Source organism: Ovis aries, chromosome 2, assembly GCF_016772045.2.
Source record: "Ovis aries strain OAR_USU_Benz2616 breed Rambouillet chromosome 2, ARS-UI_Ramb_v3.0, whole genome shotgun sequence".
NCBI classification, from domain to species: domain Eukaryota; kingdom Metazoa; phylum Chordata; class Mammalia; order Artiodactyla; family Bovidae; genus Ovis; species Ovis aries.
Window position 1 is genome coordinate 72,753,855 of NC_056055.1, and position 552,829 is coordinate 73,306,683.

The 552,829-nt window shown below is 40.7% G+C and overlaps 7 protein-coding genes, 1 long non-coding RNA gene and 2 pseudogenes across 23 annotated transcripts; 6 read left to right on the forward strand and 4 right to left on the reverse strand.

The window, feature by feature from the left end:
* Positions 1-1,044: 1,044 nt before the first annotated feature.
* On the reverse strand, positions 1,045-82,262 carry LOC132659178 (uncharacterized). Its single transcript, XR_009599237.1, has 4 exons — positions 81,545-82,262; positions 45,052-45,183; positions 35,180-35,340; positions 1,045-5,735 (listed from the first exon to the last, which is right to left on the reverse strand). It is a non-coding gene; the product is annotated as an uncharacterized LOC132659178 (long non-coding RNA).
* LOC114113335 (U6 spliceosomal RNA) lies at positions 70,340-70,439 on the forward strand (annotated as a pseudogene).
* A 152-nt stretch (positions 82,263-82,414) lies between the features above and the next one.
* Positions 82,415-157,056, forward strand: SLC1A1 (solute carrier family 1 member 1). Its single transcript, XM_004004350.5, has 12 exons — positions 82,415-82,704; positions 117,273-117,413; positions 134,581-134,673; positions 136,428-136,542; positions 137,785-137,827; positions 139,234-139,332; positions 142,673-142,857; positions 143,957-144,064; positions 145,860-145,982; positions 146,577-146,771; positions 152,625-152,759; positions 154,861-157,056. Exons 1-12 carry the CDS (start codon positions 82,614-82,616, stop codon positions 155,105-155,107), a joined length of 1,575 nt encoding a protein of 524 aa, XP_004004399.1. The 5' UTR covers positions 82,415-82,613; the 3' UTR covers positions 155,108-157,056.
* Positions 157,057-168,475: 11,419 nt separating this feature from the next.
* Positions 168,476-255,258, reverse strand: SPATA6L (spermatogenesis associated 6 like). Of its 2 annotated transcripts, XM_015093197.4 has the most exons (16): positions 255,163-255,258; positions 254,182-254,232; positions 236,110-236,317; positions 235,880-235,924; positions 229,874-230,011; positions 226,284-226,332; positions 220,817-220,858; positions 206,139-206,263; positions 201,502-201,579; positions 199,489-199,728; positions 187,148-187,250; positions 182,289-182,323; positions 181,363-181,559; positions 175,251-175,344; positions 174,070-174,172; positions 168,476-170,905 (listed from the first exon to the last, which is right to left on the reverse strand). In XM_015093197.4, the coding sequence occupies exons 3-15, from the start codon at positions 236,158-236,160 to the stop codon at positions 174,083-174,085; spliced, it is 1,287 nt and encodes a 428-aa protein (XP_014948683.1). In that variant the 5' UTR covers positions 236,161-236,317; positions 254,182-254,232; positions 255,163-255,258; the 3' UTR covers positions 168,476-170,905; positions 174,070-174,082. The 2 variants fall into 2 exon arrangements, with proteins under 2 accessions (XP_014948683.1, XP_042099345.1); XM_042243411.2 differs by lacking the exons at positions 235,880-235,924; positions 236,110-236,317; positions 254,182-254,232; positions 255,163-255,258 and adding an exon at positions 226,906-227,479 and having other exon boundaries at positions 229,874-229,988.
* On the forward strand, positions 230,263-233,455 carry PLPP6 (phospholipid phosphatase 6). The gene has a single exon (XM_012124341.4). The coding sequence runs from the start codon at positions 230,353-230,355 to the stop codon at positions 231,220-231,222; it is 870 nt and encodes a 289-aa protein (XP_011979731.2). The 5' UTR covers positions 230,263-230,352; the 3' UTR covers positions 231,223-233,455.
* LOC101112702 (large ribosomal subunit protein eL33-like) lies at positions 252,605-252,974 on the forward strand. The gene has a single exon (XM_042243416.2). It carries the CDS (start codon positions 252,614-252,616, stop codon positions 252,944-252,946), a length of 333 nt encoding a protein of 110 aa, XP_042099350.1. The 5' UTR covers positions 252,605-252,613; the 3' UTR covers positions 252,947-252,974.
* Positions 255,259-255,279: 21 nt separating the features above from the next.
* CDC37L1 (cell division cycle 37 like 1, HSP90 cochaperone) lies at positions 255,280-276,876 on the forward strand. 2 transcript variants are annotated; one of them, XM_042243412.2, is made up of 7 exons: positions 255,280-255,528; positions 259,298-259,579; positions 262,572-262,665; positions 265,273-265,388; positions 265,742-265,864; positions 269,506-269,670; positions 275,015-276,876. In XM_042243412.2, exons 1-7 carry the CDS (start codon positions 255,397-255,399, stop codon positions 275,024-275,026), a joined length of 924 nt encoding a protein of 307 aa, XP_042099346.1. In that variant the 5' UTR covers positions 255,280-255,396; the 3' UTR covers positions 275,027-276,876. The 2 variants fall into 2 exon arrangements, with proteins under 2 accessions (XP_042099346.1, XP_004004402.1); XM_004004353.5 differs by having other exon boundaries at positions 273,153-276,204.
* A 691-nt stretch (positions 276,877-277,567) lies between these two features.
* On the reverse strand, positions 277,568-298,713 carry AK3 (adenylate kinase 3). 5 transcript variants are annotated; one of them, XM_042243414.1, is made up of 5 exons: positions 298,598-298,713; positions 287,110-287,229; positions 285,964-286,136; positions 284,969-285,087; positions 277,568-279,706 (listed from the first exon to the last, which is right to left on the reverse strand). In XM_042243414.1, exons 2-5 carry the CDS (start codon positions 287,168-287,170, stop codon positions 279,586-279,588), a joined length of 474 nt encoding a protein of 157 aa, XP_042099348.1. In that variant the 5' UTR covers positions 287,171-287,229; positions 298,598-298,713; the 3' UTR covers positions 277,568-279,585. The 5 variants fall into 5 exon arrangements, with proteins under 5 accessions (XP_042099348.1, XP_027820340.1, XP_011979881.1 ...); XM_027964539.2 differs by lacking the exon at positions 298,598-298,713 and adding an exon at positions 298,316-298,414; XM_012124491.5 differs by lacking the exon at positions 298,598-298,713 and adding an exon at positions 298,186-298,313.
* A 34,156-nt stretch (positions 298,714-332,869) lies between these two features.
* Positions 332,870-350,081, reverse strand: LOC132659123 (craniofacial development protein 2-like; annotated as a pseudogene).
* On the forward strand, positions 349,937-533,410 carry RCL1 (RNA terminal phosphate cyclase like 1). Of its 10 annotated transcripts, none has more exons than XM_060409422.1 (9): positions 349,937-350,215; positions 370,739-370,810; positions 373,053-373,228; positions 378,788-378,862; positions 379,783-379,907; positions 393,614-393,739; positions 397,665-397,821; positions 401,642-401,745; positions 530,328-533,410. In XM_060409422.1, the coding sequence occupies exons 1-9, from the start codon at positions 350,080-350,082 to the stop codon at positions 530,344-530,346; spliced, it is 990 nt and encodes a 329-aa protein (XP_060265405.1). In that variant the 5' UTR covers positions 349,937-350,079; the 3' UTR covers positions 530,347-533,410. The 10 variants fall into 10 exon arrangements, with proteins under 10 accessions (XP_060265405.1, XP_060265404.1, XP_004004405.1 ...); XM_060409421.1 differs by lacking the exon at positions 530,328-533,410 and adding an exon at positions 425,248-461,947; XM_004004356.5 differs by lacking the exon at positions 530,328-533,410 and adding an exon at positions 412,441-413,914.
* The last annotated feature ends 19,419 nt before the right edge of the window (positions 533,411-552,829 follow it).

Here is a 552,829-nt window from a genome sequence, read left to right on the forward strand (position 1 = left end):
TGGAAAATTCCATGGACAGAGGAGCCTGGTGGGCTACAGTCCATGGGACCACAAGAGTCAGACACAACTTAGCAACTAAACCACCGCCACCACTCTATCCTTTTAGATTGGCAGAGAGAGGTGAAAGTGCATATGGCTGTGGGTGTGTTTATAGAAGGGGACCTAGAATGTTGAATAGCTCATTACCAAAGGACTCACTATTGTAGTTTATGAAGGAGTCAGCTTCTCTGCTGAGAATGAGGGACCTGAGAAGAGTATAAGTCAGCAGTCATTCCTGAGGGGAAAGGGAAAGAAGATGACAGGGGACGAGAAAAAGAGTTGCGCTGCTGTGCTGACCCTGACTTTGCAGTGGAGCCAACCCATCTGGAGATGTGATTCTTCTCCAACCTATCACTTGACAATCTGGATACAGAAGGAAAGTCACATTGCAGGTTTTAAGATTGAGTTTTGCCTGGTGGCTGTGGCAAAACAGCCAGGCTGCAGAAGAATTAAGAGACTGAATGGAATTGTAGCTTAGGTCATCAACCATATGGGCCAAGTCAAGGAAGGAAACAGGTGAGGCTAGAGAGGGGATGATTGGAATAAGAGGCTGAGATTTAAGAAGCTGGGGACACTAGGAGGCTCAAGAACAAGAGTTTTAAGAAAGCAAATGCATGATATTGGGAAGGATTTGGGATTTGGTCTGAGAGTGGTTACAAAGGATTTCTGATCCAAGCCATAGATGGAGGTAACTCCAGTAAAGTGGGGTTTACTGGAATTGGGGCTAAAAAACCAAGGCTCAGGTGTTCGCTAGTTCACCTACAGGGTCATTTGAGCACATGAATATCAGCAGGTAACAGGAAGGAGTGGAGACAAAAGAAGCCAAAGGGTCAGCGAACCAGTTAAGAGGGGCTGGGAGGCTGATATTTTTCAGTAATCAGAAGGAGTAGAAGAGGTACAATCTAGCGGCAGGACCCTTAAAAGAGAGGAGATTTTTACTGATTGATGTAGGAGGAGTTTGAAGCAGGCTTCTAGGGCTGCCATAACAAAGTACCACAAACTGGGTAGCTTAAAACAACGGCAATTTATTCTTACACAGTTCTGGAGGCTAGAAGTCCACAAGTCAGGTGTCAGTGGGGTTGGTTCCTTCTAGAGGCTCTGAAAGAGAATGTCTTTTATAGAGCTTCCCTGGTGGTGCAGAGGTTAAAGCATCTGCCTGCAATGTGGGAGACCTGGGTTCAATCCCTGGGTCGGGAAGATCCCCTGGAGAAGGAAATGGCAACCCACTCCAGTATTCTTGCCTGGAGAATCCCGTGGACGGAGGAACTTGGTGGGCTACAGTCCACGGGTTGCAAAGAGTCGGACACGATTGAGCGACTTCACTTTCCTAGCTTCGAGTTGCCACCGGCAATCCTTGGTATTTCTTGGCTGACAGATGCATCACTCCAGTCTCTGCCTCCATCATCTGTGGTATTCTCTCCTCTTGTGTCTTCACATCATCTTCTTCTAAGGACATCAGACCTATTGGATTCAGGGCCCTCCCTACCTCAGTATGACCCCATCTACTCTTAACTAATGCAACAGTCCAGTTGCCAACTAAGGTGGCATTCTGAGGACTGGGGGTTGGGACTTGAACACAATTCAACACTTGGACAATTGGAAAAGGCCATTCCTATCACAAGAAGAACATGATCAGAGGATAAACAGAACAATGCAGGTCTTTGTGTGCCTGTTGTGGGGGTGGTGTTTAACAGGCTGTAGCATCTCAGGTTGGAGCCAACTTTCACTTAAAAAAATGAGAATGAAGAAAATCAGAGGGGGTTCCAGTGAGCGTTGGGGAGAAGTGTAGGGCCCAGGTAAGCACCAAGAAGGAAGAGAATAAGGAAAACAAATGAGATGACTGGTCAGGGGCTTCATTGATGGGGTAATGACTGAGGAGGCCAGAGATATGACTAGGGATTGGCTGTCCTGTGGCCCCAGAAGTAACTCCAGAGCTCATGTGTGCACATGGCTGTGTGGAGACAGGCTTTTGCACTGAAGGAGGAAGAGTGTATTAAAGCCAGCTTAGAGGCCTTTAGAAAGGTCTGGGTGATAACTAGCATGCATAATTATAAAAATATACCTCTGATGGAGAGGAGAGTATAGCGGCCAAAACCCCAGGTTTGGCACTGGACAACCCAGGATGAGACCAGGCCTCTGTCATTTAACAATCACTTTACTTCTCTGGGTCTCAGTTTCCACCTCTGTAAAATGGGGCCATCCTATCTCCTAAATCCATTCTGGGAATTACCTATGCTAATGTCTGTATGGCATCTAGAGCATGGTTTCCCATGAAGTAAATGCTCAATAAATGGCAGCCACTTATTATACGATAACATTTTATTTTGCAGTAATTGTACAAGGAATTCTTGTATACCTTTTAAATAAATTCACCAAATTCTGCTTACATTTTCCTTTTTCTTTCTGTTATACATGCATGTCCCTCTGTATAGACACATTTTTATTTATATCTCTATTTCTACTTATATTTCTATCTGTAATTTTCCTTCCCTAAATCTTTTGAGAGTAAGTTTGGAGACACTGTGCCCCTTTAGTAAATAATCCAGTATGTATTTCATAAGTACAATAGTGTCCTCTTATAAGCACACTGTGATTATCAAAATCAGGAAATTTAACCTGATACAATACTATTATCAACAATGTATATTCTTTTTAAGACTTTTATTTCTTTAGTGTAGTCTTAGGTTTACAACAAAACTGAGAGGAAGGTACAAAGATTTCCTATATATCCCCTGCCCCTACACATGCATGAACTTCCCCATTATCAACATCACTTCCAGAACAGTACATCATTTTTATTAAGAATAAATCTACATCAACACATCATAATAATCCATATTACTTTAGGGTTAATACTGCACATTCTGTGGGTTTGGGAAATGTACAATGACATATATCCATCATTATAATATCACACACAATATTTTCACTGCCTTAAAAATCCTCTGTGTTCTGCCTATTCATCTTTCCTTCCCTCCACTCCTGGAAACCACTGATCTTTTTATTCTCTCCATGGTTTTCCCTTTTCCAGAATGTCACATAGTTGAACTCATATGGTGTATATAGGCTTTCTAGATTATCTTCTCTCACTTGGTAATATGCACTTAGAGTTCCTCCATGTTCTTTCATGACTTGTTAGCTCATTAATTTTTAGCACTGAAAAATATTCCATTCCAGCTACTGAAGGACATCTTGGTTGCTTCCAAGTTTTGGCAATTACAAATAAAGCAGCTATAAACATCATTTTGCAGGTTTTTGTGTAGACATTTTTAGCTCTTTTAGGTAAAGATAAAGGAGCATAACTACTGGGTTGTATGGTAAGAGCGTGTTTAGTTTTATAAGGAACCACCAATCTGCTTTACACAGTGGCTATACCATCCTGTATTCTCAACAGTGCAGGAGAGTTCCTGTTGTTCCACATACTCCCCAGCACTGATGTTGTCAGTGTCCTGGATTTTGGCCATTCTAATAGGTGTGTGGTAATATCTCGTTCTTTGGAGAAGGGCATGGCAACCCACTCCAGTATTCTTGCCTGGGAGAATTCCATTGATGAAGGAGCCTGGCAGATTACAGTCACAGGGTCTCACACAACTGAAGCAAGTTAGCATCCACGCACCATCTCATTGTTGTCTTAATTTACATTTCCCTGATGATATAGAATATGGAGTACCTCCCATATTAATTTTTCATCAATCTTCTGAAAACAGTTTCATAACTTTTTGATTTTTCCCAGTCTAGGATCTAATTCTGTATCACACATTGCATTAGTTTTGATGTTTCTTTATTCTTCTTTAATATTAGCTCTCATTTATGTTTTTTGGCCTTGATATTTATGAAAAGCACAAGCTAGTTATTTTGTAGAATGTCTCATGGGTTGAATTTACCTGATGTTCCCTCATGATTTGATTCAGATTATTCATTTTTGTCAGGAAAACCAAAGAAGTAATGTTGCGTTCTTCTTGATACATAATATCATGAGGCACATGATGTTAATTTGTTTTTAGAGATCAACCTGATCACTTAATTAAAGGGAAACAGTCTTTTTATTTTATCATTCTTGTTGCTGTTAAAAATATAAGAGGGGCTCTGTTCCAATATGATTCTCTTTTTACTGCCAAATAAAGCATTTTCTTTCCTATGACCTTTCAATGGGTCAGTACACCTGAATTTGGACTTTTCATCTGACTCACAGAGTAACCAAAGGAACAGAAAATGGTACTTTTGGGTGAACCAGAAGGAATTAGAACTTGGACTTGCTGAACCTGGTTCCATTTAAGGCCCAATTCCAGGATAATTACTCTGCATTAAAAAAGAAATCCCTTCCATACTCTGCACTTATTTTTGACTGAATTTATTTCTAAGTTTATTGTGATTGCCTTGGTCTGCTCCCCCTAACAATTCAGGATTCTTCTTAGGGATTACATAAAGCACAGAACAGTTTGAGAGAGGTTTGGAACATTTGTATCTTTCCTTTAGGAGAGCTCAGTTCAATCATTGCTGTTGTTGTTTCAGAGCCTCTGTGTCAAGGACTAACAGAGTGATCTGGGGTTGTTCAGAGACTTTAGTCTCCCGAGGCACATGGAATTAGGCTTTGGATTTGTTCCTCAAATACTGAAGATTTCTTTATGGCCACTGTTCTTGAAAAACAAGCAAAGGAAATCCGTATCCTTCAAGCTTTAGTTTAATGGTACTATGTACCACTGAATGGGTGGAAGGAAGACTCACCTTTAATTCAGATGAAATATATGTGAGAAATGATCCATATCCATTAAAAAGGTCAGCTTTGCATCTCATGCCAAAGTTTTTCAGAAAAGGTAGCCCACTGCATTAATTTGATTTTCCTGATTTTGTATATCTGACTCTACATTTGTTTTTACAGAGCACAGACTAATGCAAGCATACTATTCATTCCTTACACCACTAATGAGCAAAGATTATAACTCATATAGCTCTCTGTGTATTACAGCAATAGCAAAACACTGCCAAATATAGCCATGTCTAACTATTATGAATACCTTTAACCTTAGGGGCCATCACCACAATAACTAGCACTGTAATTAGCTGTTTAATCAGACTGGCTTGGGAAAACACACTAAATACTATATTGCACTGACTATCCAGTGGATGACTAATTGCCAACTTAAAAATTCAGAACTATGACTCTGTAGAATGTCTAAAACAGTGTAAAATGCTTTACAATTATTCATTAAGAATAAGATGGGCATCTATTGCATGTCTCCAACCTACTAAATGTTAATGTTGAAGGTTTTATGCAGACCATGTTCATAAATTTACAAATTGTGTCCATGAATTTAAATCCGAATAACTCAGCTTATTAAACTCCAATCACATCTTCTCCTTTAAAAGGCAGTGTTTTACAAGTAGACTATAAATGTGTTCATTGACTAATAATTACTTATATGACTTCCAAAACAAGGTGACTTGCAGGTGTAGCTTGATTATTTTGTTGAGGTGCTGAGGTGATTCCCTATTTCCCCAAACTCACTCACTATTTTGGTGTGAACATATGCCTGTTACGGAGATTTCAATCTGCTCTTCTTATGCCTCAGGCTTAAAAGGCAGCTTGAGGAATGTCTGCTACTCACCCAGCTTTGATGCTCTATCCAGAGGGAAAGGGTCCCCACACAGCCCATGGGTCACCTGGGTACTGGTGACACCTCTCCTTCTGAAAGGGGCTGAAAGTAAAATAAAGTGTTAGTCACTCAGTCGTGTCCAGCTGTTTGTAACCCCATGGACTGCCCACCAGGTTCCTCTGTCCATGGGATTTCTCAGGCAAGTACACTGGAGTAGGTTGCCATTCCCTTCTCCAGGCAATCTTCCTGACCCAGCGATCGAAGCCAGGTCTCCTGCATTGCAGGCAGATTCCATTCCAAACTGGTCCTTTGAGAAATTTATATGGATACTTTACCAGGGGTTGCTACCACTTCCAAGCAGGCTCTTGCCGCCAGTCTGGCTAAACTCTGGATCAGGTGATGGTCTTCCTATCTAAATTTCCTTACAATTTCAAGTTGGTGAAATAGGATTATCCTTCCTATTGAGAAAAGCATTTGACTCTAGAGGCAGTCAAATTAGTAACAATAAATAGATATATTTATTCATTCTGTAAACACAGAAACTGTGGGGACATGAAATTGAAAAATATCAAGTCTTGCTCGTGTGAGCTTCATCCCCACAGATTGTACCTTCACCTCTGCAGAAAATGAAGGTGCTTTGTGAGTTAGGGGTGAAGTTTTTGATCATTTAAAAGTTTATGGAAGGAAATTTTACAGTTCCTAAGGTACCTATTTCAGTTATTCATACTCCTCATAGCTAGGGAATTTTTCTTTATTCTAACTCGGGATTTCTCAACATCTGCTCTGTTGACATTCAGGACTAGATAATTCCTTGTTGTGGGGGCTGTCTTGTGCATTGTAGGATGTGAGTAGTCCCCCAGGCCTCTACTCACTAGATGCCAGTAGCACATCCCTAGTTGAGACAATCAAAAGTGTCTCAGACATTGCCAAATATTCCCTGGGGGACAGAGCTAATGATCTAACTTGAATTTGTTCTTTAACAATCTGATGTCATGTTTTTGTTACTGTTTATATTTACTGTAGAGATAGAGATTAATTTGCCATTATTTTCTGTTGAATAATATCAAGGGAAGTCAGGCAGAGGAACCAGAGATCAAATTGCCAACTTCCACTGGATCACCGAAAAAGCAAGAGAGTTCCAGAAAAACATCTACTTCTGCTTTATTGACTACACCAAAGCCTTTGACTGTGTGGACCACAATAAACTGTGGAAAATTCTGAAAGAGATAGAAATACCAGACTACCTGACCTGCCTCCTGAGAAATCTGTATGCAGGTCAGGAAGCAACAGTTAGAACTGGACATGGAACAACAGACTGGTTCCAAATAGGAAAAGGAGTACATCAAGGCTGTATATTGTCACCCTGCTTATTTAACTTATATGCAGAGTACATCATGAGAAACACTGGGCTGGAGGAAGCACAAGCTGGAATCAAGATTACTGGGAGAAATATCAATAACCTCAGATATGCAGATGACACCACCCTAATGGCAGAAAGTGAAGAGGAACTAAAGAGCCTCTTGATGAAAGTGAAAAGGAGAGTGAAAAAGTTGGCTTAAAGCTCAACATTCAGAAAACTAAGATCATGGCATCCAGTCCCATCACTTCATGGCAAATAGATGGAGAAACAGTGGCTGACTTTATTTTTTGGGGCTCCAAAATCACTGCAGATGGTGATTGCAGCCATGAAATTAAAAGACGCTTACTCCTTGGAAGGAAAGTTATGACCAACCCAGATAGCATTTTAAAAAGCAGAGATATTACTTTGCCAACAAAGGTCTATCTAGTCAAGGCTTGGTTTTTCCAGTAGTTGTGTATGGATGTGAGAGTTGGACTATAAAGAAAGCTTTGCTTTTCTTTTCCCAAAATTGTTGCTTTTGAACTGTGGGGTTGAAGAAGACCCTTGAGAGTCCTTTGGACTGCAAGGAGATCCAACCAGTCTATCCTAAAGGAGATCAGTGCTGGGTGTTCACTGGAAGGACTGATGTGGAAGCTGAAACTCCAGTAGTTTGGCCACCTGATGCCAAGAGCTGACTCTGATTGCAAAAGACTCTGATGCTAGGAAAGATTGAGGGCAGGAGAAGAAGGGGATGACAGAGGATGAGATGGTTGGATGGCATCACCAACTCCATGGACATGGGTTTGAGTGGACTCCAGGAGTTGGTGATGGACAGGGAGGCCTGGCGTGCTGCAGTTCATGGGGTCGCAAAGAGTCGGACACAACTGAGCTACTGAACTGAACTGAACTGAAGCAGATGCAGAAGTTTCATCCTCTGACTAGATCTCATATTGTTAAGAGTATAACAGTGTAACACTGGCATGATTGTTTTAATTTTTATTGACAAGATTCCCAGTTTCCTTTCCTCCCATTTTTTTCATTATGTTCATAGGCAAGAGTGTCATAGACAGATTGCTAGCTGGCTTTCTTTTGAAGTCAGTGATACTTCACTATTTTAATATGTCCATTCAATATGCAATTTGCTGACAGCTATATAGCCTCTCCCTAGAAAGATATGTATATACATATAATTTTAGGAAATTCAAAGCTACCACCTCTCTAAGCCCTTTCCTGCATCCCAGGTTAAGATTCTATGTTTTAAAACTAGTGCTGCTTCCTTGAGTTATGATTTTGTGAGGTTATGAAATAAAGGAGGCCTGAATATGGATATTTATAATAATAACTTCATAAGAGTCAGACACAACTGAGTGACTGAATTGAACTGAAATGAATATGGATAATAAAGTTTGATCAGCATGATGGCTTTGCTCTTTCTAGGTAAACACTGCAGGCACTCTTAACCTTTTGTCAAGCATCCTATTTTCATCTCCATTGTTATTGTGGGCCTTTGTGTTGTTGCTAACCCATTATTGCTCTTTGCTTTAATTACTGATTTTGACAGCAGCAGAGCCATATTACTCAACAATAGAAGATGGGATGTGTACCACCCTTTCCCCTGCCTACCCACCAGCCAGTAGTTGCTGCAGAACCAAACAGAGCTCTTTGAGGCTAGTGTGACCCTGCTATGAGCTCATCCACCCCTTCAAATGTACTCCCCCTGCAAAGAAAGAAAGAAACCGTATCCACAGCAGCATTGATGAGAAGTCCAAAGGATTCTTTGGAAGGGAAGAACAAAAATTAGTATATTGTCAAGCAAAGAACTTTTAAATAACTATACAGACACTTCTCTAATGTTGCTCTCTCTACAGTTCTCCCATTCAATCTCTATCCCCTCTGGCACTCCTCTCCTCCTGTGCAGAGTAATTACTCTTTGCCCTCAAACCCAGATGTCGCACTTATCCTGGTGAACAGATAAAAAAGGCTTGAAGTTCATGGGACCGCCCCCCCCCCCAACTTTCTGAGAAGGCAGTTTAGGATCACCAATAATTATTTCAACATGTCCTTTGGTGAGTCACTTTCCCTCATCCCAAACTCAGTAATTTATCAGAGTATTTTTTTTCTAAGCACATAACAGTATTCTTCCCCAAAGAATTCTCATATTACTTACTGAGGCTAATAGTTTTGCCATATCATTACACAAGTAAGAGATAGCATAGCTGGTTATTTTCTATATCCTTGCTACTGAAAGTGTGCTCCTGGGATCAGCAGCATTAGTAGTACCTGGGAATTTGTTAGAAATTCAAAATCTCAAGCTCCACCCTGTCTTACTGAATCATTATCTGCATTTTAACAATAGTCCCAAGTGATCCGTGTGCATACTAAGGTCCCCCCTCCCCTACCACCATCTTCATGTCCTTACCACCTAAGCTGGAGTTCCCCTGGGGTCCTGGAATAAACTGCCTCCTTCGTCCTCCATTCTGCTCCCAGATTGAAGAGTTGGTTTCATGTAAGGGATAAGGCAGCAGATTTCCGTTAGTTAAAAGTGGCTCCTCAGCCACCCATCTCCCACCCAACCCTATACCCAGTACCTGAGATTATCTTTGATTACATTCTGCTCTCTCCATCACAAATCTTATGGTTTGGGGAGGGGGGAGGGTGCAGAATCTGAAAATTTTATAATAATCCCCATTTACAGATGAGGAAACAAAGGCTCAGGAAGATCAAGTAACCAGTCCAAGTTCTCACAGATGATCAGGAGACAAAGGCAGATCAAGCCCCAGCCTCTCCTTTCATCTGTATCACGCTGACGTTCTTTTATAACCACAATGCCAGGTGTAATTAGTTATTGGACATTCAGTGTGTGTATATTGTCAACTACAAATTGGCCTGTGTCAAGAGCATTTGACAGCTACTGAACAACAACAGGGCATACGCCATCCTGCCTCTGCAGAGACTGGGCTTCCCTGCTGGCTCAGAGGGTAAAGAATCCACCTGCAGTGCAGGAGACCTGGATTTGATCCCTAGGCTGGGGAGATCTATTGAAGAAGGGAACAGCTACCCATTCCAGGATTCTGTTCCTGGACAGAGGAACCTGGCAGGCTACAGTCCACGGGGCCATGAGCACTACTAAGTGACTTTCACACACTCTGCAGAGATTGAACCCTGTGCTGCTGCAGCTGCCGACCTTCAACACCCCCTGCGGGAGTTCAGGGTGGAGTTAGGCACTCTGTGCTCCAGGGAATACAGTGAAGCTGGTCTTGAGATAGTTACATACTTTCAGGAACTGATTTCAAGATCCCAATCCTTGCATCTCTTCATATGTAGAAAATCACTAAAACCCTTCAGGGTGACATCAGCTCCTCCTGACTAGCAGAAAACCTTTTGTAAAGTAAGTCCTTGATTTCACTGAACACCTCCTTCACCAAAATCTTATACATTGACCTTCCCCCACTGCCTCTTTGGAGCAGTCTCTCAGAGCTATCTGATGTACTGTCTCCTGCGATGCAGTCTTCCTTTTGCCCTGAATACAACTTAATTTGCAACTCTCACGTGATGTATCTTTTTTAGTTGATAGTTAATATACACCTATGAGATTCTTTTCATAAGACCTTGTCCCTTTATTCAAGCAGCCCATATTTGGAGGCTGTCAGTGACAAGTAAATTCGCAATACACTGTGATACGTGATACCATGGTGCTAAATGTAGGATGCTGTGAACACTGACAGGAAGGACGTCTAATTCAGCATTGGCTATGAAGTTCAGTTTACTCAGAAGCATGATATTCTGGCTGAAACTGAAGAAAAACCTGGGGAGAAGAATATTTGAGCAGATAAACAGTGTGAAGTTCAGAAACGAGAGATCATGTGGCCAATTCAAGGAAAGGAAAGAAACACAGTGACTGAAGCTGGAGCGGGTGGGGAGGAGGACTAGGTGAGTCAACCAATGAGAAAAGGCCCAGATGGAAGCAGGATCCTGGTTATGAGGAACCTCAGAAGGCACATAAGGAGTTTGAAGTCAAGGAGCCTCAAGGAAGTTTTTAAGCACAGGAGGGACATGATCACGTTGTGTTTTAGAAAAGACGGCTCTTCTGTGTGGTGACAGAGTCAAAGGACGGCATGAGAAAAATAATAGAGTTGAGGTAGAAGGAAGTTAAAATAATATGGACAAGAGATATGGTGGCCTGAATTAGGATGATAGCAGGAAGGATAGAGATGCAAAAGGTAGATCTCTTTAGGAGGTAAATTTCAATGGGGCTTGATTGATGAAATGTGAGTATAAGCAGAAAGAACAGTGTGAAAACACAAAAAGATACAGCACTGAAGATTGAACTCCCCAGGTCGGCAGGTGCTTATATGTTACTGGAGATCAGTGGAGAAATAACTTCAGAAAGAATGAAGAGACAAAGCCAAAGCAAAAATAACACCCCGATGTGGATGTGACTGGTGATGGAAGTAAAGTCCACTGCTGTAAAGAGCATTATTGCATAGGAACCTGGAATGTCAGGTCCATGAATCAGGCAAATTGGAAGCACTCAAATGGGAGATAGCAACAGTGAATGCCAACATTTTAGGAATCCGTGAACTAAAACAGACTGGAATGGGTGAATTTAACTCAGATGACCATTATATCTACTACTGTGGGCAAGAATCCCTTAGAAGAAATGGAGTAGCCATCAAGGTCAACAACAGAGTCCAAAATGCAGTATTTGCATGCAATCTCAAAAATGATGGAATGATCTTTATTCGTTTCCAAGGGAAACCATTCAGTATCACAGTAATCCAAGTCTATGCCACAATCAGTAATGCTGAAGAAGCTGAAGTTCAACGGTTCTATGAAGACTTACAACACCTTCTAGAACTAACAGCAAAAAAAGATGTCCTCTTCATTATAGGGGAAGGAAATGCAAAAGTAGGAAGTCAAGAAATACCTGAGGTAACAGGCAAATTTGGCCTTGAAGTTCAGAAAGAAGCAGGGCAAAGGCTAATAGAATTTTGCCAAGAGAGCGCACTGGTCATAGTAAACACTCTCTTCCAACAACACAAGAGAACACTCTACAGATTGACATCACCAGACAGTCAATACTGAAATCAGACTGATTATATTCTTTGCAGCCAAAGATGGAGAAGCTCTATACAGTCAGCAAAAACAAGACCAGGAGCTGACTGTGGCTCAAATCATGAACTCTTTATTGCCAAATTCAGACTGAAATTGAAGAACATAGGGAAAACCACTAGACCATTCAGGTATGACCTAAATCAAATCCCCACGATTATACAGTGGAAGTGAGAAATAGATTTAAGGGCCTAGATCTGACAGAGTGCCTGAAGAACTAAGGATGGAGGTTTGTGACATTGTACAGGAGACAGGGATCAAGATCATCCCCATGGAAAAGAACTGCAAAAAAGGCAAAATGGTTGTCAGAGGAGGCCTTACAAATAGCGGTGAAAAGAAGACAAACAAAAGACAACAGAGAAAAGGAAAGACATACCCATTTGAATGCAGAATTCCAAAGAACAGCATGGAGAGATAAGAAAGCCTTCCTCAATGATCAATGCAAAGAAATAGAGGGAAGCAATAGAATGGGAGAGACAAGAGATCTCTTCAAGAAAATTAGAGATACCAAGGGAAAATCTCATGCAAAGATGGGCACAATAAAGGACAGAAACAGTATGGACCTAACAGAAGCAGAACATACTAAGAAGAGGTGGCAAGAATACACAGAAGAACTGTAAACAAAGAGCTTCACAACCCAGATAATCACGATGGTGTGATCACTCACCTAAAGCCAGACATGCTGGAGTGGGAAGTCGAGTGGGCCTTAAGAAGCATTGCTAAGAACAAAGTTAGTGCAGGTGATGGAATTCCAGCTGAGCTATTTCAAATCCTGGAAGATAATGCTGTGAAAGTGCTGCACTCAATATGCCAGCAAATTTGGAAAACTCAGCAGTGGCCACAGGACTGGAAAAGGTCAGTTTTCATTCCAATCCCAAAGAAAGGCAATGCCAAAGAATGCCCAAACTACTGCACAATTGCACATATCTCTCACGCTAGTAAAGTAATGCTCAAAATTCTCCAAGCCAGGCTTCAACAGCACATGAACCATGAAATTCCTGATGTTCAAGTTGGATTTATAAAATGCAGAGAAATCAAGATCAAATTGCCAACATCCACTGGATCATCAAAAAAGCAAGACAGTTCCAGAAAAATATCTACTTCTGCTTTATTGACTATGCCAAAGCCTTTGACTGTGTGGATCACAACAAACTGTGGAAAATTCTTCAAGAGGTGGTCAGACCACCTGATCTGCCTCTTGAGAAATCTGTATGCAGGTCAAGAAGCAACATTTAGAACTGGACATGGAACAACAGACTGGTTCCAAATTGGGAAAGGACTACGTCAAGGCGGTATATTGTCACCCTGCTTATTTAACTTATATGCAAAGTACATCATAAGAAATGCTGGGCTGGATGAAGCACAAGCTGGAATCAAGATTGCAGGGAGAAATATCAATAACCTCAGATATTCAGATGACACCACACTTACGGCAGAAAGTGAAGAAGAATGAAAGAGCCTCTTGATGAAAGTGAACGAGGAAAATGAAAAAGCTGGCTTAAAACTCAACATTCAGAAAACTAAGATCATGGCATCTGGTCCCATCACTTCATGGCAAATAGATGGGGAAACAGTGGAAATGGTGACAGACTTTATTTTTTTGGGCTCCAAAATCACTGCAGATGGTGATTGCAGCCATGAAATTAAAAGATGCTTACTCCTTGGATGGAAAGTTATGACCAACCTAGACAGCATATTAAAAAGCAGAGCCATGACTTGGCCAACAAAGGTCCATCTAGTCAAAGCTATGGTTTTTCCAGTAGTCATGTATAGATGTGAGAGTTGGACTATAAAGAAAGCTGAGCACCCAAAATTGATGCTTTTGAACTGTAGCGTTAGAGAAGACTCTTGAGAGTCCCTTGGACTGCAAGGAGATCAAATGAGTCCATCCTAAAGGAAATCAGTCGTGAATATTCATTGGAAGAACTGATGCTGAAGCTGAAATTCCAATCCTTTGGCCACCTGATGCGAAGAACTGACTCATTTGAAAAGACCCTGATACTGGGAAAGACTGAGGGCAGGGAGAAAAAGGGATGAAAGAGGATGAGATGGTTGGATGGCATCACCGACTAAATGTGAAGGAGGAAACAGACAGAGCTGGACTCCATCCTAGGCCAGGCTGTGAACAATAGGCTACATGTATGGTCACCCTCCCAAGGGACTCTGAATTTTGTGCCCAGTGTCTATAGAAGTGGCATACCAACGGAAAATCAGACCCCTGGATAAAAGAGCCCCAGGACTTGTACTTAGACTCTCCATTGCCTAAAGAATATGCTAATTATCTCTGTAACAGAACAAAGTGGTAAATTCCATTATGTTTATCAGGATATGACCACAGGCCAATTGATAAATATCCACTGTTTATCTTCTCTTGTAACACATGAATCATGGGTTAACTTTGATCGTATCTCTCTTTTACCTTGTCTAGACTAGTTTCAAGGAATTCGGGGAGGTGGGTTTGAGCAAGTACACTTAGGGTATATAGTTCAGTTCAGTTCACTCAGTCGTGTCTGACTGTTTGCGACCCCATGAATCGCAGCACACCAGGCCTCCCTGTCCATCACCAACTCCCGGAGCTCACTCAGACTCACGTCCATCGAGTCCGTGATGCCATCCAGCCATCTCATCCTCTGTTGTCCCCTTCTTCTCTTGCCCACAATCCCTCCCAGCATCAAAGTCTTTTTCCAATGAGTCACCTCTTCGCATGAGGTGGCCAAAGTACTGGAGTTTCAGCTTTAGCATCATTCCTTCCAAAGAAATCCCAGGGCTGATCTCCTTCAGAATGGACTGGTTGGATCTCCTTGCAGTCCAAGGGACTCTCAAGAGTCTTCTCCAACACCACACTTCAAAAGCATCAATTCTTCGGTGCTCAGCCTTCTTCACAGTCCAACTCTCACATCCATACATGACCACAGGAAAAACCATAGCCTTGACTAGACGGACCTTAGCCGGCAAAGTAATGTCTCTGCTTTTAAATATGCTATCTAGGTTGCTCATAACTTTTCTTCCAAGGAGTAAGCGTCTTTTAATTTCATGGCTGCAATCACCATCTGCAGTGATTTTGGAGCCCCCAAAAATAAAGTCTGACACTGTTTCTACTGTTTCCCCATCTATTTCCCGTGAAGTGATGGGACCAGATGCCATGATCTTCGTTTTCTAAATGTTGAGCTTTAAGCCAACTTTTTCACTCTCCTCTTTCACTTTCATCAAGAGGCTTTTTAGCTCCTCTTCACTTTCTGCCATAAGGGTGGTGTCATCTGCATATCTGAGGTTATTGATATTTCTCCTGGCAATCTTGATTCCAGCTTGTGTTTCTTCTAGTCCAGCATTTCTCATGATGTACTCTGCATATAAGTTAAATAAGCAGGGTGACAATATACAGCCTTGACGTACTCCTTTCCCAATTTGGAACCAGTCTGTTGTTCCATGTCCAGTTCTAACTGTTGCTTCCTGACCTGCATACAGATTTCTCAAGAGGCAGGTCAGGTGGTCTGTATTCCCATCTCTTTCAGAGTTTTCCACAGTTTGTTGTGATCTACACAGTCAAAGGCTTTGGCATAGTCAATAAAGCAGAAGTAGATGTTTTTCTGGAACTCTCTTGCTTTTTCGATGATCCAGCGGATGTTGGCAATTTGATCTCTGGTTCCTCTGCCTTTTCTAAAACCAGCTTGAACATCTGGAAGTTCACAGTTCACATATTGCTGAAACCTGGCTTGGAGAATTTTGACCATTACTTTGCTAGCGTGTGAGATGGGTGCAATTGTGCGGTAGTTTGAGCATTCTTTGGCATTGCCTTTCTTTGGGATTGGAATGAAAACTGACCTTTTCCAGTCCCGTGGCCACTGCTGAGTTTTCCAAATTTGTTGGCATATTGAGTGCAGCACTTTCACAGCATCATCTTCCAGGATTTGCAATAGCTCAATTGGAATTCCATCACCTCCACTAGCTTTGTTCGTAGTGATGCTTTCTAAGGTCCACTTGACTTCACATTCCAGGATATCTGGCTCTAGATGAGTGATCGCACCATTGTGATTATCCGGGTCATGAAGATCTTTTTGTACAGTTCTTCTGTGTATTCTTGCCACCTCTTCTTAATATCTTCTGCTTCTGTTAGGTCCATACAATTTTTGTTCTTTATCAAGCCCATCTTTGCATGAAATTGTTCCCTTGGTATCTCTAATTTTCTTGAAGAGATCTCTAGTCTTTCCCATTCTGTTATTTTCCTCTATTTCTTCGCACTGATCGCTGAAGAAGGCTTTCTGATCTCTTCTTGCTATTCTTTGGAACTCTGCATTCAGATGCTTATATATTTCCTTTTCTCCTTTGTTTTTCGCTTCTCTTCTTTTCACAGCTATTTGTAAAGCTTCCCCAGACAGCCATTTTGCTTTTTTGCATTTCTTTCCCATGGGGATGGTCTTGATCCCTGTCTCCTGTACAATGTCACGAACCTCATTCCATAGTTCATCAGGCACTCTATCTATCAGATCTAGGCCCTTAAATCTATTTCTCACTTCCACTGTATAATCATAAGGGATTTGATTTAGATCATACCTGAATGGTCTAGCGGTTTTCCCTGCTTTCTTCAATTTCAGTCTGAATTTGGTAATAAGGAGTTCATGATCTGAGCCACAGTCAGCTCCTGGTCTTGTTTTTGTTGACTGTATAGAGTTTCTCCATCTTTCGCTGCAGAGAATATAATCAGTCTGATTTCAGTGTTGACCATCTGGTGATGTCCATGTGTAGAGTCTTCTCTTGTGTCGTTGGAAGAGGGTGTTTGCTATGACCAGTGCATTTTCTTGGCAAAACTCTGTTAGTCTTTGCCCTGCTTCATTCCGCATTCCAAGGCCAAATTTGCCTGTTACTCCAGGTGTTTCTTGACTTCCTACTTTTGCATTCCAGTCCCCTGTAATGAAAAGTACATCTTTTCATTATCGGAAGCAAGGTCCAATGCTGTAAAGAGCAATATTGCATACGAACCTGGAATGTCAGGTCCATGAGTCAAGGCAAATTGGAAGTGGTCAAACAAGAGATGGCAAGAGTGAATGTCGACATTCTAGGAATCAGCAAACTAAAATGGACTGGAATGGGAGAATTTAACTCAGATGACCGTTATATCTACTACTGCAGGCAGGAATCCCTCAGAAGAAATGGAGTAGCCATCATGGTCAACAAAAGCGTCCGAAATGCAGTACTTGGATGCAATCTCAAAATGACAGAATGATCTCTGTTCATTTCCAAGGCAAACCATTCAGTATCACAGTAATCCAAGTCTATGTCCCAACCAGTAATGCCTAAGAAGCTGAAGTTGAATGGTTCTATGAACACCTACAAGACCTTTCAGAACTAGGGTATATAAGGTTTTCACAAAAACTGGTTGGGGTCCTTGGCTAAGAGGAGACTCTGCCTTGGGCCCGCCAGTGTAATGAACTGCACTCCACTATCTGCATTGTCCTTCTGAGTGAGTTTGTCTCCCGGAACGCGTGGCTACAGCAAACGGACATGAGTCTGAGTACACTCCGGGAGCTGGCGATGGACAGCGAGGCCTAGTGTTCTGTAGCCATGGGGTCGCAAAGAGTCAGACACGACTGAGCAACTGACCTGAACTGAACTGAGAACAGAAAGAAGACATCAGCATACTGTCCTCCATTTTTGCCTTAGGCAGGGGTGTAGATATTAGCACCATATATTTGAGTATGTTATAAAAAATATTCCTACAAATTATCTCCTAATTAACATGTGAATGCCACTTTATTGGCTAGTATACTTATGGCCAGATTTGCCCTTGTTATGGTTACAGGAAGTCTCATCAGTCATTTATTAAAGGTGAACATGCTTACTTGTGCAACTGGATCATTTCAGAGTATACACATTGAGAATTACTGTCACAGCATGATGTCATAAACAAAAACCATTACGGGAAACATTGAAGATTCTAGTCATTTCAAAAAAATTATGCTTCTCACTGCAAACAGTCCCTTGGTTACTGAATTATTAAACAAACTAAAACAAGAGAGGAACAAATAATAAGCCACAAACTATAGATGTTAAAAAAGGAACTGGCCATAAAACATAAAAATTGTCAAAGAAGAATAATACTGGCCACAGGGAAAGCAAACCTGGAATCTTATATAAGAGCAATGTATTGGCTAGTTCTGACTTCAGATAGGACTACTAAAATCTCTTCCATCCCCAAATGCCTATAAATAATTCTCAGTATCTTTTTTGACAGTACATGTAAAATCGGAAGTAATTTATTAAAAATCCTATGTATTTGAAATCTCAAGGATTAGGCTATAAATAAATTAACTATTTATTTTTTCATGTACTAAGAGGAAGCTAGAACAACAGAGAACCAGTTGCTTTTTCTCCCTAGCAGAGAGACAGGGAGAAAAGGCAATCTTAGTTTTTTTATTTATAGCTGTAGGCCAAAATGTAAAAGTTAACTATGAAAATGATACTAGGATTTCAAATTTGTATAAGAAATTTATGCATATATTAAAACTATGGTTGAAAAACATTCATAAGGGTTTTCCACATGATTCACATGAATCAGTTATCATTTTGTTTGAACTAGTTGTGTTTGCTTTGGTCCACGACAGTCATTCTAATTCTCATGTATCCTCCTTGGCCTTGCATCAAAAGATGCTATAGAAATATCGGCATTAAACTCACTGTTTTCCTGACGGGGGATGTTGTCAAGGACTAACTGTCCTCTGCTGCATATCACTTTTATAGGTACTCCCTAGGGATTTTTGCTCATGTTTGCTGCTGTGTCACTTCAGTCGTGTCTGACTCTGTGTGACCCCTTAGACAGCAGCCCACCAGGCTCCCCCATCCTAGGGATTCTTAAATGCCAGCAAAACTCCTTCTGAGTAAATGCCGTACTTTTATCTTGCAGACTTCCCTGGTGGCTCAGACGGTAAAGTGTCTGTCTACAATGCCAGAGACCTGGGTTCAATCCCTGGGTTGGGGAAGATTCCCTGGAGAAGGAAATGGCAACCCACTCCAGTACTCTTGCCTTGAAAATCCCATGGACGGAGGAGCTTGGTGCAGGCTACTGTCCATGGGGTCACAAAGAGTCCGGAGGGCATGACTGAGGGAATTCACTTTCACTTATCTTATAGATAAGATAAATCTTTAGCTAATCAAGTTTATTTTTCTTTTAGTTTTGACCACCTGGAAGGTAACTGCAAACTTTGGGATCCACCTTTCGTTATTATGCTTAGAAAGCATCACTATGAACAAAGTTAGTGGAGGTGATGGAATTCCAGGTGAGCTATTTCAAATCCTAAAAGATGATGCTGTGCAAGTGCTGCACTCAATATGCCAGCAAATTTGGAAAACTCAGCAGTGGTCACAGGACTGGAAAACGTCAGTTTTCATTCCAATCTCAAAGAAGTGAAGTGAAGTGAAGGGAAGTCGCTCAGTCATGTCCTACTCTTTGCGACCCAATGGACTGTAGCCCAACACGCTCCTTGGTCCATGGGATTTTCCAGGCATGAATACTGGAGTGGGTTGCCATTTCTTTCTCCAGGGGATCTTCCTGACCCAGGGATCGAACCCAGGTCTCCTGCATTGTAGGCAGACGCTTTACCGTCTGAGCTACCAGGGAAGCCCAATCTCAAAGAAATGCAATGCCAAAGAATGTTCAAACTACTGCACAACTGCACTCATTTGTGCAGGCTAGTAAAGTAAAGCTCAAAATTCTCCAAGTGAGGCTTCAACCGTACGTGAACCATGAACTTCCAGATGTTTAAGCTGGGTTTATAAAAGGCAGGGGAACCAAAGCTCAAACTGCCAACATCCGTTGGATCATAGAAAAAGCAAGAGAGTTCCAAAAAAACACCTACTTCTTCTTTATTGACTACGCCAAAGCCTTTGACTGTGTGGATCACAACAAACTGTGGAAAATTCTTCAAGAGGTAGGAATACCAGACCATCTGACCTGCCTCCTGAAAAATCTGTATGCAGGTCAAGAAGCAACAGTTAGAACTGGACATGGAACAACAGACTCATTCCAAATTGGGAAAGGAGTATGTCAAGGCTGTATATTGTCACCCTGCTTATTTAACTTACATGCAGAGTACATCATGCAAAATGCCAGGCTGGATGAAGCACAAGCTGGAATCAAGGCTACCAGGAGAAATATCAATAACCTCAGATATGCAGAGGGCTTCCCTGGTGGCTCAGAGGTTAAAGTGTTTGCCTGCAATGCGGGAGACTCGGGTTCGATCCCTGGGTTGGGAAGATCCCCTGGGAGAGGAAATGGCAACCCACTACTGTATTCTTGCCTGAGAATCCCATGGAGAGAAGAGCCTGGTAGGCTACAGTCCACGGGGTCGCAAAGAGCTGGACACAGCTGAGTGACTTCACTTTCACTTTTCACTTTCAGATATGCAGATGACACCACCCTTATGGCAGAAAGTGAAGAACTAAAGAGCCTCTTGATGAAAGTCCAAGAGGAGAATGAAAAAGTTGACTTAAAATTCAACATTCAGAAAACTAAGATCATGGCATCCGGTCCCATCACTTCATGGCAAACTGATGGACAAACAGTGGAAACAGTGAAAAGTACTTTATTTTCGTTGTCTCCAAAATCACTGCAGATGGTGACTGCAGCCATGAAATTAAAAGAGGCTTGCTCCTTGGAGGAGAAACTATGACCAACCTAGATAGCATGTTAAAAAGCAGAGACATGACTTTGCCAACAAAGGTCCATCTAGTTAAAGCTATGGTTTTTCCAGTAGTCATGTATGGATATGAGAGTTGGACTATAAAGAAAGCTGAGCACCCAAAATTGATGCTTTTGAACTGGTGGTGTTGGAGAAGACTCTTGAGAGTCCCTTGGACTGCAAGGCGATCAAACCATTCGATCCTAAAGGAAATCGGTCCTGAATATTCATTGGAAGGACTGATGCTGAAGCTGAAACTCCAATCCTTTGGCCACCTGATGTAAAGAACTGACTCAGAAAAGACCCTGATGCTGGGAAAGATTGAAGTCAAGAGGAGAAGGGGATAACAGAGGATGAGATAATTGGATGGCATCACCAACTCAATAGACATGAGTTTGAGTAGGCTCTGGGAGTTGGTGATGGACAGGGAAGCCTGGCATGCTGCAGTCTATAGGGTCGCAAAGAATCATATGTGACTGAGTGACTGTACTGAACTTTAGTTATTATATGGAACATAATTCTCACAAACCCTTGTGTGTTTTTTTCTCAAATTATGTAGGAACCTAAATAAAGTTATAAATTACTCATATTTATAGCCCTCAGACAATTTTAAGAACCCAACCAAATAGACAAAATTTAATGCAAATAAAATGATAAAACTAATACAGTTCATTCTAGTGGCATTAGTAAGCATGATGGACAAAGTTGTAATGACAAAATTGATCACTACATATAGGATTCTCTTGAACCCTATGCCTGTTTTTATGGTGTATGGTGTGATAACTCAATTCTTTCATTCCTTCTCTTCATTTAACTTACTGTGAAACTTTCATCCATATAGTGTGTTGCAATGACATTTAGGCTTTTTTGGGTGCAAACATATCCTTTAGATTTTAGGCCCCATCTCTTGTTTTTCTTATTGACTATGAAGACAAACACAATCCCAAGGATGAAAATACCATGGCAGTACTGTGGACTAAAAAAAGGTATACAACTTGAGAGTTGTGAGTTAAGTTTTATTTGGGGCAAAATGAGGACTTCAGCCCTGGAGGCTACATCTCAGATAGCTCTGAAGACTGCTCCAAAGAGGCAGTGGGGGAAAGTCAATCTATGAGGTTTTGCTGAAGGGGGAGTTCAATACCATGAATCACTCAATTTACAAAAGGTTTTTTGTTAGTCATGAGGATCTAATGTCACCATGAAGGGATTTAGTGCTTTTCTAGATATGAGGAGATGGAAGTGAAAGTGAAGTCGCTCAGTCATGTCCGACTCACTGAGACCCCATGGACTGTAGCCCACCAGGCTCCTCTGTCCATGGGATTCTCCAGGTAACAGTACTGGAGTGGATTGCCATTTCCTTCTCCAGGGGATCTTCCCAATCCAGGAACTGAACCCCGGTAGATGCAAGGAGATCATAAAATCTGTTCCTAAAAACATTCAGCTATCTAAAGACCTGTCCCACCAGATTCCCTGGAGCACAGAGTGCCTCACTCCACCCTGAATTCCCTCAGGGAAGGAATTGCTGAAGGTCAATAGCTATAGCAGCACTGGGGTCAATCTCCCTGGAGGCAGATGGCAAATGCCTTTGTGTTCAATCCTTGGCAATGGTCTTGGTAAGTGCCAATTTGCAGTTGACAGTACTAAGTGCTCATACAGATCACCTAGAGTGTTCTTATGTATTTTCTAAATTACCATAAAAATCAATATGCAAAAATACTACATGCTCACAGAAAACTATCATTCCCTAAGAATGTATTGGGTATCTTCCAGTTGAGAATCACTAATTTAAGGATTAGCGATACATCAGTTTTCCCTTTGGTCTCATCTTTTCATTCTATTTTTATTTTCTACTTGACCTCAGTTTTAGAAAATCCGTATTTTGTGTGTGTGTGTGTGTGTGATATATGCTCTAAGGTAAATTAAAATCCTCTTCTGAAGCAGAATAATGCTCCCAGTGAAATAACCTACAGGCAATTGTCTCCAAACACCATCAGCCATAGATTTGTGCTGAATTTCTTTTTTTCTGCAGTCCTCCTCTCCTGTGAGCTTTTGATGTCCATTCTCAAAGTCCTAGAAAGCTAATGAAATAATTTTTTAATTTTTTTTCTGTTAAAAATACCATATAACATCTTTGCTCATTTATGTCCTATTATAGATAAAATAAATTAGCCTAATACCAAATTAGCTTTAAACTTAGAAAACACTTACATGAAAAGACAGTACAAAATCTTAATATGGGTATTAAGAGAGGTTTGTCAAGTCCTCTGACAAAATTGTCTAAGTCTTCAATAGCACACTTGTCCTCAGTGACTTTCTGAGACTATCTTGCTTATCCTATCTACTACACAGCCCAGTAGCTAGCCTCAAGTTTAGGTGGTGCTCTTCTAAGAAGCATGCCTATTTAGGCCTAGCAAAGTGGAATGCATATTCAGCTCGATAATGTGAAAAAGGGTTATGGGCAGTAAACAGTGTGCCTTTGGGTTGCCTTAGGGAGCCTATAGATGGATCCCTTTATAACCAAAGTTCTTTTGTTTGTCTTTTAATAATTTTATTTGTCCAGTTAGTTATTTTTGGCTGTGCTGGGTCTTCTTGCTGAGCCAGTGGGGGATACTCTCTAGCTTTTCATTGCAGAGGCGTCTCTTGTTTTAGAGCACAGGCTCTGGGATGTGCAAGCTTGAGCAGCTGCAGCTCATGGGCTCTAGAGCACAGGCTCAGTAGTTGTTGCACACGGGTTTAGTTGATCCGTGGCATATGGGATCTTCCCAGACCAGAGGTCAAACTAGTATCCCATGAATTGCAAGGCAGACTCTTAACCACTGGACTACCATAGAAGCCCTCAAAGTTTAAGGGGGAAAGTCTACACTAGACTGGGACCTAAATTCAAACCCTGCTGTAAACAATTCTAAGGCCTGAAAAAGAGGCAAAGCAGCAATTCTGAACTAGGGAAGTTCCTCACATACATAAATGCAACCTAAGAGCCAAATGGCCTGGATATCTATGGAATGGATATAATCCATATCACTCTCTGTGTTTGTATTTTTGTCCCCCCACTAGACTTGAGGGCATGAATTCAGGTTTTATTCACTTTTAACTCATCAGAATTTGGTACTTAGTAGGTGACAATGTTTATTTACAATACTTACATTCTCACAGCTATAGAAAAACACAAGTGTGGTAGGAACTGGCTGGCTATTCACCAAACTCCTTTTCCTTTCCTCCTGGGCCCAAAACTAGTTTACATTTCCAACTGAACTTGACCAGTAAATTGGGCAAAAATGGATATGTCACTTGCTGACCCAGTCCATGAAAACTTGACATGCGGTCCCCATCTTTCTTCTCCCACCTGCCTCTGGATGTTAGTACCCATAGCAACCTTGGGAGCTACTGTCAAAGATGGCAGAGCCTATGTCAGCTTGGATCCCTGAATGAGCCTCTTTTGGAAGACCCTTGCTGCCAATTAGACTCAACATGAGTAAGAAATAAAGTTTTGTTTTGTTAAGCTACTGATATTTAGGGTCTGTGTGTTTCAGCAGCTAGTACTATCCTAACCCAATACAACACATTAAATAGATAATGCTTTACTGACATTATTGAAGGAAAAGTATCATAATGCTAAGTGTGCTTATATTTAGTCAGTCCTGGGCTTGAGTTCTGGATTTGACACTTTCCAACTCAGAGATATTGGGTATACGTTTAGCACTCTGATCTCAAATTAGCGTTGTTGAGAAGATTAAATGAAATCTCTCATGGCTATACCCTAGCGTAGTGCCTAGCACTTTGAATCACACATGTAGTGTGACTACATGGCTGTGAAAGTGCAGTCCCTCCATTTGATTGACTTCTTCCTGATCTCTTCCAGTCTCAGGATCTCACACTTAATCTCTTTTCTAATTGAAAAAAAGAAGAAGCTGTCATCAGATCTGGGCTTGCTTTCTGATATGGTACATTTTGAACTCTGATAATTTTTTCAGCTATGTATTATCTCAAAGGCTATTCAAGTTTCAGAGTCCACCGCTTAAGAAACATACTTTTCCATATGTCCCTCTTGTGGACAATTGTTAGATTGTCAGACTCTTCAATATGTTAACAAATTTCCATAAAGAACTCTGATTTGACTCTAGGAAGGAATTCTAATGGCATTATGAATGCTGCCACTCAGACCTAGCATGACTACAAATGAGGGAAGGGACACCATGTCCTTGAGTCTCAACTAGGCAGGGAATATTTTCTACTACCCATTTTAACCATTACTTACAACCACTGCCCCCAAAGCAACATGATTTTGTTTTCCAAAGAGCTGACTGAGCCCAGGAAGATTTAATCCAAATGAAAACTAGGATTTTGCTAAATGATGTTTTGGCTATCTAAATACGGCTTAAATTTGCCAGATTATGAAATTCCACCCTGCCCAATTTGTTATCATTTTCATTTATATATCTCTAGTCAGATGTTTCTTGTTTATAAAGAAGGAAGCCTTTGCCAAGTCAGTGAAAGCCAGAGAACCATACTGTCCTTTAAGGGAAAATACTAAGGTTTCTGTACATTTCCTCTGAACTGATTGGAATGTGAAGTTGGCAAAAGCAAAGTAATCCCCAGCCACAGATGCCATATGACAGGAACACAAAAGGGCAGAATCCAAGACCAAAAGGCTTGAGTGCCCATAATGGCAAGCACCAGGTCAGCGCTTTTTTTTTTTTTTTTTTTTAAGATCAGTACAGCTCTGCACAGTATAGCAGTGCTAGGCGATTTTAGATTAGGTAATCTGGCAGTGAACACTCTCTTCCAACAACACAAGAGATGACTCTACACATGGACATCACCAGATGGTCAATACTGAAATCAGATTGATTATATTCTTTGCAGCCAAAGACAGAGAGGCTCTATAAAGTCAGCAAATATAAGACTGGGAGCTGACTGTGGCTCAGATCATGAACTCCTTATTGCCAAATTCAGACTGAAATTGAAGAATGCAGGGAAAACCACTAGACTGTACAGGTATGATCTAAATCAAATCCCTTATGATTATACAGTGGAAGTGAGAAATAGATTCAAGGGATTAGATCTGATAGACAGAGTTCCTGAAGAACTATGGATAGAGGTTCGTGACATTGTACGGGAGGCAGTCCCATCTCAAAGAAAAACAAATGCAAAAACCCAAAATGGTTGTTGGAGAAGGCCTTACAAATAGCTGAGAAAAGACAAGAAGCTCAAGACAAAAGAGAAAAGGAAAAATATAATCATCTGAATGCAGAGTTCCAAAGGAGAGCAAGGAGAGATAAGAGAGCCTTCCTCAGCGATCAATGCAAAGAAATAGAGGAAAACAATACAATGGGAAAGACTAGAGATCTCTTCAAGAAAATTAGAGATACCAAGGGAACATTTCATGCAAAGATGGGCTCAATAAAGGACAGAAACAGTATGGACCTAACAGAAGCAGAAGATATTAAGAAGAGGTGGCAAGAATACACAGAACTATACAAAAAAGATCTTCATGACCCAGATAACCACAATGGTGTGATCATTCATCTAGAGCCAGACATCCTGGACTGCAAAGTTGAGTGGGCCTTAGGAAGCATCACTATGAACAAAGTGGAGGTGATGGAATTCCAGTTGAGCTACTTCAAATCCTAAAAGATGATGCTGTGAAAGTGCTCCACTCAATATGCCAGCAAATTTGGAAAACTCAGCAGTGGCTACAGGCCTAGAAAAGGTCAGTTTTCATTTCAATGCCAAAGAATGTTCAAACTACCACACAATTGCACTTAACTCTCACGCTAGCAAAGTAATGCTCAAAATTCTCCAAGCCAGGCTTCCACAGTATGTGAACTGGGAAATTCCAGATGTTCAAGCTGGTTTTAGAAAAGGCAGAGGAACCAGAGATCAAATTGCCAACATCCATTGGATCGTCGAAAAAGCAAGAGAGTTCCAGAAAAACATCTACTTCTGCTTTATTGACTACGTCAAAGCCTTTGACTGTGTGGATCACAATAAACTGTGGAAAATTCTTCAAGAGATGGGATACCAGACCACCTTACTTGCCTCCTGAGAAATCTGTATGCAGGTCAAGAAGCAACAGTTAGAACTGGACATGGAACAACAGACTGATTCCAAATTGGGAAAGGAGTATATCAAGGTGTATATTGTCACCTTGCTCATTTAAATTATGTGCAGAGTACATCATGCTAAATGCTAGGCTGGATGAAGCATAAGCTGGAATCAAGATTGCCAGGAGAAATATCAATAACCTCAGATATGCAGATGACACCACCATTATGGCAGAAAATGAAGAGGAAGTAAAGAGCCTCTTGTGCTGAAAGTGAAAGAGAAGAGTGAAAAAGCTTACTTAAAACTCAACATTCAGAAAAGTAAGATTATGGCATCCGGTCCCATCACTTCATGGCAAATAGATGGGGAAACAATGGAAACAGTGACAGACGTTATTTTCTTGGGCTCCAAAATCACTGCAGATGGTGACTGCAGCCATGAAATTAAAAGAGGCTTGTTCCTTGGAAGAAAAGTTATGACCAACCTAGAGAGCATATTAAAAAGCAGAGGCATGACTTTGCCAACAAAGGTCCATATAGTCAAAGCTGTGATTTTTCCAGTAGTCATGTATGGATTAGAGAGTTGGACTGTGAAGAAAGCTGAGTGCCAAAGAATTGATGCTTTTGAACTGTGGTGTTGGAGAAAACTCTTGAGTCCCTTGGACTGCAAGGAGATCAAACCAGTCAATCCTAAAGGAAATCAGTCCTGAATATTCATTGGAAAGACTGATGCTGAAGCTGAAACCCCAATCCTTTGGCCTCCTGATGTGAAGAACTGACTCATTATAAAAGACCCCGATACTGGGAAAGATTGAAGGCAGGAGAAGGAGATGACAGAGGATGAGATGGTTGGATGGCAGCACTGACTCAATGGACATGAGTTTGAGTAAACTCCGGGAGTTGGTGATGGACAGGGAGGCCTGGCGTGCTATAGTCCATGGGGTCACAAAGAGTTGGACATGACTGAGGGACTGAACTGAACTGAAGGATTGTTAACTTACTGAGCTCACTGGGCAGGATGTGGGTCTCATGCCACCATTGTTTTATTGTTTGGGGTCATGTCTCATGCTTCTGTTGCATGGTTTTATTGTGAAGCAAGCCTGCTTGATTTTGTGATTAAGAAAACATTTTTTCTTGAGTGATTATTAACAAACAGGGGTTCTCCCAGATTTTTTCTACTTATAATCCCCTAGTGTAATTAACTATTTAATCACCTACATCGTCCCTTTACTCTGTGTCTATCATTTACAACATCAATGACTGCTTATTTCTATTTGCTTTCTGTTTGTGCCTAATTGTCCTCTTTCTTTAAGATACTTATTAATTAAGTTAATTAATTCATAAATATCAATTAAATTAGGAACCACTCTGTTACTTGAGGGACAAGAAAGCCACCCTCATCACCAAAGAATATTAAAAGAAAACAAAACAGTACAGATTAAATCTATAACTGAGAAAAAAAGATTCAATTAGACCCTAAAATATAAACCATTAAGAATCTGGGCCTAACCAAAAACAAACAAATTAAAGCCTTAGGTAACTCTCTTCCAGATTTAAAAACTGTTTGGGGAAAAATGGTTTAGATCTTCAAAATCACAGCTATAATCTCTTTTAATGATTTTGCTAATGCTTTTTGGTATATTTCTTTTAATTTTCACCTTTTGTAGACTCATGCTCCAATGTTTAACATCTAAGAGAGCTAAAAGGATGATGCTAACCAGAGTGACATTGACTTAAAGTTCTCCCAACAGAGAAGGGACAGTCAGCTAGGTGTTTTACTCATTCCCTAGGCAAGTCTGTGCCCCACCTCAGCCAGAAGTAGCAAATGATCAGCTGTTGCCCCTTTTACCCTCTTTTAAACATAAAAGGGTAAACACCTGGATGGAGGATGATAGGGACAGAGTGAATGGACAAAGTAGGTGTGATTAAATAGTTAATCCCACCAGGGGATCATAAGTAGAAAAAATCTGGGAGACCCCTGTGTAAATTAATGATTACTCAAGAAAATACGTTTGCTTAACCACAAAACTAAGCAGGCTTGCTTCAGAACAAAATCATCCAAAAGAAGCATGAAGCACGCCCCCAAACAATAAGACAATGATGGCATGAGATCCACATCCCACCCAGTGAGCTCAGTAAGTTAATGATCCCTAGGATATGCTCTCTGCACACATAAGAAACAATAATTTTTATTTTTATGGACCTAGTTTAACCATGTAGAGACAAGAAAACTCTGCACACATAAAAAACAATAATTTTTATTTTTACGGACCTAGTTTAACCATGTAGAGACAAGAAAACTCCCCTGCCTACGGAGGAAGAGCTGATGATGGAAGCATTATGTCTACTCAAGAAAGACAAAAAAGTTCTTCCTCTCCTCCCCACTGTTCCTTGATTATAAAACTGTAGCCCAGTTCTCGGGGCTCAGCATTTCTTGCCTGCCCTCTGACAAGCCTTGCAAGCATCCTGTTCTATTAAATCACTTATCTATTACTTTGCCTCTAGCTAAATTCTTTTCTGTAGTAAGACATAAAACCCTATGGTACTGGAGCTCTTTAGAGCCCCTGAAACATCACCCAGTGTTTTCACCTCCAGGCCTTGTGAAAACCACATATTTCCAAAGGCCTGTTAGGATTCAGTCACCTAGCTGAGAACCACTGGGTGGATGTCTCAATCTTCTTGCCAAGACTTAACAATGACTTATGAACCATCCTAAAAAAATGGATTGGATATAGCTAGGCATCCTTCAAATAAGGCACCCTAAACCTTAAGCTATGCTAAATACTCAAGCAGTAAGTTCCACAAATATTTATTGTAAGAAAGAAACTTAACTTCAGCTACTGAAGTCACTGTACTCAGGTGGGAGAAACAGACATGCGGACTATAGTGAAAGTGGAGTCGCTCAGTCTTGTCTGACCCTCAGCGACCCCATGGACTGCAGCCCACCAGGCTTCTCCGTCCATGGGATTTTCCAGGCAAGAGTACTGGACTGGGGTGCCATTGCCTTCTCCAGAGGATCTTCCTGACCCAGGGATCAAACCCAGATCTCCCGCACTGTAGGCAGATGCTTTACCGTCCAAGCTACCAGGGAAGTCACAACATTGCCCAAATGAGAAGGTTAAAATGAGGATGTTAATAGGATTTGCTCTATCTGTAAAACTTTCTGGAGTAATTATTAGAAAGGACTATATACGAATTCTGAAAAGGCTAAAATACAAATACAAAATGGTATAAAATCACATTGGCAAAAGATGCTGACTTAGGCCTTGAAGAAAGAATGGCCTTCGTGGATACGACAGGAGTGGGATTTCAAATGGTGAAGATGAGAAGAAGGCATTGCATGTCGAAGGAGAAGTATGAGCCAGGACAAGAGATAGAAACATTCTGGACTTCTTCAGGGGACAGGTTGCCACCCTGTGTGACAGAAAGGTAGAGAATGGAGCACAGTCAACTCCAGACAAAGCTAGAAAGGGATATGGAGACCCAATTGATGAAGTCCAGGAGTATTGCTTTCTGACTTCACATATGGGAGTCTTTTGGTCACTTTCTCTCCCAATAGTTCAATTTTCCTGATTACATCAGAGAAAAAGATTCTATTTGATGCTCAGCTGGTTTGAACAGCTGCTAATGTCTTTTAAACAGGAAAGTGGCGTGAGAGCCATCTATATGACCAGAAGTCATGAAGAGTAGTTGGTGGAAATTTTAGAGCAGTGGTTCTGAACACTCAGTGCAGTCCCATGGGGAATTTTTTAAATGTCTGAAATGAGGCCCAGGAACCTGTGGTTATTATCATTTTTTTTTAATCACTCCTAGGTGATTCTAATGAGCAATGGTTTTTCCAGTGTGGAAAATATAACAGATTTGAGAAATCATCAAATAGAAGGCCCCTGATCCCACGTGGAGGGGAAAAAGTAATTTGGGAGTCACAGATCCACAAGTCCACTGCCACATCTGCAGAGAGACCAGGAATTTTATGGAGTTCAAGAAGTTCATTTTCTCCCATTGCCTAATCCACATTTCATTATCTTGACTATCTTATCTGAGAAAGTACATTCCTCACACACTTAGAGGAAAGATAATTTGATGATTATATGCTGGACAAGCATCTCTAGCCCCAAACCATTACTCACAGGGCATTGTGATTCAAGGAGGGTATAATTTGTCACTGCCTGGTATCATGTTGAGCAAGTCAACTGATCTGAAGCTGAGGGTACAATGGGTGGGGAGCATGGAGAACATTTTCTATTTGATCTGTGTGATAACATAGAAAGATAGACTCCACTGTGCAGTTACAATAAAGTGGATCCACGCACAACATCTGAGCGACTGAACTGAACTGATGCACATCTAGTTTTTATAGCCACCTTTCACTGCTGTTTATTTCCCAAGCTATTTCTTTTCCCCCTATTAAGAAATAGATCCTTCATTTTTATAACACTTTCATGAATATTCATTTGTCCTTAACTGTCTTAGAAAGCATTCCAAAATTTTTGAGAAGTGTCTGCTACCAAGAGATGCATGCTGGCATGCATGTGATGCTGATATATTAGGATTTGGTTTTGAAGCACTGAATAAAGAATTAGATTTCATCTCCACTAGCCCTGAGTTTTCATCAAGTCCTATCAGTGAGACCAGTAATTCAAAGCACTGATCTTTCCAGCTGATGTAATCTCTGTCAGACAATAGAGCCAGATTCCTAGTAAGCCTGCTGGCCTCACGGGCCTTCTCTTCTCATGAAGCAGGAAGAAGGGTCCTTCCAAGATGACTTGCCAAGGGCAGGTGGTGGTAATGGGGCTGGTGCCAACTCAGAGATGCTGTCATAATAATAAGGCTGTAGCCTCAAAAGCTCTGAACTTTTCTGAAAGGGACCCCAAGGCAGCCCAAAGGGGGAGGTGATTGGTCTAACAGAAGTCTCAAAGCACTGATGCATCATACTTAATAATTCACAGTATAATGGTTATCTCAGTCTAAGAGGCATTTTATCATTCAAGTGTGAATTTTGTGTCAGCTATGGGTGAGGCACTCAGCGGGTTTCAGTAATATACAATGGACCTTACCCAGAATATGATTGTTACTGGAACAGTGAGGAAAGGGGTCCCCCCTCATTTATTAAGGACTAGCTTGTAAGGGTAGTGTCCTGCCTGCAGCAGCCACTTCATTTATTAATTCATCGAGCAAGCACTCAGAACAGTGTCAAGACACAAAGAAGAATGCCCTTCCCTCCTTCTTTGTTTTTTTGCATCTTTCTTTCCTTCCTTCTTCTTTTCTTCCTTTCACAAAGATGTAAGGAGTACCTATTACTGTGCCTTATGGACTAGGGTTAAAATGATGAACCAAATTTAATTGATGTTTTTTTAGTGCAGAAATTCTTAATCTGGGCTCCATGGATTCCCCTAAAATCTGTGGACAGACTTCAGCGAGTTGGTGAGCTTGAATGATAAAAATTACATCTTTATTTTCACTAATCTCTAACTGTAATTTATCATTTGATTCAATCATGTGCATAGGCAACAAAACACCTATGCCCAGATCACCGATAGAAATCACAGACATTTTTATCTCACATTACAGTTTTTTCAGATATCTCAAAAAAATTAGTGATTATGCTCATCACTGCTTAAAAATTATGGTAGGTTTTGTTATTTAATGTGTTAATGAAGAAGCATATTTAACTATATCTCAAATTTATATTTTAATATTTTGATGATTTTATTTCAATATTTGGTTTCCTTTGTAATCCTATGTATTTTACTGCATGCATTTTAAAACAGGATTCTGAGTGGGGTCCATAGGGTCCATCAGGGAGCAAAATAAATCTTGGCTCAAAATGGTTATCAGTTGTTTCCCTGCCACACTCTGCTTTTGGAGGAAGAAACAAATCACAAGTTGCTGTATTCAGAGGTCCCACCTCATTCCTGAGAACTATGTTTCACAGAGCTCTGATATCACAGAGCCCATACCCCTGATTTGGAGAGGCCTACAACAGTGGGAAAAAAAACCTCTCCACTATAGGGATTGGGGAACAGTGACTATTTGCCTCTAAAATGCATCCCAGTTCCACCTTTCAAGGCCTTCTGGGTTCACATCTTTTCCCAGCTGGGTCCAGGGAAAGCTACTCATTTGCCCCTATGGCTTTGACCTTTAGAATAATCACCCTTTCCTAAAAAAAAAAAAAAAAAGACATCAAAGCTCCTGTCTGTCAGCAGTCTCTATGACATCATTTGTAGATTATTAAAATCTACAAAAATCCTACCCAGTGGCTATGAAACAAGCTCATATAAAGGACTTATTTTAAAAGAACACAATAATTTCAGAGGATATCACAAGGTCATTGCATGTTCAGCTCAATACCCTATAATAAATGTGAGCTGAATTATTGCACAAATGTCATCAAGGATGCATGTAATCATTTTTATTGAAAAGTGGACCGATTGCTCCTGTCAGACTACCATTCCAGACAGTGCTAAACCTTCAACTGCTTTATTTGTTTTCATAGCATCCCCTCTACTCTCACATACTTATAATGTCACAAGAAAATCAGTGAAGATTTGATATCTCATAAAAGATTGCAAACCTCCTTCATATACAGTCCTATTAAGTTTCTACACTTAAGTCTATGGTCCGATGTGAGACTGAGACCAATGGTCAGATGATAGACTTAACCCACTGCAAAATCATGCATAATTATACTCTAATAAAAAAAAATAAAATAAATTGAGGTAGGACTAGAGTCATGTGACTCCATTTGGAGACCAGGAGGGAAAATGAATGACTGTTAAACCACAGCAGTAAAGGACTGCAGAAAAGAGATGGGTACCACCAATAGGCATTCAATTTCAAAAAAAAAAAAAAAATTAAATGCCAGAAAATCATGTCCATGGGGCTTATTTATCATGACAACTCCAAGACAAGTTTATTTCCTGGGTTTATAATTCCCTCTAACTAGGAGAAGTACCCACAGAAAATGAGCTTTGTACCAGCAATACACTCTCCCTAGAATAGAACTGGTATCTTGATTAATAACACTGATTAATCCTTGCGCAATGAAGGGTTGTCAGCAGCTTAGGAGTACACAGATTAGGAGTAAAAAAAAAAAAAAAAAACAGCCTAGGAGTTTAAAAGAAGGAAGATTTTTTTAAAATGCACCTGTAAAAAAACATGCTGAAAAGAATGTGTATATATATGTATAACTGAATCACTATGCTGTACACCAGAAACTAACGCAACATTGTAAATCAACTATACTTTGACTAAAATTTTTATTAAATACAAAAAAGTAAATCAACTATACTTAGATAAATTTTTATTAAATGCAAAAAATCATGCATAATTTAAAAATAAATTACATCTTAAATAAAGACAACAAATGTTAGAAATATTTCCCAAAATCAAGAGTTGAGGTAAAAGGACTTTTGGCAGAAAGTTCAATTAGAAGAATATCCCCAAATCCTTAAATTTCCAGTGAATCATCAGTGTAAAAGTTTTTCCTTCTAAAGCGATATTTTAAAAGAAACCTGGGGTAGCAGGAAGAGCCTTGAACTTGAAATCAGTTGATGTAAGTTCCAGAACTAGCTCTGCAGCTGGTTCTCTGTGTGAACTTGAGTAGGTTTTACTCTGTACTATGTCGTCTCTCTGGACCTCTGTTTCCTAATGTGTAAAATTATTGGTTTAGAAGAGATTATTTCTGAGACCTTCTGCAGTTCTAAAACTCGGCCTCTCTAATTAAAATAGGCACATGTATCACTAGGCAATAGATTTCTAACAGGAACATGATCCTAGCAAGTATCTTTAGACTTCCAGTATGGTCCACTAAGGGATGCATGAGCACTGTGACAATCATATGGGATATTTAGGCAGCTGGTGGATTTTTCTCTTTTTTTAACTGGAAATCCACTGATGAATATATCTGGCATTATATTTGATCTTTTCCATGCCTCTCTAGGGTGATCTGTACCATTTCTGATGGGGCCTCTCCTGCGAATGGAGTTCTCCCCTTCCCAAGAGAAAAGGAAGAGAAGAGAAGAGCGTCACTTCCCAGTATATTCCAGGCAGCCTCACCCTGTGAAGAGCTCCATTGTTCTCCACTACATTTTTTCAAAAGATTTCCAAATTAAAGGAATTTGAGGAGCACTCCATATGTTTATGAAGATTTATAATGAATACCAGCACATTAAAGAGTCAGAAATCCTGCCGTAAAAATTCCTACCTAGCTTTAACTTAGAGTTTCCCAAACTCATTTGTCTGCAGCCCTCTTTTTCACATTACCTACTATCTCAAGGAACCAGTGTTATGTGGAAACACTTTGGGAAGGTTGGAGTGCAGATCAGGGGCCCACTGAGAAAGAGCTCAATCAGGAGACATTCTTACTGGGATACCCACCTGCAATGAGTTCAGTGGCAGCCTCCAAAGGATGGGTCCAAATGCGAACTTCAAATGTGACCTTCTTTGCAGTAAGGGCTTTTGCAGGTAAATTAAGTTTAGGATCCTGAGATTAAATCACCCTGGCTTAGTGTGAGCCATAAATCCAATAATGAACATTCCTGTAAGAGACAGAAAGGACACACAAACAGACAGAGGCAAAAGCCATGTGAAGAGAGAGGCAAAGATTGGAGCTGTGCTGCCACAGCCAAGGAAGCCTGGAGCCACCGTGAGCTGCAAGAGGCAAGCAGGGATCTGCTCCTAAAGTCCTGAGAGTGGGCATGGCCCTGTTGACACCTTAATTTCAGGATTCTGGCCCCCAGGATGGCTAGAGGATAAAGCTTTCTTGTTTTAACTCACCCAGTTGGTCGTAATTTGCTACCGCAGTCCTAAGAAAGTACTGCTGCTGCTGCTGCTAAGTCACTTCAGTGGTGTCTGACTCTGTGTGAACCCATAGATGGCAGCCCATCAGGCTCCGCTGTCCCTGGGATTCTCAGACAAGAACACTGGAGGGGGTTGCCATTTCCTTCTCCAATGCATGAAAGTGAAAAGTGAAAGTGAAGTTGCTCAGTCATGTCCGACTCTTCGCGACCCCATGGACATCACCTTTAATTTCCTTTTAAAAATTTTTTAAAAATAGTTTTATTTATTTATTTATTTTTGGCTGTGCTGGATTCTCGTTGTTTGTGGGCTTTTCTCTAGTTGAGGCGAGAGGGGGCTACTCTCTAGTTGTGGTACACAGGCTCCGCATTGCTGTGGCTTCTCTTGTGGAGCACAAGCTCTAGGGTTCACAGGCTTCAGTAGCTGTGCATGTGCTGAACCACAGGTTCAGCAGCTGTGGTTCCAGAGCTCTAGAGCACAGGCTCAACAGTTGTGATGCATGGGCTCAGTTGCCCCAAGGCACATGGGATCTTCCCAGACCAGGGATCAAACTCATGTCTCCTGCATTGGCAGGTGGATTCATCACCACTGAGCCACCAGGGAAGCGCTTCCTTCTTTTTAAATTTATTTTTTAATTGGAGGAAAATTGCTTTACAGTGTTGTGTTGGTTTCTGCCGTGCAACACAAATAAGCCATAATTATACATATATGTATATTTACATATATGCAAGAGGCTCCTTCTTGAGCCTCCCTCCCTTCCCCCATCCCATGCCCCTAGGTCATCACAGAGTGCCCGGCTTGCTCCCTGTATTATGCAGAAACTTCTCATCAGCTATCTATTTTACACCTGGTAGAGGATATATCCCAGGGGCGGGGGAGCCTGGTGGGCTGCCGTCTATGGGGTCACACAGAATCAGACGCGACTGAAGTGACTTAGCAGCAGCAGCAGAGTATATATGTCAATGCTACTTTCTCCATTTGCCCCTCTCTCTCCTTCCTCTCCAGGGCCCACAAGTCCATTCTCTGCATCTGAGTCTCCATTCCTTCCATGTAAATAGGTTAATCAATACCATTTTTCTACATTATATATATATATTTCAAGTGAAGTGAAGTCACTCAGTCGTGTCTGACCCTTTGCGACCCCATGGACTGTAGCCTGCCATGCTCCTCCATCCATGGGATTCTCCAGGCAAGAGTACTGGAGTGGGTTGCCATTGCCTTCTCCATATATGCATTAATAAATGATACTTATTTTTGTCTTTCTGACTTACTTTACTTTGTATAACAGGCTCTACTTTCCTTTGACATCACCTATTAGTTATCTGACACAAGTTAATACCTCTGATTGTATGTAGTATATACTTTTATTAAGCCACATTTTTATAAATATGAGAGATTACTAGAGATTAATTGAAATCTCACAGCTACTAAGTACTGCCTGTGACATCTGGATCTAGTTTTATCTGATGTGAGAGTTGAGCCCTCAACCTAGTGTGGTATCAGAGCAGGTTACTTACTAAACACTCTCATACCAGAAGCTTAAGATGACAGAAGCTTATTTCTTGTTCATGTAACAGTCCAATGTGGATATAAGGTGAACAGTTTTCTTGGGGAAATTCTGGAGCCCAGGCTCCTTCCGCCTGCGGCTCTGCCATCTGCTGCGCCTCATGGTTCCTTGTTTCCAGAGGCAGATAGGAAAATAGGAGATGGAGAAAGCATGCTTGCTTTTTAATCACCTCCTCCCAGAAGGACTTCCCTGTTGGCTCAGGTGGTAAAACATCTGCCTACAATGCAGGAGACCTGGGTTTGATCCCTGGGTTGGGAAGATCCCCTGGAGAAGGAAATGGCAACCCACTCCAGTACTCTTGCCTGGAAAATCCCATGGATGGAGGAGCGTGGCAGGCTACAGTCCATGGGGTTGCAAAGAGTTGGACACGACTGAGTGACTTCAGTTTCTTTCTTTTCTTCTTTCCCAGAAGGAATGTGTCTCCTCTGTTCACATTCTAGTAGAAAAAGCAGCTCATATGGGCCCACCTCCATGGTAGAGGCTTAGAACTCTAGCCCCAGGCTGAGCAACTTCTTCCCAGGAATAGCTCTATACTTTGGATAGGAAACATAAATGTGGTGAGGAGCTGATCATCTCTGCCATGACAGTACTGATACATGAATGAATGAGCGAGTGAGTGAATGAAGAGATCTTGCTTCTCACACTCCTGCTGACAAAAATAGAAGATGTTGGTCTATTTAAAGGTGCCATTCCTGGTAGGAGGAAAACTAACTAATTACCTAAACAGAGGAGTTTCCAGGCTCACTAAGGTCTCTAGAGTTATCAAAACAGCATCAAAACATTCCCTCTTTTCTGAGGACACTGTGAAGAGATATTTAATTGTCCATATATGTATATATGGACTAGGCCACCCAATGTTTCACTGGTCAGTTGGATGCCCACATTGAAGACTACATTCCAACCATTTCCAACATTCGTTTTGGCCATTTTGTTCTGAACAATGGGATATAGGTAGAAGTGGTAAAGAATCACCTGCCCATGCAGGAGACACGGGAGATGTGGGTTCGATCCCTGGGCGGGCAAATTCCCCTGGAAGAGGAAATGGCACCCCACTCCAGTACTCTTGCCTGGAAAATCCCATGGACAGAGGAGCCTGGTGGAATACAGTCCATGGGTCACAAAGAGTCGGACTGAGCACACATGCCAAATATCAAGTATCCTTAAAAGAAGGGGGCTCCTTTCTTCCCCTCTTTCTCCTTCCTCCAGGCTGGAGGTTGAGGGGCCAGTAGCTGCCTAGGTTTAAGAAACAAGCTAGAGGGAGCCCAGTTCCCTGCCGATCGTGGGAGCTGCCAAACCAGTCCCAGATTGCCCAACTCTAGATTTGGTTTACATGAGAGATAGCAGTTTCTATCATGCTTAGGTCACCATTGTCTTCAGTTTTCTATCACCCGCAGACTGCCCTAATCATGACTAAGACACACAGGACTCTTGTTTCTCTTTATCAAGGAGTGTCATCATGCAAAACACACCACTAATGACCAAACCAGCCTCCACCACAGCTATTTCTGCAAACCGAAGGACTTGCCGGGATACTTTGTTTTTATCACTGGCATTTCTGACTTCCCACCCTCAGTCACCTCAGCTGGCATCAGCTGATGTCAGGGCTTGCTGGGCAAGGTTACCAACAACTTGACAAATGGGAGGAAATTAAGGGTTTTCTCTTAGGCCTGGCCCACAAGTTGCCTCACTGTCAAGCCTGTCTTACTATTGAGTGACTCTGGTGGGTTGGATTAAATGTGTAATGGTAGAAATCCTTACAGACAACTGTCATCTGCCTGGAAGTTACAGCTTCCTATTACCCTTGTAAATGTTCAGGGACAGAAGCTCAAAAATGACCCAGTTCCTACTGATACTTTTACAGAGAAGTTTGCCTTACCTAATACCTCCCTGGTTAGGACTGCTAGCCAAGGTAACCTGCAATCCTGATGCAGAGGCTGACACAAGGCAGGCCTCTGCTGCTGCATGGCAATGATATTTCTGTGGAAAGTTCTGCTCATCAGTGGGGAATTCGAACTCTCAATTTTGACTTACGCAGAATCTCAAAGTTTCAGGATACACCATAGGACACTGGTTCTAGTCCCTAACTCCAAGAAAGGCCCCACTGAGATCACTGTTGACTTTCTCTCCTTAGACCAGGGGTTTGCAATATTCATTTGACCATGACTTCTTAGAGGAAGTGATGCATCATATGGTCCACCTCCCTGGAAATACAGCATATATATTCATGCAACATAAAACTTTGTCCCCGATTTCCTGAGGTGCCAGGCCCCCTGAAGCCTATTCATGAGTCCAGAGGCCCCAGGTTAAAAAAATCTTAAAAAATTTTTTTTATTGGAATATAGTTGATTTACAATGTTGGCTTAGTTTCTGCTATACAACAAAAATGAATCAGTTATACATACAGATATATCCACTCTTTCTTAGATTCTATTCCCACGTAAGTCATTACAGCTTATTTGAGTAGAGCTCCCTATGGTATACAGTCAATCCTTGTTAGTTATCTATTTTATATATAGTACTGTGTATATGCGGAGAAGGCAATGGCACCCCACTCCAGTACTCTTGCCTGGAAAATCCCATGGACGGAGGAGCCTGGTAGGCTGCAGTCCATGGGGTCGCGAAAAGTTGGACATGACTGAGCGACTTCCCTTTCACTTTTCACTTTCATGCATTGGAGAAGGAAATGGCAACCCACTCCAGTGTTCTTGCCTGGAGAATCCCAGGGACGGGGGAATCTGGTGGGCTTCCATCTATGGGGTCGCACAGAGTAGGACACGACTGAAGCGACTTAGCAGCAGCAGCAGCAGCAGCAGTGTGTATATGACATGCCTTTGAACCTCAGAGCAGATTTAAAAACCTCTGGAGTTATCCAATTTTTTCTTTTCTCCATTTCTGCTCTTGAATGAAAGTAGATCAGTTTTAGAAGCTTCAGCTGCTCATGGACTTTACTGATATTCATGACCAACAATGAGAGGAATGCTGCACACCCTTCCCTACTTCCTGCTCTGAAGTCCTTTATCTGAAATTCAGTTCCCATCTAACTCTCCTTTCCTGCTGTATCTCCCACAAACAGCCCACACTTGGAGATCTGAAATGTTTGTTTGCTGTTTCCCACACATGCCAAGGTGCTGCCTTCCATCCTCTGTCTTTGCTCAGACAGTTTGCTAACCCTATACACCTCTTGATCCATCACTATTTGTCAAAATACCACGCATTCTTCTTTAATACCATGGAAAAACAAACTTCTTTATAAAGCTTTTCTTGAACTCTTTCCTTTGTACTCTTAGCCTAAGTTTCAACATCTGTTAAAGTATGAACATCTATCATAGATTAGTGGGGCTGCCATACAGCAGAATATTTGAACTCTTGAGGTTTGAAATCAGAATGACTGCGCTTCAATCCTGGCTCAGTCTCTCTCTTGCTATGTCACCTTATATACATTTCTTAACCTATCTGTGCTTCAGTTCCCTCATTGGCAAAATAAAGATAGTAACAGCCTGTTTCAAGGTGTTAAATGAGCTAATCCATGAAAAATTCTTACTGCAATGCTTGGCACACTGAAAGCATTTGGTAAGGTGTAGTTATTTTTATTTGAGTTAATAGTATGCCTTTGTCTCCACCCCCTATCTTTAAGCTATAAAGTAGCTGATGAAAGAGCCTGGGTCTTAGTCATCACTTTATACCTCATAGAACCTAGAAAGAAAGACAAATAAGCAAACCTTTGCACATAGTAAATACCTAGTATATGATATCTGAATTTAAGTGAATCATCCATAAAAATGTAATCTAAGAATTCAAGATAGCGCTGTTGTCATCTACATTTTTATGAATAGATGAGAGTACATGGAACCATAAGATAGATACTATATTGAGACTAGACACCATTCTTGGCCTTGAAAAAAATCCTGATTATATATCTCTGTCCTAATTCCAGGATTTATATTCCACCACGAAGGCTATGCCAAGAATTCCCATCTTCTCAATTAAAATTGTTTCCCTTCTCATTCAATTATACATTTATTCAGCAATTCCTGATGGCATACACTATGTAAGGGATCAGATATAGCCTTCTTGAGCTCCTGCAAACTAGCTGCCTTTCAGCACTGGATTTCGAGCTCAGGACCCAGGTCATGCACTCATTTTCATATTCTATGAACTTGAAGCCCAGTGCTAGACAGCAACCAGTCTGCAGGATTTTCCTCTCTGGTGACAAGAGATGTATACTTATGGCAAATGGTAGAATAGCATGTCATGCTTCAACATAAAATAATTCTAGTAAAATGTGTAGAAAATTACCTAGATCACGTCTGACCACTCCACCTACTGAACTGACCCAAATAGGCCCCAGCCACATAGAAATAACAAAAACATTTTCCACATAACAAAGTTTGATAAGAAAAACAGGAATTTTCAGGTGCCAAAAATGGCATGAAATCAAGTCAGAGGAACAAATATGAGCTGATATCAGGAGGAGGCCACAAGAATTTCAGGTGGAGTTATGGACCCTAGGGGCAAGGGAGCTGGAATTCCAACACCTACAGGAAAAAAAAAAAAAAAAAGAGTTCAGGCCCAAAGGAGGCTAAGAATGGAGCTGAACTCCCTGCAAAAGTATATCATCTGTCTGGGGTTTTGAGAGGGACAAAAATAATTACCTGTGAAAATTAAAACTTTGAGCCTACATCACACAGATTTGGGGCCTTAAATTATAAAACATTCATGATGTGGAAGCTCTGGCTGGTAATTTAACATAGCCTAGGGTCATTCATCCCTCTAGGAATCCAGCTAAAGCCAAGGCAAGATATTTCTGTAGAGACACTTTCAAAGTCCAGCTCCTCGTGGTTGCTGCAAAGGCACTTTGAACTCAGAGTGGAATCATCCCTGCTTACCAAACCTGGTCATCTGCCAGCACAGCCTACTCATGGATGGCACCACTTCCCAATAAGGCACATAGGTCTGAGAGTTGTCCTTGACACCCTACAGTGACCATCACTAAGGCTTACTGATTTTTCCTTCTATGTCTATCAGATTTGTCCATTTCTCTTCATTTCCAATAACCCATCTTATCCCAAACCACTATCATCTGTTGCTAGCCTCCTAACTGGTTTACTGTGCATCCACTTTATCAGCTGGAATAATATGAACTTGTCATCTTATAGGACCAATAGTATGGAAGTGGCAATTTCATAGATTCAACCTGATATTCTTCCCATTTAATTTCTACCCTACAAAAAGAGTTACCTTATCATGAATCAATCTGATCATGTTGCACCTGCCCCCTGCTTAAACTGTCCACAGCTTTCCCACTGCTCTTAAGGTTAAGCTCCTAGGACTTCTCTGGTGGTCTAGTGGTTAAGAATCTTTGCTGCCACTGGAGGAGACATGGATTCGATCCCTAGCCAGGGAACTAAGGTCTCACATAAATAAGTGTGGCCAAAAAAAAGGAAAACAAAAACATGGAATGGAGGAATGAAGAGCTTGGATGCAGCGTTACCAAGGTAAAGACTGATGCAATGGTTCTGCAGGAAAAGATGAGTGCCTGAAACTAAGACTGCTTTTTCATACATTACCTTAGCTAATCTTCAGAACATTCCATCTTTTTCTTCGGGCATTTTTATAAGCAAGGAGACTGGAGATATTAAGTGACTTGTTCAGAGTCACATAATGGTAAATCTAAAATCCTTAGCAAGGTTATCTGACTCCAAATCCAGCCGTCTTTCTATTTAAAATACCTGAGATAAGCAGGGGAGACAGCAAGAAACCCTGGAGTGGGAGCCAGGAAGTCCAATGGCGATAGGAACTGGCCAGGTAATGTAAAGGCCGAGGCAGGTCATGACCAAGACAAGAGGCAGTGTTGGGGACCACATCCAGCTGAAAGGTGCACATAATTCTAGCTCTAAATTACTGTTGGTATATTGAAATGCAAACCCAGTATTTTAAGCTGTCCTAATTTTTAAGAGAAGTTCAAACCTTGACTTTTGTGTGCAATCATTCTGGTTATAAAACCTTATGCAGAGCAAAGAGAACATGTGTGCAGGATGAATGTGGGCTGTGGATACCAATTTGCAATCCCCAGTCTAGATGAATGGGAGAGTAGCAGGAAAGATGTACTATTTTCAGTATACACCTATGCTTGTATCTTATATGGAAAATATTTGGGGAGGGCCCTTATGAATAATCTTAGCAACAGTTATCCAACTTGAACTTTGATGGTTCCACAGAACTGAGAAGTTAGGATCAGTTAATCTGTAACTAGCTTTATTGTTCCAAGATCACTATGTTCTGTTAAAGAAAAGAAACAACAACCAGAGGAGGATAAACATCTTCATTCCTTGATCCTGAGGCAGGCAATGGGCAATAAACCCAAATGGCCACTGTTGGAGAATGTGTAGATTACTGACAAGGCTCCTCTTGTTACAAAGAAAATACAGACCAGCGATAAACTGATAGTGGCCCTTAATTCAAACTCCCAATAGGAATTGTAGTCACTTTTAACATGCCAGAGATCACGGGAAAGTTCATCTTTATCTCATTTTGGGTTCCTTTCCTTAGCATTTTTCATTGAAGGAATAAAAAGATGTCACAAACTGCTCTTCCAAGAGATACTATGATTAAATAAATATTTGCTTTTTAGTTTCAGTTCCTCTCACTCTGGCATGTGGAAGAGCTTTACAGGTTTTCTGTTTGACCTCACCCTACCCCAAACACCAGCTAAGTACAAGCCTCAGAAATCGTTTGGATCTTTTTTCCTATGGTGTTTTTTTCAAATGTCAATATGTATTTTATGATTTCTCAAACCAAATATAATGTGACATTTAATTTCCAATCTATTTGAGAACAAACTGTGCTTTTTCTTACAGGATTGATTTATAATAAACACTCATCTCCTATTAAGTAGAAATTGGTCTTAACAGGCTATGAATATACTTAAATTTTCCACTTAAGTGGATAATATTGTTAATATAGCAATGTAAAATAAATGATAAGATATCTTTATCTTATTCCAATTGAACTGGCCTGTGAACCATTTGAGTACAATAATGGGGGAAATCAGTCCTGAATATTCACTGGAAGGACTGATGCCAAAGCTGAAACTCCAATACTTTGGCCACCTAATGCGAAAAACTGACTCATTTGAAAAGACCCTGATACTGGGAAAGATTGAAGGCAGGAGGAAAAAGGGACAACAGAGGATGAGATGGTTGGATGGCATCACCGACTCAATGGACATGAGTTTGAGCAAGCTCTGGGAGTTGGTGATGGACAGGGCAGCCTGGCGTGCTGCAGTCCATGGGGTTGCAAAGAGTCGGACATGACTGAGCGACTGAACTGAATGGGGGAAACACATATCACCCCCACGTGTTACTGAACATTATAAGAATTAGATGAGCTCATGGTAGCAAGAAGGTTTTAAAAATTCCCTGCATTGTCTTTGCAATCAGGCTTCTTCCTGCGCAGCCGTTTTCCAGGTTTGTAGTTTGCCTCTGAAAGAAACACTCAGGATGTGTGTGGAGAACTAGCTTGCCTCTCCGCATGGTCTGCAGGCAGCCTCACTGGAACCACTGGCCATATTCCCCTATAGTGCTTATTTACTCAATTAAATCACTAGCAACTCAGTTGCCATGGCTTTCATGAAAGTTATTTTGTAAAGAATATTCCTAATTTGAGGTCCTAGAAATTTTCTTATATTCATTTGTAAGTTTTAAAAGGCATCAGAAGTCACTAGGAGAAATCAACCACAAACTTCACATATTCCTGGATCATGGAAAGAAGAAACTGAGATAGATAGCTTTATTTCTATCACTCTTGTGTTAGTGAGGCTAGGCTAACTACTGGGTCACATAACCCAGAAGTTTTGACACACTAATAGAATAAAAATGTTTCTTACTTCCATCACAGTTCAATGCAGGTTGGTGAGGCAGGGGAATGAAGAGTTCTGTTCCACATGTTAACCAGGGGCTTAGGATCCTTCCATCATGTGCTTTTACCATCTCTTAGTCCAGTAGTTGGCAAACTTTTTCTGTAAAGAGCCATATAGAAAACATTTTAGGCTTCGTGGGCCATATGGTCTCTCTCACTGCGGCACAACAGCAGCCAGAGGCAATATGTACATAAATAAGCATGGTTGTGTTCCAGTAGAATTCGATTTACAAAACCAGGCTGCTGCTGCTGCTGCTGTTGCAAAGTCGCTTCAGTCGTGTCCGACTCTGTGCGACCCCATAGACGGCAGCCCACCAGGCTCCCCCATTCCTGGGATTCTCTAGGCAAGAACACTGGAGTGGGTTGCCATTTCCTTCTCCAATGCATGAAAGTGAAAAGGGAAAGTGAAGTCGCTCAGTTGTGTCCCGACTTCTCGCGACCCCAGGGACTGCAGCCTACCAGGCTCCTTTGCCCATGGGATTTTCCAGGCAAGAGTACTGGAGTGGGTGCATTGCCTTCTCCAGGGGCTGTAATCCGTTGACCCCTGCCCTAGGACCTTGTCCCTCTCTGCATTCAGACAGTAGACAGAGTGAGCACCATGGAAGAGGCACATGTAGAATTAATGCCCATCCCCATGTAACTGTTCTGAGGATTATATTAAACAGTTTGTAAAGTGCTTAGTGTAAAGGTCAGTATGTAGGATTTTCTCCATAAATGGCACTGTCATTTTTTTTTTAAGTATAGGAATAAAGTTCCTTTGGTATTTACAAGAGGAAATGGTCATACTTAATTGAGAGAGATCAGAAAAGGTTAGGTTGATTCTCAAAGGTAGGGTAGGCTTTTAACATGCAAGAGTCAGGAACACCTTGAGCAAATGTATGGCAGTTGGAAGTATTGTTACTTAGCAAACAGTTTGGTTTGGCTGTAACACAGGGTTATTTGGAGGAATCAAGGGACATAAGTCTGGAAAAGTAAGAAGGCTTTGAACACCAGGTTTAAGGTTTAGACATATAGTGACAACAGAGAGCCATTGTAAGTTGTTGAGAAGTAAACACAAATTTTGTGTGCCAAAACCACGTAAATTTGTTGTTTGAAACCCAGACTATTTTCTAACACAGTGCAAGCAATTGGAGTTAAGACTTCCAGGTTGGTCCACAAAAGCTTGTTTCTCAGGAGTTCATAACCTGTATTTGCAAGGAATAATTATTTTACTCAATCAACATACCCAGAAAATTATTCAGCTATAGAGCTATATCAATGTTGCTTGGATTCTCATTGTCTTAATCTAAAATAAGCTTTCCCAGGAAAAGTTCCTCAGTTAACATGTACAGAGATTTATAGCCAACTACTAAAATTCCTGGAAGGGTATGCCATGATAAAATATAGATTCAATGTTTTTGCCAACTCATTTGGATGCTGAGAAGTAATTTGCATGGAGGTGGAACCATGAAGTCAGAAACTTATTTAGCTGGGCCTTCATTTCCAGATCCCTAAAAAGAACTACTTACCCGTAATTGACACAAACCTGTTGGGCTTGTTTTTCAGAACCCATCTGTGTTGAAAGCACTGATTTCAGCTGCCTTCTGTGCAGGAATCCCTGCTTCCACCTGCTGCTGGAGAAATCTGTTCTGCATTCAGGTAAGTTCTACCTAAACAGCAACTGAAAGGAAGCCTCAACTTTGGCAGCACCCAACACCAGTGCCTCATTCTGACACTTCATGTTCATTGTGATTTACTCACTCACACGCCACAAATATTTATGAGTATCTGCTGTGCGCCACATACTGCACTGATACCAGAGGTAGTAGAGACAGCCCATGAGAATCACACTACAAACAAGTGTTTACAGTATTACAATTTATCTTATGGGTGAACGTAGGAAAAGAGGCATCTAAAATTGTCTATAGGATTGGAAAAAAGCTTTTCTGAAAAGATAGTATCTGAGCTGGGATGTAAAATAGAAGCTTTAGAGAGAATTGGAGGACAGCATCTCATGTAAAGAAGTCAGCAAATAACGAAAGCATTTGATTACAGAGCATTATGCATATTCAGCGAATATTTGCTAAGGGGGATGAATGGATGAATACATGGATGTGAAGAAACCTTCTTTGGAAACCCTGTATTATCTTCTACCCAGCGATAAGTCAGTCTTTCTTCCATACAGACCTCCAGTGTGCCTTGAGGTTTAATTCCAACTCTACCTCCAGCTCTCAGAAGACAGTTTTTCTCATTCTGTTAAAAATTTTAAATCTTGACGATGAAACATCTTCATCCTAATGCACATTTTAAGCACTGAATACAACCCCATACTCGGTGCTGGGATTTCCCATTCTAGTTCTGAAGCTGCCTCTTACCTAGTGCTCCAGACCCCAATCCAGAATACAAACTCTTAAGGACAGTTCAGAAATACCCTGGGGTGATAACTGGGTTACTACCAATAAAGTCACTGAGTCAGCAGGCCACTTGGTTCGGTTGCTGGTCAAACCATTGAGCCTGAAGTATCTTTCCTTCCGAATCATGCATGTGATCAGATGTACAGGCTCCAAGAATTAGCTGGTAGCAGTTTTTCTCCCTTAAGTTTCTTTCAGGAGACATGAGTCCTACTCCAGTACCTGGCTTCAGGTAACAATCCTATGTCCAGTCCTCCAACTCTCCTGACACATTTTCAAGGCTCTGTTACTCAAAAGAGCCATATTCCTAACTGCTACTGCCTGCTTCCAGACCCAAAGGCCAGCAGTCCTGTAACTCCAGCCCCACCCACCACTTATAGTTTGTTCATTTCTGATATACTGAGACATTTAATCTTATGCTTTTAGTCCACTTATATTTTAAGGTGAATGATATGAAATTAAAATTCAACAGCTTTTACCTATGAGAACTGCAATCACAGAAGGTCAACTTAATTTTTTTTTTTCATAGTTTATCCATTGTGTCTGCATTTTGGAGCAGGGGGTATATGTCCAAAAACAATCTACTTTTCCTATTTGACCATAAGTCTCTTAAAATGAAATTCTCATTCATGATGAGTTAAAAGTTGACTATCAGAAAAATAAAAATGAAGATGCAGCATTCTTAAGGTCAAAAAGAAAGATCAAAGGATTGAAGTGTAACCCAATTAAGTAGACTAAAATGGGAGGGAACAATGAGGCAAGAGGAAATACCAGGGTTACAAAGGGGGACAAGATGGGATTAAAGAATCAAGAGGACTGCATTCTTGTTTTTGTAATATATTAATAGTATTTGCTTCTGTAAGGATTTTAATATTTATACTAATATATGCTGCTGCTGCTACTGCTGCTAAGTCACTTCAGTCGTGTCCGACTCTGTGCAACCCCATAGACGGCCTCCTACCAGGCTCCCCTGTCCCTGGGATTCTCCAGGCAAGAACACTGAAGAGGGTTGCCACGTCCCCTCCAATGCATGAAAGTGAAAAGTGAAAGTGAAGTCGCTCAGTCGTGTCCGACTCTTAGCAACCCCATGGACTGCAGCCTACCAGGCTCCTCCGTCCATGGGATTTTCCAGGCAAGAGTACTGGAGTGGGGTGCCATTGCCTTCTCTGACTAATATATGCACATATTATTTTTTTAAAAAAAGAATCAAGAGGACGCTTTTAGAGAATACACTTGTGAGACATGTTTCTAGAGGCCAGTTCAAGAAAAGTGAGTGCGAGGCCCAGGAAAAGGAATAATAGGCTTAAACGTTAAGTGACTGCAAAGAAAGCAGATTTGACCTAAACTCTGGGTTGCCCTAGGAATTCAGTCAGAAAGATCCTTTTTTCCCTGCAAAAAGAAATAGTTTAGCTGGCCTAGATTCAAAGAGGTAGGTTCAAAGAAACTCAAATTATGTTGATCCATCTCAGGTTGACACGCTCAATTCTGCTTTGTATATCCCTGTCTCTTGTTTGGCTATACAGAGGTCCTATCCACAGTAAAATCAAAGTGACTTGACTCCCTATAGCTAGGTAAGGTACTGTTGATTCACCACAGAGGATCAACCCTGGAAAGAATTCAGGGTTAAGACCATGGTAGAAGAGAAATCTCTTGATCTGGTGGTTAATCTCTGGAGAGAGAACCAGGAGAAAGTGACAGGAGCTGACTGTTTGAAATGCAGTCTTTTAAAATTCACCTTGGGATGCCCTTCCACCAATCAGAATCTCAAACATGAAAAAAAAAAAAAGCTCTCTTGCAAAAGAATGTATACCACTTAAATGTTAATTCACAAGAGGATCATAATAACTACTCTGCTTCACATACACAAAAATAAAGACACCTAAGCAATGTCTTTCTGTTTTCCCAACAGAAGTGACACATAACCACATGCTAAGTATCCCCTCACCTTTCTGTCTGAGTTAGCATCATTATCTTAATTATCGTCCAGTTCACACATTTTCTTTTTTTAAAAATATTTATTTATTTATTTATTTATTTATGGCTGTGCTGGGTCTTTGTTACTGCGCGGGCTTTTCTCCAGTTGTGGCAAGCAGGGACTCCTCTCCAGTGGTGGTGTGCAGGCTTCCCACTGCAGTAACTTCCACTGCACAGCACCAGCTCTAGGGTGTGCGGGCTTCAGCATTTGCAGCACGTGGCCTCCAGAGCACAAGCTCAGTAGTTCCGGTGCATAGGCTTAGTTGCTCCACAGCATGTGGGATCTTCCTGCATTAGGGATCAAACCCACACTGCCTGCACTGGCCAGGCAGATTCTTTACCACTGAGCCACCAGGGAAGGCCCCACACATTTTCTTGAATGAACTGGAGTAATGAGCTTTTGTCTCTGGCCTCTCTTTCATATGTGAATCATAAAGCCTCCTGTAATTCAACTGTGTACCAGTCTCTTCTTTCCAGCAACTTCAAATTCACCTGTATGAAGCAAAACATCTGGTTGCTGGACATGACTTCATAAGTCTGGTATTCTGATTACCTTGTCAGTTATCATGAAGAAAGCAAGCCATTCCATCATTAGAAGTCTGGCTTCCTCTTCTTTTATTTATGATTTTCCTTGTCTCTCCTACCTCTCTTTTTAGATGAACACATAAGAAAAGCCAAAGCTTCTGGTGTATATGGAACCAGTGACATTTGCATTCCCTGTAGACACACCCTCTCAGCCTCACTAGCCCAGGCTTTTTTTTGCATCCGAGGATTGAAAACTTGTTTTCAGACTTGATTACAAAATTGCTTCAAAGATGTTATGCTTGAATAAATTGTCTGAAAAGAACTGAGTGAAAACCTTCTTAATGGGCTCAGTTTTAGTTCCTTCTTTCCCAAGATGCCAAAACATCTTACAAGAAACATGAGGGTTAAATATATAATTTTTCTTTGTCATATGAAATCTGTCCCATTGCCTGGAGTTGCACCTCATACATTTGATCTCATATATGCTAATTGGTTGCATTTTGCTATTTTAATCATTATGCATCAACCATAGGGAATATTAGAAAGAAGGAAATCCAAGCACAGCAGTACAGTATAGCATTGTGTGAGAGAAAAGGCACAGGATTTATTTCTTAGTCTCTCTGGACCTCAGTCCATTCAATCAGGAATATAGGACTTATCTCACAGGAGCTGTACTTATCTTTGAAAACTGCAAAATGCTAGAACATTTTTATCACTATTTTAATTAAAATATTAACAAAATCATACAATGATGAAGCAGGAAGGGACCCTGGAAATAAACTAGCTAGGATTTAAGAGATGAGGAAACTGAGGCAGTATACATATAGCATGTTGTGGGCAACTCAGACTTTGAATATCTCAGGTACTCTCATTACAACAAGGACTGTGCAGATAAAAGACAGAGATTAGCTGGCTGCCAGTTGAGGAATCAGTGGTTCTGGGGGTTGTTGGGAACTGGAAGTACATTTGCCCAATTCAGAGAAGACAGCTAATACTGGTTTCTGCATAGTTTTTTTACCATATCATCATGTAGGTCCAGGATTGCCAGATCTAATCTTTTCTAGAAAGATAAGAAATGTAAATTTTTTATATGTGAAGCCTCCTAATTTTTAAATGATATTTCAATTTTTAAAATAATGTTGTATAGGTCAAACATTATCTGAGGGTCAGAATTAGCCCATGGTTTACCAATATCATCTACAGGGAAATGTCCAAATTCTTTCTCATGGTACAAGGCCTTTAATGATCTGGCCCTACTTCCTTCTTCAGCTCACTTCCTATCTGTCCTTGCCTGTGCTTAGATGCCAGCTTAGCACTGAACAGGTCATAATTCCACAAATCCACCTACTGATTCTCATGAACATGCCCACTGACCGTCCTTCGATTACCCTTGCTCGTTGCTTGTGCTGTACTTTATGCCTGTAATGAATCTTTCTCCCGTATTACTGTGCATCTTATCTTTCTAATGAGAACTAATCTCTGAACAGTCTCCTCATCACAATACCACACAATATGTCCATCCATTATATTTCTACAATGTCTCGGACATATCCTTGCACTTACCTCACAGTATGGAAAGTACTTGTTTTATGTCTGCTGTTCCAATCAAAATCTCAGCTAATGCTGAGAAATTAAACTCTTCATTCTTACTCCAGTGTGACCACTGATCACCCTTCCTGAACTTCACTCTGCGTCTTTGTTTCAAAGTACTGCTGATCTGCTTGAACAGATGCTTATATCGTCTCTCCAGTGGATGGCTTCATGGAGGACACTCTCCTCAAGGACTCAAGTGACCTTATCTCTCCTTTTGATGGGAGGTTGTATAAAGCAGTCCACCCCTTGGCATAATCCTCTCTTCAGCACCTGAGACCAATGTATTCTATGTTCAAGTCCTGTTGTTTTATTTTGTTTTCACTTTTGTTCCTGTCCTATTTGTCCTCCAAAGTAGTGAAGCTTTCCCTAACTGATACTGGCCACTAAAGCTCTTTTGGAGCTCTCATCTAATTCAGCCCAGTTCAGGATCTTGCATAGAACTATGATCCCTCACTGCGACAATGGTGGGTCAATGGAGCAGGGAAGAAAGGGAGAGGTCAACTCTACCTGAATCATATGGCGTGATGGGAGATGATTGACTGATCAAAGGAAAACTGCGGTGTTGTTAACTGAAGAAAGGTAAATGAATACCAGACAAACACAGATAAGTACTGCACCAGATCCTCTTAATGCCCAGTCTAAGATTTCTCCCGCAGCTCCCTATTATCCCAACCTGAGTGGCTACTTGCGTGTCTGCCTTCAGATTCCTGGTGTTTAACCAGAATAAACTCAAGTTTGGCTTATTTATCAAAACAAAGCCTTTGAAGTACAGTTATAAAGATTTCACTTTAAATTGGCAGAACCATGGACAGCACCCAAGTTTTCACAGTAGTCTTTTCATTTGAAATAGGAGAAATCTTTGCAACATGTTAAAAACCTCTAATTTTATAGGTGGAAAAAACAAAGGTTATTATGACTAGCCCAAGATTGTAAAGAGCTGAAGGTCAAGTGTAAGTCTTAAAATCCAGGCCCCTTTGCCCTGTATCCTGCTTTCTTGAAAGATTGATTATGATAACATGGTAACATGAGGGAAAGAGCAAAGGGACAGATCCAGGAGACAGTAGTGGACACCTGTTATTTCTCCCTTTCTAGCATACATCTCCTCTTATTTGGGTAAATACATCTCCATTTCTGTCTTGGAGAACTACCCTTCCCCTTTGACAGGCATATATCCTACTCTCCTCTGGTGAGTAATATGTGGTGGATGTAATATGGCCCAGACCGGGCATATTAGGTTCTCTCTCCCATGCTTTCAATATAAGCAGGGTTATTCAAGAAAAAAACATATAGGGACTTCCTTGGTGGTCCGGTGATTAAGAATCTGCCTGCCAATGCAGGAGACACCAGTTCAATCCCTGACCCAGGAAGATTCCACATGCTGCAGGACAACGAAACTCATGTGCCACAACTACTGAGCCCATGCTCTGGAGCCTGCGCTCTACAACAAGAAAAACCACCACAATGAGAACCCTGAGCACCACAATGAAGAGTAGCCCCTGCTTGCTGCAACTAAAGAAAGCCCCCACACAGCAACGAAGACCCAACATGGTCAAATAAATACATAACATTTTTTTAAAGGACATATAGTAGGAGGTGACCCATTCCCATGCTGGCATCCTAAAGTGGATCTTCCAAACTTGAAGAAACTCTGAGTTCATATAACCTAAAACTGTGCATGTATCACAATAAATATTTTTATTTTTTAATATAATATAGCTCTTCCTTATTTTTATACCAGTCACCTCACCAAAACTATCAAGAACTAAGCAGCATTTAGTGTTTTTCCACTTCGTTTGGTAATTTATACCTTTTCCCAGAGTCCTGGGCAGATAGTGCAAAGTAGAATTTAGCTCTGAGATAATAATCGATTTCTCAATCTAAAATAGAAATGTTAAAAAGTCTACTCCTTAAATCTGCCTTTGTGACATATTCTAAAGTTATTGTTCTTCCGCATGGGTGAGCCCATAAATTGCTGAGTTTTTATTGATTTATATTTCATTCACAGCTTGTGTGAGATTCCCTTCCATCTTACAGTCTTCAGTTACCCTGAGTTCATTTAAAATCTGTCACCACACTCTTTATAGAAAACTAAATAGCATTAGCCACAATTTGTTGATGGAGAGATTATTAACAGAATTTACAAAGCTACATGTAACCTTAGCAAACAGAATGGGAGTGGAAGGACAAGGGAGAGAAGAATGAGGCATCTTATGTAGTAAGAAAGAGGCTGGTAGAGGGTCAGACTTGGGATAGTAGTGTTCCGGTTCTAGTTCTGTCACTGGGCAAGTTATCCTGGGTCGATCATATTTCTCTGAATGGGTGAAACTGCCTCTTACATTCCTTCCCACCTAACATTGGAGGATTTAGCCAGTCATTCATGCAATTAATGTTTAAGTCTATTCTTTAACATCATATATCAATCAATTATGGAGCGCTCAAAGATGATATGTTTGCTTGTACCTTTTCAGATCCTGAAAATGTGCATATATAAGGAAAGCGATTGCACTTTCTGTAAGAGAAAAGCAGATATTTAGCAAGTTTAGCAGAAAGTCATTCATATTTGACACCCTCTCTGTCCTTGTTTCAAGTGGATTTTGGCACTTACATCTTTGGCCCTGTAATCATGTCAGGGCTTTGAACTGCAGAAATACCTGTATGATGCTGGACTAAAAATCCAAGATCTGGATTCTGGCCCTATAGCTCCTTCTGTGCATATAACTGTGGCAGACTTGTTAGGACTCTGGTAGATACAGAAACTCAACTCAAGGCCACTTAAACACTAAAGACCATAAATTACATGGGAGAGCTGAACCACCAAGCTGCAGGAAATCGGAAATGCACCTGAGTGCCTGGAACACTCAGTGACTCAGGCCCAGCCAGGACTCACCTTTCATCTGGTCTCTGCTCCTCCCAGCAAGCTAGCTTCATTCTCTCTCTCTCTTTTTTTTTTTTTAGATTGCTTTTTTCTGCCTTTCTCTGATTTAGACTATTAAATTTATATATTCACTCAATAGCTGTTGCCTTTGAGCCTGACTGAGCAGGCATTGTTCTAGGCACTAGGGAAATAGTAGTGACAAGGAAAATGTCTGCCCTCCGGGACTCGTGTACTTGTGGAGTGGAGAAAGTTGCAGAACAGACATATGTACAAATAATATACAAGGGAGTATTAACTGTTATAGAGAACAACAATCAGCATAAGAGGTCAGGGACTACTAAGTGGCTGTAGCGGTAGTGGTGGTGTGTTATTTCATAAAAGTGGTCAGGGAAAGTCTTCTACTGTTTGGTTATATTTGGACAAACCTGAAGTTAGGGAGAAAGTAAAAAGAAAATCTGGTGTAACAGCGCATACAAAGACCCCTAAGTGGGAACATACACTTGACATGTTCAAGGACAAACAAGGAGCCAGTGTACTGGAGTAGAACTGGGAGAAAGAAGAGGGCCAAGAGACAAGATGGGAAAAGTAACAATAGCCATATCATATATTAATAGATCCAAGATCATTATGTTTACTCTTGGGTGTTTACTATGAGATGGAAAGTCACTGGAAAATATTGAGGTGGGAAGTGAAAGGATCTGATTTATGTTTGAGTAGAACCACTCTGGCTGCTGCATAGAGATTAAGTTGGAGGGGAGGAAAGCGAAGGCAGGGGCCCTATTTAGGAGGCTATTTCAATAATCTAGATAAGAAATAATGTGGCAGAGTTGGTGAGAAATGGTCATATGCTGAATATATTTTAAGGCAGTTAGTCAACACTATATGCTAAAGTATTGGATGTGGTGGTAAAGGTGGAGAGAACCAAAGGTAGCCTAAGACAGAGAGTATAAGAAGCCTGAAGACTAAGCCCAGACCTCCTCAACTGTTAGAGACTGAGAGCTTGGAACAAGCCTGCAAAGAAGGCTCAGAAGGAATAGCTAGCAAGATAAGAGGAGATGCAAGAGAGAATGGTATCCCATAAGCCATCTGGAGAAAACAGAGGAGAAGAAGTGATTGACGACGCTAAAAGCTGCTGTATGGTGGACAGAAATGAGGCTTGAGAACTGACCACCTAGCAGGACCACACGGAGAAAGCAATGGCACCCCATTCCAGTACTCTTGCCTGGAAAATCCCATGGACGGAGGAGCCTGGTAGGCTGCAGTCCGTGGAGTTGCAAAGACTCGGACACAACTGAGCGACTTCACTTTCACTTTTCACTTTCATGCATTGGAGAAGGAAATGGTAACCCACTCCAGTGTTCTTGCCTAGAGAATCCCAGGGACAGGGGAATCTGGTGGGCTGCCGTCTATGGGGTCGCACAGAGTCAGACATGACTGAAGCGACTTAGCAGCAGCAGCAGCAACAGGACCACAGGGCTCATAGGTGACTTTGATAAGAGCTATTTTCAGTGAAACGATGGAGACAAATCCTCTGAAAACTTGCGCCACTGAAGAGGTGCTGAATTTTCAGTTCTAGTTTTTAAAATCCTAAAGATGAACCCCGATTAATATGGTTCAGATCCAGCATTCACCTTTAGACCAATAAACTATGACCAAGAGAAAGGATAACATTATAGGTTAGTGGTAGGTTGATCAATGTTGGGGTTCTCAGGCTGTCATGTAGGAACATGGACACCTGAGATTTATGTGTAGATTGAGAAAGGAATCAGGAAGGAGGAAGAAGTCACTAAGGATCTCCCCAGTGTTGGGTTTGAAACTTAACCTTTAATTATAAAATGGCATTGACATTCCCACTTTACAGAACTGGTGTCAAAATCAGATTTTAAAAAATGGACTGTGATGAATGAACTCTGCACATCCTGTAACTTCTGTACAGACATGATAGTTTACCACAACAAGCATAATGGGTTACCATCATGATGCCAAAACAGAAGGGCACACCCCAGTGGCTCATCTTCAGGCATCAATCACTGTGCCCCATGAAGAAGCTAGGCATATATCTTGTGGACTAATATAGCTGGATGTTCTGGCTAGAAGCACAACTCTTTTCCCCAAGTTTAAACATTGGGAGCTCTTAGAAAAAGGCACTCCTAATAGCTGTCAAAACAAAAAGTTGAAAAAGCCATCCCAAGGGTAGCATAAAGAAAGAAAGAAAAAAGGAAGGAAGACAGTAAAAAAGGAAAAGGTTAAAGAAAAGGAAAAGAAAAAAGAGACATTATTGGCAAGGAGGGAAAGAAAAGAGGCAAATAAAGGAGTTTATTTCATTTATGTACAATATATTATTTATGTATATGTTATTCTTACATATACATGTGTATATGTACATGTACATGTGTATATGAGCAGATATATGTACAATATATATTCATAAATGTATGCCTAGATAGGGAGGCAGATAGAGAGGTATGTAATATGTTCTACGTTGGACTGTAAGGAAAAAGGTTAAATTTTATGCCCCAAATCATACAACTGAATAGTAAACTGCTTGTTAAACTGCAAAATACTGCTGCTGCTGCTGCTGCTGCTAAGTCGCTTCAGTCGTGTCTGACTCTGTGCGACCCCATAGACGGCAGCCCACTAGGCTCCTCGGTCCCTGAGATTCTCCAGGCAAGAACACTGGAGTGGGTTGCCATTTCCTTCTCCAATGCATGAAAGTGAAAAGTGAAAGTGAAGTCACTTAGTCGTGCCCAACTCTTAGCAACCCCATGGACTGCAGCCTACCAGGCTCCTCCATCCATGGGATTTTCCAGGCAAGAGCACTGGAGTGGGGTGCCATTGCCATTTACTAGTAATATAAATCAATAAGAATGAAAGACAATGAAAGCTAAAAAAAAAAAAAACAGAAGAAGAAGAATCCTCTACATGCACTGGGGATTTGTCCTTGTTCTTTCTTTTTACTTCTGACAAGGCATTTCCAAAATGAAGTCTTTCAAAAATAAAAAAAGGATCTTGAAGAGCACTAGCCCCATGTGAGACCAATTACTCCCTGGCTGTTTGTTACATACTTAAGGGGACATATTAAATTTTTGATATGAAATGAGCCCTATTTTAAGAAAGGTTTAAGGGAATTTTGTTCCTGTCCTCAGAGAATTAACAATTTTTAAGAACTCCTAAGACCTGTCTGACTTCTTCTTGGGAATTGCAGATATCCTCTTATTTTACCAAATCAGGAATTCTCTGACAAGTTCCAGAACATGAATATGTTACTCTTTTTCTGTGATATTCCCGTCTTCTAAAATGAACCACACAAATCAAGATAAAAGACACTGACATTTTGAAACCTCAGATATAAATTGAGTTAGTATCCAGTTAGACTTTATTCTATTTTGTGTTTCCTTTATAATCATGCTTATTAATATGCCATCCATGTCATATCCCAGAGAGATAAGTTCCCATGATGTTTTTCTTTTTAAAATAAGTCAGCTATATTTCTTCCATAGGGGATGTATTTTCTACTTATGACACTTAAAGAAATAATCGCACAAGAGTCTTTAAGACAGAGTAAAATAAATAATTAAATTGTTAAAATGTCCATATTACCCAAAGCTATCCATAGAGTCAATCAGGGCCTGTCCAGATTTCAATGGCAATTTTTACAGAAATAGAAAAAAAAATCTTAAAATTTATATGAAACCACAAAAGACTCTGAATAGTCAAAACAATCCTAAGAAAAAAGAACGAAGCTAGAGGCATCACACATCCTGATTTCAAACTATATTATAAAAATATAGTACTGAAAACATTGTAGTATTGGCATAAAACAGACACATATAACAGAACTGAGAGCCCAAAACTGAACCCACACATGTACAGCCATCTAATATCTGACAGAGGACCAAGAACACACAATGAGGAAAAGACAGTCTCTTAAATAGACAGTGTTGGGAAAACTGAATAGTCACATGTGAAGAATTAAAGTGAACTCCTATCTCATACCATTCACAAAAATTAACTTTAAATCGATAAAAGACTTGTAAGACCTGAAACCATAAAACTCCTAGAAGAAAGCGCAAAAAGCTCCTTGACATTGGTCTTGGCAATGATTTTATGGTGTTTTTGTGGATATGACACCAAAGCACAAGTCATGAAAACAAAGCAAAACCAGTGGAACTACATCAAACTGCAGGATTCCTTAGCTTGGCTCAGATGGTAAAGAATCTGCTCGTAATGCAGGAGACCCAGGTTTGATTCTTGGATCAGGACGATCCTCTAGAGGTGGAAATGGCTACCCACTCCAGTATTCTTGCCTGGAGAATCCCCTGGACAGAGAACCCTGGCAGGCTATAGTCCATGGGGTCACAAATAGTTGGACACAGGTGAGTGACTAACACTTTCACTGTCACACATCAAACTAAAAAGCTCCCGCACAGAAAAAAAGAAACAATCAACAAAATGAAAAAGCAGGGCTTCCCTAGTGGCTCAGTGGTAAAGAGTCCACCAGTTAACTCAGGAAACAAGGGTTCAATCCCTGATCTGGGAAGATCCCCCAATACTGTGAGGCAACTAAGCCCGTGCACCACTACTGAGCCCGTGCTTTGGAGCATGGGAGCTGCCACTACTGAACCCCACCTGCCCTAGAGCCCATGCTCCACAACAAGAGAGGCCACCACAACTGAAGAGTAGCCCCCTTTGGTCCAACTAGAGAGAAACCCATGCAACAAAGAAGACCCAGTGCAGCCAAAAATAGATAAATAAAACAATAATTTTTTTAAAAAAAATAATGAAAAAGCAACCTATAGAATGGGAGAAAATATTCACAAACCACATATCTGATAAGGGGTTAATATCCAAATATATAAGGAACTCATAGAATTCAATAAAAAGAACAAATAATCCAATTTTAAATGGGCAAATCTCTGAATAAACATTTTTCTCAAGAAGATATTCAGATGACCATTCAGCACCTACATGAAAAGGTGCTCAACGTCACTAGTCATCAGGGAAATACAAGTCAAAACCACAAGGAGATATCACCACAGACCAGTTAGGATAGCTATTATCAAAAAGACAAGAGATAACAAATGCTGAGGAGGATATAGAGAAAAAGGCACCCTCAGACACAGTTGGTAGGAATGCAAACTGATGCAGCCACTATGGAAAACAGCCTAGAGGTTCCTCAAGAAATTAAAAATATAACTACCATATGATCCAGCAACCCCACTTTTGGGATGTATCCAACAGAAATGAAATCACTCTCTAGAAAGGATATGTGTACCCCGGATTCACTGCAGCATTATTTACAATAGCCAAAGCATGAAAACAGCCTAAATGTCCACCAATGGATGAATAAAGAAAATGTGGTGTATATATGTCTGTATACAATGGAATATTATTCAGCCACAAGAAAGAAAATCCCGCCACTTGTGAAAACATGGATGAATCTTGAGGATATTACGCTAAGTGAAATAAGTCAGACAGAGAAGTACAAAAAATGTGTGATCTCACTTATATATGTGATCTCACTTTTAATATATATATATTTTTTTTAAAAAATGAACTCATATAAACAACTGTGGCATGTGGGATCTAGTTCCCTGATGAGGGATCGAACCCAGGCTCCCTGTATTGGGAGTGCAGTCTTAGCCACTGGACCACCATAGAACTCCCCAGACTTTCAGTTTTAAGATGAGTAAGTTCAGGGGATGTAATGTACAGTATGGTTAACCAGAGCTGCTGCTGCTGCTGCTAAGTCACTTCAGTCGTGTCCGACTCTGTGTGACCCCATAGACGGCAGCCCACCAGGCTCCCCCATCCCTGGGATTCTCCAGGCAAGAACACTGGAGTGGGTTGCCATTTCCTTCTCCAGTGCATGAAAGTCAAAAGTGAAAGTGAAGTTGCTAACAAAACTTTATTGTATATTTGAAAGTTGCTCAAAGAGTAAATCTGAAAAGTTCCCACCACATACAGAAAATATTATAACTATGTATTACAATAGATATCTAAACCAAACTAGTGGTAATCATTTCACAATATATACATATATTAAATCATTACATTGTGTAACTTAACACACCACATTATGTGTCAGTTATATCTCAATAAAGCTAGGAAAAAAGAGCAAATTGTTCTCAAACTGTTAGTAAAATTAGTAAAAGTAATTTTATCTCCTTTAGTTATGGAGTAGATTCCCCATACTTTGAAATGCCTCTCTGTTCTTTCCCCAACTCTCATTCAGATTTTTACAGTGTGGATCATAAGCGTTACCAGTTTGAATTCTTTGCTGGCCCTCCTTCCAAGCCCTTCCCTCTGGAAGGCTGTACATGCCTCTCCCATTGGCTTCAGGCCTGGTCGTGTGACTTGCTTTGGCCACTGAAATATGAAAGACAGTAATGCGTACCATTTGGGTAAAGCTTTAAGAGCCATCACAATGCTGCCATCTTCTCTTCTCCCTGACCACAAGACCAGCACTAGACTGCTCTCTCACTGTGAGTCCTAGAATGAAGACAAATCGGAGCTGAGTTGAAAAGGACCCCTGATGGATATACAGCATGAACAAGAAATAAATGCTTGTTGTTATAAAGGTCTGAGATTTCAGGGATCATTTGTTACTGCAGCATTAACTTAACCTGACAGAAAGTGATTTATAAATTATTTTATGTATTATGGTTGTAAAATATAAATATTACAATAATTGGCAAAAAATTATAAGATCTCCAAACTCTCTAGGCTTCTAATTTTCTGGAAGAGTTTTTAAAAAATGAGAATAGCAATAAGAACATGCCAAGTGAGTTGGAAAATTCATGATACAAAGCAGTAATTCTTACTTTTGTCCATGGACCATAGTGTTAATACTACATATATTTTAGGTCAATAGAAGGACTCCCCAGGGCGGAAGCGGTGGTGGTGATCTGTGCTCAGTCATGTCTGACTCTCTGAGACACCATGGACTTCTAGCCTGCCAGGCTCCTCTGTCCATGGAATTTTCCAGGCAAGAATACTGGCCTGGGTTGCCATTTTCTACTCCAGGGGATCTTCCTGACCTGGGATCAAACCTGAGTCTCCCATATCTCCTGAATTACCAGGCGGATTCTTTACCACTGAGCTATACGGGAAGCCCCCAGGACTGCAGAGGTCTCTTGTCATTTTATAAGAGGAACTTTCAGAAAATATATACTAGAGCAGACCACTCAAAGTGTGATCTGTGAACTTTCTTTCATCAGTCTTCAATGAGATAAGCCCAGAAATTAAGAGTGTGTTTAGAAGCTCTTAGAGCAATTTGACAGTATCAGAACATCCAAGCTCAAGGCTGGTCAAGCTGTGTTGTTGAGTGAGGTAATGGAATAGTGTGTGCATTGTCAGACTAGTGTGCTGAGCCATAAGTAGCACAAGCTGCCTACTAAGATTCATCTTCCACAGATCATACACACACACACACACACACACACACACGCACACACACACACACACCTCATGCTTCACCACAGATAGTTTGAGAAGGTCTGACTGAGAACCTGCCTGGAAGTCATCAGAAGAATCATTATACTTACAGTGATAAGCAAACTAACAGAGGACCTAAATACACAGAGACACTATAAGTACAATTGAACTGTTCTCTAGGGAAAATCCATGTCATATTAACAATCTTCCTGACATTTTCTGTCCCACTTGAGATTTACAAAGGCAGACAGTAGAAATAACATTTCTTAACTACCCACTGTGTGTGGAACACTGTACAGTTATGGGTTATGAAATACTGTCACAAAATGCGGAATACATTTTCTCTTAGAAACAGTTTTACTAACAGTGGGGAGAATCCTAGCCTATGAAGTTGACTTCACCCAAGAAGCAGCTGAACTGTATAATTTTCCATACTAATATAAAGTGTGAATCTCTAGAACAGAAATTAAGATGATAGGATAAGAAGGAGGGGAATGAAAATTTTAAACTATGCTAAACTTTTCTTTGAGATTTTCTCACCTTCTTCTGTTTACCTGCTATCTCTCCAGGCCTTCCCTATTGGGATTCCCTGGTGGCCCAGATAGTATAGAATCTGCCTGCAATGCAGGAGACCTGGGTTCGATCCCTGGGTTGGGAAGATCCCCTGGAGTAGGAAATGGCAACCCCCTCCAGTATTCTTGCCAGGAAAATCCCACGGACGGAGGAGCCCAGCAGGCTACAGTCCATGGGGTCGCAAAGAGTCAGACACAACTGAGCGACTTCACTTCTCCATGCCTTCTCAACCAACCCTCTCTCGTCTTACTCTCCCCTAGTTTTCCAAATACAGCACTCATCAAAATTATTTCATTCCTTTTCCTTCAATGTAGGTAATTTCAAGTATTAAGGAAATCAGTCAATTGGATTATTTTACAGTAAGGTATAAATGAGTAATGGTTTCTTAATCCTGCTAGAAGCATCTGTCTTTTTAGAATATGCTTCTTTTAATTCTAACCTCAAAGTGAAAGTACAGGGAAATGAAAATAAAATGTTTGGGAAAATAGAGGGAACTATTCTAGGTCAAGGATGCAAGATGACTTTTGTCTGATCACTTTCTCTTAATCACTTCCTGCTTTTCACAACCCTTTTTCTATTTCTTACATAGAATTCCTGCGTTGTTTTTTTTTTTTCATAGTGACTCTCAACACTAAAAATGGAGGCAGTCATTGGTAAAAAGGAATCATTTGTACATGAGGTAAGCAGAGACAGTTTGCATGTGTGAGAACTGCGGGAGGAAATCCACAAAGAGTAGGAAGAGAAGAATCTGGAACACCATAGATGTTGAAAGCTGAAATTAGAGATCTTAGAGACAATTTAAGCCAGTATATCCCTAAAAGACAGCAAGCCCAGAACTCAGAGTCTTCAATAGGCAATGATCTCTTTGTAGCACTTAATAAAATTGTTTTGTTTTCATTATTTTTTGATTTATACCATAATCTTGGAAAGTGGTATTGATTTTCTTTTGGGGGCAGTATTGATTTTCTATATGCAACAGTGATAATTTTCTTTTAAAATATATTCATTTAGGAAAAAGAAAATTAGTTCAAAGAAAATCTTAGGTAAATAATATAAGTGGTAAAAGAGATGTGGATAAGAATTATGAGGTGGTATGGAGAAGGAAATGGCAACCCACTCCAGTACTCTTGCCTGGAGAATCCCATGGACAGAGGGGCCTGGTGGGCTGCGGTCTACGGGGTCGCAAAGAGTCGGACACGACTAAGCAACTAAGACACACACACACACGCAGAATCTTGGAGCTGGGGAAACAGTGATCTAGCCTGAATGAACTTCACATTTGAATTTAAAACTGGTGAGATATGAATCCATGTTTGGGGGAAGAGGGGTATGGGGGACCTAGAAATGCTATTAAGATAACACACAAACCTGTCTTCTGTAGGTGGTATAGTTAAATTCTTCCAAACAACAGCCCCACAGGCAGAAACTGTAAAGGAATGTGGTGGCAAGGTAAGAGCTTATAAGCTTTAGTGACACATCACTTAGGAACCTCCTTTATATTTGCACGCTCAACCTACAGCATTACTAGAGATTGGGCATCTTTTTACCTCTTCCTCCTATGAGACAACCCTTAGGGATTTCCCCAGAGAAGGCAATGGCACCCCACTCCACTACTCTAGCCTGGAAAATCCCATGGATGGAGGAGCCTGGTAGGCTGCAGTCCATGGGGTCGCTGAGGATCGGGCACGACTGAGCGACTTCACTTTCACTTTTCACTTTCATGCATTGGAGAAGGAAATGGCAACCCACTCCAGTGTTCTTGCCTGGAGAACCCCAGGGACGGGGGAGCCTGGTGGGCTGCCCTCTATGGGGTCACACAGAGTCGGACATGACTGAAGCGACTTAGCAGCAGGGATTTCCCACTACTTATTGATCTTTCAGCACATATTTCTGTTTGTGGCCAGAAAAAGGATAATCCTGTAAGACTAATACAAGAAATTTATACATGATACTGTACACATTTTTAGTCTAAATAACAATATTAAACAATAATTCAGCCAGATCCAGATTAATTCAGGTGTTGCCAATAACTATGGGTATACAGTATGAATTTACTGAGTCATGTGAGAATTGTAACTATTCATGTAAATACCTTTGGCTGAGCTCAACAAACATTCATTAAAAGCCAAAATATGTTCCAGGAACTGTGCCAGGTGTTGAAGAATCATGATAAAAAGACTCAGTCTCCACCTCCAAGGCATCCATAGTTGTACAAATTAAATATGAGCCATGCTATATTCATGAAAATTTTCATAGTTCAAAAAAGTTTCACTTCATATTACTTTACTAAATACTTACAGAAGCACTGTGATGTAAGGTATTATTGTCATCCCCACGTTACAGACAAGGAAACTAAAACCGTCAATTTGATTTGCCCAAGGTTATTAATAGCAGTATCAGTAAGTAATCGAGAAGTCTTGAAGCCGAGAATCCAGCTTCCATATCAGCACTTTTCCTATAACACCAGCCACCTGAAATTATTTCTGTCACAATTCTGCTTCTGGCTATAATGAAGTATTAACATGTACTCCTGGTGAGAACAACTTGAAAAGGCAGAAAAAATACAAAATAAAATCTATTTAAAGGCAGTAAGTCTACTGACATCATTAGAAAATTGCCTTAGCAGCCAGAACTTTAGAGTCCAAGATCAGAGATGAGGGAACCCCAAAAATGTGGCCTACCAACCAGAAAAAGAGTGTAGAAAATCAGGGGACCCAAAAGCTAGTTCTATCGGGGTGGTACTGATAAAATTTGTAAGTTCCTACCCAAACTTTGGCCACCTCATGCGAAGAGTTGACTCATTGGAAAAGACTCTGATGCTGGGAGGGATTGGGGGCAGGAGGAGAAGGGGACGACAGAGGATGAGATGGCTGGATGGCATCACGGACTCGATGGATGTGAGTCTGAGTGAACTCCGGGAGTTGGTGATGGACAGGGAGGCCTGGCGTGCTGCGGTTCATGGGGTCGCAAAGAGTCGGACACGACTGAGTGACTGAACTGAACTGAACTGAACCCAGACTAATCAAGAAAAATATGAAAACACCAATTACCAATGTGAGGAGTACAACAGAGGACATCAAACAGACCTAAAAGACATTAGGGATACGCTACAGACAACTATTAATGTGACGACACAGATGAAACAGACACATTCATTACAAGACATGTATCAAAAATGACCCGAAAATAAATAGAAAACGTCAACAGCCCAACATCTACTAAAGAACTGAATTGCAGTTAACAATTTATACAAAGAAATTCTAGGTCCAGATGACGTCACAGGTGAATTCCAACTTTTAAGGGAAAATAACAACATCAATAGAAACATATTTTTTGAGAACATAGAAAAGGAGGAAACACTCAATCATTTTATAATATAAGGTCAGTATTACCCTGATTTTAAAAACAAAGACATTAAAATAGAATTATAAAACATTATCCCTCATAACACAGATGTAAAACTTCTTAAATTATTAGCAAGTTTAATCTAACAATATGTATCTATTAAATTAGATAATATATATCCACATATATTGGGAGACCCAGGTTCCATCCCTGGGTCGGGAAGATCCCTTGGAGAAGGAAATGGCAACCCACCGCAGTATCCTTGCCTGGAAAATTCCATGGACGAAGGAGCCTGGCAGGCTGCAGTCCACGGGGTCACAAAAAGTCAGACACAACTGAGTGACTTCACTTTAATCCACATATATTATCACATCTTTATCCAGTCACCTGACAATGGACATTTAGCTTGCTTCCATGTCTTGGTTATTGCAAACAGTGCTGCAATGAACACTAGGGTGCATGTATCTTTTTGAATTACGGTTTTCTCCAGATATATGCCCAAGAGTGGGACTGCAGGATCATATAGTAGCTCTGTTTCTAGTTTTTTGAGGAACCTTCATATGGTTCACCATAGTAGCTGTAGGAAGTTTGTTAAATAAACTATATGTTTATTCATACAGTAGCATAGCAGTTCAAAGGAATGAGGAAGATTTCTTTATAATAAGAACTACACAAAGGAGTATTGAACAGAAAAAGGAACAAGGAAAATCTCTGTATGTAACACTGGGTGAGCACCAGGATAAATGAAAAAAAAGAGAAGCCCAGAACAGGGCTTGTAAAATGTCACCTTTGTGTAATAAAGAGAAGGAGAATGTGACTATAAACATTTCTTTCTATTTCCTACAAAGAAGCAACTAAAGCATAAACTAAACTGTAGGAGCTATCTGCTAACTGTTATATATGTTGGGAGGCAGCGGAGGAAAGGAGAGGGGAGATGAACATGAGAACTCTCTGACTGTGCTGTTTTACAGTTTGACTGAACTGTGTAAAAGTTTTACATACATTAAAAAATTACTGAATTTTAAAAATTCAATTTATAACATTGGAAAATGGACTTTCCTGGTGGTCTAGTGGTTGGGATTGCAGGTTTCACTCCTGGTTGGGGAGCTAAGATCCTGCATGCTATGCACTGCAGCCAAAAAAAATTTTTAATTGAAAACAAATGGAAACCTATGGTTCTAACTGTATATGAAATTGATGGCATAATTATTTCAAGTGACTTTTTTTAATTCAATTTTTTTTATTCTGGCAAAATTCATACAATATACAATTAACCATTTTAAAGTATATAGTTCAGTGGCATTTAGTGTGTTCACAATGTTGTGCTGCTTTATTATTTTTGACTCTGAGGCCATTTTCTTTGGAATTCTACCCATAGATTCTTTCTTCATTCTAGCTTTATTGAGGTATAATTTGTACAAAGTGTAAGTTTCAGATGTATAGCATCCTGATTTGACTTATACACATCATGAAATGAGGTCCATAATAACTTCAGTGAACATCCATCATCCATTCAGTGAACATCCATACAGATACAACATTAAAGAAATAGGAAAAAAATTTTCCCTATGATGAGAACTCTTAGGATTTACTCTCTTAACTACTTTCATATATAACATACAACAGTGTTAATTATACTGATCATGTTGTACTTACTTACTTTATAACTGGAAGTTTGTACCTTTTGACTACCTTCATCCAATCCCTTTTCCTCTACCTCCAGTAATCACAAATCTGATCTCTTTTTGCATGAGTTTGTTTTTGTCATATGACTGACCCATAACACTATGTTAATTCCTAGTACCCAACATAGTAATTTGATATTTCTATATATTTCAAAATGATCCCCATAAGAATAGCTGTCATCAGTCACCAAAGATATCACATAATTATTAACTATATTTCACATACTGTACATTTCATACTTGTGACTCATTTATTTTGTAACTTAAAGTTTGTACCTCTTAATCTCTCTCACCTATTTCTCTCAACCCTCCACCCCTACAGAACCTACCTGTTTATTCTTTGTGTCTATGACTCTGTTTTCTGTTTAGTTATGTTTGTTGAGTGACTTTCAAACACGGAAATTTGACCATACATCCCTTGAAGTATATATAAAAATGTGAAAGTGAAAGTGTTAGTCACTCAGTCATGTCTGACTCTTTGCAATGCCATGAACTATAACCCACCAGGCTCCTCTGTCCATGGAATTCTCCAGGCAACAATACTGGAGTGGGTAACCATTCCCTTCTCCAAGGGATCCCAATCCAGGGATCTTCCCAACCCAGGGATCAAACCTGGGTCTCCTGCACTGCAGGCAGATTCTTTACTATCTGAGCCACCAGGGAAGATTTTGGTGACAAAAGAACCACAAAGGAATCTTAAGCTGCATTCAGTGGTCTTATTATTAGAAGTAATACTGACACTTTAAAAAAAAACTATTTTATATATAGATGATTAGGAAATAAACACTTCAATTCATGTCTTTAGGAACTATGCTTTTCAAAGTAAAATCAAGGAAGTTTAATCCAAACTATGTAATCTTAAATTTAAATTGATTCACATCCATTAGGATACCTGCTATTAAGACAACAATTATTGATGAGAATGTGGAGAAACTGGAACCCTTGTGCTTTGCTTGTTGGAATGTAAAATGGTGCAGTCAGTGTAAAAACAGTATGCCAGTTTCTTAAAATATTAAATATAGAATTACCATATGATCCAGCAATTCTACTTCTGGGTACATAACACAGGAGAATTGAAAACAGGGACTCAAACAGGTATTTAGACACTCATTTTCATAGTAGTATTATTCACAATTGCCAGAAGATGGAAACAACCCAAGTGTTGATCAATGAATGAATGAATGGATAAATAATATGTGGTATATACATACAGGGTATATATAATTCTCCCTTAAAAAGTAAGGAATTATATACCACAACATGGATGACCCTTGAGGACATTATGATAAGTGAAATAAACCAGTTACAAAAGGAAAAGAATTTCATAGAATGGTGGTTTCCAGAAGCTGGAGGAAAAAGGAGTTGGGGAGTCAGTGTTTAATGGGTAGAGAGTTTCAGTTTAGGAAGATGAGAAAGCGCTGGAGAAGGATGGTGGTGATGTTTGCAGAACAGTGGGGATGTACTTAATGTCACAAAGCTATACATTTTAAAATGGTTTATATGGTAAAATTTATTATGATATTTTGCAATAATAAAAAATTATACAGGAAACATCAGTATGAACTCATTATCTATTTGTCTCTTACTATGAAATATGTCAGAGAAGTCAATGGCATCCCACTCCAGTACTCTTGCCTGGAAAATCCCATGGATGGAGGAGCCTGGTAGGCTGCAGTCCATGGGGTCGCTAAGAGTTGGACACGACTGAGCGACTTCACTTTCACTTTTTCACTTTCATGCATTGAGAAGGACATGGCAACCCACTCCAGTGTTCTTGCCTGGAGAATCCCAAGGACAGGGGAGCCTGGTGGGCTGCCGTCTATGGGGTCGCACAGAGTCGGATGCAACTGAGTGACTTAGCAGCAGCAGTATGAAATATGTATTTCTGAGTGCTGTCCACTAAAAAGGGCTAGGAACATCGACAACCTAGTAGCAACAAGCCCTCCCATCATCAAGATCATTGTTTCTAAGTACTGTTCTCCACTAAGAGGGTCCCAGACTGTCTGAAGAAATGGTTGTGTCTAGTTCCAGGGCTTCCCTGGTGGCTCAGATGGTAAAGAATCTGCCTGCAATTTAGGAGACCCGCGTTTAATCCCTGGGTCAGGAAAATCCCCTGGAGAAGGAAATGGCAACCCACTCCAACATTCTTGCCTGGAAAATTCCATGGACCAAGAAGCCTAGCTACAGTCCATGGAATTGCAAAGAGTTGGATACGACTGGGCGACTTAGAGAGAGTTCCAGGGCAAGAAATGTATGGGATGATGGTCTTGAGACATTTTGCTAAGCCAGAAAATAAGGACACTTTTGAAGACAAATAGTTCTGTCAAAAGGACACAGGATTCAAAATGAAGGGGCTCTCACTGACCAAAGATGGGAAATTTTGAACAAGGGAAAGAATCATGACTGTAACAGACTGAAACACATAAAACCATCCACAACATGTAAATCCATGTGTTTATAATAATAGTAAGAAAGAATAAGAAAACAGAACCTCATCAATCACCATTGGATGTTGCTAGTATACCAATTTATTACCTAGAAAACCAATAAAGAGGGGAAGTAAAGCATGAATCCTGCCTTTTCCATACAAGCTATTTCAGGGTAACCAAACAGTTGATGAGGTAGAAATCCTTTCTATGGAAGAATATCAGCCTATATGTTCAGAAGGAATGACAGAATGAATTACCAGCAGATGCCAAAATCATATTTGAAAGGTTGTTGGTGAATTTATCACAGATGAATCAGGTTGGCAATATCAGAATCCACTTTTCAGTATTAGCATTGGCAAATATCAAATCTCCAGATCTAACTACCAGCTTAAAGGAAACAGTTGGGTAGAGAAATGAAATAATTGCCACCATGAATAAACACATATACTAAACTTGGAACAATACAGAGAAGATTAGCATGGCCCCTATGCAAGGATGACACACAAATTCGTGCAAGCCAAATCCAGAATACAAAGAATTTTGTAGGACAAATGACTGCTCAGCAAATGAGATGAGGAGCAATTGTAGAATAAAAGAGACTTTGCAAAGTTAACAACCCAGGGTAATGTGTGGACTCATTCAGACACTGGTTTCCAGAGCACTGTCCCCTGTGCTGGAACTTACCCCATGCACCTTCTTGGTTGAAGTCTGCAGCTGTGAAGATGTGTTCTGTCTTTCCCTTGGCTTTGTTAGAGCTGAGGGACATCTCTACCTACAGCCTCTGTCTCACAGCAGCTACTGCTAAGTAACAAGTAAGTGAGTCTCTCTACATCAGGCCAGTTCACGTGGGTGCTCTCCTAGACTTTAAGGAGGGTCTTCTCATCCTGCCATGACCATCCCATCAGCCCAGCATCCCTGCTACCAGGAACAGAGTGGCTGAGAAGTGAAATCTCAGAGTCTCTTGCTGCCTGACCACACTGTCCTGCCACACTTGTGTTGATATAGTTGTACCCCAGATTGGAAGGGACAGCTTGGGAAGCAGCCTTCTAATAGGGAGTAGGGGACAGAGCTGCACCCCCTTTTTGCTAACATGTACCCCCTTATTGGATGCAGTCTGCCTGGAGAGAGAAAACAGGACCAACATCTCTCTTCCCTTCCCTTCTTGCCATTATTCCCTTGACAATAAAGTGTTTTTTCTTCTAATTCCCCTGTGTCTCAACTGCCTGCTCCACTGGAGTGACAGCCACTATAGATAGAAGGTTCCGTTCCTACACTATGTGGCAATTCTCCGAGCTGGGATTTTTATATTCTAGTGAAGAGATGAAGGAATATGGGGACATTCTTTCTCACAATAATAATCTTTCTTGCTACCTAACCCCACATATCACACAGAAGTCTAATATTAGTACATTTTTTTCTTTAAATTCCTTTGTAACAAATCCTAATCTCCCAAGCATATGAACACCTTGGCTTAGCAGGGCAAAGAACATGTGCTCAGAAATGCAAAAGAAAAAGAGCACATTAATAACATCCATATTACTACGCCTATACACACACGTGCACCCACATACAGACTTACTTGGAATTATACATATTTTAAGTTCTATATTTTTAGATAAAAATAATAAATGACTGCATTCTCAGTATAAAAAAAAAACCACCTACTGACTATAATTTACTTTTGCCATCTCAAAACATAGTTGTATGTAGGTATTTACCATTTTCCCATGTAATTTAATATTTTGCTAAAATATGCTTTTCAGTCTCTGCATAGTATTTCATTGTCCAGTATATTTTTATACCATTTCTCAAACTTTAGCCAATTCACTTTACTAGACAGTTAATTTTTTCCAGCTGGGTTGGGATAAACAGCCCTTTAGTATTTGGTTGGTATAAGTTTCTAGAGATAGAATGGTTGAGTTACAAAATACAAACTCTTTTGATGGAAAGGTTACACATTGCCTAATTATCCTTAGAAAATCATAGCATTTTCTAGGTCCACTGGCACTGTGTGACACTTCCCATTTTCCATTTTCCTCTCTAAGTTTATAATTTAAAATGTTCAAATTATAAATTTATAATTGTGAATTTTAAAATTTTGTTAAAATATATTTGTTCAGCTAGTAAATATTGGTTCAAATGTTCATTTCTTTCAGTACTAGTGAGACTGAATATTTTCATATGTATTAACCATTTATATTTATTAGTATAAATGATATATTTCAACAAGGAAACTGAGATTCAGAGAGATTAAATGACTTGTTCAAGGACATACAGCAGATAATTTTTTATTCATACTCTAAAATGAAATAGAATTGCTCTTCAGTTTGTCAAGTGAGTAATAAAGTTATAGGGCAAAGTTCTGTTGGATTCGAGAGTTCAAGGATATCTAACTAACATACAAGTCTATTCAGGCCAAATAATCTTTATAAAATATAACTTGGAGTATTACTGTGAAGATTTAATGAATTATAGTTTCTTTTACTCCTTAATTTTTAATCCCAAGAGAAATCCAAATCAAAATTGGAAGACAAAAAAGAGATTGCTTAAAAAAAAAAAAGGTATTGGAATATGCTGACAGCATCCTTCTTACTATCTATCAGTCATGAATCACTGCTATAGATGCTAAAGGAGACTCCAGTACTCATGACCTCCTTCTCCCCATTATCACAGCTTGAGGACAAAGCATCCAGCTGCGTATGTTTTATGGTGGTAGAATGCAACCAGCATACTATTTTAAGAGATGTTCAGAAGCTGATGACTTACTTTTTCTTTCTGAATGCCCCTTTTCATTTCTATGCCAAGTAATATATAAGGCCAGGCTGTCACCCAGGCTGTCACCCACTGGCTTAACCTTGTGTGACAATGTCAAAGTCTCCTTTCTTTAATAACTAACAGGAGAGTCCATGAGTTAACAATTTAAGAGAGAGAGAGAGAAACAATAACAATAAAGGAAATGTCAGAGTTACTTAAATGGTAGAAAGAGAGAGAGGACAAAGAAGGGGGAAGGGGATGGAGGGAGGAAGGAAGGAAGAGGCAAAGAGACACACTGGCAAAATGTAATGTAGTAAGAACTGGCCAAAGTTATATTTCAGCAGGATGAAAGAATGTGAGGGACCAGGGAAAAGGGAGATCTACTGGAGGGGTAAAATCCTAACCCTTCTTTCCACTTGGCTTTAAGATCTTATCCCAGAAGAGTGGAGATTTTATTTTGGGAGCTGAGTAGTTAAGATCTCCTCAGGCAGTTTACAAGAGAAATGCTTCTCCACTCCTGTCCAATTTGCAATTATTTGTGTCCATGACTAGCTCAGGCTTAGAAAGTAAAAAAGAACAGAACTTGAGCACCAGGGGTCTCCAATCTCGTCTCTCTCCAAAGTGATGTTTCCTATTCCATTTCTTGTCTTAGGCAGAGAAATCAGGTAGAATTATTGAGTGCTTATAGCAGCAATGGAGAAATGATTCAAGGGTTCAACCACTGCCCCATAAAATGCATGCAGTTTCCACTTGAGCACAGCACTGTAGGACACCAAAGCATTTCCTGGATGTGGATGGAGAGATTCTTGACAGTCTTGTGTAGAGTAAAATTCACATAACTCAAGAGTAATTTTCCCATAACAATTCTGTATTTGTTTCTCATAGTAGAGGTGGTGGTTTAATGCAGAGTTTGTGTACTTAGCTGAGCAAGACCACTGAGTTCAATATATCTACCTAAAGAAACAAAAGACCTATATACAGAAAACTATAAAACACTGATGAAAGAAATCAAAGAGGACACTAATAGATGGAGAAATATACCATGTCCATGGATCAGAAGAATCAATATAGTGAAAATGAGTATACTACCCAAAGCAACCTATAGATTCAATGCAATCCCTATCAAGCTACCAATGGTATTTTTCACAGAGCTAGAACAAATAATTTCACAATTTTTATGGAAATACAGAAAACCTCAAATAGCCAAAGCAATCTTGAGAAAGAAAAATGGAACTGGAGGAATCAACCTGCCTGACTTCAGGTTCTACTACAAAGCCACAGTCATCAAGACAGTATGGTACTGGCACAAAGACAGAAATATAGATCAATGGAACAAAATAGAAAGCCCAGAGATAAATCCATGCACCTATGGACACCTTATCTTTGACATAGGAGGCAGGAATATACAATGGATTAAAGACAATCTCTTTAACAAGTGGTGCTGGGAAAACTGGTCAACCACTTGTAAAAGAATGAAACTAGATCACTTTCTAACACCATACACAAAGATAAACTCAAAATGGATTAAAGATCTAAACGTAAGATCAGAAACTATAAAACTCCTAGAGGAGAACATAGGCACACACTCTCTGACATACATCACAGCAGGATCCTCTATGACCCACCTCCCAGAATTCTGGAAATAAAAGCAAAAATAAACAAATGGGACCTAACTAAACTTAAAAGCTTCTGCACAACAAAGGAAACTCTAAGCAAGGTGAAAAGACAGCCTTCAGAACGGGAGAAAATAATAGCAAATGAAGCAACTGACAAACAACTAATCTCAAAAATATACAAGCAACTTATGCAGCTCAACTCCAGAAAAATAAATGACCCAATCAAAAAATGGGCCAAAGAACTAAACAGACATTTCTCCAAAGAAGACATACAGATGGCTAACAAACACATGAAAAGATGCTCAACATCACTCATTATCAGAGAAATGCAAATCAAAACCACATTGAGGTACCATTTAACACCAGTCAGAATGGCTGCGATCCAAAAGTCTGCAAGCAATAAATGCTGGAGAGGGTGTGGAGAAATGGGAACCCTCTTACACTGTTGGTGGGAATGCAAACTAGTACAGCCACTATGGAGAACAGTGTGGAGATTCCTTAAAAAACTGGAAATAGAACTGCCTTATGACCCAGCAATCCCACTGCTGGGCATACACACTGAGGAAACCAGATTTGAAAGAGACACGTGTACTCCAACGTTCATCGCAGCACTATTTATAATAGCCAGGATATGGAGAAAACCTAGATGTCCATCAGCAGATGAATGGATAAGAAAGCTGTGGCATATATACACAATGGAGTATTACTCAGCCATTAAAAAGAATACATTTGAATCAGTTCAAATGAGGTGGATGAAACTGGAGCCTATTATACAGAGTGAAGTAAGCCAGAAAGGAAAACACCAACACAGTATACTAATGCATATATATGGAATTTAGAAAGATGGTAATGATAACCCTGTATGTGAGACAGCAAAAGAGACACAGATGTATAGAACAGTCTTTTGGACTCTGTGGGAGGAGACGGTGGGATGATTTGGGAGAATGGCATTGAAACACATATAATATCATATATGAAACGAATCGCCAGTCCAGGTTCGATGCATGATACTGCATGTTTGGGGCTGGTGCACTGAGATGACCCAGAGGGATGGTATGGGGAGAGAGGAGGAAGGGGGGTTCAGGATGGGGAACACGTGTATGCCTGTGGCAGATTCATGTTGATGTATGGCAAAACCAATACAATATTGTAAAGTAATTAACCCCCAATTAAAATAAATAAATTTATATTTTTTGAAAATAATAAAATGATCTGGAAAAAAAAAAGACCACTGAGTTCAACCCTTGATCCTTCTCTGACTAGTGGAGGGAAGATAAGCAAGTTACTTAACGTTCCTTTACCTCAAATTCCTCAGCTCTAAAATGAAAATAATGATAATACACAAGATCTCATTTGATTTTTCCAGCAGCCCCATGGATATAATAGTCTCTACTTCACTGAACTGTCATGAGGACCAAAGTAGTGGTATGTATAAAGTGGTCAGGAGGGTGTCTGGCAAATATTAAGTGCACTATTAACTGTTTGCTTATCAATTATCTTTTATTACAGCTAAAAGAGCAGTGGCTGCGTGGGCGCAGGAGGGACTAGAGGAGATATCCCACGTTGAAGGTCAGGAAGGGCGGCGGTGAGGAAATACTCTTCGTCCATGATAAGGAGCAGCGGCTGCACTTTACTGGAGCAGCCATGAAGAGATACACCACTCCCAAGGTAAGAGAAACCCAAGTAAGATGGTAGGCGTTGCAAGAGGGCATCAGGGGCAGACACACTGAAACCATACTCAAAGAAAACTAGTGAATCTAATCACACTAGGACCACAGCCTTGTCTAATTCAATGAAACTAAGCCATGCCCGCGGGGCAGCCCAAGACGGGCAGGTCATGGTGGAGAGGTCTGACAGAATGTGGTCCACTGGAGAAAGGAATTGCAAACCACTTCAGTATTCTTGCCTTGAGAACCCCATGAACAGTATGAAAAGGCAAAATTATAGGATACTGAAAGAGGAACTCCCGAGGTCAGTAGGTGCCCTACACACTACTGGAGATCAGTGGAGAAATAACTACAGAAAGAAGGAAGGGATGGAGCCAAAGCAAAAACAATACGCAGCTGTGGATGTGACTGGTGATAGAAGCAAGGTCCAATGCTGTAAAGAGCAATATTGCATAGGAACCTGGAATGTCAGGTCTATGAATCAAGGCAAATTGGAAGTGGTCAAACAAGAGATGGTAAGAGTGAACGTCGACATTCTAGGAATCAGCAAACTAAAATGGACTGGAATGGGTGAATTTAACTCAGATGACCATTACATCTACCACCATGGGGAGGAATCCCTCAGAAGAAATGGTGTAGCCATCATGGTCAACAAAAGAGTCCAAAATGCAGTACTTGGATGCAAAACGACAGAATGATCTCTATTCATTTCCAAGGCAAACCATTCAGTATCACAGTAATCCAAATCTATGCCCCAACCAGTAACGCTGAAGAAGCTGAAGCTGAACGGTTCTATGAAGACTTACAAGACCTTTTAGAACTAACACCCAAAAAAGATGTCCTTTTTATTATAAGGACCTGGAATGCAAAAGTAGCAAGTCAAGAAACACCTGGAGTAACAAGTAAATTTGGCCTGGGAATGCGGAATGAAGCAGGGCAAAGACTAATAGAGTTTTGCCAAGAAAATGCACTGGTCATAGCAAACACCCTCTTCCAACAACACAAGAGAAGACTCTACACATGGACATCACCAGATGCTCAACACTGAAATCAGATTGATTATATTCTTTGCAGCCAAAGATGGAGAAGCTCTATACAGTCAACAAAAACAAGACCAGGAGCTGACTGTGGCTCAGATCATGAACTCCTTATTGCCAAATTCAGACTCAAACTGAAGAAAGTAGGGAAAACCGCTAGACCATTCAGGTACGACCTAAATCAAATCCCTTATGATTATACAGTGGAAGTGAGAAATAGATTTAAGGGCCTAGATCTGATAGATAGAGTGCCTGATGAACTATGGAATTAGGTTCGTGACATTGTACAGGAGGCAGGGATCAAGACCATCCCCATGGAAAGAAATGCAAAAAAGTAAAATGGCTGTCTGAGGAGGCCTTACAAATAGCTGTGAAAAGAAGAGAGGCAAAAAGCAAAGGAGAAAAGGTAAGATATAAGCATCTGAATGCAGAGTTCCAAAGAATAGCAAGAAGAGATAAGAAAGCCTTCTTCAGTGATCAGTGCAAAGAAATAGAGGAAAAGAACAGAACAGGAAAGACTAGAGATCTCTTCAAGAAAATTAGAGATACCAAGGAAACATTTCATGCAAAGATGGGCTCGATAAAGGACAGAAATGGTATGGACCTAACAGAAGCAGAAGATATTAAGAAGAGGTGGCAAGAATACATGGAAGAACTGTACAAAAAAGATCTTCACAACCCAGATAATCACGATGGTGCGATCACTCATCTAGAGCCAGACATCCTGGAATGTGAAGTCAAGTGGGCCTTAGAAAGCATCACTATGAACAAAGCTAGTGGAGGTGATGGCTTTCCAGTGGAGCTATTTCAAATCCTGAAAGATGATGCTGTGAAAGTGCTGCACTCAATATGCCAGCAAATTTGGAAAACTCAGTAGTGGCCACAGGACTGGAAAAGGTCAGTTTTCATTCCAGTTCCAAAGAAAGGCACTGCCAAAGAATGCTCAAACTACCGCACAATTGCACTCATCTCACATACTAGTAAAGTAATGCTCAAAATTCTCCAAGCCAGGCTTCAACAATATGTGAAGCATGAACTTCCTGATGTTCAAGCTGGTTTTAGAAAAGGCAGAGGAACCAGAGATCAAATTGCCAACATCCGCTGGATCATGGAAAAAGCAAGAGAGTTCCAGAAAAACAGCTATTTCTGATTTATTGACTACACCAAAGCCTTTGACTATGTGGATCACAATAAATTGTGGAAAATTCTGAAAGAGATGGGAATACCAGACCACCTGACCTGCCTCTTGAGTAATCTGTATGCAGGTCAGGAAGCAACAGTTAGAACTGAACATGGAACAACAGACTAGTTCCAAATAGGAAAAGGAGTACGTCAAGGCTGTATATTGTCACCCTGCTTATTTAACTTATATGCAGAATACATTGTGAGAAATGCTGGACTGGAAGAAACACAAGCTGGAGTCAAGACTGCTGGGAGAAATATCAATAACCTCAGATATGCAGATGACACCACCTTTATGGCAGAAAGTGAAGAGGAACTAAAAAGCCTCTTGATGAAAGTGAAAGAGGAGAGTGAAAAAGTTGGCTTAAAGCTCAACATTCAGAAAACTAAGATAATGCCATCCGGTCCCATCACTTCATGGGAAATAGATGGGGAAACAGTGGAAATAGTGTCAGACTTAATTTTGGGGAGCTCCAAAATCACTGCAGATGGTGATTGCAGCCATGAAATTAAAAGACGCTTACTCCTTGGAAGAAAAATTATGACCAATCTAGATAGCATATTGAAAAGCAGAGACATTACTTTGCTGACTAAGGTCTGTCTAGTCAAGGCTATGGTTTTTCCTGTGGTCATGTATGGATGTGAGAGTTGGACTGTGAAGAAGGCTGAGGGCCGAATAATTGATGCTTTTGAACTGGTGGTGTTGGAGAAGACTCTTGAGAGTCCCTTGGACTGCCAGGAGATCCAACCAGTCCATTCTGAAGGAGATCAGCCCTGGGATTTCTTTGGAAGGAATGATGCTAAAGCTGAAACTCCAGTACTTTGGCCACCTGATGCAAAGAGTTGACTCATTAGAAAAGACGCTGATGCTGGGAGGGACTGGGGTCAGGAGGAGAAGGGGACAACAGAGGATGAGATGGCTGGATGGCATCACGGACTCGATGGACGTGAGTCTGAGTGAACTCCGGGAGTTGGTGATGGACAGGTAGACCTGGTGTGCTGCGATTCATGGGGTCGCAAAGAGTCGGACACGACTGAGCGACTGTACTGAACTGAACTGAAAGTGGAACTGCCATTTAGTAAAGCCTATACATAGTTTATAATTCATCTGGCGTACATGCTTTGAACTTCTGAGATTCTTGACTTTTATTGCAGAGATGTTAATTATTGCAAAATGAATGTATATGTTTAGATTCTATTTTCCTTTTTTATTACCCTATTTTTAGACTGCATAGTTCAAAGAAGCATAAAATGAGTATGTACATGTGAGCTTTACGTGTGAAAGTACAATAGATTTAGGGTCCCTGACAGTAATTTAAAGGAAATTACTATTAATCAATATACAAAGGGTCTTATGTGTGTGAAATGGCTCAACGTATCTTTAGGACAGGCAGGGAACAAAGGAGGAAGTAAGAAAATGCCTGCCTAGGTTGACTCCAAGTAAAACTCATGATGGCACTTGTTGCGTGCCAGGCACTGTTCTAAGTCTTTTACATACATTCTTGTATTCAATTCTTACAATACCCTCATGAAATAAATACTGTGAATGCCTCCATTTATACATGCAGAAAGCAAGACAAAAAATTTAAGTATTAATAACTTGCCCAAGAACACCCAACTGGTAAATTGTGGTGCTGGGATTTAAACCTAAATATATCCTACCCCCAAAACCCAGGTGTAACTATTTTCAGTTCAGTTCAGTCACTCAGTCGTGTCCAACTCTTTGCGACCCCATGAACTGCAGCACGCCAGGCCTACCTGTCCATCACCAACTCCCAGAGTTCACTCAAACTCACATCCATCAAGTCAGTGATGCCATCTAACCATCTCTTCCTCTGTCATCCCCTTCTCCTCCTGCCCCCAATCCCTCCCAACATCAGAGTCTTTTCCAATGAGTCAACTCTTTGAATGAGGTGGCCATAGTACTGGAGTTTCAGCTTTAGCATCATTCCTTCCAAAAGAAATCCCAGGGCTGATCTCCTTCAGAATGGACTGGTTGGATCTCCTGGCAGTCCAAGGGACTCTCAAGAGTCTTCTCCAACACCACAGTTCAAAAGCATCAATTCTTTGGCGCTCAGCCTTCTTCACAGTCCAACTCTCACATCCATACATGACCACAGGAAAAACCATAGCCTTGACTAGACAGACCTTAGTCAGCAAAGTAATGTCTCTGCTTTTGAATATGCTATCTAGGTAGGTCATAACTTTTCTTCCAAGGAGTAAGCGTCTTTTAATTTCATGGCTGCAATCACCATCTGCAGAGATTTTGGAGCCCCCCAAAATTAAGTCTGACACTATTTCCACTGTTTCCCATCTATTTCCCATGAAGTGATGGGACCGGATGGCATTATCTTAGTTTTCTGAATGTTGAGCTTTAAGCCAACTTTTTCACTCTCCTCTCTCACTTTCATCAAGAGGCTTTTTAGTTCCTCTTCACTTTACTGCAATGTACAAAGTTTGTCGTAGATTCTTCAAGTTTTTTCTCTCTTTAGGACCTGTTTATTCTTTAAATGCAGCCCTATCTACAACTGTAAAGGGCATGGATGTGCTTATGGTAAACAGTTTGGAAAATACAGAAGGATAGAAAGCAAAAAGATTCAGACATCATATTATCACCCAGACGAGCACTGTTAAAATTTTGTGTTTCCTTCTAGACTTTTTTCTAAGTACATGGCTTTGTTTTATGTTTGTTTTAGATAGTTGTGATCACACTATATAAACAATTTAATCTTCTTGTTTTCCCTATTATGACATGTGCCATCCTATGCTCTTAGAAATGTCATAAACTTCCTTCATGGAGGCCGCATAATGTACAGCTGCATGGCAGTTCCATAAAATATTTACCATTCCTTTCATGCTGGACATCTGAGTATTTCCAGCCTTTTTACTGTAGGATGGAAATCTTTATCCCTTCTTTCTTAATAGTTTCCCTTCTTCTGACATTTCTTCAGATCTTCCCCAGGCACACAACGACGTTGGTATTCCTCTATCTTTCCTTTCTCAAAATTTATTTTGTGGAAATGAGCTGATAAGCTCATTCATACTAAAGTGTACATGGTTCATAAAACTTACTTTCTCTTCCAGGACACTTCTGTTAGTTTACCCAAAGGAATGGCGCTCTAATTGTGAGGAGTTAGTTATCAGAAAATTTTTAGTTGTGGAGATTCCCCAACTGGAGGAGACTCTACAACAGCAAAATGGTGCGCGGCTGCGGTAACCTAAGGAAAGCTGACGAGAAGGCAAGACTAGAGCTGCGAGGTGGCGGTGTGGTTGAGGGAAGAAAAATGTTTTGTACAAGCTAGGGTGAGAAATAAAAAAGAAAAAGAAAACTGAGTAAAAGAACGGAAGGAAATTAGAAAATTCACTCCGCGGCACTTACCTAGTTTCTCCAACTCTCCTGCTTTTGCCTTTCCAAAACGTTTGCCCTGAGGGATGGGCCCGCCCACCTTTCACTCAGCTCCGCTCGGTTGGGTTCTCAGTCTGAATTACTGTGCCAAGTCTCACAGCCCTGGGGCCTCGGGCGGCCACGGAGCCAGCCGCAAGCAGCGGAAGGGAAGTTCTAAGAGGGTCCATTCCAAGCCCTGGGTCCACAGGCAGTCCTACAGGAGATTCACCTCCCTGGACCCAAGCAGGAGAGTTAACGATACCTCTGGGGGCTGCGGGTTAGAAACCTCGTGTGAAAGTTCACAAAGTCCCGTTCTGCCCCTAGCACTCTTTCTTTCACTCCTAGAGGCTTCAGGCTTTCTAGGCTGTTGGCAAGTCCGAGAAGCAAAGGGAACCCAAGACAGAACTCAGTTCCCCCCAGCTCTCCCCGCTCGGGTGCTGCACTGACAATAGCTGGTGTGGCGAAAGAGGAGGCGCGGGGGTGTGCAGGCTGAAGTTCAAGCCAAAGGGGCCACTGATTCCGCCCCTCCGCCCCGCAAGGATTAGGGAGCAGAGGAAACTGTAAATCCGAAAACCTAGCCTGACCAATTAAAAAAAAAAAATAGCGAAAGGCTCCAGCCTGAAACTGGGGCGGAGCACACTGCTCTTCTGAGCGCCGACCCGGCTCCAGCTACAGCGCGAACGCCCTCCCAGGCTTGCTCCACCGGTACCCCGGGCGCACCACGCACGCACCCGCCTCCCTGGGCAGGCCGCTCCTCCCTCTTTCCTTGCTGGTTGGCCCGGGTGCCGCAAGCGCGGCGGCGGCAGGAGGAGCCGGGCGCGCCCGCCACGCACAGCACGGGCGGCGGGCGCGGCGCACGAGCTCAGGTGGCGGCTGCGGCGGTGGTGACAGCAGCGGCTGCGGCAGCTAGCGCACACCCTCTCCGCGTCGCGCCCGCAACCCTCCTCCACCGCGCCGCGGAGCTACCGGCCGTCGCAGGGTTTCCCCGGCCCCCGCGCGCACGGGCGAGCCCCACGCACAATAGCGGCCGCCTCTATTGTGGTTCCGAGCCCGGGCGCCAGCTATGGGGAAGCCGGCGAGGAAGGGATGCGACTGGAAGCGCTTCCTGAGGAATAATTGGCTGCTACTTTCCACCGTGGTCGCGGTGGTGCTAGGTGAGATGCGTGGCGGGTGGGCGACGCGCGCACCCTCACGCGCTCCCAGCACCCAGGCCGCGTGCGGGGCGGGCGCGTGTGAGGATCGGCATGGCGCTGGCGCACCAGGTGCTCGGTGCCTCGGCTCCCCCTCGGCTTCCGACACCGCGCGGGGGCTTACCCTCGAGGGTGCTGATTTCTCCGTGCGAAGAACAAAGCTCCTCTGGGACACCCATTTGCGTGCTCCGTGAGCTTCGGGTTCCTGCTTTACCCAAAATGATCATAGGGACTTGAAAGGGGGAAAGGGAAACAAGTAGGTCTCCGTTCTTACCGTTTGGAAGCAAATGTGGTTTAATTGTTTAAATCCTATCTGCTCCCCTCCTCTTTTTCCCCCTGAACCATGCGTTGTCCGGACAGAGCGAGTGTGGATGATGGTTTGCGCGGTTGAACTGGAAGAGGCATCTTAACCTCAGGAATGGTCCGGTCCCCGGCGGGAGGGAGAGTGTGGATGTTACAGTCGGTCACTCTTCCTAGTCAGTGCCTGGAAAGGTGCCTGCCCACGCGGCGGCGAGCCGCTGCCCGCACTCAGGCACGGAAAACCTGCCAGATTTGTGCTTGAATTTAGGGATGTGCAGTGATGGCCCGCAGGAAGTCTAGGGGAAGGGAGACCTATCAGATTTCTCCCTTTCCACCCTGCAAACCTACCGAGGTCGCCTCCTTGAGCTCCCCTGCTCGCCACATTTCTTTTCTATTGAAAGTAATATTTAAGTCATATTTGCTTGTTTTTAAACAAGGTGTATTTAAGTGATTTATTTCTGACACATCACTGGATCAGGTGAATGTCTGAGCCATTGCTCAGAGGTATGAGTTATTCCAATTTAGACTCTGAATTTCTGCCAGGTTGTCTGTTTTACAACTTGGGCCTTGGGATGTTCCTCTTTGGTGTTGGAGCCAAGACTGTCTCCTTTCCTCCAAGACCTGGCCCAGGTGGGGACACCCAGCAGGTGAGGCTCCTTTGAAGTCCTCACCTTCCATTTGGAAACTGGAGCTGGGAGGAGGGGTAGCCTGTGCCTCTCCCAACCCCAAGCACATTTCTCTCCAGCTGCTGCTTCTTGATCTCAGAATATTTGGTGTCACCTGCTTTCTCTCTTGGTGCCCCGCCTCAAAAACGTCTGTGGAAGTTAACTCGATCCTCAGGGTCGGATTTGCTCCTCTAGATCCTTGCGCAAAGTCAGGTTTCTAGTAAATAAATAACATCCTGGAATTACTTTAGCAGAGGCTATCTGTGGGAGGAAAAGAGAGAAGCAGAGGAGCAAGTCTTGACTACTTAGCTCTGTTTCCCCCAAGAAGAGTCACGTGGCTCTAAGGAAAGGGCTATCCTGCCCCATCACATTTTAAATAACAGATTCCTCAAAAAGAGTGATGTGATTTACCTGCAGCCAAATAGATGAGATGGTTTTGTTTTCCTAGTGACAAGAGTCCAGAATTAATTGTGAAATCCCTTCTTCAGGATGGTTTTGGGTAGGCTGGCATTTCCCTCCTGATTCCTTGTGGAAGTGAAATGATCCTGCCTTTTCAGCTCTGGGGTTTTCCAGAGATATTCACCTGTTGACCACGTGTGGCATGCTGGTGTTGAGTTTACTGATTCACTGAAGGCTGGTTTGGCAAAGATTTTGAAAATCGTTCCCTGGCCTTCAGAACCTGTCACGTATATACATCTTCCGGGTCAAGGGAGATAACATGTCTGTTTTGCAGATGGGGCCTTTGGTGTCAGATGGGCAATTTTTTCCAGTTTTAACGTGGGTAAGCCCTGGGAGCGTGATTCAGATACTTTGCTCCAGAAAGGAAAACACAATATTAAATCTGTAAGTACTCAACTGAAGTCTTTCAGCACATTTGCTCCTCAGAGAGTAACATCAGGCAGTCCTGGAGCATTTCAACTCGGTCTGAGAAGTGTCAGGCCTGTACCACCCTCAGTGCACCCATCACAAGGCCCTTCCCAGGATCGTTCTCTTTTCTTCAGTCTTTGGAGCACTGGGCTTGAGTACAAAAGTCACACCTCTGTCTCTGTCATCTGTGCTAACTCATTCTGGGTTAAATCCAGAAGTGAAATTGCAACCAACTTATAACAGAGATGCTAAGTCCATCCGTAAGCCCTTTTGACCATGATAGTAAGTTTATTTTTGTAACAGTCTTAACTGATAACAGAGATCGCAAACACTCTCATGTAGCCTCCTTTCTCAACCTTTCAACATGTGGACCTTAAAAAAGAAGAACGTTTAATTTATTACCCTGACAGAATATCATCTTCTGATTAAAACTGAAGTATTTTGTCCCTGGTATATATAATTCATCAGCCCTGACACTTTAAAGTATTTTGATTTTTGAAGTGAAGGGCAAAACTTTTTAGCAGCCAGATGAAAGCCTCTGATTTTTCAAGGCAGTATGTGAGGGGAGATGAAATTAAAGGTCATCTTTACTAGGTGTAAATGTTAATTTCTTTTGTGGACAAAGAGATAGTAAAAGCTAACTATTTCCTTATATTGTTACTCATGAAATAAAGAAACTGAATAGTTAAGTGACTTTCTTTGTTAAAGTGACTGTCTTTCACTATCTGTTAAACCCTACAAGGTCCTGGAGATAACATCTTGGATTTTCAGATGAGAGGCCTTTAGTAAAATCTGATTGTATGTGTGTGTGTGTGTGTCACTCACTCAGTCATGTCTGACTCTGAGACCCCATGGATTCCTCTGTCCCTGGAATTCTCCAGGGAAGTACTGCAATGGATTGCCATTCCCTTCTCCGGGATCTTCCCAACCGAGGAATCGAACTTGGGTCTTCTGTATTGCAGAAAGATTCTTTAAGGTCTGAGCCACCAGGGATTAGGAACTATTTTCACTGTATTCATTACGATTCTTGCAGGCCTTTCCCTTGCTTCTGTAGTGTAGTAGTATGAGAACAGAGACTGGAGTCAAGTGTCTTAGATTTGAATTCTGATCCAGTCATGCTCTGTGATTTAGACAAAATCTCTCATTCTCTGGAATCCTCAATTTCCTCATCTGGAAAATAGGGATATAGCTCATTCCCTCCTATGCTATTAGAGTTGATTAAGATAATGTGAAAATACCTAGTTGTATGACTAGCATATAACAGGCACTCAGTAAATGTCATTTTAAGGTGATTTGAATACCTTGATTCTGAGGAAATTAATATTTTCTTATGAAATAAGATATCTCATGATCTTTCTCTATCCTGCTTGGTGTCCAGCCTAGAATTGAGTCTAGGGTGATTCAAGTATTTTGATGACATGTTCTGTCGAGGTGAACACCAGCCTCCAGAGCACTCACTATTCATTGTTTTGAAAGGATATGGAAAGGATTAATCATTTTGTTTCGTGCCCCATATAGCATGGTTTTCATTTCATTTAACAGGCAGAAATTCTGAGGGAAGAATTTTTGTGCTTTCAGTGGGAATTCTGTTCAAGCAGAATCAGTGTGTGAGAATTCTGTGCATTGTAATTCAAGTCAGCCGGTAATGATCATAGCATGTATAATGTTGGCAAAGCAGTCATGGAACCCTCACCCTGCTCACAACATAAAGCCTGATCATTCTATCCAGACAGGTTGTGCTTTATTTCAGTCATTTGAAAAATCTGATTTCCAGCTTATGGATTTTCAGGAAAGGATATAGCTATTGCTATTTACAGGACAGAGCCGACGAGCTTATTCTTCCTGAATAATTTTCTTCAGCACACTAAAGGAAGCAATCATTTATAGATTCAGATTCTGTTGTCTAAAACTGAGAACAGTTTCTTCATGTCCTTAGTAATATCCTTGCCCAAGCCAGCCTCATGTCTCCTCCGCTGGGGCTCTTGTAGTATATATCTGGCAGTGCTAATTTGAGCTGTGGCATAAGCTCTCTTGCTGTGTTTCTGCATGTCTCTGAAGCCCCTGAGTATGAGATGGGGGTGGGGGAATGGCTTCAGCTCAGTGTTCAGAATATATTTTGTTATCATGAAACTCATGTGCTTCAGTCTGTGCTGCTGGGCCTCTGATCAGCTCAGCCTTGGAATATACCAGTACTGTAACTGGCACTTAAATCATTTGCTCATTCAACAAATCTATATCAGGCATCTGCTGTGTGCCAGGGACTTTTCTAGAGCTAGGGCACGTAACAGTGAACAAAATAAAACCCCTGTCCTCATAGAGCATATGGTGAAGTGGAGACAAGTAGACAGGAAACCGGATAAAGAGGTGAACTACAATATAGATAGAGTACGTTGGGTGGTGAGAGTGTTCTAGAGCAACATAAAGCAGGGACTGGAACTGGGCGGTTATAGTTGGAATAGGGTGAATGGGAAGGCCCTGCTGCTGCTGTTAAGTTGCTAAGTTGTGTCCAACTCCTTTTGGACTCCCATGGACTGTAAGCTGCCAGGCTCCTCTCTCCCTGGGATTTTCCAGGCAAGAATATTAGAGTTACCATTTCCTTATCCAGGGGACCCTCTCGGCCCAGGGATGGAACCTGCATCTCCTGCATTGGCAGGTGAATTCTTTACCACTGAGCCACCAGGCCCTGCTGAGAAGGCGACAGTTGAGTTGAGACTGGAAAGAAGTGAGGGAACATGTACACAGATATCTGGGGAGATCCCAGCATGAGGAAGAGCATGGGAGTGGAGTGGGAGGGGGAGAGGCGATAGGATGGTGTGTGTTCTTATAAGGACTGATTTTTACTGGAGTTGGGAAACCGTTAAAAGGTTTTGAGCAGAGTAGTGACATGGTCTGACTGTCTTAATCTGCTCTCCTGCTGCTCTTAGACCATAGAGAGCAGACACAAGGGTGTAAGCAGAGAGACCAGCTCAGGAGGCTAGTGCAATTAGCCACTTTTCTAATCTCATTTCTGTCATGGTTAGTGAAATCTTAGGAAATGCTTAAGAAAAATCAATGAGAAAAATATTGCAACTGTAAGGTAGGCATTATTGTTTTGCCATTATGTGGATGAGGAAACAGACATGGAAAAGTGCAGGACTCACTCAGGATCACTCAGATAACAACTGGCAATTCCCAGCTTTACTGTACTTTCCCTTCCCCTCCTTTGGATGCTGTCCTCCATCTTTGTCCCCATTTGCCTGGTCGTCACAGAACCTCTTGGGGATCACGGTGGTCTGGCTGTGTGCCACGTCAAAATAGGGAATGAAGACTCTGTAGTGTTCGATTTGGGCTGCAGTTGCCCCTTTCTCCCCTGAGACTGAGAAGGGGCAGAAGCATGCCTCCTGGGACTCTCAGAATTGCAGTGTATACCCTGGAGGAACACTGTTCCTGTGGGGTTTGCTGGACTCATTAGCCAGGTTGGTCTTCACTCTAGGCTCAGCATCACCCTTACACCTTGGTCCATGAGTCTCCCCTGCTATTCTTTCCACCTTCAAAGTCAGCCCTTCTTACCTTCGAACTAAGGGGCTTGGTGTGACTGGTGCAAAGGGTGTGACTGAGGTACATGAGGGGAAAAAAGCAAAGCTGCCACAGAGGTCAGGGGCTGGATCCTAGAGGGATTGGAATGCCACACTGATGAGTTCAGACATGCTTCTGGGGATGAAGCTGGGCAGTGACATGGTCAGGACTGTGCTTAGAAAAGATCCTTGAGGCAAATGGATGTGGTGAATGGATCCAAGGAGGGTAAGGTTGCAGATGGGCAGAACGCCCAGGGGATTGCTGTTGAGGTCCAGGTAGAGAGGGAGATGGGGGCCTCAGCAGGGCAGCCGCAGTGGGAGTAGGAAGGAAAAGATGGCTCTGTGAGGTGTTCGGCAGGTTGACCTGACACTCCTTGACTAGATTTGGTCCTTGGAACAAGGAGGTGGTGATCTCTAGCAGGAGAGGGAGTCCTGGCTGGGGCAGCAGCTTGGAGAAGAACTATCATGCCTTCCCACTGCACAGAACCAATATCAACTTGCTCTTTGTTGCCCTGTAGTTGGAAAGAAAGTGAAAGTGAAGTCACTCAGTCATATCTGACTCTTTGCGACCCCATGGACTGTAGCCTACCAGGCTCCTCTGTCCATGGGATTTTCCAGGCAGGAGTACTGAAGTGGATTGCCATTTCCTTCGCCAGGGGATCTTCCCAACCCAGGGACCGAACCCAGGTCTCCCGCATTGTAGGCAGATGCTTTACAGTCTGAGCTACAGGGAAGTCCAAGTAGTTAGAGTATTTGCTCATATTCGCCCTCTCCACTGACCCTTGAAGAGCCCTTGAGGGAAGGAATTCTGGCTGCCCCTCACTATATCCATACCACCTGTCACAATGCCTGGTGTGCTCAATACATTTGTTGAATTGTTGAGTCATTTATGACCCAGGGAGATAGTAAGAGGTTATCTTTGTTTATTGAATGAGTAAATTAGCCCAAACCTAAGCTTGAATTCCATCATACATTCTTCTCTGCCTGCTTCAGCCTTCTGTGATTTGCATCACTAAGACAGATTAACAGTATTATACATACTTATCAAGTATGTTAACTTTTCTGCCTCACAACTAGGTTATAGACCCCTAGAGGGCAGAAGCATTCCTATTACCCTTCTTATCGGAAGGAAGAGAGGTTTGGATTAGCTGGAAGAGAACAAAGATTTCATTGATGTGCCAACTCCCATTTATAGGTAGCTGACTGTCTGAGGTGATATTTTGTTGAGAAAGAATTGGAAACAAAAGTTCTGAACTTGATTACCGATGTCTGCCAAGGGCTTAAGATCAGGAAACAGTGGCGTGTGTGCTGCACGCTTGTTGACCCTGGGTTGGATCACTGAAGTTCCTTCTAGATTTAAGATCCTTTAGCTCTATGCTTGTGTAGTCATTCCTCAGTTCATTGCTCAGAGTCAGAGGAACTCTTCTTAGGGAACTTAGGAAGAGTTAAGGTCATTACTGGCTTCCCTGATGGCTCAGTGGTGAAGAATGCGCCTGCAATGCAGAAGTTGCAGGAGCTGCAGGTTCAGGTTCAGTCCCTGGGTGGGGAAGATCCCCTGGAGGAGGAAATGGCAACCCACTCCAGTATTCTTGCCAGGAGAATCCCATGGACAGAGGAGCCTGGCGGGCTATGGTCCATAGCGTCACAAAGAGCTGGACACAACCAGAGCAATTTAACACACATACACACAGTCATTACTAGAGGATAAAATGACCTTGATGTTGAACCAGTTGTTCTACATCTGTGACTTGGGATATAATAATGTAAATTGTGTGTGGAACTGTTACCAAGGTAATGTTCTATGTCAGCTTTAAATTATTCATTACAACAGTAATATAAGGTCTAAAAACTTGTATAGTTTCTATACAAGAATGTGTGTCTTGCACATATTTGCTTAATTAAGTATATTGGGGAAGCAATCCTTTAGCTGACTAGATCCCACTTTCACATATGGAAGAATTAGGGAAACCGTTTTGGGCTTTGAATACCCATGCCTGGTTTGGTTTCAGTTTTGGAACCAAATCAGAATCCACCAGAGTTGTAGAATCACTGAAAAGATTGTGATTTTTAGTTGATCAAACTTACCATCTGTCAAAAATTTGAGCAGTGGGCATAAGAAATAAAGGAAGCTTAAAATGATCACACAAGATGTAGAAAGCTATCACATGCCAAATCTGGATTTGGTGGCACTCATATAGTTGCTCAGATGGAAGAAAACCCTGGGTTGCACAGACAAGGTACAAATAAATGGGATTAGGAATTAGCAATCAGAGAGCATATACAGACTCAGATGAGCACTTGCTTATAAAGAGAGAACTTTCCACGTTAATTACTTGGGAGGAGCTGTGATTATCTTTAATAGAGCTGAGACTGGAATTAGCTGTCCTGTAGGGAGTCAGTGACATGCTGGCCTGATGCCAGGCAGCTCTGTCCACCTGAAGAGCTGCAGGTCTCCCCCGTGTTAATGTCTCTGGAGATCTGGGATCACAGATACCATGGGGACTGGAACACTCTTGAAGAAAATGAACTCATCTTAGACAACACCTAGTGGCCCACTTAGACTCCTCTGCAGCAGTGTGTGTTAAAGTAGCAAGCCTTTCCTATTTTGAATGTTCAACATACATCTAATAGAAGACAATATTGGAGACAGTTACTACTAAGCCAATAATTCACTTTGTAGCTATAGTTTAGCCCAGCAGATAGATTTTGAAGGAGCTAACTCATTATACTTGCTGAGGAAACAGACCTAAACGGTGACAAAGAGGGCTCTGTTGTAATTAGTAAGCTCCACAGTAACACCTCTGTTAATGGAAAGGAAGTGTTTCACTGACTCACTCATTGCCAGAAATGTTACTACCCTGTGTTTGAAAAATATCTGCTGACTGCCTGTTCCATTACCAGAGGTAGAATATTTCCTTTCCAACAAATACTCCTGCGCTTTCCGGGATGGGCAGACCTCGTCCCAGCTCATAGACACTTCATGTTGTGTGTCCTGGGTGATTCCCCTCCCAGGCCCAGCCCCAGCTGTGTGAGCTCTGGGCCATGGTCCCTACTCCGTCAGGACAGAGAGGAAGTTATGCCTCATTCTCCACCGCAAGTCCTAGAGCCAGCATTGAGGAAGCAAAACCCTCCCACCAGTCCCTCCACGCTTAGGCTGAGGTCTTTGTCCCCAGGGCCCTTCTTGGTCACAGAGTCCATAACTGGGTCCACAGGCAGGACGGTTGTCTTAGCAGATTTCCCTGTGTCCAGGAAAGGTCCTGATACCAGCGTCGTGTGACTCTGCTAGGTCGACCTATTGAAGCAAAGTGGTGGCTTTGGGGAGAGGAACTTCTGTTCAGGTGTGACTTCAGTGAGGGTCTGCACTGTGTGTTCATTTTTACAGCTGCATTGAGATAACAATTTGGACTTGCTTTTCTCAGGGGGTTAAAACTGCACTTACTTGACTAAGGAGGAAACCCTTAGATGAGAATCTTGAATGAGATTATAAAATTAAATGATTATTCTACCACTGTTGTATTGCTTAATAATTATCTAGTTACTTATAATTCAGTAAAGAATCAATTCAACAACAAAATAAATGGACCATCATCAAAAATGCCTAACCACAGAAAGCCTAATCTCCAAGCCTCCAAGCATTACTGGAAAATAAACTGATTCTGTGCCTATTTCATATACTTAATTATTTTCTCAGTCACTTAACCACTTTACAAATTTCCTATGAGATTTCCCAAATTATGAAGCAATGAGGGAGATACAGTTTCTTCTTTGACAATTTATTTTTCTTGTGGGTAGCTGAGTCTAATTGGTAATACTTATGGAGGGTTTATTATGACTTTTATGCACATTATTTCCCAATTGACCCTATACTTATTTTACAGATAAGGAGACTGAAATGTACAAGGCTTAAGTCACATGACTGAGGTCATACTCAGAACTGGGATTTGCACCCAGAACTGACTCCAAAACTGTGGTTATTAACCATTAAGTAAGACTGCTTCCTAGAAAACTTGGATACACCCAAATTATAGTTCAGAGCATTCTTACAGACTTGACTCTTGTATAATAGCTAAATAAAGCCTAGCAGCCTCCTTCTTACTCCATCTCTTATCTGTCTCTTGGCTTTTCTTTATTATGTCTTTGAACCTGAGGCATCCGACAGTGCTTAGTCCTTTCCCTTACTCCTCTTCCACATAAATTTTGTATTTGAAGTTACTCTAGTTGAGCTTGTCTAAAAGTTACTTTCCCAGGATGTATAATGCTCTCCTGTCCTACTGCTTCTGCTCATGGTGTTTCACCCACTATTATTCTACCCATCCTTGATGGTGGATCTCATTTTTCACTTTCATCATATAGACTTCTCTGACTGCCAATCAGAGATGATTTCCCTTCTCTGTGCTATTATATTGCTTAATTTATATTCCCAAATTGTACTGTATTCGAGCCGCTGCTTCCAGTCCTGTCCCATGGCAGGCAGCACTAGCTGATTACAACACTCTTTACCCTGGAGCTTTGTGACGGCCTTGGAATCCTCAAAACTATTCTCTAGGCAACTGCCGTTAATCAAAGGGGACTGGCAGGTCAGATGAAAAGTGTTGTTCATTGCTGGGAAGATGTCTTCACTTAGCAATTAATTTAAATTGAAGAAGTATTGATGTTAACTGGCAAGAGATGCAGAGTTGAAGTCTGTTTTGTTTTAGTCTGTCAGAGGTAGTTTGTGCACAGAAGTCATTGACATGAGCCTAAGTGTGGTAAACGCTGCAAGAGAGCCTCAGTGTGCCTTGGGCCTTCAAAGAAGAGGTGGAATTGAGAGAGATCAAGCCTTGATGAACCATTGATCCCCTAGTTTCCCAATCAGTTGTATATGAGTTTTTGAGTGGAGACTCTGGGGAACTCATGCAAGCCGTAGTCATCTGAAATATACTTTCCTCCTAGTTTGGGGGCCTCAGAAGAGCACATGTGGTCACCAGTGGTCCTGAGACCACTTTAGTGTGAACTCAGCATGATCCTGGAACTCTTGGAATGAACAGCACCTTTCTACCCTGAGGAAGTTCTGACCTCAAGAAACCAGAGCCTGCCTCATCTTTAGAGAATTCTTTGGGCTAACTAGACCAAATAATAGTTCCATACAATCCTGAAACTGGACAGAATTAGATTGGAAGATCCATCCAGCTTCCTAAAGTTGGGCCATGGCGTGGAGCTGAATCACCCTTGGATGGTAGAGCCTTTTTGAATGTTCTATTTAGCACCTCCTGTGTCTTTTAATGAACCTTTTTTCCTAGGTCACCCCTTTCATGCATCCTTTCACATCATTGTCCAAATTCCCCCATTCCTGTCTGGAGATTATTTCTATGATAAGATATTAATTAGCCTGACTGTGCTTCCTGTTCCAGTAGACCTTGAGCTTGAACAGCTTGGACAAATGCTAGACTTGGTTGTTAAAGATTTTGAAGATGAGTTTTTACTTTTTTGTTAGCAAAAGTTAATTGTCAATCAGGAGACAAAGAAGGTTTGCCCCATTTCTGCTGCTTCTTCACTGATTTCTTTCTTACACCCAGAGAATTTCCTGAGGTTTCATCACATAGGGAAGCTTCTGAGTTCCACGTAACAGAGGTGGAGATCCCATTGCCTGTGCGGAGCCCACAGACCTTGAGAAAAATGTCCAGATCGCCTCTGTAACTGCATTTGCCACTTGCATTGAATAGAAGCGTTTGCCAGTAACCTCTAAACTAGCTTGTTTATTTTTTGGGAAAAAAGTTTACATTTATTGTTTTTACGTGGAAATGATTGGGTAAGGTTTGGCTGCTTTTTTAACTGCAAGTGAGTAACCATAGGACGCTGGATTTATTGAATCCAAGATCAAGATCCTGCAGTTTCCTGAAGCATTGCTCACCACTTTGTGAATCCTGCTCAGGGATCTGTGTTCTAGGGAAGAGGGTTGGTAGATGGCAGTAAGTGAGGTTTGCAGCTATAAGTTTTTGCTCAGATAGTCTTTCTCCCCTTTTACAGACTCTCCTCATGCCCTGGAACATGTGTTCATGAGGGCAATACTGAGAAAGGAGACTCAAGATCCTTACAAACGTAAAACATTCCAAAATTCCAGAAGTAAACAAAGCCCTCTAGGATTACTGTGAAAGATCATACTCAACCATGGTTTTCTTTTTTTTTTTTTTTTTTTTTGTCCCTTGGTGGTCATCTTAAATGCATTTACACCCATCTCTAGGCCTTAAGGAGAAGGCAATGGCACCCCACTCCAGTACTCTTGCCTGGAAAATCCCATGGGCGGAGGAGCCTGGTAGGCTGCAGTCCATGGGGTCACTAAGAGTCGGACACGATTGAGCGACTTCGCTTTCACTTTTTACTTTCATGCATTGGAGAAGGAAATGGCAACCCACTCCAGTATTCTTGCCTGGAGAATCCCAGGGACAGGGGAGCCTGGTGGGCTGCCATCTATGGGGTCACACAGAGTCGGACACAACTGAAGCAACTTAGCAGCAGCAGCAGCTAGGCCTTAAATCTAATATATTGTTATCAAATGAGCTAAGACATGTGAAGTACTTTATAGAAGTATCTTATAAATGTTTGTTATTGTTTCCCAGAAATAAAAAAGGGAGGCATGCAAATGGTAAAACATGGGTCCTGGTTACAGTATTATTCCTTGAAAACACTAGAATACAATGTTATCTGTATGTGTTTTCTGGGGCCCTACTCTCATCTCCTGGGAAAGGGCATCTGGGCCCCTTTTTGTGGCTATATAACATGTTTAATATTCTGTACATGAGTAATATAAAATAATAAACAAGCTGGTCTGTCTTCGCCTTTTTTCTACCAGTGAGGATTCAGAGAAGTATCTGAAGTATTTAGAAACAGAGATTCCTGGCCAAACTTTCAATACTGGGTACCACTTTCATTTTAATTTAAGAAATATAATAAAATTCTTCAAGTACACTTCAACTCGTATGAAGATAAAAGCAAATATTTCTGCAGTGCTTCTGGGAGTGGAGAAGGAGAGGTCAGAGTTGCGGCTTCACAGGAGTTGGGAGAGAAGGGTAAACTGTTAGCAGGCAGGCGCCTGGTGAAAATAGGCGGGTGACACAGATTTTTGAAGCGGAGGTGAGGAATGGGCTGAGAAAGGTGGAGAGCCCCGGTTGCTTAGACGTAGCATTCTGGGTGCAGGGTTCATCATGCTGGTAATTCCAGGATTCTGACAGGTCTAGACAATCCAGGATGACTGGCTCCCTTCTTTCTCAGGCAGAGGCCCATCTCTTTTCCTGCTCTCAAGTTGCCCCTACCTAAACCCTGCTGTGGGCTAGACGGTCACATTTCTTTTACACTTGGAAAGAAGCCTTCTAAGATTGTGTAATGAACCAAGAAGGTGTTTCTGGGAGTTATAAGACTGGTTATTTTGAAGAGGTAGGGTTCCCAGAAAATCCGACATAAAATCTGAGGGAAAAGGTGTGTCCTTTAAGCAGAGGATTCCAGAGCCTCTCCAAACTGTGTATGTCGGGGTGAGGAGGCTTGTCATTCCTTCAAGGACTTGGAGGCCAAGTATTTACCAGGTGCCAAGGAGGGGAAAGGGTGGAGTACGACCACAAGGTAGATCAGGATCTTTCACAGAAATGTATGAAATAAGCTGATAGTAGAATCACCCATGAGTTTAGCAGAGAAGAACCATTTTAAGAGGGCGATTGGGGGAGGAGGGGGTGGGGAGGAAGAAAAATAAGTTTGACCACAGGTAGAAAATGGAAGAACAAAGCAGACCAGAACCCACGGGTCAAGTCAGAGGTCTATATCTCAGGAAGTAACGCCAAAACACATGTGTGGGACTGTGCCACCGTTTGGGGAGAGGGACAGTCTGGTTGTTGTTTGTTTGGTTGTTCCTAGATGAGAGCAAAGTGGGTCTCTAAGCCAGCTGAATGCTTGTTGTAGAGACTGGACTCCTGTGGACTGGCCCTACAGCCAACCTTATCCTCACTTGAACTCAAGGGACTCTTTGGAATCCAGGGCTCCCAGAAGCCTGGGAGAAGTCCTGAGGTGTAGGAAGCAGGCACCTAACTCCTCATGTGTGCATTACCGTAGCCATTGTCAGTTACTGGAGAGGCCATATTTATGATGCTTTCCTGGGTTCGGTGGTGCTGGGACAATGTGGCAGAATTTGTGCCCACATTCCTGTGACCCAGTTTTCATGCTCTGCTAATGGTACGGTGTCTCAACTATTTTTTCCTGCCTTTCATAATCAGGTTTAATGAGTAAAAACTACGTAATGCAGTGGCTTCCTGGTCATATGCACTAAATAGCAATTATCGCGCACTTATAGCTGTACTCAGCTTCCTGGGACACAAAGCAGGGTGAAAAAAGGACAAGAGGTAAATCTAAAGGACAGAGGGAGAATAACCAGCACAGAGCCACACAGCACTGAATGCCATACCAAGAGGTTTTCTTGGGACTCCGTTATCAAGGTCTATAAATGATGGGAGAGAAGTTAGTCTGATGATGTCTGGTGATCCTGGAGGCCCTGCTGTGGGCATTTGGAGAAGTAAGTGGTATAAGGACTCCTGCATCTTCTGTCACCATGTACCAGCATCCTGCATCCATGTACTAGCATCCTACGTCTGTGTACCAGCCTGCATCCGTGTACCAACGTGACCATTCTGCTGCCTCTTCCTATCCCACCGGCCCATCCCCGTGGCTTCCACAACTGGAAGACCTTGCCCTCATGTGAGCCAGCCTTTCTTTCATGCAAAGAGGGCAAATGGGATTGAGAGAGGTCGCACCCAGAATATCAGCGACACATTCTGTCTCCCCATTCTTCTAATTGGAAGGGACAGAAAATCCAGGTTGAACAGGCTTAAGCCAGAAAAGTAGAGAGTGAGGCATAGAATTTATGGCTCAAATAATTTAAGAGCACAGAGATGGTAACTGGTTTCAGGTTTAGCTAGATTCAAGAGTCCAAAAAATATCATTCTGTCCTGTTCTCTTTTTATGTACCGTCTCTGCACTCTTTGGTTATTTTCACTCTCAGGTGAGATGCTCCCATTGGTGATGAGACAGCTGCCAGCACAGTTCAGGGTTTCCATTTCCCTCCTTCCCACTCAGCGGAAAAGTTTCTATCTGTTGAAACCAGACTGTGGGGCTTTAGTTGGGTTATAGGACCATTCCATAATCAACCTTGGGACTAAGGGAACGTGATTGTCTGATGGACCAGGCCAAAGCCATTCCTTTATCCCACCCTCTTCCCCCAACTTCTGAATTATTATAGCTTGAACTGGACCTAAAACAGACTGAGAGTGGGGAGGTATGTTGTTAATAGCAGGGACAATGGACATTGGGTGGTAATTACAACACATGTTTTACCTTTTATCTATTATGCTCCTGAACTATTTCTTAAATGCCCTCAGTGTGTACTCATAGCTAAGTTTTATTGAATTCATAGCATTACAGAAGCATTTGAAGTTGTTTAGCTAATAACCACATACTTTGAAAATAATTAAGTCATAAACTACTTTAAGGGCTTCCCAGCTGGCTCAGTGGTAAAGAATCTGCCTGCCATGCAGGGAACGCGGGTTCGATCCCTGGGTTGGGAAGATCCCCTGGAGGAAGAAATGGCAACCCACTCCAGTATTCTTACCTGGAAAATCCCAGGGACGGAGAAGCCTGGCAGGCTACAGTCCATGGGGTCACGAAGAGTCGGACAGAACTGAGCACACACACAGCACAGACTACTCTAAAGCCTGAGAGAGGAGAAAGAAAATTATACAGGGACCACAGCTGAATTTTTGCTTTAAACCCTTAAGAATTGTAAAAAAAAAACAACCCCCAAACCTAACCTATTGCTAGTGTCATATTTAGCAATGAAAGTCTGAATGCTTTCCCCTTAAAAACATCAGGAATAATGCAAGGATGTTCACTCTTAAACACTTCTATTCAGTATCTCAGTGGAAGCCTGATCCAGGACAATGATACAGTAAGAAAAAGAAATGATGAACTAGATTGGAGAGAAACAAAACTTACCCTGTCAACAATGGCATGACTTTCTACAAAGGAAATCCCAAGGAATCTATAGAATAACTCCTAAAACTAGTAAGTGATTTAGCAAGGTTGCAAGATACAAAATTAATATACCCTCACAAATTTGTTATTTCTATATACTAATAATGTACAATTGGAGATGGGACTTAATATTATTTGAAATAGCTTATATATCTAATGAAATGTGTGAATGAGAGCTACAGTTGAACATTACAAGTCACTGATGAAAGAAATTATAGACTTAAATAAACAGACATACCTGTTCATAGATTGGAAGATACATCATAATGATTATGTCAGTTCTTCTCAAATCGGCTTATAGCTTTAATGTAATTCGAGTTAAAAATCTCAGAAGTACTTTTATTAGATATATCAGACATCTACACTTACAGGGAAAAGCAAAGGAATAACAAAATCAATTTCAAAAAGAAGAAAGTTGGAAGAATTACACTATCCTATTTCAAGACAAGCATCAAGACATTGTAGTTTGGTGAAGGGATAGACACAAAGATATAAAATAGAATATAAATTCCAGAAGTAGACCCATACAAATATGCCCAATTGATTCTTGACAAAGACGAAAGAAGAGTCTTTTCAGCAAATGGTATCAGAACAACTAGACATTCATATGCAAAAAAAAAAAAAAAAGAACCTTTATCTATGTTATACAATGTCATACAAAATTAACTCAACCATGGAACAGAGATCTAAAAGAAGAAAAAAGTATAGAATTCTCAGAATCATTGTGACCCACAGGAAAGAGTTCTTAGATACTCTGACCAAACAGAAAAGAAAAAAATTGATAAATTGGAGTTTATAAAAAAAAAGCTTTGTTCTATGAAAGACACTGTTAAAAGGATGAACACAACAAATCATAAAGTTGTACACCTTAAGTATGTGCAATTTTAAATAGGTTATATTTCAGTAAAGCTGGGTGAGGGGACAGAGAGTGAACAGTCTACATACTAGGAGAAAATAATTGTGGATCATGTAACCAGTATACCTGAACTTTTATTGGGAACATAATAAGAACTTTCTAAACTCAATAGTGAGAAAACAATCCAACTTTAAAAAAGACACTTTACCGAAGAGGCTGTAATGTGAACACAGAAAAAGCTGTTCCGCATTTTTGGCCATTAGGGAAATGTAAATGAAAATCACAATGAGACAGTGAAAAGAATTTTCTGTTTATTAAATTTTGTATCTATATGAAATGATGGATGTTCACTAAGCTTGTTGTAGTAATCATCTCATAATGTGTATAAGTGAAATTGGAAGATTTTAAAAAATACAATGAGAAGCCACTACATGCCTCGATGCTGATGCCATCGATATTCAATGTTGATGAAGACACAGAGAAACTTGTCCTCTTAAACATTGCTGATGGGAAAGTGAAATGGTATAGCTAGTATAAAAAAACAGTTTGGCAGTTTCCTGTGGTTCAAATGGTGAAGAATCTGCCTGCCAATGCAGGAGACCCAGGTTTGATCCCTGGGTTCCCTGGAGAAGGGAATGGCAACCCACTCCAGCATTCTTGCCTGGAGAATTCCAGGGACAGAGGAGCTTGGTGGGCTACAGCCCATGGGGTTACAAAGAGTTGGACACGACTGAGCAACTAACACTAGAAGTTAAATATATACTTACCATATGACCCAGCAATCTCACTCCTGGGTATATATGTCCTAGAAAGAGAAAAAACTATGTTCAGGTGAAAACTTGATCACAACGTTTATAGCAGCTCTTATTCATAATCACCTCAAAACAGGAAGCAACCCAGATACCCTTCAATTAATGAAAAAATACTGTCCACCTATAAAGTGTGATCCATTCAGCAAGAAAAAGGAGCATATTATTGATAGGCACAAAACATAGATGAATCACAAAGGCATTATAATCAGTGAGAGTTACCAGTATTAAAAGGCTGTGTAGAGTATAACTTTATATATAAGACATTCTCAAAAAGAAAAAAAACATGGAGAACAAATTAGAGATTGCCAGAGGTTAAGCTCAGGGTGTGTGTGTCTTGTGTGTGTGTGTCTGTATTTATGCATCGCTATAAAGGTATAGCATGAGGAAGTTCTTTGGAGTGAAGGAACTGTTCTATACCCACATCCTAAGTTTGATGGTGATTGTAAGAATTTTAACACATGTTAAAAGTCATGGGACTGTATAATAAAAGTCAACTTTGCTGTATAATAAATACACGTGCACACACACACCTTTAAGAGTCTGGCTGGTACAAACAGATCCAGTGTTTCAAGAGGTGTTCTGTGTTTAACAGTGCACAGAATTCCTTCTTTCTGGTGTCTGCATTCCTATGAAAAGCAAAGCCTCCGTTGGACTGTTGCTGCCCTACTTTCCATGGAGGATATCTGATTTAATTGTTTTGGTACTTTGGGGTGTGGAAGATAGATCTATTTTACTTATCTACAGGGCCAGCCAGTTCCTTCCTGGTTATGTGAACATACATGTCACATAAAGGAGTTTGGGAGGGCTTTCCAGACAGCTTTGAGCTGACTGTTGAAGTGGCTGCAATGGTCAACAAGTCAAGTAGGAAAACTGAGGGAGCAGTGTGCACAGGCTCGGAGACCCAGGCACTGGGTAGAACCGAAACAGTGGGGTGGGGCTTGAGGCAGGGCAGGACCAAGGAGCTTGGGTGCCAGCCTGTGATGGAAATCCATGAAAGGGCGTTAAGCAGAAAAGTGACTCAGCCAGATTGCATCTTAGAAAGATCATTCTGGCTTTGGTTTAGAAGGTGAATTTAGAAGAGATAAGACCAGAAGCAGAGAGGTGTTAGAAAGTTGATGAAATAGTCTTGGTGAGAAATGAGGCTGACCTGAACCAAGCCCGTATCGGTGCAGATGGAAAGGAGACAGACAGATTTGAGAGTTGTTTAGTCAGTAGAATCAACAGAACTTTGTGACTGTTCAATGTGGACCTGGGATGGGATGCTAAGTCGTCTAGAATGTCCCCAAAGTGCACCACTTTGGACCCAGGCTGCTTTGGTATCTCAGCTGGATCACTTACTTCTTACTTCCTGGGCAAGCAACTTCGCTTCCTTGTGCCTCAGTCTCTCACCCTCTCAGTGAGTTATGTCACAGAGTTGTGAAAATCAGTTAGAGTCAATTATGCTTAGACCAGCACCTGATCATAACCTACACAGCCCTCCAAAAAACGTTGTGATGACAACACAGTTTAGGGAGATAGGGAACTCTATCTATCAGGTATCTATTTGTATGTAACCAGTTACTCCCAGACTTAGTGGATTAAAATAACAATCATATTATTACCCCGCATGGTTCTGGGAATTAATTGGACTCAAATAAGCAGTTCTCACTTGGGGTCTCTTTTGTGATCACAGGGAGATGATGGCTGGGCTGGAATCAACTGAAGGGCCATCACTCATGTGTCTGCTGCCTGAAAGACTCAAACAGCTGTCTTCTTTCTCTTGCTTTTGCTCTCCCTTGCTCACTCTCTCCCCCACCGCACCCCTCCTTCCCCCATGTGGTCTCTCCAACAGGGCAGCTTCAGGATAGCTGGACTCTTTAGATGGGATCTCAGGGCTATAACTGAGTATCCCAAGAAGAGGTATCATCAGAAGCCATCCCTTTTCTAACCTGGCCCCAGGGTCCATGCCGGCTCACTTCTGCTCTGTTTTCTTTATTAAGGCCATTACAGAGGCCTACCCAGGCTTAAGGGAAGGGAACAAAGACCCCACCTCCTGATGGGAAGAGTGTCAAATAACTAGTGGACCTACTTTAAAACCACGAGGTAACTAGGAAGAAAAGTGAGAAGTCTTCTGGGAGAAGGAAAGATAGGTTCCTTTTTACCATGTTGGGTCCCATGTTGAGGTATATCACTAGGTAGATGCTCCCTGAAGGCCTGGAACTTGGGAAACAGAGTGAGCCAGGACACAGAGGTGGAAATTGGATCTGTAAGAGCAGATAGGATCACATGGGAGAGTGGGCAGCCCATGAAGAGGTCAGAATACAGACTTCTTGGGAAACACTGATAACAGTGTGGAGGGGAACATCCAGAGGTGGGGAGATGGAGTGCTTACTGAGCCTCTCTAAGCTCCTCCAAACATCCATCTGGTTTTATCCTTAGGATGTTGCAGTCTGATAATTCTCTCTCTGAGTCATAGCATCCTCCTGGCAATAGAGGTATCTTTCCAGCCAGAATGTACCCTTGGACCACATAGAACATCATCTCCCCCATCCTACCAGGCAGCTACTGTCAGAATCTCTTGCCTTCCCTCCCTGCAAGGCCAGGCAGTGCGTGCAGGGCACCCAGCATTCTGATTTCTTCTGTGCTGTACATTTTTAGTATGGGGCAAGGAATTAGATCCTCCTCCCTCCTTCCAGTCCGGTGTTTCCCCTGAACTAAAAGAGTGCTTAACCAGGTTATTAGAGTCACTTCTTTTCCACTGTCTAAAAATGTTTCTGACTTCAAGCCACGTCACTGTGTGGCCTTCAGTTCCAGATCCTTTTAGAGAACCACACTGGTACTTGGGCTCACCCGCTTGCCCTTTTGAGTTGCCACAAGGAAAAAGGGAGTGACTTGAGACTCTACAAAAGAGCAAGGTTCCAAATCAGATATATCTGACTTCAGAGCTGAGCCCTTCCTCCAAAAGACACCAATATACACCAGCCCTGAACAGCCTGAATATCTGGACAGTTGAATACAACAGGTCAACTTGTTCCTGCCAGATTGTGCTCCTGTCTGGTTGGTTTAGTTTGAGGAAGAAAGTGACGTAAGAAAGGGCTTGCGATGGGGACGTGGCAGTCAGGATGGCTTCTCTTGACCTCCTCCTTCCTCTGGAAACAGATGAATTAACAAACTCATTCATACTCTCACCCAAGCTCTGCGAGGAGCCACCGTCATCATCCAGCCAAACCTCTCCCTGGCCCACGTCATGGATCTGGGATTCTCATTCTTCTTCAGCCTTCTCTCTCTCCTACTCGTCATGGAGCTGCTTTTCCACCGCCCAAGTCTGGCATGGCTTCACTTTCCTTTCCAAGAACAGCCTCCTAACTACTTATCTCCCTGTTCTAATCCATCCTACACATCTCAGCCCCTACATACCTCAGCTAGCTTTATCACCAATCCAGGCCCAGTTTATGCAAACATGTTCAGTGGCTATTCATTGTCTCTGCTAATAGCTAATCTTGGTGTACTACTTTATGGTGTAACACATGGTTTATCTCATTTAATCCTCACAGTGACCTGGTTTATATGAAGGGACCTAAGGGTCAGAGAAGTATAAATTCTCTCCCTTGGTATTCTAGGCCTTTTGGGGTATATCCCAACTTAGGTTTCTTATCTCAGCTCTCTATAAACTACCTGTTGAGCATCAGCCAGACCATTGGCCAAACACATTTTTATAACATCTTCATGGAGGGAGCTGTGCATTGGGGTCAGACAGACCTGGTGTTGGGGCTGGCCATGTGACTGTGGGCAAGTTTTCTGACCCTGCTTGTGTGAATTCACTGTGATACACCATTTTATATAGGGGACTTAGATTTTGGTATCTGCAGGGGCTCCTGGAGTCACTCCCCTTTAGTTAAACCAATACAAGGACAACTGTAGAATGTCTGTATTTTGAAGGCTTGTGAGAGTAGATGACTGTAAAGGTGATTAGGACAGAGGACTTGGCGAGTATTAGTTTCTTTTTCCCCTGATTCTTCTGTCCTTGGGTGCTTCTCCCACTCTCCTTCTTCCTCACTAGTACCTGCCTTTTGAATTCCTATTCTCATTTGGAAGGTGCATCTGAACTGCTCCCTTTCTTATTCCAGCCTGATGAGAATTTCAAGAAAGCTTTGAATTTCTACAAACCCTGTAGACCATCAGACTCTCCCAGGCTGTCATCACTGTGCATGTCCCGTCCTGCCTACTAGAAGGCAGGTTCTCCATGGCAGGGGGCAACTTCCTCACTTTGCCCTCTCTGCCTGTGGTGCAGAGAGAAGCTAGTCAGATAACGCTTGGCAGACTCACTCAAGATCACCGGAGGCTGGATGAGATCATCATCGTTTCCTGGCCCCTGTGGTGTTTGCCTTCCTCTGATCACCGTGGCTTTCCCTCTTGTGTTTTATCATGTCCCTGTACTGTCTTAAGTGGAAAAACCAGAATGAAAGATGACAACTTTAGAGGAAGTTGGCTTGAAGAGGTATTTGGTGCAGCCTCACAGAGTTTAATGATTATCTTTAAGCTTTTGTTAACATTTAAAACTTGAGTGGTTTCACACAATGAACCATATCGCTAAGAAAAATGAAGATGAGGCCACCCTGGACCCTCACTTTTCTGTGACAGTGCTTGACTGGCGCTGTCAGGAGCCCCGCAGGCCTGCTGCTTGCACTTCTTCCCTGACTCTCGTCCTTGGATATTTACAATCTTTGATTTAAACTGTGAAAAATCATTAAAATATATTTACACTCTTAAGAACAGAGTAGTTCCTCTTTCTGATTTTTATAGCAGGTGGTAAAGTTTCTGTTGTTTCCCAGAGCGGTGAAAAGGTTATTCTTTTATTAAATAGGTTTTGTAAGTGTCTTTGTGCTCTCCATCTGCAGACATCTTCCATTATTTAGGATCTATGGTGATAGAGGCCTCAAGGCCCATTACAACACCAACCACCTGTCAATGCAGTTTGTGGCTTCTTTCAGATGGAAGAGTCATCACCTTCATTCTTTGCAACTGCAAAAAGTGAAAAATATCCAATTCCTCTGCTTTCACAGTCACCTTTTAAAACTGATCCCTGTGCTCCCCAAAGAGAAAGGCAGAAGCAACAGGGAAGGTCCACCCTCCCTGAAGGGAGATGGAGAAAGAAGAGAACTCTCTCACTTTACACCTTATCCCATTTAACCCTTACCCTATGTTTCTGAGTCAACTATCATTCCTTGTCTGATGAGAAAACTAACGCACGAAGAGGCAATTGTTTACCCTCCGTCCCAGAGCCAGGAAATAAATGATGAGCAGAGTTTGGGCCCAGCTGTATCTAACTTATGTCTCATTCTTTCTATTCTGTCTGCCTTAGGATCTTCACCCTTTCTCACCGTGTTTCTAAGACTGGTATTTGTATAATTTGTTAGTTGGAAGACAGTCGAGAGCTGAGTGAAATAAACAAAACTTGAGCTTCTGCCTGCTTGAAATATGTTTCTATTCAGCCCTCCACTGGGAGTGTGTCTGTAAGCCTCCTAACTTTCCACCATTAATAGCTCTATAATTTGAGTGGTCTTCAAGGAAATTGGAACAATAAAGAATAATAAGGTAACTACACTGTGAAATAGGATGCATTTCTTTTGTTGAGATCAAAGCGCTTCCTACATATATTTTCTCCTTTGGTTCTCACAACGTTTCTGATGTACCTTTGTTGAAGTATATACTTCAAGCACTTCAGTGTAACAGCCAAAATCAAAGACATTAAGTGACAGCTAAGTATGTGGTAGAAATGGAATTAAAATCTGCATTCGTGACTCCTCTTTCCATTATACTCCTGCTTGGTTTTTCCTTATACCAGAGAGAGCCTAAGCGCATTTTAAAAGCTCTGTTCTCTCTCCTTTTGTTGCTGCTATTATCTCTGTTGTTCCTCAGTCACAGCTAACCCCGAGCCTTCCTGCAGGGGGTGGAGCTAAATCATCTGAGTTTATTATTCCACTTAATACTGGGAACCACATGATGTAGCTACTGTTGTTGATGTCTGTTTGACTGGTGAAGAGGTTTAGCCTCATGTTAGTGAGGTTAAGGTCCTCCAACTAGTACCTGTTAGAGCAGACTCAACTGCAGACCTGGACGACACATGGAAGTTTCCAAAGGGCCTTGTATCTTCTCCTAGACTATAAACCACATGAGGACCAGAACCACAAGTGTTTCCTCCCTAGAGTTTAGCAAACTGACATTGTGCAGCAGGGACTCTAGTCAAATGAATTAGTGACCGCTAACTTTGATTTTTCTTTTCCTACAGAGATTGTTAGGTCATATTGTTTTCAGATTAATCCTGGTTTTCTGTTGGTGGTTTTGATTGATTTGTACGCCCTGTAATTAAAAAATAAGCTCTCATACATCTCCTTTGTGGGCTATGAACTACAATCTGTAATCACAACTTTTCTTTCAATTGATCATCTTTCTGAGCCGTTAATAAACATGTCTGGCATCACATGGGTGTTTTAATTGGTCTTTCCAGATGGTAAGGCCTTCAGATCTGATAATCTCATCCATATCATACTAAGTGAAAGCTTGAACAAAATGCCACGTCTTTGGCAATCTTCGTTCCGATAGTATGATAACTAAAAGGGAAAAAGAGTCTCCATGTGTTTCTGTCTTCTCTCCCACCCCAGGGAAATGTCATCAAACTGTCACCCGATCAAAATGGAAATGAATCACACTTAGTATCACCTGGCCTGCCTTTCTCTTTTTTTGTTTTTTAAATCGATTCACTTTGAGAGTATATATATGCTTTTTCTAGTTGAGGTAAAATTCATATAACATAAACGTTACATTTAAGGTGTACCATTTAGTGGGTTTTAGTATATTCAATGTGTTGCACAGCCATCACCACTGTCTAATTTCAGAACACTTTCCATCACACCCCCCAGAAATCTCATGCCTATTAGCAGTCAGTCCCTATCTCTCACCCCCATTCTGTCTCTTGCTTATTCTGGACCTTTCATGTGAATGGAATCATATAGTATGTGGCCTTTTGTGTCTGGATTCTTTCACTGAGCTTAAAGTTTTCAAGGTTCACCCATGCTATACCATGTATTAGTAATTCACACTTTTCTGTAGCTGAATAACGTTCCAGGGTATGAACACACTACATTTTGTTTATCCAGTATTAATAGATAGTTATTGTATTTTACTTCTTGGCTATTATGATTAATGTTGCTAAGAATGTTTCATGTACAAGTTCTTTTGCAAAGATATGTTTCCAATTCCCTTCTACCTAGGAGAATAATTGCCTAGGTCAGCTATAACACTGCTGGGTCATATGGTAACAGTACGTTTAACTTTTTGAGGAACTGTCAAATAGTTTTCCATGAGGACTGTACCATTTTACATCCATACAATGTGAGAGAGTTCTAGTTTCTTCACATCGTCACCAACATATGTTATTTTCTGTTTGCTTTTTATAACCATTCTAACAAATGTTTTTCTTTGTGGTTTTGATTTATAGTTCCCTAATGAGTAATGATGTTGAACATCTTTTCATGTGCTTAACTGTATATTTTTCTTTGGAGAAATATCTATTTAAATCTTTTGCCCATTTTTAAAATGAGGTTGCCTTTTTATTCTTGAGTTGTAACAGTTCTTTATATATCCCAGGTAGTAGATCCTTACCAGATACATAATTTGCATATCTGCCTTTCTCTTTTTTAGTTTTTATTTTATTTTTCAGCTGTGCTGGGTCTGTGTTGCTGCACACAGGCTTTCTCTAGTTGGGGTTCACAGGCTCCAGATGTGGGCTTCAGGAGTTGTGGCACATGGCCTTAGTTGCCCTGCAGCATGTGGAAGCTTCCTGGACCAGGGATCGAACCCATGCGCCCTGCATTGGCAGGCAGATTCTTAACCACTGGACCACCAGGGAAGGCCCACATATAAACCTTTCTTGACTTGATTATAAAGCAAAAGTTTTCAAGAACATTTGTATTTTGTTTTCATATTGTGAAGTTAGGTGGTGTCTACCAGGCCATACCTCATTTTTACCTGTTAGTATTTGGAAGGCCACCAGAACTTTCCTGAAAAATGAGGATTGGGGTGGGAAGGAAGCACTTTGTTCTCTGTGGGTTTTGCCATTGGGGTCGTGCATTAATCCCCCTCCTGCCTTGAAGAAAGCCATGGTCGCCATGATGGAAGGTTCCCTGGAGCTGAGGATGCGTGTAGGGGCAGAAGCTTGAGGGGTTAATGGCATTTCTATCCGTAAAAATGGACATATTGTTTCTGCTTTAGACTCAGGTTGTCTTTTGCTCTCAAAGAAAAATTCAAGGGCAGATGAGCCCCCATCCTCCCATCAGCCGTCATTAGGGCTCATTTCTTGTAGTCAAGATGTTTGCCAGTGTGAGCTGGTTTCATAGGAAGCTTTTCCTCCAGAGCTGAAGAAGGTGGCTAAGTGAGAGACCGGGAGTCGGCAGGAACAGTCTTGTGTGTTCAGGGCCTTTACGCAGGAGCAGCTCCACTTGCGCGTGTGTTGGAGCCAGGCCTCACGGTGCTGGGCTTGAGGCCAGCAGCAGGGTCCTTCCACTCTGTCAAGTTGGATTCTGCAGGTTACTACCTGTGGATTCTACCCGTTACTGAAGGTCCCTTGGAGGCTCTTGCCAGGTTCACTTACCTCTTTGTTACTCAAGGCGTGCAGCCTGCCTTCCAACAAAATCCCTGGGTGAGTGTGCGCACATTGAAGTTGAAGGAAAGCGGGTCTTCAGCTCCCAGTCTCCCTGCTGGCTGCTCACCTCACATGGTTCTCAGTCTCTGTGTCTGAACAGCCCTCCTCCTCCCTTCCACGGCTCCATGGGTTGGCCTGTGGGATGCTGATGCCAGCTGTACTGGCTGCGGCTTCCTTTCCTTGCTGGTTGAACAAAGATAAGTAGCATTTCCCTGAAGTGCTCTCAGACTTGTAAACATTTCCACAGAAATCCTGAACTAGTTCTCTATCTGTGTTTACTCTTGAGCCTTCTTCACTCTTCTCCTCCTTCGGCCCTGCCTTCCTGTGTGTCCCCACAGCTCCAGCTCCCACCTTGCATCGTTAGTCTTTAGGCCACCTGGATTCCCCCTCTGCTGAGTTGCATCTGTGATTGGCTCTCTTTAGACTGCAAGCTTCTTGAGGGAAAGGGTCTTATGCCATCCATTTTTATATCTTTAGTACCACCACTGGACCTAACATCCTTTGGACAGTAAATATTTGCAAAATTTAATTAGGCGATTGAAATCACAATAAAAAGGACTTTGGAAGAACCAAGAATTTCAAATGCCTTTTCTTCTGGTGCTGCCCAGATCCTGAGACTTTGATTTCAGTGATGTCCAGTGCTGTCGGAATGAACAGACATTACATTCAGTGCATTTCATGGCTTCTTCAGGTGTCATTATTTTAACCCTAAAGTTTCTTTTTCATTTATAAGATAAAAGGAAATATTTCACTACCAAAATAAACACTGTAGACTAAGGGAATAACTTTGTAAGTTTAGTCACACCAAAAATATGTTATGTGACTCTCTCCCCTCAACTCCTGACCCTACTGCTTTGAGCTCTGTGATCATGACTCACCTGTTAGAGCCACAACCATGTTGAGGATTTCACGAGAAAACCTAGGAGTGTATAACCTAGAATAATAGTTAACATTTCTGGAATACTTATTATACGAGCCAGGCACTGTTTATTCTGAGCACTTTTTGTATAGTCTCATTTTTAAATCTCCCAATGACTCTGAGATTGATATTTTACTATTCCCATCATTATAGGTGGGGAAACAGAGGCACAGGCAGCATGATCCATATTTTGCCTGAAATTCCACAGCTAATGAAATGGTGACTCCAAGATTTGAACACAGATAGTCTGAGTACAAAGCCTGCCTCCTAAACAGTTGGCGCTGGGTTAGTTTCTTCCCTCAAAATGTCTCATGTGATTTAATATGCCTAATTTCCCCAGTGGCTTAGACAGTAAAGAATCTGTCTTCAATGTCAGAGTCCCGGGTTCGATCCCTGGGTTGAGAAGATCCCCTGGAGAAGGGAATGGCTACCCACTCCACTATTCTTACTTAGAGAATTCCATGAACAAAGGAGCCTGGCGGGCTACAGCCCATTGGGTCCCAAAGAGTCGGACATGACTGAGAGACTAACATGCATTCCATCATGTAAAGGTCCCCTGATTATGCATTACTCTTCTCTCTATTTTCTGTTGTCCAGTGTGTTGCAGGAATAGGTGGTCTATAAATGATTTTTGGTTAATTGATCCCACAAAAGAGCAATAGTTGTTTTAGTATCAGTATATCAGGTCTTTAGTATAGCAAGAACTTTACTGTATGTGGTGGGACTTTCAACTTTAATCTCCACTCACTCCTTTATCCATCTTAAAATAGACATGTTGGAAAGGGTAAGGAATAAATAATTGATGGTGCTGTAGCATCTAGTAATATGGTAGTTGAGCTAATGTGGATGAATCCTACCATCCCAAACACATAGAAATATAATACCCTTCTCCAAATTAATGTGTAACCCAAACTCAAAGAAAGAAAAATTCCCATTTACCAGAAATAAAAGGGAACACAAAGCCTGAAGTGTAAACAAAACCTGATAAGGTCTAAAGCCAATTATAGCCCTTGGAGAAGGCAATGGCACCCCACTTCAGTACTCTTGCCCGGAAAATCCCACGGATGGAGGAGCCTGGTAGGCTGCAGTCTATGGGGTCACGAAGAGTCAGACACGACTGAGCGACTTCACTTTGACTTTTCACTTTCATGCATTGGAGAAGGAAATGGCAACCTACTCCAGTATTCTTGCCTGGAGAATCCCAGGGATGGGGGAGCCTGGTGGGCTGCCATCTATGGGGTTGCACAGAGTCAGGCACAACTGAAGCGACTTAGCAGCAGCAGCAGCAGTGATGGGTGATAGGGGTTCTAATATCCACATAGAGACGAGATAAGATCTTGGCCCATACAGGTGAAGGAGCTAGTATCATTCCTCTTCATAGAGCCTAAAACCTCAAAATTTGGTCCTACCCTTGGAAAGAAGGGGCTTCCCTTGTGGCTCAGGTGGTAAAGAATCTGCCTGCAATGTGGGGACTTGGATTCAATCCCTGAGTTGGGAAGATCCCCTGGAGACGGGAAAGGCTACCCACTCCAGTATTCTGGCCGAGAGAATTCCACAGACTGTATAGGCCATGTGGTCGCAAAGAGTCAGACACAACTGAGCGAGTTTCACTTCATTTCGCTTAGAAAGAAGACCAGAAAAATTTTACCCTGTGACCCAGGGAAACCTCAAGAAAGCTGCCTTCTGCCCATGTCTAAGAGTAAAGAGGAAGAGAGGCACCCATGAGAAAATTAAAACTCAGACATATACTTACCTGGTTGTGTGATCTAAATTTACTCCAGCACAGAATATAGGAGGACTTTCCTCATGACCTTAAAACTCCTAAACTCCCAGGAGAAACAGGTGTCCTATTATGTATAGGGACAATTTCACAACCATGGAAAGCCAACCCCCTTCCTAAAAGACAAATCTACGATCAAAAATTACAAATCACACAAGGAAATGACACAAGCAAGAGAATACAAAAGCTGGGCATGATGCAACCATCTGAAAGAGTATGTAGTACCTATGTTTAACATGATTTAAAAAAACAAAACAGATGGAAGAGGAAATAGGAAACAGAAAAATGATGCTGTGAGAAGGATACAGTAACTTCCAGAAATGAAACTTAGAGACAGTAGAATTGAAAACTCAGTGGGGGAGTTCCCTGGTGTGCGGAGGTTAATAGTCAGCCGCCTGTTGCTCTGGCTAAGCCATGAGAAAATCACCATGGGAAAAGAATAAAAGCAAAATATAGCAATACAGCATAACCCAAGTAAAAATACATTGGGTTGATTAGCTGGGGTTGTCATACCCTGCTAAGCTGAGGAAAAACATAGTGTGCACCTTGGAACGCTGCTTTTGCACACACTAAGATGCTTTCCCAAGGCATATGCACGTCTATGACCTCCAGCTAGGTGATAGCCCTTGTACAAGAAAATAACAAAGATAGTTTAAAGTAATCAATAAAATGGGAGAGATGACTAGGAACACAGGAGGCTGCCTTCAATGTAGCACAGTAGATACTTTCTGCTTGCCAAGACACTAAATTAAAGTGATGCGGCTCTGAGGAACAGGGCTCTTGATCCAAGAGGTCTTGAGTCCCCTAATCCCATCTTTAAAACTTTAATTCTGTCTCTAGTTTCTTTTTCCCAAACTGTACGTCGACTGCTTTCGATCACTACCTGCTGCCCTGGGTGCAGCACTAGTGGCCTAGTGTTTAGGATTCCAGGCTTTCACTGCTGTGTCCTGAGTTCAGTCCACGGTTGGCAAACTGAGATAAAGGACCCCCAGACGAACTGCTTGGCCAACTCAGTAGCGTATGGAAAATGAAAACAATTTCACTTTACATATATTTGAGTTGATGAGATTGTGGGTAAATTTTTAACACTTTTGATTTCCAGTAGAGTTGTTAGAATATTGCCTATGCAGTAAATATATTTTTTAAGGCTTAAAAAAAAAAGTTTTATAGACACACGGGTATCTGTGTTTTGTGTCAGAGTTCGTGTAAAGAGCTTATATTGTTGAAGCTACTCAGCTCCAAAGGAAAAGATGAGAAAAGGGGGCAGGTATATTTCAGTGGAAGTATAGGAGAGAGAAACCGTCCTCCTATCTATTCAGAGTATGCATGTTGTTGTTGTTTAGTCCCCAAGTCCAACTCTTTTGCAACCCCGTGGACTGTAGCCTGCCAGTCTCCTCTGTTCATGGGATTTCCCAGGCAAGAATACTGGAATTAGTTGCCATTTTCTTCTCCAAGAGATCTTCCCAACCCAGGCATAGAACCTGCATCTCCTGCCTTGGCAGGCATGTTCCTTACCACTGAGCTTCCAGGGAGGCCTAGTGTATGCCAAGCCATTTGTTAATAACTTTATTCATCCCATACTTTTTATTTTCTGGTTATCAACATTCAGATTAGCTCCTCAGGGGCTTAATCTAGTGCTTCAAATAGTACATAACATGACAGCATGGCTAGATAACTATTTCAGTGGTAATTAAAAATGTATTTTCCTTTGCCAATAGTTCTTATTTAATCAAGACAGATTCAAATCTGTGAACCAGAGAACTATTCTGGGGCTTTGATTAAAAACCACAGAAGATTTTAATCTCTTTTCTGCAAATACCCTAAAACAGGAACAATGCTGTTTTTATAAATCTGAATCAAACGCAATTCAGCTACTATCCCCAGATTAATTTTTATAACTAGAAAGAACACGTGCATAAGAACAAAGATCAGGTAGTGCCCCTGTGAAGCGAGAAGGGAGAGCGTGAAGTCCCTGTGAACTCTGGGTGGTATCTTGCAGCTGACATTTCAGAGGCCACACTGGTTCCCTAAGGACTCACTCTTGGCTGGGAGTGGATTTCCACAAGTGCCTTTGACTGTGGAAAAATTAGGCTTCACAGCCACTGATTCAGCTGCCAGATCCTGGACTGAGGAGGAAAGGCCCTCCCTCCGGCCCTGCTAGCCACCCAGGCAGTGTATGTTGCCAGAAGAACAGCACGGGGCCTGTGCCTCGTGCCCTCAGCCCCTCCTTCCTCACCATACACTGATGCCTCGCAGCTCACAAACTGCTCCCATTCTTTGTTGAAAGGGCCGTGGTGAGATTTTGCTTTGTTTTGTTTTGTTTGTTTAAAATTAAAATTACCTATTTTCTTCTGCTGGACAGTATTTAATAGGGCAGGGTGTTGAGTTATCTGCTAGATTGCAGTACTAAAAAAAAAAAAAAAAAAACCACATGCATAAGAACAAAGTTTGGGTAGGACCTGGGAAATGGTGAGGGGAAAGGAGTAGATAGGTTGGTGCAATTAATTATTTATGACCTTTTATTTTGATCTCCAGAATTATTTCATAAACAATATTTTTAAAATAAAATTTGCAGGAAAACAAATCATCCCATTACCTCCAAAATAGGGCTACTGAACTGGCAATTGTTGTTTGAGGCAACATGGGCATGAAACAATGACATCCTGTATGTCTTTTCTATTTAAAAAAAAAGACATTATTTTTGTCTGTGCTGGGTCTTTGTGGCTGCACATGGGCTTTCTCTCGTTATGGTGCGTGGGCTGCTCGCTGTGGTGGCTTCTCTTGTTGAAGAGCACGGGTTCTAGGGTGTACAGGTTCAGTAGTTGTAGTACATGGGCTTGCTCTGCAGCCTGTGGGATCCTCTTGGACAAGGAGTGGAACCTATCACCCCTGCATTGGCAAGCAGATTCTTAACCACTGGACCACCAGAGAAGTCCATATCTTCTCTTTTAAGCTTAAGGTTTTAAACTGGAGGAAGAAATTTCTAGCTATGGTCTTGTTTTCCTCCCTAGCTTCTCCCTTCCTTGTTTTACCAATGAATTTACATTTCATGTAAAAAACATTGCCAGCTCTCCAGGAGCCAATGAGCTGGTTTTATGATCCTATTTTAAAACTGAGGACACTATGGCTCAGAGATGATCACATCTTGGCCCTCTGAAGGCACCTTTGAGGGCAGCCCTTTTGCCCTACCTCCAATCCCACCACTCGACAACAGGAGAAGTTAAAGCCATGACCCAAGTTATGTACTTTGTAGGTGGTAGAACCTGAACTTGATCCTGCTCTCCTAACACCATATACTTCCCAACCACCTTAGTACCTGCTTGGGATCTTCCTGCCTGTGTGGGGAAAAGCAGCCCAAGAATGAGTTCCTGGTAATTAAAGGGCTACAACCATCTAGGTAACAACTGTACCTTTGGGCTTATTTCCTGGACCTGCTGAAGGCCTCTGTATAGATATGCCATTCAGGAAGGTTCTTGGGCTTCATCTTCTCTGGTTCTGGGAGTGGCCCTACCATGTGCATCTGACCTGTGTACCCCTGGGTGGGCACTTAATCCCAGCAGCCCTTGGCTATGAATAAACCTCTCCATGTTCCGTCATCCATTCCAAGATTCTGACTCTGGAAAAGGGTAGGGAAGGATGTACACTGTGAAATCCTGGCTTCATCTTGGAACCTGGCAAATCTTCCAGTGATTTTTCTCTTATCCTGCATCTCATTTTTTCCAAGTGTGTTTGAGACCAAGGCATAGTACATCCATTCACAAATGTTAACTCCTGGCTGAGGTCATTCACCAGTATTTTTTGTTCTTAAGGGTCCTGGGATGACATCTCTGGCCCAGAGAAAATCTCCCAACTGCTTTTCCAAGTCTTGGTTGGTGTTTGTATTCTCCTTTCAGTCAATAAATATCAGAATATAATTTGTGATATTCAACTTCAAGAACAAGCTTGATAGAAAGTGTTCATTACTAAATACAGTAACTTATTCATTGTGCTTGTCACCTTTGATTGCTTTTAAATGACTCCTTGTGGAGACTCTTTTTATCTCTACCATTAAAAACCCATATCTGGTTAAAGGCTGAAAAATAGCAAGTACATTTCTTTCTAACTGCCTTGCATTCATTTGGGGTGGAGATGATTAGAGGCACAGTTAATCGTTGGTAATATAAACCCTAAGATGGGGAGCACATGGGTTCTTTTGCTACCCAACAGAGTGCTTTTGTGGCTGGTTTTTAAGCACAGACACATCTCCTTTATTTTTACATACAGAGCTTTCTTTGACATACAAGCCAAAATTTTACTTGAAGCAACCTGAATACTAAGAGAGAGTATCTGGTTTTTCTGTTTGTTTGTTTAAAGCACTGAACATCACAGAGCATCCTTATAGAACAATATATTTATGTTCCATATAGAACAGGTAAACATAGCTAATTAAGTAAGTAGTAAGCACAACATGCTTTTAATATTTGCTTAAAATATTTTGAATCCTTGGTGTTCTTAACCATTCTGGAGTCTCTAACGCTTAAGTTTTGAAATCTGTATCAAAAAGGATCAAAAATACAGAGGCTTTTTTGTTTGTTTGCTTTAACTGCAACTTCAAAAATGTTTATGTGTATATGTTTGCTCCAAAAATAATTTAAAATGGATGATCAGAAACACATTCAATAATGTATGTACAAAGTAGAGATCAAGGCAAAGGTGGAATATGTAGGAAAATAAAAGCTAAAGATAAGGTTACTTATCTGATGTAACTTATAAATGTTTCATATAAGGTTACTTATGGGCTTCCCTGGTGGCCTAGATGATAAAGAATCTGCCTGCAGTGTGGGAGACCTGGGTTCAATCTCTGGGTTGGGAAGATACCCTGGAGAAGGGCATGGCAACCCATTCTAGTACTGAGAATCCCCACGGACAGAGGAGCCTGGCAGGCCAGTCCTGGGGTCGCAAAGAGTCAGACACGACTGAGCACAGCACAGCACAGTGGGCATGAGAAGTATACCAGAATGTAAATGGAAGCTCTACTGTTGATTGTAATTCACATCTCTTCATTTGCTCTAGTGTTCTTAACTGTACGCAAATAACTCTAAATTTTCACATACTAATTATTTGCATTTGCAAATTAACATATCCAGTTATATCCTTCCTGAATGTTCCTGCCCTCTAGTCATTTTACTTCCAGTTAGCATGTCATCCATCAGAGGTTGATGAAGAAAAAAAAGATGTGTGAGTCATCCCAAAAGATGTGTGAGCTTTCTTTCTTGATTAATAGAAGGTAGTAGGGAGTGGCCGTTGATGGGAATAGGGTGGAGTAGGGCAACCGGGTGTTACTAGAAGAAATACTTAAAATTTGTGAATTTTAGTTGTCAGAGTCATCTCAGAAGTGAAAGAGTTCATACTAACATCGTATTAAGGCAAGCTTTCAGAGAATGCATACTGTTTCTTAATATTGAACATTTCCCTACTATATTTAAAATAGATAACCAACCTACCATATAGCACAGGAAACGATACTCAATGTCTTGTAATAACCTGTAAGGGAAAGTAATCTGAAAAATATGTATAACTGAATCATTTTGCTGTGAAACTAACACATTGTAAATCAACTCTACTTCTATAAAAAGAGGAGTATTACTAAAATTTTATTAAAAGAATATGAGAAAAATACAAACTGATATGTAAAGTATAAAACATGTAAAATATCTATAGATAGACAATAAAAGTGGTGTGTGAAACAACTGTTATATTGGGCTGGCTAAGACTGAACTTTTTTTTCTCCTTCTCACAGTATTCTTTGATGTTTTGTCACGATAATATAATTGAAGGGGAATAAAGGAGATGGAAAAAGCTCTCATATGAATTTTACTTTTTACAGATATACTCATTACCTTTTAAAATGCAATTTGTTTTTTAAGTCTAATATTTGCCGACTCAAGGAAGATCATCAAAATTATTTTTCTTGCCACTAAAAATTGTATTTGGGGGATTTTTTTCATAGCAATTTATACCAAAAAAAATCTAATGTTGTTCCTTTCTTCTTCCCAATCATTGTTTTTCTTAGGGATTGTTATAGGAGTCTTGGTTCGAGAATACAGCAAGCTATCTAACCTGGAGAAATTCTACTTTTCCTTTCCTGGAGAGATTCTGATGAGAATGCTGAAACTCGTCATTTTACCATTAATTGTATCCAGCATGATTACAGGTACCTTTAGAAAACTGATGTTCTCTGTGATTATTTAAGGAGCCATCAATCACCTGAGTTGTTCTTATTAAGGAAAAAGTCAAAATGCATCTAATGTACCACACACACACATACCTCCCTTGGAAAGTACATATTTGCTTGAGTGAAATATTTCATTATTCACAAAGTGGCATTGCTTTGCCTGTAGCACTGTCAACCACAGCTCAGATCTTCGTTTGACCAGCTATGGAATGTCTCGTGAGGAAGGAAGAAAAAAAAAGGCATATTTGGTCAGTCATCGGGCTTCCCTGGTGGCTCAGAGGGTATAGCGTCTGCCTGCAATGCAGGAGACACAGGTTCAATCCCTGGGTCGGGAAGATCCCCTGGAGAAGGAAATGGCAACCCACTCCAGTATTCCTGCCTGGGGAATCCCATGGACAGAGGAGCCTGGTGGGCTACAGTCCACGGGGTCGCAGAGTCGGACACGACTGAGCGACTTCCCATTCACTTTTCTTCCTTCCATGTCATCCGGCATCCTCAGGCAAAATGTGGTTATCAGCTTGGATCATGTTTTCTGTAATTTACTCATTTGTTTCTCAGCTGCAGCCATCATGCCTCTAGCCTTTCAGCCTGCAGGGTCCTCTATCCCCTCTTCTCACTCACTTCCACTCCTCCACAGAACTCAGAACCTGCTACATACGTGCCCTGGAAATCTGCCCAGGGACCAGTAGTCACATGTTGTGGGAAAGGTTTAATGATGGGTTGGTACCATATTTCAAGAGCCTGGTGTTTTTAAACCTGAACTTGTGACACACTTGAATTTGGAAATGATTTTTCCCTTATGAATTGTTATGTTGCAGGGTATCTTTATAGAACACACTCCTTTATGTAGGTAGAGATTAATTGGCTTTATAAAAACGTCATTCGTCTGGGTATGGTTAGCTCCTCTGTGGCTTCCATACTTTGTCTTTTTCTCATTCTGGCAGTAGGTAAAATACAGCAATTGCTAGTATTGCCAACTTGAAAATCAGTTTTATATAACCATGCAATTAGGGTTCTTGACATATCCTCTTCTAGAACATTTTTCTCTACTGCCACTAAAGAGATGTAGGACTGATCTCTGTAGAGCTGGACATTGGCAGGGGGAAGGATGGATGGGTGTCAGGCTCTGCTGCTTTCAGCAACTGCATTGCTTCAGTTGTAGACTTGGCCATTGAACTTTTGAAGTGCCAAACTCCAATCAGACCAGAGTCCACTGGAAGCCTAGTTCTTAAGTGGTCTTGGTGTTCTTGGCTTATTATAGACATAAAGAGAATATAATTATGCTTTGAAATGCCTGGTTTCTTTTAGGGCCTGCAGCCAGAGGGCCAGATTAGCAGACCAGTCATTTGTACCATATAACGATTATTTGTTTAACTTCAAATTATTGGAGGCATTTAAAATTTGGAAGACTTCATGTAAACATCCATATTTCTTTACTCATTCACATTACCTGCCTTCTCCTGTGGAGATGGCTGTTCTATAAACCCTTAGAATTTTCTCCATATCAAAGAGTTGTAATCTTTTCCTAGGGTCTTTTGAGAACACGATGAAAGCTTTGGACTCTCTCTCAAGAAAAATTTTCAAAGCTGTACCTATGTACTGTATTCTGCATGCATTTGCACAAAGGTTCATAAACTACTTTGTGGTTGATACTTACATCTATGGAGGAAGGTATGGAAAGTTGATCCAGATTAGGCAGCAAATCCAAAACCCATGCAGTAAGCCAGATTTTATAAGAAAAGGTAACAATACTGTGTGAATATACTAGTTGGATATATTAGATGTTGAAAATATGTACTTGGCATTTGATAACAAGTAAGACTTTTGCAGTCTGTTTTGAGTGCTAGCTCAGCCTTGCAAATAATCTAGGAAAATAATTTGCATTCCACTTGCATAGCCCAGCTGCTTTTTGAAGGTGTAGCACAAATCTGGAAATTTTTTGCACTTTTCCCTCACCAAATCCCACAGTTAAACACTATCCATTCTTTTGACATAAAGTGATAAAATGGTCAAAGATTCAAAGGACATGAACAAAACAGGAATGGGTACAATGATGATAATTTGTGTTTTAAGTTTTTCAGATTAAAAGGAAAAAATAATAGCAGTACTAAGGCAAGGTTATGGGAAAACAGGCTCAATCACTCTTTCAGTTACTGTTTAATTGGAACCAACTTTCTGGGGAGAAGTTTGGAACATGTTCTGATCTTTCTACCTCACATTTCTATTCTGATGAATTTAACATAAATCATCAGAGATAGGTTCAAAGATTTAGGTACAAGGGTGTTCATGGTAATATTTGTTTGTATAATGGTGATAAATGATAAGGAATCTAAATGTATGTTATACCCATAAGTTAGGATTCTATGCACCTATCAAAAATTTTGTTTTGGAAACATATTTAATGAAGGTTGAAAATGTTCCTGTTACAATATAAAGTAGGAGAATAAAATTAATTAGATAAGATATTGTGTACAATACAAATTTTATTAAAATTTATATACATTTTTAAAAGTTAGGACCCAAACCAAATGGCTAACAATGATTAGATTCAGTTAGTAAGAAAAAATGATCACTGAGCTTTCTTTTATGTTTTAAAGGCAAACACACATTATTTTTCTGTTTTTTTGTTTTGTATTTTCTTTCTTCTTTTTTCCTTCCTTCCCTGCCCTCCCTTTCCTTCCTTCCTTCCTTCTTCCCTTCATTCCTTCCAGAAGAAGTAGGTGGGATGGATTCTGCTCTGTACCCCTCCAGCCTTGCCTCTGGTAGTCTCCCAGCCCTTCTGCTCCCCAGCTCTGCCCCCTGCCCCTGAGCTCAGCACCACCTTTACCTGGTGTGTGGTCCTTCCCCCAAACCCTGCAGTGATCCTCAGCCTCCCAACCCAGCACAGAGCCAGGAGGGTGAAGCAGAAGATGGTTGTGGAAAATATACAGGAAGCGCAGCTTTCAAGTTTCAAAAGCCTTTATAAATCCACCAGATCAAGAGCTTATTTCATACACTTATTAGGACAAAGGAGAATTCATGCTGGAAGCAGGGGAAAGCTGAATGAGTGCCCTAAGGATACATAAATCAGTGGCAGAGAGACAGTAAAACCTGAGACGAATAATCTGTGCTTATGCATAATCTTGCCAAATTAACAAAGTAACAAAACCTCTGCCATCAAAGCCTCTGCTGACATAAAACTACTTTATAGCTTTTTTTTTTAAACAGGGAGAATCTCTCTTCATGTGATAAGCCATCACATTAATCAAGGAAATTTGAATATAGACTGGTTATTAGGTGGTATCAAGAAATTTTTGAGGGACTTCCCAGGCAGTCCAGTGGTTAAGTCTCCATGCTGCCAATGGAGGGGGCTCGGGTACCATCCTTGGTCTGGGAACTAATCTCACGTGCTGTGTGGTGTGGCCAAAAATAAATGAAAGGTTTTAATTTAACAGAGAGCTTGTTATTCATAATACAAATAAATTTTTTTTAAAAGAAATTGTTGATAGTGCTGATAGTGGCATTTAATTATATAAGAAACTGATCTTTTTTTTTTTTTAAGTGTATAGGATTATGTAGGGATGAAAATGACATAATGTCTGGAACTTGCTTTAACACATACACACGAAGAAGGCACAATGGACATCATCTCAAGGCATTTTTAGAGGCAGATAGTTTAGGCACTAGCAGAATCCTACCTTTAATTTATATCCTGAAGGATACACCCATGCCACATGCAGAATATCTGCACTTTGACCCCGTGAGCATTAGGTCTGTAAGCTGTATTTGTATCCCACAGCCAGCGAAATAGCAGGGGAGATGGCTTATGAACATGCCTGAAAAGTGTGGCTCTGGAAATCCTGGCCCAGGTGTTAATCAGCCAGGGAGTTTAAATTTAGGTCACATTTTCTTTAATACCCAGCACAGGAATGGAACGACTCCTTCCCTCCTGTTCTGAGAGATTCCCCAAGCATCCCCACAGGAAGCTGTCTTACTCCCCTGATGCAGAAGCTGGAACGACAACAATCTGATCTCACCTCCAGAGGCAGAGAGAGGTTCCCCGTTAGGGGTTTAACTAAGGCTTAGAGATAAACAGCATTTATTAAGGCTTAAATACAAATGGTATTTATCAGAATATATTTGTGAATAGATTTCCCTACAAGCAAGAATCTGGAAGGTTTTTCTGTAAAGGGCCAGATAAGTGAATATTCAAGACGTTTGGAGCCATATGGTCCCTGTCCAACTCTCCAACTGGGTATCACAGAAAGGCAGCAATAGACAATATGTCAGTGATTGGGCCTGGGTGCATTGCCAATAAAGCATTTATTTACAAAAAAATAAAAAAAGAATAGGAGACAAAGCTGGCAGCTGAACTATCTGAGTGACAAACCAATTTCTGGAGAAAATGCTACTCATACCAAGTGGTGAGTGTAAATGCCTTGAAGAGATGCTGAAGAATGGAGGATGGAGCAGATAAAGTGACATCTCAAGGTATTTGGAGACCCCCCTCACCCCCCGCCGTTTTTAAATTCAGATTTCGCAGGTGACATCCTTGTGCTATTTAGGCTGGGGAGGGCATTTTTTTTTTAAGAATATGTATTCGTTTACTCGTAAGTGGCTGTGCCCTGGGACGCCATCCACACCTCCAGTAGAAAGAGTCATTCCATATGCCTCCCTGAAACAGGTTCCGTTTAATTCAGCAAACACTGGTTAACCGTGTGAAAACAAGCTAATCCTGTGAGGGACTGATGTTTCCTCCAGCCACCTGGTCGTGGACCTCAGGTCTCCTGCTGGTCCGTGAGTCCCTTGTTGGCAAGAAGGTATAAGAGGTGAAGATGCACATATCATTTGGCTGTACACCTTGCTGTTAGGCAGCTAAGAGCATCCACTATCAACTTCAGCTATGGGGGAAAAGTATGCTTGCTTTTCTTGAAACATTGGTTTTTGTTTGTTTGTTTGTTTTTAATATAGTTCAGTCTCTACGAAAACTGCCAATTCAAGATGATTATAAATTTAAAACTTCCTGCTGGAGCTTAAAATCATTCAGATTGAGAATGAACATCTTACCTCATTTGTACCATCTAGAACCACTGCATTCTGCCTGCATTCCAAGAAACACCTCCTTTATTTTTTCCCAACCTTGTTTGGGAACCAAGAAGATAATATGTCCTAAACAACTTTGCACACACAAATTAAATATTTCCCTGAGACCAGAAATTTTTGTTGCATTAGAACACAGCTGTTGAAGCCAGAAGACTTATTCTATTAATTGGTTTTCTACAGTGCCCTTTCTCCAAAGAAGGAAGGGACACATTGTGTACATAAGGGATGGAGTTCCCATAATGAATGTGCCACTTGTTGCCACAGTAACAAAGAGGAAAATGACAAGAGATAAATATCCCCTGCTTCAGTCTCTGACATAGTGAAGCCCAGAGAATTCACCATGAATGAGCTTTCCTTCTTCCTAAACCAGTACTAGACTGGTTCACAGCTCTGTTCAACTGAGTTTAAAAAAAAAAAAAAAAGTGAGACTCATATAGTTTAGTCACTTTTCCACAATTGCCTCTCTTTGTCAACCTAATATGAAAGCAAGTATTTTCACCATTTCTTTGGAACTTAATTCTTTATGATGGCTTCCATGTCACATAAGACATGTATTAAATAAATGTGTATATTTTTCTCCTGTTAAGAAAAAATGAGAAATCATGCAGGGATTCTAAAGAATCTCATAAGTTCAATACATGGATCTGGAAGACAGTCATTCATTCCTTCATATCTTCAATGTACCAGGCTGTATGCTGGGCACACAAGACACAAAGAGATGTCCAGTTCTTCAAAAAAAGGAGACTACATTTGCAATTCTCTGTGATAAGTCTTTCTGGGAATGAGGATGCAGGAAGGGACACTGGGTGGAGTTTTGAAGAAGAGAGAGGAATCAGATGAAGTGGCAGACATTCTGGACAGAAGAAAATAGAAGGCTCAGAATCTTGGGAGGACAGTGAGACTTTGACTGGAAGGCTGCAAACCTGGGGAGGAAGCAAGGGAATGGAAGGTGAGGGCATGGCTTCATGGGGTTTGTGCACCTTTCTGGGGATTCTGGGCATAAGCTTGTAGGCATGGGGAAAGAGGTTAAAGCAGTGACTCCCACCTGTGCCATTCTCGCCAAGGAATGCCCTGAACAAGCTTTCAGTGGAGAAGTATTGTTTAAAAGAAAATTCAGTACCACTCAAAGATGGTAAGGCAGACTTTATTCCAGACTGTCACAGTAGGTAGAGGGACCACTGCAATGGGGCTTTGCAGTGGAGGGAAGAGAGTAGGTTCAGGTCCAAATGAATGCAACATGAGGCAATGGGAAACGATGGCCAGTGACCTGGTAGCAGGATCAGTGGATGGAAAGTTACTGTGAAGAAACGTCAAAGGTAAGGGGGACTCTGGCTAAATCGACCTAACAGGATTTTTGGTGAAGACAGCCCAGGGTAATCAGATACCACCTCTGCACTATGACACAGTGCTATCATTATCCATAATATGTCATAGTGCATGGAAAGTGCTATTTTCTGTTTTCTCTGGGGAAGTAATGAACTTATTTTTAATCCTCATAGCAACCCAGTGAAAGTAAGTAGGAAGTTACCTCTATCTTTAGAGATGAGGAAACAGAAAGTTGAAGAGAGATTAAGCCAGTTTTCCAAGATAACACAGATCATAAGGGCAGCACCTAGGACTGCCCTCCAGCACCCAGGGGTGATGGATAATGAGGAGCCTGATTAGATATGGAGAGTGATCAGATATTGGGGGTTTGATCAAACTAACTTAGCAGGGTTCTTGCTAAAACTAGATTTTACTAGTTAGGCCTAGGAGAAAATTTTTTAATTTACTCTTTTTTGTCTGATACTATCAGAAGTTTCTAGACAGTCCCTACATTGGCATCAAACCTGCAGGGCCAATATTAGAATCAAGCCAAACCAGGTGAGTTCACACAGTGCATTCATTCTGGAAACGAAAACAATAGGATTGCTCTGCCTCACATGTTAAGTTTCCCAGCAAACAAGCAGCTTCAACCCAGAGACCCAGGTACCAATTTTGGGATAGAAAAAGTCTCTCTGAGCTGTTCGCTATCCCGATGTCAAAGCACAGGCTTTGAAGAGAGTAGCTGAGCTCCTCAGATCCTCTGAGGTGTGTTTAATGCTTATTGAACAAGAAACCTCCTATAAAAGCTCATTGGTTCTTATGATAAATTGGTCCCAAATACAAATAGCACTCTCCTTTATGATATTAAAAAAAAAATGTTAAAACAGCTGTTGGGTTGCTGAAGAAACAGGAGACTCACCTGCTGCTCCTTGACAGATTTTGAACATCAAATGTGAACCTGCTGACAAAGGCTGCGAGAGCCTTTAGTTTATTTTGCTGGAAACCAGTTTAATGTTGTTAACCTCACAGAATAGTCTGGGAGGTGACAGAACCTATTGAAAGGGACTTCTTTGTAAGAATGTCTCTTAAGAAAAACTGATGTCATAGGGGAAGCATGCACAGAAACATATTTTGCATGCTCTCCTCTGCCTTTTCTTTTTCCCTTTTAACATCCTAGGAGTATTAATCCAGGCTGCCCTGATCAACAGAGTGAGAGCATAGCCTGACCTCAGCCTTGTTTTTTCTGGGGAAGTAATGAACTCATTTTTTTAAATCCTCATAGCCATGCAGTGAAAATAAGGAGGAACTTACCTCTTTCTTTAGAGATGAGGGAACAGAAGTTGAAGGGAGATTAAGCCAGTTTTCCAAGATCACACAGATCATAAGGGCAGCACCTGGGACTGATGCAGACTCCCGAGCTCCATTCTGGAACCTTCTGCTGCCTGAGGACCAGAGCCTGGGAAGAGTTGCCTGGAGCCCGGTAGCCATATGTAGATGATTTGGTTATTCTTTCAGTCAACACATGTTCATGGAGTTCCTCCCATGTGCAGGCACTGGGTGAACATTGGTGACTAGGCAGATATCTAGGTCTCCTGCACTTGGGGTGCTTACAGTCTAATGAGAAAGACAGACATTAAATAAGGAGTGCATTAGTAGTACCTGTGAAACATGGTATGAATGGGATGCCAAGTGAGGAGAGCCTGATTCAGCCTGGAGACTCAGGGAAGGGCTCTGAGGAAAAGACTTAAAAGCAGTTGAAAGAAGAGGAGAGTGAGACAGTCCAGCAGAGGGAAGAGCCTAGGCAATGGCCTTGTTGGAGGGAGCTCGGTCGGCTCTAGAAGAGGGCTGGTGGACCCTACTGCAGGGCAGACAGGTGCCCTTCCCTCAGGGCCTTGTTAGCCTGGGTAAGGATTTCCTGTGTTATATTAAGTGCCAGTAGAAACTTGCACCTGCTTGTGAAATGGCCCGATTGATGTTTTAAAGAGATCTCCTTAGTGGCCACATGATTATGGAAGGGACAAACGAGTTAATACTTGTGAAGTGCCGTCCGTGTGCTCAGTGACACACTTCATTATTGATCATTTCATTCAGCAGTAATGGAGGCTATTGACTGAAATTCTGGTTACTGTCCTAGGCGTGCTCTAGATATTGTTTCTAACCCTCAGAACAGCTGTTGTGCAAGATGCCATGGTTCACTTTGCCCCTCATAGTTACCCTTTAGGAGGCAGTTCAGTTCAGTTCTGTCACTCAGTCATGTCCGACTCTCTGCGACCCCATGAATTGCAGCACGCCAGGCCTCCCTGTCCATCACCAACTCCCGGAGTTCACCCAAATACATGTCCATCGAGTCGGTGATGCCATCCAGCCATCTCATCCTTTGTTGTCCCCTTCTCCTCCTGCCCCCAATCCCTCCCAGCATCAAGAGTCTTTTCCAATGAGTCAACTCTTCGCATGAGGTGGCCAAAGTATTACAGTTTCAGCTTCAGCTTCAGCATCAGTCCTTCCAATGAACACCCAGGGCTGATCTCTTTAAAATGGACTGGTTGGATCTCCTTGCAGTCCAAGGGACTCTCAAGAGTCTTCTCCAATACCACAGTTCAAACGCATCAATTCTTCGGCGCTCAGCTTTCTTCATAGTCCAACCTTCACATCCATACATGACCACTGGAAAACTATAGCCTTGATTAGACGGACCTTTGTTGGCAAAGTAATGTCTCTGCTTTTCAATATGCTATCTAGGTTGGTCATAACTTTCCTTCCAAGGAGTAAGCATCTTTTAATTTCATGGCTGCAGTCACCATCTTCAGTGATTTTGGAGCCCCCCAAAATAAAGTCTGCCACTGTTTCCACTGTTTCCCCATCTATTTGCCATGAAGCGATGGGACCAGATGCCATGATCTTCATTTTCTGAATGTTGAGCTTTAAGCCAACTTTTTCGCTCTCCTCTCTCACTTTCATCAAGAGGCTTTTTAGTTCCTCTTCACTTTCTGCCATAGGCAGAGATGTTTTAAATCTCCATTTTATAGATGGGGAAACTGAGTCTGGGAGGAGAAGGCTGGGATTTGGGCCTAAGGTGTCCCACCAAAATCTGTGCTTGTCTCTCTCTATGCCAATGGCCTCTGCTGGTGACAGAGACAGGAGTCATCTGGATAAGAGGATGCCTCAGTGCAACAATGAGTTGCTTGGATGATGTGTCCATTCACAATTGTGAACATCATCAAATGCCAGACCGAAAAAAAAAAAAAAAAACTTCCAATAACAGAGTTAATTCTGACAACTTAATGGCAAGGTGGAGAGAGATTGTCACGAAATTTTGTTCTTTAGTGGGTGGTAGCTTAATCAGAGAGTTCTCAGAGGAGACTTTTACCCTCGGGTGTTTATTTTTAAAACATGCTATTGTTTAGCCCACGGCAACTTCTTCCTTTGCAGTGTTTTTATTAAAAAAAAAAAAAAATTCTAATAGATTGTTACTGCTTTGGTCAGGAGCCAGCACCCCAGTTCATCCAAGCCTCCTCCAGAGGTGAAAAAACAAGTGTGGTCCCTTAAAGAGCTAGCAGGTGCCCCTGAGTTCCTGGGACTGCTTGGAGTATATCTGTCTCTAGGCCACAGCCCAGCCTCAAAACTATCCCTAGATTTAAAAGACAATCCTGGACCCAGTGGTAACTGGACTTGTTAAAGAAAAGAAATTCAATGACACTTGTCAATTTGGGGAGGCAGACTTTTCCTAGGACCACATAGACAGTTGTAGGGACCACTGCAATGGGATTCTGCAGTGAAGGGGAGAGATTGGGCTCAACTCTGAATAGAGCATGAACAAGTGGGAATTTATAATTGAAAATTAGGTAGGGGTCGGTGGATGGACAACTCTTAAGAGAAAACATCAAGGGTAAGGGATTCTGGCTAACCTGACCCAACAAGATTCATGTTGAAGACAGGCCACAATAAATCAGAAATCATCTGGGAGACGGTGGAGGATAAGGAACCTGATCGTATACCAAGGGTAAGAGGTTCTTGCTAAAATTATTTTGCAAAGAAGTACACAGATGGGCCTAAGAGAAGACTTGGAAGCCTGACTAAAATGTGGCCAAGGAAAGAATCTTTGTCAGAATCCTGCTCATCTTTTTCTGCTCAGTTCAGATGCTCACTATTGCAAGTTGCTCCTGGGCACCTCAGCCTGGTGACACCTCTGGTTCCTCTGAAAGCCCATGGTACCTGTTCTCTGCACCAGTGCTTCACAGAGCATCCAGGTTTTAAAGTGGGTGGGAAAGATCTAGTTTTATAAATTTCCAATCCACATGGATCAATAATTTTTGTAAACTGTAACATAAATGAATTACTAGGAAAAGATAAAAACAAAAGACAAAGCGCTAGCCCTGTTTTTTGTTATTACACTCAACAGGCATAAAATTACTGTTCAGTTGTTATAAACATCTTTAAACACCCTTTGATCTCTGCAGATCCTGCCACACCAGCTTTGTGGTGTATTAGTGCGAAGTCCTTTCTCATTTGTAAATTCCTTAAGGGCAGTGTCAGTGCCCAGAATTGAGTTCTAAGAGTGGGCTGTAAGGAAAGGTGGTCCTCTAGACCTCATCAGGCACAAGGTGTGGATAAAAAGCAAGGAATCCAGGAGGGTCTTTAGAGTAAAACCCCAGGATAAAGCACAATGATGTTTCACTTGTTTGGGGCTAAGGTAGGCCCACCATCTGACCTCCCCACAGTAAATGAGGGGGACATGTGGCTAGGTGTGACTAAGGAATTACTTTTAAATTTTGTTTAATCTCAATTTAAATAGCCACATGAGGCTAATGGCTACCGTACTGGACATCAACACAATCTCTAGAGTGTCCAGCATTTCATGTGTGCTCAACAATGTTGAATGAACAGACTCAAGCTTAACTCCATTACAATAAACCAGGTAAACGATGAGGATAAACCAGATAAGCCATCATCTCCTGGCGTGCTTTTCCTTCCCCATGCTGACCATAGCGCTTTGAAGACTGAGGCTATTCTTTTCTTTCTCATTTTAAAGGTTTTTTAACTTCTAAAATAATTTTTAATTGTGGTAAGATATGTATAACATAAAATTTACCATTAAGCACATTCACATTGTTGCATAACCATCACTACCACCACCCATCTCCAGAACTCTTATCATCTTGCCAGCTGAAACTCTGTATCCATTAAATAGCTCCCCATTCTCCTTTATCAAGGGGGTCATATTCTTAACCACTGTGTTATACTAACTAAGATCATGGCATCTGGTCCCATCACTTCATGGCAGATAGATGGGGAAGCAGTGGCAGACTATTTTGGGGGGCTCCAAAATCAATGCAGATGGTGATTGCAGCCATGAAATTAAAAGATGCTTACTCCTTGGAAGGAAAGTTATGACCAACCTAGATAGCATATTGAAAAGCAGAGACATTACTTTGCCAACAAAGGTCCGTCTAATCAAGGCTATAGTTTTCCAGTGGTCATGTATGGATGTGAAAGTTGGACTGTGAAGAAAGCTGAGCACCGAAGAATTGATGCGTTTGAACTGTGGTGTTGGAGAAGACTCTTGAGAGTCCCTTGGACTGCAAGGAGATCCAACCAGTCCATTCTAAAGGAGATCAGTCCTGGGTGTTCATTGGAAGGACTGATGCTGAAGCTGAAACTGTAATACTTTGGCCACCTCATGCGAAGAGTTGACTCATTGGAAAAGACTCTGATGCTGGGAGGGATTGGGGGCAGGAGGAGAAGGGGACAACAGAGGATGAGATGGCTGAATGGCATCACTGACTAGATAGACATGAGTTTGGGTAAACTCCGGGAGTTGGTGATGGACAGGGAGGCCTGGCGTGCTGCGATTCATGGGGTCGCAAAGAGTCAGACATGACTGAGCGACTGAACTGAACTGAACTGACACTAACTTCATGCATGTGCTACAAAATTCTAGTCCAGCACTAGCCAGGTGCTGTGATGATGGAAATGTTCTCTCTGTATGTTGTCCATTGCAGTAGCCACCAGCTGCATGTCACAAATGAGCACTTGACATGTGGCTGGTGTGACAGGAACTGATGGAAAGGAGCTGTCTTCAGAGTCCAAGGTCTGGATTAAGTTACCGTTCAGAGAACAACATCTACTGAGCTAGACCACACACTCTCAACTGGAGCAATGTGGCCTTAAGGCAGCAGAAGCAAGTTTTTAGGGGTGGGCGGCAAGCTTACTCTTCTCATGTAAAGAGCATATGCTATGTGCTAAGTCACTTCAGTCGTGTCCAACTCTTAGCAACCCCATGGACTTTAGCCCACCAAGCTCCTCTGTCCACGGGTTTCTCCAGGCAAGAATACTGCAGTGGGTTGCCATTTCCTTCTCCAATGTAAAGAGCATATATATATATATACATATACATATATACACACACACACACATATATGTATATATACACATTTAGTATATGAACAGATGTACAGTTTGTGCTATTAAAATTTCATGGGGTGGCAATGAGCAAAAAATATCTAAAACAGTCTGGGAGGGGCAAGTCAGTTGGAGCACATAATAATGAGAAAAAAAAAAGAGAAACACTAAAATGCTAAATATGTTCTCACATGGAGGTCTGTTATGAGTGAAAAGCGTTCTTGTTTGCCACTCTGGGAACCATACCAAACTGCCCTGTGTGAGTGGTTTTTAGGGAGATTACCTGCCAAGTTCCTAAATCTCTAACATAGGAGATCTTTGAAATGGGCTCGCTTTGTAAGGAGCCATAAGAAGTGCAGTGGCCTTCCCACGTGGCACAGTGGTAAAGAACCCGCCTGCCAGTGCAGGAGGTGCAAGAGATGCGGGTTTGATCCCTGGGTCAGGAAGATCACCTGGAGAGAGAAATGGCAAGCCACTCCAGTATTCTTGCCTGGAAAATTCCATGGGCAGAGGAGCCTGGCAGCCTGCAGTCCCTGAGATCGCAGAGTCAGACAGAACTGAGCACACATACACACATAAGAAGTGTAGCTTTTTCTGTCACATGGAAGCATTTAGTACAAAATTCACAAAGCACCTTATTTAATGCACTGAGGATCCAGGAAAGAATACACCTCAGTCTTCAGAGCACTATGGTCAGCATGGGGAAGGAAAAGCACACCAGGAGATGATGGCTTATCTGGTTTATCCTCATTGTTTACCTGGTTTATTGTAATGGAGTTAAGCTTGAGTCTGTTCATTCAACATTGCTGAGCACGCATGAAATGCTGGACACTCTGGCGAGACCTAGAGATTGTGTTGATGTCCAGTACGGTAGCCATTAGCCTCATGTGGCTATTTAAATTGAGATTAAACAAAATTTAAAAGTAGCTCCTTAGTCACATGTCAACTGCTCCCTAGCCATCTGTAGCTGGTGACTACCGTAGTGGACAGCACAGAGAACATTTCTATCACCACAGGAAGGTCTACTGGGCAGCACTGATCTAGAATTTAGTAGCACATGGATAGACCCAGTGTGACATACATAGTGGTTAAGATCTGGCCTTTGGGGGTCAAACCAGCTCCACTGCTTGGCAGCTGTAGGACCCTGGCCTGTTACTTAGCCTTTCCAAGCCACAGTTTTCTCTGTAAAATGGGAGTAAGCATGCCAACCTGGTGGGGTTATAGTGAACATCAAAGGAGATGACACAACCCTCAGTCATTGTTCAATACACAGTGTCTATTGTCATTTTCATTATAATAATCATTATCATTGTTATTACTGGCAACTGGGTGGCTAGACTATCCATCCAAACATTTTATATTGATGTTAAGTTCAGTAATGTTCCTGTTATAGAGGTTTTCAAATATTGGACTGCCTCCGTGAATATGTTCCCTCCCTTTATGGCAGCCACACCCCATCCCATCCTCAACATCCTTGAGATGTTGAGAGTCTGGATTTTGGTGCCACCTTTGCCCTCAATCAGTGGTGGCTGGAAAGGTAGAAGGGTAGCTCTAGAGATGTGGAGAAGTATGACTGTTAATTTGAATGCATTTCTGATATATCCAGGAGATCTGTAGGACCTCAGTAGATTTGAGAAATGGGGAACAAAGTTCTTTCTGAAAGTAACTACAAGAGAGTTACTGTACTCGCAACAGCCAGGAACTGACTACTTTGGGGGCTGTATTTAAAGTATTTCCACCAAGAATCTCATTATTATATGAAGCCTTTTATTGCCATCTGGGACCTGGAATAAAAGCAGAGGCACCAGCCCGTGGCCGAATCATTAAGACAAATTAAGACATTTTAACATATGCTGGAAACAATTACCCACATAGATTTAATTTGTTTCACTGCTGGAAGAAAATCCTGAGAGGGCAGGAGACACATACCCAAGACAGTTCGGCAGCCACCCTGCGAATCTGTCACTTGTCGGCACCTTAGGGACTGGGAGATGCTTAAATTGGATGTTGAGCAAAGGACGATATATCTGAAAATACATCTTCCATTAGGTCATGGAGCAGGTGCTTGTACAGGTTACTTAAATATCTAGATTGGTAATTTTCTTTTTTTTTTTTAAACTACCATTATTATCATGAATAATCATTATAATTGTTTATCAAAATAATGAATAGAGCTCAAAATAGGAACATTTTATAATCAAATAATATACTTAGCAAGCTTATATATTTGCATCATTGTTTGCTCTTTTTTTTAAGAGATTGAAACTAAATATGAGCTAGTTCATTGGTTTCTGAGTTGTAGCTTTCAATATCTCTTTTGTTGTCATTTTATTTCACTATTTTTTTGTCATTATAGTTTCTTACAGAATTATTGTTTTTAATTGTCTGCACATTAGGAAAGAAAGTCTGCTCAGCACACCACATTCTTTTTCCCAGAGAAATAGAATCTTACCATCCAGCTTATTCTAGGGCGTGACTGTCGTAGTATGCTCACCATACAGTAATTGTGCAGTCTTGCTCTGGAGGTTGATGAATAAACCCTTAACAACATACTGGGGTGACTGCTAGAGGCCAGAGTGTCTTCCCTCAAAATATAACTTCAGAAGAAGCGATCAACAGCCAGAGGAATGGTGTGTTTCGAGTGAGAGATGTCTTTTTCTGTTGTCATCATCGTCATCATAGCTTCCTTACAGATTTTTCCCAAACGTCAACTATGTATGATTATATTTGAGGAGCGTAATCCCCTAGTCACTTAAAAAAAAATGGATAGGCCTTTTATAGCGTGAGGAGTGAATATAAAATCGACTTGTGTTTGCTGATAGCCTGCATGTTTACTACCTTTTCCTTGGGGCTGCCTTGTAGTAACCTCTTCATTTTTCCTGCTACCGTGCACTTCAGGGTAACAGTTATGGAGCAACTCATGCGTGTTGAAAACTCAGAAAATCATTTTCTGTGGTAATCATTTGATTCAAAATGTGATTCTCATTTTGGAAATCGGACAGGGTAGTCTGAAACTTCCAAATGACAACTTGCTGAAAGATGATTTGGTTGCTTCTCAACCCGGCTTCATGTATCACAGAAGCAGTCCAGTTAGAGAGATGCATCATTTGACCACATTTATATGAACATCTTTGATGGAGGGCAAAGGTTTCTAGCAAGCGGGGATATATGCTTTCCACCTCTGTATCTATCCTTGGCATTCCATACAACCACTGTAAGTCAAGTAACATTCAGTCATTTTTCTGACCATTTGAAACGAGGCAAAAGTGGTTCTTTCGCCCATCCAAAGACCTTTTGAAACTAGATCTAAACAATGTGGTCATAAGTTTCTTAGATGATTGGTGCCCTCAGAAATTTTTATTTATATCCCAATTTATTAAAACAAGGGTTTTAAGGAGTCTCATAATCAAAGCCATACAGAATATGGTTTTAAACATAAAAGCAATTTGAAAATCATGAAGAGAAGGAAATCTGCTAGCCAGGAAGGATAATGAAATGACGGTGCTTTATTATTGAATTTGGTCCTGCTATCGTCTAAAAATCCATCACTAAGGAGATGATTAAATACCTTATGGTACAGCCACATGACAGAAGATTATGTTGTCTTTAAAATTATCTACAGGGTGAATTTGTAACAGTAAGCAAAATGCTTATTGTATTTAGAAGAGAGAGGATTATAAACTATAAAACTATCTCAGCCCTGTTGACAAAAAATTGAGAAAAAAATATGGGAATAATATTCACCAGAATATTAACAATAGCTGATGACATGAAGTGATTTTTGTTTTCATCTTTATATTTTTTCCTTTCTTTAGATAATTGTAATGAACAGATATATTACTTGATAATCACACATAAAAGTTATCTTTTTAGTTGACTCTCAGATTCCTGAGAGAAAAGGCAGAAAGGGAAATGATCATGAGTTATACAATTTTTATTATGTGATGAAAGAACCTTCTCAGTTCTTTAAGGTAAACTTTCCCCTAATACCAAATCCCAAAAGAATGTCAAGTGATACAATGGTAAAGTTCTTAGAGCAGATGCCAAAGGGGAACTCCTTTTACTTGTCTCCTGACCACCCCTCTCACGAGCCACAGACACAGCAGTCACTTAAGAGCTGAGGTGGTGAGGATTTAGCCAGAGGGGATCTTGCCCCCTACTAGCCTTCAGTCTCTTAATTCTGCATTTGGAATATTGAAATGGTTCTTTCGCTCAATGCATTTATTCAAACAAAATGTGTGAGATAGGCCTAGCAGATAAATACATACTGCTCAGCTCTTTCCAAACCTTGAGGATTGAATTGCCACCAGTCCTGGAAATTTTTCTTCGAGTAATATAATTTGACTTCTCACCCTTTCAGGTGTTGCTACACTGGATTCCAACGTATCTGGAAAAATTGGTCTGCGTGCTGTCGTATATTATTTCTGTACCACTCTCATTGCCGTAATTTTAGGTAAGACTTATTTCTGAATCCTTTTTTTTTTTTTTCTGTATAATTGTGACTTTCCATTTAAAAGTAGTTGGTTTTTTTAAATGCACACTTTTTTAAAGATCAGAAGGTACAATTGTTAAACTGCTATGAAGCTGTTAGGCTTGAAGTCAGCACTAAACCTTTTATATGAACAAATATATTGGCTGAGTTTCAGCCATGGTACTGCTTATTAATGTCTCTAGTAAATAAACAGAAAGAGAAGGACAGTTCTGCACCTTATCCGGATCATTGGGTCGAAGAAAGTGAAGTAAAGAGCTACTCTTTAAACTTGATAAGTAGTCTATAATAGTAGGTTTGAGTATAATTATAAAGTATTTCCAGAAAGATAGCATTTCGGTACATTTCAAATTTTACATAGTACCCAGAGCTAACAGAAGTCTTGCCAAGTATAAATTTCACTTGAAAGAGGGAGACTGTTCTAATAAGCGACTGTGGTTGCTTATATACCTTTGACACTTTTGTGAAAAAAGTATGGTCCATCCTTTGTGACCTAGCATGACATTTTAGGAAGGATGCCCTGAGTGGTAAGAGAGGGGGGCAGTGTATTCAAATGTTGCAGCCAGCTTGACCCTTACAGCTCTGCTTTGATGAACTGAGGATGTGGTAAGATGTTAATGGTATTAGGCCAGGCAACCTAGGAGGCCCTGAACCCTGCCTTAAACCAAAACCACATTTCATTAGGCTCCTGAGGGAGGCCAACACAAAGAACAAAGCTGGGCTGATATCTTTTCTGCAACTCTGAGAGGGGAGCGTAGACCACACCCATTCATGGCCCCTGTATTGCCCAGTGACTCCTCCCATCAGCAAAACTAATGCATTCACACCCTTAAGTCCTGCCCCCTTGGAGGGGCATTTCTCTTTGAGAAGAGTGATAAGGGCATGGAGCCTTTTCTACACTCCCCTCCAGCCCATCAACCTGGTCTTTCCTAAAACCTCCCACCTCTACTTGGACACCTCAAGAGGAACCTATTAGCTCCAAAATGGTGCTTTCAGATTCTGTTTGTTTTTCTTTTTTGACCACACAACATGCAGGACCTTAGTTCCCTGGCCAGGGATTGAACCTGCATCCCCTGCAGCGGAATCATGAAGTCTTAATCACTGGACCTCCAGGGAAGTCCCAGATGCCCTCTGTTTAGACAGATTTTCTTTATAGCAAGACCAGCTTTCTCTCCTTAGAACTCCTGTTCTCATTGCATCCCAAAAGAGTCACACAGAACAACACTCCCTAACCCAAATCCTTTTGTAGGTTACACACAGCTTTTCAGATATTTGATGGCTTGTGGTATGACAGGAAGATAAGGCTTATTCTTTGTGACCCTCCAGAAAAATACCAGCATCTGTGGGTAAAAGTTACAGAAAGATGCTGAGTACCCTGTGTTGGAAAATAAGTCCTTCTCACCCCAACCCCTGCCGAGGCTGATCTCCTAAGCTAAAGAAGAAAAGAGCATTCTCATCAGCAAATGTTTCCAGAAGCAGTTCTGGAGTGCAGCCCCTCATTTTTTTAAAACACACAGGAAGAGTTCCTTCTGCTTCAGTTAGATGGGAAGTAATTAAGGCAGTAATTCTGCTGAGGTTCCTGCTGAGGCTCGGTGTTTTGGGTAGACTTCTCAGGGTCCCTATCCCAGTATTGCCTGGTACTCTAAGATGGATGCACAAGAGATATCAGGTGCCCTGGGAGATTCTTAATGCTCTGTGGGTGCTATCTTTGGTTACAGGTATCGTGCTGGTGGTGAGCATCAAGCCTGGTGTCACCCAGAAAGTGAATGAAATTGACAGGACAGGGAACACCCCTGAAGTTAGCACAGTGGATGCCATGTTAGACCTGATCAGGTGGGTGTCCGGCCAGCAGCGTGGCTTCATAGGCATACAGCCTTTGTGGTTGCACAGGGCCCCATGCTTGGTTTAATGTTCTGCTAATGCCATCTTGAAATTTTAACTGTACAGGAGAAACCCTCTTATCTGAAACAATCAGGGCTACAGATTGGTCAGTTAATTTTAAAAAACATCAGTTAAAGTAGAGAGTCATAAATATACACTACATATTTTGTTTATGCTTAAAACTTACATGCATTTATTTGCCTTTTTTTTTATTTTGGGCCAAGGTCATTTCTTTGTGTCAGTTGATTGTAATTTCATATTTCTGTTGCCTAGGCTGCCTTTATAAATGCATCATCTACAATTTCCAGGCTCAGTTTTCATGAAGTAGAGCAACAAAACCCTTAGAAATTGCAAGGAAAGCTGAAAGCTGAGTTCTTCCGGCTGTTCTTTTTATTTCAATTGTCTTCCCTTACCTAACACAACAACAGAAATTTTACTCACTTGCCTTGAATGAATTTCCAGGCATTCCAGCTTAGTTCTTATGGAAACTGCTCCTTCCTTTTCACACTCATATTGCATTTATTTACATAATATTTCATTCAATAATGACAATGATATTTGAAACTGGCATAAAGAATTTGGGAACAAGTGCAGTTGACTCTCATTTATTAAAACAGAAATGTGCAAAATATTAAAGAAGTCTCTTAACTGTGTATGTCCATCTGCTAGTACATATTTCACCAAGGATAAGCAACCGTGTTGGCTACTCAATGAATCAGTTAAGTGTGATGGTTAGTTAGGAGAGCTTTCTATCCCCTAACTGAAGCTCAGTAGGGAAAAAGAATCCAGTACTCTTGCCTGGAAAACCCCATGGATGGAGGAGCCTGGTAGGCTGTGGTCCATGGTGTTGTGAAGAGTCAGACATGACTGAGCAACTTCACTTTCCACTTTTCACTTTCACGCATTGGAGAAGGAAATGGCAACCCAATCCAGCGTTCTTGCCTGGAGAATCCCAGGGGTGGGGGAGCCTGGTGGGCTGACATCTATGGGATCACAGAGTCGGAGACGACTGAAGTGACTTAGCAGCAGCAGGGAAAAAGAAATCTCAAGGAAGCATTATGCAAAGGTGAGACCAAAACCAGAGTACTAATTCTATAGCATACTCATTTCCATCAGCGTATTAGGTGCAACAAAAACAAACAAACAAAAACCACTTTTGTCTTAATGTGATACTGCTTTTCATGTGTCCAACAGGAATATGTTCCCTGAGAACCTTGTCCAAGCCTGTTTTCAGCAGGTAAGAATAATGATTTTTGCCCTCAAGCTGTTCTGCTCTTCCTCCTTACCCATTAAGATTTTTTTTTTCTCCTATGACCTAAGAAATGGAAATCACTCATCAAAAATGGGCAATGTATTAATACCTATGAATGGAGAAATTTCAGGTGACCTGTCAACCCCAGTCTTTCCAGCCATAGCAGCATGCCTATCGTAGCTTACACTGCTCCCTTTTCCCTTAGACTTCATTTTTTACCCAAAAGGTTTCAACTGGAGCAAGTCAGGAACCTGTCAAATGAATGTTTTCAAATCTGGCTTCTAGTACGTAGTTTCGGAGAACCACTTTATATTTGTGAAGAAGCTCAGACTATCTGCAGATATAATGCAATTGGAAAAGGTAACCTCCACCCCCATGTTGGGAAATCAGTATGTGACCCGTGTGGGTGGTTAGTGTTCCTGGTATCTGGTCTTTTCTTTCATCAATACGTGCCCACTGCTGGCACTCTACAGAGCAATGTAACAAAGCCACTTTTTTTCCTTTAGGGAAGTTTCACAATCTCTTCACTTCATTTCCTTTAAGCCTTCTTCTCTTGTTTATCTATGTACTTTAAGACAGCTGAGTCTATCACAAGCTGCTGAATTCATTTACATAAATTACACAAACAGAGACCTCTATGTAGACCAACAAAAATGGCAATTAAATTGCTCCCTGCCAACCTCCAAGAGGCACAGAACCACCTCTATTTAGGGGGCGCATTTGCGGTTCAGCCACAGTGGTCACTTGTAAGGTTCATGGTGTTGGCAGAGCCTTGTAGGAGTAACATTTATGCCCAGTGTGATGATATACTAGCTCTTTCTTAAACCTCTCTGCTGAAGCTCAGCAGAATCAAACAGGTGAAGGAAGGGAATTCAACAGAAATCTCACTAGGGCTATAGTAATAGCCCTAAAGGGTCTATTGACTTTGGAACAACCATATAGTTCTTGATGTTTATTAAAGTCATGGTGACTACATTTAAAGTGATGAGGTGTTTTTTCCCCAGGTTAAAAATAATAAATGAATAAATAAATAGAAACAAAAATGATTGACAGGATTCCTGTAGAATCTATTAAAGGACCTAAAGATAAAACCTATGCTTTCTTCTACATTGTTGCTCCATTAATTGGTCCCTTACTGCAGAAGTGAGAGAACATTTTGACACCATTGAATGGTGGCTGTGGTGGTCAGGGGGTTGGATTTCTCAATCCCAGTTTTGCTTCCAAAGCCTCAGGGGTAGTACCATCCAAAACCAACACCGATAGAGGCCTCAGAGGTAGAAACTTTCAGTGACACTTATCTGGCCAAAGTAACATTCCTATGGTTTAACCTTAGGAGCTTAAAAATTATTTTTTTGTTTATTTCTTTGACCTTTCCCCCCTCCAACATGCAGTACAAAACCACACGTGAAGAAGTGAAGCTTTCTGAGGAGCCAGGGACAAACAGCACCGAAGCGTCTGTCACAGTCATCATGACAACTGCTATTTCCAAGGTACCACTTACATCCTTTCGTTTGCTCCCTTCCCCAGTAGGCAGGGACCAAGTCATGAGTGAGCAGGAGTTGGAAATAAGTAGATCCTCATTGTTCTCAGATCCCACATTTGTGAATTTGCCTATGTACTAAAATGCATTTGTAACCTGAAAATCAGTATGGTGCGGTCATTCACAGACACACTAGGAGTGGTGAAAAATGTAACTTGCCCATGCACATGTCCCAGCTGAGGTTGAACAAGGCTGTGTTCTGCCCTCTTGGTTCAGCAATTTGTTTGTTTCCTTTTTTATTGGAGTATAATTGCTTTACAACATCGTGTTGGTTTCTGCTGTACAACCAAGTGCATCAGCTATATGTATACGCACATCCCCTCCCTGGTTCAGCTCTAAATGGTAAAGATGTGTCCTTTGTGCGGCATGTCTTTGCCACATGTTTCTCAGTTTGGTGCATTAGCTTGGTAATTGCACTGTTTGAAATGTCTCCCAAGCATCACGCTGCACTGCTGGCTAGTTAGTGTTCCCAAATGCAAGAAGGCTGATGTTCCATATGAGAAAATACACATGTTAGAGAAGTCTCATTCAGGCAGGAGTTAAAGTGAGTTCAATGTTAATGATTAAACAATATATATTAAATAAGGTGTCTTTGAACTAAAACACAGAGAAAACAAGGTTTCATATTGATTATTTGACCAAAATGATGTGACTGTTGATTCCTAGGAACCTAATCCTCTGTTTCCCCTTATAATGAAGAGCAACTGAACCACACAGAGAAAAGAATGAGTCCTGTCACTTCTGTCTCTGCCACCCAGAGTTGAGTTGGGCATCTCTGGGAACATCGTTAGATTTGCAAGACCACATAAACGTGGAAAGCAGGCCTGCAGTTCCTTATTTAAAACTCTCTGCCCAAATGTGATTCTGAGTCCAGAGTTTTTCACTTTAGAAGGGCCAGGTGGTGTGTGTACTATATATTACACAACATCTTTTAAGTGAAATGCAACTAACTTACAAATTGGCTACAAAGTAAGAAAAATAGGCTATCTGTAGCCTCATCTCCAGAGAAGGCAGTGGCACCGCACTGCCGTACTCTTGAATGGAATATCCCATGGACGGAGGAGCATAGTAGGCTGCAGTCCATGGGATCACTACGAGTCAGACACAACTGAGCAACTTCACTTTCACTTTTCACTTTCATGCGCTGGAGGAGGAAATGGCAACCCACTCCAGTGTTCTTGCCTGGAGAATCCCAGGGGTGGGGGAGCCTGGCGGGCTGCCGTCTAAAGCGTCGCATAGAGTTGGACACGACTGCAGCGACTTAGCAGCAGCAGCAGCCTCATCTCAGTTCAGGAGAGGTTTTGCCACCAGGAGTTTGCCATAAACTTATCAATGGAATCAGTTGGCTCTGAGAACTTTTAGGATTTCATTGTTCAAGATTCTGGTGGTTTAGTCACTAGGTTGTGTCCACCTCTTGTGACCCCATGGACTGTAGCCTGCCAGGCTCCTCTGTCCATGGGATTCCCCAGGCAAGAAACCTGGAGTGGGTTGCCATTTCTTCCTCCAGCTGGAGATTAGATCAGGTTGGCCTGAAGTAGTACATTTATAGTAGTGTAGCAGATTTCTCCTGAATGTACTCTGCCTTCACTCAGGAAGGAAAAATTTAAGGGAAAAAAAAATGCAGTAGATTTAAGAGTTCACATTAAATAGGCCACAGTTAGCTCCCTCTTTTTTCCTACAGAAAGTACTCCATGACCTGGCTCATCCCTGGTTTCCCAGCTTACTTCTTGGTGAGCCCAATCTATTCTATCCAGATCCAACTCCTCAATAAACTCCTACTCTTGCTTCTTGATACGGTTCCACAGAGATTTTTCTGAGCACTCTCCATGGGCCAAGCTCTGATGGGCACTGAGATTATGACAGAGAAAAGGCACATGTGATATATGCTCTCATGTGAACAGTGATAAATATTACAGTTGGAAAGAACAGAATACTCCTTAATAGAATAGGGAGGTCTAAAGTAGTGTGGCGGCTGGATAGGATGAGTAGAGTTCAGAGACCTGGTATGTGGTGATAGCTGCCTTTCCTTGCCATTTTTCTGGAGTCTGCTTTCTAGATCTCTGCTTATCTCCTGGCTGCCTGCTCCTCGGGCCTGTCCTTCACTATCTTCACAGCCCACATTCATGTCTCCAGTCTCCACATGATGCCTGTAACTCATAGCTTAGCTGTGCCGTTAGTTACACACCATCTTGCTATCATTGGCTCATGTTTCTCACACTTAGTCTTGTCTATCCAGCTGCATTTTAAGACCTTACACTGTAGCCTGTGCAGTTAACACACTGCACGGGCTATAGCGTAAATATGCGTCTGATCACGTCAGATCATAAGTAAGAAATAATTGGTACCCCAGTGGCTCATCCACATAATTCCTTAGAAACCTAGTTTGCACCACTCAGAATATGTTATCTTCCTGTGAAATCTTTGTTAAGCTCATGCTGCACAACTAGGATTGGATTATCTCTTGGTATATCTCATGCTACTCGTGTGTGTGTGTGTGTGCACTCAGCTGTGTCCGACTCTTTGCGATCCCATGGACTGCAGCCCACAGAGGCTCCTCTGTCCATGAGATTTCTCCAGGCAAGAATACTGTTGTGGGTTGCCATTTCCTCTTCCAGGGGATCTTTCCGACCGGGGAATTGTACCCTCATCTCCTGTATTGGCAGCTGGATTCTTTACCACTGAGCCACCTGGAAAGTCCCCATGCTATTCTTACCTGGGATAAAATGAAGAAATGGTTCATAGTAGTAGATATCTGGTTAATTTTTATCTAAAATAAAATCCTATTGGTTATCTAAGGTTAGAGGTAGTAAAAAATGTTCCTGTGTTCACTATCAGGATAAAATAGATAGTAAAGTGTCCTAAAAATGTCTGCACTGGTAAATATTTTGAGCTTCCTGCATTATTAATTTGTATCTTTTTATGCAGACTCCTAATGTAACTACTAGTTAAAATAACTCTGCAAAGTGCCTAAAGTTATTAAAAATTTAAAACACCCCAGAATAAGAAATCTTCAAAAGAAATCTTCAAGTATAGATTCACTGAAAGAGAGGGGGAAAAAAAAAAAAAAACACTTCAAACTTCAGTGCCAGAGGTGGGGGCAGTAAAATTTGATACATGTGTAGGTGGTTGTTTGTTTTTTTTTTTTTTTTTTGGCTCCTAAACTTGTTGATCCTAAGTTGTTGCTAGGTCACTAGTTTGTTTGGCTATCATATCTTCCTGTTTCAGGGCCTATGCATTCTAACAAGATTATAATCACGCATCAATATTATTTTCTTGGTTTTGATCCACAGAACAAAACAAAGGAATACAAAGTCGTAGGCATGTATTCAGATGGCATAAATGTCCTGGGCTTAATCGTCTTTTGCCTCGTCTTTGGAATTGTCATTGGAAAAATGGGAGAAAGGGGACAGATTCTGGTGGATTTCTTCAATGCTCTGAGTGATGCAACCATGAAAATCGTTCAGATCATTATGTGGTGAGCAGACACACCGGTTAATGCCATCTTGCTTCCCCCGATGGCTGACCCTTCAAAACTAGAAGGAAAAGGTTTATGTTTCTCAACTCACCTCACCCTAGAGAGGGCAAGACACTACAGTATTAACTAATTCCATGTATTACTTAGGACTCAGGTCACTAATGAAAGTCTAGAGATCAGCCATTGTCTTTTCCGCCAAGGTCCTTGATCACATTGTAACCACGCAGCATTTATGTAAGAAAGAATTCTTAAAGGAGTGATTTGAAGGAGTTTTCCAGAACACAGGTTGCTTTCCTTATCAGGCTCCATGCAGAAGGAATACAGTAGGTACACATGGGCCCTAATACATCCAATGAAAGCTGCCATAGGTGAGCATAGCAGCTGCACCACCTGAGCATCTGCCCTGTGTCTGGAGATGCTGAGAAGTCCACCTTGCCTGGGAGACCTCTGCCCCACTTATCTCACAGCAAGTTGGTTCAGAGTATAGACCTTGACAGTGACAGTAAAGGGTTTAGTTATTTCAGTTAATGCTGCTGAACCTCAGCTTCATCATCTGTTAAAAAGGATAAATAAAGTCTACCCCTCGAGTTGGGAGAAGTACATTAAGTGAATGACACATGTGAAATACCTAACCCAACGCAAAGCATATAATGATAGCTCCACAGACAGAGCTATCACAACAGAGCTATTACATAACTAGCTCTGTTGCTGATCCCACTACCTGGGAAACAAGATGACTGTGTCTAGAAAGAGCCTAGAGGCCATGATTGGAGAGTCAAGCTAGAGAGAGACCTGCGGACACGAGTCAGCAGGGTGTATGTGCACAGGAGCAAGGCGTGGGCTAGGGACCAGAGTGCCCCTTATGGTGGCATAGGTGGGTAGAGATTACGGTGCACAGGGGTGCTGAAACCTATAGCCAGTGTAGTCCAGCTGGGCTGAAACTGAGACCTTAGCCTCACTGTGTATATCCTGTGCCCCTCCCAGCTAAGGGCACACCCCAAGCCGAGGTATATGCCCTGGCTTGTTTCTTTCCCAGCATTTCCACCCTGAGAAAATATTTGATGACAGAAGTATGTCTTTTCTTGTGCTTACTTTCTAGCTACATGCCGATTGGTATTTTGTTCCTGATTGCCGGGAAGATCATAGAAGTTGAAGACTGGGAAATATTCCGCAAACTGGGCCTTTACATGGCCACCGTCCTGAGTGGGTATGTCAGACTCAAGGGAAGACACTGAAACCTCATTTGAGCCAATGAGTTGCTGTTGAGAGGCCAGGTTTCAGTTGGTGAAACTGGCTTCTCTCCCTCAGGCAAGGAAAGATGAGGTTCAGAGATAAGAGAGCAGGGGAGAGAAGGGCTGCCCTTTAACAGCTGAACTGGAGGTGGATCACACTGTGCTAGTTTCCAGATCTTGGCAGAACAGCCTGGACCATGCTTTGCCACTGCCTCTATTAGCTGTGTTAAAATAATTTCTTAAGAGAAAAACCCACTGGTAGCCTCTCTTGGCCCTCTCCTGGCCTTCCCTTCTTCAAGGATGTAAACCAACCAAACAAGTAAGAACAGTCCCCATGTACCCTGAGCCTGAAAGAAATTAGGCAGGGCCTAAATTAAGTTGGACTGGAGCAAGCAGGAGTGGGATGGGTTCCAACCCTGTTGGGTAAGCACTGTCACACCCTACATCATAAGAGAGGGTGCTGGAGAATCTTCAGGTTGGTAGGAACTGTGCAAAGCAGGAGACAGCTGTGTGCATACTTCCTGTAGCACACGCACTGGTTCCTTGAGGGGAGATGCGGTGGGATAGGTTATGAATGGTGCCTCCAGATGTCGGTCCAGGAGCAGGATATGTCACATATGCTAAGAAATTTGGACCAGGGGAATGACTAACCATCATCAGTTTGACTCACAGAGGTCAATTCCCCCAAACACTCAACTGGAGGAATCAGCTCACCTGCTGGAACTCAGTTGCACTGGGGAATATCCACTGCATAGGATTTGGTTCTTAATCTGTTTTGACTAAAATCAGAGTCATGCTGGTCAGTGGAGACAAAGGCCAGAGTTAAATTCCAGGGCCCCGGTAGTAATGGAGGTGGGACCATCTGCCTTACTGGAGGCCAGGGGCTGTGTCCAGGCCATGGTATGGCTAAGATTTATTATGCTGAGCTATTTAATGAGAGGGTTCTGCTGGTTTCTGCCCCCATCAACCTATCTAGGTTCCTAACAGAAAACTAAGTCAGTTTCTCATAGTTCTAAGCCATAGGCTGTCTGTAAGATCCCTTTCTTGACCTCCAGGATCTATTTTTTTCAATGACCACTTCAGCTTCACATAACTGATCTGTAAACTCTAAGTTGCCATTTACATGGCATCTGCTGAATCAGTTTCATTTTTTAAGCCCTTTGGTTTGTGAAACGAGCAATAGTTTGGAATGTAGGAATGACAAAGAAAAGAGGGTCAGTCATGAAAGATGACTGTAGGAGAGCAGGGATAACTTCCCCCTTACAAACCCTGACTCCCCTCTTAGATGCTGGTGCTGTCCAGCTGGATAGCGGCGTGGTCCAGGTTGAGGACTGTGATAAGGACTATGGCCAGAGTCACCAAGGAGGGGAAGGTCAGCTGGACCTGGGAAGGTGAGGGAAGGCTTCCAGGAGGAGGGGGAGATTTCACTGAGTCTTAGAGGAGGAGTAAGGATTCAATAGCAGAAGGAAGTGAAAGCATGTTAGCATGCACAGCAGGAAAAGCAGGTACAGGGCTTGGCAGCATGACATAACTATTCTGTGAGCTCTGAGATGTGGACTCAGCTACTGGCTTAGCCACCAACTTTGACAAGATATTTGATTTGCTGAGTCTCCTTTTCCCCATGTGTTCCATGGAGACATATATTCCTGTCCTCTTTCTCGTTGGACCATAATGAAAGTTGGAATGATATCATGAGTAAAAATGCTATTTGGAAAAAAAAAATGAAGAGATAATATCATCTGTGAACCTGTTTCTCTCTCCCGTTTACAGGCTTGCAATCCACTCCATTATAATTCTCCCACTGATATATTTCATAATTGTACGAAAGAACCCTTTCCAGTTCGCCATGGGAATGGCTCAGGCTCTTCTGACAGCTCTCATGATCTCCTCCAGGTAAAGAGAAGAGGGTGTCTGGTGGACCACCACCTCCCTGGTGGTCCAGTGTTTAAGACTCCGTGCTTCCAATGCAGGGGGCCCAGGTTCAATTCCTGGTCAGAGAACTGGATCCCACATGCTGCAACTAAGAGGCCTGGCATGCTGCAGTGAAGATTGAAGAGCCTGCCTGTCAAAAAGACCCCACACAGCCAAATGAATAAGCAAATATTTTTTTAAAAAATTTTTTTAAAGAAGAGGGGTTTCTGGAAGAAATCTGTGAGCCAAGCCTTATCAAGTCTCACCTCACCTGATGAAGCTGGGGAGTTTTGTAGCTGCCTTTGAGAAATGATCTCCCCAGTTTCTGACCTTACACATATTTCTTCACCCTACTGGATATTTCTTGCCCTCTTGGCAGGGCCTGCAACCCAGGAGGGGGTTGTGTCATAGCTGGGGACAGTGACAAGCACAGCGACTTCTGATGCCTGGTCCTACCAAAAGTGCCGTCATGCTTTGAGCTCTCGATTTAGTTTCTAGAACTGAGGTATCACTTCAGGCAGGGATTGAGGACCAGCATTCCTAGGCCATCATATCTTTTCTCTTTTTATCACACAGTTCAGCAACACTGCCTGTCACTTTCCGCTGCGCTGAAGAGAAGAACCGGGTGGACAAGAGGATCACTAGATTTGTATTACCCGTTGGTGCTACGATCAACATGGATGGGACTGCACTCTATGAAGCGGTGGCGGCCGTGTTTATTGCGCAGTTGAATGATTTGGACTTGAGCGTTGGGCAGATCATCACTATCAGGTGGGGCATGAAGTCACACTCATTTTCATCTCTGTAACTGGAGTTGCTCTCAAGTAAAACTCATCTGTGGAGGGAGATCATGGATGGTCCAGCTGTAGACTTATTTTTGTGGTCTACAGAATCTCTTCCCAAGATTAAGTGCATCTGTATCACAAGTGGCAGGACTGGTACATAATACTGCATCAGGTCTGGGGAGCCAGGGAGTCTCTGTGTTCTCGGGCCAGTGCACCCACAAGGTGCTAGGCACAGAGCAGGTATCAAGGAATCAAGGTTGAATAAGGGGTAGTTCCAGCTTTTAAGGGGTAGATAAGTTGGGTATACAGATATCTAAATAAGTGGGCTTCCCTAGTCGCTCAGCTGGTAAAGAATCTGCCAGCAATGTGAGAGACCTGGGTTCTATCCCTGGCTTGGGAAGATCCCCTGGAGAAGGAAACGGCTACCCACTCCAGTATTCTGGCCTGGAGAATTCCATGGACTGTATAGTCCATGGGGTCGCAAAGAGTCAGACATGACTGAGAGACTTTCACTTCACTTCACTTCAAATTAGTGCTGAGTGATATGGTAAAGGCTGTAATAGAGGTTTAAATGTGGAACACAGAGGGCACCAAAGAGGAAGGGTTGGTCCACCTGGGAAGGTGAGGAAAAGCTTCCTGGAAGAGAGGAAAGTTTAGCTGAGTCTTAGAAGAGGAGGAAGTATTTGATAGAGGAAGTGGAGAGCATTTTGGATAAGAGGAATAGGCTGAACAGGGGTCTTGATGTAACCATGTCCTAGTTACACAATACAGATTATTTGGTGTGGCTAGCATAAAGAGTACGATGTGGAGAACACAGGCAGATAAGAAAGCAGGGATCATATCATGGAAGGGCTTGTGTGAGGAGCTCATGAAAAGGTCTTAGACAGTCTTTCATATTATAGAAAGATTTGCATTTTAGAAAAATAACTGGTAATTTAGTGGATGAACGTGAATGGGGGCAGAAACTATAAGCTGGAAGACCAGTTAGGAGACTACTGCAGGTAAAGTATGAAAAGGCCTATATTAAGGTACTGACTGACGGGTGAAGAGCTAATTAATTCAAGAGGCATCTACTGGATTCAGAGTGAGGAACAGAGGAAGGGTAAGATGACCCCCAGTATTGGTGGATGGTGCTTGTCAGAACAGGGACTAGTGTAAGAGAATGAAGTATGCTGCTGCTGCTGCTGCTAAGTCGCCTCAGTCGTGTCCAACTCTGTGCGACCCCAGAGACAGCAGCCCACCAGCCTCCCCCGTCCCTGGGATTCTCCAGGCAAGAACGCTGGAGTGGGTTGTCATTTCCTTCTCCAGTGCATGAAAGTAAAAAGTGAAAGTGAAGTCACTCAGTCATGTCTGACTCTTTACTATGCCATGGACTGCATTGTACCAGGCTCCTCCGTCCATGGGATTTTCCAGGCAAGAGTACTGGAGTGGGGTGCCATCACCTTCTCCAGAATGAAGTATAGGTGGGAAGATTAAGAGCTTATACTTTTGGATACAATGAATGTGAAAATCCTTTAAGACATCCAGGTGGAAATATACAGTGAGAAATGTGGTCTCAAGTGCAGGTACAGAAGTCAGAGTCATCAGTTTAATGATGGTCATCAAGCATGTGGGTCGTGAGTCAGTTATCTGTGTTTGACTCTGCTTCATCAAGATTAGCTGTGACCTTGAATTCTCTAAGCTTCTGTTTTCTCACCTGTAAAACAAGGATAATAATAGTACCTATATTTTATGCAAGTAGTGATTATTAAGCCAGATGATGCATATAAAGTACTTAGAATGGTACCTACATACTGAGTGCTCAACAATTGTTGGGAATGGGAGAGTGTGTAGAGAAGAAACAGAAACTAAGGCGTGAGCCCTAGACAATCCTAATATTAGAGGCAGGCAGAAAGGGGGGAACCCAAGAGGAGAATGAGAATATAAAGATGGGAAGAGTCATGAAACCATGGTGTCATAGAAACCCAGAGAAGAGAGATTTTCAAGGATGAAATGGTCAATAGAGTCAAATCTTGTAGAGAATTCTAGTCAAGTGAAGCCTGAAATTGCCTGCTCAAGTAGATGGTGAAAATGTCATTAGTGAATTTTGCCAGAGATGTTTCTCTGGAACAGCATTCTTCAATATGGTAGCCATTAGCCACACGCACAGATTGGACAGAGTAGACATGAATGTTCTATCGCTTTGGAAATAGATGCCATCAGAGTGGAAAATTCTACTGGACAGTGCTGCTTTGAAGTGATGAACTGGGATTAGAGTTAATCCTAAGACTTTAGTTGAGTTTGAAAGTCATGTCCAACTCTTTGCAACCCTTGGACTGTATAGCCCACCAGACTCCTCTGTCCAGGGAATTCTTCAGGCAAGAATACTGGAGTGGGTTTCCATTCCCTTCTCCAACGGATCTTCCTGACCCAGGGATTGGACCCAGTCTCCTGAGTTGCAGGCAGATTCTTTACCATCTGAGCCACCGGGGAAGCCCTTAGTTTAGAGTGGAAGTTTAAGGCTAACTTGGGTCCCTAGGCCTAAATGCTGTTGAATCTGAACCTTTCAGGCATTTGACATAGGCATAAATCCTAGGCATAAAGTAAGTTCTTCCTGTGTTCTAGTGCAGTAAATTTTTAGATCTTCCCAACCCTAAATCATATTTATTGCAGTTTGCTTGAAATTAACTGAAGACAAGTCCAGACTAGACCATTTGGCACATAAGCTAGGAAACTACACCAGTGCCTCGTGATCTGTAAAGAGTATTAGTGGCTAAGGAGGCTGGAGCCCAGGAGCACGGGTGAAGTTCTCTAGTTAGAATGGTGGAGGGTATGTTAAAAGTAAAACCCTGAATCATGCCTGAGAAAGTTTCACAACCACTGTAATTCTAGCAGTTGTTCTTTCACTTCTCCAAGTGCCTTCTCCCACCTCCCTCACCTCAGCCCGTGGCACCGAGTCTGCACTGGAGTCATTTCCAGGGAGCAGTTGTATGAGGTGCCCGTTCTTTGCAGTTATTTGCTATTTGCGGGGGGTGAATTCCCTCCCTCTGCTTCACTCATAAGTTTCCTAGATCTTTCTAACCCCTTCCTTTTTTTTAACTTCACTACTAGAAGAATAAACTTTGGGCCTAGAGACTAAATAATCACATGAAAACCCTCTCTCTGCTCTGTTGTATTTTTAAATCAAACTTGTTCATAACTACTGGCCCAGAGCAAATAACAACAACTGTGAGGCCCAGCGTAATTATTGACTTTAAAAATCCTCTCTGGCTTTACCTGGGGGAGAATGAAGTAAGAAGTTTTGTTTTTGTTTTTAAATATTTATTTTTGGCTGCCTTGGGTCGTAGTTGCAGCATGCAGGATCTTTCCACGTAAGGGCTCTAGAACTTGGGCTCCGTAGTTGTGGCACAGGCTTAGTTGCCCCACAGCATGTGGGATCTTAGTTCCCCGACCAGGGATGGAACCCATGTCCCCTGCATTGGCAGGTGGATTCTTAGCCACTGTACCACCAGGGAAGTCTCCAGTGCTATTTTTTTTCTTTTTATTTTACAAGTCACAGTTGTGGCTTATGTGGTTTACGGCTATAAGATTTTTGGACCCGTAGTTTATCTCTTTCTATGGTTCTTTTGGACTAGACATCAAAGAAACACAGGCACCATCCACCCAAAACATGGCCTTTTGTGGTTTGTCATAATACTCACCAAAGGTTGCAACTGATTAGAAATGAGATAAATTTTCTTACAACAAAAGATAATTACGGGCTTTGGGACCTAGAAAGAGCTTAGAGGAAAAAAGTAGCAGTAGTAGTAACAGTAGTTAATTTTGTAATAGTAGTAATACTAGCAGAAGTAGTTGTAACAGCTGCTGAAGGAGCAAACTGGCCTCAGTTTTAAGCACCTACTATATCCAGGTGCTGTACTTGATATCTTACATGTTTTATCTCATCTAATCTTACCGGCAGCCCTGCAAAGTGGACATTCTCCCCATCTTACAGGCAAGAAACGGAGATTCAGAGAACTAACCTGCCTAAGGACACGCTGTTAGTAAACAGCAGGGCTGGATCTGTCTGCCTCTAAAACCTGTGCTCACTCTAGTTCACTACTTAGTCCCTGTCCTGTATGGAGAGCTGAGTTAGATGGCCTGACATAAATCTAGATCTCAGTGCTTAGGAAAGAACTTTCTACCAATGGTTATTTTGTCTTCTTCTTTGAAAACCCTCGAAAGTCAAAATAGTATATATTCAAGCAGAACAAGTAGGTTTTTATATTTTTACCATCTGAGGATATACAGTTCCAAGTTTCAGACTTTAAGCCAGGCAAATGGCTGAAGTTTAATCAGCAAGGTCAAGGCTAATAGGCAAGGTTTTCTTTGACTAAACGGATTTTAAGTTTCAAGCCCCGCCTCAAGCCGAAGGGATATGGTTAACCATTATGTGTTGAGGCTTTCAAGAGGGATCAATGGGTAGGGGCACAAATCACTTCTGACAAAGAAAACCCACCAGTGCATTCAGTTTAAATGTTTTCAAGCAGCACTGACATGAACTTAGCGTTTCCAAAGACTATTTAAGTCAAAACAGATCTAAAGGATTATGCAAAAGCCCAAGACTTTCAGAGGCATTTGGACTGCTCCAGAAATCTCTAATTGCAAATTGGTGGTCACGGCCACTGAAGGAAACCACACTTGTCAAAGAACTCTGGTCTGTGTTTGACCAGGCCCTCAGATACCATCTGTGACACATCACCAGGCAGATGAATGAGCAGTAAATCAGGTTGGTGAGAATCCTGAGGCTTTTTGAGCCCACAGAATATGGATTTGTGGATAGAATCAGGGATTTTTCTAGTTTAAATTGACAGTGTTTCCATCTTCAGCTTTCAACTCAGTGGCATCCTTGGCCCAAGGATGAGAACGTGTGTCTAGAAAATATAGTGGGTCCCCTCAAAGCTCATTCAAATCCAGGGACTTTTCAGGGCAGGGCAAACTCTGGTTTTCTTCAAAATGACCAGATTTAAGTCATCCGGAAGATGTTGCTGATGAAAAACTGCTTATTCCAAAGAGAAATATCCCTAGTGCCACATTTTATCCATCTGAGAGGGACCTTTTTTAAATACAAGGTATTTAAAATCCTCTTCTGGATTCCAGATCTCTCCTCCTTTTGCACAAAGGGCACCCACTGGCAGAAAGGAGTGGTCAGGAATAAGCACTTGTACCTTGGACAGGAGTCATAGCTATTTCTCAACTCAGTGCTCTAAGGGGCAGTTCCCAGAGAGGTCAAGAGTCTTGTGATGTAAAGGAAGTACCTGAAACCTGCTTGGCTAGTGCCTCATTCCTTTGCCTTCACCCTGAATATCCTTGCCCACGCACCCCTAACCCAATCCCTCTACCATCCTTCAAAGCAGTACAAATGCCTGCCACATATTAGATCCTCAATAAATGATTGCTTGGCTGAGTAGACAGTTGAAGGGGGGAAGCGAACAGGTGGAGATGTACCTGGCCCTTGTTTAGGATGGAAGGATGCATAGATGGGTGGATAAAGCCCTCCATTAAAACCTTCGGTTGGTAAACTCTTGCCTTCCTCTTTAATCTCTCTCTAGCTCATTCATTGTGTGCCACTCATGCAGTTCCTCTCCACTTCCTCGAATTAGAATGATGAGCCACACCTCCCCCTGGAAAAAGCTCACACTCCCCTCTGTCTCCCACAACTCTCTAATGAGGCAGAGATGGTGCTCAGCAGAGAAGAGATTCTGACTGGCCAATTTGGGACGCAGCAGTAACAAACTCCAGGCCTAACCACTGTGGACCAGGGGCCTGGGGGGAGAAATGGGCGTCTAACTCCTTTTGTGCTGGTGTGTTTTGTCTGTAGTGTCACTGCCACCGCCGCCAGCATCGGAGCTGCCGGTGTGCCCCAGGCCGGCCTGGTGACCATGGTGATTGTGCTGAGTGCTGTGGGCCTGCCCGCGGAGGATGTCACCCTCATCATCGCTGTTGACTGGCTCCTGTGAGTTGGAATAAATGTGCTGCCTCTGCCGGATGGGAAGGCACGCTTCCCAGCCATGCAGAATCTACAGTCTGTCATTATCCTCTCCTCAGATTGCCTAATGAGCCATCTGTTGCTGCTTTAATTTCCCTCTGACCAGGCCATCTGATAATGTGCTTAAAAATTAACTCCTCATAACTTCAAGCAGTGATTTTATAAAGGCAGTGATGTTCATTAGCGTATTATGCCTGATAACGCTCAAGGTTAGGATCTGGGTGTGGGATGAGATAAACAACATAAAATAATAAGGTGAAGACACTGGGCAAGGCCTCGGCCATTCCAAACCCCATAGGCCACCCTAGCCTATCCCAGCCCTGGGTCAGCACCATAGGTTCAGAACCACCTAGTTCAGTGTCAGCCCACCTTCCCAAGATTGTCAGCACCATCAGGACACAAGCAAGGGCTTTGGGATAAGGTTAATTGGGACCTGAATCCTGGTTCAGTGGCTGTTTGACCTTGAGCAAATTCCTTAACCTCTCTGGGGGCCAGCTGCATTATCTGTGAGGTGGGGATGATTCTGTCAAGTTCATGGGGTTGGTGTAAGGACTAAGTGAGCTACTGTGAGAAGTGTGTCCAGAACAGTGTCTGGCTGGCAGTATGTGCTCAGTTAACAGCAAGTTTAATTGTTATGATTAGAATGAGTTGGACCATTCAAGCCTAAGGCAACAGTTCATTCCCTCTCTTTCACACACACACCTCCCTAAGAAACACAGCAGAAGATCTGGGTAAAAACATGTCTTTTGTGACCCCTACGGTTAAAGTTAGAATGAGCCTGGTTCCCGGCTTTACCCTTGATACCCACTCTGTACGGTGGTCTTTCAGTATCTGGGTCTGGCTCTGTCCCCTGGCCATCAGGGGAAGAGTCTGCTCCATATGGAGCCTTCACTCAGACCCAGCCGAGCTTACTGGGCAGTACAGTGCCATGTAGTTTGCAAATAGCAGCTAAAAATTGTAGAAAGAGAAGCAGAAACATTCCATGTGGCTTTGAAGGTACAGTCACGTCCCCAAAGGCACAAGCTTCTGCACTTGGGAGGCTGCTTTGGGGCCCCTTCAACAGCTTGCTGGTTCTTTAAGGCCCAACTGGAGTAGCCCCTTTCTTGCCAACATAGCCTACTATTGAGACAAGTGGCCTTTTGTCTAGTAGTGATGTGGATTTGCACTCTCTCCTCTCCCTTGTTCTTCCTGGAACTCTGGTGACCTTCACTTCCAAGACACCCAGAGAAGTCAAAGGTGCAACTTGATCTATGGAACAAAAAGACACTAGCTGGTCCACAACAGGGTCTAGTTCAGTCCATGTTCTAAATAGTAAGAGGGCACCCAGAATGGACATGTGGGAGCACTGTTGGCCTTTTCTGTCCTGCCGGTGTAGCTTTCACAGGAACATTCATGTAGACAGTTCCTAGCAACAGTGCTCCAGCATCCAAGATACCTTCTCCACCTCCTCTTCGTCCTCCCCGCCAGGCCTTCTGGGAGTTAACACTAGCTGAGGTGCCACAAGGGGCAAGCTATTCACAGGCTGGCCTGGGTTTTCTGACCCTGGGCTCAGCGGCATCCTTGCTGCCTTCCTCATGGAGTGACCTTGTGTGGGAAAGAAAGAAGCACACTGGGGACACACACATACACACTCCTGCTTGGCACACACACACACCACCCCACAAAACATCCAGGTTCTCTCACCTTAGCCAAGAGAAAGCTCAGAAAGGCACACAAGACAGAGACTAGGGTGAAGGACTAATGAATCCTGACCCTCCCCACAAATATCTATGGAGACTGTGTTCACATTTCTTTGGGAGGAGAGGAGGGAATTTAGGAGATTGATGCTGGATTCAGGGGCGTTGTGACTGACGAGGACCTGAGGCAGCCTGTGTGCTCATTCTGTGCCTTTAGAGACAACCCCTGATTCAGGCCTGTGAAGTTAGGGGCCTTTGGTTAGCCAGCCCTGAGAAGCACCCTCTGTGGTTTGCTGAATTTATAACTGAATTCCTCAGGTCCTTTCCTGTCTCCAACTCGAAGGAAAGTGAAACCCGGGCTTCATGTCTGACTCACCTTCTGTCCTCCCCAGGGACCGGTTCAGGACCATGGTGAATGTCCTTGGAGATGCCTTTGGGACTGGCATCGTGGAGAAGCTCTCCAAGAAGGAGTTGGAGCAGATGGATGTTTCATCGGAGGTCAACATCGTGAACCCCTTCACCTTGGAATCCACAACACTCGACAACGAGGACTCAGACACCAAGAAGTCCTACGTCAACGGAGGCTTTGCCGTCGACAAGTCCGATACCATCTCATTCACCCAGACCTCACAGTTCTAGGGCCTCTGGCTTCAGAAGACTGGGGGTGGTGAAGGACCTCTCCAGGAGAGTCATCTCTTAGCAAATTCAGACATTAAATAAGGAAAACACTAACAGCCAACTGCACATCTGATTTGATACACAGACCTCCAGATTATTTTCTATATTTGGATTCACAGCCTTTGCTCACCAGGTTCTGGGATTTGGGGGTAAGATGAGAGGAAACTGATTAAAAGGAAAGCTGTATTATCTGGAATTTTTAAACTCTATGAGAGACAGAATTGGGAAGTACATAGAATAGACATAACTGTTTTAATTAGATAATAGATGTGAAAGAGAAATTGTTTTCTCATGCACAGACCAGTGTTTTGGGTTTTTTAAATATACATATATATATATATAGTCATCGACTACACATTTTTACTCAGGCTTTCTATTGCCATGGATTTCCTTTGACCTCTCACATTTGTATAGACTATAATGAAGCTAAACAACAGTCCCCCCAAAGTTAATGTGCCAAATTGTCCATTTTGAACCCATCTCCAGCCAATTTCAAACGAAGTACTTTGAAAGAAAACAGACCAGCACAGTTCTGCAATAACAGTTTTAAGATGGGTGTGAGATTTGAGGAGAAGATAGATTTCTTTTTCTCAATGTACTGTATGGGGACGCTGGTAACTACTGACCCAGTGTTCAGTAGACAGCTAGATATATATACATATATATATATGTATATGTACATATATATATGTATATATTTATTATTTTCATATAATTTTCCAGACAAAGGTCAGAATTGAACTCTCAATGTGAAATAAAGCACTCTCCTTGTACTTGAATAATAACTATGATTGCAATCCAGATCTGTTTTGGGGCTTAATCAGAACTCCTCTCTCATAAGCACTGCTAGAATGAGAAATCATGCTAGTTGTTTGTCTCATGTCTGTGTATCAGCCCCAAAGCAGAGACATATTCTGGTAGCACAGCCACTAATTTAGAGCTTCCAGATGCTACTGCTGGGAGGCAATCCGTATCAGCTCTACATAAGACTATATCAACTATAATTCCTCCAAGGCCAATTATACCCACTTAAAATGACAGTACTTTGCCTTTTTCTACCCATCAAACCCAAATAACAGTGGCAAAGCTACCAGCTAAGTTGTATTTTAATATAGGTTTGATGGATCAAGTAAGCCACACTGGCCAGAAAAGCACTGTCCCTACCCTGGATTCTTGCAAAGTAAATCCTGTGACATGAGACATTGGTGTCAGTGGTTCAGGGAATTCTTGCATTGAATAAAACCTGTCTCCTCTTCCAGGGAAGATGGTTTTAACTAACTAGTAGTCTAGTAATCTCAGCCCTTGCTCATTAAAATCCATTGCCAGTCATTCTTCTGCTCATTTGTGAAGACAGTGTATTAAAGTCTGTGCTTGGCTCTCATCCTGTAAATACTGCTTAACATAAACTTGTAGCTACACCAAGATCCAAAATAGTCCTGTTTCTGCAGTACTGCATAGCCAAGTTAAGCCTAGCTAAGAAACCAGAAACTGTGCCAAAGATCATGGAATAGTTTGTTCTTTTTTTTTTTTTTTTTTAAAAAAAAAAAAAAAAAAGCTCTGTATTGACCACCTGCACCTGAAATCTTTAAGAGAATGATACCAAATGATCATGTAAACATAAAATGGACCCGTGATTAAATGTGAATTTTAAACTGCTAATACTGGTGTTATTTATAGGAAGTAAATGTAAACTCAGCGGAATCAGTAACTTATCTTGGGCTGAATGGTTCAACCCCCTTGGCAGGCTGCTCCAGCTTGAGGTACTAGAGCTGACAGAGCTGTTCGTGAACTGCAGGTCATTCTTATTTTGGAGTGAGTTTGTAACCAGCCTCTTAACACACAGTGCTGTTAACTCATAAAAGAGAACAATGTTCCATTTCTGTCTAAATAAACATTGCTGTCACTCTTTCTTTCCTGCCTTTTTCTTCCTTTAGCTGTTCTTTTTATCTCATTCCCTCTGATGAGTGTGGGAAGGGAAAGACCTGGTCAGTTGATTCAGACTGTATCCAGATTATTGTTTTCAAAACTGTGTTGTTTGTACCCAAGAATGAAAAAGCACAACTGAAGGAACAGTAAACTGATTTCTCATGTTAATCCGTGGGGATTATAAGGCTGACATAACAGCACCATTAGGAACAGTTTGCCCAAATTTATGACTGAGATGAAAGGGAAGGTAGAATTTGGTTCAAAATTACTATAATGGGAGACAGTCTTATCTCAATATGATAGTTAAGGACCAATCCTGCCCTGTGAAATGTGGCTACAAAGAACACAAGGCTGTATTCAAAGAGCTCTTTAAAGGTACGTCATAGTCCTGCCTAGAACCTGAGTCGTGGCAGCGTTCTGCTATTGGACTCACTGGTCTGTGACAGAAAACAAAGGAATGGACAGCTCCCTCGGCCCCGCTGAGAGGAAAATACCTCATAAAAGTGCTTAGCACTACCTGGCCAAACTAATTCAGAAGTTTTCTCTTTTGGCAACGTGAGATAAAATACCCAACCATACAACTCCTTAGTGAGACTGTTTGGTATCCAGAGTTCATGCATCTCAATAGGGCCCTTGTTATGATTCTGATCTTGCCCAAAGTATATTCTTTTCAGAGAGACAGTGTTACCAGCTCTAGCAAATGACTTTCTTTTTCAACATATCTTTGTAAGCCCACCGGGTACAAGGCTCTTTATTAAACACACCCCATTCCAAGAAAAGCCTGAGAAAATCGTGTGTGGCTTACAATCAGAAGTGGGCCAGCAACAGTTCTGGCTTTGCAGGTGTTAAAGAATTTTAACAGAACAGAAAGAGGAAATGGTCATGCAGAGCCTTGGCAGACTGCTAGAAAGCTTCTCTGCAACTGGATTGGCATTCTGTATTCTCAAACTGCCCAGCAAGAGACCACGGAACCCAGTGAGCAGGCAGCTGTGCTCTCTTATATCATCTCTGTGACTCTTGCCAAACTTCCTCTTCTGTGAAATGGGGATAACAAATCTTGCCTCATGAGATTATTTTAACTATGAAATGAGAAAATATATGCGATACATTTAGCAGAGACCCTGTCGCATAATATGCTTAATAAATGCTAATGCCTCTTCCCCATGTTGTTGTTTAATCGCTAAGTTGTGCCCAACTCTTTGCAACACCATGGAGCCCACCAGGCGGCTCTGTCCATGGGATTTCCCAGGCAAGAATACTGGAGTGGGTTGCCATTTCCTTCTCCAGGGGATCTTCCTGACCCAGGGATTGAACCCAAGTCTCCTGCACTGGCAAGTGAATTCTTTACCACTGAGCCACCAGGGAAGTCCATCTTCCCCTTTACACACACAAAAAAACCCTATGCCCTCACCTCTCATTTACATGGGTAATCTATAGAGATGCAACTGTAATTGCTATTCAGGGTTTTAGGACCCTTATCAGTGACATGCCTAAGGATTGTTATTCTCACCACCTGATGTTAGCTGGGTTATTAAAGCAAACAGAACATCCAACCTAGTGAGACTTAGTAAACAACTCCCAAACCCCATTTTGAAAATGCGACATTTTCCTTTAAATAGTATAAGACTTAGAATACCTTCTCCTGTAAGGTATCATATAGGGGCTAAGTAAAAATAAGTGTTCACAATCTTTTTTCTATGGCCTGAAACACTGAGGGGCTTGAGATACTCAGGATGCGTATGTGAGGCAGAAATGCACATTCATGTAGCACCCTTCACGTGTCCTGAAACTGGAGTATGACATGAAGTTCCCTTTTGCCATCTCAGCTCGTAAATATGTGACTGTCCCCATCTGCTGGACATTCACTTTGTTCTGGGTCCCACAGGGGGCTTTTTAATACACATATGCTAGTAAAGGGCTTTCCTGGTGGCTCAGCAGTAGAGAATCCACCTGCCAGTGCTGGAGATGCATGTTCAATCCCTGGGTCAGGAAGATCCCCTGGAGAAGGAAATGGCAACGCACTCCAACATTCTTGCCTGGATAATCCCATGGACCGAGGAGCCTGGTGGGATACAGTCCATGGGGTCAAACACAGCTTAGTGACTGAACAATGACTACAATGCTAGTAAATGTGCCTCCCTCACCTGCAATCTTAGATTTTTAAGTGAAAGCCATATAATATAAACAACCTGAAGCAAGTCTTGTAAAATTAGCCTTGGGAACAATGTATTGACTTCAGTGACTGCCTCTAAGTGTATGAAATTATTAACCATGGATGGAGATGACTAGGGACATTTAATGGCCTAGGTTAAATAATGCCACCAAGCTCCTAAGCAAGTAATAAGCTCTAAAGCACACAATCAATGTCCCATTTGTTTCTCACTAGGAAAAACCAGTGTCATCTGATTCAGAGGCTCTCTCTCCAGGATTACAGAGATGCTTGTGGTTTCATTTACAAATCTCCATTTCATCTGCCAATTTTAAGATATCACAAAGTTCAGAACAGTTATTAGTGAACTTCTACAGCCGAGATGAAATCAATATCACATCTGTTATTCTGGTTGGAGAAAAGGAGAAAGGAAAGCAATGGCCTCATCTAGAGGCGTTCCACTGATTCCCAGAAGGCCTTACCAGCCTGGAGATAATAAGCTGTGGTCTCAGGAGAACAGAACAAGGATATGAACAAGGATACTACCTGGAGAGGAGCTTGCCCAACAAAAGTACTGTTTATTAACAGACGGGGGCAAAGAAAACCTGAAACTAAAATGTGGATTTAACCAAAGTCCTGAGCATGAGTGCGTGAATCCCAACCCCAACCCCACTCCACCAACCACCTCAATTTTCCTGCTGCCATGACTCATGCCAACCGGAAAGCTATCAGTAGGGATTCAAGGATATCACAGTTTCTTTCCTCATTTTAGGGCATCTGAGGGAACGCAAAGCAGGGCTGCATCATCTGGGTATTTCAGAAACAAAGGTCTGCCTTCCTGGGGAAGCAATGAAAAGCTTGGAGTTCTGGCACCAACCAGGGTCTGCTTTATCTTGTCCAGGCCCTCTAGAAAGGTTTGTTTTCCAAGGTAAAGACAAGACTGATTGAAATGAATTGACTGGTCCTGAGAGGGCAGCCCCAGGAGAAAAGGCACAACTCCATCATCACATAGGTTCATTTCATGGACATGCCTTCACAAAATGCTAAAAGCGTTTTAGATTTTAGATATGTTTAGATTTAGATTATAGAAAGAATGCACATCAAGGATGACTTTGACCTTCCTCTAAGAATTCCAATGTAACTTTCATTTAAAGAGCCCCTGTGTTGTGTTTCCAAGGTCATCACTTTAGCTTGACAAGAATAATCAGAGGCCAGCAGAAAGGTCTGTCTCAGCTGAGATCTTTTGTGGGGAGAAGGGCTACCCCAAATGAATCCAAAGATAATGAAATGTCTGGGTCTCTAAATAGCCAGTGGGGCAGGGGGGTGAGGGGGGTGGTCTTGCCAAGTGTCAGAGAAGTGCTACTGGAATTCATCATTATGAGTGAAAGCAATGTTGATTAGCAACAGAGCATACTGGCTGATCTTACCAAAACTTCCTTTTGTCTTCCCAGCGGCAGCAGGCCAAACTGGCTTTCATTCCTCAATTTCCTCATTTTGTCAAAAAGGTTAAGACAGACAAGAATGTGTCAACTTCACAATAAGCACACACGAACTGAAGGCTCTTTGCTCAGTCAGGAGAGGCCACTTAAGTTAGAAAAACATGCCTCCTGCAATGATGTACAAACAGTAAGACAGACTCAGGCTGACAGGACACTGAGCCTGCATTTCTGGCCTCAGGGAAAAGTTTACTCCTGTATCACTCCAGGAAGATACCTACCCTATTCTCAGGTACTGTGGCCTTTCACAGTGAGGACACTCTAAGGCAAATAAAGGTCCAATTTCTTTTAAGATGCTGACCTAATATCTAACTGCTGCAGGCACTGAGTAAGGAGTTTTCTCTGTGCCAGGATGAATGCAGCAAAGGATGGGATCCCATGACTCCGGAAACAAAAAAGCCACTCACAACACAGAGGAACCTCATTTTTATTTATCTGACAAATGTTTGCCTAACAGTTACTGTGTGGCAAGCACTGCTCTTAGCACTGAACAAATATTAACTCATTTAATCTCAACAGCATCATGAAGTAGCTACTGTAATTATCTTCTTTCTACAGATGAGGAAACTGTATAAAAAAGTTGAGTAACTTGCCCAGGATCAAACAACTGTTGAATGGCACAGCAATTTGGCCCCAGTAGTCAATGTTCTTTACCAGGTATTAAAAATCAAAGAAGGCCAGGAGTGCTATAATATTAATTCTAACTCAAATCTGGAGTGGCCTAAGATTATTAAGAAAAATAACAACCATTGTTAATACTTATCAAGTGTTAACTACATGTATGGCATGCAGTAAATATTTTTAAATGTTTCATCTCATTTATTCTTCTCAATACTTCTCTCAGGCAGGAATATTTTTATCCTCCATTTTCCAAATGAGAAAACTGTGGCTTAGAGAGGTTAAGTAACCTTCCCAAGATCTCACAGCTGGGACTCAAATCTGCTTCTAAAGACTGTGTAGCTAACCACTGAGAAATGTTGCTTCAAAATGCCTAAAAGTTCCATGCGAATGGAAACCAAAAGAAAGCAGGGATAACCAAAACCTTCCAACAGAGAAAAGTTCAAGTCCAAATGGCTTCACTGGTGAATTCCGCAAACCACTTAAAGAAGAATTAATACCAATCCTTCTCAAATTCTCCCAATATATAGAGGAGGAGGGAAGGACTTTCAGACTCATTTTACAAGGCCAGCATTATGCTGAAACCAAAGCCAGACAAGAACATAGAAAATTATGGGTAAATATCCCTGATGAAAACAAAGGCAAAAATTGAAAACAGAGGGAATAAAAGATTAGCAAACTAAATTCAAAAGCACATTAGAAATAACATATACCATAACCAAGAAGAATTTATTCCTAGGATGTGAGGAATGGTTCAACATAGGCAATCAATGTGATACACCATATTAACAAAATGAAGAGTAAATATCATATGATGATTTTAATATATGCATTCGATAAAATTCCCTTCATGATAAAAACTCTCAACAAATTGGGATAGAAGGAACATACTTCAACATAATAAAGCCCATATATGACAAGTCTACAACTGATATCCTCAACAATGAAAAGCTAAAACTTTCCCTCTAAGATCAGGAACAAATTATCTCTGTTTACAGATGAAATGATATTATATATAGGAAATTCTGAAGAATCCATCAAAAAACTGTTAGAACTAATAAACAAATTCAGTAAAGTTGGAGGATACAAAATCAATATATAAAAATCAGCTGTGTTTCTATACCTTAACAGCAAACTACTGAAAAAGAAATTAATAAAACAATCCATTTACAACAGTGCAAAAAGAACAAAATTCCTAGGAATAAATTTAACCAAAGAGGTAAAAGATCTATACAGTGAAACCTATAAACATTGATAAAATTGAAGAAGAGACAAAGGAAAAGATATTCCATGTTCATGAACTGGAATCATTAATACTGTAAAATGTCTTGTAATCCAAAGCTATTCACAGATTCAATGCACTTCCTATCAAAATTCTAATGGTATTTTTCCTAGAAATAAAAATAAGTCTAAAACTTGTATGGAACAACAAAAGACCTCCAATAGTCAAAGCAACTGTGAAAAAAAAATAATAATAATTTTCAACAAAGGAGCCAAGAACTTATAATGGGAAAGGACTGTCTCCTCAATAAATGGTGCAGGGATAGCCACATACAAAAGAGAGAAACTGGACCTTTACTTTATAGCATACAAAAATCAACTCACAATGGATTAGAGACTTGAACATAAGACCCGAAACATAAAACTCCTAGAAGAAAACCTGGGGGGAGAGCTCTTTGAGATCAATCTTGGCAATGATTTTTTTTTGGATCTGACATCAAAGGCAAACACAACAAGAATAAACAAGTAGGGCTACATCAAACTACAAAGCTTCCGCACAACAAAAGAAACCATCAACAAAATATCAAGCAACCTATGGAATAGGAGAAGATATCTGTAAACCATCTATCTGCAAGAGGTTAACACTCAAAATATACAAGGAATTCAAACAACTCAATAGCAAAACAAACGAAAACCCCCAAAGAACCCAGCTAAAAATGGGCAGAGAACCTGAATCAACATTCTTCCAAAGAAGACACTCAATTGGCCAACAGGTACGTGAAAGGGCACTCAACATCACTAATCATTAGAGAAATGTAAAACAAAACAATGAAAATGGAACCCTTGTATACTGTTGGTAGGAATGTAAACTGGTACAGCAAGTGTGAAGATTCCTCAGGAAATTTAAAAAAGAGAACTACCATATGATCCAGAAATCCCACTCCTGGGTCTTTATCTGAAGGAGCAAAATCACCGTCTCAAAGAGAGATCATATTTCCTTCTTCATTACAGCACTATTACAATAGCCAAACTTCAGATCCACATTTCCAACTTTTATTGAACATTTTCCCCTTTTGCCTTTCCAGCATCCTTTAACCTGAACCTACCCAAAAACAACTTTGTAAATGTCTTCTGTAGTCTCTGTTTCCTAAATTAGGAATTGTGACTTAAAAATCACCATTATTTTCATTGTAACCTAGGATCATAGCAACTTCTTCCTTCTTTGACCCCTAGAGGTTTGAGGGCACAAGCAAGGTCTAAACAGGTTCATTCACTTATTCTAATCCCTCTGCTTTGGTGAGCGCTTCACAGGGGAGCCTGTCCGTGAGTGATAATGCTGCCTCTTTGTGCAGTGGGTGGCCCTAGACTTGGCCTCTATTCGGACATGAATAATTGGATGTGGTACATTCCTGCATTTTCTCTTCCCATTAATTCTTGAATGAACAGTGTATATCTTGATGATCCTCTAAATTCTATTTACAACAATGAAAAATTGATAATAGGGATAAGATTCAGAGGGAAAAACCAACTACATCCAAGAGAGGTCCCCCATTGCCTCTGAGCATATGCACCCCACCCCCAAGGAATTCTAAGTCTTCCCTATTCTGTCCCTACTGCCAAAAAGGCACCATCAAAAAAGTTCCTCCCCAGAAGGTTTTACCTCCCCACCAATTTTATTCTCTTAGTCCTGGGTTCATCTTGCCTCATGTTAGGAAGAATGTGAATCTACAAAATGAAGGACACTGTGTCCTCATACTTGTAGATTAATTACTCTTTCAATCAATACTTCACTCCTGATGATTGAATAGTTCTCTTTCACTTTGCAACTCAGCCCTGGTCCAGCTCATTTAACTGTTTCTTCCTTAAAGGAGCCAGACTCCCCCTCCTTCCACACACATCCTTTAACGTACAATTAAAATAAGGTGCCTGGTCATTTCTTTCTGTCCTCAATGTATACTGAATTTCTTTCATTTCTATTGGAGAAGGGAATGGCAACCCACTCCAGTATTCCTGTCTGGAGAATCCCATAGACAGAGGAGCCTGGTGGGCTACAGTCCATGGGGTTGAAAAGAGTCGGACACGACTGAGTGACTAACACTTTCATCTCTATGACCCTCCCACCCCATCCAGGCTCACATTCCTATTTTCCAGATTTCTTCAATGGCTTTATTATAGTCTCCCTGCCACAAGCTTCTATGTACTCCCAAACCACCCTGAAAAAGTTCATCAGGGCAATGGTCAGCTTTCCCATCCCCAGACTCTAGTGGCTTCTACTGTCTTCAGCACAGAGCCTAAAATACCAGGCCTAATATTTAAGACACTTCAGAACACATCCCTGGAGGATACGTGCTCCATACACACATCCTTCATTAGATTCCAATTTCCTTGCTTCTCTCAAACTTCTTCTTCACCTGGTCTTCCTATTCCTTAATGTCAAAAATAAATTCTTGGCCCTCAGTCCCAAGACTTCATCATTTCTTACATGGAACCTAAAGAAAGAGCAACTTCTTAGTACATAATCAGATATTGCCTTATATTATTAAGTTAATCAACATGAGACTTATTATTACATAATGAAACTGAGTTCTACAAACTTCACTGTAAATCACTGTCATTATCTCATGTTGTCAAATAAGAGACAAAACTGGTGGCCATGAGCAAAATTCAGCTTCAGACCAGCTACACACGACCATAGAGCCTTTTGTTGTTTTAGATATGAATCTGAAGAATTTGGATATTTTGTGGGAGGTCAGGGAGGATGGAGTTACACTCTTCATTTCTCCCCAGACCCCACCACTCATCATTATTTCAAACTCCACTGCCTTGACAGTCACAAATCCTGCCTGGTTATGAAAATGTTTGAGTTTGCAATACCTTTTGATAGTCACATGTGAAATATCTCATTGCCCTGTTAAGTCCAGGGACTCTAAAAGGGCAGGGTTGCATCTTACACTTCTTAGCATAACTTGTCCCATACCCTACAGGGCACAGAATATTACTAAATACAGTGACTGCATACAAGGCTACAGAATCAGTTAATTGTCAGAGCTAGGTAGGACCACGAGTCAATGAACAAAGGGTGTCATCATTGGCTATGTTGAACTCCCCTCCAAGGGGAAGACAAATGAGCTTTCATGACGAGTTCTCTCCATGAATCCAGCATTGCCAACAATGACATCTATTATACACAGTCTGTTCGTGGAAGCCATCCCACTAAAATAGGTTTGATATTACTTCAGTCCAAGATACCAGTCTCAGTAAGTGTCAGTTCCTGGGGAAAAAGAAACAGGGATACTTGTTTATTTTGGGGTGGAATGAGGGGGGTAAAAGTGCTATTTACAAACATAATATTCCAATGACAGGAAATGAGAGCAGAAAGCATCTCTTGCTGGCCTAAACAAGAAGTGGTTAACCTCATTCCAGCTTCTGTTGAGAGACCTTAGTTGCCTTCTCACTCTATTGAAGGACTCTTGAGTTCATTTTTGTCAAACCCTTTAGGCTGAATTATTCAGCATGCACCAGCCTCAGAGACAAACAGGTGACAACCAAGAGGTGGCAGAATGTAGCAGAAAGATCAAGACGTTTGGAGACAAGACAGACCAGGGTTTGGAAACTGGCTTTGACACTCTGCTTTTCTAAGAATCAGTGTCCTCAAAAAAAAAAAAAAGTGGGGTGGAAGTGGGTGGGGAGGAGGGAATGCCATCCACAATAATTACATGAGATGAGAACAATAACAGCTAACACTTACTGCATGCTTATTTTGTGCCAGGTACTGATTTGAAGCATTTTAAATGTGTTTACTCGTCTACTTATGACATTATGAAACAGATGCCAACATTGCCTGCATTTCCCACAGTTGGACACTGAGGCACACAAAAGGTTAGGTTATTTGCCCAAGTCATTCAGCCAGTAAATGGGCAAATCCAGGATTCATATCCAAGTGCTCTCACTCTGGGACCTTAAATCTAAACACCTACTAAATGCTCTTGGGAGGCACTTGACATAGCACCTGGTAAACTGAGGCACTACATACAGGAATAAAAGAGAGGGGGGGAGCAGGAAGAAGGAAAAAATCTTTACTCCATTTCTCTCCTGGGATTCCAGGTCTCCCAAAGTTAGCTGGTAAGGTCTTTAAAAGACTATAGCTCCCCCAAGCCCCTCAAGTTGCCGTTGCACTGGCCTCCTCTGTGGAAGAACCTAGAATAAATCACCCCACCTCACCCAGGCTAAGCAAGACACACAGCGACATACCTTGACTGGTTCAAAAGCATCTCCAACCAATCACAAACCAAAGGCCCAAGACTTATCATATGTTTCAGCTCTCTTACCTTAGAGGGAACTCTGCCTTGACAGGGGTCTCCTGCCTTCCTCTTTATTTGACAACCCTAATCCTGGTGCTGGAGCAGCCTGCTGCTGCTGCTGCTGCTGCTGCTGCTGCTGCTACGTCGCTCCAGTCGTGTCCGACTCTGTGCGACCCCATAGATGGCACCCACCAGGCTCCCCCATCCCTGGGATTCTCCAGGCAAGAACACTGGAGTGGGTTGCCATTTCCTCCTCCAGTGCATGAAAGTGAAAAGCGAAAGTGAAGTCGCTCAGTCGTATCTGACTCTTCGCAACCCCATGGACCGCAGCCCACCAGGCTCCCCTGTCCCTGGGATTCTCCAGGCAAGAACACTGGAGTGGGATGCCATTGCCTTCTCTGCCGGAGCAGCCTGGTAGCCTCCAAATGTACATACCACCTCTGGGCAGGCACGGTGGCCCTCAGGGCTGCCACCTCAGAGCTCCTGGAATTGAGAGGAGCCTTCCACACACACAAAGCAAATCCCGCCAGAGAATATGTTGTGTTCCTTCTGCCCAAAGGATCTTGGAGAGGCAAAGCTGTGGTCACCACAGAGAGAAAATTAATTAATCCCAGCAGGTGATCCTCACGGCAAATGACAAGGAGGGTTGAAACTACACAATGTGCTACAGGGTACTCTTAAAACAAAATTAGGACAAAAGAAAGAGAAATACATAAATGTATATCTATCAATATAAAAATGTACTTACAGGGGTGCTGCAGGATCACTCTAAAGATACAGAATCCCAAGAGTGAGATTTCAGACTGCTGAATAAACTCCAACAATCCAGCCATCCATGTGTATCAGAGAAAAGCTCCTGTCCTAGACTTGACCCTGCTTTTGCCAGATTTCCTGGTTTTGAGGGTGAAGTCAAGCAGAGACTCTCTCCTCTGATGACCAAAGTAGCTACTGCTGCCCCGAGACCCTGTGTGGAGGGGCCAGGGAAGCAGACCTGAGGAGCCTGAGGGCTGCAGCCCTGCTCATTGTCTGCAGAGTTCCCAGTCCTTGGGAAGGGGGAGGGAGTTCTCTCCAAGGCCTGCACATCCCCCAGGAGTGCTGGAATGGGCCCCCCATTCAGGAAAGGACCGCAGTACCATCAGGTGGTATTAGAGGTTCACTGGTCAAACATGAACTGGTGGCCATGTCCTTACCTCCTGCTGCTCTGAAAGATCAGAGGGCTTCCTTAAGGGAACTAACTGAGAACAGCGTTGATTATTAGTAAGTATGGCCAGGCATTCAGGGGTTAGGTGAACTTGCATACGTAATCCATCAGTCCTCCCCAGTTATACATTTTAAATTGACTGACTTCTTTTATGTTAGACATATCATGTACACTCTCCATTTTAAAAATCTTACTGATAGTTCAGGGTTTATAGGCTTCAGCTAACTTTGGGTCAGTCAGGCAACCATCGGGAGATGGCCTCCCCATCGTACAGCAGCTTCTGCTTGGAGGGCCCAGGCTCCACCAAGGAGATTTTCCTAGGAGCCTCTGTAAACCCAGACCCTGTGAAACAAGCTTGTAAAATATGGCCCAGGCTCTGACAGATCTGCAACTGTGAAAATCAAGAAAGGAATAAACTGAAGCAAGACAGCTGGGAATTTTTATTATTTAATGACACAAATCTTCCCAAAGTAATCTGAACCCTGATGTATCACAAAATTATTCATATTATTATATATTCCAAAAGCAAAATCCTGCTGCAATCCTGGCCCTAACGTAACTCCTCAAAACTGAAATAACTCCTTGAGAAACAAAAAGATAAAATAGGAATGACTGAAATGATGGAGTTAGCAGATCAGAAAGTGAGCAAAAGGTAGATTGACTTGTGAAAGGTAACAAAAAGACTGTAAATAAGAATGGGCATTTAAGATCTTACTCCTAAATTGAGTTAAGGAGCTACGCTCAAACCATTAAAAAAAAAAAAAACACTGAACAAGTGTTACAGTGTGTACCTAAACAATAACTGCAATGGAATACCAATTCATTAGAACTGATTTCCTTCAGCTGCTTATGGCCTTCCCAAGTGGTCCTTTTCTGAGAACTGTACCATAGTCTTAATGTAATATAGTATTTTATATTATTATTGACTAACTAGACCTCAAAATAATAAATTGACAACTATAGTTTCAGACACACTGAGAACATACAAGCAGGTGTAATTTAAGCATATCTTTTCTTTTTCAAGGTTGAAATGTTTGTTGTTGCTGCCCAGGTGGCCCAGTGGGTAAAGAATACACCTGCAATACAGGAGACGCAGGAGGCGTGGGTTCAATCCCTGGGTCAGGAAGATCCCATAGAGGAAGTCAGACACGGCTTAAGTGACCAAGCATGCATGCATGCATACTTTTACTAGGTTGAAATTCTGAGAAGGGGATAAATGAATTTAGTTTTATTTCTGCTTTTGGACTTTTTTCTCCTTTAATTTTTAATTTCATTTTCCTAATTTTTGCAATGAACAAATTCCTGTGGTCCTAATGAGAGAAGAAAACTTGATTTTCACTGAATCTTGTGAAAGTTGAAAGGGTTTTGGGACATGGTAGAGGAAAACACTCAGATTACAGTATGATGGGAAGACAAAGGTTTCCGCTTTCAGGCCCTCTCTTCTCTGGGTCTATAGACCCACAAAGATAAACCTCTGCTTCAGTTCCTCTCCATCCTCTTCTTGCTCCTCAAATTGGTTAAGCATTTCATAAAGGCACCCTTCTACCAATTTTAAATCTGGTTTTTGCAGTCATTTCTGCCAAAGCAGAAATGTAATTTAGTGTAGCTCTTTCAAGGAAATATTTGAAGGTTATTTTCCTCCTATAAATGTATTAAGAATTGCTAGAAAAAAAGGAGGGGTAGGTGACAGAAAAGTGAAAGTGAAGTCACTCAGTCATGTCCAACTGTTTGTGACCCCATGGACTGTAGCCTGCCAGGGTCCTCTGTTCATGGGATTTTCCAAGAGTACTGGAGTCGGTTGCCATTTCCTTCCCCAGGAGACCTTCCCAACCCAAGGATTGAACTCAGGTCTCCTGCATTGCAGGCAGACCCTTTATCGTCTGAGCCACCAGGGAGGCCAGGTAACAGAAGGAGTAGTTTAAAATACAATCTAAAGAAAGTAGCCTCCTCTTATAAATGTATCCTAGAAACTAAACCTTTAAAGCAAGACCTGAATTCTCCAAAAACAATGCTCCCTCTTTCTAGGGTTTCAGGATCTTATGTTAATAAATAAATGAAGCCTAATGGCTGGATGGCATCACTGACTCGATGGACGTGAATCTGAGTGAACTCCAGGAATTGGTGATGGACAGGGAGGCCTGGCATGCTGCGATTCATGGGGTCGCAAAGAGTCGGACATGACTGAGCGACTGAACTGAACTGAACTGAACTGAATGCTAAAAAGCCAACAACCACACACACATACACAGAAAACAGATTTACCAAAAGTGGAAAATCAGAATGATAGTCTTTTTTTCTGGAGGATATATCAGATTATTCCTCTAAATAGCAGTTTCCTCGAGCTCATGGACAATGTAAGAGGAAAGGGAAGGATTGGGGAAAGGACAGGACGGGAAGTCAAGAGAAGGGAAATAGAGGTGGGGGAGAGCTGAGGGCAAGAGGGGAGGAGGGGAAAAAGAGGAAGGAGGGGGAAAAAAATAGAACATTTCAAAAACATATCCACTGCCAAAAATAAGGAACATCTGAAGAGGTATCTTGACATTTTCATCAAAATTTTAAGAAGTGCTTTCCAAATGGAGAAGAACCTACCACCCAATTATTGCTACTTTCTATTTCAAGCTCAAAACAAACATACAAACTGAAACACAAACAGTCCAGCTTGACAAGAAAACATGAGCCCCAAACACTTTAATCAGTGACTCTTACCTGGTTACAAGAGACTGGGTACAGGTTTGATTTAAAGGGGGTCAAACACTGGTGATCTGATACACAGAACAAAAATGGTTGTTCAGTTGACTCATTGAGTGAGCTCTTCATGATACTCCTGCAGCTTTCATTCAGTCTCCCCTGTGAAATGTGAAGACACTTGACATACTCTATGTGGCACTAAGAAGAAGGCAATCAACCAACACAACCAAGGAGAAGAAAATGACTTCACTCAATCCCGACCTTGGTGTGCAGCCCCTTCTCCCACACTCCCAGAATGAGGTGATATTAGGTTAGCAAGACAAATACCTATGTGACCTTGGGCAAGTTACCCGGGCTCTTTTTAGAATATCAGGATGATGACAAGCAGAGCATTTACTTCTTAGTGTTATTCTGAGTAATACAGTCCTTAGTAGCGTAGTGAAGTCGTCCAGTTGTGTCCGACTCTTTGTGACCCCATGGACTGTAGCCTACAAGGCTCCTCTGTCCATGGGATTTTCCAAGCAAGAGTACTGGAGTGGGCTGCCATTTCCTTCTCTAAGTATAGTCCTTAGCATATAGTAAATGCGTAGAAACTGCTAGATGTTACTGAGCTGAACTGTTAAATATGCCCAAATTAATTATATTCCATGGAACAATTATTTTTGAGCATGGAGGGGGCCAGTATAAAATCTGACGGTATTCCAAATTCCCCCATCCTCAAAGCACTTGCAGCCTACTGTGGAGATTCTTAGTCCTAAAATGTGTATTAAAATCCCCTGAAGAACCTTTATTTAAAAAACTGATGCCAGGCACCACCCACAGAGATTCCAGCTAAGTTGGTCTGGAGCGGGGCCTGGGCATCAGCATTTTTCAAAGCCCCCAGATGACTCTATTGCTCACTAAGGACTGCCAACCCAGAAATCTGCCATGCGATTTGTGTGCAAGGCCACTGCCTGTGTGGTCTGTTAGACTCTGACAGGACCAGGAGCCCCTGGAATGAAGGGAAGTGTGTCATTTTCTGTTGTGTGAATCCCCACAAGCCAGCAAATGAAAATCCCTTTGAAGTTGGTGACCAAATCAGAGAGGTAGCGCCCCCAAGCTTGGAGCTTGGCATCTGTAGGCTGGTTTGCTTTGTTGCTTTGATTGTAACAGAGGTGAAAGGACTCCTGTGGGAGGAAGTAAAGTGGGTCCTGCCTGCCAGCAGAGAGGGTGAGGTTAGAAGCCATTCCAGCCATACCATTTAGAGCTGGAGGCCTAATGAACTATGGCAGAATCAGAAAGCAGCATTTTAATTCACTGTTGTCCCTTCCCCACTCCCCTTTCTTGGCTTATTTCCCTTTTGCTCTGTAATTTTAGAGAGCTCTTTGTGCTGCAATTCTTATCTGCGTCTGAGAACTCCGGGGCCGGAGTTCCTTGCCCTCCCTTGAGCTGGGATGATTGTGGGTGGACTGGCTCCTGCTGCGGGCCGGCCATAGTGGTGGCAGCTGGGATCCTGGGAGCAGCTCACAGGGACGGGACACTCGGCAGGCAGGGTCGGTGCCGCTGCTCGGCCTCCCCTCCAGCCCTCTGCCTCCTTCTTGGGAGAGTTTTCATAGGAAAACAAACCAATAAACCACAATACAAGGCTGAAGGAAACTTATTTCCTAAGACAGAATTTACTAATTTTTTTCTTACCTTCTCTCTGTCCCCTCACATCAGGGTCCACATACTAGCTAGTTCAGGGCTTTAGGTAACTTGATGTTAGCATGATGAGATTCAACACAATTTGACATTTGGTAATTATGTGGGCCATGTTTCCTAAGTGGTAATTATGTGGGTTGTCTTCCGTATAAATGCCTAGATGACTATTTTAGAAATGGGAGATTAAGTGGACCAGAAGCCATCTTTAATCTACGAAGCAGAACGTTCTAAGGCAGAAGCCTACAAAAATGGAAATTACCAAGCTATCCTCACACTCCTCTGTGCCAAAGGCGGGGAGTCCTGGCCAGCTCTAGGCAAGGCGACATGTGCCTTCAAGCATGAATGACCATAAATCAGAATTTTAGGAGTCTGATGACAGTGAAACCCTAGCACGTCATCCCACACATCTTTATATTTTAAAAAGATCTGTAATAATCTTGATGTTGCTAGACTGAAGGACTACATGATACAACACCATAGGACCCTCTGAGGGATGCTCAAAGGCAATGTCCACCAACTCCGCTTGGGTTCCTCTCTTTCTCCCCAGGGTTCTCCTATCACAAGCTCCAGGTCTGGAAGACAATGGAATTTAATGGGTAAAAGCATGGTCACTGAAGCCATATCCCTTGGGTTCAGATCACAGCTAAGGCCATTCACTAGCCATGCTACCTTGAGCAAGGCATTTAACATCTCCTTGTCCCAGTTTCCCTACCTGTAAAATGGTACTGGTGATAGTACCTACTTCTTAAGAGCTATTGTGATCATTAAATAGCAACTCACTAATACAACTGAAGTATTTAAGTCAGTTCCTGGCACTCAGGAAGCACTTAATAAGGAAAAACTATTCTTTTGCTGAGCCTGGGTAGGAAGGGAAAGAAGAAAAAATGTGAAAAATGATGACAGCCCACAAAAATGACCAACTTCTTACCACACAACTGAATTTGAGAAGTGCCTCATCACTTGAATTTCAACAGTCACTCACAGAAGATATTTACTGAGCACCAACCACAGCGGAAGGTCATCTAATGCAAGGGTGGCGACAGAGTGGTAGAGGAAGGCAGGCTCGTGTTCAGGGCACACACCTGGCAGGTGCAGTTGAGCTCACCCAAGTTAAACGGGACCCCACTGTAACTCTGGCTATAAAATAGTGGGTCAGAAAACAAGAGTCCCTGGCCCAGGGAAGGTGTCATTCAAGTAGAAAGGGCAGACTTTTAAGCAATCAGCCCGCATAGAAATAGAACAATGAAAGAAAACTGCAGGAGGCTACGAAAGTGTACCTCAGAGGAGGAGGGGGTGGCACAGAAAGCCATGAGACCTGAAAGGCAAATAGAAGTGACCCAAACAAAGTCAGGAAGAAGTAGTCTAGACAGAGGGCATGTGCAAAGGGCCCATAGCAGAAAAGAGCTCGTGTCTGAGGAGCTGGAAGAGGGACCATTAGGTTAGGAGTGGGAAGGGAGAATACAGAGGAGATAAGACTGCTGGTGGACCCACACACGAGCTGTCATCACTACATTGTGTGAAGGGATAGTTCTTGTCTCCTCCTGGACTCCTGTCCACCACATTTTCTAGGTGCTTTGTACTGAAAGCAGGAAACTGAAATTGTTTTAGCAATTCAAGAAGAAGCACTTAGGCTGCTTACTTACATAAGATAGCAGCTTAAAAATATTTCTGTTCATGTGCACGGTATTTCTTCAGAGGGTAGCCTGGTCTGTCGAGGATATTCTGTACTTGAGAGATGGATTCTTCCTATAACACAAACAAATCCAGCAACTGCATTACTCATAATGTAATATAGGTCAATGATATTGCATGATAGTTTTGCATTTAGGAGATCTATGAGTCCCATGTATGCCATATATGTTGTGTTCATGATATATGTATGTATGTAGATACTATTTTTTTCCCTCTCTTCCTTTGTTTTTCTTCCCTCTTCCCTCCCACTTTCCCTTCTTCCCTCTCACTTTCCCTCCCTCCTCCCTTTCTTTCTTTCTCTTTACATTTTAAAGGGATTCCCCTACTTGAAAAGATTTGGAATTAACAAAGCAAAACAAATGACTCTGCAGAGAGGCAATAAAATAATTCACCACCCAGGTAATTAGGGTAATAAATATTCATTTATAAGTATGATCCTATAAATCTAGGATATGCCAGCATTTAAATAAGTCAAGATGACCAATTCAACTACATGTTATAATTAAACCCAACTAAGGGGTGCACTGTCAACCTTCCATCTGAATTGGTTTGAACTGGTGACAGGCCACAGCTAATGGCTGTGCACCTGCCATAGAAGAGTACTGAGTATATCTGTCTATGGATCAGAAACACTCCCCTCAACCCCAGTCAAGTCCAATAGCCAAAAACACCTGATTAACTTTGAGGAAAACTTTCTTCCATGTTGTGGGCTCACATAGACCACGCACGTCCCTGGATTCTTCCCTGCACTGGGATTCCTGCCCAGAGTGGAAGTGAAGGTGCTTCAGGCGAACACTGTCTTCTCTAAGTCCTCTCACACGACCATGCTCCCCCTCACGTCAGGACCTCTGCCTGATGGACCCTGTGCTCTGAAGTATTAATAGCTACTACTCATCGCTCAGATTGCAGCTCCACTGTCTCTTCCTTAGGAAAGCCTGCCCTGAGGGCCAACCAAGTCAAGCACTCCCTTTCATGGGCTCTCAGCATACCATGTACCTCCTTTGATGAGCATCACAATTGTACACTTGTTTCTGCAGTTACCTGATTAATGTCTATCTCCCCTGCTAGACTGTGAGATCCAGTTCCCATAATATTTTGTCAGCAAAGATGTCATTTCATCAGAAGTCCTGACCTTGTTTAGGTGTTGCTGAGCTCTGTGGGATGTCAGAAGACTGCAGACCCTTTCATGGATCTTCTTCCATGTGGACTGGGACCCGGGGTGGGGCCTGCTCAACAGAGTAAACAGGGTGGAGTATCATGTAGCTGATAAAAGGATGCTTATAACTTAGAAGTGAGAAAAAAGCAGCAATATACAAAACAGTGTGCAGAGTGTAGTTTCAATGTCTTTATTAAACCTACACCTAAGGAAAGCGCCAGGAATAAAAACAGCCAAGATGTTAAAAATGGTCTGTGTCTGGGTGTGTATTCCTTTTCTTCCCTGCACTTTACTATTTTAGATATTTCTCCAAAGAACAAACCCTGCTTTTATATTTTAAAAATGTAATCCAAAAATTTTTAATACAAAATTTAATCCCTACTGTTTCCACCATAAGGATCTTATTTTATGTTATTTCCTTTAGGCCCTCCAGACATAAATTTAACCACAGGTCTTAACAGTGTCTTCTGGTTCCTCAAACATGAAGCATTTTCTCCCTTTCACAGGCACTTTATAGGACTTCTCCCTTGGGTAGAGTGCTGCCACCCACAACCCCCACCCCACTTGTGTTGAGTCCTTACCACCCATCAGAGCTCAGTTCAGTTATTGATTTCTCAGGAAAAGTTCCTTCCTATAGAGGAGGTAAGCTTCCCTATTTCATGCACTTAGAGACAATTCATCCCTCATTCATAGCACTTTCCCCAGTGGATATTTTGTCATAATTTGGTTAATGTCTGTCTTTTCTCCTAGGATGAAATTGGGAGTGAGACTCCTAGGCTAATAGCTCATCTCAGGGCTCTGTGGGTACTGAACACCAAATGGGAATTTACTACAGATTACTTGAATGATGAATTCATTCATTCATTTTTGGGAGGAGAATTAGTGCCAATTCTTAAACTGAGGCAGAATTTGCAATTTGATTATGAAAAGCACACTGAAAAGATATTGTCTTTAAGTGCCAAAAATTTTTTTAGCAATTGGGACAAAATCATTCTCTTTAATTAATATATAATGAACACTGGAAATGACAGAGACATGTGGGAATCAGTCTAGTTGTTACACCACCACACTAATGATTCCCTCCGCAGTTGCCCCTCCGCAAGGTCTGGGATCCACACCCAGGCCACCCATCCTGGCTCCATGTAATGAGCACAAACCCTCTGGTTTCCAGGAAGACAAGACCAAGAGAATGACTGATGTACACAAATCCATTACCAACCCAGGAAAATGACTCACAGCAAATGAAAGCACCATCTATGCTGCTGCTGCTAAGTCACTTCAGTCGTGTCCGGCTCTGTGCGACCCCATAGATGGTAGCCCACCGGGCTCCGCCGTCCCTGGGATTCTCCAGGCAAGAACACTGGGGTGGGTTGCCGTTTCCTTCTCCAATGCATCAAAGTGGAAAGTGAAAGTGAAAGTGAATCGCTCAGTTGTGACCCCATGGACTTCAGCGCACCAGGCTCCTCTGTTCATGGAATTTTCCAGGCAAGAGTACTGGAGTGGGTTGCCATTGCCTTCTCCAAGCATCACCTATAGCACTGACCATATTTAAAGGCAAGGCACATCATTCCTATACTCCTCTAAGAATTTTTAAGATGAAGGAATAGAAATATTTTGAAGCTATAAATGAAGCTAGCATTTAAAAATAAGCACCAGCTGGACACTGTAACAGAGAAGGCAATGGCACCCCACTCCAGCACTCTTGCCTGGAAAATCCCATGGACGGAGGAGCCTGGTGGGCCGTAGTCCATGGGGTCGCTAAGAGTCGGACACGACTGAGCGACTTCACTTTCACTTTTCACTTTCATGCATTGGAGAAGGAAATGGCAACTCACTCCAGTGTTCTTGCCTGGAGAATCCCAGGGACGGGGGAGCCTCATGGGCTGCCGTCTATGGGGTCACACAGAGTCAGACACAATTGAAGCGACTTAGCAGCAGCAGGACACTGTAAATGTTTCTTCACTGGGCTTGAGTAACCAGTGCCAGAATGATCCCTATACTTGTTACTATATGCATTCAGCACTAAATCTGAAGATCTCTGAGAATGATGAGTCAATAGGCAAGGGTAGTGCTATGCCTTGATTATAGCCTTATCCTAGTGCAGTGGGAAGAGTGAGGATAGGGGCTGAAGGGATGTGACACTATCCAGTCACTGGAGATAGGAAACAGGCTCGAGTGTTCCTCCCATGTTTAGGACTACCATTTGCCCCGCTGCTAGTTAAAAGGGTTTTCCATTTCCTCCCTTAAAACCCTGGGCTAAATTCTCACTCCAAAACTCACCTTCCAACTCATCCCTGCAAACTTGGCCCTTGCTGATTTCAGTATTGTCAGCAGAAACTCAAAAGGTACTTCTCGCATACTTCTATGGTCTGAGCAGGAGGAGACTGGCCCCAGTGGCTCACATGAAAAGAATAGTGAAGGAGGCAGAGGCTAAGCACTGGGAGCGAGACCAAGACCCATATGGTTGACTACCAGGAATCCCTGAGCATGTCTTACAGAACAGAAGATAAGGAAATTGCTTGTTAAAAATCCCTCTGTTTGCAACCTGCCTTATTGATTAAGCTTGCTTTAGTTTTTTTTGTTGTTGTTGTTGTTGTTCTTTTTCTCTTCCTTAATTGCATACCCTCCAAGCTTCACATAGCCTAGGAAGTATATCACAAGACTCCTTAACATCTTTACAGATAAAGCCTCTGACGTTATGGATCACTCTAGTAATGGTGGGCTTAAGTTATTCTCCAAGAACATGGAGTTGGATCCTGTTTGATTCAAGCTGGCTAAGACTGGTTGGGATCACTGATCCTAAAACTGTGTCCGCACAGACATCTGATGAATAATTCTTTTACATCAGAGGGCCAAAAGCTCCACCCTCAAATCATGCCAGGCTCCTCCACTTCTGAACACACACCCCATGAAGAAGCATGTAACCTAGATATGCCTGGGTAAAGCACTGATTACTTTACCTTTTCTCAACCTCCAATGGCATTTCCTTGACCTCCAACCACCTTTCCTCATGCCTAAGACCTCATTGCTTCTTTATCCCATAAATATCTCCATCCCATGCCTTCGGGGAAGCTGATCTGAGACTTGTTCTCCCATCTCCTTACTTGACTGCTCTGTGAATAAATACTTTCTCTGCTACAAACTTCAGCACCCCCGCGTTGGGCTTGTTGTACAAAGAGCAAACGAATCTGGAACGAAACCCAGTGTTCAGGGCTACCTCTGTGATCACATTACGATCAATGGGGAATGGATTCTTCCCCAAGAATACAAAGGAAAGGAAAGTGAAGTCGCTCAGTCCTGTCCGACTCTTTGCAACCCTATGGACCGTAGCCTACCAAGCTCCTCTGTCCATGGGATTTTCCAGGCAATAGTACTGGAGTGGATTGCCTTTTCCTTCTCCAGGGGATTTTCCCAACCCAGGGATCGAACCCAGGTCTCCCGCATTGTAGACAGACGCTTTACCGTCTGAGCCACCAGCGAAGTCTGAACAGCTGTCTTTATTCAGAACAGCTGTCTTAAAAATAGTATTTTCAGTGCCACTTCCCTGGAGGTTAAGGTGACAAACTATCCTGGTTGGCCCAGAACCGAGAGCTTTCCCAGAATGCAGGACTTTCAGGGCTAAAGCCAGGATGGTCTTAGGCAAACCAGATGACCTTTGTGTGACTATGCTATGCTTTTCCCTGATCAAGGCCTTATTTACAAAATCACAGTCTGATTAGATTCAAATTTATCAGTTTAGAGTGACTTTGGACACACAGAATTTGCTGACTCATCAGAGATAAGTGATTGAAAAGAGATAAGTGATTGTCATCATTCTACAGTTCAACTGTGCTAATCCCTGTGACTGACTCGCAAAAGCTGCCACTTGCCATTTCCTCCTCCAGGGCAACTTGCCAACCCAGGGATCAAGCTCATGTCTCTTATGTCTCCTGCATTTGCAGGCGGGTTCTTCACCACTAGTACTACTTGGGAAGCCTTCCAGCTGAGCCCCAATTCTTTAGCTTGGTTTCCACGGCCCCCCTCTGACTATCAGCCTTGGCACCCACTCATCCCCCAGGTTGCTCTAACTTCTAGAAGCTGATAGCACTCCTTGCCTTCTCACCTCCATTCCTCCCCTCCATTAACTACATAATCCAATCCCTTCCCCTCCAGGCCCCCATGAAAATGCCACCTCCTCCATGAAACATTCCAGAGTACCATCCTTCTCCTTTGTACTCTGATAGCATTTTGTCTGTACTGTTCTCAAAGTTCTGCCCTGTAGAAAGTTCTCTGTGTACATTAAAAAAAAAAAAAATTCTCTGCTAGGTTGGAAGTTCTCAGAGATGAGGAGATATGTTTTAAATGTTAACATTTCTATCTGAGGCCTAACAGGTCGACTATGTTTCCCTTCTGAGGCATGATATTTTTCCCGTGTCAGCAAATATTTATTAAATGTCTACTAAGTACCATGAATTAGTAACTGATTCTTCATGTGTCTTTGTTTTTTTTTTTTGGCCACATCACACAACATGCAGAATCTTAAATTTCCCAACCAGGGACTGGCATTGAACCCACGCCCCCAGCAGTGGAAGCTCAAAGTCTTAAGCCCTGGACCACCAGGAAAGTCTCCAACTGTATTATTTAGATGGAAATTACTCTCAAAACTTAACAATGCAGAGTAAAGCAGACTGGCCTATCCTTCATTCAAACCAACTATCTTGAAACTATTATCTTTGGTGCTACTTCCTTAGAGCTATGACCAACTGTCCTGGTTTGCCTGGGACCAAAAAGTTTCCCACAATGCATGACATTCATGGTTAAAATCAGGACAGTTTGGGGCAAAACTGGATGGTTAATCACATTAGCAGGGAATGAAAATTGGAAAATAAAGGTTCCTGCTCTCAATCTCTGGTCTGCCCTCCAGACACATGCAACAAGGTTTGGTGTATGTGTGATGATGATATAAATAAGCCAACAAACCACGTCTAGAAAAACAGAAAGAAACTATACCCACATATTAATCATGCTTGTCTTTGGGTGGTAGGACTGATAGGTGATTTTTTTTACTCCTTTTCATTTCTCTATAATTTCCAAACTTTCTATAGTGAGTTCTTTTATACTAGTGAAATCAAAAGCTGGGGTTCTAATACTCAGTTCAGTTCAGTCGCTCAGTTGTGTTCGACTCTGCGACCCCATGGCCTCCCTGTCCATCACCAACTCCCAGAGTTTACCTAAACTCATGTCCATTGAGTCGGTGATGCCATCTAACCATCTCATCCTATGTCGTCCCCTTCTCCTCCTGCCTTCAATCTTTCCCAACATCAGGGTCTTTTCAAATGAGTCAGCTCTTCACATCAGGTGGCCAAAGTATTGGAGTTTCAGCTTCAACATCATTCCTTCCAAAGAACACCCAGGACTGATCTCCTTTAGGATGGACTGGTTGGATCTCCTTGAAGTCCAAGGGACTCTCAAGAGTCTTCTCCAACACCACCAGTTCAAAAGCATCAATTCTTCAGTGCTCAGCTTTCTTCACAGTCCAACTCTCACATCCATACATGACCACTGGAAAGACCATAGCCTTGACTAGACGGACCTTTGTTGGCAAAGAAATGTCTCTGTGCTTTTTAATATGCTGTCTAGGTTGGTCATAACTTTCCTTCCAAGGAGTAAGCATCTTTTAATTTCATGGCTGCAATCAGCATCCACAGTGATTTTGGAGCCCAAAAATATAAAGTCAGCCACTGTTTCTACTGTTTCCCCATCTATTTGCCATGAAGTGATGGGACTGGATGCCATGATCTTAGTTTTCTGAATGCTGAGCTTTAAGCCAACTTTTAATGACAGATAATAATGGAGAAATAAATAGTATCTATGCCAACTGAGCTGCCTATCCCATTTTCAACAAACATTCTGAGATATGCTTTCCAGAGGTAAGAGAAAAATCTCAATTCTAACTTCTAGGATTATTTTTCAAGGAATAATAATGTTTCATGTCAAGCTGCCCCAGCTGAATATTCCTAAGGAAGCAAACTGATAAAATGACCTGACTTTTACTTCTGCCGGACCACAAGTCACTCTTCTAGCAAAGAGATGGGTGCTGGCTGCTGACCTTTCTCGGAGAAGAGGCTGATCCAGATGAGGGCTGGGAGATCTGGAGTGCTGGGAGGTGTCAAATGAAGTTTCCTGGTGAAAATCAGCATCCCCTTGGTTACTGTAACTGGGCGAGGGCTTTCCAAACTTACTTGAATCTAAAGATGATGGTGATTCATTCCTTAAAACAATCCGTTCATCTGGCTCTTTGATAACCTGAGTGACAATGTGCATTCATCTTTAGTTATAGCTTTTGCTTTTGTTTGCTTAATTTAGAGCTTGGGTTTGGGTGAGACAAGGAAGAGAACTAGGGGCAAGAAGACAGAATACCTGTCCCCAGGATCTCCTGCAAATACAAGAGGAGTGGGAGCAGAGAAGACCAGAGACAAAATGCTCAGGAGTCAAGGGCAAGGAAAGATAACCAAATTCATTTGGTATATATTAATGAGCCAAAATAAACTCATGCTCTGAATTTTGATTTGTGAGGACTAGGGATTATTGTGTTGGGAAAGAAAAAATTTTTAGACAAAATATTTAAAGGCTATGTCAAAGGAAGCTGAGAGTACTCCATTTTCTTTGCGTATATCCATTGTCATGTTGTAACATGGAAGCTTGCACCTTCACCTGAACAAGCCAATCAGACTTTAAGAACAAGTGATTGACCACCTCTCTATATTCAATTCGATAAAAAGCAATGACAATTACTACTGATAAAGTAGGTATTGAACCTACATACACTTTCACTGGTGACTCATCCTACAAATGAAAGGAGTTTATATGAAGGGAAAAAACCAACTAAAGCAAAGCAACTCAAGTTAAACTACAGCAATTCCACAAGCAACATGAGCTAGAAATGTATTTTCAACTGCTCATGGGAGAAAGCACAATAATTGACATTATATAGCTGGTAATAAATCATTTTACAAACGCTACTTCTAAAATTACCTTCACGTTAGCTCCAAGGCTGTCAAGAGAAGACGCTAGAAGAAAGAGAAACAGGTGTTTCAATGACTCATTATTACCAGTTACTCCTAAAGCTGCTATTAAATTTATTGCACAGCAGTACAAAAACATTACACAATGAATGAATTATTAGAGAACTTAAATGATGCCTTGTAAATCATACCATCACTTTTAATTCTCCCTGAAGTCACAGAAATTCTATGAGTTTTTTTCTGTCATCTTGAGGTAAACAATAACGTTATATTAATGGCAGTACATATGGATATAAGAAGGGTAAAAGTGAGTCTAAAGTGAAGTAACAAGTTCAGTAGCCCTTGGGGGCAGCTTGGAAAACACATTTGCCCAGGTGTCCACAGCCTAAAAGAAAACCATGTGGCTCAATATAAAATTCAAACCTCTGCCTCTCTGGCATTCCCTTTATATTAGGTTTACATAAAATCCTACTTACACAGAAACTCTGAGTATACTTGTCCAAGACAGACAAAAACGAATACATGAGAGCTTGAGAAAACAACACAGCAAAAGTGAAAATCATTATGATTACATTAAGTAGATCTAATACCAGAGAATGATGAGAATTACTAGAAGTAATAAATACACAGACAAAACCAAGACTAAATGAGATTGTTCCAGATTGAAAATAAAATGCTTTTGAAATGAGTATTTGCAAGCCTATGCTAAGACCACCATGGCTTCCCCCAGCTGACTGGGACTGAGGCAGTGACAAGGGACTGCTGATTCCCCTATGCCACTAGTGATAAGAAGGAAGATATAAAAAGGGATTTTTTTTTTAAGCATGTGAATTGTCATATTCTCTGGGCATGCATGTACGTATGTGGCCATCTTGTCCCAAAAGCTCTCTTCTACCACACTCCCAGCTGAGCAGGGAATCAGTAGTGCTAAGGCCCTTTTTAGCTATAGCCACAAACCTGCCCTTTTGCCTAGGAACCCCCTTGCTACTGATCCCAGGGGTTGCCCTTGTTCCCTTGCTTCTCAAAGTGTTTTCCATGGACCAGCAGCATCGGTATCACCTGGAAGCTTGTTAGAAAAGAAGGATTCCAGGTCCCACCTCAGCCCTATGGAATCAGAATCTGCAGTTTAACAAGACACCCAGGTGATTCAAATGCACATTGAAGTTTGAGAAGCACTGCTTTATTCTACCTTAGGCCCGGATGAGTGAGCTGACAGGTGACCTAAGGAAAGGTCTGGCTTGGAAGCTACAGGGATTCCAAGGATCTGAGCCCAGAGGTCTGAACGTCTTCTCTAAATGTAGGTGTGCCAAAAACTTGATGTGTGACCTGTACACACTCTGTAACCTCTCTGGAACCTTAGTTCTCCACCTGCCAGGATTAAGAAGAGACAAAGGCCGAGACCAATGTGATACATGACCCCATTGTTATTTAGCTAGCATTAAGCCCAGCTGTCCTCCCCGGGGAAGGACACTTTCTGTTGCTTGATTTCAAGGTAATGGGTAAGACCGTGCTGTTTTTATGGGCTACATGGGTGATTTTCAATCTGAATATCAGAGAAGATGAAGCATTTTCTGCCTCAAATCCCATCACCTGTCTTTGACTTGTTGCTATAAAACAGTCACCGTGATCCAAGAGAATACTGGCTTGAGTTATCACAAGAGACTGTGCAGCCCCTTAAAAGTAGAAACCCTTCAGGCTAAGATAGAAAACCTGTTGTCAGGGATGGTGTAAGTCCAGGTCAGGAGAATGGGCTATCATCCCTTTCTAGCCTAAGAATTAATTCAGAAATGGTTGAAATTCACTGCCATGACATTCAGTACTGACACAGGTTCATGTATTTCACTCATAAAGTTCAGTTGAGTTAAAGTTCAGTTCAGTCACTTAGTCGTATCTGACACTTTGCAACCACAAGGACTGCAGCACGCCAGGCTTCCCTGTCCATTACTAACACCAGGAGCTTGCTCAAACTCATGTCCAGTGAGTCGGTGATGCCATCCAACCATCTTACCCTCTGTCGTCCTCTTCTCCTGCTGCCTTCAATCCTTCTCATTATCAGAGTCTTTTCCAATGAGCCAGTTCTTCACACCAGGTGGCGAAAGGATTGGAGCTTCACCATCAGTCCTTCCAATGAATATCCAGGGCTGATTTCCTTTAGGATTGATTGGTTTGATCTCCCTGCTGTCCAAGGGACTCTCAAGAGTCTTCTCCAACACCACAGTTCAAAAACATCAATTCTTTGGTGCTCAGCTTTCCTTATGGTCCAACTCTCGCATCCATACATGACTACTGGAAAAACATGTAGTAGACGCATGATGTACTCTGCATATAAATTAACCAGTAGGGTGACAATATACAGCCTTGATGTACTCCTTTCCCAATTTGGAACCAGTCCATTGTTTCACATACGGTTCTAACAGTTGCTTCTTGACAGACATACAGATTTCTCAGGAGGCAGGTCAGGTGGTCTGATATTCCCACCTCTTTCAGAATTTTCCAGTTTGTTGTGAACCACACAAAGGTTTTGGTATAGTCAATGAAGCAGAGGTAGATGTTTTTCTGGAATTCTCTTGCTTTTTCTATGATCCAACAGATGCTGGCGATTTAATCTCTGGTTCCTCTGCCTTTTATAAATCCTGCTTGAATATCTGGAAATTCTCGATTCATGTACTGTTGAAGCCTGGCTTGGAGAATTCTGAGCATTACTTTGCTAGAGTGTGAGATGAGTGCAATTGTGTGGTAGTTTAAACATTCTTTGGCATTGCCTTTCTTGGGATTGAAATGAAAACTGACATTTTCCAGTCCTGTGGCCACTGCTGAGTTTTCCAAATTTGCTAGCTATTGAGTATAGCACTTTCAAAGCATCATCTTTTAGGATTTGAAATAGCTCAGCTGGAATTCCATCACCTCCACTAGCTTTGTTCATAGTGATGTTTCCTAAGATCCACTAGACTTTGCACTCTAGGATGTCTGGCTATAGGTGTGTGATTACACCATTGTGGTTATCTGGGTCATTAAGATCTTTTTCATATAGTTCTGTGTATTTGCCACCTCTTCTTAATATCTTCTGCTTCTGTTAAGTCCATACCATTTCTGTCCTTTAGTGTGTCCATCTTTGCATGAAATGCTCCCTTGGCATCCCTGATTTTCTTGAAGAGATCTCTAGTCTTTCCCATTCTATTGTTTTCCTCCATTTCTTTGCATTGATCACTGAGGAAGGCTTTCTTATCTCTCCTTGCTATTCTTTGGAACTCTGCATTCAGATGGGTATATTTTTCCTTTTCTCCTTTGCCTTTAGCTTCTCTTCTTTTCACAGCTATCTGTAAGGCCTCCTCAGACAACCATTTTGTCTTTTTGTAATTCTTCTTCTTGGGGATGGTTTTGATGGCCACATCCTGTACAATGTTACGAACCTCCATCCATAGTGCTTCAGGCACTCTATCAGATCTAATCTTTTGAATCTATTTGTCACTTCCACTGTATAATCCTAAGGGATTTTATTTAGGTCATACTGAGTGGGTCTAGTGGTTTTCCCTACTTTCTTCCCCTACTTTCTTCAATTTAAGTCTGAATTTGGCAATAAGGAGTTCATGATCTGAGCCTTAGTCAGCTCCTGGTCTTGTTTTTGTTGACTGTATAGAGCTTCTCCATCTTCAGCTGCAAAGAATATAATCAATCTGATTTCTGTATTGACCATCTGGTGATGTCCATGTGTAGAGCCATCTCTTGTGTTGTTGGAAGAGAGTGTTTGCTATGACCAGTGTGTTCTCTTGTTGTAACTGTTAGCCTTTGTCTTGCTTCATTTTCTACTCCAAAACCAAATTTGCTTGCTACTTGCCTGTTACAGGTATCTCTTCCTGCTTTTGCATTCCAGTCCCCTATGATGAAAAGGATATCTGTTTTTGGTGTTAGTTCTAGAAGGTCTCGTAGGTCATCATAGAATTGTTCAACTCCAGCTTCTTTGGCATTAGTGGTTGGGGCATAGGCATGGACTACTGTGATACTGAATGGTTTGCCTTGGAAATGAACAGACCACCAGGGGGATGTCTTAACCTAGAAATTCTTAATGTATGATCTAGGGCCTCCCCATGGGTTTAAGACCTTTTAGGAACTCTGCAAGGTCAAAACTATTCTCCTAATAGTAAGACATACTCTGTCTTTTTCATTCTCATTCTTTTATGACTATATAACAGAGTTCTCCAAAAGCTATATGATATGTCATGATGTCACCACTCTGATGGCTAATGTGTGCTTGTATATTCTTGTGTTTTATAAATTCCTCAAGTTTAATGTCTAATGCTAATTGTTGATAGATATCATTCACAAACAGAAAAGCTCAGTGTGGCTCTCAACAATACTTAGCACAAAAGGGTCCTGAAATCTAAATGTCTGAGAACCCTTGCCTTAACCTCACTGTTTCAGAGAGAACTGGCTCTCCTCCTTGCTGACATGCAGTCTTGTAAAGGAAGTATTGCCTCTCCTGATCTCCATCAATTCTCTACTGCATCCGATCCTAAGAAATGGTGAGTCTTATTTGTTAGCTATCTGTGGTGCCTTTTCAAGGAGATCCCATCAAGACAAGATGTTCTCTGCTTTTCCAACAGTCACAACCAGAACACACTCAGTGGTGACACTCCTTGGGGGAAGTCTCCCCAGTTCCTCCTTGGGAAGCTCTGAAACAGAAGGCATCTCTGCTGATGACTCTGCTCGTGGGAACCCCCTCCCTGGAAACTCCCAGTGACAGGGCACCTGAGAATTAGACTCTGAGTTTCCAGACAAATGTGTGATTCCTCAGAATGAAAGAAGACTTAGAGGTAGGATGCATTTGTTCCCATGGGGAAACTACACAGGAGTAACAAGAAAATTGAATACCTCTTCTCACTGGAAATGGAAAGTTTGAAAAGTTAGGTTTTCTTCTAGACTTCTGGGAATGATGCTGTGAACTGTTCTCACCAAAGGGCTTTGCACTGTCCACCTGAAAGGAAAGGAATGAGACCTGAACCCACTGTAGCTTGTATTACTCTTTCCTCATTCCCTGTAATACCTTTCTCCCTTTCAATCACAGTCATGCAGGTGAGAAAAGAGAAGGTTGGGAACAGATTAAATCACAGCCTCCAAGTATATAAAATGTTATAACCAACAGGGAAACCTGTTTGTCCCTACTTTCACTGAGGTTAGAACACAAAGATATGGGCTAATATGACACAGATCATATTCTAACCACTGGTAAGGCCAGTAAAGAGCAAGCGGAGTTTGTTTAACATTCTTTTAAAACAGGATAGCTTCATATTCTGAGCAGTACTGGCCTAGGTGGGGTCCTCCCTGAAGACAAGGAATTTTCATAAGGTAATCTTTCAGCCTTCCACATCCCCTTTCAGTCTGAGTGTCTATATCCTTGAAAAAAAGAACACTGGTGACTGTATTATTTTAGTTAAGGTGATCACATTTTCCTACATTCAACAACATGATCGACAGGTCAAAATACTTGAAATAGAGACTCTTCCAGAATGTCTATGACATACAGTTGCTTAATTTTCTTTGGAAAAAACCTTGGTTTTTATTTTTTTAATGTCAAGAAGTCATGTTATACTATTATTCTTCATTCTACTACAAGAAATAATTTTATTAGACTTTACAATCTTGACAACATCAGGTCCTCTACATTTTAGTTTTTCTACTTAAACATCAGATGTCATTAGGAAATCTAGCTAAATAAAAGAGTTAATATCTATAAGGCCTTAGGAAAGAGCTTGGCACATAGTAAAGACTGTATATGAATTTGTTAAATAAAAGTATCATGTAAATTTTAATTCCCTAAGAAAACTTCAAACATTTTAAGGTTATTTAGTTCATAATGGCATACACTAAAGTTGTGTACTTTATTAAAATATATATCAAATGGAATAAATCAGACCCAGTATACTAAATTTAACAATATTTGTATGAAACTATGTTTAGAGTGCTAGATTTTGCCAGACATTTTTACAGGTTACCTGAAGAAAACACCTATCCTGTATTTTCTAGCCAAGCATCTCTGTTCTACCTGCAAACCAATGCTATAACCAGTCATCTTAAAAGCACCTTGACCTTGGGATTTACCATGCTTCATTTCTTGTGTCTAATATACAAACATCACACAGGTAATTCTGAGTCAAATTATCAACTTGACAATAATATCAATCATTAACATTCTGGAGAATAAATGAACTACAATGTAGAATGGAGTTCATGAAAAACAGGAACTATATTCATTGAAAAGTTGCAGGATATAAAATTAGCACACAGAAATCCCTTGATTCCTATACACTAACAATGAAAGAACAGAAAGAGAAATTAAGGAAACAATTCCATTCACCATTGCAATGAAAAGAATAAAATACGTAGGAATAGATCTACCTAAAGAAACAAAAGACCTATATATAGAAAACTATAAAACACTGATGAAAGAAATCAAAGATGACACAAATAGATGGAGAAATATACCATGTTCATGGATTGGAAGAATCAATATAGTGAAAATGAGTATACTACCCAAAGCAACCTATAGATTCAATGCAATCCCTATCAAGCTACCAACAGTATTTTTCAGAGAATTAGAACAAATAATTTCACAATTTGTATGGAAATACAAAAACCTTGTATAGCCAAAGCAATCTTGAGAAATAAGAGCAGAACTGGAGGAATCAACCTGCCTGACTTCAGATCATACTGCCTGCCTGTAGACTATACTACAAAGCTATAGTCATCAAGACAGTATGGTACTGGCACAAAGACAGAAAAACAGATCAATGGAACAAAATAGAAAGCCCAGAGATAAATCCATGCACCTATGGATACCTTATCTTTGACAAAGGAGGCAAGAATATACAATGGAGAAAAGACAATCTCTTTAATAAGTGGTGCTGGGAAAACTGGTCAACCACCCATAAAAGAATGAAACTAGAACACTTTCTAACACTACACAAAAAAATAAACTCAAAATGGACTAAAGATCTAAACGTAAGACCAGAAACTATAAAACTCCTAGAGGAAAACATAGGCAAAACACTCTGACATAAATCACAGCAGGATCCTCTATGACTCACCTCCCAGAGTAAGGGAAATAAAAGCAAAAATAAACAAATGGGACCTAATTAAACTTAAAGGCTTTTGCATAAAGAAGGAAACTATAAGCAAGGTGAGAAGACAGCCTTCAGAACAGGAAAAAATAATAGCAAACAAAGCAATTGACAAAAAAAGAATCTCAAATATACACAAGCAGCTCCTGCAGCTCAATTCCACAAAAATAAATGACCCAATCAAAATATGGGCCAAAGAACTAAACAGACATTTCTCCAGAGAAGACATACAGATGGTTAACAAACACATGAAAAGATGCTCAACATCACTCATTATCAGAGAAATGCAAATCAAAACCACAATGAGGTACGATCTCACACTGGTCAGAATGGCTGCTATCAAAAAGTCTGCAAACAATAAATGCTGCAGAGAGTGAGGAGAAAAGAAAACCCTCTTACACTGTTGGTGGGAATGCAAACTAGTACAGCCACTATGGAGAACAGTGTGGAGATTCCTTAGAAAACTGGAAATAGAACTGCCATACGACCCAGCAATCGCACTGCTGGACATACACACTGAGGAAATCAGAATTGAAAGAAACACATGTACCTCAATGTTCACTGCAGCACTGTTTACAATAGCCAGGGCATGGAAGCAACCTAGAGGTCCACTGGCAGACGAATGGATAAGAAAGCTGTGGTACATATACACAGTGGAATATTACTCAGCTATTAAAAAGAATGCATTTGAATCAGTTCTAATGAGGTGGATGAAACTGGAGCCTATTATACAGAGTGAAGTAAGCCAGAAAGAAAAACACCAATACAGTATACTAACGGATATATATGGAATTTAGAAAGAAGGTAACGATAACCCTGTATGCAAGGCAGCAAAAGAGACACAAATGTATTGAACAGTCTTTTGGACTGTGGGAGAGGGCGAGGGAGGGATGACATGGGAGAATGGCATTGAAACATGTAAAATATCATATATGAAACAAATCGCCAGTCCAGGTTTGATGCATGATACAGGGTGCTCACGGCTGGTGCACTGGGATGACCCAGAGGGATGGGATAGGGAGGGAGGTGGGAGGGGGATTCAGGATGGGGAACACATGTATACTCATGGTGGATTCAAGTCAATGTATGGCAAAACCAATACAATATTGCAAAGTAAAATAAATTAATTTTTAAAAAGAAAAAGAAAAATACCAGTACACATATTATTGATAGGATGTGTTCAGGATGGGGAACACATATACACCTACACGGATTCATGTCAATGTATGGCAAAAACCACTACAATATTGTAAAGTAATTAGCCTCCAATTAAAATAAATACATTAAAAAAAGAAAAACAGGAACTAATACTAGAAGTGTTTTTAACATAATAAAAACATATGTAACTGTAAAGAAATGAATCTGCATATACAGTATAATTATAATTTTGTGGGAAAAAATAAGGCCTTATGAATACCAAAAAAGTCAAAAGAAAATGTATCAAATTAAACAATGATTTTATTATTCTAGTGAACCTATGGGTAATTTTTTTTCTTAACTTTTCTGTATTTTCCTTTACTTTTATAGTAGTTGAAAAAAATTAAGACTATGAAAACAAGTGTGATTAAATTTGCCCACTACTTCCTGATGGCTAAATCTAATATAACTTTAATTAAGGACTTTGAGTATGGCATATCATTGCTTCTTCCTGCAGCCACGTTTCCTACTCTTAAAGTGAGGCCTGGAGAGTTAGGGAAAGATGGCGGAGCAATAGGACGGGAAGACCACTTTCTCCCTCACAAAGTCCTCAAAAGAACATTTCAATGCCGAGCAAACTCCACAAAACAACTTCTGTAGGCTGGCAGAGGACATCAGGCAACCAAAAAAGCAGACCATTGTCTTCAAAAACAGGTAGGAAAAAATATAAAAGACGAAAAAGGAGACAAAGGAGGTGGGGAGGGAGCTCCGTCCGGGGAAGGGAAGCCCGTCCTGGGAAGGGAATTTTAAGAAGAGAGGTTTCCAAACACCAGGAAACACTCTCCCTGACGAGTCTGTGGCAAGCCTTGGAAACACAGAGGGCAACATAACAGGAAGGAAAAATAGATAAATAATTAAAACCAACAGATTACAAGCCCAACAGTAACTCCCCCAGCAGAAAAGCAGCACAGACGCCTGCATCCGCCATTGGGAAGTGGGGGCAGGGCAGGGACGCGGGGGAGGCGCGGGCTGCAGAGCTTTGTAAGAACCGGGCAGGAACGCCCCACGCGCAACCAGAACGATCTAACTTGGGCTAGCAAACCAGACTGTGGGATAGCTACACGCGAAAAGCTCGAACATAAGACACCGCCAGGACCGAGCACAGAACAAAGGATGGAACGGAAAAAGCCGGCTGCAGACCATCCCCCGCCGGGGACAGGCAGCCAGAGCCGTAAGGACTGGAAAGGGGCAATTGCAGACCCGGAGAGACTTTACGTACCTAACTGCAAGCAGGCTCCTTTGCTAAGACTTCTGGGGGTGCTGGACAGTCACAATCTGCCTCATGGGGTGTGCCAGCGGTCCACCCAGAAAGCTGAGCAGCAGCGGCAGAAAAGGTGACAAGCCGCAGTGATCTCGCTCGCCAAACTCCTGAGCTACTCGGACCTGGGAAGGGCACAAAGCGCAGTCCCAGCCGAATCTGTGCCTCTGAGGGCTGCCTGAGCGCCGAACCTGAGCGGCTTGGACCGGGGAAGTGCACGCAGCCTAGGGCCGGCCCCAGACGGTTCCCAGCTGAGCATCGTAGAGCCGGAGCGGTTTGTGCGCCGCAAGAAAGGACAGGTCAAGCGGGGCAGAGATACTGTGTGCACACAACAGTGCTATTTGTTTGCAGCATCCCCCCTCCCCACAACGCGACTGAACTAGTGAGCCTAAAAAACCAGCAAACAGAAGAAGTTAAACAGAGGGAACCACCTTGGAAGTGATCCCACACGGCCCATAATACCAGAGAAGGGCCAGATATATTTTTACTATTTTTAAAATCATTCCTTTTTTTTTTCTTTTTTTTTTCTAACTTTTCTTAATTGTTAAGTCTTCTATTTCTCCTCTAATTTTTATTTCTATAACCTATTATTACTATTTTTTAAAAAAAGAGACTTTTTTTTTTTAAGGCAAACACCATATATAGTCTTTGGATGGTTGTTGGTGTTTTGTTTGTTTGTTTGTTTGTTTTTTAATAATTCTTTTTTTTTCTTTCTTCCTTTTTCCTTCTGCTTTTCTTTAATATTGTATCTTTGAAAATCCAACCTCTACTCTAGATTTTTAATCTTTGCTCTTAGGTTTTTGTTGTCAATTTTGTACATTTAAAAACCCAAACTTCACTACCCAAGTTTACCTGAGAGCGAGATTACTGGCTTGACCACTCTCTCCTCCTCTGGACTCTCCTTTTTCTCCACCAGGTGGCCTCTGTCTCTTTTCTCCCCATCTCTTCTCTATCCAACTCTGTGAATCTCTGTGTGTTCCAGACGGTGGAGAACACCTAAGGAACTGGTTACTGGCAGGATTTGTCTCTCTCCTACTCATTCCTCTCTTTTACCCTCCTGGTCACCTCTGTCTACTTCCTCCCTCTCCTCTTCCCCGTATAACTCTGTAAATACCTCTGAGCGGTCCAGACTATAGAGCGCACATAAGGAAGTGACTACTGGCTAGCTTGCTCTCTCCTCTTTTGATCTCACCGCATCTCATCCAGTTACCTCTAACTACCCCCTCCATCTTCTCTTCTTGTAACTCAGTGAACCTCTCTGAGTGTCCCTCAATGTGGAGAAACTTTTCATCTTTAACCTAGATGTTTTATCATCGGTGCTGTATAGATGGAGAAGTCTAGAGGCTACTGTAAAAATAAAACTGAAAACCAAAAGCAGGAGGCTTAAATCCAAAGCCTGAAAACATTAGAGAACTCTTGAATTCAGGGAACATTAGGCAATAGGAGCTCATCAAATGCCTTCATACCTACACCGAAACCAAGCTCCACCCAAGGGCCAACAAGTTCCAAAACAAGACATACCACTCAAATTCTCCAGCAACACAGGAACACTCCCCTGAGCTTCAATATACAGGCAGCTCAAAATTATCCCAAAGCCTTTGATGTCTCATAACCAATTACGGGTCACTCCACTGCACTACAGAGAGAAGAAACCCAGCTCCACCCACCAAAACTCCAACACAAGCCTCCCTAACCAGGAAACCTTGACAAGCCACTGATAGAACCCCACCCAAAGTGAGGAAGCCCCATAATAAAGAGAACTCCACAAACTACCAGAATATAAAAAGGCCACTCCAAACGCAGCGATATAACCAAGATGAAGAGACAGAGGAATACTCAGCAGGTAAAGGAACAGGAGAGTTACCCACCAAACCAAACAAAAGAGGAAGAAGTAGGGAATCTACCGGAGAAGGAATTCCGAATATTGACAGTGAAAATGATCCAAAATCTTGAAATCAAAATGGAATCACAGATAAATAGCCTAGAGACAAGGATTGAGAAGATGCAAGAAAGGTTTAACAAGGACCTAGAAGAAATAAAAAAGAGTCAAAATATAATGAATAACGCAATAAATGAGATCAGAAACACTCTGGAGGCAACAAATAGTAGAATAACGGAGGCAGAAGACAGGATTAGTGAAATAGAAGATAGAATGGTAGAAATAAATGAATCAGAGAGGAAACAAGAAAAACGAATTAAAAGAAATGAGGACAATCTCAGAGACCTCCAGGACAATATGAAACGCTCCAACATTCGAATTATAGGAGTCCCAGAAGAAGAAGACAGAAAGAAAGATCATGAGAAAATCCTTGAGGAGATAATAGTTGAAAACTTCCCTAAAATGGGGAAGGAAATAATCACCCAAGTCCAAGAAACACAGAGAGTTCCAAATAGGATAAACCCAAGGCGAAACACCCCAAGACACATATTAATCAAATTAACAAAGATCAAACACAAAGAACAAATATTAAAAGCAGCAAGGGAAAAACAACAAATAACACACAAGGGGATTCCCATAAGGATAACAGCTGATCTTTCAATAGAAACTCTTCAGGCCAGGAGGGAATGGCAAGACATACTTAAAGTGATGAAAGACAATAACCTACAACCCAGATTACTGTACCCAGCAAGGATCTCATTCAAATACGAAGGAGAAATCAAAAGCTTTACAGACAAGCAAAAGCTGAGAGAATTCAGCACCACCAAACCAGCTCTCCAACAAATTCTAAAGGATATTCTCTAGACAGGAAACACGAAAGGGTGTATAAACCCGAACCCAAAACAATAAAGTAAATGGTAACGGGATCATACTTATCAACCAAAAGACAAAGACTGGCCGAATGGATACAAAAACAAGACCCCTCTATATGCTGCTTACAAGAGACCCACCTCAAAACAAGGGACACATACAGACTGAAAGTAAAGGGCTGGAAAAAGATATACCACGCAAATAGAGACCAAAAGAAAGCAGGAGTGGCAGTACTCATATCCGATAAAATAGACTTTAAAACAAAGGCTATGAAAAGAGACAAAGAAGGCCACTACATAATGATCAAAGGAACAATCCAAGAAGAAGATATAACAATTATAAATATATATGCACCCAATATAGGAGCACTGCAATATGTAAGACAAATGCTAACAAGTATGAAAGGGGAAATCAACAATAACACAATAATAGTGGGAGACTTTAATACCCCACTCACACCTATGGACAGATCAACTAAACAGAAAATTAACAAAGAAACGCAAACTTTAAATGATACATTAGATTAGTTAGACCTAATTGATATCTATAGGACATTTCACCCCAAAACAATGAATTTCACCTTTTTTTCAAGTGCTCATGGAACCTTCTCCAGGATAGATCACATCCTGGGCTGTAAATCTAAACTTGATAAATTCAAAAAAATCGAAATCATTCCAAGCATCTTTTCTGACCATAATGCATTAAGATTAGATCTCAATTACAGGAGAAAAACTATTAAAAATACCAACATATGGAGGTTGAACAACACACTTCTGAATAACCAACAAATCACAGAAGAAATCAAAAAAGAAATCAAAATATGCATAGAAACTAATGAAAATGAAAACACAACAACCCAAAACCTGTGGGACACTATAAAAGCAGTGCTAAGAGGAAAGTTCATAGCAATACAGGCATACCTCAAGAAACAAGAAAAAGTCAAATAAATAACCTAACTCTACAACTAAAGCAACTAGAAAAGGAAGAATTGGAGAACCCCAGAGTTAGTAGAAGGAAAGAAATCTTAAAAATTAGGGCAGAAATAAATGCAAAAGAAACAAAAGAGACCATAGCAAAAATCAACAAAGCCAAAAGCTGGTTCTTTGAAAGGATAAATAAAATTGACAAACCATTAGCCAGACTCATCAAGAAGCAAAGAGAGAAAAATCAAATCAATAAAATTAGAAATGAAAATGGAGAGATCACAACAGACAACACAGAAATACAAAGGATCATAAGAGACTACTATCAGCAGTTGTATGCCAATAAAATGGACAACGTGGAAGAAATGGACAAATTCTTAGAAAAGTACAATTTTCCAAAACTGAACCAGGAAGAAATAGAAAATCTTAACAGACCCATCACAAGCACGGAAATTGAAACTGTAATCAGAAATCTTCCAGCAAACAAAAGCCCAGGTCCAGACGGCTTCACAGCTGAATTCTACCAAAAATTTCGAGAAGAGCTAACACCTATCCTCCTCAAACTCTTCCAGAAAATTGCAGAGGAAGGTAAACTTCCAAACTCATTCTATGAGGCCACCATCACCCTAATACCAAAACCTGACAAAGATGTCACAAAAAAATCAGGCCAATATCACTGATGAACATAGATGCAAAAATCCTCAACAAAATTCTAGCAATCAGAATCCAACAGCACATTAAAAAGATCATACACCATGACCAAGTGGGCTTTATCCCAGGGATGCAAGGATTCTTCAATATCCACAAATCAATCAATGTAATTCACCACATTAACAAATTGAAAAATAAAAACCATATGATTATCTCAATAGATGCAGAGAAGGCCTTTGACAAAATTCAACATCCATTTATGATAAAAACTCTCCAGAAAGCAGGAATAGAAGGAACATACCTCAACATAATAAAAGCTATATATGACAAACCCACAGCAAACATTATCCTCAATGGTGAAAAATGGAAAGCATCTCCCCTAAAGTCAGGAACAAGACAAGGGTGTCCACTTTCACCGCTACTATTCAACATAGTTCTGGAAGTTTTGGCCACAGCAATCAGAGCAGAAAAAGAAATAAAAGGAATCCAAATTGGAAAAGAAGAAATAAAACTCTCACTGTTTGCAGATGACATGATCCTCTACATGGAAAACCCTAAAGACTCCACCAGAAAATTACTAGAGCTCATCAATGAATATAGTAAAGTTGCAGGATATAAAATCAACACACATAAATCCCTTGCATTCCTATACACGAATAATGAGAAAGTAGAAAAAGAAATTAAGGAAACAATTCCATTCACCATTGCAACAAAAAGAATAAAATACTTAGGAATATATCTACCTAAAGAAACTAAAGACCTATATATAGAAAACTATAAAACACTGATGAAAGAAATCAAAGAGGACACTAATAGATGGAGAAATATACCATGTTCATGGATCAGAAGAATCAATATAGTGAAAATGAGTATACTACCCAAAGCAATTTACAAATTCAATGCAATCCCTATCAAGCTACCAGCCACATTTTCACAGAACTAGAACAAATAATTTCAAGATTTGTATGGAAATACAAAAACCTCAAATAGCCAAAGCAATCTTGAGAAAGAAGAATGGAACTGGAGGAATCAACTTGCCTGACTTCAGGCTCTACTACAAAGCCACAGTCATCAAGACAGTATGGTACTGGCACAAAGACAGACATATAGATCAATGGAACAAAATAGAAAGCCCAGAGATAAATCCACACACATACGGACGCCTTATCTTTGACAAAGGAGGCAAGAATATACAATGGAGTAAAGACAATCTCTTTAACAAGTGGTGCTGGGAAAACTGGTCAACCACTTGTAAAAGAATGAAACTAGACCACTTTCTAACACTGCACACAAAAATAAACTCAAAATGGATTAAAGATCTAAATGTAAGATCAGAAAATATAAAACTCCTAGAGGAGAACATAGGCAAAACACTCTCAGACATAAATCACAGCAGGATCCTCTATGATCCACCTCCCAGAATTCTGGAAATAAAAGCAAAAATAAACAAATGGGATCTAATTAATATTAAAAGCTTCTGCACAACAAAGGAAACTATAAGCAAGGTGAAAAGACAGCCTTCTGAATGGGAGAAAATAATAGCAAATGAAGCAACTGACAAACAACTAATCTCAAAAATATACAAGCAACTTATGCAGCTCAATTCCAGAAAAATAAACGACCCAATCAAAAAATGGGCCAAAGAACTAAATAGACAATTCTCCAAAGAAGACATACGGATGGCTAACAAACACATGAAAAGATGCTCAACATCACTCATTATTAGAGAAATGCAAATCAAAACCACAATGAGGTACCACTTCACACCAGTCAGAATGGCTGCGATCCAAAAATCTGCAAGCAATAAATGCTGGAGAGGGTGTGGAGAAAAGGGAACCCTCCTACACTGTTGGTGGGAATGCAAACTAGTACAGCCACTATGGAGAACAGTGCGGAGATTCCTTAGAAAATTGCAAATAGAACTACCTTATGACCCAGCAATCCCACTTCTGGGCATACACACCGAGGAAACCAGAATGGAAAGAGACAGATGTACCCCAATGTTCATCGCAGCACTGTTTATAATAGCCAGGACATGGAAACAACCTAGATGTCCATCAGCAGATGAATGGATAAGAAAGCTGTGGTACATATACACAATGGAGTATTACTCAGCCGTTAAAAAGAATTCATTTGAATCAGTTCTGATGAGATGGATGAAACTGGAGCCAATTATACAGAGTGAAGTAAGCCAGAAAGAAAAACACCAATACAGTATACTAACACATATATATGGAATTTAGGAAGATGGCAATGGCGTCCCTGTATGCAAGACAGGAAAAAAGACACAGATGTGTATAACGGACTTTTGGACTCAGAGGGAGAGGGAGAGGGTGGGATGATTTGGGAGAATGGCATTCTAACATGTATACTATCATGTAAGAATTGAATCGCCAGTCTATGTCTGACGCAGGGTGCAGCATGCTTGGGGCTGGTGCATGGGGATGACCCAGAGAGATGTTGTGGGGAGGGAGGTGGGAGGGGGGTTCATGTTTGGGAACACATGTAAGAATTAAAGATTTTAAAATTAAAAAAAAAAGAATATACTAAAATATTAAATATGTGATTTAAAAGCAAAAAATAAAAAAATAAAAATAATGTGCATTCTGCAAAAAAAAAAAAAAAATAAAGTGAGGCCTGGTGAATTCCCTAATGGTCCAGTGGTAGAGAATCCACCTTGCAGTGCAGGGGACACGGGTTTGATCCCTGGTCAGAGAACTAAGATCCCACATGCCATGGAGCGACTAAGCCCATGCACTGCAGCTCGAGAGTCCATGCACCACAATGAAAAGATCCCTCATGACTCAACAAAGAGCTCGCATGCCACAACCAAGACTGGAGGCAGCCAAATAAATAAATATATATTTTAAAAAGCTGGCCATGGAACAATGATCTTACTATGAAAACTCAAGCAGTTTTCTTAAAACTGATGAGGCTTTAGTTTCAGATTTGTACAGAGCATGTGCCAGCCTTTGATATGAATCTTCTACTACTGTCAGTTCATTGATCTTCCTGGATAGTGGCAGGTTGTCCTATGCAGATAACACTATTAATAATTAGATTATTTTTAATTCTAAAATTAAAAATAGGGATAGCAGACATTTACTCAGCAAGTCCTCTGTACAAGACATCTTTATAGGAGTTTCCTGAAAATAACTCTAGGAAATGAACATAATTTAATCATAATTATTATTAAATTTGAATTTCCTCTATTTATTTACTTACACATCTGTTATCATGGTCCAACCTTCCTTTATTCCATCCTCATTCACACCCTCACCATTCCAAAGGACTCTGAAAAATAATTTTAGGCTCACGTGTCTTACTACAAATGGAGGTTTGCTTTCTCCAGGTATTTTGAAAGTATATCCAAGGTTCAGCTGAGCTGGCTGGTCCTGGAAGAAACGCCTGGTGCAATATGGAGAGAGTGGCCGGGACTGCACGCCTGGGGGCACTCTGTCGAGATTACTCTCCCTTGGTTTCATCTTTACACAACTCAAGGGGAATTTTGGTCCATTTGGTGTAGATAAAGGCCTTCGTGACATACATCTTTCTTCCTGAAACCCAAAGAAGAGACAATATTTTTAAAGAAGAAAGCTCAATCAGAATATAACTGTATTTAACTGAACTAAGGTAGAAGATTTAACATCTCAGATTTATAAAACATGAACTCAGGGAAGGGCATTTTAAAATTTAAAAAAATAAATTAATTAATTAAAAAAAATAAAATAAAATTTTTCTTCAGGTCAGCTTAGCATCACTAGTAGATTTAAATTATTAACAGTGAGATTTGTGACTTCCCTGGTGGTCCAGTGGTTGAGAATCCAGCTGCCAATGCAGGGGACATGGGTTTGACCCCTGGTCCAGGAAGATCCCACATGCTACGGAACAACTAAGCCCATGCGCAGCTACTGAGCCCAGATGCCCCAGAGCCCATGCTCTGCAGCAAGAGAAGCCACCACAATGAGAAGCCAACATGTACCAACCAAGACTCAGTGCAGCCAAAATGTAACAAAATTTTTTAAAAAAAGAAATTTAAAGTGAGTTTTATTTGTATTATGAGAAAGCTGGAAAGTATCAGACACCTCCATGCCCCATCAGATGATTGACAGATACACAAATACAGCGAGAGAGGGAGACAGAGAGAGAATCTGGCATATACTTGGGTTCCGCGATTTCACCTCAAGCAATTTATTTTAAGGAAAAAGTATGGCTGTATGTATAGCTATGGAAATTTTTAGAACAATTAAAAAATTAGAAGCCAACTATACTGGTGAGTAAGCACTATTCTCTCAGCTCCAAACCCACCTTTCTATACTCAATTTTATGATACTGAACCCACCACTGCAAATCCCCTTCTGCTTTCCTAGCTGTTCTGTTAGGCTCCACCACTAGACGGTGCTAGTGGAAGACTGCAAGACTAGAGAAGGAGAGAGATCACACAAGATCTCTACATTACGAGATTAAAACAAGATTAACAAAATGGAATGGAAGAAAAAGAGCAATAAACTGAAAAGCCACTGTGCACATTTAAACAAACTGGAGAAAACAGTGAGTAAATAAGAAGAGACTAAAAAGCAGCTATTGCCTTCCTGAAAATTAATCACTGGTTTTCCATTGATGAGTTACAGTGCCCAGGGGATTGATGGATTTGCACAGATTAATGACCCTGCTTCTTTAGTACCCCTAAATCCAAAGCCCACATTTTCAAGGCTTATTCTAGGACCCCATGTGAGGTCTACAAACTATATTCATTAATCCTCTGTATCATTTTAGAAAGGATTTTGCATGGTTGCAAAATTGTGGGCAATGGGGTAAAATAAAAACAGAAAGAAATGAGTGTGAAGGGGAAATCAGGGCTGGACAAGCAAAATGAAGGTAGTGCTCAAGAATGCCCCAAGACCCTCACTGTTACCAGAAAAAAAAAAAGAACCCTCACTGTTACCAAAGAGGGGGCCCCAAATACAACTCTGACCTTCAGCCTCAGCATAAGAAAGAAGGAAACACTACTGTTGATAAAATCAAGAGTAAATGTCATGAAACAACAACAACAAAAACTAACTAGACTACAGGTCAAGCTTGTGACTGTAGCTTCTGGATCATGCTCTTCCACCAACTATGCCATGATGAATACCTGCCAAACATCATCACTCTGATGTGACAGGCTGAACAAGAAATTTGACTATGTAAATTCAAACCTAGCAATAAGTCTCCAGGTTTCTGTCTGTCCAATTGCATCTAAACTTGGTAAACCAAGCTGAGGTTGAAATTCTTTAAATTTGTAGAAAAATCCCTGACATTTCTATCTCTGGATTCTTTATTATACTTACAAAAAATCTGTTTCTATGCAGAAACACACGTTCTCTGATGGCTGTCCTTGTAGAAAACTCTATTTTAGGAGCAATGCCCTGAAAATAAAAGAAACAAATAAAATTATTAGAAAGAAGGTCTTTACTCATCCTATCCTAATGTGAAATTATCCAAGAACCTAAATGCTCTTTTGTGTAGCCGGCATAACCTACACACATTGTCTAAAATATATACCTAACAAATATAAATATATATATTATATATATGTAATGGAATATTATTCAGCCTTTAAAGAGAAGGAAATCCTGCCATTTGTGACAGCACAGAAGAAACTAGAGGACACTATACTAAATGAAATAAGCCAGACACAAAAAGATAAACCCTGCATATTTCACTTATATGTGGAATCTGAAATAGTCAAACTCAAAGAAACAGCTAATAGAATGCTGGTTGCCAGGAGCTGGAGGATGAGGGGAAAAGGGAAAAGTTAAGTCAAGGATATAAAGTTTCAGTTAGGCAAAATGAATATGTTCTAGAAATGGAATGTACAACAGTGTGACATAGTTAACAATACCATTTTTAAAACACTTGTACTGGGGTATAGTTGCTTTAGGCTTCCCTGGTTGCTCAGTGGTAAAGAATCCATCTGCGATGCCAAAGATGCAGGATACCGGGTTCAATCTCTGGGTGGGGAAGATCCGTTGGAGAAGGAATTTGCAACCTACTCCAGTATTCTTGCCTGGAGAATCCTATGGACAGAGGAGCCTAGAGGGCTACAGTCCATGCGGTTGCAAAGAGTTGGAGACCACTGAGTGACTAACACACACACATACATATATTATCTCATTCAACCCTCATAATAACCCTATAAGGGAAGAACTATTATCAGTCCCATTTTACAGAGGAAGAAACTAAGGTACACGGAGATAAGTAATTTACCCAAAATCACACAGCCATTGCATGACAAAACTGGGCTTGAACCCAGATAACCTAAGTCTATACTTAGCCACTCTACATGAAGCTCTGCTTAGCCCAGAAAGGAGGAGGAGGGTCCCCTAACAGTAAGGAATCCACAGTCTGTAACGCAATCTTGTTCACCTATTTCACTTCAGCTCCTGGCGGTGACTTACAGACAATAAGGAGGAATGTATTTTCTTTTTCATATAAGTACTCATTTTAGCATAACAGTTTAGAGCTGAAATTTACAGACTATATCCTGTGCAATCCCCTTAGCAATGGGATAGTGGTAATGATGGTTAGGTCAATAACTGGATTTAACAGTAGGATTTTTTTAGAATCACTAAGAAAAAATTTATAAAGCGTACTCAGAGTACCTAAACACTAAGGAAAAATTAAAATTATTAACTAAAAATTAATAATTAAAAACAATATTCTTTCTGCCTAATTTACAAATTCAGTCTTTACCTAACAACAACAACCAAAAAACACAGATTATAATCTCCCCTCAATATTCTTGACCTCAGCAGGAAAAGGAGGAAAAAAAGGCTGTTAGGGTAACAAGTGAAATGAAAAAAAATATGAAAGTACAAAGAAAAAGTCACATTGTACTGGAGAAAATAAATCTAATTCTTAATGAACTAATAACAGAAAATAAATGAAGTGAATAATTTGTCTGACCTTCCCGTGTCATTCATTCTCATGTCCTATAACATTAATGAAAAGAAACTGGACCCTGGGCTGAAATAAAAATGAGAGAATTAGCATAAGGCAGTGACTGAGTGCAAACTTCAAAGCACAACAGACCAGTGCGAGAATCCTAGATCCATTGCTCACCAGTTCTGTGACTCTGAGTACCCTTTATAAATTCTCCATACCAGCTTCCCCATGCCTAAAATAAGGAAACTAATAATAGCCAGCTTGCAGGGTTAAAAAGGATTGAATAAGACAATACTCAACACAGGGCCTGGCATCTAGTGAGAATGCAATGAATATCAGCCGTTAGTAAAACTTCAGCAATTTGTTTTATTTTTCCTTATAGAATATTTGAGAGAAGTTGAGCTCTCTACCTCTTCACAAATTGTTTAAAATATACTTTAACTTCATTGAAAGGACTGATACTTTACCTCTAATGCATGAAGATCTTCCTCAACAGTGTTAAAGCTCTTTCTCTTATGATTACCTGCGTTTATGAATAACTACAAATAAAACTTCCTGTACGTTCTTCTTCCTAATTATGCCTATAAAGTTAAACAGAGATAACATCTGGGAAAATATGAGAAAGTGTCTTTCTTCTTGTCTTGATACTTAGCTGGATACCAGCCCAATGTTTGCAAATGGAATTTATTTAATAGAAAACTTGTGCAAATTAAATTAATGTAAAGAGTATCTCCCACCTATTTCTCACCAGTTTCTAATCCCCTTTCTGCTTCTGAAGAGCAAAATCTCAATAATTCAAAATAATAAAGGCAAGCATCTCACAAGTACCATGGATATAAGTGATACACAAAGAACATCTCTGAGGAAAAAAAAAATTATGTCAGTGATATTCACCAGATCTTCAAAGATTATGGAGGGCTTAAAGTTATGGCCATCAGGAATTCTGATTAGGAGAACTTTTTTTTTTTGACCAGGCAGCACAGCTTGCAGGATCTTAGTTCCCAGGGAGAACTTTTGATGAATGCTTGGTGTTTGAAGTATCAGAACTAGAAGTCCTGTCATCATAAACAACATAGAAATAGGGGTTCTGCATGCCATCTATTCTGCACAGAACTCTCAAATGGAGACAATAACAACTCACTAAATTAAAATAATAGCCACTCATGGAGTAGTAACAGAAAAGTTGAATATTAAATATGCTTTTTATAATTTACAAAGATGTAGCCCTTAAAAGAGAAGTCATTCAAGGGACATAAAAGTAGAGAAAACTTTCAGAGTTTCTGCAATGTTAAAAATCATCCCAGATAATAACAAAATTAATATTTTGAACTTGGGTTCAGATAATGCCCCCGAAACAGTAACTACTGTACTAGTAACTGTCATATCTTTTAAGAACCCTCAATAATATCAGTCTGTCACATGCACCACAATGTTCCTTGCAGCATTGTTTACAATAGCCAGGACCTGGAAGCAACCTAGATGTCCATCAACAGATGAATGGATAAAGCAGCTGTGGTACATTTATACAATGGAATATTACTCGGCCATAGAAAGAAATGAATTTGAGTCAGTACTTGAGGTGGATGAACCTAGAGCCTGTTATACAGAATGAAGTAAATCAGAAAGAGAAAAACAAATATCATATATCTATGAATATATACAGAATCTGGAAAAATGGTACTGATGAACCTATTTGCAGGGCAGAAATAGAGATACAGACATGGAGAAGAGATCTGTGGACACAGCAGGGGAAAGAAAGGGTGGGACAAACTGAGAAAGTAGCATTGAAACATATACTTTACCATATATGAAATAGATAGCCAGTGGGAATTTGCTGTATGACATAGGAGCTGAACCTAGTGTTCCATGACAGTCTAGAAGGTGTGAGGTGGGACAGAGGTTCAAGAGGGAGGGGACAAATGTATACCTATGGCTAATTCATGTTGATGTATGGCAGAAACCAACACAACACTGTAAAGCAATTATCCTTCAATTAAAAATAAATAAATTTTAAAAATATCAGCCTGTGAACCTCTTGTCAGTTTCCCCTCCATTAAGTGGAGACCATAATACCTGCCTTGGCTGACTTAAGAACAGTTATGAAGAAAATAAGATATCACATGAAAAAAACCAAAGCAAGTCCACCTGCCAGTGTAGGAGATGTGGGTTTGATCCCTGAGTTGAGAAGATCCCCCAGGGAAGGAAATGGCAACTCACTCCAGTATTCCTGCCTGAATAATCTCATGGACAGAGGAGCCCTTACAGTCCACAGCAGCACAGAGAGTCGGACATAACTGAGCAACTGAGCACACACACAGGCAGCACTACTCTATTTTACTATTATTGTTACTAAACCAATAGCTATGATTAACTAAACTGATGCTACATCTTTCAGGTAGTCTGCATTAAGAGGAGACGATAAAACAGAGATATGGTTACCAAACTTATGGTTACCACAGGGAAAGAGAGGTGAGGGGGGATAAATTAACAGTTTGGGATTAGCAGATACAAACTACTATATATAAAATAAACAAGGTCCTAGTATAGCACAGGGAACTATATTCAATATTCTGTAATAAACCATAATGGAAAAGAATGTGAAAAAGAATATATAACAGTGTATATCATTACATATAATATATATAACTGAATAATAATATATATCATATATATATATAACTGAATCACTTTGCTGTATACCAGAAACTAACACATTATAAAGCAACTATACTTTAAAAATATCTAAATTAAAAAAAAAGAAGAGGAGGTGAAAGAAGTAAGCCTTTTATAACTATGTGGTAATGTGAATATGGCAGTGACTTAGCCTGGTCAGACAAGATTCCCACGTCTCAGATCAATAGTGGGAATCAGCATCATTTAGTACTTTGAGTGGGCATCTCATCAGGGCTGCTAAAGAGAATAAAGGGGCACTAACCAAGATGAAGTGATCTGTCCACAAACAGGTCCTATTAGCAATAAAACATTCAGGTTCCAAGAATCCATTTCCCAACAGAAGACCAGCTAGGCACCAGTCACTTACTGGGAAGCCTTCAACTGTCTTCATGAGCACCTCCCTACACATCCCAGGGTGCGAAGGTGTCAGCCGTGGCTCAGGGAAGAGAAAGTCCCGTGTGTTTTCTTCATAGTAGGCCAACTCTTGCCACACTACAAATAAAGGAGAAAATGCATGAGTAGATATATATTCTGAAAATGATGTTATCTACATCATTTAAACTAAATAAAAGTTGGACTGTTGATGGCAGAGACAACACTCAGATAAAAACAGACATTTTGATCACAGCACCTGGTATTCAAGAGGCAATGTCTTCTACTACTTTTTATCTCATGCATGATTTTCAAATGTCTTCCCAAGCATTGATCTAAAGGGTTGCTCCCCAAAACAAAATAAAAAAGAACATCTCTTTCCATCCATCCATCCTTCCATTCTTCACTTTGACAAATGTTTTCTAAGGACATACAATGGGCCAGGTCCTAGGGATAGAGCAGGAACGAGGTAGACAATGCTCTGTTCACCCAAAGGTTACAGTGTAGACTAGGGTTCAATAGATTCTGTGGTGCAGGAATGTCAGTGTCCCAGTGGCCTAGAGAAAAGCCAGAGCTGTGGCTCTCAGCAGTACTGATACCAACCCCAGGAACATTTTGTAAATCTGTGGGGAAATTTCAAGGGCAGGAACCAGAGGTCAGGGTGTCTTGCAATGCCCAAGACACTCCTGCATAACTTTCTAACATCCTACAGACATTCTTTCAGGCAAGAAAACCTTTTTACAATTATCTGAGCCTGGAACCTAACTGTTACATATAAACACAAAGCTTTTTTTTTTTTTTTTTTTTTTGCACAATTTAAAAATACACTGAATTTTCAGGAATGCAGGTACCATGAAAACTAAGGAACAACTGCATTTTGCTTTGTCTAAATCTTTACCAAGATCCTTTCAGCACTGTGAATACTACAAATACTACAAATTTGAATACTATAAATACTATATACCAAATACTATACCTGCTCAACATTTACATGTTAGTATACATCTCATTTTATTCTAAATCACTTTTCTTTGTACTTCTCCTTTATATTATGGCTGAATATTACACAAATGTTTGCAGTGAGCTATATAAAGTTGGTTATATTATCTGTGGGGCTTCCCAGGTGGTGAAGAACCAGCCTGCCAATGCAGGAGACATAAGAGATGCAGATTTGATCCCTGGATGGAGAAGATCCCCTGGAGGAAGCAATATACTCCAGTATTCTTGGCTAGAAAATCCCAAGGACAGAGGACCCTGTTGGGCTACAGTCTATGGGATTGCAGTCAAACACAACTGAAGAGACTTAGCATAGCACATATTACCGATGAACAGTATTTCAATATGGTCAAAAGGATAATACAAAATACTCATCATCAAAAGATCATCTCAGGTGCAATATGATTAAGAATCACTGAGCTAAAGGACAGAAAAGCTACCATCTTAGACCCCCTTGCCTACAAAGAAGGTGCTACACAGTGGTTTGGACCAAGAGCACCATGAAAAAAGTAATTGTAGTCAGTGAGGGAGCTTTACTGTTTAGTGATTCTTACTTTACTTGTGAGAGAAACTTGAATGAGGGTACTTTTTATTATCTCAAATGTACAAAATAATCAACCTTACATCAAATAATCTGATGGCTTAATGTCTTCCTACATATTCCATTTAATATGAATGTTAGATTCTAACAAGGATCAAAGTACAAAAAGAATGTATTCTACACTTTTCATCATATTTTTCTACTCCTCCCTTCAAAAACATGCTCCAGCCACAATGAACTGATATGTCTTTCCCTCCTCTGCTATGTACCTCCTCAGCTTATGCTACTTCTTATAAAACATTCTTTCTTCCTTCCCATCCTGTTGAGATATTATGTAGTATGTTAGAGATACTGTAAGAAACACTAACAGTATCTTACAGTATCTCTAACATACTACAGACTATACAGCCCACCAGGCTTCTTTGTCCATGGGATTCTCCAGGGAAGAACACTGGAGTGGGTTGCCGCTGTCTCTTTCAGGGGATAGTCCTGATTCAGGGAACGAACTTGCGTCTGTCTTCTGCATTGGCAGGTTCTTTACCACTAGCGCCACCCGGGGAAGCCCATCTCCAACAAAACAGGTCCAAAAGAGAACTTGATTTTTTCCACAAATAAGCTCTCCCATACCTTCCTATTAGAGGAACCAGGTCTAGTTAATCAACCCAATACTCCAGGCTCTATCCTTTGTTCCACTCTTTCACTCCTTATAGTCATCCATTAGCAAGTCCTGTTGACTACATCTTCAAAATTAATCTAAATTCTATTCCCTTCTATTGTTACAGCTACCACCATGGTCTAACCCCCCACCTCCTCTCTCCTGGACTGCCACCATGACCTCCTAGCTAGCTAGTCTCCCTGCTTTCATTCTCCCTGTACTCAAATCTATTCTTCACATACCATGACATTATTTCAGATTTTGACTCTGACCTACTTAAAATCTTCCAGTAGGCTTGCTATCATATTAGAATAAAATAAAAGTATTTCATCCTAGCCTTTAAGACTCTTTATAATAAGACTCTAATAACCTCTCCTACTTCATTACCACTCTCCTTAATGACTCCATAGCATCACTTCAGCCCTTCTTGTTGTCCCTCAAACACATACATCTATCTTCGATGTTTGTCCTGCTGTTTTCCCTAGATGCATGGCCTAGTGAAGACACTTGTTGTTGCTCAGTCACCCAGCCAGGTCTGACTCTTTGCAACCCCAAGGACTGAAGCACGCCAGGCCTCCCTGTCCCTCACCATCTCCCGAAGTTTATCCAAGTTCATGTTCATTGCATCAGTGATGCCATCCAGCCATCTCATCCTCTGATGCCCTCTTCTCTTTCTACTATCAATCTTTCCAGCATCAGGGACTTTTCCAATGAGGCAGCCATTTGCACTAGTTAGTTCAGTCACGTCTGACTGCGACCCCATGGACTGCAGCATGCCAGGCCTCCCTGTCCATCACCAACTCCTGGAGTTTATTCAAACTCATGCCCATTGAGTCGGTGATGCCATCCAACCATCTCATCCTCTTTTGTCCCCTTCTCCTCCCACCTTCAATCTTTCCCAGCATCAGGGTCTTTTTCAATGAGTCGGTTCTTCGAATCAGGTGGCCAAAGTATTGGAGTTTCAGCTTCGACATCAGTCCTGCGAACGAATATTCAGGGCTGATTTCCTTCAGGATGGACTGGGTAGATTTCCTTGCTGTCCAAGAGACTCTCAAGAGTCTGCTCCAACACCACAGTTCAAAAGCATCAATTCTTTAGTGCTCAGCTTTCTTTATAGTCCAACTCTCACATCCATATATGACTACTGGAAAAACCACACCTTTGACTATATGGACCTAGGTTGGCAAAGTAATGTCTCGCTTTTCAATATGCTGTTTAGGTTGGTCATAACTGTTCTTACAAAAAGCAAGCCTCTTTTAATTTCATGGCTGCAGGCACCATTTGCAGTGATATTGGAGCCCAGAAAAATAAAGTCTGACACTGTTTCCACTGTTTCCCCATCTGTTTGCCATGAAGTGATGGGACAAGACGCTATGATCTTAGTTTTCTGAATGCTGAGCTTTAAGCCAACTTTTTCACTCTCCTCTTTCACTTTCACCAAAAAGTTCTTTAGTTCTTCTTTGCTTTCTGCCATAAGGGTGGTGTCATCTGCATATCTGAGGTTAGTGATATTTCTCCTGGCAATCATGATTCCAGCTTGTGCTTTATCCAGCCCAGCATTTCTCAAGATGTACTCTGCATATAAGTTAAATAAGCAGGGTGACAATATACAGCCTTGATATACTCCTTTCCCAATTTTGAAAGTCTGTATTTCCATGTCCAGTTATTACTGTTGCTTCCTAACCTACATACAGATTTCTCAAGAGGCAGGTCAGGTGGTCTGGTATTTCCATCTCTTTAAGAATTTTCCACAATTTGTGGTGATCCACACAGTCAAAGGCTTTGGCACAGTCAATAAAGCAGAAGTCTTTCTGGAACTCTCTTGCTCTTTCGATGATACAACGGATGTTGGCAATTTGATCTCTATTTTCTCTGCCTTTTATAAATCCAGCTTGAACATCTGGAAGTTCACAGTTCACATACTGTTGAAGCCTGGCTTGGAGAATTTTGAGCATTACTTTGCTAGCATGTGAGATGAGTGCAATTGTGTGGTAGTTTGAGCACTCTTTGGCATTGCCCTTCTTTGAGATTGGAATGAAAACTGACCTTTTCCAGTCCTGTGGCCACTCCTGAGGTTTCCAAATTTGCTGGCATATTGAGTGCAGCACTTTCACAGGATTTGAAATAGCTCAACTGGAATTCCATCACCTCCATTAGTTTTGTTCATAGTGATTCTACTGAAGGCCCACTTGACTTCCCATTCCAGGATGTCTGGCTCTAGGTGAGTGATCATACCATCATGAAGATCATTTTTGTTAGTTCTTCTGTGTACTCTTGCCACCTCCTCTTAATATCTTCTGCTTCTGCTAGGTCCATACCTTTTCTGTCCTTTACTGAGCCCATTTTTGCATGAAATGTTCCCAGTATCTCTAATTTTCTTGAAGAGATCTCTAGTCTTTCCCATTCTATTGTTTTCCTCTATTTTTCTTCTACCATAGTTTGGTCTCAGGTCAAACAGGGAGGGAACATAGCCCTGCCTTTCAACAGAAAATTGGATTAAAGATTTACTCAGCATGGACCCACTCATCAGAATAAGACCCAGATTCCCCCTCAGTCAGTCTCTCCCATCAGGACGTTTCCATAAGCCTCTTATCCTTCTCCATCAGAGAGCTGAAAACCACAATCACAGAGAACTAACCAATCTGATCACATGGACCACAGCCTTGCCTAACTCAATGAAACTATGAGCCATGCCATGTAAGGCCACCCAAGACAGATGGGTCATGGTGGAGAGTTCTGACAGAATGTTGTCCACTGGAGAAGGGAATGGCAAACCACTTCAGTATTCTTGCCTTGAGAACCCATGAACAGTATGAAAAGGTAAAAAGATACAACACTGAAAGATGAACTCCCCAGGTCAGTAGGTGCCCAATATGCTACTGGAGATCAGTGGAGAAATAACTCCAGAAAGAATGAAAAGAAAGAGCCAAAGCAAAAATAACACGCAGCTGTGGAAGTGACTGGTGATGGAAGTAAAGTCTGATGCTGTAAAGAGCAATATTGCATAGGAACCTGGAATGTTAGGTCCATGAATCAACGCAAATTGGAAATGGTCAAACAGGAGATGGCAAGAGTGAACACTGACATTTTATGAATCAGCGAACTAAGATGGACTAGAACAGGTGAATTTAACTCAGATGACCATTATACCTACTACTGTGGGCAAGAATCCCTTAGAAGAACTGGAGTACCCCTCATAGTCAACAAAAGAGCCCAAAATGCAGTACTTGGATGCAATCTCAAAAACAACAGAATGATTTCTGTTCATTTCCAAGGCAAACCATTTAATATCACAATAATCCAAGTCCATGCTCTGACCAGAGGCTGAAATTAAATAGTTCTTTGAAGACCTACAAGACCTTTCAGAACTAACATCCAAAAACGATGTCCTTTTCATTATAGGGGATGGGAATGTAAAAGTAGGAAGTCAAGAAATACCTGGAGGAACAGGCAAATTTGGCCTAGGAGTACAGAATGAAGCAGGACAAAGGCTAATAGAGTTTTGCCAAGAGAACACACTGGTCATAGAAAACATCCACTTCCAACAACACAAGAGACAACTCTACACATGGACATCACCAGATGGTCAGTACTGAAATCAAACTGATTATATTCTTTGCAGCCAAAGATGGAGAAGCTCTATACAGGCAGGAAAAACATGACCAGGAGCTGACTGGCTCAGATCATGAACTCCTTATTGCCAAATTCAGACTTAAATTGAGTAGGAAAAATCAGTAGACCATTCAGGTCTGACCTAAATAAAATCCCTTAGGATATAAAGTGGAAGTGACAAATAGATTCAAGGGATTAGATCTGATAGACAGAGTGCCTGAAGAACTATGGGCAGAGGTTCGTGACATTGTACAAGAAGCAGTGATCAAGACCATCCCCAAGGGAAAGAAATGCAAAAAGGCAAAATGGTTGTCTGAGGAGACCTTACAAATAGCTATGAAAAGAAGAGAAGCTAAAGGCAAGGGAAAAAAGGAAAGATATACCCATCTGAATGCAGAGTTCCAAAGAATAGCAAGGAGAGATAAGATAGTCTTCCTCAGTGATCAATGCAAAGAAATAGAGGAAAACAATAGAATGGGAAAGACCAGAGATTTCTTTAAGAAAATTAGAGATACTGGGAACATTTCATGCAAAAATGGGCTCAATAAAGGATAGAAATGGTATGGACCTAGCAGAAGCAGAAGAGGTGGCAAGAATACACAGAAGATACACAGAAGAACTAACAAAAATGATCTTCATGACGCAGATAATCATGATGGTATGATCACTCACCTAGAGCCAGACATCCTGGAATGGGAAGTCAAGTGGGCCTTCAGTAGCATCACTATGAACAAAACTAATGGAGGTGATGGAATTCCAGTTGAGCTATTTCAAATCCTGAAGGATGATGCTGTGAAAGTGCTGCACTCAATATGCCAGCAAATTTGGAAACCTCAGGAGTGGCCACAGGACTGGAAAAGGTCAGCTTTCATTCCAATCTCAAAGAAAGGCAATGCCAAAGAATGCTCAAACTACTGCACAATTGCACTCATCTCACATGCTAGCAAAGTAATGCTCAAAATTCTCCAAGCCAGGCTTCAACAGTATGTGAACTGTGAACTTCCAGATGTTCAAGCTGGACTTATAAAAGACAGAGGAACTAGAGATCAAATTGCCAACATCCGTTGTATCAATGAAAAAGCAAGAGAGTTCCAGAAAAACTTTCTACTTCCGCTTTATTGACTATGCCAAAACCTTTTGACTGTGTGGATCACAAGAAATTGTTCACATTAGATGACCAAAATACTGGAGTTTCAACTTCAGCATCAGTCCTTCCAGTGAGTATTCAGGGTTGATTTCCCTTAAGATTGACTTAAGGTTGACTTAAGATTAATCTCCCTGTTGTCCAAGGGACTCTGAGGAGTCTTCTCCAGCACCACAGTTTAAAGGCATCATTTCTTCGGTGCTCTGCCTTCTTTACAGTCCAGCTCTCATAATTATATTTGATCACTGGGAAGACCATAGTCTTGACTATACAGAGTTTTGTTGACAGAGTAATGTCTCTACTTTTCAATACAGTGTCTAGGTTTATCAATGAATGACAGATCTTGGTTTAAATGTCACCTCATTAGAAAGGGAGCAACCCAACCTACAGGACCCTGTCACTCCCTACCATATCCCCCTATATTACTTTCAACCTAATAGTTATCACTAACTGCTATTTTTGTTCAGGCATTCATTCATTATCTGCTACCATGAATGCTCCATGAAAGCAGTAACTCTTCCATCCATCATTAAATTCCTGCCAAGATTGTCCCTAGAAAGGTGTGAGCTTAGGTGTCAGTTACTAGTACAGGGCTCAGCCAAGACAATCTTGCCTGAAAAGGAATCATACTGTCAGCATCTTTCATAGGTCCCTTGAGATATCATTCAAGACAGACATATTAAAACTGAATCACAATGTCCAGAAATGAGTGGAAACTTAGACAAGTGGGATGGGGGGAAGGGAGGGAGGGAGGTTCAAGAGGGAGGGGATATATATATATACTCTTAGCTGATTCATGTTCTTGTACAGCAGAAAATAATATAATACTGTAAAGCAATTATCCTCCAATTAAAAATAAAATTTATGAAAAGAAAGAAAGAAATGGTAAAGTGCACCAACCCTGTTCCAAGCCTGTGAAATGTGCCTGAGCATAGTGAGTACTATTTTATAACTGCTTCTTGAATGAATGAACATAATGATTAATCATTAACCACTCAGTATGTACTAGTTACACTCTGTAAGACTGAGTTTCCACAACTGTAAAAAAAAGGGGGGGGGGCCCAGACTAAATGTTCTCTAAAATCATTCATTCATTTTTTAATAATTTCTTTTCATTCATACGTTCAAGAAATATGCATTGAGAACATACTATGTGCCAGGAGTTCTAGACACTGGATGGATAATACTGAACAAGATGGATACAAGACCTGTCCTCCTGACACTTAGTCTGTAATTATTAAACAATTATTCAAATAAGCATATAATTTAAAATGATGAGAAAGGGCAGTGCACTGTGGCAGTCCAGTGGTTAGGACTCAGGATTTCCACTGCAGCGGGGCACGGGTTCAATCCCTGATCAGAGAACTAAGACCCCACATTCTATATGCCATGCAACTCGGCCAAAATAAGTAAAATAAAATGATGATTCAGAGGAAGATAGGGAGAGAGGTGGCAAAGCGGGTGGAATTCTAAAATAAATCTTCTACTTCATTAGTTTCATCCAGGCCTTGTTTTGTCAACGCTCCTTTTAAAATACTTTCTGTGATGGGTATGACCTCCTACCTTTGTTGGACATAAATAGACTTCCTCATATCAGGGCTCAAGAGTGTCACCTGAAAACGGGAAGTGAAATAACAATTTCTTCACCCATTATTAGCAACAAAACACAACTTTTTAATGAAGCCCAGACCACAGTGGTAAAAAACTATTTCTAGGTTCAGACAGAGCTGGTTCAAATCGTTGTTTCACCAGTTACCAGCTATGTGACTTTGAGTAAATCATGTGTATTTCTTAACTTCCTTTTCCTCTTCAGGTAAATGCAGAATTCATAATAGCACTTATCCCTTAGGTCTACTGTGAGGACAAATGACAAACATGTGAAGCAGAGCACAGTGACCGGCTTTACCTCCCATGATCACAAATGCTCTGTGACACCAGCCCAGCAGTGTTCCCAGCACTACTGGCCTCCATGAATATCATGTGTTTCAGCCATATGTTCCTACTGAGAATATGTGGATGCATGGTATGATGCTCTAACACGGGCTTTTCCTTTTTTCTTTCGTATGTTTTTGGCTAGTTCTCATCACTGAAAAAAAAAGTGATAGCTACTGCTTATTATTCCTACATTTAGCAGGAATTAAGATAAAAATGGGAGGTCCAAGAATTGAAAGTGCGTTCTGCTATCTTTGGAATCACAGAAATAAAAAGAAACTGAAAAAAAAAGAAGTGAGACTGAAATAGGGTTAGAGAAACAGAAGGCGGTAAAGCTTTTCAATTCTGTCTCTCTGGTTTGCTCATCTTCTAAAGATCCAAACTGCCACCCAGTGTGAAAATGTCAGAACACCAAGGGGATGTTACAGCAAGAGCCAAGGTTATAAGTAATAAATAAACATGTGTACAGGCTGAGCAAGTCTCATAGGCCAAGTGAAATGTCTGAAAGAGCTCAGGGTTCTTAGTAATCTAACGGCACAGATAGGGAGGTCATCAATGCCATCAGTGAGAAAGATCTCCCCAGAAAATGAAACAAATGAGACTTTAAGAGAAATAATAACTTTAATAACAATACTGGTTCTAGAAATAGCTAATATTTGTAGAGCACATCAGAACTGACAGCTTGTTTCCTTCCCAGTATGGAGTCTCATTTGATTACCTCTTTACAGGTAACTGAGGCGGCTCTGAGAGTTGAAGACACTTGTCCTAATGCCACATGGCAAAGTAAGAATTCAAAACTAGATCACTGGACTTCCCTGGTAGCACAGTGGATAAGAATCCACCTGCCAAAACAGGAGACACAGGTCCAATCCCTGGTCCAGGAAGATTCCACATGCCGTGGAGCAACTAAGCCTGTGTACCACAACTACTGAGCCTGCCTGTGTGCTGCAGCTACTGAAACCCACGTGCCTAGAGCCGAAGCTCTGCAGCAAGAGAAACCACTGCAATGAGATGCCCGTGCAACACAACGAAGACCAAAAAAAAATAAATATAAATAAATAAATGCTTAAAAAAATGAAAAACCAGATCATCTGAGGCAGGAGTTCTTTCCTTGCTGATGCCTAGTAAACATCACTACAAAGTATATAAAATCAAGCTCTGATTCAGGGAATGGGTGCCCATTAAAAGAGTATGTTAAAAGCTGGACTGAATATACATGACTTATCCCAAAGTCGAAGTTTTTATTTAAGAGGTCAATAAAAGAAAGCACCAAGCTCATTGTCAAACAGGATTATGCTGGCCCCCATGTCTATTTGCTTTTTCTCATCCTTGTAAACTGAAGACCCAGGAGTTTTTATTGCTTCTAATCCGAATTACTAGATTTCTTCATTCTTTAGCAGTACAGTCCTACGCAAATCTGAGGTACTTATCTCACAAACTTAATGGTCAGAATATGTCTCAGTGCTATGAAAAAGTATCAGACACAGTAATACTGACAACAAAATTAAAAAGTAACAATTCAGCCAATGAAGAATGGATCCCTGAGAACCTAAATGTGGCCCATGTGACCCCACAGCACAGTCCACTTGAGACTTTAAGCAAATCATTTTTACTTAATTATCTAGTATCAAGAACCAGCAGATCTAGAGGGCTCACATCACCACTCTATGTCTGGTGCCACCAGCATAATACCAAGAAGTGGCACAGGGTAGAGCATTTTCTGAGTATACCTCCAATAAACAGATGTTGCACAAATTAGTGGATCAATCTATATATATTTGAAGCTGAACAAAATTAATTCTATTGAATGATTCAAGTTTAATCTGACTAAAATTACAATCTGAAATTGAAGGATAATAAAGAAAAAGAAGACAAGTGTAATAAAGCCTTCACTTTATATCTTTTATATCTGATTAATTTCTAAGTTATAACCTATAACCATGCATTCAGTTTTAACACTCTCCAGCCATTACAGTTTTGAACTATTCTTGCAACATTTTCACAGATGGATTTCTAGTCAAGTAAAAAACAAATGGCAGTCAAAAATATATCTGAAGTTTCAGGAAATACATATTCTACCTATATATATATATAATGTATATATATATATGCATAGATATGTGTTTATATATACATATACTAAATATTAGATATATTTAATATTTATGTGCTTATATGTGAGTGTGTGTTTGTCTATATATCTATATATTTTAGGATTGGTTGAATATACTAAATATATTATATATGTTAAATATATTATAAAAGGCATAAAAAAGATAAACAACAAATTGTTAATAGCAATTATTTCAATTAATATTATTGATAAATATGGCCTTTTACTATTTTATATAATTTAGTTAGTTAAAATTTTTACCATAAGAATATTTAGCTATTGGGTAACTTTTTTAACTCACAAAAAATTAAATAAGACCTGGTCCTGCTTCTATTTCATTAGCAAACTAAAATATAACTTGTCACTTATGATATATGTTTAAACATAAAACTGGGTCAAATTAAAAACTCAATGCCCTGATTTTAGCCTGTCACTTCTTCCCTCTGTTCTGCCTACTTAAGAAACCACAGACATATATCAGAGTGTCCATCCTCAGACCCACTGAGATCTTAGGGTTCTTGTCTGTTTTTAGGACCTGCCTTGGCCAATAAACCAAGAGGAAGAAGAAAGAACGACAGATTCTGGGTCCACTCCATTGGGGCCCTTGATCTGCTCCAAAACCACCACAGTGAGCAGGGCCACAGTCTTCAGAAAAGCCTCCACAGCCACCTCTGCTTTAGCTGAGGTATCTGCCAGGCAAAATGCATTGCTAATATCCAGACATCGCTCCACAGGTAATCAAAGGACACTGACTATCATGTTATACAGAAGGAAACAAAACAAACTATAATATAGGAAAGTGGAAACTTTTAAGAAATAAATTTAAAATGTTAAGGTTGTCACAAATCATATCTAAAAAGAAGGGACCAAAGATATGGTTATTAAAATATATTTTAAAGAAATTATTACATACTTTTTAAACACAAAAAAATCCAAATGATAGCATCCAGCATTAGCCAGGGTATGGGGAGCAAGCACACTATATAATGTTAAATGCAGTAAAAATAATGGAAACTTGCCGGGGATCAGTTTACTCCCAGGTTATAAGATATGGTTCAATCTAGCAATTCTATTCTTTACAAATATATCAAGAGAAAAAATAATTGTTATAAATATAAAGACAAACAAAGACAAAGAAATCCTAATGTTCAACAATATGCATTTAAGGTTCATAGTAACGCTATGGAAAATACATAGCTATTGAAAATGACAAATAAGTTACCTATACGTAACAATTTAGAGTGAAAAAGTAAAACAAAAAATATTATTTACATACTTCTTATAGACCTATAAAAGCACAAATAAATTCATGAAATTATTTTATGATATAAAAAATAATGCTTTTTGGCCCGTTTTTAAAAATTACAATATAAGGACTTCTCTGGTAAGATTCAATGGTAAAGAATCTGCCCGCCAATGCAGGAGACACTGGTTTGATCCCTGATCTGGAAAGATTCCACATGCCATGGGAGCAACTAAGCCGATGCACCACAGCTATTGAGGCTGTGCTCTAAAACCTGGGAGCCACAACTACTAAGCCCATGTGCTGCAACTACTGAAGCCTGTGCACCCTAGATCTGTGCTCAGCAACAAGAGAAGTTAGCGCAATGAGAAGCCCACACACCGCAATGAAGAGTAGCCACCGCTCGCCACAATTAGAGTAAGGCCACACAGCTTCAAAGACCCAGCAGAGCCAAAAACAAAATAAATACACAATTAAAAATTAGTTTTAAAAAATTACAATGTAACAGTGACATATAATTGGGGAAGCTAGTAAAAGACAATATATGTGACCTTATTTACTTAAAAAATCCATATCCATATGTTTTTCTAACCGCAGAAAAGTATCAAGAAACATGACCACCAAGTATCACCAAAATATAAATAAAGGTTCCTTCATGATTTGGGAGTGCTTTTTACAAGTCAGAACTGTGAAGTTGGAAAAGGTAAAATGTATGGTAGCAAAGATCAGAAGAGGATGTGAAATGTTTCTGAGTTTTAGGTATCCTCTCTCTTTCTCTCTCTCTTTCTCACACACACACACACACACACACACACACACACACACACACACAGACTTTAAAATCACCAGATAATCAGCCACATTGAAAAACTCTGAGAGCTGGTGTCACCAGGTGGCAGTTACTACTTGCTCACTAGCTCAGGTCTCTTGCATAACACAAAACAAAGGCATTACAGAATGCTTTCCTCAAGTCCCATGATTCCTGCACAGAGGTCACAAACTTTTTCTGCAAAGGGCCAGAGAGTAAAGTATTTTAAGCTTTGAAAACCATATAGTCACAACTAGTCGACTCTCATTGTAACTAACACAAAAGCAGCCATAAACACTTCTATGAATGAGTGTGGATAAAAACATCACAGATGATGAAATTCAAATTTCATATAATTTCCATTGATCAATAAATCTTGTTCTTTAAAAAAATTTTTTCCAACCACATAAAAATGTAAAAACCACAGACAGTTTGGCTGGCAGTTCCTTAAAAAGCTAAACATGGAATTACCATATGATCTATCAATTCCACTCCTAGGTATATAACCAAATACAAGAGAACTAAAAACACATACTTACACAACTTGTACAGGAATGTTCACAGAGGTGCTACTCATAATATCCAAACAGTGGAAGCAACTCTAATGTCCATCAGTTGATGAGTGGATAAACAAAATATGGCATATTCATATAAAAGATCATTAGTCATAAAAAGGAATGAAGTACTGATATATGCTACAACAAGGATGAACTTTGAAAACATTTTGCTAACTGAAAGAAGTCAGACATAAAGGGCACAAATTGCCTAATTCCATTTACATGAAAAGCCCAGTATGAGCAAATCAATTAGAGACAGAAATTAGATTAGTGGTGGCCAGGGGTTGGAAGGAAGAAAGAATGAAGAGTGAGTGCTAATGAGTACAGGGTTTCTTTGGAGGGAATAAAAATTCCAAAACTAGATAAGTGGTGATGGCTACACAATCTTGTGAACATACTAAAAATAACTGAATTGTATACTTGAAAATGGTGAATTTTATAGTATATGAGTAAATCTCAGTTCTTTAAAATGTGGAAGCCAATCTTAGCTCATGGGTCATACAAAAACAGACCACAGCTGGATTTGGCCTGGGGGCTTTAGTTTGTCAACCCTCTTCTAGCATCAACAGAGAAGATGGCCTTGGGCTAAACTCAGACACACACACACACACACTCACTCCACAAATTACAACACTGTCAAAAGCAAATACTTGAAAGAAGCTGAGTCGGGACTAAAAAAATTATTTGATGATTATTACATAAAACTGTGAAAAAGTGGAAAGTCAAAGAACCAGTTCAAGTTATGCTTACTACTATATCAAAGCCATAAAGTTACTCTTCTGAAAGTGGGGAAAATTCAATAGACCAGGTGGGGAGAGGGAGCATGTGTTACAGAAAGTACAACTTTTAAATGCAAGTCACAATTGTGTCATGCCAAAATCCTTTTAAAATTGTTAGATAGCATCACCAATTCAGTGGGTGTGAATCTGAGCAAACTTTGGGAGACAGTGGAGGAGAGAGGAGCCTGGTGTGCTACAATCCATAGGGTCGCAAAAAGTCGGACATGACTTAGCGACTCAATGGCAAAAACAACAACAAAACTAATTTAGAAATTCATTTATTGGCACATTACCTGGAGACACTAGCTGTATTAACTCAAATCTGGTTAGAAAGCCTAAAAAGAAAAAATTAGACTTTAATACTTCAGAATATTGTCAGAGTTTTTCATTAATGACTAAGTGTAAAACTGCCATAACACCCTATTTACATTACTAAAATAATAATAAGTGGCATACCACCAACGAATCAGGTATTTCTAGACCCAATATATTGGGACATGTGGTGAGAAAAACTTAGTTATAAAAATAGATTTTGTCCCCTGAAAAGTATTGACAAAATGTGATATTTTCTCTCTCAAAAATGTATTCATAAATCACCAAAATAACAATATATTTTTCATTAAAAAATTCAAAATACTGTTATCCATCAACCTATAAAACTTACCTTGCTTAAAAGAGTATGCTATATGACTATATAAATTAGCCATAAAACAACAATTTTTTATCTTTCCTGAGTTCAAAATATATTTAGAAAGAGTATCTATATTCAATATGTTAGCAAATTTGGAAAACCCAGGAGTGGCCACAGGACTGGAAAAGGTCAACCTTCACCCCAGTTCCCAAGAAGGGCAGTAGTACTAAAGAACATTCAAACTACTGGACAATTGTGCTCACTTCCCATGCTAGTAAGATTATACTATTTAATTTCTCAAAGTCACCATTTCTTTACATTTAGGAAAACGGAGATGAAAATAGAGTCTTGAAAGCATGAAATAAAATCAGGTATTTGGAGTAGACATCTGTCTTACCAAAGACTTGAACACCCTGTCCAAATTTTAGTACTTTTTTATATTATATATCCTTATATTCCAAAGTTAAGTTTAAATAAAAGTAAGACTTTATTTCCCAGGGTATCTCACAGCTAGGATACAAGCATATGACTTAGTTTCTACCAATAAGGCACTCCCATCCCAGACTTTTATTCAGAGGTAAACTACAGAAGGAAACTGTAGCTCAGGTTAACATGAAAAGTATCAGAGGGAGAGTGTTTCTAAACTGACTTGAAGGTGACAGTAGCTTCTCCATCTTGAAATATGGTTCTTAAAAGATCAGACTTGAGTTTCTTACTCCAAATTTCCCAATAATTTTATGAAGTACAAATGCCCCTCAATAAATTTATTTCTCCCTAACATGGAAATATCAATAACCTCAGATATGCAGATGACACCACCCTTATGGCAGAAAGTGAAGAGGAACTGAAGAGCCTCTTGATGATAGTGAAAGTGGAGAGTGAAAAAGTTGGCTTAAAGCTCAACATTCAGAAAACGAAGATCACAGCATCTGATCCCATCGCTTCATGGGAAGTGGATGGGGAAACAGTGGAAACAGTGTCAGACTTTATTTTGCAGGCCTCCAAAATCACTGCAGATGGTGATTGCAGCCATGAAATTAAAAGACACTTACTCCTTGGAAGAAAAGTTATGACCAACCTAGATAGCATATTGAAAAGCAAGGACATTACTTTGCCAACAAAGGTCCGTCTAGTCAAGGCTATGGTTTTCCCAGTGGTCATGTATGGATGTGAGAGTTGGACTGTGAAGAAAGCTGAGCACTGAAGAATTGATGATTTTGAACTGTGGTGTTGGAGAAGACTCTTGAGAGTCCCTTGGACTGCAAGGAGATCCAACCAGTCCCTTCTGAAGGAGATCAGCCCTGGGATTTCTTTGGAGGGAATGATGCTGAAGCTAAAACTCCAATACTTTGGACACCTCATGTGAAGAGTTGACTCATTGGAAAAGACCCTGATGCTGGGAGGGATTGGGGGCAGGAGGAGAAGGGGATGACAGAGGATGAGATGGCTGGAAGGCATTACTGACTCGATGGACGTGAGTCTGAGTGAACTCCGGGAGATGGTGATGGACAAGGAGAAGTGGCGTGCTGCGATTCATGGGGTCGCAAAGAGTCGGACACAACTGAGCAACTGAACTGAACTGATTGTTATACTCAAAATCCATCAAGCTAGGTTCAGCAGTACTTGAAGTGAGAACTTCCAGATGTACAAGCTGGGTTTAGAAAAGGCAGAGGAACCAGAGATTAAATTGCCAACATTCGCTGGATCATAGAGAAAGCAAGGGAATTCCAGAAAAACAGTTACTGCTGTTTCATTGACTACGCTAAAGCCTGTGACTGTGTGAACCATAACAAACTGTGGAAAACTCTTGAAGAGATGGGAATACCAGACCATCTTACTGTCTCCTCAGAATCCTGTATGCAGGTCAAGAAGCAACAGTTAGAACCTTATACGGAACAACTGATTGGTTCAAAATTGAGAAAGGAGTATGAAAAGGCTGTTTATTATTGTCACCCTGTTTATTTAACTTATATGCAGAGCACATCACACAAAATGCCAGGCTGGATGAGTTACAAGCTGGAATCAAGACTGCCGCCAAGAGAAATATCAACAACAAATGCAGATGATACCACTTCTAATGGCAGAAACTGAAGAGGAACTAAAGAGCCTCTTGATGAGGGTGAAAGAGGAGTGTGAAAAGGCTCCCTTAAAATTCAATATTAAAAAAACTAAGACCATGGCATCCAGTCCTACTGCTTCATGGCAAACAGAACGGGAAAAGGTAGAAGCAGTGAGAGATTTCCTCTTCTTGGGCCCAAAATCACTGCAGATGGTGACTATAGCCATGAAATTGGAAGACGCTTGGTTCTTGGAAGGAACATATGACAAACCTAGATAGTATATTAAAAAGCAAAGACATCATTTTTCCAACAAAGGTCCATACAGTCAAAGTTATGGTCTTTCTAGTAGTCATGTACAGATGTGAGAGGCAGACCATAAAGAAGGCAGAGCGCCAAAGAATTGATGCTTTCAAATTGTGGTGCTAGAGAAGACTCTTGAGAGTCCCTTGGACTGCAAGGAGATCAAACCAGTCAATCCTAAAGGAAATCAACCCTAAATACTCATTGGAAGGACTGATGCTGAAGCTCCAATACTTTGGCCACCTGATGCCAACAACTGACTCACTGGAAAAGACACTGATGCTGGAAAGATTGAAGGCAGATGGAGAAGATGGCAACAGAGGATGAGATGGTTAGATGGCATCACCAATTCAATGAACATGAACTTGGACAAATTCCAGTGATGGACAGGGAGGCCTGGCTTGCTCTGGTCCATTGAGTTGCAAAGAGTCAGACATGACTTGGCAACTGAACAACAACAAGGATATATCTTATAAAGATAAGGTCTATAAGGATAAGAATGCTGCTACTGCTGTTACTGCTGCTGAGTCGCTTCAGTCATGTCCGACCCTGTGCGACCCCATAGACGGCAGCCCATCAGGCTCCCCCATCCCTGGGATTCTCCAGGTAAGAACACTGGAGTGGGTTGCCATTTCCTTCTCCAATGCATAAAAGTGAACAGTGAAGTCGCTCAGTCGTGTTCGACTCTTAGTGACCCCATTGACTGCAGCCTACCAGGTTCCTCTGTCCATGGGATTTTCCAGGCAAGAGTACTGGAGTGGGGTGCCACTGCCTTCTCCAAAGGATAAGAATAAAATTAAAATATTAAAAGTAATTTAAAATACAAATGGTATAACAATAAAAATCAGTAAAAATAATTCCCACAAAATATTAGAAGTGAAAACATTTTAATATAGATAATAATGGTGATTATAGTTAATAATACTGTATTATATACCTGAAAGTTACTGAGAGTAGATCTTAAATGTTCTCACCACAAAAGAAAAAAAAATGGTAATTATGTGATGTGATAGAGGTATAACCTAACACTACTGTAGTAATCATTTTGCAAAATACCTGAGTATCAAATCCACATTTTGTACACCTTAAACTTACACAATGTTGTATATCAGTTACATCTCAAAAAAGCTAAAATATACATACCATAAAAGTAAAATTCTTCCTTTGTAGGCTTATGAAAAACATGAATATGTAAGAACAAAATTTTAAATGCTAAGAAAATTAAAAGCCAAGACAGCCCATAATTTTTAGTTTTCCAAACAGGAGGGAAGATTATATTCTTTTCAACCATCACCTCGAAGGTAATGTGTTGCACTTCATCTATCTCAGTTTCTAAATTGCTTATATTCAATTAATTATCACCACAAGCCATGCCATGAATTGGAAGACTTAATATTGTTAAGATGCCAATATTCTCCAAGATGATCAACAGGTTCAATGCAGTCTATCAATGCCTATCAAATTCCTAGTTGGCTTCTTTGCAAACTGACAAGCTGATCCTAAAGTTCATATGGCAAACTAAGGGAACCCAAATAGGAAAAACAATCTTGAAAAAGAACTTCCTGGTTTTAAAACTAACCATAAAGCTATAATAAACAAAATAGTGTGGCACCGGCATAATGACAGATACATGAATCAATGAAACAGAATTGAGACCCTCCAAAAAAACCCTCACACTTACAGTCAGTTGATTTTCAACAGGAGTGTCAAGACTATTCAATGGGGAAAAACTACTCTTAGTAATAATGGTGTGAAGACAACTGGATATCCAGATGGGAAAGACTGAAGTTGGACCCTTTAGTTCAGTTCAGTCACTCAGTCGTGTCTGACTCTTTGCGACCCCATGAATTGCAGCACGCCAGGCCTCCCTGTCCATCACCAACTCCCAGAGTTCACCCAAACTCATGTCCATCGAGTCGGTGATGCCATCCAGCCATCTCATCCTCTGTCGTCTCCTTCTCCTCCTGCCCCCAATCCCTCCCAGCATCAGAGTCTTTTCCAATGAGTCAACTCTTCACATGAGGTGACCAAAGTACTGGAGTTTCAGCTTTAGCATCATTCCTTCCAAACAACTTGCCATTTACAAAAATCAACTCAATATGCACTATAGACCTAAATGTAAGAGCTAAAATGATAAAACTCTTAGAAAAAACCAAAGATCTTTGAGTTAGTGCTTCCCTGGTGGCACAGTAGTAAAGAATCCACCTGCCAATGCAGGAGACACGTTTGATCCCTGATCTATGAAGATATAAAAAGAAGTCAAATATTGACACATGTTGTAGCAGGAAGAATCTTAGAAACATTATGCTAAGTTAAAGAAGCCAGTTACAAATGACCACATATTATATGATTCCATTTATATGAAAAATATCCAGAATAAGAAAATCTATAGAAGCATACAGTTTAGTTAGTAGTTGTCTAGGGCTAGAAGGGATGAGGAAGAATGGGTATATGGCTTCTTTCTGTGGTGATGAAAATGTTATATAATTGACTATGGTGATGGTTACATAACTCTGTTGATATAAAAATCATTTAATTGCAATAAAATAAAAAACAGAATCATACCATCTAGTAAATCCCATCTATATCTAGAAAATGGTTTGCAATTCAATTAACATGATTCAAATTTTACAGACTATCATGAACATAAATATGGGTTAAATATGGAAGTATCATAACTTAGAATATAGCAGAATTTTATATCTATGAATTACATATACACAATAGTCTCTTTCTTTAGGGGCGGGGGGTGCAGAGGGGAGTACCTACTTTCTAAAATGTCTGCTACAGCTCCAGGATCTATTGCATTTTCAAATACCTATAGGGGAAAAAAATGGGGGAAATAAATCTTCCAAGTTTTATTAATATATACTTATATATAATTTAGATCATTTTCTTCCAAATTATTAACACACGTCAAATCCAGTCATATAACACTTTAGGATTTAAAAGGAGTGCCTTTAATAACTATGTGGTTAAAAGTTCAACAAGTGACTACAGAGGAAATGAATAAGAATTAACACAATACAAAGGACAAAGAAAATTTGAGTTGGCTGAAACTACCACATGTTCAAAATGTCATCCACTTGACCTGGCCCCACAGTCTGTTCCTAAAAGCACATCTGATATCAACCTCGAACAGTCTTGTTTGAGTACCTAGAAAAACATCCTGAATACAACAGATATTCACTATATGTTAACTGAATGAATGACTTCTCTTCCCAAACAACTGGTTGTGCTAAAAAAGAATATACATAAAAATTCTATGTGTAACACAAAAGAAAAGCTAAATACTCATAGGTAGACTCCCACAGAATCCAAAAATAACAAAAGAGAGAGAGCCTCATGAGTTTTAGGTATATCAGGAACCACAAGAAAAACACTGTGATACCTGTTCTCAGTTCAGTTCAGTTCAGTAGCTCAGTTGTGTCCGACTCTTTGCGACCCCATGAATCGTAGCACACCAGGCCTCCCTGTCCATCACCAACTCCCGGAGTTCACCCAAACTCATGTCCATCAAGTCAGTGATGCCATCCAGCCATCTCATCCTCTGTCGTCCCCTTCTCCTCCTGCCACAATCCCTCCCAGCATCAGAGTCTTTTCCAATGAGTCAACTCTTCGCATGAGGAGGCCAAAGTACTTCAGTTTCAGCTTTAGCATCGTTCCTTCCAAAGAACACCCAGGACTGATCTTTAGAATGGACTGGGTGGATCTCCTTGCAGTCCAAGGGACTCTCAAGAGTCTTCTCCAACACCACACTTCAAAAGCATCAATTCTTCGGCGCTCAGCTTTCTTCACAGTCCAACTCTCTCATCCATACATGACTACTGGAAAAACCATAGCCTTGACTAGATGGACCTTTATTGGCAAAGTAATGTCTCTGCTTTTCAATATGCTGTCTAGGTTGGTCATAACTTTTCTTCCAAGGAGTAAGCATCTTTTAATTTCATGACTGTAATCACCATCTGCAGTGATTTTGGAGCACAAAAAAATTAAGTCTGACACTGTTTCCACTATTTCCCCATCTATTTCCCAGGAAGTGAAGGGGACCAGATACCTGTCTAGACATAGCCAAATATGTTCATTCTGTCCTTCATATAAAAGTGCCTAGGACTGAAATAAAAGCATACCATGCCCCTCTTTCTGAACTTTAGAACCTTGTTTTTAAAAAAAAGTTTTCAGTAGACTTTGATTTCAGGTATCAAATTTCTGATTTAAATGGTGCCTAACTTTAAGCATGATTTAAATCTGCTCTTGATCCAAAACCAGGTCTGCTTTAATGACAAAAGTAGAAGCTGTCCCCTGTAATCCATTTTTGTCTCACTGACTTGGATATAACAAGTAAATGTGGGTGAGCTGTGATTTTTTTCCAAAATTGTTTCAGAAATATTTCATCCCTTCTCTTCATTGATGTCTAAGAATTATTCAAGGATGATTATGGGAAATAAATGATCAACATGAGCTGCTTAAACACAATGGCTCTTACATTCTTTATGAATAATTCTTATTCACCTGGCTGCTTTAGAACACTGAATTCTGAATTACTCAGAAGGTCCAATGTTTTCATTACTCGCTGCCAAGTATTTGCAGCTAAAGAACGGAACAGATACAAGAAAGCTGGAGTCAACTAGTAGAAAGTCTGAATATGAACCCAAAGAGCTCACATAAGAGGGTAATTTTTCAAATTTTAAAATAAAGCATTTATGGATAACCAACAAGGATAACCTAGCACATGGAACTCTTCTCAATGTTGAGGCAGCCTGGATGGGAGGACAGTTTGGGGGAATATGGATATATGTACATGGGCTGAGTCCCTTCACTGTTCACCTAAAACTATCACAATATTGTTAGTTAGCTATACCCCAATAAAAAAATAAAAAGTTTTTTTAAAAAATTAAGCATCTTATGTAATTGCACCTTATAAAATGAAAAATGGTCCATAATATTTTTTACTAGTAATCTCAAATACACAGTTTTGTGACATCAGTAATGGCATCTACAGTGACTCTGAGACTCACTCTCCTCTTTTGCAAGTCAGGGAGGTGGGACTGGATGACCTCCAAGGTCATTTACAGATTGATTTACAGCTTTTACAATTTTACGTTCCTGAGTTTCTTATAAAAATATTTTTAAAGTCTTCTAAATAAGCACATTTAAAGTTGATAAAACTAATAAGGAAATTCTTGGAGGAAAAAATACACTGAATTTTCTCCACCCACTTTTTACCATGACGAGTATCAAAATGGCAGTAGATTCCTTTCTGTACTGATGGTATATTCTAAGATAATATCCATTTATTCCTTTCTTATCCAGCCAGTTAGGAAGACTCTATTTAAATTAACAGACTGTGATTTATAAAAATATTACATACAGCCCTAAACCTTTCAAAAACATCAATAGTCATCTTCTCTGTTGTTGTTGTTTTTCTGGCTGTGCCACACAACTTGGGGGATCTTAGTTCCCTGACTAGGGATTGAACTTGGGCCTCCTGCAGTAGAAACCTAACCACTGGACTGTCAAGGAACTCCCTCCTTTCCTACTCTCAGTTTGAAACATAGATATCATTTTCTGGGCACCACCAACCAGACCTTTTAAAGTGATAGGCCCTATCCTGGAGCCTTCCCACATTCACACTCTTCCCCAAAGAAGCACCTCAGTGATACCGTTTAGGACAAAATCATAGACTTATCAAGGTTAAAACTGATTCAATCTCTAAATTCCAAAGAAAAACCTTAAGAGATTGTCAGTGATTGGATGGTAACAAATTAATATTTCATGAAAGTGGGAAGCGGGTTACTAACATTTGGCTATTTATATATTTGACATTCACTGGAATGGAATCTAGTCTTTATCACTGTAGCTAAATAAACCAGATATGACCTAAGGAAACTCAGAAAATGTAAAGAGCCTTCTTGTTTTGTTACAGGATTTCAGATACAGGGTTTAACTAATTTGGTTAGTTTGGGGTATTTTTCTGGGCCTAAAAAGTTTGTTTTTGAGGCCTGCTAGTTTACTGATAATCTCTGTAAGAAATGTATCTCAGTTGCCTCTAACATCTCCAAAAACATTCAGAAAATGCTCTCTGCTCCAGTTAGAAAATGCCATGGGAGTTCCAAGAATAGAAAACAACCACCAGGGTACTTAGCACTAGTTTGACAGAACTTGGCTCAGATCTGGGATTCAAAACAAGTCCTCCAACTATGGTTCTGCACTGTGCTGAGGTGCCTTCATGTAATTTTTTAAAACAAAATTTACAAAATAACTTTATAAAAGCTGTGTTCTTTATAAAAAACCAGTAAATGATCTTCAAACAACAGAATTTGAATTTCTCTATTTAGCAATGAGAACGTCAAGATCACCTTTTCAAACCTCATGCTTCGCTGAATCATAATAGGGAACATAGAGGGAAAGCAGTCTGTCTCCAGGTACTGATTCAGGAGGTAAACTCCAAGGAACACATCATGCTTGTCAGGAAGGAACACCCCTGGGCAAGAAATCTTTAAAAAAAAACAAACAAACAAAAACCAGAAAAGGGATTTGTTTTGTTTTGTAAAGGCTCTATTTTCCCTAACCTCCCACAATATCCAATCCCCCCATCCCACCTCCCCCCCACCGCCAACTCTCACCTTGTCTCATAGCACCACCCTCCCCTCTCCGCCCCTTGGGCAAACTGGAAATTCCGCTTTCCTCCCACGTCCCCGCCAGGTGTCACAATCGTTCTCTCCCTGGCTCCTCTCCCCGCCCCTCCAGGATGGCAGTGCGGAAGCGGAAGAGGCTGCAAGGCTGGGAACCTTCTTCTTAGGCCGGCTAGGTGCTGCGGTGCGGGCCGCTCGCAGCGATGCAGAGCCCACGAAGGAACGCCGAGGGACGCCCGCTGGGCACCTGCGACCCCAGCAGCAGCGGCAGTCCGGCCCATGGCGGCGGCAGCAGGTTCGAGTTCCAGTCCCTGCTCAGCAGCCGCGTGCCGGGCGCCGACCCCATCAGCGCCCGTCTCCGCTCGTCTGAGAGCCCAGTGCACCGCCGCGGTTCGTTCCCCTTGGCTGGGGCGGGCTCCCCTCAGACGCTCCCGCCCCAGCTGCCCGAGGAGGACCGCATAGATCTGAACCCGTCCTTCCTGGGCATCGCCCTGCGCTCCCTACTGGCCATCGACCTGTGGCTGTCCAAGAAGCTGGGGGTGTGCGCAGGGGAGAGCTCGTCCTGGGGCAGCATGAGGCCCCTTATGAAATTGCTGGAGATCTCGGGACACGGCATCCCCTGGCTGCTTGGCACCCTCTACTGCCTGTCCAGGAGCGACAGTTGGGCCGGGCGCGAGGTGCTGATGAACCTGCTCTTCGCCCTGCTGTTGGACCTGCTACTGGTGTCCCTGATCAAGGGGCTGGTCCGCAGGCGCCGCCCGGCCCACAACCAGATGGACATGTTTTTCACTGTTTCGGTGGACAAGTACTCCTTCCCTTCAGGCCATACCACCAGGGCCGCCCTTGTGTCGCGCTTCATCCTGAACCACCTGGTGCTGGCCATTCCACTGAGGGTGCTGGTGGTGCTCTGGGCCTTCATCTTGGGTCTCTCCAGGGTCATGCTGGGGCGGCACAATGTCACCGACGTGGCTTTTGGCTTTTTTCTGGGCTACATGCAGTACAGCATCGTGGACTATTGCTGGCTTTCACCGCACACTGCTCCAGTCCTCTTTCTACTGTGGAACCAACCGTGACACCATCTCTTTCTCTGTGGCACCAGGACATCTGAAGGTTTCCACCCGTGATGATACTGACATAAACCAGCAGCCATCATGCCTGCCCCTCTAAGGACATTTCAGGTTTCCTTTTGGGATTTCAAGTGTCCTATCATCTTAATGGGAGAAGGCAATGGCAATGGGTTGCTAGGCTACAGCACAGTGCTGACCATTACTGATCACAGCCATATTACAGAAAGAAAAAAAAAAAAAAAATCCCTCTATTATATACTTATTAAATAACTCTTTATCACTCCAGGAAAACTCTAAAGAAACCAAGTTGGAGTGATTCTAATGTTGCTGCTTCTTAAAAGTTGACATCAGAAAATTTTGTAATCCTGTAAGTCAAGATATCACCTGTAAATTGAACTTTGAAAAAAGGAAAGCAACTTCATTCTGTAAATATATACATGGAAATGAGCCACATCCTTATCCTTTTCCTGAGGTAGATTTTAAACAGTATTTTAAGAGTCTATGACATAGCATTAATCACTCAGCTGAGTCTGACTCTTTTTGATCCCATGGGCTGTAGCTCACCAGGCTCCACGGTCCATGAGATTCTCCAGGCAAGAATACTGGAGTGGGTTGCCTTTTCCTACTCCAGGGGATCTTCCTGACCCAGGGGTCAAACCTGAGTCTCCTGCGTCTCCTGCATGGATAGGCGGATTCTTTACCACTGCGCCACATGGGAAGCAGAGGTAGATTTTAAGAGCCTATGACATAGGTTTTTCTAATTTATTCTCTGACAATATGTTACTATAGGTGGGGAGATTTCCTCTTAATCCTGATTTTCTTAGCACGCTTTTCTAGTTTTGTCTCTTCCATCTTCACAGATTGAGTAGTGGAAAAGAGAGATTACAGTACATATATTTCTCTCCTTTTCCTCTACCTCCTCAAAGATCTTTAAATAGGTATTTCCCACTACCCTAATATTATCCTTCTGCATTCAGAGAACGAGCCAAGAACTTACCTGAAGAAACACTTAAAAGTGGGCATATCAACAGTGCTTATAGAAAGTAAAGATGGGCTTACTGCCTCAGGCTTAATTCTGTTGACAGCAAATAGCATGACATGACAGGACAGAAAAGCGAAGTCACTGAGGAGGTCAGAGGAACTGAGTCTTGGAGGCATGATCACCACATACTTTATCAGTGGACCAACATGGAAGGAGATGGGCCCTGCTGCCTACCATCTCTACTGAATAAAGAATAATACTTCTTTATTGAGGTAATAAAGTGGAGAAATAACTTATTTGCAATGTAAGAGCATAACCTTTCAAATATATACCACAAGGATGACCCTGTATATTAAAGCTTTTCTTGTGGAATTCCATTTCTCTATATAAGCACACTTTAGGTAACAGTATTTAACTTGAAATTCATCAAGCGGAGCATACTGCTATACCAGGCATAAAGTATAACTCCAAGATTTTCTGTTTATATTGACTCTCACAATTAAAGTAGTTTATCCATGGTGCCTCCCCAATTCACAAGACCAAAGACCACCAAACACAGGGTGGACTCTACTTATTACTCCTTGACTGGGAAAGACTGACAAGGGTGTGTGCTTTAAATGCTGCTATGCCTGAAAATATGAACCTTTAACTTACCTATGGAATTGATGTCTTTAAAAATAGGATGATGGCATTTGATCTATCATATACATATAGGAATCTGGAGAATGGCTGTGACAAGAAGGTTCTGACTGGGTGGAAGTGTGAATTTTCCAGTGTTTGAGGAACACTGAAAAAGGAATAGCTACTCTTCAATATAGAAATTATTTGTATTCTCACAACATCCTGAACACAGACTACCTCTTCACTTCTTGACTCAGCCAAACTGTGACACTCTAGGTGGTTTCCTTTATTTTTAGCCTTAACAGAGATACTTTATTTTAACTGCAGCAATCTTCAGCCCAGATATTTGGGAAATATTTGCAGGATCCACAGGTCTGAATAATGGGAGGTCAAAGTTAGGCTCACCTTATTCCTGATTATTTTTTTGTAATTCCCTATCTTGATTGCCAGGGCCCAAGTTTGCTGGTTTTTAAAGCACAGATCAATTCATCTGATTTTTTTTTTTTTGGAGGGGGGGAGTAGTATACTAAGTACTGTAGAGTGAAAAAAAAAAAAAAAACAGATTCTACTGTTAATTAATTGTACACTGATGAATTCCTTTTAAAAGTCAAAATAAAATTAACCAGTAATGTTGAATGATGTGAGATGAAAACTTAGTTTTTTTGCCTTGATGAGGAGCAAGACTGATTTACCACTTAGCTTCTCATGAATTCCTTCATCTTACTGAACAATTGTGAGAGTTCACAACTGATACAGCACACTTGATATAGTCAGTCCTATTTGCTGTCAGCAAAGTGGGTCAAATCCAGGAAATTTCCATCTTTGTTTCAGAGCGGCACATAAGAGGAAATCACAGCACTTGTCGCTTATATGGAGATCAGTCCTGGGTGTTCATTGGTAAGACTGATTTTGAAGCTGAAACTCCAATACTTTGGCCATGTAATTCAAAGAGCTGACTCACTGGAAAAGACTCTGATGCTGGGAAAGATTGAGGGCAGGAGGAGAAGGGGATGACAGAGGATGAGATGGTTGGATGGCATCACCAATTCAATGGACATGGGTTTGGGTGGACTCCAGGAGTTGGTGATGGACAGGGAGGCCCGGCATGCTGTGGTTCAGGGGGTCGCAAAGAGTCGGACACAACTGAGCAACTGAACTGAACTGAACCAGATTTTCCATGGTTGTAAACTGTTGATCTTGGGCTTATAATCATATCTAGTAGAATAGTCCCTTATAGCTTTCAGGGAAAGCCACATGACAGTCTGTCACCAACTACAGGATTAGAAAATGGAAGCTGAAATAAGGAATCAGTTCAGTCACTCAGTCATATCTGACTCTTTTCAACCCCATGGACTGCAGCATGCCAGGCTTCCCTGTCCATCACCAACTCCCAGAGCCTGCTCAGACTCATGTCCATCGAGTTGGTGATGCCATCTAACCATCTCATCCTCTGTCGTACCCTTCTCCTGCTTTCAATCTTTCCCAGCATCAAGGTCTTTTCTGATGAGTCAGTTCTTCACATCAGGTGGCCAAAGTATTGGAGTTTCAGCTTCAGCATCAGTCCTTCTAATGAATATTCAGAACTGATCTCCTTTAGGATGGACTGGTTGGATCTCCTTGTAGTCCAAGGGACTCTCAAGAGTCTTCGCCAACACCACACTTCAAAAGCATCAATTCTTTGGTGCTCAGCTTTCTTTATAGTCCAACTCTCACATCCACACATGACTACTAGAAAAACCATAGCTTTGACTATATGGACCTTTATCAGCAAAGTAATGTCTCTGCTTTTTAATATGCTGTCTAGGTTGACCATAGTTTTTCTTCCAAGGAGCAAGCATCTTTTAATTTTATAGCTGCAGTCACCATCTGCAGTGATTTTGGAGCCCAAGAAAAGAAAGTCTGACACTGTTTCCATTGTTTCTCCATCTATTTGCCATGGAATGATGGGATGGATGCCATGATCATAGTTTTTTGAATGTTGAGTTTTAAGCCAAGTTTTTCACTCTCCTCTGTCACTTTCATCAAGAGGCTCTTTAGTTCCTCTTAACTTTCTGTCAGAAGGATGGTGTCATCTGCATATCTGAGGTTATTGATATTTCTCCCAGCAATCTTGATTCCAGCTTGTGTTTCATCCAGCCCGGCATTTCGCATGATGGACTCTGCATATAAGTTAAATAAGCAGGGTGACAATATACAGTCTTGACATACTCCTTTCCCAATTTGGAACCAATCTGTTGTTCCATGTCTGGTTCTAACTGTTGCTTCTTGACCTGTATACAGATTTCTCAGGAGGCAGGTCAGGTGGTCTGGTATTTCCACCTCTTGAAGAATTTTCCACTGTTTGTTGTGATCTACATAAAGGCTTTGGCGTAATCAATAAAGCAGTAGATGTTTTTCTGGAACTCGCCTGCTTTTTCTATGACCCAATGGATGTTGGCAATTTGATAATAAGGAATGACTTATTTGATAGTAAGGAATGATAATAAGGAAATAAGGAATGACTGGCCCCAAAGAGGAAAAATGAAGTCACTCTGCCAGAGTACCTCACTTAAGCAGGATTCAGTGGATAATTATTAAACAGTTATTGGTTGATTTCCTTTTTGGAATTAGCAGGCCAGAACCATCTGTAGGGGAAGTAGCTTAGAAAATTTTTGATTGGTCTATAGAGGTGGCAAATTATCAGGACATGATGGGGCTTTTTGAAGGTAAAATCTTCCCTGGTTATTTAAAGGAGGGGCTTTTTAATCTTCTCAGAAATCTGTATCCCAGAAAATAAAACCGTTCTTGGGACTTAATGCAAGGTTGTTTTAAATGAATAGGAAAATTTCACATAAAGCTAAGACAGAAATTAGCTTGGAGTGGGGAAGGGAGGGCAGTGGAAAGAGGCTGATCCGAACTAAAGGTTAGAAAGCCAGAAAGACCAATGTAAAAAGTCTTAGGGACAGAGATTCAATTAATGATGTGTGTGGGGCGAGGAGTGGTGAAAAAGACCGGGAAAAAGAACCCCGAGGAAAGAGTGTGATTTGGGGCAAAGAGGGGATGTTCGTCGATCTCTCTTACCGCCCGGATCTGAAGTTCCACCACCACCTCCAAAGGCATAGCTCCCTACGTGGGTGAAAGGGCAGGAATGAAAAGATCCTTTCGTGCTAAGCCTTGGAGCGATTTTCTCAGTTTAACTCAATCCCTGGAGCAAATGTTCCCAGCGGTTTCCACAGACCCCCACCCCCTTGTAACCCCATCAGTCCCCCGCCCCCCAGCCCAGGTCCCTCCCACCAGGACGGGTCTCACACGGCAGGAGCTGGAGCCAAGGCTTCCAGAAGGCAGAAGCGTCGCGTTGCCATGAACACTCAAACTTGCACCCTTCCACCCTGGAATGCTCCAGAGGTCCCTGCGCAGGCGCGTGGGCCTCCAGCGCTCTGCTTGGAAGTCCGCGTCCCAACATCAGCTTCCCAGACTGCACGCTGGCGGGAGGGCATGTTCTGTGTACTGCTCCGTCGCCTGATCAAGAGATGCCAAGAGTCCTAGTTTCCTTTCCGCCACTCTTTCATCAACTCTTTAGGGCCCCAATCACTAGGTTAAAATATTTACAGTGCCCATTCTAAAAGTGTAATGTGATCATAGTTCCCTTATGATTTAAAGTGCTGCCTGTTTTTAGTAGCTACACGACTGAGCGTCTTCACTTTCACTTTTCACTTGCATGCATTGGAGAAGGAAATGGCAACCCATTCCAGTATTCTTGCTTGGAGAATCCCAGGGACGGGGGAGCCTGGTAGGCTTACGTCTATGGGGTCGCACAGAGTCGGACACGACTGAAGCGACTTAGAAGCAGCAGCAGCAGCATGACCCCCAAGCCCTGGAAATTCTGTAACAATTCCAATTAATATAGATGGAGCTTCCCTTGTGGCTCAGTGGTAAAGAATCTACCTGCAATGCAAGAGAGGCAAGAGACACCGGTTCGATCCCTAGGTTAGAACTATCCCCTGGCAAAGGAAATAGAAACCCACTCCAATATTCTTGCCTAGAGAATCCCACCGACAGAGGAGCCTGGTGGGCTACAGTTCATGGGGTCGCAAAGAGTCTAACACAGCTAAGCACAGCATACAGCACAGCAGAGGTACTCTCCTATTTATGAAATGTTACCTCCTCATGTTTGGTTCAGAAAACATGGCCACCCACTGTCAATAAGAAATGAAACCCATATTAACTGAAAATGCAAGGGCAATTCTTAGAGAAGTTTAAAAGTTAGGTATCCTGTTTTAGTCACAATAGAAATATTTTTCAGTCTCTCTGCTGGGGTTTAGTTAACTTAAAGCAAGCACTGAATTACATTATCTCCCAATCAGTAGTTACCATAGTTGCCAAAGCCAGGGTTACACTGTAAAAACCATCAAAGGTAGAAGGCAAAGCAAAGTTCTTAACCAGAAGAGAAAAAAGCATTTTTTTCCCTATTCACTGTATTTAAGACAAAAAAGAAGGAAAAGAGGAGGGAGTGGCTGCCTCTAGCCAATCAAAAAAAAAAAAAAATCTGGGAGGGTCAATACTCTCTCTAAAAAGCAAACAACAAAATGTATTGGAATTAGTCATTTATTACTAATATTTTACATTAGAGATTTATACAAATAGTAGAAATTTGAGTGTATAAAGATAACCTCAGACAAGAATTCAGTATTCATTTTGGTAACCAGACTGCCTTTCCCTAGGGAAAAGCTCATGATGCTGAAAGAAGATGTATTGTGTCCGTACCCAGTCCTCAGTGATCTGTCTGTCTGCATACGGAGAGGCACACCAGTGGGCACTCAGTATCTAGAGCACTGATTTGTCAGCTCACAACAGCTCGCTAGCACCCTCACTAATGCACTTATACAAAGGGACAGGACCTGCCCTGACCCTCACAAGTACATCATCAACACCAATGCTAAGAGAGCAAAGAGACTGACAAACAAAACCTGAATATTAAATACATACATGGCTAGACATAATAGAAGGGAGGAATCAATCTTTCTTGAGAACCTGCAAAATGCTAGGGTTGTGTATGGTAATTAAATTCACCCCCACAATAACTTTTTGGAGGAGGTATTATCCTTATTTACAGATGCAGAATCTGAGGCCAGACAGCCATTTGTCCAACATCACACAGTTGAAGGGAAGGAGGCACCCTTGAACCCAGGCATGCCCTACCATGTCACTGCCCTTGCAATAATCTATTGATCCCGAAACACAATGTCCCATTCTATGCTCTTCCTAGCCCTTAACTGGACTCTTCTTGCTCAACTGAACTCTCCTTGATAAAACTGAAACCTCCTTGCTTGGCTCCTAAGACACAGCCCTTTTCTGGTTTCCCTCCAACTCTGTGGCCATTTTTCCTCTGTCTCTATTCATCCTTCTCCCCCTGGCTAAACAGGTTCTTTCTTTACCTCACTCTGTCTTCTTTACCAATGGTATCATCCTATGTAGCTATGGATTACCAAATGTACACAGATTTATATATCCCACCCAAGCTTCTTATGTTCTCCCAGACAAGGTGGAATCTGTTACATATATATGTGTGTGTAATATATATCACACATATTACATGTAACACATATTACATACATATGTATGTATGTATATGTATGTGTATATATATATGTATGTTTTTGTTTCTCAGTTGCTAAGTTGTCTCCAACTCCTTTGCAACCCCATGGACTACAGCACACTAGGCTACCCTGTCCTTCACAATCTTTTGGAGTTTGCTCTTCCTTTTTGTGTGTGTATGTGTATATATAAGGAAATGGCAACCCACTCCAGTATTCTTGCCTGGAGAATCTCATGGACAGAGGAGTCTGGCAGGCTATAGTCCAGAGGGTCTCAAGAGTTGGACACAATTTATCAACTAAACCACTGTGTGTGTGTGTGTGTGTGTGTGTGTATTCTCTTTTTGGCAACTGCACCAACAGCAGTTTTCATTTGTTCCTGTGATTGTTGATTACTATTTGTCTCTGTGAACTGTCAGCTCTCCATGGCTAAGAGTTTATATCCTAAATACCTAACATAGTAGATGCTCAATAATGATCCTGGTCAGATGTTAAGTACAGAGATGGTCAAGCCAGTCTATAGGGTTGAAAGTACATGCATAACAGGAGGGCCCACCACTACAGTGCAAACTAAATACACAAAATGGGAAAGGACCGAGCACAGCTTCTTGTGCTAATCTGCCACAGGGGTATTTAATGAACTGACAGGAAATATTTATACTCTGTTCATTGTCCCCACCACAGTTACTTGAGGCACTCAGCTGCCAGAGAGTTGTGTAAGTTGCTACATACACAATGCCTCTGGCACATATGGCCACCTCCACTTGGAGACCAAGCAGAACCACTAGACTGTCACCACTTACAGAGACTGGCTTTTACTAGCTGCGTAGGCACCTGTGTAGGTGGCAGAACTGAACAACTCTTATTCCCAGAGTGTTTTTGCAGTGCATTCTGGTCAGCAATGAAAACAGCATTGCAGAAATGACACATCAGTAATACATCCTACTCATATTGTGGCCACTGCCAAGAAAATGGTGCATGCCCCAGAGGGGAATTTTCCAAACAGTTCATTTCAATGAGCAAAGAAGAAAAGTATGAGAGAATTATAGCTGAGATTTTCCTTTTATCTAAAATAATTTAACTATAGGACACTAAATTATAAATATTTCTTTTCAAATAATGTAGGAAGGAGAATTAATAGGAGGGAAGGAAACCGTTTTTAAAAAAGGGAAGGACTAATGGCACAAATGCCCGAAAATACATTCATACATTGTTGCTGCTGCTGCTGCTGTAGAAGTGTAAATACATAAAGTGTATTAATATCCTAGGACTACTAAAACAAACCACCACAACTTCATGACTTAAAACAAGAAAAATGTATACTTTTTCATTTCATGCATCAGAAATCCAACACAGAGCTTTAAAAGTAAAATGTGAGGGCTTCATTCCTTGCCTTTTCAAGGCGGCTGCCTTCATTCCTTGACTCATAGCTCCCTTCTTTCATCTTCAAAGTGAGCAACATTGAACCAAGTCCTTTTCATCCTACCATCTTTCTGGTTCCACTTTTAAGGACCTTTGCAACAATATAGGACCCACTATATAATCAAGGTCAATTTCCCAATTTTGAGGTCAGCGTATTAGAAATCTTAATTTCATCTACAAGTTGATCTGTCATGGAAGGTAACAATATTCCCAGGTTTCAGGGATTAGGACATGGATATCTTTGGGGCCATTATTCTATCACATATAACTTCCCTGGAAAGCAATTTGTTAATATCTATCAAAATTTTTTATTTGACTCAGGAATTCTACTGTTATTGATAGGAATACATATATATGGGTATACATTCACAAGTATACAAAAACATACGCTGCAACACTATTTGTAGTTAAAAAATACTGGAAACCATATAGAGGTTCATTAAGTATGGTCAATTAAATCAACTATGGTTAAGCCTCAGTGGCAGCGGCACGGCACAGGAGCAGCCGAGAGGAGATACCCCACATGCAAGCTCATGAGCGGCAGCCGAGAGGTATAGCCCAAGTCCAAATTCAGGAGCGGAGGCCATCAGGAGATACCCCATGTCCAAGGTCAGGAGCAGCAGCTTGCTGGAGCAGCCATGAAGAGAAACCCCACGTCCAAGGTAAGAAAAACCCAAGTAAGACGGTAGGCGATGAGAGAGGGCATCAGAGGGCAGGCAGACTGAAACCACAATTACAGCCAACTAGCCATCTGATCACACGTACCACATCCTTGTCTAATTCAATGAAACTAAGCCATGCCATGCAGGGCCACCAAGACTGACAGGTCATGGTGGAGAGGTCTGACAGAATGTGTTCCACGGGAGAAGGGAATGGCAAACCACTTCAGTATTCTTGCCTTGAGAACCCCATGAACAGTATGAAAAGGCAAAAATATACAACACTGAAAGATGAACTCCCCAGGTCAGTAGGTGCCCAATAAGTTACTGGAGAAGAGTGGAGAAATAACTCCAGAAAGAATGAAGGGATGGAGCCAAAGCAAAAACAGCACCCAGTTGTGGATGTGACTGGTGATAGAAGCAAGGTCCAATGCTGTAAAGAGCAATATTGCATAGGAACCTGGAATGTTAGGTCCATGAATCAAGGAAAAAATTGGAAGTAGTCAAAGAGGAGATGGCAAGAGTGAACATCAACATTCTAGGAATCAGGGAACTAAGATGGACTGGAATGGGTGAGTTTAACTCAGATGACCATTGTATCTACTACTGTGGGCAGGAATCCCTTAGAAGAAATGGAGTAGCCATCATAGTCAACGAAAGAGTCCAAAATGCAGTACTTGGATGCAATGTCAAAAACGACAGAATGATCTCTGTTCATTTTCAAGGCAAACCATTCAATATCACGGTGATCTAAGTCTATGCCCCGACCAGTAACGCTGAAGAAGCTGAGGTTGAACAGTTCTATGAAGACCTACAAGACCTTTTAGAACTAACACCCAAAAAAGATGTCCTTTTCGTTATAGGGGCTACTGCTGCTGCTGCTAAGTCACTTCAGTCGTGTCTGACTCTGTGTGACCCCACAGACAGCAGCCCACCAAGCTCTGCCATCCCTGGGATTCTCCAGGCAAGAACACTGGAGTGGGTTGCCATTTCCTTCTCCAATGCATGAAAGTGAAAAGTGAAAGTGAAGTCACTCAGTAAGTGTCCGACTCTTCATGACCCCATGGACTACAGCCTACCAGACTCCTCTGTTCATGGATTTTCCAGGCAAGAGTACTGGAGTGGGTTGCCATTGCCTTCTCTGTCATTATAGGGGACTGGAATGCAAAAGCAGGAAGTCAAGAAACACCTGGAGTAACAGGCAAATTTGGCCTTGGAGTATGGAATGAAACAGGGCAATGGCTAATAGAGTTTTGCCAGAGAACGCACTGGTCATAGCAAACACCCTCTTCCAACAACACAAGAGAAGACTCTACACATGGACATCACCAGACAGTCAACACCAAAATCAGACTGATTACATTCTTTGCAGCCAAAATGGAGAGTTCTAAACAGTCAGCAAAAACAAGACCGGGAGCTGACTGTGGCTCCGATCATGAACTTCTTACTGGCAAATTCAGACTGAAGTTGAAGAAAGTAGGGAAAACCACTAGACCATTCAGGTATGACCTAAATCAAATCCCTTATGATTATACAGTGACGTGAGACATAGATTTAAAGGACTAGATCTGATAAACAGAGTGCCTGATGAACTATGGACGGAGGTTCATGACACTGTACAGGAGACAAGGATCAAAACCATCCCCAAGAAAAAGAAATGCAAAAAAGCAAAATGGCTATCTGAGGAGGCCTTACAAATAGCTGTGAATAGAAGAGAAGCAAAAAGCAAAGGAGAAAAGGAAAGATATACCCATTTGAATGCAGCGTTGCAAAGAATATCGAGGAGAGATAAGAAAGCCTTCCTCAGCGATCAATGCAAAGAAACAGAGGAAAACAATAGAATGGGAAAGACTAGAGATCTCATCAAGAAAATTAGATATAACAAGGGAACATTTCATGCAAAGATGGGCTTGATAAAGGACAGAAATGGTATGGACCTAACAGAAGCAGAAGATATTAAGAAGAGGTGGCAAGGATACATAGAACTGTACAAAAAAGGTCTTCACGACTCAGATATTCACGGTGGTATGATAACTCACCTAGAGCCAGACATCCTGGAATGGGAAGTCAAGCGGGCCTTAGAAAGCATCACTACGAACAAAGCTAGTGAAGGCGATGGAATTCCAGTTGAGCTATTTCAAATCCTGAAGGATGATGCTGTGAAAGTGCTGCACTCAATATGCCAGCAAATTTGGAAAACTCAGCAGTGGCCACAGGACTGGAAAAACTCAGTTTTCATTCCAATTCCAAAGAAAGGCAATGCCAAAGAATGCTCAAACTACCACACAATTGCACTCATCTCACACGCTAGTAAAGTAATGCTCAAAATTCTTCAAGCCAGGCTTCAGCAATACATGAACTGTGAACTTCCAGATGTTCAAGTTGGTTTTAGAAAAGGCAGAGGAATCAGAGATCAAATTGCCAACATCCGCTGGATCATGGAAAAAGCAAGAGAGTTCCAGAAAAACAGCTATTTCTGCTTTCTTGACTATGCCAAAGCCTTTGACTGTGTGGATCACAATAAACTGGAAAATTCTGAAAGAGATGGGAATACCAGACCACCTGACCTGCCTCTTGAGAAACCTGTATGCAGGTCAGGAAGCAACAGTTAGAACTGGACATGGAACAACAGACTGGTTCCAAATAGGAAAAGGAGTACATCAAGGCTGTATATTGTCATCCTGCTATTTAACTTCTATGCAGAGTACATCATGAGAAACGGTGGGCTGGAAGAAGTACAGGCTGGAATCAAGTCTGCTGGGAGAAATATCAGTAACTTCAGATATGCAGATGACACCACCCTTATGGCAGAAAGTGAAGAACTAAAGAGCTCTTGATGAAAGTGAAAGAGGAGAGTGAAAAAGCTGGCTTAAAGCTCAACATTCAGAAAACGAAGATCATGGCATCCCATCCCATCACTTCACGGCAAATAGATGGGGAAACAGTGAACCAGTGGCTGACTTTATTTTTCTGGGCTCCAAAATCACTGCAGATGATGATTGAAGCCTTGAAATTAAAAGACATTTACTCCTTGGAAGGAAAGTTATGACCAATCTAGACAGCATATTAAAAAGCAGAGACATAACTTTGTCAACAAAGGTCCATCTAGTGAAGGCTATGGTTTTTCCAGTGTTCATGTATAGATGTGAGAGTTGGACTATAAAGAAAGCTAAGCACAGAAGAATTGTTGCTTTTGAACTGTGGTGTTGGAGAAGACTCTTGAGAGTCCCTTAGATGGCAAGGAGATCCAACCAGTCCATCCTAAAGGAGATCAGTCCTGGGTGTTCACTGGAAGGACTGATGTTGAAGCTGAAATCCAATATTTTGGCCACTTGATGCGAAGAGCTGACTCATTTGAAAAGACCCTAATGCTGGGAAAGATCTAGGGCAGGAGGAGAAGGGGACAACAGAGGATGAGATGGTTGGATAGTATCACCGACTCAATGGACACAAGTTTGGGTAAACTACAGGAGTTGGTGATGGACAGGGAGGCCTGGTGTGATGCGGTTCATGGGGTCGCAAAGAGTTGGACACGACTGTTCGACTGAACTGACTGATGGTAAGCGCCAAGATGGAACAGTATGCAACATGGGAAAATAATAAAGCAAACCCACAAGTCCCAGCAGTAAAAACGCTAACATATAGGACTAAGTGGGGGAAAAAAAAAGCATGGAACAAAAATGTGTAAAGTGTGCTACCATTTGGAAGACATAGAGAATATGATGTGTACATATGTACTAAGAATATTTCTGAAAGGAAAATCTAGAAACTACTAATGGTGGTTGTCTCTGGGAAAGAACCTAGAGTAGAGAGATAGAAAACTCACTTTTCATTTAATAGCCTTAGGTACTTTTCAAATAATTTTGCAAAATATTTGCATTATCTAGTCTGAAAAGGAAAACAAAGTAAAACAAGTAGAGGGCCCTCTCTGGTGGATCAATGGTAAAGAATCTGCCTGCCAAAGCAGAAGACAGGGATTCAACCCCTGGTCGGGGAAGATCCGCATGCCATGCAGCAACTAATAAGCCCATGTGCCACAATTACTGAGCCTGTGCTCTAGAGCCCAGGAGCTGCAACTACTGAAGCCTGCGTACTCCAGAGCTTGTGCTCTGCACAAGAGAAGCTATTGCAGTGAGAAACCCACACCCTGAAACAGAGTAGCCCCTACTTACCACAACTAGAGAAAAGCCCACGCAGCAACAAAGACCCAGCACAGCCATAATAAATAAATAAACAAGTAGAAAATATAAACAACAGAAAGGATAAATACGGGATAATAGGAAGGACCAGGAGCTGGCTTCTTCAGCACTGGGGCTCCATCTTGTATACTGCATGCTGTGAGAATACACACGCAAATGTGTCTGCTTTGCTTCCAGGGTATCTTACCATGTGATCCCTTGCTGTCTCAGGGACTCTAAAGCCCCTGAAATGATAAGCAACTTTTTATGTACAAACAACAGAATGATCTCTGTTCATTTCCAAGGCAAACCATTCAATATCACACTAATCCAAGTCTATGCCCCAACCAGTAATGCTGACGAAGTTGAAGTTGAACGGTTCTATGAAGACCTACAAGACCTTTTAGAACTAACACCCAAAAAAGATGACCTTTTTATTATAGGGGACTGCAATGCAAAAGTAGGAAGTCAAGAAACACCTGGAGTAACAGGCAAATTTGGCCTTGGAATGCAGAATGAAGCAGGGCAAAGACTAATAGAGTTTTGCAAGAAAATGCACTGGTCATAGCAAACACCCTCTTCCAACAACATAAGAGAAGACTCTACACATGGACATCACCAGATGGTCAACACCGAAATCAGACTGATTATATTCTTTGCAGCCAAACATGGAGAAGCTCTATACAGCCAACAAAAACAAGACCAGGAGCTGACTGTGGCTCAGATCATGAACTCCTTATTACCAAATTCAGACTTAAATTGAAGAAAGTAGGGAAAACCACTATACCATTCCGGGATGACCTAAATCAAATCCCATATTATATAGTGGAAGTGAGTTAAGGGACTAGATCTGATAGATAGAGTGCCTGATGAACTATGGAATGAGGTTTGTGACATTGTACAGGAGACAGGGATCAAGACCATCCCCATGGAAAAGAAATGCAAAAAAGCAAAATGGCTGCCTGGGGAGGCCTTACAAATAGCTGTGAAAAGAAGAGAAGTGAAAAGCAAAGGAGAAAAGGAAAGATATACCCATTTGAATGCAGAGTTCCAAGGAATAGCAAGACGAGATAAGAAAGCCTTCCTCAGTGATCAGTGCAATGAAATAGAGGAAAACAACAGAATGGGAAAGATAAGAAATCTCTTCAAGAAAATTAGAGATACCAAGGGAACATTTCATGCAAAGATGGGCTTGATAAAGGACAGAAATGGTATGGACCTAACAGAAGCAGAAGATATTAAGAAGAGGTGGCAAGGATACATAGAACTGTACAAAAAAGATCTTCACAACCAAGATAATCACAGTGGTGTAATCATTCACCTAGAGCCAGACATCCTGGAATGGGAACTCAAGTGGGCCGTAGAAAACATCACTACAAACAAAGCTAGTGGAGGTGATGGAATTCCAGTTGAGCTATTTCAAATCCTGAAAGATGATGCTATGAAAGTGCTGCACCAATATGCCAGCAAATTTGGAAAACTCAGCAGTGGCCACAGGACTGGAAAAACTCAGTTTCATTCCAATCCCAAAGAAAGGCAATGCCAAAAAATGCTCAAACTACCACACAATTGCACTCATCTCACACGCTAGTAAAGTAATGCTCAAAATTCTTCAAGCCAGGCTTCAGCAATACATGAACTGTGAACTTCCCAATGTTCAAGCTGGTTTTAGAAAAGGCAGAGGAACCAGAGATCAAATTGCCAACATCCGCTGGATCATGGAAAAAGCAAGAGAGTTCCAGAAAAACAGCTATTTCTGCTTTCTTGACTATGCCAAAGCCTTTGACTGTGTGGATCACAATCACCTGAAGAAAATTCTGAAAGAGATGGGAATACCAGACCACCTGACCTGCCTCTTGAGAAACCTGTATGCAAGTCAGGAAGCAACAGTTAGAACTGGACATGGAACAACAGACTGGTTCCAAATAGGAAAAGGAGTACGTCTAGGCTGTATATTGTCACCCTGCTTATTTAACTTCTATGCAGAGTACATCATGAGAAATGCTGGGCTGGAAGCAGCACAAGCTGGAGTCAAGATTGCTGAGAGAAATTTCAATAACCTCAGATGTGCAGATGACACCACCCTTATGGCACAAAGTGAAGAGGAACTAAAAACCCTCTTGATGAAAGTGAAAGAGGAGAGAGAAAAAGTTGGCCTAAAGCTCAACATTCAGAAAACGAAGATCATGGCATCCGGTCCCATCACTTCATGGCAAATAGATGGGGAAACAGTGGTAACAGTGTCAGGCTTTATTTTTCTGGGCTCCAAAATCACTGCAGATGGTGATTGCAGCCATGAAATTAAAAGATGCTTACTCCTTGGAAGAAAAGTTACGACCAACCTAGACAGCATATTGAAAAGCAAAGACATTACTTTGCCAACAAAGGTCTGTCTAGTCAAGGTTATGGTTTTTCCAGTGGTCATGTATGGATGTGAGAGTTGGACTGTGAAGAAGCCTGAGCGCCAAAGAATTGATGCTTTTGAACTGTGGTGTTGGAGAAGACTCTTGAGAGTCCCTTGGATGGCAAGGAGATCCAACCAGTCCATGCTGAAGGAGATCAGCCCTGGGATTTCTTTGGAAGGAGTGATGCTGAAGCTGAAACTCCAGTACTTTGGCCACCTCATGTGAAGAGTTGACTCACTGGAAAAGACTCTGATGCTGGGAGGGTTTGTGGCAGGAGGAGAAGGGGATGACAGAGAATGAGATGGCTGGATGGCATCACTGACTCGATGGACGTGAGTCGAGTGAACTCCGGGAGTTGGTGATGGACAGGGAGGCCTGGCGTGCTGCGATTCATGGGGTCGCAAAGAGTTGGACACGACTGAGCAACTGAACTGAACTGAACTGAACTGAACTGATAGTTGCATTTTCTGGGAAAAGACCCTGTAATTGTCATTGGGCCACCCATGTTATCTGACAAGCAGCAGATAAGGAAAGTGGAGCTCTTCTCTCCATCACATTCATGCCCACTTATTAGAGCCAGTTGTCTCTACAAGGGCAGTGTATTCAATAAAAAGTGAGAAATATCTTCAGTGTCCTGTCCCAGGCCATTAGTTTATTTCTGGACTCAGACACATTTGTTAGACTCTAGAATCTTTTATGCCAGTGAATTCTTCATTAGCCAATGTGAAGAATACCAGCAAATTGAGTTTCCAAAGTGAGTTGTTCATTAGTATTTGTGAGAAATAACTTCAAGGCAGGGGGTGGGCGAGGGGAGGAACCTCAAGTACCTAAAACAATCTGGATTATTTCAGCAATAACACAATGCCAGATTACTGATTTTTTTTTTTTAACTGCAGGCCCAGCTTCAAGATTCAGGAACTAATTTTTGTTTTAATGTTTCTCCTTCTTCAAGGAATTTCTCTGAAATGTTTTTTTTAACAGTTTCTTACAGTCTGATATATACATGAGAAAAGTTTACCTTTCTGGCTTTTACTATAAATATATAAAAGAGCTCAATGAGCTATGTTGGGCTCTTTCCTTGGTTCTCATAAACTGCATAAAGATGAAGCTTATACATATATATATTATAAAAATCTTAAAATCACATCCTTTGGGGGAACTTCATATTAGAGGGATCAGGCTGTCACCATATGAACCCAGTGACCTCTCTCACCCTTACTAAAGGTGCCATCACATGTCTTCTTCCTATGTGATTCATAGGAAGCACTTTTGACAAGAAAGGTGAAGTTGAATACAATTGAGACTCCAGAGCTGCAGGACATAGTAAGGTAGACATATATGGCTATTTAAATTTAAATTAACTAAAACTAAATAAAAATTAAAATTCAGTTCCTTACTCACACTAGTCCCCTCTAAAGTGCTCAATAGCCACAATGGCGAGTGGCTACTGTATTGGATAGTGCAAGTAGAATATTTCTGTAATCACAGAAACTTCTATTGAGCAGTGTTGCTCTAGAGCTAACTTCAGAGAGGATAGAGAAACGTGTTAAGGACATCACAAGAAAGCAAACACATGTATCTAGAATGTGAAACATCCCATAAGACAACTAACCCAGTTAACCTGCAACAAGTCAACAACATTAAAAAAAAAAAAAAAAGGCAGTGAGGAGAAATGCTCTAGATTAAAAGATACAAGCTTTGGCAACCAAATGCAATATGTGGACTCTGTTGGAACACTGTTTAGACAAATCAACTTAAATAGAATATTTAACACTTTGGGGGAAATTTAATTATGGCTATAATACCAAGAAATTAATTAATCAAAATTAATTTTGATAGGTATGATAATGTCCCTTTGTTTATGGAAGCCAAATATCAACACTGTTTAGAGATGAATATTAAAGTATGTTGCAGAAAAGATCTCATGTCTAAGGCTTTGTTTCCAAATACTCTCACAAATAAATAAAATGAATAAAGGAAATGTAGCAAAATATTGATAACTGTTAACTTGGTGATGGATATAAGGAATATACTATAATTCTATACTTTTGTGTACTTAAAAATATTCATAGTAACAATTTAAAAATCTTTAACACATACTTAAATAGGAAAAGTAATCATATCTTTATGTAACTTTCACTGTCTTAAAATAGCCCATCAAAAGAGGATTCTTGGTGGTATTACTATGAATTCCCTTCAACAAAAGTCTTGCTGTTGGTCACTAAATCTGTCTGACTCTTTCGCAACCCCAAGGACTGTAGCCCACCAGGCTCCTCTGTCCATGGCATTTCTCAGGCTAGAATACTGGGGAGTGGGTTGCCATTTCCTTCTCCAGGGAGATCGTCCCAATTCAGGGATCAAACCTGTGTCTCCTGCACTGCCAGGCAGATTCTTTACCAATGAGCTACCAGGGAAGCCCAACAGAAGTCTTACATAAACTCAAAGAGAAAACATGGTGGATCTATTTACCTTAAATTCAGATAACATAAGAAAATTATTTGTAAGTAATTTTAAAAAGAAGTAATGCATTAAAGAACCATAGTCTCCGCATGAATAGCCAAAAAAGAGGGTGGCAATTTGAGTATTTCTTTAAGCATACATACTTCTTGAGAATTTCTCCCAAGAATCAGGAATGCTTCTAGGGAAGGAACTAAATTGCAACTGAACAGCTTTTAACAATCTTGAAGTCACCTGGGATCTGGACTTACACAAGCTCTACTTCCCAAACTTTTATCAGAGTGCATGAGTCAAACTCGTATTACTCTCGGCTTCTGCTTTGACTGACTGGCATTTGTAGGCTCAATACTTACTTAATGATACTGTACAAAACCTTCCACAAGGACTGCCCTTGGGCATTCTGGACTACATACATAATCTATATTTTTCCATTGTAAAGTAATTTCTATTCAGGAAAAATTAATTTGCTCCTTTGAGTTTCATCTGGTTAGTTCCATGTCCATGGAAGTAACAGGCTAATTATGACCAAAAGCAATTTCCAAGGAATTATATTATCCAATATAAGAAAGCAGGAAAGAGTCTGATTTAGTTTCAAGAACTGTAAAAAGTATCTGCTGTACTTGGGCATAAGATTTAGGCCCCAAAGTCAGCCATGGCTAAGATGAGGCTACTTATATCCATCCTATCTTCTCCTACCAAAACATAATTTTTCCAATTCTACCCTCTTTTATCTGTGTGTAATCCTACACCTTGCTTTTCATACTTGTTTCCATTCATTTGTTCCCTATTCATCCATCCTGCACACATTCAGTCAGTTCAGTTCAGTTCAGTCGCTCAGTCGTGTCTGACTCTGCGACCCCATGAATCGCATGATGCCAGGCCTCCCTGTCCATCACCAACTCCCAGAGTTCACTCAAGACTCACGTCCATCGAGTCCGTGATGCCATCCAGCCAACTCATCCTCTGTCGTCCCCTTCTCCTCCTGCCACAATCCCTCCCAGCATCAGAATCTTTTCCAATGAGTCAACTCTTCGCATGAGGTGCCAAAGTACTGGAGTTTCAGCTTCAGCATCACTCCTTCCAAAGAAATCCCAGGGCTGATCTCCTTCAGAATAGACTGGTTGGATCTCCTTGCAGTCCAAGGGACTCTCAAGAGTCTCCTCCAACACCACAGTTCAAAAGCATCAATTCTTCGGCACTCAGCCTTCTTCACAGTCCAACTCTCATATCCATACATGACCACCAGAAAAACCATAGCCTTGACTAGACGGACCTTTGTCGGCAAAGTAATGTCTCTGCTTTTCAATATGCTGTCTAGGTTGGTCATAACTTTTCTTCCAAGGAGTAAGCATCTTTTAATTTCATGGCTGCAATCACCATCTGCAGTGATTTTGGAGCCCAGAAAAATAAAGCCTGACACTGTTTCCACTGTTTCCCCATCTATTTGCCATGAAGTGATGGGACCAGATGCCATGATCTTCATTTCCTGAATGTTGAGCTTTAAGCCAACTTTTTCACTCTCCTCTTTCACTTTCATCAAGAGAGTTTTTAGTTCCTCTTCACTTTGTGCCATAAGAGTGGTGTCATCTGCATATCTGAGGTTATTGATATTTGATATCTTGACTCCAGCTTGTGCTGCTTCCAGCCCAGCATGTCTCATGATGTACTCTGCATAGAAGTTAAAGAAGCAGGGTGACAATATACAGCCTTGATGTACTCCTTTTCCTATTTGGAACCAGTCTATTGTTCCATGTCCAGTTCTAACTGTTGCTTCCTGACCTGCATACAAATTTCTCAAGAGGCAGGTCAGGTGGTCTGTATTCTCATCTCTTTCAGAATTTTCCACAATTTCTTGTGATCCACACAGTCAAAGGCTTTGGCATAGTCAAGAAAGCAGAAATAGCTGTTTTTCTGGAACTCTTTTGCTTTTTCCACGATCCAGCGGATGTTGGCAATTTGATCTCTGGTTCCTCTGCCTTTTCTAAAATCAGCTTGAACATGGGGAAGTTCACGGTTCATGTATTGCTGAAGCCTGGCTTGAAGAATTTTGAGCATTACTTTACTAGCGTGTGAGATGAGTGCAATTGTGTGGTAGTTTGAGCATTTTTTGGCATTGCCTTTCTTTGGGATTGGAATGAAAACTGACCTTTTTCCAGTCGTGTAGCCACTGCTGAGTTTTCCAAATTTGCTGGCATATTGGTGCAGCACTTTCACAACATCATCTTTCAGGATTTGAAATAGCTCAACTGGAATTCCATCACCTCCACTAGCTTTGTTCGTAGTGATGTTTTCTACGGCCCACTTGACTTCCCATTCCAGGATGTCTGGCTCTAGGTGAGTGATCAAACTGTCATGATTATCTTGGTTGTGAAGACCTTTTTTGTACAGTTCTTCTGTGTATTCTTGAGTACCTATTATGTGCTGGGTACCATTCTGGACAATGGAGGTACAAGAGTGAACAAGAAACAATCTATGCCCTTGTGGACCTTACTTTCTAGTCAGGTACAAAGTGAAAGTGAAAGTCACTCAGTCATGTTCAACTCTTTTCGACCCCATGGACTATATAGTCCAGGAATAGTCCTGGAATTCTCCAGGCCAGAATACTAGAGTAGGTAGCCTTTCCCATCTCCAGAGGATCTTCCCAACCAAGAGATTGAACCCAGGTCTCCCATATTGCAGGCAGATTCTTTACCAGCTGAGCTACTAGTTGGGTAAGAAATAAAATAAATACGTGATAATACAGATACGATAATGACCTTGTGATAAATACTAGGGAGAAAATGCCAAGTTAGTGGTGAGATAAAAAGTTATAAGTTAGGGGGAGTAAGAACCTAATTGCAACTCAATGGACAGGTCAGTCTAAGGGTATGATAGTTGATAAGGTCTAAAAAGAAAAGCATGAGCACTAACAAGACTTTTAAAGAGCAAAGATACTCCAGCAAAGGGAACAACACATGTGGAAGGCCAGGAGTCAGGAAAGAAATTGATACATTTGAGGAACTGAAAGGCCAGTGAGCATACTAAGAGAAACTTGGGCAGGGGGTAGAGGAAGTTAAGAAATGACACTCAAGAGTTAGGCTAGCACTATAAAACGACAAATATGTCTGGAAGGCTGTGGTCCAAGGCAATTTTTGCTGGCTATAAGTGGGGTCTACGGAACCAAAGGGAACACACTGCTCTCCTGAAAATTGAAGGTGTATATGCTCGAGATGAAACTGAATTCTATTTAGGCAAGAGATGTGCTTATGTGTACAAAGCAAAGAACAACACAGTAACTCCTGGTGGAAAACCTAACAAAACCAGAGTAATCTGGGGAAAGTTCACTCGAGCTCATGGAAACAGTGGCATGGTTCGTGCCAAATTCCAAAGCAATCTTCCTGCTAAGGCCATTGGACACAGAATTCGTGTGATGCTGTACCCTTCAAGAATTTAAACTTCTTGAAAATAAATAAAAGTGTGGATTTGAAAAAAAAAAAAAAAGAGTTAGGCTAGCACTAGAAGTTGACTCATTGGAAAAGACTCTGATGCTGGGAAGGACTAGGGGCAGGAGGAGAAGGGGACGACAGAGAATGAGATGGCTGGATGGCATCACGCACTTGATGGACATGAGTCTGAGTGAACTCCAGGAGTTGGTGATGGACAGGGAGGCCTGGCATGCTGTGATTCATGGGGCTGCAAAGAGTTGGACACGACTGAGCGACTGAACTGAATTGAACTGAACTGAGACAGGGTTAGTGTTGTGGAAGACAACGTGATTGCCTCCCTAAAAGCCATAAGCTCTTTTTCTTTGCCAATGGAACCCCAGTTTTGCATCGGTGGTGATGCATCTAGCTCCAGGGAATGAATCACAATTTATTTAAGCCAGTTCTGGCCAATGATATATAAGGGTAAGTCACTGAAAGTTTTTCAAGTAATAAAAAATCACGAGTGAAGCTGTTTTCTTCTCTCCCTTCATACTTTGAAGTGAAGTTGCTCAGTCGTGTCCAAAGTAGCCTACCAGGCTCCTTCATCCATGGGATTTTCCAGACGAGTACTGGAGTGGGTTGCCATTTCCTTCTCCAGAGAATCTTCCCCGACCCAGGGATCAAACCCAAGTCTCCCACATTGTAGGCAGACGCTTTACCGTCTGAGCCATCAGGGAAGCCTCTCCCTTCATACTTTAGGCGCTGTAACTTTTTTTCCTAGACCTTCCCTCCTAAACTCAAAAGGTTCAGTCACAGTGCTCCTCAACCTTCATTTGTAATTAATTATTAAGGTATAACATACATTCATTGGAAAATACTGGAGCAGCATAGTACAGGAAAGCTAAAAGTAGAAAGTAAAGATGCTCAGTGACTTCCTTGGCCGTCCAGTGGATAAAACTCCTAAAGCAAGTTTCCCCGGGTGAGATCCTTGGTCTAACTAAGATCCCACATATTGCTGAGGCAATATTTTGGCCCTGCCAAAATTTTTTAACTTTTTTTTTTTTTTAAAGTAAAGATTCTCAGAAACTTTCCTCCCCAGCCCTACCCACCAGGAGTAATCATTACTAATTCTTGTTTACCCTCTAGGAACTTTCTATCACATGTGTACACACAAATTGTTTTTACACAAACTGAATTATTGTGTCTTGACAGATACGTATAGCTATATAAATATACATCTAAGAAAGTTGCCTTTTTTACTCACATTTTGGAGATATTTCTATACCAGCACATTTATATATACTTCCTTTTGTTCCTTGCCACCAAAAAAAAAGAAAAAAAAACTATAATAAACACCTTTGTGGATATATCACTGATTACTGGTACAAAAATAATTGTTGGATAGTTTCCCGGTAATTAAGCTGCCAAATCAAAGCATTTAAACCTCTGATACTGTCAAATTACCCCTCAGAAAGGTTACACATGTGATATTCTAAACAGCGTTTCCTCACATCTTGTCTACATCCGGTGTTAACAAACTTCAAAAGATTGAAAACATGGCGTCTGGTTATTTTTATTTGGTTCTTTCATTATTTGGGGGGGTCTCTAATTATTATTAAGTAGGACAACAATGCCTGATTGTTAAACCTGCAAAAGTTTTTCAAGTCATATTTCCTGAGATGATCCCACCTCTTCCCCTTAAAATTTGTGACCTTCGGCATGCAGGGCCTAAGGAGACCCATGCCTCAAAAAAGGGGATAAAGCTTAACGATTAAAGGGCATGTCTAGAAATAAAAGGAATCCCTCCCTATACATTCGTCATTAGTGGTACTCATCATTAGGGGTATTTTTTAAGCCCCTCAGTACTTTATCTTTGGCATACTCCTCCTCCCTGTCAAGCTTCGCAGAATCCTCGTTGCTTGTAACTCGAAATGAGAGGAAAATCGGCTGTTTTTCAATTCTCTTCCCTCCAACCGCCCCTTACTTCAACCCCCGCCTCAGACACTAGTTTACATATCCTTAATGAGTACGGGAATGAGTTGCAGGTTTTAAACAATACTTTCTCTGGACCTTCTAGGACCCACTGTTTACTGCGTAAGAAACTCCAGATAACCAGTATTTAATACGACACGACCCTCAGAGCCAGGGAGAGTAAATCAGCACCGCTGAAAGGATTCATAAAAAGAAGTTCTAAACAACAGAGCAGTCCAAACCCAACCCCTACTTCTAAGCCCCGGGACCCCACCTCTCACGGCCCCGCCTTCCAACCCGGAAGTGATGCACAAAGTGGAGTCCGTCTTTTTCCGCCGTCCGCCAGCTGCGCGGCCGGGACTAACGCTGCGCGTACGTCGGCGTCGGGGCTAGCAGAGGGATTCTGGGTAACGGCCCCAGCCGGCTGGGGCGGCTGGCTCCCCGCAGCGGGTTCTACTCGCGCCAAGTCCGTTGGCTGTGGGGGTTATAGAGCCGCGGGCAGCCGGACATGGAGCAGCCGTGGCCGCCGCCAGGACCTTGGAGCCTCCCTCGGGCAGAGGGTGAGGCTGAGGAAGAGAGTGACTTGGACTTGTCCCCCGGTTCTCCCCGCTGCCCGCAGCTGCCGGGAGGCGGCACCCAGGTGAGAAGGGAGCCCGTGTTCTGCGGGGTGGGGGTGGGGGGGGATGGGGAGGTGTCGTCACCAGGCCCCCAGAGGTCTCTTGTCTCTGCGACCCTGTTCTGAGCCCCCACCTCCCCCTTTTACCCACCCCGACACCGGGCGTCGGGGGCCTGATGTCATCCCATCGCTTTGTAACATCTACTGAGTTCTTCGAAGAGGGGCTGGCCATATATTCCCAACCTCCACCTCCACACACACCTTTTTCACCTTGGCTAATTTCTCACCCTTGAAATTCCTCTCCCCCACCCCTCTTCTGATGGCACCCAGATTTAGGACAGCTCAGTCTATAATGTTGACCCTTTGTCCTCTTGTGCCTGCTCTTATCCGAGCACTTTATTCTCTTGAAGGTTCTAATATTTGTGCACAGTTGATGGGAACAGTGAATGGTTGTATTTCAATAATTCTCTGAGCCCCTGACTAAAGACTTTAGGTCCAATTTATTTTACTGACTTGACATCTGAGCAAATTCTGTAAACCTTGCTTTTGATGCTGGCGTAAATCTCGGCCATTCGCGTGACCGTTTCCCCCTTAAGTTTATGATTTTAGTTTTGCTTCGTACCATTCTTCAGTTAAAAACATATAGGCAAGCCTTTGCCTTTTCCTTCAGACTTTTCCCTCAGATTCCTGCCGCTTCCTGCGGTTTTCAGCCAAGCCTTTTTTCCTCTGAAACTTATCCAGATGTGATATACTACCACTTAGGATTTTCTAGGTCCTACCTTTGGGAGTGTTTATATAGTGCTCATATCACTTAGTCCTGGTTTTTCTCGTAACCTGTGTTCAGAATATATTTCAGGATCACTGACTAAACACTAATAAGTAAAATAAAATGGAGTTTAGGTATCTGCCTTCTAGCCTTCTTACAAAATGGGATCCCTGAAGGCTTAACTGAGTTAATAGTTTTTCTCTAGACTTATCTTGCTGTTAATGAGAATGAGTGATTTAAATTGTTTTCCAGTAAGTGTAGGGTCGTTGATCTTAAGCCCAGCTCACAGGGTTGGTTGGCTGCAAAGAGAAAAATGCTGTTTCATAACCACAGACTGTTCTCCATCCAGCCAGTCACAGGGAAAGTACAAGACATTTTTTAGGAGGACAGAGTGATAGTTGATAAGTCGATAGTCACTCACTAATTATGGATCGCTGTTGTCATCTTTATATACAAAATATGTTATATAAGCATGTAATGAATGTGGTACAGAGCTAGAGACAAAGAATGAACAGCAGCTGCCATTGTCAATTTTGAAGGCTTATAGAGAGAATAGAAAGGTCTCAAGAATTTCACTGCATAGTGATTGAATCTAAAGAGTAACCTAAAAGAAACCGAATTCTAGAAATAACTGTGTATTAATTTATAACCTTATTTAGCTGACAGGAATTTTAGGAATGGTTAGGCTTATCTCCTTCATTAAAAGTGATTTCCTTGAGACCATGTAGCTAGTCAGTGGCAGAATTAGATCCTGCCACATTCTGGTTTAGAACCCACTTCTGGAACCTGGTACAGTGTTTTTTCCCACCTACTGCACTGCCCATCCTGTGATGTAAAACTTTATTTGGCTGAAACTAACTTTGGTGCTAAAATTTACAGAATGATTTCTAATCCTAAATTAGTTCATGTATTTACAACAAACCTACTTATTTGTCTTGCTGGCTTTAAGTTTTATGACTTAAATTTTTCTTTTTGGAATATTTAGAATAAAATGTTTAATTTCATTTATAAACATTTTATAATCTCTGTAAAAACAGCCTTAGTGTAATTTTACTAATACAGGGAACCTAGACATCTTTATGTTGTGTATAGTTCTGAGATCTAATTAAATGCAATTTGGAACTTAGAGATCCTGTTTGGAATTTTTTTTATGTCAAGTTATATTAGTAGACCTTAATGCTAACAGTTCCTTTTTCAAATCTGTGTTTATTAAATATAATCAATCATCTCAATACATGTGGGATAGTTAACTCAAATGCCCAAACATAGTCTTTAGAGAAGAATTTAAACAGTAATCAGTTTTAGAATTTGGAAATAAGATTTCTATGTTTGACTTGAGAAATGATTTGAGAATTTGGTCCTGCATAATTTGACCATGCAAGATATTTCTGTTTGTCCTCATCTTTGTTAGTATTTGTCTTTTCTTACAAAATAAATTTGACAAGTTCATTTGTCTCCTCTTCCTAGTTCCTTCTTAAGCATAGCTAATCTACAATTATTCTTAATCCTATTTTAGAATAACAAAAAGTAAAAATAAATACTTGGTTGACTAGGACTATGTGGTAAATGAGTAACTAAAACATTTGAATACCAAGTGTCCACATTTGCCCAATAAGTCTTAAGTTTGCCTGAAGACTCAGCCAGAAAGGAGGAACCTTGCATGCTACTTGCCTTAGAATTCCTTACCACCACTAGTCTGTTCCAAGAAGTCAGGAGTCATTTATTCACCTAATGTTCCAAGAAGTCAGGAGTCATTTATTCACCTAAGATTTATTGAATTCTAACCCCTCAAGAAGCTTACAGTTGAGTAAATAAGCACAATATTGCGTGAAAGCACTCAAATGCATAAAGAAGTATGCATAACTTTGGTGGAGAGGGACAGGATAAGAGGGAAGGGAAGTGATGCTAGAATCTAGGATAGAGATGGGAGTTTAGGGATGGGGGATAGCCACATTGAAGTGGTGGGGGTGAGAAGGAAAGAATAAGCAAAGGAGTAGAAGAGTGAGTACAGCTGAATCAAGAGAGATAAGAGGAAGTGAGATCATGAGGCACCATGCCATGCTACGAAGTTTGCACTTTAAAAGTTCTCAAGACTGTGAATATGTAAAATTATCATGTTTGTTAGATCACGCCAAGTCTAGTAGAGGGTGGCTTGAGATTAGAAAGGCTATACTTATATAATTAAAGTGAGAAATTAAAAGGGCTTGAATAGTGATGTAGGTAAGGGAATAGATTGGAGTATTATTCTGAATACCTACCTTGAAATTGGTCTTCATTTTGGCTAAGAAATCATGAAGAATGTGCTTTTAGCTTTTGTTCTATGGAGCCGAGGATTAGAAGGAATTAAATATTGGCGCTTTACATGTGGATGTTGAATAATTGTTGAAACTAAGTACTTTTGCATCTTAGCAGAACAGAATCACCAGGGTGGACCTAGTGACATTTTTTAATTTAAAAAATAGCCTATTTTTATTAGGATTAAGTTAAAAATTATGTATCTGATATAATCAGTTATAAATAGAAATTTCCAGTAAGAACTTCTCAGATTACCAAGGATTGGGGTAATACAGAAAGAAAATAAAAACCAAGAAGTGATTACTTCTAAATAAGCAGTTCTTTGCAGTGAAGAACTTGCAGAGCAAAACTCTAAAGGTCTGGTTTTCAGTGTGTTGACTGATAAGATGATGAACTATATTTAAGCTTTTGTTTTCATTATTTTGTTCCAGGATTATAAAGGCTATAAATCAAATGTTTGTTGAGGCCCTGCTGTATGCAGGACACTGCTAGTTGCCAGGCTTTTTGTTGCTGTTAGTTGTCCAGGGAGAGACACAACGAAGAAGCTTAGCGTCTAGGTGATGAAACAAGACCTGTAATATAAAATTGTAACTGCAGACACAGAAGTCTGGATACCTATATGCCAAAAACATCGTACAGAAATCCTTAACTGATAGAAAATTGAATTGATCTACATAAGCGTACCTGTTCTATTGCCTTCTTCATTTCTTAAAAATACTGTTTTTTATCCAGATGTATAGCCATGGAATTGAAATGGCTTGCCAGAAGCAGAAAGAGTTTGTGAAGAGCTCTGTGGCGTGTAAATGGAATCTCGCTGAAGCTCAGCAGAAACTTGGTAGCTTAGCACTGCATAACTCTGAGTCCTTGGATCAGGAACATGCCAAAGCACAAACAGCAATATCAGAACTGAGGCAACGGGAAGAAGAATGGCGGCAGAAAGAAGAGGCTCTAGTACAAAGAGAGAGAATGTGTCTGTGGAACATGGATGCCATTAGCAAGGATGTTTTTAATAAGGTATTATCTTTTATTGGGCCTACTGAAATAAGGAAAGACTGAAATGTTTGTGCAAACCAGTTGTGCATATCTGATAACAAAACAGAATCCTGTAAACAGTATTCAATTTTGACAGTTTAGGAAAAGTGATTGTTACAGAAACATGTATCCCAAGTAGTGTCTAATGTTGGTAGTCCTTAATCCAATTATATGGCTGCAGCATAGCACACTGAATATAAATGTGGGTTCTAGAGTCAGACTGCCTCAAATGTCAACTTTGTCACAGCCTGGCTTTGTAACCTTGGGCAGATCACTTCCCTAAGCCTCAGTTTCCTCAGATATAAAGAGCAGGTATAAAGATTAAGCAAGGTAACATCATAGAAGCAGGTAGCATGGGGCCTGGTATGTGGTAAAGCTCAGATGTTACCAGAAATTTCTGGTGTTGCTGTGCTTATCAGCTTGCTTTCAATTTTTTTGTTGTTTAGTCGCTAAGTTGTGTCCAGCTCTTTTGCAGTCCCATAGGCTGTAACTCGCCAGGCTCCTCTGTCTGTGGGTTTTTCCAGGCAAGAATACTGGAGTGTGTTACCATTTCCTTTTCCAGGGGTTCTTCCTGACTGAAGGATAAAACCCATGTCTCCTGCTTGGCAGGCAGATTCTTTACCACTGAGCCACCTGGGAAACCCAGCTCTAATGTAGTTACTGGTTTTATCAAGTAAAACAAAGTTTCTCACTGTTATTTACCAGTATGTATTTAGTAACCCTCAAATAGTAATCTGGACTTAATGTTACAGGTATTACTGCTGAAAGGAGTAGTAAAATATTTATGCCAAGTTAGTAATTTATTAAGAGCAGTCTTCTGTTTCTCACTGGATTACATAGACCTTATTCTTTGATTTTTGTATCTGAAAAAGGAGTGGGCAGTGAAATAAAGTCATTTTCATCTACATGTGTAAAGTAGTACTTCTATTTGTACTAAACTCTCAAGCCTCAGGTGTAGACTGCTCATTCTTGTCCAAGTCCACACTCATTTTATCTTTAGTAGGTAGTAATGTCGCTCAGTTGTATCTGACTCTTTGCGGGTCCCATGGACTGTAGCCTATCAGGCTCCTCCATCCATGGGATTTTCCAGGCAAGAGTGCTGGAGTGGATTGCCATTTCCTTCTCCAGGGCCTTCAGGGGATCTTCCTGACCCAGGAATCGAACCTGGGTCTCCCGCATTGCAGGCAGACACTTTACCGTCTGAGCCACCAGGGAAGTCCATTTTATCTTTAACCTTCATTATTCTCTAGATGTAGTGTGTAACACTACTTGTTTCTGCTCTGGCATCCACTCTAAAAGCCTCTTCTTCCCCAGGCATCTTTAATTTCTTTCCTCTGAACTAGCTCTAGTCCTGCTGCAGCAGTAAGTAATACACATAGGTAAATGCCCTGTCCTACTAGGCTTATCAGTGCTTTACTCTGTAATGAAGGTAAATTATAAGAGTATATCATGCTTCTTGTAAAAAACAAAACATAGGCCTGTAAAATAGAGTTGAAAGGCTTCCTTCATTTCCCATTTTCTAGAGATAACCTCTGTTAACAATGAGTCATATCTCTCTAGACTTTCTGTGCTTGTACCAAATTATATATTTTTCTTTCCCCTCAATAGAATCATTATTTAACAGAATGATTCACTGTCTCTGTGTATATTGTTCTAAGGGATGTGCCTTAAGTGTTACTTTATTTATGTTTTGCAGTTATACCCCAAAACTATTTAAAATGATCTTTTTATAATGAAATGGTCAAAACAGTGTTCTTTTGTTTATACAGTTATTGTCTCTTAACACAAAGAAAATATTTTTGTCTCTGCTTTTAAGGTTTTTTTTTTTTTCTTGTTAGATTCTAATGTAGCCCACATTTGTACCAGAATTAATTAGGACTATCTTTATGTTCCAGTCATTTGCTGAAATTCATGCATTCATTTTGTTGGGGAGCTTGAGATTTGAGAGGACAGGTCTAGATCTGCGCTGTCTGACAGCTTGATAGCTGCTAGCCATATGTGCTGTTGAACGCTTGAAATGTAGCTAGTCCAAACTGAGATGTGCTGTAAGTGTAAAATACACACCAGATTCCGATGGCTTAGTACCAAAAAAGTAAAATATTTCATTAATAATTTTTATATTGCTTACATGTTGAAATAATAATATGTTGGATATGTTGGGTTAAATAGATACATTATTTCATCTGTTTCTTTTTTTAATGTGGCTGATAGAAAACTTTACAGTTGTGACTTGGATTGTATTTCTGTTGGACAGTGCTGGTCTAGATGGCAGGATATACAAAGAGAAAAAAAATGCTTTTATTTTGAAATATATAAACTTGTGTGTTTCCTGACTATAAACTGGCAGAGAGCTAGTTTTAGATTTCCATTTTTGGCAGTGATGATCTCAAGTTTTAAATGTGATCACATGATGTTCTGAGAAACTTTTTGCCAGTTTTTGTGGCCAAGTAAAAACTTCATCTTGGTCTGTTTTATGACTTTAACTGAAAATAAGCACTTCCTTAATAGAAATTTATACGTGATTTCAGAATCAAACTATTTACCTCTCCTAAGAAAAGTTTATAACATTGTAGTTTTATGTCTTATCAAAAATTTTGTAGTGAATATACTCTATAATCTTTGAATTTCTGAGTTTGTTTCCAGCAAGAACTCCAAAGATTAGACTAGAGTTGCAAATATTTAATGGAAATGAATAATGCAAAAATGAATTATGCATGTAAAGGATCTTTCTATACCTGCCTTTGATAGGCATATTTGGTTTTACAAAAAAGTTAATTCATTTGTTTTTCTCTGTGATTTCTAAAATAGAGTTTTACAGATGAATTTAATGATACGGTATCATTTTACTGTATTACCTTTTTATAATGTCTATAAGGAGGATTGCTGGGCATTCAATATCTGAGAAAGAAGATCCAATTAGAATATATCAGATTTTAAAATATATTCAATTTTAACTTCAAAACTTTTTTCTTAGAGTTTTATTAATCAAGATAAAAGAAAAGAAACAGAAGATGAAGATAAATCAAAATCATTTATGCAGAAACATGAGCAGAAAATTAGACATTTTGGTAAGTCTACTACTTGAGTTTCCTTCTTTTGTAGTGTTTGGTATCATAAATATATGTACAGAAAGTGAATTTATAAAATAAAGACAAACTCCAGTTGTATAGCTACTTCTGGCACAGTTCTATGGCTTGTTTTAGAGCTACACATAAAAAAATAGAGTGACAGAGTAAACTGAATTGTGAAAAAAGGCAAAAAATTCAACCTGTTTATATAATGCTGCCCTCTAAGACCTGGTTGTCGTTTTTGTTTTTACTACCTAGACTCTTTGCATGTCCCAACTAGTCCCTGCTTTTGTCTTTTTTCATCTTTGCTTTCTTGGTATCTTATTATCTTACTGTTGCAAGATTAGCATTTTTCAGATTTTGGACATGATGCTGTACAATTCATGCAGATCCTTCAACTGTTATTCAGATAAATAACAAGTAGTAGAATACAGTCTATAATAAGTAAGAGAAATACATATACAATGAACTGAAAAATAGTTTTCTCTGTTGGAGAAAAATGATAGGATGGGGATTGATTTAAGTGAAGGCTTCCCAGAGGAGGGAACATCTGAGTTAGATATTGAGGACCATATAGGCGCTTTTCCTTTAGATAAAGGGAGGCAAGGCAGCAGCCACAGCATGTACGAAGCCAGAGTCGGGAAGTAGTATGATATGTCCTAAGAATTATAAGCAGTGACAATACTGCTGGAGTGAAAATGCTACTGGGGAGTATAATGTGTCAATTTAGTAAATATATGTTAATAAGCTTTTTAAGTGATATTTTGAGACTTTTTTCTATTGGTGTTTTTCTCCCAAAGTATTTAGAATATCATTCATCCTTATGTCAGTATAATGGATACCACTTTAGTTTTTGTTTTTCTTTTTCGTAGTTTATTCATATATTAATTTTTCTCATACTTTTTATTTTTAAAAATGAAATAAGCTTGTATTCTGTTTAATTCAAGAATAGTTTCTGAAGAAGTAAGTAAAGTTTATTTTTGCACATATTATCATTCCAGCATTATTTATTAGAGAAACAAATAGAAAAACTATGATCATCTTCAAGAGTTGATTTTGTCTCCATTATTAAATAGGTAGTTTAAAACCTTTAACATTTAATGACACCCTTTTTCATGGCCCTTGCAAGTGTCACTAACCCTTTCATATATTCTCTTTCCTTCGAAAGAGACCAAAATGGATAGGAATTTTGTGCCTGAGTAAGTTACAGTGCTGCCATGGAGAAGTAAACAGGAGAAGCAGTGGTCTCTCTGAATAGTTGATGGAGTTGAAAATATTCCCTCTTCAGGAGTGTAACAAAGCTAAGGCAAAATTGCTGTATAGGATTTATTTTATGGCATCAGGTATAAGAAATAAGGATTATACTTTCTTTAGATCTGACCCCTAGAAGTTATTACTTAAATTCTTTAACTGTAGTTTGAGAAGAAGTTTAAAGTCACTTAAATAATCATTATGTTTCTCAGAATTTAAAATGACCTAGTCACTGTACCCAAAGTGTTGGGGAAATAACTAAGCTTGTAAAACTCTTTATGAGAAAATGCTAAAATGCCATTTTCCAATTTTTTTAATGAGGAAAAAATCATTTATTTTTAATTGATTTCCTTGTGTTACTGTGTATTTCTCAGTAAGACATTTGTCCTCAGTTTTGTTTTTACTCATGTTCTGATGTGGAACTTTAACATACAGAAGTTCATTTTGTGTCTAGAGAAAGGATTTATTGCTGAACTATTGAGGTAGCCTTGTAGAATTTCCACGATGATTCTCGGATAACTTTCTTGGTTGGATGAGTCTAAATAAAGCTCAGCACTTTGCTGATTCTGTGATTACTTGGGTGGTGTCAACTTTTTGACCAAATTTCTTACTAATTTGGGTAAAGATGACAGTACACCTTTAGTAGCATTTGGATTAGTTTGGTATTTTGAAGCAAAATGGCAGCATTTCCAAATACACTTAACCAACTTTACAAAGAGTTTATTTTCTGTGCCTAAACAGTGATCATAATTAAATGGTTAACATGACTAAAATGGTTAAACTATATTTACTATTATAGCACTGACTGGATTGGTTTCCCATGCAGTATTTTACTATATCAGACATATTTTAGTAAATAAGAGGAAATGTAATTTTTCTGAATCTTATATTAAGTCTTCGTTGGGTCAGTGTAGTTTACTTTTGAAAAGTAAAGGTTTGAAAAGAAAGGTTTTGCTTTCTTTTCCATCTTTCCAATAGAAAAATTTGTATTCTATGAATAAATAATACTGAATCTCCTAAAGTGACCTGTACTTAGCTTTAGCCTAGAATGACTGACCAGCCGTGTCTATTTGCCTGGGACTTTGGGCTTTCCCTAGATACAGGGCTTTTATAGCTTTAAACCAGTCACTGTACTTTATCCTGACAAATTATTTGAAATAAAATTTGCTGTGAATTTTAAAAGCTATTTCCAATATGCTGGTATGTATTGCCTTATTACCTATCTTCATTTGCTCTTTTACCATAACATTTCTATGGTAATACAAGCTGTCTTTAAAGAGAATCATTTTAAAATGCCATTTCTTTGCTTATAGGAGGAAAGTATTTGACATTCATGGCCTAATTCTTGTTTTACAGGTATGTTAAGTCGATGGGATGATAGTCAGAGATTTTTGTCTGACCATCCATACCTTGTATGTGAAGAAACTGCTAAATATCTTATTTTATGGTGTTTTCATCTAGAAGCTGAACAGGTATCATGTGAAACTTGAATTTCTGAGAACCTTAGTGGAATGCTGATTTGCTTTTTGTTTTTCCCATTACTTTAAATGTAAGCAGGAAGGTCATTAAATGGAATTCCAATTTTGTTTTGTTTTCAAGATCTGCTTGAGCTTACTGTTGGCATCTTTCTTCAGTTATTTCAGTTAGCATAGGGAAACGTTTTTCCAATGTGCTTTCCCTGCCTTCCTGTCCCCTCATCTCTCTTGTTCCCATATACTATAAACCTTTTTCTTTTTAAACCTATTAAAAACTCATGTTTTAAAAATCCAAACAGTAATCACAACATTAAGTATATTTCTTGTAATTTTAATCTGTTTATTTTCAGAAAGGGGCTCTGATGGAACAAATAGCACATCAAGCAGTTGTAATGCAGTTTATTATGGAAATGGCCAAAAACTGTAATGTGGATCCAAGAGGATGTTTTCGCTTATTTTTCCAGAAAGCCAAAGTAAGTAGCTATTTGGTATTATTATTTTCTTTTTTATTGAAGGATAATTGCTGTTTGATATTATTAAATGGGAAAGTTAGGTTTAGCTGAAACCTCTTTTTGTCCATACACATCAAAGGAGGCCATCCAACTAGGATGCCACAGGCTAGATTCTGTAGATTTTATAATGAAAAGAAAAATTATATTGCTGTTTCTATGCTAATTTAGATTTTAAGAGGCTGTACTGTATAGCATTATGTGAACTTGAGACCCATTTACATGAATGTATATATTCAGGAAAATTAGAGGAATGGTTTGAGAAAATAAAAAACCTGTAGTTCATAGAATATTATCCAGCTTTCAAGATTATATGAAAATTATATGAAGTATTTTTAATCTAAGAAAATGCTTTGCTATAAAGTGAAAAGACACAACACACACATATATATCTAGGATGATGTCAGCTATATTAAAGAAAAATAAATATGTTTAGAAAGATCGACATTTCACACTGACTAAATTAGTAATGATTTAAAAGTTGTACAAGAAGTAGAGCAATAGTAATTCATATTAACTGCCTGCTGCTGCTGCTGCTGCTAAGTCGCCTCAGTCGTGTCCGACTTTGTGCGACCCCATAGACGGCAGCCCACCAGGCTCCCCGGTCCCTGGGATTCTCCAGGCAAGAACACTGGAGTGGGTTGCCATTTCTTTCTCCAATGCATGAAAGTGAAAAGTGAAAGTGAAGTCACTCAGTTGTGCCCGACTCTTAGTGACCCCATGGACTGCAGCCTACCAGGCTCCTCCATCCACAGGATTTTCCAGGCAAGAGTACTGGAGTGGGGTGCTATTGCCTTCTCCACTATAGGAGTATAAATTGGTGTAACCACTTTGGAAGATTTTGTTGTAAAATTGAACAAGGCAAGTGCCAACAGCCAGAAATTGTCCTAGATATATACCCTCGAAAAAAATTTCTCAACATGTGGTCCAAGGATACTCAAGGGTCTTCAAGACCCTTTCTAGAGGCCCTGAGTCAAAATTATAATAATACTAAGATGTTATTTGTAATTTTCACTCTCCTTCTTGTGTGAGTGTGCAGCTTGGATTGATACAGAAGCAGATGTATGAGTACAGCTATCTTCTTTTAAGCCCAGACTTCTCACTAAATTGTTTTGGAAATATGGTTTAAAGATATATATATATATATATGTTATATGTTTAAAATGTTAACATGTAATGAGTTTGTTATTATATTTCAGTTAATATTTAATTCCTAAGTTTAATTTCTAACATGTAATTATTGATAGATACAGCCCACATAAATAGGAGCGCTTTAGGTTCCTCAACAATATTCAGGAGCATGAAGCAGTCCTGAGACCATAAAGTTTGAGAATTGATGGCCTGGAAAAACTCCTGTGTATGTGCTTCATAGAATTGTTCATAGTAGCAAGAAGTCTGGGAACAGCCCGAGTATCTGTTAACAGTAGAATGAATAAATTGTGATATATTCATTTAGTAACATACTAATCAGCATTGGCATGGATAAAAAAAGAAACTGAAAAAAACAAGTCTCAATGAAATATCTGCTATTACTTTTAAAGTATTTTATATTTTAACAAGCAGAACTAAGTAAATATATTGTAGAGGGGTACATAAATAAGCAGTAAAACTGAAGAGACAAAGGAGTGATTGACAAGTCACAGTTGTGACCTCAGAGAGAGAGGAAATGTTCATTATTGAAACTGATCTCTAAAATACTAGTATTGATCTGTCTCCTAATTTTTGTGGGTACATAGTAGAATTTTTGCCCTCTAAGTTGTACATATATATTTTATGTGATTTTTTGCATATTTGATACATTTGATCATACACAATTAGAAGTTAGAAGAAAATGTACCAGAAGTTTAATTTCGATTAGACTTGAGTGGTAGAATTACAAATGGTTTCCATTTTCTTTATCACATATTACAATGAACATATTTCTTTTTATAAATAGAGAAAAACATTGTATTTTTAAATAATAAAAATGTTTTAGTGTGGCAGAAGTTGTACCTTCCACTCCTACTGTTAAAATAGGAAAATTTCCCCAAACAGTAGTTTTAATGAGTAAATGATTGAGTTGGTATTTTAGGCTTCTGATGACTGTTTTAAATTTTGACACACAGGCAATAAAAAAAAAAGTTTCTTCTTCATCTTACATTAAAGGATATGTATGGGAACTAGTGTTTAATAGCATGATGGAACATAGTCATATAATATGTAATTTTTGACATTTATAATACTTTGACAAAATAGAACTGAACAACTCTGAAGCCATAGATGTTAACATTTTGTTCTTAGTGTTTTTTTAATTAAGGAATAACTTTCATGAACTATTTGCTTTGGGAAAGGTATTCTAAGCACTTCACATGGATTAACTCATTAAACATTCATAACATTTTATAAGGATAATTACTTTTTTTTTTTTACAAATGAAGTTAGCATAGAGAAATTGAGCAAGTGACCCATAGGTTGCTTAATAAAACAAAAATCAATGAAGTCTCTCTAGATCTAAATACCTAGGGTTTAGGCATGCAGTAAGGTCAGCAGTTGTGTCACTTGATTCCTTTAATGGTTTGTTTACATAACCATTTCAGAAGGATTACTTTTGGATATGAAGGCTAACATTGCACGTGTCTCCCTAAGTACCATTTATTGACTATAAAGTGAAGTGTTATAAAGAAATGACTCCTAAATTCATTAAAAAAAAATAGAGAATAGCAGCACAGAACATTGTTTGTATTATTTATATAGATATTGATGCTAATAACTAATCCATAGGTTTTAATGCAGTTACACAACCTAAACTACATTAAAGAGAAAAATCACACTGCAGACAAATTTTGACAAAATCTTTTCCACCACTTGAATTTAAAACCTATGTTCTATTGTGTAGGATGTGCTCTGTGTCATTTTTTTATCTGCAAAAGAAATATTTATAAATGGAGGCTACTGCCAAAAGGATATTTTGCATTAAGAATTTTCTTTATATTATATACATTATGGAGAGAATTCCCCTCCCTCAGCATAACTCACTGTACTTTTTTTTCCCATAATCTTAAAAGAAGGTACCTGCGTAACTAAAACAGTAAGGTATTTTCATACCAAAGTTAAATGTTGACTTTAATTGGTTTTTAGCTTTTAACAAATAGGGATTTTAGGGTCAAAGACTTACTAACAACAGTAGTAAGTGTTTCTGTATTAACTGACAGAGAATTAGAAGGTTTAAAGAATATCCCTTGGCTGTTGCTTGGCAGTGGGACGAGGAGAGAAGAATGTGAGCGATTAAATGAGGACTGTTTTGGATCCTATCAGGAATACAGATAAATCAAGAGAAATACAGAGGAAGCCTACTTTATTTCATTACATTTTTGTGTATGTCTAAAGAAGGGTTCTTATTAGTTTGTTTTATTTTGCTGAAGCAGAGGGAAATGAAACAAACCAATCTATAATATTCATATAAAACAGGCAGTTTTCAGAAATCTGACAGAGATCTTGGTGGTTTCTACATTAAACTGTTCACCTCATCTTTACTTCTTCCACTTCAGGCCTGGTATATGCTTTGTTAGAGTTTACTGTGTGGTCTGGAAATCTTGAAAATAAGTCTTTTTGTTTGTTTTTTCAAGGCAGAAGAGGAAGGTTATTTTGAAGCATTCAAAAATGAACTTGAAGCTTTCAAGTCAAGAGTCAGACTTTATTCTCAATCACCAAATTTTCAGCCTATGACAGTTCAGAATCATGTTCCCCATTCTGGTGTTGGATCTATAGGTTTATTAGAGTCCTTACCACAGGTAAGTTGAAAAAGTAAATATTTTATAAATATATTCACATAATATTTGTTCTTTTGGACTTCTCTTTCTTCTTGTATGTGTGGTCATTTTAAATATTCTTGCCTCAAAAGATAACTCCGAGTTTCATCTCATGCCATGTTTTGGCATTAAGTTTTATCCATCTCTTAGGTATTTTAGAGAGACACCAAATTCTACTCCTTTAAATATAGAAGAGATGAGGACTATCTAAGCATTCTTAAGGGCACATGTGACCTATTGATCATCTAAGTCATAAACTTCTTAAGATGGCTCCAACATCCCATCCTGAGTAGAACTATACTGTTAAGAATTGAAGATGGATTAGCTCCGAGCATATACCCAAGTAGCAACTGAGGTGATTTATTGCATGAGTTTATTAGTATTATCTTTTTAAATGTTGGTGTTGCCTACCAGATAAAACATTTTAGTACAAATTAATGTAACTTACACCGAACTGTTCTTTCTGGTAATATTGGTCAACTGTTTAAGCATCTTAGAAGTCTGTGATTAGATTAACATAAAATTATCTCATGAGCGTGAAAGAATTTATGTTAAAAAGAGGAAGTTGGACCACTGGGTCTGCCTGATTCTACTTAGAATTACAGTTTTAAGTTGTCACTAGGAAGTTGCTGCCCATTTTAGTTTTAGTAGCATTTAAATTGAACCAGTCATCTCTCATTTTCAGACCAGCTTTAGCATTTTAGCCTGTTGCCTACATAGTGAAAGAGAAGTCTAGACTTCACTCAGAAGACAGTATGAAGAGAGACCTGTATTTATTTCTAATTCTCAAAGAGTTGTAGGCATTGAGATTTTCATTGCCTTGACTTTATAGCTATAATTTCACTAGTCCAGTTACTTGTATGCCAAAGGGACAATTTAAGGAAAGTAATTGATCATATTTAACTCAGCCAAAAGAAAGAAAATCTGATTTTTAAATAATTAGTCATGTTACCCCTTAGACATGTAAGCAACATTCTCCCTCAGTTTGTCCCCAGATTACCTCTTAATGCTGTTTTAATAAAGTGATGATTATCTCTGCAGTTCTGTGAGAAGTAGCCCAACAGGAACTCGGTCTTTAAGAAATTTTAAGACTAAGTCACTGTCAAGTCCAACATATAAACCTCCTAAAACTAAGGTGTCACATAATGAATGCAGAGGAAAAAAAGAGACTTTTGAGGATGCTGCTGATTCTAAACATAAGAGGGGAAAGAGAAGATTTCAGCTAGAGCCATAGAAACACAGTCACCTGCTTGAGGGATGTATAAGATGGAAAACAACCCGAGGGATCAAGTTGTCAACTGAGAGGAGATTTGGAAGAAGAGCTTAAAATAACAACTTATTTTTATTATATATCAACTTATAGATTACAAAACACTTGTATGTGGTATCTTATTTAATCTTCCCAAAAAAACTCATTTTATGGATGAATAAAGTGAAGCTCCTGTAGGTTAAGTAGCTTGCTTGAAGTCAGTACAGTAAGTGATGGAGCTATTATTCTAATCCTGGATTTCTGTCCTACTCCACTGCTCATTCACCTACATCATAAACTGTTGTTGAATCATATACTAGAATTACGACAACATGCTCAGTTGTGTGCTCTTGGGAAGAACTGGTCTCTGAGACAATAAATGTGTTGAGAATGTTACTGGATGAGAATATGGGGTAATCAGTGGGATTTAAGTGTACATTAGGTTAGGTATATTGAGTGCTTTTTGTTTTTTAAGTCTCTTCGGTTCTTAGGGCTTCACTAGTGGCTCAGCAGTAAAGAACCCACCTGGAATTCAGAAGAATCAAGTTCGATCCCTGGGTTGGGAAGATCCCCTGGAGAAGGGAATGACAACCCGCTCCAGTATTCTTGCCTAGGAAATCCCATGCACAGAGGAGCCTGGCAGGCTACTGTCCATGGGGTCACAAGAGTTGGACATGAAACCACCATTACTGCTACCTTCAGTTCTTTAGGAGTTGAGTAGACGAATTTTAAAGAATCTCTTCAGCTACTTCTTATAGTCAAAATTCTCTCATAAAAAACTGGAACCTAGTCTTAATAGAGAGTAACTAAGCTCTGTTGGACCTGGATGGTCAGAAAAGGTCTTAGCAGCCTGTCTCTTTGGAGAATGGGATAATATAACAATCTACTAATAATTTTTTATAAAACTTAAATTTGGATAATAGTTCAGCTTTTAATCTCTTTTTTAAATTGACAACAATCTTATGAGATAGACCAAATACCAGTATCCTTAGTTTTGAGAGAACTGAACCAAGGCCCCCTGAACAGAGATGTAAGTAAGAGTTACCTTAGGCTTATCCTACATACTAGCTTTTACTGTTACTAACTTTTGATGAATTATTTTCTCTGAGGATGGCATTATAATAAGTGGAAGAGTCAGGGTTAGAACTTAGGTCCAAGGTTACTTTAGTGTACCAGACTTCAGTCAGTTATTTGTGCCAATCCCTTCATAAAAAACCTTATTGACAATAATACAACTTCTTGTTCATTTTTTGACTTTTACAATAAAAGAATCAAAAAGTATTATACTTATTAAAAAGATTTTTGAGAACACTTCCTCCCTTTGGGATGGAGAGATCTGGTATCTATGCCCTGTATGGACTGTTTTCCTCATTGATGTATATTAAATAAACAGATGAAAGTAGGTGATTCATGATAAAACTAAATTGCTAGGTGATATTCAGAACAACTGAGTAGACAAATTGAATTATTGGAAAAATTTCCTTAAAGTCCTGGGTCTTAAGAGCTTATGTCTCTATTCATGGTGCTTTAGTAACAGTGGTTTTATTTTTGCATTTATTGAGTAAGGTTTTCTGTTCCTAGTTTAAGAAATGAACAAAATTAGAACATTTTTGAGTTCTTCTGTTTAAAAAAATAAAACCTAAATTACAGTGTTCTTTTGTTTTCAACTTTTTAAATACAAGTCTCTTTCAAAAGATTTCTCACTTGAGTTTAACTTTTGAGAAACCAAAATAGATTCTGAAGGTAGCTATAACTTTCACTTAGTAAATAGAGTTTTTTTTACCTTATTCTAGTGTTTTTGTAATTTTAATATTTACTATTATAATTAGATAGTAATCATCATAATACCTTGCTGGCTTAAAGCCATTTATCTTTTAAATTGTCAATAGCTGTATACATATAATCACATAGATATAGCCTTATATGATTAGTTAAAATTTTATAGTTTTCTTAAATGGAGGGAAGAGGTAGTGTCTATTACATTTCTTTTTTACATATATCATTCTGTCTTTGCCACATCTCTTTGGATTAAGTGGTAGTAATCTATTATTTTTTTCTGTATCGTCCTGGGTTTCAACCAAAGTCTGACTTCAGCGTTCATCTTTTTTTCTATTCTGCTATACTACAGAGAGAGAGAATATGAAACTGAATATGCAGTTGCATGTACTGACATATAACTGATGATCATCCATTCTTTCCTCTCTATACTTTTCAGAATCCAGATTATCTTCAGTATTCTATCAATACAGCTCTCTGCAGTTTAAACTCAGTGGTACATAAAGAAGATGATGAACCGAAAATGATGGACACTGTATAATTTGGTTAAGACTGCTGAAGCCAAGTACTATTTTGTTACAAGAAAGGAAGAACTTGGCTATTTTCTTGACACTTTTATGGGTGCTGCACTTTATTTTTGTTCGGTTTTTGATGGGAGGGAAAACAGAGTACTGAAACGTTTTGTAAAAATTTTTTTATGTGCTGCTAGTTTTTTTTTTTTGTTTTATTTTTTCCTGAAGAGAGGAGTGGTACCATATGTTGCAAGAAGTCAAACTGGACTTTGTTTGGGTTTTTTGGCTACTAAATTTGCCTTTAATCTTACTGTTCTCAATTTTGGAATCAAAGTATGAAAATCTGCACAAATGCAATGTTTACAAGAACTGGTTGATTCTAGGAGGCATCTGCTACAGTCTTTTTATATGGATATGTACATGTCCTACTCTACAAAAATGATTAAAGATTAAAATGTATCCTATTGCTAATTTAGCTGTCAAATCTGGTGTTTGATCATATTAAAAGCAATAAATCAGTAGTTGATAATCTGCTTTACTAAATAAGCTGGGTAGTACAAATTAAAAGTCTTTCCCCTTAAAATAATATTACATTTGTTTCTTCAGCACCATCAGTTAAATCCTTAACTATAGTATCAATTTTATATGGATAGTAAATTAACCCCCAAGTATTCTCAGACATATTTCCCTTAGAAGTTGATTTTACCCTATTGACATTTTAGCATTAGGGTTATATAGTGATATAAAAAGTGATAAAGCTCATAACTTTTTTTTTTCTTAGTAAGATCCAACTTAAAGTTCACTCTTAATTTCTTGACATAGTCTGGGATCTCTCAGGGAGCGAGTTTTGAAAGAACTAAAGGCCTGTAAGAACAAATAGGAAAAATAATCTGATTTTTTAAGTTACAGTTATTGTTTTACTCAGATGTGGCCCAAAGACTTTTTTAAAAGGCAAGAGAAATCTTTTGACACGAACTACTTCCTTCTAAGAATTTGGTGATCCTTATTGGCAATGATGGCTTTACTACATTTGTTATTCCTCTCTTTAGCTCAGTTACCATAGAATGCTCCTGAGCTTTAATACTTACCTATAGAATTCACCTTAAATATGCCAGGATATTTGACAGTTTGTTTTACTAGGATTGAGATGACTTAATTATGCTATCCTTATTATTTGAGGATTAACCTGACTTACAGGAACATGAGCTTTGATTTGCATCAGATGTAGTCTTTGGTGGCTGAGTCCCGCTGGGACTAGTAGTAAACATGTAGAAGATGACAGATGGGATTTGGACTACATGTCTCAATTTGAGAAGCCACCCACATGGTGACCAGATCTGTGATGGTGGCTTCATGTGCACCTTGTTTTAAAGTAACTTGAGGTGGTAAGGCACTTAGTACTCATAGAAACAGATTGGAATTACTGAATCATACATATGTAACATCACAATCTTCCTGGTTTTCAGAATAAAACTTGTTTTTGTGCTTTTAATACATACTCTATAATAAAATGTTTGACTAATTTATGTGGTAGCATTCATCAGCCTATATATATATTTTTTTTAACCAGTGACCTAGTTATAAAAGTTTCTGCTGCTGCTTTTTTTTTTCCCTATTTTGGAGCAAGCTCTTGTTTTTTCTGTCCTATCAAATGGAGAATGAATATAGGAATAAAATTCCCAGCTTCATAGAAAAGTAACTTGAGCCATTACTTTCTATTTCTCAACCTCACTTTTCCCCAAAATTTGCCTGTAAGCTCTAAATTGTTTTTAATTTCATTTTGCCTTAGGATAAAAACTGAAGATTGGAAGGAGAGAGATTACCAACCAACTGAGTACACTGTTCCTGGAGGATATTTTTGGTTTCTATTTTCTAAAATACGAATTATTTAAGAACTATTTAAAATTTGGTTATGTATATGCTTTTACTTAGGAAAGTGTTGTATGTTTTCAATGTGAAAGTGATTGGATTTATTTTGGGAGCTACTGACTGACGCCATAATTTGCACCTAAAGACTATAACTTACAGTTTAGCAGTACTTTAGTACTCAGAACAATAAATTGACATCCTTTTTATTTTTCTTTATTTTACTAAGAACGAATTCCTATTAGGAGAAATGTTTTCTGTTTCTTAAATAATAAGGGTATACTAAGCAAAAGAATAATTTATTTTTCAGTTTGCACAGTTTTCTCCAAACAAATTATACAAACCATGGAAAATCTAAACAAATGAAGTATCTTTGATATCAGAGTGTCTATCAGAGATTCTTCATTTGATAAATTAATCTTCTAATGAAAGATATTTTTTAAATAGCTATCACTACATTCCTTGTTAGTTCAGTTTTATCAGTGGTGGTAGATATAACACTGATTTAAATCAAAGATTATTCTCTAGGAGAGAGAGATGAGTAATATTCTCATCCAGTTATACCATGGGTTCTTTCAAATTTTGCCTAGTGAGCTCACATTCTCCTGTAATTGCTCTCTAGGAAAATTGGGACTTCTGTCAGACTGGCATTCCTATTACCCTTTTAAAAGTAAACTAAAATGGTGCCCAAAAAACAAATACAGTTTAGTAGTGGCTTTACAAGATGAAAACATTGAATTTGAGTTTAGGCAAAGTGTTTCTGAAGTTAATCTTGGGATATTTTCAGAGAAAAATAAAAAGATGTCAGTTTACTGTTCTCAAAGTTGGTCATGTATTTCAGTTCTTAAACTGATACAGGACAGAAATGTACTTATCTCAATTGAGGGTCAGGCTTTTCATTTCAGTTTTGCTCCTATATCCTATGCATTTTAAAATTGCACATTCATTTCCCATCTGTAATGGACATGTATGTGCTATTTCACAGGTCTTCTGAGAAGCTGACTCATCTGATAAGTACTTGCTTGCTTACTATGTAAGCTGATGGTGGGGAGAGGTACAGTGATGAATAAAAGTTGATTATGAACTGCTTAACATCTAATGACAAAGTTGAAACCATTGTCATAAGCCTATTTTTTTTTTAATTCCCACATATTTGACTTATTTCTTTAAATGACATTTGTCATGCTGCTTACTCTTCAAACACTTTTATAGAGTCCTTTGGTAAAATATGACACATCACCAAACTGATTCACACTTCGGTGACATTATTCCACCATGCAATTTCACATGCATAACAATTTTAACTTTTTACTCAGTGCTAAATGTAGTTATTAGTGAGCTGAAGGGAAAAAAAAAAAAAAAAGCTATAGCTGGATGTGGATTCTACAAAGTATACTGGCTTTTACCAGAAGCTTTAAACACAGATTATTTTATGTTTAAAAATTTTAAACTATAACTTCTAAAATCAGAATCTTGAATTGCAAAGATAGGAAGGGTGTTTTTGCAGTTGACCGGTGTCTTTTTTTCTTTTGTCAATGAAAAGACAACATATAAACATGTTTTTAAATTTACTGCTGTTCAATATTATAGCAGTTTAATATAATGAGGTTTTTAATTACTATGATTTGTTAGATAAGTTTTGTCACAAACTATGAATGTTCAAAATATTTTGCTCAAATGCCACTGAAAATAGCTGGAGGGAAGTAGTTGTTGGGCAGGATTTAGAAATCTAAACTATTTCAATAAGAAATATAAATAGAAAAAGAAATAAATGGAATTAATAAATATGGTGCTGCTGCTGCTAAGTCACTTCAGTCGTGTCCAACTCTGTGCGACCCCATAGACGTCAGCCCACCAGGCTCCCCCGTCCTGGGATTCTCCAGGCAAGAACACGAGTGGGGCGCCACTGCCTTCTCCACTCTGGATGGTACTAACTGCCAATATGCATTTCCCACAACACACTCTGCTTATGAAAGGTGTACCAAAATAACTGTGGTGCTGTAGAAAATGGTAATGGTTTGAAGCCTTACTAGCTTTTAACTAAGGCACAGCAACTTCTGGCCGTGGCAGTCAGCTCTGGACACACTTCCATGTGGCACACAGATCATAATGATAGGTATTACAGCAGAAAACAAGTTCTTTTTGTAATAGCACAGGTGTTTCCCAAAGTCATGGATGTATGCAAAACTTTAGTTTCAGGAGTGGAGAGGAAATGGTCACAGGAAGGACAGGTCTTGATTTTCATAGCCATGTTCTTCTATCCCTCTTTTTGATTCCCAGATCTCCTGACAGTGTCAAGAAGGCCAGTATGGCTGCAATACTGCAGCAGGAAATAAAGGGGAAAATGAAACCAACCTATGTATGTAAAAGTGTTCTAAGACAATTATTAGAAAGCCAGTGAGACATGAGGGCAATAAAGGGAAGGTGAGTTAGAGTGGGCCCTGTGAGTTACCAAAGACCAGGTAATAGCCACAGATCTGAATTTTCATTTAATGTTAGTTCATTGATAAACTGGATAATTAGTACCCAACATTTTTAGAATGTACATACTAACATTGAAATAAGGCAGTTATGTGAATATTAACCATAGTCCTTTTTAAAAGCCTCAGTACATTTTTGAAAGATCAATACTGAACTTTTAAAAATCAGAGAAAAGTCAGCTTTTTTTCCCCCCCACAAGATACGTAAGAATCACTTGCTAGCATTTGTATTTTCAGTGCCTGGAATAAAATGGGCCAAATTTCCAAAGGCAGTTAATAACAGCTTATACAATGACTTGTTTCATTTAATCTAGCACCAAGTAAGAGAAGTGAAGATATTGTCAGATTTCTCCTTCACTTCTCATATTGCCCCACTCTTCCTACCAAGCTACCACTGTACATAATAAGCATGCATCCTGTTGCCCCTCTAAGGAATCAAATCATTTTCATTTTAAAATGATCGTGCAGATTATATTCACTGGCAGAGTTCTTCCCCATTAAGGAAGGATAGCAGTGAACATGAGCAGGTGTCAACTTTGATTAGGAATAAAGAACTCTTCTAAGCCAAATGAGTTTGCTGGTTCTTTTTAATATGTTGTGTAAATCCTTTTAATTTCTACACCTGTTTACTAGTTATGATTGTTATTTATGTCAAGGGAGTTTCCCCCAGGCAAACCTGATCTATTTCCTAATGACAAAGTATTCTTACTTAACCTAATGCCATGAGTCTCCTTTCCTTCTTCACTCTTTCCCTGCCTGCCTTCCTTCCTTCCTTCAATTTGCTACTCATCAAGGCAGATCATACATTGGGATCAAAAAACAAACTGGCAAGTAGGTCCTAAAGTGCACATTTTTCAACCTGAGTAACTTCTGAAAACATGAGAGTTTAATTACATATTCTGTTGAAAATTCAACTTTGGTGCTTTTACAAGAATTTACGATGTCAATTTCTACAAAGTCATATCCCTCAGTACACAGGATTTTCAAAAGAAAATAAGTGATAGAAAAATACATTTTGCTATGTACTAACTGATACATTTTTATTGCAAACAAAATCTGGAGTAAAGTGAAAGTTGTGTTTAAAAACAACAAAATACAGGATATATGGTTATTGAAAGGTTGCTAGTGTAAAGTGTAAAAAAATCCCAGAAACCTCAATAATCGGGACCACAAGGGGGCGCTCTCATGCCTTGTGAAGATAGCACAGCCCAAAAGGAAGGCAAGACTTCTGGCAAGAACTCAGCCAACGAAAAGCCATGGACTTGTTTACCACAGCCCTCCCAACTTCGTTTTCTCCTCTTTAAAGTATTGTCATTCCCATGCTGTGGGGAGGACTTGCACCTGGCTCACCATGGTTGAGACTCCAAATTGCAATTATCTGCTGATTCCGAATAAACCCATTTTGCTGGAGAAATATCTGGCAATCTGAGGTCAATAAAAGGCAGCAGTGAATCTGCATCCTGCAACTAATCTATAAACTTAGTTGCTTCCCCCCCCCCCCCAGCCAGGAATTCCATAGACAGTGTCCCACAGTTTGTGTATCACAGTGCTAGAGGTCTCTTTTTTTTCACATCACTATCCACAAAAGCCTCTGATAAGATACTTTCCACAAGTGATACGGAAATTTTTTGTTTTACTTCTCCAGAAAAATGAGGAAACTTTATCCACCACTTCTTTTCTGAACAAAACTTAGATTACCAATTGCCCTTTCAGTTACACTCACCAATTTTCAAAAGTCTAGTTAGACATTTATAATGTTTTATAATTGTGCTAATTAAATTCTAATTTTATCTAGTTAGAAGGTAACTAGATAAAACACACTAAACATTTCAGAAGATTAATCTTCATAACTGACCCTTTTGGCACATCCTTAATTTCCAGGATAAAATCAGCAGAAATGAAACTAACATAATTTTCAAAGAATTTATACAGGCCAGAGTCTTAGGACAAGGAACTCGTAGATGCACAAGACAAAGGAGCTTCTGCTCATCCTGCTAGTTACATGGACTTTTCCTCATGGAGTAACTGATGTTTCCTGGTTTCTTTGTGGAAGTTTTGTTTGTAGGAAAGCATATACGTGTGGCCAGATCTTGTTGGTTTCTGTTCCAGAGAATGTTTCCAACACCCCTTTTTTCCTAAGGATAAAAAACAAACAAGACAGGTCTATAATAAAAAAAGATCACAGGCCAGTATCACAAATGAATATAGATGCAAAAATCCTCAGCAAAATACTAACAAACCAAATTAAACAGTTACAGATCATACACCATGATCAAGTGGCATTTGTCCCAGTCAGTCAGTCCAGTTGCTCAGTCGTGTCCAACTCTTTGCAACCCCATGAATTGCAGCATGCCAGGCCTCCCTGTCCATCACCAACTCCTGGAGTTCACCCAAACTCAGTGCATCGAGTCGGTGATGCCATCCAGCCATCTCATCCTCTGTCGTCCCCTTCTCTTCCTGCCCCCAATCCCTTCCAGCTATTGTTAAAATGACCATACAATGCAAGACAATCTACGGATTCAGTGCAATTCCCAACAAAATACCTACAGCATTTTTTTTAATGTTTGTTTATTTTTGGCTGTGTCGGGCCTTCATTGCTACCTGGGCTTTCTCTAGGTGCAGCAAGTGAGGGCTCCTCGTTGCAGCGGCTCTCCTGTTGCAGAGCACAGGCTCTAAGGCACTCAGTAGTTGCAGCTCGCAGGCTCATTAGTTGTGGCAGGTGAGCTCAGCTGCCCCATGTCATGTGGGATCTTCCTGGACCAGGGATCAAACCAGCATCCCTTGCATTGCAAAGTGGATTCCTAACCACTGGACCACCAGAGAAGTGCCCAATGGCACTTTTCATGGCACTAGAACAAAAAGTCTAAAATCTGGATACCCAAAAGACCCCGGATAGCCAAAACAATCTTGAGAAACAACAGAGCTGGAGACATCATTGTCCCTGACTTCAGACTGTACTGCACAGCTACAGTAACCAAAATAGCAATGGCACTAGCACAAAACCAGATACACGGACCAACGGAACTGAACAGGCAGCCCTGAAATAACCTGCAGTATGGTCAGGCTGATCTATGACAAAGAAGGCAAGAATATACAAGGGAGAAAATACAGCCTCTTCAATAAACGGTGTTGGAAAAACCCGACAGCTACACACAAAAGAATAAAATGAGATTACTTTCTCACATAATATAAAGAAAATCAAGAAGGATTAAAGACCTAAATGTAAGATCTGAAGTCATAAAACTTCTGGAAGAAAACACAGGCAGTACACTCTTTGAAATCAGCCTTAATATATATACAACATGTATATACATTGTGTATATACATACATATATAGATGATATATATTGTGTGTGTTTATTTTATATATATATATATATATGATATGTCTCCTCAGGCAAGCGAAACAAAAGCAAAAATAAACAAATGGGACTACATCAAATTAAAAAGATTTTCTATAGCCAAGGAAGATCAACAAAATGAAAAGGCACCCTACTGAATGGGAGAAGATATTTGCAAATGATATATCTGATGAGAGGTTAATATCCAAAATATACAAAACCCAACATCAAAAAAAATAAATAACCTGATTTTAAAATGGGCAGAGGACCTTAACATGTCTTTTTCCAAAGACATACAGATGGCAAACAGACACATGAAAAGATGTTCACCGTCACTAATCATCAGGGAAATACACATCAAAACCAAAATCAGATCAACTCACACCTGTCAAAATGGCTTTTATCATAAAAATTTTTTTTTAAATGGACAGGTTGAGGACTTCCCAATTCAGGTTCAATCCCTGAGTAGAGAACTAAGATTCCACATGCCACTTGGCATAGCCAAAAACAAATTAATTACTTTCTTTCTTTTTTTTTTTAAAGATAATAGTGTGGATTTAATGGTCTCAGTAAGTACAGATCTGTGTGATCAAGAAGAAAAGGCACTTGGCTGGGTGCTGGAAAACCTAGATTTTGGTTTCAGTTGTGCCCTCTGTCTAACAGAAATGGTCACTTAAGATGCATCTATCATTTTCTGAGCACATGCTAAGTGCTTTACATATAATAATTGAATCCTATTTAAAACTCAAGTTTCATTATTTTACTGATGAAACTGTGTTAGGGATGTAAAGTAATAACCTGAATCACCAAAATGGTAGTAGGCTTCAAAACACGGGTTCTGTCAGACACTAGAACACCCTTGGCTTTCTTTTGTCTGCTTACCTCTTTGCAAGACAGCTTCCTAATACTTGATGAGCCTTCCTTCTTTCACCTAGGTTTTTTTTTCCTCTGTGCCTGCCTTCTGAATCTTAAAGGAAAGGGGAATTCTAGAATGTTGTTTTTATCATGTTTCCTACTGGGTTTCTTCATTTCTTCCCAGGCAGATTTGTCTGGCTTTTTACCAGGCCAGCAATCAAAGTCTGTATTCACTAGTTCCTTGAGGTTTGATGGTGAGAAGGATCAAAATCCAGGGGTCGTTTTTCAAAGCAGAAAAATTCCTGCCAGAGATTCTGGCATTCCAATTGTTTATCCTCCTCCTCCAACTACTCATATACACACTGGGTTTAAAGCTTCAGAAGAGCAAATGAAGAACTCTGGTTTATCACTTTCTAAAAACAGGATCAGTCATACCTCTGCAAGTTTTTCACTAGACTTTAAGATGTTCCACTGGGAACAAAAACATTCCTTAATGCATTCCTCATAAGATTTGCCACAGTTAAAGACTAACTTAAATAATTCCCACTGTTTCTGGGTTAAGAAACATCTGCTAAACCCCTCCTGCTTCTAAGTTCACAAGCTTCTTATAAAGTTTTCAATAGAACAAGCTTCTTAATTGTTGTAAGCCTCTTGAAGAGCTACCTTAAAATCAAGCCTATGTCACAAGTGGGTTAACATGTTGCTTCCAAGGGAACAACTATGCACACCTATTCAGTCCTAAGGCTGAATCTTGGATGAACATTCGTCATCTTCATGCCTATGTAATAAAGTGGATCTGGCTTAAGCTATTGGTCCTCTAAAAAGAGCATCATGTTGCTTGTAAACAGCGACCTAGTTATACTATCAAATGTCCCACAGCTGAGAAGAGTTTTAAAAGCAACAATGTAACTGTCACTATTTTAAAATAACAATGCTGATTCTCACTAAGGTTACTGCAAATACCATTTTAAACTGTTGGTTAAGTCCAGTCCTAGATCTATGTACAGGAGCTTAGAGGGAAAAGTTTCCATTAAGGGCAAGAGGTAGCAAAAGCCAGAAGCTCAGAAAGACTAGGGTATCTCCTGAGATAGGGACCCGAGACATACACTTCATCTCTACAGCCTTCCCCAACTTCCCCTCCCGCATTTTACAGAACTAATGCTTACAGCCACTGTACTCCACCGCATTCAGTCATGACTTCCGTGAATAGCCTCACAGTGTTGTTACCAGCTCAGCAACAATGTGAATGAATAACAAACCCCTTTTGGGAAACAACCTTTTCACTAAATTCAGTCCATGAGACTCAGATGGGATAGTCCCCACCTCCCAGCTTCAAAGATGGACATGACCAGAGCTAGTTAGTGCCAACTCCATGGCTTTTGAGGGCAAAGAGACTCTCTTTTTCTGGGATAGATGAACTGGAAGGAGGTGAGCTGGAATGTTGAGGGGCTCACACAGGTAGAACCCACCTGAGATTGCTGCCAACACAGGAAAACAAAGCCAAGAGTGACAGAGGCCTGATGACTCTGTTTGAACCCTGGACCCAAACCATCTACCTTTGGACTCTTCAGTTACATGACCAATAAATTTCCCTTTTGCTAAAGCTTGTGTGAATTGGGTTCCTGATTGATATAAGCACCTATCACACTGTATGATAAATACTGTTTACCTAGCATTTTGCCTCGCAAAGAAAGCTGAGTTTCTCTGGGGCTTGGCAAAGACTGGGTCTAATTATCTGTGTGGATCACTGGCCTAGCATAGTGTCCACAGGGTAAACAACATTCGTCAATACTGAATGATTCAACAGTGCCAGGACTGTTTTTAAGTCTTTGTATGGATTCTCTCATTTAATTCCCTTAACAACCCTATAAAGAAGGTACTATATAATAATTGCTCTGATTTTGACAAATGAAGAATTCATGGCACAGATGTTCAAACACTTTGCCCAGGGCCACACAGCTGGTAATCTGCAGGAGCCAGGTTCATTATATAATCACAAAATTATACTAACAGTTAGTGAAGAAAGTGAATTGCCAATTTCCTTGTAATTTCATCCTCCAAAAATAAGTCTTAAAATAGTTTGGAGACTGTTACTTCAGAATTCACTGCATAGTTACTCAATTACAACAACAATAGTAATAGCCAATAATCATATAGCGCTTAATGTGTGTCAGACACAATTCTAAGAATTACACATGTTAACTGCACCTTTCAATCCTCCAGTCTCAATCCCATTTTGCATGGAAGAAAACAGAGGTTAAGCAGGAAGTTAAGGCCAAGTTAATAAATGGTGAGCTGTGATTTGAACTTAGGCACTCTAGCTCCAGAGTCAGTGCTCTAACCACAGCACTGTCCTGTCTTAATGCTGAGTCATTATTCAGTAAGTGAATGAATAAAGGAAAGTGAATGTAATCAACCCTCTGTTAGGAGAGGGGAAGGCTGAATAAAGAAACAGAATTGTTTCTTGGCCCGAGCCAAACATTAATTCACTAGAGTTCCTGTATTTGTGGTGGGATATGAATTCCCTGAGGAGTTAACAAAACTATATAAAAATGAAAACTTTTAAACACTATTTGCCAAATAAATGATCTGAGGATTAGTTGCCCTTTGAGAAGCTTTTGTGCTATAGTGTCCTCTACTGTCACAGGGAGTGGGCACCGTTAGGTTTGCCTTCCTGGCATTCACGCCAGCCCTCCCTCCCTCCACCAGACAGCAGAGTTTGGGTGAGACTGACCCACTGCCTGCTCTGGGTGTGAACCAATCAGTATCATCTCTCCCATCCCAGCGACTGGCTCAGAAATGCACAGTAACCTAGGCCTAAAATGCAAGGCATTCTCTGACCACAGTAGCTGCTCAAGTTGGTTAATTCTAGCACTTCTGTTCACTGGGGAAAAGGTGGCCCCTCACCCTTTCGTAAAGAGGATGCTGTGCCTGCCCCTAGCAACCATCAGCAACTATGCAGGAAGTATAAGGACAGAGCCAATACAAACCGGAGATGAGCAAAATTCTGATCAAACCTGGGGGCAGCTGAAGCCCAAACTACCTCTGGATTTGTGTCATAAATAAATTTCCTTTTATTATTTAAACTAACTCGAGTTGGATCGTCTGGTATTTTAGCATTTTGGCTGGAAAGCATGAAAGATCAGAAAATGATTTAGTGATTCATCATATAAGAGAAGTTCTGAAAAGCGACCAACTCACCGGTAGTACTCCAGGACGGGCTCTGTCTGGGCTTCATAAGCTTTCAGTCTCTTGACAACTGTCTCTGGTCTATCATCCTCACGCTGTACAAGAGGCTCCCCAGTCAGATCATCAATTCCCTAAATGGGAGTTAGAAGGGCCAGCATCAAGTATCATAGTTTTGAAGGATATTTTTTATAGGTAGTTAACTGATTCGTAAACAGACAACTATGTAAGCACCACACAAAAATGTGCTTTTTAAATAAATGGAATCAAATTCAAACCCAGGTCATTGCAACATAGTGCCATGAGACCCCAGGAATGTTTTCCATGGTGGCAATCACCTTCTCTTTACAGCAAAAGGTTCTTTAAGCAGCCTCTAAATAATCTGGTATTATATATTACATGTATATTATATGCATTATATTATGGAAAAAAGTGAAAGTGTTAGTCACTCAGTCATGTCCAGCTCTTTGCAACTGTGGCCTCCCAAGCTCCTCTGTCCATGGAATTCTCCAGGCAAGAATACTGGAGTGGGTAGCCATTTCCTTCTCCAGGAGATCTTCCTGATGCAGGGATCAAACCTGGGTCTCCTGCATTACAGGCAGATTCTTTACCATCTGAACCACCAGGGAAGCCTGTGATATTATACCTATATGAATAGGATTCAGCTACAGATTGAGAATCTGAACTGTAATCCCTAAATAACCCAAGGTGTCATTAATCCCTACTGCCCCAATGCTTAACACAACACCTGGCAGAGTAGAAAATCAACACATGCTTTTGAAAGAACAACAAACCCCTGTTGCCTCTGAGGATGTCTTTACCACCAAGTTGACTGGACTAAACCAGCAGACTATGCAAGTAATCTGAGAACATGCCCTCTGGAGTTCTGGTCATCCAGGAGTATCAACGTAATCTTTGAGGGCAACTGTCTCCAGATGACGGAGGTCATCTGTCATCTGGAGACAGCTGGCTGCGCAGAAGGCAGAGTCAGTTCTACCCCAACTACTCACCATGGTTTTGGGAGGGTTGAACTCGATGTTGTAGACACGGCCGCTGCCTGGATGGATCCAGCGAGCAGTAAGGCGCTGCTTGATGACCTCAAAAGGCACATTCAGGTTAATCACTGTGTCTATCTGATAGGCTCTATCCAGGGCTTCTGCCTGCGGAAGTGTCCTTGGAAAGCCTTTACAAATTAAGTTAAAAATGAACAAAGAAAGAAAGGACCAAGGGGAGAGAGGGGAGAAGGAAGAAAATTAATGTTGAGCAACTTGAACAAAAGCAGTAACACCAGGAAGGCTGGTGACACCTGTAGGGCAGCCCTCAGTTAATATTTTATATGTTACCTTGTCCAGACCAAAGGTTGCTCAAATATTTGGTCAAACAATATTTTGGATATGTCTATGAGGGTGTCTTTGTGTGTGGGGGGGGTGGGGATTAACATTTAAATCAGTTGACTGAGTAAAGCAGACTATTATCCCTAATGTGGGTGGGCCCCATCTAATCCACTGAGGGCTTGGATGGAACAAAGGACTGGCCCTATCCAGAAGACAGGGGGGAATTCCTCCTACCTGACTGCCTTGGAGTGGGATATGGCTTTTTTCTGCCTTTGGACTCAAACTCAAACATCAGGTCTTCCTAGGTTTCACCAGCCTTCAGACTCGAACTACACCATCACACTACCAGCTCGCCTGGGTCCCCAGCTTCCTAACCCACTCTGAATATCCTGAAACTTGTCCGCCTCATAACTGCGTAAGCAAATTCCTTGTAATAAAGACCTCCCTCTAAAAACTAAAAATCAACCTATCCTCAAGGATCCCATGGCACCCCTGGCTGGGGAAAGTTTACATCTTACTGTAAGTTACCCTCTGTCCTTCCTTCTTCCTTCTGGGATCCTCCCTCATCCTAAATAGTCTCAAAAAGGGGAGCAGGAACAAAAGTCATATCTGAAGGAGCTTAGAAATAATGCAGTGCACTTCCCTCTTTGCATTTAAAAAAAGCAGCAGGACAGAGGAGAAGACTGGCCCCCGAGTCCCCAGGGTCAGGAGTGGCGGCACACAGTCCTGCCCACCATCTGTTTCTGTAGCACGTGCAATGCTCAGGCTCCAGTCTGCATGCATCCTTTTGGGCAGCTGAAATATGCTCAATGCTCCACCTACCATCCAACAGCCAGTTATACTGGGTGAGATTTTTCAGCTCATGAAGGACCAACCGAGTCATGACGTCGTCTGGGATGAGCTTCCCTTGGTCAATGAAAGTCTTGGCTAAAACACCAATTTCTACATTAGAGACAGGAAAAAAAGGCAAGTCAGCAAGTGCCTTTATTCTATCCCATTCTAAGCCTCTAGAAACTGGCTGCCTAAAGAAGCCCCCTGGATAACACACTCATTTGAAAATGTGCGTCATCAACTTCTGTGATAAAAAGAGATTGTAAAAGAATCAATGCCTATTTCAAAATTTCCATCATATAAAAATAGACAAATGTAAAAATAATGAAAAGATATAAAGCAATATGTTAGCAGTAGTCATCTCTGTGATAGAATTATGTGATTTAACATATTTGTACTTTTCTGTATTTTTCTAAATTTTCTATCAGAAAAACATATACACTAAAATTATTTTCTTAATAATAAATTGAAATAGTCGTTATTTTTAAGTGGCTCAGTTTAAGTACCTGAGATCTTGTTACTGTAGACATTTTTCTAATCCTCTAAAGTAGATGCTGTTGTCACAATTCAGGTTTTGACCAGATCAACACTGTGATCGTTACATTTTTATAAACAAAATACACTGAAAAGCATTTATGAACACTTTAAAATATTACCTGCAATTATATGTTATTCTTGTGCAATGGTATTTTGATTTTCTCACCATCTGTTAGCAAATTATTTGCACCCATACAGAATTTGTAATGCCACTGTAATAATCCGTGCTCTTACATTTTTGTGTTTGTTCACTTAACCATCATTTTGTAAATACTTTTCAGCGATTTTGTACAGTCATTCAGTCATCTTTGGAGAATATATCTATATTTGATAAAAATACACTTTATCATGGCAGTATATATTGTTGGACATTTAAAATTTTAAATTAGTCTTGATTTTTCCCTACCACTTCTGCTTTTAAAGATCTTAACATTCTTTTTCCTTTTTCTTTTTTTTTTGGGGGGGGGTGCTTCTGAGTTATTTCTGATGGATAAATTCTCAGGAATCAGAGATTAAAGAGTCAATGCTTATGACTGTTTTCATAATTCCTGGTATGAACTGACATACTGACTTCAGAAAAGATCCTCAATTGTCAAATTCATGAAACTTCAGATTTCTAACTAAGCACATTAACTACATGGAAATTCGCTGCCATTTGACAGGTGCACTGCTTAGATTTACAAACAATATCTGGAACTGGGCCTGAGAGCACCCTGGACTCACTAAAACACTGTATTGGAAAGGTCCACATACTTAATATGTGTGCACCACAATGAGACATCACTTCACATTCACCAGGATGGCTGTAATCAAAAAGACCTAACGAGTGTTGGCAAGAATGTTGAGAAATTGAAACCCTCATATATTGCTGGTGTGCAACATCTCTGTTGTCAGGCTTTTCACCACCATGCTGGGGGACATAAAGCTCAAACTCACCAAGAGTATTGAGGAAAATCACAATTCTCCAGGGCTGAGTCCCTAACACTGATGTAGGCAATTTAGAAAACAGTCTGGCAGTTTTTCACGAGTTTAAACAGAGTTACCATATGATGCAGCAATTCAACTCTTAGGTATATTTTCTCAAAAGAAATAAAAACATTAGCTCACAGAAAAACTTATATATGAATGTCCATAGCAACATTATTCACAATAGCCAAAAATTGGAAACAACACAAATGTTCATCAAGTGACAAGTGGGTAAATAAAATGAGGAATATCCATACAAAATTCTATTATTTAGCCATAAAAAGAAGTACTGATACATGTTACACAGTGTATGAATTTTTAAAACATGCTAAGTGGAAGAAGCCAGACACAAAAAACCACATCTTACATCACTCCATTTATATGAAATGATCAGAGTAGGCAAGTCTAGAGAGAGAGAAGAAAAATCAGTGATTGTCCAGGGCTGGCAATACTGGGGGGAAATGGAAAGTGACTGCTAATGGGAACAGGTGGCTTTTAGGGGGTGATAAAAAATGTTTTAAAATTGACTGTGGTGATGGTTGCACAACTCTGAATGTAATTTAAAGAAAAAAAAAAAACACTGATTCAGAAATATAGACCAATGGAACACGATAGAAAGCCCAGAAATAAACCCATGCACCTATGGGTACTTTATTTTTGACAAATGAGGCAAAAATGGGGCAAAGACAGCCTCTTCAATAAATGGTGCTGGAAAAACTGGACAGCTACATGTTAAAGAATGAAATTACAACACTTCCTAGCACTGTACACAAAGATAAACTCAAAATGGATTAATGACCTAAATGTAAGACCAGAAACTATAAAACTCTTAGAGGAAAACATAGGCAGAACACTCAATCACATAAATCAAAGCAAGATCCTGTATGACTCACCTCCTAGAGTAACAGAAATAAAAACAAAAGTAAACGTGGGACCTGATTAAACTTAAAAGCTTTTGCATAGCAAAGGAAACTATAAGTAATGTGAAAAGACAACCCTCAGCATGGGAGAAAATAATAGCAAATTACTACAACTGATTAAGGATTAATTTCCAAAATATACAAGCAGCTCATACAACTCAATGGCAGAAAAATAACCCAATCAAAAAGTGGAAAAAAGACCTAAACAGACATTTCTCCATAGAATACAGATGGCTAACAAACACATGAAAAGATGCTCAACATTGCTCATTATCAGAGAAATGCAAATCAAAACTAAAATGAGATATTACCTCACACCGGTCAGAATGGCCATCATCAAAAAGTCTACAAACAATAAATGCTGGAGAGGGTGTGGAGAAAAGGGAATGTTCTTGCACTGTTGGTGGGAATGTAAATTGATACAGCCACTATAGAAGACAGTACAGAGATTCCTTAAAAAAACTAGGAATAAAACCACCACATGACCCAGCAATCCCACTCCTAGCCATATACCCTGAGGAAACCAAAACTGAAAAAGGCATATGTACCCCATTGTTCATTGCAGCACTATTTACGACAGCTAGAACATGAAAGCAACCTAGATGTCCATTGACAGATCAAAGGATAAAGAAGTTGTGGTACATATACACAGTGGAATATTACTCAGCCATAAAAAGGTATGCATTGAGTCAGTGCTGATGAGGTGGATGAACCTAGAAACTATTATACAGAGTGAGGTGAGTCAGAAAGAGAAAGATAAATATTGTATTCTAACACACATATATGGAATCTAGAAGAATGGTACTGAAGAACTTATTTATAGGGCAACAATGGACAAACAGAGAGAATAGACTTATGGACATGGGGAGAGGGGAGGAGAGGGTGAGATGTATGGAAAGAGTAACATGGAAACTTAATTACAGATAGCCAATGGGAATTTGCTGTATGGCTCAGAAAACTCAAACAGGGGCTCTGTATCAACCTAGAGGGGTGGAATGGGGAGGAAAGTGGGAGGGAGGTTCAAAAGGGAGGGGACATATGTATACCTATGGCTGATTCATGTTGAAGTTTGACAGAAAACAACAAAATTCTGTAAAGCAATTATCCTTCAACAAAAAAATTTTAAAAAACACAGTGATTCATAACTTAAGAGTTAATTTTATGGTATGTGAATTATATCTTAAAAAAGATTTTTTTAAAAAAGAAAGTAAAGACAAAAAAAACCTGGTAAGCAAAACAAGAGAAAAAAAAAGCCACTCATATAACTTATATAACTCGGCACTACTTAAATAATTATCATCAAAACTGTTAACATTAAAACCTACAGACACTTTGTGAATAGATAATTCCATGCATAGTCTAACAATCTTTTTCACTATCACTAACAACTTTCTATATCACTAAACACTTACAACAGTTTTTAAAATCTGAAGTCCATAATGCTTTCATTTAAAAGAAAAAATAAAAATGATTCAACTCTCTATATCAAAATGTAAGCAGTTTGTTTATTACATTTCAGGTTTTCATTCCCTGTTAAAATTATCAAAGGACTGTTGTCCAGCATATTCTTTGGACAGTCAGTAAATTTTTATTCCCTTGATTGCCTATAATTTAATGCTGTATCTAAATAGACGCCTCACTAAAAAGACTATTTCTTTTTTGATTCCAAAAATTAACAAATATGTGAGCTTCCACACCTACAAAACCCAAAAGGTAGTTTAAAACTAAATCATTCAAAACAAGCTAATTTTCTATAAAGTTGTACACAAACAAAAATAGAAAAGGAAGGTTATAGGAAAAGAGGAAGGGTTAAAACTAGCTTTTGATTTTTAAGGATAATAATGAGAAATTCTAAAACACAGAAATATTAATCTGAGAGATGATATTTGTATTATACAAAAAAATTGTTAATTTTATGTCTCCTTTTAGTGTCTAGTCATTCTTATAACAATCCTCAAGCCAACCACACCTCATATCTGAATGATCTAGAAACAACTTATGTTTGAGCATTTATGAAGTACAAAAGAGGGCCTGACCAACATGTAAATACAGTTCTCTTTTACATATGCCAAGAGAAGGAGCTAGAGAATTAATCTAGTTTCTGACAAAACTGCTTTTAGCTTTCTTATAATGTATATACATCTTTACTTTAAAAACATGTTGAAGCAAAACAAAACTAGAACAAGAGGGAATGCATCAAATGATAGCTTTACACCCAATCAAGGGTTTAGAAAAGAAGACTTTCTCAAATAATAAAGACTCTGAGTCAACCTAGTGGTTACCTCTGGCAGGGTGGGAAAATGTGATAGGTTGGCACATGTGGTGACCCTAAAGGTACTGGTTTTCTACCTGACGGTGGGTAATATCCATGGGTAATATTCATGCAAGTATCAATACTTCTTTTTAAGGCTAAATAATAGAATTCTGTATGGATATTCCACATTTTGGTATTCATTTTATTCTTCTAACCATCATAGAAATCATAATACTTTCATGCATGGGATACCTCACAAGAATAATACTGAAAATCGAAACATCCCTTGACAGTTGTTCTCCCTTCCAACCATCACTCAAGCTGAAACCTCTTCAATGAAGCACTTAGAAGAAACTCCCATTCCAGGTCTATATTTCTCCCTGCTTCAGGACAGAATCTCAACTCAAGGCCCAAGTAGGTCTGGCCTCATCTCTCTCCTCTACTTACCTCCCCACCATTCCCACACAACCCTCAAACCATGGCCCCAACAAGGAGCTGCACGTACTTTATGCTCCCCAAGCCTTTGCACAAGCCTCTTTCTCTTCTCTGTTGCCTGATAAGCTCTTGCTCATCTTTCAAGGTACTTCCTGATGAGATGTCCCTTAACCTCTGAGGCAATCAAAAGTTCCTGCTCTGGACTTCCCTAATGTCACAGACTTATCTCTGTGGAAGCACTTATCACACTGTTGAAACTACCTGTTCACATGTTGGTATAAACAGAAGTGTGCCCCTTAAAATCTGTATGTTGAAGCCCTGCCCCCCAGTGTGGCTGTATTCAGAAATGGAGTCTTTAGGTAGGCAATCAAGGCTAAATGAGGTCATAAAGGGGGACTTTAATCCAGTATGACTGGTGTCCTTACACGAAGAGGAAGAGACATCAAGAGTGTACACAACAGAAGAAAGTCCACATGAGGATCCAGTGAGGAGGCCATTTGTATGCCAGCAAGAGAGGCCACACCAGAAAACCAACCCTGCTGGCACTTTGGTCTTGAACTTCTAGCTTCCAGAATGATGAGAGAATAAACTTCTAGTGTTTAACCTACCTGGTCTGTGCTATTCCATACGGCAGCCCAAGCAGACTAATGGCCATCTGACTGCGCATGTTCTGACTTGAGCACCTCCAGTGAAATATATTTGTCTCTGTTGTTGCCAGTACCCAGCTTGGTAAATCCATAGATGAATGACTGGATAGATGAAGAGATGAGCTGCCTGGATTATCCTGGATTCCAGCCATGGAATTTTAAAAAGGCCTACCTTACTTTGTTAGAAAAAAAGAAATGGAGCAATCCTCATGGAAAGCAATATTGTTAAAGGTAGGAAACTGCATGTAGTTTATTGTGATTTGTATAAAAAAGGAAAAAAAGGAAGAGATAAACAATGGATTGTATGTGCATGAAATAGCTCTGGAAGAATCTTTTCACTAAATGTCCTTTTATATTTTTTGGAGTTCAAAACCAAGTAAATGTATTACCTATTACAAATAAAAAATTTTGCCATTACAAAAATAATTTGCTCTACTGTCAATACCATTCTGACGAGGCACAGCTATGCTGTCTGGGTGTACAAACTAGAAGTTTTGTTAGATATACAGAAACTTGGGAGCTGACAAATGTTTTGAGGATTACCTACCGAGTTCAATTTTCTCAATTTACAAATGAGAACAAATGAGATTCAAAAGGGGTTCATTTAGTCCAGGATTATGTTTTTGAGAAGCACCAAGCTGCAGTGCAGTTTCTCAAACTTTGGACAATCACATGGCAACCGAACAATTTCTGCCATAGCAGATCTATCATTTACTATGCAATTTCTCTAAAATGACTCAGGTTTTTTTAGGAATAAAACTGCCATATGACCCAGGAATCCCACTACTGAGCATATACCCTGGGCTTCCCTGGTGGCTCAGAGGTTAAAGCGTCTGCCTGCAACGCGGGAGACCTGGGTCCGATCCCTGGGTCGGGAAGATCCCCTGGAGAAGGAAATGGAAATCCACTTCACTATTCTTGCCTGGAGAATCCCATGGAGGGAGGAGCCTGGTAGGCTACAGTCCATGGGGTTGCAAAGAGTCAGACACAACTGAGCTAATACCCTAAGAACACCATAATTCAAAAAGACATATGTACCCAAATGTTCACTGCAGCACTATTTACAATGGCTGGGACATGGAAGCAACCTACATGTCCACTGACAGATGAATGGATAAAGAAGATGTGGGTCATATAAACAATGGAATATTACTTAGCCATAAAAAGAAATACATTTGAGTCAGTTCTAGTGAGGTGAATGAACCTAGAGCCTGTTACATAGAATGAAGTAAGTCAGAAAGAGAAAATCAAATATCATACATTAACACACATATATATATGGACCCTAGAAAAATGGTACTGATGAACCTACTTGAAGGGCAGGAATAGAAACACAACCATAGAGAATTTGGACACAGTGGGAAGAAGATGGTAGGAAAAACTGAGGTAGTAGTGTTGAAACATATATATTGCCATATGTAAAACAGATAGCCAGTGGAAATTTGCTATATAATACAGGCTCTTGTAGCTCAGTTGGTAGAGAATCCGCCTGCAATGCAGGAGATCCGTGTTCAATTCCTGGGTCGGGAAGATCCACTTCCCAAGAAGGAAATGGCAACCCACTCCAGTATTCTTGCCTGCAGAATCCCATGGAAAGAGAGGAGCCTGGTGAATTACAGTCCATGGGGTTGCAAGAGTCGAACACAACTTAGCAACTAAACCACCACCACAGGGTGCTCAACATAGTACTGTGTGACAGTCTGGAGGGAAGAGATGGAGATGAGGGGTGGGAGGGAGTTTCAAGAGGGAGGGGACATATGTATTGTTATGGCTGATAAAGAAGCCAATACAACACTGTAAAACAATTATCCTCCAATTAAAAATAAATTTTAAAAAAACAATGGGAAAAGAGATTTTTTTAAAAGACTTAATTTAATAAGCTGTACTGTTCAAGAAATTAAAGGGTTGGTGTGCTAATTATCATTTTTTCAAATACAAGTTGAAATAAAATTTTTATTGATTTTATTTATTTGAATTTTGTTTTTATTTTAGAGAAAATTTTTTGTCTACCTAAAATTATCTCATGAATCTCAACTTGGGAAACACTGCATAATGGAAAGAGTAATTTAATTGGCATACAAGAGACCTGGGTGTTCACACTTGTCTCCCGGTGACTGCTTTTTATTATTGAGCAAGTTCTTTAACCTCTCCTGAACTCTGTTTCCTCATCTCTAAATGAGAGGGCTGGACTAATGACAAAGGGGCAGACACTGAAGTTTTCTGACTCCAGGGTTCAGTGGTGGTCTACAGTTACTCAAGGTTTGCTTCTGTCAACAGGTTGCCTTTTATTTCCAGGGTCTTTATCACATCTGCTGGGATGACTTTAAACTTTAGCTATAAAATACAGACATGGATTAATCATTGTGAAATGGTGGTTGGAAGGTAATTTGGCACCATCCTTCCTTAGCACTATTTGAGGATACAGTATTTATAGAAATTCCACAGTATGGAATTTATTTGAAGGAAGTTAAGTGGAGATGCTGCCAAATATTCATGTACCAGCATAATCATAACAATATTAATTATAGCAAAGAATGGTTAACCACATAAGGGTATAATAATAGGAAAATGTTTCAATTAATAATTGTGCAACCTTGATGAAATTAAATATCATTTTAAACACCACTTAGTGATGTGTGAACATAATCACAATAAGTGTAAAAGAAGGTATCCAAACAATCATTTAGACTGTAACAATTTTTCAAACACACGCAAATACAATAGAGAAAAAAAGAGAAAAAACAGAATAGAAGAAAAAGCACCAAAGAGTTAATTATAGTTGTGTCTGGATGGTAGAATTATAAAGGACTTTAATTTTCTTTATACTCTCATGTTTTTCTTACTTTATAATAAATGTTTTTCTTCGCATCAAAAAAACATTAAACAGTATTTTTTAAATAAAAGATTAGACCTCTCCTCTGGTGCTGATCCTGTGTGAAATATCCAATCCGTTTACAAATATTTATTGAGAATGTATTCTTAGACCTGAGATACAGACCATCTGTAATAACAATCTCATGACACCTCCCTCAATTCCATTTCCTGCTTTTTTTGTTGTTGTTAAAGAACTGCCTGTAGAGACTCCAGAATGAGCAGGTATCTGAGGCAGACTGAACATCTTTCCCAGAGATCCTCTCCTGCCTCCCTCTAGTCTCTCTTTTCACGTTGTGGAGTCAGAAAGAGGATGATGGGCTTGTCAAAGGATGTTATAGATAAAGAGGTTTGTTTCTTAATTTTAAAAGTTCAGTTAATTTGCTTTAAATTTAATTTTTTTTAAGTTTTCTGTTTTCACAAGTTAACATATCTTTAACTCCACTGAAGGTGGTCTCTAACCACGCAGTTATGCCTCACTGCTGAGTTGTTTTTCAGAGATTCACTTTCGGATTCCTTACTCCTCTCCAGTTTGGATAATCTTACCCCAACGGGTTGCAGTACTGGGGACTATACAGTGTTACCTAACGACATCAATACATAGGATCAAGAACACTCAGCAAGTGAGCTAAACAGTTTAATCTTCTGAAGCTTAATTAACTACAAAATACTTTATGATTTTTTTTTGAAGATGAATGTTAGAAGAGACAAATAAAACTAGTAATTCACCAGATTAGGTGATGAACCACAGAACTCCAAGAAACAAAAAACAGTGGAGTGATTATTCTTTTCATTTAAAAGTCAGTGTTTTAAAACAAAGGGAAACTCACCTAAAAATAACCTACATGACACATCAGTAGGGGATCAGTTAAATAAATAAATCATAGCAGATCCAGCAAATAGACACCTACACAAACATTAAATAATGAAACGGATTTCTGTGTTTTCAGATGGAAAGATATCCCAGATATAAGGCGAAAAACACACTGGTGCAGAACCCATTTTTAGTAGGATTATATATTGCATAAAACAAAGGATACAGATATATATACTTGCACATAAATACAGATTTCTAAAAGGAAACACATGACACTGCTCCCCTCTGAAGAATGAGACTGAGGTAGAGAATGAGAGGACTTTAATATTATATACTTCCATCCAAAATTGTTTCCAATTCTTTTTTAACTTGTGTAAGCGATTAGTTCTACTTTCTAAAAGGAGCGTCAAAATGACTTTGTTTTGGAAAGTAAAGGTCAACGCTTCTGAGAGAAAAAAAAAAAACACCTCAAATTGCCATTGACTTTTTGAAAACAGCTTTCTTAAGATAGAATTTACATAAGATAAAGTCCACCCATTGTACAGTGTACAGTTTGTTGACTAGATTTTGTGCTGAGTTATAAGAACTTATTTGAAATGAGAAACAAAACAACCTTTCAGATAACAAGGCACAAGAATAGCTTTCGTGTCTAAAGATTTAAGCCAATTTTGCGACAGCAATGAGGATAAATAATACTCGGTCATCAGAGTATGGGGGAAAGGTCAGAACCAGAAAGTTCCATAGAGTTTAACAAACAAAAAGTAAAAAGAGAAAGAGCTAACAGTTCTGCAAGCGCAAAGGCACGAGGAGAATAAGCCATACACAGCTCGGTGGACCCTTAGGAGCAGCTGCGACTGGGGCTGGACAAACTTCTCAAAGCCGCGGGGTTTCCTCTCATCTTTGAACTTCGAACATGTCCTAACTTTCTAGTGCCTTCCCTCAGTAACCCTCCTGAAGCTGTGCGCTGAGGTCAGAGGTTTCGAGGAGCAGTGGCTCAGCAGTCCGAGGACTCCTCACTGGGCGGCAACTGGGAGAGGCTGCGCCGGCAACCCTGAACCTGCATTCGCCGGACCTATTTCCCGCGCCCTGGCCCCTCCGCCCACAGAGCCCCACCGGTGACAGCACGCGGCCACCCCTCCCGCCCGGGCTCCCAACCTGTGCCCCGAAGCATATTATCTCTGAGCAGGTCCCCGCTGGAGAGGTGCTTCAGCTCGAAGTGTTTGGTGATGCGCGAAGACACGGTGCCCTTGCCAGAGCCCGGCGCCCCCATGATCGCTGCGCGCAGTAGCCGCGCAGACGCCCCCATAGCTGCAGAGAGAGGCCGGGCCCGCGCGGACAGTGGAGCTTCGGCCTGAAACTGCGCGCTCACCCACTTCGTCGCCCGGGCCGGCCGGCAGGCTGCGCGGCGAGCAGGGGGCGGCCTTGTCGCCCAGGCGTTCCCGGAAGTGAAGAGACAGCCACTGGGCAACCGCGCCCGCGCCCCGCCGCTGCAGCGCCCGCCCCCCGCGACCCGCGCACCCCGGCTCGTGGCCCCACCCCGCCCCGCCCCCTCCGCGCAAGCCGCGCACCCTCGGCCCTCCCGCGGCGACCCCTGCCCGTGCGACGACTTCCCCGCGCGACCTGCGGCCCTCCGCGCCTCGTCCCCATCCGCACGCTCCCCTCCGTATCGCCTTTGTTTTTCTTCGCCTCCGGGGGCCCTCCTCGGTGACCCCCGGATGACCGCCACTTCCCTCAGGCCCGGACCTCACACCTGTCAGGGCCCCGCCCTGTCCTGCCCAGTCCCAGCAGGAGAGACCTCGCCCGGTTCCTTGACACTTGGCCACTCCTGCCGCGCCCCCTCCTGACCTCTGACCGCCGCTTTGCTCCTCTGGATTACAGGATATCACCCTTCCCCCCAACCCTCCTTCACCCTTCACCGCTCATGCACTCCAGGCCCTATCTTGCTCAGTCCCAGAGGATTGACCGCGCTCGCTCCCGCTTCCCCAGACCCCGGCGGGCTTCTCTGCGCGTCCCCCACTTGCTGCCCCCTCACCCTTGCTCCTCGGTCCCCAGGGTTAACAGAGGTCCTCCCCTTCTCCTCCTCCTAAGCCCGCAGTCCCTTCCACTCCCTTCTCTGCTGCTGAGACTCTTCCTCCTCCCTAGGTTTCTAACGGCGGTTTTTGAGGTACGTTTATCTGAATAGAGTCACAGTGGGTGGCAGTGAACACAAAGGGCTCTCCTCCTCAATTCAAAGAGGAGGAATCCCTGTCGAAATTGAGCACAGGGTTCTAGGTCACACGTCTGTGGAGGGCTGTCTCTTACTTCCCAGGATCACACTTTCAGATTCGAAAGTAACTTGCTTTTACTCGGCAGAGCCTAAAAATACTGACTTTTCCTCAGGTTCTATTGTTTGCCTTCGGCCCGCCCAAGCATATTGTCACACCTATTGATTCTATAAATACTTATTCAGTTAAGTTCCCACTCCTGCAGCTGAAAGTCTAGTGGTGGAGGCAGATAAATGTGCAAGGTAATTTAAGAAAGTACTATGAACAAAATAGGGGGCTTCCCAGGTGACTCAGATGGTAAAGAATCTTCCTGCAATGCGGGAGACCTGGGTTCGATCCCTGGGTGGGGAAGGTTCCCCTGGAGAAGGAAATGTCAAGCCACTCCAGTATTCTTGCCTGGGAAATCCCATGGACATGGGAGCCTGGCGGGCTACAGTCCACAGGGTTACACAGAGTCCGACGGGACTGAGCAGCTAAAACACAAACCTGAACAAAGTAAAATATAATGTGTGGAGGACGGCTGTTTTATATCTAGTGGTCAGTCAAGCTTTGAAGAAATGGCATTTATTGCTCTGAGTACTAAATGGAAAGGTGGAGGGAGAGGGACAAAGTCAAGGAGAAAAGGCCCTAAAATGGCATGTTTTTCATGTTCCAGGAATAGAAACACAAGACAAAAAGACCTATTTCCTCAGTAAAATGGGCATGGAAGATTAGTTTAGAGTTGTTCAAATTATGGGTATAAAGTACAATGCCAGGCACAGGTTAAGTGTGCAGTATTACATTAGAGTCATCCATTATTATCCATTTTTGTAGAAGGTCACTATGCTAAGGAAGAGAGACGGTTCTGTGAAAATAAACAGTGCCATCCTTCACATAAGTTGGCAAATGAGTATCCTCAAACTACTTTCAATTTAGAGATAGGAATTATATCAGAGAGAGATGGTAAGAGAAAGCTTGCTCCCCAGTGAATCTGAGCTGGGAGAATGGGTGGGGGGATTCAATACGTAGACAGCTCTGTACGTGGAAAGAAATTTAGTAGCTCATTCATATTTCTTACTAAGAAAGCAAGAATGAAAATAAAATAATTAAATATTCAGCTCATGTAGTTAGAAAAAAACATCAAAATAATGCTTTGAAAGGACTAGATAAAGAATGCAAATAAAAGGATCAGAAAACTTAAGAACAGAACTAACAAAAAAAAAAATGAAAAAGTTTGGACAAGTACAAGTTACAGACCACTGGAGAACAGGTGCATAGAGACTCCTCCTGATCTCCAAAACTGAGAACATTTGAGGGTTTAGATGCAAAAGAGACCTCAAAGAAAATCCTGGGGTTATTTGGCTTAGAAAGAAAACAAACAAAATAGCTGAGGAACTATCCTATCAGTGGGGAAGAGAAGCTGAGTGTTGTGTTCACATCACCAGGACCCACAAAATGCCAACTAACGGCAGCTTTGCAAAAGTTTGTTGATTATGAATAAGGAATGAGTAAGTAACTGTCAAACTGAGAAATCTCCTGGCATCGGGGCTTAGCACAGTCATTTGTCCATGGGCACACATTTGTATGGGTTGGTTCTTCTCCCTTGAACTTGTCCCAGTAGTGAAAACACTGAGCGCAAATAATACATTAAGACACCAAGAAAGTCAAAAAGAGATTTAAGAAGTGCTTGTATGTCAGGACTTGCTCTCTGGGATTCTTGAAGAGGCCAGATCTGAAGAAGTTTGACTGAAGGCTATGTGGACAGAAGCCCAGAAATCTGAGTGGATTCAGCCATTCCAGCTGAGCTCCTAGTTGTAGCCACAGGATTGAACCTGTGGATAGGTGGATTAGAGAATGGAAGAAGAATTTCTCCCTGAACTACTAGAAAAATAGAACTGTCATTAACTGAGATTGGAAAGACTATAGGAGAAACAGGTTTGAAGAAAATATTAATGCGTTAATGCATTTTGGGTAAGTGAATTTGGAGATGCCTTTGGGACATCTACAGAAATTGATAAGGTAGCAGTTAGATGTACAAATTTTGGGTGCATAATAGAGGTCCAGGCTGAAGGTATAAAACTGGGAAGTTGTTGATACATTTAAATCCATGAGCCAATACAAAGTCACTTAGGGGATGGGTTTAGATGAGAGGAGAGGACGTTTGAAATCTGAGTTTTAGGGTTCTCCAGCATTTAGGGGATGAGCAGGAAACACTGAAGGAACCCGAGGGGAACGGCAAGTTAATTAGGAAGAAAACAGGTGTGTGCGGTATCTTGGAAGTTGATGGAATGTGTTTCAAGAAGGAATGACAGCCATAAAAAAGAACAAAATTGAGTCATTTGTGGAAGCATGGGTGGACCTAGAGAGTGCCATGCAGAGTGAAGTAAGTCAGAAAGAGAAAAACAAATACTCCTTTAAGGCATATATGTGGTATCTAAAAAATTTGGTATAGACTATCTTATTTACAAAGCAGAAATAGAGACACAGATATAGAGAACAACAGTATGGATACCAAGAGGGAAAGAGAGGAATGAGATGAAATGGAAGATTGGAATTGACATGTATACACTATTGATCTTATGTATAAAATAGAGAACTAACGAGAACCTACTGTGTAGCACAGGGATCTACTTAATGGTCTGTAGTGACCTAAATGGGAAGGAAATCCAAAAGAGAGGGGATATATATATATATATATATGTATACACATAGCAGATTCACTTTGCTGTACAGTAGAAACACAATATTGTAAAGCAACTACAATAAAAATTATTTTTTAAAAAAAGGAGGGAGAGATTAAATGAGTCAGAGTCTGTTGATAGAACTGAGAACCAACTGAAATTATTTCTAACTGTAAAAAAAAAAAGATTATTTTTCATTTGCAATGCATCGGTAAAAATATCAAAGGATAGTTTTGCCCAAAATCCCATAGCTAATCAACAACTGAATTAGTAATTTCAAAAAATGCTGGATGAAATATAGAAAATGCTTTCTCTGAGAGGGAACTTCTGAGAATAGAATTCAAACTAACAAGGATGTTAGAGGAAAAAGGAAGAGAAAATCTAGACAGAAGAGAACAGAGGAAACAAAAGTCAGAAAATACAAGGAAATATTTTTTAACACTGCAAAAGCAACAGAAGAGGGAGCCCTCAGCGCTAAGACAGTTTTATCATAACATTCATTCAAAAGTATAAATAAGCAAGAATATATGAGAAAACCCTGAAAAGGAAGAAAATGAGAGTCGAGCCTTAACAGTTATTAAAACATTATGAAACCTGTATAATAAGGTGGTATGAATACGTAGATCAATAAAATAATTAAAAATCCAAAAATAAACCTAAATTCATCTGGAAGCTTAATAAAGGAGGCATCTCAAATCTTGGAGAAAAAGATCTTCAGGACTTCCCTGGTGGTCCAGTGGTTAAGAATTTGCCTTCCAATGCAGGGAGTACAGATTTGATCCCTGGTCAGGGAAATAAGATCCCAGATGCCTCATGGCCAGAAAAAAATCCAAAACATAAAAGCAACATTGTAACAAATTCAATAAAGACTATAGTACATACCAAAAAATGTTAAAAAAAAAAAAAAAGAAAAAGATCTTCATAAATAGTGTGAGGGTGAAGAGATAGCCAGTGGGAAAAGCACAAACCTATCTCTTTCTTCAAGATGAATTCCAAACAGATCAAAGGTTTACAATTTTTTAAAGAAATAAAACTATATTAATCCAGTAGAAAGTATGGGTGAATTTCTGTATAATCAAGGAGTTGGGGACATTTTTTTTCATTTATTTTTAATTGAAGGATAATTGCTTTACAGTATTGTGTTGGTTTCTACCAGACATCAACATGAATCAGCCATAGATTTACCCATGTCCCCTCCCACTTGAACAGCCTTCCTACCTCCCTCCCAATCCCACCTCTCTAGGTTGTTACTGAGTTTGAGTTCCCTGATTTATACAGCAAATTCCCATTGGCTATCTATTTTACATATGGTAATGTATGTTTCCATGTTACTCTAACTGGCAAAATCTGGAGGCAGTAAAGAAAAAGACTGAAATTTGGACTGTACAAAACAACAACAAAATGTAGTAAAATGTGTAGCAATGTGTAGCAAAATACATCATAAGCAAGATAAAAAAGACAAATTGCAAAAATATTTCCAACTTATAGACAAAGGAATAATGTCCAGTGGTGTGTTCTGGAGGGGAGGGCTAGAAGGAGCCCTGACTTGTGGCATTTGCCCATGGCGTAAATACTTCCACCATAGCAGATTTTTAAGTTGCCAAGATGACATCAGCTGTACCAACATGATGTCAACTGACTAACCAAATTCCTGAAAATTAAACCATCTGCACTTACAGGGCAACACCCATCAGCTCCTGCATGCCATTGTAAATATCCCTACTACAGAAAGGATTTCAACAAATAGAGAAAAGAAAAACCACGCTGTGGAAAATAGGCAAGTGATGTAAACACCACAGTACACATGCACACAAACACAAAGAAATTAAAAGTTCTATTTAACAGCCCTTGACTGAAGCGACGCAGCAGCAGCAGCAGCAGCAGCAAATGAGCCATATGAAAAGATGTTTAATCATACATATGATAAAGGAAATGCAAATTAAAACTATAGTGGGATACTATTTCTCAACTATCAGATCAGCAAAAATCTAAGTTTGGCAATGTAATATGTTGACAAGGTAGTGAGGAAACGGGCATTCATATTTTGCTAGTGGGAATGCAAAAATGGTACAATCCATGGAAAAAGAAATTTGGCAGTCTCTAGCAAAATTTCATATATGTATACTTGTCAATCCAAAAATTCCACATCTAGGAATCTAACCTAAAGATACACTGGCAGGAGACTTCCCTGGTAACCCAGTGATAAAGAATCTGCCTTGCAGTGCAGGGGACTTGGATTTGATTCTGGTCAGGGAATTAAGATCCCTCATGCTGTGGAGCAGCTAAGCCTGAGCACCACAACAGGCCATAGCCTGTATGCCAAAACTAGAGAGTCCATACACTGCGTCAAAAATCCCGAGTGACAACGAAGATTACATCCCGCAACTAAGGCCTGACAAAGCCAAATAAATAAAAGAAAAGCTCTGGGTCCTAGGAGCCTATTTAGAGTCTCATAAATATATATATTTTTAAGATACACTGACTTTAATACAAAAAGATGTATACAGAGTTGTTCAGTGAACAGTATTTGTATTAGCAAAAGAGTGGAAACAATCCCAGTGTCCATCAGAATGGTCAAATAGACAAGGATCTTCTCATATACTGGAATACTACACAGCTGTAAAAACATATGAGAAATATTCCACAGAGCTATGGTATTATTTTTAGTGGAAAATGGACAAGGAGGCAAAGCAGAACCATTTAACAGGGTGGGGGTGAGAGTGGGAGGCATATGAATATATCTTTATGTTTTAGAAAAATAGGATAAAATAAAATTAAAATTTTTGTTTTATTTAAACAAATGAAGACTGATTACCTCCAGGGAAAAGAAAGAATGGAACAGAAAGACAGGGAAGCATGCCAAATATCTCTTTGTACTTTGGTTTATACAAATGATTTTGCTAAGTATGTAACAAGGTCTAATTTTTTTTAATGTTTCCAAAAGCAAGTCTTAAAAATCAAAAGCAAAATGAAACAAATGAACTTGGTTGTGTAATGACCTGGTTCTGTCTATTTTTATAAATTGCTGCTGCTCTTTGAATAGCTTGTAGAAATCTGAGTTGTTTCCTTTGCTACTGAGGTAATGCATGTTCTGAAGTTTTGCTTTGGAATTTTCCATACCATCTCACATATCTCGCTTTGGCATTCCTGCCAGTTGACAAATACCGTAACCATGGCTGTGGAACATACTTCCTCACCAATTTTGTTCTAGCCTGAGGCATTGTTTGTAATTTGAGACAAAACTCCTATCAGAGCACTGACTTCTGTCCAGAGAGGAGACACTGTTATTCCCCTAATAATGCCTCATCAGTTTTGTCCATCCAAGACATTTCTGTCCCAGGACCCAGGGGTAAGACACTCATATACCCATGAGGGTAATCCTCCTCCCTGAAATTCAAGAGTTTGCTGGGTCACAGGATTTGGTATTGCGCTAAAGCTAAATTTGACTTTCACAAACTGATCTTGAGCAAAATAATTATCTCTGCTTCAGTCGCCTCATTTATGAAATAGGAGGAGGGCAATAGCATGGGGTGGCTGTGAAATTTAAATAGGATCCCGTATGTAAAATGCCAGGCATATGCTGGGTGCTGCTTCTCTTCCCCTTTCTCTGCTTCCGCCTTCTTTTCTTTCCAGCCTTTTCATTAAGTCTTCGCTCTACCCTCTTTCTTCATTGAACAAAATGAGTTAGACCAGGGAACTTTTAAGGGTCTTCTCAAACCCTGAGTTCCTTAGAAATATTGATAAAGTACAGTGCATTCAAATGGAAGCTTGGCCACTAGAATCTGAAATTAAAAGATAAATATAGTAGAAATGTGAGTGTAGAGGTCAATGATGATTTTAAGTGAAGAGGCGTTTAGGGGTTAAAAGCCCAGAAGAATGGATTTCTTGGTTAGTCTTAATAATATTCTTCCAATTTGTCCAAGGGAGGAGAAATAGGGAAATGAGAGAAGGACAGAAGGAAAGAGAAAAATTGGAAAGAAAGGAGGAGATTAAAATTTAAAAGTTAGATAACAAGTGTGGGTGAAAATATGGGAAAATTCACTGTCAGTAGAAATGGAAAATAATACAGTCAATTTGGAATTATGACTGACAGTTTCTCAAACAACTAAATGTAGAGTTATCATATAACCCAATTTCACTCCTAGGTATACACTCAAGAAAATGGAAAACATATGTCCACACAAAAACTTGTACATGAATGTTCATAGCAGCATTGTGCATAATAGCCAAAAGGTGGAAACAACTCATATGTTTGTCAATGCTGCTGCTAAGTCACGTCGGTCGTGTCCAACTCTGTGCAACCCCATAGATGGCAGCCCACCAGGCTCCCGTTCCTGGTATTCTCCAGGCAGGAATACTGGAGTGGGTTGCCATTTCCTTCTCCTGGAGTGGGTTGCCATTTCCTTCTCCAGTGCATGAAAGTGAGAAGTGAAAATGAAGTCGCTCAGTCGCGTCCGTGTCTGTCAATAGATGAATGGATAAATGAAATTAATATATTCATATAAGGAAACTTTATTTGGCCACAAAAAGGAGTAAAGTACTAATACATGCTATAACATAGATGAAACTTGAAAACATTATGCTAAGTGAAAGAAGTCACGTATTATGTAATTCTACTCATATGTAAGTTTAGAATAGGGAAATCTATAGAACCAAACAGTAGATTAATGGTTGTTTGGGGCTGGGGAATATGGAGAACAAGGAGGATAGGGTGGTAATGACTAAAAGGTACAGAGTTTCTTTCTGAGGTATGAAAATATTATAGAGTGGACTGTAGTGATGATTGCACACATTTGTAACTCTCCTAAAAACCACTGAATTGTACACTTTAAATGAGTGAATTATATGATGTGTGAAATATATCTCAATAAAGCCATTTAAAAAATCAATCAGTACAATTCACCATATTAACAGATTAGTAAGAAAAAAAGCTTATGATTATCTTGATAGATACAAAAAATCATTTTATAAAATTCAACACCCATTTATGATTAAAAGCTCAGAAAACTAAGAATATATGGACACCATTGCAATTTGATAAAATGCATCTGTAAAAAACCTAAGTTAACATCATAGTTGATGGTGAATATATTCCCCCAAATATGGGGGACAAGACAAAGATTTCAATTCTCCTGGTATCTCTTTAACAGTGTGCTAGAGGGCCTAGACTGTGCAGTAAAGGAAGGGAGAGTGGAAAGAAAACTGTCTTATTCATAAGTGAGCATGTATATAGAAAGTCCTAAAGAATCTATTAAAAAGCAACTAGAACTAATGAGTTCTAGATTCAAAGTCAGATACAAAGTAATGGGTATCTCTTCACACTGGAAACAGACAATTGCAAAACAAAGTTTAAAAGATGCCATTTGAAATCATGTAAAAAATATTTGGGGGTATCTAACAAATTGAATACAAGAACTTAATAATTTTTTAAGAACTCAATATTGAACGATACTCATTTCAGAGAGAAATAATAGAAGATCTAAATAAATGGAAAGAAATACTATGTTTATACATTAAAACCATCCATTTTGTTACAATCTCAGTTCTCTCCCAAATCATCTATAAATACAACATAGTCTCAATCACAAATCTCAGCAGTAATTCTTTAATAAAAATTGACAAGTTGATCTAAAAATTTTTAGAAATAAAAGGAACCTACATTAGCCAAAACAATTTTGAGAAAGAACAAAAATGGAGAACTTTACTTGATTTCAAGACTTACTATAAGATTGCAGTATTAAGACAGTGTGGTGTTGATGTAAAAACAGGTATATGGATCAGTGGAACAGAATAGAGTCCAGAAATAGAATCATATATAAGGTCAATTCATTTTTGACAAAAGAGAAAAGGATAGTCTTTTTAACAATGTTGCTTGAATAATAGGATATCCACGTGGAAAAACATAGCCTCAATTCTTACCTCTTGCCATATGCTATAATTAACTCACAATGGACCTCCACGTAAAAGTTTAAAATGATGAAACTTCTATAAGAAACCTCACAGAAAATCTTTGTGACTTTTGTTCAGGCAAAGATTTCTTAGGCCACAGAAAGCATGAATCATAAAAGAAAAACATTATAAATTGAAATTTACCAAAATTAAAAATGTATACTCTTTGGAAAACCAATGTTTAGAGAATGTAAAGACAAAGCATACACTGGAAGAAAATCTTTGAAAAATATATATCTAATAAAAGGTTTGTATTCAATAATAACAAAACACACAACATGGTAATGAAACAGGCAAAAAAAATTGGATAAATATTTCATCAAAGAAGATATATAATTAAAAAACAGGCACATGAAACGATCCTTAATATCACTGCTCACCAGGAAAATGTAAAATAAATATAAAAAACTAGGAATAAAACTATCATATGACCCAGCAATCCCACAACTGGACATACATTCTGAGGAAACCAGAATTGAAAAAGACACATGTACCCCAATGTTCACTGCAGCACTATTTAAAATAGCTAGGACATGGAAGCAACCTAGATGTCCATTGGCAGATGAATGGATAAGGAAGTTGTGGTACATATACACAGTGGAGTATTACTGAGGTATGAAAAGGAACACATTTGAGTCAGATGTAATGAGGTGGATGAACCTAGAGCCTGTTACACAGGGTGAAGTAAGTCAGAAAGAGAAAAACAAATATCATCCATTAACACATATATGGAATCTAGAAAGATGACACTGATGATCCTACATGCAGGGGAGCAAAGGAGACACATAAAGAGAAGGCTTTTGAACTTAATGGGAAAAAGAGAGGGTGGGATGATTTGAGAGAATACCATTGAAACATATATACTACCATACGTAAAATAGGTAACAAGTAAGAGTTTGCTCTATGACACAGGACACATAAAGCTGGTGCTCTGTGACAGCCTGGAGGGATAATGTGGGGATGGAGGGGACACATGTATGCCTATGGCTGATTCATATTGATGTATGGCAAAAACCATCATAATATTGTAAAGAAATTATCCTCTGATTAAAATTAATTAAATAAATATAATGAGAAATTGGAAGTGGTCAAACAGGAGATGGCAAGAGTGAATATTGACATTTAAGGAGTCAGTAAACTAAAGTGGACAGGAATGGGCAAATTTAATCCAGATGAGCATTATATCTACTACTATGGGCAACAATCTCTTAGAATAAATGGAGTAACCCTCATAGTCAACAAAACAGTACAAAATGCAGCATTTGGGTGCAATGTCAAAAACGACAGAATGATCTCAGTTCATTTCCAAGGCAAACCATTCAATATCACAGTAATCCAAGTCTATGCACCAACCCCTAATGCCAAAGAAGGTGAAGTTGAACGGTTCTATCAAGACCTGCAAGACCTTCTAGAACTAACACCAAAAAAAGATGTCCTTTTCATCATAGGGGATTGGAATTCAAAAGTCGAAAGTCAAGAGATACCTGGAGTAACAGGCAGGTTTGGCTTTGGAGTACAAAATGAAGCAGGGCAAAGGCTAACAGATTTTTGCCAAGAAAACGCACTAGGCATAGCAAACACCCTCTTCAAACAGCCCAAGAGATGACTCTATACATGGACATTATCAGATGGTCAATACCAAAATCAGATTGATTACATTCTTTGCAGCCAAAAATGGAGAAGCTCTATACAGTCAGGAAAAATAAGACCAGAAGCTGACTGTGGCCCAGATCATGAACTCCTTATTGCAAAATTCAGACTTAAATTGAAGAATGTAGGGAAAACCACTAGACCATTCAGGTATGACCTAAATCAAATCCCTTATGATTATACAGTGGAAGTGACAAATAGATTCAAGAGATTAGATCTGATAGACGAGTGCCTGAAGAACTATGAATGGAGGTTCGTAACATTGTACAGGAGGTGGTGATCAAAACCATCCCCAAGAAGAAGAAATGCAAAAAGGCAAAATGGTTGTCTGAGGAGGTCTTACAAAAGCTGAGAAAAGAAGAGAAGTGAAAGGCAAAGGAGAAAAGGAAAGATTATACCCATCTAAATGCAGAGTTATGAAGAGTAGCAAGGGGAGGTAAGAAAGCCTTTTTAAGTGAACAATGCAAAGAAACAGAGGAAAACAATAGAATGAGAAACAAAATAAGAGATACTAAGGGAACATGTCATGCAAAGATAGAAATGGTATGGACCTAAAAGAAGCAGAAGATATTAAGAAATGGTGGCAAGAATACACAGAGGAACTATACAAAACAGATCTTAATGATCTGGATAACAATGACGGTGTGATCACTCACCTAGAGCCAGACATCCTGGAGTGCGAAGTCAAGTGGATCTTAGGAAGCATCACTATGAATAAAGCTAGTGGAAGTGATGGAATTCTAGCTGAGCTATTTCAAATCCTAAAAGATAATGCGTTTAAGTGCTGCGCTCAATATGCCAGCAAACATGAAAAACTCAGCAGTGGCCACTGAACTGGAAAAGGTCAGTTTTCATTCCAATCCTGCTGGGGTCCAGCCCCAGTGGACCCAGCGAATTCGAAGTGGGGATGGAGTCAGTGTCTTAGAAAGGACTATTTAATTAGAAAAGAGAGATTAGGAAAGAATAGTGTAGTAAGAAAATTAGTGGAGAAAAGATGCTGAATAACTTGGTTTACGTGGAAAGCTAATAAAGTCTCAAGACAAGAAACTTGCACCACCTACATATGCCACCGGTATCCGCTTGAATAGTGGAGGGTGCCCGCCTTGGGCTCCCTCTCGCGTGGGTCTTAGAAGCCAGGGCAAGTAAGTAGACATGGTGAGCCTCCACACTCCAGATGAGAATTCAGCCAGGAAACACGAGAAGGAGAAAAGACCACACGGGGGAAACCAGTCTTTCTAGTGACTGGTCCATCCTTTATTGTCCGGGAAAGCTTTTTATATTTTTGGTTGTACATAGAGATCAATGGATAATACAAAGTTATGCAGCGTCAGCAGCCCTGACTCTTATCAAGACCAGGCTTTCTCTCTGCATACCTAGCTGTATACACAAGTCTTAGGTGATTTACATCATCTTCTGGCCAGGAGGCCTATTAGCATTTTATGGCCTTTTTCTGATAAGGGTTCGTCAACCAGAAAACTTATTTGCCTTAAAAGTGTTGTTCTTACTAGTCTGGTGCCACTCTCAAAAAGCACAATTAAGTTTACATTCTTATATAGCAAGGACACAACAATTTATAACAAGGAAAGAGGAGTACAGTGATTTATAACAAAGAGAAAGTTCACTAACTCAAAAGTCTAGTGTTGCTAACATCAAAACTACTATATTCCCTTTTCTGTATCCCAATTACATTGATTAATATCCTCCAGGTGCCTAAAAGATAAAGAATATGGAGGCCTGGCAGCAGTCATTGACTCAACAGTGAAACCCATCACCAATATAATTTTTAGCTTTTTAGAAAAGGGTTCTATATCTTTAAGATGCTTAAAGCTTTGTGCCTCTCGCGGTTGGGGGACCGTAAACAATCACATGTGTAGTTGTAAAAATCCGGACAGACCTGTCAGGTAAGTTCGAAAGCGATCAGAGAGGTTTAAGCCGAGACATTTTTTTTACTCCCAGGAGACTTATTAACTGGAGCTCTAAGTTAATTCATTTTTAGAGGAAGGTGGTGGGGGACAGCCCCTGTTAATATCAGAAGTGTAAGCAAAAAGCATAATACAGTACGGCAGGCAGACTCTGGTTTTGGGGGTAGATGCTCAAGAAATTCCAGAGGGGCTCCCTTAAGGCCGGACTCGCCTTTGCCTGTCGGACCCCTTAACCTCATGACCTTTGCCGTGGGCGGGACTCCTCGTGCTGGCTCCCGGCACAATCCCAAAAAAAGGCAATGCCAAAGAATGTTCAAACTACCACACAATTACACTCATTTCACAGACTAGCAAGGTCATGCTCAAAATCTTTCAAGTTAGACTTCAACAGTATGTGAACCAAGAACTTCCAGATGTACACGATGGATTTAGAAAAACCAGAGGAACCAGAGATCAAATTGCCAACATCTATTGATCACAGAAAAAGCAAGAGGATTTCAGAAAAACATCTACTTCTTCTTCTTTGACTATGTCAAAGCCTTTGACTGTGTCAATCACAAAAAACTGTGGAAAATTCTTAAAGAGGTGGGAATACCAGAACACCTTACCTGCCTCCTGCGAAACCTGTATGCAAGTCAAGAAGGAACAGTTAGAACTGGACATGGAACAATGGACTGGTTCCACATTGGGAAAGGAGTATGTCAAGGCTATATATTGTCACCCTGCTTATTTAACTTTTATGCAGAGTACATTGTACAAAATCCCAGACTGGATGAAGCACAAGCCTGAATCAAGTTTGCTGGGAGAAATATCAATACCCTCAGATATGCGGATGACACCACTGTAATGACAGAAAGCAAAGAGGAATAAAGAGCCTCTTGATGAAAATGAAAGAGGAAAGTGAAAAAGCTGGCTTAATACTCAACATTCAAAAACCAAAGATCATGTCATCCGGTTCCATCACTTCATGGCAAATAGATGGGGAAACAATGGAAACAGTGACAGATTTTTTTTTCTTGGGCTCCAAAATCACTGCGGATAGTGACTGCAGCCATGAAGTTAAAAGACGCTTGCTCCTTAGAATAAAAGCTATGACAAAGCTATGACAAACCTAGACAGCACATTAAAAAGCAGAGATGTTATTTGCTGAGAAAGGTCCATACGGTCAAGGGTATGGTTTTTCTAGAAGTCATGTACAGATATGAGAGCTGGACGGTGAAAAAGGCTGAGTGTCGAAGGATTTATACTTTTGGACTGTGGTTCTGGAGAAGACTGTTGAGAGTCCCTTGGGCAGCAAGATCAAAGCACTGAATCCTAAAGGAAATCAACCCTGAATATTCACTGGAAGGACTGATGCTAAAGCTGAAGCTCGAGTACTTTGGCCACCTGATGTGAAGTGCTGACTCACTGGAAAGGACCCTGTTTCTGGGAAAGATTGAGGGCAGAAGGAGAAGGGGACGACAGAGGACAAGATAGTTGAACGGCATCACGGACTCAATGGGCATGAGATTGAGCAAACTCTGGGAAATAGTGAAGGACAGGGAAGCCTGGCATGCTGCAGACCATGGGGTGGCAAAGAGTTGAACACAACTGAGTGACTGAACAGCAAATAATGAGATACCAGTGTATACTACCAAAACAGCTAAAATTTAAAACCAGATCATACCGAATATTGAAGAGGATATGTTCAGTTCAGTCGCTTAGTCATGTCCGACTCTTTGCGACCCCATGAATAGCAGCACGCCAGGCCTCCCTGTCCATCACCAACTCCCAGAGTTCACTCAGACTCACGTCCATCAAGTTAGTGATGCCATCCAGCCATCTCATCCTCTGTCATCCCCTTCTCCTCCTGCACCCAATTCCTCCCAGCATCATACACTGCTGATGTGAATACAAAATGGTACAGTCACTTTGGGAAAGGTTGGCAGTTTCTTGTAAAGTTAAATGCCCACCTACCAAAAAAACAAGCAGTCTCTCTCCTAGGTTTTTACTCAAGAGATATGTAAACATATTTCCAGTATTGACCTGCCTGGGTATTCTAACAAATACCATAGACTGAGTGGCTTAAACATTTACTTTCTTACAGCTCTGAAGGCTGAAAGTCCAAGATTAAGGTGTCATCAGGACTGGTATCTGGCGATAGCCCTCTTCCTGGGTTGCAGATGGCTACTTTCTCACTGTGTCCTCACATATCCTCTTTTCTGTGTGTGCCTGTCCTCGTAATGGGTGTAACATGTTGATTATTTTTTCTTTTACTTTTCTGTTTCATTTGAAAACATGCTTAATGAGCTCAAATAATTTTTACCCTCAAAAGCACCTTAGGACCAAATCTCATTTAATGCAATATCACCTTTCCAAAAAAAGTGAATTTTCTTAATCTTTTTTTAGTTTTATAGAAGTATAGTTAATAACATCACCTTTTTATTATTCATGTTGATTTATTCATTTTCATTCAATTAACATTTACTAATGTTCTAGGAATATAGCAGTGAGTGCAACAAAGCCCCTATTTTCACAGAGTTTCCCTTCCATTATGTGGAAGGGAGAGAGGATAATAATGATTACTGTGGGAGAAAAAAGAAGAAGAAAGCAAAGGAGAATATAAATCTGCAGGCAATTCTTATAAAAATAACTGTCTTTTCAGTGAATATTTGCAGTATCTGCCTCATCAAATCCTCTCTACAACAGAATGAAGTGACAAAGTCTGAAGAGCTGGGTCTTTAAATTAGAAGAGCTGGGTCTTAGCCCTGCCTCATTTATTAATTAGCTCTGGAAACTTGGTCAAGTACTTCACCATTCTGAGCCTTGCTCTGTGTGTGTGTGTGCTCAGTTGCTCAGTCATGTGCAACTCTTTGCAACCCTATGACTGTAGTCCACCAGGCTCCTCTGTCCATGGGATTTTCCCAGAAAGAATACTGAAGTGGGTTTCCATTTCCTCTTCTGGGGGATTTTCCCAACTCAGGAACTGAACCCGAATTGGGTCTCTAAGTATTGGCAAGCAGATTCTTTACCACTGAGCCACTTTGCTCTCTCAACAGTAAAATGGAAATCATGCCTGTCCCAGAGGATGGTGAGACTCTAAAGGATGTGGCCCCCTTTATTACTATGTAAATGAAGACTCTGTCTTCAAATAATCTTATTAGTCAAAGCTTGTGATTTGAAATTGAAATTCTCTTTTCCATTATTCCCTCCATTTTTGTCTCAAGGTTTTAAATATTGCTATGAAAAGACAAACATCTGTTAAGACACCACATTAAGATATTATCACCTAAAACATATGTATTAAAAAATACATTTTCCAAAGTTATTCAAGTTAGTCTAAAGTCGCAGAACTGTGATGCCTTGGGGCCCAGTGAGATTGGGGTTCAGATATGGTGGGAAGTCTTCAAGAACAACCTGGTTCCTGGCTCTTGGTGCTTTTAAAGAAGACCACTAGACAGAAAAGTGAATGGAAGGACCCTCAAACCTTGCCCACCTTTGCAGTTTTGCCTTGTGCTTGTGGTTCGCTTGTCTGGAGAACAACACAGAATAGGTGGATAAGCAGACGAAGACTATTTCTCAGCAAGCACTAACTGACAAGCTAAAAAGATAAAAGATTAACTGTTAAAACTGAAGCTGTGCTGTGCATCTCACAAGTTTCTTCCAGGAAAGGTCCCCAGTGATATACAGAACCCTGCGGTTGAGTAAGGAATTATTACAGGGCAGTTAGAGAATTCTAAACTGCTCAGAAAAGTTGATGCCCAGACTGAAGCCAAACTGAGGAATGGGAGAGTGGTACCAAGGAAACCAGGAGGAAAGTTGTAAAAAAAGCAACTGATGATGGGAACCTGAGATAAGGGAAACCTGTAATGCCTGAGGCTAGGAATCCCCACTCTGGATGAAGACTGCGGCCTCAGTCAAGTGTTGAAGTTCCAGAGATGCACAGAAGGAGGCAACATTCATGTATTATTCCTCCTGCTCCACCCTCCCACCCCCCCAGTATTGAAACTCCTAGTGATAAGACTTGTCACTTGTATTTCACTTTACAGTTTTGAAAGCACTTTCTCATTTGGTTCTTACAACTAGGTGATGATTAGGGGCTGCTCCTATTATCCCCCTTTTACAGCTAGAAAGCTGAGAGCGGCCAGTTTAACTATATTCAGTGTCAGACAATGAGGAGGCAGAGCTGGTCTTCCAACTTCTGACACAGTGCCCTTCCCACTCTCCTGCCTAGAATAAAACAGGATTGTCAAGTACAGCTGAGAAATGAACAAAGACCTAAAAGCTCTTGACAGAGGGAAAGAAGACCCATTCCAGTAGCCATTCTATGCAGAGAATTAACTTTGGAAACAGCACTGCTATTAGAGGAGGGTCAGAGGTCAAGTTGTGCTCACTCCCAGGTTTCAAATAAACAATTAAATTTAGCTTTGTTGGGTCATTCTGTGGTCAGGGCCGTGAGTTGAGCTTGGTCAAAGGGAAAGAAGGGTATAAGCTGAAGTGGGTTGGGCACCTGATACTTTTCTGACTCAGTGCCTCTCTTCCCATAGACATGAAGACACTCAGCATAACTCTTTGGTAGCTACAACTTGGGAAGCCTCTAAAATGATTACTTTTGGGAATTCCCTGGCAGTCCTGTGGTTAAGCCTCCATGCTTTCACTACCAAGTGCCTGGGTTCAGTTCCTGGTCCGGGAACTAAGATCAAATACACTGTGTGGCAAAAAAATAAATTTCACCCTAAAAAAAGAGAAAAGATTACTCCTGACAAAGGCTGAGAAAGCCTGGTATATTGTCAGAGATCCAGGATGCCTAGGCAGCCTCTACTTTTGAGGAACCTAATGTAGAGATACAAGAATCCCTGAAACTGTAAAAATTTGGTCAGAGAATGTTTTCCTATATCAGCGTATTAGTTCACAACTGTTACAGTAATGATCTGCAACAACAACACTCGTATCTTAGTGACACACAACCACAAACATTTATTTTCTTGCTCATAAGTCTACGGTTTGACTTGGCCCCTTGGGATTGAGGCTGCTCCTTGGTCTTCATCACTCCAGGCCCAGTGGCTAATAAGATCATGGCTGGTGAATAGCATAAGCTCAAAAGAACAAGCCAAACCTCACGAACACATTAAAGCCTCTCTTTGTGTCACAGTGTCACTACTCCTGCACTGGCCAGAGCAAGTCATGGATGCCAAACGGGGATGTACTTTATCCTAGTGCAAAGTCCTTTAGCAAAGGACATGGAAGTAAAATTCTAAAACACGGAGGGAGTGAAACACTGAGGGCAATGATCCAATGTTACTGCAGTTAGCAATCTGGCAATGAACATTATTATGAATAATATATAAAGATAATAAAATAATAGTTATCATCTACTGGGCTTCCCTGGTGGTTCAGACAGTAAAGAATCTGCTTCAATGCAGGAGACCCAGGTTCAATCCCTGGGTCGACAAGATCCTCTGGAGAAGAGAATGGCTACCCACTCCAATATTCTTGGCCAGAGAACTCCACGGACAAAGGAGCCTGGTGGGCTATAGTCTATAGGATCACAAAGAGTCAGACACGACTGAGCAACTAACACAACACGAAGTCTTATTAAGTGTTAGGCACTTTTGTTAAGTATTTTGTTAAGTATTAACTCATTCAATCCTCACAACAAACTCTATGAGGTAGATACTAATATGGTCTATATTTTACAGATGAAACAGCCAAGGCATAGTAGGATGAAGGAAGAATTAAGGTCACATAGTAAATGTCAGAGTAGGTAGTGACATTTATACTAGAAAAGAACATTGCCCATTACCTCTCTCCCTTCTGCGTCTCTCCTACTCTTCTCTGCCCCTCCCCAACCCTGTCCCTCACTTTGTGTGCCTTGTCTTGTGAAAGACAACCTAAAACTGGTTGTCTGATTCCTGATAACCTAGACCAGAACCCTTAAGGTCATCCTTGGACCCCCCACACTTGCTCCCTGCCCCTTGCTTCCTCCCAGTCTGCTCCCTCCTCTTCATCCTCTGCCCATTGCCTCCACTCAGAGCCCTACCACTTCTTTACCAAAGGATGCTCTGCTTTTCGTCCTGCACACTTAGTTTGCTGCCAGAGAGATTTTTCTAAAATACAGATCTGGCCAAGTCAATCTCCTATTTAAAAAGTTTCTTTTTTATTTTTATTTTTTTGAAAGTTTCTGCATTCCCTGGAGCTTTTAGCATAAAGTTAGCCTAGTATTCCACACCTTTTGTTTTCTGACACTCTGTCACACTGCAAACTAGCTTCCAAGATTAAAAGACACTTACTCCTTGGAAGAAAAGTTATGACCAATCTAAAAAGCAGATTAAAAAGCAGAGATATTTCTTTGCCAACAAAGGTCCGTCTAGTCAAAGCTATGGATTTTCCGGTAGTCATGTGTGGATGTGAGAGTTGGACTATAAAGAAAGCTGAGCACCGAAGAATTGATGCTTTTGAGCTGTGGTGTTGGAGAAGACTCAAGAGTCCCTTGGCCTGCAAGGAGATCCAACCAGTCCATCCTAAAAGAAATCAGTTCGGATTATTCATTAGAAGGACTGATGCTGAAGCTGAAACTCCAACATTTTGGCCACCTGATGCAAAGAACTGACTCACTGGAAAAGACCCTGATGCTGGGAAAGACTGAAGGCAGGAGGAGAAGGGGACAACAGAGGATGAGATGGTTGGATGGCATCACTGACTCAAAGGGCATGAGTTTGAGTAGATCCCAGGAGTTGGTGATGGACAGGGAGGCCTGGTGTGCTGCAGTCCATGGGGTCACAAAGAGTCGGACACGACTGAGCTGAACTCAACTGAACACTACCTGCAGGTCACATGAAATTTCGTGACCTCTTGCCTTTTCATATAGTGCACCCTTTGCCTGGATCCTCTGTTCCACTTCTTCACCTCATCTAGAGTCTTACCTTTGGGGAAGCCTTCTCCAATCTATTCCTTATTCTGATTAGACATCTTTTCTCTGTGTCTTCAGTAGACTCTGCCATAGGATGTGGCATTTACCGGGCTATATTTCAATATTATTCCACTGTCTACTTCTCTGTCATTAATTTTCCTCAAAATATGATTTGTGGGCCCCCCTGCTTCAGAATCACCTGGGAATTTTGTTGAAAATCAAGTTCCTGGGACCTGTCTCAGTCCCATCAACTCAAAATCTTTGCGGGATGGAGCCCAGAAGTGTGCATTTTACAAAGTTCCTGAGATGATTCCGACTTATACCAAGATTCTGACCGTCCTAGACAAAACAAAACTGCGGCCATGCTTTCTCGTACTTCTAACATCTAGCATAGTGCTTGACACAAAGCAGGCACACAATGAATGTGTTCCCAATGAATGAGTTAAGTGAGCTGCAGTAGTCAAGGCAACACAAATGTAAAGCGAGTATTCAGCGACTGCAATACCAGATTCCAACAGATGGCGCTGTGTCAACATCTGTGTTTTAATCCAATGGGGAGGAGGAAGACGGGAAATTTTGTTTTACAGGAATTCAAGACTAGACTGCTGCGTAATTGAATTTATGTTTTCCTACCCAGTTTGTCTACCATTGTCCCACTTGAATGATTAAATTGATTTCTGAAGGCATGAAAACTTAGACAAGAAAAACAAGTGGAAAAAGTCTGGTCGCAGAAAGAGCTGAGCAGGTAATGAAAGAGAAGGGAAGGGTATGCTAATTACCCCTATTTCCATCTTGTTGATGGAAAGCTGCTCCCAGCCCGCACCAAGTGTTATGAAATTACCCAGAAAGTTCAAAAGAATAAGCCATTTCTCCAAGAGGGTGGAGTCATGCTGTAATTCTGTTAGTCATCCACGTTTCCTTTACAGACTGTCAAATGACTACATGACTAACCTTTTAAAATCCTTTCCCTAGTAGTACAAAGTCTGAAAGCCTGAGTATTCCTCCTGGGCTGAATACTTTATTCTTCTGAGGTGCTGGAAGCGAGCCTCACAGTCTAGAAGCCAGGGCCCCATAGACCACTCTTCCTCCCGCTTCCAGCCTGCCCTCTCGACCCCCAGGGGCATCCGTGTGCAAATAACTGATAGGGCTGGCATAGGGCACTGGGAAGACTATCAGCAGGGCCAGAACGAGAAGTTGAGCTGTTTTCCTCCCAGCACAGAGCTTTCTGCCAGAGGCCCTCTGCGGAGGAAGGGGTGGAGGAGGGGCTTCTATCCCCTGCACGTAGAGGGGAGCAGTAGACACAAAGATAGGCACAAAGGAGAAGCAAAACCCCTGCTCTCTGCACAGCCTCCCAGCCTTACTGGGAAGGCGCAATCGAGAGGCATCACACAAATTTCGACCTGGTAGAAAATAACTTGCAAGTTCTGAATGACTCAGTATAAACTAGATGGAAGTGTTTAAAAGAAATGAGAGACAATACAGTTTCCCTTTTGCTTTCTTTTTACTCCTTGAACTGTCAAGTTCAAAAGTCACTAAACGTCATTTGTGGGGGGCTAGGAAGTTGGGACTTCCTGGATGGCTTCTGGTCACAGCAGTGGGCAAGAGCATTCTCCCAGATCCCCCACATGGGTCTGGTTGTCCTCAGGATGAGGGGTAGATGAGGACAGTTGCGGGGAGGTTGAGAGTACCAAGCAGGAGAGTGCCTGGTGGCAGATGTCCCTGTCTTTGTCCAGTGTCCCCTCCCCCAACCCAGGAGCAGGGGCATATCTGGGCCCAAGGGAGCTGTCCCCTGGAAGCAGGAGGGCCAAGTCTGCTGCAGCTGCAGGTAGCACCCAGTGTCTCTGACCAAATTGAGCATTGGGCCTCAGAGAACAAATGTGCTTTTAGAGAATCTGAGCAGCTTGAGGGGTAAAAGCAGAAGCACTACCAGTAATCTTTCTAGGAAGTCGAGGGCCTTGCCCAGGTGGCTGAGGTGAGAGTAACCAGCTGGGGGTGGGTTCTAGGGGCCACATAACGCCACACGTGTTACAGCAAGGGAGGCAGATCTGGCTCATGTGGTCTGGGAAGGGCAGCCTGGAGGAGAGCAGCAGGCCAGCCAGCCAGAGGCCCTATCCCTTTGGGGAACGCCCTGGCCAACAGGAGTGAACTGAGCAGCGGGCCAGGACTCAGCCTTGGGGTGGCCGTGGACCAGTGTGGGGCTGACACTGTCTCTCTCTGCTGGTAGCAGGGAGAACACATCGTCTAGACCAGACACAGGGAGATAAACTTCCTCCTGACCCATAGGGGATTGTGGAGGGCAGTGCTTCCTCCTCAAAGTGATCCTGCCTGTGGCAGGATGGGCAAGAGTAGGATGGCCCTGCTGGATGCGGGAGTCTTTGGGGGGAATCCCCCTCCCTTAAGTCAGGGAAGGGTTAGGAGGAGGTGCTGCTGAAGAACTCTGACCAGACTCTTCCTGCCCTGGAGGCTGTAGAAGATAAACTTGGCCTGATAAAAACCGAGCCAAGGTCAACGTTGCTCTGGGCTGGGTCTCCAGCTGGGATAGGGATCAGCCACTGGCTGCCCAGACGATTGGGTTCTCTCTGTAAGAGCTGGGTTTAAGGGTTGGAGTCATGGGAGTCCGTTCCCTGGTGGGTGTTAACTATTGTGATTGCAAGGCTGGTTCCTCCATCTTCTTAGATGGTTGATTAGGTGCAACATGGAATTCCTGGTATCAGTCCTCAAACCCATTCTTCTCTCATATTCTTCATCTTGACTGGTACCACCATCTACCAGATTGTTTAAACCAGAGAGCTAGACGTGATATTTGGTTTGGCTCTTCCCCTTCATATCAAATCTATTAGCAAGTCCTATCATTTCTGCGTCTGAAATATATCTCTAATATGCCCACTCCCTTCTCTCTCCACAATAATCAAAACCATCTGTCATCTGCTGCCCAGACAATGAGAGGACCCACTTTGTTGGTCTCATCACTTCCTCTTTCAGCAACCCCCTCCTCCGGTCTGCATATCACCCACCAACCAGCATACCCTCTGTGATTCTTGGGCACCCTGGTTATTTATTTCCTTCAGAGCACTTGTCACAAGTTGTATGTTTATTTTTGTCTTGCACTTTATTGTACATCTCCTTCACTAGCTCATGGCACCATGGGGCGGGGGATCTCGCCTGTTAACTTCTTTGCATTCTTGTATCCTTTCTGCCTAGCACAGTGCCTGGCACAGACTAGATAGTTTTTAAATGAATAACAGCAAGTCTAAGAGTTTAGATTTTAGTTAGTAAACAATGAGAACCTATGACACATTTCAGAGAAAGGACTAATAAAACATAAGGACGTGTTGGGGGAATAATGAAGCAACTTGATGGACATGAATTTGAATCCTCCTTACTAACATCTTTCCAGCTGAAGAGGCTTAAACCTGACCTGCCTCTTGAGAAACCTATATGCAGGTCAGGAAGCAAGTTAGAACTGGACATGGAACAATAGACAGATTCCAAATAGGAAAAGGAGTATGTCAAGGCTATATATTGTCAACCTGCTCATTTAACTTATACGCAGAGTACATCATGAGAAACACTGGGCTGGAAGAAGGACAAGCAAGAATCAAGATTGCCGGGAGAAATACCAATAACCTCAGATATGCAGATGACACCACCCTTATGGCAGAAAGTGAAGAGGAACTAAAAAGCCTCTTGATGAAAGTGAAAGAGGAGAGTGAATAAGTTGGCTTAAAGCTCAACATCCAGAAAACGAAGATCACGGCATCTGGTCCCATCACTTCATGGCCAATAGATGGGGAAACAGTGTCAGACTTTATTTTGGGGGGCTCCAGAATCACTGCAGATGGTGATTGCCGCCATGAAATTAAAAGACGCTTACTCCTTGGAAGGAAAGTTATGACCAACCTAGATGGCATATTCAAAAGCAGAGACATTACTTTGCCGACTAAGGTCTGTCTAGTCAAGGCTATGGTTTTTCCAGTGGTCATGTATGGATGTGAGAGTTGAACTGTGAAGAAAGCTGAGCGCTGAAGAATTGATGCTTTTGAACTGTGGTGTTGGAGAAGACTCTTGAGAGTCTCTTGGACTGCAAGGAGATCCAACCAGTCCATTCTAAAGAAGATCAGTCCTGGGTGTTCTTTGGAAGGACTGATGCTAAAGCTGAAACTCCAATACTTGTGGCCACCTCATGCGAAGAATTGACTCATTGGAAAAGACTCTGATGCTGGGAGGGATTGAGAGCAAGAGGAGAAGGGGACGACAGAGGATGAGATGGCTGGATGGCATCACTGACTCGATGGACATGAGTTTGGGTGAACTCCGGGAGTTGGTGATGGACAGGGAGGCCTGGTGTGCTGCAGTTCATTGGGTTGCAAAGAGCTGAACACAACTGAGCAACTGAACTGAACTGAACTGAGCTGATCTGAAAGTGTCTGGTGTTGTGAAATTCAAGGCAGAATTCTGGAGACAGTTTAAAGGAGAAATCTTTTTTCCCCAGTTTTATTGAGAAATCATTGATATACGTCACTATATAATTAAGATGCAGAGCAAGATGGTTTCATTTACGTATGTTGTAAAGTGATAGCTACAATAGGTTTGACTCATACCCATCTTCTCATAAAGATGCAATTTAAAAAAGAAAAGAATAAAGGAAAAAAATTTTCTCCCCTTTATGAGATAAAAGGAGAATTTCTGTCTTTGTAAATATGTGGAGAACAAAAGAGAGGGGCATTGATGTTGTAAGTCTGGTGAACCAGAAAACTATCGTTACTTCCTCTCTTAAAAAGAAAAGGGATGACATGACTGGGAAAAAACCTCAGATTTGAGCAGAAGATGAGTTTAGCTTTTAGACATGTTGAGTTTGAGATGATTATAAATATTTCTTATGGGCCACTGAAAACAGCCTAATAGGGAAACTTCTTTGACAATTTAGTCAGCCATGAAGTAGTTATTGAGTTTATTAAAGTTAAGGAATTACAATAAATTCTTTAATTCTAGCAGAAAGGAGAGAGATAAAACTTTAACATTCTGAATCCTGTGTTTAAGGAGACAATTTTGTGCCATGATTTTGTTACAGAAAGCACGACCATCAATAGGTATGCCGTTGGCTATTGAATATAGAAAGATTTTATTGTATGAGTACCAGTCATATATGGTTTAATTTCTACTTATGACAATATATAATGTTTTATAAGTTAGAGGGAAAGGGGAAAACTTTTTAAACTAAAAAATAAATATTCATTATGTCTATTGCTGACTATCCTTGGGGTGAGCACTTGTCTTTATACACCAAACATATGTAAGCACAGAAGTTACTAAATGTTCCCAGAAATTTCCCTCCAAGAAGTACACACATGTTGATGTTTCTTGGAATTCCCTGCAGCTGGTTTCCCTTCTCTGGTTTTAGACAGCCTTGGTCCCCAAAATCACTGGGCTAGAATTATATAATAAGTCCATTGTTCCAGTACTTCTCCTGGAAGGCAAAATTCAGGAGTTTGTCCTTTCTGTAAAATAATAATAAACTATAGTCCCAGGCCTAACTATGAGCTATTCTCTGTGTGGTTTTGATCTCTTAGAGGACTGTCCCCAGCAAAAGTGTCTTTTATGGCTTTAACTTGGGAAGGTGGTGGTGGGGAGGAGAGGGCAGGGAAGGGAGTAGAGACTAGTGCATGTCAAATTCAGAGTCGTCCAGCTTATTAGACTGAACAATGGTCCAGAGGTGAGGGACTGGGAAGAGAATGGTCTGGAAATAATGACATTGAGAAATAGACCAAATTCAGTCAGTTCAGTCACTCAGTCATGCCCAACTTTTTGCGACCCCAGGGACTGCAGCACGCCAGGCTTCCCTAACCATCACCAACTCCCGGAGCTTGCTCAAACTCATGTGCATCGAGTCAGTGATGCAATCCAACCATCTTGTCCTCTGTTGTCCACTTCTCCTGCCTTCAATCTTTCTCAGCATCAGGGTCTTTTCAAATGAGTCAGTTCTTCACATCAGGTAGCCAAAGTATTGGACTTTCAGCTTCAGCATCAGTCCTTCCAAAGAACACCCAGGACTGATCTCCTTTAGGATGGATGGGTTGGATCTCCTTGCAGTCCAAGGGACTCTCAAGAGTCTTCTCCAACACCACAGTTCAAAAGCATCAATTCTTCGGTGCTCAGCTTTCTGAGTCCAACTCTCACATCCATAAATGACTACTGGAAAAACCATAGCTCTGACTAGATGGACCTTTGTCGGCAAAGTAATGTTTCTGCTTTTTAATTGCTGCCCAAGTTTGTCACAGCTTTTCTTCCAAGGAGCAGGCGTCTTTTAATTTCATGGCTACAGTCACTATCTGCAGTGATTTTGGAGCCCCCCAAAAATAAAATCTGTCACTGTTTCCATTGTTTTCCCATCTATTTGCCATGAAGTGATGGGACCGGATGCCATGATCTTCGTTTTTTGAATGTTGACTTCTAAGCCAATTTTTTCACTCTCCTCTTTCACTTTCATCAATAGACTTCTTAGTTCTTCACTTTCTGCCATATGGGTGGTGCCATCGGCACATTTGAGGTTATTGATATTTCTCCTGGCAGTCTTGATTCCAGCCTGTGCTTCATCCAGCCTGGCATTTCACATGATGTACTCTGCATATAACTTAAATAAACAGGGTGACACTATACAGCCTTGACATACTCCTTTTCTGATTTCGAACCAGTTTGTTGTTCCATGTCCAGTTCTAACTGTTGCTTCCTGACATGCATACAAATTTCTCAGGAGGCAAATAAGGTGGTCTGGTATTCCCATCTGTTTCAGAATTTTCCACAGTTTATTGTGATCCACAGAGTCAAAGGCTTTGGCATAGGCAATAAAGCAGAAATAGATGTTTTTCTGGAACTCTCTTGCTTTTCCATGATCCAGCAGATGTTGGCAGTTTGATCTCTGGTTCCTCTGCCTTTTCTAAATCTAGCGTGTACATCTGGAAGTTTTCAGTTCATGTACTGTTTAAGACTCACTTGGAGAACTTTGAGCATTACTTTGCTAGCGTGTGAAATGAGTGCAATTGTGCGGTAGTTTGAACATTCTTTGCCATTGCCCTTCTTTGTGATTGGAATGAAAACTGACCTTTTCCAGTCCTGTGGCCACTGCTGAGTTTTCCAACTTTGCTGGCATATTGAGTACATTTTCACAGCATCATCTTTTAGGATATGAAATAGCTCAGCTGGAATTCCATCACCTCTACTACCTTTATTTTTAGTGATGCTTCCTAAGACCCACTTGACTTCACACTGATGTCTGGCTCTAGGTGAATGATCACACCATCATGATTATCTGGGTCATTAAGATCTTTTTTGTATAATTCTATGTATTCTTGCCACCATTTCTTAATATTTACTGCTTCTGTTAGGTCCATACTGTTTCTGTCCTTTATTGTGCCCTTCTTTGATTGAAATGTCCCTTTGGTATCTCTAATTTTCTTGAAGAGATCTCTAGTCTTTTCCATTCTGTTGTTTTCCTCTATTTTTGTGCAATGATCACTGAGAAAGCCTTTCTTATCTCTCCTTGTTATTCTCTGGAACTCTGCATCCAGATGGGTATATCTTTCCTTTTCTCATTTGTCTTTCGCTTCTCTTTTCTCAGCTATTTGTAAGGCCTCCTCAGACAAACATTTTGCCTTTTTGCATTTCTTTTTCTTGGGGATGGTCTTGCTCAGTGCCTCCTGTACAATGTCATGAACTTCTGTCCATAGTTTTTCAGACACTCTGTCTATCAGATCTAATCCCTTGAATCTATGTCTCACTTCCTGTATTGTGAGGGATTTGATTTAGGTCATACCTGAATGGTCTAGTGGTTTTCCCTATTTTCTTCAATTTAAGTCTGAATTTGGCAATAAGGAGTTCATGATCTGAGCCACAGTCAGCTCTCGATCTTGTTTTTGCTAACTGTATACAGCTTCTCCATCTTTGGCTGCAGAGAATATAATCATTCTGATTTCAATATTGACCATCTGAAGATGTCCATGTGTAGAGTCATTGCTTGGGTTTTTGGAAGAGGGTGTTTGCTATGACTAGTGCGTTCTCTTGGCTAACTCTGTTAGCCTTTGCCCTGCTTCATTTTTGTACTCCAAGGCCAAACTTGCCTGTTACTTCAGGTATCTCTTGACTTTCTACCTTTGCATTCCAGTCCTCTATGATGAAAAGGACATCTTTTTTTGGTATTAGTTCTAGGAGGTCTTGTAGGTCCTTATAAAGCCGTTCAGCTTCTTTGGCATTAGTGGTTGGTTGGAGCATAGACTTCGATTACTGTGATATTGAATGCTTTGCCTTGGAAATGAACAGAGATCATTCTGTCATTCTTGAGATTGCACCCAAGTACTGCATTTCAGACTCTTTTGTTGACTATGAGGGCTACTCCATTTCTTCTAAGGGATTCTTGCCCACAGTAGTAGATATAATGGTCATCTGAATTAAATTCACCCATTCCAATCCATTTTAGTTCATTGAATCCTAAAATGTCAGTGTTCACTCCTGTTTGACCATTTCCAATTTACCTTGATTCACAGACCTAAATTCCAGGTTCCTATGCAAATTTGTTCTTGACAGCATCGGATTTTACTTCCATCACCAGTCACATCCACAACTGGGTGTTGCTTTTGCCTTGACTCCGTCTCTTTATTCTTTCAGGAGTCATTTCTCCACTCTTCTCCAGTAGCATATTGGGCACCTACTGACCTGCAGAGTTCATCTTTCAGTGTCATATATTTTTGCCTTTTCATACTGTTCATGGGTTCTCAAGGCAAGAATACTGAAGTTGTTTGCATTCTTTTACCCAGTGGGCCCCGTAATTGCTACAGTGTTGTCATAGCAAAACATTGGAAATTGTTGTGGATTGTTGAATAAAATAGCCCATCCACACAAACGAAGCTGTAAAAAGAAATGAGAAAGAACTGTGTGTTCTTTTGTGAAGTGATTTCTAACACATATTTATCAGTTGAAAACTGACATGAAGAAAGTTATATGTAACATGATACTGCTTATGTAAGAAAACTGAAAGGAGAGAGAATAAAACTATATTTTATAAAATAAAGATAAACTAAAAACTTTTTAAAAATCTGTCATCTATATGGGGGAGAGAAGGGACAAGATAGAAAGGATGGAAACACTAGCTACATTTTTCTACATATACTTGTGTTTTGTAAATTTTACCTAATTGTGAAACAAAGTTAAACATTTTTTAAGTCCCTAAAATTGGAAGCAAATGAAACAAATAAGCCTAAGTCTATAATGAGTAGATGGCATAACTACAGAGAGTGGAACTACTTTAAGACTTTTAAAACATAGGAAATTCCCTATACATCCCTTCTGGTGTATACTCTGGGGACAAAAACAAATGCTGTAAGTTCTTTTTTATAATTGTATTGTTGATGTTAGAATTATTGTTCTGACACTAGTTTTGTGTTTTGTGGGATAAAGCAAATGAGTAATTATGTTGGGGTTCTTGGGAACCAGGTTTTTTTGTTTTTGTTTTTGTTTTTTTTTTGAGGTGGGGAGGACAATGGAAGCAGAGATACAAATGTAAGAATAATGGAATTAACTTAAATACCTTGAATCCTGAATGGAAGTACCACTACAAATTCACAGTATATTTTTATCTTAAAAAGAAAAAGTATTTCTCTGCTTTGTCTCCTGAAAAAGACTAGAAACAAGCACAATGCAGTAGATTACCCAGATCTACTTAGCGGCCTCCAGTTCCCACTAAAAGAAGTCAGAACTTCTTAGGAAAATGATTGATTCTAGATGAGAGACAGAAAAGATGCAGGTTGATTCTGGAACACCATCTCATCCAAGAAAGTAAGGATGTTATTAGGATACACTTGAATAAGGCAAAAAAGTTCAGCAACAAAGTAAAGAGTCACTTCTTGGGACTTGCCTGGTGGTCCAGTGGCTAAGACTCTGTGCTCCCAATGCAGGGGGCTCAGGTTCAATCTGGTCAGGGGAGTAGATCCCACATGCCACAACTAAGAATTCACATGCCACAGCTAAAGATCCTGCATGCTGCAACTATAACCCAGTATGGTTAAATAAAATAAATAAATATTTAAATATTTATCTCACTTCTTAGAGAGAGGGGATAATTTGATTATTATTAAGAATATTAATTGCAGTGATTTAAGTCATATCAAATATTTTAAATTAATGATCTCATAAAAGCTCACATACTCCCAAATCCCCAAAGGACACCTTTGCAGAACTCATTATTTTGAAAATTGGTAGATAAATGAAAAGGAACAAACACAGATCTTACATTTCCTCTGTGAAATACTCAGGTAACCAGATACTAGATGAGAAGAAGTTTGTCTTCATGCAGATATTTGACTTAATAAATGAAAAAGAAATAATTGAGTTTGAAAATTACCATTGTGCAACCCCTCCTGATGAATTAATGGAGGTAGGCAATGCTCATCCCTGGCTGCCAACATGAAAAAGAAGAGCCGTCTAGACATTCTATGCCTCATGACAGGTGTACATCCTATAGAGTATGCCTTCTGCTCCCCAGTGCCCTATTACCCCAGATTTGATCCTGAATCTTATGAGTCCTCTAATATCAGTTACTCTCAATGTTTTCGTTCCTAGGATACATTTGTCAACACCTGGAGATTGTTTTTGGTTGTCTCAGTTGGGAGAGGTAGTGCTCCTAGTATCTTGCAGTTAAAAACCAGGATTTCTGGAACTCTCTTGCTTTTTCCATGATTCAGTGGATGTTGGCAACTTGATCTCTATTTCCTCTGCCTTTTCTAAATCTAGCTTATACATCTGGAAGTTCTCCATTCACGTACTGTTGAAGCCTCACTTGAAGGATTTTGAGCATTACTTTGCTAGCATGTGAAATGAGTGCAATTGCATGGTAGTTTGAGCATTCTTTGGCATTGCTTTCCTTTGGAATTGCACTGGAAACTGACCTTTTCCAGTCCTGTGACCACTGCTGAGTTTTCCAAATTTGTTTTTCATATTGAGTGCAACACTTTAATAGCATCATCTTTTAGGATTTGAAATAAATCAGCTGGAATTCCATCACTTCCACTAACTTTTTTCATAGAAATTCTTTCTTAAGGCCCACTAGTCTTCACACTCCAGGATGTCTGGTTCTAAGTGAGTGACCACACCATTAGTTATCTGGGTCATTAAAACCTTCTTTGTGTAGTTCTTCTGTGTATTTTTGCCACCTTTTCTTTAATCTCTTCTGCTTCTGTTACATCTTTGTCATTCTGTCCTTTATTGTGCCCATCTTTGCATGGAGTGTTCCCTAGGTATCTACAGTATTCTTGAGGATATCTCTAGTCTTTTTCATTCTATTGTTTCCCTCTATTTCTTTGCATTGTTCATTTAATAAGGCTTTTTTATCTCTCCTTACTATTCTCTGGAACTCTGCATTCAGTTGGGTATATATTTCCCATTTTCCTTTGCTTTTTGCTTCTCTTTTTTCTCAGCTATTTATAAAGCCTCCTCAGAAAACCACTTTGCCTTCTTGCATTTCTTTTTCTTTGGCATGGTTTTGGTCACCACCTCCTGTACAATGTTATGGACCTCCGTCCATAGTTCCTCAGGCACTGTCTACCAGATCTAATCTAAAATGCTCAAAATCCTTACACTAGGCTTCAACTGTATGTGAACCAAGAACTTCCATATGTACAAGCTGGATATAGAAAAGGCAGAGGAACCAGAAATCAAATTGGCAACATCTGTTGGATTTAAGAGAAAGCCAGGGAATTCTAGAAAAACATCTACTTCTGTTTCATCAACTATGCTAAAACCTTTGACTGTGTGGATCACAACAAACGGGAAAATTTCTAAAGAAATGGAAACCCCAGACCACCTTACCTGCCTCCTGAGAAACCTTTATGCAGGTCAAGAAGCAACAGCTAGAATCTTATACAGAACAACTAACTGGTTCAAAATTAAGAAAGAAATATGTTAAGGCTGTATATTGTCACCCTGCTTATTTAAATTATATGCAGAGTACATCATGTGAAATGCTAGGCTGGATGAATCACAAGCTGTAATCAAGATTGCCAGGAGAAATATCACCAATCTCAGATATGCAGAAGATACCACTCTAATGGCTGAAAGCAAAGAAGAACTAAAGAGCCTCTTAAGGAGAGTGAAAAAAGAAAATAAAAAAGCTGTCTTAAAACTCAACATTCACAAAAGCAAGATCATGGCATCCAGTCCCAACACCTCATGGCAAATAGATGGGGAAAAAGTGTAAAGCAGTGACAGATTTTGTATTCTTGGGATCCCAGATCACTGTAGACAGTGCCTGCAGCCATGAATTTAAAAGACACTTGCTCCTTGGAAGAAAAGCTATGATAAACCTAGACAGCATATTAAAAAGCAGAGCTTTGCTGACAAAGGTCCATAGAGTCAAAGCTATGGTTTTTCTAATACTTATGTATAGATATGAGAGTTGACCATAAAGAAGGCTGAGCACTGAAGAATGGATGCTTTTGGATTGTGGTGCTGAAAAAGACTCTTGAGAGTCCCTTGGACATCAAGGAGATCAAACCAGTCAACGCCAAGAGAAATCAACCTGAATACTCATTGAAAGGACTGATGCTGAAGCTGAATCTCCAGTACTTTGGCCACCTGACATGAAGAGCCAACTCACTGGAAAAGACCCTGATGCTGGGAAAGATTGAAGGCAAAACGAGAAGGGGATGGCAGAGGATGACATGATTAGATTGCATCACCAATACACTGGACATCAGTTTGAACAAACTCCAGGAGATAGTGAAGGACAGAGGAGATTGGTGAGCTGCAGTCCATGGGGTTAAACTGTCAGACACGACTTAGCGGCGGAACAACAACTAGTTATCATCCAAATATAAATGGGACTCAGGCTTACATAGCTCAGTAGTTCCAACCTTCTTAGATGTTCCCTTCAGTTCAGTTCAGTCACTCAGTCGTGTCTGACTCTTTGCGACCCCATGAATCGCAGCACGCCAGGCCTCCCTGTCCATCACCATCACCCAGAGTTCACTCAGACTCATGTCCATCGAGTCCGTGATGCCATCCAGGCATCTCATCCTCAGTCGTCCCCTTCTTCTCCTGCCCCCAATCCCTCCCAGCATCAGAGTCTTTTCCAATGAGTCAACTCTTCTCATGAGGTGGCCAAAGTACTGGAGTTTCAGCTTCAGCATCATTCCTTCCAAAGAAATCCCAGGGTTGATCTCCTTCAGCATGGACTGGTTGGCTCTCCTTGCATTCCAAGGGACTCTCAAGAGTCTTCTCCAACACCACAGTTCAAAAGCATCAATTCTTTGGCGCTCAGCCTTCTTCACAGTCCAACTCTCACATCCATACATGACCACTGGAAAAACCATAGCCTTGACTAGACAGACCTTAGTCGGCAAAGTAATGTCTCTGCTTTTGAATATACTATCTAGGTTGGTCATAACTTTCCTTCCAAGGAGTAAGCGTCTTTTAATTTCATGGCTGCAATCACCATCTGCAGTGATTCTGGAGCCCAAAAATATAAAGTCTGACACCGTTTCCACTGTTTCCCCATCTATTGGCCATAAAGTGATGGGACCAAATGCCATGATCTTTGTTTTCTGAATGTTGAGCTTTAAGCCAACTTTTTCGCTCTCCTTTTCACTTTCATCAAGAGGCTTTTAGTTCCTCTTCACTTTCTGCCATAAGGGTGGTGTCATCTGCATATCTGAGGTGATTGATATTTCTCCCAGCAATCTTGATTCCAGCTTGTGTTTCTTCCAGTCCAGCATTTCTCATGATGTACTCTGCATAGAAGTTAAATAAGCAGGGTGACAATATACAGCCTTGACGTACTCCTTTCCCAATTTGGAACCAGTCTGTTGTTCCATGTCCAGTTCTAACTGTTGCTTCCTGACTTGCAGACAGATTTCTCAAGAGGGAGGTCAGGTGGTCTGGAATTCCCATCTCTTTCAGAATTTTCCACAGTTTATTGTGATCCACTCAATCAAAGGCTTTGGCATAGTCAATAAAGCAGAAATAGCTGTTTTTCTGGAACTCTCTTGCTTTTTCCATGATCCAGCGGATGTTGGCAATTTTATCTTTGGTTCCTCTGCCTTTTCTAAAACCAGTTTGAACATCAGGGAGTTCACGGTTCACGTATTGCTGAAGCCTGGCTTGGAGAATTTTGAGCATTGCTTTACTAGCATGTGAGATGGGTGCAATTGTGCGGTAGTTTGAGCATTCTTTGGCATTGCCTTTCTTTGGCATTGGAATGAAAACTGACCTTTTCCAGTTCTGTGGCCACTGCTGAGTTTTCCAAATGTGCTGGCATATTGAGTGCAGCACTTTCATAGCATCATCTTTCAGGATTTGAAACAGCTCAATTGGAATTCCATCACCTCCCCTACCTTTGCTCGTAGTGATGTTTTCTAAGGCCCACTTGACTTCACATTCCAGGATGTCTGGCTCTAGATTAGTGATCACACCATCATGACCATCTGAGTCGTGAAGATCTTTTTTGTACAGTTCTTCTGTGTATTCTTGCCACCTCTTCTTAATATCTTCTGCTTCTGTTAGGTCCAGACCATTTCTGTCCTTTATCGAGCCCATCTTTGCATGAAATGTTCCCTTGGTATCTCTAATTTTCTTGAAGAGATCTCTAGTCTTTCCCATTCTGTTGTTTTCCTCTATTTCTTTGCATTGATCACTGAAGAAGGCTTTCTTATCTCTTCTTGCTATTCTTTGGAACTCTGCATTTAGATGCCTATATCTTTCCTTTTCTCCTTTGCCTTTCACCTCTCTTCCCTTCACAGCTATTTGTAAGGCTTCCCCAGACAGCCATTTTGCCTTTTTGCATTTCTTTTCCATGGGGATGGTCTTGATCCCTGTCTCCTGCACAATGTCATGAACCTTGGTCCATAGTTCGTCAGGCACTCTATCTATCAGATCTAGGCCCTTAAATCTATTTCTCACTTCCACTTTATAATCATAAGGGATTCTATTTAGGTCATACCTGAATGGTCTAGTGGTTTTCCCTACTTTCTTCAATTTAAGTCTGAATTTGGCAATAAGGAGTTCATGATCTGAGCCACAGTCAGCTCCTGGTCTTGTTTTTGTTGACTATATAGAGCTTCTTCATCTTTGGCTGCATAGAATATAATCAATCTGATTTCAGTGTTGACCATCTGGTGATGTCCATGTGTAGAGTCTTCTCCTGTGTTGTTGGAAGAGGGTGTTTGCTATGACCAGTGCATTTTCTTGGCAAAACTCTATTAGTCTTTGCCCTGCTTCATTCCACATTCCAAGGCCAAATTTGCCTGTTACTCCAGGTGTTTCTTGACTTCCTACTTTTGCATTCCAGTCCCCTATAATGAAAAGGACATCTTTTTGGGTGTTAGTTCTAAAAGGTCTTGTAGGTCTTCATAAAACCGTTCAACTTCAGCTTCTTCAGCATTACTGGTTGGGGCATAGACTTGGATAACTGTGATATGGAATGGTTTGCCTTGGAATCGAACAGAGATCATTCTGTCATTTTTGAGACTGCATCCAAGTACTGCATTTCGGACTCTTTTGTTGACTATGATGGCTACTCCATTTCTTCTGAGGGATTCCTGCCCGCAGTAGTAGATATAATGGTCATCTGAGTTAAATTTACTCATTCCGGTCCATTTTAGTTCGCTGATTCCTAGAATGTCGACATTCACCCTTGCCATCTCTTGTTTGACCACTTCCAATTTGCCTTGATTCATGGACCTGACATTCCAGGTTCCTATGCAATATTGCTCTTTACAGCATTGGACCTTGCTTCTATCACCAGTCACATCCACTACTGGGTATTGTTTTTGCTTTGGCTCCATCCCTTCGTTCTTTCTGTAGTTATTTCTTCTCTGATCTCCAGTAGCATATTGGGCACCTAATGACCTGGGGAGTTCCTCTTTTGGTATCCTATCATATTGCCTTTTCATACTATTCATGGAATTCTCAAGGCAAGAATACTGAAGTGGCTTGCCATTCCTTCTCCAGTGGACCACGTTCTGTCAGACCTCTCCACCATGACCCGCCCGTCCTGGGTTGCCCTGCAGGCATGGCTTGGTTTCATTGAGTTAGACAAGGCTGTGGTCCTAGTGTGATTAGATTGACTAGTTTTCTGTGAGTAAGGTATCAGTGTGTCTGCCCTCTGATGCCCTCTTGCAACACCTACCATCTTACTTGGGTTTCTCTTACCTTGGACGTGGGGGTATCTCTTCACGGCTGCTCCAGCAAAGCACAGCAGCTGCTCCTTACCTTGGATGAGGGGTATCTCCTTACCGCCACTGTTCCTGACCTTCAACGTGGGATAGCTCCTCCAGGCCCTCCAGGTGGCTCCTTCCAGCTGCAGTCCCTGGCCTAGGGCTCAGGGTGGCTCCTCAGGGTCGCCGCCCCTGGCCTCAGGCGCGAGGTGACTCGTCCTAAGCGCCAGCGGCTGCGAGAGCCGGCCCACTAAGCGCGCTGAGAGAAGCTACCCACATCCCAGGGGCGGTGGCCGGGAGGAGACACCCCGCGTCGGAGATCAGGGGCGGCAGATGTTCCCTTAGGAGAGAGGCATTTGTCATAGAAGGACAGACCATTTGACTTGTATTTCTTGAAACTCAGAAAGTCTCCATCAACACCTTTAACACCTTTCATAAGACATTTAATCAGGTGTGGGAGAGAACACAGACTTTGGAAGTCATACAGATCTGGGTTTGAAAACCAGTGTAGTAATTTTCCATTGCTATGTAACAAATTACCACAAACTTAGTTGCTTGAACATGCACTAATTATCTCACAGTTGCTGTGGGTCAGAAGTTCAGGGATAGCTTCATTGGGTTCTTTGTTTCAGAGACTCTCAACCTGGACTAGGTTCTTATTTGGAGGTTCTACTTCTAAAACTTCAACTTCTAAACTAGTGACTTCACTTGGATGTGTAGCTTTATGTATTTCATCGAACTTGCAAAGTTTTGGCTCACATATTCTTTCCCTGTCTCTATCCCTGTCTCTCTCTCCTCTTCTGTGAGACTCCCATTGTGTGTATGTAAACATATGCCTTTTTTTTTTTTTTAGGCCACACTGTGCTGCTTATGGGATCTTAGCTCCTGACCAGGGAATCAAACCCATCCCCCTGCAGTGGAAGTGCAGAGTCCTATCCACTGGACCACCAGGGAATAACCCTCTTTTTAATTTTTTGTTAAGCTTCTCGAAGTGTGATCCTTAGGCCAGAAGCATCAATATCACTTGGGAAACTGTTAGAAATGTAAATTCTCAGGCCACAACCCAGAGGTACTGAAGAAACCCTGGGAAAGAGGCCCAGGAATATGAGCCCTCCAGGCAGTTTTAATGCATGATAAAGTTTGAGAACCAATGTTTTAGCCAGTTATAATTTATTAATACAGGCTATCCATGTGTGTTTCAGTGAATTGATTAATCAACTGTAGTCACAGTGATTAAACACCTATTAGATGCCAAGCACTGGACATACTGTGAGATGACTTCTGCTCTAAATGATAAGACCCAGTCCTCAGGCACACTGGATCACAGCGTGTGGTTAGGAAGGCTGCCACATAAACAGGTTTCAAGAGGTGATAAGAGGGTATATATGTAGAAATGTACTTGTGACTAGTCATTGTGGGAGTGCAGAGAGGAGAGTGAAAAAGCGGGCTTGCAACTCAACATTCAAAATGCGAAGCTCATGGCATCCCATCATTAAGTGCCCATGAGAAATAGATGGGGAAAAAGTGGAAATGGTGACAGATTTTATATTCTTAGGATCCAAAATCACTGTGGTTGGGGACTGCAGCCATGAAATTAAAAGATGCTTGCTCCTTGGAAGAAAAAATTTGACAAACTCAGACAGCATTTTTAAAACCAGAGACATCACTTTGCTGACAAAGGCTCACATAGCCAAAGCTATTATTTTTCCAGTAGTCATGTATGAATGTGAGAGTCAGACCATAAGGAAGGCTGAGTGCCAAAGAATGAATGCTTTTGAACTGTGGTGATGGAGAAGACTCTTGAGAGTCCCTTGGACTGCAAGGAGATTAAACCAGTCAATCCTGAAGTAAATCAACCCTGAGTATTCTTTGGAAAGTCTGATGCCACCTGATGTGAAAAGCCAACTCAGTGGAAGAAAAACCTGATGCTGGGGAATATTGAGGACAGGAGAAGAGGGTGACAAAGGATCAGATGGTTGGGTGGCATCACTGACTCAGTGGACGTGAGTTTGAGCAAACTCCAGGAGATAGTAAAGGGCAGGGAAGTTTGGAATGCTGCAGTCCATGGGGTTGCAAAGAGTTGGACACGACTTAGTGAGTGAACAACAACAAGAGAAGCAACACTGGAAATAAAAAGGCATCCTAAAATTGGAGCAGTGTAAGCATTAGTTCCAGACTGAGTTGAGAAAAAGCCCATTGAACCATTATGATTTGAATAAAGGAGATGATAAGATAGCAGAGTTGGTGGAAGTGTGGTGTTGAGCAATTTTCTCTATAAACTGGGAAGAATGGGTTTCTACTTTGGCCTCTAAATCCGTTGCTTAGCCAAGTACACTTATCACTATTGAAATGGGAGTAATCATGAAAGTAATTATAAGAAAAGATATATATCATTTATCATTGTGATATATATCAGTGTGAAAGAAGAATATATGAGCAGATTTTTTAAATTATAATGGACAATTCTGAAAATAAAAGTATAGAGAATTGTATCATAAAACCTCTATGTATGTATAATCCAACTTTTGAGGTAGTTGTTGTGACCAAATGAGATCATGTGTATAAAGCCTTTATACAGAGCCTTAATATCAGTTCAGTTCAGTCGCTCAGTCATGTCCGACTCTTTGCAACCTCATCAACCGCAGTTCACCAGGCCTCCCTGTCCATCACCAACTCCCGGAGTTTACCCAAACTCATGTCCATCGAGTTGTTGATGCCATCCAGCCATCTCATCCTCTGTCGTCCCCTTCTCCTCCTGCCCTCAATCTTTCCCAGCATCAGGGTCTTCTCAAATGAGTCAGCTCTTCTCATGAGGTGGCCAAAGTATTGGAGTTTCAGCTTCAACATCAGTCCTCCCAATGAACATCCAGGACTGATATCCTTTAGGATGGACTGGTTGGATCTCCTTGCAATCCAAGGGACTCTCAAGAGTCTTCTCCAACACCACACTTCAAAAGCAACAATTCTTCTGTGCTCAGCTTTCTTTATAGTCCAACTCTCACATCCATATATGACTACTGGAAAAACCATAGCCTTGACTAGACTTTACAGGAATTAAGACTATCCCTAAGAAAAAGAAATGCAAAAAAGCAAAATGGCTGTCTGAGGAGGCCTTACAAATAGCTGTGAAAAGAAGGGAAGCAAAAAGCAAAGGAGAAAAGGAAAGATATACCCATTTGAATGCAGAGGTCCAAAGAATAGCAAGGAGAGAAAAGAAAGCCTTCTTCAGTGATCAATGCAAAGAAATAGAGGAAAACAATAGAATGGGAAAGACTAGAGATCTCTTCAAGAAAATTAGAGATACTCAGGGAATATTTCATGCAAATATGGGCTCAATAAAGGACAGAAATGGTAGGGACCTAACAGAAGCAGAAGATATTAAAAAGAGATGGCAAGAAAACATAGAAGAACTATACAAAAGAGATCTTCACGACCCAGATAATCATGATGGTGTGATCACTCTCCTAGAGCCAGACATCCTGGAATGTGAAGCCAAGTGGGCTTTAGGAAACATCACTACGAACAAAGCTAGGGGAGGTGATGGAATTCCAGTTGAGCTATTTCGTATCCTAAAAGATGATGCTATGAAAGTGCTGCACTCAATATATCAGCAAATTTGGAAAACTCAGCAGTGGCCACGGGACTGGAAAAGCTGTTTTCTTTCCAATCCCAAAGGAAGGCAATGCCAAAGAATGCTCAAACTACTGCACAATTGCACTTATCTCACATGCTAGTAAATGCTCAAAAGTCTCCAAGCCAGGCTTCAGCGATACGTGAACTATGAACTTCCAGATATTCAAGCTGGATTTAGAAAAGGCAGAGGAACCAAAGATAAAATTGCCAACATCTGCTGGATCATCAAAAAAGCAAGAGAATTTCAGAAAAACATCTATTTCTGCTTTATTGACTATGCCAAAGCCTTTGACTGTGTGGATCACAATCAACTGTGGAAAATTCTGAAAGAGATGGGAATACCAGACCATATGACCTGCTTCTTGAGAAATCTGTATGCAGGTCAGGAAGCAACAGTTAGAACTGGACATGGAACAACAGACTGGTTCCAAATAGGGAAAGTAGCACCTTAAGGCTGTATATTGTCACTCTGCTTATTTAACTTATATGCAGAGTACATCCTGGGCTGGATGAAGCACAAGCTGGAATCAAGATTGCTGGGAGAAATATCAACAACCTCAGATATGCAGATGACATCACCCTTATGGCAGAAAATGAAGAAGAACTAAAGAGCTTCTTGAAAGAGGAGAGTGAAAAAGTTGGCTTAAAGCTCAACATTCAGAAAATGAAGATCATAGCATCCCATCCCATAACTTCATGGCAAATAGACGGGAAACAGTGGAAACAGTGTCAGACTTTATTTTTCTGGGCTCGAAAATCACTGCAGATGGTGATTGCAGCCATGAAATTAAAAGATGCTTATTCTTTGGAAGGAAAGTTATGACCAACCTAGACAGCATATTCAAAAGCAGAGACATTACTTTGTCAACAAAGGTCCGTCTAGTCAAGGCTATGGTTTTTCCTGTGGTCATGTATGGATGTGAGAGTTGGACTATAAAGAAAGCTGAGCACAGAAGAATTGTTGCTTTTGAAGTGTGGTGTTGGAGAAGACTCTTGAGAGTCTCTTGGACTGCAAGGAGATCCAACCAGTCCATCCAAAAGGAGATCAGTCCTGGATGTTCATTGGAAGCACTGATGTTCAAGCTACAACTCCAGTACTTTGGCCACCTCATGAGAAGAGCTGACTCATTTGAGAAGGCCCTGAGGCTGGAAAAGATTGAGGGCAGGAGGAGAAGGGGACGACAGAGGATGAGATGGTTGGATGGCATCACTGACTCAATGGACATGAGTTTGAGTGAACTCCAGGAGCTGGTGATGGACAGGGAGGCCTGGCGTGCTGCAGTCCATGGGGTCACAAGGAGTTGGACACGACTGAGCAACTGACCTGAGCTGAATTGACTAGGCAGAGGCTTTCAGTAATGGCTTGTGTACCAGTCAGGTTTTAAGCAAAAAAGCAAAAGTGGTTAATTGTTGGGATCTAAACTTATCAAGTGTGGGGGCTAGTTTCATAGTCTATATGAGGCTCTTGTCTTTGTACTTTGTGAAAGAGCTCATAATCAACAGGGATGAGCTGGAAGCTGCATCAGTTGCTCACTGACTCCAAGTCTGTAATGACCAGCAGAAGACACTGTCCTTTATCATGGAGCCCATGACAGTTGGGCTGCTAGGACCAGGTAGGAGCTAGAGTGTCAGGGAATGTTTAACAGTAGGAGTCCTGTGTGATGCTTCCTATCTCTCTTGAGCCCTCTTTTCAGTTCCTGATAGGAGCGAGCAGAATGGCAAGCCACTCCTAGGACTGAGATCAGAGAGATGGGATTCTTGCATAGGATTTCCTTCATTGCTACTGCTAAGTCACTTCAGTTGTGTCCGACTCTGTGTGACTCCATAGACGGCAGCCCACTAGGCTTCCCCGTCCCTGGGATTCTCCAGGCAAGAACACTGGAGTGGGTTGCCATTTCCTTCTCCAATGCATGAAAGTGAAAAGTGAAAGGGAAATCGCTCAGTCGTGTCCAACTCTTCACGACCCCACGGACCACAGCCTACCTGGCTCCTCTGTCCATGGGATTTTCCAGGCAAGAGTACTGGAGTGGGGTGCGATTTTTTTCCATATTGTGAAAGGGATTATCTACGACCCTCTTTTGATATGGATTGTCTTTTGGCTTTAAGGCCTCTATTACTCCGTGTTTCCTTGGTAACTTGTAAAGTCTGGTCTTTTGATCTTTATCTGAAGAAGCTACCTTGTAATATGGTATATATATCCACATAGAATTTAATAAAGCACCCTTGTTTCACCAGAGACTTGGGTCTCCGTGTCTTTCTCTCTCTCTATCTGTCTTTCTGGCTGATTTCCTGGAGTGTGGAGGCCTTCCGAGTTTGTTTTCCTGCCTGGGCCTCCAAGACCTCTTAAGACTTCTTGAGAGGGTACCCTGCACCTACGTGAGTGGTACAAGGTCTGTCCAAGGGCTTTATTGGTTTTCAGCACAACCCAGGGAATATTAGCCTCCTTCTTTCTTTCACCAGGTTCCGGTCCATTAAAGGACCCCAACACTAGAGGACCGGTGACCGTGGCTGCTGCTACATGCCAACAAGGTAAGTATGTGAGCTGCAAGGGAGCCTGGTACCTTGTAGTGACCTTTGAAACATAAAAAGTGGGGCTGTGACTTCACTTTTGCCTTTTAAATCTCATGTAAGGTGTTCCTTGCAGTTTGCTTGGCAACCCACTCTAGTATTCTTGCCTGGAGAATTCCCGGACAGAGAAGCCTGGTAGGCTATAGTCCATGGGGTCACAGAGTCAGACACAACTGAGCACACACACACACAAATGAGAATTATGCACAGAAGGGGATTCAGGGACATGTAGTTTTGGTAATTAATTACTGTGTAACAAACTACCCCCAGAGCCATAGCTTAAAATAGTAGCAATCATTTATTTAGCTCAGAAATACACAATTTGGGCAGGCCTCAGTGAGGACAGCTCATTTGTGCTCCATATGGTGTCAGCCAGAATGGCTCCAAAGACTTGTCAGAGGCTGGCTGGGGACTGGAATCATCTGAAGACTCCCTCGCTCCCATGCCTGGCGGTTGATGCTGGCAGCTGGAACAGCTGGTGCTCTGACTGTGTGGTCTCTCTGGCATGGCAGCTTCATGGTAGCCAGACTTCTTATTAGAGTTCAGAGTTCCAAAGACATGAGATGAGAGAGGCAGACAAACAGTGACAGGCAGACAGTTTTTGTTCTGGTTCTGCCATTTATTAGCAGTATCACTTTAAGCAAGTGTCACTTAAAGCATTTATTCTCTCTGATCCTCAGTTCTCAAATATTAAAAATCAAAACTTATATTGGAGTTGCTGAGAAGACCCTTAGGCAAAAATATGAGTGAAAGTAGTTTATTTGGAAGTTAATCCCAGGAAATATCAGAAGGGAGCTGGGAAGCTTGTAAGGAAGCCAGTAAAAGGTATTTAAGCAAGTAACCCCTCAGGCAATGGAAGCTTAAAACCTCTGGGGAACCACTATAGAACTTATGTCTCAGAACTAGGGTATCAACTCAAACCAGCCATTGGGTGAGGACTGGGCGGAGTTGGAGGGTGAGGGAGTGAGGTGGGGAGTGGGAGGTGGCTGAGGGAGAATTAATTCCCAGCACTCTTGCCCTGTTAAGTTACACAGGTGAGAAAAACCCTCAGACAAAGAGATAAAGGTGCTGTTGGAAAAAAATTAAGCAGGTTTGTACTGAAAATAGTAATAACTGAAGGGATATGAACAGGGCACCAACAGGGATTGATACAAAGGATATTACTTGTTTTTTTAAGGTCGTTGAATAACTAAAATGCGATAATACACAAAACATCCTCTACTGGTGTGATGGTTCTAGTTTTTGCGTTGGGATCCTGCACATCAGGATTCAGGGGAGGCATTCAGAGGTCCTGGAACTTTGAATACTGTCAAGGCAATGGCACCCCACTCCAATACTCTTGCCTGGAAACTCCCATGGATGGAGGAGGCTAGTGGGCTGCAGTCCAGGGGGTCGCGAAGAGTTAGACACGACTGAGCTACTTCACTTTCACTTTCATGCATTGGAGAAGGAAATGGCAACCCACTCCAGTGTTCTTGCCTGGAGAATCCCAGGGACGGGGGAGCCTAGTGGGCTTCCATCTATGGGGTCGCACAGAGTCGGACATGACTGAAGCGACTTAGCAGCAACTTCCTAAAAGTAAGTCTCAACAAATGACATTACTGTATATGGATTACCACTTCCCTCAGTGAACTTCACAGCTGATCATGTTAAACTCTGCATTGTTGTTGTTGTTCAGTAGCTAAGTTGATTCTGACTCTTTGTGACCCCATAGATTGCAGTAGGCCAGGCTTCCTTGTCTCTCACTTCCCTGTCCCTCTTGTGGCGTTTGCTCAAACCCATGTCCAATGAGTCGGTGATGCTATCCAACCATCTCATTCTCTGTTGCTTCCTTCTCCTGCCTTCAATCTTTCCCAGCATCAGGGTCTTTTCCAGTGAGTTGGCTCTTCGCATCAGGTGGCCAGAGTGTCGGAGCTTCAGCTTCAGCATCAGTCCTTCCAATGAATATTCAAGATTGATTTCGTTTAGGACTGACTGGTTTGATTTCCTTGCAGTCCAAGGGAATCACAAGAATCTTTCCCAACACCATAGTTCAAAACCATCAGTTCTTCAGTGCTCAGTTTTCTTTATGGTCCAACTCTCACATCTGTACATGACTACTGGAAAAACCATAGCTTTGACTATAATAGGGATCTTTGTTAGCTAAATGATGTCTCTGATTTTTAATGTTTTCTAGGTTTGTCATAGCTTTCCTTCCAAGGAGCAAGCATCTTTAACTTGATTGCTGCAGTCACTGTCTGCAGTGATTTCGAAGCCCAAGAAGATAAAACCTGTCACTGTTTCCACTTGTTTCCCTTCTATTTGCCATGAAGTGATTAGACTGGATCCCATGATTTTCTTTTTTGAATGTTGAGTTTTAAGCCAGCTGTTTCACGTCCTCTTTCACCCTCATCAAGAAACTTTTTATTTCCTCTTTGCTTTCTGCTATTAGAGTGGTATCATCTGCATATATTAGGTTGTTGGTGTTTCTCCTGACAGTCTTGATTCCAGCTTGTGATTCATCCAGCCTGGTATTTTGCACAGAAATGTAATGTAATATGCACAGAAGTTAAATAAGCAGGGTGACAATTAACAGTCTTGATTTATTCCTTTCTCAATTTTGAAACAGTTCATTGATTCATGTCTGGTTCTAACTGCTGCTTCTTGACCTGCATACAGATTTCTCTGGAAACAGGTAAGATGGTCTGGTATTCCCATCTCTTAAAGAATTTTCCACAGTTTGTTGGGATCCACACAGTCAAAGGATTTAGCATAGACAATAAAGCAAAGTAGATGTTTTCTGGAATTCCCTTGCTTTCTCCATGACCAAATGAATGTTGGCAATTTGATCACTGGTTCCTCTGCTTTTCTAAATCCAGCTTGTATATCTGGAAGTTCTCAGCTCACATATTGCTGAAGCCTAGCTTGAAGGATTTTGAGCATTACTTTGCTAGCATGTGAAATGAGCACAAATTGGGTGGTAGACTGAACATTCTTTGGCATTGCCCTTCTTTGGGGTTGAAATAAAAACTGGCCTTTTCCAGTCCTGTGGCCACTGCTGAGTTTTTCAAATTTGCTGGCATATTGCATGTAGTACTTTAATAACATCATCTTTTAGGATTTGTAATAGCTCAGCTGGAATTCCTCACCTCCACTAGCTTTGTTCACAGTAATGCTTCCTAAGACCCACTTGACTTCACACTCCAGGATGTCTTGCTCTAGGTGAGTGGCCACACCATCATGATTATCTGGGTCATTAAGACCTTTTTCATACAGTTCTTCTGTGTATTCTTGCTTCTTAATCTCTTCTCCTTCAGTTAGGTCCTTATGGTTTCTGTGCTTTATTGTGTCCATCATTGGATAAAATATCCCCTTGGTAACTCCAATTTTCTTGAAGAGATCTCTAGCCTTTCTAGTTCTATTGTTTTCCTCTGTTTCTTTGCATTGTTCATTTAAAAGTCTTTCTGTTTGCTATGCTCTGGAACTTTGCATTTGGTTGGGTAAATCTTTCCCTTTTTCTGTTGCCTTTCACTTCTCTTCTTTTCCTGGCTATTGTAAAGCCTTTGCCGTCAGACAACCACTTTGCTGTCTTGCATTTCTTTTTCTCTGGGATGGTTTGGTTACTGCCTCCTATACAATGTTATGAACCTCTGTCCATAGTTCTTCAGGCACTCTGTCTACCAGTTCTAACCCCTTGATTCTGTTTGTCATCTCCACTGTATAATCATAAGGGATTTGATTTAGGTCATACACGAATATGCTAGTGGTTTTCCCTACTTTCTTCATTTTAAGTCTGAATTTTGCAACGAGGAATTCATGATCTGAGCCACAGTCAGCTCTTGATCTTGTTTTTGCTGACTGTATACAGCTTCTCCATCTTCAGCTGCAAAGTATATAATCAATCTTATTTCAGTGTTAACCATCTGGTGATGTCCATATGTAGAATCGTCTCTTGTGTTGTTTGAAGAGGGTGTTTCCTCTGACCAGTGTGTTCTCTTGACAAAACTCTGTTAGCCTTTGTCTTGCTTCATTTTGTATTCCAAGGGTAAACTTGCCTGTTATTCCAGATATCTCTTAGTTTGAGCTTCCTACTTTTACATTCTAATCCCCTATGATGAAAATGACGTCTTTTTTGGTGTTCTAGAAGGTCTTGTAGGTCTTCATAGACTCTGCAGATGACCATTATATCTACTACTGTGGGAAAAAATCCCTTAGAAGAAATGGAATAGCCCTCATAATCAACAGAAGAGTCTGAAGTGCAATCTCAAAAGTGACAGAATGATCTTTGTTTTTTCCCAAGGCAAACCATTCAATATCACAGTAATCCAAGTCTATGCCCCAATCAGTAATGCTTAAGAAGCTGAAGTTGAATGGTTCCATGAAGACCTATGAGACCTTCTAGAACTAGCACACGCACACACACAAAAAGATATCCTTTTCATCATAGGGGCTGGAATGCAAAAGTAGGAAGTCAAAAGATACTGGAATAACAGGCAAATTTGGCCTTGGAGTACAAAAGGAAGCAGTGCAAAGGCTAACAGAGTTTTGCCAAGAGAATGCACTGGTCATAGCAAACACCTTCTTCCAACAAGAGATGACTCTACACATGGACATCACCAGATAGTCAATACTGAAATCAGATTGATTATATTCTTGCACAACAGACTGGTTCCAAATAGGAAAAGGAATATGTCAAGGCTGTATATTGTCACCCTGCTTATTTAAGTTATATGCAGAGTACATCATGAGAAATGCTGGGCTGGAAGAAGCACAAGATGGAATCAAGATTGCCGGGAGAAATATCAATAACCTCAGATATGCAGATGACATCACCCTTATGGCAGAAAGTGAAGAGGAACTAAAAAGCCTCTTGATGAAAGTGAAAGAGGAGAGTGAATAAGTTGGCTTAAAGCTCAACATTCAGAAAATGAAGATCATGGCATCTGGTCCCATCACTTCATGAGAAATAGATGGGGAAACAGTGGAAACAGTGTCAGACTTTATTTTTCTGGGCTTGAAAATCACTGCAGATGGTGATTGCAGCCATGAAATTAAAAGACGCTTACTCCTTGGAAGAAAAGTTATGACCAACCTAGATAGTATATTGAAAAGCAGAGATATTACTTTGCCAACAAAGGTCCGTCTAGTCAAGGCTATGGTTTTTCCTGTGGTCATGTATGGATGTGAGAGTTGGACTGTGAAGAAAGCTGAGCGCAGAAGAATTGTTGCTTTTGAAGTGTGGTGTTGGAGAAGACTCTTGAGAGTCCCTTGGACTGCAAGGAGATCCAACCAGTCCATCCTAAAGGAGATCTGTCCTGGGTGTTCTTTGGAAGGACTGATGCTGAAGCTGCGACTCCAGTACTTCGGCTACCTCATGCAAAGAGTTAACTCATTGGAAAAGACCCTGATGCTGGGAGGGACTGGGGGCAGGAGGAGAAGGAAATGACAGAGGATGAAATGGCTGGATGGCATCACTGACTCGATGGACATGAGTTGAGTGAACTCCGGGAGTTGGTGATGGACAGGGAGCCCTGGCGTGCTATGATTCATGGGGTCGCAAAGAGTCAGACATGACTGAGCGACTGAACTGAACTGATATTCTTGCAGCCAAACATGGAGAAGCTGTATACAGTCAGTAAAAGCAAGAGTGGGAGCTGACTGTGGCTCAGATCATGAAGTCCTTATTGCCAAGTGAACAGTGAAAGTGAAAGTCCCTCAGTTGTGTCCAACTCTTTGGGAGCCCATTGACTATACATTCCAAGGAATTCTCCAGGCCAGAATACTGGAGTGGGTAGGGTAACCTTTCCTTTCTCCAGGGAATCTTCCTAACCCAGGGATGAAACCCAGGTCTCCCACATTGCAGGTGGATTCTTTACCAGCTGAGCCACAGGGGAAGCCCCCTATTGCCAAATTCAGACTTAAATTAAAGAATGTAGGGAAAATCACTAGGCCATTCAGGTATGACCTAAATCAAATCCCTTAAGATTATACAGTGAAAGTGACAAATAGATTCAAGGGATTAGATCTGATAGAGTGCCTGAAGAACTATGGATGGAGGTTTGTGACATTTTACAGGAGGCAATGAGCAAGACCATCCCCAAGAAAATAAATATAAAAAGGCAAAATGGTTGTCTGAGGAGGCCTTATAAATAGCTGAGAAAAGAACAGAGGCTAACGGTGAAGGAGAAAAGGAAAGATATACTCATGTGAATGCAAAGTTCCAAAGAATAGCAGAAGAGATAAGAAAGCCTTCCTCAGTGATCAACACAAAGAAAAGGAGGAAAACAATAGAATGGGAAAGACTAGAGATCTCTTCAAGAAAATTAGAGATACCAAGGGAACATTTCATGCAAAGATGGACACAATAAAGTACAGAGATTGTAAGGACCTAACAGAAGCAGAAGATATGAAGGAATGGTGACAAGAATACGCAGAAGAACTATACAAAAATGATCTTCATGACCCAGATAACTGCAATGGTGTGATCACTTACCTAGAGCCAGACATCCTGGAATGTAAAGTTTAGTGGGCCTTAGGAAGCATCATTACAAACAAAGCTAGTGGAGGTGATGGAATTCCAGCTGAGCTATTTCACATCCTAAAAGATGATGCTTTGAAAGTGCTACACTCAAAATGCCAGCAAATTTGGAAAACTCAGCAGTGGCCATAGACCTGGAAAAGGTCAGTTTTTATTTTAATACTAGAGAAGGGCAATGCCAAAGAATGTTCAAACTACCACATAGTTGTACTCATCCCACATGCTAGTAAAGTAATGCTCAAAATTCTCCAATCCAGGTTTCAACAGTAGGTAAACTGTGTACTTCCAGATGTTCAAGATGAATTTAGAAAAGGCAGAGGAACCAGAGATCAAATTGCCAAGATTCACTCGGTCATGGAGAAAGCAAGAGAATCCCAGAAAAACATCCACTTTTGCTTTATTGATTATGCCAAAGCCTTTGATTGTGTGAAGTGAAGTGAAAGTTGCTCAGTTGTGTCCGACTCTTATGACCCCATGAACTATACAGTCCATGGAATTCTCCAGACCAGAATACTGGAATAGGTAGCCTTTCCCTTCTCCAGGGGATCTTCCCAACACAGGGAATGAACCCAGGTCTCCTGCATTACAGATTCTTTACCAGCTGAGCCACAAGGGAAGCCCAAGGATACTGGAGTGGGTAGCCTATCCCTTCTCCAGCAGATCTTCCCAACCCAGGAATTGAACCAGGGTCTCCTGCATTACAGGCAGATTCTTTTACCAACTGTTCTGTCAGGGAAGTAGATCACAGTAAACTATGGAAAATTCTTCAAGAGATGGGAATACCAGACCACCTTAACTGCCTCCTGAGAAATCTGTATGCTGTCAAGAAAAAACAGTTAGAACTGGACACGGAACAACAGACAGGGAAAGTAGTATGTCAAGGATGTATATTGTCACCCTGCTTATTTAACTTCCATGCAGAGTACATCATGTGACGTGCTGGGCTGGATGAAGCACAAGTTGGAATCAAGGTTGCAGGGAGAAATATCAATAACCTCAGATATGCAGATGACATCACCCTTATGGCAGAAAGTGAAGAGGAACTAAAAAGCCTCTTGATGAAAGTAAAAAAGGAGAGTGAAAAAGTTGGCTTAAAACTCAACATTCAAAAAACTAAGATCATGGCATCCGATCCCATTACTTCATGGCAATAGGTGGGGAAACAATGGAAACAGTGAGAGAGCTTATTTTCTTGGGCTCCAAAATCACTGCAGATGGTGATTGCAGCCATGAAATTAAAAGACACTTGCTGCTTGGAAGAAAAGCTATAAGAAACCTGAACACCATATTAAAAAGCAGAGACATTGCTGACAAAGGTCCATCTAGTCAAAGCTATGGTTTTTCTAGTAGTCATGTATGGATGAGAGAGTTGGACTATAAAGAAAGCTGAGCACTGAAGAATTGATGCTTTTGAACTCTGGTGTTGGAGAAGACTCTGGAAAGTCCCTTGGACAGCCAGGAGATCAAATCAGTCAATCCTAGGGAAAATCAGTTCTGAATATTCATTGGAAGGACTGATGCTGAAGCTGAAACTCCCAATATTTTGGCCACGTAATGCGAAGAACTGACTCACTGGAAAAAACTCTGATGCTGGGAAAGATTGAAGGCGGTAGGAGAAGGGGTCGACAGAGGATGAGATGGTTGGATGGCATCACTGGCTGGATGGACATGAGTTTGAGCAAGCTCAGAAATTTGGTGATCGTTAGGGAAGCCTGGCGTGCTGTAGTCCATGGAGTCACAGAGAGTCAGACTCGACTGAAGGACTGAACTTAACACCTCTAATAGCCTATAGGAGTTCAGACCTTCCAGTGGTTCCTCATAACTCTTAACCCACATTAAGGCTGAAGTGAAGTGAAGTTGCTCAGTCGTGTCCGACTCTTTGCGACCCCATAGATTGTAGCGTACCAGGCTCCTCCGTCCAAGGGATTTTCCAGGCAAGAGTACTGCTCTGGAGTGGGTTGCCATTTCCTTCTCCAGAGGATCTTCCCGACCCAGGGATCGAACCCAGGTCTCCTGCATTGCAGGCCGATGCTTTACCGTCTAAGCCACCAGGGAAGCCTAACCATCTTCTTTTAATCTTACTCAAACTCTGATCTCTTCCAGAAGCCCCTCTTTCCTCATATGTTCTGAAACTCATGATGTGGTAATATTTCCCGAGAATAGCGGCAAACCAACCGTATTATGGTATTGAACTCCCAAGTCTGCAGTTAACTGCAGTTAATTTTATAGTTAACTGTGTTATCTTCGAGGATTTTTCAACAGAGTGACATACTCCAATCTTTGTAAAGATTTTGGTGTGCAAGATTAGAAGATGACAGGAAAGAGGGAAAAGCTGTGTGTGTGTCCAAGGTATTACAGCTACCCATTTTGAGGCACGAGAGGCGGGAGGACCTGACTTGGCATGAAGCACAGTGACCGTAAAGGAAGCCACTGAGGTTAAAGTGGCAAAGCTTCGTGTCTAGTAAACAATGGCCTGGTATCTGAAGACTTCGGTTTCGGGGCATGGTGCTACTGCCAGTCTCGCAGTGTTGCTGGTGTCTTCCCCAAGTGTAGGGAAGGAATGACACTACCTCGCAGGGTCACAGAGGGGAGCGAGGGGATAAAACTGGCTGCGGGCTCAGCACTGTCTGCAACAGGGTAAAGCGCGCCAATCCTGTTTTCTTTTCTATTAAGAAAAAGCGGGGGGAGATTATACCATCCACATCCCAGAGATTGCCGTTAGTGGTGAGCCTAAGTACCAGGCATGCTGTCCACTCCCCTTACCCCTAAGGGGGAAAGACCCGAAGAAACTGGCAGAGAGGGTGTGTTACAGAGCGTCCGCTCCCAGGCCTCTCCGCAATCCACCCCCCTCCCCGAAGCTCCTCCAGCCGAGAGCTGTTGCCGGGGCCCGGGCGCCGCCCAACTCCAGCGCAGGCCAATGGTAGCGCGGCCTGGGCACCGCCCAGCCACAGTGAAGGCCTATGGCGGCGCGGCGCGGGCACCGCCCTGATTCTCCTCCGGCCAATAGCGGCGTGGCCCGGTGCGGGGGCCTGCCTCCAGCCGGGCGGGTAGGTGGAGAGGCGGTCACCGGCTCCGCCTCACTCCCCTCTGACCCGGTGTCTCGTCTCTCTCTCTTCCTGTTCCAAACCACGTGGACGCGCCGGGGGCTGCGGGAGGGAACTAAGGCCGCCCCTGCCGCTGTCGCCGCTACTGCCAGTACCGCGACCCCTTCGCCCATCCGAAGTCGCCTCATCCCTGCTGCCCGCGCCTTTGCGTAGGGCGTGCACATGGCGACCCAGGCTCACTCCCTCAGCTACTCAGGCTGCAACTTCTTGCGCCAGCGTCTGGTCCTGTCCACTCTGAGCGGGCGCCCAGTCAAAATCCGAAAGATTCGGGCCAGAGACGACAACCCCGGCCTCCGAGGTAACTCCGGGGCGCGCAGCTCGCAGGGTGGGCGCAGGGCCCGAGGGGAGACCGCGCTCCTGCCCTGGGGGCCCGTAGGCAGTGAGCCTCCGGGTTCCGTGGGCGCGTGGGGGGCTCGCGGCGCGTCGCCCCCACACCAGAACGCGCCTGAGGTTGTGGGGAGGCGGGGTCGCGCCCCGAGGACTGAGCTCTGGTGCGCGCGGCGCTCCGCGTCTCCCAGGCGCTGGTAGTAAACAGCTACACGTTTTCCAGCATTACGTGTTGCAACATATCCCAGACATCGCCCCCTCGTTTGTCTTGAGTCCCTCTTGCTCTCGCTATTAACCTCTCAAAAGAGAGAAACAGTTTGTTGGACCGAAATGTGGTGAATGGGCAGATGTAAAGACGGAGAGCGATGTGGAGAGAGCGAAGTACCACGGGTTGGTATTGTCCCCTGTCCCAAAACAGGTCTCAGAAGCAGATGTCCCCTTGGTTGCCACCGGCTGTCCCTGTCGCCATGATTTCTCGGCCGCCCTCACACATCTCCTTGCGTGTGGATTAAAGAATTTTAAAAAATTCTGTGTTTGTTTTCAGCCGTGACTGTGATTGGTTTGTGCAGGACAGAAGCTTTGAGATAAATGTTTAACAGTCATGGGCCTAATTGCCTTGACTTTAGTAAAGGGTTGGTGACAAGTGCTAAACTATAGGCTTCAGAGCTTTCTTTTTGCCCTACAAAGGTGAATAAGTGAAAAATAAGGCCCCATTTAAACCCATGTCAGGTTAACTGTGTCCGAATTTCAACCGGTCCCTTGGAATAAGATTCATATATTTAAAAGCTTCTGTCTGGTTATTCCGAATTGGAAAAATCACTTCAAGGAAAAAAGAAAACCTCTCTGCATGTTGAAGGAGAAGAGGGTTTGTGGTTGGTCCTGGGAGCTTTCTGGGCCCTGTTGGTGTGTTTAATTTTGCGCTGGCTTCTATACTCGGTGGCCAGCCCATTTCATCATCTGTCTGAATGCACTTTCTGGATGTTTCTGCCTCTCTTGAAGGGGGTTTGGTTGCACGTAAGGGGAAATGCCATGTCATTGATGGAGACAGAAGATTTGTAAGGAAAGAACCAGGTGAACCCTGTACCACGGAGGGGAACCTGGCGACAGTGAGAAAGGCTTCTGTTGGTACATGATTATCTGTGCCCTCACTGTCCTGAAGAAGTTGAGGGGCCGCTGGCATGGTTTTTGCCAGGTGCTCTTCCTCTCAATATTTCTTACCTTCATTTTGAGTCTGACCCTTGGGTGAAGCAATTGCTTGATTGCTTTACTCTGGCATTCCCTATCAACTCTCCCATTAGCCCCCTATAAAAGCCTAGAGAACACATAGCTACCTGGATGTGGTATGAAGACAGGGTTCTAGGAACACTGGGGATAGCATTTTTAAATAGAAGTACTTTACCTTCCCAGGTGGCTCAGTGGTAAAGAATCTGCCTGCCAATTCAGGAGACGTGGGTTCAGTCCTTGGGTGGGGAAGATTCTCTGGAGGAGAAAATGGCAACCGACTCCAGTATTCTTGCCTGGAGAATCCCATGAACAGAGGAGCCAGGCAGGCTACAGTCCGTAGGGTCACAAAGAGTCAGGCAAGACTGAGTGACTGAGCGTACATTCATACATTAGCCTGGAGACCTGGGATTTCTAATGGAAATATCATGCCCATGAGATATAATTTAGTGATGTTTCCCTTTCTCCCTCCTGCACTGTTTGTGAGTATCTCTTCACTGCCACACACATGAATGGAGCTTGGGCACTTGGCAGAGATACCAGACTCAGTACCTGGGGATGGTAGTACTGGTTAGCAGAAGTGCTGGTATTATATGAGGAGCACTCTGTATAGCCTTGTCTTACCTTATTAATATACTGGGGGGTAAAAAGAGACCCTTAATTTAAACCTTCTTGGCTGGATTCAAGGCCTCAGAAATTCTATAGACATGTACTTAATTTCTAAGGAAAGAACTAAGATATACGTATATACATGCATTCATAGACATGCATATATATATGTCATACATAATATGTAGGTGTATATACATACACACATATAAATACATGTAGCCCCTGACACATGATGTGATCATAGTCATATGAGTCTGTAGTAGCTTCAGTGGGGATGTAGCCAACGATTGTCTTATCTGTCATCTGTCCCTTTCTGACTCTTCCTGACTTAGATTCTGAGAGTTAGAAAAAACTCAGCATCTCCAATAAAATTTTGCAGCTCAAGTGCAAGAATTATATCTCCTGAAGGTGTGAGCTTTGGAGGGTGGAGGTGGCATCTCTGGAACAGTCATTCATAAGGGTTCATTGAGCTCCAGGTCAAGCACAGCTTTGTGGAGGTGTAAACATGAGAAGCTCATTGCTCTGTTCTCAAGGAGATTTCTGAGGAAGAGCCGAGAGAGTGAGTATCCTGAGTAACTTGAGGTAGGAAGTTGTAATGGGGCTCCGCAGAGTTAGAGCAGCGGCTTGCCTAGAGGTTATGATGAAGACTCTCTGGATCTTCTGATCTGACTGGATAGGACTGAGATGGTGGCTTTGGGAATTGTTGCTGAAAGAAACAGCTTTTAAGTCAAAAAGTCGTTCATTTTCTTTATTTTTTGGAGGTGTATACCCTCCGAGGTGGCACAGTGGTAAAGAATCTGCCTGCCAGTGTAAGAGACGGAAGAGAGGTGGGTTCTCTCCCTAGGTTGGGATGATTCCCTGGAGTAGGAAATGACAGCCCACTCTAGTGGGAAATTACGTGAACAGAGAAGCGTGGCAGACTACAATACATGGGGTTGCAAAGAGTCAGACATGCCTGAGCACACAAAGATGATATACACACTTCATTTGTCATGGTCGTGGTAGGGTGGGAGTTGAGAGCTTGGGCTCAGTTAGATCTCTGTCTGAAATAGGGTTCTGCTTTTGCTATTAGCTAGTGGAGCTTCTGAGCCTGTTTTTTTCATCTGTAAGGTGAGGCCATTACTACAACTTCAGAGAGTCATGTGAGAATTAAATGAAATAGTGCTTGAAAGTACGCTCAACAGAGCCTGGTGTGTAGGAAGAGTAAATATTAGCTGGTTTTATTTTTTGTAACTTCTCTTCACTGGTATAGTTCTGTTGCCTGGCACTCAAAATCTGTTCCTGCTTCTATATGGAAAATTTTCAAATATTTAAGTGTACCTTCTCTGTTTTCTTTTCAGTCTAAAGGTTTCCTTTTAAGTGATAGCTTCCAAATATTTGTGTGTTATATGTATAATGTAGTGGTTCTTAGGCAGGAGCACTTTTGCTCCCCGGGGATATTCGGCAGTGTTTGGAGACATTTTTGGTTGTCACAACTGAGAGGCTGCTCCTGGCACCTAGTGGGTGGAGCCCAGGGATGCTCCTAAATGTCCTACAGTGCACTGGACAGCTCCCCACACAAAGAACTATTCTGTGCAAAATATCAGTGCTGCTGTTGGAAAACCCTGCTCTACCAGACTTAATTGGGCTTTCCAGGTGGCTCAGTGGTAAACAATCCACCTGCCAATGCAGGAGATGTGGGTTCAATCCCTGGGTAAGGAAGATCTGAAGAAAGGAATGGCAACCCACTCTAGTGTTCTTGCCTGGGAAATTCCATGGACAGAGAAGCTTGACGGGCTACAGTTTGTGGGGTCCCAGAAGAATAAGACACACTTAGTGACTAAACAACAGCAACAACTGAATTTAATTGTTAAGCTTTTTCTTTTCTTCGTATCCGTAATGACTGGGAATAGCAGCATGAGGTACCAAGAAAACTGCAAACAGATTCAGAAGGGGATGAGACACAGGTCAAGTTGTGATTTCAGCTGGATTTGTTAATCTCTTAAATAGAATATTTGTCTCCTCTGAACGAGGAATTGTAAACAATGAAAAGAATTTGAATCCCAAAGAAAGAAGATCCTGGAATAGTTTTTATTAATTATGCAGCTACGATGTGTAATATTTACTTCACTTTTGAGGAACATGAACGATTATATTGCCTCATTAGATTCTTCCCATCAGTGCGGAGGAAATAAATATTCTTCTGTTGCTGTTTTACTAAAGCTAAAAAAGGCAAAATATGGTTAAGTAAGATAGCTGGTGAAGTTAACTATCCAGTCAGTAACAGAGCCAGAAGCAGACGGCAGCCAGCTCCAGTCGGCAAGGCCTGTTCTCCCAACCGACTGCTTGGTGGACTTGAGTGTTCCTCGGATTATAAAGCAGCTGTCCAAAGTGCCTCAGTTTCTGGATTTCACAAGGGCTGTATCCTGCAAGGTTCAGTTGATTAACATTTTCTGGGTAAAGGTGAGGTCCATATGGAAAGAATTCACAAGAATGATGATTTTTTAAAAGTGGGAATACAGAAATGATGGACTTGGGTAAGAAGCCCTAATTTAGCACTTAGGACATGGGATTGCTGCTACCCATGTCCCTGAGTAGGTCACATGTTTAAGCTTTGCTGTGAAACTGGAGAGAGGAGTTATTTGGTCCTCAGGGAGTGCTGCACGTGGCTTAACCAGATGAGTTTCTGAAAAAGGAGGGGTAAGTGAAATTTTAATAAAAAGAATCCTTTAAAATGTGCTGAGGAAACATGCCACATGGAGGTCCTTAAAGGTAAAATGTCTTTTGGCAAACTGATACATTGTTTGGGGGATAAATCTGGGTGTTCATGTATTGGATTTTGTAAAAGGATGTGTGGGGTTTCCTTTCCATACCAGGCAGTTGTCCAGTTCCCAGTGGACATTCACTGCTGCTGCTGCTAAGTCACTTCAGTCTTGTCCGACTCTGTGTGACCCCATAGACGGCAGCCCATGAGGCTCCCCCGTCCCTGGGATTCTCCAGGCAAGAACACTGGAGTGGGTTGCCATTTCCTTCTCCAATGCATGAAAGTGAAAAGTGAAAGGGAAGTCGCTCAGTCGTGTCCAACTTTTCGAGACCCCATGGACTGCAGCCTACCAGGCTCTTCCATCCATGGGATTTTCCAGGCAAGAGTATTAGAGTGGGTTGCCATTGCCTTCTCCGGGACATTCACTGGGTGTGCTACAAATTTAACTCAGTTGTGAACTACCTCGGTGGTGATAGCATCAAATCCCACAGGTTAAGGACTTAATCTCAAATCTCAGTCACAAGCCCAGACCATTTATACTTCGTAGTAACCAGTTATAATTCAGGGGTTACCAAACTCCCTCCTGAGGTCTAATAATTTGCTAAAATTATGTCTCATGAAGCTCAGGGAAATATTTAGTTTCATTTGCCAGTTTATAATAAAGGATATAAAAGATAAAGATGAGTAGTCAGATGGAGAGAGACATAGAGTAGGTCCAGAAGAGTCCTGAAGTAGGGGCTTCCATCCCTCTGGAACAATGGGGGTTTGTTATTCTCCCAGAATGTGGATTTTTTTGTTTTGTTTTAAACTAACCTGAAGTTTTCTCCTTGTTCAAGAATTTTTACCAGGGCTTGATCTCCAGGCCCACCTCCACACCACACCAGCCCCCGCAGTCAGTAGGACTGAAAATTCTAACCGTCTAATCTTCTGATTTTTCTGGTGACCAGCTCCATCCTGAGGCTGTCTAGGGGCTCTACCTTAAGTCACCTCAGCAGCATAAACTCAGGTGTGCTCAAAAGGGACTCTGTATAAATAGCTTTTAAAGTAGACCCCTGTCACTCTGGAACTTCCAAGGTGTTTTTTTTTTTTTTTTTTAGGAGCTCTGTGCTGGGAACAAAGACTAACTATATTTCTTATTATACCACAGGATGTACCTATACTTTATTTCAGTATGGTCTGGGACTCAAAGTTGTTGATAGGTAACTGGAATCGGGGGAGGCCTGGCCACTATACTAATGATAAGCGTAGATTTCGTATTCCTACCGGTAGTGAAGGAATGATTTAGTTTCTTTACATTCTTGCCAGCATTTGGTGTTGTCACTATTTTTGACTGTAGCCATTCTGATTAATGTATAGTGCTGTCTTGTAGTTTAATTTGCACATTCCTAATAGCTAATGCAAAGAGTTGACTCATTGGAAAAGACTCTGATGCTGGGAGGGATTGAGGGCAGGAGGGGAAGGGGACGACAGAGGATGAAATGGCTGGATGGCATCACCGACTCGATGCACATGAGTTTGGGTGAACTCTGGGAGCTGGTGATGTAAAGGGGGGGCCTGGCTTGCTGCAATTCACGGGGTCGCAAAGAGTCAGGCACGACTGAGCGACTGAACTGAACTGAACTGAATGGCTAATGATATTGAACATTTCATGTCTTCTGCCATTTTCTAGTAGGATTTTTTTTTCCTGTTAAGTGTTGAGAGTTCTTTACATATTCTAGTCCTTTGTCCAGTATGTGGTTTTCTAGTTCCTAGTATTTTATCTCACTCTACAGCTTGCCTTTTTATACTGTAACATGGTCTTTTGCAGAGGGAAAGTTTTAATGAAATAGAGTTTATCAAATTTTTCTTTTACTGCATATACCTTTGGTGAAAAGTTTAAGAACTGTTTGCCTAGCCCTAGACCTGAAGATTTTCTTTTTTTTTTCCTGTACGTTTTATAGTTTTACATTTTATATTTAAGTTAATTTTTGTATGAGGTTTAAAACTCGGGTCAGTGTTCATTTTTTTGCTTATGAATGTCCAACTGCTCTAGCACCATCCATTTGTACAAGTAGCTATCTTCCATTTAATCCCTTTTTAACAAATCACTTTGTTAAAAAAAAAAAATTAGGCGCATTTGTGTGGGGCTCTTTCTGGGTTCTCTGTTCTGTTCTGCTGACCTTTATGTCTGCCCCTTTGTCAGTACCACACTCTCATGATTTTTGTTGTTCAGTCCCTCAGTCGTGTCTGACTCCTTGTGACTCCATGGACGGCAGCACACCAGGCTCCCCTGTCCTTCACTATCTCCTGAAGTTTGCTCAGATTCATGTTCATTGAGTCAATGATGCCATCCAACCATCTCATCCTCTGTTGCTTCCTTCTTCTGCCCTCAGTCTTTCCCAGCATCAGGGTCTTTTGCAGTGAGTTGGCTCTTTGCATCAGGTGGCCAAAGTAGTGGAGCTTCAGTTTCAGCATCAGTCCTTCCAGTGAATATTCAGGGTTGATTTCATTTAAAATTGACTGGTTGATTTCCTTGAAGTCCAAGGGACTCTCAAGAGTCTTCACTAGCACCATAATTTGAAAGCATCCATTCTTCTGAGCTCAGTCTTTTTTATGGTCAAACTCTCACATCCATACATACATGACTACTGGAAAAACCATAGCTTTGACTATACAGACCTCTTCTTCAGCAAGGTGATGTCTCTGCATTTTAATTCACTGTCTAGGTTTAACATAGCTTTTCTTCCAGGGAACAAGTGTCTTTTATTTTCATGGCTGCAGTCACCATCCACAATGATTTTGGATCCCAAGAAAATAAAATCTGTCACCATTTCCACTTCCCCCTGGTCTATTTGCCATGAAGTGATGGGACTGGATGCCATGATCTTTGTTTTTTGAATGTTGAGTATTAAGTGAGCTTTTTTTTTACACTCCTCTTTCACGTTTGTCAAGAGGCTCTTTAGTTCCTCTTTGCTTTTGGCCATTAGGGTGCTGTCATCTTCCTTTCTGAGGTTATAAATATTTCTCCTGAAAATCTTGATTCTAGCTTGTGATTCATCCAGCTCCGCATTTCACATGATGTACTCTGTATTTAAGTTAAATAAGCAGGGTGACAATGTACAGCCTTGATGTATTCCTTTCCCAATTTGGAACCAGTCTGTTGTTCTATGTCCAGTTCTAACTGTTGCATCTTAACCTGCCTACAGAATTCTTAGGAGGCAAGTCTGGTATTCCCATCTTTTAAGAGTTTTCCACAGTTTGTTGTGATCCACACAGTCAAAGCCTTTGGCGTCGTTAATAAAGCAAAAGTAAATGTTTTTCTGGCATTGTTATGTATGTAATATTCGGGTGGGCTGGTCCATTCAACTCTAGTCTTAATTTTCATGAGTATTTTAGCTGTTTAGAATAATTTTCTCTTTATAAAAAAATCATATTAGGATTTTGAAAAGAACTGTGTTAACCCTGTATGATAGTATAGGGAGAGTTATCATCTTTACTATGTTGAGTTTCCTAATCCATAAACATAATGTATCTTTCCGTTTATTTAGATCTCTGTTTTCTTTCATCAACATTCTGTAGTTTTTAGCATTTAAGTCCTGTACATGATTTGTTGATTTACACCTAAATGTCTCACTTTTTTGAGCAGTTGTAAATGATATCTGATTTTAAATTTTGGCCTTTATGTGTTCAGTTCAGTTTAGTTCAGTCGCTCAGTTGTGTCCAACTCTTTGCAACCCCATGAATCGCAGCACGCCAGGCCTCCCTGTCCATCACCAACTCCCGGAGTTCACTCAGACTCACGTCCATCGAGTCCGTGATGCCATCCAGCCATCTCATCCTCGGTCATCCCCTTCTCCTCCTGCCCCCAATCCCTCCCAGCATCAGAGTCTTTTCCAATGAGTCAGCTCTTTGCATAAGGTGGCCAAAGTATTGGAGTTTCAGCATCAGCATCATTCCCTCCAAAGAAATCCCAGGGCTGATCTCCTTCAGAATGGACTGGTTGGATCTCCTTGCAGTCCAAGGGACTCTCAAGAGTCTTCTCCAACACCACAGTTCAAAAGCATCAATTCTTCAGCACTCAGCTTTCTTCACAGTCCAGCTCTCACATCCATACATGACTACTGGAAAAACCATAGCCTTGACTAGTCGGGCCTTTGTTGGCAAAGTAATGTCTCTGCTTGTCAATATGCTGTCTAGGTTGGTCTTAACTTTTCTTCCAAGGAGTAAGCGTCTTTTAATTTCATGACTGCAGTCACCATCTGCAGTGATTTTGGAGACCCCAAAAATAAAGTCTGACACTGTTTCCACTGTTTCTCCATCTATTTGCCATGAAGTGATGGGACCAGATGCCATGATCTTCGTTTCCTGAATGTTGAGTTTTAAGCCAACTTTTTCAGTCTCCTCTTTCACTTTCATCAAGAGGCATTTTAGTTCCTCTTTGCTTCCTGCCAAAAGGGTGGTGTCGTCTGCATATCTGAGGTTGTTGATATTTCTCCCAGCAGTTTTGATTCCAGCTTGTGATTCTTCCAACCCAGCGTTTCTCATGATGTACTCTGCATAGAAGTTGAATAAGCAGGGTGACAATATACAGCCTTGATGTACTCCTTTTCCTATTTGGAACCAGTCTGTTGTTCCATGTCCAGTTCTAACTGTTGCCTCCTGACCTGCAGACAGATTTCTCAAGAGGCAGGTCAGGTGGTCTGGTATTCGCATCTCTTTTAGAATTTTCCACAGTTTATTGTGATCCACACAGTCAAAGGCTTTGGTGTAGTCAATAAAGCAGAAATAGATGTTTTTCTGGAACTCTCTTGCTTTTTCGATGATCCAGCGGATATTGGCAATTTGATCTCTGGTTCCTCTGCCTTTTCTAAAACCAGCTTGAACATCTGGAAGTTCACGGTTTATGTGTTGCTGAAGCCTGGCTTGGAGAATTTTGAGCATTACTTTACTAGCGTGTTAGATGAGTGCAATTGTGCAGTAGTTTGAGCATTCTTTGGCATTGCCTTTCTTTGGGATTGGAATGAAAACTGGCCTTTTCTAGTCCTGTGGCCACTGCTGAGTTTTCCAGATTTGCTGTGTGCTGTGTTCCAAATTCTATGTGTTCATCAATAGTATATAAAAATACAATTTTTTTTTTCATGTTTGTTTTGTGTCCTGCAACCTTGGGCTTTCCTTGTGGCTAAGCTGGTAAAGAATCTGCCTGCAATGCAGGAGGCCTGGGTTTGATCCCTGGGTTAAGAAGATCCCCTGGAAAAAGGAAAGACTACCCACTCCAGTATTCTGGCCTGGAGAATTCCATGGACTGTATAGTCCATGGGGTTGCAAAGTGTCAGACACTACTGAATAACTCAATTCCTAGCCCTGCAACCTTGCTGAATTCATTGATAAGTTCTAAATGTGTAGTGGTTTTTCTTTTTTGGTAGATTCTTTGGGATTTTTTTATGTGGACAGTCATGTCATCTGTAACTTGGAACAGTTTTATTTCTTCTTTTCTGAAATTTATACCTTTTGTTACTCCCTTATTGCACTGAGTAGGACTTCTAGCACTATGTTAAATAAGAGTAATGAGACCAAACTTCATTACCTTGTTCCCTGTCTTAGGGATAAAGCACCCACTGTTTTGCCACAAAGTATAATGTTAGGTCTATATTTTTTTTAGATTTTTAAAAATCAAGTTGAGAAAGTTCTCTTCTATTTTTCTAAGATTTGTATGTGTGTATGAATGACTGTTGTATTTTATCAAATGCACTTTTTGTACCAATGATGTGATCATGTGATTTCTCTTGTTTAGTCTGTTAATATGGTTTATTTCATTGAATGATTTTCAAATATTGAAGCATCCTTGCATTACGGGAATAAACCCTACTGGTCATGATGTGTAATTCTTTTTTTATATTACTGGATTTTATTTTCTAATATTTTGTTACAGATTTTTTCATATATATTCGTAAATGATACTCATTTTTGGACTTCCCTGATGGCTCAGATGGTAAAGAATCTGCCTGCAATTCAGGAGACCCAGGTTCGATCCCTGGGTCAGGAAGGTCCCTTGGAGAAGGAAATGGCAACCCACTCCAGTATTCTTGTCTTGAGAATTCCATGGACAGAGGAACCTGGTGGGCTACAGTCCGTGTAGTTTCCTATATTTGTACTCTTAGTCTGATTTTGATATTTTGAATAAGAATATACTAGTTTAAAATAAATTGGAAACGGTTTCCTCTTTGTTTTCTAGAAGAGATTGTGTAGAATTGATTTTAGTTCTTCAAACATTTGGTAGAATTATCCAATGAAACCATAAAGGCCTAGAGATTTCTTTTGGGGGAGTTTTAAAGAATATATTTTCAATTTCCTGAATGGTTATAGGGCCATTTAAATTACCCATTTCGTATGATGAGTTGTGGTAGTTTGTGTTTTTTGGAGAAATGGTCCATTTCATCTAAATTGTTTTATATATGTAGAGTTCATAGTTCTTTCTTATTGTGCTTTTGATGCCTGGAGGTTCTGCATTGATATTCCCTGTTTCCTGATAAACTATAGATTTGTGTCTTTTTTTTTTTTTTCCTGTGGTGCTAGAGATTTGGGGTTATTTTCTTAAAGAACCAGCTGTTTGACTAATTTTTTCCCCCCATTTTTCTTGTTTTCAATTTCATCTGCCTCTACTATTTTTATGGTTTCCTTCATTTGCTTTGGATTTATTTTGTTCTTTTTCTAAATTGAGGTGAGACAGATTATTGGAAACCTTTTCTCTTTTGTAATATAGGCATTTAGTACAATAAACTTCCCTCTTAACACAGCTTTAGCTTAGTCCCATGAATTTTCAGTGTGTCATATTTTAATTTTCATTTAATTCAATATGTTTTTCTTGCCTTTAAGACTTCTTTGATCCATGGATTATTTACAAGTGTATTGTTTAACTTCCAAGTGTTGAGTATTTTCCCGTTATCATTTTGTTATTGATATAAGTTCGATTCCATTGTGTTTAGGGAATGTGCTCTGTATATTTCAGTTGCTTTAAATTTCTTGAGGTTTCTTAAAGGCCCAAGATACCATGATCTTGGCATGTGTTCAGTGCGCACTTGGAAAGAATGTATATTCTGTTCTGTGAGTTGGGTGACACGTAGATGTTGATTAGATCCTACTGGTTGATGGAATTGCTGAGTTCTTTCTTCTGTCAGTTAGAACAGTTCTAGCTTCATATATTTTGCAGCTTTGTTGTTTGGTGGATGTAGGTTTTCTCTGCCTTCTTGGTGGATTGACCCTTTTAGTATTATGCAGTGTTGTCCTACTCTGCTTTGAGTAATTTTCTACGGTGGAGGAAATATTTCAGTGCATTAGGGTTAGAGAGGGGTCAGTTCAGTTCAGTTGCTCAGTGTGTGAGAGAAGGGTCACCTCCTCTCAATCTGTTTGAAGAAAAAGACTAAAACTGAGGAGGTTGGATACAAATAGAATACTTGAAGGTGCTAAAAATAGCATAAATCAGAAAAATAAGCTGTATTTTGTTGATTTCATTTCTTCAAAGGTTTTTTATATAAGCAAGATAAAATATCTAGGAAAATTTGAAGGTAGGAGGCAAAAAAGGTATTCTTCAGTGTTGGTTGTTTTAAATAGAGCACCACAGTTCAAAAGCATCAGTTCTTCGGTGCTCTTTATAGTCCAGCTCTCACAACCATACGTGACTACTGGAAAAACCATAGCTTTGACTAAATGGACCTTTGTTGGCAAAGTAATGTCTCAGCTTTTTAACATGCTGTCTAGTTTGGTCATAGCTTTTCCTCCAGGGAGCGAGCGTCTTGTAATTTCATGGCTGCAGTCACCATCTGCAGTGATTTTGGAGTCCCCCAAAATAAAATCTGTCACTGTTTCCATTGTTTCCCCATCTATCTGCCATCAAGTGATGGGGCCAGATGCCATGATCTTTGTTTTTGAATGTTGAGTTTTAAGCCAACTTTTTCAGTCTTCTCTTTCACTTTCATCAAGAGGCTCTTTAGTTCTTCACTTCCTGCCAAAAGGGTGGTGTCATCTGCATATCTGAGGTTATTGCTATTTCTCCCAGCAGTCTTGATTCCAGCTTGTGCTTCATCCAGCCTGGCATTTCACATGATGCATATAACTTAAATAAGCAGGGTGACAATATACAGCCTTGATGTACTCCTTTTCTGATTTTGAACCAGTCTGTTGTTCCATGTCCAGTTCTAACTGTTGCTTCCTGACCTGCATACAGATTTCTCAGGAGGCAGGTCAGGTGGTCTGGTATTCCCATCTCTTTCAGGATTTTCCACAGTTAGTTGTGATCCACACAGTCAAAGGCTTTGGCATAGTCAGTAAAGCAGAAATAGATGTTTTTCTGAAACTCTCTTGCTTTTTCTATGATCCAGTGGATGTTGGCAATTTGATTTCTGGTTCCTCTGCCTTTTCTAAAATCAGCTTGAACATCTGGAAGTTCACGGTTCATGTACTGTTGAAGCCTGGCTTGGAGAATTTTGAGCATTACTTTACTAGCATGTGAGATGAGTGCAACTGTGCGGTAGTTTGAGCATTCTTTGGCATTGCCTTTCTTTGGGATTGGAATGAAAACTGACCTTTTCCAGTCCTGTGGCCACTGCTGAGTTTTCCAAATGTGCTGGCATATTAAGTGCAGCACTTTCACAGCATCATCTTTTAGGATATGAAATAGCTCAACTGGAATTCCATCACCTCCACTAGCTTTGTTCGTAGTGATGCTTCTGAAGGCCCACTTGACTTCACATTCCAGGATGTCTGGCTCTAGGTGAGTGATCTCACCATCGTGATTATCTGGGTCATGAAGATCTTTTTTTTTGTATAATTCTTCTGTGTATTCTTACCACCGCTTCTTAATATCTTCTGCTTAATATCTTAATGCTTCTGTTAGGTCCCTACCATTTCTGTCCTTTATTGAGCCCATCTAGTATGAAAAGTTCCCTTGGTATCTCTAATTTTCTTGAAGAGATCTCTAGTCTTTCCCATTCTGTTGTTTTCCTCTATTTCTTTGCACTGATCACTTAGGAAAGTTTTCTTATCTCTCCTTGCTATTCTTTAGAACTCTGCATTCAGATAGATATATCTTTCCTTTCCTCCTTTTGCCTTTTGCTTCCCTTCTTTTCTCAGCTATTTGGAAGGCCTCCTCAGACAACCATTTTGCCTTTTTGCATTTCTTCTTCTTGGGGATGGTTTTGATCACTGCCTCCTGCACAATGTCATGAACCTCTGTCCATAGTTTTTCAGGCACTCTATCAGATTTAATCCCTTGAATCTATTTGTCACTTCCACTGTATAATTGTAAGGGATATGATTTATGTCATACCTGAATGGACTAGTGATTTTCCCTACGTTCTTCAATTTAAGTCTGAATTTTGCGATAAGGAGTTCATGATCCGAACTATAGTCAGTTCCTCGACTTGTTTTTGCTGCGTGTATAGAGATTCTCCACCTTTGGCTGGAAAGAGTATAACCAATCTGATTTCAGTATTGACTATCTGGTGATGTCAATGAATAGAGTCGTCTTTTTGTGTTGTTGGAAGAAGAACATTAAGAGACATATCAATTTTATCAAAATATATGGGAGCCTACCAAAGAAAAATTTACCAATCTAAACACTTTGGTAATGAAGAAGAAAAACAACAGAACAATGAACTGAGATATTTAGAAGTGGAACAAATTTACAAGCCAAAAACTAAATGAAAATATTTTAAAGGAAGAGATAAACAAAATGGAAAATAGCAAAAGACATCAAGTTAATTCATTAAAAAAACACAAGACAAATCAATAGACGCATTCATTTGTGAAAGGAAAGAAAGTATGAATTAATGAAATAAAAAATCTAATTAATGTAAAAGATCAAGAACATTTGTGATAGACTATTCTCTATTATTTACTGATACATTTGGAATTAACATAGTTATGTAAAAAGATAACAAATCAAAATAGATGAAATTTTTAAAGACACCCAAAGATAAAACCAAAACAAAAGGAATAGAAAAATTCATCAAGTAATAAATAGAAAAGAGCACTGAAGTTGCTAGAAAATTTCCCCCCAATATTCAAAGAAAAATAATTATTATTTTACACATCCCAAAGAACAAAAAAGAATGTATAGAGATGATTTCAGTTGTAGGGTACTTAAGAGCACCACACACAAAAAAATTAAATTACAAAATAACCTCATTTAATGAAGCCAAATGAAAAACCCTAAATAAATCTTTTAAAAATAGATCATAACAAATTTTTAAACTATCCACTATTATTAGGAAGGGTACATCCCAAGAATTGGCTACAGATAAATCACATGGAAAAGTATAACATAATTAAATGTAAGATTAAACACAAAAATGAGAAAAAAAAATCACATAACCAACTTAATTGCTACTAAAAAGACACCTGACAAAATTGAACATCCATCTTTCAGTAAACTGTTTCAAAAACCATGAAGAATCAAATGTAATAGTTTCCACATGAAAACAGAAGTTCAAGGAGAACATCTTTATGACCTTGGTGAAGGCAAAGATTTCCTTAAAAGGCCACAGAAAGATTTATAAATTGGGTTCTCACACACTAGCAAAGTTAATGCTCAAAATTCTCCAAGCCAGGCTTCAACAGTACATGAACCGTGAACTTCCAGATGTTCAAGCTGGTTTTAGAAAAGGCAGAGGAACCAGAAATCAAATTGCCAACATCCGCTGGATCATAGAAAAAGCAAGAGTTTCAGAAAAACATCTATTTCTGCTTTATTGACTATGCCAAGGCCTTTGACTGTGTGGATCACAACTAACTGTGGAAAATTCTGAAAGAGATGGGAATACCAGACCACCTGACCTGCCTCCTGAGAAATCTGTATGCAGGTCAAGAAGCAACAGTTAGAACTGGACATGGAACAACAGACTGGTTCAAAATCAGAAAAGGAGTACATCAAGGCTGTATATTGTCACCCTGCTATTTAAGTTATATGCAGAGTACATCATTCGAAATGCCAGGCTGGATGAAGCACAAGCTGGAATCAAGACTGCTGGGAGAAATAGCAATAACCTCAGATATGCAGATGACACCACCCTTTTGGCAGGAAGCGAAGACGAACTAAAGAGCCTCTTGATGAAAGTGAAAGAGAAGACTGAAAAAGTTGGCTTAAAACTCAACATTCAAAAACAAAGATCATGGCATCTGGCCCCATCACTTGATGGCAGATAGATGGGGAAACAATGGAAACAGTGACAGATTTTATTTTGGGGGACTCCAAAATCATTGCAGATGGTGACTGTGGCCATGAAATTACAAGATGCTTGCTCCCTGGAGGAAAAGTTATGACCAACCTAGACAGCTTATTAAAAAGCTGAGACATTACTTTGCCAACAAAGGTCCATTTAGTCAAAGCTATGGTTTTTCCAGTAGTCATGTATGGGTGTAAGAGTTGGACTATCTAGAAAGCTGAGCACCAAAGAATGGATGCTTTTGAACTGTGGTGTTGGAGAAGACTCTAGAGAGTCCCTTGGACTGCAAGGATATCCAACCAGTCCATCCTAAAGGAAATCAGTCCTGAATATTCATTGGAAGGACTGATGCTGAAGCTGAAACTCCAATATTTTGGCCACCTAATGTGAAGACCTGATTCATTTGAAAAGACCCTGCTGCTGGGAAAGATTGAAGTTAGGAGAAGGGGATGACAGCGGATGAGATGGTTGAATGTCATCACCGACTTGATGGACATGAGTTTGAGCAAGCTCTAGGAGTTAATGATGCACAGCGAAGCCTGGCGTGCTGCAGTCCATGGGACTGCGAAGAGTCAGATGTGACTGAGCCACTGAACTGAACTGACATGATTTATAATTTAGGAAAGATGGGATGTATTTAAGTTCAAATAACTTATTATTTGTCACATTCTGCATAATTGTATAAAATATGTAAATGCTTTATATATATTATTTCCAAGTGAGTGAACATCCTTTAATTTATTCTGAAACTTGGGTATGTATTTGTAATTTCTACCTTTTTAGGATTAAATGTTGAAAATAGTAACTCCTAATTTCATGTGTTAATAGTTTGCTGTCTTTTCTTTTAGTTCTGTCTCTGACGGAATTGTAATCACATTGTATATATTACTTAAAATTTGTTTTCCTCAAAATAGTGTGAACATTTTCTTTTGTAATTAAGCAGTTATTTAAAAAATGATGGCTGCATTGTATTATAAAGACCTTTCATAGGCTAGTTAATGAGAGCAGTGTTTATTGGTTGTTTAAATTGTGCTACAGTACCTTTATTGGTATTTTTTCAATTTAATTTTTATGTATTTTTAAAAAAATGTGTACACATGACAGGAAATTCAAAACAAACAAAGTGGTTTACAGAGTCTGTCTCTGTTTCTTTCCCAATCTTCCTTCCTTGTGAAGCAACCAGTGTTGTTGGTTTGTTGTGTTTCTTCTCAGGGCTCTTTTTTTTTTCTATAAATAAGCAAATAGATTCTGTTTCCTTTCTCAGAAAAAGGCCATTTGCATCTTACTTTTTTCCCAGTCAATATACTATGGAGATGATTCATATCACTGTATGAAAAATCGCACTAATTTGATAGCTGCAGAGTGTTCTGGTATATAAATGAGTCATAATTTATTTGGAGAAGGCAGTGGCACCCTACTCCAGTACTCTTGCCTGGAAAATCCCATGGACGGAGGAGCCTGTGCAGTCCATGGGGTCGCTGAGGGTCGGACACGACTGAGCTACTTCACTTTCACTTTCACTTTCCATGTACCCAGTGGTAGCTAGTCTCCTGACCATTGTGGCGTTCTTGTTGATTCTCCTTAGAGCTGTGTAACCTAATTATGTATTCTTAACCCATCTAGTAAAATTGTGCTTTTGGGGGGAACTTCCTCCCTAATGCTAGATACCTGAAATTCTGTACTCCTAGGAGCAGTCTTGAAGAAGTGAGGTGGCAGGGAATCCTACACATCTTGTTTTAATGAAGTTTGAGGCTTCAGTCTGACTATTATTAGACGAACTTGAGATCTTTTTCGTACCAGGTGATGGAGCTGTATCTTCACTGTTACTAGGATTCAGGAACTAGCTCTGCGTTGGTTCTTTGAGGTACTGCTTCTAAAGCACCTGTTTACTGTGACCCGGGGATGGTTTTGTCTGGAGGTCTTCTTAAGTGCTCATTTTCTTCCTACTTGTGTTCCTCTGCTGGACATTTTAAACTGTGTTCATGCTCAAGAGCCCCTGTGGATTGCAAAAAAACCCCTACTTTCAAAGTAACTTGTTTTCTTTTCTTTACTGATTTATAAAAGCTATGGAGTTTATAATCTTGGACTTTATTCATAAACGCTTGTTTGCCTCACCCATTTAGGCAGCCTGAAAGCTTGAGCAGGTCAAGTTTTCTCTTTTTTGTGCAGAATACCTTGCATTTTCTATAAACATAGGTAGACAGTGGCATGGCATTAATACATCCTGCCTACATTAAAAACATACAATATTCTATATAAAAGGCCATAGACATAATATGTAGTTCAGTTTTGTAGCTGACTTAACCTTTGAACTTTCATGGTGCTACTTCTGTGTAACCCAATACATATACAAGTATATATTGAACTGAGACTAAAATTTCATGAACAATACCTTTACTATGTAACTGATAGTGTTTTTTCTATTCTAATTTCATTAAAGATAAATGTTGTCTGGGGACTCATTAAGTCATCTGCAGGACCTTCAGTAAATCAGTTGAAAGGTATTTTCTAGAGGAGGAGGTTAGCTTTGAGAGATTAAGCTGAGTGAGGCAAACCCAGCCCTGGTTTGGTTTGGAGCATGGACTCTAGAGAAGGGCAGACTTGGGTTCAAGTCTTCCCTCTGCCAGTTGGGCCTCAGCCTTCTGTAAAACTGGAAACACTTCCTGCTTAGTGGTTGTGAGGATCATATAAGGTAAGCATTAACACAGCTGCTGTTATTAGCCATTATGCCTTATTTTAGGACTTAAGGGAGCTTCTCTGACTTCTAGCCTGGTGCTCTTTGTACAGATTGCAGAATCTGCTGTGACGGGAGTTATGGGACAGCATTAAGTAACAACAGGTGGATGGGAATTGCTTCGTTGATCTGCTCACCCTTTGGGATCAGTTTAGGTTACTGTTAAGGTCTATGCTCTCAAACTGTGCTAGTTTATTAGAGGAGTAGAAACTGCCTGACGAAGAAGGCAATGGCAGCCCACTGCAGTACTCTTGCCTGGAAAATCCCATGGATGGAGGAGCCTGGTAGGCTGTAGTCCATGGGGTTGCTAAGAGTCAGGCACGGAGCGACTTCACTTTCACTTTTCGCTTCCATGCATTGGAGAAGGAAATGGCAACCCACTCCGGCGTTCTTGCCTGGAGAATCCCAGGGATGGTGGAGCCTGGTGGGCTGCCATCTGTGGGATCTCACAGGGTCGGACACAACTGAAGCAACTTAGCAGCAGCAGGAACTGCCTGATGGAGAAGGAAATGGCAACCCACTCCAGTATTCTTGCCTGGAGAATCCCAGGGACAGAGGAGCCTGGTGGGCTGCCGTCTGTGGGGTCGCACAGAGTCGGACACGACTGACATGACTTAGCAGCAGCAGCAGGAACTGCCTGAAAGCATCAGGCAGTCACCATGCCTTCAGTACAGAAAACTTGGTCTTCCTATTTCCATTCATGGGAGGGATGTTGAAGCTAAAGCTCTGTGTATATGTGTATGTGAAAGAAAGAAAAAATGAAGTAACTCAGTCATGTCCGACTCTTTGTGACCCCATGGACTGTATAGCCCACCAGGCTCCTCCGTCTATGGGATTTTCCAGGCAAGAATACTGCAGTGGGTTGTATGTATATAATATCAATTCAGGAGAACAGAGAACATATACTTCTGATTCTTCTCTCTGTCTTTTCATATTTCACATTTACAATCTATCCCCTCACGTTTTAGAGAATAACCAGCTTTTGTATTTTTTAATTAATTTTTTTATTGAAGGATAATTGCTTTACAGAATTTTGTTTTCTGCCAAACTGAACAGCTTTGTTAACAATTTATTCATAAAAGTAACTGAAGCAAATTTAAACATTAAAATTTAAACAAGAAAAATTCATATAAAATGCTACTGTAAAGAGAAACCTGTTTATTAACAGTTGGTGTTTTTTTTCTTCTAATCTTTCTCATGCATTAAAAAAGTGACAATAATACTATATATTCAGGCACCTTGTAATAAAATTAAAAATTGAACTGATTAGAAAGTTCTAGATCAATAAGATGATAGAGGAAGGGAGAAGGGCACTTTGTTGAATGAGAGAGGCAGTGACCTTTTACTGTCTCTGAGATTGAAGGGTATTCTGCAGCAAGTAAGAGTTTGACTTTAAAACTCTTTCCTGCTTTCTGTTCTTTCTCTCATCTGGCACACACTCCTGAGATCAGAACAAATGGGTGTTATGCTGCTGAAATTAATATCCCATTAGATTGCTGGTAGAGTTCCTATTTTTTGGTGGAATACAAAAACTGAGTTGTTTTTAATAGTTCTACTAAACATGCCTATGGGCTTCCCAGGTGGCTCAGTGGTAAAAAATCTGCCTGCCAGTGCAGGAGAGGCAAGGGACAAGAGTTCGATTCCTGGGTTGGGAAGATCCCCTGGAGAAGGAAATGACAACTCACTCTAGTACTCTTGCGTGGGATATCCCATGGACAGAGGAGCCTAGTGGGCCAAGTCCATAGGGTTGCAAAAGAGTTGGACACTACTTAGCAACTGAACAACAGCAACAGCAAGACATGCAAATGCTAGTCACTGCTTCTCAGCTGCTTCAGATTCCTTGGCCAGTGTGCTCACCCAGGTCCCGTGAAGAACCCAGTGGGATGCAGGAAGTAACCTACCCTGTGCTGCAGTACTTGGATGGGATGTGCTGTCTGGAAATGATGACCTAATTGGAGGCCAATCAGGTTTCTTTCCTCCCCACAGATTTTGAAGCCAGCTTCATAAGACTATTGGACAAAGTAACTAATGGTTCTCGAATTGAAATAAACCAAACAGGTAAGCTCCTTTTCTTCCCATTCCTGAAAGCACTTACATGTACTACTTAAATATTCCTCTGTTACTCACTCTTTTTGATGGTATAAATATTGTATTTGAATGGAAAGACCCAGTTTCCTGTCTGTGATATGATTGTCTGAAGATAATATGTGAAATTGCCAATTTAAGGGACATATACTTAAGGAAGTGAGAACAGTGAAAATTTTGGATAAACAGACAAGCACCTCCTCTCTTTTAAACAATAGAAGTGTTTTATACCTAACTTTATGTACAGCTTTTCAATGTCCATGTAGCTTATGTTGTCACAATAAAATCTTACAACAAACTCTGAGGTAGCTGTATATGATGAATTTTAATTTTTTTTATTTTGTCTTTTAAAATAAGTTTATACAAGTATGTGCAAAAAATGTGAAAATCCCTTCACCTGTTTCCCCTTCCATTCACTCTCCCAGGGGCAGCCATGGGGACTTTGTCCTGGTCTCCTTTATATGTATTTGCTTCCATGGGCATTTTTGTATCTCAAACCATCAACAGGATCAGGCTGTTCGTACTGTTCTGCAGCCAGCTGTTTTTTATTAGCACAGATATCTCGGAATTTGCTTGCCAGGCACATGCAGGTCCATCTCAATTGTTCAGTGACGTTACATTGTATTCTGTTGTATGGATACATGGTAGCTTATTTGACTGTTCCCTGCTGATAAGCATTTAAGTTGTTTCTAGCTTTTTGTCTAGTTGTGTTTTTTTCCCTTCTTTTTTTTTTTTGCTATTAGAAATTGTTAGCTACATTGTATAGATGATCATTGCAAACATGCTTTGATTGTCTCCATGAGCTATGTGCCTTTGCACATGTATTCAACAGAGGAAACTGAACTTTTCTGTGTGTTGGCTCTGTTAAGGGAGAAGACAAGCTTGGCTTTATAAGTGGCCATGGGACGATCTGTAGCTGCATTCAGCCATACCTCACAGAGAACAGGTTTCAGAAGTAAAACATCGGATGCCCTTTGCAAGCTATGATTCCTTTAGTCTTCCTTGACTCCTTTACTTTGAAATTGCAGGGAATGTTTTCAGTGATTTTTATTGGTGATTCAGAGGACAATAAATTCTGTTGTTTTGGGGTCATATCTACAGCTTAGTTGAGAAATAAGATATTTATATAATCCTGCTTCCTTCTACCTCTTGTGTCTACCCGCCCGCCCTACCCCTCTCAGCCTTCATTTTGATGATCTAGTTAGTTTCTTATTTTGTTAATTTGCCGGCATAGACAGATTTTAGTGCACAGTTTCATGGTTATAGAGTCTTTGGGAGTTGGGGGCTTTTGGACCTAAAAGTGTCATAAATAGTATTTAGAATAACTAAAGTAGAGTTTTCTAACTTTGATTAGAATATGATTCTGATTGTGATTATTGTGATTTTGATTTTTTAATATGGTGAAACCTGTATTTCTTGTGTCAAACTCCCAAGTGCTGCTTTCCTTTTGGTGACTGAACATAGTTCCTTCCTCTAATGTTAGATTTCTTTATTGGTAAATTGTGCCAGGAGAACTTGGCCAGGGATTATTAGTATCAAAAACATATTGTGTTCATTTCTTCATATTCCCTGAATCATCTAGCATATTTTATTTGGTTTTTCCTCTAATATGTAAACCTAGTAAGAAACTTTTTGGATGATATGCATATTTGAAAGAATAAAGAAAGATAAAGTGTTTCCACTAAAGCAGTTCAATAATTTTAGACATTTCCATTTGTTACTATTAAATTAAAATAGTTACTATTAATGGAAGTGAGTGCCATAAGTACTTGCCCTCTCCAGGTACCTAGTTTGGTGACTGTGGTATTGGGAAATCTGATTTCCTGGGCCTTGAAGAAGCTGATTGCTGGCATGATGATTTCAGAACATCATTTGTAAACCCCAACATTGGCACAATCTGAGAGCATGCTGTTGGGAGACTAGGGTGCCTGTTAGGATATATCTCTTCTGTGCCCTGCCGTGACTCTGGCAATTCAAATGGCTTAGGGAGGGGTTTAATTTATTACTGTTTATTAAATTACACTCACAGTTTATTATTGTTACAAGGACTTGACAGTAATGAGTCAGCTTTTGGAGTGAAGTATGTGGGCTCTCAGGAATGGCATTTTGAACTCTTGGATGCCCTTGCCAGACTTTCCCCTTGGGACTGACTGTTTCATTGCCTTTGTGACTCTTTTTTTTTTCCTTCTGCTGACTTTCTTTCCTCTGTTGTAAGGAACGACCTTATATTATCAGCCTGGCCTCTTGTATGGTGGGTCCCTGGAGCATGACTGCAGCGTTCTTCGCGGCATTGGGTATTATCTGGAAAGCCTGCTCTGCCTGGCTCCATTTATGAAGCACCCGCTGAGAATAGTTCTGCGAGGAGTGACCAATGACCAGGTTGACCCTTCGGTGAGTAGCGAGGCCACACCACACTGTGATTTTTGTCTCCTGTCACACCTAACTTCTGAGAAACTAGTTCCTGATAAAACACAGTTTATTGTTGAGTGTATTTGTTTTGTCATTTACCTTGAAGTTTAGAGATTAATCACTCCAGAAGGCAGATGAGCCAAGATTCATAATCATCAGATTCAGTGACGATTGTTAATCTTCTTCAAGGTGCCTTTCATTGTTATGTCTAAGAACCTTCTGAACAGATGCTTGCAATCTCATCATGTTTGACATGAAATATGGCTCTGTTGACTGAAGTGTGTGAGAGTGGAGTTTTCATAAGGTCATGTGATGGTTGAGGCTGAAAGGCAGCAGATCAAAATTTTAGGCAGAGAATAATATCTTCTTGGCGTGCTGCAGCATAATCTTCACTTAGGCGTCAACTGTACACTTTAGGACTTTCTTCTTCTGAGAATAGTTTGCAGATTTAGAGAAAGGGCATAAGGCCAAGGAAGGTATATATGAGCTTGGCCAGTGTATGAGCATCAGCAAGCTTCTTAATAAGCATGCTGCATTTGTGGGGAGGATAGTTTAATGTACAACTAGAATATTCATTGTGGCTACCACAACTGTCTTAATGCCAGTCTGGGATGGGTTTTATTGTGTGTGTGTGTGAGAGAGAGACAGACAGGTTGGGGAGAGGGAGACTGATGGATTAGAGCAGGTCTTCCTTAGACCTTTCGTAGTGAGGCAACGATCCCTACCTTTGGATGCTCTGCTGTCCAGAGAAGATATCTTCAAACTGAGGGCCATAATGTGAAGTTCTAACCAAGGATACTTGTCTTAACCTCGGCAGACATTAGAACAAGACCACTGAAGGGGTGGCTTCGGAGGCAGACGTGTGTGGCATCCCTAACCAGGGAAGACCAGTTAGGTGGTGCAGTGAACCCCAAAGCAGAGACTGCTGGTATTCACCAGGATGCTGATGAGGTTATAAACATGATTAATATGTTCTTGGGCAATAAAAGATTTACTCCTGAATTCTTAGGATTCGGGTACATAAACTCTTCCCAGGATCCGAAGTAGAGTGCAAGATCTGATATTCTTAACTGTATACGAATGCTGCGTAAACTGTTTAGAATTTCAAAGTAATTTCAAGTGGTTGCTTATTTCTCGCATTTTCCCGGAAGATTCTAGGAAATGGGTTCTTCAGTTAAAAGTAAGAGAGGAGACCTCTACTATTTCAGATTGGGAGGGGGAGGGGAAAGTGCCTTGACTCTTGCGAAAAGTTCCTGAAGCAGACAGGAGATGTTGGCACCATGTATTCCAGTTTTGTACTCTCTTTCTATAATTGCCAGTGATCTTAAAAGCTGTTATCACTGACAGTACTAAAAATGTACATATTTACATATTAACAATGACAAAGATTAATTGACAGATTCCCTAGAAATAGTATTTTATTCTTTCTAGCAGCATATTAAAAGGCTTTCTTGTAGTTTTCACATGCTACAGGACTAAAATGACCTTGGTTAGTACCTGGCTCCAGTCCAGGATAAAGTAAATACACCTAATCCTGGATAAAGAGTAACTTCTTCAGCCTGTGGCTTCTTCGTTTTGAACTTTCTCTTTAATGTGTAGTTTCCCCATCAATTTATGTCCACACCTACTGTCTGCACACAGGGATGAATACGATGAGTTCTGCCCGTAGGGCATGTGGTTTCATGGGGTGAACAGCTGTGAACACAGCCAGGGAGACCACAAGGTTGGATACCTCTGGGCTCTGGCAGACGTACAAGCCAAGTGCTGAGGGCTGGGGAGGGCTTTCAAGAGGAAGGGAAGCCCCAGAGTCAGTCATGGTTTTAGGAAGATAACTGTATCGCTGAGAGAAGGGTGAATTGCCAAGTTGTCAACCAGTATGAACTTGATGCAGAGGGAAGTGGAAGGGTAGACAGATATAAAGGGCAGTGTGCAGGGAGGGGCTTCATAACTCGATAACTAATTGGAGATGGGATAGGAGGAAGGGGTCACAGGTAAATCTATGATTTCTGTCACGGATGACTTGAAAGGATAGTGATCAGAAAGAGTTTGACATGGGGAAGAGGAAAATTGTGATGGGGTGATTGTTGATGTGTCTGATTTTGGTCCTGTTCTCTGGGATATTGATGGGCTATCCATGGGAGATGTCCAGTTGGGAATTACTGTTTGGAGCCTCAGATCATCAGAATCTTACCTACTGATATTTCACTCTGTAGGAGAATGAGGTTGATGCATACCGAGGCTGATCACTGGGGGCTTTTTGGCTCAGTAAGTCTGACAGGTGTTTTTCTCTTGGCCTGCATAGTGTGCGGGTGCTGTTGGTATTGGTTTGTGTATCTGAATTGGTTGTTCTTCTTTGAAACCCCAGAGTTTTTCATTGCAGTAGGTCAGCGTGGCTGTTTCTCCACAACAGCAATCCATCAGAGCTGAGTAGCACCTGCCCTCTTGGGAAGAGGCGTGAGAGTTCCATTTGGACACAGGTCTTAACTGACTTCATCATTGACTTAACATCCCTTTCTGGCCTCAGTGGGCCAGTAGAGTTTTGGCCTTGTGGTTCCAGGGACTGAGAATAGATGAAGAAGAGGAATAAGTGTGTAAAGAGTGAGTTGGGGAAGAGGAGCTGGAGACAGTGACTGTGGAAATAGAAGGATTTGGAGACGCCAAGGAGGAGCTGAGTTCTGAAAAGCTGGGGATGATCCAAGAGTCATTCCTTGCAGGAGTTGAGTTGGGATTGGGTAGGGAGATGCAGCAGTGAGAATTTCTGTTGAGCTTTAAGAGAACAGTATCATTAGGTTGCAAGATCACACACAGGTTCAGAATGAGTAAGAAATAGAACCATAGAAGGTTGGGAGATTCTTCCAAAATGCTAGATAGGATGTCTCCTTAAGAGCTGAGGTTGGGGATTTTTAAGTGAGAGAAACTTGCACTTGTTTGTAGGCTATAATGGAGAAGGAAAAAGTTAAAATGAGAAGGGTAGAAGGGCTTAATAGGGCCACCTACAGATGTCCAGGGGATAGAAGGAGCAGTGATGGGATGAGCCTTGTAAAGGGGTAGGGACATTTTGGAGACAAAATGGAAGGAAATGGGGGGAAATTTTGAGAAGAAAAATTCTAGAAGGTCTCCTTTGAGTCTCAGTGATTTGATACTGGTGCCCCCCATGCCCCCCGTTGATATTTACTGGTGCCAGCAGTTGGCCAGATGGTGAGTGAAGAGTCCGCCCTCTTTCAGGGCTGTCCTAGCAGAGAAAAGAAGTGGAGTGAAGTCTGCTGTGTCCTGGCCACTTGTTTAGGTGGACCTCTGTCAGTATCCGTATTTATTTGATTCATGAGGGTTAGGTAGATGTTCTTACCACTGTTTCAGACAAGGGAACTGAAGGGAACAGGTTTCTTCCCTTTTTCTGTTTGTTGTGGTGTGTGCTAAGTTGCTTCAGCCATGTTTGACTCTCTGCGACCCTGTGGATTGTAGCCTGCCAGGCTCCTCTGTCCATGGGATTCTCCAGGAAAGAATACTGGAGAATACTCGATTGCCATTTCCTTCTCCGGGGTATCTTCCTGACCCATGGATTGAACCTGAGTCTCTTATGTCTCCCGCATTGGCAGACAAGTTCTTTACCACTAGGGCCATCTGGGAAGCTATGGGTCTGATCATATTTCTACCTGTTGACTGATGGGACTGTAAGGGTGATGCCTTTGCCCTGAGGTTCCACTTGGGTCAGACTTTTGCCTTTTGTCTCTGACTGCAGAGTAACAGATAGGTTTCCTTGAAGCAGAACCCACAGACCACCCCCACTTTGCTAGATCCAGTGTGGAGCCTGAGGAGGTTATGGAACTTTCCAGTTGGCCCCTCTTTCTACAGCAGGCAGCCAAAGCCCTGAGGAGAGAGCGTCTGGGCCTCAGAGGCTGTAAGAGGCAGAATGGGGCTCCAGCCCACAGCTGCCTTTCCAGCCTTTGTCCCACCACAGCGAGGGGCCTGCCCTTCATGTCAGATGGAGAGTGACCCGGGAGACAGGACCACACCTGGAGTTATATTTGGGCTCCTGACTGGCCCTCAGTCAGTTTGACTGCCTCCTATTTGAGTCCAGGTGTGGGTGGGATGAACCAGCAGGGGCGTTCTGTCCTCTTGCCTTTCTCTTCCCCGGGAGAGCTGGAGGCTGCCTAGCTCCAGCAGTCACACTCACGGAGTAACCGGCACCCTTGCAGCCCCCACCTTTTCCAGAATCTGGGTTGGTCTTCTCCCCAGCTGCCCTTAGTACTAGCCTTGACTGAATTCTTCTTGGTTTTAGCAATTCCAAATGCCTATTTTAACTTTCTGAGTTGTGTGTACCTTTAATATTTAATTGAAATTAGCTAATCTTTAATGGATTTTCCCAGTAACTGCTTCTGACCCACCTGATCATGCTGAACGTGTTCCTAGGCTACGTAGGTCATTTCTACCTCTGGTTAATGTTCTGATATACGAATATTTAGTTGGGGACTGTTCTCTGCCATAAAGCCCTGTTGGAGTGTTGTCCTGTTGAGTCTTAGCATGTAAGAGTTGCCAGCAACTTGGAGACAGGCAGGTTGAGCTCCTTACCTTGGAGACAAGGGAATTTAGAAGTTGAGATATTCTTGTTTGAGGCCACACAGCAAACTAGAGCCTGTACTGGGACCAGGGCTTTTCCCAGAGCCTCTGCTTGTGCTGCTTGCCCTCAGTGCTTCCCGTTGTAGGATCAGCCCCCACAGGGCTGAGAAACATGTCTTGTTCCATTGGGAATAAGCAAGGGATTGCTCTTGTTTCCCTAGTTGCTGCTGAGATAGCAGTCACTGACTTCTTCGATAACGTGATTTGAATATCACCTTATCCTCTGTGAGGAATCTGCAAATGAATAAGGAAGGATCGCAGGCCTCCTAGGAGTTTCGAATGAGGAGACGATAACAGCTGTACTTGACAGTGTCTTGCCATCACCTGTGGATATCTTCCTTGCTCTTAGGGGTCTGCGTTGTTTGCTGCAGTTTGAGGCTGTCCTTCCTCTGAGGCCCCCACCGCCTTGTAGAATCACCGCCACCTTTAACTGCCTGTGTGTGGGTGTCAGCAGCATTCTTAGGTAGAACTGTTAGGGTGAATAGTTGATTCACTTTAGCCTGGAGAGCCACCAGCTCTAAACGTGAAATAGTCATGTTGAATAAAGAATACTTAGAGAGGCCATGTTTTTGCTTAGTGTTTATACCTGTAAGAATGAGCAGAGGTCTCAGTTTGTTTTCTGCAGGAGCCCAGCAGTTTCTTGGTGCTTTTTGCATGATAGCATGTGATGCTCATGATGACTCATAAGGTAGGTGTGTACTACTATAAATGTGGAAAAGGGGCTCAGAGAAGCCAGTGGCTTATAAAATCATAGTCTTTAGCCGAGAGCAGAGCCAACCCATGCCCTCAGTTGTAAGCCAGCCTCTTTTCTCTTTACTAGACTCCTTCATCTACCTGGATGAAGCCTTAACCTGCTTTGTGGAGTCTTTCTTCTTTCCATCTCAAGGTTTAACTAAACTTTTTTTTTCTGAAATTATTCTACAGGTTGATGTTCTGAAGGCAACAGCACTCCCTCTACTGAAACAGTTTGGGATTGATGGTGAATCTTTTGAGTTAAAGGTATGAATGTCCAGATTGTTGGTGGCATAAATCAGTGTGAAATATTTTCTTACCAGCTCACTGGAGGAGCTGTATGGCTCAGTGTGTGTATGGCACATTTGAAGTCATCATTATAAGAATTCTTGAACCTAGCATTGTAGACTTTGAGCTGAAAGGGTCCCTTTACTAATGACAAGAGTAATTGATACATTGTACTTATTTAGTGGTAGTAGATGTTGTCAGCATTCTACATACATTAACTCCTTGACTCATAACAACTCAGCCAATAAGTCATGGAGCTGAGATTCTGACCGTGCTACCCCTCTGATCTGGATCATTTATTTTAATTTGTGTCCAGAGCCTACCAATCTGAATGTCCCTAATACTTTTTAGTACTTTACTTTCAAAACCTAGTTGAAGTAATTTAAGCATCTGTTTGTTTGCTATTTAAGGGAATTATATCAATCCAGTGTGATAACACTGGATATCTTAAGTTGTTTAGCATCTCTGCTTTTTTAAGGGAAATTACTTCGTTTTTATTTAATAACTCAAAACTATTGAGTTTTGATAGACCATTTAATTCCAGAAGAGGAGAAAAGGGTTCTTGGTGGTTAAGAAGTGGGTAAGCTGATGAGCTAGACTAGTCCCTCATTTTAAGGTTGAGGAAACAAGTTCTGGCGGTGAAGTGACCTATCTGGCTTTGACTGGAACATGTAGACTCTGTGCCTACTGCTTTTTCTGACACACCACATAGTCCCCTTGCTCAGCACGTGCCCCTGTGGAGCTAACATTAGGTGCTGTTGATCTTAAAGAGATGGACAAGTTGGGTTCGAAAGCCTTCTGCATTCTAATATTGGTTTTCATTCTTGGTGTACACCAGCCTGGCTGGGTGTCATCCACTCTATTGAATCCTGACCTCTTCTTTTTCACTATGCCTGCAGGTTGTACGACGGGGAATGCCTCCTGGAGGAGGAGGTGAAGTGTTTTTTTCATGTCCTGTGAGGAAGATCCTGAAGCCTATTCAACTCATAGATCCAGGAAAGATCAAACGTATCAGAGGAATGGCGTATCCTTTGCATTCGCTTCAGATATCTTACTTTTTTTTCTTTGCCTCAGTGAGATAAGAATGACTCGTAACAGTTTACTTCTTCCCAGGGTTATTTACATTTCAGACAACAGTTCAGTCATTCAGTTGTGTCTGACTCTGCGACCCCATGGATTATAGTCCGCCAGGCCTCCCTGTCACCAACTCCTGGAGCTTGCTCAAACTCATGTCCCTCAAGTCACTGATGACATCCAACTATCTCATCCTCTGTTGTCCTCTTCTCCTCTTGCCTTTAATCTTTCCCAGCATCAGGGTCTTTTCAAATGAGTCAGTTCTTCGCATCAGGTGGCCAAAGTATTGGAGTTTCAGCTTTAGCATCAGTTCTTCCAGTGAATATCCAGGACTGATTTCCTTGGACTGGTTGTATCTCCTTGATGTCCAAGGGACTCTCAAGAGCCTCCTCCAACACCACAGTTCAAAAGCATCAATTCTTCGGTGCTCAGCTTTCTTTATAGTCCAACTCTCACATCCATACATGACTACTGGAAAAAACCATAGCTTTGACTAGATGGACCTTTGTCTGCAAAGTAATGTCTCTGCTTTTTAATATGCTGTCTAGATTGGTCATAGCTTTCCTTACAAGGAGCAAGCGTATTTTAATTTCATGGCTGCAGTCACCATCTGCAGTGATTTTGGAGCCCAAGAGAGTGAAGTCTGTCACTGTTTTCATTGTTTCCCCATCTGTTTGCCATGAAGTGATGGGACCAGATGCCATGATCTTCATTTTTTAAATGTTGAGTTTTAAACCAGCTATTTCACTCTCTTCTTTCACTTTCATCAAGAGGCTTTTTAGTTCCTCTTCACTTTCTGCCATAAGGGTGTTACCATCTGCATATCTGAGGTTATTGATATTTCTCCCTGCAGCCTTGGTTCCAGCTTGTGTTTCATCCAGCCTGGCATTTTGCATGATATACTCTGCATATAACTTAAATAGGCAGGGTGACGATATATAGCCTTGACATACTCCTTTCCCAATTTGGAACCAGTCTGTTGTTCCATGTCCAGTTCTAACTGTTCCTTCTTGACCTGCATACAGATTTCTCAGGAGGCAGGTAAGGTGGTCTGGTATTCCCAGCTCTTTAAGAATTTTCTGCAGTTTGTTGTGTTTTACACAGTCAGAGTCTTTGGCATAATCAATAGAGGAGAAGTAGATATTTTTTGGGATTCTCTTGCTTTTTCTGTGATTCAGCGGATGTTGGCAATTTGACCTCTGGTTTCTCTGCCTTTTATAAATCCAGCTTGAACATTTGGAAGTTCTCAGTTCATGTACTCTTGAAGCCTGGCTTGGAGAATTTTGAGTATTACTTCACTAGTATGTGAGATGAGTACAGTTGTGTGGTAGTTTGAACATTCTTTGGCATTGCCCTTCTTTGGGATTGGAATGAAAACTAACGTTTTTCCAGTTCTGTGGCCACTGCTGAGTTTCCATATTTGCTGGCATATCGAATGCAGCTTTAACAGCATCTTTTAGGATTTGGAATAGCTCAACAGGAATACTGTCACCTCCACTAGCTTTGTTTGTAGTGATGCTTCCGAAGGCCCACTTGGCTTCATATTCCAGACAACAGTCTTGGAAAAATCTTAACAGTGAACTTGTAATTACTGGCTGAGATAGGGTATTTTATTATCTGCCTCATCATAAACTAGATTGACTGATTGATTCATTTATTTTCTTCGGTTAAAACTTAAGCAAACAGTTTCACTGTCTCTGACACTCTCTTGAGGGCTTTGATATGGGGGCTACCAATGCACTGTAGTCCCTGCTTCAGAAGAGCTCATCATCTGGTGAAGAAAATGAATGTACAGATACATAATTCTGCTATAATGTATAAAGTAGTGTAGATGATGTTCAGTGGGTTGGAGGAACTAAGAGTAGAGTGGCATATTTGTCTGAAAGATGTGAGAGAGCTGAGTAATAATGAATAATATCTACCATTTAGTAATTGCTTATTCTGAACTATGATAATTTATATACTTAATTTATTTTTTTTTTTTAATTTTTATTTTTACTTTATTTTACTTTACAATACTGTATTGGTTTTGCCATACATTGACATGACTCCACCACGGGTATTTTTATTTTTTAAACTATTGAGATGTGGTTGGCATACAAAAAACTGTATATATTTAATCTGTACAAGTTGAGGAATTTGGAGAGATATATATATATACCTGTGAAACCATCAACCCAATCAGTGCCATAAACATTTCTATCACCTCCAAAAGTTTCTTTTCATCTTCTTTTAATTTTTTGTGATAAGAATACTTTTAACATAAGATTTGCCCTCTTAGCAAATTTTAAGTATGCAATATAGGCATTACAGTGTATAGTAAGTGTCTAGGAGAAGGAAATGGCAACCCACTCCATTGTTCTTGCCTGGAGAATCCCAGGGCCGGGGGAGCCTGGTGGGCTGCCGTCTATGGGGTCGCACAGAGTTGGACATAACTGAAGTGACTTAGCAGCAGCAGCAGGACTTATTTAGATTCCTCATATAAATGGGATCATGTAGTATTTGTTCTTATGTATCTGGTTTATTTCACATAGCATAATATCCTCCAGGTTCACCCATGTTGCCACAAATGATAACATTTCCTTTTTTGAGGATGAATAACAGTATTGCATCCATATACCACATTTTCTTTATCCATTTGTCTGTTGGTAGACATTTAGGTTGCTTTTATACCTTGGCTATTGTAAATAATGCTGAAAAGAATATAGGAATGTATTTCTTTGAGACCCTAATGTAAGTTTCTTTAGATATATATCCAGAAGTGGGATTGCTGGATCAGATGGCAGTTCTATTTTTAATTTCTCGAGGAATCACCATGCTGTTTTCCATAGCGGCTCCACCAGTGCATGTTCCCACCAGCAGTGTGCAAGGACTCCCTTTTCTGCATACCCTCACCAACACTTCTTACTTGTTTATTTTTTGATAATCACTATCCAAATGGGGTGAGGTGATAGCTCAGTGTAGTTTTAATTTGTAGTTCCTTGGTGATTAGTGATTATTGAGTGCCTTTCCATGTTTTAGTTTGTCATTTGTATGTCCTTTTGGGAGAAGTGTCTGTTCAAGCCCTTTGCCCATTTTTAAGTAGAGTTGTTTGTTTGTTCATTTTGCTACTAAACTGTAAGATAAGGTGTCCTATATCTTTTGAGTGTTAATCATGTATATGAATTTCAGACATTTTCTCTCATTACATAGGTTGCCTTTTCACTTTGTTGTTTTTTTTGCCTCCTTCCCCCCCCCCCCCCCCCCCCCGTCCCCGCCCTTTTTGGTATTCAAGAAATCATTGCTGAAGCTAAAAGTCTTCCTCACTGTTTTCTTCTCAGAGTTTTATAGTTTCAACTCTTACATTTGTCTTTAATTCATTTTGAGTTTATTTTTGTACCTGGTGTGAAATAAGAATCCTGTTTCATTCTCTTGCATATAGGTATTGTTTTCCCAACAGTGTTTATTGAAGAGGATATCCTTTCCCCACTGTATATTCTTGGCAACCTAGTTGAAGGTCAAGTGGCTAGATATGTATAGGTTTATTTCTGGGCTTTCTGTTCTGTTGTCTCTTTTTTTTTCTTTTTTTTATGTTAGTACTATACCATTTTAATTTCGGTAGCTTTGTAACATATTTTGGTATCAGGACCTGTGATGCCTTCAGCTTTGTTCTGCTTGCTCAGAATTCTTTGGCTATTTGGAGTCCTTGTAGTTTCATATAAATCTTAGGTTTATTTTTTCCTATTTTTATTAAAAATAAATGTGAGATTTTGATAGTGATTACCTTGAATCTGCAGATTGCTTTGGAAAGTATGGACATTTTAACAATATTAATTTTTCCAGTCTGTGAACATGGACTGTCTTTTCCTTTAAAGTCTTTTAAAATGTCTTTTATCAGTGTTTTGTAGTTTTTAGTGTGTAGGTCTTTCACTTCCTTGTTGAAGTTTATTTCTAAGAATTTAGGTTGTTTTAAATGCTATTGTAAATAGGATTGTTTCTTTGATTCTTTTTTGCAAGTAGTTTGTTGTTTGTGTATAGAAACTCAACTGATTTTTGTATGGTGATTTTGTGTCATTCCACTATATCGAATTCATTTATTCTAACAGTTTTTTTTTTTTTTTTTGGATGCTATTCTTTAGGATTTCTACATATAAGATCGTCTTCTGCAAAAAGAGATAATTTTACTTTTTCCGTTCCAATTTGAATGCATTTTCTTTTTCTTACTTAATTACTCTGGGTAGGACTTCTAGTACTATGCTGAATAGAAATGTCAAGAGTGGGTATCTTTGCTTTGTTCTGAATTTTATAGGAAAAGCTTTCAGTTTTTCACCATTAAAGATAATGTTAGCTTTGGGCTTTTCATATATGGCCTTTGTTGTGTTGAGGTAAGTTGCTTCCATGCTTAATTTGTTGAGAGGGTTTTTTTTTTTTTTTTTTTTTTATATCATGAAAGAGTGTTTTTTTGTCAAATGCTTTTTCTGCAGCTATTGAGACAATGATGTGATTCTTATTCGTCATTCTGTTAATGTGATGTATCACGTTGTTTGATTTGCATATGTTGAACCATTCTTGCATCTCAGGGATAAATACAACTATGTCATGTTTTGTGACCCTTTTAATGTGCTGTCGAACTCTGTTAATTTTTTTGAGTTTTTTTGCATCCGTGTTTGTCAGATATATTGGCCTGTAGTTTTCTTGTATTGTCGTTGGCTTTGGTGATCCTAATCTCGTAAAGTGAGTTTGGAAGTGTTTCCTCTTAGATTTTTTTTAGAAGTTTAAGCATTGGTATTAATTCTTCTTTGAATGTTTGGTAGAATTCACCATTACTGGTTTAATCTTTTTACATGTAACTGATCTGTTCAAGCTCTCTGTTCTTGATTCAGACTTGAAAGTTTTTAGGTGTATAGGAGTTTATTTCTTCTAAGTTGTCCAGTTTATTGACATATAGTCATTTATAATAGTCCCTCATGATGTTTTCCAATTTCTGTGGCATCAGTTGTAATGTTTCCTTTCATTTCTGATTTTCCTTACTTGAGTCTTATCTTTTCTTAGTCTAGCTAAAGGTTTGTCAGTTTTTATCTTTTCAAAAAATCAACTATTTCATTAATTTTTTTCTATTGTTTTTCTGTTTTATTTATGTCTAATCTGCCAACTTTGAATTTGGTTTCTTTTTCTAGCGTAGTTAGGCTGTTTGAGATCTTCCTTTCATAGAAAGAATGTTAGCACTTATCAGGCGGTCCTAAGAGGGCAGAGGAATAGGACAGGGAGACCACTTTCTCCCCCACAAATTCATCAAAAGAACATTTGAACGCTGAGTAAATTCCACAAAACAACTTCTGAATGCTGGCAGCGGACATCAGGCGCCCAGGAAAGCACTTATCAGTGTAAAATTTCTTAGTACTCCTTTTGGTGCATTCGTAAATCTTGGTACCTTCTGTTTTCATTTTCATTTGTCTCTTGTTGGATCTTCCTTTATCCATTCAGCCACTCTGTATTTTGATTGTGGAGTTTAATACATTTATATTTTATATACTTTATTCTTAACCTCAAAGTGAGTCTGAATTCACTTCCATCCTATTTTGTGGATGTAGAAACTGAGGCTTCAAACGCTTAAGGAATTTACTCCCATATAACATTGTTAGTAATGGTAGAGCTGGGATTTGAACCCTGTCTCTGTGGCCCATGCCTTTAACCTCTGCTTTTTCCTATAGAGAGGACAGGGCATTTGGACTGAGCCTGAAGAATATAGGCTTGTAAAGCGGGACAAAGAAGGAGGAGTGCTGCGGATGGAAATGTGGGCCTGTGTGGAGGGAACGGTGCCCAGCCATTCTGGGGAGCGGCAGGCAATGTGGTGTGGCCTGAATGCAGGTCACTCAAGGATGTCTGGTAGTGGAAGATGGGACGAAAAGTGAGAGCAGGAGCCTGTGAAGACTGGAGGCTGTGCTGAGGAATTGACCGTCATTCAGAATCAGTAATTTTCTTTTGGAGAGAGAATTTAGAATTTGCACATTAACCAAATAACTCCAGTGGTACAGAAAGAACTTTTGGCTGTTTTTGGCTCATTGTAGAAATGTTGGTAGGTATGAGTTGGAAAACAAAACAAAACAAAAGCACCTCTTCAGTGCACTCACTTAGAGGCAGAGATAGTAGGGAATTATCATGCCCTAAAGAGAGCTGGTGAGGGTTGTAGCTTGGGGACAGGTGAGGGCTGCTAGTTTATGGAGGTCTCTTAGAGGCAGGATGGATAGGATGCAGTGATCACCTGGGTCTGTGCTAGAGGAATAGGGAGTCCTTGAGTATGATTTTGATGCTTCTCACTTATACCCCTGAATAGACATATTTGGTCAGATAGAAGCTGCAAATGTTTGGGGTGGGTTGTGGCCATGTGGTTGGCAGTGAAAATAAGTTTAGTTTTATTCATGTTGGGTTTTATGATTCCAGGTAAGTACATGGATAAGTCCAGAAAGGACTTAGAAGCTGGGAATGTAGAACTTCCTAGGAGATGTAGAACTCAGGGACAAGGAAAGCTAGAAATGGATGGCTGTGGCATCAGCCACCATGTAGAAGGCAAAGAGAAGAGGGTGGGACCCTGAAAGGTCACTAAGATTTGAAAGCAGAAAGCAAAGTTCTTCCAGGAAGGGAGACTAGGGAAAATCAGAGTTGAATGGGGAGTAAAGAAATCAGTGATACTTCATTAAAAATAAATACATTAAAACTAGACTGAGATGCCATCTCTCACTAGTTAGATTGGTAAAGAAACTAAAGCTTGACATCATATTCTGATGAAAGGTTGGTAAGAAGGTGAGACAATGTAACTACTATGGTTAAGAATTTGACAGTATCTCGTAAAATTCCCAGACATCAAGGAAGCTGTCAAAGGCTACTAAAGTCATGTTAAAAGGATACAGAAGCCAACTTGAGGTGGCTCCTACTAGCCAAAGATGGGACAGTCTAACTACCAATAAAAATAACTACAGACCGATTGATTACACATTAAATAAGGTTACATCCACAAATTTATTATGATACTTAAAAAAAACCCTGTATTGATCATCCTTGGAAATCGACCCATTCTTTTGAAAATCAGTAATAAAAGTCAATCATTTATTCTGCTTTTCCTATACAAACTGATAAAGGGAAGTTGATGAGGGAAAGTCTCTATGTATCAAGGTATTGACTCTTTGTTTATGAATAAATTGCAAATGGTTTTTTTCTTAAAAAAAGAGAAAAGAAAATGTAGCTTATTAGAAGCCAAGTCAGTGCCTTAAAGGGCCCAGAGGAGTGAGCATTAGGCCAAGCTGAGGGATTCACAGGAGGCTGCTGCTGATAACCTGGAGGGCTCTTTCCAGCGGGTGTTGGAGTCAGAGGCCAGATAACCAGTTCTGGGCTGCAGAGTGATGGGGGGAAATGGTGGCAAGCAGAAGCTACTCTTTCAAGAACTTTGACAGGAAAGAGAATGGAAAGAAAGAAATGGTGATAACTTGAGGAAAAGAATTGAGGACATCCCCTCTTTTTAACAAAAAGATTGATGATTTGAGTATTTTTGTAGGTTAAGTAGATTTATACATGAGAGAGGGAGACTGACAAAGCAAGGTAACAGGTGATTAAAGCTAAAGCGCAGGTGCTAGAGTCAGACAGATGTGGGTTCTAATTTTGGCTTTGCCATTCACCGATGTTGGGATTTTGGCCCCAAACTTTGGTTGACACATTTATCACTGGGCCCTGTTTATGACTGCTGTGTGGGGCTGTTGGTGCTATGCTGTGCTGTGCTCAGCCTTGTCTGACTCTTTGTGACCCCATTAGTCTGCCAGGCTCTAATGAAGTTTAAATGGAGTAATAGATGTATAGTATGAGACACTGGACTGGTATAAGTAAGTATTTGGTAAATGGTGGCTGCTCTTGTTTTTATTGTCATTATTTAAGAGGAGATGGATTGAAAATGCAGGCGTATGGTAAGAATGGCTCTAGATGGAGCATTTTGATGATGATTGGAAAGGGGTAGGAGGCATTTTCAATTTTTACTGAGTTAGGATGGGTTCCAGGGTGAGGGGACTGGCAGGGGTGTGATAAGGGAATGTGACAAGGGCAGCGAAGATGTGGGCCACTTAGGCATTGTGAAGGGTGTGTCCAGTGGGGCATAGTAACTCGGGATAAGAAAAAGGCTGTGGGACTGCAGTAAGGGCTCAGCTGAGGTGAGGTGTTTTCATGGTGCTAGCTGTGTGGTGTATGGCTAGTCTAGCAGCAATTGGCAGCCTAGAAGGAGGAGTGGAGGAGGCAGGGGGCCGTCTTCATGCAGGACTGGGTGTGGATCGACCAGGTGAGTGAGACTTGCAGAAGGGTGGATTACAGGGCGTATTGGTGAGCGTGTTATTGGAGCGATGGCTGGTGCACTCCTTACGCTAGCCTGGAGAAAGCACGTGGTCATGGGGTTGGAAACCGTCACAGTTTTGTTTTTTTTTTTCCTTCACAGTTTTAATGGAAATAGATGTATGTGTTGTATAGAACTTGACATTGTGTTTAGGGAGTTGTATTTCGGGGTTTCAGATGTTAAGAGTGGTAGAATTCTAGGTGCCAACAAGATCATGGTAAGGGCAAGTGTTGGAGGTGGGGGGCCAGATGGGGTTGGATGATGGCTTTCCTGGTGGGGATTTGATATGAGTAGAAAGGATGTGTCTTCTAGGGGTGATAGGGCCTTAAAGTCAAGTTTTGTATTTTTCAAGAGGCTTTTGGGTGGTCTTACTTGGAGGAAAGGAACTGTGGAGTGGATTGCCTTTTCAGAGGCCTTGACTAGATTGCATGGTGAGTAGTGAAGGCGCAATGTAGGGTGGATTGCAGAGCCACAGGACAGAGAGAGCTGTTGCTGAGATAAAAGATCAAACTTGGGGTGCTGCCTGAAGTTCTTTTTAGGAATCATCAAGACAGAGGAACTTGTAATAAAGCTTCCCTGGATTAATGTCTGTTCTCTGCAGGACTGTCCTTGGGCCCAACCATGGGCCAAGACTTGTGTGTGTAGGGGGGAAAATGGCTGGTGGAGGAGAAATGGTACCTTTCCCAGGGAACCCCCAGGTTGATGGATGCTTACGTTGACGTCTAAAGGTGATGGTCGACTCTCATATCCTCCGACTCTTAGGAGATAGAAACAGGTTATAGAGGAATGGAAATGTGATGCAAGTGTGTGCTAAGTTGCTTCAGTTCTGTCCGTCTCCTTGCAACCCTGTGGACTGCAGCCAGTCAGGCTCCTCTGTCCATAGCATTCTCCAGGCAAGAATCCTGGAGTGGACTGCCATTTCCTCCTCACAGGGGATCTACCTGACCCAGGGATTGAACTTATGTTTCCTGCATTGGCAAATAGGTTCTTTACCACAGGTGCCACCTGGGAAGCCTGGTGATGCTAGTAGGTGGGTTTTCTTTTTAAAAACTAGAGATGCCTATTTTGCTTGATGCACGTTAGTTACTTATGTGCATGTTTAGTCATTTAGTCGTGTCCGACTTTGCGACCCCATGGGTCGTAGCCAGCCAGGCTCCTCTGTCCATGGGATTCTCCAGGCAAGAATATTGGAGTGGGTTGCCATTCCCTTCTCCAGGGGATCTTCCCAACCCAGAGATTGAACTGGGGTCTCCTACATTGCTGGTGGATACTTTCCTGCCTGAGCCACCAGGGAAGCCCCCCTAGTTACTAATAGCTCGACCTCATTCTCCTTAACATTGAGTTTCACTGTGTACAAATTCCAAGTTAAACCCTGTTGATGGCCATTGGGATGTCTTCTGTTCTTCACTGTTGCCAAAAATGTTGTGGTTAATGGCCTTGTACACAGAGTCCTACACACTTTCAGAACTATTTCAGTTTGTTTTTTCTATTTAGAGGTTTGTTTCTTCAGTGCTGTGTCATGGCAGTGAACTCTGCTTGGAGTCCATCCTCGCTAGTTTGGAAATGTGATTTCCAGGGTGTGCTCTCTTTGTTTACCACAGTCCTGTGGCAACAACATGGGTTGCATGGAGGCTGTCACACTGGGGTCTCACATGTACTCTCTACCAGGTATACAAAAGCCTCGTAAGTTTTTTGATGCCTTTGATGAAGATGCCAGGAAACAGGGAAAGCTCTGGGATTGTACAGGGTTTTACATAAAAGCTGAAGCAGCTGTTGTACCCTAGGCATGTGGGATGTAACCTTGTTCCTCCTCTGCTTTTTTCTGGTGTTCTTCGAACATTCCCTGTGTAGGCTCTGAGCCAGAAGGATGCTGGTGAGGTCCCAGGCGGTTCCCCTTCCTTGAGGCTGGGGATAGGACACCTGTGCCTTCCCCCATTTAGCCCTAACTCTAGTCCTGCCTCTAAACTCCCCATGAAAGTCGACACAGCACCCTTGCCCAGATCCCTGTCTGCAAACCAGACATTCCAGCTGCTGGTCTGCAAAGCTGCCCGTTTCACAGATACCCCAAAGGAATGTGGGTTTGAATTGAGATCACTTTTCTTGGCCAGCTTTGGAGCCTGGGAAAAAAGAGCTGCTTTTGGAAAAAGCTTTAGCAGGGGTTTGTTACTTGCAAGGCTGAGGTTGGAGGTTATATTCCCTGTAGGAGGGCTCGAGCTGGGAGAAGTAGCCCCATTCTCTTGTGTGGTTCCTCTACCCCCATCTCTGCAGAGTGCGTCTCTCTGACTGACTGGCCAGGGCCTGGGGGGGAGCTGGTGGCATTCCTGCCAGCAGCTGTGACTGGACAGTGCGGTTGCCGTTTACTTATTGCCACCCACTCTCATTCTCCCCACTGCCTGAGAGAGAAAGAAACACTGTCTTTCAGTTTTGTGATGCCGTCCCAGTAGTTCATGATTGGATGTATAAGAGTCAAGAGAAGAAGCTGGGGTGGAGGCAAGAGAGGGGCGTGAGGTGGAGTTTGTTGGACGATCTGGTTTCCTTTCTCTTAATTGTAGGGAGAGTACTGAGAGAGTGAGTCTCTTTCTTTGTGTTCACACGTACCCTCCCTCCTTAGCCTTCTCTGACTTGTAACACCAGGGAGGGTGAAGGGTAGGAGTTCCATATGCCCTATAGCCATGAACTTATCTTTCATGGATATGAGTTCTTAGTATGGTACTCATAAAAGGCCCCTGAAATCATCTGCAAAATTGTGTGTTCACGTGTTTCTTGAGACAGGGTTCATGGCTTTTACCAGATTCTCAGAGAGGTCTCTTACTCCTGAGAGGAAAGAACCTCTGCTTTGGGGTTTGGACCTTGGACTACCAGTAGGAAAAGCAGTAGTTGACATTCACTGGGCTCCGACTACACACAAGGCATGGCTGAGCACCTGACATGCATTGTTTCAATTGAGCTTCCAGACCTTGTGAAGGAGAGTATTATGATTATTATTTTTGTAACAATGAGGATGCGGAGGCACCAGGTTTTCAAGTAGCAATAATCACACCTTGGATAAAACTCGTTAGCTATGATACCACCACTGTGCAAGGCTGGAAGCACCAGGAATAGCACACTGGTTCCAGAATGATGCAGGAGCTGGGACTTAACACAGATAGTCCGATTCTAGAACTCTTAGCCAGTCTTGGTAGGACCTCCATAACAAGCTAGAGAGCTCCATAATGACTCTGGGATGCAGCCAGCTTTAAAGTTCCTTTCCTTCATTACTCCAGTGCCTGAATTCTAGTATACGCTTCCATTGGCCCTGATTAGCACTTTTACCTACTGAGTTTCCACATCCCTGGAGGGATCCGGGAAGAAGGTTGCCTTTGGAAAGTCGCATCTGTTTAATTTTAAATCTTGGTTCTGTTGTCCTCAGTGAGAGCCCTGAAGCAGAAACCCATGGCCTTACCTCAAGGTTACTATGAGCATAAAATAAGATGATCATGTACCTGAAATAACTTTGAAAGCCACAAGCACCATGGGATTATATATCAGAATAGTGACATCTGTTATTTTCCTGCAGAATGTGGGCACTTCAGGCCTCAGAGGGACAGCACCCTCCTGGTCCAAAGGGTATGAGACCTGGGACTGTTTGTCGAAGCTGCCTGTGGTCAAAAGTACGTCCTGGACAGAGGAGGTGGTGATGTAACTGGGCTGTGTGTGTGTGTGTGTGTGTGTGTATTGAAAAATCCCTCTTTACTCTTTCCTCATTTTGGGTTTGTCCTTTGAGTCAAGTCAAATATTTATCGAGTATTTCTGAGTACAAAAGTAGTGTATGAGAGACTTGTGAGGGATACAGAGGTAGAGCCCCTTTCGTTATGAAGCGTGCAGTGTTATCGGAGAGCAAGGACGGCCTGAGTGTATATGAAGGGAGATGTGTGGTAAGTTCAAGTGCAGACCACAGTTGGGGCATCCTGGTTGATTTCAGGAGAGAAGGGAAACTCCAGGTTGGAAGAATGGAGGCAGGTAGATCAGGCTGAGGGATTTGGACACTTCGATTCATGGAGCTGGGGATGGTGGTGTTGGGTTGGGGATGAACCAAGCAGACTAGGGGTCTGATCTCAAGATCTAGGAGGGCCTGGAGTTACTGGGAGCTTCTCCCTCACACGTGGGAGCTGGATCTTTTGGTGAATGTCCAGCATGGGTCAGAAAGGGGAGCTTGATGCCAGTCAGGTTCTTTGCTTTTTGTTTCTACAGCTCAAATGAAAATTAAATGTGTTATTGACAGTAATTTTTGAACAGTTGGGCTGGGCTGAGGAGACCACACACCTGGTTTTTCCTGAGGAACTTTGTGCCTGGGGTTTGGATCAGAGTAATGGGAAGATTGTGTGTTGTTACTTCTTTGTTTCTTTAGCCCCTCGTTCCACACGCACAGCCAGCCCCTAACCATACATCGGACATTGGAAGTGCTTAGTACATACTTATTTTTTATTTGGTTGGTTGATTTGGGGAGAACCAGTCTCTGTAATAAAGTTTAATTTGAGGCAGTAGTTTCCAGTTCCTCAAGCAGCACCTTTTTAATTTGAGTTGATTTGAGTTGCCAATATCTTTCCTGTCTGAGGCTGTCCTGTTGTAAAAGTGCTAATTATCACTATTTGGACCATTAGGTAGCAGTTGCAAGGAGCCTGTATCATCCATAAATAGCATTGTCGGCACTTAAATAATTGAAAATAGGCTCTTAAGTTAAAAACCTGTTTAGACCTATATAGATAGCCCCACTATGTTCTTTTACTAATGTTTTTTCTGCTTCTTTTGTCAGCATACCATGGGGTGGATTGGATCACCCAGGGGCCCAGGTCAGTCCCAGTGGGGTATCTGTCCTGATCTTAGTTCTAAGAGAAAGACTTAACGGATAACAGCAGTGGGGATGTTCAGAGAATACTTCAAAGGGAGTCTGGCTCATGCCATACAGGGGGCAATTGCCTTTATTTGTTCCAGAATTGAGGTGAACCATTTCTAGGGGAGAGGGAATGGGTAGGCAATCTAGAGCAGGGTTGGCAGCTTTTATTTTATACTTTCCAAGTGTCTATATTGTTTGGATGTTTTTCATCAAGGACTTTTTATAACAATACAAAAATTATATAATAATAAAAATAATAATGTAAAAATTGAGTTGTGACACTACAAAGTTAAGTAATTAAATACAGGTGGAGAATAGAATGAAATTAGAAGCATCATTTTGTTATGGCAGTACTACAAATATTTGCTAGCTTTATGACTGACTTTTCTCTGTTGTGGAGTCCAAGCAGAATGACACCCTTAACTCCGAGCTGCAGGTATTCAGTACGTGTATCACCTCAGATGGCAAACCGGATTGTGGATTCTGCAAGGAGCATCCTCAACAAGTTTTTACCCGATATCTATATTTACACAGACCACATGAAAGGCATCAACTCTGGGAAGTAAGTGTCTGTGCATTTGGGGAGCCTAATTCTGCAGCCTCCCTAAGCATTTTTCATCCTCCTGGTCTCTGATTGAAGCTTAAGCTGCCAGCTCTGAGGTTGGGCGGCCAGAGGAAGAATGATTCACATTTTTTTTCCTTCTGACTTACTGCCATTGTCACCACCAAGTATATTCTGAGCACCTATCACATGGAAAGCATCACCGTGCCCAGTGCTGGGTGATGAGGGTTTGAAATACCAGCCTCAGGGAATTAAAACCCAGCTATTAATAAAAGTGCCTCCAGCTTTAAATCCCATCTGCACTCTGTTCCCACTAAAAAGTAAAGTAAACAAAGTTCTTCCATCCTGAGTAAATAACAATTTAGGGAAAAAAATCCTTTGTTGGTCTAAGTGCCAGTCGGCGTCTCTCTCCATCAAGGGGAACGACACCCTTGGAGCCAGAGAAACTTGTTATTGCAGATTTTAATTTGGTTTAGTTAGAGCCTTTGTGGAAAACCTCACATTAGAACATAAAAAGTTAATAATGATGATCTATGTAATGAAAATATCTGTTTTAGGCTTTTGTTATATATTTAGAAACCACTAATTTTTTATTATGAAAATGTTAAGCGTACAGAAAAGTTGGAAGGATAATACAGTGTACATTTGTATATTTTTCTTACTTGTAGGTAGAGATTATTTGGCCAAATTTGCTTTCCTTGTATGTGAGTTTTCTCTGTTTTTGTTGAGCCATTTTAGTGTGAATGACAGTACCTTTACACCCTGGACCTGAACTTTTCAGGTTGTGTCTTATAAAAGTAAGAACATTAGAGACTGACAATTGTGAGATAAGAAATCAGTTTTTTTCCTAAGTTGTACCACAACTCATCCTTTCATAGTCCTTCCTCTGAGCTTTCTTTAACCTCAGGAAAAGAAGGAAAGAGAGGGAAAAGAAGGCGGCGAGTGTGTTATGGGATCTCTGACCTTCATGAGGCCTAACTAGAAGATAAAGGAGATTTCACAAATGCAGTGGTGGCTCTTTGTCCAGAGCAACAGAGGAGGTGGTGTCAGAGCTTAGAGTTGGGAAAGGATTTGTGTGCGAAGCTGGCTGTTTCCTTGGGAATTGGAAAGGTCAGTGATGGTCCCAAACTTTTGGTGTATTGCTCAAATACCATTGGTGGTGTCCTCATTCCTAACTTGTGAGTGATAATGCCTACATCCCTAGGTTACTGTTACTGTAAAGATGAAAAGATCCCATATGTAAGCCCCTAATGCAATGCTGGGCACATAGTAGGTGCTGCAGAAATGGTAGCTGCTAATGCCGTTCTTGCTTTTTTCCTCCCTTCTTGGCTGCAGGTCTGGAATTATGTGTCAGCTGTTTTCTGGGGGGAGGGAATTACAAGGGATGGGGGAGGATAGGTGGTGCCAGCAGCTGTCTGAGTGGCCTGATCTCTGTAGTGCCTTGTCATCTGGCCTCTCACTCTACAAAGAAGCAGAGCAGACCAAAAGGCTGTGCTCCCAGCCAGAATGTGGCTTTTCATAATGCCGTCATTGACCAGCTGACCCTAGGGCTATGCAAGGCCCATACTTGCGAATAATGAGTAGGAAGCTCACATGTGTATGGAGATGTAGGCATAATATAGCCTTGTTTTACAGGTAGAATTTACCTATAAAACCAATGCACAATGTTAAATTTGCATTCTGCTTTCTAAATAACAAGTTACGATTGACAAACAGTGATCTTCCTTCTCCCTTATGAAATTATAGTCATGAGTAGGTATTTTCCTTTTCTAATTCAGTGAAGTGTCCTTGTAAGTTAAGCTCGCTGAACTCTGGGAGTGAGAGTCCTATGTGGCCATGCCCTGGGACTTTGGGAGCCAGCAGTTCTTGGTGGCCTGTGTCAGTTCTTTGTCTGGTACACATTTGTCCAGCATGGTCCCATTTTGATTCCCAAAGTGACTTTTTGAAAAATCTAACCCTTTATCAATTAGAAAGTTTTGGAGCCCATTATCTATGAACTGTACTAATGCCATCTTCAGTGAGGTCACTTGGTGATTAGCTGCTTTGTCAGCATAACTTGAAATAGGCCTGATAATATACATACCCCAAATTGGGGGGTGGGGGATGTCGGCATAACATGCATAGAGCATAATATGTTATCGTGTTGTTTTCTGTAAAACAAATACGATATCAAATGGGACAATCTTGATTAAATGTGAAGTTCATTGTAATAAGTACACATACTTCAAAAATTTCACACGGATGGAAAAGTTTGGAAGTGCTTAGGAACTACAAGTTAAGTGGGTTAGAGCGGTGATGGTGGCTTGTCTCCTGGCCCTTCCTCCCTCCGTTTTCTCCTTGTCATTTTGTGCCACTACCTCTGCTGATGAGCTGGGTGCCCCAGGTCAAGTGAGTCATAGGTATCTTGAGATTGTTCTTTAAATGTCCCATGATGATGCTGGGAAGTACAGTGTTAGATTGTTGAGTGTGACTCAAAGTGCCCTGGAACCTGTGTTCTCACTGCTCCCTCTTCCCTTGGCAGGTGTTATTAACCCTTGGCTGCATAGACAATCAATTTTTTTTTTTTTTAAAGAAATTAAGGACCAACCAGTATAGTTCCCCCTTGTTGTGAGCTCATATAGTACATTATTAATTTTACATGTAGTTTTTCTGAAACAAGTATTTTGGCTAGTTTTGTGCTAGATGCATAGAAGGTGCTTCATGAACGTGTATGTCGAATTGTGTTAAAGGAGGCAGGGCTGTATCGTGGTTGCATGTGGAGTGTACTGCTGGGAGCTGTATATAGCTAACCCTGGAACAACGCTTGGATTAGGAGTGCTGAACTTCCCTGTATTCGAAACCAACAGTCAGCTCTCCATCTTTGGTTCCTCTGTATCTGGGGTTCGTATTTAGTGAAAAAAGATCTGTGTCACTTGACCTGAGCAGTTCAAACCTGTGTTATTCAAGGATCAATTACATTTGTTTAAAAGGGACTGAGCAAGGTAGATGTGAGGGGTCACGTTAGGAGTTTTGTGGGGAGATGCTTGTGTTTATTATTGTGAACTGATTTTGTTTTACATCAAACTGGTTGTCACTAAGCCTCACGAGAGCAGGGGCCTGTGTGTGCCCCAGTTCCTGGGTATATGGAAACTTTCTCCTAAATGTTTTTTGTGTGCAGGAGTGCACAAGGCATTTGTGGTCCTGGACTGGTAAGGGTGTTAGGTTCTGGCTGCTGGTGGCCAAAACACCTGGGCAAGCATATGGTACTGGTTTCTGGATTATATTCATTGAATTCTGAGTTAGCGATGTCCCGTGGGGACAAAAACATAAAGGTGTACCTTCTCTAGGCCCTTTCTCCTTGGGTGGTCTTTGTCGCTACGGAGCAACAACTTGCTGTTTCTCAAGAAGAGCTGTAATCAGGTGCTCCCCAGGCTGCTTACATTTCTGGGGTGGTTGAGTGAGGGCCAAGCAAGTGGAGAACTTGTGTGGTCTTTGGCTTCTGGAACACCTGTGTTTGAAGTGCATATCAGTCTCTTTCTGGCCATGTGGACTTGATGCTGGTTGCTTGATTTGTCCATTTCCTCAGTTCTAAGGTGGGATGGTAATATTTACTCTGCAGAGTCATGTCAAGCCCCTAGCTCAGAAACTGGCTGAGAGTAGAACTCAATATCTGGTAGCTGTTAGGGTGGCTGTACACGTGGAGTGTTACAAACTCTCACAGTGTACGGTGTCGGGGAAGGGAGGGCTGAAAGGGAAAGCAGTGGTTTTGCCATGTGTGTGCCCTCACTGAGTCATGTGTATTCCCAGTGTGAGCTGCTAGGAGCTCTAATAAGGCCTAATATAACCAGACAGAGTGCCATCAAAAGGATGTTTGTCTTCTCTTTTGACTGGTGAATGCAAACCCTGCTTCATACGCTACTCAGTGTCTGTGCCTTTGAATCTCCAGGTCTCCGGGCTTTGGGCTGTCCCTGGTTGCCGAGACCACCAATGGCACTTTTCTCAGTGCTGAGCTGGCTTCCAACCCCCAGGGCCAGGGCGCAGCGATGCTGCCTGAAGATCTCGGCAGGAACTGCGCCAGGCTGCTGCTCGAAGAGATCTACCGGGTATGTCCTCAGCTTCTGCAGGTCGGGGAGAGGAGCACCTGGAAGCAGTTCCCATGTTTCTTCATTAGCAACTTTCTTTCTCTTTTAAGGGCTTCAGTCAAGGAGTTAACCTCTTCCTACCCTTTAGACAGTTCAGCATTAACTAGCTTAGTGGGTTAGCTAACTAGTCAGTGACTGCGGAGCCTGGTGGGCTGCCATCTATGGGGTCGCACAGAGTTGGACACGACTGAAGTGACTTAGCAGCAGCAGCAGCAGTGAGCAGAGACTCAGCCCCATTGGTTTGATACAAATAGCAGGTAAGTTTTAACGATCGGGAGGGCAGAGAACTAGAACAGAGTCATGCACGAGGGAGGGGATAAAAAATGAAGCAGGTTAGGCAGCAACTGGCCAACTGAAGGGCACGCACTGCCCTGCCCAGAGCAGGGACCTTCTCTCAGCCCCCTAGTTGTTGCCACGGCATGGGTGAGGGCTCGTTCTTCTCAGATTTTTCAAGAGAAACTGGAAAGCTGGATTTGTATGTGACAGTTAATTCAGATAAAAAACAGCGTAATAGGCTCAACTTTGCACAGTGTTTGGGAGTGTTAACGACTGTCTAAGGAAGGCAGGCCTGTGTCAGAGTACAGTAGGGGCTTGGGAAGGTGAGACAAAGAAAAGGTGACAGGATGCTGAAGACAAGCCTGCACCGCTGGTCATTTTGCTTAGACATTCATCAACGCTCCTGTCTCTTTCCAGTGGACCTGGGGGAAGTGGATGTATCTCATTACAGAACAGCCCAGTGGGAGCCCACAGGCACAGCTGGAATGTGGGCTTTATATCTCCATAAATGGCAGATTATAAGCCTCAGGGTGAAAGCACAGTCTACCAGTCCGCAAGACAGAAAACATGCAGTCTGGATTAGGTTATTATTTTTTTTCTTTACTCTAGTTAAATTCTACCTTAAGCTATTTAATTGTGGCTGGACTGCGTTTTTTTGTTTTAAATCATTAAGAAAACTTCTTTTGTGTGGGTCTGTGATCTTTAATTGCTAAAAAGGATCAAGATGCTTCTTGTTTTTATAATAATTCTTTGTAAGTCTGTGATGTGACATGGTTTAAATAAGTAATAAAAATCCATCTCCTTTGGTACCATTTATTTTTACCAAAGTTTTAATCCTCTGATCTAATTCTTGTTCCATTTATGTCTCATTAGTTACCAAGCCCTCTTGATTCCATTCCAGACTTTCTGGAACTACCCTAGCCTATCCATCTGTCTGGCACCATCTGCTACCCTCTTCCCTTCCACACCAGCCTCCTCTGATTAGACGTACTGGCTTTCCCTTCTTGCAGAGAGGAAATCCTTTCCACATTCTCTCCAACATCCTCTTCAGTCTAAGTCTCCCCTCCTAAAACAGTGATCTGATCTTGTTACTCCTGTGCTCAGAGACCTTCACCAGCTTCTCACTTTCCCAGGATAAAATCAAAGCCCTTGACCCAGTGAGAAAAGCCCTGCCTTAGCTTCCCTGCTCCGCCTTGTCCCTGCGGTTTCACATAGTTCTCCTCAGAGAGCACTCAGCCACTTTCAGGCTGGCCTCCTGGCTGTTCCTCACTGGCCCTGGGTCATATTTTCCCCCATCCTCTTGTTCTTCTTCCCTCTCCAAATCCTGCTCATCACTCCAGGGCCAGCTCAAATCCCCACCTCCACAAAGCCTCTCTCTGGTGCCCGGTGAATGACTACCCCTACCCCACCACCTTGGCAGTCCTGGTGCCCTCAACAGCATAGCTTCATCTTCACCTTGAACTGTTACTGGTTCCTGCTCATATCTCATCTTTATAGTGAGACTGAAGCTACTTGGCATAAGGATTGTATCTTCTGCTTTTGGAGTGGCCCCACCACTCCGTCCATGGTGTCCTGTACACAGACCCTAATATATTTATTGCAGTGAAGTGTTGGTTCAGCACATAATAAAAATCAGTTGAGGGACTTCCCTAGAGGCCTAGTGGATAAGAATCTGCCTGCCAATGCAGGGGACACGGGTTCGATCCCTGGTCCAGGAAGAACCCACGTGCCTCGGAATAACTAAGCCCATGTGCCACAAGTACTGAGCCTGTGCTCTAGAAACTGTGCTCCTCAACAAGAGAAGCCACTCCAGTAAGAAGCCCTCACACCGCAAGGAAGAGAAGCCCCGGCTAGCTGCAACTACAGAAAGCCTGCACAAACAGCAGTGAAGACACAGTGCCGCCAAAAATAAATAAATTAGTAAAATAAATAAAAATCAGTTGAGAATGGCAGAATAGCACTATAGTGATAGGAAGCAGAGACTAAAGAGAACAGTTTTAATTTTATGAAACGAGTGAGTTCTGTAAAACAGAAATAAATAGTGTTGTTGGTCCATATATTCTCCATGGGGTCAGGTTTTCCATTTAGATGGAAATATATGTGCTATAACTCTTGTTCTAAAATTTGCTAAAGGAGATAAACTCAGATAAACTTTATCAACTCAGGTAGATTTAAGAAGAGCAGATTTTCATAAAGCCTGGCTGGAGGATCCACTTCCTGATTTTCTTACTCCATTGTAGGAAGTCTTAATGGCAGAGAATGAGTGTCTGCATCAGGGAATTGACTTACTTCCTACCCTGCACACACTGAAAAAGGAGAGAGATGTGCTCACATAAGCAGCAGTAGGCGACCACCTAACCTGTTCAAAGTCTGGGAGATTCTAGCCTTGAACGATGATGTGTCATGGTGAAAAACTAGATTTCTTGTGATGTGTGCAAAATATGTTGATGCCATCCTGCTTTCACTATTTACAATGCAAGTTTAAATTGTTTTAGGAACAAGGGAAGTTGTCCAGTGGCTAAGACTCCATCCTCCCAACACGAGGGGCCCAGGTTCAATCCCTAGCAGAGAACTAGAGCCCATGAGCTGCAACTAAGGATCCCGCATGCTGCAACTAAGGCCCAGTGCAGCCGAATAAACGAGTAAATAGAGCTATCGAACTGACTAAAGAAATTGCTTTAAATAGAGTTACCCCAGAAAGAATGATCTGAAGTAAAGACATTGTTTAACACACAAATGGAAACAGCAGGAATGCACACATCGAGTGTAAGGATGGCTAAAGTGGTTGAGAAATTCAAGAATGAAAAAAGAAAGGCAGCCAAAGCAGTTATACTTCAGGAGAAATTTTTGAAAAGAATTCTGTTCTGCTTCTTGATTTGAAGGAACAGGGAAAATGAAAGATAATGCATAAATAGTAAGAGTGGAGGGATTGGATTTGGGAGGTTCTCCAGTTCTAAGGCACACAGGAAGAGCTGAAGAGGGGAATCTAATGGGACATGGCATGGAGTTTCTGAATGTAATTAAATAAGTGTTTCAGGTAAGACCTTTGAAAGGGAAGGGTCCTTTCATGTCAGATTAGCTGTGGTGTTCTCTGAAAGATATTAATGAGTAAAAATGTAATTCACTTAACCTGTGTTAATTACCTGTGCTTTGCCTATAAATGATTTTGCCTTTTTGCTTATATGTCCTGCTATGGGTTTAATTACGAAGGGAAAGTTTCATTTTTCCTTAGATATACCTCAGTGAACTTTAATGTCTATTGATTCTGATAGTCTCAACTCTTAGAATTATTTTGATTAACTGTTAGTTTAACCCCCTACAGTTGTTAATATGAGGATAACTCTTTAAAAAACCTCACTCAGTTTTATTATTGCTCGAACTTTGCAGCTTGCTCTTCTGTGTGTCTGCTCTGGGCATCTGTGTCTTTTTTTTCCTCCCTCTGTTTGATTGGTTTTCCATTATCTGATTGGTACAATATTAATCTTTAAAGTGTTTTTATTTACAGGGTGGATGCGTGGACTCGACCAACCAGAGCCTGGCTCTATTACTCATGACCCTTGGACAGCAGGATGTTTCCAAAGTCCTGCTCGGACCACTCTCTCCCTACACGTGAGTTGTTTTCTTTCAGCCTCCTTATGCTGTCCACTTCTGTTCCCTGATAGCTCAGTTCGTAAAGAATCTGCCTGCAATGTGGGAGACCCCAGTTCTATTCCTGGGTCAGGAACATCCCCCTGGAGAAGGGATAGGCTACCCACTCCAGTTTCTTAGGCTTCCCTTGTGGCTCAGCTGGTAAAGAATCCGCCTGCAATGCGGGAGATCTGGATTCATTCCCTGGGTTGGGAAGATCCCCTGGAGAAGGGAAAGGCTACCTACTCCGGTATTCTGGTCTGGAGAATTCCATGGACAGTCGCAAAGAGTTGGACATGACTGAGCGACTTTCACTTCACTTCTGTCCTCCAGTTGCACAAAACCACGAACGTGTTATACTGAACACTGTCCTGTGGACACTTGATTGTACAAATCCATAAATGAGCTGGAGGTTGTCGTTTTCACCTGGTGTCTCAAGGATTCGGCCTTCTTTTCTTTCCTGCAGTTTCTTCCTGTCCATCTGTCACTCCCATGTCCTTAAAGCTGTGTGATAAGTATTTGACAGTTCTGTCTGTGCTTTAGACCTTATTTCCATTTTGGAGGTATACTATTATATATAGCTTGGGTGTTGTTGTTAATTTTTATTTTATTTATTTATTTAGTTTTTTGAAACAATGATAGACTTTAGTTTTCTGGGCTCCAAAATCACTGCAGATGGTGACTGCAGTCATGAAATTATTATTTTTTTAAATTTATTTATTTTAATTGGAGGTTAATTACTTTATAATATGGTATTGGTTTTACCATACATCAACATTCCTCTTTTCTCTAGCTATAGGAAAAAGGACTGCCTTTTTGTTCAAAAGACAAAGTTCATAGTAATACCACTGGACTAGGAGGGAAATGCAGAAGTGAGTTTAAGGCCAAGGGGTTGTTATCAGAAGTTGACTGCTGGGTTATTAAAGTAGGAGATCCAAAAAGAGCAGATCCTCAGAAGGCTTGAATTCTAAGCAGCACAGTGAAAAAAAGCATTACTGAAAGTAAGTGAGGTTGCTGTGAACAGCCCCTCTGAGCATTGATATCTCTGTACATGTGTCTGTGTACTTGAAGATCGTTCTGTAGCCACCTATGGGTGGGTAGCTTGGGAGGAGTGGGCCTTGGGTGCAAGGGAATATTCAGGTAGATATGAGACTGAACTGTCCTTTTTCGGTTATCATGGTACCGATGCTGTATATCTGAAAGGTACAGTACTGTGATAACTGAAGAATGGTGGTGCCATCACATTGAGAAAGGGCGTGCACTGCAGAGGGGCTGGTGCACCACAGGACCATGGTGGTGTGGGCAGAGACCAGAAGATTCTTCTGGAGGCTTTTTTTTTTTTTCCTGTAAGTTGATGGTGGAAGGCTCTCTGAAACAAGGAAATGGAAGAGAATACATTCTGTTAGCAGTGTGGAAAGACAGATAAACAGGAAACTGGTGAGGACCACATTATCTCCTGATAACTTGTGTAAAGTAAATGTTTCACAGGACAGGAAATCTGAAATTGGCTAATCCTAAATGACATGCTGACATGAGGAATGAACATTGCTGAGAGAGACTTTACAGTTAGCACAGCACCCTAAGTGCAGAGATTGGCTTTCCGGTGATGGTTTGCTGGAAGTGACTGGCAGCTGTGTGACCACCACAGCCCACTCCAGCTTCTTAGCCAGTCTCATCACTGCTGCTTTCCCAGCCTTGGTTTCGGGGCCTGGCTGCTCACCCAGCCTGAGGCAGCGTCTAGAAATGTGTGTGGTCATGGGGCATGGGGTTTGGCAGAACATTATGTGAAAAATGGAATGTATATTTTTATTTTTCCTTGACACTTTTTTTTTCTCTCGCTTTTAGAGTTTTATTTTTTTCAGTTTGCTACAGAGCCTTGTATAGTCTTTTTAAGTCAGCAAACTCTGTGGAGATGGTGAAGATGTGACTGGACATTTTTTAAAGTTCCTGTGTCCTTGACACACTCCCTCACTAAACATTAATTGCAGTGTCTTGTCTTCCAGAAGCCTTGCCTAAAATTACACATCTCCTGGAAAACAAAGTAGTCTGCTCTGAATGGAGCTTTACAGAAGTGGGACAAATTGCAAAATTTTGTGTTTTGAGCCTTGGGGCTGGAGCTCGCAGGACATGTTCCTCTGGGTTACCCGCCTCCCAGGGCCTCCTGCAAGAGGAGTGGCCAGGGGCTTGGAAAGGGCAGCCTCTCATCTTTCAGTAAACTAGCATGAGGTGGTGGTGGGAGGGGGTGTTTTTTTGAAAACTCTTTCTATTTGGGGCCCTTCTTCCCTTAATCATCATGGAAAGCTCCAGAAGCCCAAAGTGATGCAGGGCAAAGGTGGAAAGAAATACATGAGCTGCAGGGCAGACAAAGTTATCATCACCTGTTTACATACAGGCATTACTTACATTATGTTAATGGTGAAAAGGATAGAATCCACTGTCAGGTAGATGGCTTGAGGGGACAGCTTATCCTAGTTGGATTCAGGAACTTTGGAGACCAAACTATCACACTTATTTTTATGTGAGGTTAAAATAGTAAAAATCTGCTTTCTGTAACCTCAGATTTCTAAAGAAAATCAGAAGCAAGATCCTCCTTGGTTTAAAGAAATGTATTTCTTCTGGCAGTTTTCACATTTTTATTTGTATAAATAATTTAAAAAATGTATTTACAGAGCACTGGGATTAGGCAGGATAGTTTTTTTTCTAGCAGTGTTGCTTTCAAAAACCCTTTCTGGAAAATAAGGGTCCCTTATTTTTCTACTTTCATCTTTTCTCTTATTGCAGGATGTGACTGGTAATGATTTTCTGTGTTACTTGAGAAAGTAAGTCAATAGGTATGAAATTCTTTGGGAAAGCCAGAGATTTTTTTTTCCCCCCAGTAAAATGAAATAGTATTGGATGACATGGTGGTAATGTGAAGAATCTTATTTCTTTTCAGTTTGTGGAGTTCTGGGTGGTTTACAATTGGTAATGGTGATTCTACATTCCCTTCAAAAAGCTTAGTTTTACAGTTTAGGGACAGTTTGTACTTCATTTAAAATTATGGGTACATATCAATGAGCATCTTAATTAGAGCTTTTAGAAAATGTTTATGATCAGAAACTGCAATGACCACAGTTCTCTGTGTTCTTCCAGTGCACTGGTATTGGAGCCCAGCCTATCTGGATTTCAGTTCTGGCTGTACCTTGAAGCACTGGGAGACCGTGGACAAGGTCCTTGGCATCTCTGAGCCTCAGTCTCATCCATAGAGATAGTCATTGGTCCTGAAGTCATGGGCTTGTGGAGGTGGAGTGAGGCTTTTAGACGAGATTGGGCACTTAGCCCTCCAAATAGCATGCCTGGTGAAGCTCCATCAGTGGTTGATGCACAGGGAAGTCCAGTCTCCTGTTTAGGTTATTTTGAACGCCAGGAATTGCTTTGGGTGATCTCAGGCCTGAAGTCAGCTGTAAATTGTCTATCTCTAGATCTGCGTCCACTAATTTTTAAAATGTATGACTTAGCTTCCTTCAGTCACATTAATAAACAGATTACACATATTTTACTTACTATTCCCAAGAATTCTGTAAGTTTATTTAACAACATTTACCAGGTGTTGTTTTACGTGCTTTACAAATACAAACTCATTCAGGTTTCATGATAATCCCACAGGGGTTTAGATAGAGACAGGTACTGTTGCACACTCTATTTTACAAGTGAGGGGATTGAGACACAGAGAGGTTGAGTCACATGCCCAGGGTCACTCACACAGTCAGCAACTGAGGTTTTTGAACTCTGACGTCCTGTCCCTGACCCACTGTGCTCTTCAGTAGAGCTGGGATTCATACATGTTATTGGACTCCAAGTACCTCCCTGCCTGGGCAAATGTGCCATTCTATATCTTCTCAGAGTCCTTGTTTCAAATTGTCATAAGATAATTTCCTTCTGTCTTTCTTTGGAAGTCTAAAGTAAACCGTGTCACTTTGTTTTATGCCAGTTTTAATAATTGACGTCCTTACACTATTTTTGAGGTGCTGGGGAGTGAGAGCTCAGTGTCCTTGTCAGATGCTGACTGATGGGCGTCGTTGGCTCACCCAGCATGTAGCACAGCGATGTGAGGATCAAGGCGAGTGATGCACAGGAGTACTGGGAGCTGCTGGTCGAGCCTGCTGTTCTTTGGGTTCGTTGCCTAACTGCTCTCTAGGAGTCAGTACAACACTTGCCGCTATATTTACATCTTGGGAATGGTTTAAATGCTGCAAAGCCCTGCCAACTTACTATACTCTTTGAGCCGCAGAACACATTTGGAATATGGTAAAAACACGTGATATCCTTACTTTTCAGATGAAAAAGAGGTCACCTGCTCATAGTTAGTTGTTGGCTGAACTTGGCCTGGGGCCCCCATCTTATGAGAGTGCAGCCTACCTGGCTCTCTTGTTTCCTGTTGCCTTATAATGGAGTTTAATAACTTCATTCCTGGAGCAGAGGTCAGTGGGGCTTTGGGAAAGTTGCTCTTTGGCAGAAGAAGTACCACCAATACATCTAAAAGCTGCCGTGTAGTGACTTCAGGGGGCCCCATTGAGCAGATTCTCTTCCCACCCCTCAGCTTGCAGATCAACTCCTTAGACCCCAGAGGTAGGTGATTCCAGTGTCTGAGTGGCTTGGTGGAGCAGGAGGCAGGACCCTCTGGCATGGTTTGGTCTGTGGAGCTGCCAGAGGGAGCTCACTTTCACTGCCATGCTCTAGCAGGCTTTAGAGGGGGACCTGCTAGGAGGGGCTGTATTTTAAGGGGCAGTGCCAGGCAACCTGGCAAATTCCAGGCAATTGGGATCAAATGGGCAGATGACTGTGAGCCCAGTGGCCTTCACCTGTTGACCAGTAGTGGTGGTGGGAACAACCTGCTCTTGGAAAATACCCAGGAAAAATTACCTCTGTGCTCTAGGAGTCTCTGAAACCTGCTTGTCAGATGGACTGGAGCCAAATCACTTTGTTCTGGGGTGGGGGAAGCTCACTCTGGATACTTCTCTGAGTCAGGAGTTAAATTCTCTGCACAGGGGTTATCTGTAGAGGAACAGGGCTGTCCTCCGTATCCTCTGGGTACCTCTTCTGCCTGGCTCTGTGGCTGGGGTGTATATCCAGGAGGTGTGGGTCTATTGTATGGTGTTTGGAAGAGAAGGAAAGGGGAGTGGTGCCTTAAGGGCCAACATGTGGCTGTGGCCATGCTGAGCTGTGGGGCTGTGGAGGAGGATGTGGGCCAGCCCTGAAGGTGACTTTGTTCAACTGCATGTAGAGGTGGGTGAATTTATTCTGTTTGATTTTCTTAAGGAGATTGTTAGGATTCCATATTGTCTGAGGTTATTTCTCATAGCAAAAAAAAGCTATATTTGCATTTTGTTATCCCAAGCAGCAAGCGACTTAGGGATAATGAGCCTGGAGGGGAAGGGGATCATAAGACATACCTTAATACAGCCCTTACACAGTCTTCTTCAGACTGGCTGGAGGGTTGGCAGAACATTATGTAAGAAGTGGAACCGACTTTGCTTTTTCTAACACTTCCAAAGGCTACAAATACCCCATGCAACTATGCAGGCCTGCACACTCAAGCCTGTGTTTCTGCCGTCCTTCTCCAAGAGATCAGAAGCAGGCTGTGGCCTCTTAGGAATTCTGCCAGATGGGGAGGGTGTCTGGTTTTTCTAGCACAGTTGAGTGATTCAGGTGGAAGAATGAAGTAGCCTGGGGAGGCTTTCGGGCCTGTGTGAGAACCGAGGCAGCAGCAAGAGAGAACAGGCTGTTTGCTTCTTAGAATGTAGACGAGTGGGTGAGATAGCTGGCTTTTTCTTCATTACTGCCAGCTGGAAGCTTTGCCCACAGATGTGGACTATTTATCTGTGGCTTTGATGTCTTTGTTTTCTTTTTTCCCGAGGGCAGGGTTGAGGTTGTAAGGCTGGGACAGAGAGCAAAAATCTGAAAATTTCAATTGGTTAGTAAAATAGGACGGAGAAGGCAATGGCACCCGACTCCAGTACTCTTGCCTGGAAAATCCCATGGGTGGAGGAGCCTGGTAGGCTGCAGTCCGGGTCGCTAAGAGTCGGACACGACTGAGCGACTTCACTTTCACTTTTCACTTTAATGCATTGGAGAGGGAAATGGCAACCCACTCCAGTGTTCTTGCCTGGAGAATCCCAGGGATGGGGGAGCCTGGTGGGCTGCAGTTTATGGGGTCGCACAGAGTCGGACACGACTGAGTGACTTAGCAGTAAAATGGGAAAGCCAGCAGGGGAAGAATGCTGCTGCTGCTGCTGCTGCTAAGATGGAAATGAAAGAGCACGATTTAAGGTGGAAGAGAGAGCAAGGGAGTGAGGAATTATTCTATGAGTGTGCACTCATCACCCTGCTCTCCAGGGTGGTTACTACTCCGTTTTGTAACCCCTGTCTCAAGCAGAAAGGATATGCAGTTGTTCAGGCTTTCTTTTCCCCTTTTTGCCTTTTCCCTCTTTTGTCTAGATTGAGGACAGAGGGGTAGGAGATAGTGGAAAATACAATAGACTTTAGACTTAGCTTGGAATACCATGTGAGGATGGGAGCCAAGGATCAGTTCTTTTTTTTTCTTAACTTCACAAAATTTTAACCAGCTTTCAGTTCAGTTCAGTTTAGTTCCTCAGTTGTGTCCGACTCTTTGTGACCCCATGAACCGCAGCACACCAGGCCTCCCTGACCATCACCAACTCCCGGAGTTCACCCAAACTCATGTCCATCGAGTAGGTGATGCCATCCAACCATCTCATCCTCTGTCATCCCCTTCCCCTTCTGCCCCCAATCCCTCCCAGCATCAGGGTCTTTTCCAGAGTCAGATCTTCGCATCAGGTGGCCAAAGTATTGGAGTTTCGGCTCCAACATCAGTCCTTCCAGTGAACAGCCAGGACTGATCTGCTTTAGGATGAACTGGCTGGATCTCCTTGCAGTCCAAGGGACTCTCAAGAGTCTTCTCCAGCACCACATTTCAAAAGCATCAATTCTTCGGCACTGAGCTTTCTTTATAGTCCAACTCTCACATCCATACATGACCACAGGAAAAACCATAGCCTTGACTAGACGGACCTTTGTTGACAAAGTAATGTCTCTGCTTTTTAATATGCTGTCTAGGTTGATCATAACTTTCCTTCCAAGGAGCAAGGGTCTTTTAATTTCATGGCTGCAGTCACCATCTGCAGTGATTTTGGAGCCCAGAAAAATAAAGTCAGCCACTGTTTCCACTGTTTCCCCATCTATTTCCCATGAAGTGATGGGACTGAATGCCATGATCTTCGTTTTCTGAATGTTGAGCTTTAAGCCAACTTTTTCACTCTCCTCTTTCACTTTCATCAAGAGGCTCTTTAGTTCCTCTTTACTTTCTGCCATAAGGGTGGTGTCATCTGCATATCTGAAGTTATTGATATTTCTCCCGGAAATCTTGATTCCAGCTTGTGTTTCCTTCAGCGCATCATTTCTCATGATATATTCTGCATATAAGTTAAAGAAGCAGGGTGACGATGTACAGGCTTGATGTACTCCTTTTCCTATTTGGAACCAGTCTGTTGTTCCATGTCCAATTCTAACTGTTGCTTCCTGACCTGCATACAGGTTTCTCAAGAGGCAGGTGAGGTGGTCTTGGCATAGTCAACAAAGCAGAAATAGATGTTTTTCTGGAACTCTGTAGCTTTTTTGATGATCCAGTGGATGTTGGCGATTGGGCCTTTTCTAAAACCAGCTTGAACATCTTGGTTTATGGTTCACATATTGCTGAAGCCTGGCTTGGAGAATTTTGAGCATTACTTTACTAGCGTGTGAGATGAGTGCAATTGTGCGGTAGTTTGAGCATTCTTTGGCATTGCCTTTCTTTGGGATTGGAATGAAAACTGACCTTTCCAGTCCTGTAACCAGCTTTACTGAGATATAATTCACATACCACACAGCTTATTAAAATGTACAATTTAGTGGGTTTTTAGTTTATTCACAGAGATATATAAATGTAACTACAGTCTAATTTTAGAACATTTTCACCACCCCAGAACGAAAGTCTTGCCTCTTTACAGTTATTCCCAATTCCTCTCATCCCACCTTTGCAGCCCCAGGCAACTCCTAATCTGCTTTCTGCTGCTGTAATAGATTTGTTTGTTCAGTTCATATAGACATAAACAATATGTGATTCTCTGTGACTGGCTTGTTTCACTGAGCAAATGTTTTCAAGGTTCATTCATATTATCACATATATCAATACTTCATTCCTTTTTATGGCTGAATAATATTCCATAAACCACAATTTGTTTGTCTGTTCATCAGTTGATAGGCATTTAGGTTGTTTGTACTTTTAGACTGTTATGAATTAATGCTGTGTACAAGTTTTTGTCTGGATATATGTTTTCATTTTTCTTGTGTATATACCTGAGTGGAACTGCAGGATCAAACAACTGACTCCTTGTTTCACATTCTGAGAAACTGCCAGACTGTTTTCCACAGTGGTGGTACCATTTTACGTATCTACTAGCAGTGTTTGAAGGTTCAGTTTCTTCATATCCTCACCCATACTTTTGTTATTACCTTGTTTTTTTTCAGCCTTTCTGTTGGTTTGTGAAGTGGTATGTCATAGTGATTTTTATTTGTGTTTCTGTAATAACTAATGTTGAGTTTCACATGCTTAATGCTATATGTATATCTTTAGAGAAATTTTTATTCGGATCCTTTGCTCATTTTAAAATTAGGTTATTTGGTTTTTTATTATTGAGTTGTAAGAGTTCTTTATATGTTCTAGACACTAGACCCTTATGAATTAAATGATTTGCAAATATTTTCTCCCTTTCTGGACATTGTCTTTTTACTTTCTTAATAATGTCCAGACAAGATTTTAATGTTGATGAAGTTCAGTGTATATCTATTTTTTCTTTTATCACTCTGCTTTTGATTCTGTTTCTAAGAAATCATTGCTTAACCCAAGATTATAAAGATATTCACTGATGTTTTATTCTGTGAGTTTCATAGCTTTAGCTCTTGCATGCAGGTCTTTGATCTGTTTTGAGTGAATTTTTGTGTGTGTGATATGACGAAAGGGCCTAGCTTCGTCTTTCTGTGTGTGAAGTTGTTATAGCACCATTTGTTGAGATAATTCTTTCCTCATTGAATTACCTTGGCACCTTTTAGAAAATTAGTTGGCCATAAATGTGTCGGCTCATTTCTTGACTCTCAGTTCTGTTCCATTGGTCCTACATGTCAGGATCAGTACCTGGGGTGATTCCACATACATTCTGGGTGGCGAGCATTTGGACAGTTTGATTAGGAGGCAGCACAACGCAAGGTTGCTGAAGTGCTTCATGAAAGACGTGCAGATTGTCCGTTCTTAACTAAACCAGAGTTTCCCAAATTGGGCTGGTAAGGGTCACCAGGGATGAGGAATTACCTGGGGAGACAAGGCCTGGTTCAGGATGGAGGGGGACATGTGGCCTGTATTTCTGGGCTCTCCAACATGGACATTTTCTCTTCACCAATTGCCACTTGATTGAAACCTTCAGGAAGTTGCTCGTTGAGTGAACTATGGTCAGTCCTATGATCAGTCTGCTGGAGTGATGCCGGATCTGCTAGGCCAGACCAGTAGAAGACTGCATACCTGAACCAGGGTCCTTCCACAGAACTGTTGCTCCCGCAGTGTTCTTGGGGTGAAGCCATCACTCTGTCTTGCGGGAGATAACAAGAGAGAGCTGCTTGGAACTCCTCTCCATGTTTACTGTGGGCACTTCCCTGGTCACCTTATTTGTTGCCTTCTGCCATATATGGGCTTCCTGGGTGGCTCAGAGGGTAAAGGATCTACCCACAATGGGTGAGACCCAGGTTTGGAAGGTCCCCTGGAGAAGGGAACAGCTGCCCATTCCAGTATTATTGCCAAGAGAATTCCATGGACAGGAGCCTGGTGGGCTACAGGCCATGAACTTGCAGAGTTGGATATGATTGAGAGACTAACATTTTCACTTTTTCTGCCATATTCACACAAATATTTTATACCTACATTTCCTTCTCATTTGCCTTGTTTATTTAAATTTCTGATTATGGAGAAAGTATATATATATGTGTATATATATATATTTCAAGGGTATTTATGTTGTCTGCCCCACTAGCCTGAAAGCTTCATGAGAGAAGGGAGTTTTGGTTGACGGCAATGTCTCCAGCACCAAGGACAGTGCCTGGCACATAGTAGGCACTCTGTAAATATTTATTGAATGAATGAAGGGCCTGTCAAGATCAAACAGTGGAGAGGGTAGCTTCTCTCTTTCAGCATCAGCAGCAGTCACTCTGCTTGGTTTTAGCTTCATGATACTGTGAATCATCAAAGCATGTGTTTCTCTGTATGAACCACTTGAAGATTAATGCCATATCCCTGTCTACTCTAATGTGCTTGTAGGACTAACCTCCCTACTTTTCATTTATTTACTGAGTTTGTCTAGTGTGCATCTCTGCAAGCTGTCTAAAATCATCTTTGGAATCTAGCAGGCTGTAAATAAATGCTATTTAATCGGCTTTGATGAGAATTTCTTAATTTCAATCTTTCCTCCTGATCCGGGAAATTCAGTTTTAAGTTGGCAGAGGAGGAGAATTTTTGTAAAATCGAATTCCTCTTTCATTTTTCCCTCCTTTTTTTACCCCCTCCCTTTTTTTTTAATTTTAATTTTTATTTTTTAGGATAGAATTTTTGCGGCATTTGAAGAGCTTTTTCCAGATTATGTTTAAAATCGAAACCAAACCATGTGGTGAAGAACTCAAGGGAGGGGATAAAGTGCTGATGACTTGTGTTGGTATTGGCTTCTCCAACCTTAGCAAGACCCTCAAGTGACATTGTCAGAAGATGAAAGGCCCAAAGGCTTCTAGACAACGCAGAAGCTGCCAAGCAACCAAAGGGACCAGATTCATCCAGGACTTTCCAGCTTCCCATTTGAAAACAATCAGGATATCCAAACAAAGGACGCCTCTCTACCTTGTGGTTTTTAGCCATTTCTCCAGGGCAGACATTCCTCGGGAGGTCCAGTCACAGCGGGAGCTCCCTCGGCTTACCTGGATGAAGGGTGTGCCTTCGGGACCCAATTGGACTGCTACAGCATCACAGCTGAGTTTTAGCACTGCTTCCTGACCCCACATCCCTGGGCTTCCGCCGTATGGCTATTTTCCAGACCTTTGGAGTTTGTTACAGTTCCTTCTGCAAGGACTGACCCCCCTGAATCTTGGTTTCTGTGTAGGGATTAAATGAAATACTATGAGTGGTAACCCTTTATGAATAATGCCATGTAATGCAAATGTCAGAAATTGGTGTGTTAGAACTTTTTATCCCTTGTCTTCTGAATGGACTACTATCTTGGAGATACACTGCTCCCCATCTGGCTCATTGTATGTGGATTTTAGGGGAATGAATGACTAGGGAGTGCAAGGATCCAACTAAAGTTATTGAAAATTTTCCATATCTCGGGTGTGCTATGCATGTTCTCATTTAATTCTCCCAATAGCCCAGTGATGTAGATTTGATTATCCCCACAAGAGAAATTCAAAAAGGATATTTTGTTCCTTTTGAAATTTGATAATATAGAGATATTAGCTCTCTTGATTTCAAGATCTAAGTATCAGAGTCTGGAGTTTTATGCTACTTGCAAGCTAGTAAGTTAGATTATTACTGTTTCACGGATGCTAGCAGAAAACATGAAAATCTCATGTCATAGACAAAAAGCTTTATTACTCAGAGCACAGGAAGCAGCATGAGCTTCACTGGTTTCTTTCTCCAAGTCCCACAAGATGTGGAGAGTCTGCAGGTATGCCATGCACACCGGTGGTTCGCATCACAGGCAAGGAGCATGCACATGTGGGAACTCCACCTCTTACAAGCCTGCTCTTTGTTCCAGATAGGGACATTACTTCACCTCTCAAGACTGCTTGCTGTGAACACGTGATAGGAAAGGGCCAGGATAAAAGCCTCCCCAGCAGGAATGTGCAGGAACACTCAGGACTTGTGGCAATTGTACCTGCTGCTAGTAGAGGCTACAAGTGGTCTGTATAGGGGGTTCAGAGTTATTGGTGGTAGGGGAAATATCTGATTTTTCTATTAGGATTCCAAATGATATTGTCTACCTAGGGTGGACTTTTGAAGTAAAGCATGGTCTTTACCTCCCCAGGTCTCTTGGTATCCTTTTCTTTTTTCAGTAAAGGGGGTCCAGAGGAAGTTTGTGCTCTTGTGTCTGGGGATGTGGGAGGATGTGGAGTGGGGAGCTAACACTGACAGGTCAAGCCATTTTGAACTGTGGTTGTCTACTTACTGAGAGCTCTGCATGCTGTATTAGATTGCTGTTGCTGCATAACCAGTTACCACAAACTTAGTAGCTTAAAGTAGTACCATTTATCATCCAAAATTCTGTAGGTCAGAGGTCCTGGCCTGCTTGCTTGGATTCTTTGGTTATGGCTTCACAAGGCTAATGCCAAGATGCTGGTCTCTGGGCAGGAATACATTTCCAACCACATTTGGATCATTGGCAGAATTGTTGGACTGGAGTTCCTGTTTCTGGCTGGCTGTCAGCTGCAGGCAACTCTCAGCTTATACGTAGAGGCTGCCTGCATTCCTTGTAACTTGGCTCCCTCCATCTTCAAGCCAGCAATGGTGCATTGAATCCTTCTCATGCTTTGAATCTGACTTCTTGTGATAACTTATCTTAAGGTCATCTGGTCATAGAAGTACCTAGGTTAGTGTTTGAATAGCAGGGGCCAGGGTTCTTGGACATCTGAAAATTATGCCTACCACACATCAGTTCAGTTCAGTTCAGTCGCTCAGTCGTGTCCGACTCTTTGCAACCCCATGGACTGCAGCATGCCAGGCTTCCCTGTCATGCTCCTTCCTGGAGCTTGCTCAAACTCATGTCCATCGAGTCAGTGATGCCATCCAACCATCTCATCCTCTGTTATCTCCTTCTCCTCCTGCCTTCAATCTTTCCCAGTGTCAGGGTCTTTTCCAATGAGTTAGTTCTTCACATCAGATGGCCAAAGTATTGGAGTTTCAGCTTCGGTATCAGTCCTTCCAATGAATATTCAGTACTGATTTCCTTTCAGATGGACTGGTTGGATCTCCTTGCAGTCCAAAGGACTCTCAAGAGTCTTCTCCAACACCAAAGTTCGAAAGCATCAATTCTTTGGTGCTCAGCTTTCATTATAGTCCAACTCTCACATCCATACATGACTACTGGAAAAACCATAGCTTTGACTAGATGGACCTTTGTTGGCAAAGTAATTTAATGCTGCTGACGTTTGAACCCAGATCCACCCATGCTCAGATATAGAACTGAGGAACCACATGGCTTTGGCTGTGTCCAGCAGGAACTTTCTGTCCCTTGGGACAAGATTGGGAAATGGGTCCTGTTGGTCAGTTTAGGGTGACATGTAGACACCAGGCAGAACATTACAGCTCGTATAAGGGATGTGAGCCTCCATCTGCTGTCAACATGAAAATGTCTGGTGGTCTCCAACCCTCTGACTGGTACCGCTGCTTCTGGAGTGGTAGTAGTGATGCTGTAGGCAATAGGAAGACACATTTAATATTAATATTTATTTAAGCAGCCTGCTGCAGGCTCTTTCTCACAGGCTCCTTCTCTGTGCCAGAGAGAAGCAACAGCTCTCCTTGGGCAGAGGTTACTGGTACTTCTTAGTGACATTCTGCTCCTGCAGTCTCTGCCTTGTTCTTAGCTTAGCTGCTGGTTGGTGCAGCTACCCCTAGTATAGTTTGATGAGAGATTCCAGTACTTTGAGCTTAGCTTTCTATCTTGACCCCTTTACTTCCCTCTGTAGACAGAGACAGATCAGTCTGAATTCAATAAGACTAGTAATTTTTTTTTTTTAAGGCATATACACGTTTTAGGGATCATGACAGAATCATGGCCTTGCCTTCCTATCATGTTCCAAGCTTTGCTTCTGTCTTCTATCATCCTTCTCTGTTACATTCTGGGTGAACACCAGCCAGCCTCCTTCCATCGTGATTATTTACCATATTCAACAAGACAGTTGATAAGGATGGGGGGAAGCTAGGGTGTTGCAACATGATGTGTGGATGGGGAAAGAGCAGGAGGCACTGCTGAAAGCCAGATTGCCCTCAGAGGCCAGCTGAACCTTGTGGTTTGTTTGTGTGTCTTTATCTTTTCTGATAAAAAGTGGTGAAGGACATTATTGATTACACACCCAACCAAAAAGCCCCCAAACTTAGGTTGCACTGTGGTGCCTGTCCTCTCATGGTCACTCCACAGTGAAAAATGGTGAGATAGCCATCCCGCTAGGTCTTCTGTGTTGGGAGGCTCCTGGGTAAGGCCAGTGCTGGCAGTTAGTTTCGCGGTGGCCAAGTGGAAGAGATAAGGGTATGAAAAGGCAGGGAAGAAAGTAGACGATTGGAGTAGAGGAGGCCTAAGGAAGTGGACAAAATCGTAGGTAGATGGAGAAAAGAAGACACCGGGAACTAAGGGATTACTTTAATTTTGGCCATGCCTGAGGTGGGGGTGGGATTCAACTGGTGAGGTCAGGGGGCCAAAGCAGGGTGCAGAAGTGGATTTTCCAGGGTATTGGTTATGGTGGGTGGATTAGAATGTGGGGCCTCACTGACTTTACCTGTTGGTGCTTTTTTGGAGACATGTGAATGTGCTGGTAGGTGATTATAACAGTCTGTGATGGATAGAAAAGCAGCATCACAGGCCTTGCACCCAGCCTGGACCTCTGCTGTTCCTCATCTGACTCCAGAGTGGAGAAGTAACTTGCCCTCGATCAGAGTTTCCATGTTTAGATCACCCTGGCCTGTTCTTTAGAAGTGACCAGTAGTTAAGAGGAATGTCAATAGGCAAGCGCAGTTTTTCTGTACTCTAGTTGACTAGGTCTAGGAAGCCATTTGAGTGGGAAATTTATCAGCGTTTGACCTCTTACAGAGGCCAAGCCACGTCACTCCTTTACTTAAGCAAATAGGGCTGCCATATTTGTCAGGAGCAGCCTAGGTCCAGGGCTCCTCTAATCCAAGTCTTTCATTTGGCCCTTAATAGTTAGATAGCCTGACTCCCTGCCTGAGGCACTGGCCCTTGGTCAGCATCTGTAGATGGACTGGGGCAGAGCTTAGAGCTTTTGGCACATGGGCCACTTCCTGTCTTCCTGGTTCTTCTGATACTGGTGGTTCTGGATGTGGATCCTGCTCTGCTGATGTCCTTGTGTTAAGTCTACAGGGGTGGGGATGCTGATCTTGGGAGGTAAGAGGCCCAGCTTGCTTTCTGGCCCATTTCAGCTACTGACCAGCTGTTATGGCATAAGTATTTCACTTCCGCACACTCAGATTGCTTTTGAGAAATCAGGGTGGATATATGAGGCCTTGTACCCAGCCTGGACCTCTGCTGTTCCTCACCTGACTCCAGAGTAGGGGAGAAGTAATTTACACTCCATCAGAGTTTCCTGGTTTGGGTGCCCCCAAAACCAGAAAGATGACCTCCATTGCCTCCTCCATGCCACTCCCATCCTCATAACATCAAGATGTTTTGCTGAGATCTCTTAGACACTCTTTATTCCTGTGTTTTTCCCCCCCATTCCCAACCCTCTTAAAGAGCTTTACATCTAAAAATTTCAGGTTGATTAGTTTGCTAATAATTTCTACTGTGATTTGTGAAATCATGTATTCAAACTGATGAAGGTAGGTGAATTTCTAGAAATCAGAGACTGACTTAAATGAAGTAGCCCAACAATGACACATCTGGCAGCTTCATGTGTCTATTCTGTGAACACCCTGTCACCACACGGTCCTGAGGGTGGTGGACCTGCTGTTGGACTCACTGGTGGCCATTTGGATAACTGGTCTCTTGGGAGTGCATGCTGCCCCAGAAGAAGAGGAATGTTTGAGGCAGGTGCCTATTCCTGGTACATGTTGGATGGTAGGACTCCTGAAAATATCACTTTAGTCTTTAAGGGAAGATATTGGTGGGACCATATATTTTGAAATGGTGCCTGGCTTTTTGCTTGGAGGGATCCAATTTCAGGTCATGACAACTGACCTCAGGTTTTAAATTCTGAGTACACTTGGCTCCCCATACTTCTCAAATTCTCCTCTTTCTGTCAATGCTCTGTTTCCACCTCTCTGCTGTTTTACCTGTTAAGCAATTAAAGGCATTGTGCCTAATATCGGTAAGCTCTGAAGAACCAATGTGAAGGCTTACCAAAAAAAAAAAAAAAAAAATACTGCCTTGAAGTTGGCAAAGAAAAAGAGCAAAAATAAATATCCACAAAATGAAGCATTTCCAAATTTAAAATGTTGAAAACAATATAAATGAGTTTGTTTCTTCACATATATTTCCAGGCACATACAGTAATTGCAAGGAATTATTGCCAGTCATATATTATATGGCCAGTTGTTTGGCCAACTAAACAATTTAAAAGGCAAAATTATAAGGAGCCTTTCAGAAATTTGCCACATGGCTGTATTTCAACATGTGTGGTTTGGTGACACTGTCATAAGAGGCCTAGAAAGTGAAACCATGTAAGTCCTCCCCCCTCGCTGAGCCTCCTCTGTAACGTTAGAGCCTCAGCATCTCCAGAGGGACTCCCCCAGCCTATGGGGCATCCTCGACTACAGGTTCTCATACACCCCTGGGTGCCTTCTTCATACTTCACACCCTCAGTTATTGCTTAATTCTCTGTGTTAACCTGTTTTGATGTGAAGTAGGTCAATCTTTTACAATTTGGTGTGGCTGTAGTTTTAAAATGTTTTTTTGAAAGACTATTAAAAAAAAAGATGAATTCCATCATTTGTGAGGAAAGCTTTTGGCTTCTTGAGTTTCAGTAGAGCACTGTGGAAGTAACAGGCTTAGGAATGAGACTGTGTTTGCGTCTTATTAAATAGCTGAGTCTGTAGCCACATGGCATTGGGCAGATCCTCTACCTCATCTGTAAAATGGGAAATAGCTGCTGTCCACCCTCGTACTGACAGGACTTATTAAATGGTTATGTGTTAAATGCTTAGGGGTCTTTTTAGCTGTTAAACCCCTGATGAGGATTCAAAGCAGTCTTTTACCTAACAGGTTCATGTCTCCATGGGTCATAGGGTTTATCTTTATATCTGATACTTGGATGGACTCAGCCAGAAGACCAGAGGCAAGATGCGGCACCTGTACACGGGTTGGGGTCACAGTGCCCCATGACATGCTATAGAGTTAAAAAGAGCGCCTACAGGCATCTCTGTGAAGTTCACCATGTTCTAGCAGGACCCACCTGATCAGGGTGAAGAGAACAGGCAGGCTGCCTCAGGGCTCAGCACTGCTCAGCTACTGTGTGCACCAATCCAAATGAAGAGCTCCAGTGTCATCATGAGAGAGTGTTACAAGACTACCATGTAAGCACCTGCATGTCATCAGAACTCCACTATCTCCCTTCTCCCAGTATTGCTCTCAGTGTTTCTTCTCCATCAGGCATTCTCTTTAACATTCAGTTCTTAGCAATCTTGTGGTCAGAGAGATTCTACCCATTATTAAAAAAAAAAAAAATCCTCCAGAATTGTGTCTCCCTCTGATTGACTCCAAAATGACCAGATCTGGGTCCTATTCTCACCCCTGGAGTGGTAGGGATGTCAGCCTCAACCAAACTGTGTAGTTTGAGAGGAATGGGAAAAGTGGTTCCTGAAGGAAAATCTGAATGCTTTTGCAAAGAGAAAAGACACGGGGAAGGCAGAAATAGCAGTTGTCTACTATAGACTGCATTACCTAGTTCCCTGAACACTCTTGGGAGAATATCCTACATTACTCCTTGCCCACTGCCATCTTTTACCATCCAAAATCTTCCAGGATCATGGTATAGAACAGGGTAGACAGAACTTCCCTGGTGGTCCAGCGGTTAAGAATCTGCCTGCCAATGCAGGGGTCACAAGTTTGATTCCTGGTCTGGGAAGATTCCACATCCCACGGGGCAACTAAGCCCGTGCTTCACAACTACTGAGCCCATGCACCCTAGGGCCTATGCTCTGCAGCAGGAAAAGCCACCGCCATGAGAACCCCGTGCATTGCAACTAGAGAGTAGCCCCCGTAATGCACAACTAGAGAAAGCCCTTGCACAGCAATGAAGACTCAGGACAGCCATAAAACAAAAAGAATTGAGTGGGCAAGAATGAATTCAGTTTAACACGTGTTTCCTGACAAAAGGCAAGATTTTTTGTACCTAGAAGGCCAAAGTTAATATGAATATTGGGCAAAAGTTTATCATTTTAGCTAGTGGTATTCTTGGGCTGGAAGGGAAAATATACCAGGATGATAACACAGAGGGAGGAGAACTGGCCGTGGGAACACCATGTGGGCTGTGGACAGGAGGAAGGGTAGGAGGGGGCCAGCTTGAAGAAAGGAGGATATGCAACATCCATTGGTGCTTTCCGTCGTGGTTCTGTCTTTTTCCACTTCTGGAAAGACAAATTCAGAAGTGGGGAGGAAAATCAGGGCTTTTTTCCATTGCCAGGAATACAAGAATTAAAATGATAATGACAGTGACATAAAAAGCTATCCCTAGAAGAGCACTGAAGACATATATAAGTGATGACAGGAATTAGGATGGGGACATGATGGGTATTCCTCTTATTTCCAAATAACTTGCACGATTTTGTTTTTATAGTTATATACCTGTTTCTCTGTGTGTATAGGTTTACTTATATTAAGAATCTCAGGTGCAACTGCCATTATTTTTCATCAGCTGCAAGGCAAATAAAAGATCAAGCATCCCCTTTGTCCTCCTCCTCTACACCTTCCCTTAAAACACACAGACCCACACACAAGCAACTTACTTATGATGTGGTTGGGGCCTGTGGAAGGAAGTGCCACAGATGGAGAGGAATCCAAGGCCTGCTCATGGTACTGCCTAAGTGGCTTCCCTCTACCCTTGCCTCTCTTCAGGATTCTGGGTGAGAGCACTGCTTCACCTCTTAATTAGATTACGTTAGGTCTGCTGTAATGTTTCCCAGAGCATGTTCTGTTGTACACTAGCATCATAGAATGCTTTCCCTGAAAAAGTGAAAAGAAAGTGTTAGTCGCTCAGTTGTGTCCTACTCTTTGCGATCCCATGGACTGTAGGCTGCCTGGCTCCTCTGGGCAAGAATACTGGAGTGGGTTGCCGTTCCCTTGTCCAGAGGCTCTTCGTGATCCAGGGATCAAACCTGGATCTCCCACACTGCCAGCAAATTCTTTACTGTCTGAGCCACCAGGGAAGCCCTTTTCCCTGAAAAGCCAACTTAATACAGGTGTAGACAGTGTTGCAGTCTCTAGTACGGGTTTGGAGGCCACAATGAGTACTAACATAGCAGAGGCTCTGAGGAGTCCTGTAGCTGAAACTGTCTTTGTTTTACTTACTGCTTTTCAAACTGACTTGGACGTTGAACTTTCCGTACCTCCCACTCCCCAAAAAGTATTGCATGTAGTGCTGTTACTCTGCAAATCATATTTGGCAGGTACTTGGTCTAGTAGGATTTTTTTTTTTTTTAGAAAAGATAAACTCTGCCATTTGTGATTGGAATATTTGTAAGAAGCAAGCAGCTGGAATAAGAAGTCAAGCAGTTGGAATTTAGTGACTAACCCTTGCCCCCCCCTTACAGCATTGACACCCATGCCCATGACCTTCAGATTATGGGCCCCACCTAGTCCCATACCATCTTACCTTCTTATCTGGGCCTCTGGGAATTACAAGGTCAGAAACGGGACTAGGCTGGGATTTTGTGTGTGTGTTGTGATAAACTACAATGTCCCTAGTCTCTTGAGGGGGCTTCCCAAGTAGCTCAGTGGTAAAGAAGCCATCTGCCAGTGCAGGAGATGTGAATTCAACCCCTGGGTTGGGAAGATCCCCTGGAAGACAAGATGGTAACCTACTCCAGTATTCTTTCCTGGAAAATCCCATGTACAGAGTAGCCTGGGAGGTGGGGGTGGCTACAGTTTATGGGGTCACAAAGAGTCAGACACGACTTAGCAACTGAGCACAATCTCTTTGAGAATCACATTGACTGTTCTTTCCTTCTTGGCTCAGAACCTTAACATGGCAGTGGAACCCACCTGAGCTCTCAACAGGAGGGGGTCAGAAGATGTTCTACTGACTTGGGCCCAGGAAGAGTGCCAGAACCCTGTGAGGGCTTAGCCCAAATCTTGGTAATAGGTCAAGGAGAAACCCTTGGGGAAGGAGCACCATTAAGTGATTGGCCATATTTTTAGATTTCAAGCCATATTCAAGCCTGAGCCCCCAAACACCTGGATTTTCAGAACTCTGACCTGGGCACCACTTGCCAGCAGCTGTCACCAAGATGTGAAGACAGGGCCCTGAAGGCAGTGGGTCTGGGAATGTGGAGAGGGCTTGGGCTTTTTAAACGGGCATTTTAAAAGATGGTGGTTTAGTTGTTAATTTATGTCTGACTCTTGTGACCCAAGGACTGTGGCCCTCCAGATTTCTCTGTCCATGAGGTTTCCCAGGCAAAAATACTGGAGTGTGTTGCCATTTGAATTGCACTTGCAACAAGCCCCTACTGGCCCTGCTCCTCTGTTAATAAGCTTTCCAGAAAAGAGCCTGCCTGGATACTCTCTGAGTGTCTTCTTCAAAATGTACAAGTAGGAGCTTTCTTTTTTTTTTCCTCCAGCATGTTATGTTTTTTTATTTCAAGGAAGGTAAAAATGCAACTGAAACACAGAAAAAGATTTGTGTAGTGTACAGAGAAGGTGCTGCGACTGATCAAATGTGTCAAAAGTGGTTTGTGAAGTTTTATGCTGGTGATTTCTCACTGGACAATGCTCCATGGTCGGGTAGACCAGTTGAAATTGATAGTGATCAAATAGAGACATTGAGAAAAATCAGTGTGATACCCAAGTGGATGCTTTTTAAAGCTGTTGATGCTGTACATCAAGGAAAAGCTTTTGCATCTCTTGACAACCTGAGTGGGTACTATTTGCAGTTCTGAGTTTTGTCTTCTGTGAGTTCAGAAGGTGAAGTCGCAAAGCTTTAATCAGAGTCCTGAATGTGACCCAGGTTAGGAAATAACAAAACAAACTTGAACTCCTGTTCACCCACCTGAGAGGAAGAAAAATACAAAACGAAGTGGAAAACAACCAAATCTCAGATGGAGGGAGCAGGTGGCAAGTGCCCTTCTTAAGAATACCAAGAAAACGACATTGGCACAGAAACCAGACAGTGGCGGGGGCAGGGAGCTGCCAGGGGAACAGCGAGGAGTCAGTCCCTCAGGGGCTGTCCTGGTTGTCTCATCTGTTTGCCCCTGACCTGAGGGGACTGAACACCAAGCACCTCATATGACTTGCATATTCTTGTGTGACTCCAAGTATTAGGAACTGCCACTGTTATGAGTAATGTACAAATTCACTTTAAAGTAGCACTGAATTCATAATTCATAAAGTATTTTCTCAATGAACAGATGCCTTCATGTGGAAAGAGGTCTGTGAAAATTTTAGATGTTTAAAAGAGGTTCTCATGCTCTCTTGAAAAGATTAGAATGACTGTTATATTGAATGTAATTATTTTCTCCCCAGTGGTAGTCTCCTGTTGGTTACCCATTTGGAATGTTTGAACTTCTTGGCGCAAATCTTGACTGTCTGCTTGTGTCTGGGGAAGGGGTAGGTTAGGAGAGAGAAGCAATGGGAATATAATAAAGAGTGGCCCTTAGCAAACTGTGGATGCTGTGTGCCATTACCACCATCCTCCTTCCAGCCTGCCCACCCTGCTACTAGGCAACAGTTAGCACAGGACCTTTAGTGGTCCTGCTCAGCCATTGGTTGTCTCCTCAGTGGGCCCCTCCCCCAAGCAACCGTTAATGATCCTGCTCAGTCATTGGTCAGTACCACAGTGGGCCCCTCCCACAAGCGACCAACTGTCCAGGAGCAACATTAGTGAGGCCCTTCAGCCAACCTTCAGTGGAGTGGTCGTCAGGCAGAGAGAAAGGTAAGAGGCGGATCCTGGCCTTCTCCCCCGTGGCCCTCCAGCTTACCTGACTTCAGGCCAGTAAGTGAGTGGAGGGGCCCAGAGAACAGGCTGGGGGCTGTGTCCTGGAGGGCTCTAGAGCTCTCGCCAAAGCCATTTGCTGGCTGGATCCAGGCCTTGAGGCTACAGTGAACCTCTCCCCTATCCCCACCCCTGTGACCTAATGGCAGCAGCCATCTGCCTAGAATGTCATCTGCAGGACCTGGCCCCCACCATTTGGGCGGCCTGAGGCGCTGAAGGCAAGAGGTCCTGGGCTCCTGGCTCCCTCAGGGATGACAGCTGGGCAGGGTCTGGGGACCGGGCTCTGAAGAAACCATCAACTGAGAGCTTTTCAGCCAGGACCTGGACCTCACAGGGGAAAAGTTGAGCCTTGGGACCTCACCATTTCTTGTCAGAATGGAGAATAACATTTGTTTGGTAGATATTTACAGGAACATTGTTTTCTAACCATAACCTGGCCTCAAGAACAAAGGCTCTGACACCAAGAAGTCTGCAACAACTAACCATACTCCTTCACCTTTCCTAGAAGAGGACTTTGCTGAGAGCTCTTGTTGGGGGCAAGATTTGGGAATTTTAAGGCATGAGCACCATCTCCTTGCACACCCCTGCAATAAACTTTTCTCTGTTCCAAACTCCCACATTTTGGTATTGTTTGGCCTCACTGTACATTGGACACATAAACTTACTTTCTAGTAACAGGAAGACTGGAGGTCATATCAGTTACTGAGCTGTTCTCAATCCTCATTCAAAAAGATGAAGTTCCATTTGGCATCATGATCTGCTGATACTAAAATGTGTCCCAGCTCAGCCTCCTTGCTTTGAGATAAAGTGCTGCTTTCTTCCCTCAGGATGTTTTCTTCTGTAATGTAGCAGCCTTGCAAGGTAGCAAGTGTTCAGATTTCCCTGACTCACAACTCCTACTCCTTTATGAATTTCAAAACACTTCCATGAACATTATCTCCTTTCATCCTCACAGGCATGTATATTTAGGCTTAGAGAAGCTGTGAGACTAAATCAAGTTCACACAGTTGGTGGAGAAACTGGAACATGAACACAAAGCATTTGGTTCCATTATATCTGAACCATGGTATGCATGTGTCTCTAGCCAGTCATACCTCTGTGCCCTTTTAAATGGGTATTCTTAAATATTTGTCCAGTTCTTAGAGTTGAAGAAATAACAGAAGTAATTCCTGTGAGGAAAGGGTGGAAAAGGAGAATTCTAGAGGTAACATCCCAGCTTTTGCACATCTCAGCAAAACAAAAGCCCTGCTTTATCATCTTAGTTGCCAAAGCATTCCCGTTGGAAGTTGTGTTAGGATTGTGTGTGTGTGTGTAAGTGTGACTAAGTGAAAAAAAAAATAGGCTTAAGCAAAATCAGGAATGTATCAATCGTTAAACTCTAGGGAATTAACTTACTTTGGGCATAGCTGGATCCATGGGCTTGAATAATGTCATTAAAACACATCATGTTTGCTCCATATGTCTGTTCTTCTATTTCATTCTCACCAGGATCTTCACACTGATGGTGGCAAGAGGCTGTCAATTCTTGGCTTACATCCTTATCCTTTGAGCAGCTGGAACAGAGTCTCCCTAACAGTTCCCAACAATGTCCCCAAAGAATTGAGCATCATGGAATTGAGTTGTGTCATTTGCCCAACCAGAAATCAATGATTATAACCAGAGGAATTCACTGCTCTGATTGTCCTTGCCTGGGTCACATGCCAGTTCTTACAGCCTGAAGGAGTCAAGCTCCCAAACCATTTGCACTGAGGGTAGGGGAGGTGGTACATCACAGAAAATACTGCTTCTGATGCCAAAAGACAAGAAGGTAGATACTGGGCAGGCAAAGCAACAAATATGGACTATAGACATGTTCTTCTGTCCACCTTAATGGGCTTCCTTGATAGTTCAGTTGGTAAAGAATCTGCCTCCAATACAGGAGACCCCAGTTTGATTCCTGGGTGGGTCAGGAAGATCCGCTGGAGAAGGGATAAGCTACCCACTCCAGTATTCTTGGGCTTCCCTTGTGGCTCAGCTGGTCAAGAATCCGCTTGCAGTGTGGGAGCCCTAGGTTCAATCCCTGTGTTGGGAAGATCCCCTGGAGAAGGAAAAATCTACCCACTCCAGTATTTTGGCCTGGAGAATTCCATGGATTGTATAGTCCATGGGTTTGCAACAAGTCAGACATGACTGAGTGACTTTCACTTTCACTTTCCACCTGAATATCTGGCAGCTTATCAATATATTCCTTTAAACTAGACTCAGGATGCTCCCTGAGCAGAGTGCTAATTAATACCATTTTCTCTATTCCATTACATTACAGATTAGTTCCCTGGGCATCTTAACAACTGGCTCCCTCTCATTCCATGTCTGTCTTTACCAGGTGAGGTAGCTGGAGAGCAGAGGGACTCATCCAGGACAGGGCAGAGTTCAGATCAGACCCTGGCCCTAGACCTTTGGCTGCTGGACCAGAAGTTACCACTGACTGTGTCACTTGAGCAGTCCAGCAGAGCAGCCTGTCTTGTCCCACAGCCTACCTAGGACCTGAGATTGGTATAGGTTGTAGCTGCACTGAGAGATCTATAGATTTAGAAATTAAGCCATCCTGGCCCGAGATAATCATAGCCTACTTAAGGCTCTGCAGAGGGTGGTGGGTCACTGTGCTCACTGCAGGGTATTCTTCCTGTCATTCAAAATATGTGCATTGATTTAGTTAAAAGAGCATGCTTGAGTCCCCAAAAAGAAACCATGTGGGAAGAAACATACTAGGTATCACTAGGAGTAGCCTAGGCTTGTGAGATTGGGGAGGAGACTTTAATTTTTTGCTTTATCTTTTTAAGTGATTTGGAAGGAGGCACCAAGCCATAGTAGGATATCTGGGGGAATCACTTTTAGCCCTGAACACAGGGTTGAAGAAAACTGGCAGAATACCACTGATGAGGAACTGGGTGAGATCTGGGGATTGGAGAGACAATTAAGGACCCAAATGTTTGAGTCTGCTACAGACCCAGAAAACTGAAGGTGTTCCAAAGATAAGAACTTTCTCTTGCAGTGACACTGACCCTGCTGGGCAATGTACTCGGTCCACTGGACCTGACAGTGTTAAGACCCTATTGGCTGGTGAGCAATGGTGATCATGGTCCAGCCAACCTAGCCTCCTCACTTCTGGGGAATTTACAAATAAGAGAAAGATAATTGTTAAACCAACCTCACCTAGATTTTGACCTAAAAGGGACTTGCCCAGCTTCTTAGTAAGGCTTTACATGACTCGCTCCTGTCATTAAATGTGTCCTGAAATGCTAGAGATTTGCCATTGCTAAGGATATCCAGCATAATAAAGTATAGTGAAAGTGAAGTCGCTCAGTCGTGTCCAACTCTTTGAGACCCCATGGACTGTAGCCAGCCAGGCTCCTTCGTCCATGGATTTTCCAGGCAAGAGTACTAGAGTAGGTTGCCATTTCCTTCTCCAAGGGATCTCCCCAACCCAGGGATAGAACCCATATCCCCCGCATTGCAGACAGAGTCTTTTACTGTCTGAACCACCAGGGAAACTTTTATATTAAAATATAAATCTGTGTAAATCCTATATAAGCAGAGGGTTTCCTAAGTATTTACTACACAGGACTTCTCTGTGGAAATAAAGATCTCACCTTCCCAGGTGATTACTTTGGGAAGATCCTGTTCATTTACACAAGCAGGGGAGCACCTTACACTGTTGCCTGAGAATGACTGGTGGCCCCAGCTATACTTGGAACTGTCCTTCTTACTCTTTTCTCCCTCTGCTGATTGCTTCTCAGAATGGGCCTGTGACTATCCCCACCTTTACTCTGTCTTTCTTCTCTTGTACCAAGTGAAATCTGCAGAGACTCGACTGGCAGTGGCCCTGGTGGTATCCTTTTGAAGCACTGGTACATCTAAGGATGCTGGTAGTTCTGGACCACTGAAATTTTTCTTGTATTACAAGAAAGGAAGAAATGGTAAAGTTGGATAAAATTGAGTCATTTTTTTCCTTTCCTGTTTTTCTGATCAACCATAAGCAAACCCTTTAAAAAACCACAGAAGAGATGTACCTGGAATTAGATGAAACTCTAAATGCCCATGGAGGAGGTGAGGTGGAGGAGGGGTGGGCAGAGGCCCAGATGGGTGGGCACAAAAGTTTGAAAGTACGCTAGGGATGGGGCAGCTAGCCAAATCTCTACCATGCCCCCACTGGGGTCTTTTGATTAAATTTTCACAGGTCTACAGCAGTGCTGGTACATAGCATGGTGTGAGAGTGGGTTATCTTTAAAGATAACTCCACCTTCAAAATTTGATACACTTAAAACAACTAGTGGGAAGCTGATGTATAGTACAGGGAGCTCAGCTGTTATGACCTAGAGAGGTGGGATGGAAGCTGGGAGGAAGGGAGGTCCAGGAGGGAGGGGATATATCTATGCTTATAGCTGATTCATGTTGTACAGCAGAAACTAGCACAAAACTGTAAAGCAATTATACTCCAATTAAGAAAGAAAAAAGACTTAACACACTTTCAAGTGGTATATCCAAGACTGAAAGTAATGCTAAAAAAAAAAAAAAAAAAAAATCCCAGACCCAGGATTTTATTTCTCCTCCCCAAGACAGTCTCCACTGAAGAACCATCTTTAGTGACTGTGAAGACACCAGCCTTCCTCAAGCTGAAGAACTTGGTGTGATGTGATCCTCTGCTACAGCACCCTCATCCCTATAGCCAGGTGCCCAGAGATTTCTAGAAGCCGAGGGCTCAGGTTGGGCTTACAGGTGAGTGAGGGAGGAGTTGGGGCTGGATAGGCCCTGAGGCATGGGCGGGCTTGGGTTGGGGTGAGAGAAGGAGAGACGAGGCTGCTGGCCCCTGACAGCGCCTAGGGGAGACTCGCATTGTGCAGAGAGGCTTGACCTGGACTCACTTACTTCCTGTGGGATCTCAATCACCAAAACCATCTGGACTGAAGGACTAGAACAGCTTGATCTAATCCTTAGAGCTGACCTCATTTGAATGCTAAATCAATAAATGATGATTTAATGGAGCTGTTGCTGGGAATCAAGTATCTGACATCTCAAATAGAAGATTTTTTTTTCCCTAAAGCCACAACTTGTTCCTTGTTGCCCTTTGGGTTATTCTCTTTCAGTGGGAAGGTGGCTTCCCACCGTCTTCCCTCCATGCTCCCACCCTTGAGGAGGCTTGAAAACACACTGAATAGCTGCTCCCACAATTATCTGGAAGGGCCTATCGTGTCCAGATCAGGAGATTCTCCCAACATGTAGAATGAGGAGTTGGAGAATGAAAGAGAAGATTATGGTCTTTTCTAAAGAAAACCTCTAGAGGAGAAATATCTGAGTAACAAATTCCAGTTCATATTCTGAACATCTCCCCAGTTCTCCGAGACTCCACTTTCAAGGAAACTGTGTGGCTCTCAGCATGGTGCCTTTCATCCAGTACTGGTGATGTGCCACCCATCTCCATCTTCTATTAGTTTGCCATGGAGAACAGGCAGTCAAGCTATGTCTCTGTCTGTGTGTCTTATCCTAGAGACAAATATGTCAGTTTCTTTTACTTCTTGTCTGTCTCTCTGTTCCTCTCCCTTTCTTGTGCCCTGAGAGGTAGTCTTGGAATGTGGGGTTGGCTGTTGGGAATAGAGAAGGATGAGTCCCATGTTCTCCAGGATGGTTACCAGACAAACTGGGAATGGGGCCGTGGGTGCCAGATGTTGGGTGCCTGGCATGCTCCCCACTCTGCCAAGGCACATGGTTCTCATTGTCTCTGTTTTCCTACCTTGCAGCCAGTTTGTGAATGCCCTCTTCTTCAAATACTTGAACCTCTTGGAAACTGGGCTCTGAACCCAATTCCACTGGAGTTTAGGCTACCCTATCAGAATTTCCATCTAGGCTTTCAGTTATTTTCAGAGAAAAACTGTGAGACGGGAGTAGTGGAATAGGAAAGTGGTCTAAGGACAGTTATTCTGTTGGTGTTCAGTAGCTAAGTCATGTCTGACTCATTGCCACCTCATGGACTGCAGCATGTGAGGCTCCTCTGTCCTCCACTGACTCCTGGAGTTTGCTCAAATTCATATACGTTGAGTCAGTAATGCTATCTAACCATCTCATCCTCAGCCAGCCCCTTCTCCTTTTGCCTTCAGTCTTTCCCAGTATCAGCATCTTTTCCAGTGAGTCTGCTGTTTGGATCAGGTGGTCAAATTGTTGGAGTTTCAGCTTCAGCATCAGTCCTAATGAATATTCAGAATTGATTCCCTTTAGGATTGACTGATTTGATCTCCTTGTTGTCCAAGCGACTCTTAAGATTCTTCTCGAGCAACATAGTTTGAAGGCATCATTTCTTCGGCACTCAGCCTTCTTTATGGTCCAACTTTGACATCTGTACATAACTACTGGAAAAGCCATAGCTTTGACTATATGGACCTCTGTTGGCAAAGTGTTGTCTGCCTTTTAATATGCTGTCTAGCTTTGTCATAGCTTTCCTTCCAAGGAGTAAGTGTTTTTTATTTTCATGACTGCAGTCACGATCTGCCGTGATTTTGGAACCCAAGGAAATAACATCTGTCACTGCTTCCACTTTTTCCCTTCTATTTACCATGAAGTGATGGGACTGGATGCCATGATTTATTTTTTCAATGCTGAGTTTCAAGCCAGCTTTTTCACTCTCCTCTTTCACTCTCATCAAGAAGCTCTTTAGTTCCTCTTCACTTTCTGCCATTACGGTGGAATCATCTGCATATCTGAAGTTGTTGATATTTCTCCTGGATATCTTGCTTCTAGCTTGTGATTCATCCACACTGGCATTTTGCATGATGTACTCTGCATAGAAGTTAAATGAGAAGGGTGACAACATACAGCCTTGTCTTATTCCTTTACCAATTTTGAACCAATCACTTGCTTCATGTCCAGTTCTAACTGTTGTTTCTTGACCTACATACAGGTTTCTCAGGAGACAGGTAAGGTGGTCTGATATTCCCATCTCTTTAAGAATTTTCCACAGTTTTTTTGTGATCCACACTCTCAAGAGCTTTCACATCATCAATGAAGCAAAAGTAGGTATTTTTCTGGAACTAACTTGCTTTCTCCATGATCCAACAAATGTTGGCAATTTGATCTCTGGTTCCTCTGCCTTTTCTAAACCCAGCTTGTCCGTCTGGAAGTTCTCATTTCACATACTGCTGAATCTTGGCTTGAAGGATTTTGAGCATAACCTTGTTAACATATGAAATGAATGCAACCTTGCCCTTCTTTGGGGTTGGAATGAAAGCTGACCTTTTCTAGTCCTATGGCCACTGCTGAGTTTTCCAGATTTGCTAACATAATAAATGCAGCCCTTTCCCAGCATCATCTTTTAGGGTTTTCAACAGCTCAGCTGGAATTCCATCACCTCTGCTAGCTTTGTTTGTAGTGATGCTTCCTAAGTCTCACTTGACTTCATGCTGTAGGATGTCTGAATCTAGGTGTGTGACCATACTATCATGGTTATCTGGGTGATTAAGACCTTTCTTGTATAGTTCTTCTTTGTATTCTTGTCACCTCTTTTTAATCTCTTCTGCTTCTGTTAGTTCCTTACCATTTTTTGACCTTGATTGTGCCATCCTTGCATGAACTGTTCCCTTGATATATCCATTTTTCTTGAAGAGATCTCTAGTATTTCCCATTCTTTTGTTTTCCTCTTTTTTTTTTTTTTTTTTTTTGCATTGTTCATTTAAGAAGGCCTCCTTATCTCTTCTTGCTAGTCTCTGTAACTGTGCATTTGGGTATATCTTTCCCTTTCTGCCCTGCCTTTCACTTCTCTTCATTCCTCAGCTATTTGTAAAGCCTCCTCAGACAACTACTTTGCCTTCTTGCATTTCTTTGTCTTTAGGATGGTTTTGATCACCACCTCCTATACAGTGTTACGAACTTTTATCCATAGTTCTTTAGATACTCTGTCTACCAGGTCTGATCCCTTGAATCTGTTTGTCACCTCTACTGTATAATCATGAGGGATTTGATTTAGGTCATACTTGAATGGCCTAGTTATTGTCCCTATTTTCTTCAATTTCAGCCTGGATTTTGCAATAATGAGCTCTTGATCTGAGCCACAGTCAGCTCCAGGTCTTATTCCAGCTGACTGTATAGAACTTCTCCAACTTTGGCTGCAAAGAACATAAGCATAGCTAGAACATGCAAGCAACCTAGATATCCATTGACAGATGAATGGATAAAGAAGTTGTGGTACATATACACAATGGAATATTATTCAACCATAAAAAGGAATGACTTTGAGTCAGCTTTAATGAGGTGGATGAACCTAGAACCTATTATACAGAGTGAAGTAAGTCAGAAAGATAAATACTGTATTCTAACAAATATATACGGAATCTAGAAAAATGGTACTGAAGAATTTATTTACAGGGCAGCAATAGAGAAACAGACATAGAAAATAGACTTATGGACATGGGGAGAGGGGAGGAGAGGGTGAGATATATGGAAAGAGTAACATGGAAACTTACATTACCATATGTAAAATAGATAGCCAATGGGAATTTGCTGTATAGCTCAGGAAACCCAAACAGGGGCTCTGTATCAACCTAGAGGGGTGGGATGGGGAGGGAAATGGGAAGGAGGTTCAAAAGGAAGGGGATATATGTATACCTATGGCCGATTCATGTTGAGGTTTGACAGAGAACAACAAAATTCTATAAAACAATTATCCTTCAATTTAAAAATTAATTTATATATGTAAAAAGAACACAATCTGATATCAGTGTTGACTATCGGTTAAGTCCATTGTAGAGTCTTCTCTTGTGTTGTTGGAAAAAGGGTTTTGCTATGACTAGTGTGTTCTCTTGACAAAAATGTTAGCCTTTGCCCTGGTATATTCCAAGGTGAAACTTCCCTGTTATTCCAGGTATCTCTTGACTTTACCTTTGCTTTCCAATCCCCTATGATGAAAAGGACATCTTGTGTGTGTGTGTGTGTGTGTGTGTGTGTGTGCGCGCGCGCGCGTGTGTGTGTGTGTTAGTTCTATAAGGTGTTATAGATCTTCATAGAACTCGTCAGTTTCAGCTTCTTCAGCATCAGTAGTTGAGGCATAGACCTGGGTTACTGTGATGTTGAATTGTTTGCTTTGGAAATGAACCAAGATCATTCTGTCATTTTTGAGATTGCACCCAAGTACTGCATTTCAGACTCTTTTGTTGACTTTGAGGGCTACTCCATTTCTTCTAAGGCATTCTTGCCCATAGTAGTAGATATAATAGTCATCTGAATTAAATTCGCCCATTCTCATCCATTTTAGTTCGTTGATTCTTACAACATTGATGTTCATTCTTACCATCTCCTGCTTTGGCCATGTCCAATTTACCTTGATTCATGGACCTTACATTCTAAGTTCCTGTGCAATGTTGTTCTTTACATCATTGGACTTTACTTTCACCACCAGACACACCCACAGCTGTGTGTTATTCCCACTGTGGCCCAGCCACTTCATTCTTTTTGGAGCTGTTAGTAATTGCCTTCTGCTCTTCCCCAGTGGCATATTGGATACCTTCCAACCTGTGGGGCTCATCTTCCAGTGTCATATCTTTTTGCCTTTTCATACCATTCATGGGGTTCTCTCGGCAAGAATACTGGAGTGGTTTGCCGTTCTCTCCTCCAGTGGACCATGTTTTGTCAGAACTCTTCACTATGACCCATCTGTCATGGCTGGCCATGCAAGGCATGACTCATAGCTTCATTGAGTTATGCAAGCTCCTCTGTCATGATAAGTCTTCCCAGTTGCCTCAGTGGTAAAGAATCTGCCTGCCATTGCAGGAGATGCAAGTTCAATCCCTTTGTCAGGAAGATCCCCTGGAGATGAAAATATCAACCCACTCCAGTATTCTTGCCTGGAAAATCCCATGGACAGAGGAGCCTAGGGGGCTGTAGTCCATGGGTCTCAAAGAGTTGGACACGACTTTGCAGCTGAGCACACATGCAAGTTATTCTGACCTACATAAAATTAGAACCTTGATGGAAGGCAGTGAGTGCAGCACCTTTTTTTTACCTGCAGCTGTCTTCCAAATAGCATGTCATTATTTGGGGACTGTGTTAGTTTCTAGAGCTGCCACGATCAGGTACCACAAATTAGGTGGCTTAAAATAACAGAAACTCATTGCCAACCAAATTGGCAGGTTTGGTTCCTTCTGATGGCTCTTAGGGGAGAATCTATTCCATGCCTCTCTGCTAGGTAGGTGGCCCTAGGCATTCCTTAGCATGTAAATACATCACTCTAATCCTCCATCTTCATATGATATTCTCTCTTGGTTTCTGTCTTCATATGGCCATCTTATAAGGACACTCGTCATAATGGATTCAGGGCACACCGTACTGCAATTTAACCACATCTTAACCAGTTATATCCTCTGTGACTGTAATTCCAAATAAGGTCACATTCTGAGATACTTTGGAATAGGACTTCAACATATCTTTTTTTGGAGGGGGATGGTGGTGGGGGAGGACACAGTTCAAGCCATAATGGAGACCAAAAATGGACTGGAAGGAGTTATGGGGTTGGGAGCCCCTGCCAAAATAGTGGTCTTTCTAATTCTTTACAAACAGTTGTCTTAATCCAAGACTTCCTAAACATTGTCTTTTCTTATATTGCTCCTTTAGTTAGGATTTTGGAGGCAAGTTAATAAAAGTGAACTTGCATGAGTCATGGCTGTTTGACTGCAAGTGATGGAAATCCAATTCTAGTTGGCTTAAACAAAGCAATAATTGACTAACATAACTGGAAAATCTAGGAATGGATCTGGCTTTAGACAGGGTAGTATCTAAGGTTCAATGTTTCAGAGGTCTTTCTCTCTTGCTGTCCTGCCATTTCTTGGGTTTTGCTTGTCTCTGCTCAGTGTGTCCTTCTGCAGACAGGGCCTCTTCACAAAGAAGTAAAAATGGTGGCTGAGTCCCTAATGCACATCATCTCAGTTTACCCACCTAAGTAGAAAGAACTTTCCAACTTTCTGTATCAAAGACATTGATTGGCCTTCCCTGGGCCATATGCCCACATACCAACCAGTCATTGTGCCATGCAGATAGAATGCCCTGATTGGCTACCCTATTATCATGGACTCACCCTTGAAGGGAGTATTCATGATGATTTATCCTACTCATGAAAATTAGAGGAGGAATTCCCTAGGAAATCCAAAGAATGGGTGGGGAAACACGTTGTTAGACAAACATAATACCTGCAGTGATCCACTGTATAATTCAAGCTAGCTTATGAGAAAAAAGGAATTTATTAAAAGGATATAGAGGTATCATGTCTAATATAAGGACAGGCATATAGCTGGCCTTACGGCGAGTGCCCAGACAGCTTCTTTCTGCCAATATGTTTCTTTTCTTTCTGAAATCCTCCTTTCTGCTTAGTCTACCCCGTGGGAAGAAAGTAGTTTCCCTACAGCTTCCCAGTTTTTATCTCCTTCATTCCAGGAACTTGCCTCATTTAAAATTCCCCAGTGATAAAATCTGCTTGGCCCAATTGAGTAAGTTCACACCCTCAAACCAATCATTTATGCTCTTGAGGGCTGGGGGAGGTCATACCCTAGAAACACAGTATACCCAAGAGAGGAAGGTCTAGTAAATACCCAGTATATTTCTGTCAATTTCCCTGGTGGCTCAAATGGTAAACCATCGCTGTTAATCCCCTAAGAGTGTACAAGATTCCTAGAATCTTCCTAAAAATCATTTATTCTAAGACCTTCATTTTGCATGTGAAGAAATGGGAGCCCCCAAATGTTAAAGACTTAAGATGTCATATATACACATAGAAGTGATAATAACTTGTTTAGATAATGACTAGTGCCCAGAATTTCCATTCCAATTTCTTCTGTAACATCTTTAGACTTAATAAGTCCCATGATTTTAGTCCATAAAGAAAAGTAAAAACAACAAATAAAACCAAAGATGCACACAAGCACTGGCAAACAGTAAATTTGCCTTGCTTCACAGTCCTTGCTCCTATTGTTCCCTTTGCTTGCAGTGGTGCGTCAACCTCTCCCTAAGTCTTGGTTTAGTTAATTCTTACCCATGTTTCAAAATTCTGCTTAACCATGACTTGCTCAAGGATATTCTCTTGACCTGTCAAACTGGCTCAGTTCCTACCCTGTTTTGTGTTTTCATAGTGCTTCTGTAAGCCCTTCTTTTGTCACTGAATTATTAGTAAAGTTTGTGTAATTTCTTCGGTAGGTTCCCTACCCTTGAGTCACAGGTGCTACAGGAACCAAGACTATGTAATATTCTGTGTTCAGCATAATGTCTCACAGTGGTAGTGTGTGATGAATTGTTCAGTTGCTCAGTCATGTAATGAATATTTTTCAGGAAAACCATAAAGAGTGGGAAGAGAAAAACAAAATGTGAGCCTCTACTGCCACCCTTTCTTTCTCAAGGGAAGAAAAGTTTCCTTGAGAACCAGTTTATTTGCTTATTATTCTTGTGAATTCTAAAAGATTAGAAATAAAGCTTCTGAGATGAAAGTTACATCACAAATGATTTCAGAGATAAGGTTCCAAAATTTTCAACCTCCATAATGATGATAATGGCGAACATTTTGGAGCAGCTATCATCTCCCAGGCTCTGGGCTAAGTTCATTTTCTCTTCTAATCCTCCCAGGGAGTTGGTACTACAGGCTCGGAACCTATTAATCCAGAGCAGTAATATCCTGTCAAGTGACTGGTCTCTTGAAGAGAGCACTGGGTCTCATTCTTCTTTGCACCCATTTAGAGACCGGCTAGAGACTCAGCATGCTCAGAAAAGGGAGTCATATGTAAGTAGCTCCCACAGAAAGCAAGAGCCTTACTTAGTTCCTCTGGCTCCAGAGCAGGAGTATATAGAATTTGCAGGAAGGTACTGACCAGTGTTTTCACTGGAGATGAGACTCTACTATCTGAGAAACTTCAGAAGGGCCAAGGGAATTTTCTGGGATGCTCTAAGCTGTCATAAGAACTGACTTTGCTTTGGGTGGAAAATGTGGGTGCTGCTATTTCCTTGTAAATGAAAATCTTTTGAAATTCCCATTCACACAAAAGTGACAGTTTATTTGAGTTTTCTGAATCTGTTCTTGATAAATGTGTACTTGTAATAACAAACTAAGCCCAAATTGAAATTCTCCAGGTGAGAATACTGGGGTAGGTAGCTGTTCCCTTCTCCAGGGGATCTTCTCAGCCCCGGTATTGAACCCAGGTCTCCCGCATTGCAGGCAGATTCTTTACGAAGCGTGCCACCAGAAACTGGTTAATTTTTTTTCAGACCCTTTGGTGTGCCCAGTGTCTCACACAGTCCTTGTAGCAGCAGCCACCTGAGGTGCGGGTGAAAAGTACCAGATAGGGTACCTGCAAGAATGGACAAGGAAGCTTGAGAACCAGTAGGACTTGTTTCTGGTCTTTCTTACTTTGAATGTGAAGTTGGTCAGTCGTGTCCGACTCTTTGTGACACCATGGACTATAGCCTACCAGACTCTTCCGTCCATGGGATTTTCCAGGCAAGAATACTAGAGTGAGTTGCCATTGCCTTCTCCTAACAGATTAAGTCTTATCATAATTACAGAGGGCAATTGTCTTCTAGCTGATTAATTTCTATTTCCCACTGTACTTTTTTCCAAATTAGTTTAGGCAGTCTTAAATAGCTTTTTCCTTTCTTTGAGTATACAAAATTATTTCTAAAATCTTCAGTCCTGGGAATTTATATTAAAACATTTTGATCCTTTTTAACATAAGAAATGTGGTTTTAAATTCACAATTTGTCAGTAGGGTATTCATGATGAAACTTCTCACATACGTGAATGAGAAGGTTCTATTGTAAGGTTATCAGTTGTCAGGTCACGATACCTCTGGTTGTTATGCACAGTAAAGTAGTTTTAGCAAGCCTAACAGAAATGTTTCTAAATTTGAGGGTTTTTCTCTTCCTTTCCCAGGTTTTCATAATTGGTTCTTTAGGATATGGCTCATACTATTGCCCAAGATGTTTCACATTTAGTCTTTACTGAGATAAAATTTAGATTGTTCCAAAACAATGATCAATTTATGCCTTTGGTCTAATTTACCAAATGATTATATATTTTATACTAACATAACAGTGGGGATGATATGTGCAGAAAACATTGTGAAAATACCATGTATAGTATTACTTTGGGGGTAAGACAAAAACTGCACCTGAATCTAATCTCTCAGCCCAGTAGCCCCAGGACCTCTAGAATCTCCTGTCTGCCCATCACAAGTGCCAGGATCTTACTTTATTTTTTTATCTTGAACATTGTCAACCTGCAGGTTAAATAGGTAAATTAGTTCTGAGCGGAATGCGCCACCACAAAGACCTAAGATTGCCCTGGTTGATGCTTTTCCAAGGAGCCACCATGCTTAGCAATGATGTTATGAGCTTGTATTGGTTAGTCTGCTCATTTATAAAAATTCACTGAGAACCTTCTATGTGCCAGGCACTGAACTAGACACTAGAGATAGAGTGATGAACAATATATACAAATGTCAGCTCTCACTGAGCTTATATTTAGTGTGGGAGAGAAGTATTAATTAATTATGAAATATTCAATTGCAATTGTGAGAGTGGTTCCAAGGAAAAAGCACAAGGGGAGTAAGGAACCCAGCTTAATCTGAAGCATGGGTGTGAGACTTCAAAGCCCTTTGGTGATGGAACTGTACTAGGCAGAGAGCTGATGTGAGAGACCATGTCAGAAGGCTGTTGGGCAGAGTTGGCTGAGATCCAACCAAACTGTTCTAGGGCAACTTCCTTTCTGCTCAGCCTTAGTCTGGTGCCCTTTGGCACCTTCACCCGTCTCTGGTCCAAAGAGCAATGGCTAAGGCAGCACATTTGGCTTCACCTGATGGCAGTAGCTCAAGCCATGACAATTTAGGCAGGGAAGAGTGAGTTTGGTTGCCCTGTTTCAAAAGAAGTATGTGTTTGCACCACGCACCTAGGCTTCCATTTATTCTTAAATTTTTTTCTTGTCCAGTAAGGAGACCTGGGTTTGATCCCTGGGTTGGGAAGATCCCCTGGAGAAGGGAAAGGCTACCCACTCTGGTATTCTGGCCTGGAGAATTCCATGAACTATACACTCCATGGGGTTGCAAAGAGTTGGGCATGACTGAGTGACTTTCACTCACTTAAACAATCTCAGTAATTTAACTCAGTAACCCCAATAATTAGTTGCTACTTGACTTTCTGAGCATATACTCTGTCACATGCCTTCTTTTAAACTGTAAGATCTCATGTGAGCCTCAGTCACTCCCTGTGATAGAATCACTAGGTTCCATCATTACTTTATTAGATCTGGGTTGTAGAGGGCTCTGTAGTAGGGTTCAGTGTGTTACTGACCAGGGTTCTTGGCCGCCTTAAGAGAAGGATCAGAGGCCAGACAAGAAATTCAGGCCAGGCTTTTCTGGGGCCCTAAGAAATTCAGGCCAGGCTTTATTGGGGCCCCTACTGTGGCAGGGGAAATAAGAACAAACAGGTTCCCTTGTTTGCTCTCTCCCTGAGTAGGGCAAGCTTGGAGGTTATTCCTTGTTTGGGTTGAAGGTAGAGATGTGTCCAGGGGTCAGGCCAGAGAGGTGGCTTAGGTGTTTGCCCACCCCTTAGGTGATGTGTATAGGGGGCATCCGCTGTATCCTGCTTTTGTTCCCTGCTCTTCAAAAGTGGCAGTTGGTTTTTTTGTTTTTTTTTGTTTTTGTTTTTTTTTAGTCTCTGTATCTTTCATCCAGAATTTTCCCCAGCTGCATGCAGGTATTTTTAGTCCCATGTAGTTGCTTTGTATTTTGTTGCTGAGGAAGGATTGTCCAGGTACAAGCATTGCAGCACTGCAACAAAGGGTCCCAGGTCCTAGCCTGTCTCAAGTGCAGGAAGCAAATACTCCTCCAGGTGTATCAAGCAGAAGGAGATTTAGGATAAGGAATGAAGACTTTACAAAATCACTGAAAGGGCTGGAGAAGAGGAAGCCACTTGGCTTTTGGACTCAAGGTCATTCCAGTATAGCTGAGATCTAGAGGTCTGCTGGCCTGTCAGTCTGCCCCTATTGTTTGTTAGGCTCTCACTGTTGTCCTTAACCAGCCACAGTAGAGTGTGGAGTCTGGCCCCTGCCAGCATTTGTTGGAGCCCACTTATTGGCCTGAAGCTCCGTGGAAAGATGGCAAAATAGAGTTACCTTCTTTCCACTTCCCAAATCTCTCATGAGTACATCTAACTGACACAACTAATTCACACCCAGAAGCCTAACTTTGAGGATACCAGGGAAATATATTCTCAGCTTTCCAACTTCTCCATAGAAGAGATGAAATAAGTTTGAGAAAGCCATTTAAATATTCAGCCAATAGTGAAAGTGAAAGTCTTTCAGTTGTGTCCGTCTCTTTTTGACCCCATGGACTGTAGCCAGCCAGGCTCCTCTGTTCATGGAATTCTCCAGGCAAGAGTACTGGCTGGAGTGGGCTGCCATTGCCATTCTCTTCCCCAGGGGATCTTCCCGACTCGGGGATCGAACCCAGGTCTCCTGCATTGCAGGCAGATTCTTTACTATTGAAGCCACCAGGGAAGCCCATTCAGCCCATAAAGCAGGCCCAAATCTGCATGATTTCTGCAACCCATTTTTTAAATTGAAGTCTAATTTTCATATGAAAATGCAGAGGTTTTAAGTGTACAGTTTAATATTTTGACAGATACCTGAATTTTTGTTACCTACACCCAAATCAAGATTCAGATTTCCATCATGACATCTTGTCCCCTTGTTCCTCTTTTCAGCCAGTCCTTCCCACCTCCCAGTCAGAGGTGATCACTACTCTGATTTTATTAGTTTATTTCATCTGATAATCACAAATCAGTATTACCTGTTCTGAGACTTAAAATAGGTATTAATAAAACTGTGTAATATATATTCTTCTGTGTCTGGCTCCTTTTGCTCAAAATTATATTTGAGAGATTCAATCATGTATGTATCAGTAGTTCTGTCCTTTTTAGTGCTGAGGAGTATTCCATTATATGAATATATCATAGGCTTTCACCAGTTAATATATGTTGACATTGTTTCCAGCTATAAGCAATTGTTCCAGCTGTCTTAATAGCCATTGTTCCAGATATTATAAAAGTAGCTGCTTAAGACTATTTTTTTAAAAATAATTATTTATTTTCTCTATTTGACTGTGCTAGGTCTTAGTTGGGGCATGTGGAGTCTATTAATAGTTGCCTGACCAGGGATCCAACCTGGGCCCCCTGCAGTGGGAACATGGAGTCTTTGCCACTGGACCACCAGGGAAATCCCAAGACTTTTTTTTTTTAAATTTAATAGAAGCACTTAGTATTTCTGATGCAAGTAGACTACATTTTAAGAAACATTGCTCTAATGCAGAAAAACTGATGCTTAGAAAGGTTAAGTAAATTGTCCAAAGCCCCATAGCCAAGAAACACTTGATGCCAGAGCCCAGGCTCTTCCTTCTTGCGGAATAGACCTCAGTATAGCAGCTTGGAAAGTTGGCTGGAGACCTTTAGGACTGAAATGGAATTCTTCCATGACAGAGTCAGAGAACGGCCTTGAAAATAAGGCATGTGTTTCAACTACCAATTGCTGCATAACAAAACAACCAAATCTTTGGCTTAAACAATAGTTATTTTTTATGATTCTGTGGCAAGGCTGGGAGGTTCTTCTGTTGATCTTGCCTGGGCTCTCTTATGGCTCCGTTCTCTTGGGAGGACCACTAGGTGCTAGGCTCAGCTGGACTTCTCTCTCCAGGAGCTTTCGTCCTTAAGGAGTCTGTACCAGACTTCCCCATGTGGCAGTGGCGCTGTTCCAAAAGACTATATTGAAATGCACAAGCACTTATCAAGTCTGTGTTTACACTGTGTTCGATAATGTCCACTGGCTAAAACTAAGTCGCATGGCCAAACTCAGAATCAGTGTGGGAGGGGGCTATCCTAGTAATGGTGTGATTCTTCAGGGACTGTTAGTGTAACAGTTTATCATAGCCTGGAAGTTTATATTTCAGAGGCAGTAGGGAGCTAGAGAGGGTAGAACTAGGGAATTAATAAGAGAAGATTAAAGAAATTTCAATAAAATCAGAATAGGTTAAAAGAAATATGCTATGAAGGGAGGACCAGCATTCTTCCTGGTCATCTTTGTGGCCCCCACAGCACTCAAGGAAGAGTTTTACACAAGGTAGGTGCTCAGGAATATTTTCTAAATTGAATCAAAGTATCTCTGATACTCTAAAGTGTTAGAACCTATAGGAAGGATGGCTAAATGATAATACACTAAAGGAAGCCAGATTTCTTTTTTTAATTGAAGTATAGTTGGTGTACAATATTATATAAGTTACAGGTATATAATATAGTTATTCACAATTTTAAAGGTTTTACCCCATTTATGGTTATTATAAAATATTCACTATATTCCCCGCTCATACAGTATATCCTTGTAGCCTAATGAATTAATTTAAAAAATTATTTTTCCTATACCACATGGAATGTGGGATGTGGGATCTTAGTTCCCTGACCAGGAATCAAACCTATGCCCCCTGCAGTGGAAGTGCAGAGCCTTATCCACTGGACTGCCAGGGAAGTCCCTCTTGTAGCTTATTTTATACCTAATAGTTTTTGCCTGTTACTCTCCTTTCCCTACTTTTCCACTCCCATCTTCCCCCTCCCTACTGGTACCCACTGATTTGTTCACTAACCTCTAAGTCTGAGAAGCCAGACTTGTAAAAGTGTGAAATGAAGACAGACATGATAAAGAATATGAAAACAAACTTGTTCCATAAACAAACTGTATGTCTACCATTTAAATCAATGTTGATGGTTTGTTTATTTCAACCAATGCTATGCAAAGGACTGGAGATGTGTTTCTCAAAATGTGGGTCACCAGATCATGTGATATACACCCAGACAGTTGATTAGAAATGGCTGAGAGAGGTGTCTAAGTGGACAAGGCTAAGACAATGTCCTTGCTTCCATGATCTTCCCAGAACTTGTAGGGGGAATCTCAAAGTCACTGCCTGCCCCAATAGGGGACAGTAGATATGTGTGCCCTAACCATACCATCTTACCCTTATCACTTCAATGCAGGATAGAACTTCAAACTGCCAGCACCTGAATGTTCTGCCTGAGGGCGTTCTCTGTCCATTCCTCAGCCAAAGATTAGCAGATGTTGGTGTAGAATATTAAAACCAAACCAGTTATAAACCTACAAAGAGGCAAAGAGTCCCCATTATTCTACTAATCAAAATACAAGTTCTGCTGAAAATACAAAAGAACAACAACAACAAAAAGTCTTTCTAATGCCCTTCCACTCAGAAATGTTCAGTGAAGATTATAGACCTCCTCCTTCCTTACATTTCTGAAATTGATTCCAAGATGATCTGGCTACAATGTTGTTTTCCTCCAACCCACGTTTTGCACATGAATGACCTTTGAAATATAAACATGATGATTAAGTTTTGTGAAAACAGAGATGCTGTCTCTCAGTCTCCACTGTAACTTCAGAACCTAGCAATACCTGCTCACAAGAGGTACCCAGTAAATATTTATTGACTAGATATTATTGGAAACTTCCAAGTCATGAACAAGTTATAGCCCAAACAGTTTCTCTTATAAGGAGGCCCTGTGGAATTTGGAAGATATTTGGCCATCACAATAATAGGTGGTTTTTAGCTTATAGTCTACTAACATATAAAAAACAAATTCATCTATGATGTAGTTTAACAGTAGTCTCAGCTTTCCTAGTTCCTTTGAGCAGGAGAGCATACAGCAAAGGAAGAAAAAAGAAATGGAAAAAGGATAGGCCTTTGGAGTCATTTGGAATTCAATAAGTTATCATTAACATCTTCTATTTTCATACTTCCACTTTTTCACTTTTCTGCCATTTACGAATGCTTTCTCTGTGCCTGTTCCCCACCAGGCCCTCCCCCAAGTACAGTAACCCTCTTGCCACCAGATTCTCTTAATGCCAATCATAGTCCTGTTCCCTGAGTACAAATAACTTCAGATATTAAGAGGAAAGTGGCCTGATTGAGGAAATTCACACCCCAGATGAATGCTTCTTGGTTCTTTAACCCTCCTAAAGGTATTTCCAATTTTCTAAAGTCAACGTATAGTAAATCAGTCTCTAATTAGTGAAATTCACTGTAACAAGCTACAAATAAAAAAAAAAAATGGTGAAAGATGTTTTGGAGCACGTATTCTCACCAAAACTCTTCAGTCTTTTTTCAAACTACACTCCCTGCCCCCTGGAGTTGATCATTTGGATTATTCTGCATTTTTATAACTTCATGTTCTTTAAAGATCACTCCCTGCCTCTTTCCACTCAGTTGTTACCACAGGCCTGGGTGGGGAAGGAACATTTGAATAAACTTAGCCATAAGTGGGAAGGCCTACAAAGTGGACCCATCACTGACATCCATGATGGCCTTGCCCAACAATGTGCACCTTTGAAATCGCTCTGCCTGTGGGGACACTGGAACCAAGCCTAACATCAAACTGTGGTCACTACTCAGAGAACAAAAACGGGGATAAATTGGAGGGAATTTCTAACTAGACAATCTGGGGTTTTCCATCCTGACATTTGTATCCTCTTTAATTCTGTGTTACTCAAATATATTTATATTTGGCTACTGCAAAGACCTCTGTGACCAGGGGATTTCTGCTTTTGTAGCTATAGGAGAGAAATTGGATTAGAAAGGATTAAAGTGATAGTTAACCCAAGGTCACACAGCTGTTTATAAAAGAGCACATTTTCAACCTCCTAATCATTCTTTTGTTCCAAAGTAGATGCTTCATATCCCTTAAAATATAGTTCAGTTGCTCAGTCGTGTCTGACTCTTTGCAACCCCGTGGACTGCAGCGTGCCAGGCTTCCCTGTCCATCGCCAACTCCTGGAGCTTGCTCAAACTTGTGTCCATCAAGTCAATGATGCCATCCAACTATCTCATCCTCTGTCATCCCCTTCTCCTGCCTTCAATCTTTCCCAGCATCAGGGTCTTTTCCAATGAGTCAGTTCTTTGCAACAGATGGTTAAAGTATTGGAGTTTCAACTTTAGCATCAGTCCTCCCAATGAATATTCAGGATTTCCTAAAGGAAATCCTATTTCCTTTAGGATTGACTAGTGTGAGGATCTTGCAGTCCAAGGGACTCTCAAGAGTCTTCTCAACACCACAGTTCAAAAGCATCAATTATTCGGCACTGAGTTTTCTTTATGGTCCAAGTCTCACATCCATATGGAAAAACCATAGCTTTGACTAGACGGAGCTTTGTCGTCAAAGTAATGTCTCTGCTGTTGAATATGCTATCTAGGTTGGTCATAACTTTTCTTCCAAGGAGCAAATGTCTTTCTTCCAAGGAGCAAATGTCCTTTAATTTTATGGGTGCAGTCACCTTCTGCAGTGATTTTGGAGCCTAAGAAAATAAAATATAAGGGTTCCCCTAATAAGCTTGAAGTACAGTTCTTTTCTCTTTTCAGAGAAAAATAATAAATTTATATTTGTAGCCTTTCTGCATTGGCCTGAGATAGCATTTCTCGTAGTATGTTGTTCCACTGAACACTAGTTAATTTTAAAAAATGTTTCAAACACAAAATTCCAGTGTCTGGGATCTTATAGTCTTGTAATACACATTAGCATATTAAAGTTTCTGGAAAGTCTTGCAACAAATAAAATTAAAGTTTGTTGAAATCAGCAATCCCCAAATTTATTTGGTTAAATTTTACCTGTCTTCCCTCCTTCCTTCCTCTCTTCCTCCCTCCCTGTGATGCACGGTTGTAAAAATAATACATTTGAGGAAATACTGGATCAAGGTAAACAGAATCGAAAGTCAGTCTGTGGTAGGCCAATCATTTTCTGAGATCAGGAGCTTTCTTATTGCTTTGGCTGTGTCTCTACTGTGGACAGTATGACCAAATGATGACACTAAGGTGTATAGTCAGTTTGTATCTGTAGGAAGGCTTTGCGTTTAGCACATGTCTATTTGCTGTCCTTTCACTGCGTATAAGACATCTTGGTATTATGGGGAACAGGTATATTGGTCTCAATTGCATGTAAGGGAAATCAGCAGGTAGAATGTATTTCTGTTGCTTTTTAAGTAAGTTTGAAATTTGGTAGTTGTAGTCCTCCAACTTTGTTTTGCTTTTTTTTCCCTTTCAAGATTATCTTGGCTTTTCTAGAATTTTTTTTTCATTTGTGTATATATTGTGAAATTAGATAGACAATTTCTACAAAAATAAGCCTGGTAGGAATTTGATTGAGATTGCATTGAATCTCTTGACTAGTTTGAGGAGGGCTGATGCCTTAATGATGACTACATTTTGCAGTTCATGAACATGGGTTGTCATATTGTGGTATAATAAATATTTATATGGTTTTTGTCTTTGGTTCCTGGCACAAGAACTTCTACAGAGGGATGAGTGTCTTTGCATGCTAATGTGATGACTGGTGGCTGGGGGCCTCTAGATAGGAAAGGTTGTTGCTGAAAGAAAAGACCCCGGGATTCTTGGCCTCCGGAGGAGAATTCAATCCAGGGCCAGAGACGAGGCTTGAACGCTCAGGGCTTTTGTGTAATAGTTTTATTAAAATATAAAGGAGATAGAGAAAGCCTCTGACATAGGCATCAGAAGGGGGCAGAAAGAGTACCCCCCTGCTAGTCTTCAGCTGGATGTTACATAGTCACTAGCCTTCTGTTAATGAAAGAAAGGAATGTCTTAAAACTCAGAATGGCACCAAGCCCCCCATCCATAAAATGCATTTTGGGATAATCTTGGCACCAGATGATTCATCCTGGGCCATAAAACGATTGACTTGAATCTTGTAGAAGGGTAGATTACCATACAAACAGTTTCCTTTACATAGATTAGGGGAATAATGTCTGAGTATAACATACTGGTTTGTCAAGTAGGTTCTAAGCCATTAGGTGAAACTGACTTGAAGACAGAGTTTGGGGTAAATGCATAGTACATTAACATAGCTTAAGACAAACATTTCCTTAAGAAAAATGCACTGGTTAACTCAAGGTTTGAGAATAGTTAACTTCAGGTGAAACCAGGTGTCATTATGGCTACACAGTATTTTAAGAGAAAACTCCTTTTAAATTTATATAGAGAAGAAAAATAAATCACTAGTTTGTTTCCTCCTGCCTCTTAAGAGAGATAAAAATGTCTGATACTTGCAGTCTATTTCCTCCATTTGGAGACCCCTGGCTGTCCTGCCTGTTACCCTCTCAATAGCTTCAGAATGGAAATTTGTTGCCAGAAAGACCAAAACATGTTTAGAGGATTGGAACTTTCAGCCTCTCCCCACCTCTCTCTGACCATCCAGAAGAGGAGAGGAAAGCAGTTGAGTTAATCACCAGTGGCCAAAGGTGATCAAGTCAATTGTGCCTATTTAATGAAACCTCTACAAAAGCCCCTCAACTATGGGATTTGGAGCAATTCCAGGTTGGAACACATCCATGTGCCAGGAGGGTGGCACACACCAGCTCCCTGGGAACAGAAACTCCTGTACTAGGAGCTCTTCTGGACCTCGACCTATTTAATCTTTTCATCTGGCTGTCTGTTTGTATGCTCTATAATATTCTTTACAATAAACTAGTAATAGTAAGTGAGGTGCTTTCCTGAGTTCTGTGAGCCCTTGTAGTAAATTATCAAACCTAAGGAGGAGTTCAGTAGGAATCACCAATTTATAGCAAGTTGGTCAGAAGTAGAAGAGGCCTGGGACTCTAATTAGTGTCTGAAGTGGGGGCAGATTGAGCCTTTAAAAGCTGTTAACTCTGGGTATTTAGTGTCAGCATTGAATTGAATCATTGGACACCCAGTTGGTGTCTGAAGAGTTGGAGAATTGGTTGTTGCTGTGAAACAAACCATTACACCCCTCTTTTCTTCTCACTTTATGCTTGAGTGATTTTATCTACTCCAGCGCCTTCATCTGTCATCTAAATGCTTATTCCTCTCAACATTTCATCTCCACTCCAAATCTCACTCCTGAGATCTAAATATACATATCCAACCAACTATTTTCACTTGAGGTAGATTCCAAACAGATAAGCTGAAGCCAGGAGTACTGAATATAGACTTTAGCTATAGTTCAGTGAAGGAGAGGCAGATTTGACACGAAGTTCATCTAAGTTAAGAGCTTCCCTGATAGCTCAGTTGGTAAAGAATCTGCTCCCTGGTTCGATTCCTGGCTCAGATCTCCTGGAGAAGGGATAGGCTACCCACTCTAGTATTCTTGGGCTTCCCTGTGGCTCAGCTGGTAAAGAATCCGCCTGCAATGTGGGAGACCTGGATTTGATCCCTGGGTTGGGAAGATCCCCTGGAGAAGGGAAAGGCTAGCCACTGTATTAGTCTGGCCTGGAGAATTCCATGGACTATGTAGTCCATGGGGTTGCAAAGAGTCGGACATGACTGAATGATGTTCACTCAGCTAAGTTAATTGAGAAAATAAATCAATAAAATTCAGAGGAATATAGCTGAATCAAGAAACTCTACAGTGTTCTTAATGTCCATATAAAATCCAAATAAAAGATTAATTTGTTTGACTGCACTCTTAGTTGCAGCACGTGGGATCTTCGGTCTTCATTGTGACAAACTCTTAGCTGGGGCATGTAGAATCTTGTTCCCTGACCAGGAATTGAACCCAGGTCCCCTGCATTGGGAGCACTGAGTGTTAGCCATTGGACCACCAGGGAAGTCCCTAAAATCCAAGATTTTTAGCCACATAGGAAAACCTTATTACATACTCAAGAAAAAAAAGAGAATCAATGGAGACTAACCGTCAAATAACTCAGATATTAGATTTGGAAAATACATATTTAAAAGTAGCTATTATAACAACAGGTAGAAATTAAAATATTCTCATTATAGAAGAACAAATAGAAAAATCTCAGTAGAAAAATAGAAATTATAAAACAAAATGGAACTGCTAGAACTAAAAAATGTAATATCTTAAATAAAAATGTACTGGAAATATTATCAGCAGATTAGAGATGGCAGAAGAGTCAGTTAACTTGAAGATATAGCAAATATCAGTCAATCATGTACTCATTCCTGAACCAATCACTGATTGGCTTATACTAATTAATTCACCTCTCAGGTCATAAGTTATTCATGAGGAAGCGATACAAACCTGAACAAAATTGAAATTCACTTAGAAACGATGAAGGAGAGAATGGATTCTGGCAAGACAATCATCAGTATTCACTTTCCTGTGCTTTGTTTTTCTTATTCATGATAGGGTGATAACAATCATACATAATTCACAGGATTGATTTGAGGATTCAGTTCAGTCGCTTAGTTGTGTCCAACTCTTTGTGTCCTCAAACTCATGTCCATCGAGTCAGTGATGCCATCAGCCATCTCATCCTCTGTAGTTCCCCCTCTCTTCCTGCCCGCAATCCCTCCCAGCATCAGAGTCTTTTCCAATGAGTCAACTCTTTGCATCAGGTGGCCAAAGTACTGGAGTTTCAGCTTTAGCATCACTCCTTCCAAAGAACACCCAGGACTGATCTCCTTTAGAATGGACTGGTTGGATCTCCATGCAGTCCAAGGGACTCTCAAGAGTCTTCTCCAACACCACAGTTCAAAAGCATCAATTCTTCGGCGCTCAGCCTTCTTCACAGTCCAACTCTCACATCCATATATGACCAGTGGAAAAACCATGGCCTTGACTAGCCGGACCTTTGTTGGCAAAGTAGTGTCTCTGCTTTTGAATATGCTATCTAGGTTGGTCATAACTTTCCTTCCAAGGAGTAAGCGTCTTTTAATTTCATGGCTGCAGTCACCATCTGCAGTGATTTTGGAGACCCCAAAAATAAAGTCTGACAACTGTTTCCACTGTTTCCCCATCTATTTCCCATGAAGTGATGGGACCAGATGCCATGATCTTCGTTTTCTGAATGTTGAGCTTTAAGCCAACTTTTTCACTCTCCTCTTTCACTTTCATCAAGAGGCTTATTAGTTCCTCTTCACTTTCTGCCATAAGGGTGGTGTCATCTGCATATCTGAGGTTATTGATATTTCTCCCGGCAGTCTTGATTCCAGCTTGTGCTGCATCCAGCCCAATGTTTCTCTTGATGTACTCTGCATAGAAGTTAAATAAGCAGGGTGACAATATACAGCCTTGATGTACTCCTTTTCCTATTTGGAACCAGTCTGTTGTTCCATGTCCAGTTCTAACTGTTGCTTCCTGACCTGCATATAGGTTTCTCAAGAGGCACATCAAGTGGTCTGGTATTCCCATCTCTTCCAGAATTTTCCACAGTTTATTGTGATCCACACAGTCAAAGGCTTTGGCATAGTCAATAAAGCAGAAAAAGATGTTTTTCTGGAACTCTCTTGCTTTTTTGACGATCCAGCGGATGTTGGCAATTTGATCTCTGGTTCCTCTGCCTTTTCTAAAACCAGCTTGAACTGTAGCTAAAGGATTAAAGGATTGAGGATTAAATAAGGTAATTCAAGTCCTCAGTACATGGCCAGCACATAGTAAGACCTCAATAGATGTTAGCTCTTACTCGTAATGTTCGTATGGTTTCTGTCTTTGCTATCATGCCTAGGAAGTTCTTTTCCTCCCTAAGATGATACATTCACTCATATTTGCTTTAACAGTATTATGTTTTATATTCTCATCTTTCTCATAGTTTATTTTATTGTGGTAAGAACATTTAGCATGAGATCCACCCTCTTGAAGTTTTAATTTTATGATACAGTTTGTTACCTTAGATAAAATGTTGTATAGTAGATCTCTAGGATTTATTTATCTTGTTTAACTGAAACTTTATACCCACCGATGATCATCTTCCCATTTCCTCCTCTCCTTAGCCTCTGGCAACTACCAGTTGATTCTATGGTTCTATGAAATTGACTGTTTTCAATGCCTCACACAACTAATCATGCAGTATTTGTCCTACTGTGGCTGGCATAATATTTTACTTCACATAACTTAAAGTCACACAGCCAGAAACTAACTGAATTAATATTTGAATCCCAGTAGTTTGACCTAAAGCCTGGAAATTTAATGGAGTATGATATAAAATAGTATCTACTATGTATACTGGCCATTTCTAAAACACAGGAGTATTGAGGAAGCCAGATGAGTTATTGTATATAGAAGCTCTTGGTAAACTGTAAAGGACTACATAGTGTTGGTGAGCAGGGATTCAGCCTCACTGCTTGTCAGAATGTAACAAGAAAAAACAGCCAACATCCAGCCCACGACTGCCCAGCAGCCTCCTCTCACCCTTCTTCCTCTATTTCTTTCAGTCCCTGTCATTTAAATCATGCTGCTTGACTGCCCACATGGAACCCCCTCAGCTAATCCAACAGTACAAGATACCTCCCCAGTCCTGCCAAAGAACTCTGCAAAAAGCCTGCTTCCTTTTTCTGGGGATGAAATAGGATGGATTTCATACCTGAAAGATGAAAGAGAATTGAACCCAAATAGTAGCTCTCAGTCACTTGGTAATTAATTGGCCATTTCTTCTTTCTCTTTTTCCAGCAAGTAACCAGCAGCAGCAGCAGCAGACAGATATGGTTAACCTTACAGGTTGAGTAGAATTGGATATAGAGACAGAAGTTTAGATAATTGCTAATGTAAGCCAGCTAATATTAGTTTAAAATTTTATGGGAAGGAAATGTTTTTTTAGTACAATCCTGCTATTGCTGAAGAGTTCAGAACATCTCATTAGGTAATACTAAAAGGCATCCACTCCTTCATCATCTTCTGATGATAGTCATTCTTCAAAGTATTTGACTTATTGCTCCTGAAGTGTAAAAGAGATAGAAAACTTTCCCACTTCTAAACGCAGACTTCTGTAGTTAAGAAGACTTGGCATGGTGAAGAAATGGATCCCTGACAGGAACGGCAGTTGGGAATTTCCAAATCTGATACATTCCAGTGAATGAATGAATACTCAGGAGTTATGAGTGGCTCCCCAATGGGAAGAAAGCTGTTGGGATTACTGACCACAAAAAAGAAAAATTTCAAAATTTCCAATTATTTGTCACTTTAGATTGCTTTCTATATTTGGGAAATCCACTCTTAACAGCCCTAAGGGCAATTTCTAAGTTAAAAAGGGGGAAAAAAAGGAGATGCCACTTTGGAGGATGTCATTGCTTCATCCTTCAAATAACCACATGGCAGAATGTGCAGCAATTTCCTCATTAGGAAATTCTGTTCAAAGCACCCTATGCTTCTCTACATGCAGACTGGAACTCTGCTGAGAGCTAGACTGGCAAACCCATCACCTGACAAAGTTCACTCATATGGGCTCCAAGGAAAAGTTGGAGCCTAATATCAACTTTTGGAGTTGGAGTTGCCTAACTCAGAAGTCAAAAAATCTCATGGGTGTTTCTGACTGAGCTCCAGACCCTGAGGCAAAGCAAATAAGTGCTGGAATCATAAGCTCTTTATTTTCTAGTTCTTAACACACTTCTCCACAGGTGATTTCATAATATAATGGGGTTGTCTAATTAATAACTATATGTACATCTCTTGGAAAAAAGTCTATTCATGTAATTTATAAAAATAGTCTATTCATAATTATTATTCAACAATAATAATGGTGTTGGGATTAAGATTCATTACTTAATAAATATTAGTAAATTAAGGAAAAGTATGCAGTTCATACCATCAGCATAATGTAACACTCATTTGAAAATGAATACTCTTTTTAACTGCTTAAAAAGGCTACTAATTTAAGATTAGATTCACTTTACTATTGTGAGGTAGAAAACTGAGAGAAGTTATATCAGTTTTCATAACCTAAGAATCACATGCCATCTCTGAATGATCACATATTTTAAATGGCTTATTATAAGTAAAGTGTCATTATAAATTATTAAAGATCACTAGCCAGTTCCAAAGGTAGATGCTTTCCCAGAGTATCTCTAATTTCTAGGCTTTTGAAGGGGAAGCTGTTGGGTTTATTTATTTCATTAAAAATGGTATTTATTCTGTTTTCTAATTAAAAAACAATGCATGAAAAATTAATACAATTTAAAAGAAGGAATACATATTCATTTTTAAAAAATATTGCTAGCAAAGCTGCAGTTGACATCTTTGAACATTTGTGATTGGGTTCATGTATTAATACATCTGTAAGAATAATCCTTGGATTAGAGTTACTGGGTCAAAGAGCACATGCATTTAAAATTTGAAAGCTGTTGTTCAAATTGCCTTCTACAAAGGGTTAACCAGTTTCCAGTCCTATTGACATATACGAGACTCTGTTTTCCCTTTAGGCCTTTTCTTTTCCTGTTTTAGGTATGAGCATATAGATCTATATAGATAGGTAATTAGACCTATTGTAAAAAAAAAAAAAGCACATTATACTGTCAGTATTGTTTTGAAATCGCCCTCTAGTATTTGAGTCATAAGCTTGTTTATTCATCATTTTCAGTTTTTATGTATAGAATCATTCATTTGTGGGAGCTGTAGCCTACGTCAGCCACCATTATTGCCAAAGCTGGGTACTGAAACTATGCATTTGGACTGACCTAACCCTACCTTTGAAGAATTGTCTCTTGGATGAAGACAGAAATGAAATGCTTTTTCCCTGGAAATAAGTAAACAAATGCTTTGAAATAGTTGGCTAAGTTATCCTTCTGAAAGTTAACTCTCAGTTATCTTTTAGAACCTAATTAAATTATTAAAATGACATTCAAACCCTGTAGGCTTGGGCTGCTATAATGAAATGCCACAAAAATGGGTGGCTTAAACAACAGAAATTTCTTTTCTCACAGTTCTGTTGACCAGAAGTTTGAGATCAAGGTGCCAGCATGGTTACCGTCTTGTGAGAACTCTCGCCCCAGACCCAGCAATTTCATTTCTATATATTAATATTTACTTAACAGAAATGTGGGCTTCCCTGGTGGCTCAGACTGTAAAGAATTTGCCTGCAATGTGGGATACCCAGGTTCGATCCCTGGATTGGGAAGATCCTCTGGAGAAGGGAATGGCTACCCACTCCGGGAGAATTCCATGGACAGAGGAGCCTGGCGGCTATAGTCCATGGGATTACAGAGGGTCAGACACGACTGAGTGACTAGCACACTTTCAAGGACAAAGCAGAAATGCATATACATGTGTTCAGTTCAGTTCAGTTGCTCAGTCGTGTCCGACTCTTTGCAACCCCATGAATTGCAGTACGGCAGGCCTCCCTATCCATCACCAACTCCCGGAGTTCACCCAAACTCATGTCCATCGAGTCAGTGATGCCATCCAGCCATCTCATCCTCTGTCGTCCCCTTCTCCTCCTGCCCCCAATCCCTTCCAGCATCAATCTTTTCCAGTGAGTCAACTCTTCGCATCAGGTGGCCAAAGTATTGGAGTTTCAGCTTTAGCATCATTCCTTCCAAAGAACACCCAGGACTGATCTCCTTTAGAATGGACTATATATACATGGGTACCAACAGATATATAAGAATTCATTGCAGCACTGTTTGTAATGGCCCTTAATTGGAAAGAATAAACAAACCAAAATATAGTGCCAAAATAAATTTCAGAAACAGGATGTTGAGCAAAGAAAGCTAGATACAGAATAGTATATGTTGTATAGTTTCATTGATATAAAGTTTTTTTAAAAATCTATATTGTTTAGTGTCAATATAGATTATTGGCAGGACTGATCTATTTTAGAATGGACTGATTGGATCTCCTTGCAGTCCAAGGGACTCTCAAGAGTCTTCTCCAATCCCACAGTTTAAAAGCATCAATTCTTCGGCGCTCAGCTTTCTTCACAGTCCAACTCTTACATCCATACATGACCAGTGGAAAAACCATGGCCTTGACTAGATGGACCTTTGTTGGCAAAGTAATGTGTCTGCTTTTGAATATGCTATCTAGGTTGGTCATAACTTTCCTTCCAAGGAGTAAGTGTCTTTTAATTTCATGGCTGCAGTCACCATCTGCATTGATTTTGGAGCCCCCAAAAATAAAGTCTGACACTGTTTCCACTGTTTCCCCATCTATTTCCCATGAAGTGATGGGACCAGATGCCATGATCTTCGTTTTCTGGATGTTAAGCTTTAAGCCAACTTTTTCACTTTCCTCTTCACTTTCTGCCATAAGGGTGGTGTCATCTGCATATCTGAGATTATTGATATTTCTCTCGGCAATTTTGATTGTACCTTGTGCTTCTTCCAGCCCAGTGTTTCTCATGATGTACTCTGCACAGAAGTTAAATAAGCAGGGTGACAATATACAGCCTTGATGTACTCCTTTTCCTATTTGGAACCAGTCTGTTGTTCCATGTCCAGTTCTAACTGTTGCTTCCTGACCTGGATAAAGGTTTCTCAAGAGGCAGGTCAGGTGGTCTGGTATAGGGACTTATAATCTGCAAATTTGAGTGTTACTAAAGTATAACTATTGGATGGAGTCCTTCAATTTGAGGTAGGGAAAACCATAGTCAATTGTTATTCAGATTTATTTTGAATAACAAAGTTATTCAAACTCTGTAAGAAATATATTTTACATTGTGTTCTAACACACACACATATACCTGCCACCCCACGTGCTGGCAACAAAAGGTTGATCAAAAATACTTACCTTACCACACGTGAGTAACTTTTTTATTTTCCACAATTTTAATACTGTAAATATATTAATGCTCTACTCTTCTATCCTGTTTGATTTTTTTAAATATAAAGATTGTGGTTCATTAAATTGATTTCATCTTCCACTAACGGCTTGTAAGATACAGTTTGAAAAACACTGCCTTAAACATATCCAGTCCAACTCTAGAAACAGAAGCGCAGAGAAGCTAAGTGACTTACCTAATGGCACACAGAAAAGAATAAAACAGGAGAGACCCATGTTTCCTTACACCAACTGTTTTCCCTTACAAAGCAGCTCAGTTTTTCCTGAAACTGATTTAGACAATTGCTTAGTCACAACATTCAGGTCATTATCATTTCACTTTAAATGAAATTTATGTTCTTATAATTTGGTGAATGAACTGTAACCTGCCCGAAGAGAGAGCCATTCGTTGGGCCACCATTTTAGGGAAACTGGTAGAAATGAAGTTGTTGTCGTTGTTTTTTTTCCAGATCCTAGTCAGAGAGAAGTATAAATATGGAGCTCTTGAAGGCTCAGTATTTGGAGTCACACAGACACAGGTGTAGATTCCAGCTGCAACCCTCTCTAGTTTTGTGATCTGTGGGTAAGAAGCTTCTCTATGACTCAACTTCCTCAACTGTAAAATGGAAATAATAATGATAAAACTATAGAATTGAGTGAGGTCATTCATGTGAAGTATCCATGTGTTATTGCTTCCCTGGTGGCTCAGAGGGTAAAGCGTCTGCCTGCAATGCAGGAGACCCAGGTTCAATCCCTGGGTCGGGAAGATCCCCTGGAGAAGGAAATGCCAACCCACTCCAGTACTCTTGCCTGGAAAATTCCATAGATGGAAAAGCCTGGTAGGCTATAGTTCATGGGGTCGCAAAGAGTTGGACACGACTGAGCGACTTCACTTCACTTCACTTCACACAATATCTCAAGCATGGAAAATACTCAATGTATGTTGACATTTTGATGATGATAGTCAGCAGGGAAGTCTAGTCTAAGGGAAAATGAGGCAGTCCTGTGAACAGAACCCTGAAAATCCAGCAGAGGTCAGTGGAAACTACCTACAATTAAATAAAAGAGGTTGGTGTCCATTGATCTCCAATTCCACAAACAATGAATAAGATACTAACAAACCCATATATAGAAATTACTCAATGTTGATTTACAGTAAATGTGATTATCAGTTCAGTCACCCAGTCATGTCCAATCTTTGCAACCCCATGGACTGCAGCATGCCAGGCTTCCCTGTCCATCACCAACTCCTGGAGCTTGCTCAGACTCATGTCCATCAAGTCAGTGATGCCATCCAACCATCTCATCCTCTGTTATCCTCTTCTCGTTGATAATAGCAATCAGTTATTATAGACATGATAATAGCAATCAGTTAACAAATGATGGATTTAAATATGAACTGGCATATAGGGACTTGGTGATAAATATTCAGTTAAGTGGTCAACCCAGTGTCATCCTCTTCTTGATAATAGCAATCAGTTATTACAGACATGATAATAGCAATCATTAATAAATGATGGATTTAAATATTAACTGGCATATAGGGACTCGGTGATAAATATTCAGTTAATTGATCAACCCAGAATGGACTAGATATGGAGAGAGACTGGGCTTTCTTAAACAGGCAGACTATAGCAGATAGCTCTCTTCTGTTGCAGTCACCTTTCAGGACAAGTGATAACAAAATATCAGCTAGTTGAAATCCTCAGTCCTGTTCCCTCTTCCTCTTACCTTATTTACACTTCATCATAAACACAAAGGTCCAGCAGTGGCTACCTGCAGTGAGTCTGTGTCCAGCTGCCGTATAGATGGAGAACCTAATAACAAACTTGCAACTGAAAGAATTTCACACTGAAGAGAGAATAAGTAAATAGTTCATAGACTAGCTGTATTGTTATTCAAAGGGGAATCCAAGCTTTGGAAGAGTTTCCCAGACATGCAACGGCCTCTGAGCTTTTGTATTCTGAGACACTGTGATAAGAAGCATGAGAGCATCTATAGAAAATAATCAACTTTAGTAACTGAGACAACTTTCATGACAATGAAAGAAGCAAATAATCCCTGTGTTCCCAACTTGACCAGTTTTGGACAAAGGCAAAAATAGTCTGCTGCTGCTGCTGCTGCTGCTGCTGCTGCTAAGTCGCTTCGGTCGTGTCCGACTCTGTGCGACCCCATAGATGGCAGCCCACCAGGCTCCCTCGTCCCCGGGATTCTCCAGGCAAGAACACTGGAGTCTAGGTAAGTATTAAAATAAATCCAATGTGTCTGAACTTCCTTGTCAGAAGTCACTGATGGTCTGAGGTCAGGAGTGTGACTAAAGTGCCCACATTCTTTTCAGGCCTCACATCATCACTACACCTGGTAACAGCGTTGCCCCTCTTCAAATGTGCTCAGACATTACTGCTGGCGACACAGAGCTCAGTTCTGCCACAGAAGGGTCTTCTGATGCTCTAATCCTTCTCATGAGGGATGAACTCTGCCCTCTCATGTAATGATAATCTTGCATTGGGGTCTTTGCAAATGTTAGCTCAGAGAATCCTCATTCTTCCATTTTATAGACAAGGTAGTGAAATTTAGTGACTCTTTAGGCACAGAAATGGGATTAGAAGCCAAATTTGGCAGCCAAACCCATGATGAAGCCCAGGGGAAGCAGGGAGCACAGAGATGTCAGAATCAGAGGCCCAGTGTTCATTTCTCAGTTCCATGTCTCAATAGCTCATAATATTGGGACATTTTCTTAATCTTGGTTTTCATATCTGTAGGGTGAAGATTATAATAGTAGCCACCTCAAAGCATTGTTTAATCATGTGAGACAATGCATGTAAATTACTTAGGACAGTGCTTGGCATATAGTAACTGCTTAGTAAACATTACCAATCAAGTCCTCTATCTTTCTGGGGCTTTTGAAACTAAAATATGAGCAATCTGCTGTACTCAATCTCTGCTGCTGCTGCTGTTTAGTCGCTTCAGTTGTGTCCGACTCTGTGCGACCCCATAGATGGCAGCCCACCAGGCTCCCCTGTCCCTGGGATTCTCCAGGCAAGAACACTGGAGTGGTTGCCATTTCCTTCTCCAATGCATGAAAGGAAAAGTGAAAGTGAAGTAGCTCAGTCGTGATCGACTCTTAGTGACCCCATGGACTGCAGCCTACCTGGCTCCTCTGTCCGTGGGATTTTCCGGGCAAGAGTACTGGAGTGGGGTGCCATTGCCTTCTCCTACTCAATCTCTAAAGTCCCCTAAACAGATAGGTATGTTGCTGCTTGCTTGCTGATTCTGGGCACATAATATTCTGAAATAAAATATTTTAAACTTCTGAGAAAGGTAAAGCTGTATGTAAAATCTTAATTCTTCTAGATTTATTATGAATTTCTACTGCTTACTTTAAATAGCCATCTAATCACATACTACCACCTCTGCCCCCTTAAACTGAGTAACTGATAGGTAAAAATAACATTTTGCACCAAGAAGGCTTTTACATTTCCCTGTGCTTACCTAGTTACATTGACACATCATTTATGATCACTCACCTAGTAGTGGAATGCCCAGTGTTGGTGTAACAGAGCTTCTTGGCTAGGTCAGAGTTGAGGCTCAGGTGATTGTGATAAGAAAGTCTGGCACTGATTTGCAAAGGGACCAAGGAGAGTCCTGGAACACGAGACTTGAGTCCTGATACCACTGGCTTCAGACACTATGCCTGATGGACTGGAATAGCTCTCACAGAGGCCAGATGACAGAAATGGCTGGGGTGATCCCCTATGTGACCTGTCAGTGCTGGGGCTCTTGAGAGCTAAGTAACCACAAGGGAAGAACTGCCACAACAAAACCAAAACCAGCAGCAAGGCCATGGTGTCTTAAGGTGCCGGGGTCCAGCCCCGGTGGATCCAGGGAATTCGAAGGGTGGACGGCGCTGGCATGGAAAGACTTGTTTATTTATTAATATAAGATTAGATTAAGAAACTATAGTGTAGTAAGAAGATTAAGTGGAGGAAGAGGGCTGAATAGCTTGGTTTACACGGAAGGCCAATAAAATTCCAGACAAGGAATTTGCGCCATCTACCTTGGGCCACCGGCGCCCACTTGAATATCTAAGGGTGCCTCGCCTTAAGCTCCCTTTCGCGCGGGTCTTAACAGCCCGGGCAAGTAAGTAGACCTGGCGAGCCTCTGCGCCCCAGGTGGAGATTCAGCCTGAAGTTAAAGTAAAGAGCAGAGAGAGGGAAAGGGAGAGAAGAAGAAAGAGAGAGAAAGACACGGGGGAGCCAGAGTCCCAAGAAACCAGGCCGAGAGACTAGTTCGAGAAACTGGTCCGAGAAACTGGTCCGATCCTTTATTGTTCAAAAGGCCTTTTATACTTTTGATAAAACATGGAGATCAATGGGTAACACAAAATTATGTCGCGTTCGCAGCCCAGACTCTTTCTGTATACCATTTTGTATACAAAAGGTCTCAGGTGATTTACATTATCTTCTGGCCAAGAGGCTTGTTAACACTTTTGGCTCTCTTCCTTAATGAATGTTAATTTTGTTTCCCCTGAAGTGTTTTTCTTTAATCTTCATCTCCTTAAAGCATTAAAGTTACATCTCTATAGAACAAAGGTGCAGTGGGTTATAACAAGGTACTTAACTCAAAGATCTAATGTTGCTAATACCAGGTCTACTACTTGTTTTTCTATATACCAACTATATCTAAAAATAAAGGATATGAAAATTTGGCAGCAAGCATTGACCCAACAAATGAAACTTTTAATCAGTCCTATTCTAAAGATTTTGACTCCTCGGAAGCTCCTACATTCCTAGGATGTTTTAAGCTTCCCGTGCCTCCTGCGGTCAGGAGGCCTCAAACAATCACAGGCGCAGCTGTACGAGTCCTGCAGGCAGGCTAGAAAGCCATCAGAGGGTTTTTTGGATTGAAACACTCTTTCAAATGCAGAAGACTAAAGCCCTGAATTGACTTTTTCCAGAAAATGTCAGAAGAGTGGAAAAGCAGAGCTCAAAAGCCGGCAGATTTTTGTTGGGGTACGTGCTTAGGAATTTCCAGAGGGGTCCCTGAAGTCTGAGCACACCTTGCGTATGTCAGCTTCCTTCCTCATGACCTTGTCACGGGTGGGATTCCTCACACTGGCTTCCGGCATTAAGGAGTGGTTGCCCCTGGTGTACAGTAGGGGTTGCTACCAAAATCCATCCTGACTTTACCATCTGGGTGAGTAAGGGCCCTAAGGAAAATACCTGTTTCTAACTTGTGAGTGAGCTGTGCAGAGAAGACTGGGCACTGAAAAACTATTATGGACCACCCCTCCTAAACTTCTCATTGTTCAAGGTCAGTTTTAGGTGACAAGATGTCCTGCATTGGCAGGATGGTGTGATCCCCTGGGTGGCCTGTCAGTGCCTAAACTGCTAATAAGGTGACAAATGAAAGAGTTTGCTGGGCTAACCACTTCACACTGTGAGGTTCAAGCAGCTTTACTGAGGCCTCTTTCCCTTCTGAGTTCCCTAGCTCTGTGTTTATGGATATTTGCATGTATTTGTAGGCACCTTGGCAGGCTCTGAGAAATGACTTTAAAAGGGAGATTCTGAGAATTTGGACTTCCTATGGTCAAATTGATGGGAGGCTTAGAGCTGGTGAAATTTGGATATTAATGTTATTATTATCCTTGTTCTAATGATGAATGAAGGCTGAACTCTCTGGATTGCCCCACATCAGAGGATTCAAAAAGAGTGCTGATTTCTTACAAAGACAATTTCAAGTTAAGTATTCCTTAATGTCAGACACTATATCCTGTATTTTTAAAGAGTGTTCACAAATCCTAGAAGAGTGCTAGTATTATACATAATAGATGCTCAAAGAAAAATTTAGAGTAAAATTTGTTGCCAATCCATTCTCTTGTGGCCTGAAGACTTGGAGTGCTTTAGTGGACTGTGGTTTCTTCTTGCAAATCATCAACCTCTTCTCTGCTATGACTCATATTAACAGGAAGACTGATGAAATTTCTTTTCAGCAATAACCGGAATGTGTTCTTTACTTTATTACTTAAAAGTGTAGTAGATTCACTAACATGATGACAGAGAGAAGTGAAACATTTTCTTAGGGGACTTTGGTAAAACTTCCTTCCCCCCTTTTTTCTTTATCAGTGGAGTAATTATAAATGTAGCAGTAATTATACAAGGAACTGGTGTTTTGAAAAAACTTGTCTACCTACTTTGAAGATATTTTCCAAATGAATTACAGTTACATACCACAAGGAATAAGTAATCTACAACAGACATTCATATTTTTTATGCAGAACAAATATTAAATATCTAAAAAATTTACTAATTAGATAAAATTGGCTCTTCCCCTTCAACTACGGTACCTCCATGAGTTTGGGGGAGTTTGCTTTGTTACTTATTGTGTGAAAGACAAGAACTTATTACCCTCTGAAAATTGGAAACTGTATTGATATTGGAGTGAGCAAAGGCAGGAATGACATCACCAGATTTCTTTTTCTCTTGAGAAGTCAGTGAGTAACTGGGGTGTGTCAGTTTCACTGTAATTTTTGTCCAAGAGTATTTTTCTCTTTGAGATTTGTATTCCAAATATAATGTTGTTGCTTAGATAAATTCTCTGGAATAAACTATAAATCTGGTATATGAAATTAAAACTGTCATCTCAGTATCTTTGATTTTGCTTCAGCAGTTAAATTAGGGATTGAGATTTAGGATTTAGTATTGCTTTGCCCATATTCTTACCTCCCAGCCTTCTTTCCTCTTTCCACTCCTGTGATTTTAGGCTAGAGGAGAGGAAAGTAGGAGAAAGAAAATATTGGAGTATGACCTTTATAGTCTCTTCCTTGTTTTTCAACCATAGTTCACTAATAGATATTATTATATCTTATTTTATTCATCCAGAAACTCTCTGTGGGAGCTGCTTGTATTGTCTTTGTATCCCTGATGAAAACACCAAGGCACAGAAATTGTTAACCTGTGTGGAACCTGATTTCAACTCTATTTAATTCCCAAAAGCTCAGTCTTCCCAAGCATGAGACACAGTAAATATTTGACCATTTCTGACTCCTTCATTCCTACACCATAGAGGACATGGCTGAGGTTAGATGCAAAACCTGGGGCCTCCTCAGCCCCCTCTGACACCAGGTTTAACAGTAAAAAGGGGAGGACCATCTAGATTTAGAACAGAAGAAAGACAAGAAGACAGGAAAATAGAAGGAAATAAAAGCAAAATAGAAATGAGGCCAAGGAGAGAGAAAGGGATATTTGGGAGAATTTGTGGAGAATGGGAAAAGAAGGATTAAATTTAAGTCCTTGAAAAATGAGAAATGCCCTCCATACTTGGACTTTTTTGTATGAACAATATTTCCTAATATTTTCACCAGAAGTTTCCCAAATACTGAATACTCTGATCTAAAATTTTTATCTTTTTGAAGTGTAAGTAATTCAGATAATGATGATTTACCCATGGAAAGGAATACATAATAGAGGCTCAAATGGCTTTTCTCTACCAATCTTTTCTGACCACTTATTATTCCACTCCTTTTTGATTGTTCTCCATTTCCTTTTTTCTTATCCATACCCTCTGACTATATTCAAGTTGATGATCATAGTATGCCTACTGCACCCCAAATATTATGGGGATGGAATACAAAGAGAATGTTACTAATCATCTAGGAATGGAAGCTTCCATTTCAAATCTTAGTTTTCATAAAGCATACATTTCTCTATATTTTGTTCTGGTGGTCAATCCTGAGTCTTGAGAATTGACTTTATATTCTTACTGATTATTGCTAATATAGGAAAAATAATGCTTTTTGTATTATCTGTCTTGAATCTTGCTATGTCATTTCATTATTTTATCAGTGCAACTTTTTAAGCTAATTTTCTTAGATTTTTAAAAGTTAGATATTTGCAATTAATGACAGTTCTTTTTTTTTTTTCCTTCCAAGGTATTTACCTTTTCTGGTCTTATACATTGACTATGAAGTCTAGTACAGTGTTCAAAGATAGTGGTGACAGAGTTTATCCTCTTGTTTCTCTAACAGAAATGCTTCCAATGATTCATCACTAAATATGGTGTTTCGTTTTCTGATTCTCTTTAGCAAATTAAGGAAGTGTCATTCTCAGGACACTTAGTCATAGGATTGGACCTAAGTTCCAAATAGGGCCAATTGGAATCTTCTCCTGGATTGATACAAGACATCAGAGTTTGGGGATTTTCCTTTTTCTACTTTGGTTTTTAAGCTGGGGAGATGAAATTTTGTGGCTGTAGATGCCCATTTTCTCTGACACATGGAGAGAACCTACGTGAGTTAAGAGAGAAGCTGAGCTGGGGAAAACAGTGGGAAGGAAGATAGTCGTAAGACAGTAAGCTATTGAACCCAGTCATGCTGGGAGCTAGCACTTTCCTGTGGCTTCTCAGGTATATGAATCAGTCAGTATCTCTTTTGCTGCAGATGGATTTGTTTGTTTGCTTTTGGCTGCACTGGGTCTTTGTTGCTTCTGTGTGAGCTTTCTCCAGTTGTGGTGAGCGAGGTCTACTCTTTGTTGTGGTACACAGGCTTCTCATTGTGGTGGCTTCTCTTGTGGAGCACAGAATCTGGGTGCACAGGCTTCAGTAGTTGTGGCACACTGGCTTAGTTGGTCCATGGCTTGTGGAATCTACCGGGACCAGGGATCGAACTTACATCCCCTGCATTGGGAGGTAAATTCTTATCTACTGCACCACAAGGGAAGTCCTGTTGCAACTAATTGGAAATGGGTGCCTGACATTTGCATTCAAAGCAGTCTTGACTAATAAACCTCCTAATTTTTTCAAAGTTATGGATAAAAATAATACAATTATCTCTATATCTTATAATTTCAAAAATCTCTCCTATCCTTGTAGTTAAGTATTTCTCATCCCTAAATGGTATTTTTTAATGATTCCTTAAAAAAATTACAGTTTCCTATAATTACTGGTTTTTAGGAACATGGTTTTATTGATCAAAACCCTAATGATCTTATAAATTTAATAAATATTTAAATTTTCTTTCCTTCTATTTATATTCCTTATTATTACTTTTAAATTATATATTATTTAATGTTACTGTTTTTCTTCAATTTTGTGCTATTTATTTCAAATTTTATTTTCTAAAAGATGCATTTAAGGCTATAAATTTTAATTTTCTCTGCATACTGCTTTATCTGTATTATAGAACTTCTCAGGTATAGTGCACTTACATGTTTCTAAGTTATTTGTAATTTTTCTTTCCATTTTCTCTTTTATTCAAGTTATTTAGAAGGATATTTAAAATTTTCAAACTATATACATATAAAATTTAAAATTTTTAAATTAATTTTTTAGAATAGTTCCAGATTTACAGAAAGATTGCAGAAGTAGTACAGAAATCCCATATAGTCTCCACCTATTATTAATATCTTACAGTAATATAATACATGTTATAATTAATGAATCATTATTTACTAAAGTCCATACTTTCTTTAGATTGCTTTAGTTTTTATCTAATGTCCTTTTATTGTTTTAGAATACCATATTACATCTAGTTGTTTTGTCTGCAGAAGTTCACCTGGCTGTGTCAGTTTCTCAGACTCTCCTTATTTTTGATGAGCTTGACAGTTTTGAGGACTATCAGGTTTCTCAGTTGTAAAGTTACTCTTTCCTCCCCACTTTCACCTTGTGCTGTGTGGAAGGAAGTTACTAATACTGCCCACACATGAGGAATGCGGAATTATGCTCACCTCTTTCAAGGTGGAATACCTCCACGATTTACTTTGAATTGTTCTGCAAGGGAGATTTATCTCTTTTTATTAATTTAGTACTTTATTCATATCAGTATGGACTCATGGATATTTGTTTTATACTTTGGGTTATAATCCAGTACTACCTTACTTATTTTGTTGTTTAAATTGATTCATTTTGCCTGTTTGAAGATATTTTTACTTGGCCTTGGTGTCCCTTTTCCAAATCCTCATTATTGTGGCATTATGGATTTTTTGTGAGCATTTCCTTACTTTCTTCCACTGTAAGATGCTGCAGTTCCATCCCATATATTTTCTGCTCCTAGAAAGAGTCATGTCTCTATGGAGCTCTGCTTCCTTTGGAAAACGGTGTTAGAAACCAGCACTGGAGCACTAGATGTGCTTGTTACCGCTGGGATGTCATTGTTTCTAGATTCTCTCAGCTGACTGAACAAGAAACTGTACGTGTATAGATGGTCTGTATGCATACACATATAATACATATTTCTATATGTAACTATATCTATATTTAGCCAAATATGAGTTCATAATTATGTCCCTAACTCATATCTGTTACCACATGGATCATGCTATTATAGCTTGCTCTGCTTGCTTATCTGTGTCAACTTTTTCTGTCTGCCAACCATTTCCTTAACTGCTCAGTTACCATGTATAGCAGTATCTGGATTGTTAACCCATACCAGCCAAAATCCCCACTGCCCCCAAAAGTTCTCTGTGCTTTGGCTATTCAGATATCCATCCTCTCTTCCTTAAACTCCTGTGAGCCACTGACAATTTTTATCCTCTCTATTGTTTTGCCTTTCCCGGAATGTCATATAAGGCATTATTACAGAACATAACATTTGCTACTGACTTTTTTCACTTGGTAACATTAGTTTAAAATTCATCTTTGTCTCTTCATGTTTGATGGCTTGTTTATTTTATTGCTGAATAATATTATAGTGTTTAGATATGCTATAGTTTGTTTATGACACAGATATGCCATTTGTGTCTTGAAGGGAAACTTGACTGCTTCCAATTTGGGGCTATTATAAATAGAGATCCTATACATATTTATATGCAGGTTTTGTGTGAACATAAGTTTTCAAGTAAATTGTGTAATTAATTTGGACCATGATCCTGGATTTTATGATAAAACTATGTTTACCTTTGTAAGATAATGCCAAACTGTCTTCCAAAATACCATTTTGAATAAGTGTTCCTGTTACTTTTTACATCCTCAGTAGCATTTGCTATTACCAGTTTTTGTTTGTTTGTTTGTTTGTTTTTATATTTTAGCCATTCTAATAGGTGTAGTCTACCTCATTATTTTTTAAACTTGCTATTCTCTAATAGCAAGTAATGTTGAGCACATGCATTTTTGCCATCCGTATATATTTTTTGGTGAGACACCTGTGCAGATCTTTTGCCCATTATTAATCAGGCTGTGTTCACACTGTTGCATTTTAATAGTTCCTTGTATATTTTGGATAACTGGCCTTTATCAATTATGCCTTTTGCAAATATATTTTCCCAATGCAGCATGACAACTCATTCTCTTGACAGTGTCTTTCACATGGCAGAAGTCTTTACTTTAATGAAGACCAGCTTATCAATTCTTTCTTTCATGAACTGTAAATTTTGTGTCATATCCAAATTCATCCTCATTTTCTCCTAAGTTATCTTCTAGGAGTTATATAGGTTTGCATATTTATGTTTAGGTCTGTGATATATTTTGAGTTAATTTTTGTTAAAGGTATAAGTCTGTGTCTAGATTCATCTTTCTGCATATGGATGTTAAATTGTTCCAAACACCATTTGTTGAAATGACTGCCTTTTCTCCATTGTATTGCCTCTCTCCTTTGTCAAAAATTAGTAGACTTTATTTTCGTGGATCTATTTCTGGGTTTCTCTATCCTATTTCATTGATATATTTGTCTATTTTTTCACTAATACCACACTGTCTTGATTACTGTAGTTTTATAGCAAGTCTTTTTTGATTTTGAGTGAATCAACATCTGTCTGCCAGTGCAGGAGATGCAGAAGATGCAAGAGATGTGGGTTTGACCCCTGGGTCAGGAAGATCCCCTGGACTAGGAAATGGCAACACATTTCCTAGAGAGATGGGAGTAGCTGTGTGTGGGGCTAAGATCACTAAAGGTCTGGTCTGACACATTCACTGCATGGGAGACCTTATGTAGATGAGCCGTGTGCAGATGAGCAGCATGCAGATACCACATGGCAACCCAGTGCTGCGGAATTAAGGAAACTCCCTACCAACCACTGTGGCCACAACTACTATTGTAATTACTATATTACTACTGTATTACTGTGATGACTTCTACTTCCTAACAGGTGTGTGTGCGTGTGTGTGCACACAGTCGCATCTGATCCTTTGTGACCCCTCCTCTGTCCATGAGATTTCCCAGGTAAGGATACTAGAGCAGGTTGCCATATCCTACTCCAAGGGATCGTCCTGACCCAGGAATCGAACCTGCCTTTCTTACACCTTCTGCATTGGCAGGCAGATTCTTTACCACTGTACCGCCTGGGAAGCCCCTCTACATGGCTATATGATACAGTCATGTAATACTCTCCTAAGTTGTCTTCTTGCTTCTTCTATGCCCCTGGTGCCCATTCTCCCTATCCATTGCCCACATAACAATCAGAGTGCCTCATTTAAAACATGGGTGCATATCACGTGACTTGCCAATTCTAAACTCACATAGCTTCCCATTTCACTCAGAATAAAAGCCAGTATTTTTTATGATTCAACAGCCCATATGATCTTGGCCTCTGTCCTCTTTCTTACCTCATCTACTGCTATCATCCTACCCACTCTACTCTGACCATGCTGCGTGCCTCTTCTTTCTCTTTGCACATGTGGATGCACTGTGGACCAGTCTTTCCCAGATGGTCTCATTGTTCTGCCCTTACTTCATTCTGGGCTCTGCTCAGATGTCATATACACCAAGAGTCTTCCTCTGACCCCCTGTGCAAACTCACAAGTGCTCTATTTCTTCCTATCCCGTTATCAGGTTGAGTTCTCTGGAAAGAAGCAGACATAGACATGGAGTTTGGGATGCAAGATGTTTAAGAGGGATCAATGCCAGTGCAGAGAAGAGGATGGAAACAGGGTTAAGGGAAGAAATGGAACTGTTATTTGGGGAGCAGTATTGCCCATCAGAGATGGCCTGGAGGCAAAAATGGCAAGGCTTTTACAGCTCATCTTGCTTAGATCTTTGTGGAAGCTGTCCCAGGAACACTGGGAGGCATCTCTCTGCAGCTGAGGCAGGTCCTAAGGGGTCCACAGCTGGAGCCCATCAGCTGACCACACTCCCATCTGAAGGTGGACCTCACCTCCATCACACTTGACTTGGTTTTCTTCATTATACTTAGTACTCTTTAGGTATTCACTTGATGGGATTACTGTCTTTCTCCAAAAGGGTAGGAACTTGTTCATCTTGCTACCTTCCTTGAGACTGGAAAGTTCCTCAGTAAATAATTGTGGAATAAGAAACTGCCTGCTAAATATCTTCATATCTAATGCCTCATACTATCCACACAACAGTCCTTAAAGATCAGTGTTATTATTTATATTTTACACATGAGGAAACAGAGGTTTAGAGAGTCAGTAAGATCTGAAAGAGATGGGAATACCAGACCACCTGACCTGCCTCTTGAGAAACCTATATGCAGGTCAGAGGCAACAGTTAGAACTGGACATGGAACAACAGATTGGTTCCAAATAGGAAAAGGAGTACGTCAAGGCTCTATATTGTCACCCTGCTTATTTAACTTATATGCAGAGTACATCATGAGAAAGGCTGGGCTGGAAGAAACACAAGCTGGAATCAAGATTGCCAGGAGAAATAAATATCAATAACCTCAGATATGCAGATGACACCACCCTTATGGCAGAAAGTGAAGAGGAACTAAAAAGCCTCTTGATGAAAGTGAAAGAGGAGAGTGAAAAAGTTGGCTTAAAACTCAACATTCAGAAAACGAAGATCATGGCATCTGGTCCCATCACTTCATGGCCAATAGATGGGGAAACAGTGGAAACAGTGTCAGACTTTATATTTTTGTGCTCCAAAATCACTGCAGATGGTGATTGCAGCCATGAAATTAAAAGATGCTTACTCCTTGGAAGGAAAGTTATGACCAACCTAGATAGCATATTCAAAAGCAGACACATTACTTTGCCAACAAAGGTCCATCTAGTCAAGGCTATGGTTTTTCCAGTAGTCATGTATGGATGTGAGAGTTGGACTGTGAAGAAAGCTGAGCACGGAAGAATTGATGCTTTTGAACTGTGGTATTGGAGAAGACTGTTGAGAGTCTCTTGGACTACAAGGAGATCCAACCAGTTCATCCTAAAGGAGATCAGTCCCAGGTGTTCATTGGAAGGACTGATGCTAAAGCTGAAACTCCAATACTTTGGCCACCTCATGTGCAGAGTTGACTCATTGGAAAAGACTCTGACGCTGGGAGGGATTGGGGGCAGGAGGAGAAGGGACGACAAAGAATGAGATGGCTGGATGGCATCACTGACTCAATGGACATGAGTCTGAGTGAACTCCAGGAGTTGGTGATGGACAGGGAGGCCTGGCGTGCTGTGATTCATGGGGTTGCAAAGAGTCAGACATGACTGACCGACTGAACTGAACTGAACTGAAGACCTTAGATTCAGGGGCTGTACAGCATCTGATTCAGGATTTTTTTTCCTTCTTGTGATGAGAACTTTTAAGATTTACTTTATTAGCAACTTTCAAATTTGCAGTAAATATTATTGACTAAGTTATAGAACTAATGCTCAGTAAAGCCAATCTACTGACACTGTGTTGCAATGAAGGGAAGTATGGCATTTATTGCAAAGCCAAGCAAAGAGGATGGGATGCTCATGCTTAAGATACTTTTTGATGCATTCAGGAAGGGGCTTTTTAAAGGCAACGTGAGGGAGAGGATCAGGGTGTGTGAACAGCTCAGGTACATCCTTCTGATTGTTTGGTCATGAGGTCACAAGGTGGTATATCGGGAATCTCAGTTATCAGTTTTCTGTCCCCAACTGTCTGTGGTCTATGTAGTAATGGTCAACAGTCAACTGCTTTCACCTGGTGGGATTTTATATATGCAAAATAACTCAAGGGTGTAGCTCAGGATATTATCTATAGTCCTTGAAGAGGAATTAAGGTTTTTGACTTTGTTTTATTGCTAACCTGTTAATATTATTTTGTCTTGCTTAGCTATTTTCCTTTGTTTCTACATTTTTACACTTCTTTGGTTAAATTTGCTCTTTGGAACTTGGGAAAGGCTTAGGCGGCTAAAGCTTTTCTACATACAAGAGGCAGATTGACACAGGGGATCTATCCCTGGGAAGGCCCTGCAGTATCTGCTCAGTTTCAACTAAAGTCCCCGCACTGTATATTACATCCCTGTGCATATTTATTTTATGATTGGAAGTTTGTAGCTCCTGATCCCCTTCTCCTATTTCACTGATTTCCCAAATTTCAAGTAAATTAGAAATTTTAAATTTCAAATATGTTAATACTTTTCACAGCTAGATATAGAAATCAATTGAATTTTTTACATTACCTTTGTAGCCTGCAGAATTGATTATAGCAGTATATATAGCACTATAATATTTGTTTGTTCCAGGAGTTTTGTTGTTGTTGTTGATTCTTTCTGATTTTCTACACAATTATGCCATCTGCCAACAGATGACAACTTCCCCCTGCTTCCCTGCCAGTGTGTATACTTTTATTTCCTTTTCTTGTCTTATTCCGATAGCTAGGACTTCCCCAACTACCTTGAATAGGATTGATTGTAGAGGACATCCTTGCCTTGTTCTTAAGCTTTGGGGAAAAGAATATATTAATAGTTTCTCTTCGCTAAGTATGATGTTAGATACAGATTTTTTAAAGGTGTTGTTTATCAAGTTGAGGAAGTTTCCTTAGTTCTACTTTGTTGTGAGATTTTTGTTTTGTTGTTTTTGTTGTTGTTTGTTTGTTTTTCATTGAAAATGAATTTTGGATTTCAAAAAGTGCTTTTTTGTGCATTAATTGATATAATCATCTGCTTTTTCTTCTTTAGCTTGTTTATATAGTGGATTAGTTTAATTTTGTGGATTTTTAAAATGATTTTTTCACTCAGGTAAAATTTATAAACAGTGAAACACCCAGGTGTTAAGTTTGAAATTAGTTGAGTTTTATAACTAGATACAGTTATAAACTTATACTCCAATTAAGATACAGAACATTTCCTTCATCCTACAATCATTCCATTGTGTTCCAGTTAAACTTCATCCTTCTGTTCTGATTTCTGTCACTTGAACTTTATAGGAGTAATATTATGTTTGATGTCCAGCTTTTATTGTTCGACATAAAGGTTTTTATGATTCAATCATGTTGTTGTATGTATCAGTGGGTTTTTTTTTTAATAATGAGTAGTATTGCATTATATAAATATTGCTATAATTGTTGATGATCTTTTTAATTATTTCTAGTCTTTAGTTATTTTCATTTAAGCTGCTATTAGCATTTTCTGCAAGTCTTTTGGTAGACATGCTTTCATTCCTCTTGAATATATAGCTAGGAGTTAAACTGGATAGATACGTACTTAGTTTTACAAAGAAATCTATTTTTAAATGTTTCTATTTTAATGCCAGTGTTGGCTTTATAGCTATATCTCTGTACATCACTCTTTAAATGTTTGCTCTAGTCATTCCAATCCCAAAGAAAGGCAATGCTAAAGAATGCTCAAATTACTGCACAATTGCACTCATCTCACATGCTAGTAAAGTAATGCTCAAAATTCTCCAAGCCAGGCTTCAGCAATACGTGAACCGTGAACTTCCAGATGTTCAAGCTGGTTTTAGAAAAGGCAGAGGAACCAGAGACCAAATTGCCAACATCCACTGGATCATTGAAAAGGCAAGAGAGTTCCAGAAAAACATCTATTTCTGCTTTATTGACTATGCCAAAGCCTTTGACTGTGTGGATCACAAGAAACTGTGGAAAATTCTGAAAGAGATGGGAATACCAGACCACCTGACCTGCCTCTTGAGAAATCTGTATGCAGGTCAAGAAGCAACAGTTAGAACTGGACATGGAGCAACAGACTTGTTCCAATAGAAAAAGGAGTATGTCAAGGCTGTATATTGTCACCCTGCTTATTTAACTTATATGCAGAGTAGGAATCAAGATTGCCGGGAGAAATATCAATAACCTCAGATATGCAGATGACACCACCCTTATGGCAGAAAGTGAAAAGGAACTAAAAAGCCTCTTGATGAAAGTGAAAGAGGAGAGCAAAAAAGTTGGCTTAAAGCTCAACATTCAGAAAACGAAGATCATGGCATCTGGTCCCATCACTTCATGGCAAATAGATGGGGAAACAGTGTCAGACTTTATATTTTTGGGCTCCAAAATCACTGCAGATGGTGATTGCAGCCATGAAATTAAAAGATGCTTACTCCTTGGAAGGAAACTTATGACCAACCTAGACAGCATATTAAAAAGCAGAGACATTACTTTGCCAACAAAGGTCTGTCTAGTCAAAACTATGGTTTTTCCAGTATTCATGTATGGGTGTGAGAGCTGGACTATAAAGAAAGCTGGGTGCTGAAGAATTGGTGCTTTTGAACTGTGGTGTTGGAGAAGACTCTTAAGAGTCCTTTGGACTGCAAGGAGATCCAACCAGTCCATCCTAAAGGAGGTCAGTCCCGGGTGTTCATTGGAAGGACTGATGTTGAAGCTGAAACTCCAATACTTTGGCCACCTCATGCGAAGAGCTGACTCATTTGAAAAGACCCTGATGCTGGGAAAGATTGAGGGCAGGAGGAGAAGGGGACAACAGAGGATGAGTTGGTTGGATGGCATCACTGACACAATGGACATGGGTTTGGGTGGACTCCAGGAGTTGATGATGGACAGGGAGGCCTGGCGTGCTGTGGTTCATGGGGTCACAAAGAGTCGGACACATCTGAATGACTGAACTGAACTGAACTAGTCATTAAAATATGTAGTCATAATTTATAAGTCTACTTAAAAATAATATAGTACTACTTCACATAAAAAGCAAGACTCTTAGAACAATAATTTCTCCATCCTTTGACCTATTGTTATCATTCTTTTTACATCTACTTATTTAAAGTGCCAGTTTTCTTTCACAAAAATTAAAAGAAAAAATTCACCTGTTTTATGTTTCTACATATTTACCATTTCAGGCACTGTTCATGCCTTCTTGTGATCCATACTTCCATCTGATACCATCTTCTCCTGGTCTGAAAAGCTTCTTCTAGCAACTCTTGTTGTGCCAGTTCTTTGATAATGGGATTTTAAAGCTTTTCTTATCTGAAAATAGTTTTATTTCATCTTCAATTTCAAAGCCTATTTCATTAGATATAAAATGTACTGAGAGTGTTTTTTTTTTCCTACAACAGTTACAAAATGTTATCTCACTGTTTTCTAGCTTCCTTTCTTTCTGATGAGAAGTCACCCATTATTTGTAATATTACTTCTCTGCATGTAAATATGTCTTGTTTTTCTATCTGTTAATATTTTTATTTTAGTTTTCAGTGTTTGACTTAGATATGCCACAGAGTTTTTGTTTTTATATTTAATCCTGCTTGAATTTACTGCTGTTCTTAGTTGTATAAGTCAATGTTTTTCATTGAACTTGGAAAATAACCACTATTATTACTTCACATCTTTTTTTCTGCCCCATTTTTTCTTAATCCCTCTGGTACTTTAATTTAATGTATATTTATTCTGCTAAACATTGTCCTACATGTAACTGAGACTCTATAATTTTGTTTAGTCTTTCTGCTTTCTTCAAATGGGGTAATTTCCATTGATTTATCTTCACGGTTGTTAAGTCTTCTGGAAACTCTCATGTCCATCTAGTAAACTTTTCCTTTCAGATATTGTACTTTTCTGATTTGAAATTTCGACTTGATTAGTTTTTTATAGTTCGTAGTTCTGAGAATCTCCATCTGTTCACTCATTATATCCACGTTTCCCATTATATTCTTGAATATATGATTGTTGTTCAGTTGCTAAGTCATGTCCGACTCTGTAACCATGTGGACTGCAGCATGCCAGGCTTCCCTGTCCTTCTCTATCTCCCAGAGTCTGCTCAAATTCATGTCCATTGAGTTAGTGATGCTATCTAACCATCTCATCCTCTGCTGCCTTCTTCTCCTTTTGCCTTCAGTCTTTCCCAGCGTTGGAGTCTTTTACAATGAGTTAGCTCTTTGCATCTGATAGCCAAAGTATTGGAGCTTCAGCTAAATATATGATAGCCTCTTTGAAACCACTATCTGATCATTTCAACATCTGTGTCATCTCAGTGTCTTTTTCTATTAACATTTCTCTTTCTTAATGATATTTATATTTTCCTGCTTATTTTCATGTTCAGCAATTTTAAAAAACTCTGTGCTGGCTTTGTGGACCATATGTTGAATAGTATACATGATTTCATCATCTTAAGAATGTTGAATTTTGTTGTGTTGGGTATTTAACTTACAGAACTTTTTAGTCTTGTCAAGGTTGATTTTATTCTCATTTTGGGTAGTTCTATTTCTGTTTTGGAATAAGTCTTAGGGCCTGAATCTTATTCTAGCTTATTTTCCTTACTTCTAAGGCATGACCTTTCTGGGTTCCAAGCTGAATAACAGTTACTAAGTGAGGTCTCTCAGCACTGGATGGACTAGAAACCACATATCTCTAGCACTTCAGCTCTCAAACCCACACCAGATTATCTCTGCTAGACTTTGTGGTCTCTCCTTGTGTATGTGTATCCAAGTCATGTTTGAATTTCTGTCTTCCTTCATGCTCCAGGCATATCTTTCTTCTCTAGTATACCTGCTGAATATTCCAATTCCTCAGCAATCTGAAACTCCAGTGTCTGTTGTCAGTTCACTGACACCACTGCCGTGCCTGGGCTCCCCGTTTCCTCATTCCGAAGAATAAAACCAGTGAACATCTCATGTATGTTCCTTGTCTCAAGGATCACAGTGATATGCTCCATGTTGTTTGATATCTGAAAGAGTTGCCTCATTTTTTCTACGTACGTTTTGGTCAAAAGTCAAAGCTGGTACCACGTACTCTGGTATGACTTTCTAAAAGTTATTGTTTGCCATAATTTGTATTGTTTATGTGTGTTTGTCAGAAAGTGGTCTATAAGATTTTTTATTTTTCCAATTTTAGACTTTGTGTATGTGACTGTGAGTGTGTTTATAAGGTGTCTTATGTGATACATTCCTGTTAATATTCCATGGATATTTGAAAAGTATTTGTATTTTCTGTATATGAGATTAAAGGATCTAAATTTGTCTGTTCAGTCTTTTAAATTTTGTTATCCATTTATTTTACATTTTTATTCATTATGTTATAATATCTTTTTTGAACTATATTTCACATGCCTTACAACTCACCCCTTTAAAGTGGGATTTTAGTGTATTCAGAGTTATGCAACCATCACAACAATCAATTTCAAACTATTTTAATCACTCCCAAAATAAATCTCATACTTCTTGGCCATCATTCCCCAAGCCTCCCAGCTTGGGGACCTACAGGGGTTGCTGTAGGCAACCACTAATATGCTTTCCATCTCTATAGATTTGCCTATTTTGACATTTTATATAAATGGAACTATGTATGTTGTATAATATAGGATTACATAATATGTGTCTTTTATGGCTGACTTCTTCAATCAGCATAAACTTTTCAGGATTCTCACATTTTGTAGTATATATTTTCATTTATTTTTATGGCCAAATAATTCCATTGTATGGATATACCATGATATATTACATTTCATTTATCCATTTATCAGTTGATGGATATTGGGGTTGTTTCTACTTGTTGGCTTATGAACACTGCTATTCTGAGCATTCATGTATATGTTTTGTGTGGACATATGTTTCTGTTTCTCTTGGGTACATTCTGAAAGTGAAATTGCCAGATCATGTGATATTTCTGTGTTTACTGTCTTGAAGAACTGCTAGACTCTTCCACAGCGGCCGCACCATTTTACATTCCCACTGGCAGTGTGTATGGGTTCCTGTTTCTGCACATCTTATACCGACACTTATCATCTGTCTTTTTAATTATAGCCATCCCAAGTGTGTTTGTGAAGTGGTCTTATTTTTGATTGCTTGAATTGTTAATTTGTAACAGAGAACACTTAAATTCTTCCATTTTGATTCAATAAGTTACAGTTCTTTATCAAAGAGATATACTCCAGGCATTAAACTAAGTGTTGAGTGGTAAACCTGTTTCCCTTCTACGTAGTACTGACAATAAATGTCATCAAAAATTTGTGATTTAATATTAAAAAGAGAACAATGGTGTTAAAGTGATAAAAGATAATAAATTGAGTAGGTTTTCAAGGGTATCCTTGGTACTACCAGGATTAGCATTGTTTGGGAAATCTTAAAAATGCGAAATTTCAGGCCCTAGCTCAGATGTGCTAGATCAAAATATCTGGAGGTGGGACTTAGGGATGTGTCTTGCAAGCTGTTATATGAGTCCGCTGCTACTGCTGCTGCTAAGTCGCTTCAGTCATGTCCGACTCCATGCGACCCCCGGATGGCAGCCCACCAGACTCCCCCGTCCCTGGGATTCTCCAGGCAAGAACACTGGAGTGGGTTGCTCCTCCATCCTTGGGATTTTCCAGGCCGAGAGTACTGGAGTGGGTCACCAGTGCCTTCTCCATAACAATTCTAATGCCTTTAAAAATTCTAAATTCTGATTTAGTTGGTCTGGAGTGAGGTTGAAGAAACTATTTTATTAAAGTAACCCTGATGATTCTAATATACAGGTAGGGTTCAGAAACATTTGGGTACACTGGGCAGAGAATGAAATGAGTTTGAAGTTATTAGCAAGTCCAGATAAGACAAGACTTTGAAAACTATGGTCAAGAGTTTAGATTTAATTCTAAGTGCAGTGGTAAACCTTTAAAAAGGTTTAAGCAGATAAATCTCATGGTCTGATTTTATGTTTCAAAATAAATCTTTCTTGACCATGCAGTTGTATAAATGAAAATGAGAAGGATTTTTGTACAATATATTGACTTATCTCTAGAATGTATTTTAAATAAAGAAAGTAAGATGTAGATTATTGTTTACAATAGTGATAAAGAATCTGCCTACCAATGCAGGAGACATGGGTCCCTGGGTTGGAAGATCTTCTGGAGAAGGAAATGGCACTCATGCCAGTTATTCTTGCCTGGAAAATCCCATGGATAGAGGAGCCTGAAGGGCTACAGTCTGTGGGGTTGCAAAGAGTCAGCAGGACTTAGTGACTAAACAACAATAACAGCTACAATCTTTGTGGAAGGGGAGAATAATATCTTATATTTTAAAAGCAATTAGTTATAGATTAAAAATTAATGTGTTGTGTATGTAGAGAAATAAGGTTTAGTGGGGCAGGCAAGCATAATGCAAGACTTTTGTCACGTCACTTTGTTATAGTTTTAATTTTGGACCCATGTAAATGTTTTACATACAGAAATTGAATTACTAAAGAATAAAAAGAAATCCCTAAAAATTGAAAACAAATGCCTGCAACTGTAGATCACATAGATGCTAAGCCCACCTAAAGAACATAATTACTAGAAGTGACTTTAAAGTGCAGTATTTTGAGTTTGCAGCCCTAGTAGGCTATATGCTAAGAACAAAACCCCATAAAAATATTAAATTGTGTTCAGTAGTCTTATTGTTTTAAATAATACTGGTAATGCTAGTCTAAAACTATTGTAGATATGTCATAGTATAAAGAAAGTAAATAATTATGTTCATGTTGGAAACCAAGATTTTCAACTTAGAAGAAAAAAGGCACATATAAAACCAGACAAGTAAACACTCTGTAAGCATGTAATCATTTTGTGTAATACATGAAATGCATGTATCAGTTTTTGATTTATGATTTTTTAATTTCAAAAACTCCTAACTCTGTCTTAGCCTTCCTAATTCTACAAAGACATAAAAGCGATAATGATGCAATAACAATGAGCACGCTTAATTTCCCAAATTGTTGGTTTTCAACTAAAAGGAAACCGGGCTTCTTAGAAAAATAGCTGATTGCATGTTTATGGTAAGAAATATATTAAGATAAACCTGTATTATCTTATCATACCTGAGAACAAGTAAGCTATCAAAAATTAATGGGAAAAATTTAGAGTTCAGCAAAAGAACAATAATTGTAATTCACTGAATCATATGAGATATGTAAAATTCCATACAAATGTAAAACATAAACTTTACTGGTTGCCATTGAAGGTTAATAGGGCACTAACTTATCTGTAAATTGATACATAAAAATAAAGAATCAGCATTTATTCTGCCTTTCAAAGTTTATTTAAGAATAACCAAGCCATTCATAAAAATTTTTTATGGAAGAAGTCCAACTAATAAATGCAGAAAGAATGACAGAAGTAGAAAATCACTAGTTTGTAACCCTATGGACCTAAGCAACATGTTTGTCAGTGAATGTTAAAGCCATAAAATGAAAATTGATTTTAAAATTTTACTTATTTATTTGGCTGCATGCAGAATCTTCGATCTTCATTGAAGCATGCAGGATATTTAGCTGTGACATGTGGGATTAGTTCCCTGACCAGGGATCCAGCTAGGCCCCCCTGCATTGGGAGTGTGGAGTCAGCCAGTGGACCACCAGAAAAGTCCTATAAAATGAAAATTTAATGAGAGATTTTGTATTAGAGGGCTCAAGATGTTGCCACCTAAACCCTCTTGATTGCTTTGACGTTTACGAAGGGAACAACCAGACATCGTGTCTCATGATGTGATGTCATAGGAAATATTTAGCATTACCCAAATTATTCTTATCTATGATATTAATTCTTAGTCTAGTTAAACCCCATAATCGATTTACCACTCCCTCCCCCAACACACATTAGCTGAGACCAAGAGAAAGTGATTAGCCAAATCCAAAATGTCAGAGAATCTACAGGACAAATCTAGGAAACACATGGCTCAGTTTCATCAAAAATTCATGACATGAACTATAATATATCCATTCATTGAATATTGTTTGTCAATACAAAGGAAATCTGCTAAAACACGGATGAGCCTTGAAAATATTATGCTGAGTGAAAGAAGCCAGTCACAAAGAACTAAATATTATATGATTCCATTTATCTGAAATGTCCAGAATAGACAAGTCTATAGGGACTGAAAATAATTTGTGGTTGCCTAGAGAAGATGGTAGGATTGGGAGATGGTGATTAAGGGGTACAAAATTTATTCTTTAGGGGTAATGAAACTATTTTAGAATTGATTATGGTGAGAATTGTACATCTTTGAGAAAAACCTTGAATTATATACTTTAAGTTGGTGAACTGTATGGTATATGAATTGTATGTCAGTAAAGTTGTTCAAAAACCTAAGACATGAAAAAATAATGGCAGGGAGACTGTTACAGAAACAAAAAGGTTTGACACACAATCAAATTTAATGTGAGAATCTTATTTAGATCTTAAGTCAAAGAAATTGACATTTGAGGCTATCTGGGAAGTCTAATTATGGGCTGTTAGATATTGTTATGGTCTTAATGTTTGTATCACCCCGAATTCATATGTTGAAGCTAAACATCATGCTGATGGTATTAGGAGGTGGGGCCTTTGGGAGGTGATTAAGATGGTGGACCCTTTATTAATGTGAATAGTGCTTTTACAAAAGAAGTCTTAGACAGCTCCCATTACTCTGCATTGTGGAGATTATAGTGAAAAGGCTGGCCATTAAGGAAGGAGGGGACTCTCACCAGACACCAAATCTGCCAGTGGCATGATCTTGGACTTCTGAGCCTTTAAAACTGTGAGAAATAAATTCTTGTTGTTTATAATCTACCCAGTCTATAGTATATTTATTATAGCAGCCCAAATGAACTCAGAGATGTTAAGAAATAATTACTGATTTTGTTAGCTATGGTGATGTTATGTTGCTTATGAAAAAAATGTTACCAGATAATGTGCATACTAAAGTGTTTATAGGTGAAATAATATGACATTTTGGATTTGCTTTAAAATACTAAGAAAAAATTGAGGGTTAGATGAAATAATAATGGCTATTTAAACTGGGTAATGGGCATATAGGGACTATACTTTCTTCACTTTTATAGGATTTTAACTTCTATAAGAAGGCAATTTAAAACCACTTATTTGTGCATTAAAAAGATCACACTGAGTGTTGTGATAATTTATACTTTGCATTGGTATTTTGATAGTAGGTTTACATTTATTTTAATTCCACACAATAAGGTACATTAAAGTTTTATACATGTTTGAACTTTTTGCTAGATAAGTTTATCAGTATGAAACATACTCCTTTTTTCTCATTTAAAGATTTTTGCTTGGCATTCTATTCATACTGCCATTCTTGTTCTCTTATCACCATCTGCCTAGATATCTTTGTCTTTGCCTTTATTTTCAATCTTTCTGTGTCATTTTATTTTAGTTTTAACTCATAAACAATTTTATGGCTGAGTTTAGTTTTTAATCAAAGTCAATATACTTTCTAACTTGTGGATTCAACCAATTCACACACTTTCTTTTTTTAAATTAATTAATTTTTTATTGAAGGATAATTGTTTAATGGAATTTTTCTGTTTTCTGTCAAACCTCAACATGAATCAGCCATAAGCATACATGTATCCCCTTCCTTTTGAACCTCCCTCCCATCTCCCTACCCTTCCTGCCCCTCTAGGTTTATACAGAACCCCTGTTTGAGTTTTCTGAGCCATACAGCAAATTCCTATTGGCTCTCTATTTTACATATGGTAATGTGTTTCCATGTTACTCTTTCCATACATCTCACCCTCTCTTCCCCTCTCCCCTTGTCCATAAGTCTATTCTCTATGTCTGTTTCTCCATTGCTGCCCTGTAAATAAATTCTTCAGTACCATTTTTCTAGATTCCATATATATGCGTTAGAATATGGTATTTATCTTTCTCTTCCTCTTTCTGGCTCACTTCACTCTGTATAATAGATTCTCAGTTCATTCACCTCATCAGAACTGACTCAAATGCATTCCTTTTTATAGCTGAGTAATATTCCATTGTGCATATGTACCACTTCTTTAGCCTTTCATCTGTCGATGGACATCTAGGTGGCTTCCATGTTCTAGCTATTGTAAATAGTGCTGCAATGAACAATGAGATACATGTATCTTTTTCAGTTTTGGTTTCCTCAGGGTATATGCCTAGGAGTGGGATTGCTGGGTCATATGGTGCGACTGAGTGACTGAACTGAACTGAACTGATGGTGGTTTTATTCCTAGTTTTTTAAGGAATCTCCATACTGTCTTCCATAGTGGCTGTATCCATTTACATTCCCACCAACAGTGCAAGAGCATTCCCTTTTTCTCCATACCCCCTCCAAGATTTGTTTGTAGACTTTTTGATGATGGCCTTTCTGCCCATTGTGAAGTGATACCTCATCTGTAGTTTTGATTTACATTTCTCTGATAATGGGCGATGTTGAGCATCTTTTCATGTGTTAGCCATCTGTATGTCTTCTTTGGAGAAATGTCTGTTTAGGTCTTTTCTCCACTTTTTGATTGGGTTGTTTGTTTTTCTGGTATTGAGTTGTATTTCCAAATATATTTTGGAAATTAACCCTTTATTAGTTGTTTCATTTGCTTTTATTTTCTCCCATTCTGAAGGTTGTCTTTTCACCTTGCTTATAGTTTCCTATGCTGTTCAAAAGCTTTTAAGTTTAATCAGGTCCCACTTGTTTACTTTTGTTTTTATTTCCATTACTCTAGGAGGTGGGTCATAGAGGATCTTGCTTTGATTTATGTCACTGAGTGTTCTGCCTATGTTTTCCTCTAAGAGTTTTATAGTTTCTGGTGTCACATTTAGGTCTTTAATCCATTTTGAGTTTATCTTTGTGTATGGTGTTAGGAAGTGTTCTAATTTCATTCTTTTACGTGTAGCTGTCCAGTTTTCCCAGCACCATTTATTGAAGAGGCTGTCTTTGCCCCATTGTATATTCTTGCCTCTTTTGTCAAAAATAAAGTACCCATAGGTGCATGGGTTTATTTCTGGGCTTTCTATCTTGTTCCATTGGTCTATATTTCTGTTTTTGTGCCAGTACCATACTGTCTTGATGACTATAGCATTGTAGTATAATCTGAAATCAGGAAGGTTGATTTCTCCAGCTCCGTTTTTCTTTCTCAAGATTGCTTTGGCTATTCAGGGTCTGTTTTGTTTCCAAATGAATTGTGAAATTTTTTGTTCTACTTCTGTGAAAAATGCTGTTAGTAATTTGATAGGGATCACATTGAATATATTGATTGTGTTTGGTAGTATATTCATTTTCACAATACTGATTCTTCCTACCCAGGAACATGGAATATCTCTCTATCTGTTTATGTCATCTTTGATTTCTTTCATTAGTGTCTTATAATTTTCTTTGTACAGTTCTTTTGTCTCCTTAGGTAAGTTTATTCCTAGGTATTTAATTCTTTTTGTTGCAATGGTGAATGGGATTGATTCCTTAATTTCTCATTTTTCATTGTTAGTATATAGAAATCCAAATGATTTCTGTGTATTGATTTTGTATCCTGCAACTTTGCTAAATTCACTGATTAGCTCTAGTAATTTTCTTATACTATCTTCAGGGTTTTCTAAGTACAGTATCATGTCATCTACAAGCAGTGAGAGCTTTACTTCTTTTCTGATCTGGGTTCCTTTTATTTCTTTTCTTCTCTGATTGCTGTAGCTAGGACTTCCAGAACTATGTTGAATTATAGTGGTGAAAGTGGACACTCTTGTCTTGTTCTTGATCTTAGGGGGAACGCTTTCAGTTTCTCACCATTGAGAGTAATGTTTGCTGTAGGCTTATCGTATATGGCCTTTACTATGTTGAGGTAGATTCCTTCTATGCCCATTTTTTGAAGAGTTTTAATTATAAATGAGTGCTGAATTTTGTCAAAGGCTTTTTCTGCATCTATTGAGATGATCATATGGTTTTTCTCTTTCAATTTGTTAATATGGTGTATCACATAGATTGATTTGTGTATATTGAAGAATCCTTGCATCCCTGGAATAAACCCAACTTGATCATGGTGTATGAGCTTTTTGATGTGTTGATGAATTCTGTTTGGTAAAACTTTATTGAGGATTTTTGCATCTATGTTCAACAGTGATATTGGCCTGTAGTTTTCTTTTTTTCTGTTGTCTTTGTCTGGTTTTGGTACAGGGTGATGGTGGCCTTGTAGAATGAATTTGGAAGTGTTCCTTCCTCTGCAATTTTTTGAAAGAGTTTTTAGAAGGATAGGCATTAGCTCTTCTCAAATGTTTGATATAATTCTCCTGTGAAGCCATCTGGTCCTGGGCTTTTGTTTTTTGGGAGATTTTTGATCACAGCTTCAATTTCAGTGCTTGCAATTGGGTTGTTCATAATTTCTATTTCTCCCTGGTTCAGTCTTGGAAGATTGAACTTTTCTAAGAATCTGTCCATTTGTTCCAGGTTATCTATTTTAATGCCATATAATTTTCAAAATGGTCTCTTATAATCCTTTGTATTTTTGCATTGTCTGTTGTAACCTCTCCTTTTTCATTTCTAATTTTGTTGATTCTTCTCTCTTTTTCTTGTTGAGTCTGGCTAAAGGTTTGTCAATTTTGTTTATCTTCTTAAAGAACCAGCTTTTAGTTTTATTAATCTTTACTATTGTTTCTTTCTTTTTTTCATTTATTTCTGCTTGGATCATTATGATTTCTTTCCTTCTACTAATTTGTCTTTTTTTGTTGATCTTTTTCCAGTTGTTTTAGGTATAAAGTTAGGTTGTCTATTCGCTGTTTTTTGTTCTTTTTTTGTTGTTGTTGTTCTTCTTTTTCCAAGTGTTTTAAGTATAAAGTTAGGCTGTCTATTTGGTGTTTTTCTTGTTTCTTGAGGTAGGATTGTGTTACTATAAACTTCCCTCTCTTTTTTTGTTGTTCTTCTTTTTCCAGTTGTTTTAAGTGTAAAGTTAGGTTGTCTATTCGAAGTTTTTCTTGTTTCTTGAGGTAGGATTGTGTTGCTATAAACTTCCCTCTTAGGACTGCTTTTGCTGCATCACATAAGTTTTGAATTGTCATGTTTTCATTGTCATTTGTTTCTAGAAATGTTTTGATTTCCCTTTTGATTTCTTCAGTAACCTGTTGGTTATTTAGAAGCATATTGTTTAATCACCATGTGTTTGTGTTTCTTATAGTTTTTTTCTTATAATTGATACCTACTCTCATAGCATTGTGGTCAGAGAAGATGCTTGGTCTGAGTTCAATTTTCTTAAATTTACTGAGGTTCAATTTGTGACCCAAGATGTAGTCTATCCTGGAGAATGTTCCATGTGCACTTGAGAAGAAGGTGTATTCTTCTGCATTTGGATGGAATGTTCTGAAGATATCAATGAGATCCATATCATTTAAGAGTTGTGTTTCCTTATTAATTTTCTGTTTTAGGGATCTGTCCATTGGTGTGAGTGGGGTGTTAAAGTCTCCTACTATTATTGTATTACTGTCAGCTTCTCCTTTTATGTCTGTTAGTATTTGTTTTATGTATGAGGTGCTCCTATGTTGGGTGCATAGCTATTTACAATTGTTGTGTCTTCCTCTTGGACTGATCCCTTGATCATTATGTAGTGTCCTTCCTTATCTCTTGTAATCTTTATTTTAAAGTTTATTTTGTCTGATATGAGGATTGCTACTTCAGCTTTCTTTTGCTTCTCATTTGCATGGAATATATTTTTCCATCCTCTCACTTTTAGTCTATGTGTGCCTTGAGGTCTGAAGTGGGTTTCTTATAGACAGCATATATATGGGTCTTGTTTTTGTGTCCATGCAGCCAGTCTGTGTCTCTTGGTTGGAGCATTTAACCCATTTTGAACACTTTTTAACACCATACGCAAAAATGAACTCAAAATGGATTAAAGATCTAAACGTAAGACCAGAAACTATAAAACTCCTGGAGGAGAACATAGGCAAAACACTCTCCAACATACATCACAGCAGGATCCTCTATGACCCACCTCCTAGAATATTGGAAATAAAAGCAAAAATAAACAAATGGGACCTAATTAAAATTCAAAGCTTCTGCACAACAAAGGAAACTATAAGCAAGGTGAAAAGACAGCCTTCAGAATGGGAGAAAATAATAGCAAATGAAGCAACTGACAAACAACTAATCTCAAAAATATACAAGCAACTACTGCAGCTCAATTCCAGAAAAATAAATGACCCAATCAAAAAATGGGCCAAAGAACTAAACAGACATTTCTCCAAAGACATACAGATGGCTAACAAACACATGAAAAGATGCTCAACATCACTCATTATCAGAGAAATACAAATCCAAACCACAATGAGGTACCATTTCATGCCAGTCAGAATGGCTGCGATCCAAAAGTCTACAAGCAATAAGTGCTGGAGAGGGTGTGGAGAAAAGGGAACCCTCTTACGCTGTTGGTGGGAATGCAAACTAGTACAGCCACTATGGAGAACAATGTGGAGACTCCTTAAAAAACTGGAAATAGAACTGCCTTATGACCCAGCAATCCCACTGCTGGGCATACACACCGAGGAAGCCAGAACTGAAAGAGACACATGTACCCCAGTGTTCATCGCAGCACTGTTTATAATAGCTAGGACATGGAAGCAACCTAGATGTCCATCAGCAGATGATGGACAAGATAAGATGGAATGGATAAGAAAGCTGTGGTACATATACACAATGGAGTATTACTCAGCCATTAAAAAGAATATATTTGAATCAGTTCTAATGAGGTAGATGAAACTGAAGCCTATTATACAGAGTGAAGTAAGCCAGAAAGAAAAACACCAATACAGTATACTAACGCATATATGTGGAATTTAGAAAGATGGTTAATGATAACCCTGTATGTGAGACAGCAAAAGAAACACAGATGTATAGAACAATCTTTTGGACTCTGTGGGAGAGGGCGAGAGTGGGATGATTTGGGAGAATGGCATTGAAACATGTGTAATATCATATATGAAACGAATCCCCAGTCCAGGTTTGATGCAGGATACAGGATGCTTGGGGCTGGTTCACTGGGATGACCCAGAGGGATGGTACAGGGAGGGAGGTTGGAGAAGGGGTTCAGGATGGGGAACAAGTGTATACCCATGGCAGATTCATGTTGATGTATGGCAAAACCAATACAATATTGTAAAGTAATTAGCCTCCAATTAAAATAAATTTATATTAAAAATAAAGTCATTATTGATATATATGTTCCTATTGCCATTTTCTTAAATGTTTGGGGTTGATTTTATAGATCTTTTTTCTTCTCTTGTATTTCTTAAGTATGTAAGTCCCTTTAACATTTGTTGTAAAGCTGGTTTGGTCGTACTTGATTCTCTTAACTTCTGTTTGTCTGAAAAGCTTTTTATTTCTTCATAAATTTTGAATGAGATCCTTGCCAGTTACAGTATTCTTGGTTGTAGGTTTTTCCCTTTCAGTACTTTAAATATATCCTGCCATTCCCTTCTGGTCTGCAGAGTTTCTGTTGAAAGATCAGCTGTTAAGGGTATGGTGTTTCCCTTGTATGTTACTTGTTCTTCTTCCTTGCTGCTTTTAATATTCTTTCTTTGTGTTTAGTCTTTGTTAGTTTGATTAGTATGTGTCTTGGTGTGTTTCTCCATGGATTTATCCTGTATGGGACTCTTTGTGCCTCTTGGACTTGACTATTTCCTTTTCCATGTTGTGGAAATTTTCACTATAATCACTTCAAAAATTTTCTCATATACTTTCTTTTTCTCTTCTTCTGTGACCTCTATAATTCGAATGTTAGTGCATTTGATATGGTCCCAGAAGTCTCTAAGATGGTCCTCAGTTCTTTTCATTCTTTTTACTTTATTCTGCTCTTCAGAAGTTATTTCCACCATTTTATCTTCCAGCTCACTGATTTGTTCTTTTGCTTCAGATATTCTGCTATTAATTCCTTCTGGAATATTTTTAATTTAAGTAATTATGTTCTTTGTCTCTGTATGTTTAATTCTTCTAGATCTTTGTTAATTGATTCTTGCATTTTCTCCATTTTGTTTTCAAGATTTTTTTTTATCATTTTTACTATCATTATTCTGAATTCTTTTTCAGGTAGTTTGCCTATTTCCCCTTCATTTATTAGGACTGCTGTGTTTCTAATTTGTTCCTTCATTTGTGCAGTATTTCTTGCCTTTTCATTATTTTTCTTTTAACATATTGTGTTAGAGGTCTCCTTTTCCCAGAGGTCTCCTTTTCCCAGGCTACAAGGAAAGTCAAATTCTTTCCTTGAAGAAGGTTGCATTCTTTCTTCCTTTTGGTTTCTGCCCTCAAGGCAGAGGAACCAGAGATCAAATTGCCAACATCCGCTGGATCATGGAAAAATCAAGAGAGTCCCAGAAAAACATCTATTTCTGCTTTATTGACTATGCCAAAGCCTTTGACTGTGTGGATCACAAGAAACTGTGGAAAATTCTGAAAGAGATGGGAATACCAGACCACCTGATCTGCCTCTTGAGAACTCTGTATGCAGGCCAGGAAGCAACAGTTAGAACCGGACATGGAACAACAGACTGGTTCCAAATAGGAAAAGGAGTACGTCAAGGCTGTATATTGTCACCCTGCTTATTTAACTTCTGTGCAGAGTACATCATGAGAAACGCTGGACTGGAAGAAACACAAGCTGGAATCAAGATTGCTGGGAGAAATACCAATAACCTCAGATAGGCAGATGACACCACCCTTAGGCAGAGAGTGAAGAGGAACTAAAAAGCCTCTTGGTGAAAGTGAAAGAGGAGAGTGAAAAAGTTGGCTTAAAGCTCAACATTCAGAAAACAAAGATCATGGCATCTGGTCCCATCACTTCATGGGAAATAGATGGGGAAAGAGTGGAAACAGTGTCAGACTTTATTTTTTTGGGCTCCAAAATCACTGCAGATGGTGATTGCAGCCATGATATTAAGACACTTACTCCTTGAAAGAAAAGTTATGAGCAACGTAGATAGTATATTCAAAAGCAGAGACATTACTTTGCCAACTAGGGCCTGTCTAGTCAAGGCTATGGTTTTTCCTGTGGTCATGTATGGATGTGAGAGTTGGACTGTGAAGAAGGCTGAGTGCCAAAGAATTGATGCTTTTGAACTGTGGTGTTGGAGAAGACTCTTGAGAGTCCCTTGGACTGCAAGGAGATACAACCAGTCCATTCTGAAGGAGATCAACCCTGGGATTTCTTTGGAGGGAATGATGCTGAAGCTGAAACTCCAGTACTTTGGCCACTTCATGCGAAGAGTTGACTCATGGAAAAGACTCTGATGCTGGGAGGGATTGGGGGCAGGAGAAGAAGGAGACGACAGAGGATGAGATGGCTGGATAGCATCACGGACTCGATGGACGTGAGTCTGGTGAACTCCGGGAGTTGGTGATGGACAGGGAGGCCTGGCGTGCTGCGATTCATGGGGTCGCAAAGAGTCGGACATGACTGAGCAACTGAACTGAACTGAACTGAATGTTGGTCCATTGGTTCTTGTGAGTTTTGTGAGATTTGTGCTGAGTTTTTGTTGGTTGTTTGTTTTTCCTCTAATGGGCAAGGCTGAGTGAGGTGGTAATCCTGTCTGCTGATGGTTGGGTTTGTATGTTTGTTTCCTTTGTTGTGTAGATGAGGCATCCTGCACAGGGTGCTACTGGTGGTTGGGTGATGCCTGGTCTCATATTCAAGTGGTATCCTTTGTGTGAGTTCTCACTATACTCCTTAGGGTTAGCTCTCTGGTAGTCTAGGCTCTTGGAGTCAGTGCTCCCACTCCAAAGGCTCAGGGCTTGATCTCTGCCATTTGTCATGGAGAGTCACTTTTGCTCAGAGGCAGTGTTGGAAATCTGCCTGGGATTCCCATTTGCTGGGGCCTGCCTCTGTCACTTCTCCAGGTGAGCCTCATCTTAGGTAAATTCAGAAATGTCCAGATCTATCCTAACAGATCCCAGTCACATTCTGATTAATGATATGATTGTTCTTGTTCCTGACATCTTATTCGTATTTGTTTTCTTTCTTTTTAATTTTAAAAAATTAACTAAATAAATTTTTGTTGCACTTGGTCTTTGTTCCTACAAGTGGCCTTTCCCTGTTTGTAAAGAATGGGGGCTGCTCTTTGTTGTGGTGCCGTTCAGTTCAGTTCAGTTGATCAGTCATGTCCGACTCTTTGTGACCCCAATGAACCTCATCACACCAGGCCTTGCTGTCCATCACCAACTCCTGGAGCCCACCCAAACTCATGTCCATTGAGTTGGTGATGCCATCCAACCATCTCATCTTCTGTCATTCCCTTCTCCTCCTGCCCTCAATCTTTCCCATCATCAGAGTCTTTTCCAGTGAGTCAACTCTTCACATCAGGTGGCCAAATTATTGGAGTTTCAGCTTCAACATCAGTCCTTCCAATGAACATCCAGGACTGATCTCCTTTAGGAAGGACTGGTTGGATCTCCTTGCAGTCCAAGAGACTCTCAAGAGTCTTCTCCAACACCACAGTTCTAAAGCAACAATTCTTCAGTGCCAGGAGCCAGCGTGAGGAATCCCACCCATGGCAAAGGTCATGAGGAATGAGGCCTCACATACGCAAAGGCGGGATCAGGCCTCAGGGGTCCCCCTGGACTTTCTCGAGCATCTACCCCCAAAACCAGAGTCTGCCTACCTTACTGCATTATGCTTTCACCTACACTTCTGACATTATGGGGGGCTATCCCCCACCACCTCTCTCTGAAAAGGAGCTAACTTAGAGCTCCAGTTAATAAATCTCCTGGGTGTAACAAGAGTGTTTCAGTCCACAAGCTCCTCTGATGGCTTTCTAGCCTGCCTGACAGGTTTATCCAGCCACATGTGATTGTTCACAGCCTCCCAATCGTGAGAGGCACAAGATGCTATAAACTTTCTAAATATAGATTCTTTTGAGAAGTTAGAAAGTTATTAGTATAGTATTAGTGGGTTAGTTAGAACTTATATCGGTGGAGGGTTTCATTGTTGAGCCAATATTTGTTGCTAAGCCTACATATCCCTTGCCCCTTATACACACTAATTGATATAACTAGCATATAGGAGAAATAAGTATTAACCTTGATATTAATCACGTTAGACCTTAGGCTAAGTAAATTCTTTTCTTGATTATAGCCCGCTGCACCTTTTCAACTTTATCTGGTGCCTTCAGAAGGTGGTGCCTGACTTAAGAAAAATCACCTTTGGAGAAAATAAATTATCTGGTTGACTAATCATCATCAGAAAGGGTCATAAAATATTAGCAGGCCTCTTGACCAGAAGATGATGTAAGTCACCTGAGAACTTTGTATATCGGAAGGAATGCAGAAAGAATGGTTTCAATAAGGGTCAGGACTGCTGACCCCACGTGACTTTGTATTTTCCATTTATCTCTATGTATGACTTAAAGTATAAAAGCAGCTCTGGAAAAAAAAAGAAATGGACCAGTTCCTGGAAAGACTGGTTTCCCTCGTGTCGTCTTTTCTTGTTCTCTTCTTTTCTGGCTGAATTCCCATCTGGAGCGCGGAGGCTCGCCGAGCCTACTAATTTTGCCTGGGCTTCTAAGATCTGAACGGGGAGGCACTTTGTGTCTCTGCTCCTCCAGGAGACCAGGAAGATGCCTGTGGCCTACGTAGGCAATGCAAACCCCATGTCTCGGGGTTTTATTGGTTTTCCACGTAAACCAAGTTATTCAGCCTCTTTTCTCCACTATTTCCTCCACTATGCTATTCTTTTCTAATCTCTCTCCATATCTCTAATTAAATAATTCTTTCCTAATCGCCGACTCCATCCCCGCTTTGAATTACCCTGGATCCACCGGGGCTGGACCCCTGCACTTCAGCACCCAGCTTTCTTTATAGTCCAACTCTCACACCCATACATGACTACTGGAAAAACCATAGCCTTGACTAGACAGACCTTTGTTGACAAAGTAATGTCTCTGTTTTTTAATATGCTGTCTAGCTTGGTCATAACTTTCCTGCCAAGGAGTAAGCATCTTTTAATTTCATGGCTGCAATCACTATCTGCAGTGATTTTGGAGCCCCCCAAAATATCTGTTTGCCATGAAGTGATGGGACCAGATGCCATGATCTTTGTTTTCTGAATGTTGAGCTCTAAGCCAACTTTTTCTCTCTCCTCTTTCACTTTCATCAAGAGGCTCTTTAGTTCTTCACTTTCTGCCATATGGGTGGTGCCATCTGCATATCTGAGGTTACTGATATGTCTCCCAGCAATCTTGATTCCAGCTTGTGCTTCTTCCAGCCCAGCGTTTCTCTTGATGTACTCTGCATATAATTTGAATAAGCAGGGTGACAATATACAGCCTTGACATACTCCTTTTCCTATTTGGAACCAGTCTGTTGTTCCATGTCCAGTTCTAACTGTTGCTTTCTGACAACAGGTTTCTCAAGAGGCAGGTCTACTGCTGCTGCTAAGTCACTTCAGTCGTGACTGACTCTGTGTGACCCTATAGACGGCAGCTCACCAGGCTCCCCCACCCCTGGGATTCTCCAGGAAAGAACACTGGAGTGGGTTGCCATTTCCTTCTCCAATACATAAAAGTGAAAAGTGAAAGGGAAGTCACTCAGTCGTGTCTGACTCTTAGTAACCCCATGGACTGCAGTCCACCAGGCCGCTCCGTCCATGGGATTTTCCAGGCAAGAGTACTGGAGTGGGGTGCCATTGCCTTCTCCATGGTCTGGTATTCTCATCTCTTTCAGAATTTTCCACAGTTTATTGTGATCCACAGTCAAAGGCTTTGGCATAGTCACTAAAGCAGAAATAGATGTCTTTTCTGGAACTCTCTTGCTTTTTCCATGATCCAGCAGATGTTGGCAATTTGATCTCTGGTTCCTCTGCCTTTTCTAAAACCAGCTTGAACATCTGGAAGTTCACAGTTCATGTATTGCTGAAGCCTGGCTTGGAGAATTTTGAGCATTACTTTACTAGCATGTGAGATGAGTGCAATTGTGCAGTAATTTGAGCATTCTTTGGCATTGCTTTTCTTTGGGATTGGAATGAAAACTGACCTTTTACAGTCCTGTGGCCACTGCTGAGTTTTCCAAATTTGCTGATGTATTGAGTGCAGCACTTTCACAGCAACATCTTCCAGGATTTCCATTACCAACTGGAATTCCATTACCTCCGCTAGCTTTGTTTGTAGTGATGCTTTCTAAGTCCCTCTTGACTTCACATTCCAGGATGTCTTGCTCTAGGTGAGTGATCACAGCATCGTGATTAACTGGGTCATGAATATCTTTTTGTACAGCTCTTCTGTGTATTCTTGCCACCTCTTCTTAATATCATATATTCTGCTTCTGTCAGGTCCATACCATTTCTGTCCTTTATCGAGCCCATCTTTGCATGAAATGTTCCCTTGGTATCTCTAATTTTCTTGAAGAGATCTCTAGTCTTTCCTATTCTCTTGTTTTCCTCTATTTCTTTGCACTGATCACTGAGAAAGGCCTTCTTATCTCTTCTTGCTATTCTTTGGACTGCATTCAAATGGGCATACCTTTCCTTTTCTCCTTTGCTTTTCGCTTCTCTTCTTTTCACAGCTATTTGTAAGTCCTCCTCAGACCATTTTGCTTTTTTGCATTTCTTTTTCCTGGTGATGGTCTTGATCCCTGTCTTCTGTATATTGTCATGAACCTCTGTCCATAGTTTATCAGGCACTCTATCAGATCTAGTCCCTTAAATCTATTTGTCACTTCTACTGTATAATCATAAGGGATTTAGTTTAGGTCATAGCTGAATGGTTTAGTGGTTTTACCCACTTTCTTCAATTTAAGTCTGAATAAGGTGTTCGTGATCTGAGCCACAGTCAGCTCCTGGTCTTGTTTTTGCTGACTATATAGAGCTTCTCCATCTTTGGCTTCAGAGAATATAACCAGTCTGATTTTGGCATTGGCCATCTGGTGATGTCCATGTGTAGAGTCTTCTCTTGTGTTGTTGGAAGAGGGTGTTTGCTATGACCAGTGCGTTCTCTTGACAAAACTCTATTAGCTTTTGCCCTACTTTATTCTGTACTCCAAGGCCAAATTTGCCTGTTAATCCAGGTGTTTCCTGACTTCCTACTTTTGCATTTCAGTCCCCTATAATGAAAAGGACATCTTTTTTGGGTGTTAGTTCTAAAAGGTCTTGTAGGTCTTCATAGAACCATTCAACTTCAGCTTCTTCAGTGTTACTGGTTGGGGCATAGACTTGGATTACTGTGATATTTAATGGTTTGCCTTGGAAACGAACAGAGATCATTCTGTCGTTTTTGAGATTGCTTCCAAGTACTGCATTTTGGACTCTCTTGTTGACTATGATGGCTGCTCCATTTCTTCGAAGGGATTCCTGCCCACAGTAGTAGATATAATGGTCATCTGAGTTAAATTCACCCATTCCAGTCCATTTTAGTTCACTGATTCCTAGAATGTCGATGTTCATTCTTGCCATCTCTTGTTTGACCATTTCCAATTTGCCTCGATTCATGGACCTAACATTCCAGGTTCCTATGCAATATTGCTCTTCACATATTTCTCCACTGATCTCCAGTATCATATTGGGCACCTACAGACCTAGGGAGTTCATCTTTCAGTGTCCTGTCTTTTTGTGTTTTCATACTGTTCATGGGGTTCTCAAGGCAAGAATACTGAAGTGGTTTGCCATTCCCTTCTCCAGTGGACCACATTCTATCAGCCCTCTCCACCATGACCTGTTCCTCTTGGGTGGCCCCACACAGCATGGCCTAGTTTCACTGAGTTTGACAAGGCTGTGGTCCATGTGCTCAGATTGGCTAGCTGTCTGTGATTGTGCTTTCAGTCTGTCTGCCCTCTGATGCCCTCTCTCAGCGCCTACTTGGGTTTCTGTTACCTTGGACGTGGGGTATGTCCTCACAGCCGCCGTTCCTGACCTTGAACGTGGGGCATCTCCTCTCTGCCGCTCACTGATCCTGCGCTGCCCAATTGCCACTAGCTGCTCCTGTGCTGCGGCCACTGCTGGCCTCTCTGCTGCTCGCTGCTCCTGTACCACCCAGCTGCCTCTAGCTGCTCCTGCGCCCTGCCCTGTCTCAGCACCTACCTTCTTACTTGGGTTTCTCTTACCTTGGACGTGGGGTATCTCCTCTCTGCTGCTCGCTGTGGCTCCTGCGCCCGCACAGCCCCGGATTGCCGCTCTTGCACAGCACAGCTGCCGCTGGCCACTCCTGTTGTGGCGCTGTTGTTGCTGCTGCTGCTAAGTCGCTTCCGTTGTGTCCGACTCTGTACGACCCCATAGACGGCAGCCCAGCAGGCTCCGCCGTCCCTGGATTCTCCAGGCAGGAACACTGGAGTGGGCTGCCATTTCCGTCTCCACCTGTTGTGGTGCATGGGCTTTTACTCACAGCGACTTCTCTGGTTGTGGAGCATAGGCTCTAGGCACGTGGGCTTCAGTAGTTGCATCAGAGCTTAGTAGTTATGCTGCATGGGCTTTAGTTGCTCTGCAGTATATAGAATCATCCTGGCCCAGGGATTGAACCTGTGTCCCCTGCATTGACACAGGTGGATTCTTATCTACTGTGCCACTAGAAAAGTCCTCCTCTTAAAAAGAATCTCCCCTTACATTTGTAATGGATTGGTAGAATTTTTAAAAAATATTTATTTATTTTTTTGGCTGCACTGAATCTTATTTATGGCACATGGGATCTCTGATCTTCATTGGGAAGGCAGGATCTTTAACTGCAGCTTTCAAACTCTTAGTTGTCACATGTGGGATCTAGTTCCCTGACCAGGGATTAAACCTGGGGCTGCTGCATTAGGAACATGGAGTCTTAGCCACTGGACCCCCCAGGTTGAATATTATTAGTTCCTTTTTATTCTCTAGCATAGTGTTTCTCAAAGTGTGTCCTCATACCAGCTGCATCAGGGCTACCAGGCAGCTTGTTTGTTAAACTGCTAGTTCCTGCCTCAGGCGGCATGCCCATGAAATCAGAATTTTTGGAGATTAATGTCTGGGGAACTACATTTTAAAATAAGCCAGCCAGATTATACATATGCCAGTTAAAGTTTAAGAGACCTACTGCTGTAGTACTTTGAAAGCTTATCTTTGCATTTCTGAAAAGACAGAGTTAAGCGTAGGTTTAGATGGGTATTGAGGATTAATTAGCAAATGTAAAGTACAGTATTAGTCACTCAGTCGTCTGACTTTTTGTGACCCCATTGGCTGTTCGCCTGCCAGGTTCTTCTGTCCCTGGCAGTATTCCAGGCAAGAATACTGGAATTGGGTGGAGTCAGGAACCGTTCCCTTCTTCAGGGGATCTTCCCAACCCAGGAATAGAACCCAGGTCTCCCTCATTGTTGGCAGATTCTTTACTTTCTGAGACATCAGGGACGCCCAGTAAATGTGAACATTTCCCTTTTGAAGAAGGCCAGACTCTTGCCTGGAAAATCCCATGGATGGAGGAGCCTGGTGGGCTGCAGTCCATGGGGTCGCTGAGTCAGACACGACTGAGCAACTTCACTTTCACTTTTCACTTTCATGCATTGGAGAAGGAAATGGCAGCCCACTCCAGTGTTCTTGCCTGGAGAATCCCAGGGATGGGGAGCCGGGTGGGCTGCCGTCCATGGGGTCACACAGAGTCGGACACGACTGAAGCGACTTAGCCGCAGCAGCAGCAGCAGCAGACTCTTGGAATGCTTTCACTTCTTTAACCTTGAGGCTCCCTTCATTCTCTACTCCCACTGCCTCCTATACAGTATTTTGTTAAATTCATTTGGAATATTACCTATTTTATTTATTTAATTTCTATTTCTTGTAGTAGCAATAATTTCTAATTATTTGATACAGGTCAGGCTCCCCAGGAGGTAGTCACTGAAACAGAGAAATTTATTAGGGAGTGCTCTTGGGATCAAGAACTGGGGAAAAGAGAAGGGAAAAGGAGCAGGATAAGGCAGAGGAAAAAGTCTGTGATGCAGGCCTGGGGAAACCTTAGCCTGACCTGGGGGACAATGAGGGTGGATGACTTTTCAGAGCTGTTTGAGTTACAGAGAAAAAGACTGGGCTTTATACCTTTGGGTAGATCAGTCATCGGGCAAGGGCCACCCAGGGAGGAGATGTGACTTCAGGTGAGGCCTGACAATGAGGGCTGCCCCCTGGAGGGACTCCCAGCAGGTGAAGCCATAAGTCCTATTTTCCCGAAAGGCCATCTGACAACACAGCACAGCATCAACCACAGGTCTCAGGAGCATTCTATGAGCAACCATTTTGAAGTAACTATAACTTCAAATCAGTAACTATAACTTCAAACTATAATCAGTTTTTTTTATGGCCTTTTTTGGTGTTCATTTTTTCATTGGCCTTCAGATAATTATTTTGATCAAAGTTCATGGACTGTAAACTTTACGAGTTCCTTCATATATAAAAATGCCTTTTTTTGCCTGTTATATGTGAGTGATTGTTTGGCTAAGTATATAATTTGGGTTCAAAAGTTTCTCCTCTCAGAATTTAGAAGAAAGTGTGCCATTGTCTTCTGGCATCCACAATGGCAAATAAGAGTTCTGGTGTAAATTTTGTTTTCAGCCCTTTATAGGTATCCTTTTCCTTTCCTGCCTCTAACAGGAGGCTTTTCACTTTCGCTTTTTCTTAGAACTCATTCATCTTTCCTAAATAGTCTAAATGTGTTTTTCCCCTCCTGACTGGTACTGGTGTACCCTTCTTTCAACCTGAAGACTCAGGTATCCACTAAGGGAAATTTCCTCCTCTAAGTTCTTTGATTATTTCTCTACTTTCTTCAATCTCTCCTTATTTTCTCAGACTCTTATTATCCTGACAATGGGACTTGTGGGTATATCTCCCATGTCTTTAAACTTTTCTATTATACTTTTTTTCTCTTTACCTTGTTGCAGTGCATTCTGGGAAAATCCCTCTGCTTTCTCTGCCAGTTCACCCATTCACTTCTCAGCTGACTCCATTCAGCTATTCAGCCCAATGTGAAGTTTTTAATTTTGGCAGTGATATATTTAATTTCTATGTATTCTTTTTTAGTTTTTATAGCATTGTGTTCTTTGTGTCACCCAATTTCTGGGGATATGAATTACAGTTAATATTCTCCCTGTTTAATCTATACTGGTAACTAGTGTGTTGTTCCTTATTCCTTTTTTAGCTGACAGTAACTTCAAACCCTGGATCCATGGTTTGTTTGCTAGTTGTTTGAATTGTGGTAAAATAAGCATAAAGTTTACCTTTTTAATCATTTTGAAATGTACAATCAAGTGATATTAAGTATATTCACTATATTGTGGAACCATCACCACTATTCATTTCCAGAACTTTAGAAAATATCCCCTACAGAAACTCTGTACCCAACTTGTTAGTCTCTTCTTCCTGAGACCCTGGTAACCTCTGTGATACTTTATTTCTGTATGAATTTGCCTCTTCTAGGTACTTGATATAAATTGGATCATACAATATTTGTCCTTTTCTATCTGGCTTATTTCATTTAGCATAATGTTTGGGGCTTCCCTGGTAGCTCAGCTGGTAAAGAATCCACCTGCAATGCAGGAGACCCTGGTTCGATTCCCGGGTTGGGAAGATTCTCTGGAGAAGGGAACAGCTCCCCATTCCAGTATTTTTGCCTGGAGAATCCCATGGACAGAGGAGCCTGGCAGGCTACAGTCCATGGGGTCACAAAGAGTCAGACATGACTGAATGACTTTCACTTTCAATAGTCATCCATGTTATAGCACATATCATAATTTCCTTTCTTTTTTAATTTAAGGCTGAATCATCTTCCATTGTGTGTATATAACACATTTTGTTTATTCAGTTATCTGTTGATTGACATTTTGTTTGTTTCCACCTTGGCTATTGTAAATAATATTGCTGTGAACACTGGTGTGTAAATATTTGTTCAAATGTTTGCTTTCACTTATTTTTAAAAATTTTTTGGAATATAGTCGATTTACAATGTTGTGTTAGTTTCAGGTATATAACAAAGTGAATCAGTTATACAGGTATATACATATATGCACTCTTTTTTTTTCCTTTGAGCCTTTTCTCATATAGGCCATTACAGAGTATTGAGTGGAGTTCCCTGTGCTATACAGCAGGTTCTTATTAGTTATCTAATTGCTTTCTCTTCTTTTGAGCATATACCCAGAAGTGGAATTACTAGACCGTATGGTAACTCTGTTAAATTTTTGAGGAGCAGCTATAGTTTTCCATGGTGGCTGCACCTGTGTTTTACATTTCTACTGACAGTGTACCAGGGTTCCAGTATCTTCACATCCTCACTAACACTTGTTATTTTCCATTTTATTATTTTCTTTCTTATAATTATCCTCATGTGTGTGAAGTAGTATTTCATTGTGATTTTAATTTGCTCTTCTCTAATGACTAGTAATTTAGAGTGTTTTTCATGTGCCTTTTGGCTATTTGTATATCTTCTTTGGAGAAATATCTATTTTAAGTCCTTTGCCCAGTTTTGAATTATGTTGCTTATGTTTTTTGTTGTTGTTGAGTTGTAGAAGTTCTTTATATACTCTGCATGTCAATCCCTTATGAGATATGTGATTTGCAAACATTTTATCTAGATCCACTGGTTTTGGAGGTATAAAGTAGTAACATCTATTGGAATTTTCAATATCTTCTCTTCTGGGTACAGAAACACAAGCCATTACTTTGCTGGATCACTGTTGCATTTCTCAGGGACTAGCGTCTTTTCTGGGAGTCTCTATCTTCGGAAACTACTCTTGAGCAAAGGCCATAGTCATTTACTCTGAGAACAAAAGAATTAGATAGCTATTATCATTCATATAATATGAGAATGCTTTCAACTGCAAATATAGAACACTCAAATGAAACTGGCTTAAACAATAAGAAGTGTACTGTCTCTCAGAGCAGTATACTTCAGATGGGCTTCAGAACTGGTTGATTGGGAAGTTCAACAGTATCATCAAAGGCCCAGATTCTGTCGGTTTCTCAGTTTTTTTCTATATACAATGTTAATCTCATCCTAACCTTTCATTGTAGGTTGTGTATTTTTGATAGTCAAGTCGGCATACTTTTCAGTCTGGCAAATATTCACTTGTCTTATTGGCCATATCTTAGTCACATACTTATTCCTAAACCTGAGACATGAGACTGCCCTTAGACCAAAGCCTCCCACCCTTGAAACTGAAAGGGTTGGTCTTCCCAGAGCTATATGCCTGTGTGGAGGAGGAGTGAAACAAAATGGGAGTTCCATTAGGAAGAAAGAGAAAATGAGTGCTGTAGGTAATCAATACTATTCACTAATCACTATTAGTAAATTACCAAGTTCAAACCTCACTCTTTCTCCCTCATCCTATTTTCTCTAATCTTGAGGCATTCCAAGGTTCTATTGGGAAACTAATTTGGGGTGGGGGTATCTTTTCTGTTGTCTTTTAGACTTAGTAGGTTTCACTATCAATTTGCTTTATATCTTCCAATAATTTCTCACTTTTGGGAGGTCTAACAATATACCCCTTTCCTTTCCATGTTTGCCTTGAAATCATTTTTATGTTTGCATTTCTTCTATCATTCTTGCTTGATGTTGGGAGTAAGAAGAAACACAAGCATTTGGCTAGCCCTCTTGAACTGGAGGTAAACATACCTCAAAATTCTGGATTTTCCTACCTCTTATGCTTGACCCAATTATTTGGCTTAAAACTCTCCAGAGTAGGTCTCCAAGTGTTGATCTAAAGACTGGTGCCAATCTGTATACTATTAGTCTACAACTAGTCTAAAATTTAGACTTTTTTTTATAAAGTGACATTTCTGGGACATCAAGCACATGATCAGTGGACTCAGTGGACTCTGTTGTTTGAACAGAGGAGAGACGACTTTAGGAGGTGTTGAATTCACTTGGTGAGTTGCATGTGTTATGAGCTGCATACGACTCATGCTGCTGCTGCTGCTGCTAAGTTGCTGTAGTCATGTCCAAATCTGTGCGACCCCATAGACAGCAGCCCACTAGGCTCCTCTGTCCCTGGGATTCTCTAGGGAAGAATACTGGAGTGGGTTGCCATTTCCTTCTCCAATGCATGAAAGTGAAAAGTGAAGGTGAAGTCATTCAGTCATGCCCAACTCTTAGTGACCCCATGGACTGCAGCTTACCAGGCTCCTCCGTCCATGGGATTTTCCAGGCAAGAGTACTAGAGTGGGGTGCCATTGCCTTCTCCAGCATACTACTCATAGCACATACCTTAAACCTATAGTTATGTAGCCTGACACATAATTAGGCTATATAATGTTCCAGAATTGACTGGGAAAACAAAGCATCAAACAAAATCTGGCCCTTAATCACAGAAAATTTGAGAAGCCTGATCTATATACAATTTGAATATTTCAGTTTGGTAAATAAATTTATTTACCCACTCAAATATAATGCCATGGCTGGATTTTTGTATTTAATATGCAGAGTGAAGATTTTTAATCCCTTTTCTATGAAACATTTTTTTCCCCTAAATGTTTTCTAACTCAATTATGTTACCTAAATGAAATGAAATGAAATGCCTTGATGTAGCAATTGTTATGGACTCAAAGCTACTGGAGTTTGTTGCCTTCAACAGCAGTAAATGTTGAACTACCTCAGAGGAATTATTATTTTTATTTTTTATGCAGGGAAGCTGTTAATGCACCTTCTCCTGGATTTCTGAGTCCTAACTACTTGACTGGGACTCCTAAAACCTGACTTGCTGTTATCTTACCATCACCCTTGGTTTTTCATTTTGGTTCCAACATGGTCTTCAGCTCATCCATTTCTAGAACTGCTTTTTCTACTCTGCTTTCCTGATTCTCTTCCAAGGTTGCCTGGAACTGACTCAGTTTTTTCATTTTGTTTCACTCTATTCCCTTGGAGTCTTCAACTCATTCCTTTTTCTCTCTAGGCACAGCTCTTCATTGTCTTCTTCTGAACCACAAGAATAGTGCCTTGTTCTCTCACCTAGTTACAGGCAGTTATAAATTTGTTAGTATTTATTACCAGCTTTCTATGTGCAAAGCTTTATGCTAGTTGCTTAACACATATTGTATCACTCAAAGGTAGGTTTTTTACCTTCACAAAGGTCATACAGGGTCATACAGCTTGTAAGTAGCAGAGCCAGGAGTTGAACCTAGATAGATGAACTCAAGCTGGGATAGTGTTAGAGTCCAGCTGAGGAGTCCTTTCCATTCAGGTTTGGCAAATGCATCATGTTTTTGTGGAAAAATAAAGTTATGTTCTCTTTCAATGTGAAAAGTAAAAGTATTAGTCACTCAGTCATGTCTGACTCTGTGACCCCATGGACCTTAGCCCACCAGGCTCCTCTGTCCATGGGATTCTCCAGGCGAGAATACTGGAGTGGGTTGCCATTTGCTTCTCCAGCGGATCTCCCTGAACCAGGGATTGAACCCACATCTCCTGCATTGCAGACAGATTCTTTATTGTCTGAACCACCAGGGACGTACTTATTTTCAATCAGTTAAGTTCAGTTCAGTCGCTCAGTCGTGTCTGAGTCTTTGCAACCCCATGAATCTTGGTAAGACTTTCAGAGATATAGGAATGACCGAGTGAAAAGATACTCAAATATCATTAGTTGTCAGAGTAAAATTCATAAGAAAACCAATCAGAACAGCTTAAATAAAAACTCAAAATGGTGCAACCATTTCAGAGAATTATTCATCAGTTTCTTATAAGGTTTAACCTACTATTAAAGCAGTTCAGTTTGAAAAAAAAGAAAAGATATTGTATTCTCTATTACACTGGAGGCCTCTAGACTAAATCTGAGGAAGTTAATTCACCTTGCATTAGATGGGTATTTCCAAAAGAATTTTTATCTAGTGTGTGATTTTTCTGTGAAGATGGTTTGGGTTGGGATTTTCAGCAGTTGTGTCTTAAAGAGAAGTGGTCGTATGTCTGCGTGGTTACTCCTTTTTCTACAATACACTTTATGGCTTGAAGGGGAAGCTAGATGCTTCAAGAACAAGGAAACTACTACTTCCTCCACCTTAACTTATGTTTTAATTACAAAAGTAACATTCTTTGAATGTTGAAATAATACAGAAGCGTATACAAATTAAATGGCAAGTCTCCTTCTCCTTTTTCTTTAACTATCTCAGTTTCAGAGGCAACACTGTCAGTGTGGTGTGATTCCCTCCATAGCTTTTATCTTATTTCTAAGTATATATAATCATATATGCATATCACAGTTTTGTTGTGGTTTTTTTTTTTTTCACACAAACGGAAACAACCACGTATCCAATTATGCAACTTGATTCACACCGTCTTCCAGTGAACATCATCTTGATTTTTTCAGAAATTTGGGAGAATTTATTGAGATTTGGGTTTCCCCCCAAAAGACTCTGAGTAAAGGACATGGGCATAGGCAGTTGTGTCTTTTCCCTCCCTCTTTCCTTCCATCCCTTTCTGTCTCTCTCCTTTTCTTTCTTTTCTTCTTTCTTCCTCCCTCCCTTTCTCTCTTTTTTTTAATTCCAAGGAGCTGGAATGAAATATTAGGAAGAATATTATAGAGGAGGGCAAACCAATAAAAACCAGGATCTTTGGGCTGACTAGTTCAATGGACCCGGGGACCAGTTTCATGGAGACTCTATCTTAGAGTCTCCATGTAGAACACACTTCAGAATTGTCCCTCTAAAACACAGAAGGCAACCTCATTTGCTAAGGGTTGCCTCAAGAGGTTAATTCTCCTGCTCTTCTGGTCTATTCTGGGAGGGCTGAGAAAGCTTCTCAGCTTTGACAAAAGCTCTGGAAGAGAGCTTGAAACTGCAGCTGTTACTTGAGTTGGGTAGCCTTCAGCTTGCATGGAAACTGTCCCCATAGCTACAGCTGAGGTTGGGACCGAGAGGAGTGGCCCTAGACCCCAGAACATTTATTACTGATGTCTTTCCACAGTAGCACAGATAGATCTGTGTTATTCTTTTAAGGGCTGCATGACATTCCCTGGATGTACTATAACTAAATTAGCCATAATTAACCAAGTGTGGACATTGAGTGTGTATTCTCTTTCTTTGCTGTTATAGTGATGTCCCTCTATCACATTATGACCAACTAGGCCAGCTGATCATGGAAAAAGCAAGAGAGTTCCATAAAAACATCTATTTCTGCTTTATTGACTATACCAAAGCCTTTGACTGTGTGGATCACAATAAACTGTGGAAAATTCTGAAAGAGATGGGAATACCAGACCACCTGACCTGCCTCTTGAGAAACCTGTATGCAGGTCAGGAAGCAACAGTTAGAACCGGACATGGAACAACAGACTGGTTCCAAATAGGAAAAGGAGTGTGTCAAGGCTGTATATTGCCACCCTGCTTATTTAACTTCTATGCAGAGTACATCATGAGAAACGCTGGACTGGAAGAAACACAAGCTGGAATCAAGATTGCCGGGAGAAATATCAATAACTTCAGATATGCAGATGACACCACCCTTATGGCAGAAAGTGAAGAGGAGCTGAAAAGCATCTTGATGAAAGTGAAAGAGGAGAATGAAAAAGCTGGCTTAAAGCTCAACATTCAGAAAACGAAGATCATGACATCTGGTCCCATCACTTCATGGGAAATAGATGGGAAACAGTAGAAACAGTGTCAGACTTTATTTTTCTGGGCTCCAAAATCACTGCAGATGGTGATTGCAGCCATGAAATTAAAAGACTCTTACTCCTTGGAAGAAAAGTTATGAGCAACGTAGATAGTATATTCAAAAGCAGAGACGTTACTTTGCCGACTAAGGTCCGTCTAGTCAAGGCTATGGTTTTTCCAGTGGTCATGTATGGATGTGAGAGTTGGACTGTGAAGAAGGCTGAGCACCAAAGAATTGATGCGTTTGAACTGTGGTGTTGGAGAAGACTCTTGAGGATCCCTTGGACTGCAAGGAGATCAACCCTGGGATTTCTTTGGAAGGAATGATGCTAAAGCTGAAGCTCCAGTACTTTGGACACCTCATGCAAAGAGTTGATTCATTGGAAAAGACTCTGATGCTGGGAGGGATTGAGGGCAGGAGGAGAAGGGGACAACCCAGGATGAGATGGCTGGATGGCATCACGGACTCGATGGACGTGAGTCTGAGTGAACTCCGGGAGATGGTGATGGACACAGAGGCCTGGCGTGCTGTGATTCATGGGGTCGCAAAGAGTCAGACACGACTGAGCGACTGAACTGAACTGAACTGAGGCCAGCTGAAATTCTTAGCTGAGGTGCCATGAAGCTACTGAAAATAGTGTGTTGAAATATCTGGCATTCTTCCCAGAAAAAGAATAAGATATCGTCTGACTGGCCCAGGTATCTGCACAGCAAATGGAAAAATATACTGAAATGGAGCCCAAAGACAAATCTTTCTAATATTGCAATGTTTGTACCAGGAAAGACTCCCATTTGATCAGTCTATTCATTTTTAGAGTGGAAGACACTCAAAGTGTGTTATAACTTCTAAATGAATGATAATCTACATCCCTCCCAAATTATATAATCATTCATTTGGACTGTCCTTTAATGTCTATCCCCAGCTTTTGTCTTAAAAGTGTTAATATTTTCTCTCCAGTGTCTTTTAGATTTTAGGCATAAACAATCCACTCTTGGGCATATTTATATTCTGCTCTATTCTTACTAAAAAATATGAATAAGGAAAGCCCAATACTCTTTACAATATTAATTTGTGTTTTACCAACCAATATTAATCATTGACTGTATGCTGGTACTAGGCTCAACCCAAGGCCACAATTATCTTTTACTTTAAGAGGCAGAATCAACATTCAAACCTGGGCCCAACTGACCTCAAAGCTTCTAGTTTATAATTTACCAAGATTTGTTATCTGTAAAACAAGTGATAGTGTTAAATTGGGATGAACTACATTCAGAATAAGAAATTGGCTTAAGAATGGATTCAGAACCAAATTTCCAATATTTTCTTCAAAGAATAGAAGTTCTCCCAGCCCTGAGATCAGCTGTACCTTCTTGGGTCCAGCCCTTAATGTCTCTGGAATTAACTTTATTAATCTATAAAATAAGATACTGGGCTACTTTAATATTTTATTACTCTTTTTAGGGACATTTATACTGAACTGAATATATGTTGAAACTGGCAAACATACTTCAGAGATCATAATGGTCATGAAGAATTTAAGATTTTTAAAACCCAGTGTATGTTTAAAAGACATTATTACAAGGTTCTTAGATACAGGAATCAAAAATGCATGCTATGTGACCCAGAGTGTTTCCTAAGAAGTTTATATGCATTATCTCATTTAACCCTCATGAAATAACTGAGTTAAATTACATTATTATGATCCCCATTTTTTAGTGATGGCAACTGACACCTGAAGATATTAAATAGCATACTGAAGGTCATACAGCTGGTAGGTTCCAGGACCAGTTCTCACTCCTAGCCTGCTGGATTCCAGAGCCCAAGTTCTTAATCTGTATTTTAGACTCTATTCCAAAGAATAATTTAGGTTAAAGTTTAATATCTTTTGCCTCCAAAGATAATTGTATTCAAATAGAGAGAGACTCTTAAAGATGCTTCTTTCACACAGTAATATGCATCTAAGTTTCCTTTGCATGTGCATTGTTTAAATTTTTTCTTGAAAAGTAAAAAAGGACATTCCCTTAGGTGGCTGTTGTCTCTGTAAGATGAGTACCCTCTGATTTTGCCCAAAGATAGAGAGGTGTCAGGCTAGAACTATTTGAGCCATTTGAGTTCTAGCCAGGCTAGAACTATTGAGAGGAGGCCAAGCCTCCTCTGAAAGGCGTTTACAAAGCTGTTGTCAGAAAAAAGCAAGCCAGAGGGAACATCAGGCCTGCTGGTAAATGAGATGGGGTGTGTAATCAAAGCTGGCTTTAGAAGACCTATTTTTAAAAGAGTTCATGGCTCACAAGAAGATTGAGTGAATGAGTAAAGCTAGTGTGACAGGAGTCTGGACAGAGGACCTTATGGAACTTTTAGACCCTCCAGAAAACCAGATGGTATTCCCTGAGTGGAATTTTTTATAGCACTTTTAAATTGTGATACATGGTGGCAGCTTCACCATAATATCTGGGGCTCTCTCACAAGGTCGCAGGTAGGGAGAAATTGTCCATGCTTTCCTCACTTGCTCCTTTTCAGGGGCAGCTGGGTTAGTCTAGGCAGAAAGAGGAAGGCATTTAGGTGTTTTCCATACCCTCTTCAGTCCTTTCCAGGAAACTGAAAGTGACTTCAGCTCTCTACGAAGCTGGAAACCTTTTTAATTTCTGGAATGAATTTCCAGTTCAGTGGCCTGCAACTGACTGCTTGGCCTGCCAACTCCCTGGCTCTCTTGTATTATCTTTTCTCTCCTCAGATTCTTCTTCAGCCCTCAGCCCTGTCTCCCTCCATATCCTTCTCTTGTCCCACAAACAGGGCTTGTGGGGCCAGGCTGTCTGCTTGTGCCTTTATCTTACCACTCATCCACAGAACCTCAGAAGAAATGAGAAGTATCAGTCAATCTTTAGAGGTGCCCTCTACTGGTTGTTGGCAATGCAACGTCAAAATTAACGTCTGGAAACAGAGTTTCTTCGTTTAATAAAAATTCAAGTTGAAGACACTAGTAGATGGGATAAAACACAGAGGAGAATGTTGCTGTGAATTATAAAAGCTTTTAGATGCTACTGAATTGTGTTTGATTTACTGGGGTGTGCAGTAGAGCAGTGGTTAACTGTGGGTGATTTTGCCCCCAGGGAACATTTTGCAGTGCCTGGAAACATTTTTGGTTGTCACAGCATAAGGTGGGAGTGTGCTACTTGCATGGGGTGGGTAGAAGCAAGGGTTGCACAAGAGAGCCCTCACCCACCCCGCCCCTACAGAGAATTATCTGACTCCAGTAGAGTGGGCCTAACTCAGATATGCCTGAGAATGCTCAAATTAGACTATTAGCATTTGGGGATTTGAAAAAATTTAAAGATTGCTTGAGCAGTTCCCAACCTTGGTTGCCCATAGGATCACTTAAGAAGCTTTAAAATACTGACATTTGGGTCCCATTCCTGGATATACTGATACAGTTTAATTTCTGGTTTGGGTGTGGTGTGGGCATCAGGATTTTTAATCTTTCCAGGTGGTTTTAATATTCAGCCAAAGTTGAGAACTGTTGATGTCATCCAAACCACCATTGTTTTGGATAAAACATCAGATCTTGGGAGATCAGATTTCAGTGTAACAAAGTGGCAGAGCTGGAACAATATCTTGAGGAAAAGATAATATGGCACTGGGGCTTCCCTGGTGGCTCAGATGGTAAGGAGTCCATCTGCAATGAGGGAGACCCGGGTTTGATCCTTGGGTCCAGAAGATTCCCTGGAGAAGGAAATGGCAACCCACTCCAGTATTCTTGCCTGGAGAATCCCATGGACAGAGGGGCTTGGCAGGCTACAGTCTGTAGCATTGCAACTGAGCTACTAAGCCCAGCTTGACTACACACCACACGGCAAAGCAAACGCTGTGATAATATCTTATCACTTTTTTGGGGGAAAACTCTAAATTTTTTTTTATGATCTATTCGTTCTTTAATAGTATCAATAATTTTTTCTAAAATGGCACTTTAAAAAAAATTCAGGCTCAGCAAAATGCAAATTGAAACCACGAGATGACACTGTGCACTTATTTTATAGTATAGCTAAAAATTAAACACATACACACAAATAACTAACAGTACTAAAGATGGTAAGAACACAGGACAAACAGAACTCTCATAAAAATGGGAATAAAAATGGTACAGCCACTTGGAAAGAGTTGCAGAGAGTTGGAAACAACTGAGCGACTTAATAACACCACCACCACCACCACTTTAGAAAACAGTTTGTCAGTTCCTTATAAGATGAAACAGTTCTACCATGTGAACTAGCATTCCCACTCTTAGGTATTTATTCAAGAGAAAGAAAACTTACATTCACACAATAACCTGTACATTAGCATTTGCAGCGTTTTAATTCATGATCACAGAAGTAGGAGCAACCCAAATGTTCTTGAACTGGTAAATGGATTAACAAACTGTGGAATGTCCATACAATGAAAATCAGCACTAAACGTGAACAAACTACTAATACAACAGTGTGCTTGAATCTCAAATAGATTATGGCAAGTGAAAGAAGTCAGATTCAAAAGACACATTCTGAATTATACTATTGCTAATAAATTATGGAAAAGCCAAAATTATAGGAAGAGAAAATGGGTTAATGGTTTGAGGGCCAGAGAGTAGGAAGAGGGGTTGAATGCAGGGGAGGCTCAAGAGGGAAGTTTGTGGGATGATGAAACTCTTCCATGTCTTGATTTTGATGGCAGTTACAAGAACGGTATAACAGAAAGGGTCAATTTTACTGTATGTAAATTTTTAAAGTGACTAAAACAATGCATAAAAGGTTGAGAAACAGAAATATAAGAAGAAACAAAAACAATAATTCACTCTTATCCCAAAATGGGGTGGCATTTGGCTAACTTATTTTCAGATCTCTCTCTCTTTGCATATGGGTGAGAAACAAAAGGATAGACAGCAATAAATGCATGTTATTCTGTGGAGTTTAACTATACATATATTTGTGTTATAAATAGTATTACTGTTTAATTTTACTTGAATTGTGCATAAAATCACACTATAAATTCTGCTTTAATTGAAAAAAAAAAAAACGAAAGCAATAGAAACGAAAGCAGAAGTCGCTCAGCCGTGTCTGACTTTTTGTGACCCCATGGACTGTAGCCCACCAGGCTCCTCTGTCTTTGGAATTCTCCAGGCAAGAATCCTGGAGTAGGTAGCTGTTCCCTTCTCCGGGGGATCTTACCAACCCAGGGATCAAACCCAGGTCTCCCACATTGCTGGAGGATTATCTGAGCCACCAAGGAAATCCAATAGAAACTAAGGAGTTGGTAAAATTTAGATAATGATTTTTTTCACTATAAGGAATATTTTCTAGAGTCCCTCTAGGGTTAAGAAAAAGAAATTATGAAGAAATTATTGAATTGATAGCTTCTAAAATAAAACATGCTTAAGTTTAGACAGTACAGATGTATTTGTTAGGGGAAGGAGGTAATATGAATGCTTACATTTGCTCCCACCTCCCTTTGCATTTACCTTCTGATTTTTGTTGCTCATGTGTTTAAAAAATTTACTTATTTTTAATTGGCAGATGATTGCTTTACAGTATTGTGTTGGTTTCTGCCATACATCAACATGAGTCAGCCATAGGTATACGTATGTCCCCTTCCTCTTGAACTTCCCTCCCGCTTCCCACCCTATCCCACCCCTCTAGGTTGTCACAGTTGCTCCTGTATTTTAACTTTGTTAAGAATTAAAACATTTGCATTCTGGCTTACAATTATAATTCCCCCTGTTGTTTAGTCTTCTCTGTTTGTTTTTTGTTTTCCTAAGAATTTAAAAAGTTAATTAAGTTAAAAATTCTGTTGCAGTATCATTAACTTACAATATTAGTTTCAGGTGTATGATTTCAGTTCAGGTGTACAGCGACTTGATTTTTTTGATATGTTACAAAATGATCACCACTGTTCAGTCTTTACATATAAGAGACTTCTATGATCGCCATTTATGCTTTTACTATGACTTTTTAAAAATTAATTAATTTATTTGGGTGGGTCTTATTACAGCCCGTGGGATGCTCACTGCATCATATGTGATCTTTCATTGCAACACACAGGCTCTCTAGTCACCCTGTGGCATGTGGTATCTTAGTTCCCCCACCAGGGATTGAACCCATGCCCCCTGCATTGGAAGGCAAGTTCTTAAGCACTGGACCACCAGGGTAGTCCCTAGCATGACTTTCCATTCCTAAATTTAGTTTGATTCAACTTTTGTTTGCTGGACTACATAGTTAAATAGTTTTTTCAAGAAGAATTTTATGGATTTGATGTGATCTGAGTTCTCTAAAATTTTGAGAAATAATATCTGCCTGTTTAAACACCTTTGCAGCCTGTGATATTTCTGGGTTATCCTGTCTTTAGAATTTTATCAGTTTTGTTCTCTTCATATTGCTGAAGAATTTTTTGAGACTAACTCAATTGTGTTCCCCAAAGTTGACAGTCATTTTTATCTTGATCCATCATCTTTAGTCTTAATTTTCTTAATTTCTTCGTATTTTTCTTTGGCATTAACTCTGATGATCTTTTCCTTCATGTCATCAATTCAAATTGTCAGTGTTTCCACCTTCACTAGGAATAGATTATCTTTCTCATTCTACCCCTTTTAGGAGCAACATGTTGCTGTCTATTCACTTCTCTGAAAACTAGGAGTGTGGATATGGGTATGAGGAAGGCATGGGCTAGTCTGGACTGAGTACTGTCTTTATTTGGGTTCTTATATGTGCTCTGAGATTTTGTAGAACCTCAGAAGAGTAAGACCAAATAGCTCACTTCATTTAACCTCATTTCACTTTATATAGCCTGTGGTATATCCTACTTCCAAGGGCTCTTACTCATTCCTCTGACTCAGCACAGCACCCTGGAAAATGGGAAGGCCCAACAAGACCTTCCTGTCCTTGCAAACTGTGACTTTGACTTTTCCTAGGACTGTTTATTCATTGCTCACTTTATTTACAAATTGAGGATGATTACTGTGTTCTTATGATGCTGTTGACTTACTTTTTCTCAGTGCTATGCTTCTGTTTTTCCCTTGGTTACCAACCAAGGTTTGAAGTCTATGGCATAAGATCAAACTCCCATAAGACTGGAAGTATCCAAGTGCTGTCTTATATTTGGTTACATGTTTGGTAAATTTATGGGTTTTCCTTTATTTTTATTGATTTCAAAAATGTTGCCAGTGAAGAGTCTACAGTCCTCCTTTGTTGTGCCATCTTTTCTGGAAATCTGTTTGTTCCACCACTTAATATCTGAGATTCATTTTCTCATCTATACAAATAGGAGGAAAGCCACCATTAAATGGTAGAAGATTAAATGAAACTTAAGAAAATTCTAGTTCTGTCTAAATTGTTTTGGGCCTAGTTATCCAACAATGGCTCCCACTAGCAAATCCTATCATTTATTTGTCTGATCTCGAGAACTTAGAGGTTTGTCATCAATCAGAAGTATACCCCAGATGTTGCCAAATTTTTCTGTGAAGGGCCATGTAGTAAATATTTTAAAATTTGCAGGCCACATAGTCTCTGTAGCAACTACTTCATGTTGCAGTATGAAGCAAGTTGTTTGTTGTTCAGCTGCTAAGTCGTGTCCAACTCTTTGTGATGCCATGGACTGCAGCACACCAGCCTCCTTTTTCATTCACTATCTCCCAGAGTTCCCTCAAATTCATATCCATTGAGTCAGTGATGCTATCTAACCATCTCGTCCTCTGCTGCCCCCTTTTCCTTTTGCCTTTAGTCTTTCCCAGCATTGGGGTCTTTTTCAATGAGTTAACTCTTTGTATAACGTGGCCAAAGAATTGGAGCTTAAGTATCAGTCCTTCCAATGGATATTCAGGAGTGATTTCCTTTAGGATTGACTGGTTGGATCTCCTAGCAATCCAAGAAGCTCTCAAAAGTCTTCGCCAGCACCACAATTCAAAAGCATCAATTCTTCAGGGCTCTGCCTTCTTTACAGTCCAACTCTCACACTGTACATGACCACTGGAAAAACCACAGCTTTGACTATATGGATCTTTGTTGGCAAAGAGATGTCTCTGCTTTTTAACATATTGTCTTGGCTTGTCATAGCACTCCTTCTAAGACAAGATGTAAATGTATCAGTGGCTGTGTTTCAATAAAACTTTACTTATAGAAACTGAAATTTGAATTTCATATTATCCTCACATGTCACAAAATATTTTTCTTTTGATTTTTTCCCGGCTATTAAAAATGTGAAAAAAATTTATTTCCTCATGGGCCATACAAAAATGGTTAGTGGGCTATATTAGAGTCATATAAGCTCACAGGATATAATTTTCTGATCCTGGTATACCTTCAGCACTCCAGGATTTTGCTAGAGAGAATAATCTGGATCTTCACAGCTTTTATCAAAACCCCCTTTGAGAGAAATGGATTTAGGAAATAGAACTCAAAGGACATACTGTCTATGCATTTTTTCTACATTAACTTTAAATTCTGTCTTTGAGGCAAGTTCAGCTCCTGAAAGACTATTAACTTGGTCCAACTCAGCTCAACTCCAAAGAGAATCTCCTTCACTAAACTAAATTTTAATATTATGCTTTCTACTTTAATCAGGGGTTACTACAAGATAAAACAGCTTTATTCCAGCTTTTGCACTTGCAAAACAACTCCAATAAATCACTCAGTGTCCCTGTGTAGGGTATCCTGCAAAGAATTTGTCTCAGAATTCAGTACTAGGAAAAACTCTTTCCTTTCAGACATTTCCCAGTTCTTTCTCTCAGCTAACTACATACAGTTCTTACCAAGCTTTCCTCTTTACACTGGCTTCTGGGAAGCTTAGAGTCAGCTTTTATTCTCAGTCATAGCCGCAGCATCCTTCCAAGGCCCCTGTATAGTACAACTCCAGGGACCCTAAATTAGTGGTCTAGTACAGACATTTAGGTGAGAAAACTGATATCTGGAAAAGTGACAGCCTTCTTTCTGAATCTGAGTCTGGACCTACATTGAGGGCCGTCCTACATCTACCCCTTCTCCAGCTGTCTTTTCTGGTTCCCTGAAATAGATTAATATGTTCTCTTAGAAAAATTTGACAAAGGGTAGTTTCTTAGAGGAAAACGGCAAAGGTCACTCTAGAAGCTCATCTTGAAAGGATTCACTTTCTGTGTTCGGTTAATTGCACAGAGAAGTGCTAGGAAAAAAACTTAAGGAAGGAACACTGGTCTGAACCTGGCAGGCCATTACTCTACTTTCCTGTGTCAAACCTAACACAGAGAGCACCTGTTATTTGCTCTAGACTCTGAGAAGCCATAGATCACACAGGTTCTTTCCTAGCCCATGGACACGTGACTAAGCCTGTTCAAGGTCTGGTAGTTTACAGAGAGGCACTCCATAAATTTCTTAGGAAATAGCACTCATTGACTCATCAAGCATTTCAATAATCTGAATCGTTTAGTGATTAAGGAATAATTTTCAATGGTGTTTGGACTAATATCTCCAGAGTTCAGAGGTAGTGGGATTAAAAAACAACAACAACAACAACCATACTTCTCTATCCACATCTACTTTGAATTAACACTGTCTCCACGTCTGAGTGCAAGGCTACCTTTGTTTTTCTTCCCTTCGGAAACACCCCACTGTCTGTCCTGAGCCCTTTCCCAGTGGGACTCTGATTAGGTGCTCTGAATTAGATACCAGGCCTTCTTTACTTCCAGCTACTTAGGTCTGCTGTCAGGAGGTCAAAAGTAGAAATGTGATTGGTTGTTCCACTTCTGGGACTTGTCAAATGCCTCTAGGAACTGAACATTTTTATTTATACTCCAGCTGGTTTTACTGCACAAATCAAATGGATTGGTACAGTTTAAATTGAGAGTTATAAAGGCCTTTCCCTATATGGGAGTTAGGATCATGTTCATTCTCTCTATAAAATTCCCATTCCTTTGAGTCCAACAGTTTTTCTTGAACTGTTGGCATTAGTTTGCTTCATCCAGCCTATTTGTGGCTCAATACTTTGGCTTGTCTCTTGGTCATCTAGTTCCCTACATGCTGCTGTGCTGAGAGGGGCCCAAACCCTCTATTTGAGGAAGAAGTGTATCCTATGGTGACCTTTAGACAACCAAATAAGAACTAAAGAAATGAAGGTTTATGGGCTGTAACTCCAAGGTGGCCAGAGAATCCCTCTTTTTCTATTTTTCTTTTTGGATTATCATACCTCCTTTCCATGAGTGGTGGGTCCAGGAGAACTGGGCCAAGAAGATGATTTTACCAAAATTTTCTCCAGGCCACTTGACTTGCTTCTAACCTAGGCAAATGGAATCATTTAGGTCTTCAGGTATAAAGGTGTAGAGTCAGTAACCAGCTGACTCTAATAAGAATAGGCAGGTGTATGTTTGGAGCCATCTTCGTTTTCCCCTCTAGCTTCTGTGGTCAGTAGTGATGTCAGCAATCTGGGGTCATCAGTCTTCAGTTTTTCTACCTTTCCCCTTTCCTAACCCCTTCTTCTCCCTCCATCTTTCCCCCTCTTCTCTCTCCTCTACCGTGTAGAAACATAGCTCACTCAGTGTTTTATAATCCCTCCTGGTTGTGCTTCTCCTATATTGCCTGTCACAGTGAATGGCATCACCCTTCTGTCAGAACCAAACCCTGCCTCCTCCCTGCCCACACCTTACTGTGTAGTCATCAAATCTCATCCGTTTTACCTCATCTTTAACTCTCACACCTGTCTACTTCTTTTAATCTCTGTTGCTGTTGTTATTGTTTAGCTGGTAAGTTATGTCTGACTCTTTTGTGACCCCGTGGATTATAGCCTGCCAGGTTCCTCTGTCCATGGGATTTCCCAGGCAAAAATACTGGAGTGGGTTGCCATCTCCTTCTCCAGGGGATCTTCCTGATCCATTGATCGAACTTGCATCTCCTGCCTGGCAGGCAGATCCTTTACCACTGAGCCACTTAGGAAGCCCTCTCTCCTCTCCTTCAGCTCCCATTTCTAGTTCATTACCTCTCCTGCCCACAACAGCTTCTGTCGTGCCCTTAATCATTGACTTCAGGTCTCCCTTACTCAGGAAATTCATCCCATTCCTGCAAGACAGGGTACTCTTGTCTGTGCTTCTACAACATCCTCTATTTATTAATTTTATAAGTAGAGTTGCCTCCTCCACTGAACAGTAAGCTCTTTTTTTCTCCTTCACCCTTGTGTCCCCAGGCCCAGACCAGATCTGGCACATAACAAATGCTCAATAACTCTTTGATAAGTGAATTAATGAGATATACAAAAGAAATTTGGAAAGTTATCTTTTAACTGGGGATAGATATTGGGGCTAAGATAGTTTGTAATTTTTTTTTATTTGCACAGATTTTTGAGACATTAGTAACATTTCTACCTGTCTTTTTTTTTTTTCAGTTATATACCACTTCATAGAACTATTACACTTTTATAATTATGAAGTGCTTTTTTATAATCCACATCGTATTGAAAGAGACACTTGGGAAGAAAGCTTGCATTTTGAATTTCGTTTATTCCCCTGTGACTTTAATTCTGACCCCTGAGGTACCAGGACCCAGGCTGGCTTGATCAGATCTTGGCAGTGAAGGAGAGTAGGCCCTTAGAGGAATTATCCAGCTTGCTCTATTCGCTAGGTGAGAATGGTTCTTAATAAGGATTCTAGTAAATGTTGGAAAAAGATCGGTGCTGTATAATCAAAGTACAGATAGTAAGCCAGGAATGAGGAGGAAGATGGACTACTGCATACACACAAGGCCTGTCAGAGATTTGGATTCAAACCAGAGCAGCAGGGATTATATGACAAGGTCAGTGAAGGGACCTCACGTCTGACCCAGGACGGGGCTGTCTCTTTGATACTGGTTTATGCAGATGATGAGGAGTCTTTTAAGAGCATCAGCCCCAGGGATGCCTTTCTGGTTCTGCCTAGTCTTAATAGAGCCCCTTCTGAGGATGGCCAGGGATTTAAAACAGGTCTGTACAATTTGTTCTATTTTATTAGATGCTATGTTCAGATCTTCATTTATACTAATTTATTTCATACGACATACTTTCAAAAAGGTGGCACAGTGGTAAAGAATCTGCTTGCCAATGCAGGAGGTGCAGAGAAGCAGATTTGGTCCCTAAGTTGGAAAAATACCCTGGAGTAGGAAATGGCTACTCTAGTATATACAACCTGCTCCAGTATTCTTGCCTGGAAAATTCCATGGATAGGGAAGCCTGACAGGCTGCAGTCCCAGGGTATTGCAACAGAGCACATATACACTTTCAACAAAGAATATGAGGTGGCCTAAGATAAAAGGATGGATACATTATTATTAACAAACAGTAATAATATTGGAGAAGGAAATGGCAACCCACTCCAGTGTTCTTGCCTGGAGAATCCCAGGGACGGGGGAGCCTGGTGGGCTGCCGTCTCTGGGGTCGCACAGAGTCGGACACGACTGAAGCGACTTAGCAGCAGCAGCAATACAGGTTAAAAGGCAGAAATTCAAGTGAGAAGGAGAAAATTAATATTATATTAAAAAGTTGTGGCTGAAGAAAATGACACTGTTAAGATCAAAAGTTTGGCCCTGAGCTTTCTAGTGGCCTCAACAAAACAGGAACTACATGGATTTTGTATTTTTAAATCTTTCTGAAATAGTTCTAAATTTTGGTATACATGACAAAGAGTATCTGTTCATCAGGAGAAGAAATTTTGTCTTGGGTGTGAACTCTGAGAGGAACTTGCCATACAAACCTTTTTATTTAAGAGGCACTGAGCAATATAATAAAGTATTCACATGTAGTATCCTTATTAATGCTCTTTTTCGTAATGTTTGAAAACAGATGATTAAAATCTTAGTTGAATCTTGGTTATGGTTACGTTTCTACGTTTCTTCTTTAGGTATTTATCATTATATTGGAACATGCATTCAGAATTTTTTGCATAATTTTTTATGGCTTCTATTAATATTATATCCTTACTTTATTGCTCTAAATGCTTGTCTCTCAATGCTTTTTGTTATTAAATTGACATCATATACAATAATTAAACCCTTAAATTGTCATCATGAGTTTTGCTCAAGTTAGCCATATTTCGAGTAATTCTTATCACAAATCTTTGCTCAATTGGTTTGATTCTCTTCTGTTCCTCCCATCAGTGTTTTTAGATGTTTATACCATCTTTACAAGTACATTGCTATCATTCATTCCTGCTACACATTGCAGGTTAATGAACTTTCTGTGGCTCTCAAACTGTGTATTTTCTAGAGGGACTCTGCCAGTTAAACTGGGAATGTATGTATCGGTTTCAGGCAAAAGTTAATTTACAGGGAAACTCTGAAATTCCTCTTCTGTTCTCCTTGGTTTATATATATTCTGACCAGGTGATGCTAACAGTGAACTGTGTTTCATAATTACACCCATTTGCCACCTCTTTTACAAATGCCTCATCACCAAGTTTTTCAAACCTCTGGCTGCTAATATTTAAATTCCTAATTGTAATCATTACTGGAGACCTCATTTACTTTGTTTAAAATCCTTTGGAAACTGAGGTCTCTGAATCTTCTCTGTCAACAAAATTGTGTGATGAAACCATTTTATTTATAGATAGTTGCTATCATTTTAAAATTCATTTCCTTGCAAATCTTAAATATACTTTTCCAACTTTATTACTGCTTGATTTTGGGAAAGGGAACAGTTGTGACATCAGTAGCAAAGCTGTCAAAATCTTATATAATTTATTCTTGTATTATTAGGCACAAGTCTCACTGAAATGTTGTATATTTTATATTCTGCAAACAAAATGTGGAATTTAGCTCATTATTTCTGGATCCACACTCAGATCCATAGGAACATGAGAACTCAGACAAAAGTGGAAGTAATAATAAATATTCAATAATTCAAAGTAGCTGATGATAACATCTGGTCCTTTGGAGGAAGGCCATAGAGCAATGTTTAATTAGGCTGAAGAAATATGGGTAATGAAAATGTGATTGGATATAAAGACCTTCCTAATAATGAAGGCTGTTAAGTCTTAGAATCACTAGTATTCTTTGTTGAAAGGATAGATACATAACTGGCCAGGATGACTTAAGACTCCTTAAGGGGTGTTGCTATTCAGTGTGGTCCACAGACCAGCAACAATAGTGATACCTGTGAGCTTGTTAGAACTGTAGGCTCCACTACAAATCTACTCAGAATCTGCATTTTAGCAAGATATCCAGATTAAGATGCACATTAACATTTTGAGAAGCAGATTGCCTTACAGCACTCTTCTAAAACTTGGGTGAATATAGGAATCAACTGGGGAATTTTAAAAAATGCCAACCTCAGAGACTTTGATTGACTTAGTCTGAGATGTGGTCCTGAGAGTGGGGACTTATCCCCAGATAATTTCAATGTGCAGCATTTCCCACTGCCTTAGAACTGTTTTAGGAGCCTATGGAAATCCACTGAAGTCTTGGACTCAGACATCCTGATTGGTTTTTTAATTGTGGTTAAAAAAATCCATAACACAAAGTTTACCATTTTAAATATTTTCCGTGTAAAATTCGTAGTAGGAAGTCAAGAGATACCTGGAGTAATAGGCAAGTATGGCCATGGAGTGCAAAATTAAGCAGGGCAGAAGCTAAGAGAGTTTGCCAAGAGAATGCACTGGTCATAGCAAACACCCTCTTCCAACAACATGAGAAAACTCTACACGTGGACATCACCAGATGGTCACTACCGAAATCAGATTGATTATATTCTTTGCAGCTGAAGATGGAGAAACTCTATACAATAAGCAAAAACAAGACTGGGAGCTGCCTGTGGCTCAGATCATGAACTCCCTATTGGAAAATTCAGACTTAAATTGAACAACATAGGGAAAACCACTAAACCATTCAGGCATGACCAAAATCAACTTCCTTACGATTATACAGTAGAAGTGACAATTCAAGGGATTAGATCTGATAGAGTGCCTGAAGAACTATGGACGGAGGTTCATGACATTGTACAGGAGGCAGGGATCAAGACCATCACCAAGAAAAAGAAATGCAAAAAAGGTAAAATGGTTGTCTGAGGAGGTCTTACAGATAGCTGAGAAAAGAAGAGAAGCAAAAGGTAAAGGAGAAAAGGAAAGATGTACCCATCTGAATGCAGAGTTCCAAAGAATAGCAAGGAGAGGTAAAAAGAAGTCTTCCTCAGTGATCAGTGCAAAGAAATAGAGGAAAGCAATAGAATGGGAAAGACTAGAGATCTTCAATTAGAGATACCAAGGGAACATGTCATGCAAAGATGGGCACAATAAAGGACAGAAACAGTATGGACCTAACAGAAGCAGAAGATATTAAGAAACGGTGGCAAGAATACACAGAAGATCTACATTAAAAAGATCTTAATAACCCAGATAACCACAATGGTGTGATCACTCACCTAGAGCCAGACATCCTGGAATGTGAAGTCAAGTGGGCCTTACGAAACATCACTACAAACAAATCTAGTGGAGGTGATGGAAATCCAGTTGAGGTATTTCAACTGGAAGTGCTACACTCAGTATGCCAGCAAATTTGGAAAACTCAGCAGTGGCCACAGAACTGAAAAGGGTCTGTTTTCATTCCAATCCCAAAGAAGGGCAATGCCAAAGAATGTTCAAACTATCACACAATTGCAATCATCTCACATGTTAGCAAAGTAATGCTAAAAATTCTTCAAGCGAGGCTTCAACCATACTTAAACCTAGAACTTCCGGATGTTCAAGCTGGATTTAGAAAAGGCAGAGGAACCAGAGATCAAATTGCCAACATCCATTGGATCATCAAAAAAGCAAGAGAGTTCCAGGAAAACATCTACTTCTGCTTTATTGACTATGCCAAAACCTTTGACTGTGTGGGTCACAACAAACTGTGGAAAATTCTTCAAGAAATGGGAGTACCATATGACTTTACCTGCCTCCTGAGAAATCTGTATGCAGGTCAAGAAGCAACAGTTAGAACTGGACATGGAACAACAGACTGGTCCCAAATTGGGAAAGGAATACCAGACATGGAACAACAACTAGTTCCAAGTTGGGAAAGGAGTACATCAATACTGTATATTGTCACCCTGTTTATTTTACTTGTATACAGAGTACTTCATATGAAATGCTGGGCTGGATGAAGCACAAGCCATAATCAAGATTTCTGGGAGAAATTTCAGTAACCTCAGAATGCAGATGACACCACCCTTATGGCAGAAAGCAAAGAAGAATTAAAGATGAAAGTGAAAGAGGAGAGTGAAAAGCTGGCTTAAAAGTCAACATTCAAAAAAATAAGATCATGGCGTCCAGTCCCATCACTTCATGGCAGGTAGGTGGGGAAACAATGGAAACAGAGACTTTATTTTGGGGGGCTCCAAAATCACTGCAGATGGTGACTGTATCCATGAAATTAAAAGATGCATGCTCCTTGGAAGGAAAGCTGTGACCAACCTAGATAGCATATTAAAAAGTGGAGACATTACTTTGCCAACAACAGTCTGTATAGTCAAAGCTATGGTGTTTCCAGTAGTGATGTATGGATTGAGAATTGGACCATAAAGAAAGCTGAGCACTGAAGAATTAATGCTTTTGAACTGTGGTGTTGGAGAAAACTCTTGAGAGTTCCTTGAACTGCAAGGAGATCATACCAGTCAGTCCTCTTTAGGACTAAATATTCAGTCAATCCTGAATATTCATTGGAAGGACTGATGCTGAAGCTGAAACTCCAATACTTTGGCCACCTGATGGGAAGAACTGACTCATTGGAAAAGACCCTGATGGTGGGAAAGACTGAAGACAGGAGGAGAAAGGGATGACAGAGGATGAGATGTGTGGATGGCATTAATGACTCGATGGACATGAGTATGAGCAAGCTCTGGGAGTTGGTGATGGACAGAAAAGCCTGGCATGCTGCAGCCCATGGGGTTGCAAAGAGTTGGACAGGACTAAGTGACTGAACTGAACTGAAGTACTTTCCAATGGTGTGTAATTATCACCACTATCCATTTCCAGAAATTTTTCATCATCTCAAAGAGAAATTTTCTACCAATTCAGGAATTATTCCCCATTCTCACCAACTCTTATTGATCTTCTGTCTCTCTGTATTTATTACTCTGAAAAGTTTCACATCAGTGGAATCACACATTGTGTGATCTTTTGTGTGTGACATTTCTCTTAGCATAACGTTTTCAAAGTTAATCCATGATATAGTATATATCGAATTTTATTCTTTTTTATGGCTGCAGGCCACTCTTCCTTCTTCCTGATAGCAGGGTTCTGAACCTCCACAAGTTTGAGGCTGCATGGAGATTTCTTCAGGGTTGGAGAGTGCCTCACCTGGTTGGGGCCCAGTAGCTTGTGGTGCAGGTACAGGGTGACTGGGCTTTTGTTTGCAAGGAGACTCACCTGAATTTATCACAAGTTAGAAGGAGGGCATTTTAAGGATACAAGAGAGGAGAAAACAGGACACCTGGAGCCTTGGGAGGATAAGAACCTTGGGTGGGTTCTGCGTTCCATAAGGCTTTGGAAACCTCTTTTTTTAGTGAATGGAGCTTTCTTCTCACATTCCATCATCAGTGGATCTTAGCTACTTTTTATATGTCTGCTTCTTTCTGTTATGCATTTGTATTCTTTCACTTTTTGATGGCTTTATTTCCTCTGGGCTTCCCAAGTGGCTCAGTGGTAAAGAATCCACCTACCAATGCAGGAGGCACAAGAGATGCAGGTTCTTTCCCTGTGTCAGGAAGATCTCTGGAGGAGGAAAGAGCAACCCACTCCAGTATTCTTGCCAGGGTAATCCCATGGACAGAAGAGCCTGGCGGGCTATAGCCCATGGGTTTGCAAAGAGTTGGACTTGACTGAGTACCTGAGCGTGCATGCATATTTCCTCTACCCCAACTTCTGCTTCTTACAGATTCATCTTGCATTAAGGCTTATCAAGGCATCTTTTAGCTCCTATGGCTGCCATTGCTAACTGCCTCATTTTCTCCAGCAAAATTCTCTAGAAATACCAGAAATTTAATTGGTCCAGCTCATCTTTCTATACCAGGTAATGTCCATCACTCTCAGGCAGTGGTCCATCTCCTGGTCTAATTGGCTGTTGTTTCGTAGTCTCCTTGGTTGGGGGTGGAGTGGGGTGTATAAGGCGTTGTTCTTAGGAGTTGCTGGAGGGAAAGGCAGACACAACTGGTGTGTCTATAACAGCATGTGATTCAGAGTTCACCTCTCTCAACTTATCACTTGTGTACTCAGGTTAATAGTGAGCATATTTTTACATGGGAAAATACTGGTTAATCATGAAGCCTGACTTTCCCACCCAGTTGTAAAGGCAAATGTGTTCTTAAATATGTATTTAAGAAACAGGGAAAATAAAGCACAGGGCACTGAAGTTTGAACTTCAGCTAAACAGTAAATATATTTCCGATGAGGAACATCGGTGTTTGTGACATACAGTAACAAGTTATTCTTTGTTTTCGTTGTTACTGTTTTCTAAATCAGGCAACCCTAGTGACAAGAGATTTTTCAAAGGGGAAGCTATTCCTCAGGTATGGTAGAAAAAAGTCTGAGAATTAGGAAATGGTTTGTTTCTCAGCTATTCCAGCTACCTTATTCAGATGAGGGAATGTTTACATTACAATATGTATTTTGCAGTGTCTGTAAAATTCATTTGGTTCTTTGGTTCGTACTCCAAACAATCACAACTACGTTTGCTGCTGCTGGGGTTGCTACTGTGCTTCACTGGCTACTTTACCACGTGATGCACACCAGTCGAGCAGTGTAATAAGAGCTTAACAAAGGAACTATTGTCAGTCCGATGGGAAGAATGTAGGAAACCATGAGAGAGAATGCAGTGATGCCAGGCAGGCAGGTAACCTCATCTAGGCCTGATGATTTTGTAGAAAGACCACTTCATAGGTTTTGTGGCCTCTTGTCAAGGGACCCCCAACCGCCCCATGGCAACCCTGCAGGTAGGAAGCTGGAGAAATATGCATTTTACCTTCACCCTCTTCCTTCCTTCCTCCCTCTGTTCTCCTGCCAGGGCCCTCAGGTGACCAAATCCAGGCAGAAAGCATATGGGCCAGCCTCCTAGAGCACAGGGAGGGTGAAGAGTAGCAGAATGCACAGAAGGGCAAATAGAAGACTTAAGCTCAAATCCCTCCTCTGCACAGACTCTGTTAATCATTTTGTGTAGTCACCTCACTTGATCTCACAATGGTTTTATAGTGAAAGTACTCTTAATGCCCCCATTTTACTGATGTGGTTGAAGGATTAGTTGTATTGAATAACTTGCTCAGGATCACATAGCTAGTAAACAGTGCAAGAATATAAAACTATCTATTCACCTCCATATCACTGTACAAGACTTCTTAGTGACCTCTTTTCATTGTGTGTGTGTTTTTAACTTTCATGTTGTTGAAGATTTTTCATTGTTCACATGTCATGTTGACAACTGCTGAAAAATCCCTCTGAGATCTAGTTGAACAGTTTGTATACAAAACATGCTCACTCAGTGTTTTTCCATTTTCTATTTGGCTTCTGGTTTGAGATGGCAGCAGAGGCAGGGAGCCCAGGTTTGTAAAGTAAAATAAAGTAAAAATTAAAAAAAAAAAAAAGAGTTGGGTCAGTGAGTTCTTCCTTGCAGGAAAGCTGGTAAAAGAAGGCTCCTGACTCAAAATCCATGATTCATCTTGCACAGAGGAAGGCCTGTCAAGACAAGACTCTCAGACACCCCAACAAGTAATTTTATAGAATTGTAGGCTTAGAAATGTCCTTAGAGGTCACCTACAACCTCTACCTGCCTCTGACCTGCCTCTTGAGAAACCTATATGCAGGTCAGGAAGCAACAGTTAGAACTAGACATGGAACAACAGACTGGTTCCAAATAGGAAAAGGAGTACATCAAGGCTGTATATTGTCACCCTGCTTATTTAACTTCTATGCAGAGTACATCATGAGAAATGCTGGGCTGGAAGAAGCACAAGCTGGAATCAAGATTGCTGGGAGAAATATCAATAACCTCCGATATGCAGATGATACCACCCTTATGGCAGAGAGTGAAGAGGAACTAAAAAGCCTCTTGATGAAAGTGAAAGAGGAGAGTGAAAAAGTTGGCTTAAAGCTCAACATTCAAAAAACGAAGACCGTGGCATCTGGTCCCATCACTTCATGGGAAATAGATGGGGAAACAATGGAAACAGTGTCAGACTTTATTTTTGGGGGCTCCAAAATCACTGCAGATGGTGATTGCAGCCATGAAATTAAAAGACGCTTACTCCTGGAAGGAAAGTTATGACCAACCTAGACAGCATGTTGAAAAGCAGAGACATTACTTTGCCAGCAAAGATCTGTCTAGTCAAGGCTATGTTTTTTCCTGTGGTCATGTATGGATGTGAGAGTTGGACTGTGAAGAAGGCTGAGCGCCGAAGAATTGATGCTTTTGAACTGTGGTGTTGGAGAAGACTCTTAAGAGTCCCTTGGACTGCAAGGAGATCCAACCAGTCCATTCTGAAGGAGATCAACCCTGGGATTTCTTCAGAAGGACTGATGCTAAAGCTGAAACTCCAGTACTTTGGCCACCTCATGAGAAGAGTTCACTCATTGGAAAAGACTCTGATGCTGGGAGGGATTGAGGGCAGGAGGAGAAGGGGACAACAGAGGATGAGATGGCTGGATGGCATCACTGACTCGATGGACGTGAGTTTGGGTGAACTCCAGGAGTTGGTGATGGACAGGGAGGCCTGGCGTGCTGCAACTCATGGAGTCGCAAAGAGTCGGACACGACTGAGTGACTGAACTGAACTGAGAACCTCTACTTAATGTGTGGTTCCCCTTCAAGATTCAGTCCTCCTCCTCAGAAGTCCCTACGGTTGTCTTCTGGGTAAACACATCAAGAGAGTGACTGACCAAGAGATTTAAGGAAGGGTCCATAGCCCCCTTGACTGATTCTTTTCTTTTTTAAATTAATTAATTTATTTGGCTGTGCCTGGTCTTAGTTGCGGCGCACAATATGATCTTTGATTTCATTGCCGAATGCGGGATCTTTAGTTGTGACAAGTGGGATCTTTCTTTTAGTTGTTGGATGTAGGATCTAGTTCACTGACCAGGGATCAAACTCAGGCCCCATTCATTGGGAGTGGGGAGTCTTAGCCACTGGACTACTGGGGAAATCCCTTGAGTGATTCTTGTTTACTACCTAAGAATTCCTTTTCACTGCTGAACTTTGACAAACCTTGCTTTTGCCCACTGATCACATGGAGGTGGGTAATGCAACATATAAAAATCTCTATAACCTCCTTGAAACTGTATAGGGCTTCCTGAAGAAAGTATCAAGTTGTGCTGTTGGAATAAGTAGGAACAAATTTAGATTCCCTTGGTTAACTTAGCTAAATCCCTGATATGTAAAAGTCAGGACAAGGGAATGTGGATTGTAATCTTTAATTATGAGACAAAACATGAAAGATGATTCAGTTAGTGTATAATGTAATCTGAAAAGTGGAAATAGTGGGCTAGAGACAAGTATTTACTTCTGGAAAGTGAAACAGATAAAAGCCAAATGACTTAAAAAAAAAAGTCAAGCTCATTAATTACAAAAGTTGAAATCTTCCTTTTTAATTGGATTTTTAAATCATTACTCCCCCAGAAAAACAGTTTTTCAGTTTGCAGTTCTCATAAAACTGCATAAGATATTTACACTATTAAATTTAATTTTATATATCATATCATTTATATATCTATTTTTCTTCCAACTTCTACGTTTAGGGTTTTTTTAAAATAGTCAAAGAGGATAGTTTGAGTTTAAAACTTGGTTTCAGAGGGAGATTAGGTAAAGTTAGAGGGAGTTTTGATGTTTGGATGTGGCTTTCTTGCTCAGCCTATTATAGGAACACAGGTGTTGTGGGCCTCGATTGCTGCACATGTTCTGTGGCCCCTGACTTCCCCTCAGCTACTTTCACCCAGGGTTCCCCCTTCCTGCTTCCTTGGCACCTTAGGCATGCATCTGTATGGTACTGGTGTAGGTCCTTGTACTCATACAGTATTTATGGAGGGTGCTGTCGGGTAGAAAGGACATCTCATTGATCTCAGTAGCTGAATATGCCTGGCATATGTTAATAGTGAATGCTCAACAAATGAGTGTTGAAAGAGTGAATGGATTCTCTCATCTCCCTAATGAATCCTTCCTACGTACAGAAGCTCCACAGTACCCTATGCATGCCTGGGGGGTGGAGGAGGTAGTTTCCTGAAGGAATCTGGGCCACTGCAAACTTTCTGCTACCTGTACCTATGCCTAAAATTTCTCCCTTTGTTTCTGCTTTCTTTGACTTAAGACAATAGAAGCTTTAGTCCCACTTAAAATGCATATGTCCTTGGAGGAGGTAAAACTTTAAACTTGATGATAGTGTGAACCTCATTCTAAACCCTGTAATTTAGTGCAAGTCCATTCTGTCCCTCAGTTCTGGGAGCAGGTTTGTTATAGGAGACACGAGAGATAGAATGAAGATGCAAACAACCTGAAGGAGGCAGCTGCAATATAGAGGGAAACATCTAAATATTGGCAAAAAAGTCTGTTTCAGTTTTTCCGCGTTAAGGAACTTTTGGCCAACCCAATAATTTCGTGTCACCCTCCCCAGACTGTTTGTTTTATGTTTTTTCAAAGGGTTCTTTGGGTTTTGAGATAAAAAGAAAGTCCTAAAAGCATCTTCCTGTCCAGGTTTGGGCTTTGTAACAAAGGCCTTCTAAAGATAATGCCAGGGCCTTTGATGTCTAATTCTAGTTGAAAAGGGAAATAACGTAAGGGATGACTCTAACCGTGGAAATAGCAGGTTGGTCAAGCAGGTAGTGGTATTAGAGTCTTCCAGTAATTTGAGAGACAGAAAGGCCTTTCTGGTAGCCCTTAAATTGTACAAAGTCAATGACAGTTACTTAATCTGCCTGCTTATAAGATCAGTGCTGGATAATGCCATGACTTTTTGGGGGGAAATATGTAGAATTGTTTTGGTTTGTCTGGGACTGTCCCCATTTTAGCATCGAAAGTTCCATGTCTTGGGAAACCCCTGCTCTAGGGCTAACCACAGCATTTGGTCACCCTAAAGGACCCAAATGTGAAGGTGCCTTATGGTCAAATATGAAGGTGCATATTTAATTTTAATATTAATACAGCTGCTAACTTGCTCTCCAGTAACTGTGGGGAAAAGATACATTTTAAAATAAGTAAACAAGTCACCCTATTTGGGAGGATGTTAGCTCTCCTATCTCATTTTTATAAAGTAATCTTATAATCAGCAGAGAACTCCCAAACGTGGCTGTAAAAATAACAGTTACATAATTATACTTCCCTGGTTTAAACCACTAATAAGACATTGCCAAATTTTAGCTGTGTGAAGATAAATGTTTTTCATCTGTGATGATGTTGCATTACACACAAAAAAAGGAGTTTTATTTTTCTGGTGTAGCATACTTTCGTTTTAGTTACAGGTACATCATTTTTCACCTCATTAACAGAACATAGTTTATTGTTACAGGATATCATTTCAATGGACACCCATTGCTGTTGTTTACTGAAAGCACTATACCGTGTTATTTACTTTTAAAATATGTTTAATCCGGCATCCTTTCATTTATAGCTCACCTGTACTTAAATATTAACTTTTAAGAGTTGATTTCGCTTATAGAGATCTAAATAGATCTAAATGTAGAGAGAAGACAGAGAGGGGAGAGAGAGCCTCAGATGGCTGCTGCCTTCTAATGCCTAAAGTGTTATATTTTTTATTATGTGAATATAGAGACAGTAAGACTCTTCAGGAACCAAGCAATAGTATCCACCAAAGCCATACATTAAAAAAAAATTAAAACACATTACTAAATAACTCTTAAGAAGAAAATGGAAGTTACAGAATATGTAAAGATGAATGGATGCAGAAGCATTACTTTATAAAGTCTGTGGTTTATATGAATCATCAAATTGCTACCCAGAATGAAATGTGTAGCCTTACATATACAGAAAATAAGGATGTTGAAAATAAGCACACTTTCAAATCAAAATTTAACCTCTCAGTCCAGCAATCAATCAAACAAAAACAGGAAAATAAACATGAAAGAGAATGGAAAAATATAAAAAGTGTAATGGTAGGAAATAATGCAATAGAAAATGATAGAAGCAGTGAACTTGAGAAAGTTCTTTTACATTGGGATCTCAACTGCCTATTCTCTGATTTGGATACTTATTTTCCAGCCCAAGGAATAAGTGTTATGGACATTGAATTAACAGACAGAAGGAAGAGCAGGAAATCTGTGATTACTTCTGTCTGGGATACTGCAGAGGGGAGAAGAAGAAATAACATTTACAAAGATATATGTCAAACATTATGGTAGGCAGGTTATGTACATTTTGTGTTTTAATAATATATCTTCCTCATTTACAGAGAATAATATTGATGCACAGAGTGGCTTAAATAATTTCTTAATTATTGACCAGACAGTAAGTCCTGGTGCTTAAGTTTGAATTCTAGAAGGGTTAGTTTTTGACATTTAATTTACCATGTGTTGTCAGTTAACGATATCACTGGTTTTAGAAACACGTTGTTTTGAAAACTCATATCTGCCTAGGAAGGCCATGGGGCTATTATTCACATTTTAGAGTGAAATGGTTTTAACAGATTACTTTCTTTTCAACATTTAGCTGAGGTTAGCTGTATAAAAAGAATGGGACGTCTGAAATGACTGGAGACGGAGGAGCAATGCAGTAGAAGTGGTCCTGCTTGGAGGCTGAGGTCTGAATGAGACTGGAAGCAAAAGTGCAGAAAGGGAAGTGGGAAGATGCCAATGATAAAGTCTGACTATTTCAAAATTCTGGCTAGGGTCAGCCCCACCCACAAGAAGAGCAAGACAGGTTCTTCCTCTTTCCTTCTCTTGCACAAATCAGTCCCTATTTCTGGGACCAAGAGGTCCAGGTCCAGGGGCTGCTCTATGGAAAACAGAGTCACAAGGAACTTTAGAAGCTATGCATGCTACTCCCCAACAGGCCTCCCCTATACCTATACAGTACCCCAAACTATTTCTGACATCCTTGCTGGAGGAGAGTGATAGAAACTTGCTCCTCAGAGGACAGCTCATAACCATTTCGAACTTGAGCTAATTGTTAGAAAAGCCTTCCTATCACCAGCAAAAGTCTTGTCTCCCTTCAGTTTCCCCTTATTGGTCCTACTTCTGTCCTCTGAAATTGCCCAGTCTGTGTGATATTTGTTCAGATGGAATTTGATCTGTCATGCAGTGTTGTTTTTGGCTGATTTGCTAAGTTGATTAGATTCCTCTATAAACTCAAAGCTTTTGGATCAAGGTAAATCTGGTAAAAATGTTCTAGCAATTATGTTTCAGAAAGACTGCCATAGTTTTCTTAAAATAAGGATGCTCCCGATTTACAGATTCGTAATGTGAGAACAGTCTTATGTGCAAATCCATAGACTAACCCACATAAAGCATTCACATAAAAAAGAATCAATCAGTGTATTTTTCCTGTTGATTGACACTATGTGAAAGCTACTTCTGTTCATTTGTGGTAAAGTTACTAGATATTGAGAAGAGGAACTGATCTAATTAATCAACTTGGGAAAATGTTCCACTTTTAAGTGAACAATTAAAATGATAATGAAGTACCTTTTTACTTCTGTTTGTTTAGCTACAAAACAAAGCAACACTCATAATAATATTTAACATTTGTTAGGAAAGAGTAAAACTAGTACTCTCATTAATTACCTTTGGTTTCATAAAAGTCTTCTAGAAATCAATTGATTTAAAAATATCATATCCTTTGTCCCAGTAGGATCTTCTGGAAAATTATGCTAAGGAAATAATCAAAAGATTTTAAAATATGCGATAAAAATCTGCAATTATTTAAAAATTATTTGTAATCGTGAAAAATTGTTCACAGCATGAAAATCCAACAGGAGGAAATGGCTAATTGGATTAGGGCACATCCGCTGAGTGGGAGATTAGGCAGCCATGTCATACAATGATTATGAAAAAAACAACACTGTGTGTAATCCAGATGGTCCTAGAGGAAAAATCGTAGGTAAGTCATTGGGATGGAAGCAGAAACATGGAGCGACACAAAACTTCTACCTCTACTTCATCGACTACACGAAAGCCTTTGACTGTGTGGATCACAACAAACCATGGAAAATTTTTCAAGAGATGGCAATCAGACCACCTCACCTGCCTCCTGAGAAACCTGTAGGCTAGTCGAGAAGCAACAGGTAGAACTGAACATGGAACAATGGACTGGGAATTGGGAAGGGAGCATGTCAAGGCTGTATATCATCACCCTGCTTATTTGACTTATATGTAAAGTACATCAAACAAAATGCCAGGCTGGATGAAGCACAAGCTGGAATCAAGATTGCCAGGAGCAATATCAATAACCTCAGATATGCAGATGACACCACACATGGCAGAAAGTGAGGAAGAACTAAAGAGCCTCTTGATGAAAGTGAAAGAGGAGAGTGAAAAAGCTGGCTTAAAACTCAACACTCAGGAAATGAAGATCATGGCCTCTGGTCCCATCACTTCATGGCAAATAGATGGGGAAACAATGGAAACAGTGAGAGAGTTTATTTTCTTGGGCTCCAAAATCACTGCAGATGGTGACTGCAGCCATGAAATTAAAAGATGCTTGCTCCTTGAAAGAAAAGCTATGAGCAACCTAGACAGAGTATTAAAAAGCAGAGCCATTACTTTGCTAATGAAGGTCTGTCTATTTCTGTTTCCAGGAGTCACGTATGGATGTGAGAGTTGACCATAAAGAAGGCTGAGTGCCAAAGAATTAGTGCTTTTGTACTGTGGTGTTGGAGAAGACTCTTGAGAGTCCCGTGGACTACAAGGAGATCCAACCAGTCCATTCTAAAGGAGATCAGTCCTGGGTGTTCTTTGGAAGGACTGATGCCGAAGCTGAAACTCCAGTACTTTGGCCACCTCATGCGAAGAGGTGACTCATTGGAAAAGACTCTGACGCTGGGAGGGATTGGGGGCAGGAGGAGAAGGGGACGACAGAGGATGAGATGGCTGGATGGCATCACTGACTTGATGGATGTGAGTCTGAGTGAACTCTGGGAGTTGGTGATGGACAGGGAGGCCTGGCATGCTGCGATTCATGGGGTCACAAAGAGTTGGACACGACTGAGTGACTGAACTGAAATTGAAAGGCCAGTATTCAACATGGACCAAGAGAGGAAAATGTTTTAATAACATCTCAGCAGAATTGTATAACTTTATTTTTTCAAAGTGTCTTTATATCCATCATTTTATTTCATAATATATTGTAAAGTGAGTCAGGTATTTTAATAGCCATTTTAAAGATATCTCTAATAGGTTATATTTTCTAAATAAAGTGGCAACCATCTAGTAGTACCTATGCTATAATTAGAATGTGAAGCTCTTGAGGACATCTAAACTCTGAGCCCTGAAATTCATATAATGCCCTATAATGCTCAAGGAAAATGTGCTTCAAGTAATTTATCCTTATTAAAATGATTTGACCATGTGACAACAAAGTTCATCTTCTCATGTCTTTAACATTTAAAATGGATTAATTTTTTAACTAGAAATCTGTATTCCATTGATTAGTATAAGATGAAAAAAAGTACCTATTTGATTCTGCCTCATTGAAATGTAGGAAGTTTTAAAAAATATAAAGTGTACTTTTTGTTTAAGATTAATATGCAGCATTTTAAATAACTTGAAAAGTCTTCTAAAATTTCAACATCTGAATTCAAAATGTTTTCTATCAGGCTTTTTTTATGCATAGCTTTATTCCAACATTTTATTAGGAAAATTGTTAAATATACTGAAAAACTGAAACATCGACACAGTGAATTATATATACTCATCAACTAAATTCTACAATTATCAATTAATTTACTTTTTTGCATATTTATCCAACCATTTATTTATTGACTCCTCCATCTATCAATCCATCTATTTTTTGATGCATTTCAAAGTTGTAAACATCATTGTACTTCATCTAATATTTAAGCATATATATTATTACTTATGGAGAAGGCAATGACACCCCACTCCAGTACTCTTGCCTGGAAAATCCCATGGGTAGAGGAGCCTGGTAGGCTGTAGTCCACGGGGTCGCTAAGAGTTGGACATGACTGAGCAATGACTTCCCTTTCACTTTTCACTTTCACGCACTGGAGAAGGAAATGGAAGCCCACTCCAGTGTTCTTGCCTGGAGAATCCCAGGGACAGGGGAGCCTGGTGGGCTTCTGTCTATGGGGTCACACAGAGTTGGACACAACTGAAGTGACTTAGCAGTATTATTACTTAGAGTTCAGTATTTATTATGCTGTTTTTTTGCATATAGGGAATGAATAATCTTAAGTGTATCACTCAATGAATTTTGACAAATGCATATACTTGGATAACCTAAACTCCTATCAAAATAAAATGTTCCCATCTCCCCAGCCAGTTTACTTATGCTACTTCCCAGACAGTTCCCTATACCCATCTCTCAAAAGGTCACCACTAATGTGTTTTTCACCTCAGCTTAGTTTAGTAGCAGTATGTAACTATTTCAATTATAACACATGTTCACTGGTATTTGGTGTTAACAGTCTTTTTATTTTAGCCACTCTTATGCATTTATAGCAGTATTTCATTGACTAATGATTTTGAGCACTTACTCATATATTTATGCCATTCCTATATCTTCATTGTGAAAATCAGTTTAAATATTTTGCTAATTTTTTTTGAGGGGGGGGGTAAACAGTCTTTATTTCACCAGCAAATGAATTTAGGTCATCTCAGGTTTAGTAATGAAACGGATTATAAGAAAACCTATTTGCCCTCAGATTTTTTAAATTGTAAATTAAAAAAAAAAAGGGATTGTGGACACACACACACACATATATATACATATATATACACATAGGCCTTATAAATTTATGTAAGTATAAATAGATATCTTTGTTGTTGTTATTTAGTCACTAAGTTGTGTCTGACTGTTTGTGACCCCATGGACTATATAGCCTGCTAGACTTGTCTGTCCATGGGATTTCCCAGGCAAGAATACTGGAATGGGTTGCCATTTCCTTCTCCATCTTTTGCTCATTTTTAATTGGATTGTTTGCCCTTTTAAAATTGAGTTGTATATGTACCCCAGTGTTCATTGCAGTACTATTTACAATAGCTAGGACATGGAAGCAACCTAGATGCCCATCAACAGATGAATGGATAAAGAAGTGGTGGTACATATACACAATGGACTATTACTCAGCCATAAAAGGAACAAATTTGAGTCTGTTCTAGTGAGGTGGATGACCCTAGAACCTGTTATGCAGAGTGAAGTAAGAAGGAGAAAAACTGTTGTATGTTAATGCATATATATGAACTCTAGAAAAATGGTACTGGTATCTATTTGCAGGGTAGCAATAGAGACATAGAGAATAGACTTGTGGCCATAGTGGGGGAGGAGAAGGTGGGACAAATTGAGAGAGTGCCATTGAAACATGCACACTACCGTAAGTAAAACAGATAGCCAGTGCGTAGTTGCTGTATAATACTGGGAGCTCAACCTGGTACTCTGTGACAACCTAGAGGGGAAGCAGGGGGTGGGGGTGGGAGAGAGGTTCAAGAGGAAAAGAACGCATGTGTATACTACGGCTTATTCATGTTGTATGGCAGAAACCAACACAACAGTGTAAAGAAATTATTCTCCGTCATGTTTGGGAACGCATGTAAGAATTAAAGATTTTAAAATTAAAAAATAAATAAATAAATAAAAATTTTAAAAAAAAGAAAGAAAAAAAATAGACCTACTTGAAAAAAAATAAATAAAATAAATACTCAGTTGTAGGATTTTATTTATTTTGGATAACAGTCTTTTGTCAAATGTATGATTTGCAAATTTTTTTCTCCTCTGTATGTATCTTGCTGATTCACTTTCTTAGCAATGGCTTTTGATGCAGAATATTGGTTTACCAATTTATGCAGATCTTTAAAATAGTGACACATTTGATTATACAATATTTTAAAATGACCCTTATTAATAGCATTATCAATCTTATCAGAAAAGGTTGTAAGTATTGAAAAGCTATCAAGCTAATGATGCTGGAAGATACAAGGGTTCCAAAATTCAAGAAAATGTCTGCCATTACCCAATTATGAATAACAGTAGTTTATCAGTCATTCTTACAAGTAAAAATGGTGCTCTGTGAAAACGTTGGCTTGTTCAGCTTACAACTCAAACAAACACTCAAGTGTTTTTTTCTCAAGAAAACCATCATACTTAAGTATGCAGCAGAAATACTTTATGTTTACTTCTGATTTCATCACACAGGTTATTACAAAGATGTATACTAAACATCTCAATTAAAAAGTGAATATAAGACCTGAATAGAAATACCTCACTAAAGACATACAGATGGTAAGTAAGTTATATAAAAATACATTAAACATCATCTGTCACTGGGAAAATACAGATTAAAACAATGAAATATTGCCACACACCTATTATAATGACAAATCCAAAATGCTAACAACATCAAGTGTTGGTAAGACTGTGAAGCAACAGGAACTCTCATTCCTTGCTGGAGTAATGCAAAATGTTAAAGCCACTTTGCAAGACATTTGGCATTTTCTCACACATCTCAACATAATATTACATTCAGTCCAGTAATCACACCCCTTGATATTTACACAAATAAGTTGAACATTTCCATGTGCAGATCTGCACATGAATGTTTATGGTAGCTTATTCATAAAATTGTCAAAACTCGGACGCGACCAAGATGTCCTCCACTAAGTGAATGGATAAGCAAATTGTGTTGTCCTGTCGCCACGTCACATCCGACCCTTTATGACCCCACAGACTGCAGCACGCCAGGCTTCCCTGTTTTCACTGTCTCCCAGAGTTTGCACTAACTCACGTCCATTAAGTCAGTGATGCCATTCAACCATCCCATTCTCTGTTGTCCCTTTCTCCTCCTGTCCTCAATCTTTGCCAGCATCAGGGTTTTTTACAGTGAGTTGGCTATTCACATCAGGTGGTCAAAGTATTGGAGCTTCAGCTGCAGGATCAGTCCTTCCAATGAATATTCAGTGTTGATTTCCTTTAGGATGGACTGGTTTGATCTTGCAGTCAAAAGGACTCTCAAGAGTCTTCTCCAGCACCACAATTCAAAGACATCAGTTCTTTGGTGCTCAACCTTCTTTTCTCACATCCATACATGACTACTGGAAAAACAATAGCTTTAACTATACGGATTGCGTTACATCCATACAATGAGATATTGTTCAGCAATGAAAGGAAACAATCAAATCTGTGAAAAGACCTGGAAAAAACATTAAATGCATGTTAATAAAGAAGTCTATCTGAAAAGGCTACATACTGGATGATTCCAACTAAATGACATTCTGGAAAGGGCAAAACTTTGGAGATGATGAAAGGATCAGTGATTTCCAGGGACTAAAGGAGAAGAGGAAAAGAATGAATGGGTGGAGCACAGTGAATTTTTAAGCAGTGGAAGTATTCTCTGTGAGACTATAATGGTGGATATATGTCATTGTATAAAACCCATAGAAGTTTACAACACAAACAACCATAATGTAAACTACAGACTCCAGTTTATAATAATATATCTGGTTTTGGCTCTTCAGTTGTAACAAATGTACCACACAAATGCAAGATCCTAATAATAGGGGAAACTGTGAGTAGGAAAAAGAGTATGTGGAAACTCTCTGTACAATCTGCTCAGTTTTTCTGTAAACCTAATATTGCTCTAAAAATATGAAGTCTTTAATTAAATAATATATATACATATATACACTCAAAGGTCAAGATTTAACAAGATAAATATTTTTATTAATTCACGACACTTTAAAATATAACTGGCTTTAAAATTTTGTTTGAGTTTCCCATGGTGTAGAAGACAATGACCACAGCTGTAATTTGATAGAGCTTCCCCTGGTGTCTCAGATGGTACCCCTGCTTGACTCATGGTAATATGCCAGCAGTTTGATCTACTATTGCTTTTGCCCCATTAGTGTAAATGTCAACCAGTGAAAATGATGAATATTATCTTATTATTCTGAAAATAGTTGTGACCTTGTACATCTCCACAAAAGGATTTCAGAGATCCCTAGAGGTCCATGGCTCATCTTTTGAGGACTATTGGATTTTGATGTTTTTGAGTATCATTTTCTTCATGTTTATCTGTTTGGAATTTGTTGGCATTCTTGAATCCATAAGCTTATGTTTTCACTAAATATGGGGAAATTTCAGCCATTTTAAGTTTATCAGACACATTTTTTGAGACTCAACTTTCTTTTCTTCTTATAAAACTTAATTAGGTAAAGGTTAAAATATTTGACATTGTCCCACAGTGATGCTAGTGGTAAAGAATTTGCCTGCCAATGCAGGAGATGCCAGAGAGATGGGTTCAATCCCTGGGTTGGGAAGATCCTTTGGAGTAGGAAATGACAACCCACTCTAGTATTCCTGCTTGGAAAATCCCATGGACAGAAGAGCCTGGTGACCTGCAGTCCATGGGGTCCCAAAGTCAGACATGATTGAGCACACGCACTCACGTCCCTGAGGTTCTGTTTTATTTTTTCCCAGTCTTTTTCTTTTCTTCTCCAGCTTCAGTAATGTCTACAATACTTACCATCTTTAAGTTTAAGGACTCTTTCATCTGTCATGTTTGATATGCTCTTAAGCCTTCTCAGGGAAACTTTTGTTTTTCCAGCTATTGATTTTTCTTATAAATAGGAAATAGTAACCTAGTAAAGATTATTTTACCTCTAAAATAGAAAATTTGGTTCCTTTCTATAGTTTTTATTTCGTTACAGAGATATCCTCTCCATTCACTCTGAGAATATTCTCCTTCACATCCTTGAGTATTGTGCTGGCTGCTTTAAATCCTACTGTGTTTATTCCTATAGCTAAGTCATCTTGGGTCTGGTCTCCATTGATGTTTTCCTTTTTTCTTGGGGATGGGTCACATTTTTCCTATTTCTTTTTATGTCTAATAACTGGAAATTTATGGTAGACATTATAAACAAATTGAAAATATAAATCCTGTATGTTCCTTTGAAAAGTTCTTAATTTTCTTTTACTCTTTTATCAAGCCGTTAACTTGGCTGAACTCAAAACTGTCTTCCCTGTAGTGGGCAATAGGTTAACTCTTTGTGTTTTAACTCAGCTTAGTTGAGCTGTTTAGAGTCTGTGCATGTGTAATTCAGAGGGCAGGCAGTGATTTAGGCAAAGTTTATATGGTCTTTACTGGGATTTAACCTCTCCCTTTCCAGCTGTTGGGTTTACCCAAAACTATCTCATCTGACTAGTAAGACTGCAGGTTTTGTACTGGGGTGTTGGCTTCCCAGTTTGGCACTGACTGAGACTTGCCCTCAGGCAAAGAGTTGCAAAACCAGGAAAGTCTCCCAATGATATTGCCTATTTCCACCTGTAGACTCCTCTTCTGCCTGCCTTTGCACACACTTTGCAGGTAGTGTTTTCAGGTAGAATATAGTATTTTCAGGTAGCTCTTTTCTTGGTCAGTCTTGCTGAATGTTTGTCAATTTTTACAATGTTTTCAAAGAACCAAGTTTTGGTTTTATTAATTCTTTCTATTGTTTTTCTATTTGACTTACATCAATTCTAACCTTCATTATTTTCATCCTTCCACAAGGTTTGAATTCAGCTTGCTCCATTTAAAAAAAATGTTTAAGGCATAAGGCTAGGTTATTGATTTGGTAACTATTTCATATATATATATTTATACATTTTACTTTTTAATCATGAAGTGATTTCAAAAAGAAGAGAGACTGAGAAAGAGACAGACAGACCCAGAGAAAGAGACCAAGAGAATTACATACTGAATGGAAGCATACAATATACTCACAGCCAAGCTTAAAATATGAAATAATTCAATCAGAGAACCTTTCACTAATCTTCCTGGATCATATTTTTAAAACTCTTAGTCAGACCTAATCATTTTGAATTTGTAATAGTGTCTATAAATTTTGGACTTCCTTGGTGGCTCAGACAGTAAAGAGTCTGCCTGCCAGTACAGGAAACATAGGTTCAACCTGTGGGTTGGGAAGATCCCCTGGAGAAGATAATGGCTACCCATTCCAGTATTGTTGCTTGGAGAACTCCATGGACAGAGGAGTCTTGTGGGCTACAGTCCATGGGGTTGCAAAGAGTCGGACATGACTGCGGTTTTAACACAAATTTTATTTGTTACTTTATACCTTACTGTATATGTGGCTGAGCTGGTAAAGGATCAGCCTGCAATACAGAACTGAGTTTGATCCCCAGGTCGGGAAGATCCCCTGGAGAAGGGAATGACTGAGCAACTAACACTTACCACACTTACCATACAAATTAAAGCAATACATAGTATTATTCTGTGTTTTAATATTTAAATTGTATCACTGTGATGATGATTAATTCCACTCCATAATTCATTTACAGAGTTGTAGAATTCCCTAGTGTATGCATATACTAAAATTTATCATCTAGTCTTTTGCCAATGGACATTTTAATTATTTCTAAATCCTTGTGATTTCTAATATTGCTCCTTTGAGCATTCTTGTACATGTCTGCAAAAGAAAATATTCAAACATTTCTCCAGGGCATAAGCCTAGAGTTGAATATAGCTAACATAGCTCTTCAACTTTATTTGGTCCTCACCAACTTGATTTCTTCTTTACAATAAGTGTTTACAGGTGTAAATTTCCCCAGTGAGCACTGCTTTCACTGTATCCTATAGGTTTGGGTGTTTTGTGTTTTCATTTTCTTTCATCTCAAAATATTTTTCTCATTTCACACGTGATTAATCTTTGACCAGTTAGTTGTTTAAATGTAGTTTAATTTATATGTATATGTGAATTTTCCACTGTTCTTTCTGTTATTGATTTCTAGTTTCATTCCACTGTGGTCAGAAGAGATACTTTGGATGATTTCAGTCTTTATAAATTTGTTGAGACTTTGGTTTGTGACTTAACTTATGCTCTACCTGGAGAATGTTCCATGTATACTTAAGAAGAATGAATATTCTGTCACTGTTGACTGTAATGTTCTCCGTGTGTCTGTCAGGTGTAGTTAGTGTGTAGTGTTTTTAAGTCCTCTGTTTCCTTATTTGTCTTCTATTTGTTCTATCCATTATTGAACATGGGTATTAAATCTCCAAATATTGTTGTTGAACTCTGTATTTCTTCCTTCAATTCTGTCAATTTGTGAGTTCTGTTTTTATGTCTGTGTATGTCTATGATTTTTATAACTTCTTGTTCAGTTATATACTTTTAAAAAATCAATTTGCCAATCTCTTCTTTTTAACTGGAGAGTTTAATGCATTCACATTTTAAAGTAACTACTGATAAGGAAGTTCTGCCATGTTCTTATTTGTTTTCTCTAAGTCTTGTAATTTTTTGTTCCGTAATCATTCCATTACTGTAATTTCTGTATTTTATTGAATTATTTTGTATTTTGTTGTTTGATTTCCTTATTTCTTTTTCTATATAATTTTTAGTGTTTTCCTTAGTGGTTACCCAGGAGATTATATTTAACATCTTAATTTTGTAACAATCAGGTTTGAATTAATTCCAACTTAGTTTCAATAACATATACAAATTATGCTCCTTTACTGCTCCATCCCTTTCCTCTATGTTGGCAATGTTACAATTACATCTTTATATATTGAGTGCCCATTAACATAGCATTGTAATCATTGTTTTATGCATTCATTGTATGGAAAAGGAAGAGGACAAACCAAATATGTGATGCTACTACATTTTACATTTACCTGTGTGGCTACCTTTATCATTACTCTTTATTTCTTTTTATGCTGTCTAGTGTTCTTCCATTATAACTTGGAGAAGTCCTTTCACCACTTTTGTAGAACAGGTGTACCGTTGACAAATTCCCCTCAGTTTTTTTAATCTGAGTATGTCTTAATTTTGCCTTCATGTTTCTAAAAATAAATTTTATTTTTTTACAGCTGTTTTAGATTGACGGAAAAATTGACTGGAAGGTACAGAAAATTTTCATACTGCGCTATCCCCATGTAGGCACACACAGCTACCCTGTTATCAACATCCCACACCAGAGTGGTACATTTGTTCACAATCAGTGAAAATACATTGACACATCATCACCCAAAACCTGTAGTTCACCTTAGAGATCACTCTTGGTGTTGTACATTCAGTTCAGTTCAGTTCAGTCGCTCAGTCGTGTCCGACTCTTTGTGACCCCATGAATCGCAGCACGCCAGGCCTCCCTGTCCATCACCAACTCCCGGAGTTCACTCAAACTCACGTCCATCGAGTCAGTGATGCCATCCAGCCATCCCAACCTCTGTCATCCCCCCTCTCCTCCTGCCCCCAATCCCTCCCAGCATCAGAGTCTTTTCCAGTGAGTCAACTGTTCGCATGAGGTGGCCACAGTACTGGAGTTTCAGCTTTAGCATCAGTCCTTCCAAAGAATACCCAGGGCTGATCTCCTCTAGAATGGATTGGTTGGATCTCCTTGCAGTCCAAGGGACTCTCAAGAGTCTTCTCCAACACCACAGTTCAAAAGCATCAATTCTTCAGCGCTCAGCCTTCTTCACAGTCCAATTCTCACATCCATACATGACCACTGGAAAAACCATAGCCTTGACTAGACGGACCTTTGTTGGCAAAGTAATGTCTCTGCTTTTCAATATGTTATCTAGGTTGGTCATAATTTTTCTTCCAAGTAGTAAGCATCTTTTAATTTCATGGCTGCAATCACCATCTGCAGTGATTTTGGAGCCCAAAAATATAAAGTCTGACACTGTTTCCATTGTTTCCCCATTTATTTCTCATGAAGTGATGGGACCAGATGCCATGATCTTCATTTTCTGAATGTTGAGCTTTAAGCCAACTTTTTCACTCTCCTCTTTCACTTTCATTAAGAGGCTTTTAGTTCCTCTTTGCTTTCTGCCATAAGGGTGGTGTCATCTGCATATTGGAGGTTATTGATATTTCTCCCAGCAATCTTGACTCCAGCTTGTGCTTCTTCCAGTCCAGCGTTTCTCATGATGTACTCTGCATAGAAGTTCAATAAGCAGGGTGACAGTATACAGCCTTGACGTACTCCTTTTCCTATTTGGAACCAGTCTGTTGTTCCATGCCCAGTTCTAACTGTTGCTTCCTGACCTACATTCAGTGGGTTTGTACAAATATACAGTGACATGTATCCACCATATAGTATCATGCATAGTAGTTTCACTGCCCTAAAAAAATATTCTGTGCGTTTTCCAAAATGGCATATTTTTGGAATCATACAGTATGTAGCCTTTAGGGACTGTTTTTTTTTTTTTTCACTTAGTAATGTGAATTTGTTTCCTCCATGTCTTTTCAAAGCTTAATAGCTCATTTCTCTTTATCACTGAGTAATATCCCATTGTCCCTATATACCACAGTTTGTTTATTCATTCACCTACTAAAGTACATTTTGATTGCTTCCAGGTTTCAGCCATTATGAATAAAGCTGCTGTTAACATTCTTGTGTAGGTTTTGGTGTAAATTTTCCATTCATTGTGGGTGATACCAAGGATCATGTTCTCTAGATTATTTGTTACGGGCATGTTTAGTTTTGTAAGAAAATGTCAAACTATCTTCCAAAGTGGCTGTTCCATTTTGTGTTCCCACCAGTGGTGAACGAGAATTTCTATTGCTCCGCACCATTTTCAGTATTGGATGTTGGTAGTATTTTGAGGTTTGGCTATTCTAATAGGTGTGGAATGGTATCTCATTTTAATTTGCCATACCCTAGTAAATCTGTATGTCTTTAGATTTAAAGCAGGTTTCTTGTAGACAGCATATAGTTAGATCTTGCTTTTTGGTCCACTTTGACAATTTCTATCTTTTAGACCATTAATATTTAAAGTGACTTTTTATATACTTAGATTAATATCTACAATATTTGTTCCTATTTTCTATTTGTTGCCCTTATTCTTTGCCCCTATTTTTTGTTTTCCATTCTTTTTCTACCATTTTTTATTTTAATTGAGCATTTTATGTGATTCTATTTTCTCCTCTTTTTTAGCATATAGGTGGTTCCTTTTTAAAAAATAAAACAAACTTTTCTAGTGTTTTCTCTTCAGAGTTTGCAATACACATTTACAAGTAATCCAAGTTCACTTTCCTATAGGATACTTCTTCATACATAGTACAAGTACTTTCTAAAAACTAAATAATCCTGATTCCTTCCTCTCATCCCTTGTATCAATGTTAGCATTCATAACACATATACATAAACATGCATAAAGATATGTATTATATGTTATGTATTACATATATGGACATATGTATTCATATACACTGTTGCTATTTTTATTTTAAACAAATTGTGTTAGATCACTTAAGATAGAAAGTAAGTTTGTATTTTACTTTCATTTATTCCTTCTCCAGTCCTCTTCCTTTCCTTATGTAGGTACGATTTTCTGACAGATAATCATTTTCCTTATCGCTGGAGAATTTCTTTTTGACATTTCTTACAAGACAATGGTACTGATGACAAATTCTCTCAATTTCGAGTATTAAGTATTAAATTTTTTTAAAAAAATATTTATTTATTTTTGCCTGTGCTGGGTCTTAGTTGCTACATGTGGGCTTTCTCTAATTGCAGAGAGCAGGGGCTACTCTTTGTTGCAGTGTGCTGGCTTCTTATTACGGTGACTTTTCCTCTTGTGGAGCACCGGCCCTAGGCACACAAAGTCTTCAGGGGTGGTGGCACATGGGCTTAGTTGCCTCACAACATGTAGGGTCTTAAATCATAGACCAGGGGTCAAACTTTTGTCCCCTGCATTGGCAGGCAAATTCTTAACCACTGGACCACCAAGGAACTCTTAAATTCCCTCAATTTTGGTTTGTCTGAGAAAGTTTTTATTTCTCCTTCACTTTTGAAGGATAATTTCACAAAATTCTTGGTTGATTTTTTTTTCTTTTAATACTTTTAATATTTAACTCTCCTCTTTTCTTGTTTCAGTGATTTCTTTGGTGCAGTTGTATAATAATTTAAATCTTTTCTCCTCTGTATATAAGGCATTTTTTCTTCTGACTTCTTTGAAGATTTTGTCTTTATCTGTGATCTCCTTCAGTTTGAATGTGATATGCCTATGTGTAGGGTTTTTGTGTTTTGTTTGTTTGTTTGCTTTGGCATGTACCCTGCTTAGCGTTCTCTGAGCTTCCTGGATATGTGGTTTGGTATCTGCCATTAACTTGGGGAAATTCTCAACAATGATTGTCTCAAATAATTCTCTTTGTTTTTCTCTTTATTCTTTTTTCCACATGTATCTTTTTTAGTTGTTCTTCAGTTCAGGAATATTCTGTTCTGTTTTCTGTTTTATTTTTTCCAAGTCTTTTTTTTTTCTTTGTTTTTTCACTTTGGAGGTTATACTGACATATCCTCAAGGTCAGAGATTTTTATTCAGCTATGTCCATCCCACTAATGAGTCCATCAAAGTTATTCTTCTATTGTTACAGTGTTTTTGATCTCTAAGATTTATTTTTGATTCTTACATTGCCCATATGTTCATGCGTGCTATCTGCTTTATCCATTGGACACCTTAATGTATTAATAATAATTGTTTTAAATTCCCAATCTGGTAATTCCAACATCCCCACCATATCTGAGTTTGGTTCTGATGCTTACTTTATCTCTTCAAACTGTGTTTTCTGTCTTATGTCTTCTAACTTTTTGTTCTTGTTGTTGAAAGCCAGACATGATGTATTGGATAAAAGGATCTCTGGTAAAGAGGCCTTTAGCGGTGTGGTGGTAAGGTAGGGAGGAGGGGAAGCCTTCTATAGTCCTGTGGTTAGGTCTTAGTCTTTTTGTGAACCTGTGTGTGTACTGTGAACTGTGAACCTCTGTCTCCCTTCCTACTTCCTGCTGTATTAGGTGAGACAGGATGGCTGGAGTGATCTACAACTGGGTATTTCCCTTCTCCCACATGGAGGGCTGCAATGGATTGGAATCAGGTATTTCCCTTCCTCAGGTCAGTTAGGCTAAAACTAAACCCCATTAGTCTGCTGCTGCTGCTGCTAAGTCATTTCAGTCATGTCTGACTCTGTGCAACCCCATAGACAGCAGCCCATCAGGCTCCCCCGTCCCTGGGATTCTCCAGGCAAGAACACTGGAGTGGGTTGCCATTTCCATTAGTCTAGGCTAGGGTAAAATAGTTTCTCTTGAGGGTAGGCCTTGTTAAGAACCAGTAGAAGGCTGTACCATATTTGAAAATGGTTTCTTTCCACCTGCTAGAGCTAGAGGGGACTTTTCTCCAACATTCACTGTGAGAACCAAGTTAAGCTCTTGGAGGTAAAACTTAACAAAAATGTGGTTACTCTCTGATTTTTTATCTCTCAGGCTTGTTCACACCAAACCTCCAGCAATTTGTCAGTTATAGTTTAGGTTCTAACCTGACAGTGGTTCCCTTGAAAGCTTCTATTTGAGAGTTTCCACTCTAGGATGCTTTAATTGTCTGTATCTGCTTCTCTGTTGCTCCAGTTTTTTGGGTGACAGTTTGCTTTGTGAATTCACTAGTCCAGTGGATCAAATAAGAGTTGTTGGCCTTTTGTTTGTTCAGCTTTCTACTTGTTAAGAAGGAATGATGATTTCCTAGCTCCTGGAAGTTTCTTTTTCACTTTTGGAGAATAGTATTGCTAAACAGAGAATTCTTGTGTGTGTGTGTGTGTGTGTGTGTGTGTGTGTGTGTGTGTGTGTTTTCCTTTCAGCACTTTTAGTATCTCATCCACTGCCTCATGGCTTCATGGTTTTTAATGGAAATGGAGTGGTAAACGTATGGATTACTTGTACATAATAAGTTGCTTCTCTCTTGCTGTTTGCAAGATTCTCCCTTTATTTTTGGCTTTCAGCAGTTTGACTCTAATATGTTTCTGTATTGATCTCTATAAGTTTATCTCACTTGCAGTCTCTGAGCTTCTTGCATGTGTAGATTCACATCTTTTGTTACGTTTAGAAGGCTTTCAGCTGTTATATTCAGCCATTATAGCCATTAAGAATATTTTTCAAATATTCTTTTTGCACTTTTCTCTCACTCTGGGGCTCCTATTTTGTGTACACTTGATGCCCACACAGGTCCCTTAGGTTTCTGTACTTTTTTCCGATACTTTCTCTTTCTGTTCCTCAGTTCAGTTCAGTTGAGTCGCTCAGTCGTGTCCGACTCTTGCAACTACATGAATCACAGCATGCCAGGCCTCCCTGTCCATCACCATCTCCCGGAGTTCACTCAGACTCACGTCCATCGAGTCAGTGATGCCATCCAGCCATCTCATCCTCTGTTGTCCCCTTCTCTTCCTGCCCCCAATCCCTCCCAGCATCAGAGTCTTTTCCAATGAGTCAACTCTTCTCATGAGGTGGCCAAAGTACTGGAGTTTCAGCTTTAGCATCATTTCTTCCAAAGAACACCCAGGGCTGATCCTAAGACTGGATAATTTCAAACGACCTATTCAAAGTCACTATTTCTCTCTTCTGCCAGTTCAACCCTGCTGTTGAAACTTCTAATGAATTTTTCATTACTATTTTTAGTTCCAGAATTTTAATTTCTATTTCTGCTATGAATTGAATATTTATATTCTTCCAAAATTAATATGTTTTAATGGAATACTCAATGTGATGGTATTTAGAAGAGGGGCCTCTCTGGTAGGTAATTATGTCATGGGAGTGGAGCCCTGTGAATGGGATTAGTGCCCTTTTTAGAAGAGGCCAGACAGCTTACTCACTCTCTTTCTGCCATGTTGAGGATAGAGTGAGAAGTTGGCAGTCTGCAACCTGGAAGAGATTTCTAACCAGAACCTGATCATTCTGGCACCCTGATTTCAGACTTCTAACCTCCAGAACATTGAGAAATAATTTTTTTTTGTTTATAAGCCACTCTGTCTATGATACTTTGTATAGCAGCCCAAACTGACTAACAGAGTTTCTCTTTTAGGTTCCTACCTTTTTATTGATAGTCTCTATTTGGTGAGAAATCTTTCTTCTGGTTTCTTTTTATCAACTTCAATTTAGCATATTAAGATGTTGATTTAAAGTCTTTGTCTAGTAAGAACAATGCCTTGACTGTTTCTGGACAGTTTTTTTATTAATTTTTTTGTTTCCTTAAATGAGCCACACTGACTTGTTTCTTTCATGCCTAATTTTTTTTAATGAGACCTTCTGAATTTTATAATGTGGCGATTATAGAAATACAATTCTACCCCCTCTTCAGGGTTTGTTGTTGTTCTTTGTCATGGGTTGTTGTTGTGACTTTTATAAAACTTTTTCTAAAGTGTGTATTCTTTGTCATGTATGGCCACTGAAATCTGTGTTCTCTTACCTAGTCATTGGTTGTGTTTTGACAGAATTACCTTAAGCGCTTGGAAACAACAAAAGAGAAAAGGGAGAAAGGCTTCTTCCAGTCTTTGCAGATTGGTTCTGTATTGGGGCACTCCTTCAATGCGTTGTCAAGCAGTTTATAACCTTGCCTTAGCCTTTAAGTTTTGCCTGGACAGAATTTGCAGGCAGGCTAAATGTAAAAGCTTTGGATCTTCTTGGGCTTTTTCTGAGCATGTGTCTTACCCTGTGTGTGTTCATGGCCTTCTTGATTCTCTGGTGTACATGGGGGCCTTTACAGTCCCTATTCTTGCATGTATCTCCTTTCCTAGTCTCTTTCTTTTCTTGGCTCTCAGTCTATTTCTTGTCCTAAGTGTTGTCTCTTTCTCAAAGCTGCTGTATCTAACACCTTTACCTTTAAATGCTTTCAGCAAAAGCTGCCCAGGAAGTGGCCCCAGCCCTGAGAATGCTCTGAGTAGGATGAAACAAAGGGAAACCTTTGTGTAGGTCCTTAATGGAGCCACAAGAGAGGTCAAGACCCAAAACCACAATGTTTTGAGAATAAGGTTTGTGTTGCTCCCTCTGACTCTAGAAACCTGTACCAGGATTGCAGGCTGCCATCCTCACTACTAGTTTTTGTTTGTTTTCCTTGTGGAAAGATTCTTAAACTCCAGGTTAAATTTCATATAGACATGGGAGTATTCAGTTTATTTACTCCTTATTGAGTGACTTTTGGTAGTTAGTGCCTTTCAAGGAATTTTTCTGTTTCATCTAAGTTATCAAAATATTGGCATTCTACTATTCATTATACTCTCTTTTAAATATGTGATATGTAGTGATGTCTCATTTCTGAAGAAAATATTGGTAGTTTTTGTCTTATGTTGCTTCTTTTTTCTCTAGTTTATCTACAGGTCTATAAGCTTTATTGATTTTTTAAAATAACCAATGCTTGTGTTTATTTATTTTCTCTTATTGTTCTTTTTTTTAATTTCATTGTTTGCAAGTCTTATCTTTTTTACTTTTCACCTTCTATTTGCTGTGACTTTAATTTGCTCTTTTTTTCTTTTTTCAGGAAGTAAAAATCATCTATTATTGATTTGAGATCTTTTCCCCCCTAAATAAGCAGTTGATGGTTTAAATTTCTTTCTAATCGCTGCATTCACTGTACCCCACAAATTTTGATATGTAATTTCAATTTTCTGTCATTAAGGCATTTTATATTGTCCCTTGTAATATTTGTCTTTGATCTATAGAAGTCTTTAAAATTGTGTTGATTAATTTCCAGATCAGTGGTTTTCAAAATAGTTTTCAATTACTTTGCTAGCATGTGAGATGAATGCAATTGTGCAGTAGTTTAAATGTTCTTTGGCATTGCCTTTCTTTGGGATTTGAATGGAAATCGACCATTTCCAGTCCTGTAGCCACTGGTGAGTTTTTCAAGTTTGCTGGCATATTGAGTGCAGCACTTTCACAGCATCATCTTTTATGATTTGAAAGCGCTCGCCTGGAATTCCATCACCTCCACTAACTTTGTTTGTAGTGATGCTTCCTAAGGCTCACTTGTTTTCCTACTCCAGGTATATTGCTCTAGATGAGTGACCACACCATCGTGGTTATCTGGGTCATGAAGATCTTTTTTTGTGTAGTTCTTCTGTGTATTCTTATCACCTCGTCTTAATACTTTCTGCTTCTGTTAGGTCCATACCATTTTGGTCCTTTCTTGTGCCCATCTTTACATGAAATATTTCCTTGGTATCTCTGATTTTCTTGAAGAGAGCTCTAGTCTTTTCCATTCTATTATTTCCCTCTGTTTCTTTGCACTGATCACTGAGGAAGGCTTTCTTTGTCTCTCCTTGCTATTCTTTGGAACTCTGCATTCAGATGGGTATATCTTTCCTTTTCTCCTTGGAGCCTTTCACTTCCCTTCTTTACTCAGCTGTTTGTAAGACCTCCTCAGACAACCATCTTGCCTTTTTGCATTTCTTTTTCTTGGAGATGATCTTGATCCCTGCCTCCTATACAATGTCCATAGTTCTTCAGGCACTCTATCAGATCTAATCCTTTGAATCTAGTTGTCACATCCACTGTATAATCAAAAGGGATTTAATTTGGTCACACCTGAGTGGTCTAGTAGCTTTCCCTACTTCCTTCAGTTAAAGTCTGAATTTGGCAATAAGGAATTCATGATCTGAGCCACAGTCAGATGCAGGTCTTGTTTTTGCTGACTGTATAGAGCTTCTCCATCTTTGGCTGCAAAGAATATAAACAATCTGATTTCGGTATTATACTGTTCATACTGTTCATGGGGTTCTCAAGGCAAGAATACTGAAGTGGCTTGCCATTCCCTTCTCCAGTGGACCACGTTCTGTCAGACCTCTCCACCATGACCCACCCATCTTGGGTTGCCCCACAGGCATGGCTTGGTTTCATTGAGTTAGACAGGCTGTGGTCCTAGTGTGATTAGATTGACTAGTTTTCTGTGAGTATGGTTTCAGTGTGTCTGCCCTCTGATGCCCTCTTGCAACACCTACCATCTTACTTGGGTTTCTCTTACCTTGGACGTGGGGGGTATCTCTTCACGGCTGCTCCAGCAAAGCACAGCTGCTGTTCCTTACCTTGGATGAGGGGTATCTCCTTACCGCCGCCGTTCCTGACCTTCAACGTGGGATAGCTCGTCTAGGCCCTCCTGTGCCTGTGCAGCCACCACTCCTTGGGTTGCTCCTCCCGGCCGCCAGGCCTGGCCTCGGGCTCTGGGTGGCTGCTCAGGGTCACCGCCCCTGACCTCGGACGTAGGGTAGCTCCTCTCGGCCGTTCCTGCGCCATGGCAGCCTGGCACGCTAAGTGCAGGTGGCTGCGAGCAGGCACACTAAGCACCAGAAAGAATGAAGGGATGGAGCCAAAGCAAAAACAATACCCAGTTGTGGATGTGACTGGTGATAGAAGCAAGATCCGATGCTGTAAAGAGCAATATTGCATAGGAACCTGGAATGCCAGGTCCATGAATCAAGGCAAATTGGAAGTGGTCAAACAAGAGATGGCAAGGGTGAACGTCAACATTCTAGGAATCAGCGAACTAGAATGGACTGGAATGGGTGAATTTAACTCAGATGACCATTATATTTACTACTGCAAGCAGGAATCCCTCAGAAGAAATGGAGTAGCCATGATGGTCAACAAAAGAGTCCAAAATGCAGTACTTGGATGCAATCTCAGAAACGACAGAATGATCTCTGTTCGTCTCCAAGGCAAACCATTCAATATCACAGTTATCCAAGTCTATGCCCTGACCAATAACGGTGAAGAAGCTGAAGTTGAACGGTTTTATGAAGACCTACAAGACCTTTTAGAACTAACATCCAAAAAAGATGTCCTCTTCATTATAGAGGACTGGAATGCAAAAGTAGGAAGTCAAGAAACACCTGGAGTAACAGACAAATTTGACCTTGGAATGTGGAATGAAGCAGGGCAAAGACTAATAGAGTTTTGCCAAGAAAATGCACTAGTCCTAGCAAACACCCTCTTCCAACAACACAGGAAAAGACTCTACACATGGACATCACCAGATGGTCAATACCGAAATCAGATTGATTATATTCTTTGCAGCCAAAGATGGAGAAGCTCTATACAGTCAATAAAAACAAGACCAGGAGCTGACTGTGGCTCAGATCATGAACTCCTTATTGCCAAATTCAGACTTAAAGAAAGTAGGGAAAACCATTAGACCATTCAGGTATGAACTAAATCAAATCCCTTATGATTATACAGTAAAAGTGACAAATAGACTCAAGGGATTAGATCTGATAGAGTGCCTGAAGAACTATGGACGGAGGTTTGTGGCATTGTATAGCAGGCAGTGATGAAGACCATCCCCAAGAAAAAGAAATGCAAAAAGGCAAAATGGTTGTCTGAAGAGGTCTTGCAAATAGCTGAGAAAAGAAGAAAAGTGAAAGGCAGAGGAGAAAAGGAGAGATATACCCATCTGAATGCAGAGTTCCATGAATAGCAAGGAGAGACAAGAGAGCCTTCCTCAGTGATCAGTGCAAAGAAACAGAGGAAAATAATAGAACAGGAAAGATTAGAGCTCTCTTGAAGAAAATTAGAGATACCAAGGGTACATTTCATGCAAAGATGGGCACAAGAAAGGATAGAAATGGTATAGACCTAACAGAAGCAGACGATATTAAGAAACAGTGGCAAGAATACACAGAATAACTACACAAAAAAGATCTTCATGACCCAGATAACCATGATGGTGTGATCACTCACTTAGAGCCAGACATCCTGGAATGCAAAGTCAAGTGGGCCTTAGGAAGCATCACTACAAACAAAGCTAGTGGAGGTGTTAGAATTCCAGTTGAGCTATTTCAATCCTCAAAGATGATGCTGTTAAGGTGTTGCACTCAATATGGCAACAAATTTGGAAAACTCAGCAGTGGCCATAGGACTGGAAAAAGTCAGTGTTCATTTCAATCCCAAAGAAAGGCAGGGCCAAAGAATGTTCAAACTATTGCATAATTGCACTCATCTCACATGCCAGCAAAGTAATGCTCAAAATTCTCCAGTCTAGTCTTCAATAGTTTGTGAACCATGAACTTCTAGATTTTCAAGCTGGATTTAGAAAAGGCAGAGGAACCAGAGATCGAATTGCCAACATCCACTGGATCATCAAACAAGCAAGAGAGTTCCAGAAAAATATCTATTTCTGCTTTATTGAGTATGCCAGTGCCTTTGACTGTGTGGATCACAACAAACTGTGGAAAATTCTTCAAGGGAATAACAGCCCATCTTACCTGCCTTCTAAGAAATCTGTATGCAGGTCAAGAAGCAACAGTTAGAAATGTACATGGAATAACAGACTGGTTCCAAATTGGAAAAGGAATACGTCAAGGCTGTATATTGTCATCCTGCTTATTTAACTTATATGCAGAGTACATCATGTGAAATGCCGGGCTGGATGAAACACAAGCTGGAATCAAGATTGCTGGGAGAAATATCAATAACCTCAGATATGCAGATGATACCACCCTTATGGCAGAAAGCGAAGAGGAACTAAAAAGCCTCTTGATGAAAGTGAAAGAGGAGAGTGAAAATATTGACTTAAAACTCAACATTCAGAAAACGAAGATCATGGCTTCTTGTCCCATCTCTTCATTGCAAATAGATGGGGAAGCTATGTGGGCTACTCCATTTCTTCTAAGGTATTTTTGCCCACAGTAGTAGATATAATGGTCACCTGAATTAAGTTCACCCATTCCAGTCCATTTTAGTTCACTGATTCCTAAAATGCCGATGTTCACTCCTGCTATATTCTGTTTGACCTCTTCCAAGGCAGGCTCTCTCAGTTTCCTATTTATCCTCAATCATTTATCTCTGTTAATCTGGGGCATATGGATGGTTGATGGGAAATTTAAAACACTGCAACACTCTCCTAGAAAAAGCAGCAGCTTCTTTCATTTTTTCTTTCTTTTAAAAATTTATTTATTTATTTATGTGGCCATGTTGGATCTTAGTTTTGGCTTGCAGAATTTTCATCGCTTCATGTGGAATCTTTCACTATGGCACATGGACACTATAGTTGTGGCACCTGGGCTTCAGAAGTTGCAGTGAGCAGACTTAGGTACTCCAGGGCATGTGGGATCTTAGTTCCCTGACCAGGGATTGAACCCATTTCCTCTGCATTGCACAGCAGGTTCTTAACCACTGGAAAACCAAGGAAATCTCTAGCAGTTTCTTTTTTCACTACATTTCCTCCTGGTTGTTGTAAGTTTTTGACTAGGTTACGGAGTTCTTCAGAAGTGAATTATAACTGTTTTTTTGAAGAGTCATTTTTTACTAAGGTATAAAATGTTTCATGTGTACATTATATTCTACTTCTATATACACTACGGCATGCTAACCACCAAAAAGTTAGTTTCTATTCATTATCATACAGTTAGTCCCCTTTGCCTGTTTCAATCTATCACCTCCACTGCTCTTTCCCTTCTGTGCTCTGTATCTGTGTGTTTATTTCTGTTTAGTTTGGTTACTTAATATATTGTTTGCTTGTTTTTATATTCCACATATGAGTGAAATTGTATGATATTTATCTTACTTGTTTATCTGACTTGTTTCATCTTAGCATAATACCCTCAAGGTCTATTCACGTTGCTGCTGATGGCAAGAATTTACCCTTTTTATGGATGAGTAGTGTTCCATTGTATATGTAAATGATATCTTATTTATCCATTCATTCAATGATAGGAACTTAAATTGTTTCTATACCTTGGCTACTGTAAATAATATTGTGATGAACATATAGGAAAATCTTTTCAAGTTAGTATTTTTGTATTCTTTGAATAAATACCCAGTAGATAGTCATCTAGTTTCTTTCTGTCTCTCTCTTTTTCCCTCCCTCCCTCTTTCTCTTTGCATGTGGCTATCACGTTTTTTGACACTATTTACTGAAGAGACTGTCCTTTCTCCATTGCATTTTCTTTGCTCTTTTGTTGTAAATTAACTGTTCATATATGTGTGGGTTCATGTTAGGGGTCTCAATTCTGTTTTGTTGATCTGTATATCTGTTTTTCTGCCAATACCATGTTGTTTTGATTGCTATAGCTTTGTAATATAGTTGGATTCAGGAAATGTGACACGTCCAGTCTTGTTTCTTTTTCTCAGGATTGCTTTAGCTATTCAGGATCTTTTGTGATTCCATATAAACTTTAGAATTTTTTTTGTTCTATTTCTGTTAAAAATGTTCTTGGAATTTGATAGAGATTGCATGAAGTCTGTAGATTACTTTAGGTAATAGTAATATAGACATTTTAGCAATGTTAATTCTTCTAATCCATGAGTGCAGAATATCTTTCCATTTATTTGTGTCTTTTTCAGCTTCTTTCAACAGCACCTTATCATTTTCAATATACAGGTATT

Excerpts from the sequence above, each read along its gene's own strand:
- SLC1A1 (XM_004004350.5), top strand. The coding sequence starts at position 82,614 with ATGGGGAAGCCGGCGAGGAAGGGATGCGACTGGAAGCGCTTCCTGAGG. Across the intron at positions 82,705-117,272 it reads CGTGGTCGCGGTGGTGCTAG|GGATTGTTATAGGAGTCTTG; the intron begins GTGAGATGCGTG and ends TGTTTTTCTTAG. Across the intron at positions 137,828-139,233 it reads TCCAAGCCTGTTTTCAGCAG|TACAAAACCACACGTGAAGA; the intron begins GTAAGAATAATG and ends TCCAACATGCAG.
- PLPP6 (XM_012124341.4), top strand. The coding sequence starts at position 230,353 with ATGCAGAGCCCACGAAGGAACGCCGAGGGACGCCCGCTGGGCACCTGC.
- SPATA6L (XM_015093197.4), bottom strand. The coding sequence starts at position 236,160 with ATGGCAACGCGACGCTTCTGCCTTCTGGAAGCCTTGGCTCCAGCTCCT. Across the intron at positions 235,925-236,109 it reads CCTTGGCTCCAGCTCCTGCC|GGAGCTATGCCTTTGGAGGT; the intron begins GTGTGAGACCCG and ends TCACCCACGTAG. Across the intron at positions 181,560-182,288 it reads GCCTTGGAGCTAACGTGAAG|GTTATCAAAGAGCCAGATGA; the intron begins GTAATTTTAGAA and ends ATTGTCACTCAG.
- LOC101112702 (XM_042243416.2), top strand. The coding sequence starts at position 252,614 with ATGTCTGGAAGGCTGTGGTCCAAGGCAATTTTTGCTGGCTATAAGTGG.
- CDC37L1 (XM_004004353.5), top strand. The coding sequence starts at position 255,397 with ATGGAGCAGCCGTGGCCGCCGCCAGGACCTTGGAGCCTCCCTCGGGCA. Across the intron at positions 262,666-265,272 it reads GCAGAAAATTAGACATTTTG|GTATGTTAAGTCGATGGGAT; the intron begins GTAAGTCTACTA and ends CTTGTTTTACAG. Across the intron at positions 269,671-273,152 it reads TATTAGAGTCCTTACCACAG|AATCCAGATTATCTTCAGTA; the intron begins GTAAGTTGAAAA and ends TATACTTTTCAG.
- AK3 (XM_004004354.5), bottom strand. The coding sequence starts at position 297,871 with ATGGGGGCGTCTGCGCGGCTACTGCGCGCAGCGATCATGGGGGCGCCG. Across the intron at positions 286,137-287,109 it reads GTATAACTGGCTGTTGGATG|GCTTTCCAAGGACACTTCCG; the intron begins GTAGGTGGAGCA and ends TAATTTGTAAAG. Across the intron at positions 279,707-284,968 it reads CCCGTCCTGGAGTACTACCG|GAAAAAAGGGGTGTTGGAAA; the intron begins GTGAGTTGGTCG and ends TTTTATCCTTAG.
- RCL1 (XM_004004356.5), top strand. The coding sequence starts at position 350,080 with ATGGCGACCCAGGCTCACTCCCTCAGCTACTCAGGCTGCAACTTCTTG. Across the intron at positions 373,229-378,787 it reads ATGACCAGGTTGACCCTTCG|GTTGATGTTCTGAAGGCAAC; the intron begins GTGAGTAGCGAG and ends ATTATTCTACAG. Across the intron at positions 393,740-397,664 it reads AAAGGCATCAACTCTGGGAA|GTCTCCGGGCTTTGGGCTGT; the intron begins GTAAGTGTCTGT and ends TTGAATCTCCAG.